This window comes from Strix aluco, chromosome Z (assembly GCF_031877795.1).
Source record: "Strix aluco isolate bStrAlu1 chromosome Z, bStrAlu1.hap1, whole genome shotgun sequence".
Classification (NCBI taxonomy): domain Eukaryota; kingdom Metazoa; phylum Chordata; class Aves; order Strigiformes; family Strigidae; genus Strix; species Strix aluco.
The window spans coordinates 13394624-13971339 of record NC_133971.1 but is presented as its reverse complement, the minus strand read 5'-3'; the positions used below and the strand labels follow the sequence as shown (position 1 = coordinate 13971339).

Sequence of the window (576716 nt, the reverse complement as noted above, 5' to 3'; positions counted from 1 at the left end):
CCTTCATTTCAGGGCTGCAAGACATGTTGTTCACATCATCAATCCTTCATGGCTATTCCTATGCCCCTGACCTGTTTGGTATTCAATCCACTTGTAAAGAGCAACAATAATTTTAGGTATCTTCAGTCCAAGACACAAAAATCACAACTATTAGTTATTTCATTTCAAGTTAACCTTGTCCCAGAGTTAATACCAAAACGAATCTTCTATAAGGATATTTTTAAAATTGCCTGTAACACACTAGCAATAGATTTCAGCATTTTAACTTTCAGTTCTCAGAGTGCCACTAAGAGAGATTAATTTGAGAAAATAACCTGTAATTACGTTGGCCAGACAAAATTGTAGAGAAATCTATAAAAGCATGATCAAGTTTATGTCTGGGACATCATGCCACCATACTAAGGTAACAGTGAGAAGATCCGAAGAATTTAGGCTTTTCCCATCTTGAGTAATGTCCTGCTCCATCTGTACAACAAACTGCCACTCACTGAGTCCACTTGAACAATTCTGAAATAACAAATGCATGTGAGAGTAAAATCTGGCTGGCTAAATGTTCACAGAAAGCAATTATAAGGGGCTTGTTGGCAATTTCAGCCTTAGTTCCCTTCCAACTCCATATGCATACTTCTAGGAGAGGCTATATAGTTGTTCTATTTCCAGATCCTGCAGCTATATCACAATTTGTGGTTTGCAAAATTAGGAATTAATGAAGTACGCTGGCATTAGGAGGAGCCCTTGAGAGAAAAATCCATCAATAAAAGGCTGGTAATTGCCGCCGGAACAAGGAACTGATGGATAGCATACCACGCTGGTTGAAGGTAGGTAGGCAAAGTGACTCATGAAGTAGGCTACATAGAGGGATGAGTAATCAATGAAAACAGAGTGAAAGAACAAATTATCTCATATGAGAAAGGCAGCTGCTGCTGGAGATCACCCATCTAGGACAGAGAAGCAGTAACAAAATATTCATTGAATAGAATAAAGAAGGGTAATGGAAGGAAGCAACAGAGCAGCAGTTTTCAGTCCCAATTTGTCCAAGAACTAACATGACTCACAGTAGCCATGGGCAGAGGAGGAAGAGACAGTCAATTCTTTAAACAATGTCCTCTAACCCATCTTGCATATCCACATCAGCATGTGGAGGGGATGGAGACAGAGAGCCTACTGTGGATGGTAGCTAGAGGTACATCTGTTCCAGGCCCATGGATAAAACCAACCAGATGGTGAAGATCTGGAAGTGAAGGGAACATGTAGTATTTTGAGGCAGAAACACTGGCATGGTGTTTGGATGTTAAAGCATGAACATCCTTGTGTCACTACAGAGGACAGCAGAGCTCAGCGTTACTCAGTGTGCTTCTTCCCAGACCCCATAAAGCAACCATGAGCTTCAGTGCCATTTCCCCTACCTCTGCTCCAAGGAGCACAACAGCAGGGGAGCCCGCAGCTCCTTCTGCGCACGCATGGAACCGGAGGAAGATGAAGCTGATCTCCCCAATAAGGGGACCCCACACAGAGCCGGCACAGGCCAGCATGTGCACACAAATCCAGGAGTGCAACAGATACAATGTGCTGAGACTTTTCCCTTATTTGGATAGGTATGCTCCATTTACACATTAAATGAAAGCCAGACCATCTCTCCTCTAACTCTGATTATTGAATCACAGTCAATAATAGAGAAAGGGAACACTCTGACACTCTTCAGCCCTCTGATATGTTGTTTACTCAATTCTCTCAGACTCTGATAAATCTTAAGCTATTCCCCCAGTAATTTTGTATATTTGGACTGTATATCCAAGCAAGGTTTTGGAGTTAATCACGACACCAGTCATTGGAACTGAACAGGAATGGGATGGAATTGTCTTTATTCTTAGATGGGATAAGCCGACCCATTAGGAGAAAGTTTCCTGCTTCATGCTCTCAGATTTGAAAAATGAAACTCCATAGCTGCACTATCCTTGCTTATACTCTGATCCCACTCACTAAACATTTGCAAAGAAGAAGAAACGCAGCCAAATCCTACTAAGTTATAGCTAGCAACAATCTTATTGCAGGACATTTATGTTTTCTGTATGTTCCACTGGGACAGAGGTCCCTTCAAAGCTTTCAGTATGATTTAAGCACAAATGCTTTTTATATAGGTCAGGAAAGAGAAATGTAATTTTCTCCTAGTTTTGTTTGTTGAAGTTCTCTGTTCTAGAACTTAATTAATGACTCTGATGAAATGCTTTGAAAACAGCAATGTTTCTAACCCCAAATGCATTGCCAAATTGAGTACTTCCTGCTCATTGTCTATTTTGGAGAGGATGCTGAACTCACATCCATGCGCTGCTAATAAAACCAAGAAAACTATTTTTACGGTTATGGAAAAAAAGGTATTTCTTCCTCCATACCTATCTCTGTCAGTTATAGCTGTGGGAAAGAAAAAAGTGATTTAAGAAATGTGAAAAGCTAGGGAGAGGAGGGAAGGGAAGTCACACAAGACAGTGCAATATTACCCCAGCTGGAACAGTCAGCTTCACTGGTTGGTTTTGATACATAACTTCCTTTCTTATATATTTGCCCTTGAAGCCCAAGCACTCTGAGGAGAGTCCACATAGGGACATAAGCACCCAGAATGGAAATTAGGCAGAACTGGGTCCAGAACATAATCCTCAAATCTGTACCTAATCCAATGAGTGCCTGTTTTTTTAAATAGTAAATTTCCACAGGTTTTTAACCCTTCATGTCTCTTATGGCTGAGCACCTGGCCTTGGGTCTAAGATAATGCAGCCCAGAGGCTACACAGACTCAGAGCTCCCCTAAGGTTTGTGCCGAGGTGCCACTACAAAGCAACAGCACTGCCTTCAAAGACCTGCCCAGATGAGGAGGTGACACACTTCCATTGTGCCATGGCCTGCTGACCACTTCTTCAGGCAGCGAGATGAAAACATACCTCTCTGCAGCTGGAAAGGTTTGAGTTTGCTGCCCTCATAGTTGAAGTTCAGATTCATTTCACCTAGGGGGTTTTTTACCAAAATGTGATAGGATCAGAGAGAAATAGGGGCTTGTAGCAGATACTGCAGTCCAGCTGAGTGGCCTTCCTTGTTGAGTGCAGAAGGACCCTAGGAAAATGCCTCCCACCGCTCTGCAGTAGCAATGGGATGTGCAGACAGTGCACGGATGGGCCTGAGCTCCGTTCTTGCAGCTGTTTCACACACAGCATATGTTGCAGAGGCTCCTCTTCTGCAGGTGACTCACCCCCTCTGTTTCCAATTTCTCTTCTGAAGGAGCAGCACCCATGACCTGGGGCCCCAGCAGCACTCAGGAGTTCACTGACCACCCAGGTGCAGAATGAGACCAGTTGGATCTGTTGCCTTTTGCCCTGTGGGCAGATGGTGACAGAGGTCTCTCTCTATTCTACCTACATGTACTTTACTCATAAAACCTGCAGCAACTTAGGCAGCCTCTGTTTTGTAGTTGTATATGGTTGGCATTTCAAATGCAGAAGAAGTTTATGCACAGGGAATGGGGTTCAGTCAGAACCATCATATGAATCTTATTCCCTCCCTGTACAACATTGGACCATTTGCTGAGTCAAAGGCAATGATTTCCATCTGATAAGCTACAAACATGGACATCCTCTCAGATGGCCATCCTGCTTCTCCTGAGAACAGTTGCACCCAGATGTTATGGCAGGTGGAGTCAGGAACAGCCACATCTACTTTGAGAGATTCAGGAGGAGGATGAGTAGATAAATACAAATTACCACTTCTTGGCCAAAGTTTCTCCATCTTAGAGATCTCTACCTTTTCAAGGCAAAACGATATCATTAACAGCCTATCTATCTGTGATGTAAATCAGAATTTAATATTGGCTGTTATAAAACACACTTAGTCTGCAATGCGTTACCTCTTGGAGACAGCTTAAACAATGCAGGAGATTTTACAGCACTGAAAGCATCATTCTTCTTGCAGGCATTAATGCTCCAGACACTTTCTACCTGCCATAGCACTTGATTGCCACAGTCCCAAGTCTTCGTGCTCTTAGACAGACTGATGGGACTGCCCTGTCCCTGAGCAAGGCCACACTTCACATCCTGCCTCTTCAGCTCTTTTGTTACTGGACCTATAGCTCAACAGTGGAGAAAATTTTGCTGATAAAATCCCTTCACTTTCGGGAGGATGTCCCTTGCAAGCCCTTGCCTCATCATGATATTGCTCAAGCAAACACACATTGCTGGAGAAGGCCCTGGCTGGAAAAACTGCTTGGCTGCCACAAGGTCCAAAGATCCTAAGGAATACACCAAAGATGTTCAAAAATCTTAAGAGCTACAGGCACAAAAGCAATTCTGTAAAAGCTTCTCAAGGCTGTAACCACAAAAGACCAAATCTGAACGGCAGGCAAAGCATGAAATAGCACCTGGCCTGAATTTCTTCTGGGTGACTGGAATAAATCTCCATCCTGACACTGATCCTGATACAGTGTGTGATGATGGGAGTGATGGCAATGATCAGATGAAGCCACAGCAAAGAGAGTTAAGAAGGTTTCACTGCTATGTGAGGATGGCAATGATTTTGGTTCTGATGCAACAAGACAACCTTCCCTGAAATAATCGTTGGTGAAATAGCAGATGTGTGCACAAGATATAACTATGTGGGTATTGAAATCTCAGGCAAGGGTAACGATATGGACATCAGTTAACAAGTAAACCATAAAGTTGCTATTGAAATATTTGGTGGGTGCATTGCCTATCTTTAACAGCAGCCCAGCACAAACACTGCTCACTTAACGTTGTTCCACAGACTCACAGCATCTGACAAAATAGATGACTGTGCAGGACTTCTCATTTGGCATTTCTGCTTTCTGCTGGAACACAGTGATATTGGCTAAACATGTGTCTTGTAAACATTTGCCTGCAGTGTTCTTGCTTTGTATATTTACATAGCCCATGTAAATTTTGTGCTTTACTTTTGACAGAGAAAACCTGCACTGACTTTTTATGTTTAATGCATTCATTCTGAAGTTGTTGCTTCACCTACTGCCAATATGCTCTTTTTTGGTTAAAGAATATTAGAACATATTAAGAAAACATATTTGCACACATAACCCTCAGACTGCCATTATTTGCACTGCAAGATTCAGTGGTGAAGGAAGTGGTATATTCCCAGGTTTTGGATCAGTGAGGGTTCTCTGCATCATTTGAGTGACCTGGCAAGGCCAAGAAAGCAGAGCTTAAAAAGCCAGAGGGATCCCATGCACAAGCCTGTCAGCCTGGAAACAAAGAAACCAATGCAGTGCGAAGTCACAAGTATTGAACTTACAAAGCTGGATAGTGCTAGCAGGGGGTGTAACAAATGGAGGGAGAAGGGCCCAGAGGCTTTCTCTTAAGAGCAACATGCAACACCTCAGAAGAAAAGTGACTAGACTATCAGTCTGGAAGTTAATATCTTCATTTTAGGCTGGGTGAACAGGCTTTAGGGGGTTGGATAATATTGTTGGAGAGAAAAAGCAAACCACAGAAGATAATAAAGAAGTGAGCTAGAGGACTTGAATTGCTCACTTGCTCCTCACTAAAGGAATATAAGAACTAATGTTATTACAGATATTTACAAAAATAAGCAGTCAGGGATTGTAGCTGAAGTATTATGCTCACTGTTTTAAAAACAGATCACACATGGATCTCATCAAGCTGATACCCCTAGGAAGAACTGGTCATCCATGTAGTTAGGGAAGAGTTTCAGAGCACTGGGAAGTCAAGAAACTGATAATAAAAAGAGGCTAAGGCAGAAGGAACCCAACCATTCTACTAGGCATGATTCAAGAATTATTTCTCTGTCTTAAAAGCAGAAACTTAAGGAATTTCTTTCTCAGGGAATCATCGGCCAAGTAGGACCAGTAGGATGGTTAAAATGGAGAGAAGGGCTTTAGTGATAAATCAGTTATGCCTTTTTTTAAGGAAAGTCATTATTAACTACAACTGATCTTAAACAAATGACTGCATTTTCCAAAAGGTACCTCACAAACATCTTCCTGCCCTACCAAAAGACAGATCCTATCTGCAACTTCAAGCATCCAATCTGCAAAGCAGATACAATTTTAGGAAAGTGTAACTGCTTTTCTGGACAGAATGGTCAGAAGAGTGAAGTCCAGAAGTAACATTTCAATCTGATTCAGGAAAGAAACCTGTATAATCCCAGGAAGATATACATTGAGATTGCCAGAGTTTATGTATGTCTCCCACAGAAAGAGAGTCAACACAAATAGTAGTTCTCCCAGCTTCTACTGGGAAGTTAAAAGAGAGGTAGGACTCTCAATATTAGCTATTAAGGTTTTTTTTAGGATAGATACCTTCAGGATCTACAGAATTTGAACCCCTCCAATGCTCTCTGATAGCTTTGCCACTACTTAACTTTCTATCTGTAAAACAGCACTACATTCTTCCTGCAATGTTTTCGAGAGGGAATGAGGTCTTTCAAGGACTGGCAAAGCTAACAACAATAACAAAAAGAACAATTAAAAAAGGCCAGAGATCCTTTATGCTGCCTCAGAAGGAAAAAGAGTTTGAGGAAACTGTTAAAAACTGTTGTATGCATCAAAAATACAGGTTAAATCAGGCAAAGAGTCCCAGTGGTAACATGGAGAGGAGCAGACCTTGCAGTGGAGCAGGCATGTAAGTTCATGTCCCTGACCAGACTTATCTCCTCTCCAAGATAATCTCAGCAAAGATGAGTAGGTGGGCAATGAAAAGCTGATGGTTTGGATGGATCATGGGACAGCTGACAGAGGAACAGGGCCTGACTGAACTCCCTAGCTAGCAGGCAGGAATTGAAGCGGTTAGCTGCAGTATTTAAATGTAGATATCTCATTAATAGCTTTAATCCTTGGTCTAGGGGGATGGTGGCAAAAGCCTGCATGTAGTGCCTGGACTCAGGCATCTGCTGGTTGTTGCAGAGAACAAAGATGAAAACCTTAGCTAATACAAAACCTCAAGAGAACAAAGCAAAGTGTGTGAAAAAGGAATATATAAAACGTGTTCACAAGGAACAGCTAGTGCCAAATACTTCTTTGTTCTTGAAGTGTCAGCTTGGTCTCACAGGTGCCTTTGGGAAAGCAGCAAGTCAGAGCAATAACTAATGGCTCCCTAAATCCCTGCTGTCAGGCACTGGCATGCTAGTCATTTCCACACTTCCCTTTACTGATGGCTGAAGGAGAACCACGTCTTCCCAAGACACCAAACCTTGCCCATCTCCTAAATCATCAATAAACTCCCACACCCTCTCAAGGGTTGATATGCTTGGATGAGAACGTAAGCCACCACTCCCCCCCATCGGACATCCTGCTCCTCCTGCCTCCCACCATTACCCTGGGCTCTTCATCACTAGAAAAATTTGATCAAGTTGTATTTTCACCTGCTCCTGCATCCTCTTCTTGGTGCAGTGAGGACAGTCTGTCCTGTGGGTCTGATGTTCAGCTGGGTTTTTTCTTTTTTAAGACTTAATTCCCTGGTCTGGTGCATTTCCCAGATCTCATGCAAATCACCTACCTTCCCTTTGGAGTAGCAGAGTGCTATTGCTTGCTATCCCCCCCAGATCCTGGGAGGATGCAAAGAATAAAGGCTGTGAGCTGTTTCACAAGGGAAACAAAGGGCCATAGAAAGGTGTACCTAAACATAACATAGATTCCTGACTGCCACTTTGGTTTCCCAGCGTAATGGATTTCAAGCATTTATGCCTGCCTTAAAATACCATAATAAAGTTAACATATGCTCACTAGAAGGATGGGCTCAACTTTCACCAAAATAATAGCGCTACCATGAAATACTGATTCTGAGGTAACCATTTGTCATTGGTAGAAAAAGGACTGGAATCGGTGGCTTCAAAGGCCTGAAAAGCATTCACTAATCTTTGGTCAGCAGCTGGACTGGAGAAGATAAGCCTAAGCTTTTATGTTGATGCACTTGCTTTTTTGAATCAGTGCTGATATGGTCTCTACAGAAATACAGATCAGGGGAGGTTGGTATTACTGTGCAGAAGGAAATTTTTCAAAACAAAAGTATGAAGTAAGCGACTCATCGGGGTCAGGAGAGGAAGGAAAGCAATGGAATAAATGACTGATGAATGAGAAAATTATTATAAGCAGCTTAGCTAGACTTCCAGAACACCAACTGGGGAAGGAAAGATGGCAAGAGAACAAAATTGGTGCATACTGAGCCAGGGATAAAAAAACACATGAAATAATAATTGTATTTTTGTAAATTATGCTGATTCCTTGCAGATAACTCTTACAAAATTAAGAGTTGTTTTTAGGGCCAAAAAGTCCATAAATGTTTTGACAGAGAGGCTGGCAGGATCTGGCCCATGGATAATATACAAAATCCAGAACCAAGCCCAAGATTATTTTCTTTTCGTTGGTTGAGATTTTAGAAGGGAAATAGAGATTTACTGTGTTCACCACAACATAAAACATTTATAAATGTTCTGGTTTTCAGAAGTCAATTGTCCAGTACCCTCTAAAAAAATCAAGTTTTCTTTAAAAATATCTCAAGTTACTACTGAAGAACATTTGAAACCAAAAATCTCCAGTCTTTTCTGACGATTTCATGAAAAAAGCAGCTATATAAAAGTACAGCCTAGTGTTTTCCCTTTACATAGTGGCAAGTTTTGATTAAAATTTGTACTTCTTATGTGTTCAGTGGCTGGCCTGAAATGTAATTATATGACTAGTCTGATACCTTGAGCCTATGAATATAAAAAGAAAGATTTAAACTTTGTGGCTTTCACTGGATTTCTCTGAAGACCAAAACCAAAAGCACACATCTGACAACCTCAGACTGTGGTAAAGTTCAGTTCTTATACCTATCCAGACCCCAAAATCCTTGGTTCTTGTTCATCTTTAGTTCTGCTGGGTAGTCATAGTTTTACAGAAAAACAAACAAACAAACAAACAAACAGTTTTTAGAGTCTTTTATAACAAAATCACTGCTTTTGAAGCCTGACTAAATACATGAAGAGAACAACTGAAGGAAATACATATAATTTAAGTGAAAGTTATATGAAAACATATAATGCCTATTAACCATAATGTCTACTTGGAGAGCTGCTAAGTTTAGCGTGGTGTTTTATTATTCCAACAACACTAAGAAACTCTCCTCCTGTACATTTTAATTAGTATCCTACTATAATTAATATCCTACATATAAAACACAATGTCCAGTCTGCCTTGCTATCTCTTTTTACTAGGCTGTGTAAGAGTTAAGGCCTGATATTCCTAGAACCTCCATCACTTGTGAGGGATTCTCTTACTTAACTGTGTTTATCATCAGCTTTAAATAAAGCTGAGAGTGACATGAAACATGACAATACACCTTCACCACCAACTCAGCCAAATGTAGTTTTCAAGTGGCAGGGATCCCAGGACTTGGTTTTAAAACACCTGGCTGGCTTTGGTTCAATGCTCGCCCACTGTGGCTAGGGTGGATGAGGCTAATGATGTGACCCTGCTGCAAGCAAGACCTTTGGAAGCTTTTAGCTCCAGTTATTCCCAGCAGTTGCTACATTGCAGCTGCAATGCCACTGAATTATAGCCTTCTATAGGAGGCTGCCTGGGGGCGCAGAGCCTTTATTCCCACTGCAGTGTTTTACAGGTGCTACATGCTGTGATGGAATAGCAGCACTGTGTAGTATACAACAGTAAGACAGTAACACTGGGTTATGCCCTTACAGCAGCTTTTACCCAGAAGTGAGTGAATGTTTAACTTTTAAGTGCTTTATATTATTTTGAGGTTTTTAGTTTAGCCTTTAGTAAGGAAATCTAAGAGAGTTCTACATCTGTAGAAGTTGCCTGCTGCTATTGAGGCACAGCAGGTCAGCTGCTTCCATTGTCCCTCCCACACAGTCTGTGTCATCCAGAGGAAATCCTCCTCTGCCTCCATAGACAGGGACCTGTGCAAACAGATTGGTTCCTGAAACCCACTATCACATAGCACAGCTGGAAATCTGAGAAGGGCCAGAGACACGTGAAATGATGTTATATTACAGCCTGAAGGCCATAAAATGACAACACCGAGGCAGCAAGAAACAACTCAGAGCTGTGCCAGCCCTGAGCACCATGAGCTCTGCTAGGGCTGTGCTGAGGAGAGGACGTGAGGCCGGCGGGTGGGGGACACATCTCCCACTCTCGTGGAGCAGCAACTGCCAGTGCCAGTCCAGGCCTGCAGAGCACAGTAGGTCATGCAAGACCAAGTCAGAACATCATGCAGTTGTGAGGATCTTTTTCTTCTCTTTTTAAACCAAACAGCTTTACTTTGCGTGTAAACATCATCGTATATTAAGTGTGAGATTTCACAATAGAGAGCATCAAACATCTAAAGCATCCTACACTCAGGTTTTGGCACTGGAGGGCTCCTTGACCACTGAGCGGCCCTGATCATCACATGGGAACAGCCTTTGACTGAAATGCCAAATACTTCAAGCACAGCAAAGCACCACAAAAGATCCCCACTGAAATGACAGTGTACACACATGTATACTTTAGCTGAAATCAGAAACCTAAACCAGACTGGAAATACTCATTGCTTTACAGCGGTAAGAAAAGAGGCTGCTGGGAGAGGAGACAGATAGATCCAGGTTATCAGAGCTGCCAAAAAACTGAAGAAAAGGTTTAATAGTCTTGGAATCTATTAATTGGGAAAACTCTCTTCACACACCGTTATTAAAAGACAACCTTTTCCTCTTAAACTGCTGTGCCCAGGAGTCTGTCCGATTAATGGCCAGAGTTGCAGCACAAAGCAAGTCCAGCTCTATAGGAATCAGAGTCCCCCTTCACAAGACCCTGGAGTTCAGTAACACGGCAATTCAGCTCTGGGAGTTGATTTTGTTTCTGGAGACTTCAGCCTTCTCACTTCAAATTTAGTCAGAAATAATAGGCCCTTTTGAATAGCAGGAAGTTTGGTTGCTACCAAAGAGCACTGCCAATCTCTGCCTGTCCAGCAGGAGCTGCAGTTCTGCTGTGTGTATGAGGCTTGAAGCCCTCGGGGACAGCCTCCTCCTCCTAGGGGGGATGCAGCTCAGCATCCTAACAGCCTTCTTGGGAACTGAAGGGAGAGCAGTGCCTACTTCCATTGCATTTAATTCGAAAAAAGGGGGCCATGTAACAGGAGAACAATAGAAGGTCAACTCATGTTGCATCAGCTCAACCTGAGATCTGCAGGTTGTAAAGTGCTGGGGATCAAAGGATGTCCCAGGCAGATCTTCAGGTTCTGAGAGCTGTCTTGTACCCCAACTCTAGTAACTATTTTAATGTGATGAACTCTGCATTAATCTGCATAAAATGAGTATGCCTTTTAAAAAGTTTCAGAAGTGGTATTAAGCATGCTCACACAGACAGCAGGTGCATGTGTGTGCACACAGCAAAGAGTCACCAATGGAAGGCCATGGACTCTGATGTCAGACTGATGCCAGGGATGGTACTGGCTCTACAGGAGGATATTGGCTTCCAAGAAAAATGCCAAGAGCCTTTCCCAAATATAAGCATGCAATTAGGAGATGACAGAGATGCCTTTCAAAATGATACATTGTGTTTTTGTACCAGTGATGTTCTTGTGCAAGAGATCTCAGTGTTGCAGAAATCACAGATAATGGGAAAGAGGATGAAAGGGAACTTGTGCAAACATTGTCTGGAGTATGGGAATGACAAATGCCCTGGGGAGGGATCCTTTAACCACTCCAGCAAACTCCATTATAATCAAGGTGTAGGCAAATAAAAGGCCATTGTATTCACAAGTGAATCAAAAGAACTTTTGAAATGCCAAGAGGATTTGAGGGGACAAAAATGGAAAAATAGGAACTTTTAAGGGCAGTCAGGACTCTCGTTGCATATGGTTGACAACTAGCTTTTGTACTGGGAACAGGGCCATACATTAGTTCATTTCTTAACGTGGCGCTTTCAGTCAAATATCATTGTCAAAACTAGGTAATATGGTACTAACCTGGTAGCTGCCCCAAAATGCCCCAATAGTGAAGAGGTTCAGACACATTTCCACATATCAGAGGAATGTAAAATATATCTGCAAAACACAAAGGAAAGACTTTAACAGCCTGGAAAAAAAAAAAAACAAAAACAAAAACAGTCTGAGAGAAAGATGTGACCATCAGATATCTCTTTGGTTTTCCCAAAACCTGGCTAGGGCATCTCACTTTGTATGTTGTTGAGTTAGTCTGACCAAAACCAAAAACAATGAGTGAAAATAAAATATACTAATGCAGTCAAAGGACTAAAGGCAAACTATTTTCTCATCCCAGGAACTGGCCTTAATACACAGTTGAAGCTGAATAAAATGAGGTGGATGAAAGACCTAGGTACATTACAACTTGCAGCAAACTATCCACAAATGAACACTAGTTTAAAGATTAAGGCTATGTTAAAAAGCACTTTTTGTTTCACATCTCAGAGTGTGCTGCTTTTGACTTGACTTGTCAACTCCATTTCCATTTCTTGGCTAACATGACAAACTGTACAAACTGATGAAAATCTTATGACAGAAGCAACAGCCACAATTTTATACTGATAATTTTAACTTTGCATTGTTCACTGTGTCCTCATTGTGTTGTACTTTATCTGATATACATAGCAGTTGCCTCTGGGCAGGGACAAGAATAAATTATATACATTCTGTAAGTACAAAGGACTCAAAAGGAACTAGTTAAATTAACAATAAAGATACAACAAGCACAGTAGTCATTAATCCAAAGAAAATGTACTAGTTGCTGTTCTTACAAAAAGTTCAAATTGTCACAAAACATTTGCAAAATATTCCACTCTCAAATTGCTTTGGCAATTGCAGTGGAAAATCTCCGGGGTCAGAGTCTCTGCTAAACTGGGCAGAGAAGCTGAGCCAAGGGAGCAACATACTTGAGGTTGGGATACAATCATTTGGCAATTCCTGTAAGGAACTATCCTTCTTTTTTGCACAAGGGAACCTCCTGCAGTAGGATTTTGCAATAGCCAGTTTTCTTTAGACATGAATATGAGAAAGGGAGTCAAGCATAGCTGGAATGACTCTTAGACTCCAGCCTGAGACTGAACAACAGGTAATGTTTCTCAATTAGACATGCTAATCCTCGTTACAAAAGCCAGACAAGTATGCTGTGCACTCATATATTTAGCTGAAGGGTTTGCTACAGCAACCTTCTTATGGTGCATAGCTGAGACAACCCAGCTGTGTCCTGGCCTGAAGGGATCCTAGATAACAAATGGAAAGTAATCCTTTTATATTCATACAGTGAGATTATAGGTATGTAACCCCTGCAAGCCACTTTGTTTTCACTAGAAGTGGTGGTACGTTGGTGGTAGGATTCGTTAGTGTGTAAGAGAAGAGAAAAACAGGTATTTAGGTTTTGTCAAAAGAAATGAAGGCTGACAGCTAAGAGAGCCTGCTCTTAGGCAGGAAGTAACAATCCATTTGGGTCCTTAGAGGTGCTTCACCATCCATTGCTCTCCTGTATTTAATAAGCCTAGGTCCAAATTTTAAATGTCATGCCATGCAACTCCACAAGTATTGTGGGACAGGACAGACTGTGAAATGGAGCCAAGACACTGCAGAACTGGGAGCAGAGGCCAGAAAGTGAGAGCTAAACCCAGCCTGGATTTGGTTATTCTGGTAAAGAGAGAAGTGAGGGACCCCAGTGCCCTGCTCCATCACCGCTCACCATGGCTCCCTTCATTGCACCTCTCTTCCCTACATCTTTCCAGCATTTTCCAGTTACCTCAACTTCACATGAATTTGTGATGACATCCTGCTTCAATCAGACTTGCCGTACAACATTCAAGGGCTTGTACAGACAGCCTTCAGACTTTTATCCAGCCTAATTGCATCATTTGACACTCACTGTCATTTAAAACTTTTTAGCAACTGATAGGTCATCAAAATAAAATCCTTCTAATACCTTCTTCTTGTACGTGCCTGAGATTCACAGAAATAGTAATCAGCATTAGAAAAGTTTCATTCTCAAAATCAAATTGCAGGAAAAGATTTGAATTAAGAGGTACATTTGAAAAAGCATAGGAGCTTTTCACCAAACAATGATAATAACAGGAGGTCTTTAAACCCTATTGAAATATAATTAAATACATGTTCACCTCAAAAATTATTGTAAAGAATTAGGCTTTCCTAAAGCCATTCAATAAACCCCTTTGGAACCTATTATGAATCCTTTCAATAACATTTTACAACTATTCAGTTTTGGGCCTTTTTTTTCCTGTTGGCTTGGTACATTTTCTTGAGAGAAAAAAGTCCTAGTGCCATTGTGTTAGCTTTGGGGAAAAATGCAGTGCTATAAGCAAATGCAAACTCTCTTTTGTTTTCCCCTCATTACCCAATAGAATAAGAATAGGGTTGTAATTGAACAAGTGACCTCACATTTGGACACACATAGGAAAGAATGAAATGTACGTTATTGTAAGTTTTCCTGAGTCTACATAAGCAAACCTCTCCAGATACTACACTAAATGTCAGATCCTGCTTCTTATGAAGTCAGCAGGAGGTTTACCATTGTCTTCTGTGTCAGCAGGATGCAGCCTCTAGTATTTATCTTCAGATGTGGTGACTTGTCCATGTCCGCCAATGTCCGTAGAGCCCTGGCTACTTAGATTAGTTGAAGATCTGCCAAGACATGTTTATATTCAATCAGTATTGAAACCTCAGCATGCAGGAATTTTAAAACAAACAAGCAAACAAAACCAGCAACCAACAAACTAACCAAAACTCTTTGTTAAAGGAAGTCCTGAAGGACTGTCCTGCACCTTTGGGAAAGGACTGTGTGTGCACAGAACTGAAGAACATGGAAAATATTTGGATACGGTAACAGACAGAGCAGGGGAGCCACTGCATGGGGCACATGTTTCCTTTGCTCACTCTTGGTAGCATGCTAGCTGCAGCTCTTCACAGATGGATACATGAGAGCTGGAAGGGAGGATGTAGCCACCTTCTCCTTCTCCAGGGGCCCTGTGGGGCAGAGGCAGGAGAGGGAAGGTGTGAGCACCAGATGTCAGCAAGGGACAGGGAATGCCAAGGGACACGGAACGACAGCTGGGCCTCAGGACAGAGGGACTGAGCCAAAATTCCTGCTACCAGCAAAGCCACTGAGCCGACTGGGAGCAGGGACTGGCTGGAAGGGCCATCATGGTCTGGGAAGGGGACTGAATACAAACCTTTCCATTTTGCCATTTTTTCCCTCGTATTCTGTCTGCCCCAATCACTTTGAGTTTTCTCTATTTAAAAACCTAAATATTTTCAAACCAAGTTTTCAGTTTATATAAGCCTTCCAGTTTTCCGGGAGAAACTCATTGTAAGGGAAAGGCTTGGCAAATCTGCCTCAAACCTCTGGTCATTGGAGTCCTGTCAGAAGTACTGAGAGATACCATCTGCAATGGCTCATGGAATTTAAGATTTTTTTGAGGTTGTTTTATTTAAGCAAAGCCATTCCCCTTGCTATCACCTAAGCTGCAGTATAAACACACTCGTCTTAAAATTTCAGTGCATCATTGTTTTGTTTGAATGTGGCTCTTTGGAAAAAAAGTCCTGCTGTTGTTTACATCTCGCTAAGCCTTTTTATTCAGTGCCAGACAAAAAGCAGATAGGGTGCAATGCTTAATAAGGACAATAACTACACTTTATTTGGGAGTCAGCCCACCACAGAGAAGAGATGAAGTCCAAACAGCTGTGATGAGATCCATATTCATAAGAATCCTTCAACAATGTTTGCATTGCCATAATGCCAGCTGCTTAAAGAATATGCTCAACACCCCAGTGAGGCAAAATTAAAATAATACTCTCAGTGGGAAAATGGAGATGTAGGTAGTAAGTTGCTTTCCTGAGGTCACAGGACTTGCATGTGGTGCAGACACCAGCACGACCCTCCAGCCCAGGGCTTAACCTGAAGAGTGAACTTCCCCTTTAGCTGCTTAATCACTGTATGCATAATCACAGGACCAGCAACAGGGAAGTCCAGGACTGCTGTAACAACAGAATATGAAGCTGATCACAATTACAGGCATTTCTGCTGACCCCTCAGACGAAAGCGAGCTGCTGACGAGCAGCCATCACTGGGGTGATATGAGGATCAGCATTCATTGCCATTAATAGAGCCACTCCCTCAGAAATAGTAATAGTTTTAAATTTTTCTGTGTTATATCTCGTTCTATTTAAAAATTCAAAGTAGCCTGGTAAGAGCTGAAACATAACTAGCTCCACTGAAAACTATCTGTGACTTAGCTAACCTGTCACTGAAGCAGTAAAGAGGGATAGATGAAGTCCAAGAGATTCTGGCTGACCACAGGTGGAGAAGGGGCACCCTGTCCACACCAGACACCGAGGAGGAGATCATGTGGGTGTGCACCCGGGATGCTCCATGGTACTCAGCCAGGCAATTTGCACATCTCTGCCTGGGGACGACCACCTATATTCTCTGGAGGTCTGAAGGAAGACAAAACCATTTCCCTACTCTGGGGCAACCCAAGCCCTTCTAACTGTCACCCACTTCCAGGAACATGTCTCACCTCTGGTAACACAGGCAGTGGCCTTCCCACAGGCTCCTGTCCCAACTGCCACAGTTGCACCCATGCTCATGACTGGCACTGTGGAAACCACTCCCCAGAGCAGAGCCAGCTCAGCAGCTAAACTCACTGAATGGAGACCTGTGTCCTGACAAAACATGGGGAGCTGACAGACACAGAAGCAGCAATGTTTTCCTCCTCTTCTGAAGGGACCCAAAAGAGCAGTGGTACCATCATCAAGGAAAGTTGATGAGACGGCTGAGGAGATGACAGAGAACCTTCACTGTACCAGGAGGTTCAGGACTGTTGGGGCACAGGATCAGCATGCTAGCCCAGCATTTCTAGCTTCAGGGAAAAGGGGTGAAAGGCACAGAAAAGGATTAAGGCAAGTATATTTCTGGGACAAAGGACAGAGCTGAAATCAGGGAGAGAGACAAAAACATGCACCCACATTACTCAGATAATCATTTGGTGAGCTCAATGTCTCAGCTGTGCCTGTGTCATTTCTCCACTTTTTTCTCTTCTCATTCAAATGGCGGAGAACCTGCAATAACTGTTAAACATATTGTTAACAATGCAAGAGTGTTTCCTGTTCATGCAGTAACTCATTGCCAGGCCAATAAACTCTTTGGCTTTTGGCCTTGCAGTATTTATTTGCAGTGGATACCCCTCAGTTAAGTCACTTCTGCACTTTTTGGGCACCAGGCAGCTGATCTACTTGAGATTACTTTTTCAAGAAAGATGCACTGTGCCTGCCTGCTGATTACAAAGTGAGCTTCAAGTGAGCAGGTCAGCTGTGGCCATCCATACTCAGAAGGTGGACCCTGCCTGGAAGGAAAGAGGGCTCTTGGCTTCCTGCACCGTCACTGACTGGGGTAGGAAGAACAAGAAAAACAGTCCATCATTTCAACCTCAGTGACTTTTGTGAGCCATGCTGTTTTAAAAGCAACACCTGCTAGGCATAAACCTTTCACTTCAACCAAATTCACAGATTTTCCTGGAAAGGGAAATGAGTTCCTATTGCTCAGCATAACCACCAGGAAATGCAGCAATTCCTTTCCCGTGAAGCCCCCTAATTAATACCATCTTGAAGTAAACTTGAAGTAGGGATTAGATAGGGTCTCAGCCCCTCTGAGATAATTAGAAATATACCTACAGCTTCAGTGCTTTGCAATCTGATGTATAAATCCAAACATTGTACAATATACTGCAGTGTCATCATGGTAATAATTTATAAATAAATTACTTCAGCTTTGCAGGACAAATGGTTACAGTACTATGAAACCTGTGTGGACACTGACTATACCATATCTGATTTGAACAGTTTATTGTGGGTGGGCTGTTGCCTTCACTGGTACAGTTTACCTCTTTTGTTTGTTGTTAGCTGAAATTGTGAAGAGTTTTCTTAAATCATCTGAATATAAAGAGTGTTTTCCATCTGTTTCCCTTTCCATCGGAAAGGAGTCAACAACTATTTGGATCTACAGCTGCAAAATTTGATTGTGGATACTTCCAATGATCAATTAATTCAGGATAGGTTTTGTTTGGCTTAAACTCCCATGCATTAAAAGAAATGGCTCCATATAAATTGGTTTGATCATTTCATGCTTGCACCATTAAATGCACTGTTTTGCAAGGAGCCAGTCTTTGAGGTAAACTAGATTTTTGAAATCCTGCAAGCAGGACATGTTCTTCCTACCAAAATATGTGCCTTTGCAAAAGTATGGACTCCTCCACTGCTGGAGGAGTTGGTGTTTACACATATCTCTGTGCCATTTTACTGTCTTTGAAGAAGTCAGTCCTGCAAAGCAAAGGCACTCAGTCGCATCTGAAACATAAACAGCTGCCAAAAATATGCTTGTAATTAAGGTCGAGAGTCAGGAAAGCATCCTTATGCAGAAAGGTTATTTAAGCATGTGTTTAAATTTAAGCACATGTTTAAGTCACGTGAAAGGAAGTAATGCTTCAGCATTCCTCCTTCCACTGAGTGTCATACCCACTCTCTACTGGAGAAATCAGTAATTCATCTAATGAATTGAATGCAGTGCCTGTATTTCCTGAGAAAGGTGCCATATTTAAATATTTTTCTAGGTAAGGGTGGGATTTCAGTATATGCTCCACTGGGTTCCTAGATCAATGCCTAAAATCAGAAAAAATAAAGAAATATGAATGAGTTAGTCATCGTTCCCAAAGAAAAGACCCTTCTTTTGATTACAGCCCACATTTTTTCAGGGAATCACTATTCTCTATAGTTCTGGAACAACTGGGCTGAAGCTGGAAAGATTCAGAGTAAAGTCAGTGGCTGCCATCTGATAAAATACACTTATTTCCCAGCATGAAAAATCAGCACATGCACAATGTTGGGTTTGATGTAAATAAAAGGGTATGCAATTTCAAAAACGTCTACTAATTTGTTTTAAACCGGTATAATAATAATTATGACAATGAAATAGCTTTTGACAAAAACTAACTTTTTTTAACTGCAGGCTCTATTTCTACCAGGTTGGGATATTTTTTAGACAAGCAGATCCATACATAATTAGGGGGTAGCAATTGCTTTGCTTTGTAAAAATGTAGTCCCATTATCAAATTTTGATGGATTAGAATAATGAAGATCGTGATGTTTTATAAAGGACGTTCAACGATTCCAGTTTAGAATCTGCTTTACAGCATTGTTTGCTTGGCTTATAATCCTCCCATAAAGTTTGTTTGCCCAAAACATTTATTTCTTTACTTCATTTGTATTTTAATTGCCATAAATGTCTGAGCTGTAAGAATTCCAAAGATACAGGGATTGATTCCATTCACTCACAGACTTTATGCAACTGTGACTCCACTAACTTTAGCTGTACTGTTCAGTTCACCACCATACACAGACATCTTTCTCTACCAACTTTACAAATGTTTGAGAATTCTTTTTTTTTTCCCCATTTTGAAGAAAATATGAGTAAATTGGAAAACAAAGTAAAATATTTCATGTAGCTTTTATTTTCAAAATTGTCTAGTTCTTCTGACAACTAGAAGGGAGAAAAGACCCGTCTTGTGCAAATATGTCCCCAAAGTATGACAATTAGCTAATAATATAGTTGATTAGTTAATTTCATAGCTTCAATGTTGAAGAAAGAGCATGAGTGAGAAGTGATTTCTGTATTCAGATTAATACCATATTTTCACTTTATTCATCCCAAGACTCAGAAAGTGAAACAGAAAACATGCACATGAGGTTTGCTCAGCACTATATAATATCAACATCTGGTCTGAAAAACCCACATTCATGTGATTTGTACATACAGATGAAATACTCTAAGGCTCCCCCTGACACTTGCCCAAAGTATCATGACTAAGAGATTACAGTCACAGACACACCAGCACAGAAATAGCCCTGTATCAGCACCTTCTTTTGCAGCATGGCTTGCATACCTTGTCACATGGTGAATGAGCAGATTTGGAAACAGTCCCTCTCAGGACTGTGCTTGTTCCTATTCCCTGTCAGGTCTTCTGTGCACAGCCCACAATTAGTGTGGGGTTTCAGCAGTTTCTTGCAGCACCATCTGCAGCCCACCACCATCCCAAAGGTGTTTTGACCCCAGTGGGCTGAAAGCTGAGATGGCAAGTACAGTGGGAGGAGGAAACAAAGTAGAGTGTCAGAATCAGGCAGCTGATTTTTCTACCAAGTACCAAAACTAGATAGGAAGATAAAAAGCTGATAGGACAAATTATTTACAAAAGCATGATCTGACATGTTGCTGTTGTTTGCAGGGTTTTACTGGTGATAAATATTGCCTAGCAATTGCCACTGAGGGCAGAAGTCTCTGCAGGAACCTCTCTGCAGACATCTAGGTCTGACTATTGCAATCCCATCCTGATTTAGAACAAAGGTGTTAAAAGTTTTCTCTGGAAAATGAACAATTTGTTTGCTCCTTGGAGTTTTGGTCTATGTTAAGACAGTAATTCAGCCCATACTTTTCTCTTTCAAAACTAATCAGAATAATATTTAATAAGGAAAAAATAAGGAAAAACATCCAAGTCAAACTTATTTCCAAAGATCATTTTAATTTCGTCTGCTGTGATTGGTGGTCAGATCAGCACTGCTCAGAGAAGGACACAAAAACCCTGCAAATGGGAGTTAAGGATTTTTGCCTGAGCCAGGTCTCCCAGATGCAGCATCTTGTTTTCAGCTTGTAAACAAATTTACAGTTTGGTTTATTAGTGTCCAGGGAGGTCAGGTGACCTGTCAGTTGTCTCCCAGAGAGTCCTGCATGGCACTGGGTTTGAACCTACCTGGTTCCTAAATTTCTACTCATTTGAATACTTCCCATCCATCAACCTTGCTCATCTCTGACCACTCCCCAACCACCAAACCTTCTTCCAGACCGGGTTTACAGGTTGTTTTTTATAACATTCATCCAGATGTACTTAATCTGGTGGATTCAGTAAAACCTGAATCTGTATTGAAACTGTGTTTTGAGTGCACTAGAGTGGGGTAACAGTACCAAAGGCCTTTTTGTGATGCACCCTCCCCACTTAGCACTCTTACAGACACAGTCATGGGCAGGAAATCTTCTGTACTGACTAAGCAAGGAATACCCAGAGCTGGTAATGGCAAGAAGGGTCACTGTTCCCCAAACATGCCGAGTCTGGGGTGAGCCAAAGACCCAGCAAATGCTGGAGAAATACATATTTTGTTTCTCTTGGGCAACCTGCTTCCCCTGTTGCACTTGGAAACATTCATTAGCTGAATGTCTGCTTCTTGGAAGTAGCTGCTCATCGCCACACATCTCCAATCTGCGTCCCAGAGTTTCCTCGCTCATCAGAGCCATGACTGAGCCCATCACAGGCCCAGGTTGAATTGCTTTTGAAATCAGTAAGAGCTTTTAAAATAGTAAGTTCAAGGGAAGTAGAATAAGAAACAAAATAGGGGGGTTTATTATTGGTTTTATTATTATTATTAATTGCAAATTTGACAGCAAAATACACCTGCTCCCCCATCATACAGCCCAGGGCTCTTAATAGAGTTGTGTTCTGGGGTTTTGCTCAGCCTAAAGCAATGCATTTCTCTCTGGAAATGTAGAAATCTTTTGCTACCTGACAGTGAACAAATAATCAGACTGAGAATCAAAAAAATCAAAACAAAATCGAAGCCTTCCCATTAAACCTCCTTGCAGTGTTGGTTAATTTACATCATTTTTCTGTGCTCCAGTTCCCTCTCCTGCAAAGTGAAGCTATTGAAAAATGTTTGCCTTTGCCAAGCACTGGGTTTTCCAGGTAATGAGGACCATACTAGGTATAATCCTCCTGAAGGTTTACAGGGTTTGAAGAACTTCCTCAAAATTGAAATTATGTTTCATGGGGGTTTTTTTGACTCTCTAATTAATGACTTGATTGTGTAGGTGCCCAGAGAGGAAAGTGAACACAAATGTTAATAAAATTAGCCTGGGCATGGGTACAAGAAAGAGATATTGTTCTTCACACGGAGCAGTAGAGTATGAGGCCTTGGACAGTGCTGCCTGGCCCTCACCTCCACCACCGCGGCTAGTCTCTGACGCCATTTAGGGAGCTGAGCCAGCTTAGAAAACAAATCTACAGATCCAGTTTTGCTAAAGAGTTCATTTGAGCCAGGAAAATCAAGATAGTTTACCACAAAACAAAAGGACTGACATTTGCTAAATAACTGTGTTGTGCACCATATGGTTTCCTACTCAACCTGAATCTTGCAAGGAGGGCTTCAGAGCTACCCTCCTGGGTGGGGATGAGCACTCAAAGTGGAAACAACAGTGCCAGCTACTTTGCAAAATGCTGCCTGGGACCGTTTTTATGATTGCCAATTGATTTGGAATTGATCAGGGATGGACATGTGGCTTTGGAGATTCCTCCTGAGAAGTCACCACAGCTGCTATTAATGATTCCCTCCTGTTATTCATGGTTGTGTTCACATTTTTGTCTAAAGCACCTTCTAACAGATGCTATTTTACAAATGCTGCACTGCAAAAACAGAAAAGAAGATCTTAGGTCATTTCCACATTTTAGTATGATACCAGATCTAAGCAAAGCCTGTGCCTCTAAGAGTGCCTGAGACAGAGATTTTTCCTGCCCCTGGTGCCAAACAATCTACACCAACAAAACCTGTTTCTGACTGGTCCATATGGGACAGTGTCAGAGAGCTCTTTCCTTGTCAATCCTGATTCAAAAGTGACTCTCAAGTGACAAATTATTAAGGCATGCAAACCATCTAATTCAGTCTATCCTTACTGAGCACAGTTATTTTATTTTTAAAAAACCTAAACAAACAACAAAACAAAACAAACCCTAAAAATTAATTAAATTGCTGTGGTTTGTTTTGTTTGTTACACCCTGCTACATTCACATCCAAATGAAAGGTCTTGTTCTACTTTGTCACAAAGGATATTCCAGCCCTTCAAGGTCACAATAGCAATTACCGCTTTTCTTAATCCCCCTAACATGGGAGGCCCCAACATGAGCTGTAGCTCCCAATAGAGCTCAGCTGGGTCAAGCCTCCTCCTGACCACCTTCTTCTCAGTCCCTGTGGTTCAGGCAGTCAGCAGCCCACAGCCTCCTCTCTATATTGCAACATGCTGCCATCAGACTATTCAAGACAAAAGAATTCCTAATCTGGATTACATAGCAGGAAAAAAATGGGTGATTTCATGGCAGGTTTCAAACTGGTACATACTGGGACCCTGGGTGGAAATGCAGCAATGCTCTGTTGACCCATGCTAGAAAGGCGAATGGCCGGGGCAGATGGGTCTTGTTAGCAGCAATGTACAGCATAAAAAGGGGCTTGTGTCCTCCCTTTGAAATAAGCAAGTTTGAATTGTGAGACATATTGTAAAGTAAAGCCTTAGAAACAGAAAGTGCCTAAAAAGTCTCAGTGTTTGACATTGCTTAGTTTTAGATTACAAATGAAAAATACAGGTCTCTCTCCAACTCAGAGAGCAGAAGCTTTACACATGCTTTTGCCTGTATCTCCATATTTGCCACATCAGGGGAGTTGTGTGATGCATGGTCTTTCATTGCTCATAACCGTATTCTGCTTTAGTTTTAAACAAAAGAAGAGAATAGGTACATTTCTCCTGAGTTCAGCTCTGGACTTTGAAATACAGATTTTGAGATGAGAAAGACATACATTCTTCTCCTAACTACACCATATTTTTTTCTGTGGAGGAAGCGAACATTAGCCAAAAAGCAAAAATATAATCCACGAGTTCCTGTATTTTAACTGTCTCTCATCTTGAAGCAATAAACAAAGGTTAATCAAATACTTACTAGCTGAGTAAATATTTTTGCTTATATGTATAAACCAACCTAGCACAGATTCTCATGTTTTGTCTCTACATTAATATGTCTTTGAAAAGGTTTTCTAGGGTTGGTAGCTTCAAAATTAGTTTTGTCCATCTTAACTCCATATGCTAAATCAAGGAACTATGCATATATACATAGATATGTATATACAGACACTATATATACATTGCTTTTTATAGACTCTCCAAGAACTTTTTCTTTTTCCTTTAAACAAAGCCCATCAGTATGTTCATGAAACTGTCCCTAAGGAACTCTGCAACAAAAAAATCAAAATGCATTTGGCAGAGGTCAGCATGTTCCAGCAGGGTAACACTCCAGCTGCCTACAAACTAGGTGGAAGGATCTTTCCAGTCCACCTTACAGACAGTGGGGACATGCCAAAAGCTCCATTTAGGCAACATGCTCCTGTACAACCCCCATTACCATGCATGTTCGCTCCTATCTGCCTCTCAGCAAGCCCAGGTCCTATATCTCTCCTACCACATGCCAGCACATCAGAGAGCCCTATGGACACTGTCAGAATTAATCATTTGCTCCAGCTCTGTGGAGGTTGTGGTTTAAGCCCTCAACTTCATTTTTATCAGCTTTTCAGATTTTTCCATTGCCTGAGAACTACGAAGGACTCAAAGGGCCTGCCCCCACATTTTCCCCAAAACCTGTAAAGAAGGAAATGGAGAAGTAACTGCCTGTTCTCTGAAGACCTCCCAAAGGAGACCTGACCTGCCAGAGGGCAGACACCCTGCCACTACCCTACCTGGACAATTATAATGTCAAATAGCATCTGCCAGCACAATTATCTATGCCTTCCAAAGCTGTGTTGCTCAGTCCTATGAAATCTGTGGACATGCTTTGAAAGTTTTCCTTTCTAAGGGCAGCAGACTCAGGTTTATTCCAAGCTCTTTTCACACTTTGGCAGGATCACATAAATTGCGGCTGGGCCAAACTGCTTTAAGCTAACAGTTCTGCTGTAACCTTACTTCAGACAAGTGATCACTTTATGTCCTGAAAAATACATATCAGGCCAGGCATTACTTCTGTGAACCATATCTACCTCCTGATCCTCTAAGACTCAGTTTCCTCATGGGAAAAAAAAGGGGGTGAGCACTTGTAGCCTGAAAAAAAAGACATCTTTTCCCTTCCCTGCAACCTTTGCTAAGAGGTATAGCAATACTCTGGGTGTCAATAACCTTCAGCTTCCCTAGGAAGCAATCAAGCATGAAGCATGAATCTCTCCTTGAAACTTTTAGTTGGGTAGGTGTTACAACATGTATTCCCTGAATATGGCATGTGTTGTGGAAACTGCTCATTAAGCACCACAGCCTTGCAAACCATCACGCTGCCAGCAAGTGGGTGGCCCTGGGCCATACCTGAACCAGTGGCTTTCAATCCTGAAAGTAAAAATGAACAGTGAGTGTTATCAGACCAGCCATCCACTCCCAGTCTGTAGACCAAACTTTTCAGGAAACCATTTCTAATACAAGACTACCTTCTCATCTGTCTCTGTGGGGGTACTGTGCCAAATCCATGGATGCCAGATGGATCTGACACCACGTTGGCATCTGGGACATGACCTCACAAGCCGACACTCCCCCAGAAAAAGGAGGGATGTTTTTTCCCCAGGAGCTAGCTATGCTCTTTTATTTCAGTGAGGAGGAAAATGCATGTTTTGTCTCACAGACAAACTATTAAAACATTTTAAAATGGAAAGCTAGACCATAACAGTATTCTGGTGTTTATAAAACATAATATAAGGCAGATCAGACAAAACAGATTGATGAGAATCTCATTTTTTCAATAATCACCAATAATGTGGGGCTGGGGTGAAAATCTTGCACAGTTACCACATTCCTTCCTCATTCATTAGGCTCTGTTCCTCCTCCATGGGCCTCAGTGAATCCATTTGTCCCAAGGGACCAAAAAGCCAACTTTCCCTGCAGCTGTTTTTACTAGACTAACCTTTCATGGATCCAGGCCAGACCACAAGGAAGCAAGCCACGGCCATCTGCCCATTTTATGCCTTATCCTGGAAAGATATAATATTGGAGGACTTTGTCTGCAGTGGTCTAGCTTGGCTCTATCCCCAGCCTAGGATTTACCCAAAAGCCACTCCTGGGAAACCCTCATGTGCCTTCTCCTCACGGGATCTCAATTTGAGCCAGCTTTCCCTGGATTTTTTTCCCCCTTTATTTATCCATCTTTTGATTTTGGGTTTTTTTTAAACCTTTTAATTTCCCATTTTGTGGGCATATTTTTAGGAAGACATGACTGTGCCTTCACAGTTCATGTGGACTGACTTCTGACTGCTGCCTTCTCTGAGGGGCTACCCCACCATTGAGTCTGAATCCTTTCCCTCCTACTATTCTTTTACAAGTCCCAGCCCTAGTTCAATCTTTAATCATAAGCCTGTTTAAACAATCCATATGTACATCAATGATGTTCTAGCTGTTTCTTTGGGCATCAGTAAGTCAATCAGAAGTGGAGCCTATGTGTAGAGCTGTCTAACGTGATCTTGGGGGTAAACAGGTCTAGAATGGAGAACAGATGACCAAATGAGTGAGAAAAATGGCAAAATGAATAAGTATTGCCTTCTCCTCCTCTACCAGATCCATATTTTCCTTCTCCCAAGCTCAGTCTCAGTTCCTCTCCTCTCACTTGGAGCTTCTTGGTTCTCAGTTACAATTTCTGCCATTACAGCTCTCAAGCAGGGAAGCAGGGTTAGGATGATATAAGCTCTGCCTGTCATAGGTGATATAGGCATACAGGACCTTTCCCAGGCTGCTGTTGGGGTGTGGGTTGCAGATCTTTGCCCACATGTTGCAGGGAAGTGCTTCTGCCAGGGGTGCCTTGGGCAACCCTCAACCCCTGCTCACACAACACCATTACCCATTTCTTAGGAAGCCAGTCAAACATGGCATTTTTGTGTCTTTCCTACCCTTCTTGCAAATTGCAAGTAAAACACTTTTTGTCTTACTGACTCCTTTGACTAATCTTGCTTTTTTTTTTTTTTTTTGCTGTGGTCACTTTATGGGAAAGAGTGTGGTTGAAGAGGGAGCCAGTCCCAGTGACTAAACCAGATGCCATGGCTCAACTTGTTTCTGACCTTTACACAGTCCCTCTGTGAGCACATCCCCTCAACACTAAGATTATAGGCCACTATTTTTTCTGTAAGAGTGAGATGCATTTTCTCCAGTGGTTCTTCCAGCACTTTGTAAAGAAGCTGAGCTGCCATTAGAGACATAGCTCTTCAGGGAGAGAGGCAACCACCAGATGTTTGCAGTGGGACAATGTAACATTTTCAAACAAACAGCATCTGTTAGCAAACATTACTATATTTCTAGCAAGCCTGTACCAGTCATGTTATTTTTCTCTCCTCAACAATAGTAAAAAATTTTATTTCTATCAGTTTAATAAGCATGCAGTTTTCATTTGCCAGTCATGACACTTCTGGTTGATTTTACACTCCAGTTATGTTATTTTAACTGTTTCTGAATCCCTTGGCTGGTACACACTATGCATGTGTTCCACTGTATAAGTTTTCCACTGTAAACAAGTCAAAGGCCTGGAATTTAGGCATGGGATCTCCACCAGATCCACATGGCCAACAACTCTGGTGGATCCACCCAACCCCATATGGTGGAGCTCACATAGTGTCACCACACGGGTGCACAGTGTGGCAACATAGATGTAGGCAGGGGCAGTGCACAGCCTGCCAGCTTGTGCACCCAGGCCATGCCTCCCGAGGGCCTCTAGCAGCTCCTCCGAGAAGGTACTGTGGCTCCACCACCCTGTTACAGATTCAGAGAGGAACTTGCCATCCAGCACCATCATTTTTAACAGGGGTTAAACAAGATCAGGGACAAGCTTTTACACCAGCCTAGGCAGGCAAATAAAAATACATTCCTGTGCAGGAATGGCAGGAGTGGCAGGGGAGTTGCCTGCACTGTGGATAGGGGACTTCCTTCTTTCCAGCTATTTGACAGATCTGTAAAAGTTCAAACCAGCTTTTTGGAGAAAGCACAAAGACAACCTGTACTCTGTCCCTCCTGGATGCATTGTCCTCTCCATGCCCACGAGAAGCCGTGATCACACCTCTCAGAATAAGTAACAGTTGTGATCATGTTGCTGAATTCAGGAGCTTCTGGTAACTGGAAGGACATAGCTTTGGCTAAACACCTGAGTGCATCCACCTGACAGAGCTCAACACTTGAGGCTGAAGGTGCATCCTCACTCACGTTCATTCTATCTCAGAAGACAGATGCACTTCAAGCAGAGAATCAAGGACACCTGGAAACTGTATGGTTCAGAAGCCCCATTTCCTGAGAAAACAAGAGACCTTCTATGCATTTCCAGAGTTTGTTTCCATAGGTATTTGAATGACAGTCACAACAAAAGCCCCAAATCAGAGGCCATTGTGTCACCAAGTGTCCCTGTTAGGATGTATGTTCATTACAGCTCTAAATTCATTCTACACCCATGGCCCCTCTCTGGTCCCAGATGTCTGTCTTTCTCCTTTTCTAGCTTGGGAAAGAGAAGCCCTCCTCTGAGGTTTGTCAGGCAGTAGAAGCAGTTAGTAACTAAATTTAGATGTGCAAGAAAAAACTTAGATACAAGGCACCGACGGTAGCTAATTTCAAAATGCTTTCAGTTATGTGTTCAAAGATATCTCTATGGGATCTCCTCTGAGTTTTACTCTGTGGCTGAGAAGATTTTCTGCTGTTGCTGCTAATTAAAATGATAATCAACAGAAACATGTGTACAGTCCTGCAATTAAGCAGTTTACATCTGTCTCATCTAGAGATTTCCTGGGGCATGTTTTACTTTAGATATCTCTCTGGTAGTGAGATGACATTTCTTCCCACACAAGCCCCTCGCATATATCTCCTTTAATAAACCTCTTAGATACTATTCACCTTTCAGTTGCTTGTCTTCATCCCTTGAAATTCCCTTTATATGCCCTCTTCAAGGAGGAATATTTCCTGAAGCCACTAGAAGCCTCTTCTTGTCAGATAATGGCTTGGAATGGAGCAGTATTCTCTACCTCAGCAAGGTTTAGCATAGCCCTCCTTGCATTTCAGCTCCTACTGTGGTGAGTGCGGAAGCTCCAATGTCTTGACCCAGGTTGTAAGTGGGGTATGTGGCATGCTGAGTAATGAAAGCCTTGTTTCCCAGCTTTGCCTCTTGCTCCCTCTTCCTTTTCCCCACCCTCACCCAGCACAGTTTGGTGTTATGCCTACATAGGCTTGCTCTAGACCCTAAACCCAGAGGGAGAGCTTCCAAAGGACACTCCTGTCAAAACCAGTCTGTGCTCAGAACTGATGCGTGCACATCCACTTCACTGAGATGCCTCAGCACCAGCATCTTTTACTTACTGTCAAAAGAATGACATATTCTATGAGGTTTGCTGTGATTAATATGAAGCAGTATCAGCATCTAAAAGAATATTAAATCAATCTCAATACAGTGTTGAAAGTGAATAGAAACAATGGATCCAAGTTGTATCCAGCAGATGCAAATAGTAGAACTCAACTTTACTCTGCCTGATGCTCAAGATGCCTTTGCTTGACAATTTAGTCTGTAAACTAATCACTGTCATTTGGCACATTCAGAGATGTTTTAGCCACAGAAAAGGACAACAAGGACTGCTGTGAGAACAAGGGACACAAACATAGAAAGCAATACAAATGTTACATTCCTCCTTGGCCAGCTTATTTCTGAGTCCTTACCAGATGGCCAAATAAGATGACATTTTTCCCCTAAAAACATATGAATTATAAAGATCTACAAGCATGATGTGTGCAATTATGGCTGGATTTTGCATACAGAGCACAGGGGAGAGTGATGTAGTTTCCTATGGCTTCCTTTGTGCATTTCTGCTGGAATCAAGACCTTCCAATCGGGAGACTACTGAGCACAGCAGGAAGACACAGTCTATTTTGGTCAAGTAGGAGGTTCTGCCACCATTTCACAGAAAGGAACAAGGGTCTGTGGCTGAGCTGCTCAGCTAGAAGCAATGGCCCATGCATAAGGCAAAAAACCAAGTGGGCTGCCACAACAGCCAGTTCCCAGGGGAGTTTCACTCCCAAGGAAGGAGGCAGCAGAGATAGTTTCTTGGCAGCTAGCATGTGTCACCTACAATGCACGTATCGAAAAGTATTCATTCTGCCCCCAAAACACACCTTGACTTTTAAGATGGAGCAAAAAGTAAGTAATGGCACTGACATAAAAATGATCAAGATGATCTTTTTCAGAGGCATTTTTTTAATATGTAAGTCTGAATATAGCCATAGTCACATCTATAGGGCTTAATCAAAGTCATGCAAAATCTACGCATTGTGACTTGAGTCTCAAGAGACCGTGTTTCAGCCTTGCAAAATCTATGGATCATGACTGAGTCTGAAAAGACTGTATTTTGTAATTATGTGTACACACCCACTGGAGAAGATGTGAAAGCAACAAAGATAATGTCTAAGAGGCAGGAAAGGCCTCCTACAGAAATTAGGTCTAGAACAAACGTGCCTTAAGAGTTATGCCTAGCAGCAATGAAGACAGAATTAATGTACAGTAATTAATAAGGAGATAGGAAACATAGACAGATAAGAAAGAGGGTGAACTCGTAAACCACTGTTAGCACTGAAGCAAAGTGCCCTATTAAGAGCTATTACAAAAAAAGGACACAGTACGCTTTTATTTAGATACTACATTAAAACACTAAAGTCATCTGCAAACTGTAATAATAAAAAAACCCAAGTGTTTGAATTAATTCACTTGGTTTTCAAAAATGTGTTTCATTGAAAACCACAAAGAAAGAAGAGCTATTAAAACAAGCTTTTCAGAGGGTCCTGCCCTAATAAAATAAATATGATAAGATGAGCAAGAGTTTATGACCCTTTTGGAATTTGATTGTGATGTTCCAGGCTCACAGTGAGTATAAAGACATTGCATGTTAGATTATGCCCAAAGGATTATTCCTTCTAATGACAGCTGTAAACAGTATGTCTATTTGAAACCCTAAATAAGAGAGGGCAAAGCATACTGTGTGACTCAAACACACAGTGCTTGCTACAAAAACCCCATCTGCATTATTATATCTAAAGCAAGCCCAGGCAGCCTGTGAAAAATACAACAGAGTGCAAGAACTTGCCTACCAGTCTATTGTTAAAGTTGGGATACCCTGCCCCAAAAAGTCTGAGAAAATCCCCATTGAGATCAAAACCAAACAGGTGGCTCTCACATCTATGTGTCCAAGTCAAAACCCATGGCTCTGAATTGAGTTTTCAGAGAGATTGCATTCGTAGTTTGGGTCCAGGGTTTAGCTGCAGGGGCTCCCCACTGCTGCTGGGAAGTTCAGATCAAAAACACATGCCAAATCCGCCGTGAGAACCGGACGGGAGAGGACGTGGGAGCAGCTCAGAGGATTACATATGATGGCAGCAAAACAGCAGTGGCAACCCGTTTTTGGGCACAGGAGCGTGAGACCCATGGTCCCATGGTGCACAGGTCCTTGGGCACTGGGAGTCATGCCACACCCCAGCACCAGCTGCCACTGCCACCGCCACTGCTGTTACCACCACCACCCACTCTGAAGTCACATTGATGCTGAAAGCACCTCCAAGGACACAGCAAGGCCCTGGCACTGTCCCTAACAAGCAGAATGAAAATAAGTCTGGGACTGCACCAGCTGCACCAAGCGCACAGAAGCATCCTCTAACTGGGGCTATTCAATTTGTTATTGCCAAGGGCTGCTGGGTAATTTTAATGAGGCTCAGCTGGAGGGGGGGTTCCTATTCTTTTTCCCCTTGTTGGTCAGCTGTCAGGGTGGGTGACAGGAGCCAGATCAAGCTTGTTGGACCCGAGGTCACTCCTCCAGCAGGCCCACTCTGGAGCTTTCCCACGGGCTGCTGCGGGATTTGTACCTCGTGCTCTGCCTGTGAGCACATGCGTGCCTCTGCTGCTGTGTGGGCCCAGCGTGTGAACATTGTGGGAGGAATAGGCAGTCCTAAGCCTTTTTATGTCCCAACTTGCTTACTTTTTGCAACAGGTTTAAAACATTCACATATTTTACCACTGAAATGCCTGGCTAGTGAATTTTTTAGCAACCAGGACTGTTCTTTTTTGAAGTGTACTTTTCATCTAAACTGTTACCTTTTTTGTTGTCCTTACCTTCTGCCTGTTTACCTGTTCCCTGCTGACACTGACTACTCAGCTACAATTTCACACATTGCATTGTCAGATTTCCCCTGTATTATGCTAGTAAACTCTCATTGCACACCATATTGCCCTAACCCAGCGCACTCTACATTTACTAGGGAAAACATTAAAGAAATAATATATTTTTTTCAACCTTTCGGTTCTGGAAATCTGTAAAAAGTCTGGAAGGAGAAGCAAAAGTTGCAAAAATGAGGAGTTGAACAGAGGCCCAAGGAGCCTGCATGGAGGGGCAGAACTGCAACACCAAGTGCAGTTACTATGTCTCATTAACTGCCTTAATGAGGAGTCAGTTTATTTTTACAAACAAGGAATCATATCTCAGTGTTATTATTAAACAGGTCATGTCCCCTTCACACCTTCAGAGAGATCTGCATGTCCACTTTTGATAATGGAGAGTAGCCAAGCAGATCTCTAAGCAGGTCTTTCTCCTGCATGGTGGAGCTCGGGAGCAGGAGGACTCCAACATGCCTCTGTGCCAGCTGGCAGTGCTTCAATCTAATAATCCCATACAGCACTTTCCTACAGCGCACTGCAGGGTGTTGTAAGGCTTCATTAGCTAAGGCTTGTGAAGCATCGTGAGTGCTTAAATAAAAGGGACTGGTTTAATGTTAAATATTACAAGGATGTTTTTTCACCATGCAAAACTTACAGTTCCAGCCTGGAGAAGTCAGCTCTAACCTTGCCCTCAGCTCTGGTATGGAGAGGCATCTGCCACGAGCAATAGTATCATCATCATTGTCTACGAGCAGGATTGCCTGGGGTAGCCTGAAAGCAACAATGGTGCACTGGTTTCTTTCACAGCTAAAGGAACATTTTGCTGATTTCTCAACAGAAATCTTAATTTTCTCCATTGGCAACACTATAGCAGCTAAGACTATTTGCAGGTCAGTCATGTTTTCACCAGGACATTTTATTCAATTACATTTAAAACCTTTATAAAGAGTCATTTAAAAAAAGTAACAAAAAGGAGGTAGGAAGGCTATATGTTAGCATAAATGAAAACTATTGCCATTACTGTTAACAGAACAATTCACACCGAACAGCAGTAAGCTTTTACTGGTGTATTAAATAAATAAACGACAGTTTAAATTAAAACATTTAATCAACTTCTAGTCTTTGCAAACCTTCCTACACTTTGTCATCAAGGCTATATATCTGTAGACAACAAGGACCTTTTTGTCCAGCAAATCAGCTCTGAAGAGCAGAGGAAGCAGCCCACTGACTGTGACCCTAACAAAACTGTTGTTCTGCATTTGTACATTCCAAAAGATTGAAGCCTGATTATTTACAGGAGGTAGATCTGGAAAATTAAGAGAATCATTCTGGCACCAAAGAAAAACAATTCATTTTTCTATCCTTTAAATGTGTTGGAGATTACTACTATAAATTATGAGGGTCAGTTTTCTTCATCATTTTATCAACTTGTGTCCATCCATTTTTCAATAGTCACCAAAGTACACTCTCTTTTGCTTTCCATAATACAAAAGCCTGTAAATTTAGAAAGCCAGACTTGTAACAGGGGTAGAGACAAGATCTTTCTCAGGAAGGAGGGACAGCATGTGCATAGCTGGACACCCAGCTTGGGCCAAGGAGCTGCAGGAGCAGGGCTGGTCCGTCCATGCTGAGGGGGACAAGAAAGGCACAGCATCACATGCAGAGCACTGTTTTGGGAAGTAGAGGTGTGGCCAGGTTCCTCTTCCCATGGTCCACACCCCATCTTTGCCATTCCTCACTCCTGAGTAAATTGGCTTAATGATGTCTGCATTAACTGCAAGAGCTGATTTCCTCTCCCTCTTTCAATGCCTAGCACCCCCTGAAGAGACCCAAAAAAGCTGACTCCCAATGAAGTTTACTGTAGCTGGCATCTCTACGACCTCTGATATTCTTAATGACTTGTCAGTCAAAGAGGGAAGAAACACAGTTTGTTCGTATTTCTGACCCACACAGCCATTCACACAGCATCTACCCTTCAGCAGCCAGGATGGCTTCCCAAAAGCATGCTCTGGGATGGGTTAAGTCCAGACAAACTGTGAGACCAGCCTTGTAACCCAGGTTTTGGGGACATTCATGTGACAGCTGAAAACACTGCTCACGTTGTCTCTCTCTGTCTGTCAGGCTGCCTACTTCTTCCTTACAGACACTCAGACTTTTCATTTAATTTCACCCAAACACTTTTATCATGGTTTTATACAGCACAAGCATGTCAAACAGAGTAGTCATTACTTAATTACTTGATATCTAAATCAGAGAGTTTAGTCAAACATCCCAAGTTTTCTTAATTGTAGCCAACTATATAAACATCTGCTAGCAGACACCAGGCTCTCAGGCTTGCAGGAATTATACCACAAATGACAGGAAGGCTTGGGAGAATAACCTGGGATAACAAAATAAACACAGTGGTTCATCTCAATCTTCAGAATATTTTCATTCTCAAGTGATTTTAACAAGCAATTCTGAGACCTAAGCAGAAGTCTATGTATCATTGGAGTGTTTTACTTTACTACTACAACAGACCAAGGACTAAGTATTTTTATCTTACATCTGGTTTCCTAAGGAACTGTCATCAATGTTATACTGATTCCTTCTTCCATACAGCATAGCCAGCAAGACCTAAGCCTGGCAGAAAAATATATGCAGCTAATTTCATATCTATAAATTTTAATTTGGCCTCCTTTTCACTCACAGAAAGTTCGCTTAGGTACACACAGGGCAGACTGGCCTATCAGAACTTTTTTCCATTATACAATGCCCCTCACCATGTGTATCAGCTTCCAGACACTTCCTCCAGACAAAAGCAGACTTTTTTAAACAGAAGAGGAACATTGTCTTCTACCCTTTCTCAGTTAGATGCTGAAGATCTCTACTAAGACTAGACGCAGCTCTTCCTTGCTCACTTTTCCTTCCAAGAAGAGACCTTAGACTTCCAGCCTAAGTAAACATAGGTGGTAAAACTGTTCCTGACCCATCCAGCCTCTGGAAAAACTGTAATTCCAATTGGGAAGTGCTAAAGCTTGGCCACCACAGGACAACTACAAGGGAAGTGACCCACACAGCTAAAGTCCATGATCCTGGGGAAACTGGGTGCCAGTGCAGCAGTGGGGGACTGTGGGAAGAGCTCTCACAGGACTCATCAAATCTGAAGTAGAAGGGGCCATCAGAAAAGCAGATGTCAATCTATGTTGTGATTTCTTTTTTGTCCCCCGATCACCCTTGATGGCAACTCTGTCGCTCTGAGGAGTGGAGCCAGAACACAAAGCATATTACCAATCTAACTTTTGAATTATGTTGTGCTTTCTAGTAGCAATAGTAAAGAAATTATTTTATCAATCCCTTTCATTAACCTAAAGTCTTTCTCAGGGTATCCTCAAGCTTTCCCTTTCCCCCCCCCCAGTAAGAGGATGCTGTACAGTCTTAATCCATCTTTTTATTTTGAATCTCTGAAGGTTAGTGTCATCTCAGGTCCTTGTAGTTGATCTCCCTGCAATCAGCTGTGCTTCTTCTGAATGTACTGGCTGACATTTTTGCCTTGTAGCACAAACATCCTATGGAAACCCCTCATTCCTCATTTATGGCTCAATCCTGCCTCTCCTCAGTGGAACTCTTTCCTGCCTTTCCAGTAGGAATAGCAGGCAGATATTGTTATTCCTGCCAAATTTAGCATAAAGTAGCCCTTTTATCTTTAGCGGAGATGGCTATGGACATGAAGTGCAGTGTTTCCACCTGGTGGAGGTGGCCAGGTTCCTTGGAGAGCAGGATGGCCACTGTGCATTTTGCCCAGACAGTGGGCCATGGCATATTCAGAAGACTGTCTCTGTGCCTAAGCAGGGGGAAAACGAAACATGAGAACCCTCATTGCTCCATGTCCTGGCCTATTCCTATCCCATATTATAAGTCTACATGAAATTGTTTTTCTGCAACCTACATCAATGTTTACACTTGATAAAGATCTGTTAGAGTTACAGAAAAATATATATGATCATACTTACTAAGCGCATGACTGGCAATACACAGAAATGTATAGTTTTTAATTGTGACATATCCAGCTGTTTCTAACAGCATTACATGATGTCCCAAAGGACAGTTGCAGCTACATGTGCAGTTTGCACTGTGGTGTAACCTGGCTCTGGTCACCATGGCAGGTAACTTCTTAGTATTTTACCTGGTGGAATCACAGTATTATCAGTCTAGAAAACTATTAAAAACAACAAGTGGTTTTGACAGAGTAAAACCTATGCCATCTCCCAGTGCTTCTGGAGTCTCTTAAATCACCCACTGGGGAGGAACTTTTTCTTAGTTGGCATGCCTGAGTGATGGCCCCAGAAAGGAACTAATTAACCTAATGCCAGGAAACCTAATGTATAATATCGAGCATGACATTATTAGTTGTGCAAGTGCCAAAGAATTTTTTTTAATTGTTATGCAATTTTTGTTACTGTTGATCAAATTATACTGAAAGATGTTTGACCTACTTACATGATCTTATAAAATTTACATTTATATAGCTTCTTCCATGCTTGATCATCACCAAATACTTTAACAAAAGAATTCTTTATAGAGGGTGAGAGAGATATTTTTATACTCACATGGAAGGCAATCAATCTGTAGAAACGAATAGGTAAAAATCATGCAAAATTTTAAATTCATTAAGTCTTTGTGTCCATAGTGCTTCAACATGGAAGAGAAATCAATTCCATCTCCTAAACCTGTATGGACTCCATCTGCTGTGGGTGGAAAGAGAGATTTTAATATGGAAAGTAAGCAAGCACATAAGGAAAAGAGTTGAGTATCTCCACTAAGACACAATTTCGCCCCTGCAGTCTCCTTTAATTGACTGAAGAGGATTTGCCATACGGCTCCCTGCTATTACCTGTCAGTAAGCTTAAATTGCTTCTTAGAACATTGCCCTGAATAAATGAACCTCTAGATTAAATCATTGTGATGGACACATAAACACACATGTAGAGGAAGAGGAAGAATTACAAATACTCCCATAAAATTTATGTCTCCCAAGTTGGGAATTCCTTAATGTTTCAAGGTTTTATCCCATTTGCACTGCATCAGAAATGTGAACCCAATTGGCTTTTCCTCCTCTACCATGAAAAAAACCAATGATTTGATACCAAATCAGGTAGCCAATTATTATTTCTGTGAAACTTGCAAAACATTACTGCCAACTTGAGTTACACTCATGTAGGTAATGGTGCTAATATCCTTTAAAATATTTATCAGCTTACTGTAAATTAGGTAACCTCCATCTACAAAAAGTGCCAAATTCATATTCAAGAACTGATGTATGTGATACTTATAGAAATGTATAAGGCAGGTAAAGGCATGAGTCCAAAATGTGCTTAAGGAATTAATGATTGCAAAGCACACAAAACCCTTAAATAAATTGTCTGTCCTCCATATTGTGAAGGACAGAAAGGTTAAATAGCACTAGGCACTCTCCCTACTAAGAAAGCAAGACCTTTTCAACCTAGGATTTTTTTTTTCTTATAAGTTAGCATATTGATCAAGTGTTAAACTATCACCCACTGGTCAATAATTCATTACATTGGCTAATGCACTTAACTGCTAAACTAGCTGTGGCTTTAAAGCTCTGAAATTAAAAGAGAGAGGGTCTGCTGAATTCTGGTTGCATCAGAAGCCCAGACAACCCAAGATCCTTCCTGATGAAAAGTGTATAAAGCTATTAGAGGCTAATCCTATTATTTTATATTTAATTAAAAAAATCTTGCAAGTGAGGTGCCCAGCTAATTGCAACATGCGGAGAATCAACCCACATGGTGAAAAAAAATTCTTGCAACAAAGCAGGACAAAAAAACAGTAAAAAAAGAGGAACTCTTGCTGCTTCCAAAACCCATCTTCAGACACAAACATGTTCAGCTTTGCTCAGCCTAGTAGCAGAGGTAATCAGAGCCGCCACCAGAGCACGTGTTTTTGCTGGGGTGGGCCCCTACACGGTGAGGATGTGAGAGCATCAGCTGCCACACAGTGAGCGCAACATGTGGTTGTTTAAAAGCAAAGCGCTTTCTGTCACAGTCATATTGCAGCTTGGCATGAAAGAAAAATACTTTAACTTTTATGTGACAGATCTTAGGAGGAAAAAAAAAAGCACAGTTCTGACATGCAAAGCTAAACTGTCTGGAATTGTCTTTTTTTTTTATTTCTAGTTTAAGCAACAAACCTCCATGACCCCCTTCCTCCCCCACATCACTTATAGAGACACTCACTCTTCCCCAGGAATTAATTTGTGACAGTGAAAGGAGACCGAATTGCTGTGTCTTTAGGATAAGAGCCTCCTGATATGTCAGGGACATTTAAGACAAGGTGCCAGTGACATTTTCAGACTTAGATTTTTATCCTGCTTTTTTGTGAGCTTATTTAGGGAACCTGGGGAGATGATCATTCTGGATGTAGCTGAAGTGTCCTTTTGTTGATGTCCTCCAGAGCTGTATCTCATTGGGAATCCTGGTTAGTGTCAGGTTGTGCTTGGATGACTACAGCATTGATGAAAAGACTGTTTTCAGAAATAGTTTCTTCTCAGTAGTTTTCCCATTACCACCGAGATTAAGTTGCCTCCTTTCAGGCATCAAATTCAGTTAGATATGTGCCTCTGAAAAGATGAGGAAATGAAGACACCAAATCTGTGCTATAGCTGCAGAAGTCTTAACCTATCCATCTTTTAACAATGGCCCATCTCTAGCAATGGAGATTCCAATTGCACTAAGTATTTTCAAATCAGCTGGACAAATTCCTTAGCCAGAGTGGAAGGTCTCTGTGTACCAGTAAGATTGATTAATAAATAAATATTAGAAAAACTCCAACTTTTAAGTGAAATATATTCAAGTGTAATTCCATTGATCCAAAACAGAGAAAGAAGTTTTCCAGTTTACCAGAAATTTTTCAGGATTTTATCAAAAAAAAGAGTTAAGATTCTAAAAGTACAATGAATACCAGTCTGTGGTTTCATGGAGAATAGGTTCCATAAACACTTGTTCTCTTTTTTTTTAAAAAAAAAATATGCATTTTAACTAGTCTGTGTTGATGCAAGTAATTTTATCTACTATCACACAATATCTTGACTAAAAAGCTTGCATTGTCTGGACTCAGTGAGTACTTTCTATGGATCTGAAAGCGTCTCACTGATAACTCTCCAAATTGTGATGTTAATGAAATATCAAGAAGCAGGGCTATGAAAAAAGAGATATTCCCAAGAAAATGTCTTTGGGTCAATATCAGTTGACATTATCAGTGATCCAGGTGGCCAGAATGGTGGGATAAAATTCTTGCCAAGTAAATACACAGGTGGGATGGCAAAAACCAAGAACAGGTCAGTATTCTGAACTGTCCTGAATCACCTCACTAAATGGTCTCTATTCCTTGTAAGGATAGCGTTGCACTGCATTGCATTGAGAAAAATCACGAGACATGGTCTGATAATTATGTGCCCAGCCAGGTGCCTCCAAGAAGAACACAGAAAAGGCAAAGGAGAAGGGTTTACCCAGGCTTAAAGTTCATGAATGGGAGCTGAAAATAGATAAATGTGACCTTGCAATAAGATACTGCCTCACAGCAGTGAAGGTAGTTAAAAGGTAGAGGGAATTACTGCAAGAATCAGTAGACTTTCAGACACTTAGTCTTTCAAATGAGATTCCCTATTTTTCTAGAGGACTTGCAAGCCTTAACACTCTTCTGGAAAAATTAAATGGCCTTCGCAAAGTGAGTTAAGAGTAGATGGCCACAATTGTTCCTTGGGACCTCACAGACTGTGAATAATTTATTGACAAGTCAGATGTTAAGTTTACAACACAGCAGAGACGAAAAAAGCCGGCTTGGCTTTGGGCGGCATCTGTAAAATGTACTGGTTGGCTTTAGACATCTTTGAACACCAGCTCAGGCCACCACCTCTCTGAAAAGAGTTGCTAAAATAGAGTCCAGAGACGAACAACAAAAACCATCCTGACATGTAGTGATTTTGGGGCAGAAATTCTGGTATGTGACCACACTGGACACAGGGTCACTGTAATATCTTAGAATGGTCAGTACTACGGTAATGCAGAAGCACTTTAACTACAAGAAATACACTGTAATTAAGAAAAGCAAAATGCTTGGGTCTTGTAGATTTTGCTGTGAACTTGTAAAACTACATTAAAACATGACAGGAGAAGAAGTCCTGCATTTCAAGGACATGAACCCAACAGTTTAACAAGATTTAACCTTTAACTTGCTTAATAAATGCACCATTTACAGCATTTCCAAAGTCCCTGGATTTCAGCAGTGTGTTGCACTCCCCGCATCACACTGACAAGAGATCTGAGCATGGAGCACCCTCCCATCCCATGACATGCACTACACATTACACCAGGTGATACTAATGAGTATGCCCCTGAATCTTCCTGCTCGCTGATTTTGGAAATGCAAAGTGAGCTTATTGCCTCTTCACAGCCCCTAACAAACCAAATTTCTGAGGATAAATGACAGCCAAGGCAGAGTAGGGCCCTTTGAATGAGAGATACCATTCAAATTTGATGTGTAAAAAAAAAAAAAAGAGGATGATGTGCCACGGAAAGGGAGGCAGAGGGAGGCAGAGAAGTACAATACATGAGCCTTGAATAAAAATGAAAAACTAATCACACTATACTGAGGCTGTGGATAGAACATTTCATCCCCTTTTTTGTATCCTGATCAGTCAAGCAGGCATAAAAATGACCTTTCATGCATGCATGTTTTCAGAATGGATGTCAGCTGGCCTTCAGCACAGGAGATACCAGATGTTTTCTATTTAAGGACTTTTCTCTGAAAAGTTAAGCTTGGGCAGTATGGCAGATGTCTGTGCATGAGCACTTCAGCTTCTGCTTCACTGGGATCATTCAGTGTTTCATGACTTCAGTGGAGGCTGCCAGGGAGCAGAAAAGCTGCCTGTTCTTTGGCTGCTGTTTGATATGTATTGCCTGAGAGCACTGGGTATGGTTTGAAGGATCCTGTGCTGGTCCCAGGCCCCTGATAAGCAACATCAGAGGTGCCCTCTGACAGCTTGTTGCTGTGGCCTCTGGGCGTTGGCACCACATAAGAGTTTGAGTCATCCCTTTCTCCTACTAGAGTGAGGTTTTCTCAACAATGAACAGGAGTTAAAATCACGATAATTTCCTTCCTTTCAGCCCCGCTGCAATGGACTCTAGACACTTTTTCCATTGTGTTTTGTCTGGAGTCTGAACACAGAGAAAGCTGCCTGCTAAAAGTAAAATGATAAAAGACCACCTCTTGTTATTTAGCTTATGAGCTTTTTTTAGCTTTAGCCATGTGTGAGACCACAAATGGGGCATACCAAAAAATATGTCTGGCTCAGTATCTTCTCTCTAACAGTGGCCAAAAGCAGGTGCCCATGGAAGGTGGCAGACAAGGGTGCAGCAGTAGGATACTTCACCCAACTAATGTTGCAGCATCTGGTAACATGTGGCTGAGGTCCACAGTGAGCCAGGGACAGTTCCTACATACTGGGTAATCCCCAGTGCCTTTATCTGTCATTAACATATTCAATCTTCACACATGAATTTGGTCATCTACAATATTCTGAGGCAGAGTTCACAGTTGAGCTATACATCACTTGAGCAGTGAGCTCAACACTTTAACAGTGAGTAGGTGAAGGTTTATATTGTGGGAATCACCTCCTGTCTGTTTTACATCTGTCACCTGTTAACAAAAGGGTGTATAAAAGAAAGTTCTTGAAAAAGAGATGAATGTACATCACAAGGTGGAATGCCACAAAGAAAAAGGTAGAATAGAAGTATTGCCTTCAATACATTGCTGGTCTCTTGCTTAACTTTGGTCCTAACTGAGACATATTGGAAAGCTAGAAAGGTAACGCTTGCATTTTGTTTGAATTTGTTTAATATTATTATTGTTATTACTACTGTTACAACCACACTATGCATCCCAGCTACTATAACTTTATTTAGTTAGCTGGCATCTTGCATATTTTCTTGAAGAAAAGGTACTCTCTTTGTTAGGAAAGTTTAAGTTTAGGATTGCAGCATACGAGGAGGAAACAGGAAGACATTCAAGGGAAGCAGTGTTTGAAAAATGAGAATGATGAACTAATCAGAGAAGAGAACATAAATTCCTAAAATCATAAGGATATTGATGAAACCTGAAACAGGTGAGAGTTATCACAACGAAGCTGCTTCTTCTTTTATACTTACAAAGACTTTGACTACATCTTACTGTAACTACCTGCCTGTATACCTGCAGTAGTCCCAGCGACAAAATGCCAGCAAGTGGAAAGGTGTAATAAAAGAGGGGCTTTACTGGCTCTTAATAAGTGAGTAGAAGAAGAGTGGTAGATAGACATCTGCCAGTTCTAATCCATTTATCAGGCAGAATTTTGACTTTGTGGACATTTCTTAGTCTGGACAGACAGAGGAAGGAAAGTGAAGAAGAATTAAAAGATGTCTGTTCACTCAATTGTTTTGTTATGAATCTAAAGGATTTGACTGAAGGAACTCATATGGACTTAGATTTTTCCAATATAAGTACCTTGATTTGTTTGTGGAAAATTGCACAGCACAGTTCATAAAGCAGTCAAATTTCCTTGCACGTGTTGTTGAGGATTGTAAGGTTGTTTTCAAGACATTCATAGCCCTCTGGAGTTTTCCAGACATGACCCACATCTTCATATAATGAGTCATTATTGATACCATATCTGAGAGCCCGTAGGCAAAACCAAGCCACAGACTAATATGTCCAAAGATAGTTTGCATGTTTGCAAAGAAGCAGCGTATATACATATAGACAGATGTATAATCAAGGGACAAAAATAACTCTGAAAAGACATCACTACTGTCCCTAAGAGGCAGTTGGCTCTTAAACAAGATCTTTTCACCAGTATATTCCAGGTTTTAATTACATTACTGTGGATGGCAGGAAGTCATCCTTCTTCATCCATGTGGGGATATAGAGATTACTGAAAGATAGTTAAAGAGCTGAGTGTACTATAGTATTAAAACTGGTTTATGCCCCATTAAGGAACCTGGTTTTAAGAGAATAAAAAGAAACACCTTTGATCATACAGAGAAAAAAAAATGCATCAATATTGAAAGATATTCAGCTCTAAGGGGAACTCACACAATTAGAAAAAAAAATAAGAAAGCAGGAAAACTATGTGATACAGTCTCAACAGATACTGTGAAAACAGCCCAAATGCTTTTTCACATGATTTCTGTAAGACTTCTTTGGCTTGCAACATGCCACTCCATTTACGAGCTCTAGAAAGAAACCATATACATTCACATCAACTACTAGATGTCAAAATAACTGGGGCAGTTGCGTAACAGTTGCTACAGCACAGAGGAAAAAAAATCTATTTTTTTGTACACACAATATGGAGCAGAAGGGCTATTTGTGTTTAATTTCTATAATATTATGAAAGGGTTTCAGCATTTCAATGTTTCAGAGTACTTTTTTCTGGTTTGTTAAGGATGCTTTTCTACTTCCTGTGTTTTTTCCTGTATTTTGCTGACAGTTTAATTCTTAGGCAGATGGACCTTGATACAAGACCAGGGGCAAATTTCTTCTGATCAGCACTAAGTTGTGAGCCAGATGCAACAACCACTTTGTTAGGAGCTGTGTCCCACATTCAGCAAGTCAGACTAGGAGTTGGATGGTCCCTCTTGGCCTGACCTGGAGTGTGTGGTTAATGCTGCCCTCATGGCAGACCTAGCTCAGGTCAACTGCAACTGAAAATACGTTTTACTCTTAGCTTGCAAAGTGTACCTCTAACTGCCAAAACACGCTTAAAAACAAGGTTAATGACACAGACTTGCTTCACAAAGAGCTATTGCATGCTAGTAATTTTATCCACTGATACTGCTATCCATGTTCAGCTGCTTACAACCCAGAGCTAAGCAGCAGTTTATTTCAGGCTCTTGGAGTAACATCCCATTCCCAAGAAATGTTACTTGCTGTGCAGATTATTTACTGAATGAAGCCACTGTGCTGACCTGCAACACGTATGTGACTATTTTCATTCACCTTCTTCTGCACATAACATGCAGCAAAAGTCCAGAGTTTAGATTCCATTAAGAAGTTTACTCCAGAAGTGTGATCATTTAATAGGATCATAAAATTGCTTAAAATACACAGTGAACTTTAGCATGAAAGAGCATGGATTTTTTATACAGACACATTTTGTTATGTTTCTTAATTTATTAAGTTTTAAAGAGGAATTATAAATCCATCTACACTATCTAACAAGGCAATTTATTTATTTAAAAAAACAGATTTATCAAAGATAACAATGCTTGATGGAAGTATCAGAGCACAGAATTACTTACATGTCTAGCGGCTGTGCCCTGAAAATAGGGCAATAATCCCTGGTAATCCCTAGGTATTTAAGATTACCATGGAATAACACTAGAAATATCTTAGCAAATGATTTAAGAATACCTCAGACTGTAATTATATGCAGATAAAGGTCATGGGTAGAATATTCCTGGTGTGGTTTGGAGTTCATGAAACAGTGAGGGTCTTATTCTAAGGTATTTTTAATTCCATTCTGCATAATAGAGGTGGAAAAGTAGCAGCATGGCTGTATCTGATTTAATTTCTAGGTAACTGGTGCGCCTGTAATAGGATTTTTCCACTGAACAATAGGATAGGCAGGCAGCATGTAAAACAAGGGTCAAGAAAAGAAGAAAAAAGAAAGTGAGAGGTTGGAAAGCTCGGAGGGAGAAGCACATCTCAAACTATTTTCTTCTTCTCACTAAATGAACAAGGCAGAAACTTTTGCCAAATCGTAAGGAAACTTCTTTTTGCTCATCCTTCCTATACATTTCCGTCTCTTACCTTGAGCCCTGCCCTCCTGCGGCACGTACCCAAATGAAGAAGCTCGCTGTGGAAAACAAGTTCGAAACAGCTGCTCCCCCGGTTTGCAAAACCGAGGCTTGTCTCGTTAAAACACTGGGATATTGTTTCTTTGCTGACACCGGCTTTGTGCAAAGGTGAATCTCTGTGCAGACCCTACGTCCCCAGCTCAGAGATGGAGACAAGGCTGCTGCTTTTGCCTGCCGTGTGCCTGCAGAACATCACCGGCCCGGAGTGAGGGGGGTCCCCAGCCTGATCCCTGCGCACAGTCGGCCCAGGATGCGGCACCTTGGTGCGCCTCGAATCGCACATCTGTCGGAGGGCAGCGTCTTATGATGGGTAATGCATGACGGCATATCCAGTTTTCCCTGGCTTCATGGACTAATGGCTTAAAGTCCCACACTAATGTCAGTGTCTTCCTCCCTCTCACCCCAATAATCACAACACAGGAACCAGAAGGAGAGAAGCTCGCTTGCAAACAATTTATGAATTAAAAAAAAGGTAAAAATTTCAATGAACATGGTATTCACAAATCAGCTGAACAAGCTTTAATTATTAGAAAACACCTGCTGTCACTGTGATCAAGGTTTGGAATGAAGCTATAATTATAGCATTAACTTTCATTCCCACAAGACTAATGAATCAGGGAACTGACATTTAGAGTGATATTTAAATTTTAAGAAATACAAAAACAATGGCATACCAAATTTGCCTTTTTTCAAGTCACAGGAGTTTCAACTAACATCCAGGGTTCCCCTAGAAAAGAAATAGAGTAATCTGGATTTATTATAAGGAAAAGAATTCATGATAATGAAAATAATGTTTGGAGAAATTACATGTAAATTATATTTTGCCAGGAAGCTAAAACTGACAATCAAATAAAAATTCCCTGAATAGTCATCATGGTAGCACAGATGTTGTCCTGCCACATTTCACTTTAATTCTTTCTATTCAAGTTGGTCTAAAACAGATAATTGAATAAAAGGCTGTTACAGCAGGCTACAGACCTTTCTGTCCAACTCAGGCTCACAGATCTTTCTTTTCCAGCTTTATTCACAAACCTGTTATTGCTGGGCCATATTTCCTGGATATTGAACACAGCAAATGCTATTTTAAAAGAAATATGGTTTGCAGAAATACAAGCTCTGCAGCTGTTACAGTGCCTGTTTTTTAAGCCCTCTGCACTGCATTTCATTAGCATTTCATAGAATTTGACTGAGAAGTTCAAAATGAGGGCAAATGTGCAGTTTTCAGAAGATCAACTAATTCAACGGCTTGGAGAGAATAAGTGCTCCAGGAAGTCACATTAAAAACTGTTGAAAGTGCTGAGTCAACAGCGAACTTTGCATACAGAGTCTGTCAACTGGTTTCATGGAAAATTTATGCCTGTGCCTACAAAACCTTGCTTTTTGTTCATGAGAGCTATTAAGGATTTTCATTTCAAATAGGTCTTTGGAGATCAGGCTTCCACAGCCCTTCTGAAAGTCCCTGGGAGTCTGGTGCCATCATTTGCTTAGAAGTCATATGACTAATTGTTTGCTATGTTATCTTAAAAAAAGAAAAAAGAAAAAACAAACAAAAAAAACCAACAAACAACCCCAAAACATCAGATCCCTCAGACAAGCAAGAATTGGGAAAATATCACGGGCAATTGACAGAAGTATTTCCAATGGTCCAAATTGGAAGCTGCATTTTTAAAATTAAACACAAGCAAACATCACAGCCAAGGGCTGCTTGCACCACCGCCATTAATATTTCTTCCTTCTTTCATGCTAACTATTCAAAAACTCGTTCAAAACTATTTAACAGTTCCACAATTATTTTCAAACTTGCACAAATTGACCCCAAATTACTTTATTGTGCCAGCAAACCATGCACCCAGCAAATTTCAACTGTTTTACTTGGGGCCTTTTGGGAATGGCCACACCAAGTTCTGCCTTCATTTAGATACTGACCTCAAATACTGCTTCAGAATAAAGCACATTTATTCTACATGGACTCTCAAAAACGTTTGTGACTGATAGAACAGACCTCTACCCTTCTGTGCTAGCAGAACTTCAAGCATGTAAACCTCTTTGAGAAGTAAACCTCTGTCCTGTAAACAACCCATGGCATGGTTCTCTGTTCCATCCCCTTGCACACAACCCAAAAAGAGGGTGCAGCTCACCATGGTCTGAGAGGGATGGGGCAGGTACCTCTCCCTGAGGTGTTATGCACTCTGGTCTTGCTCTCCACAACCTGGTCAGAATTGAGCTCGTCCATTTCTACCACAGACACATAAATTGACAGCAGCACCCTCGTTCATGTGAGATGACATTGCCCTGTGCTCAAAGACCAACAAACGGAAAAGGTTGAATTTTGCACATACTGAAGCCACCCCACAGGAGCCAGACCTCTCACCAGGAAGTTAATATATTTGTGAGCAAACCATCCTCAGCATCGAGTCATAGTCCACAGAAGTCACCTCCATAGCCCCAAAAATGCCAGACCGATATGTGGTCCTACATGGAGCTTTGCAATGAAATCCATTTAGGGGTACAGGGTGGGGCTTTTATTTCTGAGGGATATATAGTGTGCATCTGCAACGTTTTTTTTTTTATCTGCCAGACCTTTAAATAAGAAAAATCTCCTCTCCTTGTCTCAATCACCAGTCATTTTGCTTTAGATATAGTCCCTTATAAAAATGCTCCCAGATGCATTAGTTCTGCTCTTTCTTCCTCTAATTGGAGTAGCTCCTGACTGAAAGAAAGCATTTGAGTTCAGTTGATTAAAAGGGGTAGCATTTTACTTGTAGCACTTCAATTTGGAAAAAGAGAGGGCAACACCAATAAAAGATTGAAAGGTTAGGCCATGCATTGTTTTTAGGACAGAGGTTTACTTCTGAGCCGTTCCTGGTACTATGTTTTTCAAAATATCACTCACTGCTGTTAGTTAAATTGGTTTTTAACTTTCCTTCCAAGACATCCAAGTCCCAGCATTGCCCTTTGTACTCGAGCAAAAAGCCCTGAGACACAGCAGGCACCTTATCTGAGGAAAATGCAGGCTAAGTCCTAAAAAGCTCTTTTGGATCCTCCTTGCCTGAAAAAGAGAGCATCTGAGTAGTGTGCCAGGAAACGAAGGAAGAGTTTGGGCCATAAGACACTATTTGTTTGGAAACAAGTTGCATCCTCTAAAAATAGTTGAGCGATATGTCATGCCAGAGGTTGATGGTACAGACCCAGCCTGCTTACCCTATGCATGAAAAATATTATTTCCTTCAACTCTGTACTTGCAGTTTTCTGCTTTTTATAAAAGGATTCAAGAAGAGCCTCCCAAGCTGTGAGGCTGTGTTAGATTTCCAGTCTAAAGAACTTCTAGGGATATCTGGAGAATAGTTTCCTGCTGTGTCTGAGAAATGTGTGTGCCACACAAATGACAGAGGTAAGGAGAGCAGTTTCTTATGCTTCCTCCTGTGATTTATGTCTCTAGATTTCCACGGCGTGGCTAAGGGGCTTGTGGCTGAGGGGCTCCTTGCTAACAGCTACTTGTGAGTGCAGAGGACTTAAGTGTACAGCACTCCTCACCACTTTTTGCCTACGAGCTGCTGTGCTTTTTTAATATTTGCCAAAGTGAGAATTTTAGGGCTTCTCCGCAGCAGTGAGTCTGTCACATTCCGGCCCAAAGGTCTCTGATCCATGATGCAGATAAGTGACCACTGTGCTGTTTTTCCTCTCACATTTCATTACCAGACTACCTTCAGATACCACAATTCTCAGCACATTTCCTGCCAGAAACAACTGCAGCTCAGGCTTTCTAGAGTAGCACATAGATATGTGCTTTTGTACCACCCATGCCTGTGCATCGTTCAGGGAAGCTACCAGGGAAGGACATGTCCAGAAGGCTGTTTGCTACTTCAGTCCCTGTTTCCCCCTTATTTTATAACCTGGAGCTGCCATAATAAACTTGCAAATCTGCATCCTTGTTGTGACTGGAAACCCTGTTTCCCAGCTTGGAGTGTAACCACTGCAAAACAGCTAGACTTTAGTTTTTCCTCCCAGTGCTCTCCTGCCAGAGCACTGCAAGACCTCAGGATCTGGACCTCATCGCTAACAGGAATAAGTTGTAGAATCTAGCAGTCACATAGGCATTAAAGTCACCCTTCACCTTCCTGACCTGACTGCAAGGAGCAGCCCTGCCCACACCGGGGACCAGCCGGGCTGCGGAGCCCGGGGGAAGGCAAGGCAGAGCACCATGTCCCCAGCGCACAGCCTCGGCTGCCAGCAACCCCTAGCGTCCTGGGGCAGAGCTCACACCCAGGCTTTCGCATTTTCCTATCTGCTATGGGCTTGACTAATCCTTTTTGTGACCCCATTCACTCCTTTGGCCTCCCAAACATCCTCTGATGACGAGTTCCCCAGTTTAAGCATGCATTGTACAGAGAAGGACTTCCTCGTCTTTGTTTTAAACCCACTGCCTGGTATCTCCACTGGGTGCCTCAGACTGTGAGATCCCAGTGAATTGTCATTCCCTGGTTATCTTCCTTATACCATTCATGTATTTTTTTATAAACTTTCACCATCTTTCTCAGGTCCCAGACTTCCCTCCTGTGCTGAACTCAGCTTAGCTGGACCAGAGAAAATCACTCAAAAGCCTCAGTTCAATAAAACAAAAGCCCTTGCATTCGTTTATGTCTACTTTGTTTACAAAGATTTCCAAGTTATTCACTGCCCTCAAATAAACACAACTGAGTTGAAAAATATAAGGCAAGGAGTGCCACACTTGCTTAATCAGTTGAATTAGCAGCACTGCTGTATGTGTAACAAGTGAGACCAGGGACTTCCAGACTGAAGCCTGCTGAATACCCATACACACACACATGAGGACCACCTTGCTCTGAAGTGCTCAGTGCTTCCCTTCAGGACCAGATGTTCCAAAGGTCTGCTGTAGTTCAGACACCAGAAACCCACAGCCACTTTCCCTTGCTCCACGGCAGAGAAAAGACCCCACGCTGGAAAACTGAGCTTGGACTGTCACAACCAGAGTTTCTGCACTCCAGCCCTTTGCCATCCAGACCTTATTCTAGTGCTTACTAACACAGCCAGCACCCTGAAACATTTGGTCCCAGCTATGCCTGCGGAAACCCAGACCCCATAACTAAAAAATCTGTCTCAAAGGAACTGTCCATCAGTGGTGAATTACAGCAGTATCAGCACAGCGATAAGCAGCAACTGAACAGTGAGGACAGTAAGGGCTCACTGCAATCACTGGGCAGAAAGAGAGGAGCACTTCACCAAGCAGGAACAACAGGGGAGTTCACACAGATGTAGCATAGTTAGGAGACATTCCTGTTTTTATGAGAACTATCATAGACTTTTACTGTTAGACATGTATTTGAAACTGAGATTTGCACCTAGTTTTTCAGTTTCCTTTCTTCTGTTTGAACCTGCAGAAAAGTCATGAATATTATGACCTCAGTCTCATTTTATAGGAATAAGCACCATCAGAAACTCAGCACAGCTTTATCGTGAGAACAAGACTGTGTTTGTAGTGTGTGTTTGTAGGTATACATTAAGGTTAAAAGAGAAAAATCCATTTAAAATCATTTAAGATCCTTACAAATATGAAATAGCAGGAGGAAAACATTTTGTTCACTGAACAGGATTTAAGCTTCAAGCGAAAAGTAGCAGACTATTTTCAAACTGTAACTACTATTTTGAACCCAACAAACCGAGGTGATACCCAAAGTGCACTTAAACTAGACTGACTATTTAAACACAGACAAATAGTACATCTTGTGTTAATTGTTAAAGTGTAGCTCATTCAGCCATCACAAGATTTCCAGCCAGGAATCCCCAGCTGGTTTATTTCTCCTTTTTTGTACGTTTGCCAGATCATTGCTGTACCCAGCACCACACTTCCCCCTCTTGAGGGCAAAACCTCCCTGAAAATAAGCAGCAGCAATCCCCTGAACAGAGCTATTGGAGTCACTGAATTCGATGCAAGAGACTGGTGGCAATGCCACAGGGAGAATCCTCTGGTTTGGCTCCTACCTGCAGTGCTGGTGCCAGAGGTGATGGTGCTGGTACATGCCAGCACTGCTGAGAGCACCTCCAGCAAACGTGCCTCCCTCCCTGCTCATCTCACTGGTTTGCAGGGCAGGCCCTCCAACATCTTGTCGCCCATCACAACAAGCTGCCATGCAGGGGAGGGAAGGACACTTGTGTTAAATCAGTGTCCTGGAGAAAGGAAGTATCAGTCTCTGTATTCCAGCAGACTCTGGATTATATCGAAATGGTATTTTGATATCAGGACCAGCAGAAAAGGAGGAGGGTTGAGAAGAGCCCAGGCACAGCCACACAGCGCCCAGGGCCGTCTGTGATGCCCTTGCAGGGTCTTCTCAGCTGAGGGGGGTCCCCCCAACAGGTCACAGACAGGTGATGAAACACCAACAGCAGTGGCAGGGTCCTGTGTATCAGATTCATTGCAGCTACCTTAGGATCATATTTTGACACTGGCGTAGGCACTTATTTTGAAAGAGATTAGCCTATGTTTCACTTCTATTACTTAATAAAAACCTAGCTGAAGTTATGATGGATATGGCAAAGGAGAGAAGATCACTGGGCAGATCAGACACCCATCATTAACTTAGAGAGCAATAATGAATAAGGTTAATAGCACTGTTGAGCTGAGAGAGTTCAATGTGTTGAATGTAGATGAGATCTGCAGCCAAATTTCCCAAAGATTTTGCTGGTGGATGCACCTTTCCTTCACACACAGGGGATAGGATCCTGCATCACAGCTCTGGACTGGATCCAGTTGAGCCCATCACTAGGGACTAGTATTTTTCAGTTTGGATCCTTGTACTCCTCTGCCCCTGAAGTCTCTTACTCTGCAATCTCCAGGCACTCTCCTCTCCATGACAGTTTTATAACACATACATAGTGGGAGCTATTTAAACATTTCCCATTGCTTCAGTGCATAGCAGAATAGATTAATCTCCCAAAGATAGGACTTGTAATGAAGCTAGCAGACCAAGGTAATGTAAATGCCAGAGCAATCAGGAGTAGGACAAGGTGAATATCACATTCTACTGATTTATGATTACACTGGTTGACCTTGCTAAAATTTTCTAGAAATATATATTAGTTTAGGCAAATCTCAGCCTGTCTTCTGACCAAAATATTCCTCACAGGGCAGCTTGTCTAAACAGGCATTATTTATTACTGTTTGGTTCCCAGTGAATCATTCAGTGTAATTTCCAAATGCTCACTAATAATGTGTTGGACCAAAGTAATAACTCCCTGTGGATACCAAGGAAATAAAGTGCTTTACAGTTCTATCCCACCTTCCACCCAGAGAGCATCCAGCATTTTATGCACTCATGAATTTAACCTCACTGCCTGTGAGGCCTGGGGAGAAAAAAACATGTTGGAAAGATTCACCTCTAACACAGAATTGTAAATTCCCTGTAAAAATATAATATAAACATATTTTAAATCAGACTTCTTTTCCACAGGGATTTTCCATTACCATTGCTCTCATTGCTAATTTTAATTGCAAAATATATTCCAGGTTGACAAGATAAGTTTTAGCACTGAAAAGGCTTAATAAAACTGATCCTAACAGAGCCTTGAGTCACCTTGAACCTTCTCCAAAGATAGGGCATAGTATATCTAGAGTAATATTTCTACTTCCACAATATGTTTCTAGTTATTCACTGCAAAGCCATTAAAAGAGTTGTATACGGCTTAATGTGATGTGAAAGAGTAATTCTCCAGCAGCTTAAACATAAGCAGCCTCTCCTTACAAGGAGAAACCATAGTTCAGCCACCTTTGGGTCAGTGAACATCCAGAGTATCTTAATATCCAAACGATGATTGCTATGGTTCAACAAAAAAAAAAAAATCAGATAAAAACCTGTTTGCCTTCCTGTAGACATCTGAGGGAGATTTAAATCATTCCTACCAAAGTGATCAGTATTCAACATGACACTTCACAAAGGAATTAAAGAAAATCAATTTCCTTCAGACCTTCCTATTTCTGAGCTTTTTTATGAGTCAATGACAGCTGAAGTGTTTGCATCATTAATGAGGTCTTTCAGCACATAATACCTCAAACGCTGCACAAGGGCTCTCTTGGGATGGATAAAGCAAACTCGCTAGTTCTGATGTCCGGATTTCAGAGCAAGAACCAGGAAGCACAGCTGCATTACACCTCTCATACATGCATACACATATATCCTTTTTAAACTAGCTCGTATTATGCAGGATAACATTTTTTGCTAGCTCTCTGAGCCCAACTGCATCCATATGAAATACCCCAGACTCCGCAGGAATCGAGAAAAGCAAAGGCACAACTACGTGCTAGACATTTTAAATGTTGGAGACAGAGCCTGAAGGAATAAAAGTAGTTCTTTACTGTTTTCCAGAAACACCGTGTGAATTGCAAGGTATGTTGTGGCTGTTCTTTTCCTCTGTATTAGCTATGTTTACCCCAGAATTGGAAGGTTTGACTTGGGATGTCTCCAGCCTAAAAATATAATTTAACACAGCAACCATTAGTAAATTTCACAGCACAGATAAGCAGAAAAAGAAAAAGATTTATGAAGAGACCATCACTCATGCTTGCTGCCTCTTAGAATAACTAACCAATAACACTGCAAAGAGGTTTCCCTTGCTGTGGTACCCCGCCTCATGGAAAACAACACCTGGTGGGACCAATGCCTGCGGGGCAGCCCTGCCTGCTCAGCAGCATCTCCCACGGGCTATAGGAGCCTCCTGCTGACTGACAGGCAGAGCTCTTCAAATTCCTTGTTTCTTACTGGGAGGAAACCACAGATGTACTCACACCCCTCTGAGGCCTCCACCTCTGGGTGGGTCAGGGTCTGGGATCCTTCTCCTGCTTCTGGTGTCCTGCATGTGGCTCCTCTCCTGTGATCTGCTCTGTCACCTCAGTTTTTGAAAACAGTTTACTGTGGCCTGAATTAATTTGCCAAACAGAAGTTCACTCTTAGAAAACATACTTTTTCCCTCCTTTCAAACATTTCAGTCTTTAAGGAGCCCTGTTCTAACTCAGGTGCTTTGTGCAAGACCAGCACAATGTCTAATGTTAAATGTCTAACATTTAAGTCTCAAGGCTCTGACAGAAATTCGTCTGATGACTTTACCTGGACTGCTACTAGCCCATGACTCTGCAACAGCTGCATGGTTTGCACTGTTGGTAATTTTTTGTCCCACTTGCCAGCTGACTCAGTGGTGCTGTGTCCTCTACCCCATTCCTTGGAACATGGTATGCCTGGTAGGAACACAGCAAATGGAACGGGAAGCACTTCAACTTGTGAAAGGTTCAAACAACATTCATCCTGTGCATCCAAAAAGTTGTCCGACACAGGGTGCTAGCTGTCCCAGCAAGCACAACCCTGCTCTGCTCCACAGTGGTTTGCTCTGCCAAGCACAGCCATGGGACAGGTTCCCAGCAGGGCAGTCACCTGCAGGGTTGTGCCAGAAATTCCCTTTGCAGGCACTAGGCAGCTCCTACTCTCATGTCATTTGGTTCCCTTGAGCGAAGGTGTCAGTCAAGTTTATCTTGTCTCAGCTGAACTCACCTTCCGGGCCTGATTCACCACACTTTTGTACCCACATTATGGCAGAAAAATGCCACATAGATACTCAAAATCAGTGAAGTAAAAAGGCCCTCCAGACCCACCAGTAATCAAATCAGGGTATGGGCGTATCACTTCTGCCTCAATGTTTAGTATTTACATTGCTGTTTATGCAAACTGCGGGGTTTTGGGTTTGCCTTTTTAAAGAAACATACAACAAAAGAATATTTGTGTAAATTTTCATTTTTACTGAAGGAAAGTCTGTCACCAATGACCACAGCAGGAATTGGCACCCAACCATTCAACACAAGCCTTATAACACAAATACTTTTCAGTTAAAGACTCATGTTTAGGAAAAAGCCCTTGCTTGCTGGTGCTTGAGCTAATGCACTTCATTACAAGAGCCTGGCCATCCCGTTAATTGGCTAGATGATGCAGTCATTAAAATAAATGAGCTACACTTTTGCAGGGCTAGCAATTCAGGAATCCATACTACCCTATTATCTTACATTGAAAACAGACTGTAAATAATGCAGACATGTAATTAAGCCAACTGAACATTAAAAGAAAAAAAAAAGACAAATTCTAAGGATTCTCTTGTTTTTCCCCTTCTGCTAAAAGTCATTGCCTATCAGATATCCCACAGGTTCCCCAACAAAGCCCTCCAGAATGACTCGCATGAAACAAGTCTCTCAAACATCATAATTAGTTAGATTAAAGCTTTGAGTGTTTTTTTTCCATGAAGTGACTAAATTAAAGGAACATCTAAGGGAACACAGATATTCCTGCACAAGTACCTCCTACCATCTTTACAGTCTGATTATCATCTGGCTGCTGTAAAGAGGAGGTGAGGCGGGCTGGATGTTTACAAGGCAGTCTACGTAATTTAAGTGATGCCAGACACTTATAACCTGTAGTGGAAGATGCACACCTAACAGAGATCTACAATAAATTCAAAATGCAAAAATTAAGCTAGGGCCAAGTCTCAGTCTTGCACAGAGAGTTAGTCAGAACACGTACTAAAACTAATGTGTACTCTGTGCAGGGAGTTTCTGCAGGCTGGTCCAGCTGCAGGCACGCGGCTTCTCTCCTCCTCCACCCTGCAAAAAAGGATGTTTGGGTCTTTCTCATCATCACTATCACGTCAAATATCATCACTAAGGTTGAGCAAAGGCTAAGGTTGAGGAAATACTCTATTCTTCCAGGGGACATATTTGACTACCAGTTACACACCTGCCGGCATCAGCTAGGACCAACATGGGTTCAAATCACCAACTTCAGCCCAAAAGCCCCTACCACCCAAGCCAAAGGACCAAAGTGATTATTACTAGTTAGGACTGTCCTTCAAAGAGGTGTGTATTTGGACTATAGCTGTTGTTGAAGAATTTTATCATGAAAATTTCCCACAGTGAAAGAAACCTGACTCTAACCTAGCATAAACATTTCAGTTCAGGAAACAGGATTCTAAGGAGAACATTTTCCAAGTTGAGGATTACCAAATACTCTGGTGAAGATAAGAACCATCCTACAAAGCTACTGCTTGTGACTTCAAAATATTTTTCTGCTGCTGTTTCTTAGTTGGATCTACTACTAGCACTTCAGGATCTACCTTTTTTTGTGTTTTTTTCTTTGTCTATCAGTCAGGCTTATCAGCTGAAATTCACAGTGATTTGTGTGAATGACGAGAAGGGAGTTAGGACCTCCCATACAGATGAGAATTTAAGAAATTCTTTTTCACTACTTCTTCAGAACTTGTCTTTGACCTCCTAATCCTCAATAAGCCTTTCACTTCTTTTTAACCAGACAAAGCAAGATCCAGGAGATGTATGCTGTTTGGGTAGATCTGAGATCTGTGTGCTCTTTGGCTAATAAAAATTTCTCTGGATGAAGTACTTGAGGCAACATGTGCATGTCTAGGAAATGATGGGCAGGCATATAAATATGCATAAGTGTATATTCAGATTTTATTTCTCATATCCTGTGGCTAAGCATTACCAGCCATGGGGTGGGAGGAGGAGAGGGAGGAGAGGGAATAAAAACAAAAAAAACCCCATGGGTCTGAGGACCCTTTTTGCTGCCTTACTATTCAGTATCTCTTCTGCCCTGAAGGACAGACATGAGTCTGCATTCTAGGAAACACCTGATCCAAAGGCAGGAATAATGGAATATTTGAGAGTAATAACCCACCCTGAAATGTTCTTGCATCTCTTAATAAATGGCAATTATCTATACACTATCTATTGTCAATGAAAAAAAAAAAAGCCCACATAATGAGGCGTGTAATATTCTCAATGGTTTGCTGAAAAAAAAAAAAAAAGTCTTCTGGGAAGTATCAGAAATACACATCATATTCCTGAATTCTGGGAAAATACATAAGTCCAATTTAGCTGAAATTTGTCTAACAATATAGGGAGGCAAATACATTACAACTGAAAGCACATTTGAAAGATCTCAGGGACTTATTTATTCCAGCAGAGGTCAGGAACAAATTATATTCCAAAACACGTGTTCCCTACCTGCTTGTTTCATAGCTTATGGCTAGCTGACATGCAGAGCTAAAAGCTCTCACTTCCAGTCAAAAGGAACCTCATTTACAGAGCAAACCTCATTTTTAGGTCTTTAAGCACAAGCAAGCTGGACAAGCATGTCTCTGCCAATTTATTCTCTGGAAAGGCAACAATGTCCTGGAGGCTATACAAGGTTTTATGCAGCAATTGCTGATCAAGCCCTTAGACACATAGAGTATGCCATTTTGATAGTGTTTGCTGGAAGATCCTAATGGCTGCCAGGAGGGCAGTTTCAGAAGCAAAGACAGTAACAGTCCTCATTAAAACACTGGATTTGCCACGTTCATTTTAGATTCAGTTGAAGGAGCAAGGAAACCACTTTTTACATAATAAATTTTATAGCTGCCTCACAAGGCATTAAATTGCAAAAGAGGTCAGGGTTAAGCCATTTAGCCTGAGAGTTTCCACTCATTGCAAAAGAAGAGGCTGGAATATTAGTTTTGCAGAATTTGGACTTTGGAGACTCAAAGTCAGGTGAAAGGGTTTGGAGAGGAAATTGTCAAGAGATGGGGGGTTCTGAATGCATAACTCCTTGGTGTTACAGTGTTTAGATATACTAAGAGCTGTACCTGGTGCGTACTTTTTCTGTTTTGTTAAAGTACATTTTCCATTAACTGAGAGGGTAATACCAACAAGCCCAATTCATAATCTCAGTCTCCATATGCATGATTCATTACCCTGTAAATTCTCTCCTTTACAGGTTGCATTTTCTCAGTGTTTCCAAAATTTCTGAAGAAGTTGACCAGAGTTTCCAACTCTGCACAAAACAAAAGTCCAGCATATCTAGGAATTTACAGGAAGATGTGACAATTACACTACAAAGAAACCCCAGCAATGAGCCTACAGGACTCCTGAGACTCTTGTTTCTGACTTTGTTCCAGTTCTAAAAATGTACACTAGGCAATGTAAAGGCTGAAGACAAAATGATGTCTACCAGTAACTGATAGATTAAAAACACTTAAGGATGAGAAGGCATGGTAAAGCTCCAGTGAGATGAAGGAAAAGTCTATTTACACATAAAATATACACAAATATATACTTTTCTGTTCTGGTAGGGCATGCAAATAATACTAAGGAAAAATAAATCCATCTGCTAAATCAGATCTCTGCAGATTTAGCAGTGTCACAGACTTCTTGTGTGGCACTTGGGAACTGAGGAAAGGATGGGAACAGATGAATAAACATCACCTTTGATTGTCTTCCATTGGAGCAGTACTGGACCACAGCTGCAATATGTAGTTCTTAAAAATTTAAACAACAAATTAGAAAGATTTAAAAAGATACATCTTTTTGATCCAAAGAAACTGCTCATCTTTGCTGTTTCTCTGTCCACATATTCCCTACTCCTCAAGACTCAGAAGACCCATAATGGCCCATTCTTTCTCCTGTTTCTGTGAATTGATTTTTCTTAAGAATTTATGTAGCTTATATATGAAGTGAGGTCTCCCTCACTTATTTTCATTTGCACTCTAAAGCCTTCATGTACACCTCTGAAATCTTTGTCAATTCATTTGCTCTCTGATCTTCTATTTATAAATTCTTGTCACGAAGTCATGGAATTTTCATTTGCATTTTGCATTTCAGGGCTTGAAGGATGAAGTGGGGATTATTTTGGAGTGTTTTTTTCTGTTTTTTTTTCAAGACCACAGAAGACCTTGCAGCTATGTTATTTGTTGTTTTTTCACTAAACCTTTCCATGCTTTTTAGCTGAGTGTTATTTTACCTATCTGAGCAGCTGCATTGCTCTGCTCTTGGACTAGAACATGCTATCATATTCCCTTCAAGAGCTTGTAAGAACATCTCAGAGTTAAGTTAGATGCCAGTTCAGGGAAGGGCCCTATTCGTTTGCTGTGGTTACAGCGGGTAAGTAGTTATCAAGGATTCTTTCTTCCTTCTGTTTCAGGAAGTATTATTTCTGCTTTCAATATATCCTAATCATGTAAAGCTGCAACTTGAACAGATCTGCTCTGGGCATTTGCCCACTGCACTTTTGAATATCACTGAATAGTAGTCTGTGCAGTCTTTTTACTTGTAAAAACTTGGATTCTAAAGCCATTCCATATGTGCACCAAAAATAATGAAGTGGACAATATTTTATATCAGACTGAATACATTTATGGAACTATTGACAGAGGTCATCTCATTAAATGACATGTGCTCCCCAAATAATAATCCAAATCAACAACTGAAGGTGTAGGTGCCCATAAACCTCAGGAGCCCTCTAGCTGACTGCTTCTTATATGCAGGAGTTTTGTTCCTTGAGCATTTTTTATGTGTTAACTACCCAATTACCCAAAAGTTAAAATGGGAAGAGCCGTAAACCCTGATATACAAATATGGTAGGATTCAGACCTATGTAGCGTCAGTAATCAGTTTGTCATAATTCCACCTGCTGTGCCAGAACATCATCTTTCCAAGAGGAATCATCCACCACCTCAGGAAAAATGTAACACCAACTCCATCCAAAGAAAAAAATTTCGAGTCAGCTCTTTGCTGCATGCAGTATCTGTGGCTTGTTCTTATTCTGAAACTCTTCCCTTGCCATGAAAAAGCCAAGGTAAAATGAAAAGCCTCCATATGACTAGGATATGGATTTGTGATCATTAGTAATATTTGGTCATGTTTTGAACTGCCTTGTTTTCCACTGATACTCAAATTGTGCTGATTATTAGTCTCTGTGGGACTACAGAATATGAGAATTAGAAAGACTAGATACGGTAGTCGCATTGGAGAAGCAATCCACACCAGGTACATAAGCATGGCCTCCCTGTAGTTGTTGTTTCTTCTGCTGGCCCCTTCCACAGCTTGATCTTTGCAACCTCCCACATCCAGTATGATCCAAGGACTCCACACAAAGAGTGGGGTCTGCAAAGAGTTGGAGAGACAGAAAGCACGTAGTCTAAAATATCCGCATTTGGTCTGACTTGTATGGACTGAAGAAATGGTATCACTACTAACGAGTATCCTGGCTTGTATCAGAAATAGCGTGGCCATCAGGGACAGGGAAGGGATCTTACCCCTGGACTCGGCACTGGTGAGGCCGCACCTCAATGACTGTGTTCAGATTTGGGCCCCTCACTACAAAAAGGACATTGAATTACTCAAGCGTGTCCAGAGAAGGGCAGTGAAGCTGGTGAAGAGTCTGGAGCACATGTTGTACGAGGAGCGGCTGAGGGAACTGGGGTTGTTTAGTCTGGAGAAGAGGAGGTTGAGGGGAGACCTCATCGCCCTCTACAACTACCTGAAAGGAGATCGCAGAGAACTGGGGATGAGCCTCTTTAACCAAGTAATGAGTGATAGGACAAGAGGGAATGACCTCAAGTTGCACCAGGGAAGGTTTGGACTGGATATTAGGAAGCATTTCTTTACAGAATGGGTTGTTGGGCATTGGAATGGGCTGCCCAGGGCAGTGGTGGAGTCCCCATCCCTGGAGGTGTTTAAGAGTAGGGTCGACATAGCGCTGAGGGATATGGTGTAGTTGAGAACGGTCAGTGTTACGTTAATGGTTGGACTAGATGATCTTCAAGCTCTTTTCCAACCTAGACGATTCTGTGATTCTGTGAGTGCCTCAGTCACCACAGCTAAACCACAAAAACTTGCACTGATCATAATATTAATAACATAGATTTTCATGTAAATTATTTTAGTATAAATAAAATTATTTTAGTAACTTAGATTTTAATGTAAATTATTCATAATAATAACACATAACAGTATAATAATAATAATAATATGAAGAGTATGAATTCATTATTATAGGTTTGCAGTAAAATCACAGAATGACAGAATCATCTGATTGGCAATACTTACTCCAGTTTAAGTGGTCCCTTCTACATATTAAGGAAACAGATGTTATGCCACAGAGCCCAGCTGACCATGAACTAATGACCAAGATGAATGGCATGCAGACAGTCCACTCTCTGAAAAAGTAGTTAACCACACTGTTCACTGAGTCTTAGCAAAGGAAGTCTGGTCAGCCCCTATATGAAACAGTTAGTGGTTGATAAAGGCAGAAAGCACAGGGGAGGTTAGAGCAGTCTTTGCTTTCCGATAATTTTAATGCCTTCTCACCTCCTGACAGTCCAAAACCTTCTTATAGCTACTTAGAAGACAGAGAACCACCAGTCCCACATCTGCTGTCCTGATCATTATGCTTGCTAAGTTCTCGAGCTCCCAGGACACATGAGAAGTCAGTCCTGTGAGACTGGGGAACAGCATTAAGTCTGCTGTAGGGGTTATTCAACATCATATGCAACACATGAAAGCTCTGCATTTGCAAACAGGCTTCACTTCAGATATAAATGATTTGTTTTCTCCCATTTTCACACTACCTCCATGTTCAGTCTCAGCACACACACAGAGCTGTGGGGTATAGAAGTCTCCAGAGAAATCAGCTGGCAGACTAACATAGAGATCAAATTTACACCTGAGAATGATTGAAGAGAGAGGATTGTTGTAGTTTCACTGGGAATATCAGAAAGGCCTGGGGCAGCTCAAAATGTGAGATCGGAGTCATCAGGGAGCAATAATATAAGCCTAAGAAACTGGAGAAGGAAGACAGAAGTGGCTCAGGGTGTACTTGAGGCAGTAGATCAAAGCGATGACTTGTGAATGAAAAAAATCAGATCTAAAACTAATTGAGTAAAGGGAAGAGCAGTCAGACACAAAGACTGAAGCAAGACTGTTTTCCTCTACTATCTTCTATTCGATCTGGACTGCGCTTACAGTAGTTACCACGATTATCATGGGGATATTACAAGTAGGGCACTAAAGGAGATGGTGGCATTAACACACAGAATGATTATATCAGAAATACTGTTTATTAGACTAAGCTGTATCCTCTGCAATTGAAATGGCACTGTTGTTACTTGTCTGTTCTCTTTCCCCATTCAAATCACACTCAGGCAGGCATTACAAGAGGAGGAGCCCAGGAGCTTTGAACCTGAGATGCTTTGCTTTGTTCCGTAGGCACAGAGTCAGAGGTCACTCACTGAGGGCACTCAAAGGAAGATGTTCCACGGGACACTGAGCTGGAAAGGGTCCAAGGAGACTTCCAGACGCTTCACAACATAAAATTGTCTCTAAGATTTAAACCACCAAGGAGTGGGTCTCTCTAAAAGCAAAGCTGTTTCATCCAGATCTTTTCAGTTTTGACACACAAAGACATAAATCATGTCACAAGATGAAGCGCCAGCCAATATCAGGGCGTCTTTTCTATCTGTTATACATGAGGAAGAAGGAGGGAGGAGTGAACTAAGACCATTATTTTAGTTCCTAGGACCTTTTTTCCCTCAATATCCTGTTCATGCCTTTCCCTAGACATCTTTAACTGTGGTATAGAAATCTCTTGTCTTAACTATCAGAAGAAAAGCTAACATAAGAAGCAAACTATTTAGAAACCATAGCAATAAAACAGTGATAATAGGAATAAAATCTCAACAGCTTTCAATTTAGGCTAGACTAAATCAGATTTATAACAAGATCTGGCCCATACATTCAGCATCAGAAGGTGAGGCTTCTACCACAGAAAATGTTTTAAGGAAGAAAGGACGCCCACAAACATCAAAAGCCTGCAAGAGAGAGACCACCCTTACAAGGTTAGCTGCCAGACCAGGATGGCTGTGATCTTGCAGGTCCCTCCACACATGCTTAGTGTGAACTATGCTGGTTAGGCTCCTTATGTGCCTGAAATCAGGAACATGCTTACACATCTGGCTAAATGGAGCTGCTGGTGAGAATTACAGCTCTCAGAGCTGTTGCCCCAACAAAATCATAAGTTACTTCAGGGCCAGGTGTCACCCAGGCAGATTCACTGCAAACACTGTAGAAATGGGTGAACATTACTGCACTGACTGCTCCAAAACAAGGAAGACAAAAGCAGGCAGTCTGCACTATAGTCTAGATCAGAAAACACCTTTTTTTCCATCTCACCATATCTCCCTGTCTCCCTCCCCCAGCTGTGCCATACACACTACCAGCCAGGCATCCTCCATTTGACATTTTCATCCGTAAAAGTCCTACGAGTTGACTGACAGGCTTCTCATATACCACACACCCTGCCCCAGCTCACCACAGCAGGAAGACAGAAATAGGTATGTCAGCATGGCCGCATCTCAGCCCCATCAATCAACTCAGCAGTGATGATGGGGCCAAATGAAGTCTTTCCACGCATTAGATTCCTGTGGTCTACAATGTGCCAAGAGTTTGACCACAACTCCCTGGCGTATGTAGATGGCTTCTGTGATTCCCAGGTGGTCTCTCATCAAAATATATCCCAGTCCTGAGTTTGGTAGGCTTCCCAGAACAGATGAGACTGACACAGCTATGGGCGCTAAAGAAAATTATTTCTTGAAGAATACACAGTTTTTGGTGTAGAAACAAAGGTCAGCAAACAACCACCACTTGTGTAGTCATAGAGATAAGAACTCATAACAAACTTGCAGAGATAGGGTTATCTACCCCATTTTGTTTGGGAACAGCAGAAAAGGAAGGCTTCTATTGGATTTTTTTTTCATAAACAAAACAGTAATTCAAAAGTAAGACCTTAAAAAGCAGTAATTTTCTTTGTTTGCAAATAAGAGATACTATCACATTTTCATATAACCTAACCCCCACAGCTCTACTCTCTCCCTCCCCTGTTCTGGCCAGCTCTGTTCTGACACCCCTCAGGCCCAGGTGACTGCAGAATTAAAATGATAATTCTTATTGTGACAGTAAATAAATCTCTGGTTTTTACAAAAGCCCCTTTTCACTAGAAATTGATACCATTTTATGATTTGATTCTGCAAGAAGAACACCCAGCTGAGCCCTGAATCAGTACAGAATTCATTAAAGGACACAGGCACTGGCTTGATCTCTAGACCAAAGAACAAAGTCTCTATCTTTCCCTCCCTTTTCACCAGACCATCAGCATAAAAAGGTATGAAACATGCAGGGAAGATTTAATAAATCAGTAGAAGGACTTGTATCTCTTCCTTTTTTTTTTTTTCTTTGTGCAAGGAAGAAATATAGAAGGACCACAAGAAGCAAGGAGGGACAACTAGGGAAAGGCACCAGATGTTGTAAAAGATCTACTTTCATGTTCCCTGTGCACCAGAAATGTGCAGACGTATGTTGGCAGAGCTACAGTCAGAGTCCATAGCGAGGCTACATCTTACACATCTGGAAGATATTTGGCAGGGTGTAGAGTTCAAATGTTTTCTGCTTCAGCTGGTTTCAGACATACCTTTCAGTGATGGGCTGAGCTCAAGACGGCTCAGCCTACAGGCTCATTAACAAAGGCGTTCATCGCAGCTTCAGCACACACGCTTCAGCTGTTGTCAGAAGCAGGCATGGGGCTGGGCTTTGCTCTCCCCCCCCTTGGCTACAGGGTGCCAGTAACACTCAGAAATCAGAATGCTAACAGAGAAACAAGGAGGAGAGCAGGGAGAAGAAAACGGCACCGCAACTCAGCAAAGCTTGGCCTCACATCAAGAAACAAAATGTACTTGGACAAAATCCAGGGTGTGAGTTAACTTGAGTGCAGAGCAAGCCATTCAGGAAATAAGAAGGTCCGTGCTGCACAGGAACACGGAAGGGTCACATTAGAGCCCATGTGATTTTTTGCAGAAATCCCTCTGTTTTAAAAAATAAATAAATACAAGCAGAAAGGAAAGGTTTGGTCTCTCTGCCCTAGAAGAAAGGCCATCTTAAGCCAGCAGGAAAGAAAAGGCACGTTGCTGGGTCCAGGGCTGCTGACATTGCACTGACCCAGCATAGGAGCTTCCAGCAGTCACCAGAGGTTAACCCTGCTTTGGTAAGAAATGTTTCCCAGCAGAGATGCAGTTCTAGGACCACCCTATGTTCCAGCTAGCACGATCCAGTGTCTGCAAGCTACCTGCCATGCCTAGTGAGGAGAGAGCAAACGACCAGCATGGTGCATGACTTACCTCGTCAGGATGAGGTCCCCAGGTGCAGCACAACCTGCAGTGACCAGCCTGCCCAGCAGGTCACCGTGATCAGCTAGTCACCCCCTCTCCCAAAGCCCTGCTGATGGTCCACACCCAGCAGGCATGTAACGGACCGCAGCAGAGCAAGGCTTTCCCCACCTCATAACACAGGTCCCAACTGTGCTGCTGCGGGAACCAAGCCAGGGACTTTCGTTGGTGAAGGAAGACGTCTTGTGCGAAGAGGAGCCAGGGGCTAAGCTTCACCCCTGTGAACTGACCTTGGACCACCCAGTCAATGTTTCCCCCATTTTCTCCCCTCTCAGTCACAACCATACTCAGGAACTTAAAGCAATATACTGATCCTTTCAATGCTTAACACACTTCAGGCTTTCATATCCTCTTAATTTAGATGTAGAGTATCTTACACACCTCCAATTCTGCCTTCATCTTCTCTGTCCAGTGCCATCCTGGAATTAAAATAGGGAAACAGAGGAGAAATGGGATGAAACAGCATCTAAAAGTAGCATGCCAAGACATTATCACTGAATAGCGCTGTTGGTGGCAGGAACATTTTGCAGCACGGTACAGCTCTTGCAACACCTCCACCTCCAGCTCTCCCGCCCTCACCTCACTATTTTTATTTGCACTCTGTGCTCTCTGACGGCATGCATGCCTAGATGCAGGCAATGTCGCACTTCTGCTTTCTTCATTCTACTTCAAAACTTGGAAAGCAGCAATATTTATCCACTCATTTTGTGACTAAGTCTATGGACACTAGTGGGGATGACCCAGAGTGTGCAGCAGAGGGGCGAGGGGGCAGGAAGACCCCATGTGGTGACAACTAAGCATGGCCACTGCAGTCATCTCCACCCCCAGTTCAGGTGCCCAGCCACGTAGTCCTGGTTTGGAAACATCCAGCAACAGGTTCTGTCCGTCCAGCCATCAAGTCCTGCACTGACATTTTCCCTGGGTCAGTGTTTCCAAATGTTTTCTCAGCCTGACCCTACCACCTCTCTCCTCAGCCTCCTCCTTCCTGGCCTCCCCCATGCCATCCCCCCATTCACCCTGACAGCTTCTCCAAAACAAGCATCCACCCCCTCTCCATCCCTCAGCTACCCGTGCCATGGCCCTGCTTGCCCACAGCCCTCCCACCCTGGCGCTGGTGAGGAGAAGCCACACTATTTCTTTAGCTGACATAACAAGAAGGTCAGTCAGGAATGAAAAAAGTCCAAGAGAAACACTAAGATGTTTTAAATCAACTTCAAATGCGCAGTAAGGCAGGACTTTCAAACCACTGTCCCCATACGTCAAAAATACAGCCAAGCCAAAGGAAGAACCCACACTTGTGTCATAACAAAAACTGAACACTGGAACAAAGCTAAAATATGTGTGATTATGGTGGCTGGAAAATCCCAGAAGACTGTGGTGTTTTCCCTACAAAAGCTTTACTATAAAATACACATGAACCATAAATATCAAATTCACTTCTTTTTTTCAGCCTGGTGTACCTAGTTTAGCAATATCGACATGACATGGTGCTGTGAAGCTGGACCGTATGCAGTAGAGGAGGGGATTAAATACAGAATCACAGAATCATCTAGGTTGGAAAAGACCTTGGTGATCATCTAGTCCAACCATTAACCTAACATTGACCGTTCTCAACTACACCAGATCCCTCAGCGCTATGTCGACCCTACTCTTAATCACCTCCAGGGATGGGGACTCCACCACCTCCCTGGGCAGCCCATTCCAATGCCTAACAACCCATTCTCTGAAGAAATACTTCCTAATATCCAGTCTAAACCTTCCCTGGTGCAACTTGAGGCCATTCCCTCTTGTCCTATCACTTGTTACTTGGTTAAAGAGGCTCATCCCCAGCTCTCTGCAACCTCCTTTCAGGTAGTTGTAGAGGGCGATGAGGTCTCCCCTCAGCCTCCTCTTCTCCAGACTAAACAACCCCAGTTCCCTCAGCCGTTCCTTGTACGACATGTGCTCCAGACCCTTCACCAGCTTCGTTGCCCTTCTCTGGATACGCTTGAGTAATTCAATGTCCTTTTTGTAGTGAGGGGCCCAAAACTGAATCCAGTAATCAAGGTGTGGCCTCACCAGTGCTGAGTCCAGGGGTAAGATCCCTTCCCTGTCCCTGCTGGCCACGCTATTTCTGATACAAGCCAGGATGCCATTGGCCTTCTTGGCCACCTGGGCACACTGCTGGCTCATGTTCAGCCGGCTGTCAGTCAACACCCCCAGGTCCCTCTCTGACTGGCAGCTCTCCAGCCACTCCTCCCCAGGCCTGTAGCGCTGCTGGGGGTTGTTGTGGCCCAAGTGCAGCACCCGGCATTTGGCCTTATTGAAACTCCTACAGTTGGCCTCAGCCCATCGCTCCAGCCTGTCCAGGTCTCTCTGCAGAGCCTCCCTACCCTCGAGCAGATCAACACTCCCACCCAACTTGGTGTCACCTGCAAACTTACTGAGGGTGCACTCGATCCCCTCGTCTAGATCATCAATAAAGATGTTAAACAGGAGTGGCCCCAAAACCAAGCCCTGGGGGACACCACTCGTGACTGGCTGCTAACTGAATTTAACTCCGTTCACCACAACTCTCTGGGCCCGGCCATCCAGCCAGTTTTTTACCCAGCAAAGTGTGTGCCCATCCAAGCCATGAGCAGCCAGTTTCACCAGGAGAATGCTGTGGGAAACGGTGTCAAAGGCCTTACTAAAGTCAAGGTAGACAACATCCACAGCCTTTCCCTCATCCAATAAGCAGGTTGCCCTGTCGTAGAAGATCAGATTTGTCAAGCAGGACCTGCCTTTCATAAACCCATGCTGATTGGGCCTGATCATCTGGTTGTCCCGCACGTGTTGTGTGATGATACTCAGGATGAGCTGCTACATCAATTTCCCGGGCACTGATGTCAAACTGACAGGCCTGTAAATAGAACATTCAATTGCTCTGCCTCTGCAGAGTAGCTCACCTCCCCTATCCCCAGCCTAATGAAATAAAGGAAAAAGTTTTGAAATGGGAGAACACCTACTGGATGCACCTGCAGTACCTGTGTTTGGCTTATATGTAAATGCTCTGAATTACAGAGCGAGATACAGGTTATCACCCAGGCTGGGGATGAGTCTCTTTAACCAAGTAATAAGTGATAGGGCAAGAGGGAATGGCCTCAAGTTGCACCAGGGAAGGTTTAGACTGGATATTAGGAAGTATTTCTTCAGAGAATGGGTTGTTAGGCATTGGAATGGGCTGCCCAGGGAGGTGATGGAGTCCCCATCCCTGGAGGTGTTCAAGAGGCGGGTTGACATAGCACTTAGGGATATGGTGTAGTTGGGAACTGTCAGTGCTAGGTTAACGGTTGGACTAGATGATCTTCAAGGTCCTTTCCAACCTAGATGATTCTGTGAAATTCTGTGAAATTTTGTGATTTTTCATCTAAAAGAAGCTAAAGTGTCTGCAGACCAGGAAGCAAGCACCAGTCCTCCAGCCTTGCAGGTGTGAGAGCCAGGTAGGAGAAACAAACATCTCAGTCCAAGCTGGGGACAGGAGTCCTGGGACAAGGATGCAGCATGGCCTCAGAAATGTGTGACCTTTCTCAATGCCCAGAAAGGGCAAAGGTGCTTTGGGCACTAGATTAGCTGTGTTTCAGACTGCTTTAGAAAAACCATAACTCCAGTAGGCTGATGTGCCTGAGCTCTCAGTCACGGTACCAACAATAGAGTTACCCCAGCCTGGCAATGGTGGTGCTAGCAGCCATGCAGTGTTAACAGTCTAAGAACATAAAGGAACAAGGTCTGTGGACAGAGGGTAATATCTTTTACTAGACCCACTAAAATAGTTGGAAAAAAAAACCAGATCAGCAAGGTTCAGCATGCAAGCTTTTTCTCAGGTCTGAAATGGAAGTGTGTTATCCTGAGGAAGAGCTGTGACCCACAAGGAGCCCAGAGCATTTGAGAAGATAACTGGGTGCTGAAAGTCAGTGGATTATTCATGCATGCTTGAAATATTAAGTAGTATGGTGACTGCTGACTAGCACATCATTTGACCAGGGGAAGGGGGCACCCAGTTGCCTGCCAGGGACTCTTCAAGAGCCAGCTAGAAGCAGCCATGCTGCAATGGGCAGGGCAGACCTGCCCACAGCTGGCCAGGCTGGGGCCAGGGATGGGAAGCCACGTGCCTGCAACACCAACCAAACCAGCAGCTGAGGAGCAAGTGCTGCCCAGGTTCCCAGGCTCCATGGGATTTCCCTACGACATGTCCATGACGGCACATAGCTCTGCTCACAGCCGTGGTGGAAGTTACATTTATCATCAAAGCTGCCTGGCTTGGTGAGGCTGCAAAGGCCAGTACCTCGCTTGTGTTAAGGCTGAGCTGGGAGCCTGTAAGGAGTTGCTGCTGCAAAGTGCACAGCAATGGGGCTCTTTGTGGGTTTTAGAATTCTGTAAAGAAGAGGATTACAAGAAATAATGCTGTTTTTTCCAGCTGTTGACAAAACTTGCCACATCTCTACAGAGCAACTTCTTTGAAAGAGTATGAAAGCCCTATAGCCAGTCTCAAGTACACCAAGAGAAATAAATGCTTTCTTCCCGCTGAGATAAAGGTCTAGTGGCACATGAAAAAAAGCATATGCTCTCTTGGAGACATGACAAAACGCAGTGCATTAGTACTGTTCTGGCTGTGCAAAGGCTGCTGCAGCTGCCCTATCTCATTCTGCATTCCCTTTCTTGCAGCCTATACAAAGGGAAAAATGATGAAAGAGTAGCCCAGACCTGCTCCCACAGTCGGAAGACAAACAAGAGTATGGAAAGAGAGTTTGTGCCTGATTTTGAACCCTTGTTTACTGAGAAAGTGATCTGCATGTGACAAAGTTTGAAAATACTTGGTCTGGTAGAAATGTGTAAGTATGTATCTTTCATATCAGGGGATGAAACTAATCAGACAAGGAAGGGAGGAGGCAGCAAAGGTTGAACACATGGAAACAAATTTTTGCCATTGGCATTGAGCCCCTTCAGATCCAGTGCTGAATGGTGCTTTCCATCCTTCAGCAGCAAGAAACATCTCAAAATTAGAAAATCATGATAGTCAGAGTAATAACAGAAGTCCCAAGGAAATGCAGGAATATGGATTTTTTTTACTTATCACGGTCTTTGGAAAAGGAGGAAAAAGCTATACTGAGTGAAAGGTGGACTGGTGAGTTGCATTGCATAACCTTTACCCATCATCTCTTCACAGTACATTTTCTGCTTAATGAAATCCCAGAAGCTGATGAAAAGGAAAGGCTGGCTGCCAAAATGAGTGAGGTAATGTCACTGCAGAATGTCCTGAAGTTCCTGGTGCTCAGTCACACTTGTGAAGCTCGGTATCTCAGGCAGCAGTTACAGCTGACGGCTGGTTCTCTTTCATATTTGAACCTTAAAAATTATCTTTCTTTGTTCAGATCACAAGAAGCCTGTTTGCTATTTTTAAAAATTACTTATCTGGTGTTAACCAAACTGAAAATAGAACCACCGACTCCTTTTAAGTCACGGGGCCTTCCTGGAAAACCAAAAGACATCAAATGATCTCGCTGTCTATCTTTTATCCTTCATCTTTCCTACAATGTTACCAGCTGTGATGCTCAGTGGCATATCCTCCTACAGAGGAAAAAACTGCCTCAGACTCAGCTCAGGTAGAAGAGGAAATGTCTGAAATGCCACCGCAGATGCAACCATCCTCCTCCTTCATTTAAAATCAAGGGGAGTTTGGAGCACAGGCATTGCTGCAGCCTTGCCCTCAGTGGCTAGCTGAGGCTCATCTTCAGGGTTTTGTAGGCAAAGAGTGTTTTTCTGATAATGCAGTACTGACACCATGGAATTGATACCTGATATTTTGCCATTGCTACACTAAGCGATTGCCCCAAAGAGAGACTGAGAAATAGGATACATTGCTTTTCCTAGTTGCCAGAAGCCCTGTGGGAGAGAGATGTGGCTCTCTTCAGAGCTTGAAGACAGAGAGGAGATGCTTCTCCCAGCATGACAATGAAGTTTTCCCATCACAGACGAGACGATGTCGCTGAAGAGGTATACTGGGGAGGAAAGACAACTGTGGCAAGCTTTGGTTGCCCTCCAGCTCTAGTTTTGGCTGTTCTGCCCTCTTAGGCTGAATTAAATTTATGGCAAGTTCCTTGCAGACTCAACCCACGGTCACAGTCTGACTTGAGTGACTGCCACAGAAGAGACATCTTATGTACGACTTCTAGTCTCAGTGTTTGCTTCACATCCAGCGCAGTTCTGTGTTTTGCCATACAATTTTAGCTTATTGCTTCAGACATGCTCAACCCTGTCCATTCCTGTTTTGAGAGAAATAGTCTGAGCTTGGACTTTAAGAGGAAGCATCATTGCAAATGGGGGTTTCATTCATCATTAGACATCAATACCTACAATGTACATCAACATTAGGAAGATAACTAGAGAAATGCAGGCCTTCGAAAGCAAGTTTTCTTATTACACACCATACCACAGATTGCTGTTCTCATCTAGTAACCTAAACTGGTGTTACAAACTAGCTGCAAAGAGCACAGCATATGTAATCTGGGCAAAGCCTGCCCTGCCGTGAGCAGCACTGTGTGCTGGGTGCTGCGTCACAGGAGGGGCAGGATGTGGCGTCAAATCCACAGAGCAGCTCAGTGTCCCGTGCGCTTTTCTAATTGATGCCAGATATTGGCTGATGGTTTAAAGATTATATACACTACGTCTACCAGATCATTTTCCTTGCAGTGTCACGGGGGCTGTTTCAATTTAAATCATGTCTCGTTTTGCTATTTTTTAACCCAGTCCTCTGTACTATTACATTTTTCCATGTTAAATTATACTGAACCATCTTTACTGAAGCATAGAGGGAATCCTGCAGTTTTACCCCAATTGCTGACTATCATCTTATACACAGAGGATTTGCTTTGTAAAAGCAGCCAGAGCAGCTAGAAAGTTTGCTGTAGAAGTACCTGAGGCATCGCCAAGGAGTGAGGACCACAAATCCTCCCTGGGGTGGTGAAACAGGATGTCAGCAACACCAAGGCCTCATCTGGCTCAAAGAAAAATCTATATCTTCTTATATCATTTCTACAATGGAACCTCAACAGCATTGTAAATAATTGCAACCACACTTGCCGTAGGCGGTTCCATTGCTTTTCTGTTTCTGGCCTTTTTTGTTTTAGAGACCACAGAAACAGAGCTAATGGGTGCAAGGGGTGGTTATGAGTAGAGCTGCAACAAAATAAGCTGTTTCAGAGATGACCAAAATTCGACTGTTCATAATTCAAGTCAAATAGTGTTAGCCAAAGATGGGAGAGAATTTTTAAACAAACTGTTTCAGTTTTTTCAGAGTGTAAAAAACAGTAATTCATTTGAGGCAAAGCTAACACATTTGGTAGCTCCAAGGTAAAATTTTTCTTTTTATTACATTCACTGGAAAAAAAAGCACATCCAAATCTTATATTTTTCTTTCCTTTTTTTTTTTTCTCCCCCTGCTTGGCAGCTGAAATGCAGTTCAGTCCAAGCTTTCATTACTCAGGCCCTTCATATTCCTTTCCCACTATTCCTGTTGTCTGTGTTAGTATTTTCACAACAGCTATCATTTCTAACCAAGACATAGGTTTCTCATCACATGAGCCTCAACATATATATAAGACAACAACAAGGGACCATATCAAATTTGTTTTACTAATCAGATTTATCAAACAGTGGGAAAAAAGTGAAGAGAAATCAAGAAAGGGAGCGCTGACAGTGTTTTACTTATATATTTTCATATATGAAGGATAACTTGATCACTTGATGATGCCTTCTATGTAAGCCAATATCAGCTATGGCCCCATTTGCCTTTATCATTATCTGATAACTGCATCCTCATGAATGTCTTGGAAGACACAGTCTTCAAGAGGAACTGCAAGCCACATGAGTCCCTTCCAAAAGGGCACTTCATGCTTTCATCTTCCCACTTTCTGGGTTTGTCAAACAGAAGCTCAGATCTTTAGGAGCTGCAGAGAAGGGAGACCATGAAACTGAACAGAAAGAGGAGGGGGGGCGGGGGGGGGGGAGTGTATTTTAGGTAGCTAAAGAGCTAAAAAGCTACAGAGAATTACCTTGCCTCTTTAGCCACCAACACCCTTCCCTGATCACATAATCTCTACTTGCAAAGGAGAGATGACAGGACTGTAACAAGCATGGAGGAGAGCTTCTCTTTATCTGAAATGTTAATTACTGGCATGGAGCTCTCTACAAAGTCAAGCCATGAACATCCTTGGGGGGGGAGTGGCTGGAGAGCTGCCAATCAGAGAGGGACCTGGGGGTGTTGATTGACAGCCGGCTGAACATGAGCCAGCAGTGTGCCCAGGTGGCCAAGAAGGCCAATGGCTTGTGTCAGAAATGGCGTGGCCAGCAGGGACAGGGAAGTGATCTTACCCCTGGACTCGGCACTGGTGAGGCAGCACCTTGATTACTGGATTCAGTTTTGGGCCCCTCACTACAAAAAGGACATTGAATTACTCAAGCGTGTCCAAAGAAGGGCAACAAAGCTGGTGAAGGGTCTGGAGCACATGTCGTACGAGGAGCGGCTGAGGGAACTGGGGTTGTTTAGTCTGGAGAAGAGGAGGCTGAGGGGAGACCTCATCGCCCTCTACAACTACCTGAAAGGAGATCGCAGAGAACTGGGGATGAGTCTCTTTAACCAAGTAATAAGCGATAGGACAGGAAGTAGTGGCCTCAAGTTGCACCAGGGAAGGTTTAGACTGGATATTAGGAAGTATTTCTTCAGAGAATGGGTTGTTAGGCATTGGAATGGGCTGCCCAGGGAGGTGGTGGAGTCCCCATCCCTGGAGGTGATTAAGAGTAGGGTCGACACAGCGCTGAGGGATATAGTGTAGTTGGGAACTGTCAATGTTAGGTTAATGGTTGGACTAGATGATCTTCAAGGTCTTTTCCAACCTAGACGATTCTGTGATTCTGTGATCTGTGATCCTCCCTTGGGCGCCCAGGTAGAAATCTTATTCCATTAAAATGTCAAACATTTTCATCCCATATCAGAATGAAAACTAGACCTACAACATTTCTGAGAGAAAAAGGCAGAATACTACAGTCTGAACCTTTGCTTAAAATAATTACCAGAAAGGCTGAGGTTTAAGTCTTGTTTCTGCCTCGTTCAAAAAAGGGTCAGAAATCTAGATCTCCTACACTTTGAGTGAGCCCAGTGAGACCCAAGCATACCAAGCTCCAGACTTTGCAAGGAAACTCCAATAGGCAGACAAGAAATCATGGTGTGACTGCTGCTGTTGAGAGATCCAGGTTTCAAGGTGTCTTGCAGCAGGCATGGTGCCAAGATTATAGGGCACCCTGCAGGACAGATACAGCTATCGTCCTGCTTAGCCTCCGAGAAGCTGAAGAGCTTCAAACAGGTATTCTTTGGTTGAGAGGTATTCTTTCAAGAAAAAAATTTCACTAAAACAAACAATAAACTGTTGACCAGCTCTAGCTGCCACAGAGAGCAGCTCTGTCTCTTGTCTGCAGGGGTAAGTCAGCCAGAAGGTTATGGTCCACACCACAGTATGCTGAAGTTTGAGTTCCTATGTTTGAAAACCCAGGACATCAGGGTGGAAATGTTGCTCCAAAGGAAACCTACAGCTCCAGCTTGCAGTCAGCTAGCTTTTTGTCTTGCATTCTGTACTGGGTCTGGCTGAGCCGGAATTTGTTTTCCCCTGTAGCAGCCCTCATGGTGCTGTGTTTTATGCTGGGAGCTGGCAGGGTGTTGATAGCACACTGGTGTTGTGGCTACTGCTGAGTAGTGCTTACACAGCACCAAGGCTCTTTCTGACATTTCCCCCCCCACAGTGGGACGGGGTGGGCAAGATCTTGGGAGGGGACACAACCAGGACAGCTGACCCCAACTGACCAAAGGGATATTCCAGACCATATGACGTCTGCTCAGTATAAAGCTGTGAAAAAGGAGGAAGGGGGTGGGGTCACCCTTGGTCCTCCGAGGCAACCACTGCGTGTATCAGAGCCCTGCTTCCTGAGAAGGCCCGACATCGCCTGTTCATGGGAAGTAGAGAATAAATCAAAATAAATTTTTGTTTTGCTTCCGTGCGCAGACCTTTGCTTCACTTTGCTTATATTAAAACTGCTTTTGTTTTACCCACAAGGACTGTTTGTTTTTTTTTTTTCCTATCTTATTTTCTTTCCCCTCTTTGCCCTGTTGAGAAAAAAAGGGGGAAGGGGGGGGAAGTGATAGAGTGACTTGGTGGGTACCTGGCATTTAGCCAAGGTCAAACCACCACAGTCTTTTTTGTCTCCACCCCTTATTCCATACCATTTACATCATGCCCAGGTCCCACATAACACGCATTTATTCATTCCGTAAGCTTTCCTCACTCCTCCAGATGTTCAGTGACTTGGCTCCCATCTGTCAAGATGGATGTTCAGGACAGGAGCAGTATGTTTGACTGTTGGACTCCAGCACCGACTAGATTTGGGTCATCATTGCACGTATCTGGTTCACTCTTCATCGTTCCTACTTCCTCCATCATTTCCTGCAACATACAACTCAGCCCACAGATTATTTTCCCCCTAAGGTTAAATCTCCTTGAGGCACACACTGAGTAGTCCCATTCTCCTGCATTACCCACCAAGTACATTCAGGTCCCTGAGCAAAAACAATCCCATGAGTGGGCTTGCCTTTTCCCAAGGGAGGAGCAATCCATACTGCCTTCCCCAGCCATTGCCCTGTGTGTACTACAGGGACCTTATCTCCTCCCACAGTATGAAGGGGTTTTGTTTGGGCAGGACCAGGACAGTTAACAGATCCTCTGGTGTTAATTAGCCAAGTGGTTTCTGGTAAATTTATATCCCAGTGTTTCCATCCCCCATTGTCCAATGCTCTCAACATAGTCTTCAACAGTCCATTGTATCTTTCAATCTTTCCAGACGCTTGTGGGTAATAAGGAATGTGATACACCCATTCAATGCCGTGGTTTTTTTGCCCAGGAGTTATTTCGAAAATGGGTCCCGTTGTCTGATTCGATTCTTTCAGGAGTACCATGTCACCATAAAATTTGCCTTTCAAGACCTAAGATGGTATTTCAGGCAGTGGCATGATTTCACGGTACATTTCAAGCCAACCAGTAGTTGCTTCCACCATGGTGAGTAAGTAGTGCTTGCCTTGGCGTGTTCGTGGCAGTGGTCCGATATAGTCAATTTGCCAGGCCTCACCATATCGAAAACTCAGCCATCGCCCTCTGTTCCAGGGAGGCTTTACTCGTGTGGCTCGCTTGATTGCAGCACGTTTCACATTCATGAGTGACCTGTGAGATGGCCTCCATGGTCAGGTCTACCCCTCGATCACAAGCCCATCTGTACTTTGCTTCTCTCCCGAGATGCCCGGATGTTTCATGGGCCCATCGAGCTACAAATAGCTCACCCTTGTGCTCCCAGTCCAGGTCCAGCTGAGCTGCTTCAATTTTGGCAGCCTTGTCTGCTTACTTGCTCATTGTTTTGATGTTCTTCAGTGGCACGGCTTTTGGACACGTGGGCATCTACATGACGTACCTTTAGAGCCACGTTTTCCACTCGGGCAGCGATGTCCTGACACAATGCAGCAGCCCAGATGGGTTTACCTCTGTGCTGCCAACTGGTCTTCTTCCACTCCTGTAGCCACCCCCACAGGGTGTTAGCCACCATCCAGGAGTCAGTGTAGAGATACAGTACTGGCCACTTTTCTCGTTCAGTAATCTTTAGGGCTAGTTGGATCGTTTTTACTTCTGCAAACTGACTTGACTTGCCCTCTCCTTCAGTGACCTCAATGACTTGTCTTGTGGGACTCCACACAGCAGCTTTCCGCTTCCTATGGTTTCCTACCACACGACAGGATCCATCAGTAAACAGAGCATAACGCCTCTCATCTTCTGGTAACTCGTTATATGGCAGTGCCTCTTGGGCATGAGCCACTTCCTCAGGCAGTGCTCCAAAATCTCTACCTTCTGGCTAGTCCATGATCTCTTCCACGATCCCTGGGCGGTTGGGTTTTCCCAGTCAAGCTCGTTGTGTGATTAATGGTACCCATTTACTCCAGGTAGCACTCATTGTATGGTGCGTAGAAGGGATGTTTCCTTTGAACATCCAATGTAATACAGGCAATCATGGCGCCAAGAGGAGCTGTGCTTCTGTACCAACAACTTCTGAAGCGGCTCGAATCCCCTCATATGCTGCTAGTATCTCCTTTTCAGTCAGAGTGTAGTTGGCTTCCTAATGGTCGACCTAGAGTTTCACCTGGTATCTTCTGCCAGAGGCTCCATGTGAGGCCATGCTCCCCAGTTGATGTGTAAAGTACATTTTGCACAGCTGGTCCTGTCCAAACAGGCCCAAGAGCTACCGCCCGAGCTATCTCCTGTTTGATGTGCTCAAAGGCTTGTTGTTGCTCAAGACCCCACTCAAAATTGTTCTTCTTTCGGGTTACTTGATAGAGAGGGCTCACCAGCTGACTGTAACCTGGAATATGCATCCTCCAAAATCCCACAAGTCCTAAGAAAGCTTGTGTTTCCTTCTTGTTGGTCAGTGGAGACATAGTTGCTATCTTGTTGACAACATCCATAGGCACATGACAGCGTCCATCTTGCTATTTTATTCCCAAGAACTGAATCTCCTGTGCTGGTCCCTTGACCTTGCTTTTCTTTATGGCAAACCCAGCTCTCAGAAGAATCTCAATTACTCTTTGTCCTTTCTTGAACACTTCTTCTGCCTTGTTGCCCCACACAATGATGTCATCGATGTACTATAGATGTTCAGGGCATCACCCTTTTCCAGTGCAGTTTGAATTAGTCCATGACAAATAGTGGGGCTGTGCTTCCACCCCTGGGGCAGTCGATTCCAGGTATACTGGACACCCCTCCACGTGAAAGCAAACTGTGGCCTGCACTCTTCTGTCAAAGGAATTGAAAAGAATGCATTGGCAATGTCGATTGTGGGGTACCACTTGGCTGCCTTTGACTCCAGTTCATATTGGAGCTCTAACATATCTGGTACAGCAGCACTCAGTGGTGGCGTCACTTCGTTCAGGCCACGATAGACTGTTAACCTCCACCCTCCGTCAGAGTTTCGCACTGGCCATATTGGGCTATTAAAAGGCGGATGTGTCTTACTGATGACACCTTGCCTCTCCAGTTGACGAATCAGGTCTTGGATGGGAGCCAGAGAGTCTCGGTTTGAGCCATACTGCCATCGGTGCACGGTCCTTGTAGCAATTGGCACCTGTTGTTCTTTAACTCGCAACAGTCCTACAACAAAAGGATCTTCTGAAAGGCCACGCAGATTAGACAACTGTTTGACCTTCTCTGTGTTCACACTGGCCATACCAAAAGCCCATCAGTATCCTTTTGGTTCTTTGAAATACCCCCTCTTGAGGTAGTCAATGCCCAAGATACAAGGGGCTTCTGGGCCAGTTACAATGAGATGTTTTTCCAACTTGTCCCCGGTCAAACTAACCTCAGCCTCCAGTACTGACAGTTCTTGACATCCCCCTGTCACTCCTGAGATCCAGATAGGTTCTGCCCCTCTATAAATTGATGGCATTAATGTACACTGTGCCCCAGTGTCGATTAAAGCCTGGTACTTCTGTGGATTTGATGTGCCAGGCCATCAAATCCACACTGTCCAATACACCCTATCATCCCTTTCCTCCTCCTGGCTGGAGGCAGGGGACCTCTATTCCTGTTCTTGGTCGGAGTATTCACTGTCTGACCCTTGCCGTGCCAGGCCAGAGACTCCTTCATCAGGGCCAAGGGAGGTGATCTCAGTCTTCCTGTATCTGGGAGATCATTGATTACTTTCTTGTGGTTTCACACCAGCTACATTAACAACCTTCTTGGATGTCTTCTTCTTGGGAGGGGTCTTTCCTCGCAATTCATGTACACGAGCTTCCAACTTGAAGGTGGGTTGACCATCCCACTTCCTCATGTCCTCCCCCTGGTCACACAGGAAGAACCAAAGTTTGCCACGTGTCATGCGCCTGGGTTTCCCTTTCCCTATGACTGGGGAGGAAGACAACTGATTTCTTGGGGTGCTCCTCACATCCAGGGCGCTCGCCCATAGAGATGAGGAGGTACCAAGACTCTCTTCAAAGTTCTGAAGCCAGGAAGAGACTGTCTCCACAGTTGGTGTACATCTTAGTCCTTCTCCCACATCCAGTTCTGGATAGTACATCGCAGCCAAGCCGGCAGAATACGAGGATGGCGCACCTTTAATCACCTTCCTCCACATGGCCCGTGTGCACAGGACATCCTCTGGATTTTTAGGGGCTTCATCATTATCCGGATCACTATAGATGACTTCCAGCGCTGCTAATTCTCTCAGGTACTGGACACCTTCATCTGCAGTAGTCCACTTCCCTGGGGAGTTGTCTGTAAGATCTTCCTTGAAAGGATATCTTGCTCTAACACTTGAAAGGAGCTGTCTCCACAGACTGCAAGTTGCTGTTTCTTTTCCAATTCCCCTTTCAATTCCTCGATCTCTAGCAAGGGAACCCAGCTGTTGGGCTTCCTTACCTTCCAGTTGTTGAGCATCAGCCCCATTATCCCAGCATCGAAGCAGCCAGGCAGCAATCCGCTCACCTGGCTGGTGGCTATAGTCTTTCCGCAGATCTCACAGTTCTGATGACATCAGGGACCAGGTAGTTTCTGCCTCCTGTTTGAGTTCTGTTATTCCCTCCTCTGACCCCTTTGCTGAAGGACCTGCTTCTTCCTCTTCTTTCTCCTCCCTTATTAATCGAGGGTATGGACCTGTTGTTCTCCTTGTCCACTGTTTCTTTTTTTTACTGGAGCATTCTCTGCTGTTGTTGTTGTTTGAGTTCCCATTTCCACCACAGTCCTTTGAGAGCACTGAACTGCAGCTCGATAAGCACAGGCCAGGCCCCAGTACAGCTCTAGGAGTTGTTGATTTTCATTGGGATAGGCAAGGCACCCTTCTATCAGGTGTTGTGTCAATTTTGCAGGGTTGCTTGCCTGTTCAGGGGTAAGATCCCAGTCTACAGGAGGTGATAACCGTCCTAGGAATCTGCCCAAATCCTTCCACTCCCCCTGCCACCCAGGGACAGGCCACCTCAGGGCATATTTTTGTATTGACTCACCCAAAATTTGCCTTCTCTTACACCAAAAACATACCGAGCTCCACACAACCCACAATAGGTGAATAGCATTAATGAACAGTATCAAAGAGCTAACATAAGGATGAATAAGTACTTTGGGAGCCTGCAGAATAAAACCACTCATGATGTTCCCAATTTCCTCCAGCACGTTCCCGAGCTTAGCAAAATAAAGATAAGCAGCGCAATCAACAAACCCGTGACCAGCACAAGAGCTTGTCGCTTAATAACTGCTATAGCTATAGCACAATTAAAATAAAACTGCCGTTGTTGTGCCCCACATTGGGTGCCAAAAGACGACTGTGGTGGTTTGACCTTGGCTAAATGCCAGGTACCCACCAAGTCGCTCTATCACTTCCCCCCCCTTCCCCCTTTTTTTTCTCAACAGGGCAAAGAGGGGAAAGAAAATAAGATAGGGAAAAAAAAAAAATAACCAGTCCTTGTGGGTAAAACAAAAGCAGTTTTAATATAAGCAAAGTGAAGCAAAGGTCCACGCATAGAAGCCAAAAAAAAACCCAAACAGATTTATTCTCTACTTCCTATTAACAGGCGATGTCAGGCCTTCTCAGGAAGCAGGGCTCTGATACACATAGTGGTTGCCTCAGAGGACCAAGGGTGACACACACACACCCCCCCCCTTCCTCCTTTTTCACAGCTTTATACTCAAACAGACGTCATATGGTCTGGAATATCCCTTTGGTCAGTTGGGGTCAGCTGTCCTGGTTGTGTCCCCTCCCAAGATCTTGCCCACCCCGTCCCACTGTGGGGGGGGAAATGTCAGAAAGAGCCTTGGTGCTGTGTAAGCACTACTCAGCAGTAGCCACAACACCAGTGTGCTATCAACACCCTGCCAGCTCCCAGCATAAAACACAGCACCATGAGGGCTGCTACAGGGGAAAACCAATCCCGGCTCAGCCAGACCCAGTACACATTCCTATATATCAAGGATACAGTCTTCAGGCCTACTCTACAGCCTCCTTGTTGCTTCTGCTGGGGAATAACCTGACGTTACAATGTCCAGCTGTGCTCAGGGAGCCTGGAAGCACCCCAGGAGGTTCACATTGACTTCCAAATCTGCCAGCCTTCCCTGAAGCAAGGTGCTATGTTTAACCTAGGAGGTTGCAAGCAGCCAAAGACCTCTGGAGATTTCTGCTTTATCTGAAGTAGAATAAAGGGGAAGATATTAACAGCATTAAATTTTCAGCTAGTAACACAAATACGGGCAACAGACGGGACAGGCTTATGAGGAAGTAATTGCAGTTTCTTGATTAACAGGACTGCAAGCTTAGTGAAACATAGCAGACATAACATGAAGGTACATCCTAAAATCAGCCTCGGAGCTTGGAGGCAAACAGGGGATCTGCTTAGTCTTGTTTTATATCTCCAGCAATCCTTTGTCAGCAAATGGAAACTGCAATCCCCAACTAAAGAAAGAAAGCAGTGCAGTAGAATTAGATCATTGTCTTCTGTGATTTAGATGTACTCACTTCAAATGCACAATGTGCTTAAATGGTAACTGCATCAGCTCCACACACCCGCTCTCTGATGGGGATCAATGGGCTGGAGTGGATTCTGTGTAACTGGTGAATCAACTGAATGGTGTTTTCTTTTACCAGCTTTGCTGTAAATTCTTCTTAGGGAGGAGCTTGTGGTTGCAAATGAACAGTTCAGTTAGTAAAGATGAGGAAGAAGTGGAAATGACATGCCACAACTGTCAAATAATGCTGTTCTGTTATGGGACTGTTTTTTTCAGGTTTGGCAGCCTGAACTAATCCCATCACTTCTCTGGGAAAGTGCTCTTTGAGCAGAGCATGGCAACATGCTGAGCAAAATCTACAGCAGAAACTGCGCACAGTCTTTTGCCTTAAGCTCTGCACACAGCAGAGAAAAAGCATCACACAGACTCTACCACTTCAGGAACAGACATGTGAGAACGGAGGTCCATGTTGTGTCCGATTAAATATTTTTGAGAGCTTTGTTGCAGTCCTCCGCTGACCACTTTCAATGAGTAATTGCAGGCAGTGGGGATGTCCCAGAGCAGTGCCAGAGGAACAGAGGGCAACTGGAGGTGGAACTTCGTTCTTTAAATGGAGGCTTAGGGAAGCTTCTCACCATTAGGCTTAGTTTCCTATGTGGTGCAAAATCTGGCTTGCCAGGACAACTTTAGTTCTTCCCTTAGATCTTCTTGATGGGGAAAAGCCATGAAGTGAGGAAGCTTTTAAGCAGAGTTGTGCAAGACCTCTCTCTTCCCCATCAGCCTGGAGCATGCCCCTCAAGTTACCACTTCTTGAACAAGGCAAGTTCTGCAGCACCATTTGGTTTCCAGTCATCCGAACATTCTGGAATCAACAAAATCAAAGCATCCCAATATTATTCTGACTTACAGTTATTTTACTGCAATACTCTGTGTTCAGTTGGGGGGAGGATGGGGAGCTTGTTGGAATGTTTAAAAATAATTCAAGTATCTCACCAGAAAAATCTCACTCTTCTACTGTTCTCCCTTCTTAGTGAAATTCCAGGAAAAACTATCTGATTTCATACAACTCTTCAATTTTAATGGAAATGGTAGAAATTTATTCTTCCGTCTAGATGTTTCCATGTCCCATTAAAAAAGTCTGAAACTATTCAGCATGAAACTCCAGAGGAATTGCACTAAGGCTGGAAGCATCATATTTCATATGCCTATTTAACACATTTGACTTATCCCACGATAATTGTTTAAAGTTTAATTATAGTACATACATAAGAAAAGCAGCTCAAAAAATTATTATCTGAGAAGGTAATTCCTGCTTCAGCTAGAGTACAAAGTTGTCTTTGGTGGTTAAGAGCTAGCAAATCCAGTCTCCCTTTCCACATGCCCAAACCACTAGATCCCACCTGGAATTTTCAAAACTTATTATCTCTCTCCTCTATACCAACCCACCCTTTCTTTCCTTTTACAGGCTCATCTGTCTCTTTACTAAGAAAAACCACCAAAGCCACATTCCTGCTAATACTATTCTTAGCTTTTTGTTTCCCCTGTAGGAGTCACGGTTCATATGTTACCACAAAACAGACTTACAGATATTTAATTGCCAAACCAAGCTCTAGCTTGAACGAAGTTCCCAACAAGTTGCATTTGATAGTTACCTTTGTTTAGCCAGGCTACATACTACAAAGACTAGTATCATGTTGGCCAACACCCACACAAAAATGGGAGCCGATGGGGAGCTGTGACATTCAGAGCTCATGATAAAGTCACATTAGAAGCAGTGAGATTCCAAATATTCAGCCATGTCAAACTGCAGCCACAATTAATTGCAGAAGAAGCTCCTCCCTGGATTGCAAACTGCTTATTTTTTCTTTCATTCCACATCACCATTCCTGAGAATGAGCCAAGACACCTACTCCAAAGCTGCTGACTATGATGTTAAGCATACCAAGCAAGAGAAATCTGAAGCCAGGTTATCTTCTCTTTCAGTTTGCTCAGTGCAAAATGCTGTGAAATATTTGTGTTGTAGAATCATAGAAGTATATAACTCAAAAGGATTTGAAAAGTTGTGAACTTCTTACCACTGTCCCAAGGCAGAATCAGCTGCTACAGCATCAGTACTGGAAGATGTTTCTCCCAATTTTTCTAGAAAACAGACATCAGTGTTGGGTTTGTGGGGTTTTGGTAGTGGGGGAGGGGCTACAGGGGTGACTCCTGTGAGAAGCTTCTAGAAGCTCCAGTGGCTTCAAGGCAGACCTGCCTCTGGCTTTGGCCAAGCCAATCAGCAACAGTGGTAGCGCACCTGCAATAACATTTAAGAGGGGAAAACCTGCAGCGAAGGGAGGAGTGAGATGTGAGATATACCTTTGCAGACACCAAGGTCAGTGAAGAAGGAGTAGGGGAGGTTCGCCAGAGGAGAGACCCCCCTGCAGCTTGTGGTGAGAGGGCAGGCTGTGCCCTGCAGCCCATGGAGGTCACTGGTGGAGCAGATGTCCACCTGCAGCCCGGGGAGGACCCCACGCCAGAGCAGGTGGCTGCACCCAAAGAAGGCCGGGACTCTGAGGGAAACCCACGCTGGAGCAGTCTGTTGCTGGGAGGACTGCAACACACAGGAGGGACCCACGCTGGGGCAGCTCAGGAAGAGCTGCAGCCCTGTGGGAAGGACTCACATGGAGAAGTTCATGGAGGACTGTCTGCCATGGGAGGGACCCCACACTGGAGCAGGAGAAGAGTGTGAGGAGTCCTCCCCCTGGAGAGGAAGGAGCAGCAGAGACAGTGTGTGATGAATTGACCAGAATCCCCATTCCCCATCCCCCTGTGACACTGTAGAGAAATCAGGAGCAAAACTGAGCCCAGGAAGAAGGGAGCAGTGGGCAGAATGTGTTTTTAAGATTTGGTTGTATTCCTCTTTATCCTACTCTGATTTGATTGATAGTAAAATTAAACTAATTTCCCCAAGCTGAGTCTGGTTTGTCCATGACCATAATTGGTGAGTGAGCCCTTCCTGTTCTTGCCTTAATCCCCGAGCCTTTTGTTGTATTTTCTCCTCCCCATACCACTAGGAAGGAGGAGTGAGCGAGTGGCCACATGGTGTTTAGTTGCCGGCTGGGCCAAAATCACAAGAGCATCCTATTCCTACAGTTGACCATCACTACTATCAGAAAGTATTTTCCATTTTCAAGCATGAAACTTCTTCCCTGTTATTTGCAAACTGCCATTCCCTTACTCTGCAGCAGTGCTGAAGCACCAAAACATTTCTCTCTTCCCTCCTCAGTCTCCCATTCCTTGGGCTGAAAAGCCCTCATTTATTTGCTGCATCCCTGAGGATTCTTACTGTTCTTTTATGGAGTCTTTCCAGTTGGTGCGCAGCTTCTCTTTTGTTGACACAGCTCTTGAGCTGGTTTGTCCAGTAACAGGCTCAGCACATCTGCCTACAGCTTGTACTGCTATCCCTAATGGCACTTTTCCCTCCCTTCCTGCAACTGGAGGATAACGTTGCCTCGTGTAACTAACTACACACCCCAAATCCCTTTCTGTCAAACTCCTGGCTATTCAGGCCTTCCTGACATATGTTCATTCATCTCATTACTTCTCAAAAAGCAGAGCTTTGGACTTGTCTTTATTGAGTTACACCATAATTTTTGAGCCCAAATCTTTAATTCATTGGGATCCTTTAGAATTCAAATCCCTCCTGAGGCATGCTCACTGCACTCTCACCTTGGTGTCACCTGCAGATTTAATAATCTGTCTCTACTTTATAAAAATGTTGAGTAGTGATAGACAAAAACCAAGTTCAGCCAAACCTCTCACAACAGTCTTCACTTTTGATTCACCAATTTTCCAGTCTCCCTGTTGTCTAGGGCTGGTTTCTTGCTAATGACTTCACCTATACCACCACTCTGATTATAAAATTCCAGTCTAGTCTTTCATATCTACTTATGGTGAGTTAGAAATAAAGGTATCACTAATCAGAGATGAGATTTTCTCAAACATAAGCCATCATGTGTAATTGGAGAGAGCTGCAAAGACCTGTGCCTAAGGAATTACCAACCCAAATGAAGAAAGCTCACATTAAAATGAATCAGTAGTCACTTCTTCATCTTTCTTTCAGGGGTTTAGAACATTTCATCTTGAATACTTTTAAGAAATCAAGCGCTAAGGTACTCATGCAGTTCCTTCTTACAGCAAGGGATGGAAACAAAAATCAAGCAAGGGGAAAGTAAAAGGTCAAGAAAAGGTAAGATATCCCCCAACCACTGTAAAAAAAGTCTAGAGATTAGTCTTTAGAGGTAGAGCTACTGGCACTCGGTTGTTTGATATTTGCATTGTAAGCAGCATTTCTGGTTCGACTTGGGCTTTTGCATTGCACCCGGTGTTTAAGACCTGGCGTGCTCAAAACTGTTCCTCCCTAATTTAGCATTACAACAGCTTCTTCACACAGTTTATTCCCTGATTTTAAAAATTAAAAACATTTAAAAGATCAATGTACATTTCTAGGGTAATGTGATATTTCTCCATTGGTTGTCTTATCTCTGACTTTTCCTCATACTATTGTTTCTGTCTGTGTAAAATATGACAGTAACTATGTATTTCAGAGTGTCTTGAAGATCGATGCCTCCACAGAGAATAAATGTAATTCTTTGTGAACCTCCCCTTGCAGTGAAAACAATACAAAAGCTAAAGCTACAGACATCTGAGGTTTTTATGATTTTTTTTTTTTTTTTTTTTTTTTTTTTTTGTAAAAGCAGATTCTTTCATGTCCCTTGGTTGAGGCTTCTGGCCACAGTGCTGGCCTGGCTGGCTCCTGGCTGCTCCACAGGTGCCCCAAGCAGCTAATCCCTGGCCAACAAGTGATCCAGATAAGCTGCTCAGGCAAACTCAGTCTCTGCCTGTAGCATGGCCACGGGTAAATTTCCCCACTCCAAGGGCGGATTTACCCATCCTTAGCATCAGCTGTGCAGCGTTCATCCATTTCCCACAGTCAAGACTGGGCCAGTGGATGAGTCAGTCTTCCTTCTCATTCACCACTGCACCACTGGTCTTTGCTCCAAAGGCTTTACAGTCTACTTTGAAGCAAGGCATGAAAGAGCATAAACAAATGGGGAAAGGACAAATGGAGATCAAAGGTGACCAGGGCAATGAAGATAAGATCAAGTAACGATGCATATCTGCCCTTGCCCAATTTAATTGTTACAAACTGTCTTAAAAATCAGCTGACCTTCCAACAGATTCAGGGTTAATTATATTGTGTGTGGTTTGGTTTTCCTATTTTCAGTCAGATTTTTCTCTTTCCTCAGAGGTGTCCCAGCAGTAGTTCTGAGAGGAAACTACCTATATAAAGCCAAAGCTTTTGACCTAGTTCTGAAAGGGAAGTCTGAAAACATGGGGGAATTCAAGGGAGGAGTGGGGAAATGAGCCATTTAGGGTGCCAGTCCAAGGAAGAGGGGAAGTCGCAAAGAAGATCAGATTAGGACCTGGTGGTCTAAGATACCTGGAGATCTGGGGATACGAATCCAATCCCATTTTTCAGAGCAAGCAACACACTCTTGTGCCAGGGCTTCCCAGCTGCAAAAGGAGGGCAGAATTGTCTTTTTTTTCCTACTAGAGGTATATACATTAAAACAAGAGAGATTAAAGAGAGTGAGGTCTTCAAATATGACAGTTGACATCACAGTACAAGAGTAAGGGCAGAAGCCTCAGGAAGAGGGCTAGCACCATGAATTTGTGATCCCAGTATTGTATGGAGTCCACGTAGCTGTGCAGAACTCTAATAAATAACAAGCTGGAGACAAGGAAAGCTAGGAATTTAGAAAAACCATAAGGTGACCCTGTCTGCTGTGACTCACCATTTAATAAAATTAAGATTTAACCTTTTCTGTAGATTCATGTGGAGAAGTCACAACCGTCTAATATAGGCTCAGCTCAGCAGCCCTCTACTAACATTTCTTGCTGTGAAATCATATTATTCCAAAGGCTTGACTTCATTACTATGGCAGACGGATCGCTGCTGTTACAGTACCTTTTTATGTATGATATGCACACCATTGCTTCCCTGCTCTGTTTACTATCCTTTTTCATTATCTCCATCAGGCACAGAGTTACAAGAAACCCTACCGGTGTAATTTACTCTGCTCAGTATGCTATTTTGCTAAAATACTTTTCTTTCATATGGCATCCAAAAAAATAAATAAATACAAGAATATTATTATGGTTGAAAAATCAAGCTAGTTAGGTAATGTCAAATTGGCAGACATTCAGCATCTTTCAATTACCCCCCTTGTACATATGCATTCTGGCATAGCCTTTAATTAACGTGATCATACCATTTTTTTCTTCTAGTGAAAACATGTCATTAAGTACCCAGGGTGAGTGAGGACCCAGTGCAGAGCATTCTGCTTTCTCCTTAATGTTTAACAGGCTTATTTTCTCTAATCCTCAAAACCCTGCTCTGAAGACAGACTAATTAATTTCTGCCTGTTCTTCTCCCATGCCACTACAGTACCCGAGTGCTTCAGCATGTTAATTTTCACAACAGCCTGGGAAGACGGGCAAGGGGTAAAGAGGTGTGGGAGGCAATAATTTTCATTTTACAAGAAGCGAGCTAGAACTGTGATCCTCAGTGGGGACCAGACTCAAAGACAGCCCTCCTGTTCCCATCCCACCCCAGATCAGAGAAGCGTAAATCACCCATCCCCATGCTGGGGCACAGTGCTGGCCTCCGCAGGGAATGGCATATGCTTCAGTCAGTGACAGAGGCATTGGGACAGGATGGTGCAAGTCCCAGGGCACGAAGCCCCACCAAACCACCCCAAAGAATGCAGCAAGCCTGGGGAGCCCCAGGGGATCCTGTGCACTAGGATTTATGTGCACAGGATTTGTGCTCAAAAATAGCCAAGTTGTTTTGGCGGAAATTTTCCAGTAGAATCAGCTTGACCCAGAGATCTGGTGAGGAAGTGCTCACTCAGGGTCTCACAGTTTATCAAAAGCTACAAAGTGACTGACAACAGAATTTGACAATCAGAAGCACCAGATAACCGTAATAATAAGCTTTAATCCTCATGAGAAAAAAAGTAGCATGTCTGGCCATATTCAAAATTGAGATTGATTTTGACAGTCTGACAGCATAGTTTTAATTGTTGTTTATAGAACAGCACTTTTGTGTACCCACATAATCAATTAGCAAAGCTGCCAGCAGCTAAAACACAGCCGTGTTCGCACACCAGCTCAGGAGATGGACTGGGGCAGTCTTGCCTGCTCTGGGCTGCAGATGGGCCAGCACTGCTCTGGCCATTGCCACTCCCACCCAGGGCCACAGCCACCAGGCCACTTTAATATACATATCCATATGCACTGGAAAACACTGTTACAAGTGTACAGGTCAGGGCCACATCCAGCACCAGTTCTTTCTGATAAAGAGATCAATCTGTAGGAGTTTGAAGGACTCCACTTTAATCTTGACAGGTGAGTGGAACAATTGCCCAGCTGGTGGCAATGTGCAGCTCTGAGGATGAAGGACTCTGGGCAGGATGCTCCTCCAGCCATCATGTATTTAATCATTGCAGCCTGCCACAATGAGACCCCCTTGGCACAGTGTGATTATTAAACAGCAATAACAGTCAGAGACCCCAGAGCACAAATCATTTTCTGAAGCACTGACATGACATTTTACCCAGATACTGTAAACAGAACAGACATGACTAGGTTTGAAACACAACTGCTTAAAAAAAAGTTTTAAAGAGACCATATGTGAAAAGCTGACAGCTCAGGCACACAGTCAAGTGATCACCAGAGTCAGCTATACAGCAGATCTGTGCCATAGACCAAGTGCTATGGGTGAAGCCCTCCCTGCTGAACCTGGGAGGCCTTACACTGAACCACACTAAAAATCCTCCTTCAGATGACATTAATTCACTGCGTGACACTCAAAGGCATCACAGTGCCACTGCCACTTTTTATTCTGATAGCGAAAGACTGGAAAGCCTCTGCAACAAACCTTCACATGCCTATCTCTCAGAAACTTTTGTGATCACCTTCTTCAACCTAGTGGCAGTCACCCCTCTTTTGCAGCCCCTCACCAGGCAAATAAGATGCCTTGAAGATACTCTATACTCACTCTTAGCGAGACAGGAGTCAGCATAGGCTTCAAACAGCACCTCCTTCTTTCTTCCTAAAGCAGCACTGAAGCAGGGACACATCCTTCTCAAAGTCAATGGAAAACCAGATGGTCCCCAAAGTTAAAGATGTGCTTACAGGACTGGATTGAAAAATATGATTAGATGCTTTTCTGAGTCAGAGGCAGAAAAAATTCCCCCAACTCACCCCTTTTGCTTGAGACTCATCACAGCAGTAGATATATGGCAGTTTTCATTGACTCCTTGATATCAATGTGAGATTCAACACATCCTTGATTTCAACACTCTGACTGGTATGTCCACAATACTTTCAAGGAGAATGCAAAATCTTAATCTCCACAGGACCATACCAGCCCACAGCAAACAGCCCTGGGAATAGCACACAGTGCCCTGTGAGACACTTCTCCACATTAAGAGTAAGAGTAAGAGAAACTTCTCCACATTACAGCAACCACCAGCATATTTTAATCTTCCTCTAAAACCAACAGTTCTTACCCCAATTTGCTAGCTAACAGGTGATTGCTTGTGCTCTAAGCAATCACAAACTCTTACTGAGCAAAAATAAGCAATTTTCTGAATATTCTCATGGTAAGCAATAATTTTAAATTTAAAGTTGAAGTAGAGACTTTCTTTAGAAAGATCTGTCTGCCAAACTCTCTGAACATATGTGCTTTTTAAGAAGGCTCGGACTAAATATTTTATATATATTGATCAAGTGACACCAACAGGCTCAGTAAAATCTTCTACCTCTGTTTCTATAAGCTGAGAATAAAGAAAGTTATATTTTGGAGGAGAATAACAAACCATAGCTACCAATATTCAAATGACAAAAATGTCTGAGTGAACTCCAGATGTCAGCCATGTGTTACGGTTTAATAGTTCAGCTCTGAGTCACAAGCACAAAAACCTGTTATGAAACACATGCCTGCTGCATGTGTGTGTGTGCACACACCAGTGTGAACTACTTAAAAAAGAAAAGTCACATTTTTTTGCGGCATCAGTAGCACTGAAGAAGAGTGGTTAATATGACCTGAGGTGGGAGAAAATGAGCAGCTTGTCCTATGCCATGGACCAAAGGTGTGATATTTTGGAGTTTTAACTTTTACATATAATGAGTTAAAATTGAAGAGAAATTAAAAACCCACTTGTCAAGCAAGTGTAATCCTTCGAAATCCTAAAAGTCCAATCACACCCTATGTCTTGAATATTAACTAGCTTAAATCACCCACACCCCTGCCATGTGAAATTCATGGAAGTCCAAGTAATTCCTAGCCCAGATCTTTCAAACAGTAATATTTATATTGTGGTTTATTAGGTCCTTTTACTATTTTTTTCTTCTCACATAAAAGGAATAAATATCTGTGGCACTGATGTTTAGCAAGAGCTATCATGTGCCTCATCTTCTTTCTGGCAAAGAAACATAGAAGAGAGCCTTTTATTGCTCTGTGTACAGTTTGTGGCCATGAGCAGGCACCCCTCACCAGGTGTTTTCAGCTCTCTCTGGCTCTGTGTGGCAGGCTTGCAGGGGAGCTGGCAAGCGAGATGCTCCCTCTCTGCTGTGCTTCATCTTGGCTCCCTCCCCAAAGCAGGGACCTGCATGCAAGGGGAATAATCTACTTTGCTCATCGATTTTTCACTCATTCCTTCCTCCTGGAACCAGCATTGACTGTGCTGCACTCCCACGTCCTGCAATCATCCTCCTCCCTCCCTCCCTCCCTCCCTCCATCTGGGTGGCCCTCCCAGAGGTAGAGCAAGTCAAGAGCTTTGTGACCGGTACCAATTGGTCTTGGGGAATTTGCACAACAGTGACATCCATGTGGAGCTATAGACACTTTGCCACCCCCAAGAATTGCACCCCTAAACACCCACAGGCAATTGCATATTGCATGTTTTCCTGGCTGATTTCAAGTCTCAATTTTCATTTGGACATGCACATAGCAAGTCCATGCACCCACACAGCCGCTTGTCCGTGAAAACCAGATAGGCCAGCATGTCAAGGTGCACACACATAAGCTGCACAGTAACTACATGCTAGGCATGCGTGAATAGACCCTCATTTTAATGAAAATTAGGCCTGTAAAGCTATGTTTAAATAAGCCATATTAGAAGATTTTAATGTCTCCATGAAAGGACAAGTGGGATAGTGGCAACGAATTGGCCCAAGCAGAATCACTTCAAAGGAGGTCACGCTGTTAGGCTGGAGAGGGGTCGAAAGACAAGCTTCAGCCAGGGGAACTACAGCAAGGCGCTCCTCAGCAGCTGAGTTAGCTGAAGGCTGCGTGCTCCTTGGGGCCTCACGGCTGCACTCCTCAGCTGCTGGAGGATGTCTGTCAGATTAAAGAAACTGAAATTATGCTGGTGCTGTCTCTGTCCCAGTCTTGAAAAGCAAGAGACAGACGGTGCTTGCTAAGTACTTGTGTTCCAACAGCATGTCAGAAGTTTCAGTCTGCCCCAGAGGTGCCTGCAAAGACGACAGCCCTCTGCTTGGGAGCTCACAAGAGGTTTTTATATTTCCTCCAAAGCTCCCTCCACTGTAAAGCACGGGCTTGGGGGCAGGGAAGGAGGGATGCTAAACCACACTGAGAAAGAAAAAAACAACCACCAAACACATTTACCTTCCAGTCTTTGCAAATTAAGAATTCATGTGGGAATTTGGGCAGGTGCAGTGTTACCAAATCTGGCAATGGCAGCCGCCTGACCTATATAGCTGACCCTTTTTTATCTTGCTGTGGTTTTCACTTAGTTGGGTCCCACGGCAGCGAAGATTTCAGACTCAGTGTGACCGAAAAGCTGCAGCCAGCTCTCTGCTGTGGCAGACATGGGGAGGAACCAGCCTCCAGCACTGGGCACTTGCCTGGGAAGGAAACCTCTGTCCACGGGCTCTGCACGGCCGTGTGCTCGGGGGCAGGAACGTGCTGCCAGTGGCACCTCGTCACAGAGATACTGCTTATCTCCCGTGTGCAAAACAGAGAACACCAGCTTTTTGTGACAATGCCAGTACAGCTGTAAGCAGCTTGCAATGCAAGCAGCAAGCAAGAGGTTTTCAGTATACTCTCTTTTCAAGCATTACCAATATTGCATATAAACCTGGCCCTAATTTTGACAACTCCTGAGAAGCTCCTCAGATAAAAGCCTCTGCCTGAGCTGCTGCTGTTTGTAGGGGCTGTAGTGGGAAAACATGCCTGAATGACAGGGGCAGGAGAAGCTGGGCTCCACGGGCATGACCCTGTTGAAGTCCAGGTCATGCTATGAGGTTTGCAGACATACATCACAGAAGAACAGCATTTGCATGATTTTTTGTCTGCAATGTGACTCAATGGGAAATGGGACTGATGGGGGCGACGCAGAGAGGGAACGAGCAGGTGCTGCAGTGGGGAGAAGGCGGCTCATAGAAACAGACAAAACTAGATTAAAAAAGTAGATGTAAAAGCACACAAATGTCACACGAGGGGGTCATCACCACTTGAAAAAGGCAGGCAGCTGCCCCAGCAGGCTGATCTGTGCAGACCAGGGCTGTGGGCAAGGGCCAGTGGGTGTCAAAGGGCCACCTCCCCGGGCACATGCAGGGTGGCGCCCCCAGGGACAGAGAGCATTGGAGGTTTCCTTAGCCACGGTAAAATAAGCCCTCCGGAGACGTGAGGCTGGATGCACACCCGACCAGCTGCCCCAGAGTGGGGCAAAGCTGCTCTGCACACACCTGTGTCCCCTGGGAGCAATTTTTGCAAGGAGCCTTTTGACTATGCAGCCTGGCAAAATGTGCATCAAGCTCCAGCGGTTTCTGAGGGTTTGTTGGGTTTTTTTTGGATGATGATTTTTCATAAAAGCCTACCCACTTCAGAAATATTGTCATGGAGATAAAATAAAATATGCGGTAGTGTACTGTTCTCTGGGGGCTGCTGCCACAGCCACGTTAAAATAGCTCCATCTCGTGGAAATCAGCAGCCCAAGTGGGGGCAAACGATGACGAACCGGGAGAAAAGCTGTAAGAAAATGCTGGCAACTTGCTCCTTGGCTGAGTGTGCCAGCAGCGGCTTTGGTTCCATCCACAGTGGTTTCACTAGTCCTGTCCCTCCCTGAGTTTCACTCTGAGCTGCAAGTTTGAAAAAAATGAAAAGTATCTTTGTGCAAAGCCAACAGAAATGGCGTAGTTTATCTGACTTTTGATGTATAACCTGTATTTACACGGTTACCGTATGATCATGCTCAGGGCTCACGAGAAGGTTTGGGGCTGTATGATGGCTTCAAGCTCTGCCACACAGGGCTCCACTTCAGACCAGCTCCCAAAAAAGACTCCTTCTCCCTCTGTCATTCCCTGCTTCCACTGGTTAATTTACAGCTGCAGCTGCACCTTGTTCAGTATTTCTTTCTTGTCTCTATCATCTAGTTTCCCCTTCTTGTTTTGCAGCTTGTTCCAGGAGTGTCTGTACCCCTGCGTGTGTACTCGTAAATCAGAGGGAACATCTGTACTGCAGATCTCAAATACATTCCTGTCTTTGAAAGAGTTTCCAGTTTAGATAAGCAACACTTTCAATCATGAATACGAAACAAGTACACAGCATTAAATCCATGAGGTTACATTTTAAAATAATAATTACTCCCTCTTTCCTAATGTATTGTTGGATTTATTCTCCTGTTTATCCAGACTCTGAGTTTTACCCTTTGATACCAGAGTTTATCTTGCAGGTCTATTTAATCCATGTCCTGGGGGTCAGGGGAGATAAGAAGTGGATTTCAGCATCAAGGACATGTCCTTTTGTTTTTGCACAGTAACCACCATTTAGAATCACCTAAGGAAATATGAAGTCTTTCAGGCTTAATAGGTCTGACAAACACCCCATGAACTTCACGACAAGCCACCAGTGTAGATCACTGCGTGCACACACACACACACAAAAATCACTCAGGTTGGAAAAGACCCTTGGGATCATTGAGTCCAACCATCAGCCCTACCCTACAGATGCAACAGTCTCCTCAGGTGAAACTGCACTCACCTGCAAGGTGCACAAACACATAAATAATACTAAGAAGATGAATTACCCCTTGGACTTCAGGGGAGTTCTGCATTGCCTTGCCATGCTCAGGGTATCCCAGAGTGCGTCAGCAAACAATACCCACTCAGCATGGAACAAGAGCTGGAGCTCACTCCCAGGAGATGCCAGCAGAAAGGCACAGCAGCATGCACTACAGAGATCCCATACCACTGGCCACAATGCGGTCCGGGCTAATGCCAGTCTAGAAATGGGACCCAGAAAAGAAAGGCCATGGAAAATGCTGTTAGCTGAAAATCTAAAGGTTAAAGGAAGGCTCCCTGGAGTAACTGGCCAGATTTTCCTCTGGCAGTGGGTAACCTGCTAAATCTGTTAAAAACTCCAGCTCTTTCCCCTTCCCTCCATCCTCTTCTCTCTGGGCAAGAACTTCACCGAGTCTCTGCTCACTCAACAATGTCAGGCATGATTCCTCTACACCAACTAACACAGGATTGGGTCCAGTAGCAAACCACACGTTGCTGTTCGTGCTGCTTATGCAACTGAAAACCAGAAGAGACAAGTGATAAAACTAAATAAAAAGATAATATGGGAGGCGAATTCTGGAAATCTCATCTGGATCACAGGAATTTCACCTTCTGCCATTGTTCACCACACTATCCTCCTCCAAAGAGTTATTTCTACTCAAGCATTAAAAAAGACCATTTATACAGTACTGTTGCCCCCACTAGCTTGTGTTGTTTAATCAGGCCAGGCAAACCCTGGCCAGGGCAGGTTTACCACTCACAAATAGCAGCATGGTGAAAGACACTGCTATTTCTGTCACACCAGCACAACTTCAGGAACTGTCTCTTTGTTTATTAAAATGTACAGCCAGTGCCCAGACCCTTGTGTTTCTTTACGACCCACTCTTCTGTGATCTAAGGAAAATATACATCTCATGGTGTGTTGCAGACTGACAGAGATATGTGTCTTTGCCCCCAGGCAGTGCAGCTCAGATCAGCACAGCAGCGTGACAAACTATAATTCATGCACCTGCTGGGAACACTTCTTTAAACATGGCTTTGTCTCCACGAGCTGGAGATGACAGCCCCAACCCACAGCCACTGAAGCTGAACAGGCAGTGAAGTAATGCAGCGGAGGGGACGGGGGCTGCAGCACCAGCAGCCTGTGGATACTGAGGAGGATGTTAGGCAGAGGAAAAAGTCAATTTTTCTGAAAAGTCAATGGCAAAACAAGCAACGAGTTAAATTAGAGCAAGGAAAATGTAACTATACCAAGAGGAAAAAGCCTATAATAGACAGCAAGTGTGATTAGGCAAGGGGCCCCAGTGCCAGAGGAAGTGCTGGCTATCAGCCAACACCATCCTGGAGAGATTCCGGAGAGACTTCATCGTCATTGCCTGCAGGGGGATGGAGCCTGGCCGCAGGAACAAGCTGCACAACCTGCTGCTGCTCCCTTTCTTTTGGCCTGGGGAGATTAGTCATCCCAGGCCTTCCCCACTACAGGCCAAATAGTGGGGTGGTTGTTCAGCTGCTCCTAGTCACCCCAGGAGAGCATAGACCACTGGGATACAATCTCTCGAGCATTTCACTGCTTTTTTAAAAGTTCTTGCAAAAAGAAAGAGAAGGCTACTGCTTGCTTATGGCTTTATTATGAACACAACTGATATTTTGGAGGGATGGCAATATGCAAAGAATTAATACCAAGCCAAGCCCCAGTGTGAAGCACTGATATGTTTTCTCTGATGGCAGTGAAACCTTGACAAAGACTGAGTTGCTGAGTGAAAGTCAAAAGACTAATCACCAACCTGCAGACAGTTACCCCTGGCAATACTGTAGGACACTCATCCAGCCATCTTTCAGGGGGCTGAGTAGTAAATCAGCCTGTCTCTGACCTGGATCTGACAAACTCAGTAAGTCTAAACATTTAGCAAATTCTTCCCCTTATGCATACTTTTGTGAACAGGGACTAGGTATTCAGTATACATAAAAAAACCACATGAAAGCAGATATTAGAGCAGGTGGGATTTCTGGAGCGAGTATCTGATGGAAGAAGTGACCTGTGGCTCCAGGTCGTTGGTATCTTCCAAGGCTGGTGGGAGAAGGAGGCATGATGTGGGATTGCTCTGCACAGAGGAGCACTCATCTCATTTCCACATTGTTACTCTGGCTGAGTAGTAAGAACTTCCCCTTTCAAAACAATCTGATAGAAAGATCTCATAAGCAGCACCCAGTCTCAGCCTTGGCTCCCAGCAGCCTCACTGAGAACAAAACCCTGACTTTTAGAAGAGAGTTTGGTTTGTTCTCTCATCAGCACACCAGATGAGTCAAGGACTCATACTTGGCAAGAAAGGCAAGATCACTGTGAGGATAGGGCCACATCTCTGAAGCATGGTGAGGACAAAGAAACAAATGTTACTCCGTGGCAAAATATATTTAGGGAATCAACATATTTCTGAATGAAGCAGCATGCATTTTACCTTGTTACCTCACGTGCAGTCATAACCAGCACAGGTATTACCTGGCAGCTGCATGGATGCTCATCAGGCAAAGACCATCAGTGCAAAATGAGCAGATAAGAGTTTGTGAATATGAATGGGGAAGAAAGAGGAAAGAAACTTGAGAAGTGAATTAAGTAGTCAAAACTGTGGAGAGACATTATTTCAGGTTCCCAAGCCATCTGACTGAGCACAAGCTATGACTTTTTTTCTTGGCATGGCAATTTTGCATTTCTCTCATTGTTCTCACCCACCCTGTCCAGAAGTGCAACCTGCTGCTGTGTTTCATCACTCTCAAAACCCCCAGGTGGAGGAGGAGAGGCGGCTCTCACCTGCCCACACACTCTCACTGGTGGCCACACCACACCAAAGGGTCATGGAAACCCTCTCTCAACTGGCTTATGGCTTGGGACACCAGCAACCCACTTTGGACACAGCTATGGCACCTGGGTCACAGGGTGCTCCTCAGCCAGCATTTCTTACTTGAAAGTGTGGGGAGAGGTTTCTCTCCTCTCTTTCTGGAGCTCTCTACACATGGCAATTAATGTCTCTTAGCAACAGGACTTTTAAGATGCTCTTTTGTAATTTCAAAGCCTCTGTGACAAAAGTTCTTTAAATAGCCTGAACTCACACCGGCTCCCACAGTTTGGGTCTTTTTCTTTATCTCTGCCCGGTTTCTTCCCATTGCAAGGTTAATATCTGCAGTCAGTCGAAGAAAACCAAATCCAACAAAAATCCAACAAAGGGATCAGTCCAGCCTCTCCATGCAAGGGCTGAGAAGCTCCTTTACTCCAAAGCCATGCCAAGCTATACCTGATAGAGATCAGCTGAGGAAAGGGGAAGCTCAGGATTTTAATTCTGGTTTGTTGCTTGCTACTCAAGTCAGACTTACAGATGTAACCAGATTTCTCTCTCGTCTGTCAGAAATCTAGCGTGCAAGACTTGTGCAGCCCAGTTTGTCAGATTCTATATTGTTCAGAAAGAGGAAGAACAGCTTGTTACTAATCATTGAAATCTGCATTTTATCCTGGCTTTATAGTATTGAAACAACTCATGGGGAGAAAAAACACTTTTTCTTGCCTAGCAGGGAACAGAGGCTGCATTTTAGAGACAGGGAAGAGTCTTACATCTGTTTCACAGAGTAACAGGGGGCTCCAGCACTGAAATCCTCAAAACATCTGAATTTTTGAAAAATCACAAGCTACTCAAGGAGAATAACACAACAGTAGCTATACAGAAACAGTATCTGCAAGGAAAGTATAGGAGATGTCACCCTTTGCAGATGAAACATGGATGTACAAGTCAGTAATTAATCAGTTGCTAATTCCCATCAGCAATTTCCTTCCTGCATAGTGCCTTTGTCCTGACTATTTTTGGTTTGCCTTTGGTGGGACTTCACAAAGCTTCACGTATCTCAGCCGTGGCCAGCCCAGATTCCTGACCAGCAGGCAGGGTGCAGGATGAAGGCATGGGGGCCAGGAAGCCTGGTGTCCCCCTGGCAAGCTGCAATCATCAGCTGAAAGTTTGTCCATCCTGCCTACTAAAAAAATAGCACCACTTTTCCCCGAAGCCAGGGCTTCCAGAACCTGGCCCAGCATCAGCGCCCTCACTGAGCATCTTCACCATCAATGCTTTTGAAAGCTGCCTCAAATACAATCCACATGAGAACAAGCCATCCATGGAGAGGTGGCCAGAGGAGCTCACACTTTACTTGTTTGGGGTATTTCTATACGCAGTGCTCACATCACATCCCTGGTCACACTCTCTCTTTTTTTCAAGGAGCATCTATGTCACTACCTATGCTCAAGTCATGCAAATTTCAGATTGAGGCTGTGGCATTCTTTCAGTATTAACCTTAACCATCAATTCTGGAAGAGAGAAGCTGGTATTTGGTCCTCTGCCAAGGAGCAGTGCCAAAGTAGGCAAAGAGGAATCCCTGGAGCAGGGGGATGCTGCAACCTGGCCCCTGGCTGCCCAAAATCCATGCCGGACATGCTGGTACACAGCTGGAGCGGGCATCACAGGCACAGTCCTGCAGCTTTTCTCCCCCTCGTGTCCCCACTGCCCCTGAGGGCAGGTGAAGGGGCATTGCTCACATGCATGGAGAGTGTGGACTGGAGAGCACATCTGGATGTGTCTCCTGTCCTCGTTTAGGGTTTCAGAAAGATCAATTGTTGCAGCACAAAAGAGAGGAGTTTCACATAAAGTCTGGTAAAATCTGACATTTATTATGGCAGATTTTTCCCTTTGCAGGTGATTTATGCTCTTGCTACATCACCTTGTTTTAGGCTTTTCCCTGGAGCACAGCCTGAGACTGCAGCACCTGCTGCACCAGGAACAGAGCCCCACAGGTTTTCCTTCTGGAAAATGGGTGTTTGTGGCAGGGCAGGGCAGGGCAGGGGGCCTCAGTCCTCCCCAGCTGCCTTGTCTCCTCTTGGGGCACCATGCAGATGCAGTGGGGGAATAGTCATGGCCCAAATCCCACTGCCTCAAAGCAAACCCTGGTTCAGGTTCTTAACATCCAGCATTTAAAGCAGTCATCTGGATCCCTATCTCTTGGTTGCAGTATCATAGAAAACAACACACAAGGAAAATCTTGAAATCCATACTTGAAGGCAATGACTGAAAACTATTTTAATCCTTTGATCCTGTATAGACAGGTATTTTGGAAGCCCTGCTGTGTTGGGTTGCCAATCCTTTCTTCTTCAGAGCTACAGAAGACCCAGATATTGACATGATTCATCTCTTAAATAAGAGAGAATTAACATCTCAGAGGAATTCTGAGGGTGCTAAAGTCTATTTAGTATATATACATAACTCACTGCAATATTTTCTTTTTTAATGTCTTAGAATGATTCCCACTTAATTCCACAGTCAGTACACATTTTTTCCAAGGCAACTCTGGAAGAGGAGCAGTTTCCCAGGTTCACCCCACCTGCAGCACCCCTCAGAGGCCAGGCTTTTTAGAGGTGCTGTGCTCCATGGTCTGACTGGGAGCTTTTCCCCACATGAGGGCCAGGCCAGGCACAGAGCCAGCCGGATAGATTTGACACCAGACAGGACTTCCCCTCAACCTGACCAGCCATCCTCCTGCCCGGGCAGAGAGTCTCCTTCAGGACCCAGGATCCCACCCAGAAACAGGACCCACCTTTCTGCAGCGGGGTGGGAATTGGCATCCTGTGACTTCAGCTTTGTGCCAACAGCCCACGTGATGCCCACTTGCCTGGGCTGAGGAACATGTCAGCACTTCACTATTGTGGTCCCTGCTAGGACCAACACCACATTGCTGGTGGTTTTTAAGTGGGGGAAGGGCCATCGCACATGGGCACATGCCATGGGTGACTCATCATGTTTTGGTGAACCTCATGAGCTGTTCCTCCTATCTAGCTCAGAAATCAGTTTAAAATAGAGAACCTCTGGGGGATGTACAGCCCTCTCCAGGGCAGAGCAACTTGTTTGGGGTGGCACAGCACCAGAGGGACAGGGCAGGAGTAATGTGCTCAGTCCCCAGCAGCGTTCAGCATCTCACACAGTGCTCAGTGGCAAGCACCGTCACACTAAAGCCAATTGGTGTTTGCATGCTCTTAAATTTCCCATCATCAGAGTGGGTAGAGTTTCAATCAAGCACAGAGAAAGTAAAATTATTAGCAGAAAAATACTCATGAGGAGACTCTCTCAGCAACCTCTGTGGTCTAACAGCCCTTCTGAAAACAGCGATGGAGAAAGGATCCACCCACTTGGGAACTGCAAACACCAGTATGCAGAAAAGGAGCAATCCCTGTTTAACGTGGGAGGTGAACCACCCTGCAACACCCCTGGCTGCTGCAGTCAGAGGGGCTGCAGCCTGCCTGAGCCTGAGCCCACAGCAGGTGCCCACAGCAAAGCCCCTGACAGCACCAAATCCCCCTCCCGCTAACTGCTGCCATAAATTCTTACCCCTCCCCATTTTGCTGTACAAGCACAAAGAGCTAAATTAATCACATAGGCAGATATAATGAATAATTCAGATACCTCTAATCATTAGTCATTTTCACTAAGCTCAGTGATTGCTTGTGAACATTGATGAGGAGAGGAACTTCAGTCACGCAACACCAATTTCATAAGGAATTCTTCATTACCCCAAATTAAGACAGGCCCTGCAATTCATTATTTGTATCATAAAGCTTAACATTTCCTCAAAAAACACCACCCCCAAAAAATCTCTGGAGTTATTTCTACTTTGTTACATCACACATAAATTCCACAACACATAATAATATGCTTCACTGCACTGAAGGAAGAGGCAGGATTAGCTTTGGCTGATATCCCCTCCTAATTCAGAGAACTTTTCTTACAAAACAAGACATTCATCTTAAATTGGAGTTTTCTGGTACGTGTGATTTGAGGAAGCATCCGTGTCACCAGGGCTTGTAGCCTGCCAGAAACAAGACACAGGGTGCAAGTGTGAGTCCAAGCTGCTGCATGCCAGGAAGGCACAGCAGGGATGACAGGGACACACCAACCTTAGCCTTTGAGCATTAGCGTGGAAAGTGGCAAATAAATAAGGAGCAAACAAAGAGCAAACATCCCAAAAAAATTCCTCTGAACTTTTTGCCACCAGCTGCAGGGTGAGCAGGATTTCCACCAAATGTGGATCTGGCTGGGAAAGAGGCAGAGTTGTTAGTGGAGCATGGAGTGTGATTTTTAGCTTGTCATTCAGATAAGTTATTTTCTTTTGTATTTTATAAATTAAAGAGAAGAAACCCAGCCAAATCAGATGGGCACAGAAGCATCCTAGCAGCAGACAAATACAGCAGCAGGGCACTGGTGCTGTGGCCTCTCCGTGCCCACCAGCCCCAACAGCCCACCTGAGAGGTTTAGGTGAAGATGCAGAAGTGAGTGAGTTCCGCACTGGATTTTAAGCTTTGGTCACGCTACATTGACTGCTCCTCTCTCCCCAGCTGCCTGCAGGGATAAGCACAGCACAGCTCAGGTGAAATCCAACAGACACATCAGGTCCAGCTACCAGCGCAGCTGTGACCTCCGTACACTTATTTCAGAGCTGAAACCACTGATTTTGTGCATGTCCTTAGCATCAGAGAAGCCCAGATGTGTCTACCTTCTCAGGTGTCAAGCTTGATGCTCTCTAGATGGCATCTTGATTGCTTGAGGCTTCACCGATCAAGTCACTAGGGCTGGATGGGCTTCTGCTGTTCAGTCCACCCAGCCTCTCCCTATCATGCCAGGGTGCGTTTGCTGAGCCCAGTATGTTTTCATCATGCATTTCTCTACCAGATAGTGAAGAGAGCCACTTAAGCTTGCTGAAAACAAAGTTGTCAAGTTAATAACTCAGTCATTTAAGAAAGGGAAAAAAAAAGGCAGGTTGAGCTGTCTGGATAGAGCCACTGCTCAGTGCCATCCTGGGCAGCAAGGACAAGACACCACTGTCCTGCTGGCAGGGGATCCCCTCCTGCCTGCAGCTGCCACACACATCCCCATCTTAGAGATGGTTAGAAATATTGTGCCCTCCAGAAAACTGATCGTTACCTGTAATCTACATAAAAGAGGAAAAGAGTTCATTTTCAGATTGAACTATTGCTTTTCAGCTTTACTGTTTCTACTGAGAGAAGCACATTTCAGCATCATGATCTTTTTTGCAGTTATTTTACAAGTTCTTGTGACTTTCCTAAGTGGTGTATCAAAGATTGTACAGGAAATGTTCAACTCAAAATTCCCATTGCATTAAATTCCCATTTGGTGGGACGCTGCAGTGTCATCTGCCCTTTTCTTGTTCTACCTCCTGTTTCACACTGAACTACCCTGTATGGAGACATTTCACTCTACAAGAGTATAAAGACCAATTTCCCTCAGTTTCATTTTTTAAAAATCTGTTCTGCCTCAGGAAAGTATTAGTGCACAGTAATTCGACTATATTTAAAGCAAGGATGTTCCTCTTTCACTCTGAAACTGGTTTGCTCATACTGAGCCTGGAAGTATTTCTTTTCCTTACCACCCACTTTCTAGCCGACTCATCCAGTTTGTCTGACCTTTGCTGCTCAGTCTTGCTTTCATTAAGGGAAGATAGCACAAGATAATCCATTTTAGCAACCTGCCTCTCTCTGCGATGGCCTGTGATTTCTCCATTCCGATTTTCATAGCGCTCGTCTGCATTACCTGTGAAGCATCCATCACCACAGAGACAATGTGCACAGAGGTAAGTGACAGTCGGCAGTCCCTCTTGACATACAGGAACTGTGTACAGTCTCTGGTGGAGACATATGACTGTTTTGGGTTTCGGAGGGGTTTCTCTCAGGGGAATCTGAAGGCCTTTATCAGAGAAATAAGTCTTGAGATGTGCTCAGGGACATCAGTCACTGTCCCTCCTCCTCCTCCTCCTCACACCCATGCATCTGTGCAGCCTCACATTCTCTCCTACCGCTGCTGGGGACTTCAGGAGACTATCAAACCATCACCGCGCTTCATCTGTCAGAGAGCTTGAAGGACAATAAAGTTTCACTGGGGTGTTTAGCAGATATCAGAGCTAGACAGAGTACAGATACCAGGATTTTGCCTCTTGTGCTGCCCTCCCCATACAGGAATTTGTACACAGTGGTGGGATGATGGGGTGTCTATTTGCCACTTGGTTGATGTGCAATACCACATGAGAATAGCAAGAAAGCACCAGGGTTTTTCCAGGGGCAGGAGAAAAGGCTGACTCATAAGACTTTTCTAAGTGAGAGACAAGGAAAAACAAGGCAACGATTTTGATTCAGGACAGAAGCACCGTGGAAACCCAACCCTACACAGCACACATTTGGGGCCAATAGCAAATTCCTCACTGAGTTAAACATACAAATCCCTGAGCACTCAGAGTTGCACAGTGGGATCCCCCAGGGGACGGTTGCTCCTCAACTCCCTGTGAGAGCCACTCCATGCCCTGAAGTGTATGGAGAGAGCTCACTTACTGTTTTATTTGAATGGTAAAACATAGGCACTGTTCTCATTTATAGTGACAGCTAAATATTTTTTATCTGTCTAAACCACACACTGCACCGGTCAGCTCCACGGGTGATTCTTTGCTTATCAGTATTGAATCAGCTTTTCTAAGTCTATATTTTGCCATTTCTATAGTTACTGACACTGTATTATTTCAGTGCTTCTAGGCTGGACCCAAGTCCCCGTGCTGCAGGCGGCCCAGGTTGTGCCAAGCACCCACGCATGGGGGACTCAGCCCTGGGCAGCACTGGCTTGTCCCTCCCTACCAGTGCCATCCTCCGTGCCTTCATCCAGCGCTGAGCTCCAGCCAGGCCTCAGCATGCCAGGGGGAGTGGGACAGCGGAGGAGCTGCACTCCCCACTCCCCACTCATGCAGGGCATTTTGTTGTACCAATCCCCTTCCACTTCCTCCCAGTTCTGCCATGCTGCTGACAGCATCTCTCTGCCCCTGGTGCAGCTGCGTGGGGCCATGGCATTCCCACCATGCACACTGGCACCCTCTGGTTACAGGATTTGTGCTTAAAGGAAAGGAAGAAAGTGTTCACCATATTCAGCTTCTGGTCTGCAAGAAAAACTGCTGTTCTTCCTCCTCCAGCAAGGCTGCTGAGTGCTGTCACTGCCTGCTTGCCTCTTCTGAGCCACAGATCGGCAAGACCTGCTCATTAAGGACGGTGCTAACCTAGAGCAGCTGGACCTAGCTTTCACTCCTCTTCCTATCAACAGATCCCAGGGTCCTTTCCAAAATTTGCATCTCTTGCAAGTGCTGAATCTTTCCTCTTCCCACATTAATTCAACACCTCTTTCAAGGCCTGGAAAACCTTAGGCAATCAAGCATTTCACAGCCTCAAGAAGTTACAGTATGTTGATCTGAGCAACAACAAACTTACAGTATTCAGCACAGATGCATTTTCAAACCTCAAGAGCATCTATCTAAATTTTGCCCACAACAGGATCCATATTGTACCATGTAACAAGCTAGCATCGCTAGCTGGCCACTGCATAATCAATTTAAGTTACAACCCTCTGGACTACACCTGCTCCAGTACTGGTTTAATCACCTGGTAAAAGCAGAATCTGGATAAAATTGAAGACCCTGAGGTAACAAGATGCTCTGAACCCAAATCACTAGCCGGGTCTCAGCTGGCCACCATCTCGCTTTCCTGTGGGATCAACATGGCAGGAATCATGGCAGTTGTCCCAGCTATTTTATGCTGTGGTGCCATCATCATTTGGGGTGCTCACTATTTGAAGCAAAATTACCAGCAAATGTAAGTTTATGGTGGAGATATGGAAAAGATCTGTAATAATTGTGTTAAGATAAAAGACAACTTACTGGTTTTGTGTGACCTGTATTTTCTTAACTTTTGTTAAGAAATAACCCTTCTCATTTGTATTATAACTTTTAGAAAAATAATGAAAAATTTTTATTTGAGAACTGGAAAAACAAACTATGACCTGAGCCTTGAATATGAGTAACTTCTCTTATAGAGAAATGCCAGTTCAGCTCAATGTTAGCCCTGGTCTCTCAGCTACTATGGCTAATGCACCTGTAAAGGGAAGATTCCAGGGCTAGAAGGCAAACCTTGTTCTCTTCAAAAAAGAAAACCAAACCACCACTACTTCCAACAAAAAAACCCTCCAAACCAACTAAAGCCCCACCCTCTTTCAAATGCCCTTGAAAAACAGTGTTGTTTAAGAGCTGGCAGTAGCGTACCCTGATGTGCTAAAAAGAAAAAAAATCTTTCTGTGAAGAACAGGCACAACATTTGTAGTCACGTAAGACCTACTCCTGCAGGACTGACAGAAACAGTCTCTATCATCTCTCCAATTTCTTTAAAATATTTTGATCCTTAGAAAGTTCCTGGCCACTGAACATCTGTCCATCTCTTGCCCCAAGGCAGGCCCTGCTCCTGTACTATTTACTAGACTCCATAGCAAGCAGGACTAGCAACAATTTCAGCTTTAACCATAAAACTGGTAGATTTGGTCAAGACTCTGGGTGCTTGGCACTACACTTGCTTGCACAGGACAAGAAAACACTACCAACAGCTATGACACTTTCCTGTGCCAGCCTGGAGTGGACTGTTTCCTCCAGCAGCAGTTCAGGAGAAAAAACTAGAAACTGCAAAAGGTGTGATGCAGTGGGGAGCAGCAGCCTCATCCCACAGGTGCTCCTGGTGCTAACAGCTACTTCACTTTGCTTCTGGCGTGTGTCCCTGGAGTGAAGTCAGAGTCTCTTTGCTCCAATGGGATATGCAACAGCTAGGCAGGAAAAAAGACAGATTTCTTATTATTTACTTTTACTAAACAACCAAATCCCTTTTTCCGTCATCACATGTGAATAAACTCAGTGGCAAGACAGAGTACACATATTTGACCCAGGGTCTGATGGGAGCTTGCTGTGCATACTCATCTGCCCTGTGTTACCATAGCGTGATATATAGCACTAGTGCTTTAATAACAGCCTAACTCTACATATAGACACAACCTCCTCCGAGGGTATGACCCTTCTGCCTCTATGGCTGAGCACACACCACCTGGATCCTTACCCTGCCTCAGCAAGGTAAACCAGGAGCTGCAGTTGCTCACCAAGACATGGAAGGCGAGCTTGCTCTCAGCACTCTCCATGTGGGACTCCACATTCAACTTCAGCTCCTACCCCAAAGGCATTTCCTTGACATTTTCCTCTGTAATATGCTGACTAGCTAAGATTTCAAAGATCCCTGCAGGACTAAAAAGTTTTTGCTCATTTCTGAAGATATTGCTGACAGAAATCCCTTCTTGGTCTTCTCAAGTAAGAAATACTCTCTTTTTGAAAAGCCCCTTTTACTATCTGGTAGCAGATCAAACTAACATAATGTGGATTCTTGCAGCTTTCAGATGCCTTCACGCCACATAAGCCTTACCCCACAGCTTCTCCTCCTCCTGCCTTTGCAGCCATGTGCTGCCCAAGGGCACACAGGGAGAAATGTTTGATGTTTCTTCTCCAGTTGCCTATAAATATTCCCAGATTTGGGGTACCAAGACAACGCCTCTCCTCACAACTCTCCATATTGCTGATCTGTATTCCCTGTTTCTGTGGCCACTGACACGGTCTGCACAGAAAGCTCCTCCTGACCCCATCAGCAGGTGCTGTGCTCCAACAGCCCAGCTGGTCTAAGGGAGAGTAAAATCCTCTTTCAAAAATTGACTTGCATCTTAGTGATAGTATCTTTTTTAAGCACAGTTGGGGAAGGAAGGAACTTGGCTCTGAGTTTTGGTTTGTCCAGTTGAAACAAAGATAAGTGCTCACCAGTCTCTGAAATGTGACTCATTAACTAAGATCTGCTCAAGTTTCTTCCCAGTGTAAATACTGGTAACAAATTCTATTTTGCAGTTTTGTGTTGAACCATGACCTCAGTGACAACTGTAGCCCAGGAGCCAGGATAGTGGTGAGTTCAATCCTGTTAGCAGCAGCTCTCAGCACTCTCCATGTGGGACTCCACATTCAACTTCAGCTCCTACCCCAAAGGCATTTCCTCGAAATTTTCCTCTGTCACACCAAAGGTGGTCTAAGGGAGAGAAATGTCACCGAGCAAGACATGCTACCTGAGGCAAGGACTCCCCAGCTTGTCCATGGAAGCAAGGCAGGGATGCTCCTGAAGTCAGCCTAGGGTTCAAGGTGAATTTTCCCCTCCCTCTGCAAATCTGACTGGTTAAATGAGCAGCCTCCGATAATTGTATTATCTAACAATCCAGCATGGATGTCAGTGTGTGCACCGTCTGAGAGACACCTGCTTTTTCCATTGTTTCTCTCTTAAATTTGTGGGCTCAGGAAAGGGACAGACTAACAGCGAAGTTAAAAGGGGGCATGATGTAGTTCATAGCTTAGGACAGGCACAAACAAAATTGTTGCAAGTACCAGGTAGTAACTGCGGCAGATCCACAAGTATCGGTGACTTGAAGAGAAAACTGCATGTTGGGCTGTTGCTTTGTGAAATGTCTCTTTGGAGAGGAAGACAGGATTTAAACACCACCAGTTTCTGAAATGCTACTGTGTTATGGCATAGACCCATGTGTAGACTTCAGTTGGTTAAAACACAAAGATGGCTGAAAAGGCAAAATGGTGAATGTGCTCCTGTGTGATATATATTTGCACACAGGGTATTAAGTATAGACTTTCCTGTGATCAATCCCTGTCCCTCTACACAACTTGTTTTTGATGACTGTATCTTCGTCTATTGTCATTTTTCTCTTTACTTTGCAGTGTCCTCTCTGCTTTCTTATTTGCCTGCAAAATGCCATTCATAGGACACTGCTGTGTCACTGCTGAACAGCATACACTGTATGTTTCAGGATACACAAATCCTAAATACAGGGACTGTCTCTTCTGAAGGAAAATTTATATATGGCTACAATACATTAAAATGTCCAGATTATATATTAAAACTTTTTGAAATCCAAATATTTAGTCTTCTGGGATTACTTAGCAAGGCTATAAATAGAAAAAGACAGTAGGTTTATTTTTCTTTATAGAATTTGTTTACCCGGTCAAGCTCTGATCTGATGCAGTCCTTGGTTCCCAGTCAGGCCTTTTATCTCTTATTTTTTCAAATACAGCTGGGGAACTGGCGCACAAAGAGAACGAGGGAATCACCTGAAGTGAATGCTGCCTAACAGGATTGCACTCACCACTATCCTGGCTCCTGGGCTACAGCTGTCACTGAAGTCATGGTTCAACACAAAACTGCAAAATAAATTTGTCACCAGTATTTACACTGGGAAGAAACTTGAGTAGATCTTAGTTAACAAGTCACATTTCAGAGACTGGTGAGCACTTATCTTTGTTTCAACTGGACAAACCAAAACTCAGAGCCAAGTTCCTTCCCTTCCCAACTGTGCTTAAAAAAGATACTATCACTAAGATGCAAGTCAATTTTTGAAAGAGGATTTTACTCTGAATAGGATGGTTGAAGATGCTAATTTCTAAATCTGTTGATTTAACAAAAAATATCCTGATGTCAATGATGCATCTTTTAAGAACTGTCATTCACTAGTCTTGTCTGTACCTGGAAAAGGAGCAGATGAGATCCCCTCCCATCTACTCACTCATACCATACCTCCTTGTCTGGCAATAACAATGGAAATTCTTCTTGCCCAGCAGCACATGACATCCTTCTCTAATCTAATCTCTCATCCTATTGCCCCTAATTCACACATGCACGTTGAAGGGCTTGCTGTGTGCTAGAATTTACCTACTTTGTTACTGTCTTCTTACTCTGCAGCCTTCTCCACTCTTCTTGATGCTCCCAACCCTTTGCAGCTTGAATCACATCCTCTAGCATTGCTTCCTACCCTCAGTTCATTCAAATCCATTCTTGGCAGATGTCTGGGAGATTGAGTTGGTCAGTGCTAATCAAATACTATACCGTATAGTCAGTGGAATAAAAAACTGTTGCTAACACAAGCCATGAATGGGGACATGATCCATATATCCTCTACTATCTTCCTGGTCAGTGATTTATTCTTTCTGAGCTGCCATCTGAGCTACCATTCAAATCCAAGGTTGACATCCCTACTAAGTCTTGCAGACTACATAAGAGGAAAATATGGGGTTTAAGGGAGCATAGCAAACTGCGAGTTCAATGCTGAAGAAGGGAACTCACATTTCCCTTTATGACCATAAAACCATTCCCATCCCAGGTGAGGCACAGTCTCAGTAGAAGTGAGGGTGACAGGCCATGCCAGATACAGTAACGGTAACCTTTCTCTCCTGACTTCTTCCCCAATGTAAACCTCTTACACCAACCCTTTCCTCTGGCCCTGAACACCATGGAGGACTCACTCTGACCACACAGGTTTCTATGCCTCCCCAGGCAGAGCTGACCGCTGCTGTCCACAGCCAGAGATGGCATAGCAGGCAAAGCTGTTAGATCCAGAGTCAATCCTCAACTCTAGTCCCTTCCTTTCCCTGAGCTGCTGGATCCTGCTCTCCCCTCCCCAACTTATCACAAGCCCTGCCAGTGCACTGGTTTTGCAGACTATCTGCCTTCTGCTGGGTTGAAGCAAGTTGAAAAGGTTGGGGGTGACCTGCAGCTTCCTCTCACCTATTGGTTTCAGAGAGCAAAGCTGCTGCACTTGGGTTTTGTACAGAGGAAAAACAGAGAAAAGAATGCAATAGTAAATTGTGTACAAAAATAATCCCCCTGCTGTGCAGCTCTGCACAGCTACCAGCAGACTACCAGCAATGGAACAGTAAAGACGCGTGTATTTTAATAGACGCTGCTCCTCTGCCAGAAGTGGAAAGGTGAAAATCAGGGGAGCAATATTCCTGCCCTGTTGCTTCTCCTGTCAGAAGGATTTTTCTTCAGAGAGGCCACTGAATACTAAGCTGCTCTGCTACATCTCCACTGCCTGGATCACTGCATCTATTTTATCTTTTATTATGAGAAAAAAAGAATAAAGGGAGATTTGACAACACTCAAGGAGTAGAGATTTCAAAACTGAAGAAAACATTGCACTTACACATGCTCCAGGAATTTGTTAAGGCTGGAAATTTAGCGTGAATAAAAAAAAACACCAATGAAGACTGGGTATTTTGAGAAGATACTCAAAAACATACTGACCTATTGTAACGAATGATGATACATGTTTTGGAGGAAAGATTTAAATGTCATGTTACAGCCTACTGCTGTTGCTAGCTACCAGTCAGGATATGCCATCCACCATCGCTCTGTGCCCGCCTACCCAACAGTAGAGCAGCGGTTCCAGTCACTGCCTGATACTCAGCCACGCAGAACCTCCTCTGTCTCCAGACTAAACTGCATTTCCTCATGCAAACTTCTCAGCCAGCATGTGCCTTAACAGGTGCATTGAGTTCGCCCCAGGGAAAAAAAAACCCAAACCTGCCCACCTGAGCAGAGCAGAGATGTGCCTTAAGGTACAGGAGTGAAAGCAGTTAAAGGAAAAATGCTAACAGAACAGTGTTTCATGCTGAATTTTTATTTCAACGTTATGCAACTGCATAAGTATAAATAACCGTGTTCAACATACAACAATTATGACATCCATAAGGAGTTTTTTAGAGAAAATAAGACTGCACTTTATTGCACAGACCCTAACAATTTTTTTTTCCTTTTTTTTTTTTTTTCTGTAAGCCGAGGAATCTACAGCAGAAAGTCTACAAAAGAACACATCAGATCTAAAACACATCAGATCACATAAAACTGACCAAGTAGAACACAGGCAGGAGGATCTCTTAACAGCTCACTGATAAGGTAAACACCAACAAACAGGTACTACAAAAACACAAGCTTAAGCACTGTAACACTTCCAAAATGCAAAGAACTTACTTGTCAGAAGTGATAATGAACTATACAAAATATACATAAAGGTATACTGTAAACAAATAGCTAGATGTGCTTTAAAGGAAACAAGAGGATAGCTGAAAAAATGCAGAAGACTGTAAACTAGGAAATACCTCCCAGATAGAAATGTTACTTTGAAGTGCATTAGCATTCATTTGTAGTAACTGCCAAAGCACAGATGAACTGTAAATGTTGAGACCATTTTATCTTTAAAACTGATCAAAAAAATTATCCATTGCTCACTAGCTCCTCTGTGAATGCAAAGGCAGTATGAATGTTCTAGTGCCACATGTAAAATCAGAAGGACTTGTGTGATATTATCCTTCCATGACAGGTTTGCTCAACTAATCAGCATAGTAAAAGTTTTTACTGAAGGGAAATTAATTCTGCACACTGTCAGCTGTCATACAAACCTCCAGGTCAGGATTACACTGTGCTTTTATGAACAATTTTCTAGCTTTTAAAACACTAAAACAACCCGTAAGCTCTGACGAAACAGGTAGGGGCCTAGCTCTACTCTGGGTACATGTAACAGAAATAAGCAGAAACACCATTCTGTTGATCCCCATCATTCAAAAACACGCATTTTAAGGATATTTTGTGGTGTTTCTGTACGTTTCAAATTCTACCTTTCATCCCTAGAAACAAACTAAATACCTCCACACTAAAATGATCAAAGTCTACATGTTCCACAGTATATAAAATGTAAATAAGGCTTAGCAAAAGTAAAGACAGTCACATTCTAGCACCAAATAGCTCCAACAGGTTCCTTTGTTACAAAATGCTTCTTTTTTAATTACAGTATTTACTTTTTTTGCATACAAATAAAAAGATTATGTTATGAAATGTATGGAGCTACTCAATGCATTTAGAAATGAATGTGTAACCCAGAATCACTTGCCAAATCCAGCAAGTTAGATCTACAACATAAGGCCCCAGCTATGTATTAAAATGTATCAGATGTCCTGAACTTTTCTGAAGATATGATACTGAAACTGCTTTTTTTCCTTTTTACCTTTCTTGTCATAAAATAGAAAAAAGCTACAGCTGTATGAAGCTAATTGTCCTATATGCCTTCATAATATGTATTCTCTAAATGTATTAAAACCAGGGATGAACATACTAGTACTGCAAGTATGTGCTTATACTTGTGCCTCATACTGTAAGGGCCTGAATTTAAAAAAGCTCAAGGAATTCAAGAGAGGGTTGCAGCAAAAACTAAGCACACGGTGTGTGCTTTGGAGTTTCAGCCTTGTCTGGGGTGAAGGTCACAGAACACACTCCCAATAGACAAGACAAGAACCACCATTTCACCAGAGAACATGACTCTTGCTGGGATGCCCTGATAACCAAGTGGTCCTCCCATAGCTTTAATGACACCTACTCTGAGAGACAGGCTTTGTGCAGTTGGGAGATGCAATTAGGTCTTTTGTCAGATCTGGTGAAGCAGTCAGCCAGGCACAGTTCTATCAAAATTGGATTATTAAAAATACATGTAAAAACTCACAATAAGTCACCATATTTATTCTGTACTAGTATTTTTTTAACCTTTAGCTAGGATTTTTAATAAATAGAAACGTGGCCTGCTTTTATTTTCTAGTCAGACCAATGCTTATGCATGTCCACGCCAGGTCTGAGTTTTAATAATTCAGTTTCATATTTGAGTATGGCAAATAAGTGGCAAAGCAACTATCTTAAAAAAGGTATTTTTTTAACAAAAAAGTTGCAATCAGCAGCAAAGTATATATGCTACATTCAAACTCCAAACACACATTGCTAAGTATTTACAGAAAAAAACACCTTTTATTCAACAGCTCTCAGCTGTAAAGGTATTTTTGTACAAATACTATATGGTAACAGTTTTACCGGTTACAATTGTGAAGGCATTTTGAAAAAAAGTCATCTCTTTATATATCCCCTTGTCTTCTTTCTTCAGTGACATGAAAGCTTTGCCACACAAAGACACTACACAGTGCTGGTTTAAAGGCAGTCCAATATATTGATAATGTTTCAGCTAGTCTTGAATTCACACCTGCCAGGTGTTACTGTTAACAGGATTTTTTGTGAGGACTGCTCCGTGAAGCTTCCTTTCCTCGCCGCTGCCGAGCTGAGTCTTTGTCGTCAGAAAGTGCGTTAGGGCAGTCAGGTGTGGTTGCTGACCTGGATAAATCTTTACCTACATTCTGTTTTCTTGAAGCAGACTGCTGAGCCTGAATGGCATCTTTTCCCTTTACATCCACAGTGTTAACAAAAAAAGACTTTTCTTGATTTCCAGGTTTCCCCCCAAGGTTTGAATCAGGGTGGTGGGCTTCCACTACAACAGCAGCACTGTGCAAGGCCATCAGTGAAACACTTTTAGTCATTTCTGCCTTACCACTCCCTGCAGAAGAGGTGCTTTTCTTATTTAGTTCCTTGCAGGTTGCAGGAAGCTCAGGTGAGCGTGCTTTAACCTTTGCTGAAGACGCATCACTCTTCACTGAAGACAAAACAGATAGTTCTTGTCTACATTCAGAGAAATTCGCTGAACAAGTCAGCGGCTTTCCTGGTGTTGCAGCCACACGACAAGAATTCTGCCCGCTGGCAGGTGACAAATGTTTTATTGCAATCTGCTTGTTTGCATCCTCTGGCTGTTTATGATTAACTTGTCCTTTCCCTTTTAAATCTTGAGAGGTTTTGCTACTTGTGGTTGCTTTTTCTGCTCCTTTCCCTCTGGCATTGGAGTTTGCAAGGCAAAGGGTAGGCTCTACTTTCCCACTGTCAAGCTGAACATAAAGTGCATCAGTGCATATTTTTCCTTCGGGTCTTTTGTCTGTAGACATCATCTCATTACTAGGACTTCTGTCTACCTGTTTGCTCAGCAGGACACAGTCTTTCACAGTGGAAAACTTTGGAGACATGGTGTGTTTTTCACCGAGGTCAAGTTGCTTTTGATCAGCAGATTCCCCCAAGCCTGCTAGTTCTTGTCTCTGCTCCTGCTTTTCTCTCTCCAGGCCTGCTGGTACAGGGCTGACAGCAGAGGATTTGGGTTTGGTGTCAGGAGTGATGCTGCTCATTTGGAGGGTGGCTACTGAGCCATGCTCCAAACTCACAGGCCTTTCGGCCTGCACATGTTCATTGCTCATTTTTCTCAAGGAGCCTGCAACAGAATAAAGGGGATCTAGCACATTTTTACTGGCATGTTTCCCATCTTTCCAGGAGCTGGTAGACACCTGAATAATAGTTTCTTTTTCTTTTATGGTCGGGGTGCATGGTTTTTGTGACAATGTCTGTTTATCCAAGTACTTAGACTTAGAGGAACTTGTATCAGAGGCTGGCTTGTGTTTATTACTACTGCTTTCCGCATATGTGGCAGCAGGCTTCACGTGTTCTTGAACACTTACGTGAACATCTACAGCACAGTTTCTGCTTACAGTGTCTCTCACAGCAGGGGAGCCTGAAGCTTTAAGTTGCTGCTGAGGAACCTGGATGGACTGCTCTCTCTCAGTAATTTGAAGTCTTGTGTCAGTGAGCTGTTTCTGATCTTTCTTCACTAAATCTTTGGCATTGTCCTTCTGTACAGAGGAAATGGGTACAGACTTCTCATTTTTAAGAACACAGTCTATTGAGGGTTGTATGGGCCGTTTGGATGGAAGACCTTCACTCTTTGACTCTGTGGTAACTTTCTTAGAGTCACTGAGATCTTTCTGCTTGGTTATGTCCACAAAGTTACTAGCAACACTGCTGTCATCTTTGCCTAGCTGTTTCAGTGAGTCTCTGCCATCCTTAGGTTGTGTCTTGGGGCCAGCTGTCTGCATTTTTCCTTGCATCTGAGGTGGAATGGCAAAATCAGCACAATTTTTTTCATTGCTTTTGGAGTAGCTTGTTATCAGGACATCTGAGATGGATACCTTCAGAGATGACTCTCTGATCACCTCCACCTTTGCAGGGATAGGCTCACAACTTCTCTGGGTTACTGTCTGTTTAACAGGCAACTCCTTTTGTATTTGCTTCTCTTTTCCTACAGCTTTTTCAGGAGTGCTTCGGACAGCAGAAAGTTTGGAGCATGTTTGAGTAGTTTTAACACTGTGACTCTGAGTAATACAAGACTTCGCCTCTGTTGAATTGTCCTTCTGTTTTGAAGGGGAGGTGTCTTTCTTTTGACCAGCTTCAATAACAGAAATACTGCCTTTATTAGCTAGACTAGAAACCTTTTTCTCTGTCACTACTTCTGCAGCCACAGAGATGACTGGTGGATTTGGAGAACTCTTGCTTGTTTGCACAACCTGAGGCTCTGATATGTTGACTTTGCCAGATTTTGAATAGCTTAACATCTGCTCTTTATGACAGATCAGTTCCATCTTCCCACCACTCCCTTCTGATGCTGGGGGTTTAGGAGATCCCCCATCACTGCTGGTGCTCTGTCCTTCTGGCAGCACGCACAAAGGCAGTTCAGTCTTTGAAGCCTGTGGCCCAGAAAGTAAGGCAATGTCTAGTGTGCCTTCTATTGGCTTCAAACAGGAAACAGATCTCCCATCAAGTTTATATTCTGATGGACTTTTTCTGACAGGAGCCTCAGTGGAAATAAGGGCTGATTTTTCCACACTCATGTCTGCTCGGCCATTCAAGGTCTTGAGAGGAACAAAAGAAACCAAGTTAATCTGAGCAGCATGTGCACTGCTGATAAATGCTCTACCATCTGCAGTGGAGTCCTGCTGTATGTTTATTGGTCTGCCTGTATTAAGTTGAAGGCATTCATGAACATTTGATGTCAATTTGGGTTTTAGCACTGGACAGACACTCTCATCTTTTTCTTCAATGGACATTTTCTTTCTAAGATAATCAATATTTGCAAGTTTACCATCTAATCTTTCAAATTTGACAAATTCTTTTGTTGGTACATTTTTATCTGTGTTTTCTCCCTTTCCATTTAGCATCCTGTCAGAGGACTGAGGTAGCACATCTTGCAGTGTACATGGAGGGGATATTCTTTTGAAGTCATAAGAAATATGACTAAGTTCATTAGGCGGAGGCCCATGACACATCTGTGCATCTAAAGCAACACCATCATTTGATCTCAGGTTTGCATTCTTTTGGAAGGTGTCTTTGAGTATGCCACCAGCTGACTGGGTCTCCAAAGCAACAATTTTTGTTTCAAACTGATTTGATCTTTCTAATACCTTCTGAAATGCTTTTTTGTCTCTTTCTTCCAATCTTAAGGTATTGGGATTTTCTGGTTCACTGCTAGGTTCATGTATAGCAGCAATAGCTTTTTCAGCAAAATCTTGCTTTTTCATAACTATCTTGGCCTTCAGCTTCTCTCTGTCTAGCTCGTCGATAGATTCTTGCCTACCTAATTTTCGGGAGATTGGTCGTTTCAAGCAGCCCTGCTCTGCAGGCCTGACTCGTGTAAGTGAAGGCACATCACATACATTCTCCTCCAAGCTCTGAAGAGTTACTTCCCTTTGGGACAATTCTCTATTCACTTCTTCCTGAGTCACTTCCAGACTGTGTTTTCGTGAACATAAGTGTTTCTTATCACTGCCATAAGAGGGTGCAAGTTTCTCTTCAGATTGGACTCTCTTTAAGAGTGGAGATCTTGGTGGCTCTGCACTCTTTGGCCTTACAATATGCCTCACAATAGTTGGAGGGGAGTGCATTTTGCTAGGAAAAGATTGAGCTATTTTTGTATTTCCAATTGAATGTCCTAGCAATGGTGATGGAGATCGCTGAGGGGATGTTGGCTGGGGTGTTGGAGAAGGTGTCCGTGCAAGAGGAGAGAGAGGAATGCTGCCAGCTGATTTGCGTCTTCCTGATCTGTACCTTTGCCCACCAAGCTTTGGACCTAAGCCATGAAGAGTACTGGGTCTTATGTGTCCTGAACCAGCTGGAGAATTGGGAGCACTGGAACTAGGGGAGCTACTCTGTGAAGAGTTAGTACCTACAAAAAGAACAAACAATCAAAACATAAGATTACCAAGATTTTTTAAATCTTGTCTAAATGCTCAGGGAGACACAGAACTTTCACCTGTTCAAAAGGCCTATGTGCCATCTGCTGTTACAATGTTCCAAAATTTGGAAGGTTTTGAGTGACCGGGCTGTAAACTCCTTATCATTCCAATTATGTTGCTATTTTTTCCTTTCCCTCTGTTCCTTCATCACCTTTAAGTTATCGCTTACTTCTATTTACATAGAATAGCTAGCGCTTTCTGCCACTTCAAAGCAAAGATCAAGGCTTTCCAAATAATTTATCTTTGCCAAGGGATGGTACAAAAGCAGTCACTTTTAGTACACACTAAAATCACAACAGAAGTAAAACAGGAAAGAGGGGTAGGCTTTTAGGAACCAGAAAGATGCGTATTTCAGCACCCAATCAATCTATTCAGCCACAAATCTGCATTCATGAGTGCTCAGGCTAGTTCCATTATGTAGCAACTTTTTCCTCAATTTCATTCTTTTATCAATCAGCCTCTCCTAGGCAAGATTCTACCTTTTACTCCAAACTTGGATTGTTTATTACTCAACTTAGAGCCACTGAACTTGTATTTAAGATCTGGGACAAACCTAGCAGACAGTTCCCTTTTAGGTGCTTCTGTATCACGAAAGCACCTTTGATTTTGCATCAGGAATCTTCTTCCCTTTTCCAGACAGAAACCAGCTGTTCAATGATTATGCTTGTCAGAGCTGACTACTCTTATCAGAGTGTAACATATCTCCAGGGCTCACAAGTAGAATACACTTCAAAGTCCTTCTCCTCTGTCCTCCACTCCTTCACACTCACCAGATGGAAAATCAGGAGTAGAACGGTAGCTTGGGGTAGGTGATCTAGGAGATAAGCTGTGGGTTGGAGACCCAGGCAAGCTCTCCCCTGATGAAAGTGATCGGTTCAGGCAGGAGAAACTTCTGCTGGTGTGAAGAAGAGGAGAGGGTTGCTTGGCCAGCTTTTTAAAGAGAGATCTTCTCCTAGTGTGAGAAGAGCATAGCATTAATCAGAAGTTAAGATTTACAGAAGATACTATTACCAAAGGCAAAACTCTTGCAAGTTGGCATTGCTTCCCTCTCCCATTACCCTCAGAAAAGAAAATCACACTGCAGAGCATGAAGTTTAGAAAATACCCTGATTTGCTATTAGGTGAGATAGATATTGTAACTAAATCTATTTGTACTAAAATTTACTCACTGTATTTCAGAAGAATGGTTAGCTCCTTATTAGTATAAATCTGAATTTTCTTAATTTAAGTGCCCACCAAAACTGAAGGAATATCTATAAAGTACTAGTAATATATTTACAAAATACACAAACTTATCATCAAACTAAAAATGCCCATAAACTTAGCATTAGAAAGTTTAATTAAACAATAACAAAAAGATATACTTAAACCAAATTAAGATAAAACCTGTTATTCACCTTCTTCCCCATATCTATGGGTGTGCCATGCAAAATTTTTAGGAGTTATTTTAACAGATCTAGTCTAGGCAAAATGGGATTGGAAGGACATGTTACAACCATAGGGTTTCATAGAGGGTAAAAAGATGTAGAAGAAAAGAGAAAGAACCGTATTAACTTTGTATTTTAAATTAGTTGTTATGTATACACACACACAAGGAAACATTCACCATGAAACAAAAGGATTACTCACCTCTCCAAACTCTCTTTCTTCTTTGTTTTCTTACTGCGTCTCACCATTCGGCTCCTGCAGGTGTTTCGTCTGGCAGGTCCTGTCTTGATGGAAGTGTTTTCAAAAGGAGTTGTCGTTACTGAGACTTTGTTACCACTCTGTCAAAATGGAGAAGGAACCTTTAAGTGTGAGCAATACAAGAAGACTTTGCCACAAACGTGAATGCAACAAGACAGAATTCCAACATCAGAGTAAGAGCTGACAGTGTAGGGAGTCCTATGCAGATGTGGCCAGGCTAATTTATGTCACATAAACGATGACCGGAAAATTCTCCAATTCTGCCAAATTTCCTAAACTTCCTCCATTCCAGCTTCAGGACAAGGAGAAATTCTAATAATTGTAGTTAGACATGAGGAGACCAAGGATTGACCAAGACTGCAATTTTCAAGATGGAAGCTTCTACAGAAACATCCTATTTTCCCACAAATAACAGCTGTCACTGCACAGCGGTCCATTCAGTGGCCGTTCATGTCTCAGGATACCGACTGTTACAATGATGAAATGGAGGAGAAAAACTTAATCTTATCAATCCCAAACAATCCTTTTATGGATTAAAAGAGTTAACAAATATAATTAAGTTAAGCTTTTTAGGACTGTTTGCATGAACAGATGACTCAATAAATAAAACCAACTGGAAATATCTGTGTTATGTTTTAAAAATCCACATCTCCTGTCCAGCACTGTATACCACTACAGTGAGCTTCTTTTCAAAGGAAATCCAATAGGCCAAATTAATTTATGATACAGCACATCTGGATAAAAAACAATCTCTCATTTTGAGTTTACTCTTGTAAGTAGTGTGCAGGGTTGTCATGTTTCTCTTTTTCTGTATCTGACACAGAAAACAACTGCACACCCAACTGCCTAAAATTACAGAATTTTTCTCTTATACATTTCTTGCAAAACCGGAAAACTTGGAAGTTCCTCCTGGTTTCAGGGAAGGAAAATAAAGACGTAAGGAAAAGTATATTTTGCATCTTTCCTCAGCTCTTTATATTTCCCCATTACTTCGTTGCTTTCCAATCTTCTTTCATAACTGTCTACTTCCTTTGACAGGCAAAGCTCTGCATGTAACACCATAAATTGTTAATAATAGGAAGTAAATACACAGCTGTCTAAAATAATTCTGACCTAGTCTGTGCTGAAAATATTACACAAAACCTGCAATTATGATTAGCTTCAGCGAAAAGCTAAGACACTATCACTCATTAAAAAAGTTAGGATTTTGTTTGTTTTTAAGGAATAACTGTAATTTTCTAATAGGATAGACCTCAGAAAACTCCACAAGAGAAAGAAGTGATAGATTATTCATAGAAGTCCAACTGCAGGATCAGAACTTCATTAAGCAAAGAAGCTCTGTGGAACATGCCTGGTTACAGGAGAGACAAAAACATTCTGGGCCTTAAGATTATAAAAGACAAGTTCCTGTACAGTAAGGCAAGAAAATATTTCATATTCTTTGCTTCCACTTTTCCTCACTGATTTCACTATAAAAGGAGAAAACAATATGTAGCATGATCATCAAAAGCCTCAATTACCTGATGAGGATGGGGGAATTTAAGAAAGTGCTTGAAAATGTCAAATTTTTTTTTGAGAGACAGTGACATCTCTGTGTCAGTGCCTCAAATGTACCTCAGCTATCTCAGCAGCAGTGCCAGTTTACTGCAGAGAATCATAGGAGGATATATGAAGTCATTGACCTTTCTCCAAATCTGCACAAGTGTAGCTTAGAGTTTGTAACTGAACCACCACAAAAATCTGGTAACTGATCTTTGAAGGAAACAAATATAACACTTCTCAATCCTTGGTGAAAACAGCAAGTGCTTTTGTATCCCCGCTGTCCAGACTTACCTTTAACAACAATTCAATGACTTCTGTATGAACAAGACCATGCACTGGCTCTCCATTGATATGAGTAATCAGGTCTCCAGCTTTTAAACCCACTTGGTAAGCTGCACCTCCTTCTTCCACATCCTGGAAATCAGAGACGAAGGGAATATTCACAAAATGGGCTTCTGTTTAACCTTCATACTTTCAAGAGTAGGCTTTGTCTAATGAACTCTTTCAATAAAACCAGTTGGCGATGAAGAAAACTTACAGATACTAAGTTATATATAGGAAAAAAGGAAGAAAAATCAGACCAGTCATTTCACCTTACTCAAACTGACCATTAGAGGGACATCACAAAGGTGATGAAGGACCAAAACAAACTGAATTGCAAGTTATTCTGAAGGAGGCTTAAACAATTTATTGTATTTTAAAATGAGCTTTTGAAGAATTTTAAGCCACACAGCCACTACTGAAGCCTACAGTGCTTATGGAGCTAGAAAAACGCAACAAACCTACAGTATTTTGGAAAAAAGCCAAGGTTTCACTTTTACTGTAATGTACCATCTTTTCCCCTTTCTTTCACTGATGTGATGCTATACCAGTAGCAAGAAATCAATTTTTTTAATTTATTCCATTATCAATCAAATGTATACCATTCTCAAGATTCAATGTTCTTGATGGATTAATAGGTCTGAGTTAAACAACATGAAAATGAGAAATACACTACCACATGTGTAGCACTGATACTTCAAAACATACAATACATAATTAAAACAGAGCATTGTACAAAACTTCAAAGCTTTTGATAAATTTGTAATCAATTTTTCAAAATTATATTAAGGTAGTAGAAATATTTTAGTTCATACACACACACTATTTGTGCATATTTAACATTATATAAAATACATAATTTGTTATCAACCTCAATTAGAAAATAAATATATTTACATAAATATGTATTTATTTTACAATTAAGGAGGTTGATAACCAGTGAGATACAAGAACTGCTGTCTTTTCCTTTAGCCTCCCACTTCGTTGAAATCAGTTATGAACAGAGGATGGAAAATACATAATTTATTCAGAACAGTCTTTTTCCTGTGCCATGGAATCCTCAAAGGTATTCATAATTCCAAATGATTTGCACATTTTTACACAAAAATAAAGTCTGTGCCTGAAATCAGCCTACTTGCATCTAGTAAAATATTGTTGACTTTCATGAATCCCTTAATTGATGCAATTTAAAAACTCCATGTATATTTCAACAATTTCTGTTTACAATCTCCTAGCTTTGCAAATCCTGCCCTCAAAGTGGGTGTCCTGGTTTAGCCAGGATAGGGTTAAGTTTCCCCAGCAGTGCAGGGGAAGCTCTAGCCGGGTTATTCATATATCATGCTGACGTCACATCCTGGCGCCAAAGTGGGACAGTCGGTTACCGCGTGTACTTTGGGATTTGCTCTCTTCTCACTGCTGTATTGGTAGATATTTTGCTCTGTTCATTGGTATTACTGTTATTCTTATTGTTATTGTTGTTGTTTGTTGCATTGCAGTTGCACTGTTGTATTAGACCTGTCCTTATCTCAGCCCGGGGCTTTGTGTTTCACTCTGTTTGTGGGGAGGGGCAGCGGCCGCGTGGTCTCAGACCCCAGCAGGGACTAAACCACCACAGTGGGCTGCACCAACCCTTTGGTTTTCTAAGCCACAGTGCTCTGAACTTAGATATGGTTGTTCACAATTGCCAAAGTTGACAAAAGTGAAAGCGACTCATGAAGGTCAACATCATATGTAGGTACCACTTCTGCCAAAGGTGGCTTGTGTCATCCCTACAGCCAACACTGGTCTTGTGCACAGGCACTAATTTCATTCTAAGAAAACTGCTTGGCATAACATCACAATTTACACAGTAACTGTTAATAAACAGATACCACAGGCACAAAAATCAAAAGCAAATACATCATTACAGTTTTTTGTGGCTGTATGTAAGTGAAAAAACATATTAGCTTACCCAAACAATGTGGTGCACAGTGTAGATATCGCTGTCACCCACGTAAACCCTGATTGCTCGGATGGTGAAGCCATACTTTTTTCCTGAACTGTGAATTACTATCGGTTGATGAGGACTTACAGCAGCAATCGAATCACGGCTGGGAGATGAATCTCGGGAGGATGAAGGATCAGATGAGAGGGAATGAGGAGACATAGGACTTCCCAAAGGAGAAACACCAAACACATCTGGAAGAAAAAAATCTGTCTATTAGAGTACAATCTGAGCACACACAAATACAGACACAAAACGGGGAATTTGTTTAGTTTTGTGACACCTTTGTGTCAAAACATATCACTGTCTTTGCATAAACACTCACTAAGATACACACCAATTGAGGAGGAATGAGAAGTTTAACCAACAACCAGATCTTAGAACTAAGTTTCTTTATATGTAAACTATTTTTTAATGCAAGGGTTAACTTGTTAGATGAAGACTGATTTTTCCTTTTAGATAGGAAACACACTCATTGCTAACTTTGGAAGAACAATTCTCAGCCTCTTCCTAACACTCATGAAAATAAAATCGATTTGGTAGCAGATGTTATTGTGAGTACACCCAAAACCATCCCCCAAATCATCCAGCAGGGCTAAACAAAGCACTAGTTGGTTTTTCGGTTTCAGTTATATATAGATACAGATAAAGACTACTGTAATTAAACCACAATAACCAGTTGGACATAGGACAGTAACTCAATGCTTGTACCAAGCCTCCATTTCTATGTTCTGCTACATCATGTAAGACCACAAGAATTTCTTGCAATTACAGCTTAGTTTTATTTCATTATTTTGAAAGCACTATGTGCTCATGCCTGTGCAAATGTAAACACAATTGCAGCAGCATAAAATACACTTTGGTGACTCTAACAGGGTGACAGTTCTGCAAAGGAATGCAGCCCAGAAAGATTCCATGTTTGGAGTCTGTGCCAAGCCACGCCATGCAAGGGCAGATATGCTTTGACAGCAGAGGCACTACTGCCTGGATGCGAGTCACCAGACTCCCAGAGATTGGTATCACTGGGTTAATGCTGAAATCCCACAGAACAGCCAAGCCCCGAGGGGGCTGTCACTGTCACCATTTGGCTCTGAAACATGCCCAGATCCCCCACCCCTCCGCCTTGTGCTGCATGTGGGACTGTCACATCCTGTGACTCTCAGCTACATGACTCAGGTTAGAAACACTGGCCATCTGTTGCGGCAGTTTATTTTATGGATAAACATGAATAAGGTAGTTTTTTTGGACAATATTAGGTACAGCTAACATATAAGATTTTGGTTGGTACAATGACATCATTTTTAGGTGTAGGCAAAGGGAAGTTTGGATTTTATAGAATGATGTTGAGATTAAACTGAAAGAAAATAGTATAATGAGCACAGTAACTCAGTCTATACCATCTCTGAACCTTCTGATTTATACTCAACAGCTGTGAAAGAACTACTAGAATTCAAACTGATGAATAACTCTTGAGTGTTACTTGGCTGTGTAACTACCTGTATGTATATCGTGTTCCTTTGATAGATAATCGCAATAACTAACATGCACTACAGACCCTCTACAAGCAGAAAAAATAACCATGATGCTAACTGTTACAGGGGTATACCAAAAACCCACTTATGACATATGGGAACAAATGTTATTCGGAAGAAATAGTCTTTACAAGGAACAAGCCCAGAGTTTTTGCAAGACACTTGCAGTTTCAGTGTCAACACTGCCCTGAGCAGGATGAGCACTCTTTCACCATATTTTTCATTGTAAAAATAAAGTCATCTTCAAGTCTCTCACGCATTTTGTGAGAATGATCTTTCACATTCTGATAACATCACAGAAATGCTAATTATTTTGACTGTCCCTAGTTATCCTCATTCAAGCAGGGGCAAAATATACCTCTAAATGAGACTCAACATTTTCCTCTTATCTCATTATCCTCATAGCTAGCTGCTGGAATTACAGGTGCCTATGCTGTTCTCTGGTGAAGAAGGGTAGAATACATGAGGTGAATCAGAAATTCCTGCAGTAATAGGGTTTTGATGGCCTGTCCCCTTTCCACGGTCTCCAAAACACATTCACAATAGCACAGTATTTCCTCACCAAGGTATTACCAGGGCACACAGGGCATGTGCTTTACAACCCAAAGACAGGTGAAGACTAAGAGGGGAGCCAGAACCAACTCTTCAACACTGTACAATTAATTCTCCACTAGCCCAAGGACTTAAAAGCAACCTGCTGAAGTTACTGTCAAAGACATCTTTGAACATACGGAGCAAGTGCAGGGTTATGTTCTCAGACCAGCAGATACTGAAATATTACACCTAAGGTCTAAAAGCAGCATATGACCAGTGTGCAAAGTTAGGATGTAATCCCACTTTTGGAAAAAATCCCTCAAAGTTTGGGAAATTTGGACTTTGATTCTGGACCATTAAAAAACAAAGCACCAATGCTTCATCTGAAAACACTCAATACTACTGCTATACTTCCACATACTTATAGCAATATTTCTGGTCTCAAATTTTGACCACCCCATGTAAGTCAATGTAGTACAAACAGGAGCCTACATGCTATTTCTACTTCTGGGACACTTCTCTCCTGCTTATCACCTTTCCTTACATGGGATGGGAGAGAACTAGTCAGGTTGAATGTGCTGCTATAACAAACAGCTGTTCTTGGAACTGTACATAGTGAGCTACTTAAAATTTAAGCTACACCCCTACTGTAGGATGGACCAAGGACTGACGCCTGCATCCTGCTGTGCATGCACAGGGTCAAACAAAGTAGTCACCACCAAGCTACACTTTTGCCTGTCAGAGAAGGTCCCTCAGCTGTAATGTGCCCACTATAACTGCTGACAAGACTGCACCATCTAGTAACACATGTGAACAGCAAGAAGAACAAAAAAGTGTGACACAGAACCCATTCTGGACTCTCCAAAATTTTGTATTTATGTCATAAACCATCAAGTATGCATATATCATAACATTTCAAACAAAAAGATTTATCTCTACCTCCTGGGATCATGAGGGACAAAGCGCTTGCAGAAAGGGACTTTGTGACTTTTCCAGAGATCTTCTTTTTCTCTGTGCTTTCTAGTCGCTGACGAGCCATGTGAGATGCAACTTCACAGGGTGGCTTTGAGGAGTTATCTGTACTGTCCACACTTTCTCGCCTTCCATTTATCTGATCTAAGTGCTCTGAGAAACTGCCAACTGTACAAAGAAGGGATAAAGACATTGAGGGAAAACTGGGAATCAGGGATGGAAAATGGTACTGTTGTGAAATAGGAATTTTTCTTTCTGTTAAAAAATTAATAAAGCAACATTACAGACATCTGAGTAATTCTTCCAGACTTACAGAATGCATAAATGTTAACTGAATTGAAGCAACGTTTTTTTGTAGTCACAGAATAAAGTAAAACAACAGACAAAAGCTGAAACAAGTCTGGTATCTCAATATGCATCAGTCACCTTAGAGAACTTGATACATTTACTTTTCATGTAAACTCCTCGTAAAGTAAATGTAAGGCTCCCATCCTACGTAAGTTGCTATCAGCTTAACAACTTTCCCAAAATCATTAAAACACCAAGTATAATTTTATTTTCAATTACTATCTTTTGCTTTTATTCTTTGGATGGTTTTCTACCATGCAGGAGAAAGATACTCAGCACCACTAAACTCAGTATTACAACCACATTGGTATTAGTCTATCACAGGTAATGAATTTTCACAATACTGAATGGAGGAAGGACAACAATGTTTCAAACAATGAAAAAAACCCCATAAAGGCCTTGTGTCATGTGAACAACCTGCATGGGATTTCTTCAAAAATTCAAAGATGTCACTGGGAAGTTATATGACCTTATGAGACACACACCAAGGGTAGGTCACCTGTTTAAAGACATAGCAGCAATTCCTAGTATTCCTTCAAGGTCACTGAATATTCTGTCGCTAATGGATTACAGAAAAATGAAATTACTCTTAAGTGTAACTGGTAAGTGACAGAAAAGGATTGAATGCTTTGAGTTATCACTGTGACTGCTGTGCTAATGCCAACACCTTAACACAGGACTGGGGGGAGTGAGTGAGACTTGGGATACAGCACAGTCCAGGTTTTAGACAAGGGAAGGAGATGGAAATAGTTGTACAGCTGGAGGAGCCCGAGGAAATTTACTTTCCCAGAAATGGAGAGGAGGAAAGGGGAGGAAAATGCAGACTATAAGGGAAATTAGGGGTATGGGAACAGAAAGGAGTATCTTGAGAAAACTCAGTGAGGTACAGAAGAGAAATAAGCTGAGGACAGGTAAATGTACAGAGAAGGTAACTGGAACAATGGACAATCTTAGACTGACATAGGCCTAGATCTGTGATAAGCATCAGGTCTTCCAACAGTTGTATGAAATTCCCTTCTGAAAGTACAAAACCAGTAAGATACTAGGGCCCTGGATGCCACTGAAATGCATGCTTGAGCTGGGAGAGGGATGTATAAAGGAAATAAATTATTTAAGTAGGGAATGGTTTACAATGCTCTCTCCTAGATTCCTAATGACAAAAGTGACTTCCACAAGTCAAAGACAACCCTGCCAATTCTGAAAGGTGTACATCATTGAGATGTCTTAATTAAAAACTACACAATGGTGCAGCACAGTGTTAGAAAACAGCAATATAGATCAGTAAGAATGACTCCAGGATGATCAATCAAAAGATCATCAAGTTCAGCAAGGTGGCTTAAAGCACTAAAAATAGTGCTTTAAGTGCTCAAGGGATCTAAGACTCCTTTTCTTTGCAGCAGGATCCTGCAAAGGCTTTATGCCTTACAGTCAGTGGGGTGACACCAAATGTTGAAACTTTCCCATATGTATTTTCATGAGATTTTATTAGCTTGAGCCTGAGCTCAAACCATATCTCTCTTGGGATGGCTTTTTTAAAAAGCAGTTCTGAAATACAGGACTTCTAAATCCATGACTGCTACTGCTAAACAGAGAAGGTCCACAACTGTTTATAATGTCACCAGTCAAGAGACCCACTGTAAATTACCTGATAGCGTGGAGCTGCTGATTGTACTTGCTGGAGTGGTTACTTCAGGTTCGTCTTGCACTATTTCCTCACTCACAAATGCAGGCTTTTCCTGTTCCTCCCGGGGTCCCAGTAAGCCAGTGGAATCATCCTGTTCTCCTTCAGCTGATATGGCCAACTTCGGAAGCAAACCAGAACTGCGTTGCTGCCTGCCACTCTCAGTGTCAGAGGAGATGGATGTAGATGTTTGTTGTCTGCATTAAAAATAAATAAACTCTCATGCAGTTATTGAGATGAGGAGGCCTTCTACCTGGCAAGAATGGCATGGACCACTTCCAGCACCTCCTCCTACTTACATTTCAGAATATTCGGAGCTCCAGCTTAAAGATTCCACAGAAGGCAATGTTACACTTTTTGTTTTGTCTCCTGCATCTTCCTTTTCTTCACCTTGCACTTGAGTGACTCGATCTATGCTACTAAAAACCTATTAGACAAAAAAAACATAAAAACCCAACTTATCACTGATGTATTTGATATAAAAAAATACGCAGGAAAGCACATTTTAGGTTGTACTGTGCATGTTCTAAATGATTATACAGTATTTTAGAGTGCAAACTTCAAACTTCTTGAGTCTTTTTGAATTTCAAGTTCTTAAAATGCTTTGCTATTTTGCTTTCTTGGCTCCTCACATACAGGGTCACGAATGAGGTCTCTTCCCATTATGAATTCACCAGCTTTATCCCCATTTCACTGCATGAACCAAGAGCATACAAACAAAATCCACAGCCTTGGGGTCTCTAGGTCACAGGATTAATGCACATCTTGAATTAATTCACAACCATAAAGCCAACAAGGTAAAAAAAGCCCTAACCCTAAGACACTGACTTAGTATCTACCACTTAGTTGTGGAAAGCAGAACAATTAATCTGAACTGACTTTGAAGTTAAGAATAAATTATTTGGCTAAAAGATATTGAAAAAAACAACTCTGATCATTGGAAGTCTGTTGTTTGCTTAGCTAACAAACAGTACACGAATTGTCAGCTATATATTCTACAGCCTGAGAGGTACAACTGAAGATGCAATGACATAACGACATTAGCAAACCAAACTATTCCTGCAGTACAGAGCTTTCAAAAGGACAGAAGATCACAGAATCACAGAATGAGGTTGCAAGGGACCTCTGCAGGTCATGTTGTCCAACCCCTCTGCACAAGCAGGGTCACCTAGAGCTTGATGCTCAGGACCATGCCCAGATGGCTTTTGGAGACCTCCATGGATGGAGACTCCACAACTTCTCTGGACAAACAGTGCCAGTGCTCGATCACCCTCACAGTTTTTTAAGTGTTTCCTTGTCTTCAGACAGAACTTCCTGTGTTTCAGTTTGTGCCCATTGACTCTTGTCCAAGTTACCTCCAAACAGGCTGTGTTGTTTACCAGTATCTCAATTTGAAACATGCTACCAAGTCAAAATAAGGAGTTTACACAGAATGAGGGTAACTACATCCCCAATTCCTGCCTCTACTCTTCCATGCTATCACAGATTCAAAACACATGTGGCACTGCAGACCCAGCATAAAATCCACCAATTCCTTAAAGCATAACTCAGGACAAACAAGATGCAAACACAGACTTTCCAAGTACCTTTAAACAGTTCCTAAAGTAGGTTGAAGAAATTTTTAATAGAAAGCCTTTGAAAATGACTGCTGGATGCTATATTAAGAGTAAAAGCACGTGCATCAGGCATTCCACCTCCATTATTTCCTGCCAATTTACCCTCCACGGTATTTTCTGAGCATGCCCACTCTGCTCCTATTGTCGTCCCTCATCCAGCAATAATTATCTCTTATCTCAACCACTAAAGTATACTACCATTTGGACAGTCAGCTTTACCTTCAATTCACAACATTCAAATCACTCTCTAAAATCCACATCTCTCCTTAACCAAATCACATGCTAACCACTACTTTGCTTTTTCCCTCCAGTCTAGTGTAATCTAATTAACAGCTACTATAGGCTAGTACTGTAACCTTTGTTATACTATCACCTGCAAAATACCCAGGACACAGCTGGAGTAACATGCAAACTATGTACAAGGAAACCAAGGTAAGTAACCTGCATTAGCATCTAACAGAACAGTCTCCCTTAACTTTCTGTTATGTTCTCATGAATTTTCTAAAGAAAATACCAACCTATGTATCTCATTTTTTATTACCTTCTTCAGGATTCAAGAAATAACTTTCCTACAGAACCTTCCCATGTTTTGATTTAATGGTATTCATTTCATTCTTGCTCAATTTCAGTTAACATTTCTTGAAGAAATAATTCCTATACATCTCTTCCATATCTAATATTTCCAAACTCTATAAAAGTAGCTAAATGTTTATGTACACAAATATTTATGTACATACTAACATTACAGCAATTTTTACTTACTTTTGAAAATCTGTGTGAACATGAGGAAAACTGTCTTATCTCCAAATTAAAATCTTCATCATTGGTATCATCTTCTTCTTCAGTTTCCAAATGGTGATATTTCTCAGAACGAGCTACAGACACGGGAAATAAAGTATTTGAATTTATCAGGAAAGAATGGGTACCAAGCTTTAGTAGTAACTAAAAGCACAATTCTATTCTCTAAGATTATTTCTGCTGAAATGTCAAACCACCAGTGAAATTGCAAGCTGTCAGTAGTTCTGATAAAGGAGATTTTCAAAGCAGTAAGCAAAAGTCAAAGACAGTGATTATTTAAACGAGGTGTTCATCACATTTTTTAATACCAAACACCTACTGTCAAAATAACTTGTGTCATCTTCAGATTCCAATTGCGGAATAAATTCTGCTTTCTGCCTCAGCAGACCATTCCAGTCAAGGCCCCTGAAGAACTGATGCTGCTTTACTTCATACGCACCACCTGGGGGAGCCAGAGAAAAACACAGAGCAAATTACAGCAAATCCTCTGACACTAATTCAACTAAACCCTTGGCCCAAAAATGCTAATTATCACGGGAAGGCACAGTCATCACTGTAGGCAGGAACATCTACTACCCATTTCCACTAGAATGTGCTAAATCTGTCAAGAGCACCTCCCTGTCCCTGTTTTGTTGTTGCCATTTCTTTAACAGTGGTGGTATTGCTTTATTATCTTGCCCCTTTTAACATTTCTATTTTTCTGGATATACTAATTATTATCTGTCAGCTACAAATTAGTCAGAAGCATAAGATGCAGTAGTAGTAGTAGTCATAAAAATATAAATATGTGCACAAGATAAATACAAGTTAGAAAGTAATGAGAAACGATTCTTAATAGTTCTCAGAGTCAAAATACCATTGTTGTATACCATACCAGGATTGGTCTCTAAGACAGGCTGTAAAGATTTCTACGTTGGGTTCTTTGATTTTTTGACCGCACCACGGAAAAATTCATAAAAGCCAAATCTTCCCAAAGGAAACTAAAATCACATCTCATTTTAAGTCACTAGCCAAGGAGTGAGCATTTCTCTGAGCACAGTAATGGGTTATTACATCAGAACTGTATAGTTCTTGATTGGTATCAGACACTTCAAATGCAAATAGCTCTTTTTTCTGTCATCTTCCTTCTTCAAAATACCTCTCTCTCTTCTGTCAACTTGATGCCACTCAGGTCTCCTGAGCAAATACACTATTATGATTTTCACAGAGTGTTATGTAGCTAGCTAATACGTATTAAATAGATAGGGCAGTCATTTGAAATACATGGTGGAGCCTAGGATAAATGATGCAGTTTTCCAGTGTCCCCATAGGACCTGTCACATTGCAGCCTCTGTTTTTGTGAGTTGCTTCTGATACTTCAAAAAACTTTGTTGCGGTTTCTAAACACCCCTCTGTGCTTCAGAGAAATGCCCGCCCAATTTCCTTCTTCAGACTCTCGAGAGATCAGCAACAGTCGAAAGAAATCAGCCTGTAAATGAGCTGCACAGATGCTCCATGCAGTGGCACTGACCATTACAGTAGTTGTCAGCCTTGTTCTAGACAACTCACTTTCTCAACCAGCTATAGCAGAAGAGACAGAATTTGCAATCTACTTCTGATCCAGACTCTCACAGGGTGACAGTCTTGAATTAACACCATGTTTACCAGGAAAAGCATCCTGGCAATGACACAACAATGCCTGAAAGGAGTACACTTTAAAACAAGGAAATACGACTAGTTGTGGCTCTTCATTTTGCCTTTGGCAGCAGCACCTTGCCTTGCACAGCAGATGAAGCAGGTAGCAAGTGATGAAGCTGATGAGGGCATGATACCTCCCTCACTCTTAACTTGTTCAACATGGTGCAAGGGAGAACAAACTTTTCTGGATGGCACTTACTCCAGACCATCAGCTACAGTGAAGTCTAAGGGCTGTTCACATAGAACCCAGATGCTCAGGGAGCAAGGGACATGCACTTGACTCATCTCAGTCATGTCATCATGTCCCAAAGGAAGACCTGTCATTTGGGACCATGTCAATAGTACTTGGGGTCTGGGTTATACTCATGTTCCCCCCCAAGTGGCTGTGGTAATGATCAGTTATGAACTGATCCCTAAAGCTCCTGTTCTTATTAGCTCTAAAACCATGCAGTACCATCTGACCACTGGACGCAGTTTTGCCAGCAATTTTTCAAGTACTCTCACGTTGATACCACCTGTCACTTGGTTTCCTTAACACCCCCGATGTATTTATATTCATGGCGTACAGTGTTCACTATAATAACACTATACCTTTATATTCAGGCTCTTATGTAGGAGGCCTTTTCTTGCTGTGTTTACATAGTGCTTTGCCCAGTGGAGTGGCAGTCAGTGACTAGGATTCTCATACCTTAACGTTTTAAAAATTATGTGCAATATTCTTCATTACTGCCTCTCATCCAAATTCCCAAATAAATCCTGCTCCATCAACAAACAAATACACTCTGTTGCATCAATGTACAGTACTTTCACTAGTCTATGCAGGCTCACTGCTCCTAGTATCACATGCCAGGCTCTTCTCTCAAAACGGAATAAGCACAGCACTGAATGACCACACTGGAATAAGATGGCAGCTTGTGTTCTCACCGATATCCATTTACTTCCTTAACATTCACACTTTTGACTTTATTCTTTTTCAAGCAAGGCATGCTCACTGAATGGGAATGACACCACCTTTCACAACACAACCTCCTGACCACCCACCCTAAAGACTGGAGAACTATTTTGTCAGGCCAAGATACTTCCGAAAAGGGAAGCATCAGGTGTGTATTGATTCCCTTTCTCTATTTCTGTGTTTAGTTATTTAATACTGTACTCATGAAGGAAACCCATCCAATGGCTAACCAGGTCTTTGAAAATTTCTGTTTTATTTATCAAATTAAGAGAAGAGTGAATGTGAATGACCACATGTAAATCACCAAAAAAGGACAGTCATCATCTTGTTAAGCTCATATAACTGGTCTTAATCTATAAAATACCCTCTGTTGTAACGGCATGTTGTCATGCTACTGGCCCTGACAGATGTTTCCTGGGCAAAACAAATAGGTGAACAAAAGCTCCCAATGCCAAATATACAAGCTATTTCTAGCACACTAACAATTTAAAAGAGTGTCTCCTAACCTGTTCCTAGTCTTTCCAAAGGATTCTGCCTGAGCAGCAGGGTAATCAGATCCTGGGCATCTGGAGGTGGTGCTTCATCCTTTTCAGGCCAGTTGATTTCATCTAGCAAAACAGAAAGTTGTTTGTTATTACTGAAGTCTGATCACAACATTCAGCAGAAACTGTGAAAACTCTCATAGTGAGCTAGCAGTACAGTCAGAGTTAATGCAACTTTTTCAAGTTGCTCTCTGTAGCATATCAATTACTTCTGATTTTTATACTCTCTATACAAACTCCATAAACATATTGTTATGTTCCCATTTTCCTCTGAAGTATCCTTTAACCCAAAACAGCGTTTAACAACAGAATACAGGAATGCTTGGCTCAAGGAAAACTATCGCAAAATATTAGCACAACTTGTATGCTGTCCCTTCTCCCTGCCTCACCAAAATCATGGTTTACATTTTAGTTCTGTTCCATGGAAACTGCTGTTAAGATGGACACAGCTGACCTGACCCAGCAGTCACTGTTCATCACATCTGTAAACCTTCTCTAACGTTAGTAGACTCACTGAAGTCATTACTCCCACAATTAAGGGCCAAGGTATCAGACTCTGATCTGGAGAGATACATGCCGATAGAGTTTTTTTCCAAATGTCTCATACTTCAGAGGAAAATCACCTCACCCTACTGACTCTTACAGTACTGAGGCTTTTACACTTCATAGCAAGTTGGACCTAAGTCATGCAATGAAGATATTAACTGCTGCAGTATTCAGTTCAGGATGAACAAAAATTCCACCAACTTTAATTTGAACAATTCAAAATATGCCAGTTTCAATATGAACATGAACTTTGTAACAGCTTACACAGCAAGTTTTTTCTGATTTTTAGCAGAAGCTGCCTCCACAAATGTATTAACATTGCAGGTTTAGACAAAACTCTGCAGAAGTTCCTTGGGAGGTACAAGGATTTTGGCATCAAAGGAACAGAATGCTAGGAGCTCAGGAAGTACAGAAGGCTGTTAAGGATTTTGTTGTCATATGATCTAGATTTTTCCTTCAAAATGATCGTAGTTGAGAAATAATAATCAGAAGCTACACACAAGTTTAATGTTTTTATTTCAGAGTTTAAGGAAAGGTACTGAAATAAACAGGCATGAAATGTAACACGTTTCTGAAGCATTATTTTTAACCCTGATCATTTTAGGCATCTAAGTTTACACAGAGGCCTCTCACTGTTGTACTCAGACAACCCGGGGGCAGGAAAGGCAACCTACAATGAAGAAGAAGCAAGGTAAAATGAGGGGGCAAGATTTTAAAGTAGACTTCCAAGTACAATGTAGATTTCACGCACAGAAACTGGAATAAAAGTCTAGGCTATAGTTTGGGTTCTTTAACATGACTTTTGGAGTTGAATACGAGGGGCCCATATATTTTAGCACAGGAAATTTATACAACAAGAGTTCTGCAGAAACTGCCAGTAAGAATGATTTCAGTAAGAAAGGATATTTAAAACAAAAGAGAAGAAACTACCAAGTCAACATCAAAACAAGAAACTAAGCTGACCCAACAGTCTTGGAGAGTAAATGGGAATAGATTAGGTTTATAAACATACACTTCTACAAATAATTTCTGGAAGATAAATGGACGCATACAAACAGATAAAGTTATCTAAGTATCAGCCAGATTGTAACACATGACGATTTGTTTTATAAAATGTAAAATTAATGCCACATGCAAAATAAAGTCTAAAGTGCAAATTTTGTCATTAATTTTCTTTCTCCCCTTCTCCCCGTCAGAGAGCATAAAGATAAAACCACATGTACGTGTGCCTGGAAATGCAATAAAAACATGAGTTATTTCCACACTCGCCTGCCTACAGCTTCCACTGCAGTTTAAATCTGATTTGGAAAATCAAGCATGAATATGCATCGCAGCCATGAGGCATACAGAATAAAGCCAGCATTTGCTGCTTGTGTTAATTAAACAGTTGATTCTCCTTGTGACTTAGGCCTCAGCATACCACATCAGAAAACAACATGGTTGTAAATCCATGAACAGCTAGGATGTTGTACAAAGAGGTCATATACTAGAGTCAGCTCACAAATCCATTTCATTACAGTTTACAAACAAGTCTGGCTTTCAGCTTCAGAGATGGAGAAAAGCAAGATGATGACAGTGTGTCTCCTGAAGTACAACAGGGTATTTGTTGCATTCTCAGGGAACAAGGAACCAGGTATGGTTAGTTCTGTCTCTGTTGAGTCTTCTACATGTTTTTGGTGGTTTTTTTTTTTTTTTTTTTTTTTGTTCTTAGCTACTGGACCTTTTAAGCAGACCATAAAACAGCCTGGGAAATAGTAACAGAGGTGCCATTCTGTTAGACTTTTGGCATAAATAGAGGCCCTCTACATCTATGCATCTGGGAAATTTATGGAAACAGCAGGTAGAATAGTAAACAATTCTGTTTAATTATCATTCAGTTTTGCCACAAGCCACATAACAATACTTAGGGTCAGCTTGCAGGATAAGATCTAAAAGGTTATTGAATTTTAAATGGAAGAAGAACAGCTGCTACAGAAATAACATTACACTACAACAATCACCAATGAAATCATTAACAATCTGTGAATTGAATTTGTTTCCTTCTCTTTCTCATTATTTATTATTCGGGAGACATTTGTTTTAGGGTTTTATTACATCTTTGTTAATTTCTTCATTGTGCCATAAGGCATTTTCCCATTTATGCAAATTTATTTTAACCATTTCTTCTCTGGTATAATTTCTTTACTAAAGACTGAAATTACCGTGCCAGAGTGGCACTACTTTTCTACTAATACTGCTTTTCTTTTTCAAATAGTGCAGCTTAACCATTGTACTCTACATTACTGCATTTCTGTACTTAGCAACAATATAGAGTAAGTTCAGGTTTTAATCCAAATTTATTCCTACTGCTTTGACAGCAAATTGTATATTAAAATATTATGGTAATGGTGGTTTCTTGAGCAAAACTAGCTTGAAAACCTAGTCTACCAGTGAAGTTGTAAGTATCTTTACTATTGACAGAAATTGAAATGTTTCACAGCAAGCTAAGAAATCTGGGTTTTTTTGTGATGATCCTCACCACTGATTACTTGTCCAAACAGCTCTTCTGGTGTATCTCCAAAGAACGGCACACACCCAACAAGAAATTCATAAAGGATAATTCCCATAGCCCACCAGTCCACTGGTTTTCCATAACCCTGTCTCAGTATCACTTCAGGAGCTATGTATTCAGGTGTACCACAGACCTAAAAGGAAGAAAATAAGCAGGATGGTAAAACGAGTCTAATTGAGCTATGTCACATCACTTACAATTCTTGAAATGTAAAATAATACAGAAACATGGTAAAATGGAATTCAGTAGGTTTTGGTCTGCCGAGTTTGCATAACAGCTAATGATTTTAGAACGACCTAGCTACAATTACAGGTATCATATTCAACACTTGCGTATCTGTCATGCAAAGGACAGTTTGCATTTCATACATAGGAGTCCATCATGGCAAATATTTTACTTAACTTAAACATAGCCTTCTGTTTACATGAAAGTTGTCATGGTTTTATCTTAAGTAACTTCTACATTGAACAGATTGTGAGCAATGGCAATGAGGCATGCTTAAAGGGAAATGGGCCATAGTAAGGATTTTAGCACCCTTGGTTGTACAATGCATCATAAGCTCCACAAGTACTCTGCTGAGACTTCTGAATTCCTTATAAAAACAGTTTTCCATTTGTCTCTCTCACAGATTCACTTGCACACAATTAGGTTGTTCATCTTACTAATAGATCCTAATGTAGAAAGAAAAAAGCCTAGAATAATCTGCAGGGCATGAGTAAAAGTAACTGCCATACACAACTGGAACACCAATGCAGAAATAACAACAGTTTACAGTATTATGGTACATTCTGCTGGCAAAACATCACTTTATTTGAATACTTAATTAGAAATGAAAAAGGCTGTGTCTTACTTGTTTGTCAAGGAATTCTCTGGCATCCTTCTCAATGTGACCCTCATACAGATTGGTAGTCAAACTCATTAGCCCCACCTTTGATAGGCCAAAGTCTGTAAGCTTTATATGGCCCATGGATGTTACCAATAAACTGAAAATTAGAATGATCTCAGGTTACTGTGATGTAATTTAACTTTCTGTGATTATTATTATTACTACTACTACTACTATAACACTTGCAGAAAAATGTTTCATTAGTACTGCAAAAACATAGACAGCATAAATAGTAATTTGACCAGGTACAAAATAAACAGGTTAAAAATCTGACCATCTTATATCTGTTAATATTATCAGATGTGAACAAACTTTTTATATGCAATTGCACAACATCTTATAGAACCATACAAGTGTTGAGAGCTGAATGCCAGGTGTTTTGAAGAAAAAGAAACAGGCATCAAAAGACCTAGAATAGAATAAGCTTTTGAAGTGAGGTGAGCATTTTCTGTTTGTAACAAGCTGTGTCATTCATTTGAAAAAAAATCAGGTATTAAGTTAGTAACTAATACTATTCTGACCTGAGGTATCGTGCTGTGAACATATTGTTACTCAACAGACATGACTCCAATTCTTTTTTTTTAAATGTGAAAGAGGAATAACATTAATGGAACTGCAACAGCAGTACTTTTTACTGCAGCTACTTGCTGTACATTATTTACATGTATAGGAACAATATTGTAATTCTAAATATTGAAAAAAGAACAAAAAAGACACATGCAACAGGAATGATTTCCCAATCTTGTCTTCATATATGCACATATCTGCAAGATGATGATACTGTGTGTTAAACAGTGTCCTAAGCATACTTTGAAAGACCTTTTCCTTAATGACCAAAATGCATTTCCCTCTATTTCAGCCAGAAGAGTAAGTACATTGTTTTTAGCAACTCTGATAGCCCCTTCCACCTTAAAGATAGAAAATTTTAAAGAGCTCTTCTGGAAAAAATTAATTTTCTGTAACTGCAGGTCATGAAGATTCAGATATTGTGCAGAAATTGTGAATCTACACAACATTCACGACAACATTTCAAAAACGTTCAAAGCAAGTTTACACCTTTCATATTTTATCTAACAGTTTCAAAGTCCTCCTTTGGTTATATTCTATATACATACTTGTCTGGTTTCAAATCCCTGTGTACAATTCCATAATTATGAAGGTATTCCAAGGCCAGAACAGTTTCTGCAAAGTACATTCTTGCCATGTCCACAGGTAAGGGACCCATGTTCTTCATCAAAGTAGCACAGTCTCCACCTGTGAAAACAGGACGAATGTTCCACATGACACTAAATTCTGAGGTGTATCAGTACAATTCATACATGCTGCAGAAAAAGACACAAACTATAGTCATAAATGTTTATTTTCCAGTCAGACGATTCAGTTGAAGATGTAAACACACCAACTACTGTATTGGAAACAGCGTGAAGCTTGATGTGAGCAGTACAAGGTTTCAGCTGGAAACCAATAAAGTTTGAGCTGCTACTTTAAAAAGAAAAGGTGGGGTGGGGGTGGTGTCAAAAAAACCTCAAACCCCACACAACCATAGCCTGGGTATCTCATTTTGCACTGCATCTCTGTCTGCTGTTCTCCTTCAGCATGAGCACCTTTTCAAATTGCTTCCTCTTCCCTCTTTCTTATATAAATACCTATTACAAATACCCCAACATGTGCTAATGAAAATTTGAACTCCATAAAAGCAAACAGCATTTCCACACGAACTTTTGAGTTCTACGACACTTATGATTACAGTCTATGAGGAACTTATTCAAAGAGCAGTTACTTCCCATTATAGCTGGAGCACAAGTGTTTTACAAGCTCTCACTGGGAGATAATGACTGGGAAAAAAGCCACCTTGCTGTTTGATTTAGATCCTAAGTCTGTATTGCCAGAGTACAGAGGACACACAGCGGGCCTTTCTAATGCAAGTACCATACAGGCTATTTTTCCTTCTTGGTGTAAGAAAACTGTCTTTTTCCTCTGTTAAACAGAACAGACATTTTACCTTCTACATACTCCATGACCATGCATAAATGACGTCTTGTTTCAAAGGAACAATACATGCTGACAACGAATGGATTTTCTGCAAATGTCAGGATATCACGCTCAACAAAGGCCTGTTGGATCTGGTTTCGGAGGATGAGATTCTGCTTATTAATTTTCTTCATGGCAAATCTTTGTCTGGTTTCTTTGTGTCTCACAAAATAAACCGCACTGAAAAAGTTCAAATGGGAGAGAAAAAGAAAAAAGTCTGAATAACTATTAAAAACGTATTTTAAAATACTTTTACAAATAATTTTTTTTTAAAAAAAGTGTATGTATTATATAAAATACTTTAAAAAAATGTAATGTAGTTGACCTGCCTTTCACATTAAAGAATGGCTACAAACCTCATTTTGTTTCATAACCAGGATGAGTCTCAGTCAACACAAATTAGTACACAAAATAAAAACAATTCCCTCCTGCACAGCAAACAACAGATATAGAAAATGCTCCCCCAACAGATATAGCAAATGCTCTCAGCTCAGGCAGATTTTGGGCATTTCCATCAATGAAGGATTATATACAAAACCCAGCTAAGGCACAGCGTTATAAGTCTTTCCAACAAATGCTTATTCTCTAAGTGTGCTGTCTGATGACTCAGACTCCATCCAGGGGATTTTAAAACATGTCACAGGTTTCTCATGAAGGTTGCTTGATGGGGTGGCTCCCTCATTGCCAGGTGCAAAATTTTCTGTTCTTGTTCAGTCCCTGACATCAGCGTTGATCCATATCAGGGGTAGGTCACCAGTAGGTAATTCAAAACAAAGATCACTGCGTTAACTACATGGTAATGTGGGATTAAGATGTATCTTGACATGCAGAATCTCCACTGGGGTAATGGGTACAAAGTTTCCTGTAAGCTTGGTTAGATAAGGTCAAGGCAGTGAAGAAAGAAAAGTGAAAGAAAATCTTATGTGGACAAGCCTTTTTTCTTTCAAGGCTCAGGAGAAGGAATCACCCTGCCATAAAACACTGACACAGGACATTACTGCTGCACTTCTCAAAATCCCTTGAAGCAAATCCTGGAAATGTTCACTTTGCTTGAAATCTGCTTTGTATCATTTAATGTTTATAGCATCTCCAGTATATAATTACCACAGTAGTAAGTGTTTATGGAAACAAAGGACTAAAAGGAGAAAATAGAGGGGGGGAAAAAAGATGGGACTCAATTATGTAGTTTTTAAATTCATTGTCCCCATGAGGTCCAATTATCAGCATACAATTATTTATTTAAACACAAAAAACAACTCTTGCCTTGCTATTTCTATGAAGATCTTCCCACAGATACCGAAGTTACAGGCATTGAAAAAATCAACATGTTTCTGCTTTCCTTTCCAGAGGAAAGTTTTTTCTAGATGAGAAACTTTCTCTTACTGATTCCAAAAACTTTCATTAATTTCTTGCTCTTGTCTGAGCGCAGGACAGGTAAAAGACATTACACCATTATGAAAGTAGGGGAAAACCACCTTGGGCAAAACCCAAGACAAACCCCACCCTTCATGCCTCCTACTAAGTCTGACTCCCTTCTGCCTCTCCCAAGCTGGAATAAAGACTGAGTTATTCAGCTCCTGTACTCCTCCCTGCTGGCTTCACGCCTTCTGTCCTCCAGCACCTCTTCCTACTGCTCCCCTCATTCTATTCTCTCTCCACCCCTTCATTACAACTTTTTTCCTTTGTTTTTCTTTCCCCTACATTCTGTTTTTTCTCTCTGTTTTGTTGCTGTCTCCTGTCAGTCAGTCTTAGCTTCTTAATCTCCTCTAACTTCATCTTTTATTTTCCCTATTTCAGTTCCCTTGTGCTCTCCTGGCACATAGAAAAGTGAGCCCTTCTGGTGCCTGAAGCCACAATGCTTCAAAAAAAATAAAGTTACATGAATGAACTGAGGACTGCCTGGGGACTCGGCATGCAGATCTTTCTCAGAGCTTTAATCTGGACAGTGTGCAAGATGAACTCTTGAAAGACAGGTATTAACCAGAGCATATTACTATAGCATCTTAATAAATCCCTTCTGCAGATCATATGGATCTGTAGGGTCATTACTAACATATTTGAAGATGGAGAACCAGTAAGTTATAAGGACTATCTAGTCCAGTAAATATCTGGGACATGCTGGCTACGTTTTCCCAGCTCTCTAAATTGCATTCTCAGTCTTACAGTCACAGGCACGTAATTGTATAACTTTCCACTAGGATTCAGTTATCTACAATTCCTCAGGAAAAAAACAGTGTACCAGACTCACAAAACAACTGCAACCAACTGTCTCTTCCACTTTTACACATGCATACACTGTTCATGCTATATAAAGTGCTTTTAAATGATCTTCAACATATAAAAATGTCCAACATCACTTACTCATTTCCTCTGATCACAGTAACCCCAGCAAACAGCACTTGTGCTTTACAGAGAAAACTATGCCTTAGCCAGCAGCATGCTATTCCTGCAGAAGAGCTTTCTTCCTCCAGGACATTCCCAGTTCACAGCAGTGATGCCATTGCCCTAGTTTACCAGTACACTAAACTAAGGACACTGCAAAAACTGCACCTGGGACTGCCTGTGACACCAGTGTTAGCTCCCACAGTTCAAAAGAGCGTATTAGAATTTGCTGAACTGTCAATAAAATGATAAATAAAAAAATGAAATCTTCCCAAAGAGAAACAGTTAAATAAAAATGTATAAATAGCCTGGACATTAAAAAAAAAAAAAAAAAAAGAAAGAAAAAAAAGGAAAAAAAGGAAAAAAAAGAAACAGGAAACCTTCCATGTTTCTGCACGTAAGGGGGACTTCAACTTAATCTAAATGGAAAGCTTGGAGTAAAGCACACATCTGCTGAGATGCAACTGCGATCTTTGAGGTAAAATGATGCGAACATCCACAGTAAGTTCTAGCACATAAGAACTCTGTCTTGGGTAATATTAAATCCGTTATTGTACAACAACATACTGCATAGATTGTGATGGCCTCCTAGTTTCCGTTCACTCCTTGAAGCTGTTATCTTGCTAAGTTCTCCTAATCCTGGCATTGAACTTGTATCTTGTTTTTTTTCTCACCACAAGCCCAATCTCCCACACTTATCTCTATTTTTAATTTTTCAGAGTGCTACAGCTGGAGCACTAGACAGAAGTGTGTATTTGTTTAGTATGTGCTTTCAAGAGAGAGCACAATACCTCACTCCTGGTTGCTTGGTCTTGATCACTAAATGCTGCTCATGATTTTCAGTACATTATAAAGACAATCATAAATTTCTTTAACACAAAAGCAATGTATTAAGAACATCCTGACAATCCGACTGCCCTGACAATCCATTCAACGACAGTGGTATGCCATGTCTGCCTGGAAAGCCATGATCAAGAATGGTGGTGTTGCAACCTCCTACAGTTTCAAACGAAGAATTTGCTTTCCTATCTCCCCCCTTTCTGTTTTCATAACATGGTGACAAAAGATTTCCAAAACATCCTCTGATTTCACTGTATGGATCTCAACATGTACACAAGTGCTCTGTATTTTATTGATGCTGTATTTCAACACAGCAAGAAAAGTTTACTTTTCAAGAGAAATAAGAAAAATCATAAAACTCTGGCATTGTCTAAACATTACCTTATTCCACTTCCAACATATATCTCGGCTTGAAAAAGTATCTCTAAAATACTTTTAGCTAGGCACAAATATAAAATACAGTGCATGTGTTAAGATGACCAAAAAAATTCTAAAACATTTAACTGTGTTCCTGAACTGCTCCTACTTAAATATTGTGCAATCTATCCTTCCAATCTCACAACAAAGATTCCCATTTTTTCTTTAAATTACTTACTGGCTTCAGGCCTAGTTTACAGCTCTTCAGTAACTTCAACTTTTAGAGCCATTTTACAATCTAGTCTACATTCAGTGCTTGAGGCTAACGTACTGTGTCATTTGCTCTGACCTGATTCTCTAATTTTTCAAAGGACCTTGAACTCCATGTGGAAACACAGACACTGTACTTGCTGCTTAAGTTACAGCTGCTCACCATGAGCTATGTTTCATTTTCACAAGCAATTTCCTGGGAAGAGACGGCTAAATTCTCTACTACTCTGAAATTATGTCTCATGTTGCCTCCAGTGAAGAGGAGCCACTTGTGAGGCTGTGATTCATGTTATGGCAATACGGTAAAATTTACAGATAGTTATTTAAGATCACAATTTACAAGCACCACTACACCACCTCCCAGCTAGGCGATACCCATGACCAGATCAGACTTATTTGGGGGCACGGGGAAATGCTGTCTAAAGCACTGCAGCACTCCTAACATGAGCATCCAGTGCTGTGTGGGTCTTCCAAGCCCTGGGACAATGCACACAGTCTCCTCTCAGTAGCATTTCAGACTTATCCTAGTCTACTTAGAAGCAAATGAGAAGCCTGCCATCTGAAGGAAGAGAACACAATGGCTGTGATCCTTCTCTCACAACTGGTACTAGTTCTAGTTGTTCCAGTAAGTCACAGATTTTGACTAATAAAACCACCTCGCCATACCTAACAGTAGCAACGCCTTCTATCTTTATGACAGCGCTAGTAAACACAGATGCAAAACGATCAAGCTGTTGTCCAGACTTCCTATGGATACACTGTTCTGTATTTGCAAAAGAAACACTTGAGAAACTGAGCTACTCATCAGTTTGCAGGACGCTACACATTCAGGAGGGACAGAATTCAAGACCTTCAACTCAGTAACAACCTTTCTCTACCACAGAGAACACTGCATTAGCTGCCAATATTAGATCCTCACACACATTAGCTACAGAAGAAGGATAAGGCACTTGGCCTGTGCTGTATTGGGTAGGGAGGCTCACGAGGCTAATAAAGTGCATTAGTTCGAAGTTCATCATTTTGAGTAAGTCCACAATGAATGATGAATATAAGATCCTGAGCACAGAAACTGCCAGCATCTACTTTCTAAACTGCTCTTTAAAGCTATGGGCTTCTACGAATCAAAGCCTCCTACTCTACACAGACCAGTCACCCACAGGGATAAACTGAAAAGAAGGAAAGAAATACAGCTTATTAGACCTGTAGACCATTCAGAGCTGGTGCTACTTAAGTGAACCCTCTGTCCCCTTCCACTTCTGAATGGGTGACTGCCAGGCTGATGATGAATTAACCCGACTGATGGGGTGTTATTCTGCAGCTGGGCAACTTTCTTAGTCCTATTCCCAGTGCCACCACACATGAGCAAGTAGTGTCAAATGAGTAGAGAAGGGATAGAAATGAGTACTGAAAGGTTAGGGGCAGCAGCTGCTCAAGCTAACACTACCTCAGAGTTTTTTAAATTTATCAAGCAACACCATTAGCCAGTATGTCATGTACATATTGACATTACCATCTTTGTAGAAGTAAAAGCATTCCAGATGGGTGCAAAAGTGGTTTCATGTATTTCCTTTAAGCAGGTACAGTTATACATTAGTGGAGAGCAACTGAACTAACATCACTTCCTTTCCTGAAATCAAATGTAACCTTTATTTTGTTGAGCTGGTTCAGGAAACCAGGCTGATGCCAACTTGAAGAAATGGACTATTACTACCTGCTACCTCTTGCAAGTTGGAATATGGAAAAAATATTGCTGTAATTGCAGTAAAAGTTTAAAATTTGGGAAGTATGAAAAGCTTTGGCTGGCTGAAAAAAGTCAGAGAGACAGCTTGTGAAACCATTAATGACTTGGCCAGCATCCTACATGTTTACTGATTCACAGCTTGTTTAACTTCTTGTATATTCCTAGCCATTCCCAAAAGCCTGATACACCTCATCTACTTTACAGTCATTTAATTGAACTACAAATGAGTTTACCCAATCAATTAAAAGCAGAGAACTGCTAAGATATTTACTCAAATCTTCACAAAACCAATAGTTTAAATATAAACTCATCAAGTTTAATGTATCTGACAAATCTCTGCTACAGCATGCCAAGACCAACAATTATCCTGTCAAGCAGTCAAAGCTTTCCATTTCACTAATGAAGGCAAAACCACCACAGCAACATCAAAGACATCAGAATGTAAAGTTTTTTTAAAAATTGGTTCAGAATAAAACCCTCCATTATAGCCTCAAAATAAGTAAAATATTACAATAGCGTACTGAATCTTTAATAAAACCAAGCACAAAATATGCCCACTGACTTATTTTTGTGAATAAATCAATGAAGCACAGGCAGACTTCACACATATTTAGGTTATTTAAGAAACTTAATGGCCTGGAAAAACACGGAAGGGAAAAAAGTAATCCTTGTAGCATAACAATAACTTTTATTTCAGCTGCTTATACTTGTAAATAAATGGCAATAAATGCCTATGGGGCACTTTACTGCTTTGTACTCACAGATGGAACAGGTATTATTGCTTTATTACACTCCATTGTGTACATCAGTTAAAGAGCATTTGGGTTATCATGATGTGTTTCCCTTTAAACTTGACTGTTAACTTTTGAGTAAATTAACCACCAGGCATATTGGTGCCAACAGAAAAAACACTTCAATAAAGATCAAAAAATGGTCTGTCAATATCATGGTCCCACTTATCTGACACACCACAGTGGAGATCTTCAAGCACACAAATAGTTTTCAAAAAGTGATATCCTAGAGGATTTAGGAGCACACCTCAACTCCTCCTCAACTTAGAGTAGTTGGAGGAAAGTCACTAGGTGCTAAAATCACTTTTAAAAGTGAGTAAATACTTTTAAAAGTTTATTGTCTCACAGTTCACTGTGTTCCCTTCCCTCTACATTAATTAGTACCTTTGTTGTCTTTCTTGTTCTTGATTCTTCTTCTAACAAGTAACCATTTAAAACAAAAATCCACACCAATAAACTTTGTTATTGTTTGCTTAAGATGGAAATAATAGCACTCTACTAAACTGATGAGATTTTCAGTTTCCACTTCTAATACTACCACAGTATAACCTGCCAGCTTACCCCTGTTTTAACATTTGCTAAAGACAATAATGATTCATGCAGAATCCAGATACACTCCAAGCTGTTCAGCTCTCCTTTTCCTCACACATTACCAGGTCTCATCCAATTTTTATGACATTTATATTGCCAATTTTTCATATTATTGGCATTAAAAAGATGATGCGTAAGTACTGATTTTCCCTGCCACAACCACGAGGAAAAAAAAATCCTGCATGACTACATCATACGTGCCATAAAAAGCCATGGCTTTTCATCCTTTCTTTTCCAGTTTTTCAGATCCTTACTTGTCTCTGTTTTCAAATGGATAGTTGTCTCTAGCCTGTATTTCTTAATAGCTCATCAAGGCTCCTTCTGACTGTAAGACCTATGGAGCAAGAGCCACAGGTCTACTGAACCTCTGACTTTAGGTGGCTGGCCTTGCGCTGCTGGTTGCAGCATGCCCTTCTGCAGCTGCTCCCTCTCCTCCCCATCCCTCAGCATCCTGAAACTGCTGGGAGGCTGGGCAGGTCTAGTGACTCAGACACCCTTTTCTCAGACAGGGACCCACCCCACAGGTTCTTCTTATCCTCCTCCAGTAAGACAAAGAGAAAACTGGGTAGTAGATGAAAAGATGAATGGCATCTGCCAAGGGAAGGAGAAGGGGATGCAGCCAGGGAGGGGAGAAGCAGCTACTGCTAACTGCTGGAAGAAAGGCTTTTGAAGTCCTGAGGTAATTGGGAGAAACTGGCATACAGTAAGTAATGAGTTTGCCTAGGGAGAAATTCTGAGAAAAGTAATGGTGCAGAGGTTGACTAGTGAGAAGTTGTATTTGGATATTTACATAAAACTTTAATGCAAATTATACGATTTCCTTCAGGCTTTTGGCTGAGCTATGTAAGCAGGTCTGGACACAAGTAATAGCTTTCACACCAGTTATCATGACCAACAGTACTAAGCAGTTACTAAATGCCTCCTGTCCCAGAGCTCAGGGTTATCTTTAACTAAATATGACCAGAGAGTATTACCATGCCCATCACCCTCAGGTCATTAAAATGGCTTGCAAAACTCCAGTGGGCAGACTGCAGGTGCTTTCTCTTGTATGTCCAAAGTCTCTTCAAAGAGTGCTCAGTTCTATCAGGTCGCTGCTGCTTTCCACCTCAAGAAGAGGTAGTGCAGAGTAGACCCAGTCTAGTGGGGTCTGTGCTAGAGAGCAGCACAGCCCTCTCCACTGTTGGGCTGTGACATGGTCTCATTTGGTGATGGGGTCCTCACCTCAAGATGGAAACCCCTCTTTTTTGAACTAATACATTCCCTCCTGGTCCTGCAGGTTACACAGACCAACAGTTCCTGTCTTGATACATTTCAGTCAGAGAAGCTGCCAATCAAGGGTCTAATAGATAGTATCTGATCAGAAAAGGTGACTGAAGACAGACTTCTGCCTGCTGATAGACACAATACCTGCATGGTACTTCCAGAAAATGTTTTGTGTTCATTTAAGGCCCAGGCTAACATAATTTTTTCTTGGTCTTCTAGGATACCTCCAGATGACTCGCATACCACTGGGCAGTAAGATGTGCACTTTCCAAGTACCCAAAAACTAACCAAGCAACAGCAATTCCTTAAAAGTTAATTGGTTGAAATTTGAGGATATAAGAGTATCCACAGAGAAGCAACAAAACAGTGTTGCCCTACTTGAGGAAATTTGTTTCTACTTCACTGATATTTTTAGGTCAGGTAAGCACTCATTTTTAACAATCTGTCTTCCTATAAATCCCTACAAATTCTGCTTCACATCTGCATAAACACAGGCTGCTTCCAATATTATAAGGATGGCTTTAGATCTGCCTTTTGATTTATTCAGATTTCATCTTCGGCATTACATGACACCTACTTCTGAAAAATCTTTGTGATGTAATATTCAGTATTTTAATTTACTCCAGCACACAGTAACTTATTATTGCCTAGTAGGCTTTCCAAAAAGTTTTTCTTGTGAACGTCAAACATTAGCAACAAAACAGGAAAGCAGAATGAAAAAAAAGCAGCAGTGCAAACAAACTCCCTCACATAAACATCCCTGCAATAAGAAATAAGGGGAAGTTAAGCAAAACTAAAATGTTAAAGAGCTGTTGCACTCATGGATTACTCACCCATAAGCTCCATTACTAATCAGTTTAATTGTTTCAAAATCACTTTCCCGAGGTTTTCTCTGCAGCTTCAGTGAGGTATTAGAGCTCTTCAAAGTAAAAAAAGGAGAAAGAACAAAGTTAATACAGTACTTAATTCAAAATCAGGGAAAAATAAAAAACAAACAAAACCTAAATATTACCAGGCTGTCACACCCGGATGAACCAGCTAAAAGCTCTGGTTAGTTAGCCTCACAGCTAGCACAGAGAGGGGCCAAGGGGACTCCCGAAGCAAAGCTGCTTTTTCATCAAAAAGGCATGTTACACTGCAGCTATCTATCCACTTATCTACATGCACAGGTTACATCAGACAAGCATGCAAGCTTCTGGTAAAGGAGTTACTGGTAATTCCTATCCAGAGTTACAGACTTCTGTAAATCCCACCAATTGCCTTCCAATTTTAGTAAATCTGACTCTGGTAGTATAGTCTGGTATGACAAAATGTAGATGAGCTCTTGTTCATTTAAACAAACTTTTGCACGTTTTGAGCTAATGTTAGGATAGACTGTGATATAACTTAGGATAGATTATGAAAAGAGACACAAAATGAAATAGAAAAATATGGGAGATAAAAATGCAGTAATTCAAAATGCAGTAATTCTACCACTACAGACACCACTTTCACATACTTGTACGCTGGAACATTTTCAAAACAGAGTTGTCCTGACTACTGCACAACCTTTTTTCTAACTTTAATTTTTAATTAATCTTGAAGATGTAATTGTGAATTAGAATTTGGGTGCCAGGGGGATGGATGATGACAGCACAGGACTCCAAATGCAGTATTCCAAACCCAAAAGAACCTTTTCAAGATGTTTCCCGAATCTCCAAGAAATTCTATGATCCCTGTCCAGGTAGATTGGTAATAGTTAAGGCTGAAAGTAGACCTGTTTGGAACATTTCCAATTGAATGCTTGCTAAAGAAAATTCAGTGCAAGAGGATTACTGAATATGTTAATATGATGAACTACACAGGAGGAGAGAGAGGCAATTTATTAAATTGTTCAGCCCACTTGCCTGCCAGTACAGGATTCTTCCTAATTGCGTATTTATGATTTTCTGTGGTCCTGGACTTTAAAGTTATGCTTCCTGTCACTTCACATGTGTGTTTATTCCACAGCTACACTTTGAGAAAATGTTTCCAAATATTCACCCTATATTTATCTTTACAGATTTCATTTCATCACTTCCCCTACTTACGTTGCTTTATTACACTCCTTTATTCTTCCTGCATTTCTTCAACATTTGCACAACACAAATAACTTTACAATTAAAATTTCTTAGCTATTTCTAAGCCAGTTTGCATTTGTAAATACCTGTAAAGTATCACTGAATTACCTATGCATCCCCCAAAACTGCACTTGCTTTTTCTATTCACTTGCACTGAAATTTACACTGAATTGTTAGAACTCCGTCTACCCCATTGACTGAAATCCAAGGTATAAGAACCAACTTTCAAAAGTAAGAATTTAAACTGAGAGCATTTAAGCCCACAATATTCAGCCCAACACCTTCAATCTGGCTTTTCTTTGCCAACCAGAACAAGCATCTGACAAAATATTACTGTAAGATACCCATTACTGAGTATCTTCAAACACAGATTCAGAAGAACTATAAACAATTTTCCAGATTGAAAACCAACTTTCTGAATCTAGGCTATCTGCTAACTTGCTCATTTCTTCCTTGTGTCTTCACTGGATCTGTTCAGAGTCTCTCATTTTGATTATTAGCTGTCTTTGTAAACAAATTTTAAAACAATCCATTTAAAATACTTTATTTTTAAAGAAACAGTTTAAAAGTCTTTCTAAAATAAAAATACATTAATTAGACAGAAATAAAGGAACCAGTGGTGGACTCTGCAGTGAAACAACTGCCACATGGTGAACACTAATTTTGTGGAAGCTAAAGATACTGCAACATCTAGAAAAATAGGTAGAAAGTTTTGTTCTAATATTTTTTGAAAGTCTTCTTTCTGCTGAGCACCATGACGTTAGTCTGAGAATTAATCGCTGTTCTAGTCAATCTATTTGCAAATACCAGGAGAAAATAAAACAGGGCAAGGCCAGGGGAAACACAATACATTTATTTTTTCCTTGCTCAGATTCAGCAAAAGCAGCAACATAACAAGAAAACTTACATTTATTGATTCATCTGCTTCCAGATTTTCTGCTGTCCCACCGTCACAGTTAGCTAGTTGAGCTATTTCTGAAAACAAAGATAAGAAACTTCATTTTAAACTACAGCAAATACAAAAGTAAATGAAGCACAGAAAACCTGAGATGTGACACTTTTCTACTTAACAAACATGTTCTCCTATCTGTAGTACTTGACAAATAACTTCTAGGGCATCTCCAAATCCCACCTGGAAGATGAAAATCTGCTATACAATGCCTATAAAATGTTCCACTAAGAATTCAAACAGCCATGAAGCAATGAAGAGCAATATTGTCATCACTAGTGAGACATGGGAATTCTAAGATCCGTGTGTGATCTGAGTGTTAAGGGAAAGACAGCACTAATCTGGTAAAATACCTGAGGATCTCAGCCCCTGAGGGGTTAACAGCGGGCCCCATCCTTTTTGGACTCCTTCACAGTCAAGAACAAAAACCTTCTAGTTTAGACAGAGATGGACTCCAAATGGTTTGCATCTTCTACACAGAAATGCTGATATGCGTAACAGAACAACCTAAAAGCCGTTTTCTTACAAGCTTATAATTTATGGAGTCACTTCTCTGGGAAATTAAGATTTTGGGAGTCTACAACTTGACCTTGCTGTCCCTGCCAGGGTCAACCTATGCTGTAGAGCTCCTATCCTGTTCTTTAGGGGCCCAGTAATAGGAATTCATCTGGGTAATAAAAGCTAAACAGGACAGCTGATAGCTAAAAGACCCTGGGAAGCTTAGCATTACACTAATAATACACATAGTTAATTACACACTCTACACAGCCAAAGATGCACATTTTACCATAATTATGTGCCGGGGATCAGAGATAAGACCACCTGAAATTCGTGAGATGCATTTTTATCTCAGGACTGTTAAGTGGATTTATGAATATGAAAAAAAAATGAATATTCAAATAAAATATCTAAAGTGGATTTTGCTATATAATATGTGACTATTACAAGTGAAATTCTGCACAACACTTACTGTAATCATTAACAGCAAATTATCACACAGATAATTTTCTGTCGGAACAGCTAAAGATTTAAGGCGTAACTCATTTGTAATCACTATTCAAAACACAACATTTGTAAAGTATAAGAATCAGAAGGAATGAAAATGTCACCTCATAAAACAAACAGATCTTTAAAAGGTTAGAGAAGCTAAAAACATTCCAAAACCTCTGAATACGAAGTCAATAAACAGTGAAAAATATCAACACTGAGAACAAACAAATTAAAAAAAAAGAGCACCTAAGCTAAAATTATATAGGTCAAACTTGAAACTGGAGTGAATTTCCCTGGCAAAAGTCACAACTTTGTGAATGTGGTTTTTTAATAACAGAAATGTTGATGAAACATTTATTGTATGGGTGAGAACCAAGCAGGCTAGAATAATATACACTGACAGCCTTCTTAACTGAAATTATTTTTATAAATAGAAAATTAAAATGAGCCACTTTTGAACAGAACTTTTGCAAAATAACCATTATTTGAGAAACAAATATTATTTGCAAGCAGTAGGTAGTAATGGAATAGAACCAAGAGTCAGCTTTTGAAACAGGGAACTAAGGAACCATTTTGCAATGCCTGAAGAGGTTTTTAAAACTCATCTAAATACCATTAAACATCTGCCCTTTTTCTTTCATTGATTTAAACCGTTTCTGAAGACTCATGATTCAAAAAGGTAAAGATGGTAATTTAAAAACCATGGGGAAATATTTCTCCCTGGGGAATTCTTCAAAAATGCAGCCACCAGTCTCTGCTAAGTGATGAATCTGTTGTGGTATTGCTTTCAGTGCAGTATAAATTTATCTAGCATTATCTCCAAGTAACACATGGATCATTTCACTCAAGGCAAGGGCACTACACCTATGGCAACAAACAAAGGATGTAAGTAGAGAAAAATCTAAAGAAGTAGGTTGTTTTTCTATGCAGAGCGAATAAACATCTATGCATGAACATCTATGAACACTGCAGACATAATTTAACAGCTCAGTTGAAAATACAATTCTGTGTTTCAGGATAAGTGGTGTCCTGGTTTCAGCTGGATAGAATTAGTTTTCTTGAGCTGGGAGGGAGCACAGCCAGAGTGCCTAGCCCGGACTGGCCACTGGAGTATTCCATACCATGTCACATTATGCCTAGTATATAAAGGAGGCAGGTTTTCTCTTGCTTTTGGGTTTGCGATGGCGGGTGGGATCTTCATTCTGTCGGGATTGCTGCCTGGGAGCGGGCTGGGTATCAGTCGGTGGGTGGTGAGCAATCGCACTGCACTGGGCATTACCCATTTGCACTTTACATTATTGTTATTGTTTTGATTTATTACAATCACTAAACTGTTGGGGTTTTTTTTAATCTCAACCTACATGTTTTCCTTGTGCCCCTCCAGTCTCCTCCCCCATTCACCAGGCAGGGGGGAAGGTGACCAACCGGCTGTGTGGTGTTTGGCTGCCAGCCGAGTTCAAACCAGACAGTGGTGTTACTGAGGTGGGTTTCCTTTGTTTCTTTTGAAAGATTTGGTTGATCTGCTATTTAAACATTTAAAAATATTTTCTATTTTTGCATACAAGGAATTTAAAGGGCTCTCAGGAGGATGATCTTCATGTAATATTTTTTTATAGCAATGATTACAGTGTTTTCAAATAATTCTCTCTGTAAATGTCTAATTCCAGGGCATAAACCCATACTGCCATTCTTTTTCTCTATTTTTGCTTAGGGAATGTCCTCATATATAGAGGCACCAATTTAAAACCAAAACCAGATCCTTTAAGAAGTCATTGAACAGTGATTTGTACTGCTTAAAAATATCACTTTTTGTAGGGAGGCGGGAAAACATTAATATGAATCAGATGGCCTAAATTATTTGATCACAAATCTACATACATATTAACCTTTAAAATGATACATCAAGTATTTAAATTGCCCAAATCTCCAGTTGAACCAAAGATCAGTAATCCACACATCATACATGGCTCAGTATTTACTGACTAACCACATAGACCATTTTTTCCCCTCAGAAAAACTCCACACTTAAATTAACTTGAAATGCTTCAAAGTTTATGTTATATTCATTAATATCCAATCTATGGAATGTAATTGCAAGATGTGTTGATGAAGTACACTCACATAAAATAAATATTTAGTCTGAGAAAAGAGTATCCCTTATTTGTATATCACATTTGTCTTTAGATCTCTCTCATAATAAACTGTTCAAAAAAATTTAAAGATATTATTAAACTTAGGTAGTGTCAGATTCTTGACTCACGCTAAGGAACACTTTTATCCAAGTGCCCAGAAAGATTCAACCAGCAAGATAAGGTTCAAGTGGCAGAATCAGGGTCAATAATACTAAGTCCTCAAACTACACTCCATATTAAACCTTGCAATACTTGATCAGTGAAGACTTTATGAATTATCAGTCTAGGCCAGACCAACAGCTCTCCCAATTCAGCAGATGCCCCTTTATCCTGCAGAGAATTAAGGTACTTTTTGATCTCTTCCACTACCACACCAAAACCAGTATTTATGTATATTTTCCCAATTTGTCTGGCATCCTTGCTGCTCTCTGAATCCACGGAAAAAGCAAAGCTGCTTTAATCTGTAACTCAGGTAAAAATAATACTGAATTTGGGTGAGAAAATTCTTCTGTTAAGATAGAAAGCGGACTAATAATAGGCTTGACTTCCTTTAAATCTGTCAACATAACATGAATATCATCTATAACAATATCCAATCTATTTGAATTAGATCTAACCAAACTCCTGACAACATCTGGCAGTGCTGAACTTCACAAGCTGCTGAAGTTGACCAAAAAAGAGTTTTCTTTTAACACACAATATACTGCTCCTTTGATTTAAGGAAACCTGATCTTGCATCATGAGAACTGTCTAAAAAAAAAAAAAAAGTTTATCGTAGTTTTTTGCTATTATTCTGTGTTATCAAGTCCTCTCCTAGAGATCCCCCTTTGTCCTGGGTCATAAGACAGATGACAAACTAAATGGCACTAGCTAGACTCATTTTCCATGATGGCATTTCTCCCAATTTCTTCCAAATTGCAGGACTAGCACTGAACACAATGAACCAATTTCAATTTGTCACCAGTCTCAGGATGGAAGAAAAGATGGTCAGTTAGGAGACAGAAGTAATTTTAGTTTTCCCAACACTGTCCTTAAAAGAAGAATCAGGCAAACAAAAATTCTGCAATGACAATACCTCCATTGGAACCCAAGTTATCCCTACAAAAGTCCTCAACATGGACACACAAATTACCCAGAAAAATAGGTATTTGCAGTTTTAATAGGAATGGGAGATATTCTTCTCAGAGACTCTAAGATGTGGAACTTGGGGGCACTAAAGGGCAAATAACAGCTCAGCACAGTTTCATTTATACCTATAGCTGGATAACAGTCACAATCAAATTATACCAGTAAATTTCAGCTTCAGCTGAAATAAGAAAGTTGTATTGCCAGGCTGGAAGATGATGAGTATCATTGACACAATGTATTTGTGAATGATATTCACAACATAAAGATCTCATATGGCCTTTATAATGACTTTGAGCACCAGCACATGCTTGTTCTGTTACCATCTTTACTTTGACCCTTTTCATGTATGCAAAGATTATCAGAAAGATTAAATGCATTGAGAAAGAAGAATCTAGGAACCTATAGCTGGACCAGGAGATGCACTTACCTTCCAGAGGATCTTTATTTAAGCCCAGCTGGCTAATAATGTATCGAGGGATGTCTGTTTTAATTCCTTGCCCCTCTTTAGCATGGCCTTCAGCTGCTTCCAAAAGATAGTAAAACTCTTCAGGATCAAATTCCTAGAAGAAAAATAATTGTCATCATTCTCTCTGTGGGAACTGAAGTCTTGAAGCCTAACATAAAAACTTGTTTTGCTTCTTCTATTGCAAATATTCCTTATTAAAAACAGTACCTCTTTATTCTATTGCTAGTGGTCTATTACTCTATTATGATTCTTGTGCAATGTAACATGCTGTAGGCAATGAAATTTCATACCATTATTTCAGAGCACTACTTTAGAAGAATAGTAAGTTCTTTGCCTTCAAAACTTCCCATAATATTCAGAGCGAAATGACCTATAACCAGCAGCAGTAAGATTTCACATACAGAAGACTATCTCCCTGCAGCCACTTGCATATAAAAATGAAATAAACTGTAAATATATTGCTCTCCACTTTCACTTCTTATAGGAAATTCTGAAGTATTTTTAATCAATATATATGCACTATGCTTTATGGAAAATACAATTAAATAAATCACTAACTTTAGAAGAAAGCCAAAATCATAAGTTGTTGAAAACAACATTTGAATTTCACTGATCCTATGGTTCCAAATCTAGAAATAATACACCCTCCTTTGAGAACCAATTATAACTATCATTTAAACCATGCCTAAAAGAGGAACAAAAAAACCCAGAAACTCAAAACCCTGTCTATCCCCCGAGTCCCTTAGAAATACATTTATTTTACTACCTTCATAGATGATAAAACCAGAAAAGCATAGAAAGGAACAAGGAAGTTTAATAAAAGGTTTGGGTTTTTAAAAAATAGACTTTATCTACCAGTATGAATTCATACCAAAACATCTCTCACATAACCATTACATTCTTCAAGATGTTTGTGCCAACCATAGATCACAGCAGGTGCAATGCTTAGTAGAGAGAGAGACAGTTAGAGCCACAAAACACTGATCTAACAAACCAGACTTTTTGCTGGAGTAAGTCAGCTCTCTCAAAACTATCTGTGGAAGCTAGGCAGACTGATGGGCTAGTTAGCTTCCCTGACGATCATTTCATGGCTTGCCATAACTCCAGGGGGCTTTACTCTGCATGCTGGGTCACAAAGCTCCTGTTCTAGCTCCTCAGACTACCCAGGACTTGGGAACTCTACATCCCAATCTGGAAGATAGCTTGAGAAATTAGGTGTCATGTTTCATTTTGGAAGCATCCAAACTGCTGCGGCTACCAGGAGGAGTTGCAGTGTGTCTGAAGTGAAATGTCTTTGGAATTTTCAGTCTTGTGGAAACAATCTTAGTTCTTCATTTGCCACGAAACAATTTTCACCATCTCCAGCCTACTCCAAAGGGTTTACCACAAATCCATGAACTTCCCAAACTCTCTTATTTAGCTCAAATTTTCAGGATGCTGCTAAACTACCTAAAAATCTGAATAGAGTAACTAAGCATTACATGCTGGTTTAGCCTTACCCTCCTCATCTGACATGCTGTCCCCAGCTGTATCTCTTCTGTGTTACTCCTTGGCACAGAACAACGCGATGATGTGTGCCAAGACTTCCTATCTACTTTCATCATGAAAACATCACCTCCTTACCTGCTGCAAGTGGCAGATATACAGCTTCTCCTCCACTTGCTAGTAAGGTAATTTTAAAAGATACTTTCAATCATATGAATATGTGTGTGTGTATATATTTATGTATCTACATCAATCTATAATGTACACACACGCATATATACATACACATGTGCAAGTAATTAAAAGAAACAAATTTATTTTCTGATCTTTACTTACAACTCTTTGTTTCACTTTCCATGTACAAATGGAGAAAAATCTTTCAATATTTGGCAGTAGCTCTTGGCACATATGAAACTGCTAAAGCTTCATTCATATGATTATCAAGTGAATAAAATATGAATTCACATACCATAAACACCTGAGCCAAGATCACAATTGGAAAACTGACAGCATTACTGCACAGTATCTGAACCTTCTCATGACAAGAGTGTTGGGATTTGTTTCCTGCAATGCTATGAACTTTCTTAGAGGCTCACATTTTCCATACCTAGCATCTATTTCAGACAGACATTCTAAAACATCAGCCAATATTATTCAAAAGTTTCCAGAGGGACACTATGCAAAAATAACAATATTGTTTCTGTAAGATCACATGACTCCAGACGTTTATAGAATAGGCTTAACTCTCATGCTTCTTCCATGAGAAACGTATTGTTTTGTCAAAGTATGCCTAAATTTGTTCAAGCTACCTGTCTCTCTAAAAACATACTGCGCAGAGTTGTTACATTCCCGCTTAAATCTCCTGAAGATCCCACTTGAAGTAAGCACACTCTAAGTAAGCTGTGCTGACTTTCTCTGCAATTGCTGCTCCAAAACTCTCAACTAAGAGACAGAGTCATCTCCTGGCCTCGCAACACTGTCCATCCATACGCATCAGCAGGCCCAGCAAAAGGTAGGATATAGGTGGACAACAGCTCTGCTTGAAGTGTGATAAGGCAGAGTAGACTAGGATAAAATCCCAGGGGCAGAAACTGGGAACTAAGTGAATGGAGATATGGACTAGCTAGCTAAAAAACCTAGCATTTAGGGAGAATGAGCTAATGGGCAAACAGGTCACCAGGAAAGAACTCAAATTAAAAAACTAAAAGACAGCAATGATGCTGGGGGCAGGGGTAGGTGGGAGAGAACCAGCAAGCATGGAAGGGAAGGAAAGAAGCCTCAGTCTGTCAGCTGACAGTATATAATTAAGGACATTTTTGGATGTGTAATAATAGAGAAGGAGGCAGACAAGAGGGAAAACAAGACATTGTATGAGAAATTGGGTGAAAAGGTGGGGAAAGATTATGTGAACCCTGGGAATGGAGCAGGGAAGATCACATTAGATATGGAACGAGCATTTCAGGGTTCAGGGTGAAAAAGTAAAGCAAGCTTGGATTCAATGGCACAGGCAGGACATGGTAATATGTCCTTCTCTCTAAAGCCTTTTTTTTTCCTCTTTTAAACACCTCTCATGTTGATTCAGAACACATACCTTATTTTAGATTCCTTCTGAACTTCAAGTCATGAACAAACTGCAACTGGGAACACTGAGACATGGTGTTTCCAAAACAAAAGAGAGGCAGCTCTCAAAATGTCCACAGCTGAACGAGCCAGGTTGTGGATTAACTGTGCCACAGATGAAGAGACACAGCACAGAGCCAAAATCAGGTTGGAAAGACTTACTAGCTCAGATTCAGTGACATGCAAGTGCAGTTATGACACTTTCAGGCTTAACTTGAGTCTAGCAGCAGGTTAGTGGCTCCCACATAAGCCTTGCCAGCCTCAAACAGCCGTATGCAGCATCAACACTGTGATCCTGGTATTGGCAAGCAGAGTGGCTCAACAAAGTCAGCTCGGGCTGCCTGCCAGGCCTGTTGGACTCAGGCAGGCTCTTACATGGTATTTGGGTGTCTACGCTGTCCTTCTGAGTACACTGTGTTCTGCAAGGGTTTATTAGTTCCACTGAACAACTGAAGCACACTAGCTCTGTGCGTAGGAGCAACTTCCCGCACCTGAGATATCCCAGCTCCAACAGCATGGGCAGGCAAAGCAGAAACACACCCACATGGCCTCGCACAAGCTAGCCCAGTCTGGCAACATGCATAAATAAGCTAACTCTTCCCCTCCTTCTGGTAGTAACACTTGACTATCTGTATATCCAGATACCCTAACCCCTCTCCTGCTGCCCCCTCCCCAGATCAGGTACTGCGGAGTTCACTGCAAGCTGCCTATAGCTCTGGCAGCTGTTGAGCGAAACAAAACTATGAAACTCCTAAGAAGAACAACAGGAAAACCACCTGCAATTACGATTCTGGAACAGTCTTCCCCAGTAATAGCAAAGTCTAACAAAACAACAGAAGAACCCAGTTGGTTTTGAACTGGAGCTTCCTCAGTTGATGAAAGGGATTCTGTAACATAGTATTTGCAATAGCAGGGAAACAAACACAACTACAGGAGGTCCCTGATAGTCCCACGTTCCTGAAATAAAAGCAGAAAGGATACCACCAACAATGAACCCCTACCCCATTGTTTGACGTTTCAAAAAAAGTTGTAAATGGCCTTGAACAGCAAGCCAGAAACCTTCCTACATTAAGAAGTGAAAAAATTACTTATCGTAAGCATGACCTTACCAGGCATTCCAGTAAGCGAGCAGGACGAGCAATAACTATCAGGATTTTTCGGACAAGTTGCTTAATAAATGCCATTTCTCCACTGTCTGATCGCTCTTGAGCCTAAAAGATAAAGTGATAATAAAACAAACTGCATTTGATGTACTACTCAGGAAAGTATATATGTTATTTGGGACACCTTTGAAGGTTTGAAGCATGTACTTGAGACAAAGAGCATGTCAATTTCAAGATGCCAGCAGAAATAACAAGGATTTGAGCAACGCTGTGATTTCAAATTGAAGTAATCCCATTTGTACAATTCTAACACTGGAAGACCAAAATAAAAGTGCTTGCAATGGACATAATACCTTCTTCTTTTTTTTTTTTTTAACTTATACAGTATTATGACCATTAGTTTTGCAAAAGGGACTACATTTCAATACAACGTACACGTCTACATCTACAGTTGTGTCTCAATTTGTTAATAATTTTAGGATGAAATGAAAACTGACCTACATAGTATTAATAAACATAACCAACATCCATGCAAAATTGATACTGATTTCCTATGGTCATGTCATACTAAAATTACAATGATGTGTGTGTATATATATATTAAATAAACTATACTTGCAGAGAGGCTCCATATAAAGGTACATGTAGAAAGGAAGACAGTGAAAAATTTGAGTTCTACAAAGATTACAACAAAGGGGGGGAAATGCTGTAGAAGAATACACACAGAAAAAATACTTCTAGAAGGTTTGATAACGTTTGCACAGTGGTCTGAACTGCATTTCAAATTTCTTTAAAATATCCCTCTGTAAGTTAAATTATATAATTTAAGGATGCTAATGAATGCAAAGAAACCATATCATTCTTCTGATTAAAATGTACTAATAGTTCTTCACTCACATATCAAAGCATTTATTTGTTCTGATTACTAGAAACTGTAGACTTAAGTTCTTCATCATCTCTTGCTTATTCAAAACCACAAAGAGAATTAAGAAACTATAATCACTTAAAAAGTGATTATATAGACAAATAAGTACTTTTTATAAAATATATGCCTTATATTTTTTGAAGTTAAGAAAAAAAACTATGAAAATATAAAGCTACATATTGCTCTCAGCATAAGCACTACAATTTTAAAAAACACCAAATACCTGAGAAGAATTACTCTGAAGTTTGAAGAAGGAAAAAAGAAAAAGACACAAATACCGTCTAGTATTCAGCAATAGGTTTTGGAAGAACCTTAAATGGACCCAAGCATTTGTGTTCTGTGCACTATCAACCAAGTCCAAAGAAAACTCTTTTGTAAATAAAACAACTGCCTATTTTAATCACCAGCAAAATTTAAAGCCCCTTTGTAGAGTTTTGTGAACTCTCAGGTGTGTATGTGAATAAAAGACTCAACACACGTTATGTTTAAGAGGGATGAAGCAGGAAAGTATTCAGGTCCACTTGACCTTGACCTCTGAATTATAAAAATGTTGGTTGAACCAAGCTGCTCAAAGCTCAAGGGAGTCTTCCCCTGGTTATGCAAAGTAATCACAATGTGCCAAGTAGCAGTGGGAGATGCAGCTTTCTACAGAACATCACAGCTGGGAATTGAGAACAAATGAATCACATGAATCCAAAGCACAACTGAGTGCCCATAACAGAGTTGTGCAAAGAGAAAGTTTTCTTACTGTCATATTGTGCTATTAATTGTTATCCAGTTGACTCAAAACTTAAGTCTGAATATTTTAAGGTATTATGTTTTTGCTGAACAGGAAATTTTTACATAATAAAGAATTAGCATCATAGAACATGACAAAATGAGTGTTTTGGTGCTTTTTAAATAATGCACTGTTTTATATGCAGATTGGAGAATAACTTCCTAGAGTGGGGTTTTTTGTGGGGTTTTGGGGGGTGTGTTAAATGAATGAGTGAACATGTACTCTGAACGCTACTTACCGTGTTTTAAGGGATATATTGTTCAACAGTGATTAACAGTGTTAACAGTGGTTCAGTGAAACTTAGCTTAGACACCTTTCCTTGTATTTTTACATTATCACTAGCATAACATAATTCACAGACAGATATCTCCAGTCAACTGGCCAACTCTGCCTGCACTTTGGCATCATAAAAATGTGCTTATTTCACAAGAAGGTCACTAGTTCAAACTTCCTTTTGACTAGTAAGCAAGCTCTATGTATTTTCTGTTTAAAAAACAGGGTTTCAATAATCCAGAAATAAATCACCAGTGTCTTAAGTTTTGCATTCCTTTATGAAGAGGAAAAAATTCAAAATACAGCAGTTGCAGATAATCTATTTACTGAATAGAAGTTAACAAAAAAGTGGCATAGGAAAAAAAAAAAAATCAGCCAAAACCTTTAGCAACTGCTCCTGCATTCAAAAGAAAGCAGAAAAGACATGAATTAAGACAGGCACAGTATCTTAACATTTCATTTGGAAAAATTCCAAGTCAATATCAAATCTGCTGGTCTATCACAATTAACTTTGGCTCATAATGTGCTATCAAATCCCACACAAATAAGTGTACATTACATGCTGTACTCATTGTTTTAAAAATGATACATTCACAAACTGCAGTGACTTATGTCATAGCACATTTATTTTGTCAAGTTCCAAGTTCTTCTTAATTAATTTAGCTGATTACTCTATGGAATTTTCAACACACTTAGAAATGACATTATTTCTGTTAATAAACAGTTTAATTATGAAAATAATATTATAAATATTTAAATAATTAAATAACCTCTAGCTGATGGAAAGCTAAGGGTTGTTTTCTGCTTTCTCATCACAGCAATCAATTAGTAGGGTTGAAAAAGTGGAAAGAGGGTATGTTTCCTCATCTGTCCACATTAAATGGAATAGCAAGCCTCCTCATTTAGGGCTTATGCACACATTCTGTAAGCAATTTATAACTTGCACTGCATGACAAAATGCTGAAATCTTTACAACCCATCTATTCCAGACTAGTACACTAGGATGCCTTATAGTCTTTGTAGTGGTCATTATGTAGACTAAAACTGCTATGAATACCACTTTGACAATTATCTGAGTGAACAGTCATGATTATTTCAAGACAACAACTCTTAGGCAAACAGATGTAAACAATCCTTCAAGCAAACGTAACAGTAATCTCATGACTCATACCTCCTGTAGCAATTTGTCTAATTTGTGCTGTAATTCAAGGAAGTATCGTGATGTGATGAGGCCCTGCTGGGATTTATCCAAACAATCTCGAGCCAGTTCTGTGACCTGATGGTGGGTAAAACTGAGCACTCCATCTGCCAGAGGAAGGGTGTTCTCTGGAGAATGATTTGTTATAATGTCCTGAAGCCTCTCTTCCATCTGAGCTGTGGCCTATAGACAAATAGATACATGATACATTGAATCAGCTTTACATGAAACTAAGGGCCTCAAAGTTTATTTCTGACTCTGCAACATTTCTGTACTGCCTAAGAAGTTACCTAGCTGGAATGAGAGAAATGAGTGGAGAAAAAAAGCAAGCCTACAGAACAGTAAAGTGACAGGTGATGTTTCCTCACATTACCAGTCCTTAAAACCAACAGCCTTATTGTTCTACTACACAGATCCTCCCCTTTGTCTGCCACTGGTGATTAACTGTGCACTAATCTATATCTTCCTTTCATACAGGTTATACCATGAAAATATTTTGCTAGGCAGAACGTGAATGAACATCAACTGATTAAAAGCACCACAGGTCCTGCCAGATGTGTCTGCAGGTTGCTAGATTTGTCTGTTTTACAGAACTGTCTGGTTCTCACAAAATAGCAGACACTTAAAAAAGCCTTAAATGTATTTTTATTCGTAAGAAGTAATCCCACACCTCTTAGTTCGTATCTCAAACACTGAAATGAGTATGTTGTTCCACACTTCAGATAGCTGCTCAGTCGCTCTGCAAATCCTGACAAATTTCTCTTCATATTTTTATGAAGACACATGAAGAAATTTCTTCTATTTTTTAGCCACTTTTTGGAACAGTATCAGCTCTACCTTATTTTGTTTTCCAGGGGTCATCAAAATCCTATGAGCAATCAAAAGTGCAGTGCTCCAAGATGTACACTTGCACCTAGGAACTCATTTGTATCTCAGACCTCTGGACATGACAGCAATGTGTCCTCACTTGGTCTCACAGTCCAACCCCCACAAATGTGTACTGATCTTCAAAATTAAAGTAAGTATATAATGAGTGTTTGGGAAAAGGAATAAATGCCACTAAAGGAAGGAATTTGCAGGTATATCAGCAGATGCTGCACAAAACTTAGCCACAGAAACAATTTTTGGTTTACTAATACAGGATACATTTGCCCCAGGTACACAGCACCTATTGAAATCAAATGTACCGTCAGTTTCTAATCAGCAGGATATATTACCAGCATGACTCACTTCGAAATCAGTTCAGCAGCTTTGCCAAATGAATGTCCAGTTCTCAGCAGGGATTTTCTTTACTGTGATTTTATCTTTGTAATAAGAGCTTGGTGATGCTTTACGAAAGCCATTACAGGGTTGGATCATTAGTTCTCATAACAAAAACACTGCTTACTTAAAACCTATGTAGCCTATCAATTTAGATACTTGGTATCTTAAATAGAATTCATTACCTTTGGGAACCTTTCTTTGTAGACATGGTTCATCATAATTATTTCATTATCACAGCAGGCAGGAGAACGTCCAGGGCTGCAAGCAAAGCAAAACAAATTATCCCTTTAAACTTGTCTCAGCATGAACTACAATTAGTTATTATATTTTTGCAGTTTATTTGTAACAAAAAAATCAACATAGACTTCACTGGAAAGGTACATTCTGCCATCAGTGGTACACTTGGTTCCCTTCTGCTATTTCTGACCAGGCCCTGAAAACTACTACCTGCGTTCTTGACATCTAACTGCTAACTATGTTATTTTCTTAGTTTGTAACTACACTTCAGGATACAGGCAGTTTTGCAACACTTGTGAACATCACCTTTTTCTCAGAAGGGTAACAGAGATATATTTAACTGTTAACTATGACTATACCTGCCCCTTTGACAGTTACATACAATCAAAATAGCAAGACCTGACCACGAAGTCTGTTAGCTGCAAGTGAAAAAAGTTAAGAAGAATTAGTCTTTTTTTTTTTTTTTTAAAAAAAACCCAGATAATTAAAAAAAAAAAATCAAACCAATCTATTTCTAATCTGACCAGCAGATAAAGGCAGCAAGTTCCTACAAATAATGCCATATGTATGCTTGAGTCCCATGAACGCTGGGGTACTGTGCTTGTAAGGAAAGCATGAGATTTGCAGGAAAAAAAAAAATCCATAAAATATACCCAGAGCCTCGGCTAACCTACAAAACTGCTTTTTGCTATCATGAGCCCCATTGTTCCTCTGAAAAATCTCCATCTGATTTTCCTGGGTTGGTGACACTGGCCCATTCAGTCTGGTTTAGAAGATGTGGAGTAGGAAAGACCCCACAAAGGGGATGCTATTCTCTAGGAGTGACTTTATCATAACATGTACACAGGGGTTGCTTGCATGAGCAGAACTGGCTTTTAGCTTTCTAAAAGGGCAAAACTGAACACTAAAATTTGTTCCAAGATATCACAATGGTGAGTCCTTTAACTGATATGGACAAATCCATTTATGTAGCAGGGTAGGTACATAATTTCACTGTAACACTTCTGCAGCATAATACCTTTTCTGAAAACGCTTGGCTCTTGTTTTTTCCCTGGAGTATTTGTACACACTCTGTGAGTTCAAATGGAAGATTTTTATTTTTTTAAGTGTGTCCTGGTTTCAGCTGGGATAGAGTTAATTTTCCTCCTAGTAGTTGGTACAGTGCTGTGTTTCGGATTCAGTGTGAGAATAATGTTGGTAACACACTGATGTTTTAGCTGTTGCTAAGTAGTGCTGACCCTAAGTTAAGGACGTTTCAGTTTCTCATGCTCGGCCAGCAAGCAGGTGCACAAGAAGCTGGGAGGGACCACGACCAGGACAGGTGACCTGAACTAACCAAAGGGATATTCCGTACCATAGAATGTCATGCTCTGTACATGAACTGGGGGGAGTTGGCCAGGAGGGACAGATCACTGCTCGGACATCCGTCAGTGAGTGGTGAGCAATTGCACTGTGCATCACTTGTCTTTTCTTGGGTTTTATTTCTCTCTTTTTGCTATATTCATTTTCATTACTATTATAATATTTTACTTCATTTTAGTCATTAAACTGTTCTTATCTCAATCCTTGAGTTTAATTTTTTTTCCCAATTCTCCTCCCCATCCCATCGTGGGGGAGGAGTGAGTGGTTGTGTGGTGCTTAGTTGCCACCTGGGGTTAAACCATGACAAAGTGTTAAAAGCATAACAGAAATTCAAAAAAAATGGATATGTGGCAATAAGTACAGTACAATTTCAATCTGTAATCTTCTAATGAAGAAACGATTTTTTTTCTTAGTAACCAGTATGCAGTTTCATGTAGGTAGCAACTATGTTTGTCACAATACTCTACACAGATTTTAAAACAAAACTCAAACCCAGAGTTGAAATATACTGCACTTAAAAACTCATTCCTTAAGATCTGTACACCTGTGAAACTCTTTTTAAACTTCTGAAAAAATCAATACAACAATTAGAAATATACTACTTCCATTTTCTTCCTTCCAGTTCTTGACAACTTATCCATAAAATTTATCTGTGTTTTCCAAACCTAAACTATTCTGACAGTTTAGAACTGATCTTGGATAAAATGTCATCTTACACAAATAGCCACTGCAAATGAAATGCAGAGGCCTGGTCTTCGGGAAACAAGAAACTGAAGTTCATCTTGATTAAAGAAAATAAATGAGTCCATACCCCCCACCTGCCCATTTGTTCTTTATCATGTTTCTTTCCAGATAGTCCTAGGATATAAATACATTTTGAATTACTTTTGCAAATAAAGACTTTATTCTGTGAACAGTTTGAACTCTGAAAGAGAACCAGTGCCACAGTCAGATCAATAATGACTAGCTCATCAAGATAGTTCATGCGGGTTAGTTGCTTTAAGACCTAGCTTACAACATTAACCACTGAAGTAAGCAATGATCAACACCAGAAGCAAGAATTTAGAAGGACTATTTGCAGTTCAGCCTCAGATGCGTACTTCTTGTACTATACTTATCAATTTTAAAAAGAGTGAATGCCCGCAATGTACAAAACTATGATGCTCCAGAATATGTGAATTTACATCCAACCCTTATTTCCAGACAACCAAACTCACCTGAGGCTTCGAGACCGAGGGCGCATTGCAGTGGTCATGCACCTGTTATCACTGGCAATGCTTTCAGTGGTACAGAAATGCTTAGACAAAAAATGTAGTTCGTCAGGTGTTGGTTGGTATGGTAACTGGTGTAGCTTCTCTTGGGATGAGCAGGATGACTACAAGAACAGAACAGAACACAAGCTACTATCAGAGTGAAAAAACAGTTTCAAGGCCATTTCAGTGCTCATGAATAAAGCCAGTTAATTTAAAAATTATAGTTACTGTTTCCTACACCTGACTACCAATTTAAAGAAGAATAATTAGTCTCAACTTAATGAGCTAAATATAGAGTAAATACAAAAAACCTACTTCAGTCCCAGAAGAAAGAGCCACTGCACTTCAAAAGTTCAAATTTCTTCTAAGGCAACAATGACATCTAATGTCAGTTATCAGTTAACATACACCAGTACATATGAATAGTTAAAATGGGGTCTGCTGAAAATTATTTGAGTAGGGCAGCATAAGTATGATAATCATAGAGTATAACTAATTGCCACAATACAAATTGTAAATCTACATAATGAAGGTACTTCATTATCCATATTTAAGACATTATTGATGCTTAAAATAAAATGAAACATAATCTAAATTCTTGCTAAAAAAATTCATATGCTATTTTCTTTTAAAATCCTGTACATTCAAAATTAAGTGGAAGAACTTCATACATTTATACAGACAGGTTCTATGGCTGACAAAATCAACGGGATTACACTCAAACCATCCACTTAGTATAAAACAGGAATATACAGGCAGGTATGAAATCAGAAGTGCTACCACAATTAACTACCCTTTCAAAACTGCAAGTATAAAGCTGCACTAGATAAAGCAGTTCAGATGATCATACTATCATATTGTACTGTCTTCTACGCAGCGCGGCTAGCTACCTGAGCTACACTAAACATTTGGAGGTAGAACTTGGAAACTACTTCCCTAAGCCTGATTTGGTGTCCTTGTAAAGAACACATACACAGTTCAATGCAGTTAACAACCAGCCTTGCTAATCTGGACTGATGGGTGTAGACAGAGAATGTTCTACTCTTTCTGGTACCAAAACTAGTTTCCAAGATAGCTTGTTCACAAATATCCTTGTATGACTGCACAAAGCTGTTTGGTACCATGCAGACACCCCTTTTATTTTACCTGCAGAGGGGAAGAAGTAAAAAAAAACTTGTAAATCTTTCTGGAGCTCTTCAGTCTCCAGCTGGCTTTTTCAAGACAAGAAGATTCTTATAGAAGTCAATCTTAATGTGCACATTATTGTTCTCATCTGTCTTCTCATAGAGGACACCAAGGCCCCTGCCTGGCTGCTCTTTTACTGGAGGACAACACACTAAGAGCTCCTTTGCTATATTATCCTTAGTGAGGGAAATCAATAAACTTTCATACTGTATAGACACTGCCCTACATTGCTACAGTCAGCATGTAATATCCAGGCTGGCAAGCACAGAAACTAGACAGTCTTTGTAATTTTCTGGCAATTTGTGTGGTAAAGGCTGAATATATCCTAATTCCTACGAACTCAAGAAAATATTATTTATCACACTAGATCTCATGAAGTCATATCTTAAAAGTAAAAAAGAAGAAAATCCACTACGGGAAAAGGTTAACTCAGGCAGAACTGGTCTACATGAGAAGGCTATATCACAGCAGAACAAATTAAATTTAGCAAGATTGCATTACCTTGCTTTGCTGCAGGCTAAGAAGCATGCATGCCAAGAATTTACCACAATTCACATGTCAGGTAGTAACTTGTCAAGTCACAGTAACTCGTTTATGAAATTCATCCTTAGCACACTGCCATGCATAATTCAGCACACAGCATAGGTAAGTTCTTTCTTATCTCACACTATGGCAGCTAGTTGCAGTTAACCTACAGCCATGCTCCATAAGATGAAAGATACTCTAGCACAGGGAGATTTCCCAATACAGACAGTCACATTGCCATTTTTATAGAATCAATCTACCTCTTCAGCTTCAGGGGATTCTGGGAAGATCAGGAGGACAACCACCAGTATCACACATTTTCTCATATAAGGTGTCACAGAGTGTAGATCGAACAGGATTAAAGTGAGAATCTTTCTTTCACTAACAACTCTCACTTGTATCAGGACCATCGCAGGCACAGTGAGTTTTCTTGGAGGCCTGAATTATGATCTCTGTACAAATTAAATTCTCATAGAAAAACTCTTAAAAATTAGCTCTCTTGGCATTCTAGAACAGCTGCTCGAAAAAGCACGTAAGATTTAAGATATTTTTAATATGCACAACCACACTGCATCACAGCAATGCTTTCTTGTTCCTTCAACACAAAAGCAAATTTGCAGCCAATACCAGCTAATGTAACCCTAAAGTCTCTTCCTCATCTCCTTACTCTATTTCCCCATCCAAATAAGCTTCCAGGAACATCATCTACTGACAAAAATACGCAACTGAGTATTCTTTCACTTTACCATTTTTATAGGCTTGCTCTCCTAGAAGACACACAATCATTTCAACTGCGTCTCATAACTGGCAAGATCTGACCCAACTTGGCTAAAATATGACACACCAAGAATTTATTTTCAAATGAATAATCTTAGCAGGAGATGTTTTCATTTAATTTCAGCTTTGTTGTGAGAACTGGGATATGTGGTACTTGCACCGCTTCTAAACCCAGGAGCTTCCATTAAATTGATAACTCTATCAATCTCTACACTTTAAATATTAAAAAAAAACCCAACAAACAGGCTAACAAGCAATGATGAGCTACACTCATCTGAGCATAACCGTGATTACCAAAGATCCTTCTGCCCTGCCTTTGACTTTCAGTTGCTTGTAAAGATCAAAGCTGTGCTCTATTGTGATGTGTAAAAACTGTTTCTGATCTCCAGTTGTATGTCACCTCTGGATTAACATGAATTTCATTTATCCAGCATTGAAAAGGGAGTGTTCTCTATGTACACTTTGGCTATTGCGCGTGAAGTGGTCTCTCCTTGCCTCTAAGAATTTATAAGAATGTGGAGAAGCGGGCTACACAGTGCTAGCTGTTTCAGATGCTGAAAAAGTACATGAAACCAATTAGGTGGGCACACTACCAGTTTTCATTTTCTGTTTCATGTATATCGTCTAGTGGGTAAAAAAATAAAGTGAAAAGCACCTCTACTAAGAAGTAAAGAAATAGTGGCTAGATTTCAAATTCAGAGGTTGTCCCAGTGCTTTTGCAGGGCTCTCAGCAGTAGAGGATTCTTGGAGGAAAACACCCCCAAAAGTAACCTGTCCTGGTTTCGACCAGGATGGAGTTAATTTTCATTGGAGTATTTCATACCATGTGATGTCATGCCCAGGGATTTAGGTGGGCGGGCACTCTCTCTCTTGTTTTTTTGCTTGGGGCTTGCACGCGCATCATCTGCTCTCGGGTCTTGTTGTTGCTGTGGGGGGGCAGTCGCCGCACTCGGTAAGCCACTGCTATATTTTACCCGTTTTCTTTTTTGGACTCACTATTGTTACTGTTGTTCTCTTGTTATATTTAGTAAATTCTTTCTTTTTATTCAGCCTACGAATTCTCTTCTTTTTGTCCCTCCCCTATTTTACCAGAGGGGTGAATGGCCGGCCATGTAGCGTCTGGCTGCCGGCTGAGTTCAAACCTCCACAGCTTTTGGCGCCCAGTGAGGGGCACCGAGGTTTTTTTCTTTTTGTTTGAGATAACAACAACAAAACCGGTAAAATGTGGATTGCTTGGCTACTTAAGATCTTATCACCTCATTTGCAATACTGTTTCCCATGCTGTTGCTCACCTTCCATGAGAGCTGGGTTAAGGTTTTGTTTCTGTTGTACTATGTGATGCTCATCTATGATAGCGTGCAGTCATCAGTCCTTGGGCTATTTACAGCTGTGTTTGAGAAATTTGGGGAGTTCAAATATCTTTGGAATGTTGACATAAACATGGTTACCGTGCTGTTAGGAGCTAGTGTGTTCCTGCATGTGGTTCAGGTTTTGTTTATGGTTAAGCTACTATTTAAGATTAACCAAGTAACAGAAACTGCAGCCACTACAAGCCCGAGGACAGGTGCTGCAGCTGAACCAGAGAACCAACCCACGACAGTGTCAGTTGCTCCCATACAGAAGAAGAAATACACAAGAAACTCCCCTCGCAGTGTACAGGGTGATGATGAACCAGGCCCATCACGAGAACAGGAGGAGGCAGAGCCAGTGATAGTCACCCAATCCTTGTCCTTGAGTGAGTTGCGAGACATAAGAAAAGATTACAGCCACCAGCCAGCTGAGCAACTCATTACCTGGCTGCTCCGGTGCTGGGATAGCGGGGCCACTAGCATGGAACTAGAGGGCAGGGAGGTGAGGCAGCTGGGATCCTTGTCTAGGGAAGGGGGCATTAACAAAGTCTTTGGAAAGGAAACAAAATCTCAGTCTCTGGAAGCGACTTCTGTCAAGTGTGAGGGAGAGGTATCCCTTCAAGGATGACTTTACATGTCGACCAAGTAAGTGGACCACTATGGAAAGAGGCATTCAATACTTGAGGGAGCTGGCTGTGCGGGAGGCAGTTTACTACGACCCAGATAATGCACGGCTACCCACAGATCCAGATGAAGTCCGATACACCTGGCCCATGTGGAGGACTTTTGTAGGGAGCACACCCTCATCATATGCCAATGCATTAGCAATAATGGACTGGGCAGACGAAGAGGGACCAACAGTGAATGAACTGGCTCGCTGACTACGACGATATGAAGAAAGTGTCTCTTCCCCCATCATCACGGCTGTGAACAAATTATCTCAAGATGTCCAGCAACTTAAGGAGAACATGTCCTACTCCCCACCTGCACAGACCAGAATCTCGGCTATTAGGAGCAATCGTTTCTATACTCGAGAGAACCGGTACACACCACGGGGGAAGCTGTGGCATTGCCTGTGTGACTATGGAGAAGACATGAAGAAATGGGATGGAAAACCTACGTACCTCCTAGAAAAGCAGGTGTGTGAGCTGGAAGGAAGAACAAGTACAGAACGTCGTCCTTTCAGGAGAAATGCTGCTCTGGTTTCCAGTAATCAAGTGCCCAAACGGAGCATAAAGGTCAACTTTGCTCATGATCCTACAAGAAGAACTTCTGACTTGTATTCACAAGAAGTGAGTGATCAAGATGAGGCTGAAACCCGTGCACACCACACTTAACCTATTTGTCACTAGCGAGTATTATGATCAACATTAGAGGGGCCCTGCCTCCCGCCAGGCGGAGGACAGGGACAACCAAATTTACTGGACTGTGTGGATTTGATGGCCTGGCACATCCGACCCCAGCAGTATAAGGCTCTAGTGGACACTGGTGCGCAATGCACCCCAATGCCATCAAATTTTAGAAGAGCAGAACCTGTATTTCAGGAGTGACAGGGGGTCTCAACAGCTGACTGTATTGGAGGCTAAGGTGAGCCTAAGTGGAAAAGAGTGGGAAAAAACACCCCATTGTGACTGGCCCAGACTCTCCATGTATTCTTGGCATAGGTTATCTCAGAAGAGGGTATTTTAAGGACCCAAAAGGGTATTGGTGAGCTTTTGGTATAGCTGCCTTGGAAACAGAAGAAATTAAACAGCTGTCTGTGTTGCCTGGTCTATCAGAGGATCCTTCTGTTGTGGGATTGCTGAGGGTTGAAGAACAACGGGTGCCAACTGCCACTACAACCGTGCACCAACGGCAATGTCACACCAATCGAGACGCTGTAATCCCTATCCATAAATTGATTTGTCAGCTAGAGAGCCAAAGAGTCATTAGCAAGACGCGCTCCCCTTTCAACAGCCCCGTATGGCCAGTGCGGAAGTCTAATGGAGAGTGGAGATTGACAGTGGACTATCGTGGCCTGAATGAAGTCATGCCACCGCTGAGTGCTGCCATGCCAGACATGTTGGAACTGCAATATGAACTAGAGTCAAAGGTGGCCAGGTGATACGCCATGATTGATATTGCCAATGCATTTTTCTCCATCCCTCTGGCAGCAGAATGCAGGCCACAGTTTGCTTTTACCTGGAGGGGTGTCCAATACACCTGGAATCGACTGCCCCAGGGGTGGAAACACAGCCCCACCATTTGCCATGGACTGATCCAGACTGCACTGGAACAAGGTGAAGCCCCAGAACATTTACAGTACATTGATGACATCATTATATGGGGTAATACAGCAGAAGAAGTTTTTGAGAAAGGGGAGAAAAGAATCCAAATCCTTCTGAGAGCCGCTTTTGCCATAAAGCATAGTAAAGTCAAGGGACCTGCACAAGAGATCCAGTTTTTAGGAGTAAAATGGCAAGATGGACGTTGTCAGATTCCAATGGAGGTGATTAATAAAATAACAGCTATGTCCCCACCAACTAACAGAAAGGAAACGCAAGCTCTCTTGGGTGTTGTGGGTTTCTGGAGACTGCACATTCCAAATTACAGTCAGATTGTCAGCCCTCTCTATCAAGTGACTTGGAAAAAGAATGATTTTGTATGGGGCCCGGAGCAGCAACAGGCTTTTGAGCAAATTAAGCAAGAAACAGTTCATGCAGTAGCCCTCAGGCCAGTTTGGACAGGGCAAGATGTTAAAAATGTGCTCTACACTGCAACTGGGAAGAATGGCCCTACCTGAAGTCTCTGGCAGAGAGCACTAGGGGAGACTCGGGGTCGACCCCTGGGGTTTTGGAGTCGGGGATACAGAGGATCAGAGGACTGCTATACTCCAACCGAAAAGGAGATACTGGCAGCATATGAAGGGGTCCGAGCTGCTTCAGAGGAGATCGGGACTGAAGCACAGCTTCTCCTGGCTCCCTGACTGCCAGTGCTGGGCTGGATGTTCAAAGGGAGTGTCCCATGTGGAGTAAATGGATCGCATTAATCACACAATGGGCTTGAACAGGGAGCCCCAGCCATCCGGGAGTATTGGAAGTGATCACAAATTGGCCAGAAGGCAAAGATTTTGGAATGGCACCAGAGGAAGAGGTAGCACGTGCTGAGGAGGCCCTACCATATACTGAGCTACTGGATAATAAGAAGCAATATGCCCTGTTTACTGACAAGTCCTGTTGCATTGTGGGAAAACATCGAAGGTGGAAAGCAGCTGTATGGAGCCCCACACAACGGGTTACTGAAGCTGCTGAAGGAGAAGGTGAATCGAGTCAGTTCGCAGAGGTGAAAGCCATCCAGCTGGCCTTGGATATCGCAGAGCGAGAAAAGTGGCCAGTGCTCTACCTCTATACTGACTCATGGATGGTGGCAAATGTGCTGTGGGGGTGGTGACAGCAGTGGAAACGGAGCAACTGGCAGCACAGAGGCAAACCCGTCTGGGCTGCTGAACTGTGGAAAAATATTGCTGCTCAAGTAGAGAATCTCTTGTTATATTTAGTAAATTCTTTCTTTCTATTCAACCTACGAATTCTCTTCTTTTTGTCCCTCCCTTATTTCACCAGAGGGGTGAACGGCCGGCCACGTGGCGTCTGGCTGCCGGCTGAGTTCAAACCTCCACATAACTGTAAGAAATATATGACATGAATTCTCTACTGCTGGTTTCTTCTACAAAATTCCAATTTACTGGAAAAACAGGTTTCTTTCCACAAGCCAGAAAATGTTCAATGCTAGGGAAGGCATCTGTTTTAATATTTATATAATGTGGTCTAAGGAAATAGAATTCCCCATAGAATTCCCATAGATAAACTGGCTGGTCATGGCCTGGATGAGCGTACAGTCTGCTGGGTCAAGCACTGGCTGGATGGACGGTCCCAGAGAGTGGTGGTCAATGGAGCTAAATCCAGCTGGCAGCCGGTCACAAGTGGTGTTCCTCAGGGCTTGGTGTTGGGACCATTTCTGTTCAACATCTTTATTGATGATCTTGATAAGGACATGATCTTGATAAGGACATAGAGTGTATCATCAGTAAGTTCGCAGATGACACCAAGTTAAGCAGGAGTGTCGATCTGCATGAGGATAGGGAGGCTCTACAGAGAGACTTGGATAGATTGGATCAGTGGTCCAACGTCAACGGGATGAGCTTCAACAAGGCCAAGGGCCAGGTCCTGCACTTGGGCCACAACAACCCCCTGCATGGCTACAGGCTTGGGGAGGTGTGGCTGGAGAGCTGTCTGGAAGAGAAGGATCTGGGGGTTCTCATTGACAAGCAGCTGAACATGAGCCGGCAGTGTGCCCAGGTGGCCAAGAAAGCCAACGGCATCCTGGCTTGTATTAGAAATAGTGTGACCAGCAGAAGTAGGGAGGTGATAGTCCCCCTGTACTCTGCACTGGTGAGGCCACACCTGGAGTATTGTGTCCAGTTTTGGGCACCTCAATACGAGAGAGATCTCGAGGTGCTGGAGCGAGTGCAGAGGAGGGCAACGAAGCTGGTGAAGGACCTGGAGAAGAAATCCTGTGAGGAGCGATTGAAGGAGCTGGGACTGTTTAGTTTGAGGAAGAGAAGGCTGAGGGGAGACCTCATCACTCTCTATAACTACCTGAAAGGACATTGTAGAGAGGTTGGTGCTGGTCTCTTCTCACAGGTAATTAGTGACAGAACAAGGGGGAAGGGCTTTAAACTGCATCAGGGGAGGTTCAGACTGGACATTAGAAAAAAATTTTTCACAGAAAGAGTGGTCAGACAGTGGAATAGGCTGCCCAGGGAGGTGGTGGAGTCACCATCCCTGGATGTGTTTAAGGGTCGTTTAGATGAGATGCTGGGGGATATGGTGTAGGGGAGAACTTTGTAGAGTAGGGCTGATGGCTGGACTCGATGATCCCAAGGGTCTTTTCCAACCTGAATGATTCTGTGATTCTAAATATCAAGGGAGAACTCAACAACAGTCTATTATGGAAGTTAAGAGATCCAAGTCCATAAATGAAAGTGATATATTTTTTCATAAATGCAAAAATTATGTAAAACTGCTCCACATTCCAGGATGCATACAGTAGTTAGTAAACTTAAGTGGGAAAGAAGTATTTGAACTAGAATTACCATTTTAAAATTAAAGATGTCAAGGAAAAAGCATATGAGTATGGACTGAAAATTAAAACTGTGTTTTGATATGTTTCTGACACAGCTTTTCATTTCCTTTCTAGCACAAGCCTGTTTTTCCTAACAGTGACAGGGTTGCTATGGCAATTACTTATTATCTGACATAACCTGCTTTACATCAATATATTTTAAGTAAAGAGCACAGCATATTTGATCTAGTTCCAACGAGAGGTATATAAACATGTACTATGGAAAATGTTTAGGGAATTAACGTGAATCCAGGTAATTTGCTTGGCAAAAGTAAGATCTACACAGGAAAGAAAGCAGAGGTCAAAAATCAGTGCTGCTGAGGAACAGTTCCCAGGGGAAGAGAAAGCTTACTTAAATTGTAAAAGAAACATTTTTTTAAAAAAAAAAAAAATCAGATATCGGGTGTCTAGTAACATGTATCATTCATAAAACAGTATTTTTGTTCATGATATATCCCTACAGGTAAAAAACAAGGGTAGAGATACAAAACAGTTTTTGAAGAGTCATAGTTGGATCTACAAGGACCAAGCCCTTTACTGTAAAGATGTAACTGTCAAAATGCCAACTATTTGCTATTTCCAAAGCAGGCTTCCTCCACAGCTCCTCAGTCTGTCAGGTGTGGCTATCACAACAGACAACTTAGTTCCAGGTTGTAACATGACTCAGTACTTCCTCTTCAGTATAGGGGTGTACAAGATGTGCAAAAGTACAGATTCATACTTCTCTCATTGCCTAGCTCGTAAGTATTGAAGCAGGATCTCATGCACTGCCATGGTGTACATCACAAGTCAGACAGTACATGCATGTCAGGAGGGCTGATACAAGATCAGGCAAAAATTAACAAATTAGACATATATTTATCCTATTATGTATCCCAAAAGATTATTCTATTATAATTATAGCCATCTAAAATGCTAAGTATCTAACCTGTTATAGGCTAGATGCACTAACAGCTCACTACTGCCAAAGAAAAAATGACAGGCAAATGTGTGATTCATCCCATTTTAAGATAGTAGCCTAACCTAGGATGGATGAATCATGTCATAGACTGTCTCTCTTTCTTTCCTGTTATGAAGGCAGCCTCACTTAAGGCTTGATACCTAGCTACCATATAGTTAAACTAAGACAGTATGCCTCCCCTCCTGCTTCTCCACAGGTTAAAAGGGGGCCGTTAAACACTACTCACTGCCAGAAGGTATCTCTAAGCAAACGATGCATTGCCTTAAGTTTTCTTCTATTTCTGTGAAGTAAAGCAGTTTCGTATCCCATATTAATTCACATTCTACCAACAGTAACAAAATCTACATTAAGGGAAGCAAGCTACATTTGAGAAAAGAAATCTATCAGCACAGCAAAGTGGATACTTACAGAAACAGTTGAGCTGGGTGTATTTGTACCATAGCCAGAAGAAGGGAGAGAAGCCAAAGACCAGCGGCGACCATCAGTCCTGTAGTGAAACTGAGGTTAGTCAAATGAACACTGTGGTATCCTAATACAGAAACATCTATGGAAATATTACTGTGTAAAAATGCAGTCGAAAAACATGATACAAACAGGGTTTTTAATAAAGAGTAAATTTTCACAATGTACCACAATAAACAATCATTTAGCAAAGATGACTTAGGCTTACAATTTTATGCTTTTTAGTGTGCTTTTCTAGTTAAAAATCTATGAGATGAAACAACCAGAAAGTGAATGAACAGCCCCACAGAACTGGTGTCTCACTATACACAAAGAAATGGACCACAGGGAGTTTTCACAACTCTCAGGTATATCAGATGAAAATTAATGAGAAGCAAATTAAAAACTTGTGAACAAATGCAAGCCACAATGCTCTGAACCACAGAATAACCACCAGTCTGCTTGAAATACAAGGGTAGTGCTTTCTAAACCGACATCAGTACAGGATACCAACAAACTAGCAGGCTAATGTCAAATAACTGCAAAGAATGATTAAGTAAAAATAAACTTGTTAGATGGTTAGATATGTAAATCAAGAAAAATAATTTTGCAGCAAAATCATGCTCACTCAGAATAAAAAAAAAATAAATCAGACCCAAGCCAATTTCTGTTTTTCACTGCTTGAGGTGAGCTACACACACACAACATGGAATTTGAACATTCAAAGTGACAAATCAAAAGACAACTATGGGAACCATGTTTGGATTTTTGAGGAGGTAACATTTACCTGTCATTTCGGTGCCCATGGCTGGAGTACAATAGTATCAAGTGTGTTGAAAAAAGCAGAATAATACATAAGTAACAAAACAGGACAAGTTTTTATTAGCAAACAGTATGATAGTGAGTGTAAGGAGGAAGGAGAATTGAAGCTCTGTATGACAGCCAGTACAAAGATCGTATCTCAAGTCTTATTTACCTAAGAAGTATAATTCCATAAAGAAGAATTGAAGTCATGCCAAATCAGGAACCTTAAACCTCCTGATGCAGCTTCCCTACCCTTCAAGCTAACTGTCTAAAAAAACCTTGCTTCTCTCCATACTAACACCTTATTTCCTACTCCCATTTATCCATCCGTAAACTACAATCCAAGTCTCTGGGACTTTGAATACATACAGTTTGAGAAAAGAAACTACAGTACATCATTAGTGTTAAAATATAAAGACAACGTGTTAGAGGGACTATGACTATATCAAAGACTGAACTCTGGAAAAAACTTCCTCCTTCTCCATAATTTTGCTTTTAATTCATTAATTCTCCTCCCTTCTCCCCTTCCCCCAAGTATGCATGAGCTACCTCCAGATAAATGAACTATTCCAAAGGAGTTTTGCTACATTTTGGGTCAGCTGCACAAGTTAAATATGTTCATATTTGAAAGAACAAGAACTTGGAAGGTATTTAAACATGGGTGACACCCATATATTCTGCAGCTGTGAGACAGAAAGTACTTCCTTACTGAATAACTCATAATGAACAGGGGTCCTACATCACATAGCAATTCTCACACAGCAATTCCCATACAGAAGGGCCATCAAGGATCAGGATGGGATATCACTGAAAGTTATCTGGGAAGCAAAGGTGGGAGAATAGGAGGCACCCATAAGGGAAAAAGGGAAAAATGGGTAGCAAGCCCCTACAGCATTTACCCCGGACTCTCATACACCAATTGTCCCTGCCCTACAGTGCTGTTCTCACCACTGGAAAGCAGGATCTGTCACCTACCCATGGGCTTGTATAGATGTTGGACTTATACGTACCAGCAGAAGAGGCCTAAGCAGTGGTTACCAGAGGCATAGACTATTCCTGGGCATTGATCACCCACGAGGTGTGGGCAGAGGGAGGTGATACTTGTGGAGGGGGCTGGGGAACACAGCCTCCAGTCCGGTGCACCGGCTGGCAGCACAGCAGAGGGTCACCTTTCTGCTGCTGCTCCCTTTGCTGCTGCTGCTGTGTGGCATGGCCAGCAGTTGATAAGAAACAGCTAAGCTGGGAAGCCCTCCTTTTTCACAGGAGGCTTCCATACTATTTCCTTTGCCTTTCTCTCCCTTTCTCACAGTTCCCCAGCCTTTTGGTATCCCCACTGACTGGGGGGCAGTGAATGGAAAAGGAATATCTACCTCACCTCTGCTCCTTCAACCTGGTCCAACACACACAAACACAGACACAGACACTCTCTCTCTGTCCTTTCCTTCAAGTCATCATTTACAAAACATAACAGAAAAGGCATTAAGTCCTAAGTCTGAGAACTGCTCTCAGTAACCACAGGGCAATTTACTACCAAAATACATCCTATCACAGGTTATAAGAAGAAAACTACAACACAAATACCAAATTAATATGAAAATTTTACATTATTGCTGTTTGAAAGTGTCAAACATTTTCACTATAAACATAGAGTAAAATCAGTTTTCGTAGAACAAAATCAGTTTCCATAGAACACTGCTCTAAAGAAGTTTCTTGAATCCCACTGAAGCAGTGAAATATTTTGAAATCACAGAAAGTTCTTGTGTTAGCATTCCTTTACTTAAAGAATTTATTTAGAGCCCATTAGAGGGCTCTAAAAATGGTCCAAATCCAAATGAAACACTGGTAAACGATTCAGTTTTTTCCTCCTGAATTTTGAGGTCTGCAAAATAATGATTTAAACTTTCTGTCGCTTATGGGTGGGAAAGGAAAACTACTTCCTGCCTGCTGGATTTTTAAGTAATGCTCAGTCTTTCACATCTGCTTTTTCCATTATAAGCTATTTCTGGATTTAATGAATCTTTCTAAAAATATGCTCACAAACAAATGTAATCTATAAAGAGATAGTTTTCCTTTTTTTAAAGATACTATAAAGAGGAAGTAGGTACAAAAGAAATACTCAACTTTAAGGTGTTGATTAGAAAAGTGACATCATAGGCTATTAGAAAGATTGACAAGATCTCTTGCCACAGCTGAATTAGATTCAGGTAAAAGGAATACACAAGTAAAGCGTTCTCCCCTTTGCAACTTTTGAAGAGTGCTATGCCATTTCCTCACGCTTACTTTTGAGAGCTTGTGTGTGCTACTTTATCAAACTCCCAAAATAAAGGGAGTAAAACTATAGCAGCAAGTGCTGTCTCACTGCAAATGCAACAGTTATGTGTCCGGCACTACTTAATGGCAAAGAAAGCCACAGCATTCCAATTTAATTTTCTGTGTACATACTCTTGGGTCAATTTATCAACTGTGCCTACCCTCCCAGGCTTAGAGTTAATGAACATTTTATTTGAGGTAGGCTGACAAGGTGTTAAGTGATAGGGAACCAAAGTGGCATGAATAGGCAGTCTCCCATGACATGCTATCAACTTAGGTTACAGTTCATTTAATAACAATTTACTTCACAGATCACTTCAAATTCACTTTTGATCTTCAAAAATTCTACTAGTATTAATTAATCCTCACAACACTTCTATGACAGAGCTGACTGTCTCAGTGGTACAGACAGTGAAACTGGTCAGGATCAGGTATTAAAGGTATGATGACAGTATTGCTGCTGCCAATAAAATCAGGCCCCAAACTCAGGACCTCTATAATAGTGCTCTTACAAGCGATGCACTTCTTGCATTAAGAAAAAAAAAAAGAAAAAAAACCTAGATGTAGCTTAAAATTTCCCCATATCTCAATGGATGGGGAGATGATGTCAGAATTGGACCTATTACAATTAAGTCATTAAAAAATTTTCATTTTTTTAAATTCAGAAAGGTATGATTGCATTGTGTCAATCATCCAGTACAACTCTGTTGTAACTGATATTTAGGAGAGTCTACACAGGCGAGATAACAATTGTCATTCTAAGTGATAGACTTAGATGTATTTGCAATCACCGCCTAACATATGGGTCCAACAACATCTCCTCTATGTAAAATGTATGCTGCATACTACAAACAACCTCTTACCTTCGTGCAAAAGAAAAGTGGGCTGAGGCACTGGGAGAAAAATTCCTAGGGCTATCCTGAGGACTATTCCCTGTTGAGAGGGGGAGATACACAAAAAAAATTATTATTATGATTAAACCCCCCCCAAAGAACCCACTTAAAAACATTCAGACATACTAATTCAAGCATCTCCAAGCAGGTTAGAAACTAATTTCAGAACTTCTTCTCACACAGTCTCTGAGAAAATAAACTCTGAAATAGAATCTTATTTCAACTCACATTTAATTTACATTTGATTTTTAGTTATTGGGCTTTACAAGTCATAGAAAACCCTCTATTTAGCCTTTTAAGCTGAGAATTCTCAAATTAATTTGAGATTAAAGTTTAAAAAAAATAGTGTATTAGCTTGAAAGAAATATATTTTTAATGTCAGAAACAAGGTGTTTTTTTTGAAAATCACACAAAACATTTGAAAAATAGAAAAATTACGATCAGTGTTATTTTGCCCTTGCACCATCTCTACAGCATTTCCACAGGACCTTTATTCTAATTTCTTTCATTGTTCTTTTTTTTTTCTAGCTGCAAAACAAACAAGCAGACAAAACACACTGAATTAAATTTTTTTTCCCTTAGTTCTATTAGACCAAGGCACGGAAAGGTGACCACCCTCTCTGATGGGCACACTGTGAACAGGTCGTAACTTTAGGGTCTGTTACTTCTTCATTTTAAAGCACCAGACCTCCTGCTGACCAGCATGAGTGCAGAAAGAAGGCAGTTGCTGAGAGCTGCTCCTGCCACCTCTGCCCCTCAGCACATGGCACTAGAGGAGACACAATATCTGAAGAAGAAATAAAGATGATCCCTGGGAAAAAACCAAACACACACCAAAACCTAAAAGGATTTGACTTAAAGTAGCAGTGGCATACATCTAGCAGTCAATCCTTCCTTAAATAGGGAACAGACTGCAACAAAAATACATAAAGAGAAGTAATGTATTTGGTTGTAGCATTTTATTTTTGGACATGAGACCACAACATTAAGCAACAGGAAAAAAAAGCTCTAATGTACACAGAATTAACATTTAATTTCTGAGGAGAAAATTACTACCTATGTGTGAAAAGGCCAGTACAATATAGCGAGTCCTTGAAAGGACTTCAAGTGGCATTGATTTCTACTCAAATTTTTGAATTAACATTGCATTTACAGTGATGTCCTTAACAGATCCCATTAACTCTGTACAAGATAGTGTAATCATGGACCCATTAGGTAGAAAACATAGAGAACACATCCACCCCCCTGCTTTTCTTTGGCTAGAAGCAGATGCAAGATGCTTTTTGAGCTGTGCTTAATCGCATCTTCACAGCTGCTCTTCCCACAGCCCCAAGAGACAAGGATTCCACTCTCATTGGCCAATACCCGCAACTTTTTTTGCCTGTTTATCTATCACAGCTGAATTACGTCCTTCCAACTTTCCCTCCTCCCCCTCAAGATCCCAGCTTCTTCATTACCCTTCAGACACTTCTGAGGGCAAAGATTATTTTTCCCTGAAGTTGGGGTGGTGGTGGTGTGGGGGGGGAAGCAGAGGGACTGAAGCTACATGCATGGCACAGATTTCAATCTTTATTTGGGGACTAACACAATTTATTCTTGTCCTTCATGAACTGCAAACACCAAATTACTGAGAGCAACAGTTCATTTAATTTAACAGCTAACTGGATTTCTTTTGCTGCTACCAGAGCTTATTTAAAAAAAAAATAATAATTGTAACACTGTGCAGATAAAACATGGCCACAAACTTTAGCTACTGCACTAAAAAAATCAGCTGTAATTTGGAGTGTGTTGTGAACTTAGGTAAGTAAGAGGGAAAAAAAAGCTACCTTAAACTCTGGCAGAAAAGCAGAGAATTAGGCTTAAAGTGAGACATAAACACCTTTTGACAGGAAATAATTTGACAAACCAGCATATGGGGGTTTGCAAATAAATTCCTGTCCTCCGATAGCTAATTTAAAGTTATATATGGATATACACATGTATTTAACACACATCAAGGACACGCCTAACCGTCCATTAGTTAGTCAGAACATATGCGTAAATTTCACACAGAAGCAAAAAAATGTGGTGGAAGAATGTAGTAATTTTATAGCTATTGCAGTGGATTTGAGGAGACACAATGCTGCAAACTACTTCGCTAGAATCAACAAAGATCACTTCCTTACAGACAAAACCTGAAGCAGTCAAAGTCTTACTCAGGAAGAGCATCAGATCCTGTTATTAGGAAAATCAATTTGCAAGTACTATTTCCAATTGCAAACGAGCTTTTAAAATAACAAAACTGGCAAAGCCACATACATAATACCTGGATACTAAATCCTGTGGGTTTATGCAGATGTCTAAGAACTCAGACAAGCCTGGAAACAATGAAAATCCAAACCCCAAATGACTGGAGAAACAGCTAGTGCTATTAAGAGTTTAAGGTGTGGTGTTCCAGAAAAGCAAGACAGGTTAGAAACAGAGTCCTGTACATGACCTTCATCCATCATAGCATTCACCCACCCATCTGCAAGTCAATACCTGGGAGACTTTCAGATAAAAACCAGTGCCAGTTAATTCCCTGTCCATATGTGCTGTGCTTGCTTATTAGTCAAATCCCACTGTTCTTTGGGATCTGCTGGTTGTTGTATGTTTTAGTCCTAGGGTATCTCTGTGCTGCTGAGATGACTGTTGGTGTTTCTGACCTGGTAAAGTAAACCTGACTGGTGGTCAGGCATTAGGTAAGTAATTAACTCCAGCATCCTCTGGGAGATACAATGAATAGGCAATCAACATACCAAAACAATACTCCAGTCATGACAACACACAGGGTAGCTCATTTTGCAAGCAGCTATTGTTAAGAAAACCATATCAAGAGTAATTAAATTGTGACTGTTTAGTAAGTAGCTTCAAGAAGTCCTGCATCTTTGCCACAGAAGGAAGATGTTTTAAATCTTTTAAAAAGGCATATGTCACAGTCACTGTATATTATTCATCTATTTTTAACAGGTGTCTACTTACAAAATAAAGTTTCAGATGCAATGACTTCTAGTACTGAGGGAGTAACAACACATCAATGATAATTGTTACCCCAAATTCCTGATGAACCAACGACAAATCAATCTTAAAATCTTGAGGTCATTATTTGATGGTGTTTTAAAATGAATCACAGTACATCAGCAACACAGTAATACAATATAACAACTGGTCATAGGTTCCTCTGCCTCAGTTTACTTGGTGATGAACCCATGCTACAAAATGAGCAATACACAAGAAACCATCCACCAACTGTTACAGGTCTGTCTTTGATACGGTAACAGTGCCAGACAGCAGAACACACAGCTGGGCAGCAGAATCAATTTGAATACTTCTGCAGGTGCTTTCCACTGAGATCCACTCAGAAGTGAGGAGCTCCAGCTATTTCAAAACCTGGATTATTTATGCTTCACACAAGCAAACAACTTTCACCGAAAGCAAGGTTTGCACATTCCTTAAATCCATCCCATCTGCCAGGGTACTTTGCATGTTCTGACCACTACTTAAAATACTGCCAGTGCTATGTTTTAATGGAATTTGATGTAAAAGTCAGTTGTATCTGCATGTAACTTATCACTTAAGACTTTCCTCTCCCGTCCCTAAACTAGTAAAGATGCTCTGAAATTGCTGTAACAGTTTTACTTTACCCAAAAGCAATTAAAAAAGTTTTATTTTAGCAAAACCATTTCTATTATTCTACATGTGACAAGACAGAATAATTTAAAGTGTTATTTTCCTTTCTGTAAATATCAGTTTTCTTCTAAAAAACAATATTCAGAACCCTGCTTTAGTCTTTAGCTTTCAGCATTCCCACATTTCACCATGAAAACACACTAAGCCTTCTTTCATTTACAAACCTAGTCCTCCTTTCCCCAAAATCCAGCCAACAGAGACTGTAGCTAAAGCAGAATGGCACAGAAGCTGCATATGAGATCCTTCTCTGCTTCAAATACACTGTACTAAGGCAGTACTCATTATCACTTACCTCGGACAAAAACCACAGGATTAAAGTTAAAAATCCAGGGAAGCTAACTCTAAATTTGATGCGCACACACAAATGCCTCCAGTGTGATTGCAAGCCTAACACAAGTAAAATATATGGTGCAAACTGCTTTATTCACTACTATATTTCAATGTAGCTAGCTAAAGTATGCCTATCAAACAAAATCATCTGATGCAAGCAGTAAGTCCTAACGTAGTGAAAGCAGAATATTAGCAGTCAGCACTCTAATAGCGTCTGCCTAGAAAGGTCTAGGCAGACCTAAAAAATCCTAGAGAAAGGATTACAAGCAGAGGTAAGACCTCGTTGGCCTTAAATTTTGCTTTAGGCAATTGCATCACGTAATCCCATTCATAACTTTATTGAATCCAACAGGAAAGGTCACGTTTGCCCCTGCTATACTTAGTGGACTACCTTCAGGAGCCCTCATGTTCTGGTATATATGGCCAGACTGTGTTTCTCTTCCCATTCCACAATGACAACACCTCTGACTGATTTAGATGTCAACACAGGCTTTTCAATCTTCCTGTTGCTAAGGCAAGCAATAGTCCTACAGTTTTATGCATAAAATGCTATCCCACGAGCTTTTGTCCCCATGTGATCCCATCTGAACATGTATGACCATAAAAGCATGCAGTATTCCAGATGAAATCTAACCAGGACATTGTACAGTGGCATGAAATCTTCCCGAATTCAATTGAAAATTACTTCCTTTATGCATCTTCAGAAATTTGATTTTCAAAGCTACCCTAGACTGGTCCTTGCAAACATTTGTTACTGGTCCTCCAGCACAAAATGCTGCATGCTGCCATGTAATCTCATACTTTTTTATTCCAGTCCTCAAGATCATTTAGTCACTTCAACACAGTTGTATCAGCTACAGTAATTTTATGCCGATGTCACTTATGAGAAGATAAAAAAGGTTTGGCCACAAAACCAAAACCTGAGAAGTCTACTGATAACCTCCACTCCCACTTCATAATACTCCTCATTTCAGCAAAACTCCCCTCTTCTTCTCTTTAAACAATTTCCTACTATCTTGTAATTCTTGTCCTGGTATCTGTCATCTTAGTGGCACCACATGAAACATTTATTAAAATACAGACATGTAAGATTTACAGCATTGCTCCTAACAGCTAAATCTTGTTCCTACAGCAGATACAATTAAACAGCACCACATGTGACTATTAATCATTAGGGGTTAGTATCACGCACAGGAACAACCTCCAGTGACTACTAAGGTGGGGACACCTGAATGCCCTGACTTGCTGAGATTATAATCACTCACTTTGCAGGCTGGGTGGTGCAAATGACCTACCTACACAGCAGCAGGCAGTCAGCTGGAAAAGCCCATTAATGACCAGGGCACCAGATGTTGTCCAAGCTGATGCTGCAACCTTTCGCTTCCTACAATTCTGAATGTACCCACAGTTCATGCAAAAATTAAAAGGATATTTCAGCAAGTTAACAGCTTCCAGCCCAGATACTAAAAGCAAAGGATGTCCAAAGCACTAACCTAAGAGAGTTACTAACAATGAAGGTTTGAACCCCAAGAAATGACCTGGTATAGATTTGTTTTCTATCTTCATAAGGAAGACTAAGTAGTGAAAGCTGGCAATATTCTTGAAATCTTTCACGATCTTTACACATATGCACAAGGCGTAGTGGGAGACTTCAGCTGCAAACTAAAATCTGACTTTCAACTAACACAAATTATCTACGCAGGTAGCTACAGGCCTTGCACAGAGGAAAAGGGCATTACATGTATTGTATTAGTAATTAATGTATATGACAGAGATGATATACATCTACTGCATACACCATCTTTTTTACTATCCCTTTTTAACCCTCAGTCTCAGACCTTATATCTCTCTGTGTGCTCACAAGCCCTGGACTACTTACTGCTCTAGTAATGCTTTACTACAGCCCATGAGCCTTCATGGTCACTGTTGCTTACAAATGAATCTGCCCCTTCTTTGACAGGTGCTACTCATGCACTATTTCACCCTGCACAATATACCTACTTCATCAGTGTTCTGCTGCCTCATTTGTTTCCCCCCCACATCCTACCACATGAATCTGAGAATGACTGAGATGGTAAGGCTAACAATTAAAAAACTTCAGTAAGTATTTGGTGTTTGCTCAGGTCAGCTTGCATCTACAAAGATTAACAAGACTCCTGTGTACAAACATTCCTCTATTATCCCCAGAGCAAAGAATGGAGATTGAGGAAGGGGAGAAATTTGTCAAAGACCTCTAGATGAGTTTCTCATATGGGACAATTATCATCATCCTAAACTTGGGCCACTGGTCCTCCTCAAAGAATGTCTATCTAAACTAGAGAACAGTCGGTGCCTTCAGTTCAGACTGCAATCTGGGAAAAAAACTGGACTACAAGGAAGAATGTAGGTATAAAATGCACCTTGAAGAATTATGATTATGTTCAAGAAGCTTTTATTCTAAAATAGATCAATACTCCAATCCAGATTGTTATGACTACCTAGTGGCAGCCTGAGCTCTTCAGGAGGTCTGAAGTAATGGGTGCTGTTGCTTCCAAAGGTGCAGCCAGACCTCCAAATGATTGCTCTGCAGATATCAAGATGAAAACCTTTCTGAGCAAAGCCACAGATGTTGGCATGAGTGCTAATGGAGTGCACTCTAAGAGAGCTCCACCTTGAGATTCATAACATGACCACACATCTTCAGTTGACAAGAGGATGCATAACACTTCTTTACTGTCAGAGATGTGAGATCTTGCGAGAAAAAACAGGTGGCTTAAACTAGTGGTCCAAATAAAACTCATCTCAGGTGTGCAATGCAAGTAAACGTAACCAAGTATGCATTTTGCCTATTCTCCCAACAAGCAATGAATTGACATATAAGGGAATAAGTTTGTAGACAAGGGTGTCCTCACAAGGTATGAAAATACTGACTTCACGTAGCTCCGAGGCACTGAATTCCTAAGCAACGCCAATAATCTTATAAGGACTACACAAAAAGGGCCCGGGATAACACTGAAGATTATCAAGATGATAGCTAATAGAAATTGATCCTGGGTGGATTTTGAAGAGTCTGACAATTTTGATTCCCTTCATCATCAAAGAGATAGGGACCTGCAATACAACCAAGATGGCATAAACATGAAGTCAAGAACCTAGTCCACTTAAATAACAGCATCTAATGGAACTATTTTCAGTAAGGGCAACAGCAGGTTCTCCCCAGAGATGGCTGGAGTACCTGACAGTAGGTAGTACAGCAGTGGGATACAGTACTCCAAGAGAAACAGATATGGCAGAAAAGCTTTAATAGTATGAAACCAAAAGCCAAAATAGTTTTTAAAAGGCATGAGCAATCAGGGTCATGCATAATCTAACCATCTTTCCATTTGATTTACTCAAACCACAGTAGGTCATGTCCTTTATTTTCCTGTTTCATGGAATCAGGAAGGTGCCCCACAAGAAACCTCTGGGCACTTCCTTTCCAAAACCAAAGTGACTTCAGAGTATGTCCAAGACCTTGAAAGTGGCCTCAGAGATTTCCCTTCCAATCTCTCACCTTGAAGCAAATGTAACTGTTCTTAAAACTGTATCAGAAGATAGGCCATGGCAGGGCAATCTGATGCCAGCCTGATGTATCAAGCCCGAGTTCAGTTAACTTTCCAAGACATGAAGACAGTAAAATGTAATCTTGCAGCATATGGACAGAAATAATTGAATATCATGATTTCTGGCCTAAAATGTATACATCACTATGTCCAAGAATATAAAAGTTAAGTCCCAAACTTGTGTTTCCAATCACATTTGAAAGAGGACCGCAAGACAAGACTTCTACTTGAGCCAGGGCCAGCTGTCTGGCAGATGAACATGTTCTGACTCTCTACGCTAAAAACAGCTTATCTTCCTACTGAAGTACTACAGAGGACCTGTAAAGCACTACCTCTCTTCGCTCCAGAACCAGAAGAAAATTCTGTGTTTTGAATAGGGTTCCTGAGGTCCCCAGGAAATGGGGAAGGCAAGAGAGGGGACTAGAGCACAGCAAAATGAACTCTCAGAGCACACGTTTTCACCTTTGCTTTTGATTTTTTTTGAAGACTCACAGAAGCATTTTAGGCTTTTTCTAAGAGAGGAAGCAAGGTAATGAAGACAGACACAATAGAAACAAAGAGGAGAAAAGCAAAAAGAGAATGGCTCTCAATACATGCTTAAAGATGCTGAGAAGATGAAATAAGACTGAAGAAGCCAGGAAAGCTGACAGCCTGGGTTTGCTGCAACCTCTCTTTCTCCTACACTCAGGAGGACTGCTGCACAGAACTGAGTGAGAAAAGAATGACCCATCAAAAGGCATGATGTGAAGGAGCTAAATGTTTCTAAGGACAGGTGGGATTGAAAGAGTTCTCAGTGGCTCAGGTTCTCAGCTCTGTCATCAGTTAGACTCAGACTCCTGAAAGGCAGATCCAAGAATCAATCTTTTCCTTTGACAGCCCAGCGGCAAACAACCATGCAATGTTGCATGAAGCTGTTAGCATCCAAGCAGCTTAATCTGTTGCACCTGCACTCACCTGGGCAGATCCCTTGCACAAAACCAAACTCTGCAACATGCAAGAAAAACTTTACTCAAAAAGGATCTCTCCAGTGTCCTCTATATTCTGCATAATCTTACTAGGATGTATTTGCCAAAAATGCATGTTATTGCCATGTTTCAGCCACGGATAATTGTGGTGGGTTGACCCTGGTTGGTTCCAGGTGCCAACCAAAGACACTCTATCACTCCCCATCCTTCCTCACTGACCTTGGCATCTGCAGAGCTGTTTCTTTCATATATTCTCACTCGTCTCTTCTGGCTACAATGTTCTGTTGCTCAGGGTTTTTTTCCCCTTCCTAGATATGTTATCACAGAGGTTCTATCACTGTCGCTGATGGGCTCAGCCTTGGCCAGCGGTGGGTCTCTCTTGGCTCTGTCAGACACAGGGGAAGCTTCTAGCAGCTTCTCACAGAAACTACCCCTGTAGCACCCCAACTAGCAAAGCCTTGCCACACATACCCAATACAACAGCCTAAGGAATAAACCTGTTTTCAGTGAATGTGAGCACTGATACTTTGCTGCACATTTAGCTTGCTCCATCCTCCTCCAGGATTGGAAACTATTTTGTTTCCCTCTCCCTCTTCTGCTCCCATAATTTTCTCCACCAACAGCAAACACTAATATGAAAGATGTAAAGGTATGGATCATCTCCAGCCCCTCTGAGACTTGGAGCTTATAGTACATGCTCCTGGCAGAAGGTCTGGTGCAGGCTGTAAACCACTTCAGATTTTGAGAACTCTTCTAGTAGAACCACCATTCCCAGCTACTTTCCAGACACAGTCAAAAAAAGATCTAGCTGGACAGGAGATATACCAGGTTCTCTCAATGGAGTTAGGGAGGCCTCTCTGACGTGGAGCAATCCCTCCCAGCCAAGGACTTCCAAAAGAAATAAAACCAGCAGGCTGTACAGCACACGCTGTCCTTTGTCACATCCCTCTGCTGCACTTCGCAAGAAACCAGGACTCCAGTACAGGCCACTACAGAGAGCAGGGAGGTGAGTTGAGTGTGCAGAGGCCAGTGCCAGGTAAGACCTGGTTGCTTTGACAACACAGCATCACTAAAAATTCACAGGGTATCTTAAGACTGAGGTTACCAAGGATTTATATATGTTAAACACTTGACACACTGAACTCCTACCATATATGTAAATGAAAATTCGTAACTTATGTGGCTTTACTGTGTTTTTAAACATGAAATTTGCATCTTTATTTGCGTGAGTTAGGATGACGTTCACAGTGACTCAAACTACAAATTAAAAAAAATAAAGATAATAATTTTGCCTAACAAGTCAATTCCAGGCAGTGTCTAATTGATCACTAGACAAAGCAGAAAACCTGTCAAGGGTGACTCTGAGCATGCTTTAACTTCAAATTGCCCCTTCGGGGGACTAGTCTAGGCACACTAGCCAGCTGGGCTAGGGGCCAACGGCTACGTGAATATTTACTGCAATTAACTATACATAAAGGCAAGCTAATAATAGAGCCGGCCATACACATGCAAATTTTCATCACATATGAGATTTCCTAGTGCTGCTGAAGTGTTTGGTACACATACCTTGGGAGAATGTATCACCATTAAGAGAACCTACTGTATCCTGGGTAACTGGAGAAGTTGCCAAATTTCCACAATAGGTTTTTGAATTCACAATACATACATCTGAGTTTAAGGAAAAGAACAGCTTACACTTAACCTGTCTTAATCCGTATAGTATCAGTTTTCCACCTTCAGAGACACTTATCAACATCTGTGACATCAGCAATACCATTCCCCTTTTATGGTTTGAGAAATCAATTCAAAAAGATGAAGCAACTTGCTGAAAGGAGTCCACTGCCATAAAGGAACTATCCAGCATTTACCAAATAAACAACCTGTATTCAAGTCCCACAGAACATGTGCTGGTCACTCCATACTTCTGAAGCCTGTTTAGGCATCGTTGGTCTAAGCCATCAGTTTCCAAATGGGTGGGTATAGTCACTCATCGCAGCAGACATGCTAGTTCTGACAGCAAGCATTGCTATTGTTTTCATCAAGTCAGCACAGCACAACTGAAGCCTCTTTCTATGGTGACCACAGATCCCCTGTTCCAAACGTCAATTTCTGCATTTGGGGGACCCAAAGAGGGATTCCAAACATTCCAACATTTAATTTTTCAGTTTCAAATTAGTTTGCACCCTGTTTTTCTTTGTTTGTTTCTTTTAAAGGCTCTGCTGCCTTGAACTCTTCACAAATCTTCATGTTGTCTGGATTTCTGGTTCTTACAGGCTGCTGCTCAGAGGGAAAACCACCACCATTTTTTCTCTAATAACATTGTTTCCACAAGGAAACTGAAGATGCCTTACTAAATTCACCATCCTCTTCAAAAATTCAGCTGAAACTTTGCACCTTCTCTTTTAGCATCCAAGAGCAGTTTTCCAAGGTGTTCAGTGTCACTGCCTATACAAGGATTGATTGTGGGGCTTTAGTTTTGGCGTGTAGTTACAGTCAACGCACAAAAAACAAAGAGAAAAATAAACCTTTGAGGAAATGTGCTTTGATATGCTAAAAATCTTCTTTTTTAAAATGAAGACAATCATTATCAATAAAATACTTATTTATGGACTTTCATTCAATCTTTAAATGCTCTCGGGTGCTTTAGAAGCAAAACAAAATGATCATCAATTTATTGCTGTGTAAACTGAAGCACTGAAATCTCCAGTGATAAGCCTAACACCACAAATCCTAGGGAGCAAAAGCACTAGGAATAGAATGTAATATTCTACTCACCTACTCCACTATCTTTACCATGTGTGCAAGCTATTTTATACCCTTTTCACACTGAACTAGGTCCAGAAAGGGAAGGGCGGGGCAGGGGGAGAGAGAAAATGCATCAGAATGTAAGGTGGGGAAATAAAAATAGCTACATGATTCATGTTAGGTATTTCTGGACTGCTTCTCACCATAACATAGGATTTATGGATCTAAACAGAAGTTTGGATGAAATGATATTCAACTTTTTGCTATTGCAAACAGTGGAAAGAAGACTAGCGGGATAGGGAATTTGTTTTTCTTTCCTCATACAGACATTTTAAGAATTTAATAGTAGCAGTAGTAGCGTAGATATAAAATCACCTGCATGTGCTGAGAGCGGTGAATGAGGCCGAGGCAGAGCTGGAGACTGGCCATTGCCCATCAAACTCTTCCTGTTGCTTGTTCTACAACTGTGGGCAAAAGAGAGTAAAGAAGACATTAGAATCAGAAATACAGCATGTACCGCATATGGACATTTTGAGATTCTGCTACTTTGTTCCTTCACTTCTCAGTCTCCTATTAAAAATCAGAGCTATTGTTTTTGTAGGCATGTCCAGGAAGTCTACAATCATACTGGATACTGTCAAAGACAGCAGTTTCCAAAGAAAATGCACCATGGATACTTTTCAGGCTTGCAGGTTTGCGGTTCTGTGCAAAGACCAGGATTCCCCTGCAGAGTCATTTACAAAATGTTCTTCCCCAACTGCTGCTTGTTTCTCTGCTGTCCACTTTTTATAATACATAAAAATATACAAGCATAATATGAAAAACAGTCTCAAGCTTAGAATCACCATTCAGTGAGTGATTAAACCTATTTCTGCTGCAAGAACTGTAGCTCCAAACCACATGCCACAAAGAGCAATGATTTATCAATCTGAGAATGATACAATAATTATAAATCTAATTATTGAGATAAATTTCACATCTGTGCCTTTTGTCAATGGAACAGATGATGCCTGAGAAGATGAATGCATTTTTTTACTCACACATTTTTCATCTACAAAGCCACTAATTTCCCATATCGCAAGATCATTAGGCGAGATAAATAGTAAATTAACACATCTATTAGACTTGGGAAAGGAGATATTTTTCTTAAATACATCATAGGGCTTTTAAATATTTGTTGGTAGAAGTGCTTTTCTTTTTTTTTCCTCTTTCTACTATAATGAATATTCTCACAAACATAAAATCCCCAACACTGCAAACTTTCATGCGCAAGGAAAATAGTATCTTGAAGTCAAAGAGACTGTAAGTGTGTATAAACTTAAGTGCATATACTAATGTTTTTCTTCACTGCAATCACAATTTTTTTCCTGTAAAGTTTTAAGAAAACTCAAAATCACTAGAAAGGGAAAAATTCATACATAAAACCATTTGATTAACATTGTAGGTTCCAGTGGAGGCAGATTCAGATCCTATTTGTAGATGTCTCCAAAGATGAATTTTGTAACAGTACGATCTCTATATAACAGTCAGAAATCAAGACTGATTAGTCTTGATATGGTATAAATTGAATATAATGCAAAAGAAAGGGTGGAGTTTAATAGCATAAACAGTTATCTAATCCGAAGTAATACTGAAATGAAGGAAAAAAGCAAAACAAAGGCAGAGGAAATGTTGAGTATGAAAGCAGTATAGAAGATACCTGCAATATGCAAAAAAAAGTCAAACACTAAGACAAGTCTCCCTTGAAAAATGTTTTGTGAAGCAGCAAGAGCACCATTCCCAACTGTTTAATGGGTTCTTGCAAAGTTCATTTGCATGAATTGCACAATGAATTGCCATATCGCTTAATTATTATAATCAATTAAACAATGAGTTATGAGTATATCCTTATCATTACTACAAATCTATATAAGAAAGCATGAAATGATTACAAGATTCACATTTAGAGCACTGAAAATGTCAAAATTTAAGACAAACACTGCAATTTCTAAGCTGAACAAACAGGGAGAACTTTTTAAATGTGAAATTATCTACATGTGTTTTTAGGAATCTGTCTAGATTAAGCTCAGCTTTCTACAAGTATTTTTAACATACTCAGCACTTAATCTGCATTTTAAATTATGGAACTTGAGCAAATATTCCATATTTCATTAGACAACAATTTCAAAGTCGTATTGTTTTCCCCATCCCTCAATTTCGTCCAGCTGAAGAGACATATTCAATTCTTCTCTTATATAAGCATAGTCCGAATCATTCCTTTTGGCTTCATGCAATGTCACTGTATTTTTGGTAACTTTTCTTGTACCATACTATGACAAGCCTCACTTTATCCACTACACTTGTTTTTAAAAGCTTGAATAACTGTTCCTTTACAACTCTCCAATCTAAAACTGAACCCAGTAGAAACTTTTGGTTAGACATTCATTAAAGGACACACAGATTGCATCCATCCACAATGATGTGATGATATCACTACAGCATCTCTGATACAGGCTGGGGTTAAAAGACCTCATTACGTGACTTTAAAGCAGCTTTGCATGGCTAAAGTCTGGGACCTAAAAGATCACCAGACTTCTCACATGGAGGGAATACATTTTAAGCATCTAACCCCTGGAAGGGATTTGTTCTCAGCAAAACAAACATTACTTTCAAGAAATTCTAGGCACCCTTCACTGATTTTTCTGCAAAGGTGATTCCAGATACAGGTTTATCAGTATCATTTGCCCTTATCTGTAGAAAGTGAGAGTTTTATTACTTTTGCCAGAATTTCCTATGTAAATAAATTTTCCTTGTATTCACTCATTAAAAGTCAAACTTCACATTCTTCAGGTGAAGTTAGTGCAACACCTTTTACAAATCATTATCAAAGATACCTAATTCAAGCTACCTTGATTTTTTGGGGAAGTTATTTTAAAGAATTATTTCTGGGGAATATGATGGCATTATCAATATCAAAATCTTACATAGTGAGAAAACTTTCCCCCAGTTGCCATTTCAAAAAATATCTCTGCTGTTTGCTCAGATGTGGCTGCAGCTATATGAAGAATTTATCTTTTCTCACTTTCAAATGAAATGTTATTGAGAAATATAAAATAAAAAATATGAAGTCTGCTCTATTTGTCTTACCAGTAAGGTAAGATGTAACACACTGCATGGAAGGATAAATCCATCCTATCTTGCTGTAGCTTTGTTTTTTTAGTTCTGTTTCACGAAGATTTTGAAACCCTGTTAACTATCCTGTACAATCTGTGAAACACAACTCCTTCTCCAGAATAATGCTATTACAGAAAAGGCTCTTTGTGGGCGGGAAAAAAAAAATCTTCAGGGAACCCTGAAAGATGATCTAAGCTGCTGAAACATTGCAAATGGGAAGCAGAGTCACACGAAGGATGTATCAAAGCATTACTTACTGAGCAGTATTTAGCCTTCAAACAGCAATCTTCCAACACAAAACAAGCTCAGAAGTTAAAGCCATTCTGCAGACAAAATCGTCTTTCCTAGATATCTGAACACATCAAAAGTAACTTTCCCCATCTATTGTCTTCATAAAACTAATCTTATCCCATTCAGATCTGACAAGATAAACCAACTGATAAGACGCAGCCCTGAAAGAAAGCCTCTTTGTCTGAAGGAAAGTTATAGCAGTGCAGGAACAATCTACATGGATTGCAATTTAGGGAAACGTAAACCTCAAAATGCAATTCGCTAAGCCTTGGATTTCACGTTGTGATCAGGTTGCATGGCATAGAGGAGAGGCTAGCAAGCCAGGCAGCAGATACACCACATTAGCACACTGAAAACAAGGAGAAAGAAAAACATCTTTTTCCAAGGAGAACAGAGTAGGGGAGAAGAAAAAAAAAAACAAACACCCAGTCATGTTCAACAATAATTAAATTTTGGGCTGCACACAAAATTTGAATGGAATAGAAAGTGTACATTTTTTGCCCTCTGTCATCTTCTCTGCCCAAGGAAGATCCTTCCTGGACTTTAGTCTGTTGCCCACAACTTGAAGTGGCAGTCCTGGATGACTACCTATCTGAAAGTAGTTGAAATTACACTGTATCAGCAGTGCCCTGGACTACCAGCTCTGTTCCCTATCTTGGAATACAATTTATGATTTCCCATTTGGTTTCCAAATTCCTTACAGACATATTCTGCCTTACCTCCTGCTCCCTGCCACTGATGCTCCTGCTCCTACCCACTCACACCTCTCCTCCCTATTCTGACTGCTCACCATATCTCACTGCTGGGGAATCCCTCCTTCATTCCAGCTCCAGTATCAGGCCCAACACACTAACCTCCGAGTCACTTCTCCTCCTCCAGCTGCTACAGGTGATCAACACTTCCAGTGAAAAGTACTCATGATAAAGCAAATAGCAGACACTACATAGAAAGTGCTTTGTGCTCAACTTTGTTAATGACAAAGCAAGGGTGAACTACAGCTGCTGTAAGATGCAATCCAGTTGCATAAAACTTGATTACCTTGATCCTTAAGTAGCCACAATTCTTCCTTTATCAGGCCAAAGACGTTTGGGCAGAGATGATGGGAACTCCTAGACTGAAACCAGCAAAGTACAAGACTCAAGTACTAGTATGGCCGTTAAAATAGAGCTACACTCCACAAGCTCTTGGAAACACTAAATAGAGTACAAAGTTGAAGCACAAATACAGTCCTAGGACAGGCAGTACTTCATCCAGAGCTGAAATATTAAATGCAAGTTTCCTGACAGAGTAATCAAGAAATGACAAAAATTGTGAAAGGTATGCATGAAATGGAAGTTTCTTCCTCAGAACATGGACTAATATGTGAGCAAAATACTGGAGGTAAAGGTTAATTTCCCTTTTTTTCAAAAAAAGTACGGAAAGAAGGCTATATTGACAGAGATTAACACTTGCCATGCTTTTCATGGGAAATTTGGCATCTGCTTTAATAATTTATAATGATTTCATTTCAATATCCTCAATTATTAATATTTTACAGTTGTAATGAAGATGGATTTGGACTCTAAGCTATTATTATGACAGTTCACCACCTTTCACAGGCTATGCTGAGCACAGCACTACTCTGCAACACAGACTAATTTTGTTATTAATATAACAGTGGTTTAGCTGAGGCAAAGATTAAAAGGGGACTCCTATTTTAAGAGAGGCTGCAAACAAGGTGCTTTATTTGCTAATACAAGTGCAGAGAAATTAAGCTATTGCCATACCCAGAATGCAAAGCCTGACAATGTAGACACAAGAGAGAAGACTAATGCAAGACCAGCACTCCCATGAAGGCTCTAGGGATAGAAAAGGTGGTTACAATTTCTCTGGTGTTAAACTGCATTGCTGAAAACAACCTCAGGAGGAACATGCTGTGCCTAACAAGACTTGAGAGGTGGCTACTTTGTTTATACAGGAAAGTTAAATTTAAGTTATATTTAACTTGTTATGAAACTAACCAACCTATGACTTCATAGTTTTTTTATTACCTTCATGAACACTGAGGAGTCAACAGTGCACATAGCACTGACTTAAAATTCTAACATTTAAAGTGAGGAATTTAGCTTGTTTGGGTTTTTTCTGGGTTTATTTTATTTTTAAAGAAAAAGAAGACTTTTGCATTAAGTAGTTCAGTGAGTATTTCCAAGCTCTCCGGAACTCAGGCAAGTTCTGTGGCATGTCAACCTGAACAAATGCAAAAACCAGCTGCCATGAAGAAATGGCACACTGCAGCAGCTTTCTTGTCAAAAGGAGCCTTTAAGCTTGTATTCCATGAAGCATCTCCTCATCTAGAAAGTCAAAGTAACACATGGCCTGCAATTAATGGTAGTTTCACACCTAGATCACTTTATAAAAGAAAATTAATCAACCAAGAATATTCCTCTCTGAATACTATGGAATTAGGGTTACATGAGCGAACTCCACAGACTCCATTCAGTGCTATTTGTTGCCCCCATGTTCTACGCTACAGCTGAGAGACTGAAGAGTAAGCAAAGGCTTACAATTTTGAGACATATTTCCTTGACTGAAGTAGGTAAATTCTCAAATCATCAAGAGAAATGTGCAAACTATCTGAATGCAAGTAAAATATACTATCAGTAACATCCAGAATTTTATTTTTGTTCTTTTAATGGCTTTCAGTGTTCCACACTCATATCCATTTAGTATAACCTAGCATTAGTTTCTGATATATTTTTACTAGACTATATGTCTGCATATACAGTTCCCAAATGCAATGCATGCATAGATATGTATATAAGCATATACATATATACATTCATATTTACATGTATAAAACATACCTATATTTAAAGACATATATATATAAAATCCTGTATTTAAAACATTACACAAACAACCAAACATTCTATTTATTATATATCCTACTCTGTGAGGAATTAATTCTATATCAGTCTTTAATGAGCTGGGAAAAAAAAACCAACACATTTTGGGATTTAAATTTTTTTCCCATTTAAGGTTTAGTCAACTTCAATGAGGCCAATTTTTGTCTGAAGAAATAAAGTGCTGTCAAAACATAATGAACACAACACATCAAGATGAAGTATGCAGCTTCTGGCAGACCTAGTTTGGCAGAGTTTGTCCTGAATCACTACAGTGAGCATTTCAGTTTTGGCTATTGGCCTGGTATGCATGCACAGTCAGCTAAAGGTCCTTTCTAGGTACTCACGTGTTTGTGGCCAACACCTTTTTCCCATTACCACCACCTACCGGCATACCACCATGCCATCCAAACTTCATCTTTCCTCAAACATACAGAAGAGGAGACCTGAGTCTTCATTTTTCTAAAAAATCTACAGAGAAAATAAAACTTAAAATGCAACCAACTGGAGGCATGATGATCCTGGGCACAGACTGCCTGAAGGGTTCAAATGCATGCATCATTGCAAAAATATCTGCCAAGAAAAACTACAGAATTGCAAAGATATCTGCCAAATCTCTGCTGTTCAGACCTGAGGAAGACCGTCCAAAAGACAGATTGCTTATGCTATAGAAGGCCTCTCAATTTCCATTCCACAAGTAAAGAGATCCTTCATTAAGCCTTCTCAGTGGTACTTGCTAGTTAGATACGTGTTCAGTGTATTCAACTCCACTGACTGCTCTCTTTTACTCAAAGCAATTTTTTATTCTTCTCACAGGAGAAAAATCAGTAGTTTCAAGAAATCTGAATTTCTTCTACAGAACTAAAACGGTGTATTTCTATCTGTTCTGTTCTTTCCTAAAACAACAGATTCGGTTTTAGTTTGCTATAGAGATATTTAATTATGTAACATAAAAAAAGAGTATTAAGCTAACTGCACAGTTGTACAATATTTGTAAAATAGCAGCATGCAAGATGAAGTCTGTAATGCACACAAAGTGGGCCAGGCAGCGAAGAGCAGACCAAAAGAATGCTCAGGATCATAAACCAGCCCACTGTGCAATTCTGCTTCATTATCCACAAAATGCAGTTTCTGCATCTTCGTTTCATACAACCTATTGCAAACACACTGATGGGATCATTTAAATCCCACAGTTTCTTGAATTTCTTTTTTAATCTTATTTTTGTTCTGGGAAGGGACATAAACCAAGTTATTAGGTGAACAGCATGTTTATTATCCTATTATTTAACTGAATTCCTCGATGCACAAATATTACTTTCAAAATAGAAAGGTAAAGTAGAAACCACCAGAAGTAGAGGAAAAATACACAGGGCTAGCCTAAATCATCACTATGTATGATTATCTTTAGTCTACATAATTCAGAAGATGGAAAAAAAGGCGGAAACAGCTCACTGGAAAAGAAAATAATTATGAGCCACAGTGATGGGTTTATAATATTTAACAAGTGCTACCTTAAAAAAAGTGTCATACATCACACCCAGGAAGATCAAAGCATCAATAGTTTGGATATGTTAACCAAATGAAGTAGTGCCTTCACTTGCATAGTAGATAACCCTGCAGAAACCATTTGCATTAGACAGGAAATACTGTATTTACTTGAGTGCATGCCTATCCAGGCTGTGGCACAGACAGGAGGTTTAAAACACAGGTCTCACTGTGCTCTTGGCCATCCCAACAGTTTCACATTAACCCAGACCACACCAGATTCTGACTAGACTACAAGCTCCCAGTGCATCTCTTGGGATAAGAGGATGCAGCCAGACATTTCTTATCACTTTGTGGTGGTCAGGCTGGGGGCAGGATGTTTCTTGCTCTGGCCCCTTGCTTGCTGATAACAGCTTGGAAGAAACTGGGGAAGCGTAGGGAGCAGAGGGGACTGGGGGAGCATGGGGAGCATTCACTGCTGCTGCTTGCTCCAGAGCTTCTACTTCACCTCAAGCTGGAGTGCTGCCTTCCAGGCTGTATCTCAGACACTGTCACAGGCAGTGCTTGCTGCTGGCTCTGTCCCATTTGGGAGCTAGTCTGATGCCCCATGGCTGCTGCTGCTGCTCACAACAGCAAGAAGTCCAATGCAGGTGAGCAGGTAGCTGGGGGATCCCCTCCTCACACTTCCACCCCCAGCTGAAGTTAAGGTACAAAGCAAGAGCCTTTTCCACACTTACACTGAACAGAGCAACCCATCTGTTGGCAACTTTTACCCCGTCTAGCCCTTCAAAAAAACCCAAACCAAACCAATAAACAAATGGGTACTGTTCCAGACATATTTGAACAATCTCCATCCAGACTTGAGGACTAACCACAGCCAATTCCCCAGGCCATTTCAGTACTGCAAGGGAGCCAAGCACATATCCTGAGCCTTCTGTAACTCCAGTTGAAACTGAGGCCAGCATAGTTCAGAATTAAGATAAAACATGGGAGTGTCTCCAAACTACAAGCAGAAGACCTGTTTATCCAGATACCTACCACAGTGAAACCCTGTACACCTTCTCCCCAGCTTTCCCATTCTGTTTTTCACTTAGACCTATCACCTCTTGGCTTTCTTTGCTTTTTCCTTGCTGGTGGTTGTTCCCAACAACCACAGCTCTGAGCACAACTGTTCATAACTCACCATGTATCATGGAATTAGTAGGTAAGGATGATAAGCCAGACAGACCTTCTCATAGTGTTGAAAGCACAGGAGAAGGAATGAAGAAATGATTTTGTCTGCTCTGCTTCTTGCTAGAGAAGTTGTGCTTCATATTCCTTTCAACCTCCTCAATTTGTTTGTACTTGTCTAAATAGTTTATGTTGCCAAGGCTATTTTCACATAAAAAGAATTAGAATCTTATTAAAACAAAAGTCCACACAGTACCATTTATCACATGAAACACTGTCTGCTCTGCACTGCACTCCAGAAACTCTCCCCATGAGAAAAGACACTAAAAAAGACAAGATCCTAGAAATATTTTTCCCTACATTATTTCACAATTTTGAGGGTTTTTTTACCACCTCCCCCCTTTTTTTCCTAATAATCATTAAGAAATACTACTAAATTAATCATATCTTAAAATCCAAGGGTAGGAAGTTGTGAGCTGCCTGAAGTAGAGAGATTTTACATGATTTCTCTTTAATACCAAGTAGTTCTCTTCTGGTTTAACCCCTAGAATAATTTATATTTACACCTGACTCCTTTCTCCTATAATTCAATAGTAACAACTTATTTTTACTCTAAAGAATAATAAGTACAGACAGGACTTATTTCCTCCCTTGCTAAATTTGGTAGCTCTCAACCTCTCAAAACTATAAGGGAGCACATGATTATTAAACGTGTTGTCTTTACACCTTTAGCAAATACTACCAAAGACTCAAGGGGTGAATGGGTAAGACAATGCCACAGCAATGCACATCACTGAAGAAAAACTACATTCCCACCAGATCAAACCTACTAGGAACAAATGAGCCTGGGTTTTTTTATTCCTACTTGGGCATGATCCTAAAGTTAAAAGATACTTCTCATATCAACATTTATTTTCTGACTGAAATACTTACAGATTAACTGCTAAACAACTTATACTCCTTTGCTAGAAAGGCTTATAAGACATGAAGGAAGTTGCTAAAAACTTCTACAAGACACCTGTGTCTTCATTTTCCTATTTTAAAAATGTAATTGCGCAAATTATAGCTTGGATTTGATCTTAAAATATTTTGATTATTCCTAGCTCATTGTTGATGCATATTCCTGGGAGACTTCTGCCTTTTCTAGAGACATGATTCTTCTGAAACTGGTAGACCTAACTTTTTAGTTAATTCACATAAAAAAAGATAAAATATTATAGCTCATCTCTAAATAATCACATCCAAAAAGCAAGCGATGTGTATGGGTGTGTGTGCATGCCTGTACAGCTATAACTTTAACCTTCTTTCAGAATAGAGTCTAGAAAAACAGAATGCTAGAACAGAAAAATTAAAAGGACACTGAACTAAATTTTTGAAAAATGTTGTATGAGCCTCATTTCATTATTCAGTACTTCAATGCAACTTTTTTACAGCACTACACAACCAGGACTAAACAGAAGAAAAGCAAAATAAGAGTTTAATAGGACAAAAAACCTGAAAGAAGTAACATGTAAACTCACTCATGGGAAAAAGAAGAGAAAAATAAAAAACATCTTTCCTTTACCTTCTCTCATAAATGTCCTGACCTCACTTTTTTGTCTTAAGAAAAAGCTTAGGGAAATGACTGTTGAGTCAACTATGGTTTGTTTCAAATTGTGTTACACAGAGGACACTCTTTGCCTTAGACCTGAAAGATGTGTATGAGATTTTTAACACAAACATTTTGGGAAGGTGTAACACTAATCCAGTTCTCAAATGCCACTGTTTTGTTTGGAGACACTTTGCCTCTTGCACCAAAAATTCCTTTTCTCTGAACTTCACATCTGCAAGAGAAACACACAGTTATCAACAACATGATAGCCTACACACAGAGGCATAAGCAGGGTTTACCTGTATTCACCAAAACTCACTGTTAATCCCACCTAAATACATAAACCCTATCACCACTTAAGAAGCAAATGCTTCTGTAGACTAAGCAAAACCATATGTTTGGGTTAATGCCTAAACTATAGTGACACTTTAATTTAGGACCGAATGTACTGCACCGATCTTCTAAGGAGTACCACTAAACATTGGCTCTATTGTGTAAGCCCAATACTTTGTAGAAACAATGCAGGCTTTGCTAACAACTATACCCTTGAAGAAGATCTAAAATACTGATAAGAGGGGAATATCCTGCCCCAGAAGGCACCAAAGGTTGAATGATTGCCCAAGAAACATGAAGTCAGCAAAAATCTGTGGTAACTGGAAGAAAGGTAAAAGTGGCAGGGGGAGACTGTGACGACTGACTCAGACCAAAAAGACTTCCCCCCCTTATGCCTGTAAGGAGCATGAATGCTAGTTTACATAGCAAGAGAGGCTAACTTAAATATAACTAAGCAATACCAGGTGGAATAGTAATTATGGTCCAACGAGTGTAAATTTAAGATAGTATTTTAATAATCATGTAACAAGATAAATAGGCTGTAGTTCTTTTGCGCAGTGTGCTAGCTTTGTGGAATTACCATCTAGCACCCATCTCTGCACAGACAAGAAATAAAATAAATACCTCAACCCTGAGTGTATTGGCTTGCACATCAGGTGAAAGAACCCTTCTTTTGGGATAACACTTCATACACCTTTGAAATAGAAGCAGGGACACTGAGTGCTTCCTAGTGAAGGGGCATCTTCAAGACTCCCCCCTCCCATGCACTCCTGCCCAACTGCCGAGATCACACGATCTTTAGAAAGAACTAGAATGACGGTGAAATAGTACAGCTGCACGAGCTACCACCATAAGGAACTTAATTTAGTACAAAGTTTCTGAAAGTAGTTTCTGCAAGAACAAAAACAGACTTCCTTTTGTTGGAGCCCGGGGGGAGGGGAGGGAGGGAAAAGCATTCAAGGATGTTAGTCTCCAGCAGACACACTCTCCCAGTAAGAGCAGAAAGTCCTGAGCACTGCCATTATTTAACCTCTTCAGAAACAGAAGTGAGGATACACATCCACAGATTGGAAAGCACTGCACAGTCACCTGCTAAGCATTTGACATGTGAGGGAAATGAGCTTGATGCCTGCTACAGCACTTTGGCATTAGTCGCAGTGGTTTCTCTCTCCTTTCCTCTTACATATATGAAAGTTGTCAAAAATTTCCAATAAACGCCTAATTTTAAACTAAGCAATATGAGAAGTTTGCACCCTTTCTTGAAAGGAATTAACGCAAATAACAGGTAAATGGTCCTGTTCCTTTTTACTGCTGAACTTTTAAAAAAGGCAAGATGCAATATTATATAACTGAAGTATCACACCTTGCATACAAGTAATAAACATTTTGCAATTAATATTCTCTACTGTCTTTTGCTTGGACATGAGTAGTCAGTAGTGCTTAAGCAGCTAATACACTGGAATTAAGGAATTAAATAAAAACTTTAAAAAACCCCTAAAAATCACTATTTAGGGCAAAATATGGGTGTTTGAAAACTACACCCTTTACTGGTTAGGTGCCTGAATATGAACCATTAAGCAGGAGGCATTCAACCTGAAAACTACATCTATTCCCATAAGACCTCTGGCAGCACCAGCAGTGTCCCACATTTGAGCATGCACACATTGACTGCAATTCAGAAATTTAGTTTGCAAATAAGACCCCCTCTCTTTACCAAGACCCACATTCTCTTTCCCTCCCACTGTCAGCTAACCAAAAGTTTTAATTAAATCATAATTAAGCATCTAGAAGCACTATTTTCCCGGGGGGAGGAGGGGGTGGTGGTGGTGGTGGAATCCTTTCATTGTGCCCATTCAGCTGTTGGTGTCTGTTGAGCCTGCCGAAGAGGGCATCAATTAATGCCAGCTACAGCAGATTTCATGAAGAGGCTGTTTGTTCAGTAGGAGCTGGCCATCTGCAAAGCCATGTTGAAATGTAAGCAACCAAATGCTCCATGGTCATAATGTTAAGACATCACTGGACACATACATGCAGTCAGCAAGGTGGCATTCCCCAACAGCCACATGGAGCTATAACGAATTAGGGCCCTTGGAGTTCCCACACATAGCTACATCCCTTTAAGAGCAAACAACAAAACCAATATAAAAAAACGGTATGTCTGGTCTTTCCTTTTTCCAGATGAAAACTGAGCTTATGTAACTGATGAAACTGTTGATTATTATTTTTTATTTAATAAAGCTTCATGAGAAATTCAACAAATAAAAAATTAAATATGTGCTGGCACACAGCTGACACCGTTTACAAAACTACAGAAACTACATCAACCACTTCTTCCCACCACAAATTTTTATTAGATATACAGTATCTAAACTTAAAGAGTTAGCTGTGTATCTATACTAGTATAGTTATCCAAGCATATTCTCCCTTCTACAGATGTAGTTACACCATAGGGTATAGAAGCCTTTTACCGGTTGAGACTTTCCGAGACGGAAATAAAAAAGAACCATGAGAATACAACCTGTCTTTTTCAACTGTAATTGTGTACTAACAAAGCTACATCAGCAAAATTAACTGAGGAGCTATAGCTCAAAAAATTACCCCTGCAGAAAACCCAGTGTGTAGACTAGGTCTGGGAGCAAACTTCAGCTCCACACAGCAGTACACCTACTGAAGAAGGCAATCTATCACCCATGCAGATCAGACTACTTTGCTGCAAAGTCACAGTGAAGTAATTGGAAACGTCTGAATAATCTCCAGTGAAGCAATTCAAACATTGCCAGGCACAGTCATCAGCAGGGATGACAACACAAGGCTTCTGACATCCACTCGCTCTCTATTTTTTTGGTAATGCTTAATCATCAAGCACCACACAAGCCAGGAAAGATCAGATGATTTACATGTTTCAGTTTGCTACCACAGACGTGGCACTTATATATACATGCATTTATAGTATTAAAAATAGTACGGTGCAGTATTAAAGTTTCAGTGGCATATGTTTCAAGTGACTGGATTACTCAAACAGTGAGGTCAGAAACAAATTATCTAGGCCATCCCAAAGAAGTACTGATAAAGCATTCATGTCATGCCACCAAATGTTCCCCTCACCCTGACACGCTATGTCACTTTAGTGATCCAGGTATCCAAATCTTTGAACCAGAAATATTGTACAACTTTAGAATCCCTCAAGCCTATCTAAGATAAGTTTTCTGGAGATCAAAACACAACAGTGATGGGTTGCAATCTCTCATACAAGCTCTGAGAAGAGAGGACACATTATCCAAGGAAAGGAGAATTTTTCTTCTCTGCAATGGTATAGTTCAAGTTCTTTCCCACAACTGGTGACCCAGCACAACTACAACACAATCTGACCTTAAATTTATCCACATGGTTACGTCTAATGAAAATCTGCTAAGTGAAACTGGAAAATGAGTAGCATTTTCCTAGCAAAAACACCAGTACACATTCCACACTACAAGTCTCCAAGTAGAGCTCTAATGAAACATATCTCCAGGAATGAATCTGGTCCACAAAATCCATCCATACTTTGTCTTTACCGGGATTTCTTTCTGTGAGTAATGTTTCACAGAAACTTGGAACTTTCAGGACCAAGTAAGCCTGAATTCTCATTTATAGTTCTCCTGATCCCTTCAGTAGCCAATAACACTCTAACTTCTCGTGAAAATCCAAGAACACAGAAACAAGGCAAATGACAATTTAAAATTAACTTTTATCCCTACTATACTTTTTTATAGTAGACTTAAATCTATACAAGGATACAGTATCCCACAAGAACATAAAGACTAAGTCCATTTTAAACACAGCACAGAGTATACAAGCAATTTATGAAAACAAATTTTGCATATACTTTGCCCTGTAAAAATATCCATACCAGGAAAGGAGTATTTTACTACCAAAGTAATGTACTAATTGCTCACAAATAGAAGTAGGTCACCGGATTCATGAAAGCAAATGCCAGTGACTCAGAGTGGAAGAAAGAAGAAAAGGATGAAAATGAGTGCAAGGATATGATTTATAGCGTGCAAATAGCCATGAGCTAATATCGTGAAGAGGAACAATTTCACAATGAAGATTTGTTTAATTCACCCTGGTGTGTCAAGAACGAAGTATCACATAAAATGAAGCATAATATGAATCACATAAAATAAAGCAACATCCACTGTAGAGACAAAAAAAGCAAGCAGTGATAATTATAGTTAACATTTTAATTTTGAACACATCAGTTAACTTACCGTCCACAGCTATGAAAGACTACCACCTACCTGACCTAACAGCAGCAATAGCTTTAGGTGCCAGATCTAGCAGTGCTGCTGTCAGTAACAAGAAAAACCTGAGATGCTACAGGAAATACTGCCTGTCAAACTACACAACACAGGATGGAATACATCTGTATAAAACCTAACTGTTTAAACAGTATCTGCTCCAATACAAGTAGCATTTCAGGCAAACTAAAGGAGAGGAAACCAAAGTGAGTGTGTGGTCAGCTGTTATAACTGTATGATGTAGTAGGTGAAGTTATTCTTCAAGGTCTAGCTTCTGGATTCACACAATGCCTCGAGAACTCCAAGTTTTCAGTTTGAGGGTAGGGTTTTGTTGGTGGTGGTTTTGGTTTTATTGCTTTGGCAATTTGTATGGCAATTTTCTTGGAAATTCACGTTTCAAGCCCTATCTTGGCAATGGAGAGATTTAACATGAACCTTAAATATCTAAAAACAGACGGAAATTAACTTCTATCCATGAACATTTGTACATTAGAAAGCAAAGTGCTAAAATCTATGCAGCAGTAATGAATTCCAAATAAAAAGGAACACTGGCGTGGACGCACACAACAAAATTGAACAGTGCAATTCAGTGTACAGTCTTTCTTCTTTACACATTGATCCCTGCAAGAATTCTAGTACTTAAACGTTAAAGAAATCTCAAGACTTCATAACCCTGCAAGAACAGATCTGTCTGACTTTTTAACTTCAGTTAAAATTCCACCTTGGACCAGCAATGTCTGGGACAGGAAATACATGATGGTGGAAAGAGTGAATCTGAAAGGGAATTTGTGTCAAAGTTGTCAATGAGGAGAGTTGGAAGTCTCCTACAAAAAGCAATTTTACATAAGTCTTTGCTGTTTATAAATGGTTAATTACACAAAAGCTGTTACAATATGAGCAATGTACTTACAGGAAATATTAGAAAAAAAACTCACATTTTTTGCTTCCACAGATTATAACTGTTTCGATTTAGAATTTGTGCCTATGACTTCTATTGGATTTAGACATAAGAAATACTCAAATTGTCATTAAAACAGTACAATGGTATCCACAATGAGCAAATTTTCCCCTTTTCTCAACTACTTCTTGAAGTACCACCACATCACATTACATTCCTGAAAACTCTAAGACGTACCACTATGTTAGCAATTAACTCTTATGTGGACAAGCTAAAACCAAGACTGTCCACACATTTCTGTAAGGTGTACTGCCACGAGGTTACACTGTCATTATTATTCTGAGATTCACATCAGTGATTCCACTACAGAAAGCAGTCTTGGCAGATTACCAGGCATCTTAAGCAGAGTGGATGAAGAGAACTGGAAGTTGAATCTACAGTTTAATTCAGTAGTTTTAACACAAGACTACTCTGTTCCACTGAAAACTTGCTTTGGCACAATTTCCACATACTGTCCGTTTGATGGAATGGAGACAGGTTCAAGTGGAACTATAACATACAGCATTCTGTGACCTTTTACCTCTCTCAGTATCTCAGAGTTTGAACATTAATCCTTCATTTTTTTTTTTTTCAAAATAAAGGTCCCAAACCTCTAATTTGGTTCAGTAGTTTAATCAAACATTAGACTTTCTATCAACATAAGCTCTAGCTCAGCTTTTCAAATAATCATTACAAATAACCTCACACACACTATGTTCAGCTTGAAATCCAAATGTAGGCATACATCTGAAAGACAAAATAATGTCAATAAAAGCCACTTCCCCAAACATCTTGAATATAAAAGAGTAGAGACATTCGGTGGGATTATCCTTTCGTCAAATCATAACTGCAAAAATTACCACTACCCATATAAACAGATTTTTACCTTTGAAGATATAAATTCAATGATAAAGCATTCACACAAATCAATGTCAACATAATCACATGCTTTTAATAATCCTCCTTCTACAAATGCATAACTAAACATTAAATCAAAATGAATTTTCAGTCTTTCAAAGCCTTGAGAAAGTCTGTGCAGGTAATGGTAGCACACAGTTTACAAGGGCTGAAATACATATGGGTGTGTGACCAAATAAAAAGTGACTGTTTTCTCAACCTAGCTGAAACTGATTACAGAGCTCTGACTTGTTTTTATGGGTATGTATAATCTCTTGCCTCATTCCGACCAGCATACATTTAGCTGATACAGGAAAGTAATGACAATGAAATTTTAAAGAGTGACCAATAAAAAACACCCCAAGACTCTAACTGATGAAGTGGCATTCAACAATCCGTATTTCCTCCCACAATTTGGTGAAACCAGTGTGATCTGTTAACATCTCTTCCTTCCAAAGTGCAGCATTAGACTTCACACGACTGTGGAGACTGTTTACTGATTAACACATATTCTTTATTTCTTCATATTCTTCAGAGAAATAGAATACCTTGCTCCCAATTTTGCTCTGTTTTTTTTCCCCCCAGTAAAAAAAACTCAAACACAAGAATATCAGCTTCACACCTATTTAACATAGGAGAGGTACAGTATCATTTTGCAAAAATCTGCTAAACTCTCAAGAGTTTCTATAAGACTGAAGCTGGATTGAACATTACATTACTGATACTCATAGGTTTAATATTACAGCTCACAGATAGCCACTGAAACATCAACCACTCAGAGTTCTAAAAACAAGTTATGGTAATCATTTCAGATAATAATACTCTGCATTTAAATTCTGAATATTCAGTGTATTAGCTGTATCTTTAAAACAGATAATGTAGTCACTCTCTCCAAAGGACAAATACTGGTCTTCCTATTCACTATTGTCTCCCAGCACACTTTATCACTGTAAAGAAGGAGAAACATGGTGGCAGAGACAGGAATCATGCTGCAATGTGATACAAAGGTACACATCACGTCCTTTACAAGTCTAACTTTAATAGTCCAAATGCCTGTAGCTGTATCACCTCATGCTGCGATTTTGTGCCACTTCTCAGGCTACGCGGCATTAAGCTAACTAGCTGCTGCAGGAAATTATGATGATCTCTGAGTCAGAGCTAAGCACACACCCCAGTATGGTGCTGCAGGGCACAGTGCTGTTTTGCAGATGAATCTGGGCTGCCAACCACGTGAGATCATTAGAGATCACTGCTTTTGGTAAGTGTAAGGGTAGTCAGCAAGGGTAGTCAAGTGCACACTTGTGAAAAAACCTACCGAACATTCAGAAACCCAGATCAACTGAATGCGTCTTCTTCAGTCCTGGGTTGCCTCTTCAAGATGTCAACAAGTTAATTAAAGAAAAAGTTTAATCATTTTGACAGTATATTTGTATTAAGCAAACCCTTGGTTACCTTCATCTTTTCTCTACCAATACTTAATTTAAAAACAACATGTCTTTTGATGGAATCAAGCTACTGAAAAATATGCAAACTAACAAAAATATCTGTTATATACTATGTATACACAAATTCTATCATTCAAAGAGAACTTACCATCACTGACAATAAAGTGCAATGAGGATGTTTTGAGACTAAATTTAGCAAGAGATAATTATCCACTTTAACAAATCAAATTCTTATCAAATCACAGGCCAAGTATAAAAAGTAAGTAAATTATACTGATAACCTCTTCAGAAGGTTATCACCACTGAGTATGCAAAGAGAAGCATGGAAGTTCACTGATTTTGTTCAGTGGTGTGCGGCAACAGTACAGATTAGAAGTCAGATTTTCCCACTTATGCAAGTAGATCATACCCTCAAGATAGATACAAATATTTCAACAGAAAAAGTACTCAATATAGTTCAGTATTGTCTTTTTATAAATTCTGTGTGTTGGGAGAAGGGAAAAGAAAAAAAAAATCCAAAAAGCCTTAAGCAAAACTATTGTCTTAGAGTGTTACAGGAAGGTGCCTTCCAGCTTACTTCAAACAAATCAAATCAAGTGAAATTAATCATACATTATACATTAGGCACTTGCTTGAAAATCCCGGTAACCACTAAACTCACCAAATACATTAACACTGTTGCACATTTTCTATTCCAATATTAAAATGCAGCAAGTATGTGAAAAAATAATCCGCATTTTGTTTTCTACTTTTTTCTTCTAGAAGGACATATGAAACCAGAAAATTGTAGGTATTCCTATGTATGTCCCTACAGCCATGTGGTATTCCTCACAGCCAAAAAAAACAACTATGCCACTACACATAGCTACAATGGTGCTTTCTGAATGAAAAAGTATTTGGAATAAATGATTATTTTAGATTTCTTACTCTAGATTTAATCTAAAACTAAGTAATGGATTTTCTGTTTTGTTTTTCAAAACTGTACAATGATTTCAGACTGTAGCCATCCTCCCTTTAGGCTTCAATAGAGTCAATTTTGAAGAAACTCTGGAAAACTGGAGTAGGTCAGCTTTGTTCCAAGACTTCTAAAGAAGAACTATTTTGAGGGAAAATCTGTCATAAATGAGAAAACATCACATTTTCTGCTCTCAAGAACAAAACCACTTGGTCCAAAACACAGAAGAGCCCAGCGGTGAGAAGCATTATTACTCCTTATATATGCGATAGTGCTACAAGCCCTCACTGCTATAGACATCATACAAACACAACAAATGACAGACTCTGCTGGAAAGAGCTTACACAGTCCAAAAACCAAGGCATAACACACAGATGAGACAAACATCTCTGACAGGTTAGAATAGGGTGTGGATAAAGTAAGGTGACAGAAAAGGGTGTGCTACAATTTTTGGTCATCAGGAAGAGTAATCACCTCACTACTCATCCGACCCATTAGCTCATTAGCTAATTTAAGGTTTCTATTTGCATCACCACAGAAGTATGCCCGAAGAAGTGATGTGCAGAAAGGATAAAACCACCATTTCTGCAGTTTTTGCTTTTGTTTGGAAAATGTCTTATGTCTTGTGAACACCACTGTCAGAGGATTCAAGAGGAAAAAAAAAGTGAGACTGGTCCCAAAATCTAATTCAGTCCCCTCATGGTCATAGCCAACTCAAAGCCAGAGGTAAATTTACCTTCCACATCAGTTTCCCTTGTTCTTTTAAGATTTTTATAAGGCAACAGTAGCCCTCACTTTTGACAGGACTTATAAAAATCCACTGCCTAATAAATTCATAAGTCAGTAAATTAATGGGAGTTGTTCTCATAAAATAATGACAATTAAAACCCAAATGCCTTAAAAACAAAAAATCTAATAGCACACACGTCTTATCCTAAGAACACAAAGCACGACATTATTTCCAAATCATATTATAAATAATTGTATTCTAACTACTTGGACTTCTTCTGTATTTGAAGTGGAAGTCCTACACTCACTTGCCTTCACTTATCTTGAATAGTTGTGCTGATAATATTTGCTGCCTTTACCCTCAGGATGGCTATCATCTAGAGATAAGTCATCCACTCATGGTTTATGAGTTCTATGTTTACAGGATCTTGGTATCTATCAGAAAAGCGGTTTTGTAAAAACACAAAGTTTGCAAAGAAGAAAAATAAATTATTTTTGGCAGCACAAACTGTTTAGGTGAAATATCTGTAAACCCCGTACAAAACCTAGAATGAAAACTGTGTCTCCATCCTTGCTTCTAGCTGTGCAGCATTATGTGCATTACTACTGTGCCTCCAAAGAGGCCACTGCGTAACACAGAACACTGAGCCAGTTCTCGTACTCCAATCCCTCCTCTGACATTAGCAACATCCGTAACTAAAAAATGTTTTTTTATATGAGGTTTTCCATAAAATAAGGGAATTGCAGACTTCCATAATTTTGTATCTTCTGTTATATGCATGTTTAATATGTGTATTTTTATTACAATAGCAACACCTTTGTGTAAAAAAAGAATAATGCTTAAAATGTAACTTCAAATAACCTAAAACTTGGCAGATATTATAATATTCTACATGCATACGCTACTGCCATACTAAAACTAGGTTCAGCAACATCTCATTTCATTAAAGTGCTGGATTTCTAGTATGCACTGGGTGTTACTGCCATGTATGATGTTCTAGCTCCTGGACCCTCCTGGTTTTCTGATTGTCCATACTGCTTGCACTTCACTTCATTCCTGTACCGTGTTTTGGAATGATCCAACTACTTACCTATAAGATGAAACCTGGGAGCAGCTCTACAGATCATTTCTTAGCATCTACATGAACAAGACCAATGGGACACTTCTGCCTCTCACTGTACTACAGTATTCCAGCAGCACTTCAGCAGGACATGCTCCTTCATACAATTCTCACACACTTCCATCCTTTCAGACAGTCTGGCCCATCCAAGAGAGAAAAGCAGCACACAACTTCCCCCACCCACGTCCTTACACACACCCAAGGACCTGGCCCAAGCGTTCCCAGCATGGACAGAAGCCACACCATGCTGTTGGCCTGCAGGCCAGCTTCCTGGGGCAGGTGCCTGCTAGAAAACACAATGTTATTGTTCCCTCAGTATGACTTGAATGGAAAATTCATTTTTCCCTAACAACTGTGGCAGAAAACGCAGACAGTCCTTTGGACCACTCTTCAGATTGTTTCCTTCTATTAATATCCATCTGTTGACCCTTGGACTGGATTTTGGCAGTCACAGTCCCAAAGAACTTACAGAACATTTTTCATGTTTATAAAAAGACTGGCCTAATATCTCTGAGGCCATTACTACGGTTAGTGGGAGAGACAATAGCATCAGTGACAAATTAGTAGTGGTAAAACACGTATCACTTAAGAAACAACAAGAATCAAGAGAAAGCTGGCCAGAACAGTGGAAAACCTGACAAATTTTCTCAGTTTTGTCAATGATTAAACACATCACCTTGACTGGGAGGGCCAAATTACTAAATCTCTAGCACTCTTATTCTGTGTCTTATTTCCTGTAGACTGTCAGAGTAGGTGATCCTACTGGTTTCTTCTTGCCTTATAATTTATGAATCAGAAGAAGGAAACACATGATGGTTAAAAGGTATTAATTTGTAGATAATGCTGAATACTTAGGTATGACCTACACAAACAATTTGCATATTTAATAAAATAACCTAGTATATTCATATACTCTAATAGTTTTGTATTTCCTTTGAAACATTTCATTTACAGAATATAATAAAAAAAAGCAGTTTGCTGTTCTAAGATTTGAGGAAGACAGGTAAGAAAAAATGTGAAGAAACTTGATTTTCAAACTTGAAAAAGAACAGGAAGAAGTTTCATTTTTTGGTTTTGAAATTTTTGCCACCAAAGAAAGTCAAAGCCTTGCAAAAGATGATAATATTTTGACATTTGGTGAGACAGAATAGCGCATGTGAGACACAAGAAAGCAGGAAGGAAAAAACTGGATAGAAGTGTATTTCCCAACAAACTTATGTTCTCTCATTAGTCATAGGTCACAGATGGGGAGCAGATGCCTCCAAACACAACAGTTCAATCATCAAAACATGGCAGAAGGGCCAGGGAAGAGGCCAAATCACCAAGCCTCAGGTAAGAAGAAAAAAAAACAAAAACAAAACCAGGTAAGCTTACTTACAGAATGTGTTACATATTTTCTTTGTCCATTTTGTGGGGAAGCAAAAGGAAGCTGTTCTGGTAAGACCTGATGGTACAGTGAACTGACATAATCATCCTTTTGTGTGGGGTGTTCGTAGACAAGGTGAATAGAGCATATTGGACTTGTTTGACTGCCTCTGCTTCTACTATGACAGCACTTCCAGAAACTCCCTTGACATACCCATGTATAAGAACAAGCTAGACAGGCCTAGACTCACTGAAAAAGCAAATTTGTAAAACAAATGTACACAATCTACTTTTTATTAGTCAACTCAGAGAGGGTTAACAGTATCATCACAAAGGATGTTAGTTAATTCTGACTTCTCACTGAACAGCATCGTCAGATGAATGAGTTAACGTTCAAGCATCCTCTTTCCAGTTTCCATAAAAGGGAATAAAAAAAAAAAGCTGTGTGTTGATTTACATTATGAAAACTATCCTGACAACAAATTCTGGTAAACATGAAGCCATCTGTTGGTAGAAACATAAGTCTGATTTATTCTTATCATCAGTACCTAACTTCCATTTAAGCAAGAACTGGATTATTATGTTTATGTTTGAACTACATTAAATCTGTGCAGATATATTTATCAACTAAAAATTCTGATACATATTTTTACTTTCTCTCAAGTCAGCATGGACTGTAACCAACAGGAAACATCCATGACTGAAAGCAGAATTTCACTCGATATTGCTAGGCTCATTGATATTAAGCTACATATTGTTAAATTAAGTGACATCTGTTACAAATAATTCTGTCAAGAGAAGAGCAAGGGAAGCTCTGTTTTCTATGATTTCATGTACTCTCATTGAATCAGAGCACTATATTTTCTACAATCCTCCTGCAAAATTTTTATCTCTCATGTTCCATTCACTCTCTAAACTCCCTTTGGGGTTACCTTCCCTCACTTTTGTTTAGCTCTCCAGAGCACAAGAGATGTTTCTTGCAGCCACTGCAATCCCACCTCTGGGACACTTTAGCCAGAACGCCACCACTTCTTGGCTGGAAGAAAGTCCTGCCTCTCAGTTACAGACACCTCTGTGCATCCATCAGGCACAACAAGTTCTCATGTTCCATTAGAGTTTGGATTAGGTTTGAGAAGGGGAAGTTTTGTGGTTAAAATACATACTTACAAAATATGCTATTCTTAGGACTACCTTTCGTTTGTTTTCTACTTTTGAGGTTTCTGTATTTATTTAGGTAGGAATACCCTTCCAGAAAATTCCAGCAGTTCATCCAAGAAGTGACAATGCCAGCTGCCCAAAGAGAATTTTAAGATTAATTTTAATTTTAAGAATTTAAATTAGAAGCTGATTCATTATAGTCCGATTTATCAAAGGAACCTCAGATAGTTCAAACTACTGTACCTATCTTCCCTATAACAACTTTAGCATTTAAAACTGATGCATAAAAGCATCATGTTTAAATGTAATTAAAAAACAGAGTAAAGGCTTCTTATAAAAATCCACCTCTGATGAACAACTTTAACAAAACAAATAACTACTATATAAACTCCTCTCTCCCAGGTACACATGAAAAAAAGCAAAGGGTCAAAAGAAGCACTGCAAGTTGTTCCACATGCAAATGTATCTCTTGTGAGAAGTGGGATTTTGTTCAGAAGCCTGTGCCAAATCTTGTAGAGGGTGGGGGCCCAGGAGCCCAGAGAGAGAGGACTGACTGCACAGTGCTCCCAAATGCATAAAGGAAAAAGCTGAGGAAAATAAAAGTCTATCCTCCACTACTGTTTCAGTCATGAGCATCTTGAGTACTACTTAGAACAATCACAGATAGCAAGTACCAGCATTCAATCAAAGTAGCTTTTAATTTATTAAAAAGTTAAACTATTGAAATTAAATTATTAAATTTAAAATTACCATACATTATTAAAAGCAAACTCTCAAATTGAGCTCCAGATGAAACTGATATCCATAGTATTACCCCCCCCCCCCCCCAAAAAAAAAAAAAACCAAAAGAGGTTTCTATAAAATGAATCCTTCCCCTATTTCTACAGGGGAAAAAAGAGATAGATATCATGGTATTCCACAATGTAAATGCTACAGTAGTTTGAAATAGTCAAGTTCAAAAATTCAAAGAAATAAACCAGCCTCTTCTAGCGATGGAACAGAGCCAACAGTCTTGTTCAATTTGGGAAGACAAGCCACATTTCCCAGAGACAAGATTATAAATGGCTGCAACTCTGGTAATTTTCAAAAGCTGTAGTACGAATGAACACTACCAACAGCACAAAAACCCTTTTAGATGGAAAAGCTTCTATGCTGTTTATGCCTAAATATGCCTTTGAATAAAGCACAAGAAAAGTTTCTTCCAATAGCTGAACTGCCCTCATAGTATCAATCTCATTCAGCTTCTCAACTTGTATTATTTTACAGCTACTGCTGCGTATTTATGTATACAAATGTCTGTGTACCCTTATCTGTGTGTATTTATTTAGAGTCTGTACAGGTATATAGATATATACTGATACATATGAAAATAAACAAAAATATCAATAATGTTTCCTCTCCAACCTTGCAACAGGTAAGTTTGCATTCATGCAAGTCCCCTGGAAACATAAAAATAGGAATTTTTTCAGACACACAAAAGTGTTTAGTCTGATATATTCCCTTATAGACACACACACACAAGAAAGTGTTTTACAACCACCTTACTGTCCTGAGATAAATAACATTTTTTAACCTCTGCAATACAATACTATAATCAAGCACTAAGAGGACTGAGGTATACACATTTTTATTAATCTAAACCATTTCAATGTGTAACACTTCACATTATTTGTTTCAGCAAAATAATCAGCATTAGGAATGATATTTCTTCAATGATCAACACCCTTCCCACAGCACTACCTTAGTCTACCCACCATTAACACAGATTTTTTAAATTGCTTGTATGTAAATGTTTATATAAGCTACTTTTTTTTAATAAAACTGAATATATGTATCCTTGATTTCCCTGTAATTTATTTGGATGTTAATAGCTATGTTTTAAATCAGTCTAGTTAGAAAAGACAGACACTTTGATCACGTATAAATAGCCATTTTCCTACCAGTAAGCAGTGCCTCATTTGACATCGTCTTCAACGTTTTTACAAGGGGAAAAATAAAGATCCACTAGTGGTTAACCTTTTAAAAATTTTTAACATATATTTTAAACCTAGGTTAAAGCCACATGATGGAGATCAAAACCAGGCTATATTACATGCTAGAACATCTACATAATTACTGCACATGCAGAAAAAAGAACGGGTGGGATAAGGAAATTGCAGCAGTTTTTACTTTCTAATCACCAAACTGAACATGCCAGTATTCCATGGGAATAACAGATTCTACTTACAACAGTAATTAGAATCTTTCAAGAACAATAGAGCATGACGGTTTTCCTTATTCCTAAACAATTATTTAGGGAAGACTATTGCTAACTGAAAGAAAGGGCGAAAAAGCTGATATATTTATTCTGGCATGACCCCAGTACTTCTATACTGATCTGTCAGTGGCAGGAATACCAATAACACGTGGTTTGCAGCTCTGAAGTCTCTCTGTTGGGTAGATCAATCTGGGAATTGTTCCAGTTTACTTCTGAGATATGTTTATATCTACTGGCAACAATGCCAAAAGGAGTTTTCTAGTTCACCACTATTTGATTTGGTTTGAGCATTTAAAATATAGCCACAGAATTGACCTACCATGAGATTTAAGGCTGCACTGGAAGTGTTGTGGTTTTTTAAATCTCAGCTTTATTCAAGTGGAAGTCATATGAAAAATTAAGTAACCATGCACAGTGTTATGTAGTAGATTCCCCACATCAGATGAATTCAGAGTCCAACATATGACAATTACATATTATGCTTAGACACAATCTTATGCATTAATACTATATATTATTGTGGGGGGCTTTAAAATGTCACAATTACTGCAGTTAGTGAATTTGCGAAGGTTCAGAGGCACAAATCCTCTGAAAGGTTCCCAAGAGAAAATCCAGGAGCCATCACTGAACGTGACACGCCTGCTGAATAAGGATGAATCAAAGATAAGTGAACTTTCTGTTTTTCCTCAGTTTGGGAAATACAGTATGGCACATATGCATCTGTCCTGGTGCCATCACAGTATTCCTTCCAACAGATTTACCTCTTACGAAGCCTTTTTCTAATGATGTGTAACATGACATCCTGCTCCAGGCCTACAGATAACATGGCAATATACACAGAAGTGCATGCAACACTAAGCAGTTTTACACCATTATTAAGTTAGTGTGACATGTTTCATAAGCTTCATTAAAAATTTTCAACCTAAATCAGTTAGCAGTATCTTCAGATTCTAAACACAGTGGCTCAAAATATTGAATGATTTCATGTCTCATAACTAGCCAAATTATTATTACTCGTGTTTCCTACTTTGTAAGCCAGGCACACTGACATATAACAAATTCATGGGAACCTACCCTGAAATCCACTTGTCTGGCCACCATTTCCAGCTTTGACAAACAACTACAGGAGACAAGCCCACCAATCAGCACGTGCAGCCACACAAACAGGTATATAGCTTACTGCTACCAGAAGTCTGAAGCTCTCTCAGAGATGGTGCAGCAGAAGAAGCAACTATTAACCACTGCATGAGTGAGCTCCTGTGTGCTTAAAAATTACATTTGAGTAGGATCAGTCAACTTCTAATACAGCAAGAACTGTAACGGCTCTGTAGAACATCAATAGCAGATGTAAGTCAAATTCAACAGAGTGGGAGGACTGAATCTCTGTGTAATGTGACCACAACATGTGATGTGTCCCAAAAATCACAACTCACGAAGGGATGTCTGGACTACTGTCCTTTTGATTCCCTGAGCAGAAAGACAAAGACTGTCTTTTACTGTGTAACGGCATACATTAACTACAACAGTGAAAAAAAAAAAAATAAAAATTACAGCTTCTTTCAGCATGTTCCAGCACTTCCATAAGCTTCTTTTTTTATTTTGCTCTTATTTCAGCTTTCCTCAAGTTTTCTACAGTCAGATCCTTTGGTCAAATCCTAACCAAATTTAATAAAATAGTTTTTTTCCAGAGTAAAAACTATGCAAAAAACAGGAGTGTGACCAGATGAATCCTCACCAGTCTGGTTGAAGCTAAGAAACAATGATGGCTCATTGGAGAAAACTGATTGTTGCCAACATTCAGTTTGTAAGCAGAACTTGAAGTACATTAAGTGCTTGAACAAAAAGACTGGCCAAGTAAAGCAACCAGAATAAAAACAACATACTCACTTCGATGGTGAGACTGTAAGACTATCCCCCTAACACACACCCCTTACTGTGAATGAAAGGAAATACAATTACCAAGATACATTAACACCTCACTGTGTAGCACAAAAAGCAGTGTGATCATTAGTCCAACAGATTAACTTCTAACAAAATATATTCCATGACAAATGTGTTTTGAAAGCACAGATAGCCTGCACAAAGGTACTTCTTATTCCCTCCAGTTTTGGGATAATAATCTTCTCTCTAAATTTATTCAACATCTATTAGGATAATTGCTCCCTCTCTCTTGCGTGTAGGAATTAAGGTGAATGAAGAGGGCTGAAAGTAAGGAAGAGGTAAAGCTCTTCAAATCATCACTCGCCAAAACATACATTAAAAGTAACACAAATACAACAAAAAGCAATCCTTTTCTAACTTTTAACTGATGTTTACTCCTATGTAAGGGAAGTAAACTCAAGCTTAAGCACAGACAGATTCAGCTGGCATCAACACAACTATACTTCATTTCTGTGGCTTCTTTTATGTGAATATGTGTGCTTGGTTTTCTTCTGTCACCAACAGGACTACTTTTAATGCGTATTATTAAATAAAAAAATCCATTTGTAGTATACTATGCTGACAAAGGAAAAAAACAAGGTCTACTACCAATTCAGAGAAGTTCAAAAAAGCCTTCTCAATATTTTCCAGGAAGCATGCTGTCCTGAAACTAATAAAACCATAACAAAGTTTGACAACTCTATTCTCTGAGTTTCCAATAAAAGTTGTAATTTTCCTTTGTTTTTAACATTTCAGAAATTGTTAGGAACTGTTAGAATGTATGAATTATTATTTGATGATTGATGAATATTTTAATCCTGTATCAGGAAAGTCTCAATACCACTTCAGTTACTGTACGCAAATAACAAAGTTTCAACACAAACCATCTAGGAGTCTACTCTGGCTGGGAAGTAATTGGGCAAGCATTCTCAATTCCATGCCTTTGGAAAAAAAAAAAAAAACAAAAACAAACCAACACTGACTCAAAGGAAGAACAATTCTAATAACACTGTTCCAGTGCAGCTACCACAAAGAAGCAAGGGAAAAGCACATGGGAAAAAAAAAATAATCACTGGCTTCTCTGTTTTGTAGAAGATATGCAGAGAAGATCAGTGATAGAAGAAAGAAAGTGGCAGAAGATAACTAAACACATAGCATGGAATGAAGCAGAAAGTATTTAGTGATTTTTCCACATGAAAAAAGTGTGTGTGTGCACATCTATCCACACATAAATCTACACATCAATCTATTTAAATAAATATATACGCATACACAGAGACCCTCTCTCTCATTCTCTACTCCAGATGATGCCATTTCAGGCAGGAACCTGAAGTTAGTACTATGAAGAGTCCACAGCAAGAGAAAAAGAAGTGGTGGTATACATGTTTCTTCTCTGTAAAAGCACATGGTATAATTCATGTCATTTGCAGGCTCAGTGATTTGAATACCAAATGCCTCCAATTTCTAACTGAAGAGAATTTTTCTACCCACCAGGCCTGAAAACCTACTCTGTGACTTGAAAGTCAGGCTAGGGAATTTCTTGTTCAGGTACCACTTCCAGCAAGAACTGCTGCAATTGAAATTCTTCTAAGTCTACTGTTGGAAAACAGAAGTAAAAAAATCTTAATGAAAGACTTCAGTCAGCAAATAGGACCATAAACTAAGTTTTACATCCATTTTATAACTCAGCTGCCAGGCTCAACATTGCAACCTGAAGGAATACAGACTATCTTTTCATTCTTTACTTCTTGTAACCTCAGCAAAGATAAATAAATGCCTACATCAAACAAATCCATAAAAAGAAACAAAAATCTTAGCACTAGCATACAATTCTCATTATCCTAAGTGTCAAGAAAGTAGCATAGTGCTTACAGAAAGGACAGGGCCTAACAGGCCACAGTAATCCTGGTCATATAGGTAAAAGTAATTGAACAGGCAAAAGGAACATACCCAAGAGGCAAAAATTCCCAACCAAAACATAAAATTAATGCTCTCACATTGGCAAGGTGTCCCAAAGCCAACTGGGGATGCAATCAGAAAAAACAATGAATGTCCCTTGTAAAGTTTTCATGAAGCACCAAAGCTTGTCATTAGCTGGACAACAGTTTCATAGGCAGTATTACTATTAAGAAAAAAACTTTCTTGAATCAGTGCACTCAAAACTTTCACTTATCGGTGGACTCAAAACTTTCACTTATACACAGCCAAGAGATTCAGATCACAGGAACTAGACACTCTTCAAGCCTATTCACACTCTACTCTTTGCTCCTCTAAAATGCCTGGAAAACTGTACAAAACATGCAGTGGCTACCACTACCCAGCAGCACTTTTTTGGAAAGGCATCCTGTGGCAAGTAAACAGCTATCCTTCCACTCTTTTCATGTAACAGTTGTGTCTGTGGCTGACTGCAAGCCTGTGAAGATAGTCCAGATGAGATACAGCTCACAACCTGCAGATCCAGCTGTTACTTTAATTAATCCAAGCCCATTTCTGCAGAACTAGAAGAATGTGCACTGTCCATATAGGTTTTACTCCTTCTGACAGTTTTATCGCTCTGTGATCTATTATTTACATTAGTAGATGAATTATGAATTGGATGGTCCCCATTCAGACAAGAGAATCAGCCTGAGAAAGGAGGGTATCTGGGCCCATTAAAAGTAAGCAGCCTTAAAACTCCACTGCTGGTTTTTTAGTTTCACAATGCTGTGGCATACTGATTTTGCTACAGAGAAGGCATTAAATATTGAATATCCCTGTAATACATAAAACATAACTGCATATATGGCATGTACTATTCACTGATATGCCATATATGTGATAGATTGAGACAGTATTGAATGCCACTTTAGAAATTCTTTCAAAAATTTCAAGAAACCCAGTATAGTAGTAAGTATGTTTGAAAAGCAGGAAGGCATCCAAATATTAAAAATTTACAAAAGGTATTTTTAGGTCTTCACATAGGTGCAAACCTACTTGAGTATGAAAAGTGAAGACAATTTCAAAAAGCCTCACCATGTTCCCCTGTTTAAACACAGATATATTTGCAGCAGAAAAATGCATAAGGCCTATTTGGGCACTGAGCTAAATCTACATAAAAGTAAAAAAATTATTTACAAGAGAGCAATAATAATTAACTATAAAATAACTCAGCACTTACAGCTACCCCAAGTTAGACACATAAAGAATAGATATATACACTAAAGGAACAGTTTTGCATCGATGTGAAATAGGCCACTTGATTTTCCTATTTTATCTTTCTGTCGTTCAACAGACAAACATTTTTTCCTTTTCAGAAAATCAGTACATAAATACTTAAGGCTTAAGAACAGCCAGCTCTGCTAAGCCTCTATCCTGCTTACTTTGTGCCAGCTTTTCAGCCAGCAGAAGGAACATTTCACATTCTCCAAAGATAATACAAACCTAATATTCAAGGTAGTTTCACAGACAGAAACACATCACAATTTAACGACACAATTGGTATGTCTCAAAATGGCAGACAAGGTACTAGTTAACAAAGTTACAAACTTGTATAAATTTTTGCTACTCCTTGTGATAGAGGCATGTACTTAACTGCAAGGGATACCACCGCACAAAAAATGACCAAAATGTCAAAGCTTGTCAGTCTTCTGTCCATTGGATGGCACAACCCTTTACCTTTTAGTTAGCATTTACTATTTCCAAACCTTTTCTCCCTTCTCACAACAATCAAAATGCTACAAAAATAAAAAGGCCATTCCTGCATTAATAAATGTCAGCTAGCCTGTCTAAAAAAGTAGTTACACAAACCTGCCTCTTTAAGAGTGCCAGACAAAGTAGGCTATCCTGAGTTGTCCATATAAAGTGTATCTGCTCCGGATAAAAGGTCAAATATTTGAGAGCAAACTGAAAGTGTCTTTAAGAAAAAAAATGGGGAGGGTGGAAGGGCAGGAGAAAACAAAACAACATCTTAGAAGGCAGAGCAATACACAGCGTTTGGTTTAAAAAAATACCTAACTAGAAGAACCCCAACGGACTCACAACGGAGAGTCCGGCAGCCCTGGCAGTTTAAGACCAGGAGAAGCCAAGAGGCCGAGCGTTCCGCCGCCCCCAAGGGGCTTTCTGCTGCCGCCCGCGCAGCCGGCCCGGGGACCAGGAAGTCCGGCGGCCCCAGCCAGCACCGCTCACCTGGCAGCGGGCGGGAGCCCCCCGCTCTCGCCCTCGGCCCGCCGCCCCCGGCAGCCTGCCTTACCTCTGCGTCCGGCGGAGGCGGGTGCCGCTCCTCAGGCGGGGCAGTGTGAAGTTAGAAAGGACCGTCCAAAAATTCGGGTCCGACTTATCCATTTCCCTGCGTTCCAATCTCTAAAAACTCAGTGCCATAATACAAGAAGGAGGAGAAGGAAGAGGAACAGCCAGCGCCCCGACCGCCCTCAGGAGACGGGGCGCGGAGAGGGAGCGCGGGGGCCTCCCCGGGGCGGGCGGGAGCGGGAGGAAAAGAGGAGGTAACCGCACCTCGGACCGGCAGCAACTTCTCCGCGCCGCCGCTCCGCAGGGCGCCGCCCCGCCCCGCCCCGCTCGGCGCGGCGCCGCCCCGGCAGCGACCATTCGCTCCCGCGCAGGGGTCGCGCCGCAGGAGCCTCTCTCGCCTCCGCCAGCGGCTGCCGGCGCTTTCCGCCCGGTGGCGGGTAGAGCGGCGCGCCGCTCCCCCCCCCGCCTCCCGCTCGCCCGCCCGCCCGGCACGAAGAGGGCGCCCCGGGAGCCGCCGCCGGGCCGGCAGCTGCCGCCTCCCTCCACCGGCGGCGCCAGGTGCGAGCGCCGCAGGCCCGGCCCGCTCGGGCAGTGCCCCGCGCTGGGATCTGCGGGCGTGCAGAGCCCCGGGGCGCCCGCCAGCTGATCGCTCCGAAACGGGCCCCAGCCGGCCCGCTTCCCTCCGCCGGGAACAGCACGCGAACACACCGACGTTCTGTTCGGACGTAGAGTGAGCACAGGCCACTGCCGTGACTTCGTGCCTACCCCAGGAGAGCTGACAGTGCAGGTACTTAATTACTATTTTTCACATTGGCTGCCTGCCGCTCCAGACAACAGGGGTTTGCCACAGAAAGCTGGGACACACCTGCCTCGGTTACCGACTCCCTCTTTTGAGAAGGCTACCCTGGAACACAAGGTGGCAAAAAAAAGGGTACGGAAAGGCTCTGAGTACCTTTTCCACCCAGAACAGTGACCTCATCCCTCAGGTACTTTGAGTCATTTCCTCCTCTCCCTCCTCCCAACTTTCTTCCTTTATTTCTCTGTTTGCCGTTGCCCAGCTGCCTCCCAGCTCGGATGGTTTGCTTTCTTGACTTCCCCCCCATCATTCCACCTTCACTTTACTTCTCATTTCAGCCCCATATGTGCTGGCTGCTGTCCTCAGTCTTTTCACTCCTAATTCCAGCAGCACCCTCAAGCCCTCTCCTCTCTCTCTCTCCTCTCTCTCTCTCTCTCTCTCTCTCCACAGCTCTGTCTAGACTAGCATTTTTCCTCACATCCCTGCAGTATACGAATAAAAGTGTTTCTAAAATGACTGCTATACTGCACTGTCATTCAGTAATGCCAAACTCGAGCTGTCACAAGCAATGGTGGTCACATACAGAAAAACAGTTACTGTGGCTTAAAAAAATTACAAGTTTTTTTTTTTTTTAAAACATACTTTAAATCTCTATTTGCTTTTTTGTTTCTCTAAAGGGTCACATTTAAGGGACTTGGTCACATTTACAGTTATGGAAAGAACACTATAAGTTTTGTACTAAGGCTGCTTACTTATTTTACTGAAAGCAATATTCCTGCATCATCTCAACATGGCAAGAGCTGCACTGCACTGTCTGAGAGAAATTATGTAGCACTGTTATTAAACCACCCATGATTGTCTGCAATAGTAGGAGGAAAATCACGGGAAACAAACAAACAAACAAAAAGCCAATGTAAATACAAAGTAATCTAAGGACCCAGTGAACTAAACTTGTGGCACAGAATGCTGCAGCACAGAGCTGGAAGGGCTCACATGACGCTCAGGATGAGACAGCTCTCAGGGTACCAGCTCAGCATGTAATACAGCATTGCAACATTAGCCCTCATTTTGAAAAGCCTCCAGAAACACTCATTGCAAAGAAGGCACTAGTGTCCTCTAACAAACTAAAACATGTTTATTTTTGGGGTGCAGAGGAACATTTTATTGGGATAGTTTTACAAGTCACATCTTATTCATGAAATGGGTTTAGACAGGCATTTAATAAGGTGTTCACATAGCAGTTACCACCAAAGGCCTTACTACAAATCCCTTGCTACAAATCCCCAGCAGACACCATTTACTAACATGCCATTGTAAAACAGTCAATTTAACACTGACCAAACACAAACCAATCATCTAACACTTCTCTAAAGTCTTAATTTTAGAAGAGACCAGTTCCATATGAGGAGGGAAAACAGCCTGATCTAGGTCTCAGATCAGATTTTCTTGTATGAGTAAGGCTGAAATGGCTGCAGAAGCTGGTACTCAGGCCAATCTCCGCCTGTGCCCCTCACCAGGGCTCAGCAGGAGGGTGCTTCCCAGCCAGGCTGCATGCCTGCTCTTTTTATACCCCGCCATTCATGGAGAAGTAGTATTCCCATCTGCTGTAGCCAGTAACAGAAAACCTCTCATCCACTTCTTTTCACTTTGAGGCAACTGCTTGCCCATACAGAGCATGAAGTTTTTAAGGTTCATGTGAAAGCAAGCATGGCTGTCAAATCTCTTTTCTTAAAACTTCTTAAGAAGAAAATTCCCAAATCTCTACATAAGCACTAAGAAACATCTCCACATACTCTACTACCTCATCTTCTCTTTGCCTGTGATTGGCATGTCCAGAGAAAGGACTGCACATAATCATGAAACCAGAGGATTTTACCTATCTCATGTTGTGAACAGCAATGGCTAAAGAATAACAACAGTCTTCCACTTACCATGCTGGAAAGTTTTGGTGTCCCCATTGCCCTGCAAGCTCTCCCCTCTCCTCACTCTTCCTAAGAGGCAGTTAAAGGAGTACCTTTCCCCTGAGTAACAAAAACAGTTCCGTTTCCATAACTCAGCCAAGCACATCACTTGTGGGGTGATTCTGGAACATGGAGGTCAAAACTCATTTCATAACAAGGCCAAAAATTAGCAATCTTTTCTTTTTCTGTAATTCAACTCACAATTTCATTGTGAAAATCTCTACCACTTTACCAACAATGATGTGAAGCCTCCAATGCTAGAACATACTCTAAAAACTTTCCAAAATTAAGCAAGACTAGCCTATACTGTGATCAAAGAGCCACCTAAAAAAAGATTGCTGCTTTCAAGTAGACAAATTCTGATGGAAAAGAAGTTTAATTCTCCTATGTACAACCACAGAGATGATTATACCAAAAGCCATTACACAGACCTGGCTACTGCAATATGCATTTCACAATCTGATCAGTTGGATTTTTGCAAAAGCAGAAAGGAATGAAGAAATTCTAGGTAAAAGTTTCTGTCCATCTGTACAGCATCAGAGGGTATCATAATCACATCAGAGTGTTATTCTACATTCAATACTGAACATCGTTCACTTCAGACTGTGGCTCTCATGGTCAAACGCCTTGCAATTCCGTCTCTAGACTCTGCACAGACTATTCACAAACAACAGCTCCCTGAGTTACATGACCCATGGATTCAAACATAGCTTCAACTTGGCTTCCTGTGCACAATTAGATCCACACACAGTCCTGTTGGGCTGTTTTAAACACGGGCTTGAAAGTAAGGAGACTCAAGTATTTTTCCGAAGTGCTCGGTGGACATACGCATATTAAGGCACTACAGAGACTCTGACAAAGGCATGGAAATGATGGGAGGAGTTGTGAGAAGCCCAGCATAGTCCCAAAACAACCTTGTATGAATTAATACGCTTCAAAAAGGGTAACATAGGCCTTATACTTAAGGGCAGAACGTGTAAATGATGGTGGAGACTTTGTAATGCCTGTCAATAAACAACATAGCTTCTAAAGTGGTGCCTGCAGTTTGTGACTTTCCATGACACAAAAAAGTCTGATTTCAAAGCAAACATCTCAAGGGAGAGTGAGGTTTTGCCAACTAATTAAGCAGGTACTACACAGCTGCTATGGGGCCACCTTCTCTTCCAATTTAGTGAGCTGGATCAGCTGAGTGAGGGACCAGGACCAGACCCTGTACAAGGGAAGCAGATGGAACGGTCATGCAGAGAGGCAGGGGCAGCAGGACCACTTCTTTGGCAGCAGTTATCCCTTAAATTGAAGCCTCTCTCACTATCAGTACTGATAGTGCTGCTTATCCTCTGCAAACACAGGCTCAACAGCTAGATTTTGCCTTGTTTTGTAAGCCAGCACAATTTACTTCTGCCATGTAGAACTGGACAAAATTTGAACAATGCAGATGATAGTGTTCCAAAATATGTAAACCCAAAATTAATAGGAACAGATCTATGGCATACTGATAAATGCATACTTGACAATTAAGATATATTTCCCAGCAGCAAAATTTTATTGATACGTCCAGCAAATGCAAATAACTCTCCCTCAGTATCCAATTAAAAACACTGAATTCTGTAGTTGTCAAAAATAAATAAAATACAACACTAAAGAACCTGCAAACATGTCCTTCACATCATTTGTTGCTTACGTTTTCAGATAACAGCCACTCCCTAAACAACAAGCAGCTTAGGCAACTTCATCACTTAGGAGATGCTTTGCTATGTAACTTGGATTACGAGTTTTATTTATCAAGAAGCATTACATAAGGTAGCACATAAAACAAGTGATAAGGATCATTAAGTTTTCCCTTTTATACTCACTTGAAGATAAAAACATCACTCAAGTCAGAAAAGGTGACTAATCTACCCTTCCTTTGAAGAAAATTACATTTCCAAAAGCAAACTTACAAAAGGCATCCTTAGAAGAGTCTCATTCAATACGTAAGGAAAAAGGATTTCAAAATGTCAACATTTACTTCCAGTTATTAACAGCAATAAAAATTCCTCCCCAGAAACATTTTAATTATAACACTGATAAATCATTTTAAGTACCACCATGAAATACTTAGGAAATTGAACATCTTTAAAAAAGTATCTTTAAAAAAATGCAATACCAGTACTAAATCAGTACTTTGCACACAATATTCCAATGCAAAAGTTATCTAACTGACCTTCTTCATGCTGATAATACACGTTGGAATTTTTCAAAACATATATGAAAATGTTCTGGAGTCACTCCCTGAAAGCATTACAGAATGCTCAAGTCTTACCAATTTTATAGCAAGACGTACACTGAGCGCAGTTCACTAGCAATAGTACAGACAATAAGTAATTCCTTAAAGATGCTAAGATTAGTAAAATCCTAACAGCTAATACTGAGTAAGGAGGGCAAATTTGTGAACTATGAAAGAAAAAAGGTTGCCTTAATACATCATTTTCTATTTTCATGGGAAAGGAAGATTATGTAATCACATTTTTTAGCATCAAAGAAATGCTTCTCATTCCGCCAATATCTTGGAAGGATGTTAGATTAGAACTGAGTTTGCAGATGGGTTGAGAGGAGTTTGTTTTGATTTGAGTCTTTTTAGTCAGATAATTATTATCCAAAGAGTAACAAAGGAATTGGCTAAACTGCTCATTCAATTATCGCTATTTTCAAAGTGTCTTGGAATATCTGGAAGTTCTAAAACAGTGAAACTAAGCTGTCATGCCATAGCACTCCTTTAAAAGGACAAACAGGATACTAGCTGCCATCAGGAATGAATTCAGGTATGGTAACATACTTAGTGTCATTAAACACAGTTTTACACATAGAACAGTCTGCCCAAACAGATCTTGTTTCAAATGAGATTTCAAGTCTGGTCTATAAACATCTCAGTTGACAATGCATTGAGACATTTGTAAAACATTCAACCTGTCTCCTCACAATGTTTTAATAACTTAACTAGCACAATACAAATATTTATGCATGATACAGGAAATAAACACTCACCAACAGATTTGAAAACGTAACTGCATATTAAATGTTTCCAGTGGGTCCTACAGGATTATGTTCTTTAATATAATTCTATACTGCTATCAATGATCTGGCAAAAAAATATGATAACCTTTCCGGCAAACAACACGAAAGAGGTAAATAACAACAGGAACAAGACAGTTTATCACTGGATAAAGCAGCCTTGTTTGAACAACATGCATTCTAGTCTTTCTAGACATCAAGTCACATCAAAGCACAAAAAACCCCACAGACATAATATACAGCAAGATTCTGGAAGGCAGAAACAATGCAAATCACTTCAGTACTGTCATAGATAAACAGCTAAATAGGAGTTCTTAACGTGATGGTATAGCTAAAAGAATAAACATCCCTCAGATCTGCAAGCAGGAAAATCTCTCATAGGAGTAAGGAGATGACAGAACTCAGCACTGAGGAGCTAAAGTACATTAGTCGTGGCATTTTCCAAAGGTTGAAGAAAAGTCAGGAGTTGTTCACGAAAGAAAAAAAAAATAATCTGAACTATAGTTCAGATGCCTATAGTGGGCAGCTTGAAAAGCTTAATTTACTCCATTTAGCCAAGGCTAAAGGAGTACCTAGGTCGTTCAGTACATGTATCCCCAGCAGGAAGAGATTTCTGTTAGGAGACAGGTTGTAAGAATAGGGAACTCCATCCTGTCCCCTCCTCACACATAGTAGAGTTAGAGGTTCGAACTGCACGATTAAGGTGAAAAAGCAGTTTTAAATTCTTCCACCTTACCCACTGTAACACTGTGGATTTCCCATCACTGTAAATCTTATATGTTACATGTCTTTTCACCTAAAAAAATAATCACATTTCAAACAAGACTTAGAGGATGGATTAAAAAAATAATAGACAAGGTTCTACTGCCTATTTTAAATAGGAAGTCAAACATACGTTATTCGTCTATTAAGTCCTTAAAATGTACTAATTAATAATTATTTTTATATTACTCTTAATTACAATAATTGAAATCTTGCTCCCTCTAGCGGTTGATGTTGATGTTTATTACCTTCTACTGACTTCACACGATTTTCACTGTGGGATGTACAGTATAAAAATAAGTTGAAGAAATCACAGAAAGGAAATAAGTATTTTGTGGGTGTATAATGTATATCTGCCAAATTTCTAAGTTTACTTAGAACTGTTTATAAATACACATAAACACTATTGCTCTAACCAGTTCTGAAGTAACATGCAAAATTTAAATAAACCTCCCACTGCTGTAGCTTATTATAACTCATTTAATATAAAAACATTTAGGAAAAGCAATGGTCTCAGCATTTCTTCTCATTTCTGAAAGGTTCTAAATAGATGCACAGTATTAATTGGAAGTTAAATATATTCTGTAGCCATCTGCATCAGGTATCAAAATTCACATCAGGCAACACTATTTTTAATCCAACATTTTGCTACCTCTAGTGGAGTGAGCCAACCATGCTAACAACTATGCTACCTATTTGCTCTTGTCCCAGAGATTAGCTGCTGCGTCTGCGCTAATTTAGCAAACAGGCAGACTAATGAAAAAGCGTAAAAGACCTATTTCCCATTTTTATCATTGAATTCACATTTACCTTGGCAAGTAGAGAAGGCATTACTACAGTTCAGAAGTGCTACTTTATGTCATAAGCAAGTCCGGAAAGGGAGAGAAAACTGAAAACATCTGATAAAAATATCATCATTTTCCAGATACTGTGGTGCTTGGACCTTGACTTCATTATCACAGATACCAGAGGGGAAAAAACCCAAACAGCTAAAAATACTCTATTACATAGCTAATATTAACCTATTCTGCTTTTTTTTTTCCTTCAAATGCCTTTTTGCCAGCACTCAGCAGCATCCTAAAAGGATCACACCATTTTATCAAATCAATAATTAACCTTCTTTGTGGCTGCACTACCACTGGTATAAATGTGCGGGCAGATGTGTTGTCCAACAGATATGTAAAGAGCCGTAATGAAGTCTTCCATGATTTTGGGCATTCATGTGAAGCATTCATACACTTAAGAGACTTACTTCCTTGCACTGGTTCAGAGCATTCTACATACTTAGACCTTCTCCTGACCTGACACATCCAGCCACATTTTACCACACATCTTCTAAAATCAGCAGGCATAGCCTATATGGCAAATAGCATGATCTTCAAGGGTCAAGGTGAAATTCCTAAATAATTTTTTAAGAAAATGTGGATACAATCATTCTTCTAAAAGAGTATGTACTTAGCTATTGTTATACATTCTGCACCACAGCTGCAGCCAACTTAAGGCATGTTTTTTGAAAAAACTTAATTCAATTGTAGAAAAACTTTTAAAACAGAAGATTTTGGGGTTTTAAACTGCAAACTTTAAATGGTGTTATTCAAATTTTAAAACCAAATCATTTTGGTAGACTATAAATACTACATACAGCATATAATCTTTCTGTACCTTTTTAAGATGGAAATATTCAAATCAGACTTTTTTTACTAAAGAAAACGCATAGGTTAAAATAAGAGTTTGAAATACATCTGTAAAAGACTGTTCAGTATCCCTAAGTTTTGTGTGGTTTTGTTTTAATAACTTGTTAACATATGGAAAAGAAAATCAAAAACCTCACTACCTTCAGAGAGAAGGGCAGTTAAGTGGGATATTTTTGTCATGCCACCACAGCATTTTGCTTTGGAGAATCCCAAACAACACACTCCTACAAGAGGAATACTGCTTCTTATACAGAGCCATTTCCCCATGTTCAGCTCCATCCCCAGCTACTCCACTGCCATACTCACCAATCAGAGTAACAGACTTAAGGGGTTCTCTAGCAAAAGTCAAACTAGGGAAAGAAATCAAGTTCAACTCTTGTTCAATAGTATTCAAACCCAATAGGTTTGGGAAAGTTGTCATCATGAGCTGTAACTTTTCTCATTTTTAAAACACCTTTTGAGGTGGGGGAAAGGTTTAATGGAGGTCAGAACAGTGAAGAACTCATGCCTGTCAGTCAAAGTCTAAATAGATCGATTCTGGTGATACCGATTTTAAAAGCAGTTATTCAGTGCTGTCTTCAGTGAGACAGAAAACTTACACACTGAATGTCCTAATTTAATCACCCAATCAGCACAAGATCCATTACAGGGGTCTGTCAGAGCAAGGAAATTAAATGCTACTCTCCAACACTGGCAAATACTGTGTTTATTTCAGGTATTTTAAACACACAATTTATTTTCAAATCCTGATTAAAATCACAGTGAATAAAAATCAGGTGCTAGGAATTCAGAGCTTTGCAGTATATATACACCCAAGTAGCTGCATTTCCTGAGCTTTTCACTGCACTCATCTGGCTTCATGCTTCAGCTGATCTGTGTGATGGATACAGATCCAGATTCTGTCAGCAGAATGATGTGAGATGGAGCACCCCACGCAGTGCAAGCCAGCAAACTGGAACTCAGGGACACAGAAAGTTAAATGGGGAAACATTATGCTTAAAAGAATATTAGGTGGACTGTCCATTAACATTACCCTCGGTATTCCAAACAATGAGCTGAGCACATAGCACTGCAAGTTGATTACATCCTTAAATCTCTTTACACATTACCCTGAATGCTTTCCTACTCAAAAGGCTAAATAACAAATAATAGCTCTGTTTTAGCACACACCCCACAGTTTAAATCTGAATTTTGAATAACCCTGATTACAGTCAGCTCATACTCTTCTGTCTGTGGGATTTTCTAAACAGTTAACTACCCCATCCCTCAGATGGTGCTGCAGTTGAATAATCCGAACTGTACATGCACATGATATGGTTGCCAAACAAAGCATCACTGGAAGCAGTAGAATTAACTACACAGAAAGCGGGTAATTTTACAGAAGCAAAATGGAAAAACCAAGCATCTAGAAGTACGGGAGTGGTAAAGATTATTTTAGTTATGCTTGTCAAAATGTGAGATAAAACCCTCAAAATCAAGGACAAAATACTAAAAATGATCTCACAGCTAAGGTGCCTCAGGGTCTAATGATCCAGTGTTACCTAGTCATTTAATCTGCTTGTGCTTCAGTTCTCCATCTGTAAAGCAAAGATAATAATACTGTACTACTTCTTGGGAGTGCAGTGAAGATAATTCCAGAAACATTTGCATTAAATGCTCAAATACTAAAAAATGCAGAAAGAAAAGGGGTGGACAATAGCAGGGAGATCTTCTTCAGGCCAACCACCCTATGCATCCAGAGGTACTGAATGATATCTACAATCCCCTCCTCCCTACAGGCAAAGACCATACCAACAGAAGTTGAGAGGGACTCAGATGAGTTAAGAAACAGTCTTAAATCTCTCTCTCATGCTTGTCATGGCGATTAACAAGAATCAGGGAGGACAACGTGACAAGCCACAGGCTTCCACCTTCCACCCCTGAAGACAGGCAGACACATTTCATTTTCGTTTCACAGGACCAATAGTGCATGTCAGCGTTCTGTGACATACAAACTACAGCTGGGACGTCCATCATTGCCAACACCACCAAAACCATGTAAAACAAGGGATTCAGGATCAGCACAACCCATACTGATGTTTATACCTCCAGCATCCTGGAAAACTTAGTTATAGTGGACATCAGTTATAGTGGAAATGAGGGACTTAATTGCTCAGCTTTCAAACAGCAGTTCAAACCACTAATAGACCTAATTTCACTGATATCAGACAACCTGATTATTTTATTCATGTAACTGCAGAGGATGTTAGTTTATGGAAACATCAATATCCTGACACAAAAGGGACTGAAAAACATTTATCACTGCAAAGATACCTTCTTCATATGCCAGCAATAAAAAAAAACAAAACCAAAACAATCTCAAAATCCCTTCACCGTTCAATCAGCCTCTCCTTCGACCACCTCCACTCATGTCTGGACATGCCTTACCATGAATTTTAATGAGCCTGAACTATGTGTGTAAAATTATCTGTTTGTTTCTCTCAAATCAGCACACTCATTTATCTTGGTATTTTAATATTTTTTGTAGAGGGATTGGTTCTTTAAAGAGTATGTAACATTTCAATTCTGAAAAATTTACAAGGAAACACACTTAATATTAACAAAGGATTATCCCAACATATTCCACCAAAGGTATAGCCTATTCTCTATCCTGCTTTTCCTCAACATCCACGCTTGCACACTTCTACATATGCACAGGAGGAGAAAATTTCATCAGTCCACTGGCAGACATCACACAGAGAGTGGCTTCAGCTGACATAGATCACCACCAGCACTTGTCATGATCTTTTCCTCTCAGGTACTACAGGAATTTTTAGAGATATTTCCAAGTTTTTTCAGCCTGGGAGGTCACAGGGCATTAACTGCCTTCCCAAACTCAACAGCATGTTTTCCAGTGTTCTTGACAACAGCACTACAACAATCAGACTACAACTTCTAAAATATGACCAGAACTCCTTCCAGACTCTTGTGGCTGTACTTCAGGGTTCCACAGACATGTATTTCACAGTCTTTTTGTTGTATGAATGTTTTACGCCCATTTCTGGTCACTGTTGTTGTGGTTTAGGCCCAGCCAGCTAGAATGCACCACACAGCTATTCGCTCACTCCTCCTCCCACCCTGGCTAGACAGGGAGGAAATCGGAAGGAAAAAAAAGTAAAACCTTGTGGGTTAAGATAAGGACAGTTTAATAGAACAATACAAGAAGAGCAGAGAACGGTAACAACAACAATACTAATAAAATGAATATATAAAGCAAGTGATGCACAATGGAACCACTCACCACCTGGTACCCCACACTCAGCCCCTTTCTGAGCCATGATCCCCACCCCCACCCCCCACCTCCTCTAGTTAGATACTGAGCATGATATCAGCATAGCTTTGAATATCTCCCCTTGGCTAGTTTGGGTCACCTGTCCTGGCTGTGCCCCTCCCAGCTTCTTGTGAAATTAACCCTATCCTAGCCAAACCCAGGACAACTGTTTACTTCTCTATCAAACTGCAAATCTGTCTTCCTGGCCAAGCAGCACCATTTCATCTTCCATCTGAGAACCTCTCTTGGAGCAGTCCCCCTCTCAACTCCTTCAAGGTACATGTTTTGGCTGTAAGACACACTAACTTTTTGGTAGGTAGCCCTGAGGCTCTAAATTCCCATTGGCTTTGCTCCACTGAAGTGTTACTGTGCTCAAGCTCCTACCTGCAAATCACCTCCTCTTTTCTAACCCAAAGAGGGCCTTGCTGATCTATCCTGAAGAGCAGAAAAAGCAACCTCTACCACTCCTGACATGTAGAGAGTACGAGTGATGCTTTTGCTCTATGACAGCAGCTTTCTTACTGCTAGGAAATACTTTTTCAGGCCTGGGTCATTCCCTCCCATAGTCTGCAAAACTAACAGTCAGTCTACCGCAGAGTGCCCTGTGGATTTGAGCACCTGAACACAAGCTCAGAAAGTCATATTGCTCATCAAGCCTGGACATCACAACATACGCCCAAGACAACAGAGTGTCACATGAATATCAGCATTGCTGTCGTGCACCCACATGGAATGGTTACCACATACTGACAAACACGACAGTGTTTGAAAGTAGCATTACCAGCAGATGGAGACAAGGATGCATTCAAGTTGCTGTCATTCCAACATCAGGCTCCTCAACACCTTCTGCTTCCCAGCACTATGCTCCAGCCCAGGACTAGCTTCCAAGACCTTCTAAGAAAACTGGTGTCCCAGCAGCAGGTGGAATCACTTCCTCAGTGCTGCTCAGGAATACATTCACTACATTGGCTCTGGGACCACGCTGCACATTTACAACAGGCCAGCTGCATCTCATCTCATAGCAGAGGATGGATAACTGGGACAGCTGATCAGTTTGTGCCTGAATCATGACATGAGCTGTCCTTCCCCAACATGCAGGGGAACTGCTCTCCTGTTTAAAGCCAAGAGGCTATTTCACTGAACAGCTCTTTGGACCAGGAGCATTGGCCATCCCTCCTTCAGCCACTAACACATCTTGTCGATCAAGATGACAAACTAGTCAAAACTGGCACCAGGAAAAGGGATGCCAAGTCTCAAATATAGCAGTTTGGTGAGATTCGTCAGTTTTCTACAGCTGCAAGGGACCACCTCTCGGAACCTAAAGATGTACTTTTCTTCTGAAATGGTTAGTGGCAAGCAAGAGTAACAAGATATCTGAAAAACAAAAGGACTGAAAAGATTTCTACTTACGGCAGGGCTGGGCCTCAGGCTTCTTCATTCCTATTTAGCACTCTGTTTCTAAAACGTTCATTTTTTAAGGCTTTTTAGAACTTGCAGCCGTTATCACTTTAATAGTATTCTGGAATAAGCTAATAACCAAAGCAAGATACTTTCCCTTAAGGGATCACCAACTCTCATTGCAAAGCAATTCAGCATTCCCAGCAGTGAAAACAAGTTGTGTTCTGTACAACAGAAATAATGAAGCCCTAAAAAGAAGGCCACTGCATGGACAGCAGTGCCCTCCCGATACACACCTTCTTCTGCATTCCTCACTTAAAAGGTTTAAGAGTCTCAAAGCATTTCTTCTGCTGAAATTGTGTGTCGCAGGGAAGGCCGATGCCTGCAACGTTAGTTTCTGTTCTGCATCTATTTTTATCAAGGTGCGATAAAATGATGCAGATGCAACATAATGCTGCAGTGTTGGCACGGAGCAAGGTTGAGAATTTCCATCTCAAGAATTTAGCTGCAGGACTGTTTCTCTGGCAACTCATACAAGGACCAGGTGAAATTGGTCACTGTGCTGCACAAAAACTGCAGAATTTCTGAATCTGGGATAACAGGAGTGGAATTACCTCAGGAAATACCTTTCCTGGAAGAAAGGAGCAGCTGACAGGCCAACCTAGCAGTTTCTCCATATCTGCAAGAATTGACTGGCAACAGACTACAAAGAGTAGTAACACCATTGACAATAAATAGGCCTTGAATTCAAGATGTTTTAAATGCTTTCCTATTATCAGATGAAGCCAATTATGAAGCCATACTACATAAGTCTGAATTTTACATGCAGGTTGAGACAACTCAGCCTCAGGACATTTACAGTCATTACTAATAGATGTGTCACCCTCTGATAAGCAAAGCCTCTAGGTCAACAGGTACAGTCACTGCAGTGACTAATGATTGATGTTAGCAGGTAGTTTGCATGTATGTGAACCATGGCATAACAGCATAGGAAGAGACCAGACTGTCCATTTTCAAGTTTGTCAAGACCTGTCTACAGACTTATTTTCACATACACAATGTGAATCAGTTATTCAAATTTTAACCATGTCCTTGAAGTGACTTCTTAACACAATGCATGGAGTACTCAACTCACCCAGTCTCTACATGGTCCCAAGCAGAGCTCCATGCTGTCCTCCCTCTCTTTCTCCAATTTCTGATTTAGGTACGTCATATTTTTTTAAAAATATAACAAACTTTCACCTTTTTTTTTTAAAAAAAATTGAGTATGTGGAAAAAAAAATTCTACAGAGCTCCTCTCTCCACATTGTTTTCATTTTACTTTTTCCTGTTTCAAACAAAACACAGGGAATGTGATTAAAAGCTTGGACCAGCTCTTTCTTATGGTATTACTTGTAACAGTTAAGAGAAACCAAAATTTGATTCAAAGGCAAACAAAAATCTGCCAAAAAGGTAGTGCCAGGTTTTGGTTTCAAAAGGGGACTATACCAAGTAATTCGTTTCTAAGAGCTGTATAACAAAAATGTTCACAGATTAGCCAGTGAACACTTAAACCATTTTAGGCTTCAAATCTGAGAAGTGTATCATATTACAGTAAAAATGAACATTATGAGGGACATATCTCAGTAAAAATACTTCTAGAAGACTTTCATTCTCTGCTTTAGAAAGTAGTAAAGCAGTTCAAGAAATCCCCATTCAGGTCATTCCTACAACTGTGCACAGCCTTCAAATAAGTTAGAAAGACATTTTTTTCAAACAATATTTTGCATAAAAAATAGAAACTCTTAACCATCTCCAGACCCAGTGTTCCTGTGTTAGAGCACCACTCCACAATTACTGTAATTTGCAAACTCAAATTCATATTATCTCCTCAAAATGCTTAGAAAGCCTAACCTACTATCTTCAAAATTTAACACTGAACAGTATGTACAAAATACAACCCCAAAGGCAAAAGATGTAATAAAACTAGCACACAAATGCTTTGGGAGCATTTTATGAGAGTTCAGCGGGAGCAGATCAACAAATTGTCATTTAAAATTATTCAGATGAGTTCTCTCCCAGAAACAAAAAAAGTAGCTTTCAGACTACCACAGGAAATAACTGTCAGAAGAACTTTCCTTGATTTCCTAAGATGCACCTTACACATAAAGAAAAAAAAATAATCAAAAAACCCCACAGTACTACGGAAAAGAACTATATTTCTGGTAAGCTCTCTAAAATTCTGTAATCTATCCCTCTAAATTGGAATATGCTGAAGGGAGAAGGGGCTGCTGTTCTCACTTTACTTGATCTAAAAATATATATAAATAAATCTTTATTCTGAACAACATCAAGTAACACAAGCCACAAATTAAATTGCCTTATTCCACATAACTTTTTTCAAAGACATATATAAGAATGCCATTTTCTCCTGGAAGCTTTTAAAAATGTACTTGAAACCAGATCTTTATGACGTGAGCAAATTACATTTAACTCTTACTCTATTTCAGAAGCTGTACAAAACATCACGGTAATAACACAGGCTTAGTCTCTCCGATTCCGCATCAGTGCGCATGTAAATCAGTGTAAAACTGCACTTTCTTTAGCATCAGCCCAAAAAATACATATGGGATCACATGGGGATTCGCATCTCCATATTCCTCTTGGGTGGCAAACCAACAGTAAAGATCCTTCAGGGGACCCATGCTGACATCTGTGCAGCTCCTGCAGATCTCAGCTGGACCCTCATTTACATCTGTGCAACCCATTAAGCCACTAGTAAGCTTATACAGATATAACTGACCATCACTCAAAATACTGATGATTCACATGCAGAAACAGAACTAAAAATCTTCTCCTCTGCTGTGACTCTATAGGGATCAGAAAACTTAAAAGCTTTGAAAGTATTTCAAAAGCTGAAGTGGCATAGCACATTTAAGTAGACAAGAGATCAGACCTGCTAAGTAAGGGGCTGCTTTTATTTAATCACTCCTCAAAATGCATTCTACACTACAAAAATCTTAGACACCCAATGAAGTTGTTTCTCATTTTCCATTTTCTGAAGTCCCAACAGAAGTGCTTTCCCTTTGACCTGTCACAAGTCATGTGAGAGTACGGGAAATATCTGAGGAAAATGTGCTTTGTATGGTTAAATAAATGCTCCCAGAAAGAGTTTAATGAACAGCAAGGACGTAACAACAACTTCAGTGTAGACAATCTACTTTTGGAGGAGAAAGCCAAAGATTACTTTATTTCACCTTGAGGAATTTGTGCTCTATGTTCATGAATGCTAATCAGATTATTCTGAGAGATGAAACAGCAGGTTTTCCTCATTTTAACCAAAAATTAATAACTTGTGAAGGAAATGGAGCCAAGATAGAGCCAAGAAATAGAGCCTTACCTCATCCACATCAGCCCTACTCATGACCTTCCTGTTTCGGGATAACAAATCAACAACTTCATCTTTCAGCATAACCTTAAGGTCAACATACTTTGTACTAATCTCAGAAAGCAAAGGTGGAAGAAATTTTAAAGAAAAATATTTGCTTGAGCATCCCTGGTTATGGCAGCGGTGGCACTGAGACACAGGGAAAGAAGTCATCCTCTGACATACACTCACCCTATGTCTTTTATAAAACCTTACAAATCCAAGAACTAGCGGTTCTACAGTAGATTACACAAAGTAAAGAAACTACTCTTGAGACCAGAAAGGGCCAAATTTAATTGCTAACTCTTCTACGCAAATTTTGTTCTACCTTGAGAGGACCACGTAATGTCTCTGCACAAGTTCCTCCCCATCACAGAGAGAATACTAAATACTTCATTTTCTACACTATTCACTGTCTGGTCTGTCTAGACTATATGCTTACACCTTATTTAATCATTAACCAGTGTGTACAACAGCCATCACCTTGGCTGTTACTCAGGTCTGAGTGGGTAGCTTTCAGAGCTCCAATGCAGTCCTGTCAAAGCAGGTCCCCTCATGTTGGTGGAGTGCCAGCTTAAGTACATCCTGCATCTCATGATGCTGAAAACTGTTCCCTTGCTTCCTCCCCACTCCTCTCCTAAGACAGGTCTGTGTGGCAGGTGCACCCACCCAATGAAAACAGGGCTTCTTGGCTCCTAAAATGTAGCAGCTCCTGATTGCCTTTGCTCTCGGGGCTTCGTGGTAGTTGGGGCCTTTGGCCAATGGGAGCCGCTACTGACTACAGGTCAGATTCAGCTGGGTATAAATGGAGTCCCCTGGAGCAGCCATTTGGAGCTTGTCCCCTGGAGCAACACACTGTGGTCGAGGACTCTCCCGTTGGGTCATGATGATGCCCTGAGCAGGTCCTTGAGGTTGAGAGTCCTCACTTGTTAGGTGAGTGATAAGAGCATTTTGGGTTGTAGTTAAACCCTAGTCAGTGGTGCTTTATTCTACGTTTTGTGTTGTCGTTAAACCCCAGGAAGTTGTTCTGTTCTCTTCTCACAGACATTCGAACCTGTAATTTGCAGAGGGCTACTTAATTGTGTTGACAATAAATTTTTAATTTTTGGTGGTTGTTTGTTTATTTGAGAGCCTCTGTAACAGTCTGTTCTCACTTGCAGAAGAGATTCAACTCAGGGTGCAGCAACGCTATCACAAGAGTTAACACAGAAGAGAGTAGGAGCATGGTCATGGTGACACTGGCAAGGACAGGACTTATATGGGTTTCGATCATCAGTTAGGTTGTGCGAGTCCCCAGGGGCAGTTTTGCCATACGTGACTGCCACCCTGCAGCTGTCCCCCTGCCAACTCTGCAGCCGTCCCAAGTGCCTCAGCCCAGCTATCTCGCACCACACAGCAGAACAAATGAAGACTGACCACATCACTTTCCTCCCCACTGAAACACAGGAATACCGGTAAGTTTAAAAATGATGCTATTGTCTTCTGTAATGTAAAAGCCAAACAGCAAACTAAATGCTCACTGTCCCTTATGTTTTTCTCATGGGTGTGTATGCTCACATGTGTACAGAGCATCATATAAAGCTGGAAAACATTTAAAAGCTCTTTAAACATGCTCAATTTCAGAACAGCAACAATAAAGAACTACTAGAAGCCACCTTCCTGCTCCTTTTTGTACAAGATCCATTTATTTCATCAAGGGTTTCATGAAACATACCAATACAGTTGTTAGAAAGTAGCTACTTTAAGCTTTCTGTCTTTATCTGATTAAAGGTTGCAGGAATGTCAGGAAAAAAAAAAGATGCAGGCAGAGAAAGTGGAAGAACAGGAAGACACCAACTAGATTCTGATTTCTGTATTCAACAACTTGGTATATGAATTTAAACAGCTTAAATATAGTTTCAGCTAAAATTAAATATTTTGTTTTTATAAAATTGTAAAAAAATCTGGTATTAATTCTTACTTGGGCTTATAATGGTTACTCATTCATATTATATATTCAGGTTACATTTAATGAAAATGTGAACATCAAGATTTTTTGGCAATTTCCAGATATAAAAACCTAATACTGAATACCAGCGAGTGGCTAAGAGCTCCAAGCTATCCGCGACACTGACTTTCTTCTTCCATTCAATTCAGTGCCATAAGACGAGGTTTAATCCATGCCAGTTATATTTCTAATTGCTTTTCTTGATAACACACATGCCATCAGCTGACAACACGACCCCCACATGAAATGCACTGTTTAACATGGCACTCTCACAAGGTTTCCAGGAGAACAAACTACATTATCAAAAGATGTAGTTAATAAATCCTCATTTACCTTCCTGCCAACTCACAGTTTTAGATACTGTGAGGTGAACTGGATTTTCCTAAAGAAATAGGACTGTCTATAAAAAGAAAATTAAAACCATTAAAAAAACTACAAGCTTGGGCTCTTTTTACTTACCACCTTCTTTTTCAAGGCTTCAGAATGAATCCTTTCAATGCCCTCACCAGGCTGAGGTGATCAGTAACATTTGTGTCTGCGTGGCACCTGACACTCATGCAGTCCTCACACTCCTCAGTCAAGGCTTTCTGGAAACTTCACCACAATCTTTTTTTTTTTTTTAAGAAACTAAGATCTTTATATCAGCTGAAACATTCTCCCTGAGAATGGGGATGATCGGAAGTTCAAATTAGCTCTCTGTATGAAGGACTTTTCTGATCCTCCCTACAAGCATTAAATTCCTTTACATTTTCGTAAATGTCCAAAGGTAGGAAAGAATCACAAACTAAACCAACATACCATACACAGCTCAAGCAGAGAGAAAACATCAGCCAGTACCGGTCCTGTATTGGTCATGAAGAAGAACTAAAGCACTCAAAAGCAGCAAACATGAATTCTGCCCTGGTACCCCTATTCCACATAGGCGGCAGCAGAAACCGCTATCATCATTACGTGTCCAAGTCTTACAGACATTTTTTTCCCAGTTCAGTATCAGTGGCGTCAGTAAAGCAAAAGGCCAAACAAAAAATTTCTTTTGTTGACAACCACCATTTCTACTAATCAAGCTTAAATGCATGCTGTTCTATATTTTTCAATTTACTATTTCCACTTCCTTTATCTTTTTTATTAGAAGCTATTACAACTTCTCACACTTGAGTGTTTCTGGTCTGCTTTCGATAATTTCACCACTCCATTCCCCATTACTATCACAAAGGACACTAAATTATCCAAAGCAAAGAAAACACACTCTAAAATTATGTTAGAAGCGTATCTTAAATCTCTCGGTAACTGTGCTCAACTTTACATTATCTTAACCTTCCCTCTTTCCTTGCAAATCTGCTGCTTATATTAATTAGTACTAAAATAGTACATACTTTTTCCCTCCATGGAAGTTGGAAGTTTTCAGATGACCCAAACAGCAGGTACGAAGTTGATGGGAAATATGTGCCTAGCTGCCTGTAATTTGAAAAACCTCTTAATCCCCCCAACCTCTCTGAGAAGTGTCAGTAAAATACAGACAGCTTCATGCTATATACCAACAGGCTCTGCTACCACAGGTACTTCTATTCACAGGATGGTACTGTTTATTTTCAAAGATCTTCATCATCTACCTGGTAAAAGGTTCCCTTTAGACTACTACTGTATGCAACAACTGCTGTAAGCAGAACTTCAACAGAAACAACCGCCTAAGGAGCAGCTGTGCAAGTCAAAGGCCTTGAGGGAGATGAGCCAGCATGTTAGAGAGAGATGATACCGCAGGAAAATCCTATCCATTCACTCTGGTATGGCTCCCATGCTGCTAACACTTCTGAATATGAGCAAAAGTAGTCACACTGAAGTAATTCCTCTCCTCCCACATACGGGAGTACGCTAAGCTAATGGAACAGGAAATGCTAATTACTTATATACCCTAAAAAACAACACATATGTTCTTCCCTGTTAACCTAGGTCAAGCTTGAACAGTAACTAATAACTAAAACATTTGCTGTTCAATACGCCAGCAGTCCTCTATAGATACAGCTACATACAACACAGATTCAGAATGAATCAAACTCTTAGGATTTCCATTCCAGGGAAAAATCAACCATTCTAGCAGAGCTTTAAATACATTTCAGGACAAAACAACCCAAGAAAAATCATTAGTAATTTTGCCACTTTTCAGCAAAATCTGGGGAGGAGACTTTTCATTAAGCAGTATCAATAATTTTCACACCGTTTCTTCAAAAAGCATCAGAAATTTCTGCTCCCAGCACCCTCCATCCCAGGACGGAAAGCTCAAGCTTGGGAGCCTCTGCTCCTCAGGAACTGGAAACTCAAGCATGGAGGGTCCTAGTTCCAAAGACCATAAAAACACTGAGGACCGTGTCCATAGCAGTTTGCATTGCAGGACATTCACACATCTGGAGATGTGTTCAGCAGGTTATGCAAATTAAAAACTTTGTACACAGCTTTTTGATTCCACAAAACTGACGTTTTGAAAAAAAGCATTTACTCCCCCACAAAGGTAAGGGATTTGTTCCAGCTGTATGAAATAAAAACCCAATTAGAAAATGCTAGTTTTTACCAGCATTCCCTACCAGCAAGATAAACTCCACAGAACATACTGATTTTGCTGATAATTCATTAAACAAACATTACAAAAGTGTTTTCACTAAGAAAAAAAAGTATGTTTATTTAAATCCTACTGAAAAAATGCACAAATGAGGGATTCTTATCTCATCTCTTTCCCAACAAAGCAACATATATAAAAAAATACAATATTTCTTCAGAAACACACAGCAAGTCGCAAAGTTATTTCTCCATTTCTCAGCATTACATGAAGCCTTGATAGAAGGACTCTTAAGTATCAGTTTGCTTTACTTTAAAGTATGCTGAAGCAGACTAACACATCCAAGCAACTCTCTCCTCTGCCAAGCTACATTCAAGAGGTGGTACCAAATAGGCACAAATGTAATTTATTATGTCATTTTAAAATATGGTAGTTCTCCAAGAGTCCCTCATCCTCACAGTATCAAGTGAGACCTTCGATCAAAATTAATTTTTTTTTAATCCATGAGGCATTGATAACTCATTAGTAACTCGCTGTAAAAACTATGCAGAACTTCAGTGACTCATGTCTGAGATCCCTAGTTTGCAATTTAATTTTCTGCATTAAAAAGAAAATAAAGGCAAAAAACGTTCTTCTGTATCAGAAACATCGTTCAATTATTATTTATTATGACGATCTTACCATAACAGCAAGTGACACATAGCATTTTTTAACCAGTTAATGATTTTCTCATCTCATAACTACCTTTCTGATAAGTACCAAAAAAATTACTCTTCTGAATGAACTTGGAAGTTGCAGAAAAAAAGAGAGTGAGAAGGATGTTGTATGTGGCTGCTTAAGGGTCATCCAAAACATTACTGTATTAGAAATAAGGCTTAAAATCCTCCTAGTCCTGAAGAACAAACAGTCCTACCAAGGTACTATACATGACTATGTTCTTCTAAATGGATGTGCACTTGGGATACTCAACTCTCCTCACATCTGACATCACTAAGCATACTACCTCTCAGGTAAGCAAAAAATAACCATGTATTTCACGAATCACCCTCATTTCTGAACTCACCTTAAACTTTTGATGTAATAGAATACAGTCTGAGGTACGACCACAGAAAGCAAACTATAAAATTTCAATACCAGATATGTTCCTAAGCAAACAGTAAGAGCAACACAGCATTATGCATCAGTATCTTGAATGTCTATACTAGGTCTCAAAATATGGATCACCCTATGTTTTTTCCATAAAATACTTAACTTCAGAACAACAGCCTGTCAAGTAAAACATATTTTGGATTGCAGAGACATATTTATTTTTCTTCAATGTTCCCTTTGCAATATGTTTTGATTGTCAGGGTTTGGATGCAGAAGAAAACCATCAACAATGGAAGTTTACTCGCTTACCTCCAAAAATGAAAAGCGAACAGAGGACTGCATGGACTGCAGGGGCTTGTTGGGGTTGGGCTCAGGCTCCTTGGGGTGAGACTGCAAGTTAAAATAATGTCATCTCTAGTGAACAGAAGGTTTAGCAAGAGTTGCATGTTTTAGAGTAGGAGTTATGAAAGGAGTTCTGGTTAGAACCAAAACCTTACTGTCCTCGTGAATTCAGTGATTGACAGTAGCCACACAGTTTTTGACTTAAGATGAAATTGATTTAAATAAAAACAATTACAAAATCTGGTGCTGGTGAATATACTTGACTATGTTAGACTCCCTCTGGGAACAATATTTGTGTACAAAGTCCACAGAGAGGGGAAAAAAACAGTAACTTCTTTCAGACTTCTAAGCATTCCGTATGAAACAGGATATGCAACTGGGACATCTTTTTCTTTTAAAAAAAATTTAGGTGTTTTTTAAAGTTTTGGATATGCAAATCAGATTCATGAAAAACAAATGGAAAACTGAAATTTATGATGAGCTTTCATCAGCAATAAGAAAATCAGAGTAGAGATTTCCAATTTGAGAGACTAAAATTTGTGCACTTACTAAAAATTAAAAGTGCCCTAGCATCAATTTCTATCGATTTCACTACGAAATGTTCTCTCACAAATATGAGTCCTTTATCTAGGTAATCAAATATGGATATAAACAACTCATCCAAAGAAACCATACTTGAGCATTTGGTTACAAAAGTGCCTTCAAGAAGTTGCCTCAAGTGCATCTTCATTCAAAAGGTCTCTCAAGAAAACAGTAGGCCACTGACAGATTTCACAGATGCTCTTTTAAAATATTCTCATGCAATGACATGCACTTGTCCCATAAAACTTGCAAGAATGCTTTTTTTTTCCCCTAAACACGTTTAATAGCATGCCTCTTGTTGCAATTGGCTAGAATTACCTTTCCAAAAAGCACACAGCTCTGCCTTCTGTGCAGACTGAGCAAAGGCAGAAGCTTATGAGGAACTTTCTCCAGATCACCTTCATAAAGATTTGTTCTGCTACATACCAGACCCTTGCAGCCAGCCAAAGCTAGCACTCCTGTCCTGTCCCCAGTGGAGACACAGATGGCCAATACACTAAGCACAGCTAGATCCAACTCTAAACCCTTGCTTTCAATTGCATGATGCTTTGCTAGATTTTAAAACAATCCCATCAAAACCTTTCAAGGTGGATACCTGTTTCATTTTTTCTGAACGTTTCAGCAGGAATAGGGCTACTGCTTCTAAAACAGATTAGGGATGACCTTTTTTTCACAATGCACAATCTTGCAACCTTTCCCTCTTGAGATGCCTTGGAGAGGACACAAAGTTTGGCAGGGACATGCACACTGTGTCAAGCGTGGGCCTGCTGTCACTTTCTGACAAGCCTACTGCATTAGGGCAAATTCCTCTGGCTGCTGGCTGTGGCTGCGTAATCCCTGAACCAGGTGCACAGAAGAGCATGCTGCCAACACAGCCCAGCAGCTGCATATGAGCTAGCTTGATTTCAGCTGCAGATTAGGTACGCTAGCACAACAGTGTGTCTGAGCTAGTAAGTGCCATTAAGAGCCAGCAGCTCAATATATCACTCTGAAAATGGCTAAACTGAACCCAGGCTCACATCAGTCAACCTGTGCAGGCCTGCAGAGAAAGGTGTGGATTAACAGCCTCAGATTTCTGCTGTTTCACTGGGGCACTGTTTGTTGCACTGCACTGACCTGCCGCAGCATGCAGTGGAAAGCTCTTTGCCTATGATCAGTACAGACTTGTAAAAAGTTTTTTTGTACTTCTAAGTTCTATCTGTACTGTCTTTTACTCTCCACTGCAGGCCTGCTGCAGCAGAGATGGTAGTTTGTCCTCGTTTGTTTGTTTGTGCATCCTCCTTTTGTCTGTCGGTGTGGCTCTCGCTGACTATAGGCAGGGAAACTCAGTGCTCCTGGGGCTACACAGCAAGGTAAGAGATAAAGGCAGGCGATGAAGACAGCAACCAACCTCCATCAGGATCAGAAGCAAGGGGGGAGCTGACTCTGATCAAAAGAGAATCCAGGTGGAGGGAGACAGAGAACTGGCACCAGCTGGCTAAAAGGCACAGGGCTGCAGCAGGGAGACAGCATAGGGACTGCTATGGAGTAACGACTGCGGGCAAGGAACCTACTAAAGCCAGAGTAGTGAAAAAGAGAGGGGAAAAAGCACATCTGGCACTGAATGGGAAGAATCTATTAACTTCAGAATCCAGAATGAAATTCCTAAATTGCTTTGCTGTGAACAAATCCTAGTGACACCCAGTGGCAAAGCACACCTCCCTTCCTATAGTGGGTGGCACCCACACAGCAGGTGGAAGTCCTGGACCTGCTAGTCGTTACTCATATTATTCCTCATTTTCATGACTGTTACACATCAGAGTCTCAGCTACGGAGCAGACTCTCAGCCCATTCAGTATCAGATGTGCTTGTACTATGGATCTATAAATTCCCACCGAGTGATGACACTGGAGTGTCAATCCAGTTCTTCTACAGAACTTGCTTTCCAGCTTTGCTTTTTTAAGACCTACAAATTACATGCAAAAACCTGTTAAAACAAATTATCACAGTGCATATGCACGAGGCTGACAGGCAGCCTTAATTCTTACATTTACTAAATTTGGAATGCTCCATTTTGGATCCTTAATATTCTTTGAAAGAGCTTTGTGCAAGTAATGAATTTAAAATAGACAGACTGTACTAATTTCTCAGAGAGACAACGTAATTTTAGTCCCATCATTTAAACTTTATTGAAAGAAAATTCATGAGTATGCGAAGTATGTTTCGAGGAATAAGTTGGGATTTTTTTCTCCCCAGATATGTGCTTTTATAGATGACTAAAAATAAGAATTTGGGAGACACGACTTAAGTCTGCATTGACTCAGCTCTGACAAACCATGAGAGAACGACTCTATGGGAATCATTAAGTGCCAGCAACCAAAATATGATACTTTCTTTTCTCTGCAAGTAAATTAAGTTTAGAAAGTAGCAAGTGTGCTGGCAAAAGAAAGTCTAATATATGAAAAAATTAAATATAGCCAGATAACGTTTTAGCAAAAACAATGACCGATGCTGGCTTTAAAATGTAATTATTAATTTTATCAGTATTAAATATTGCCAAAATATGGCAAAGCAAGTGTAATTATGTCAGGTTATAATAAAAAAGGAGGAAGCAGTAAATGATTACCTCATATTACAAAAACACACACATATGTTGAAAAAACAGTAACATGAATCATTTTTTGTCCTTTGCAGTTAGTGATGCTATTCTCATATGATGATTACATAATTCAGTGAAGATTGATTTAAAAATATTTAAATTGTCACATCTCAAAAGGAGTATAATTATCAATTATTCATGGAAATCATTTTAATGAGCTCCCTGATAAGACCCCTCCTCCAAAACTCCTGAGAAATTAGCATTGCTATTTTTTTCAGAAAAATATCTAGAGCTTAGTCTGCTCACACACACACTGCTCTCAGCAGAAGATGTCAGACTGAAATGCAGAATTTCTCTCTGACATTTCACAGACGTAGTTCTGGGAAAGCCGATAAAAGATCTACGCTTGTTCTCTGGAATAAAGTGCTCTGTCACCTTCATGTGATTATTAGAATAAATTATTTGCTATGCTGCACACTTACTTATAGCCCTCTTTTTAAAACATGGCAGACGTCTGAGATAATACCTTTCATAGATAAATAACTTTACTGCAGGCATCTGCAGCATTTGTTTTTTTTTTTTCTCCAGCAAGAATGGGGAAGTCCCAGGGAATACTAAAGGATCTGACGTAACCATATCTATTTATCTAGATAAAATTAGCAAGTTCTCATGGTGACTATAACATGCATACTTACATGCCTGACATGTCAATGCAGACTGTAGGTATGTATGTATAGAAATAAGTATTCAGCTTTGACTAACAAATATTAGGGAAACATATGCTGGCATTTATTAATAAAAGACTATACTCACTATCACTATACATAAAGAACACATATTTTCATGTAGTTACTCTCTAAATAGCTGAAAGCACACAAATGAGTTAATCAGTTTTAAGTGAGTACCAAGTAAACATACTGCTAAATTAGGTAAACATACTTACTGCAGAGACTATTAGGAATCCTCCAGAATGTCAATACAGTTCATTAGTGTAGTTACGTATGTAAAATACAGCTCATTCCCGGTGGATTTTCACGAACAGCATTTCTATAATGCTTTAATCTCTCACAGTGCTCTCTATTATTCAGCAGAGATAGAAGCCTTTCTAAAAGGCAGCACTGGGATAAACAGTACCAGAGAGCTAGAGAGAAAGACACCATGGCCTACTGACAGATTCTTCCCCTACGAGCTGACAGGATGCTCCATGCACTGAGATTCAGTTAACTTCAAATATGCAGAAATGCTTTCTTTCCAAATGTACTGCAATATCTTGGCTCTGGGCTCACACATTTGCTGAAACCAACTGCAATACATTTAAAACGTGTTCCTTCAACCTGGAGCTGCAGTGCTCCTAGACTGTCAGCACAAACGTATGTTAAACAGCTCCTGGTTGCACGAAAGCCGGCATCATGCAGAAACCATTAAAATATTAAAGACAGACAATACTTACTCCAAGGTCAGCCCTGGAATTTGTAGCCTTTCCCGCTGGGCTTTCATTGCTGTTATGTGTTACCACACTCTATTGTAACCATGACACACGTTCACTGGCAGCATTCTGGCGGTGACAGCCAAAATGAACCACTATAAAGGAATGGACTAACGATCTCTTGGGGGCGGGGGGAGGACCGCAAGTTTGGGTCCTTCCACCTCTAGCTGTCAGGAGGAGCTGCCAGCTGCCTCTCTCAGGTTAGCGGCGGCGCACGCTGCGCCGATTTCGTGAAGCAAACGGCGCCTTCAGTTGTGCACGTCAAGTAATTCATCCCCGGCATTCCGCAGCGGCTGCTGCCGCCCCGACACACACACGCACACACACGTTGCACCTCGGAGGAAGGAGAGGTCTCCCCTCGCTGTGCCAGCCCACAGCGCAAAAAAAGCCTTTATGCTGAAGACAGTTTCTCTCGGCAAATGTCAAACATTCACCACCCCCTCTGATCCTGCCGAATAGGATTTAGCCATCTTGTTTAAGTCACATTATCCCTTTCCTTGGTAAATAGACAGGCAGTTTCTCTGGTAATAGAACAGAAAACCACTGAATGAAAAACTGACTCTTCTCCTTTAACAGAGAAAATTAATTGCCAGGGTATTTGAACAATAAATATATTCTTGTAACACTGAGGTTAATACAAAAGGAGAAGTTTTCATTCCGTTCATGATTACACTTGAATTTAAAGGGAAATAATCTAGAATTTTTAAGGGTGAGAGCTGGACCTAGAAATTGCAGAAAAGCATATCAATTTCAGGTTTAAGGTAACTTTACATAAAACTAAACCAGTATACAACAGTTTATAAAGTCAGTTTTAGACCAGTGCCACTGTGTAGGATGCTGGTTTTAATTCAATTATATTCCTTTTTTTATGTACCCTCTCTTAGTCTGAGGTTATCCTTTTAATAAATAAATATTGTGAATAGTTCCATGAGGACTAGCATTTTTTAAATGCTCTATAAAACACCTTGAAAAGCAAAGGCACTGTGCAAGTACTTATTTTTAGTTATTTAAGAGCTAGAATATTTTATCTCACCCGCATAGTTTTCTTGTGCAATTTCTAATTTGTACCTCTTGCACAGTATGATAATGTCAACCCCATGATTTTATTTTTTGCCAGAGCTCTGGCCCTGCACAACTTCTACAGACTAGTCTAAGTACATGACCAAATGAAGCTGCTGCTTTTTGCATTCCTGGCGCCTTTTTGGAAGAAATGAGTGAGGTCACAGGTACAGAACCATGGGTTTCAGAGACAAAAGGAAATCTCATGGTTAAGGAAACTTCTGAACTGGACTTGGTGAACTAGACTGCTCTTTCAACCACACAGTAGAAAATAATCATTAAAGTCTCTCTTTTCTTTCTCCTACATATTTCTCTTGGAAAGTATTTTATATTTAAGTTATGTATTACCTACAGCCTTCATTTACAGATACTTGAAAACAAAACTGAAGATGCCTAGAACTATGCATTTGAATTTCTAAAGCATAACAGACATCTGATTACTAAGATGAGGTTCCAGCAAGCATTACTAAGCCAAGCATCCTTTAAGTAATCTTTCTAAGGAAGTTCTAAATTCTCCTACCTCCCGGAAGAAAAACAACTATATCTAAGGTGTTCAGTTCAAGTTCACAAACTGAGATGGGTGAATTCACAGATTTGCAAGGGCACACAGATCAATTAGATGCCCAAGTTTGATTGGCACTTTCAAAACATGTTCTTCAAATTCTACTCAGAACACAGCAAAACACCAATTTTTTGAAGATACTCTCAAACTTGAAAAAAATAGAACAAGAATCAACTAAGACTCAAACAGGTCCAACACTGAAATTATCAGGTGAAGCTGTCTATGCCTACAGGTTTTTTCACAATTGAGTTTGGAAACAAACATTTAAGAATAGAAATTTAACGAGACAGAAGCAGAGTGTAAGGTACACCTACAGTCACAGGTCCCTGGCTCTCCCCTTGCTGCCAAGAACAGGCAGCTCCCTATTCCCATTGCCCCACATCTCTCAAACCAAGCTCTGTTCCCTTAAAAGTCCTCTGATATCTCTTCTGTATGTAAGACCTCTTCAGTTGCTGAAAAGTCCTGTTTCTGATGGAGACAGAAAATTTTGACAGGTAAACTGTGACTGTGTGCACACCACACATGTACACATTTATTTAAGCCTTATATACATAATGTTCAAAGGACTTTGTGCATACTAACCTTTAGTTAGGTACTTCATCCTGTTATCTATGTACATATATGCACACACATAACAAAGTACTTAATTTTTGTTGTATAAAGCTGTTAAATTTTTACTGAAGGCACAGAGAGTAGGAGACAGCATAAAACCCCTAAGAGGACAGCCAGTTCTACTGAATCAGGACAGTACCACAGTTTTTTCTGTACACAAACCAGCAAAAGGACTAGCTTGTAAGGAGAAAGGTGTATTTCCTTCAAAAGCGCAATACAAATTTTACATGTTACTCCCATAGGGCCAATTTTAATACTGGGGTGAATGGAAGAGACAAGTCCACAATCAAGGTTGGTTTTTTCCCACTGTTCCTGAAGCTGTGCAACAACAAAAAACATGTAAAAGAATAGTCTGTCACCAAACACTGCTTCAGTGTGAAACATTACAATCAGACAGTAGGTACATTCTACCTGCAGGAGGACAAAACTGCCAGCTTGTCTTGTCTGAAGAAGAATGAGTTGGACTGGCAATTGGGCACAGCAGCAACTGCAGGTAAGGGCTATTTTAAGAGGATAAATCAACCTCTTTCTTGAGCTAATTCATGCAGGCACTTCACGTCACATTAGTGGTAAGTTACTCTGAGCTGAGATTGAGCTATAGGTTGACTTTGAAAATTCTTCTTCTGTGCATTTTGCCTTATCCAGACAGAATTTTTACTGAATTTACTGATTTACTGAAAAAGGGACATGAATACATAGCAGGAGATCAAATTCTGCTCATCAGTACAGTCTTACAGTTTTTGCAGGAGTACATGGGAACTGATTCACATATCTGGGGGCAAAAATTAGCAGCAATCTAATCAGACGAAGCTTTGCAAGTGAAAGCTGACTTCAGTTTGATCAAAGCAATTGCTTGCTCTTAATTTCAGACAGTTTAATATCATCCCACCAACACAGTTGAGGAAGCAAGTGCAAGTTAAAAAGGAGGCTCATTGTACCACAAAAGATAAATCTCATTCATTCACTTGAAGTAACTGTAGTTTATTCCAAGGATAAATGACATTTATTATACTTGCAAAGGCTACAGCAAGGTCACTGTCTCAAAGGTAGTGATTTAAGCATTTTCTTCATCTTTGGCATCATCTCTAAAATAGGTGTCACGAGTACTACTTTATTGAAAAAAACAATTCCATTAGTTTAACACAACATTATTACCATAAAATATTAAATTACCACAAATACTGCAATATCTGTGGTAAAGTAAAAAGTTAATTTACCACTTATGAGATTTTAAGTTGAAATCTGCAGCACCTGCAAGCTAAAATGCTTGGATGGTTCACCTCAGGGCTCTATTGTATTATTGCTACTGGAAGAAATTCTACTCTTTCTGCTGAAAAGTAGCTTTGTTTCACCAGAAGGAGACTTCTACTAGCAATATAGCAGAGACCAGAAATATCCACTCTTGGTACTAGGTATAACAGAAGGTTTTGGTACATAAAACTAAAACAAACAAAAAAGCAAAGAAAAAAAACGCAGCAGCTATTTCAGGTTTGTACATCACATGAGGTATACAATAGGTATAGTGAGGTAACACTGTGAGGTGTAGAAGTATCAGACAAAGCAAAGGGTAAGTAATGCCATACACAGCTGAGGAAGATGACCAAACAAGAAAAATGTTGTTCCATGAGAAAAACTAGTTAGATCAAGCAGAACTTCAACTTTCTGAAGAACTCCCTTGAACATCTTCTGTTTTCTCCCCACCCTCTGGGCATGCCAATCCCCACAGCAGCACCAAGTATCATCTGTTTTGGTTCATGCCCCTTTTAATATCACACATGCTGATCTGCAACTTAAAGTGTTCTTTTTATCCAGATTAACCTGAAAATACTGACAAGTTTTGCCTATATTGACACAACTTCTATAGATTTCTAATCTGGAAAGAATCTCAAACAAAAAGTCATGAACGGCACTGAAAGACTTTAAGAATTGTATTCCTTTGCAAATGTAAACCCTGGTCTCCTCTTAGATAGCTCTAGAGATGAAAGCCAAATTTAAAAGGGGAACTGTACGAATACATGGCTCAAATTAGTCATTTAAATCCTTACGGAGGTCTCTCTGGTTTAGTAATCTCAGATTGTCTGGTTAAAACCAAGCAAAACCAGCAAAGCACAGTGGAATGTTTTATTTCCTTGAAACACAAATCTGAAAGACTTTCCTTCTATACCACAGTTAAGCAGTTCAATATTCTGTGCTTTCAAGGTCCCCTTCTTCTGCAGCTGTCGAGTATGCTTGCTTCTTCCCTTAAATGATGGTAACACACAATCATACCATTAACAGTGCAGATGCTTCTGGCTTCCATTAGTCTTTAACATTTAACAGCAATTACACTGAGATAATAAGCAAGTCAGTGCATCTTCCAGTTCTGCATGCACTCTTGGTTAATATTTTTTCAAAAGTACTCAAGAGTTAGTAATCAACTCTCAAAAAACAATGACAACAGACACCTTCCTTCTTTGACAGTCAGAAATTCAGATTAAATGATCTTTATCATCTAATCTGTTTAGCACACCAGTTCAGACATTTATGCATTTCCAGCAAACAGTCTTTTTAAACAATGCTTATGTAGATGAACAACATTTATTTTTTCCCTTTCAAACAGGAATTCTGTTTTGAAATAGTAATACAAAAAACATGCCTTGCTTTAAAAACAGTCATCAGAATCCAGTGAATACAAGACTAAAGAATACCAAAACTGTAATACCAGCACAAAGACACTTATGATTTGTCCCTTATTTTCTGTTGGTCAGGTTTCCCAACCTGAAAATTAAGGACAACACCTACCTATCTTATGGGGACATTATGAGATCTAGCTGTATACCATGTTTTGAAGATAAAAAAAAAATGCCTGCATTTACTAATACTTTTTTAACAGATTTTAAATTTTAGCATGGGCTAAACAATTTCAGAATGATAATTTATTTAGTATATTTTATCTTGACTTATTTTTCCAATTATTGGATTGTAAAACTCTTACAACGTGGTTTGTGGTGCCCTTATCCTGGCACTCACAGTTACTACTTGGTCTCTGGTCCCTTCTTCCTCCTGAGGAGAAAAATAAGTACACCTTAGAGACAGAATTACTCTTGTTCACTGCAGCCTTCATACTGCAGTCTGTAATTCCACAAGTGATTGAGAGGCCTAAGAATAGCTTTAAAAAGTCACAATGACAGAAACAAATGCTTCTGTCCACATTTTCTATGTAAGTCAACTGCCGTTTTCTTATGCTTAAAAAGAAAAGTTGAAACTTCTGTTTCCCAGTTTTCAAGAGCACAGTGAATTCCATCCCTATGACCACCTACTCAGTGTGCATCTTCCCAGACGGTCTATCAGACAAACACTTGTGATTAGTAGTTCTGAACTGCAATCACAGTCCCAATAAAGTAATCTCTAAGTGAAATGCACCTGCATCACAGTTACTAGCAACACTCATCTGTGAAAGTCAGCTGCATACACTAAGTGACTAGGTATTCAAGTCACTGCATGAAAATTACAGATTTGTAGCTGAGAAGTGTTACTCAGGGACTGTTTTTCCAGTTTAGTGTTGTACTGCACCTGTAACGATGAGAAAACATAAGCCATGTATGTGTAAATATACATATGTATATACATGCATACATATAACATGCATCTCTACATATTGACAAACAATGAGGAAGATCAAGGACCACCAAGGCCAGGTCACTCTAGAAAAGGTATTAAAACCAGCTCTGAAAGGAACCCCAGAAGAGTCATTGTAGTGGGGGACTCCATTCTGAAGGGTGTCGAAGGCCCCATATGCAGACCAGACCCGCATCATAGGGAAGTCTGCTGCCTCCCTGGGGCCTGCATCAAGGACCTCACAAGAAGACTCCCCTCTCTAGTTAAACCCAAGGACTATTACCCTCTTCTGGTTTTTCAGGTAGGTAGCGATGACATTAGCAGAAGAAGTATTAAATTAATGAATAGAGATTTCAGGACCTTGGGGAAACTGATCAAGGGGTCGGGGGCACAGGTTGTGTTCTCCTCCATCCCTCCAGTTGGGGGGATGGATGAGGATGAACACCGAAGAACACAACAGATGAATTCATGGCTTCAAGACTGGTGTCACCGTCAGGGCTTTGTTTTTTTCGATCATGGGTTGGTATACAGGGCACCAGACCTCTGGGCCTTAGATGGGATACACTTGTCCCAGAAGGGGAAGAGGATCTTGGGGCAGGAGTTAGCTGGGCTCATTGACAGAGCTTTAAACTAAATTTGAAGGGGGAAGGGGGCAAAACACCAGCCCATCTGAAGTGCATATATACCAATGCACGCAGCATGGGTAACAAACAGGAGGAGCTTGAAGCCGTGAGGAAACAGGAAAGTTATGATGTAGTGGCTATTACAGAAACATGGTGGGATGTCTCCCATGACTGGAGTGCGCCAGTTGATGGCTACAAGCTCTTTAGAAGGGATAGACAAGGTAGGAGAGGCGGTGGGGTGGCACTGTATGTTAGGGACTGTTATGATTGCCTTGAGTACAAGTGCAGTGAAGACAGGGTGCAGTGTCTTTGCGTTAGAATCAGGGGGAAGGCGAACAGGGCAGATGTTGTAGTAGGAGTCTACTATAGGCCACCCACCCAGGACAGAGAGGTGGATGAAATATTCTATAGGCACTTGGGTGAAATCTCACGGTGACTTGCCCTTGTTCTTGTGGGGGACTTCAACTTCCCAGACATCTGCTGGAAATACAACACAGCAGAGTGGGACCAGTCCCGAAGATTCCTGGAATGTGTAGGGGACAACTTCCTAACACAGCTGGTAAAAGAACCAACCAGAGAAGGTGCCCTGCTGGATCTCCTCTTTGTGAACAGAGAAGGACTGGTGGATGATGTGGCTGTTGGAGGACGACTAGGGCACAGCGATCATGAAATAATAGAGTTCTCTATTCTTAGAGAGGCCAGGAAAGGGCTAAGCAGGACTGACATCCTGGACTTCCAAAGGGCTGACTTTGTCTTGTTTAGGCACCAGCTTGACAGGATCCCTTGGGAGATGGTCCTGAAGGGTATAGGGGTCCAGGAAGGCTGGGCGCTCCTTAAGAAGGAAGTGTTAATGGCTCTGAAGCAGGCAGTCCCCAGGTGCTGTAAGAGGAGCAGGTGGCAGAGAAGACCACCCTGGCTGAACAGGGAGCTTAGGCTGCAACTCAAGGAGAAAAGGAGAGTTTACAGCCTTTGGAGGAAGAGGCTAGCCACTCACAGTGATTACAAAGAGGTTGTGAGGCTATGCAGGGCAGAAATCAGGAGGTCCAAAGCCCAGCTGGAAATTAATCTGGCTTCAGCAATCAAAGATAACAAGAAATGTTTCTATAAGTATGTCAATAGCAAAAGAAAGACCAGGGAGAGTCTCCATCCCCTGCTAGATGCTGAAGGAAACTTGGTAACAAGTGATGAGGGGAAGGCTGAGGTACTTAATACCTTCTTTGCCTCAGTCTTTAATAACAAGACTAGTTGTATTGAGGGAATCCAGCCCCCTCAGCCAGATGATAGAGACTGGGAGAACGACCCCCTCACAATCCAGGAGAGAGTCAGTGACCTGCTACATCACATAGACACACACAAGTCTATGGGACCAGATGGAATACACCCAAGGGTGCTGAAGGAGCTGGCTGGGGTGCTCGCCAAGCCGCTTTCCATCATTTACCAGCAGTCCTGGCTGACCGGGGAAGTCCCGACAGATTGGAAACTGGCCAATGTGATGCCCATCTATAAGAAGGGTCGGAAGGATGATCCAGGAAATTACAGGCCTGTCAGCTTGACGTCAGTGCCCAGGAAGCTGATGGAGCAGCTCATCCTGAGTACCATCATACAACACATGCAGGACAACCAGATGATCAGGCCCAGTCAGCATGGGTTTATGAAAGGCAGGTCCTGCTTGACAAACCTGATCTCCTTCTACGACAAAGTGACCTGCTTGTTGGATGAGGGAAAGGCTGTGGCTGTTGTCTACCTTGACTTTAGCAAGGCCTTTGACACCGTTTCCCACAACATTCTTCTGGCAAAACTGGCTGCTCGAGGCTTAGATGATCGCACGCTTTGCTGGGTAAAAAACTGGCTGGATTGCCGGGCCCAGAGAGTTGTGGTGAATGGAGTTAAATTCAGTTAGCAGCCGGTCACGAGTGGTGTCCCCTAGGGCTCGGTTTTGGGGCCACTCCTGTTTAACATCTTTATTGATGATCTAGACGAGGGGATCGAGTGCACCCTCAGTAAGTTTGCAGGTGACACCAAGTTGGGTGGGAGTGTTGATCTGCTTGAGGGTAGGGAGGCTCTGCAGAGAGACCTGGACAGGCTGGAGCGATGGGCTGAGGCCAACTGTATGAAGTTCAATAAGGCCAAATGCCGGGTGCTGCACTTGGGCCACAACAACCCCCAGCAGCGCTACAGGCCTGGGGAGGAGTGGCTGGAGAGCTGCCAGTCAGAGAGGGACCTGGGGGTGTTGACTGACAGCCAGCTGAACAGGAGCCAGCAGTGTGCCCAGGTGGCCAAGAAGGCCAATGGCATCCTGGCCTGTATCAGAAATAGCGTGGCCAGCAGGGACAGGGAAGGGATCTTACCCCTGGACTCGGCACTGGTGAGGCTGCACCTCGATTACTGTGTTCAGTTTTGGGCCCCTCACTACAAAAAGGACATTGAATTACTCGAGCATGTCCAGAGAAGGGCAGCAAAGCTGGTGAAGGGTCTGGAGCACATGTCGTACGAGGAACGGCTGAGGGAACTGGGGGTGCTTAGTCTGGAGAAGAGGAGGCTGAGGGGAGACCTCATCGCCCTCTACAACTACCTGAAAGGAGGTTGCAGAGAGCTGGGGATGAGTCTCTTTAACCAAGTAACAAGTGATAGGACAAGAGGGAATGGCCTCAAGTTGCGCCAGGGAAGGTTTAGACTAGATGTCAGGAAGTATTTCTTTACAGAACGGGTTATTAGGCAGTGGAATGGATTGCCCAGGGAGGTGGTGGAATCCCCATCCCTGGAGGTGTTTAAGAGTAGGGCTGACATAGCGCTGAGAGATATGGTGTAGATGGGAACTGGCAGTGTTAGGTTAAAGGTTGGACTGGATGATCTTTCAAGGTCTTTTCCAACCTAGTTGATTCTGTGATTCTGTGATTCTGTGATATGTGTGTATACATATGGTTTTTTTAGCAACACTGTCTCCAGCACGTGACAACTTTGCATCCTCTCATGCCCACGGGAAAATTTAAGACCTCAGGATCAATTGTTAAATAAAAGCAGTTCACCATGATGCCACAACACCTCTCTCAACAGATCAGTTTCTAGTACTCGTGCTTGTTCATTCAACTGTCTGCCTTCTTTTCCTGCTATACGCAAAACTTAGCTTTGTGAAATTCTCTCAGATGAGGAAGTAGGTAATTTTACCATCAGACTGAATGTTCAAACTTGAGACACTGCAGAATCCTCTAGCAGGTGGAAACCAAAGTTATAAATCTGAGAACATTCAAGATCCTAACAGCTCCTTCATTGGTAACACTGTAGTTTCTAAAGAAGTTTTAGCAGGAACGATGCAGAAGCAGTTGAGTGCAACACTGCTTCTTGGCATCAGTGAGAAGGAAAGCACAGCACTAAAGAAATGGGTGAAAAAACAAGGCCAATATCTTTTTTGCATTCTTTCCAACACAGCATGTCTGGGCACATTATTAAGTAGCCATGTAAGAAGTCTGAAATATGAATCTACCAGTTTGTTACCTCTGGCTGAAGTCGACAGATTGACCAGTGCAATGCATATAAAACAAATCTCATGCTTCAGCTATCTGCCGGAAAGGGTCAAGAAGTATTCCTCTTACTGATGTGTAACTGGTCAGTTTATCCTGGGTTGTTCTGTTATTTACCAGGTACTTTCTCCAGAAGTATCTGAGATAGGCCACAGCTAAGGAAGCAATACCAGATGGTGAGAGGAATCCTTTTTCTTAGATCCCTGTCTGGCATGTCTCACTCATATGCTCAGACTCAAAACAACTGCACAATTTGCAATGGCAAGGAATTTTTCATCTTGTTCAGATTTGACGAGGAAGAGGAGAGGGGTTGTCTTTTATTTGTTTCCCTGAGGAAGGGAGGAGAGGTGGGTGAGGATGATGGAAGGTATTTGCATTTGCCTGTACCCAGGAGCTCAGTTTGCACAAAGAACTCAGCATGGCATGCCAAAATAAAATCCTTGTCACTGCAGGGTTGTAGTTAGACTTCAGTAGAACCTGCATGTTCCTTGGTTATCTGTGTTCAATGTATGTCAGTCCATAACACTATAAACTGTGTAGGGGGATGACTGTTTGGTACCCCATGACAGACATACCAGATGACCTCTTCCAGCCTTAAATTCTTTAAGTCTCAACATCATGGGTCTACTGACATTTACAGACATACACATAAATCTGACACCAGTAAGCAATTACTATAATGCATTTTATTAATGTGTCACAGGATTACATAGTAAAAGCCTAGGTGGTCTTAAAAAACACTTTGCCAGAGCCTATTTAGATCTGTAATTCTTACTATTCTGTAAGGGATTTGTTTCTAAATTATAGTTTTAAAAAACACTCTATTAAATTCAATTGTATTTTTATTAAACTTTTTATAAATGAGTTGCATATTCTGCTGATAGCTCTATGGTATTGTTTGTATTACTAAACAAAGGAATAGAACAAAAGAATATGTTTATTAGCAATGATAATTAACCATTAAAAATAACAGAGCTGCTGTGTAGACCTCTGGTAAATTAACCCAGCAACTGGTTGTCACATTAAACATCTTAACTAAAACCACTGATCCTAAAGCACTGGAGACAAAAGGAATCAATAATGTGCACCAGCCAAGATCTGGCAAAACCTCTTCGCAGCCTCCCTCATTCCCACTCCTCCACAGTGAGTTTCAACGCATCTGAAATTTTCCCTGCAGCGAGAATAGCCTCCTCATATGCAGGAGCAGATGATTATAAGTGGGACTGATGCTGCCTGCATCAAGAGCTCAGAAGACATGTAAAAATAATGAAGGTATCTGGCCAAAAAACTGAGAGAATCTCTCTATTATTCGTCTAAAAATCATTTGGATTGTTGCTATGGATTACAGCAAAAAAATAGCAAGATATGCCATCAAATGCAATGTGTTTATGCAATGTCCTTCATATTCCATCACAGTCTCCCATCTTCCTCTGTTAGGCAGCATCATTTTTGCACCTGCCTGTGAAAGCTCAAAAATAACATTCCATACAAAATCAAAAGCTCAACCAATACAATGGCACACCTTTTGTCAAAATTTTTCCTTCTGGAAAAATCCCAGAGTAGCTACTTCAGATTTGGACAATCTCCTACCATATTTTACATACTACAAGAATTAAAAAAAAAAAAAATCTTCATCTGTAATTAGAAAGTAATAAAAATACCTTCAACTAATAAAGTCTCTTGTTGACAGACATCAAGCTAATATCAAAACTCTAAAAAGCTTGAGAAATCAGGCTTTAATAATTATGGTCTCAATCTGCCTTTCAATACAAAAGAAACAGCATTTTAAAAAATCAGAGGCAAAAATAGATCTACTTCTTAAAGAGTTCTACATTACATACGATTTAAACAGGTGGGTTTTTTAAAATCAAGAGCCTTGTTATGCAGGGATAACCCAAACTCGGGCTCTTAGTGAGCATTTGTTTATCTGGTCTTTATTAAAGATATATTTCAGTGCTAACTGATGCCATTTAATTTTCCCATATTTATTTTTCCATCAAAAGAAATACATGGAAAACATAAAAAAATCTTCTACTGACTAGTTTTGTAAGATCATGATGGTATTTGAGTATCTTCTTCAGAAAGTCAAAAGCACAAATAAGACATTTCATGATTCTATAATCCAGTCTGCAACCTTTCTCCCAACACCCTACACCTGTCTGTCAGCAACTAATATGTACCTAGACAGTTACAAAGTTCTGTTTTGGCTGACTGATTGATAACTGATTCCTTATTAAGGGCCCATCATGCACACGAATACATATATGCCTGCAGAAGCTTCTCTGCAACAGCTTTGTAAGACTACCAAATGCATTCCTGATTATATTTTTTAAAAATACACCTCTTGGTTCTCTCTAGAATAGTCATTAGGCAAACAGGGGTAGGCAAGTGCTCTGAACAGAGGTGAGCAGCACAACTAGAGCAGTCAGTCTTTCACCAAAAAAGTTTGAAGCTCACTGTTTTTTATATCTGTTTTATGCTTACATAAAGCCCTATACCATTTCCGTGGGGAACTCTGTAGTTACAGAGAAGCCCAAATGAGTAACCTTGTCTTGTTACAAAACAGTATCTTCTTGCATTAAAGCAGATACTTAAAATATGGCATCAAGTTTCAGCAGAAAGTTTTGGCAATTAATCCCATGGAAGTAATGATACATTATAAAGGCTAGAAGGAAGTCACGAGACCATCTTCTCCTTCCACAAGAGAGGTTCATTATACCTATATTACCCCATCACTCCAGCCAGCTGTTTGTCTCATCTGTTCTTAAAAGCTGATAGCAATTCCACAACACCCCCAGGTACTGAACTCCTTTGCTTTGCTCTTCAGAGATAGTACGTGTTTCAGCGGAGTTTGAGCTGAACCCCACTTGTTCCAATTCAGACACATTATGTCTTGCTTTACACCCCAGTAACATAGAAAACACTTTTATTTCCTAATCACGGCAGATGTTCCACATACTTGAAGACTTTTAGGATCACCCCTCAGCCTTCCCTTCTCTAAAGTAAATAACCCCAGCCTGGTAAATATTTTTCCACAGATCATGTCAAGTTTTCAAAGCAGCTGACAGTTGTCATTTATTCTCCAGCTGATCCATCTCAACACACAGCAGTCAAACCTAAATTCAGCACTCCAGCAGAAGGCCTTGTAAGTTCTGTGTGGGGTATAATAATGCTGCATGCCTTGCAGCTCAGAACATTAGCTTCCCAGTATGATGTACTCTCTCCCATCTTTCCCCCCTCCAACAGCATCACATTGTGGAACCATTTATACCTCTCATGCTCTTCTGCAAACTGATGCCTATCTAACTATCTTGCATCTGAAAAGCTGAGTATTTTCTGCTGAAGTAAGAAGTCCCCAGCTTGTCCTATTTTACTTTGTGTATTTTCACCTGGTTGTCAAAATGATTTTGAAACCCCATACTGTTTCAATATACTTGCCTTCTTCCCAGCTTGCTGTCTGCTGCAAACTGAAGAAATACTATCTATTTCATCATCTAGATCGCTAATGAAAAATAATTACTAAAGCCAGTCATCCAGGTTTCTTACACCCGCAGACGAGTGTAACTTCCTGCTTAGTGTCTCTACCCTACATGCAATATAACAAACGGTTCTCAAAAGCGACAATACCCCCACCCTCTCCCCCACCCCCAAGACAGATTTGCTGGTATGGCTTATTGGTAAAACTTGGCTAAAAAAACAAAACGAAGTTCAGATTTACAGAGCAGTAAGCTAAAAGCTTTCTGGATTTAGATATAGATATATTCTTGGTACTTCTGACAGACTCATTTCAACTATAAAAACAGCCTTATTTTTACATGTAAATGAAAACATTTTAAATGTCTCCTAGCAGAATCTAGGAGAGAAGCATCCACAAATTATGACAACAATCCATAAACACTCATCTGCAGCATCTCAATGATACTGAGAAGAATCACAGCATAGTTGAGGCTGGATCTCAATGTCGTACCCATACATGGATGTAGAATGTGCCTGGTTTAATCCCATTTCCATCACATGCTGTGTTGAAGTGGGATGTGTGTGCAGTCACCTGACTGCAAAATAGTACCATATAGCAGAGGGGAAAAAAGCATTCCCAACGTGTATGTTCTCTGCACAACATTTACAAAAGCACAGGAGAGCTTTTGCATTGGCTAGAACGGCAAAAACTTGTTTGTTTCCAAAGGCATGCTCAGTCTCTTGTCAGGGACACCTGGGATAGCATGTATGTCTCAAATGCTATGCTTGCCTTCACTGCCTAGGGGCATGACCACACTAAACATTCATGAGAAAAGCCTCTGGGATATGAGGAAATGTGATTATACGCAATTACACTGCCTTTTGCACTGTGGCAACCAACACACAACGAATATAAAGTAAGAGACTCCCAAAACCTGTGTCAGTCTACGAGACTGTCACCCTCTCCCCCTGTAGCAGTTATCTGCCATCCCTTTCAGGCGAAGCATAGCAATATTATTGATCCACTTATCCTCAGTACTCTTTTTGACCTTTTCACACACCTGTGAGAGCCATCACAACACACCTCAGTAAACCTCACAGGTCTAAGCTTGACGGGCTTGCTACGAAAAAAAAAAATGACAGAGAAGCAGAAACACAACAACATTTGGAAGAAAGGACAAGAGGACAGAGACAGCAGAGAAGAAGAGCACATAGATGACAGGTAAGTATGCTAACGCCAGGTCAGCTGCTGCCATGACTCAGGGAGCAAAGACTTATTAAAGATTGAAGAGGCAGAACTGGCTGTTTAGTCCTTGCAGAACAGAATGGTATCCTGCCAAAGAAGCATTCTTCTTCTCCAAAACTACAAGAGAAGAGCTCTGTCCTGCTGCTGTCCATCCCTGGCTTGCCTTTCAGCCTGCCATAGAAGTCACCCACCTTCCTGCTGCCCACGCTTGTGGCTGAAGTAACTTATTTGCCTTCTGCAACCTCCACTCTCACAGTGAGCCATCAACCCCTCACCAAGCACTGCTCATGCTCCCTGCCTTTTAGTCCCAGGAGCCATGACCCATCCTCCCATACACAAAGCACTTCGCAACCAGGTTCTTGGCATGCCTATACCCACATGAAAACTACGGAAGTTCTGCAAGCCTAAACCTGGCTCAGGATCCCTGCCCCAGCTCTCCACTGCTCTATCCCAGAGAATATAACTGCAAGGAAGGTGCCTGGCTTTGGGCAAAGACTGAAAATACAAATGGATGGAAAACCTCCAGCAAAACAGAAGTGTGTCAAGAACTGCACTGTCAACAAAACTTCCTAAGAGGGTAAATATGACCCATAACTCCTATGGGGAGAGGGAGGCAGGTATTGGGATGGAGGGAAGTCAACAGGGCCCAAAAGTTTTAGGCAGAGAGAAGTGGTGGTAGAGGCAAAAATGGCCACAGCCACAAACATGCAATAAGTTCACAAGGTACTAACAAACAAGAAACAGCTACTGTGACCTAACTATAGAGCAGGCACCACTCCCAGCCATGGACAACGGAGGCCCTGACAGTCAGCACTGGGTGCCTCCTGCTGCCACACAGTACTCTGGCTGCTTTAAACTTAAAAGTCTGTCTATAGACCATGGACACATATTCCTCCCCAAGTTCTAACGAGCCTTTCTCCTCCTTCAACTCTCCCTGCAGCTGTCTCACCCATTGCTGCCCAGGACTGTAGTGTAAAGCCTTCAGAAGAAGATGCATGAGGATTTTTAGCATCTCCCAGTTCATTCAAGACCTCTGCCAGTGAGGACATGCCTGCTTTGTTGCTCCTCAGAGATCCAACTGTTGTCTCTGGTCCTCCAGAAGGAATCATTCATCTTCTGAAATTTTACCTGACTGCAAATCCCTCTCACATCCAGCAGCAGCCTCTGGATACTGATAGTGAAGTAGCTTTTACTCTTCTCATGGCACAGGTTCACAAGCAGAATCCATTTCTCAGGACCCCAGGATGGCAAGGGAAGGATGGGGATGGGGAAGGAAAGAGTGAGAATCATGGAGAACTAAAAGGTTCAGAAAGAGGCCCATCATGGGGAGATTGGCAAAGAATATAGGTTGGGTATAAAAAAGGCTAGTGGCTAATGAAAGCATAGTGAAAGAATTAGGTGAGAGCCAAGAAGGATCACAAGTCATCGACAACAGCCAATATGAAGGCACAGATGCCATCCAGCTCCTGACATAGCAAAGGAAGCACTTGAGGACATTATATGAACTCAGTGGTCCAAGAGCATTTTCCTAGTACACGTGTGCTCTGTACAAACTCATTGTTTGGTTGCTTACTTCCCCATTAGGGGTAGGAGTACATCAGATTAACAGCCTGCAGAGGATCTTCCCATCTGACTTCATCCAAAATAAATCTCTATGGTGCATGTAACTGAACAGTACAGTACAAGAAAATGTAGTAGTACACTGCTGCAAAGTAAGAGGTTAATATTAGAAAGTATCTACATAACTACTTTTTCAGGTGGTCTTCCCAATATTTTTATCCCAAGCTACGCAGTAACTACAATGAAGATCTTAACTTGGAGTTCTGGGGAAAGCCAGCACACGGCAGCACGTTTCATTTGCTCCCTAGAAGGTACTGAAGCAATCTCAATAAACAGGAGTTTCCTGAATGCTTTATGCCAAGGCATATAATATTGTGGTAGTTCAGCCAAATGACAAAGAAACTGCAGATAACAAATTGTCATGGTTTAAGCACAGCTGGCAACTAAGTATCATGTGGCCACTAGCTCACTTCTCTTCCCATGGTAGGATGGGGAAGAGAATCACAAGAAAAAAGTAAAACCTTGTGGGTTGAGATAAAGACAGTTTAACAGGACAACACAAGGAGAGAAGTAGTAATAATAACAATACTACTAATAAAAGAATACATAAAGCAAGTGATACACAATACAATTGCTCACCACCCAGAACCTGATGCTCAGCCCATTCCTGAGCCATGATCCCACGTCCCTCGGCCAGCTCTTCCAGTTATGTACTGGGCATGACATCGTAAGATATCGAATATCTCCTTGGCTAGTTGGGGTCAGCTGTCCTGGCTGTGCTCCCCCCCAGCTTCTTGTGAACATTAACTCTATCCCAGCTAAACCCAAGACACAAATACATGAATATCCTTTTTGATAAGCAACAGTCCTCATTTAGACTACTGACAGTAATAAATAATACTCAAATTTGCATTTCATAGGAAAGAGGAAGGGAAAAGAAGACTTCCATCCTTCTCTAAGACAAAACAGAAGTGACTCATGGGGATTTCATGATCCTGACATCTCTAGAAAGTCAGCCTATACTTTACATAATTGAATGGCAATAATACTGAAAATTTCAAGGGCAAAATCTGTAATGCCACAACACCTGCCAGTGCAAGGTAAACAGATCCCTGATGTTCAGGCAACTGCCTCTTTTACCAAAGAGCAGATATTTAGAATATAGGTGATATTACTGCTACTAGAAGAACAAATATATTGTACAGAAACCTAAGGGCTTCTTTCCTTAAAATAAAATCAAACATTTATTTGTAGGTTATACCTCACTTTTTATCTCCACTAAAAGAGGAAAAAAAAAATTATCACTGGAATTCTTTAAGCAGAGCACAGGTTCTAACAATCATGTAATCTTCCTAGAGCTCCACCATGACCACAACTCTATAAAGGCTAAATGTGTGCAAGCTAGAAACTGCACAGCCTCAGAAAGCTCTCTCTGTACATTAAGAGATTATTCAAATCTTTGTAGCATCAGTGCCAAAAAAATAATGAATTCATCAATACAGCATAGGGCAGCCTGGATCATGCAATTCATGAGGCCATTACAACTCTTTTGTGACAAACAATTCTTTTTGACAAACTTTGAATTTTCCTTAACTGAAGAAAACTGGACTTCCCATAATTAATGCCACTGGGGAAAAAACAAACAATGAACAAGAAGCTGTTTCAGTATGTCAGATTTTCAAGGTTTACTATTTGAAATTCAAGTTGCACTGACTAGCAGTGATTACCCACATGATGTTCTTCTGCCAGTTTTCTCACTGGGTAAGTACTTTCTCAGGCAGCAGATTAAAACAGGTGGTTATATGGTCATTTGTTCTTTTAGTGTATGTCATACAATTTTGAAGTTTTACTAGAATAAATATCAAAGAGAAGTAACTTTTACTCACTCATAATGCAACTTCTGTTCACAAGAGGACACAGTCAATGTCAATTTAAAAATACTTATAGCAAATATCTTTCTGAAATATTTGTTATTCAACATGCAGCTATCACATCTGCCAGTGAAAATCAGAATTTAATCACATAATTATTGCATTCACAAACTAAGTTACTCCTAGACCCCAACCTGCTGCTCAGAGATCACTAGTCCCTTGACTCAGCAGCTGGCATTTCCAGCCATTAAATTCACCTCCAGCATTTTCTCTGTGTTCTTGCTATATACTTTGCTGCTTCTGTGCACACAGGAACACTGCAAACACCACAAGCTGCTGGTTCAACAGGTAATGCAGGATACAAGGGCAGAACCAACAGAAAAACGCCGCAAACTGAAAAGGCTGCTTAGGGGAGCGGACTGTCACATGGGAAGAGCAAGATAGCCAATTTTCAGACCGCCATCCCATTACTCTTCTTTGCCTCATTTTGTCAGGTTCACTATTCAAGTTTTAGTAGTGCACTGATGAGGTCTTTTCTACTGCTATTTCTTTGTAGAGATTCAATTATTTTAGCACCTTGGCACCTGCCTTCATATCACCAGCAATCCATCAGCCATGAGAGCTGACCCTCAAACATCTAGGTTGAACCTCATGCACTACAAAAGAATTATTTGCATGTATACAAATATTTTAAATATTTAACATTTCACATAAACTATTCTACTGCAAAAGTATTTTTTTAATTTAGGCAAAACATGAAGGCACCCAGATACTTGATTCTCTTTGCTCCCTCCAAGACTCATCCTGAAATTCTGCAACATTCCTACAGGACCACGACTTAACCCTAGGGGCTGATTTAATTTTGTTTTTTCCCTGTGGCTTAATCTAATCACAATTTTGACAAAGAATTACTTAAGACTATTTTTCATTCTTGACCCTGTCCTGTCCTAAGTAGCCGAAACAAAATTCCAACAGGGCATAGGACACCCAGAGCACTGTGGAGAAGCATAGTACCTGGTCAAGCATGGGTCAGGTGATAACTTACATTACGTAAGACACTATAGTACTGTCAGAACAACAGTAGATAAATATCACGTTACACAATTAAGTTTTAAAACCTGAGCACCTCATTTTCTGGACATCAATCCTCCAAGTAACCATGTTATTTCAATAAATGTTGTGATGTTTTTGGCCTTGTAAACATATCTCTGTGATTAAAGAATATAACGGACAATGATGTATGAACATGTCCCATTTATACAACAAAAAAGTTTTAAAATACACAAAAAAGTCATCACTACATGACTTCTTTTTGTATGTATACTTAAAGACTGTGTGCATGCCAACACACAAACAGATGAGCATGAATTTAACAGTAACAAGGTTTCACAAAGCTTTAAAATATCCTCAAGCAGTGTGTACATCTTTCACTGAAAAGGTACATGATGAATTACATTAAAACAGATAGTACCTTTCTGTAACATGATGTGAAAAATCACAGAGAGGATGTCACTATGTAAAACACACACATATACTAGTAAAACATGAGTCAAGAGACAACATGCAGAGATATGTAATAATATTAATATTGGTACAAATGAAGCAGGGATGCAAATGTGTATGTGAAAGCACCAAAAGAAACAATGGAACAAGATTAAACAGAATGGCCTATACTGATAGTCAAGGGATGTGTTGTTTACATCAAAATCAGGTCTGTGCTCTCCACAGCACAAAGGACTCATCCCCAGAAGACCCTGCACTGACAACCAGGAAGACGGCAGCAAGGCTACACAGCATGTGCCATTACTCCTCCCATTAGCCCAACACAACTTTAGAACAAGGAAACACAGACAATGGGCATCAGACTTGTTAAAATTTATGGAGGCTGAGGTAAGCAGGGTTGTGAGTAAAAAGGAACAGGCTACAGTAACTGTTGGGTCCTAAAGCATAGAAAAAACATGTCCCAAACTGAGTTTTTCATTGTTGATCACAAGGAACCCAAGAGATGCAATGAGGATTCAAGAGTTGGTGGCCCTTGTCCCCCATGTCATACACAAGTGACCTGCCCAGACGTGTAGACTTTGTGAAGTATGTGAATTTTTTCTTCAGAATTTATACCAAAATCTCAATAAAGCATACATTAAATACATTTAGAGTTCATTAACAGATCTCATTAAAAGTTTTCAGTGGAGGATTCTCCTTTGTACAAAGGAGATTTTTTTTTTACAAGTTCACAGGATTACATCATCTGGCTTGATGCTATTCAGCATTTTAATCAGTGATAGGGAAATTAGATTTAAAGCCACTGATGAAAGTTCAAAGGTGAAACATGAAAGAAATGATAAATATTGAGGACACCATAGGAAGCAATCTGGACCTCTTGGTAATCTATGCTCCTTTAAACAAAAATGCATTTTAATGACAAATGCATCTAGGAACTTAAAAGTGTCCGCTGCACTTAGGAAGCCACCATTAAGAAAAATAACGTAGGGGTGTTTAGAAGAGATTGTTCTCCCAGTGTGTTGCTGTGACAAAAGGTGCCAATAGAAAACAGTAACACAGACCTATAAAAGGGAGAGAAGAATTTTCTATCTAGCTGTAGCGAGAGCAAAGTATCACAGAATTACACTTGCAGGAAAAAAAATTTCCCCTCTGACAGCAGTAGAAGAACCCTGAAAGTTAAGGACTCAAATCTACTTTGTTAGAAAAACAGAAACATGGTTATTGAGCACCATAGAGTATACCGAATATAGCGTACTGCCACCAGGGAGAAAACCAGCTAAACAAGCATGTTCTCATTTAACACAGAAGCACATACTGAAATAGTGCTAGTAACACTTAACGCTAAAGCATACACATCCTAAGAATCAAACATGGGCTTTGGAGAGTATCCATCTCAGCACAATCCATCCATACCAGAATTGAGAGATTCATTACATGGCGACAATAGTTAATCTACCCCACTTTTCAAATTTAAGATGTCAATCTCCCAAATAATTTAAGACATGTTAAGTGTTTTAAAAAGTGATTAGTTTTCTTTGCATGATTAACATCTTGTTGTTTATTACAAAAGTGTAAGACAAATATACTGGACACAATCATTTGGAAGTCCAAAGCAGAGTTTCCACTTACTTTAAACTCAGATGAAGCTAAAGAAAATGAGTGGATAAAATGGAAATGAAAATTAAATGGAAGAAAAAAATAGCTGGTTCTACTCTGAGGCTTCTAAAGCACAAGACCTTCTCAACTCCACCCACAGCTTCTACTTTCTCCAGAAAAGCCCTCTATCTTTGACATACAGTTTAACAGTACTGTGTTATTTGCTGATATCAAAAGTTATTCTTGACTGTGACACCAAAAAAGCCGATTTTTTTTGCTACTATGCCTGAAAAACCCTAAACATGGATACAGTTAATGCAACAGAAGAAAACTACTCTTTTCCAGATATAATTTAGATCAGCAAACTAAGTCTATGGCTCTAACACCTGGGCAAAGAGTGATAAAAGCACCTGATGCATATGTAATGGAAGAAAAACTTCATGAACAGGGGAATTCATAGCTAAGCATAAGCTGTACCCACAGTATAGACTGCACCACCCACGCTGTCCAAGTCAAAAAGGGCTAGCACCTGTCAGTTCTGGCACACAAGCCTTCTTGCCTAACTATTTTGACCCCTCCACATCTTTGCAAAGGTCAGCACAGTACAGATATATGCAACAAGAACTTTCCTGGGGACAATCTTGCCCCACATCCCTTGTCCAGGCAGACTGAATTCCTCAAACTGCCATCAGTCAGTCTTCTATCTGACAAATAACACACTAATTTGCAGTAAAAATTCCTCTCAACAGAAGATATGTGAGCCACAGCTGCAGAGGCAGACACTCCAAAGAACAAACTGATGTACATCTCTGTACTCTCTGTGTAACAATAGTACTTATCAAAACGCTCACCTCAGGTCATCTTGTTTACTTCATCTCTACACAAATTTGAACAGCAGCAGCAGCAAAGTATACACAGAAGAGACAGCAATACAAATTTCCAGTCCAACACTGTTTCATAGCATGAGGAACCCACTGGTCAGATTTAGGTCTAACTGCTGATGCATGCTCTGAAGAAAGTTCTCTCAAAGTATTAGTTCTTCTCCTGTAAATATTTAATTATTTTTCAATTTCTCTCAATGAACACCAGATTGCAGAGGCTGTGCACTTCCAGAGAAAAAAATCGAAACAAGCCTTAGAACTTTCACAAACAGAAATAGGGTTTTTATTTTAATTAGGAATAAAAATTTTTAGTAACTTGAGTATCTCAAGACTACATTTGGAATAGCTTTTATAATTAACATGGAAAATACTTTATTTCTCAAAAATCTAGTACTATAGTGATCTGTCTAAAACTGTTTGGATAATAATTTTACAAAACTAATCACTATTTTCCAGAACTTAAGTTTGTCTTCAGCTATAATTAATCAAATTTGAATTTCTGTGCTTTGCAAATGATGTGCAACGACATGCACATTCAGCACAGTAGTGCCCTTCTGCAAAAACACATTCAATGAAAAAAGCTGCAAAGCTGTATGCATAAGCATACACGCAGGTCCTGAAACATGCATACGTAAGACAAAGGCAGCAGCACTCTTCCTTACACGTTTTGGGGTGCTTGGAGGCTTTTGTTTGTGTTATTTTTCAATTCTTCACAGTTACTCAAAATTAATTTCCTTGACTGTCTTTGACAGTTGTGTCCTTCAAGCCACAAAGAAGCCAATACAATTAGGGAGATAAAACTTGGAGGCAGCTGTTCAGAGTGAGTTAAAATTGTGCAACCAATGTATTTCACTTTTGATGTTTCCTTTGGGTTCTCTGACACCCATCTAAACACTTTTCCTTTTCATAGATCACCTATACACATAGACAATTTTTTTATAGATATATCTATCTGTAAGCATATATACATGCACACAGAAACAGTCAATAAAATTATAGTTTTGTCCACCTACATGACACTGGTCTCAGAGCTTGCCTTTTTTTTTTTTTTTTAATATAGTTGGCATGATTTCATAATTCCATTCCACTCCATTTCTCATTTCCACTTTTTCCCTGAGGATAACTAATAGACCATATTTGTCATTGATAAAAACTTTCTTACAAAACTGTTAATAACTTTATTGAAACTTATTTAATTAAGCTCCTAAGTAAGCAGTGGTTTTAACTAGTGTTTCTCTTGAATTCTTGGCTGGTCACACTCTTATGTTGCTGTTATCCAAGTATATCAGCTGCTTCACTGTAATGCATAAATGAATTTTATGAAAATTCTGTGACCAACTTTGACATCCACAGGTGCAAGCAGATTATATAATTGCTGTTACTGAACTAGAGTCCATATTTTATAATTACTGAAATTAGTTTCAAAAATGTCAAGAGGACAGATACAGCAAAAATAAATACATAAAAGTTATCTAGCTCTGAATTAAACTGAAATTGACAGATTAAACAAAAGAAAAAGGAAAGATAACTGATTTAGTCTGGAAAAGTCAGGTATTTTATTTCTAGGGCAGGTGCTTTAACCACTGAAGCTCTAAAGAAGGAACCTCCTCTATCTACCCGCTTACTTCTTTTCAAGTATTACTGTTTCTGAAGGCTCCTCTCCACCTCACATTGCTAATTCATTTTTAGGAGAAAGGCATTTTAAACCAGAATGTACCCACTTAAAGCTGAGTGTAATTTTTGTGCCACAACCTTTGAGTTCATGCCCTGTCCCTCTGTAGTTCTCATTTTGCTGTACTCTCTGGGTATGGGAAGGATACAAAAGAGGGTAATTCAATGGTGAAAATTCACCTGGTTAATGCACAACATACACTGAGAGTTATTCTCTGGCTACCTACTTCAGCTAGATATACTCTGTGTAAAAGACAGGGATTTTTAGACACAATCTGGCATTCTCTGGTTCATCAGAGGATCTACAGGTTTCACACAGACATTAGCAACACTTAACTCTGATCAAATTAAATCTGTATTTCTGGGTTTGGCTTAACATCAAGCACAAATGTCTCACTTGATATTTGAAAGTGTTTGGTGAAAATAAATCAATTAAAATATCATAACAACATATAAATAATCCATCCCTGTACTGGCTGTGTGCAGAAATACACTTTGATATAATTTCTGATAGAGTTGCAAAGTGGGAGAGTTAACAGCCATGCAGGTTTACAAGCATGTTAAGCTTATATAAGCTCTGTTTTCCTGCTGGAGACAGCCCTAGAGAAAGCTCCCAGCCATTCATACTGTCTCCATGCCACCACACCCTGATGCCAGCAAGGAATCTGTGCAGCTGCACAGTCAAACACGCTGAAGAACCTGCATGATTTTAGTTGCAACCTGGACCAGTCTGCCTGTGTCCACACAAGCACTTGTGCCAGCACAGCCAGGGGGTGCTCTGAGGATGGAAACGCTCACTCCTTTCTCAACCAGCACCCCTTATCTCAAGTTTCCAACTGTGCTAAACTGTTAACTTTAACCTTTAGGAGTTGCTGTATAACAAAGTCAGAACTGGGTTTAATTGTAGGAGCCCCAGAGAAAGCTTAACTTATTTTGTGAGATCCAAAACAAGGCCTCACAGCCACAGACAATCTGGGGAAGAATGGAAAAGTTCAGCCCTCTCCCTCTCCTAGTTTTCTTCATTTTATGTCCTCAATTCTCTCTCACAGTTTCCCCTAAAGTACATTACGTTCCTCACGCTTCCTTTTCCAACCCCTCTAGATTCTTTCTTGACTTCTGCCACCACCATGCCCTTAACCTTTAGTCTTCTATTTCAAAACCAGGAAACACTTTCATACTACCCTGCCCTAACATCAGCTGAATCTTGTGTAACAAAAAGCAGGGAAGCTGTTAGTTTCCAGAGAAGTCTCTGCATTTGGACTGAGCAATGGTAACATAGAAAGGTCAGTGAAAACAGAGAGCATGTTTTTTAACTGAAAGTAGTTGCGCTTGTAGGTTGACAGCTACAGAGCTAGATCAAAAGGTCAGCTATTAGGTGGAATAACTCCACACATGGCAAGAATACATGTGCCCAATGGTATAATCAGGGTACCCCTGGCAGACAAATGGCAGATGAGGTTCAACAAGTAAAAAAGCATTGCCAACTTGCAGCAGGTAACACCATGCGTTGGAATGGATGCCAACAGATAATGAACTCAGAATAACAGCTACTACATGGGTAGACTCCTCTGTTTATGGTTTTGCTGGCAGTAAGTCAGCATTGCCCTCTTTCATGGCGCATCTGATCAACTTAATAAAGGTACCACTTCTGTCATCAAGTTGAGCACATAGCTAAGTAACTCCAAGAACTCTGGCTGGTTCAGCAGAACAGGTGGGGAAAAGCTGGTACTCTCTATCAGTCAAATACCACTTCTTTTCAAACAGTTTGTTACTCAGTAAGCTTCCCATCAAATACCCACCTTTCCATATAACCATCTTTTATATACCATAACCCATCCCACTGAGACTTAGAATCAGCAGTCTCCTTTATGTTGTCATAGAACATGTATTTTAAAATTATCTGCATATATATGGTCCAGCCAGTAGCCAGTCTAAAGTAAGTATAAAAAATAATGCAAGAGATATAAAAGAAGCTTAAATATTTTGCACACTAGCAGTTTGAAACATACACACGGTGAACCATAAGCAAGACACCTTTCCTCATGAATCTCTCTTTCCTTTCCTCCTCTGATTGTATCATATAAGAGAGTAAGAGATCATTTCAAAGAGGCGGGCGGAGGGATGCTCAGTACCAGTCATTCATCAACCCAAATCTCACTTTCCAAGCTTCTTTACTTGATCAACCCTGAACCAGTTCTTCCCGTCCTGCTTAAAGCTGCATCCTTGCAATGCCATTGGCTCTGAAGCTCCACAAGACAAAGTGCTATGCCTATCTGGAGCCATTCATGACCTCTAGGTCCATTGGACCTCTCACATTTTGAAATTCAGTCTTCATGTCAACATACATATAACATGCAAATAGACTGGCCAACATGGCCCACACACACAACCCCTGATGCTACAGCCTTTGCTAACCTCAGCACTATGAGCTCTGTTAACTAAGACAGCAGTATTAAAGATATTTTTAAATAATACCATCTACAGAATCCTAAGCACTTTAATAAGTAGATATGATTATGCTGACAAGGGGCTATTCCTATTAAAGTTTCAGCAACATTACAGAATGTGCACTTACATCTCAGTGATCAGCTATAAAAACACATACATGAATGCAACTGAGGTGATTGATTTGCAGTCATTTTTCAAACTTGGAGAAAAATATGTCATAATGTTCAATGTCAAACATCACAGCAAGAGTAAGCGAGGTCATAGCTACGGATGAAAAAAAAGCCTCAAGAGCCACTTTCCGCTCTGTCTGATGTCAACAGTAATTTAGGCATTAACTTCAGCAAAGGCAGTCTTCTGTCCACAAAACCAAGGGCACCGAAAGAAGGCACCAAAAATAATTTTCCTTAGCTGTTTTTCTATCATTGCAAATTATCAATTACTTGATGTGGAATTTGTTTTATATTTTCTTGACTTTTCTTAAATAATGGCTTTGCTTACTGTTTAGTATAAGACTTTTAATGTGTCAGAACCTAAAACAAAAAAGTCTTTTCCAAGTCAACAGATGTCCTACAAAGTGCAGAATTCTGGTATGCTGTTTAAGTCAGAACAAGAGAGTACTTAACTGCACTTTCCCAGCAATTACAGTTTCACTAACCTTACTATCACCAAAAGCTACACAGCACTATCAAGTTGAAAACAAGTATAGGAAAACAAACCCAAGTAACTGGCCTTCTGTGTAAGGGCTTATGGTTTTAGTCACAACATGTTGTCATATTAACACAAGCTTAATGTAATCCTAAGGTATTTTTTGAAAGAAGTAGTAAGTTTGTTTCTTAAGACATTTTGCTATGTTCTTATCCCAATACTTTCTCAATAAATTACTAATAAAGAACAAGAAATAAACCAGATACAACTAAAAACACAAGCTTTAAGACGAAACACCTCAAAAACACTAGAAAAACAAAGCCAAGGCACAGAAATCTTAGCAAAGCACAACTAAACCACAGTATCTGAATTCAAATTATTCTAACTCAGTAACAATTTTTACAAGAATATACAGTCTTTACTTCTACTAATCAACACAGTAGCTTAACAACCCTATACAGTTAGTAGAACTCATCTGTTCTTTGTTCCTACCTTTTCATCCACAGGTCTGTTCACAGAATTCCATAAGGAAATACTTGTACTTACGTGTCAAGTTTCAGTTAAATCATTCATGAAGAACACAAATTTCTTCCTTGATTTTTAACAAGAGAAATCTTCAGAACAAAACAGAAGCTTGAAACTAAGAACTTTTTGTCACTTTGGAAATCCCTCACAATAGCTCCTCTAGAGAGGGGTGTGGGCATAAAAGGTCACTGCACAACCCATAGGTTTTCATTTACAATCTTAATTTCTTTGTATGTATTTTAAGGCAGATCAACTGCCACATTTCACCTTCATCTTAACTGCCCTGAAAAGAAGACTAGCTTACCAAAAACTGTCAAAACTGCATACTATACTGTGAGAACAAGAGAAGAAACTTCATATACTTACAAACTTCCTCTTCTTGGAAGGCTCAACTCCTTCTGCAACAGAAAAAAGTTACACTATATTAGGAATAAAACATTTTCATTGGAAATGGCCTTTTTAAGGCAAGTACTGTAATCCTTCCATCCCACCAGCAGCAGATAGATAGAAGCGGTGTATTTGGACTACAATAAAAGATGGTACAGATTTTACATGCACCATCTTTTACTTGTTGCCTTCCATTCTTATCTGAAATATTAACGTCATCAATGGAAAAGTCTAGGCCTTGTTGTAGCAGGAATATTAAAATATTTCAAACAATAGACAATGTTATAGAAAAGCCTTACAGTCAGAGCTATCATGAGTGCACTGATAACAGTACTAGAATTAGTATACGTTTGCCACTGAGTCTTGCAAAGTTCTTTCCAGTAGCCATCATTTGCAAAAGTTAACAACAGGATCAAGACCTAAATAGGTGACCATTGCCACCAAGCTTTCTACACTATGTTCCTTAACCCAAAAAAGATTAAGTACATAACAGCCTGGTCAATCATAAATCTTTATAATTCATTACAATCTCTGCAAAGTACTAGCATAACAAAGTAATCACTGTTGTACAAACATTTCTGCAACTTTTGCTGAGAAGAATTAAACTACAGGTTATGAGACTGACAAGACAGCCTGACAGCCAAACAGAAATTGTAGAAACATTTTACTAGCGTTTTTGTATAGAAGAAAGCCACGAGATCCATTAAGTATTGCCCACCAGAAATAAACATAATATATATAACCACAAGTAGATTATTTAGTTTTGTATAAATCACAGAATAGCTGAGGCTTGAAGGGACCTCTGGAGATCATCTGGTCCAACCTGCTCAAGGCAGGGCCAATTAGAGGAGGTAACTCAAGACCACATTCAGTTGGGTTTTGAACATTGCAAAGACGGAGACTCCACAACCTCTCTGGGGAACTTGTTTCAGTGTTCAACTACCCTCACTTTTTTCCATTTCTCACATGAACTTATATTCTGAATGCTACATTAGTTAAGTCTTCTTTGCAATCACATCCAGCAGGGAGTACCACCTGCATTTAAACAAAGGGACAAATTTTCTTACCTAGAGGATACACAGATAGACACTTTTAAAGTTGAAGAGCATCATGAAAGACAAGGTTGCATATGAGAACGACTCAACTTACACAGACTGATGTCTCTGGTCACTCAATTGCATTACTTTATGTTTACTTTCAATATCCTCACAAAAGGCTGTTTTAAAGTATCTAACTGCTTCCATTCTAGGAAGTTAAAGGAACTAATTGCAAAATTATCTTTCAAAAGTAAATATATATATACGTATGCATGCTATGTACGTGCGCACACGTGTTTATTTCACACAGCACATAAAGTTAAATTACAGGTATTGACCAGAAAATGGACATGAGAATACAATTATATGGATAAAAATAGTTCAGCCAGACACCTTAGAAAAGGCCATAAGGGAATGAATAATTACGTATTCTTTAGAGACTTTAAATGGTGTGCAGTAAATAAAGCCTGGGCTGCTAACCGAATGATAAGGATTAAAATATCAAGTAGCTGCTCAATTCCTGAGCACCTCCCATCCTGTTCATTGAATGAGGCAGGAAAAAATAGTGTGAAACAATGTAATTAGAGATCATAACGCAAAGGCATAGGACAGACGAATTAAGGGCCTTGGTAACAAATTCTGGTACTTCCTAGGAAGTTCCAGCAACTGTTCAGAATTTGCAAATTAAAACAGAATCTTTTAGCATAACATGTGCTTATATACAAAAGAACAGTTACACCTGCATACAATATTGCATTATGAAGCTGAGTAATTCCCCTAAATTTAAAATACCACATTCATCATGAACAAAATGCAACTGCAATTTAGAACCCACGTACTTCCCTTTGTATGTTTTTTCTTTTTTAATATTTACAATGCCATTGTGTTCTATTTCTAACGTAAAACTTCACTTGTAATTCTAGGCACTGTCATGCTGTAACAGACAATGCTTGTGGTATAACTGCCAAAATGTCCCTACAGAGTTGAAACATGTACTTTAAATTTGTTTCTTATGATTTGGGCCTTTTTTCTTTTTTAGCAGAATATTTTGGTTATAGTTTATCATTATAACAGCACATATGACAGACACTGCCTTCTGTAGACACCTGAAGTCACATTAATCTCTTGGCCCATTCTCATGCATGCCATCCTAAAGCTTTTGACTACATCCAAATACTTTTGACTACAGAATAAAACTCTGTAAGAGATGATTCACTGTAATAACTTGCTGGTGAAGATATGAAGAACTGCTAAGATCTCCCCATACAAAGTAAAAAATGAACCAAAACATTGGGTATATAATTCATACAGGAAAATTTACAAAGCATTGCAAATAAAGCATCTGTAAGGTTGGATCTTAAAACAGTATAAAATAAACAAAACAAGGAATGAAATAAAATAAATATCTTTTCTTGGTAATATTTATATCCTAATTTTTATTATATATCACAACACTGATTCTAAAATCCAAGGTCACTTCTCTCATGCTTCTCCAGCTTGAGTAACTCCAAGAAAAAAAAACTAACCAAAAACATAGTGAACTGAAGCTTGTTTTTCTGTCTCAGATCAGGCTGAAATTTTTACAGCTCCTACCTGATTTTTAGTGTCACTTAGGTCTCACTTGCCCCAAAAATTTTTGCATGGCCTGAAAAAATTATCAGATTATCAACTGTATCAGTACAGACTTTCTTACTCCAGACAAGGCTCACCAACATTATGCTAGTTTTCTAATAGTACAGCACAGGTCCGCAGCTGGGTCTACACAAAGCAGGTGGGAAAAGTGTAAATACGGTCTACATGGGGCTAGCGTATAGCTTAGATTAGTCATTTATTTCCTAGGTGTATAAAAACCATCCACACCATTCAATAGCTGAAGATTCCATTTTCACTCCGTTTCTCCCAGCTGTTTCACTCACAGTCACTGAAAATCACAGTTCTTCAGGCTTGCAATGCTCCAGCTCAGATCTCAGTTACACTGCAAATGCCCTGTAATGACTTCACAGTTTTCTGGCAATACACTGTTTCCTTTCTGAAAGTCTCAATAACAGACTCAAAAGACCAGCTGTCCTACTTCCACTGCACAGCATCCAACACATACGGTAAAAACTTTGTGGTGTAAAGACCTTCAGATCACATACTTAGTAGGAAAGCCCCTGAGGAATTAAAAAAAGATGACTTCACTACCACTCTTAATGTTTCTCAGGCACCAGCCTTGCCCCAGAGGACAACACTATGCTCTTTTGCCCTTGCCCTATGTGGAATCCTCCTCTGGCCAGTCCGAGTTGGGCTGGTTTTAAGGCTGTTTCATTCCACTACAATAACACAAAGCAGACTTAATGAACCAGAGACTCTTACCCTTGAGGCCCTTTGTGTCTCAAAAAACCGTGGTCTGAAAACATAATAAACCTTGCCTCAGGTTTAAGAGATCTGTGCAAGCTGTGCCAAATTGCTGTGATGTTGCAGTAAGACCCATGTGTACTGAATTTAATTGCACCTATCATTAATCTGTTCAAACTCCATACTCTGTGCATCGTACTATCAATAACATAGTTTTACAAGCAGAGATGCTTTTTGATTATTTCGGTAATTGTGATTCTTCGTATGAACGAGTTCAGTCAATGCACCAGAGTGCAGATATACACTTATAAAAAACCCACACTGACTGAATAAAGCACACTGAACTTTATTCTGGGTCAAAGTCTTCACCCCACTAACTAGAAACATGGTTTAAGTAACATAAATATACAAAAAAGTTTGAACGACAGAAGTGACTTAGAAAACACTAACTTCACCTCATTTTTTGTAAATATTACTAGCAAATTACAGAAAATTTAGAATACTGAATTTCCTCCCCTATATGGGAGGAGAAGACATACCATTAACTTATTGCTGGGTTCAATTTTAAAGAATCCATAAAAAGCTGACACATTCATAAGCTGCTAAAGATGCAGATAATGTCAATACAGGTTGATTTTAGAACCATAGTAAATTTGCTTCATCTTCCAACAACAATCACAATGTTCAAATATTCAGAAAGTCTTATCTTTCAGAGTTTTCAGTTGTCCATGAAGTAGTCTGAAAAAATGAACCTTTTCAAGGCAAATTTCAGTAATGCATTCTTCAGCTGAGGAGGTGTTAAGTGTGATAAGATGAATATGAGGGTTCTTTTACATTATCGCTCTAAACATCCTCATAGGCTGTTAGCATCTGAGGGCTTTCTGGTAATGTGTGCATTAAGAATAGGTTAACATTGCAACATTAACACTGCATTAACAACAGTATGAAGAAAAAAAACCAGCAATGGCACACAATTCACCTTCTTATAATCACTGACAGCAAGAGTGACTACTTCGAAGGATTTTTTTAAGCAATTATTATGTTTTTACTGAAGAAAAGCTTGGGGGATGACAGCAGATGTTGCATTTGGATGTGGGAATAAGGAAAAAAAGCAGTCAAGTAACACAGTATAGAATTGTTTTGATCTATCAGGGAAAGGGGTTGCACTGTGCAAGAGCTTTTTACAAGCTAACCTTGACCTCTTTATAAGTTTAATATATCAAGCTATTTTCTTAATCCATTCCAAATACCTTCTAAGCAAGGTAGTGGCAGGTTATGCTTGTTAATTTGATTGCTTCCAACTTTGCCAACATTCAGTTCTTCAGGTGCACAGAGGACATTTATTACCAAGGGGCTCAGTGTGGAGACAGATCAACCACCTCAAATGCCCCCAGAGTTAGTGTTTCACACCAAATGTGTCTCTCCTGCTGTAATTTTGTTTCTCTGTCAAAGGTATCCTTTGTTCTTAGGACAACTTACACTCCTTCCTGGTTCCAAGAACAGTAAGCCTCTGCCTCTGAAATGGTTTTCTATTAACACTAGGGTTGAATTTTAGGAGTGGCCATTGACTTTAAAATTTCCAGTTCAAGACAGGATTAACCGATTTTCAAAAAGGTGCAGAAAGGCGGTCAGCTCTTTCTTTGTCAGTCAAGGTGTTCTCACTCGTGTCTGATTTCTTACAAAACAGGTGTAACTATAACATTTTTTTCCCTTCCAGATGACCCAAGTGAGTTCGTGTTTGGACCACCTCTTCCTCAGAAATCACAGTCTGAACTGGCTTGTCCAAGATGCAAGTCTATACTCACTTTGCTCAGGAAAACTGTACCAATACCTTCTTCACTAACAGCATAAATCCCAGTCAAGATCACTGTCCTTTCCTTTCCACGCTGGCTGCCAAGGAGCCAGGCACTATTAATACCTTACAGTAAAGTCTGATGTTCTGCCTTTCAGATGAAGGCTTTCATATTCTTTCTAGTCATTCAGATGCAGCCACCAGTTTACCAGTGGTTTTGCTTAAAATGTACCCTCACCAATTAAATAAAAAGTCATCTCTTCACAAGCATTTTCATAAATTAAAATGGCCACTTATACACTGGCAAGCTCTGGCAGGTAGTTACTGCTACTCAGGGAAGACTCACAGTTCCCCATGTCACCTGCAGAACGCACAAGGCTTCTTTTAAATATTTTTAACTGTGCATTTCAACATACAGATGTTATTCTGTGTAGTATTTTACCCCCCTCAAACCCCCCAAACACTAAAAAAACCTTGTAAATAATGAACGTGAAGTCACAAATTAGCAACGACTATTGCATATTTCAACAGGGGACATACTGTAAAACTAAAGAGGCACTTAAACTTGATTTAACCAGAAAAGGTCACATTTTGTCTAATTCAATATTCTGAGTTCTATGCAATTCATTTTTATCTTCTCAGTTAACTTCCCTGCTTTTGTTACAGACACTGCTGACTGTATCTTTCAAAGCAGAACTATATCTGTGCATCAGCTCTACAGGTTCTGAAATATGATATAAAAGGAATACCCAGGTGGCTACTTAAAGCTAGGCATTATCAATTTAAATGCAAATTAACTGGATCAAGAAGAATGCCAAACAGCATATGAAAAACATACAATAAAAAGAAATCAATTGCTTTATCATGTACAATATAGAAACAATTTAAATAATCTATTTGTATCTTCCTACAGATGAACCAGATATAACATTAAGATTTGTAATTGACTAGACTCAACTAAGTTTTTTATGCAAAACACTGATGCAAGAAGGCGAGACATTTCAGAATTATTTCATTTTACACCATAGTCTGAAGTCTTTCCCATTATGAGATCAGTAATAACATTTAGCAACCTGAAGAACTTGCATAGAAATAATTACATTGTTTAAGAGATACAAATGACGCTCTCAACTGAATTTTTAAATAAATGAACACAAATCAATGAACAACAACTACATCAGAATGCATAGGCTGTAACCAGCTTCCTCCCCCCTCCCCCAAAGTAGACAAAGTACCATAAGGGTTTCTTCAGAAACAGTAGCAAGAATCTAAATGACTGCCTCATTGTCAAAGATGTTCTCTGAAAAGAGAGGATACTACAGGAGTCAGCCACTGGAAGAAGTCTGGAGTATAATCTCTTTATTTACCTTGGAAAGAGAAAAAATAATCATCAAATTGTCTTGGCCAGAAAAAAAGACAAAAAAAAAAATTCAAAGTGTTACAAACATACTCTTTATGGGAGTAAAACTCATCAGCACAGAAAATCAGGGGAGAAATGCCAATTAAAAAAATATTCCTTATTGGCATGTCTGATTTACACCAACTGAATCCATAAATGCTCAGTGCTTCAGGGACATACCAAATCAACCAAAAGAAACCTCCAAACACTGTATCAGTAATCTACCAGTCAAATGAGAAACAGTAATGCAGTTAAGAATTAGTCAGACTATGCTTAAGAACATTATCTCTGCTATAGCTCAAGTTTCAGCAAAAAGCAGCAGTGGCGGAACACATCGACTCCACTTCCTTACAATTATGAAGCGTAGCTTATTTGAAGAGTAGCTACTGTAATCAGTAAAAGGTGAAAACTCCCTTTAATGAGAAGCACAAGCCCTTTTGAAAGACAGCAATTTGACTGTTGCCAACATTAACTCAATAAATCTTTGTATTCATTTTCTAGTGGTGTGATCTTCACTCCTTTCAAATACTTTCTAGTAAAATACAGCAGAAAAGTATTACTTTAGGTTTTGTTTGTTGCCTACCACATTGCATTCATAGCTGAACTTTTAAAAAAATCAATAAATAACCATGTTATTTAATGAAAAAGCATGAAAATTCTGAATGAACTTTCCACCTCAAAGTACACAAAATCATTTCATCTAACAGTGTTAGAAAAATCCATGCTCCATTCTGACATGCTGTCATACAGTCTATTTCACTCCTTGGCAAAGTACCACATCACCACATGACTAACGGAGAAAACGCATGGACTGCAAAGTTTTGAAACACCAACACTAAACAGATTCCAGCAGCCAAGTTCACACAAATACTCCCAATTTTCAGAATCGAAGAGTGTTATCATATATCAAGGGAAAAGTTTAAAAAAAAAAATAAAATAATCACACAGAACATAAATGCCAGCTGCTGCTACAATCATTCAGCTGAACAAATATGAAAAATGATACAGTTTACCAGAACCGGAAAACCCTGAATCCACTTTGACTAAAGTCAAGTATTTCTCTAGGTGCTGTTTGATTCTCTAGGTTCTTTCATCAAACAGAAAGCAGTGGTTTTCCTATGGGTATACCTACACAGGATTTTGCCTCCCATTAAAAAAGAAAAAAGCAACACCACAGCATGCAGCAGTCAGCTTTGGCACTTCTTGACAATACAGTTGCTGGAGACCATTATGCCCACCAGCTGTGAATCATGTTTTGTATCATACAGTGAGTATGTATGTTCAGCAGCTGCTGCTAAACTCTGTTGAAATCAGTAACTAGTAGATAAAATGATTAAGCCTGCCTTCAGCATGAGAGAGACTTGACTACATTTAGTTTTTGCTAGTCATTTTGCACAAGCTAGAAGGGGATAAAAGAAGTCCAAACATGTTTATTCTTTTTTCCAGGACTGATTACCATTAGCAAAACACAGGCCATGCTCAACCCTAACACATTCATATCATCAGCTGCAAGAGACGATATATGCTGAAAGGGAAAAGTACACTGGAACTAACTTTTAAGCCATGTTAATCAGAGGAATTGAGTCACAAGAGTCTTGCCAAGGCACTCTTGTGCCCATAGGACCCACAGAGCTGAGCTCTGCAGCTGCTCTACATACACAGGGGTAAAGAGAAGATTTTGGGCAGGCCAGGAATAAAGGGCACAAATAACTCACTTTTCCTCCCAAAACATCACAAGGAACACTAGCGGCAAAATACTACTTTTTCGCATTCAGCAGACAACAGAAATATCTCTTTTGCAGAAAAAAGCTAATTTATATTTGCTCTGTTAATGATTCCAGATCTTCTGCCCCTTATGCAATTATAAGTCTCAAAAATCATGGTTTTGCTTAATGTTTACATTTTAATCAGTATTTATAAATTCAAATTTGATTGGTTCAGCTGACCTCACAGCTTACTGGTAATATACTCCACTGATGCCAAAGAAAGGTTCAAGTTCTAGGGCAAGGGTCACACTGGAAAAATGCAGACTGTCTGGAGACCAGCAAGGTAAATATTAAACCCATTTGTGAAAACAGCTTAGTCAAAATGAAAGCTTTATTTTTTCACTTCAAAACTGTAGTCACACATTTCTCTCAACAAGCTTAAATTCAATTATTTCCTATAGAGTTCTAAATGCCCTGAAAACGCTGAAAAATCCTCACTAGGGTCTTCCACTCCCAAAGCAGAGCCCATTCTAGCTTAGGGAGCCCCATTCTCATGATCTTTTGTCTTTGCCATTATTATAAACCTAAACATTGCTCTTCATAGGCTTTCTCAACAAGTCTCCTACCTTGTCTCCTGCTTCTTTGCCACACTTGCTGCTGAAATGCAAAAGGCTACTGTTGCTAGTCCTCCTCCTATAGGGTAGCCAAGAGGACATGCCCATCACCAGCTGTTGGATGAATCTTCAATTACTAGTCAACACGCCAAAGCAAGAAAAATTGATTTCAACCTCTCCACAAACAATATGGCAAAAATCCCCCAGAATTACCCTTATTGATACCACACTGCTCTGCCTGCTGATGTTATCCAGCTTCTCTAATTAGCTGCAATTTTGAGTATCCACTGCAGAGAAGACAAGAAGGAGAAACATTAATTTTTCTTTGGGGATTTGAAAGTTCTTTTTAAGTATTCCTTTCCTTATCAGAAAAGGATCATATCACAAACATTAGCAGTCTGCTAGCTTTATTTTCATCCAAAAGCCTCAAAATGTGTGCAGCAACAGATACATCTCCTGCATCAATCGCTGATCTAAAAAACTCTGAAGCAGGCAGGAAGCTGGTGTCTAGCAAAAACCATGCTGAGGAACAACCCCAGCTTCTTAATACTGAATTTCACTGGAAAAATCCTTGACAAAACAATGCAAATTACTAGTCCTGGATCACTGCATATAAGAATTTGTGAACTCCTGACATGAAATAAATCACTGATTCAGTGTAGGCAAAGTTTTCAGCTGAAAATCACAGTGGACGGACAGAAAAGCAAAAATGTTACAGTGATAAACCCTTTTCCACAATTTATATCATTACTTGGTCTCTCTATCTGCTAGGGATAGAGTCAAGTATGTTTTTGTTTAGACTACTCACATTCTAGATAAATTGAGATTAGGACACAGATAATATTCAGTTTATCACCATTTTATAGCCAATTTCACCCCTCTCCTTGTCCAATATGCCAGATGGATTGTTCTAAGTCAAACTACAGTAAATCACATGAGCTACCATACTGTTTGTGCAAGCATTACATTTTTTAAATTCCCTTTTACCTTTGACTGATAATCCTACTTATACTGTCTTAGTAAGTTCTAACAGGGTAAGTGAAGGTTATTCAAATTTATACCTCTATCTAGTATGTTTATCTGCAAGTTTCTGTCGTGAAATATCTACTAATTAATGCGAAAACTTTCCAAAGGCAGAGATTTCTTGTGTGACTAGTGTCAAAGACCCTCCACACACACAAAAAAAAAAAAAAAAAAGAAAAGAAAAAAAAAAGAAAAAGGATTAGGACAAACACCTTCAGCTATGCATCTATTCAACATGAAACAAAAGTTAAAGAGTAGCCAACCATAGGTTCTTCTCCACACTTTCTAGCTGTTTTTAAGCCAGTAGGAGGCAACCCAATCCTAAACAAAGTCTGCAATAGGGAATAGTATAAAAAATTCCTCCTAGTTCTATACTGATATATGAGTCATCTCACAGGCTAAGTCCAGCAGTTTTCACCTTTCCTGCAGTCACACCACCAAGATATTCAAGAAAAGGAAAGCACCAATATATTTTCCATAGTAATCTCATTAGTGAAGGTAAGTACATGCAGAATAAAAGCTCTCTGGGGGAGAAAGACCCTGTCTTTTTGATGACACAAATCTTACCTCAATATGGTTGAAATATCTCCCAACAGTGGTTTTCCTACCCTCACCACCTCAGTTCTTGGCAAACATTTCAAATTCTAGTCCACAATTCGGTCCCCATTCCAACCCTTTCTTGGTATCAAGACTATGCATCCCACACCTAAATAAAGATGTTTGCCCACTAATTTAACCATATTTTAAGACTAACTTTAAATTTCTGCAATATTCTTTCACATACATACTAGCATTTATGCTAGGCAAACAATTTCTAATACTATTTCTACCACAGCTATCTCTATTTTTAATCAACTGGGAGGCATGCAAGTACTACTGGGATGGAGGCCACACACTTGAAGTAACAGCTGCAAACATCTAATTATAACTTCGTATTACCTTCTACAAAAGCATTTTTACTAAGGTGAAAAGGGAGTACTGTGGATTTGTTTCCAAAGGTAGAAGGTTATAAAGCCTATCTCGTACAATGAATATCACACTACTGACAGACTGACTTGTTCAGGAGATTAATTTTATAAGGAAGACAACTTTAACTAGTCAAAGAGAGGATCAATTTGTAATATCTGACTTCAAACTACCTTCTGCTTCTATTTATATGTCTACCAGACTCTTTAACCTTTGGTAAACATAACTTTCTAGCAATCAATTGGCCATCAAATCAAACTTTAATCAGCTGTTGCCAGAGAGGAGCACTAGGAAATAGTACTTCCTCTGTGTTCCCCTGCCTATTGGATGATTTCTTTTTCAAATGAACAGATTCTGTGATGAACATGTTACAGTAATACCCTACTCTTGGAGCAGACTCTCCAGTTTGTGTTGAGTTTACAGCAAAAGCCATAAAATTCTAAGAATGCATGTGAGTTTAAAACAAACTTAACATGTAGCCTAGCAAGATATACAATAGCATCTGATCTATTATTATTGATAGCCATAAGTAAATAATTATTTTTACTGAGACTTCCCATCTATTTCATACTTTCAGTCTAGGTTTAGTAGATGGAGACATAGATCTCAACAGTAAACTATTTCTTTACAGTTACAAGTCATGAATCACTGAGGTAGGCAGAGAAGTAAACAGTTCTAGAAAATTTTTATCAGCTTAGAAAGTAGAGTATGTGCAGTAGTGACTATTGTAACTCCAGAAGTGACTTCATAAGCCAGAAAGTCTGTTTTTTAAAATCTTTATTTACAGATGCTGCAGAAATTATTCAGTATGAGTTGAGGAAAGATTACCGTGCTCTCTAACTAATTGATAAGGTGCTCACACCAGAATGACTTAAAACCAAACAAACTCTACCTCAGTTGAAATGTCCTCTCTCTCCACAACCAGCTTGGAGTTTTTAATTTGATTCCTTCTACTATCAGTGTTTTTTCCAAGCTCACAAAATTTGAAGTAATCTTCATAACTGTTACCTACAGGTGTTTCCAGTTTACACTGGCAGCCTACTTGGAATACAGCTTTCCTATTATTATTATGTATTGAAACACAACAAGAGTTTGAACACAGTCTGAATGCTTTTCCTTATAACTCCTTCTCAACCTCTATGCTCCCATATCAAATCAATTTTTATCTGTTACCTTTCCCAGCTTAAATGGGTGTTTTTTGTCATCCTTCAGATCATTACTCCTTCCGCACTCTCTTTAATGCTGTCTACCTGTGTTGTTTGTAACCCACAAAGAAGCTCTAGCAAATTACTCAGCAACCGTTTAAATTAAGCTTCTGTTTCAAGGCATAACCAAATACTGTAATATATACAGCAAAAGATACATAGAGACTACATCTACACTGTTTTTATGTATGTCTGAGAACAAAGCCTGATCTGTGGGTCAAAGTGAACTAGTTCGAATCCACGATGTTTCAGCATCTTTTGTATCATCTATACTGCTTATCACCTAGAAGATACCGTGCTGAAAAGGCCACTTGAGAGCTTTGCATCACCACAGACCAGGCAGAGGCTAGCATGCAGGAAGTACCACACTCTTCAATCACAGAATAACTCAGGCTGGAAAGGACCTCTGGAGGTCATGTGGTCCAACTCTCCACTCCAAGCAGGGCCAACTTCAGAGTGAGATCAGGTTGCTCAAGGCCTTTGCCAGTCAAGTTCTGAATACCTTCAAGGATGAAGGTCTTTGGGTAACTTGTTTCAATGCTGAAGCACCTTAATTGAGAAAAATTTATTCCATCTATTCTGATTTTCCCTTCTGGCAATCTGTGAGTGTTTCCTCTCATCTTTTTGCAGTGAACCTCCCACTAGTGACTCTCTATATCTATCTACTAGGTTGTGAAAGACAGCTATTAAACCCCATCTCAGCAGTCACAACACTAAACAAACCTAGCTCCTGAGCCCTTTCCTGCACATCATGAACTCCAGCATCTTTCTTGCACCAGGGGCCCAAATCTGGACACAGTTATTTCAGATGCTTAAGTGTCAGTTAGAGGGGAATAATCACCTCCCTCAACTTACTAACTACGCTCTTTGATTTTACCTACTTTCTGCACACTCTGTGATGACATCAAGAAATATTTAAACGTCTTATTCATACCTTCAGCAGCTGTTTAGCACTAGTTAGGTAAGCATACTAAATACTCCTGCCACTTCCTGTTGCTACTCATTCTGCTGTCAAATGGTCACTTTCATGCCCAAAACATGTCACAAAGCAAATCAGTACTGAATGGACGAAGGAAGTACTTCCTCAAATACCCAGAGAAAAGAGTCCTCTCTCTAAAAACATTTTTATCACTTCCTCTGTCAGACACAGGTATCAGTCTCAACCACTTCCAAGCTTGACCCAAAAAATACTGGAGATCGGAGGTTTCACAGATGGGGCTAACCTAGGAACCAAGAATCACCACCCACTGTAGGCCCTAAAATTGAGATCCAAAGACAAATCTGTAGAGAAGAGGCTCATCATCATTGTTTGAAGCTCAGCTTTTTCTGGCTTGCATCAAATCAATCAACTAATCATAAGGTTGGACACAAGCTCATAGTTGGCCAAGTTCACAGCACTGTATCTTTACAACTCTACTATCTTCTGCCAGGACAGGCCAAGATTCTCTTCCTCCAGGAAACATTAGTGTCCACATGAGAAGTCAACACAGCACATCCCTTGATGTGTTGAGTCACCCAAATCACTAACTCACAAATGAACTTAATTTAGGTCCAGGACAATCTGCAGAATGCATGCTAAGATGCAGGTGAATCACCTGTAGTAAGCTGACCATAGGTGGAGGATCTTCTGGGCAAGTTGTACCTCAGTGTCCTCTGAATCACTGCTGCTGCTTTCAAGAGATATGCTGCCTTGTCTCCAAGTCTCCCAAATACTGTTGTTCTCCCATACCCATGAGGTTAGGAGCCAGATGCAGGAAACCCAGGGACCAGACATGCAGAACAAAACACCCCAACAAGCCCACCAGCATGCTTTCCTGGGCACAAAACCAGTATTCCTTTACTGGTCTTTGACGGTCTTCCCCCACCTCCAAACAGTGTCACTGATACAGGCAACAGTCTCTGCAAGCTGTGCGGCCTAGGCTTCCATAACATCCTGCCACCTGGGCAAACAGCTGCTCCATAGGAAGGCAAAAGGAATAAAAGGGACCCCACCAGTCTTCACAGAGCCAAGAGACAACATACCATTTCAAAGTAACAAGTTTGTTTGGTTTAGGGTTTTTATTGTTCGGGGTTTTTTGTTTTGTTGCGTTGTGGTTTTTTTTAAACTAGAAAGAGCTGAATCAACAAGCTTAAAGAAAGGCATGTCAGCTTTGTTGATGGCCATTTGCCATCTTCAGTCTAAAAGCAACAGGCAAAGTGGCTCTTGCTTTAGGATGGCAACAAGACCATGAAACTGGTGGCTTCTGTGCACCTACCCCTACCACCATGAGCAACTGGCAGCTCTTCCTGAGGCAATAAATTCAGACCGACGAGACTGATAAAAAAGGCTGCTGGAGAAGCTCTGCCAGTCCTGTTGCCATTCTACAGCTTCCTACTTCTGGAGTTACCTGCACAGCTGACTCTCATCCCTATCCTCCTAGTCCTAACAGGAGAGCTTTGCTGATCCCCATAGCCCAAAGAATGGATGATCAATGCCCTGCAGGCCCAAGTGTTGGAGAGGGCTGACAAGAGGGCACTGCAGCAGGTGTGTCTGCAGAGGTACACAGAGTATGCAGGTTAAGTCTTTGGGAGGGCTTAGAGACAGGCTGCACTGCTTTTGCCTTTTGAGATGCCTGGAGTCCAACCTTCCCAGCTGGATTCACAAGTTTGTAAGAGAAAGTTGTGCACTTTCTTCATCAGCTGCATTGCAAATGGATTCCTTCAAGCAGAGTTCTGGTCAGGTTGTCACAGCAACTACTGGTAGGGGACCCTAATGCCACACAACAGGAAGGAAGAAGTATGACAGGGCTCTGATGACGCTTCTATTGATGTAGCAGTCTGCAGGTGAGCATGAGTCTGCTAAGAAAACAGCAGTTCAGGAAGTGCAAGCAGGAGTACAAGGGAAAGACAGTTTGTCTCTCAGAGGCTCTGTGCTAAGAGCACTTCCCTACTCTGCTTTCTTAGTGATCTGAATGACAAATACTGAGAATTTCACACTGCCTTAAGTATGGCCCTGGAACACAGATGAGCCTCTGAAGAACAAAGTATATCACCCTTGCTTGTTATGCAGTGCCACGTGCCACACTTCTCCCCAGACAAATCTGCTCAGGTAGCCTTGGGCTACTTCTCCCACCAGCACACAACTAGCTGTAGCACCTGCTGCAGGACAGGTTTGTCTTCATCCCTTGTCTTGAGTAGTCTCAGTACATGTTCAGTACAGCCCCAACGTCCTGAGCAAAGGTGTTGAACACAGCGCTCTCACTGCTCTCATGTCCACTTCCAGGGCCTGTCCCAGGCAAAGCAGCCAACTATGCCCCCCCTGTCCCAGAATCACAAGCCAATATCCCTCCTCCAAAACTTCCTGCTGAAGGGCAGCTGTTCAGCTGCCAAGGCCTATTCCAGATTCTACTTTTCATCAGCTGGGCCAGCCTGAGTGTGGTGGACATGACATTTCCCAGACTTGAGACCTAGAGAAGTATGAGTCAAAAGCACATAATCCAAGCCCCTGAGTTTGATCCAGCCACAAAAGAAGGGAAAGGCACATAGGAAGGACTGGGAAACATGCATAAATTACTATCTCAAGTTCCCTCAATCAGACCAGGAAAGTACAGTCCCTTCAGCTGTAGCAGTTAGTTCCAAGAACAAAGGAGGTGGGCAAGAAAAAAGGCATATATATCTAGGACATAAAGCATACCAGCAACTATTCACTGAGAAGTGTGAACCGGAGAGGAAGAAGGAAAGGGTTGGCTGTCAGCACAGATGGGTGCAGGTGCCTGTCAGAATTAGTTTTATTGGACTGTCATGTGGAAATACTACCCACTTAGTGAAAAGTTCTCAAAAAACAGGACTCAGAAGGCTACTGTTCCAGGTTTTCACCATTTTCTTGCATGGACAGTAAGGAAAGAGATCGTGTGGGTAATCTCCAGCCTGGTCCATGCCCTGGAAACTATGAACCTGCAGTTCTCTTCTGTCACACGGTATTGGTAATGAAGCAGTGCTTCTTGTTTGCCTCCTTTCTCTTCCCTACAGACACATTTTAATATAAACAAAACACTCATCCAGAGCTATGTTCCTACTGTGTGCTGAAGAGTCTTTTCCAAGCAGATGGTCATTCTGAGCCGCTGATAACGGTTGTAGGGAGAGAGGTGTAGGATGATGTGGTCTATGATAACAGCCCCCCCTCCAGATGCTGGGCTGGCATCCAGTACCACTGAGCTGCCAACTGACTTGCTCCCAGTACACCAGGACGTCCTCCTAGTAGCAGACATTGACTAAAGGGCAGTGGCTAAGGGCCCTGGAAACACCTATCAGGACCCTTTCTGGTCCTTCTGTCCCAAACAAAACAGAAGTACAAATACTGAGAAGGTGGCTCTGCAGCTACCAGACTGAGGTTTCAACAGCACACCTACCTTTAGCAAGGTGCATTCAGGGGTACAGCAGGGCACTGGGGTATGGAGGACAAGTGTTGGAAAACTAGACAGAGAAGGGAGCAAAAGCTAGCACAGCTAATGTCCACAGAACTGCACTTCAGTATGCATTTTTCCTTCAGCTTTCCACACTGAGGTAATCACCTGGAGTGATTTTAGTGTACAGTAATGAACATAGAAAATGGCTCGTCAAGGGAAAGGGCTCCTTAGGAGGCAGTACAGACTCGCTGGAAATTAATTTCTGCTCTTACTTAACTAATCCTTAAAAAATATATATATACTTCACTCACTTTTGCACCTGCAACCTCCAAAATGCCCTTCCCCAGACACCCGAAAGGATAGTTTAGCATTGACAGTGTTGTTACAGGCTAAAAGGAATAAATAATACAAGTTGGCAACAGTAAATTCAACACAACTCATACTTAATGAGTAAACACATCTAGCATCACAAAGAATTGATCTGACAACAGCGACTGGAGTCATATTTTAGAATGCAAGACAGGACAACATGTGTCCACTTTTCCTTCTTTCATAAAACCAGGGCTGTTCTTTCAAAACCTGGACAAGGACTACTACCATTGATCTATTTCAACCTGTATCAAAGATTGTATGCAAACACTGCAATCAATTCTGCAAGTATCTAAATCTAAAGAAAAGTGGAGATCCTCATTTCTAGGAGGTGGCAGTAATGGATACACAGTTTCATTTTTGCTGGACTCTCACAAAAAGTAGCAAAAAATAGATACAGTTGAACAGTTACTGATGTTCTAAAATATGCATTAGATTTTATTAGCCCAGAGAATAAAAGTTCCATAATAACATCACGCTCACTGAATATCAAGCTTTTTGGTATACTGTTAACAAAAAGTGTATCTCTAAAAAGGTGAAACAATCTTACAAACTAACCAGTACTGCTATTATATCTGCTAAGATAATCTTTTGATGCCAAATTGTTTAACTCTAAAACTTCGTATCACAGCTTGATAATAAACCAATTTATTATTTTCCACATCCTTGGCTATTTTTCTATTCAATGAAAGCCTTTCGTTTAAGAATGAGACAAAGGAATTGCACATGTGTTTAAGAAAACAGACATCATGCAAAGTAATAATACAGCTTCTATTTCACTTTGCAGGTACAAAAAAGTCTCATCCCAACTTTTTAAAGAAAGTACAACAGCTGCACTTGAATATGAATCTTTCCAGTGCGGAAGTTCACCTTTAGAGACAGAGTGATTATATCACTTGCAGATGAGTAAAAATAACCAAGCACATAAAGGAGCTTCTCTTTAGTAACAAAAACTCTGCTTGACACAACATTCCATTTTAAAAATGATCCTTCAATAAAAGCACTCACTTTTGTAGCTGTTGGTTCCACTAGCCTCTGACGCTGGCGTGCTGAGCTGAAATGACTCTTCTGAGGTGCCCCTTCCTGACAGTGAATGGAGAAAGGGGAGGAACAAGAACAGAGAAAAGGGGGGAAATGGATCGTGGAGGGGATGGAATGGAGGATGTTGGAGAAGGGAGAGGGAGAGTATTTAACTGAACTGTATTTTCACTAACTTTGTAAAAGTTTTATTAAATCAATTTCAATAATACCACTGTACAAATATCAGAAAAGAAAATGAAGATTTTGCTAGAAGCAGACTCATGAGGCTTTTATACTATTCATATGCATTTAATGATGCTGTCTACTATAAATATATATACACATGTACACATGCCTACTTCATTTCTAGATAAACGCATTAAAGTTAAAAGATTATTCATTTTACTCTTTCCAAGTATATACATTATCTTACATTTTCTGTATCAATTTAAGAAGTTACACACAAAAGAACTGAACCCACTAGCAGTATCTCCTCTAAAATTAGGACTTTTCAGATTCACGTTCTCCATCCAGAGCTTTGACCACCTTATGTTTTAGATTTTTACCTAGCAGAGATTAATACCCTTTCCTGAGAAAACCTAAGAAATAGCAGGCTCACACATGTAAGAGACAAGCATTTTCTCTTAGAGAAATCTGAAAGAGCATTCAACTGAAAAAACAGAAGCACAGTAGTCTTCGTGACTGTCCTTGTTTCAGATGGGATAGAGCTAATTTTTGCTTCTTAATAGCTACAATAATGCTGTGTTTTTGATACAGCATGGGATTTGGTAGGACAAGAATGTTCATAATACACTGATGGTTTTAGCTGTTGCTAAGAGATCAAGGACTTTACAACTCCCCGTGTCCTGCCCATGCGCAGGTGCACAAGAAGCTGGAAGGGAGCAGAGCCAGAGTATCACACCCAAATTGGCAGATGGAATATTCCATATCATATAATGTCCTGCTTGGTATATAAAGGAGGGTTGATCAGGAACCTCTCTCTCACTTCCAGGATTGCGGTTTTTGGATTCTCACTTCTCTGGGATCACTAGCCAGGAATGGGGTGGGCATCCATTGGCAGGTGGCGAGCAATCACATTGTGCATTACCTGTTTGTATTTTCTATTATTATTATCATTATTATTTTAAGTTTATGCCAATTATTAAATTGGTTTTATCCCAACCTACAAGTCTCCTTACCTTTACATCTCCAATTCTATCCCTCAGTCCCCAGGGTGGGAGAGGGTGGGCGAGCGGCTGTGTGGTGTTTGGCTGCTGGCCAGGATTAAACCATGACAACCGCACGTACAAAATTATTTAGGATAATACCTCACTGCAGCCAGTCTTAAAATTACCTAAATTTGCTGGATCTGCAAAGGGAGGACTGCCTCCTAAGCTTTGAACAGTGCACCATTTGGTTGTCTATTCTTGCTATTTCTTGTGGTTCCCTCTCACTGATTAAAATCTAGAACAGGGGCCAGTCTGTCCCGAACCTTTTTCTACATGGATAGAGCTGTTCATCTTTCAAGAAAAAAATAAATTATGTCCACATGCTCAAACTGCTTAAGTACCAAAAAACCCTGAAACTAGAAGTAAATATAAAGTTTAAGCAAAAATACGTATTTTGAATAACTATAGTGTATAATCTGAAATTTCACAAAGGAAGAACTTAGTATTTGTAGCTCCTTTTCCTACAATGAAAGGAAAGAATACTGTAGCTTTCTATTTCTTTTTCTGGTCTTTCTGCCTCTGGGGCTTTCAACAGATCAGATTACCAGAGTTTTGTTTCTCTTTCACATTCACACTTTCCCCTTTACTGAAATCTTCTTGATACTCTTTAGACATCATAAAGCCATATTGATGAGGTGCTACTCTAACACATCTAAGAAATATCCTGAATTCAGGTATTAGGATGAACAGCTTTTCCAGAAACTGATTCAATTTATTCCCTACTTCTGGACAGCCTAAATACAGACTTTCAACTGAACAGCCTTGCAATGTTTTAACCAGCTGCAACAATAGCACTTACTCTGTTTGCTTTCCAAATTAAGAAAACTTAAGTTAATTTTTCGTACAAATTCTACCAAATATGGCATCCAAATTTTCAGGATATAAATTGTCACAAACAGGACTGAAGATTAAGCATCTACTCCAACATGCTCATTAACTGCACAAACATCACAGAAGGAAACAAGGATGGTTTAGGCAGACTTAAAAGTCTTGGGAGGAAGGGGGAACACACGTAATAAGCACTGTTAAAAATGTCAAAGAACACACCTGGGAAAAAAACCTCCAATTCTTCCATCAGTGCCATAAAACCTTAAGAGCTACTTATACTTTATCAAGTGATGACCAGATAAACAGGAGCACTGCTACACACCAGAATTCAGTGAGAGCACTTTCTATTTAATGTACACATACAAAAAAACAAGGTACTGCAGGAAGAAGCCTCAAAACATTATGTTGTCTGAATAATTGTGCCAACCACCCAAACCCGAAGTAAATCTTGGGTTTGCCTTTAACTGCACTTTATTTAAGCTAATTTTAAAATACAGTGCTGTTTCAGGTCAGAGCACTTGAATTAACCTGAAGAGTTTCATTTTTAGCTTTGTGATCTCTTCACCACTTTTTAAGCATGTACAGAGGAAGGCAGAGTTTTAATTAATATGGAACATGAGCACTGTTATTGAAATTAGGAAGAAAAGACAACAAAAGATATTTAACCAATGCTGTCCATATCCCACACAGCACAACAGTTAAAGATTTTTCCAGGATATAAGAAATACTGGTTCAATCCTCTACTTGCTGAATATCCAGGAGACAGAAGACCTACATTCAGTTTCTTCCCCAAGATACTTTGAATACCCTGTCTCAATTTCTCCACAGCTTTCCAATTTATACAGCCCCTTGTTGCTAAAGCAAGTATGAACTCTGCAGTCTGCTATTTCAAGTATGCACCTGGTGGGCAGAAGATTATGGGTCAAGAGCCAAATCACAGGAGGCAGAGGATGAAAATTCATGAGACTGTTTCCCTTTCCTTCTCACTTTCAGAACCAGTACACAATTCCTTCTAGGAGTCTTCTCTGAAAAAAATTCGTATATTTTACAAATGCAAAATAGACTTGCTCATATTTCTGAAAAGATATCCACAGGGTTCTTTAACTGAAAATATAACTCTACTCAACTTGGCAAATATTTCTCAAGATCTCAAGACTCTGCTTTCCAAAAAGTAGTTTTCACTCCTGCTTAACAAAAAGGCTTCCACTCTCAGTCAGAAACCATGCAGAGCCACCTCTGTAACTTAAAAAGATCTGGTGGAAATAATCAAAAGATTATTGGGAAGATCTTGGGAAGATTACATCATAGTCACCAAATCAAAGATAGTAGTAGTAGTAGTAGTGCAAACTAACCCTAATTAATAGAATCAGCATTACAGAAAAAGCAGTTATCTAACACTTGCATAAACATTTGGTTATGATTGCAGAAGGCTTTTCTGCTGATGGTAATGTCTTTTGATAACACTCCATTAAATTACTAGTGTAACTGACTAAAATTAGCAGTAAGCACTATGGCTAGGTGACCTTATCACTTCTCGTTTGGGGACATACCGTTAATAATTTCCTTTTAAACTTCTCAACGCCCTTCCCATTACCATTTAACATAAACTTTAATATAGTTGTCCTGGTTTTGGCCAGGATAGAGTTAACTTTCCTTGGGCTGGGAGGGAAAACATCTGGAGGGCCAGGCCCGGATTGGCCATTGGAGCATTCCATATCATGTGACATTATGCTGGGTATATAAAGGAGGCAGGTGCTCTCTCATTTCTGCTTCTGGTTGGCACAGCAGGATCTTTCGTTCTGTTGGGATCACTGCTAGGGGCGGGCTGCATACTGGTCGCCGGGTGGTGAGCAACTGCATTGTGTATTACCCGTTTGGACTTCCTATTGTTACTGTTGTTTTGTTATCATCACTAAACTGTTTGGTTTTTTATTCAACCTATGAATTCTCCCTTTTTTGTCCCTCCACTATTTTACCGGGGGAAGGAGGTGGGGCATAAGTGACTGGCTCTGTGGTAACTGGCTACTGGCCGAGTTCAAACCACAATAGTTAAAAAATTTATGCTTGAAAAGGGTCTCCTTTCTATCACAGTCTGAAATCAATGGCAGGGTCAACTTAATCTTGACATTGGCTAGCAAGAGTGCTGACTGTCAGATTCACAGATTCTCTCTTTATGGTTATCAACCCATGTAACATGAGATCCTGTACCAAACTGAGAAGCTGGGTATCTCTGTTACTGTCAATTTTTTTCTTCCCTTCCTGTATCTCCTTCAGAATGCATTTCAGGAGCAGTTAAGAGCTGTAATAAACACAGTTTATACCTGGAAAAATCCCAGTACAGCACAGATACAATTTAAGAAGCGTAAAAGTACACCTAAATTGATGTAATTATTCCTATGACAAAGGAAGGAGTCTTCACACTATTAAAATGCTTATGTGGGCTGTGCCTCCAATGACACCAGCCATGTTGGTACACCAGTACAACATTCTGAATCAGAATATATTAACAGTTCATTTCATTAGCACAAAATAATAAGATATGTAGACTTGGTGCAGTACTATCTTTTGGGAGGGTTAACATCAGCAGATACATGACACACTGCTGGATTGCAGAGAATCCATAGTAGTTTTGATACTAAGAGGCAGTAAAACTCAAGACAGCTACCGGACTCATTATCCCCTGTGTAAATAACGAAGGACATTTCAGCTCTATTTTTAATCATAAATACATTTCATTCACTTTTGTGCTGCTAGTCACTTGGTACCAGAGACTACCTCCTAGGGTGGACAAGGAACAAGTCTGGATATAAGTCATGCCATGGCTTCCCATAATGAAGACTTCAGCAGTAACCTGATTCAGGAGCTCCTCTTGCCAGCTCTCCCACCAGCTCATTCCTGCCCTGAAGCCAGAGTTCACTACTCCCTCTACTGTACTTATACAATTGTGTGTGGTATGTTCTGTAAATGCAAACATTGAAATGAACCAGGTTAAACATTGCTGCTGTGGGTACAGGAGGGTCATAGTCAGCCTGGTGTCAGCCTTTCTAATGAACTTAGAATTGGGCTGCTGTGAAATGAATCACTGAAGAGAACAGCTGGACTGAAAACTCCATATGCTACTCTGCTGCTAGAGCTCTTTATGACAGAACTGGCAGCAAAGCCTAGTAGGCAAACCCAAGTAGAGACAAAAGTTTATCAAGACATGTTAACATGAAAAGAGCTATCTTGAAGGTGCAATCAAGATCAGCAAGAGAATAACAAAGCTGCTGGGACAGTGCATGCAAAAAACATAACTGGAACTAGAAATAAGAATAAAAATGAGAGTAAAGAGAAGCCTGATCTTTTTCTCTGGAAGAATTCAATACAGAGTATTTAAAGTATGCAGAAACATTAGACTGTATGCATACAGGTCTTTCATAACATCATAACCTTATGCCTCTTAGTATTGCATTCCAGCTGGTAAAAAAAAAAAAAACCCTTCTGCAAAGTTCAGCTGTATGTAGTGCTCCAGACAGGACTGTCTAATAGGGCAGACAAAACATGAAAAGAAAAGGCTAGAATCAGGGTCAGTGTCTCAGAGGCAGCTATCTTTCATTTAAAAAGCAAAAAAGGAAAGAAAAGAAAGAAAAAAAATCTACACACTGAAAAGGCTACATATTCAGAGAAAGTGCAGTTATTACCAGCAAAGCACATGTGATGGATCCGTGATAAACCTGCATGGTGAATGTCCTTTCCAGAGGAATAGGTCAATTGCAATTATCAGCTGACATAATAAAACAACAGTCAGAAAACTAGCTACTTGCAAAGGCCAGCATGATTCACATCAACAAGGACAGCTGAAGGAAAAACAAGGATCCTAAAAAATTCTCATCTATGGCAACGTATTTTAGGTGGATGACATGCAGAAAACTGGCTAGGAAGCAGAAATAGTCAAACTTATTTCATTTAACAGGTAAGTAGTCCAAGAAACAGACTTGTAGAAAACAGGTATCTCTAAAGAAAAAATAAAAATAGAGATAAGGGGCATCAGGTACTGAACATGTTATATAGTTGTGAGAGACGAGAAACCAGGCCTGTGAGAAACTAAGAAAAACAGCCTGAGAAAGCAAAAGTTGAGGCTGATCAAAGAAATGCCTCAAACACTCGCAAGACAAAACTATGAGCCACAGGGTGCATTCTGTGGAGGTCGAAGCTGATAAGGCTGCCCGAATAGCACAAGATGGGACTGGAGGAGGGAGCCCTGTGAAGACAGGACGGCTCTGCTCTGGTGCACCTGGCCAAAACTTCAAGGGCCATCTGTCCGGTGAATGACCTTTGCTTCATTATCCACGAAATGCATATTAAAGTTAACACCCCTCAATATGCTAACGAGGGCTAACATGATCATGTTAATTACATCATCCCATGAAACACCTCACCCCTCCCCGTACATGGGATACGTAGGTATGGGGGTCGACCTAGGGGATGGACCCAAGGAAAGTGGGTATAAATCAAGAAGGGAAGGGGGGGGGCGGGGCGCGGCCTGGGGAGAGAGAGTGCAGGGAAGCGAAGAAGACAGATGCCAGCAAAAAAGACGGATGTCTCCCGTGCCTCCCGGAACCCTCGTTGGCAGGAGCAGCGCAGAAACCCAGACCGGTGATCTGTATTTCCCCATTCCCTCTATCTCCCTCTTTTCCCTTTCCTATTAAGCAATGCAAGGCATATTATATTGCTTGCCACAACTTGCTATATACTTAGCCAACTATCGTGTGTTCAATTAGTACATTGTGAGTAGTTAATAAATGTTTAGACTTGGAGACTTGTTGTCCGCTCCATTGGGGATTTGCGAATCTGAGTCACTTGTCCCCCTCGTCTGAGCGGGACGTGACAATAGTTTACTTCTGAAGGCACAGAAGCCTTAAAGCAGTTGTGAGGAGAAAACGTTTTTGGCTGCATAGGCTGGTAGCTAATTCAACAATGCATTGTTATTGGTACCAAAAGCAGTTTCCATAAAAGAGCAGTTACCATTAACAGCATAGTCGTTCTCATGAAAACAGCAGTATCAAGAGACAAGCAAGTGAGAGTATCAAGTGACACAAGCATGCACTCTTACCTGAAGAAATTTCTACCTTGAAGTAGTCACTGTCCTCCCTTTTTCCCTCTCCATTTTTATTAGCTGCCAGACCAAGATCAGAAGCAACAGTGGCACTAATTCCACACAGAGGAGATGAATGCACCAACAAACACCACAGCTGACCCTCAACAGCTCTGCAAGTATTTAGCACTGAATAAAAAAATTCACAGCAACAACTCCACCCACAATCCAGCTGGACAAATCCTAATACCAACAGGCCTATTTAAATGTTTTTATGTTATTAAATGTCATACTGAAGAATACTTCCTCATATATTCCTAAACAATGATTTTTAAGCATGCTTCCTCCTCTAAGACTAGCCCTGTGCTATCTCCTCAAGACATATCTGCACCCAAGATTTAAGTCCTTGTCACATCCTTCAGTGCCACACACTCCAGCCTGAGCCACCTCAGCATTTGCATCTAGCAAAAGCTGTAGCAAAGCTGGCGGCCAAGGTCTGCTCTCACGGTTAAGACCATATTGTTAACGGTTTTTTTTCACACCACAATCTACCTCCTGCCCTATAGCGTCTCATACTAGATGCAGCTGTTCCACTCAATTACCTAACCAACCGTGCTCAGAGTGCAATGTCACAGAGTCAGTGAGAGGCCAGTGTGCTATGCTGCAGCTAGCATAAGACAGCATAACACAGTGCTGTACACCTGCACCCAAAGTCTTAATTTCAAAGCACAGGACAGGAATTAAGTCCCTCCTCTCAATCGTCTAAGTGTGTTAGAGGCTCATCTGATAAATAAGTAAAAGGAGATTGGGAAATACAAGCTAAACTAGTTCACGTTTTTTCCTCCCAATTCCAAAGTAGAATTGCTGGCTCCATTGACAATAACGATGAGATCAGGTCAAGGTGACTTAGCATTTTTATATACGTGCACAAAATAAATATATGAAGATCTAAAAATCTTTATAATCCTACTGAATTGGGCAGTAAGGCAGAGAAATGTGAAAAAAAGTATTCTATTCTGCAAGTTTGAGCTTCAGTCCTTACACCGTCCCTCTCCATGGCCCATAGTTCTTAGAGTAAACACCACACATGAACCCTTCAGAGTGGAAACAGAGAACTCCTCATCAGTATACTTAGCTACTTCCTAGTAGCAGTCAGGATATCTACAAGAAAGGCCGGAAGGAGGATCCAGGGAATTACAGGCCTGATAGACTGATCTCGGTGCTGAGGCAGGTTATGGAGCAGATCATCTTGAGTGCCATCACATGGCACATACAGGACAACCAGGTGACCAGGCCCAGCCAGCATGGGTTTATGAAAGGCAGGTCCTGCTTGACAAACCTGATCTCCTTCACTAAGGTGATCCACTTAGTGGATGAGGGAAAGGCCGTGGATGTTTTTTACCCAGACTTTAGTAAAGCCTTTGACACTTTTCTACAACATTCTCATGGAGAAACTGGCTGCTCATGGCTTGGATGTGTGTACTCTTAGCTGGGTAAAAAACTGGTTGGATGGCTGGAAAGCTGCCCTCAGAAAAGGACCTGGGGGTGCTGGTCAACAGCCAGCTGAATGTGAGCCTGCAGTGTGCCCAGGTGACCAAGAAGGACAACAGCATCCTGGCTTGTATCAGAAATAGCGTGGCCAGCAGAACTAGGGAAGTGATCTTACCCCTGGACTCGGCAGTGATGAGACCCCACCTCAAACACTCTGTTTAGTTTTGGGCCTCTCACTACAGAAAAGACATTGAGGTGCTGGAGTGCGTCCCAAGAAAGGCAATGAAGCTGGTCAGATGTCTAGAGAATAAGTCTTATGAGGAGCGGCTGAGGGACCTGGGTTGTTTAGCCTAGAAAAAAAGGAGGCTCAGGGGAGACCTTACTGCTCTCTACAACTACATGAAAGGAGGTCATAGCAAAGTGGGTGTTGGTCATTTTTCCCAAGTAACAAGTGATAAAGACAAGTTGTGCCAGGGGAGGTTTAGATTGGATATTAGGAAAAATTTCTTCATCAGAGGGTTGTCAAGTATTGGAACAGGCTGCCCAGGCAAGTGGTTGAGTCACCATGCGTGAAGGTATTGAAAAGAAGTATAGATGTTGTGCTTAGGGACACGGTTTAGTGGTGAACTTGGCAGTGTTAGGTTTACAGCGGGACTCAGTAATTTTAAGGGTCTTTTCCAACCTAAATGATTCTATATGCTTCATGATATATAGAAGGCATTATTCACACACAATGGCTTGATACATTCAGTAACAATACAAGACAACCAAGTGAAGAGTTATTCATATAGAAGTCACCTTCTGTGAGGAGAGCAAGTAGACCAGTTCCAATATAAGATACTCAGTAATCAACTGCTCAGAATTTCACTGCACTTACAAATGGATCTAAGGCTGTGGCTAATACCAGTGCTTAATGAAGCTTTACATAAGTTTAATTAAGTACAATATATCTTTCCGGTTTTAAAAAAATCATTCTGTAATGTACCATTAAAAACTACAGTGTAGCAAAGTTGTCCTATTTTCACATCTGATATACAGCCATTTGTAATCAACTGTGTAATTGTAAAACTCAAGTTTAAAAAAAAATTTCTACCTTTAAACAAATTTCCATTTTTCCCAATCTACACAATAGAAGGCTTCAACAAGTTTTCCACAAAAGGATATTAACAAACATTATAAACTTAGAAAGCAGTACATTGGAAAAAAATCCATCTCTAGTACACTGCAACTTCACTTTCTTTTGTCAGTAACAGGCAGAATTTTAAACTCTGGAAAGCTTTACTATGTGTATAAATGTAAACTTAAGAAATCAAATAAGAATGTCTAAACTTCAAAATTACAGAAGCCACCATTTACTACCTCCACCACTTATTCTGAAGCTCCTCTTAGGAACTGCATTGTTACTTATTCGTTGTAGTCCATTAGACTGAAAATCATAACTGAGAGGGTATTCATGGTATTTTGTTTCTATTCAGATTACAGAGCTATTGCAGCTAAAAGTGAAGCTGTATTTCATCCTGAAGCACATACCAAAACTGTAAGCTAACTGCTAGCTGGAGAATGGGATGTGCTCAGTCAGAGAAACCTCCTAAGGAAGGCTGACTGGCTGAGGAAGGCAGGCAAGCCTGAGTTGAGCTGAGTGACCTTCAATCAGTGCACACAAACCACTGAAGAGCACATCTGACATGCCACCCCTCAGGCCCAAGGCACAGGAATCCCAGCTTGCTGCTGACTATAGCTTCCAACCCAGTGCCTTAGAACCTGCACTTCTGGGTTTAGTCCCAGAAGACTCATTTCCAGCTTCAAAATTATGTCAACATGACTCATACCCATGCTGATACTCTAGGTGGCTACAGTGCTCCTATGAAGGGAACACACTTCAATTTCTGCATACAGATAGACATGGAATCACAGCAGCATTTCACAAAGGAAGTTCAGCTTGGTACATAGAATTGCCCAAATTTCCTTTAAAAAAAAAATCAAGTTAAAGGGAAAGCCTTTACCTTTGATATGGTATGACAACATGATAGCTTGATAGTTTTAGGATGTAGCAAAGGAAGCAGTAAATATTGTGGGATGGACACAGAACCCAGTCATTCCACATTACTAAAAACTTAAACAGCATCACTGCAACACTAATTCACCATATTATCCAGTTACAATTTTATTAATTATATGACACACTTCAGGAAGTCAGCATACTACATCAGCAGTAACATTTCTTCACATGCACAGCTTCCTGGCATTGGTTACCTGTTAAACAGATCTCTGAACACTACCAAGACCATGTCTATCAAATAGATGTTTGATAAAAACAACTGATGATTAGATAAGGTCTGTCCAGGTGTAACAGTCATTTCAAAATTAGTACTGTAAGTTCTCGAATCATATTAGAAGATAAAACTTTGACATCTCTATATCGAAACTGACATGAAACAAAATGGCCTGTTATAAGGTTATGAGCTCATGGTAACAAGAGACAACCAGGAAACTCAAGGTCACCAGTAGTCTTGCAGTCTTGAACAAATTTCTCTGTGCATCAACTTACCGAAGAGACAATGAAATGCTATCCCTCTTTTAATAGTAACAAGACACTGGGAAGGAGGAACATAGAAAGATCTAGGGAAACTCAAAAGGTAAATTAGGTTCAAGTTTTCAGTGTTACAGCTAAAGATTGGTTAATCAGCTTTTCAATACTGTGGTTTGAACACAGACAGCAGCAAAACACCACACAGCCGCTTGCTCACCCTCTCCCACCTTGGGGAATAGGGGATAGAATTGAAAAAATAAACGTAAGGAGACTTGTAGGTTGATATAAAAACAGTTTAATAATTGAAATAAAATAAAACAACAACAGAAAGTACAAATGGGTAACGCACAATGTGATTGCTTACCACCCACCAATACCCAGGCCACTCCTGGCTAGCTATCCTGAAAAAAACAAGATCCCAAAACTGCAACTGCCCCCCCCCCGCCCCCCGGGCCAACCCTCCTTTATATACTGAGCATGACATTACCTGATATGGAATATTTCATTGGCTAATTTGGGTCCGGGGCTCTGGCTCTGCTCCCTCCCAGTTTCTTGTGCACCTGCGCACAGGCAGGACATGGGGAGTTGGAAAGTCCTCGATCTCTCAGCAACAACTGAAAACATCAGTGTATTATCAACATTCTTCTGATACCAAATCCCATACTGAATCCAAACCACAGCAGTATTCTAGCTACTAAGAAGAAAAATTATCTCAATCCCAGCCAAAACCAGGACAAATATTAGGAAAAAAGGAACGGTATTGCCTTTATAGTAGTGGGAACCTTCTTCCCATAAAGCTTAATTTAAGGCATTAAAACAATTTGATTCTACATAGGTAGAAGTGGTAGCTAGGATGTGCAGGGGAGGGAGATAGCATGCATTCTGTTCCCAGAAAAATTTCACAAAACTAGATAGCAAAACATACTCTGCTTACATGAAACGACACTGAAAACTCACCAACACTTAAAGGATATACAGTGTGGAAGAATCAAATTACTCAAGGTTATATGTAAGAATGCAACAGATTGATGACAAAACAAAGAGGATTAATTTAGGCAGAGCCAGACAACTTACCATTCTGACAATATGGTACAAGACAAAAAATGTAAGCAAGCCTTGCCCTGGCATGAGAGGTAATAAACAATGTAGTATCTTCTCTCATCGTAGTCTCCATGACTTCAAAGTACTCTGAATTCAAATCATTTATTTTTGTAAAACAGAAAGAGATCTTCAGGCAGTAGGCAATTCAGCATGCCAAGTGTGGAGGCAGGACCAAGTTACAAATTCTAACACACAGTTCCTCCCTGCTCAGCTTTAGATTCAAACTAGTGTGAAACGTTTAGAGGTTTATTGGGGGGGAGGGGTTGGTTGCATTGGGTTTTTGGACTACCAAGATGTTCATTTCTTGCTAATCTTCATTGCCTTAAATTTAGATCTTCAATGTAATACTTTACTAGGCTCTGTGCCAAGCTCTACAGGCTGATCAGGAAAGCTCTCTGTTAGACAGCCACCTCACGTCACAGTCAAAGTATAATAAGTAAGAAAGATTTCTATCTAGTTACAGAATTTTTAAAAAAGAAAAAAGTTATGTGTTGACAGTTATTTGATAAAGAACGTCACATTACGGTACATTTGGCAATCCTTATAGCCAAGGCCAGAAATCAAGTTAATAAAAAAAATGAATGTACACATGTTACTTCAATTTTAAATGGTAAGCTTTCAAGGATTTGTTTTCTATCTCCCAAAGAGAACAGAAGACAAAGGCCAGGACTGTATCTTGCACCAATTAATCTATCCAGCAAATGAAACTACTGGCAAAGAAAAAATTCATCTGAGGTAACTTTCTGATCCCATTCTTGCAGCACTGCCATAGATGTTGAATTTTGTGTAACAAAAACGTGTAACTAACAGGTTTGCTCAAATTGCTTGGCAGTCTATCGCATCACTGTGCCAGATACTCTCCCATTAGCAGTGCTAGTTATGGCACTGCCCTCTTCTCCCTAACTGCATCCCGTCGAACACAATCAATCATAATAGTATTTGAACAAAGAACACTGGGCGATTTTGAGGGAGAAAAAGGCAAGAATTAATATCTGACAGGATTCTCATTGATTGCTGTATATCCTCAACAATGCTAAAGAAAACACACATGAAAAATAGGTGCTTTAAATATGACCTTTTTTCTAGAATAGCTCCTTTGCAGAAACACATCAATTTAAAAGTACCTGAATCTTCTCTCTGCAACTTCTTAGAGCCTGAAGACAGGAACACACACTTCACATACTTAGAAGTGTAACAAGCTTTACTGGGTTCGGCACTGGAAGAGCTTAGTATTGATTTGTCAGATAGGCTCCACATCAGAGATGAATGATATTGAAATAATTTAAGATGTCTTTAGGGTGAAACAAGCAACCAAACAGCATACAGTACCATGTTTTGCAGCAGTGTTAAAAGACTAACTGGAATATTCCACTCTTACTTTTAAAACAAAGCATGGGCCATAAGGTGCTACAGAAACCTAAACACACAAAAATGAATACATGGGAACTGAAGAGGAGAAAATAAAATGCATGCACAAAAAAGGTCATTGTTCTGTCATAATTCTATATTAAAACCCCAAAGCACCTTATAAAATGAGACACCAAATTCCACAATCTTGTCACAGATGCAAAGCAAAGCATGCAAAAGCAGCAACACCCCTTACCTAGTGATAACATGATATGCTTTACATTAGATCTTCTCTGTTGCCAACCAACTCAGGTAAATTGTAGATGTTGGCCACCTTGTCCTAAGAACAATTTTGAACTGTAGCTTACTGACAAGAGCAAATATTCAGGGCCAAAGCGACAAAATAAGAAAATGCTATTTAGTTTCATGCTTGAATGTTAAAATCTGCTATTTATCATTGTCAAACAGTCACAGATACAGTCTAATAACACAACATACTTGATCACTACTCCACTTACAATAATCTTGTATGTTTAAACACAAACACCCTACTGTGTCTTGAAGAACTGAAAAAGGAAAGAGCACATGAATTAATAAAGAATCGGAAGTACTGTCAAATTTTACCCTGGTTATAAAACATTTGCTCTTCCTAATTTTTCATTTATATTACTCCTTCCTTTCTTGCACTTCTCCACATTTACTAAAATCTTGAAAAATTTGAAGTAATTTAAAACTAGGAAACTGTGTTCACAAGGGACACAGGAGTCCTAAAATCAATTTTCCACTCATAACCTAAATTTTCCAGCTGTGCCCGTGAGTGTTGTATTCAGAAAACATAAGAGGATAGGGATTATTTCAGATTCTTCTGCACACAAATTCTGACTGCTAAATTCCCTAATGTACCTGAAGAAGTTGTGTACAACTAGGCTTTTTTAGAGAAACTGAAATGGTATCCTCCTTGTGGCATAATTTAAAGCAAAGAGATAAAATACATTAAAAAACTTTTCACATCAAAAGAACTCAAAACAGAAGTTAATTCAAGCATACACTTTACAGACTTCTTAGCATGTCTCCCTTGCTTTTCACATAGGAAGAGAAAGTTACATTGTGGGACAGGAGAGAAATCTGCATTAGTTGAAAACATGTTCAGATATGTTTCTGTATTTGATATAGCATCGTTTATCTGTAGAGAACACCAAGAATATTCAGATACACAAAACATATGCACACTTGAAGTTCTAGCTTTCTAGGGCTAGAATACTATCAGAATTGTGACGTGACATTTATCTCCACGCACTTCAGTGCATTGTACAAGTTAGGTATTCTAAAAAGCTACCAGGTTCCAGACAGCTGAAAATGAAATTCAGGAGAAAGCAAGCTGTTCGGTAACAGGAACTACTGGTTACCAATAACGGCACAAGCCCCATCTTTCAACTAAGGGCCACCTATTAGTTTCTTTAAGATCGCGGGTTTTAATTACTTAAACATTTCCTTGACATTTGATTACTTGAAGTTTTTTCTTTTACAGCATCTACACAAGGATGACATTTCTGGTATACTGCTGCTAGACTGAATCTCCTATTTCTGACAGTAAAGCTTAAAAAAACCCCATCTTTTAATACTTTTCAATGCAATTGTTCCCTTGCTTTGACACAGTGTCTTGGTTGGGGAGGATACCCTGGTGTCATAGAAGTGTTATTTAATATCCCTGTGAAACTAAGTCAGCTATATACACCAACACTAAGGAATTTCAAAAAGGACAAAGTACTCCAAACATACCATGCTCTTTAGAAACTCAAGAGTTTAGTATCTGAAGTCTCTGAAGAGCTTACTTTTTCTCAAGGGCACAGAGTACAATTAACCTTTTCATCACTAATCCCTGTAGCTGCATGCCACTGTGGAGTACTAAACTTGAGAACGAAAATCAAGGGGGACCTGAATGAAGAGGTGGGGGGAATCCAAAAGAGACACAAGAGCAGAAACTGAGACGAAGCAATTGAACCAGATTATATACAGAGTACATGAGCTGTTGACAGGAAACAATGTTGTTCTCATGAAGCAACGACCCTACTGAATAGAGTTAAGGTTGCAGAAGTTACTGGTACATGTAAAGGGGAAAAAGTAAAGTCAAGAAAACAAATTTAAAACAAATCATGAAATTGCAGTTTTGAGTGTTTTGCTTTGTGATCATAACAATAATTTATGGATTTTTACATAATTTTAATGTTCAGATGGATAACTGGCACTGCTATAAGCAAAAATGTTTATTGCTTCAATCTAATAGGAAAAGGAATTAATAACATCTCAAAGCCTGTGGGCAATTTTGATAAAACCCCTAACTTAAGAAATTGAAAACAAGACTTTTAAAGCAAATGTAGCATATCAGTAGGTGAAAACAAATCTCAAATCATTATGTTAAACATGACACGTGAAGCAGCATCACAGTCAAAACTGCAAACTTGAATGAAGCATCTTATGCAAACATTTCAAAAAGAAAACACAGATAACTACTAGTTTCATTAGTTGTGACAAAGTGAGTAAAAACCAGTGCTAACAAAACCATTTGTGAAACCAAGAACAACCCATGGAATTGAAAAAAACACCCAACCTGTTTCAATCAGAAGTTACTATCCTTCATGCAACTATTATTCCTACTAACTAACTAAGCAGGCAAAAAAAACCCTAACAAACACAACAACAAACCAACCAAAACCCAAAACCCCACAACCAAATTTTGGGGATAAGCCAAATGACTCAAAGAGGACCTAATGAGTGCACAGAGGACTCCAAAGCTTTATGACTCTTAGACCACAATGAAGCTCAGTTCAAGTCATTACAGATTTCACTGCAGAGCTCACCAAAGGATGTGACATGAAGGAACATTAAGTTTATGCTTTGCCTTCCAAACCTCAGCTTTGTGACATATTGTAGACATTCTCAAGAAATGTTACTGCAATTATCAGAAGGCATTAATAAGAAGTGTGATACGGGTTACAGACACCAAGTTTGGTCCTGTGCCAAATATTTTAGCTCTGAATGCAGCAAGGGGCTTGCTTTTCTTTTTAATTTTAGACCCTGAAATAAAGTGACCACAGCACCAAGAGAATCAAAGACAGAAGAAAAGGTTAACCCTTTCAGAAAAGCTTTCACAACTCAAATAATAGAAAAATATGTCCGACACAAAGCCTCTTAGAGGACCTGACAAACATGTTATCATGCACGAATGCCTGGAAAATATAGGTGAATTAACTGATCAAGAGATTGTACATTCTATTAGGCCTGCATAAGTGACAGCTAATGAGGAGAGAAAAAAATATTCTTTACATCAGTGTCGATTCTCTCAGAAGACTGCTCTTCCGCTTCCTAAAAGCGGCTATCACTGCCTATCACTATTTAAGCAAAGAAAACATCTATTCTAACCTGCACATCCCTTCCCTTACAACAAAAATAGATCTAAAATGTCTTGTCTTCTGTAACAGTGTTTAGAATGACTAAAAAATAAAGACGGCTCTACCGGGAAAAAATGTAGTAATTTATCAAGAATACAGAAAATCTGGGTTTTTTTAACATTTTACTTCTATGTATGCTGCTTATGCAAACACCTCATAAAATGAAAGAGCAAGCATCACAATGTAAGTAGTTCTGAGCACTACTTTGCAGATGCAGCCCCTGAAGAAATAATATTAGATAGGACTGGACACAACTACTAAGCAGAGGATGAATGCAGTGTGCAGTCACAGAGCTATTCCCACACAACACCAGAAAACGTATATCCAGTCTTCTTATGAATTGATTTATCTGAATCTACTGGAAACTGCAAACTGTAAAGATTTTATGTTTTAAATCCTTTTCTTGTTCCATGCCCTCCACAGGCTTTTCTTCCACACACTCACCAAGAGGCAGAGACACATATCAGACCTGATTCACAACTACACAATTGCTCTTCCATACTGTAAATCCATTTCCACCAGTACAGAAACCCCAGCAGAGAAAATGGATCAGGTCCCTCTTGCTTAGTGGGAGGGCGAACACTGTTGCACACAGCATTCAAATCAGTGAAAATTAAAAACTTTTCCAGAACCTCATCTGTAACACGGACTTTTCCACCCCTTGTCTTCAGTTTGAAACAGACCTATTAATTAGAATTAATATTCTAATAATTAATATTCTCCAGCTTTTATCATAATTTTTTCCTCAGCAGACCACCCCAAGAACATATTCCCAAGCACGAACTGGATCCACAGAAGAGACAGTTACAGTCTCCCTATTTCCATTCCTCTCCTCTAGAGTGTGACTTCTAGCTGACCCTTCCACTTCCCACATCAATTTTCAGTATTTCAGAAAGAATTATTTTCACGAAGTCTCTTACTCCAAAGAAATTGCACCTGTTTAGGAGCCACAAATAAGGCCATTTTTTTCTCGATAATTATTTTCTTTCTGTCTGATTTCTTAGAACATATTTTTAAGTGAGCCAATAACCAAGGACTTCAAAAAATCTGCAAGGTTTTACTTTTTGCAGAGGTCTGGACACTTATGTACCAAATATCAAAATGTTTGACTACAAAAGCCAAGCATTTTCCTGTACTGGAGGTAGAGCAAAGGAATAGTCAAGGCTACGTAATGATTGTGCCCCTTGCCATCTTTTCTAGAAATACATGGAATTAGTATAAACCAACTCCTCAGTTCCGCCAAAATAGGAACACTCCATTTACACCACATTTTCATTTACATTGCCTGTTTCCATTTCTACAGCAATGAGTCTGAATTTTGTGATTAAATTCTTTTCACCTCATTCCCCCTCAAATCAATGCATGAAGTACAGTATTAGATTTTCAATTGGAATTTTCCATGTTAGCTATAATGGTATGTCTGCAAACTTAATGCATGCAGTCATCCTGAATCTAAAGAAGCCTTAGATTCCTATGAAAATTTTCCAGCATTTACAAAAAGATGCACCTAGAGACAAGAAAACAAATACAGCATTTTCTCCGACATTTGGGAGGTTTCATGTATAGCTGATTTCTCTGCTGTTGGTCAATTCCTCTGCAAGTCTAATTAAAAAAGCTCATGTAATTACCCTAAGATTTACAAGACACTGCTTATCAGCCACTTAGAGGCAGAACTGAAATTAGCAAAAGGAAAAGGGAAGGCCCAAAGCATCTGTTCAACAAGAGAAAGCTTCATCAGCTCTGGAAGCATGACTGAAGCTGGCTGCATCTGGCAGTAAGATTTCTCCCACATTCCCACATCCTTCTTACAGACTGCAGGAAATATGCGTTACCTATATCCACCATCACATGGGTCTGTAATCTTTCGTTTAAGGCAGTATAAAACACAGTGCTCGGACAAACTTCTACTAGACAAATTCACAGAAGAAAGATGAAACATAGGTTATTAGCAGAATACAATCAAGAACTGTGATGAAAAACATGCAAGTAGTAGTTAGCTGGTTTCATTTTTTTAAGAACTTATTTTCAAGAGATACTCATATCAATCCACACTAAATTATACTTAGCAGTTTTAGAAGTTGAAAGGAATGGTAAATTTTCTCCTGAAGTTTGTTACAAATAAAATGTATTCTTTGTAATTAATGCTTCAGAATCTGCTCACCAAAAAAGAGCACATACTACAGATTCAGAAGCTTCAATATAAGTAACTGGACATAAAGAGGTGGTAGTAAGATGAAATAAGTGTATGTATTCAGGATGCAACAAATTAAAGGCTCAGTTTCTGTCTTAGAAGCCTGAGCACCAGGAAAACCTTCCCACATATCAACCCAAACCAAGATTTATCGAAGCCTACATATTTACTTAAGGCTTATATTTTGAGATTCAATTCAAGCTGCTTCCTGGCTTTTTTTAAACACAGCATGATGGTACACAGCATTAAACACAACTACATCAAGTTCCCATCTAAAAGGAAATGGTTTGCATGCCCTGTAAATCAAGCTTTGAAGCAAATAGTGTACAAACAGAAAAAAACAGCAGTTGCACCAATTTTGTTTTTAAGCATGTGCTGCTTCCCATTATAGGACTGGTTTAATTTAAACGCACCTTCACCTGAGAAAGCACACAGCTTTTAAGCAGACTTACCTGCTTTTATCATTTCTACTTCTAACCAAAAGAACTGACAAAGTCGTATGAAGTAAAGTTAGCTGACCTTTCACTGAAGAGCACAGTATTTCATAACAGTCTTAACCCATTGTCTTTCTTTTTCTTTTAAAAAAAAAAAACAACCTTTCAGAGTATTCTCAACAGCCTTTAAAGGGAAGTGTAAATAGCACATGAAAAAGAGGGGACAAAAAAAATACATTGATTACTCCCACAGAACAACGTAACAGTAGAATTATTTAGGGATTTTTTAATGGTAAGAACTACAATAAAATAACCAACTCATTACTTTCGGGTATACTGTAAAAAGCAAATTTCAGCCAAGCAGACAACTCGGAGACTTAATCTAATCAGTATTTACTAACAAGAATTGAACAGGGGCTACACTCCTTGTCACATGTCATATCATCTGTTTTCCAGCTCACAAATTCATCATACTAGTCTCTAGGCTAATTGCATGAACAGCAGATGAAAATAAAAACAGAGCAACGCAAGAACATAAGGGAAGTGAGACAATATGAAGACAGATTCGGTTAAGGGTCTGCTGAACACAACTTGAGTGTAAAAAGGATTTCTCCCCCTCCATCTTTCTCTAGATGACAGCACATCAACTTGAACACTTTTGACCACTGGTTATTTTCCTCCACCCTAGACTCAGATTCTAATGACAGTCATGGGGTACACATCTTTGAAAACAATTTATTACTGCATGCACCGCAAGTATGAATTTGTCTTTCTGGTACTGGGATTATTCACTATATAGCTTTTAATACTCTTAAGTGACCACGTAAGCATATGCAGGAGTAAGCACGTATTCTGTGAAATATTCTTGGTATTCATTCAAAATTACTTTGTTAAAGTTACAGAAAACAACAACAACATAAAAAAAGTCAAAAATAGCGTTTGCAGAACTCAACAAAAGGCTTTCATATTAAGGTTTAAGTTATCCCTTAATCAGAACAGACTGCTGTTCAACTTTTGTCAAGCAGCAGAAATTCGGTTTCCACTACTCAGTGGATTACAGCAGGTTTAGCAGGTGGAGATCCAGTTTCACTGTGAAGATCAACCTCGTGAAACTTTGAAATCCTCTCCTTTAAAAGCTGTCATGGGCAGTACCAACGTGCAGCAAAGATCCTCCTTCCCACTTTACAATCAATTAATAGAAAATATTTTGGATTTAAGGACTAATCAAAATCTCAGAATCTGTTTATGATAGTTATTGACTAAATTATTCCAGAGGCAAATACTGTCACACAAAAAGTTAAAGAAAAGCTAATGGATTCTTGAAAGACTAAGAGGCCCCAGAGAATTTTAGGGCTTCTCTATGCTACATAACAACATGGGCTATAGATTCTGCTTGTCTTCATCCATCTACTAGAAATTGTCACACTTGATCAGTACCAAGTTGAAAGCACTGATCAGAAAGGGCATCTTTCTGAAAAGTTCAGAACTGTGCAAGTTCAGCTCAATTTAAACATTATAAACAGTTTTACATTACTTAAGAATAACGATCCCAAATGTAAGGAGGCTTTCCTCTTCACCCTCCTCCCACTGAAACATTGCGGATGTAAAGGAAAACAAAAGAAAGGAAGTACATTCATCGCTGAGAGGGACTTGAGCAAAGGGGCTTTCTAAACAATGGGCCAGAATGATGTAGTTTGAAGTGGTGCTCCATTTTGGTGAAAAAGTAAAAAAGTAACTACACCCTATACTCGATTGTTGTCACACGTTCGTAATTAGTGCACTTTCTGCCAAAAAAAAAAACCAAACCCAAAAAAAAAAAAAAAAAAACAAAAAAAAAACAGAACACCCAAATTTGAGCGTTTGATACATTATCCAAAGAGTATATACGGCTCGAGTCTTGAGTTCAAACACCATACGGTACCAAACCCACACTCCATTTGGGATACGTCATTTTCTCGAGTTTATGAACGCCGGCGGCGAAGTCAGCCAACAGCTGACTGAAAACGGCAACGCTCCCGTCTCGCCGTTCCACAAAGTATGCCGCGAACGCCCCGACAGCCATAAGCAGGCGAAACTTTCCCCCTCAGCTAATGGCCGTCTGTTCCCCGTCGTTACCGCACCGCTGCCGGGGAGAACCACCCCGCAGCGTTCCCGCCGCTCCCGCCTCGCCGGCTACCGGGAGGCGCCCGGGCGCGGCGGACAACACCTCCGCGCCCGCCGCCGCCGCCCGCCGGGGCCGACGGTCGCGCTGCTCCCAAGCCCGGCCGCCGCCGCGACCCTCACGCCCACAGGTGTCCCCCCGCCGCCGGGCCCGCCGGCACGACTCGGCGCCTCACGGCAGGTGAGGGCAACTTCGGGACCGGCACCGCGGGGGGGACCGGCCCCGCAGGCACCGCCCGGCCGCCCCTACCTGCAGCCCCCGTCTCCGCAGGATGCCCGGCTCGTCCATTGCGCCGCCCCGCCGCCCTCACGCCGCGCGGCGCCTGGCCCCGCCGGACTGCCCGGACCCCGCGCGCCGCTCCGCATCCCGGCGGCTGCTGAACGCTGACATCACGGCTGCGCCGATTGGCGCCGCCGGGGCACGTGACCGGGCGAGTTGTGCACCCCGGCAACTTCGGCGCGCGGCGACGGGGCAGCCCCGCGCGCGGGGCCCGGGCCGAGGACCGACGCGACGGCCCCACCCCGGCCCCGCGCGCCCTGCCAGGCTGACGTGCCCCTGCCCCGCCGCCGCCGCGGGGCGGGGCGGGGCGGGGCGGGGCGGGGGGGGGCTGGGATCGCCGGTCGCCCCGCGGCGCAGCCAGGTCCAGCCCGTCCCTGAGGAGGAAAGGACGGGGCGCGCCGCCCCGCTTCCCGCCGCCGCCGGGCCCGGCCCGCTTACCGCCACCGCCCGGCTGCCAGCCCGCCCCGCACCACGGCACCGCGGGCCAGTGTCAGTCACGGCGTTATTCGCACCGGATCAAAATATGCTGAGGTAAAAATTGCCTAAATGCCGTCATTAGATGGAGCGTTAGCCCATGGCATTAGGGTAAGCAGTCAGAAAATAGCATTCCCATCATGTGTAATTTCACAGTCTGTTTGAGCTTGTTTACCTTGCTCCGTCTCATTTTCTTTCAATTCAAGGCAGGCAAGAGATGAATAATAAGTTTTCGTTTACTTGCAAAATGCGACAGTAATAACATACTGTAATAGCACTTTGTAAGAAATTACCCCTGCGGGATTTGCCGTTTGAAGCAGCTGAGAAACCGCGGAGGGAGGATGGACTCTCTGGGGTGCAGAACACCGCAGCCACCAGGTCAGGCTGCGACCTTGGGCATGTCACCCATGCGCCTCGCACCAGCTCAGCTGACCTGACTGAAGCCAGGAAAACTCCGCCAAAAACTAGGTGCTGAACCCGAAAAGGTTATGTCTGAAAACACAGAACCCAAGGAGGAAAGAAGTATTGGACTTCTTATCAGCTAAGCTGCTGGTTAAACAAATCAATGATTTTTTTCTAAAAGCCGTCATCATGCTATTAGGTATTCACCCATTAACAGTCTAAGATGAGGATTATAACAATCACACCCTCAAATCTAGTATGAAAAAAATATTTATTTCTGGTCAGATTGCATCATTTCAAGAAGTGGTCATGTACATTCCATAGTAGTAAAACCTGCTAGGGGCAAGACCATTTAGACCAAAAAAAAAAAAAAAAAAAATGAAGGATTGCTGAAAGGATAACACTGAGCAAAGCTTATCTGAAGAACAGAGAAAGAAAAGGCTGCTGTATTTGCCCCCTTGCCCCCGCACTTTTCTTCATATGAATGAAATACATTAAGTTTATGGTTTCACACTTTTTACAATAAAAGAAAAATAAAATTTCAGCACTCTCATTAAGCTGCATTTCTCTGAGACCTCCAAACTATGTAATTTTAAAAAGCAGTAAGTTTTTATCAGAATTAAAAAACATTAACTGGACATGTTTCCCCTTCCCTGACTCTCCATGTCTCCAGCTCCAAATGCATCCATAACCTCAGATCAATGGCTTAAACTTAGCCGTTGCCGATTTCAGTTACAGGATCAGAGCTGTATTTCAGCTCTGCAAGAAAGCAGCTCATACTGACCAAAACTGCAGTTCCACAAGAGGGAGACAAGAAAATCAAACACACTGATAGATTTATAGATTCGTAGGCCAGAAGGGAGCATTGTGACCGTCAAGTCTGACCTCCTCTGTAACAAAGGCTACTCAACTCTCCTGAATTAATTTATTTTTGAAGTATAACATCTCTTTAAACAGCATTCTGAACCTGGTGAAAACTTTTTCACTTTACAGAATCGAACTGAAAAGTGACTAGATCCCTCACCTCTGTGAAAAGAACTGAAAGCAGAGTTACGTTAAGGATATACAGGTATCTCCTTTGGGTTCTCCCAATGCGGCTCTTTTCCCATATCAATTTCAAAACATCTTTTCTTTCTTCTGTGCTAACACTTTAAAACTTTTTCCCAATAATTCACATCCATGGGTGCTCACATCCTATCTTTTCTGTAGTTCTCTGTTTCCAAAGAAGACACAGGCAAATAAATCACAATTTAAACGCTGCTGTTATGCTTCCAGTGAGGACAGCAAAAATTAATTTGAGGCAATAGCAAAAGATTGTCAGATTTCAAGGGTGAGAGGCAAAACCTTACCATTTGTCTCATGACACACCACAGGTTTCAGCTTCAAGGCTGTTGGCATTTATAAACCCAATCTAAATACATACTTACACAAGTTTTATTTTAATCACTGAAATATAAAACCTCCCAATGCACAAGTTATCACTTTCTTTAAAAGTAAATAATACTGAAGTGTAGCTGGTTTTGTTCCAACAATCATTTTAGCACATCTAACTATACATAACCAACTAATGAAGATGTATGAATTAAGTGTTCTATACTGAGAGGTCTATAAGGCATGAAAAAGTCTATGAATTCATTACTTGCACAACAATAGCACAAAAAAGCCATACCAAGTCATGTATCACTGACAGGCATAGATGCACAAGGTCCACAACCTAACAAAGCACCTCAAGTATCACAGAAGTTCTAACTGTGTACATGGACAATTTACAGAAAGAATTACAAGCAGGCGAAGCAAAGAAGTCACCTGCATGAAGAAACAGAAAAACTACAGACAAACAGGGTACAAGCATTACTTTGTTTTGCAAGAAACTAAAGATCAGTGGTACAGCTACCTAAATAATAATAATACTGGAAGGAAGGAGAATGAAACAAAGAGAAGACTGCCTTCCAGTGGAGGATGAGATTAATCCCAAGTAGAAAGAACCAAAATTACCTTTCAATGAAAAGTGCATTCACTGCCAATTCTAAAAGTGGCATTCTCCTAAATTTATCCTGAAATTTATAACAGCATATCGGAAGGTACTGAAAGGCAGAGGTCTGCAACTAATGAAGCAAGCATCAACTGAATTTTCTCATACTCTATGAATCTTTTTACATATCATCAAAGGTGCATCTGTGTGTTTAAAATGGCATAAAGCCTGCTATTTTCAGCTGGAGTCTTTCATTACTTTTCAGCTTATTATTTCAGTAATATTAACTATCAAAATCATGGCAGAAAAGATCGTGATATTGAAAAAGTTGTGGTTTAGAAGGAAAATCATGAAGTATAAACATGGTCTTTGGAATGTTTTAACAATACTATCCTTATATACATACAAAATACAGCAAACTGCCTCAGACATTCCTTCACATCACTTGTAGCAGAATGGCACACTTCAGTTGTACACACACCACAAAATAGCATATGTAAACGGAATATGAAGAAGGAAACTTTGGTTTTTTAAATTGTTTCCCCATCAGGGAAGGCAAAATTATTTTAGGAAAGATGATTAATAGCCTCAACTTTTTCCAAAATCTTTCCCCCATAAATGCAGCATTTGACCTGATCAAATGTGGAGGATGTTTCAGAATTAATTTAGATACATACCCCTAAGTACAGGTTTATTTAAAGCTGAAAAGGAATGTGGCAGCAGATAGTTTTCAGGACAATTACACAGATTTAGAGAGTTTATTTCCTCATTCAACAGTTATTTTTTTGCACTAATCATATTGCTTCACTTAGAAAAGAATATTCACTGACAGAAGTAAGAGAACTTAGAAATTACTGTGATTACCAAAATCACCCAATTAAAAGATAAAACTTGATCATGTGAAAATACATATGAATATGTAACTACAGTTTTACAATGAAAATTAAATTTGATTTTAATTTTATGTATACACGTATCCCATGTGTGGCTGCCACTTTCATACTACACATGGTGGCAGCATATGATAAATTGTATTTATTATGTACCATGGAACAACTCACTTATACTCTGCCCTCTAAATCTATTTCTGTTAGGGATATTTCCTTTACTTTAAATACTCTACAGCATCCCAGGTTTTTAAAATCATTATTTTCTTCCCAAATGGAAAAATCAAATCCTTAGAATAGAACACAAGCAATGCAATAATTGCCTTACATTCTGATAACTTGCAATCCAAAAGAATAGGAACTATTTTTCCCCAGCACTGGTAAAAAAGGGAGCTCTTCATTGTATTTTTGTCCACTGATAAAACTATTCAAGTGACCATTAGCAGAAAAATTAAAATATTGTACATGCCATATTTTCAGAAGTCCAGGTAAGTGGACACACTATAACTACAGATACTTGTTTTTACAAGTACAGGAATGGAAAAATATGGAAGTGTTTAACACTAATTCCTATGCAGCCTTTTTCTAAGCACATTAGAGAAGAGAGAAATAACTAGAGCATACCAGAGTGTGCCCTGTTGGATGTTGTAGTTACAATGGTTTTGAAACAAACTCATGCAAATACTGCTTTTGCATGTGTGAAGCAGTGCAAGTTAACCTGCCAACCACACGTATGTGCACCCAGCACACACACAAAAATTCATGCATCAAACCAGACCTAACCTCTGTAGCCGAGTTAAGGATCTTCATCCACATCTTTTCTATATATTGTTATCGTCACATCACAAGTCAATACACAATTACTATTGTATCATTCTAATCCTTCAAGTTCAAGCTTTTAAGAACCAGTTCCCAATTTCTATAGGTCTCCTGCCAGCAGAATTGTGGCAACACAAACAAATTTGTGTTTGAAAACTTTGAGACCTATGGTGTGGCTTGAGAAGAAAGAGTCAGCATGGGGTCTACCACTGGGAGGTGGTCAAAGATATTGCCAGAATTTGATTCACATTTCATTCATAGTGGATAGGAAGGCCACAGGCTCTGAAAGCCTTTAGAGCATCAGCTCTGAAGTATCATTCCTAGAAGACTTGATATTCTTCTGGGTTTGCAAGTCTCCATGGTCACATGGATGAAGTAAATCTCCTTTGTGATCAAGAACATACATGCAACAAACTCTTTTTCTTTAAGGTGAGATTTCTGTACATCGGTGTGTTTTTGGATTTGTTTTTAACCAGATGTTTACCTTTAGATTGCAAGGAGAAAGAGACACTATTTCTCTGGATGGTGAACAGGTTATAAGGAATACTACTGAATGTATTTCTTGGAGCTACAGTCTGAATCACTACTTGCAGCACCAAATACCGCTGTAGAATAGAAAGCTTTTAGTTATTCCTATGTGCAGTGAGGAAGATGAACTATTGGGCTACTGAAGCTCGGATATCAGGAATCTCTGCTACTTTTATGTGAGACACTGTGGAAGTGAATCAAAATGAAGACAATTTTTAAAGAATTTTACACAGATCAACACCTAGCCATCTTACATAAATCAGAAACTTATAGTATCACTATCTACTGTTACATTCCTCAAGAGTTTTCTTTAAGGCAATGCTTTTAATGTTTTCTGAGGTAAAAAAGGCTATGGAAACACACTATCCATCTGCCTCTTGCTACTTCAAGTTCTAAAAGCTCTGTTGCTCTGTGAAGTGTCACTGAAATCGGCTACAGTATTGAAAGTGAGACATTTCATCAAAATTAGCAGCCAAAATTGACAGACCCACGCTTACGCTGTCACTGAGATAAGGACAGCTGTAATCCACCCAAAGCAGCAGATACGTTTTTAGTCTATTATGTACAGACTAGCAGAGAGAACTGTAGCTCTACAATATACAGAGCAAGAATTTCCTCTTACACAATCACAGATGGCTCGTTTGTTTCACTATTAACAGGAAAGCATATTTAAGATACTGAATCAGTGAGGGGATATAGGCCAGCTTTATCACAAGCTATCTGAACAGGGTAATGAAAATCCACCACTTGGTTTTCATTATTTATTTTCCAAGATTTCATTTACCCCATAGAAGATACGCAGTGATATATGAACTTGCATGTAGGAGTCTGGGCCACACTGGAGGGAAGTTAGTGCAGGCAGAAGAATGCAAGGATGAAGATGGCAAAAACACACAAGATAGCAGAGAAGTGAGAAACACCTGTGGTCAGCAAAAGCACACAAGTCTGAGCAAAACAGGGTATGAGACAAGGGAGTTTTTGGCAAGTTTTGGGCTTTACGTACTAATTGCAGTTAACCAATGCAAATGCTTGTAGAGGCGCATGAACAGCACGTGCAGATAACCTGTAGCCTATTAGAAGATAGATGAGCGTGTGTACGGAACTTAGTAGAATATAAATGTAACCAGGATTGGGAAATAAAGGTGGACGATCTGATCATCATATTGGTGTTGTGTCATTCCTGTTCCCGCACAGAGAAATAAGGACACCGGCTAATGGTGACCCCAACACTTGCACATTACTTTAGGAAACAGGGAAAGCAATTCACCCATTTTAGAGTGTTAGGAGCTAAAGGTACCTTTTTTAAAATTATGAGATTGATGAAGACAATTCATTAATAATTACTAACATACATTGCAATTCTCAGAAACTAATTCATTTAACAGAATCGAGGAACAACCATAACATCGTCATTAACTACTAATATGGCATAAGTCACATACAATTTTAGACAATGTAAACAATACACATTTTAATATTCAAAGCACAAAAGTTACAGTATTTCATCTACATAGTCATTTATACCCCTGTATACCTTTGCCTAATGTCCCTTTTAAGGGCTTAGAAAAGGTATGAAATAAATGTTCCATGTGAAACCAACAGCTCCCTTTCAGGGCTCAACATGATAACCAGTACCCCTCAGGAAAAGAAAACAGACATGCTTGACCACCCAGATGTTTTCAAGGCACTGCTTCCTATGAGCGCATAACGAGCAGGGAGAAATTCAAAATTCCTTAGTTAGCAAAACTGTAATTCTCCTCTTCTAGAGCTCATAAATATACAGAAGTGGCAAGCCACAGGACAGGGTAGGGGTGCAACAATTTCTTATACATAAAGCAGTACAGTTGACTGTGGTGTTTCTTGAAAAAAGAAAATACTATTGGTTTTCTGATCATATCTTAAGGTTCTTGAAAATATACTGCTTTTTCATACTAAACAACCTATACCCTGCTAACAGTCTCAATTATACCTGTAAGAGTAGCCATAAAAAAAAGGATGCACGTTCCATAGACAGCATAGGTACATACTGGGTTTTCATGCCACCTGCAAACAAAATCCTACTTGCACCAACCCTTTTCTGGTTTAGCTATTCAGAGGGCTTAGAGGTAATACATCAGTCATGAAAATATCAGACGAAAAATAATCGTTGAAGAAGCAAACTTATTCAAGTAAGTTTTAAATAAGTAATCAACCTCCCTTTCAATGACAGAACATATAGAACATTGGTTACAACAGACGTTTCAGCTTCACTGGTTCTGCCTTTTGCATCAAACACTGCATTTCTTATTGCAGCAAAAAGCATAGATGAATCACCAATCCAACCAAGATAGCAAGCCCTCCAATTTTCCCAATTTTCCGTAATTATACAATAGCATAAAATAAATTTATTTCTGAAAGCACAGGCACATCAGGAGTACAGTCTGTTTCCCTCATGGATCTCTTTTCAACAAGAACTGAGTAGTTACACACGTAACGAAGTGTTCTGCCTTTTAAAAAAGTTGCTGAACTACTTGTTTCAGTATTTCCCCAAGGAATGCCAAACAAAAAACATACAGGAGTTACATCATTTTAAATCTGAAAGTTTGTAGTCTCCAGAGTTTTTGGAGAACAAATAAAAAGAATCTTCTAAATTGAGCCATTTTCTAACACCTGGCTCAGAGCATTTTAGATTCTGTATATGGAAAAGGAAGCAAATTCTTAAAAAATTCTCATGGCAAAACAGTAACAGCAGCAATTACACTCTGAGTAAACCCTCCTAGATACTTAGAAGTTTGGTTATGTGAAAACTGTAATAGACAAGCTGCATTCCAACCACAATGATTAAACTTTGGAAGGGTTTAAGTTCTTGTTTTATTTTTAAATCACTCTGAACAATGATGCCTCTAGTCTCCTTTATTTTGATGCCCCATTTTCCATTTTAGAAGCATTGAATTTCAATACTTGCAGTACTGAAACATTTTCTCAATGAGATAACATATTAATGTACTTTCCCTTAAAGAAGTATAATGCTGTTATTTCCACTGTAAGATTCAACACTTCTCACTACGTGGTCATTCTTTTTCACAAGAGCACCCTCCTTCATTAGAGAGCAGTAGTTAAGCATTTCAACATTCAAATTAATTCAGAAGGTAGTTCACCTTGCCAAAGTCTTGACTCCCCACAGACCTAAGATCCATTACAAACCAAACTACAGAAGTTCAGAATAAAACTCCAGAAAACTACAGAAGTTCAGAATAATCTCCTACTGATCACTAGTTTTAATTTGTCCCATATTTGATAAGAAGAGCACGTATAACAAGCATACAAAAAAAACCCATTTATTCATAATTACAGGTTACTGGAAAAACAGCATCATGCTAGGGAATTCATTCAGGATATGCTTTTACTGGCCAAATAATTAATGAAATACACTGAGATTCCACTTCAGTTGTAGGTTAGTTTTTCTCAGTTAACTTGAGCTCACTCTTTCCTCCCTTATTTACAGCAGGCAATCTCGTAATTCAACTTTGCTTCTTACTAACAACTTTCATCCTTTTTAGAATAGATAACCTAACACAGAGAATTAGGAATTTGTGATCAGCCAAGTGTATATTATCATCAAGTTATTCCGCCCATTACAAAGCCAATCATAATTTCTGAATTAAACTGACCACACACTGAGTATCTTCCACTGCACCACATAATTGCAGATATTCAGCAACAATCAAGGGTTAAAGGTATTCATGAAAGAGTAGCAGTTAACCAATCTCCTGCTGATTATTACATCTTTTACTCAAATGACACTAGGTTGACTTGAGCACTTACCTAGGTTTTTTAATCTCCACAACACAATGAAAGAATGTACTATTGCTTTACTAAAAATATGATGGAACTGGATATAGACATATGCACCACAATAGGGCATACTGTGATGAAAGAAAAAGTAAAATGTTTTCTAGCTTTATTGAGATGAAAACAAGAGTTGATGCTAAAAATCACCAGTCCACTGTGACAGCATACAGAAGAGTGGAACAAACATGGTGACTGCATTTCACCAGTGAAGTCAGAATAATTTAAAGTGCTGTTCTATCAGCCCAAGGGAGGGCTTGCAGGAATATTAACAGGTAATGTAAGGTAAAAATTAGCAAAGTCCACATTCCCACCTGCTTCTACAGGACAGAATTGCAGTTTACAGTAAGACATCTGATTCCACTTGAATGTACAAGTCTGACTAAAACCCAGAGGTACAAATACCCAGCAGCACGTGCCAAGGCCAAACTGTGGCAGTCAATCCACTCAAAGACTTAAGTCAGTAAAACTGCATCTGCTTTTAAACCTAGGAACGTAAGAGATTAGAGGTAGCAGCTCATCGTCCAACACAAAAGTAGGCTCTGCAGTACGTTCTCAAATTGAAAAATGCCTGCAGAAAAATCCCTGCTATATACTTCTGCTTGTTTGGAACTAAGCAAAATCAAAGAAGAGGAAATTCCATTCCCACCAGAGAGATCTGCATAAACTATATTTCCCCTCCCTGCTCCAGTGCCTGTAAGTCAGCAGTGTCATTCAATTCAGTTTGAGTCTCTTTGTTTTGAGAGTTATAGCCATCATCAGAATCATGGGAGTACTTCAGCTTGAGGAATGAGAGTTACTGTTCCCACTCTGTCTGCTTCCATCCTCTGCTACATTACAATCACTCTGCAAGTACCATAGGCATGAAAGCATGTTGACACACAGAGAGGAAAACAAAAATGTTACTGCATCGATTTAAAAACGTGCCATATCTAGTCATCCCTTAATATAAGGATACTGCACCACAGCAAAGAAACTGAGCAGAAAGGAGTATACCTCATCAGCTTCCAAGCAAAATCCACCATTTTAGGCCAAACTTCACTAGGAAGTTCAGAGTTCCAATACTCACATTTCTGAAAACTGAAACTGCCACAACAGAAATCAAGTTTTCTACAGCGATAATTAGTCTCAAGCAGCATCAGGAAAAAAATTTCTACAATGCTTAAGATGAAGTGTCTTGACAACACATGGTTTCGCTATTAAAATTCAGTTCAGTGGAGCAGTACCTTAGCCTCTACAGCCTTTTTTTTAAATTAATAATCTCATCCTAATTATGCATAGGTACCAAATTCCTAGGACTGCTAAGAACAGTCAGGGAGGTTGTACTTGCTCCATAGGAAACCCAAATAATGCCCTAACCTACTGCTACCCACCTAGGCAACACAAGGAGTACTCACTTTCAGGTTATCAGCACCTCTTACTATGCCTTCAGAACCCGACTGCAGACAGCAGAAGTGTTGACAATGATTTTCCTACACTTACAACAGTATTACCCCATGCCTATTTTATCTGACTTATTTTAAAGTTAGAGCTGTGAGTGACATTAGTTTAAAATTTTAACACATACTTCCGAGAGTGGAAATCAGACCATCAGCAGTAGATCTGTGCATCAGCACACGCTTCTCAAGCAACTTCTTATTAAATATTTTCTCATTAAATGTTAAAAACTATAGATGAATCAGTGTTTGAATTAACGTGATTACTGGCTACACAATGAAATCCAGTAGTCAGTTTTCTTCCGCTTTTTGTGTTGGAGACTAGGAGACAACATTATAGCTAAATTTTCCTAAATCCACCCCAGTGCCAGTCATTTTTCCAGTCTCTTTTCTTCCTGCTCTCCATGTCCTTTTTACCCTCTTTATCTCCCTCTCACTTCCACCCCTACAAATCCTTTAAGGGGTTGCAGAAGCTTTTGATCTAAGGCCAGGAAAGTCCATCACTAAATTCCTGAGTCTTATTCCTTGTTAATCACAGATTATAAAATTTTATTCAGTTATCCTCTAAGCAAAGTCCAGTAACAAGCTGAGAAAGCCTGTATTCCCAGAAAGGCGTCTAAACTTCAAACACTATAAATGATTACACATCAATTTCTTCTAGTTGGATAGTTTACTGCCAAATCACCATTACTCCCTTGCTTCTCATGTGGCTAATTTTACAAGCATGAAAGTTTGTGGCCTCACTTTTATAACACTTTCCACTTTTTCCACTTTCTTCTTTTTAAAAGATACTGGCAATACAATTCTAGACGACATTTTAAGATAACCACCACTAACATCACACACAGAGAACTCAAATATCACAGCAGACAAGCAGAATAAACCCTTATTCAGAGTCATTACTAACATACAGTCAGAAGCTTCAGTTCTAGGGATGAAGCGCTACATTTAACCTAGCTCGCTGATCTCTACTGCACGGGTCCTGCAGACCAAATGAAAATCTAAAAGAATAAGGCACACTCAGCTGACAACACAGTCTAAGGAAGGTAATTTTAACAGCCCCAGCTTCTTCATCATCTAGAAGCAGAAACCGGTCCTAGTGAGACTTTTCACTGTTTGGGGAAAGTCTCTCATGAGGGAGGAAGATCATTATATGGGATACCTGGAAAATAGAAGCATGGTGTTCATGTACAAAATAGGGATATAATGCTAGTTGCTACACACATTTGATATCTACTGGTTTTATACCATTCATAGGATACAGAAGAGGATTATACCTACATTCAGCTCTAATAAACTGTGCAAAGTACTTGGAGTAACATCTCCTTTGAGTTCTAGAATACACTCAAATACATCCTGTCAGCTGGAAGCTAACTAAGGCTGATGGGAGGAGACCTACTTCACCACCAAGTGGGTACGTTTCGAACATATGTTGGATACGCTTGCAAGACTTTTCAACCTAGGTCAGTCTTCTATGAGATATTATTATTTAAACTACTTTTCCCATTGTTCTTTAACTAACGATACTCTGCAGCACAAGATCTGTTCTCAATTCTGAGAAATCAAAAGCTCTCAATGGGAGGAGAGTTAACCCCGGCCATCACCACTTCTGTATTTCATCCACCAAGAATGAGCAAGAAAAGCATCAGAATTAATAAAGCCATTAGTTTTGATCGGACAATTTAGGAAAGAAGTCAAACATCTAGAACTCTGTCAAGAAACTGAATATACAAATGTGTTTTAAACCCAAATGTGCAGTGACTATTTAAAAAACAATGATATAGAGATACATCCAGATTTGTGAAACAGAGCACCCAGTCATCAACTTCTTGCATCAGTTTGTCAAAAAGTATTATAGTTTCAGGGCTCTGGACCAGGTCTACTCCAGCCTTTTACTGTGTACAAATATTGAGTATAAAGGAGTGCTTATGAAGATGGATGTTCATTTCCCTCTCTCTACTACTAAATTAGAACCACTGAATTAGAACTGCAATTAAGAATCTGTTAGAAGGCAAATACAGATAAAGAAATATGAATGCAAATACATATTCATGGGTAAGGAGTTAGTGAAATAAAATACACAAGGGAGAACAACTCTCTAGTCTTATAAGCTAGAAGCAGTTGAAGCACGGAAAACCTGCTACCATTACGTAGCAATTTTACCATTTCATAGGAATAAATACTTCCCATTTTAAAAAGATTCTCAGTGATTAGTCTTTGATGTTGAGCTGGTTTTAAGTCAAAACAAGAATATGGCATTCAAATCTATACAATGGCTTAGCATTCAAATAACTCCTTCAGTTCAGACTCAGTATTTCTGAAAACTAGCTAACTATTTTGGGGAGATTTTAGAGACAGACCCAAGATAGCTACTAAAGCAATTTCTATTATATCTTCTTCACGTTTCTCACAACTGCCATCCTTGTACACGCTCATTAACTTGTAAAGTATTAAATAGCTGTTCACAGACACAACCAACAACCTTAAGCATTGAAGACGTGAATTCCTGGACAGAAAGAGCGACAATTTAAAGCAACCCAAGTTTCAGATGCAGGTTCCTTTCGCCCTCTAATAAGTGTATTTAAAAATAAATTCAGCTATGCCTGATACTCATTCCATAAAACTGAATACAGACATTAATTGATTTGAAAAATTCCCTACAATTCTAAAATAAAACATTTACATAAAGTCCTTTTTATAAATTGTGGTTTGCTCAAGATACTCTCATTCACTTATCTAACCAATTATTGTTTCTAAAGAATGTATTTTATGTGTTTGCAATCATTTATTATCTAGGTTATAATTTTGCAGCTTCTCAGGCAACAAATGGCTGTCTTGCATCTGGGAAATAAAACACACAAAAGGGTGTTGCTGTGCTGTTTGAATACATGCAATTACTGGTAGTTACATTCTAATTAGCATAATTAGTTTTGAAACAGTTCTCATAACAACTGTCAACATTATGTCAATTTAGCTGAAGTTAATGGCATATTTAATAGACACTCATTTTCAGTATTATAATATTTAAAAGAAAGGAAGAGGCAAAGCCCTTTCTGAAGAAGCAAAACTGCTTTTCATAGACACTGAACATTTCTTACTTTGCTTCTTTTCAGCAATCCATCTTATAAAACAGCACTCTATATAATTACCACCCTCCAGCTTCCATAAGACCATTCTTACAAATTAATACAGATAAAGTGGCAATAAAAAGCAGGTATACTAAAGTATACATGCTTGCACATTCAGTCTTCTGTTGTTTTGGGAAAGGCAACAATATTTTGACAGTTGGGGTGGGAGGAAGTTGGAAAAAAAAAGGTAAAAGGAAGTAAATCATGAAAAAAATAGAGGTAAATACTATGCTAAAAAGTAGTAAATGCTTCTAGTCATACCTGGATAAAACATCCCATCACTGCTTACCAGGAAAGGGTATAAGCAGTTTTATCCTTCCAGTTTTGGTAAGTTGCCAGATACTATTTACTAGTAGTCAAAGATGTTCCATTATTAAACCAAGTAAAAATTTAGTCATTTCACTGACATCTTATAAGTTTCCAAGAAGAAACAACATGCCTTTCTGAGTTTGCTTTACTTCATACCATGAATACTCATCTTCCACAACAGAAGGAACTGCCAACCTACGCTCAGTACTTGCCATAAAGATGAAGTTACGCAACAGTCTTGATTGAATTTAAAAGCCAAGTCTATTACAACGTACATATCCTCATTTGAGGATCATGTTTATGGTGTATTTTTATTATGTGGATATTTCAAAGAGCAAGTTACTGTTCAGCAGTCATGAAATATGCTGTCTTTAAAAAGCTCTCTAGACTGCGAGAAGTCTGTGGTTTTCTTTTAATTTATATAAAACAGATAAATAAAATGGAAGACTTTATGCTCCTTAAAGTAGATTACTTTCTAAAAAAAAAAAAAAAAACACCCAAAAAAACCCCAAACAGACAGAAATGAACACCCCCCACCCCAAAATAGAACAGGAGTTTAATATTAACCCATGGCAAAGACAAAGCAAATCTACAGAAGTTTTACCCAATTAATTTTGACAAATTCTTTTCCTTTCATCTATACATTTATCATCATGCATCATAAAGGCACCTTATGTTCAGGTCTCTTCTGTTTTTATGTATGCAGCTATCCGGAAAAAGTTAAAACTGGGAACTTCATTCAGTCCATGCCACCCACGCAAAATATCTTTCTGCCTATAAAATGGTAAGTAATTGTTCAGTTACTTTAAGACTCATTATCACAATTTTAAGCACATCAGCTTATTACAACAAAATATTAATAAAAATGGCTTTATTTCAGTTTATTTCAAAGTATTTTCCCAAAATTCTGCTAACAGTAATAAAAATGGACAAGTCAAAACAGTAAGTAGTAATGGTATTTGTAAACACTTGTGGAGTGGCAGAAGGGCTGGGAGAGGACAGGAGAAGTACTCCCAAACTCTGGACACTGAATGAGGCAGCAACTTTAAGATAACTCCCAGTGTTATGTCATTGGGATGTCATGTCAATGGGATGTTTTGTCTAGGTATGACTAGAGGCATTTACTACTTTTTAGCATACTATTTTTTCAAGATTTACCTCCTGATTTTTTTTTTTTCCCCTACTTCCTCCCCCCTGCCACCAACTGTCAAAATATTGTTGCCTTCCCCAAAGGTGAAAAGAACCTTTCAGGGGCTGATTCACTGTACCCTGAAATAGATACCTGAAATCAGGCAAGATGACCGTCAGTCTACAGGGCAGGGAAAGCCAAATAAGCTAGCCCTACCACAATTTCCCTACACTCTCACAAAACACGGCACTGAGACACACACTCTGAGTTGTCTTCCAGGAGCATGTGTTGTTCTCCACTGACTATAGAGAGGAAGAGACTGATCAGACCCACACTTGACCTGAGAGAACATCCTAAAGCAGAACTGCCCCTCACTTCAGCTTCAACTTTCCATTTAGTGTTGAAGACATTTTGTATCATTTTATTAATGTTTCTATGTTAATACTCTCTGCAGACTCCCATTGTCTGAGTGACCACTACAGAATCTGCCTGTCATGGAAGTAGATGAGTAACAAGACTGTCACTTAGCCACCTCTAAATTAAGAGTCCCCAGCAAATCCAATATAATGCCTATTCATCTGAAAATCAGCCTTCCCCATGCACATTTTTAACCCACTTACATGTTTCTATATGGAAACTGTATTTTTCATTTATAGTCCAACTGCCTCTATTACAGGAGTGAATCATGCATAGCTATTGAACTCAATCTAAAGCAACACCTGCAGCCCGTTTTTAATCAATATTCCATAACTCACTTAAAAATCTATGATTTACCACTGAAAAGATTTACATCTGCGACACAGTAAGTAATCTAAGAAAGTTTTTACAAATTCTTGACAGAAAAAGGGAAAAGTCTTTTCTACCCCATCTCCCATTCCACTAAACACTAGTACAAATCTTTGAGCTGCTAGCTTGTCATTCTTGTTTATACTGACACGTAATCACTGCTCAAAGTCAGGTTCACATCAGTTGGTTATCAACCCCAGCAAGAATGATCTGTCCTAGTAGAGGAACAAATAATGGGTTAATAATTTTTCAGATGAGGGAGACATTACACTTAAAATCATTTCAGCTCAAGACTGAACAGCTACATGGGAATTCTTCATACAAGTATCTTCTGTGTAACATCAAACTCTTTCCTAAATATAATTAAAAGCTCCCATTACTTGAACATAATGTTAAGCCTCCCAAACTCGACTCTGTCAAAGCACAGAACCAAGACCAAAAAAAAAAAGGGGGGGAGGAGGGCAAGTGACCCCTAACTTACGGCCCCTTTTAAGCAACGGCCAGAGTCTTTGGGAAGTCTGACAGCAAAGTATTTGTCAGAGAAGGCTTGAAAAGAGCTCTGCCTATGTGACAATGTAATATCCTTAGGAGGCAAGTCTGATCAGCAGTTCCAGATAAGAAATAAATACTTGAGGAACCTGCATCTCCACCCCGTGCACAGCCTGCTCAGATCTGCCTGCAAAAAAGGCTCTCACCTGCTTTTGCACCAGCATGAAAGAAGGTGCACTCAGGCTCAGATAAAAGATGTGGAGAGACAGGAAGGAAGACATCTGTGGCAAACAAATATACCATAAAACTCAATAGGTGATGAGTGAAAGGCCCTTAAGGAAGCATGGCTCACTGAATTTTTCATTAGACTGTTGTTTTATGACCATTTAAAATACTTATTGTCAAAATGCTGCTGAATATTCCTCTTCCTATAGTTTAAGCATTACACCAAAACAAAAGCACAATGATGCTAGTAGCATTACACCTAATAGTTGTGCAAACAGAAACAGAGAATCAAATAGAAACACAGCAGTTCTTAAATTTAGTTAATTTAGATCATTAGAAGAAATTATTTTAATTCCCAACTACAGAAAAGAAGGAAAAAAATGCAGTTTGAGTTTGATGCAGTTTAAGTTGATTACTGACCATTAATCTATTTTCCTTTTCATTTCAACTATACATAATCCAAATACTTCCTTCACAATGAACTATGTTTCTCCTAACAAACTAGAAAACAAAAATACATACATTGATACTGAATTCCCTGGAAGTATCAGGGCTCAAAACATAGAACTTCCAATAGAATCAAGTATTTGTAACAGGTGTGGAGTCCAATAAACCACATCGGCCTCAAAGAGACACAATTACCACCACTACGCGGAAACTATGATTACATTTATAAGAGCAGATTTGTTGCACCTGAAGTGAAATACTATTTCAGATAGTCTCATGCAGAAACCAGCCATCTACATACCAGTATGATATGAAAAACTGGCATGGTGCTATCTGTTCAGCATTGTCTGATCATAGCCTTCTTTAACCTGAACATTGTGTAAAAAAAAAAAAAAAAAATACAACCAAACAAACAAGTTTCCCTTAGAAAGTAGACATGGATCAGCAAAGTTTTAATAACCAGCCAAAAGGCAGAAGCGGGAAGGAGGGGAAAGATTAATAAAACTTTTCTGCTTTTTTATACAACAAGAAGTACAATCATTAAAGTAATTCTTCGAAAAAAAAAGAAATAGGCTAGTATATAGGGTCCTTCATTAAATTTCAACACTTCTTAAGATCTTAATATACAGAAGCACAAAGCAGCATAATAGATGCTTGAAAATAAAAAGCTGGAAGTTTGTATATGAGGCATCTCTTCCCCCTTCTCTTCCCTTATAATCTTTATCCCAAAGACTTAATTAACCTCATGCTTCATACAACCCCATGTTCCCGTGAGGACAGAGTCCTGCAGAAAGTGGAAACAAAGACATTGATAGAAACGAATGCTCAGGAAAAAGGACAGTTACCTTCCATTAAAAAGCACACCTTTTATGCCTTTTATTTTTGTTTTGTTTGGGGTTTTTTTTAGAAAGAAATAATTTAAATGCAAACAGCAACATTAATGCAACAGTCATCCCAGACTTTATGCAAAATCCACTAACCTAATTCAGAATTACTACGACCATAAACATTATTCTGCTGCACTGAACATATTAAGCAATGTTGTATGCAGGAATGCATTAGGTACTTTAACAATGCAGCTTAAGGCGGAGAGGTAGATCTGGAAATAAGTTCTGGTTTGATCCCCATCCCCCCACCAACAGATACAGAGATGCAATACCATTTTTTTGTACACTCCTAGCTTTGAAAATAATTACTCACCAAACCAGCAGTAAGCGAAGGTGCTGACTGCCCAAGTGCTTGGTAGTGCATGCGAACAAGATTTGAGGTTTCTACAGGTTGCCACTGCTGCTGTCCGGTTGCATTGGGAAGCAGATACTTGCCTGTCAAGTTGAGAAAGAGTGTGTTAAAGTATCAGATGTTACAGATGAGGCAATACAATGGACAGAGTTTACTATAATGCTCTTACCACTCTAAAACATTTGTTTCTTTCACTACAGCCCTGACCATCAAAACAGAATTTCTACTATTCACTTGCTAGCTGTTCATATCACCCTTCCACAAGCTACACTTCTCTGAAGCAAATTAATTTTTTCAATATTGTCTCAAGTGTACCTTTTTCATACCTAGAAACACAATTAATGCAACAACAGATGCAAACATCCAGAATGGTGGGTCTGAACCAAAGAAACTAAGTTCTAAAGGCTAGCCAAAAATAAAAATAAAATAACAATTAAAATAAAAATAAAATAAAAATATGCCACTATCTACCGCTTGAAGGAATAAGGTCACAAGTCCAAGATACAACGTGAGGTTTACCGGAGTAAGGCACTTACTATGTGGATAACAATTACACCACCCTGTGAGTGGGGACTATTCTGCTTCTATTCCAAAAAACCTTATGATCTACCTAATAGGTATCAACTCAATTCCCAAGAAAGTATCCTTGCCTAGTGTCCCAAGTAAGGGGAGACCACCAAGGCGTAAGCCAGCCATTCCTCAGGAGCACTCGCATGGGGCTCTCGGGGAGTGGTTGATACACCCCTCCTCAGCGGTTGTTATGCTCACCGCCTAGCTGTGAGCCAGGCAAGCTCGGACCCCGTGCAATGGAAGGTCAGACCCCCTATCAAAGCACTACCACTCAGTCTGGATGTCTCCCCACAGGTACTAGAGAGCATCTCTGACTCAGGAAGACCCTGAGCTGCAAGCCAGCAGCAGGGAGAATACTCAGGGAATTACATTAAGAGGGACAAGCATGTAATGATACCACTCCTTTTTGCTTACTTTCAGCCACTGTCAAGGAACAGGACAAGCAAATGGTCTTAGCAAATGTCCACCTTAAGTTCTTAGTTATCTCTGAAAACTATGCAAAAGTGAGACAATCACACTACTAAAGCAACTGACTTCTCTTAGAACACCAACAAACTGATGCAAAGCAACAATTCAAAATATTTTCCTTGTCTAAATCCAATCTAGGTTCAAGAACACAATGCAAGATTTTGATTGAACAGTTGAAATGAAAACCATCTTCCAAACCACACATCCTAAACATTTGTTTCCTGAAATTACTAATTCCCACCTCATTAATCTTGTCACCTCAGAGAACTATGAAGTGTAAGTGCATTTGTGTGACCACAGACACATGATTTGCACCCTGGTAGATGGGCACAGGTTTGCCAGGAAATCAAAGGCCCCAGCTTCATATCCTCATTTTTAACAGCAGATCCACAGTTGCTGAGGTCTCTGGAAACTGACTGTCTTGTGAGCTAGATAGCTCCCAAGCAGCAGCACAGGATAGTCTTTTTAATGCTTCCCAATTACTCTTCAAAATGTGCTATTATTCTTTGTTACCAGCAGGATCCATAGACATTTTTCACCCAATTTACTAACAGCTTGCCTGCAACTAGAAGAAAGATATACAGCAAAGCTGTGGTTTCTTGCCCAATTATCCAGGGTAACATTTTCCAGAACTGGAAAAACTGAATTAATTTCCCATCTGCTCTCTCTGCCTGTTTCTAATCAAAATCTAGTTACCTTTTTGCATAGGCTCCCACCATCCTCAACTAAAAGGATGACACCAAAAGCTTACGGCATTTATTGCAATGTCCACATTTTTGATATTCCATTGATGTCAATCCTGGAATATACCAATGACATATGCAGTCAGTTACAGTTTATATCTACCACCTCAGAAGGTTAACTCCACCTCATCCGGGCAGGAAAAGGAAAATTAAAAAGTGGATGGAAAAAACTAAGTTATACATACCTTGCATTTAAACAGGTATGTTTTATTTCTTTAATGCTTGACAGATTAAAAGAACTCTACACATTTTCTTTACTTGCTTTTTGACTCCGCTCCTGAGAGTCAATGGTAAGATGAGGTTTTTGGTGTGAAACCAGACACTTCCTAGTGCTGGGTCCCAGTTACAAAAATCTCTCAGGCTAGAATGCAGACTACAAACACAGTAATGAAACCCTGCAAGAAGGCTCCTAAAATTTCAGCAAAGTCAAGACAGCTTCAAACAAGACATCATACCACTGATGGTAACACCAGTAAAATGCTTTGGCAACATCTATTTTGTCAAGTAGACATACATTACACAAATCCCCCTTAGAAACTCTGTATTAACCCACTCTAGAAGCCACCAGGAAAATGATGTTAAAACAAGTTGTAACTTGATCACTGTAAGCACACTGTTAGTGTATTTTATCATTGTAGGAACCAATATTTGAAAAGCAATAGTTTTCCTCTGATCTTTAGAACAAAGGAGAATGCAGGCAAGAAACAGGTCTGTTTTAATAAAGCTTGTTCTAAAACTGGGGAAGAGCATCACTCTTTGGTTAACCAATGCACTTTCTAGTAGAGGTTTGAAACTAGCCTTGAAATCCATTGGCAGACACTAAGCCTTTCCCAGACTGCCTTAATTTTCATTTCAGATGAATCCCACTGAGCTTCCCAAGAAAAAAAAGGAAGGCAATCATTTGTGTTTTGTCCATAAATTAATGTAGTTTTTCTTAGGTTTGGATCCCAAGCCAAAAATGTTTAAATAACAAGTCAATGAGGTCTAGGAAGAGAAAGGCATATGAGAAATAAGTGCTACCATTAATGCTTGAACTTACTTTTTGTTTTAAATGGGAGCCAGATCCAAAACATGGAGAGCTAACACTGTGATTCCTGTTCATGTCAGTCAGTCAGCAGAGTAGAGCACCCTGTACCTTACCATGTGCAGGGCTAGGCTGACACAGAACATCTCTAACCTTTATTCTTTGTCCTTTACAGGCACCTATATTTTACCCAGTTTTTATCTTGCTCAAACATCTGAAAGAAAGTCTAAGATATTTTGGCGCAGAGGCTAGAGGAGAGGTAATCCTACCCTTTACAACAACAAAATCTTGTACTAAGCCCTTTCATCAACTGTAGGACTTTGCCTGACTGACAAGAAAGCAGAGTAGATTAAGTCAGCATCAGGGCCAGTGTCTGCACTGTAAGAATTCACTGAACATTCCATTATTTCTCCTGCATGATTATCCTCTAGAATACTGTGAAGTACCTATTTAGGGAGCTGACATGATTGAAATTGCCAATGAAAATGTGAGCATGTGTGATGCTGGAATGATCTCTCCTCCCATCCTTACCCCAAATGGGACCCTCAAGGGCAACACAGATTTCACAACACACCGAAATTAAGGCAAGCGTCAGACTATCTAGAACTCTAGTTCTTCTTTTCATAGTACATCCATCTACACTTTTCAACACAGAAATAGCATATAATAAATATGCCTTCTATGGAAGCAAAAATAGCCATGGTTCATGCAGAAAGATGGTAACAGATAAAACTCTGATCTGTTAATAACACTAACCTTTACACAGAGATACACTACCAGGAGATAAGCAGTTATCAACAGCAATGCCAACTGCAACAAAACATCCAGAAAATAACAACTGTACCTTTAATTCTGTGCTTCCTAAAATCAGAAAAGTTGTTCATACTTCACAGGAATACAATGAGGCTTTTTCACTTTCAAAACCAAATGGAACATCAACATTTCTTACAGAAAAAAAAAGATTTCTTCCAAAACCCAATCTGATTTCTTTGAGGGATTAGGGTGCCACTGCATTAAATCACCACACAATAAAACAGCCCCTGCCCACAGTGAGTTAGTCAGCAACTCTTTGTATTGCTCCATTAAAAAAAATAATTCAGTAATCCCCTTAGATTATCCACTTTTTCTTGAGGCTATAGTACTCCTACACTTTTTCCTGCCACAATTTCATTCATAACTGTATGCATTTTCCCCCTTTTAGATTTTAATAACCCCTTGAATTTGCACATATCTATGCTTTTCCTTGCTCTTAAGTGATTTAAATATCAGTATTACACATAAAACTTGAGTTGAAATGCATTAATGATTTTCACATCGCATTCATTTCTGCTTTCAAGTTTAATCCTCCAAGCAGCTACTTTCCTTTTTGAGTGAACTGACTTGTGGGGGACAGAGAGGAAGACCTCACCTCAACTCCACCTCATCCCTTCCATGTTAATTCAGCATTTTGGCCCTTACAAAGCACATAAACACTGCCTGTGTCTAGGGTGATCTCCATTTAACAACAGAGCATTGACACATTGGTAGCAATTTTCTTACAACTTTAATCAGCTATTGATACAGATGAGTCACCTACTGATACAGCTCCCCTACTGCTGTCCCATTCAATCCCAAAATGGCCTTTGACTTCCTCCCATGACTTCTGCAGAGGCTTTGCTGGCATCTCTGCAACCCTTCCTGTGGCTGAAACTATCAAGACAGCCTAAAGTCACAACACTGTTTGTAACCAATGGCATCTCTTCCCACATCTGAATGCAATCCTCGTTAGTTCAGCACATTTATCTAAACACATTTTGATGAAAGGTGACTTATGTTGATTATGTAATGGTAATAACTTAGCATTATTTAACAGTATTACATAATTGTGAGTGGACATAGGGAATACATCACTGGAGTTCAGTGTCATCTTCCCCTTGAACTTGCCTCTTGTATGTCTAGCTTCCTTTATAATGGATATTTGTAGAAAGTCCAAGCAGAATCTTTGTTACTTCTTCCTTCTATTTCATCCAATGTGTGCACATTTGTTGTATGACTTACTGTATATGGCCAAAAGAGACTAAAAAGCCACATACACTTCCTCAAAGATTAGTCACAGAAGGTGGCCTTCGCTTTATTGTAGTTAGAAGAATATTTCCTGCTACTGAAGTACTCCTGTCCTTTTTTCCCCTCTCAAATCCATATCCTAATGGAATGGCTGAGAATTACTAGATGAATTTAAATCCAAAACCTAAAAATTTTCCATTTTCAGTTATGATTTAGAAATTACTTGTCTCAAATCTTCAGCAGTCTAACAATTGCACATGATGGGGAAAACCTGGCACGCAAGTAAGTTTTTGCCTTTACATAAGGATTTAGGAAAATGTAGCTTGCACTGCTGGAAAGTCTGTTTTGTAATTAGTCAAAATGCAAAGATAAATGCAGACCAAGCATCTTGGAAGCTTTTGATGGAAATATTTGTTTACAGAAATATTTTTTAATGAAAATATTAAAAGCAGTTCTCTATTACACAACTGTAAATGGAAGACAGGTATGTACTTTGCTTAAATGAAAGCAACTGGGTTTGGGTTGACAGTAACTATGGACACAATGAGTCCAAACCAGAAGCTGTGCATATGATTACAGTGTACCACAGACTGAACTGAAGCAAGCATCAATGTGTTTGTGTTAGCTGTTGTGAAATAGCAGCCTTCAAACTAGCCCCTTGCCATCTTTAAGGCAAGGGCCAGGAAATACTTACCTCACTTAATTGTTTTGATAAATCAATTATATATATTTAGGACATAAGTGCAGATTATTTAAAAGTCATTCAGAAAGTTAGATTCTTTTCCCTCACTACTTTGAAGTAAAGAAATAACTAATCTTATCTCAAGAACTGACTTCAGTGGTCGAGACACATTTGCCAAGCACAGTTTCAAGTGGGTTGCTTACTCCACACCTCTCTTTGGGGAGCCTTATGAGCATGAGCTACCTCACAGCAACAGGAACAAGCCATGGTGGAAGACAAAACTGGACCCTACTGCACATCACTCTAGGTCATAGAAATGCACTGAAACACAGTCGGATACTTCTCCATCTTCCTACTCTCTCTGCTTTTCTCCCAAAAACCCAGACAAAACAGGTCATTGACAGGTCTCACTGCGAATGGAGGAAAGACTTAAGCCACCCCCTGCCATCTCAGCTCCCCAGCAGCAGTGGCAGCTCCAGCACATCGCAGAGCAGCCACAGCCATGCACAAACGGCCTGGGCAGCAGGAGCAGTGGGAAGTGGAAATCAAAGCTGGAGGCCACGTACTATCACTTTCAGTCCCACAGATATGCAAAGCCTCACTACAGCTTCAGAAACGTGTCAGGTAAAAGGTGAAGAGCCTTCCACATTAACATTTTACCATCAGGTTAGGGCACTCTGCTTTATTGCTTCAAATTCAACTGTTGCAGACAGCCCAGCTATAGGAAATGAGGTGGAGGCTGTAAATTTTAGGGTTTATTCTCACATCAGTGGCGGGTGGAATTAAAGCCCGTAATTCCCATTAGCAGTAACTATAAAGTAAAATCATAGTGGATGGATTTAAAGGCATCATTAGGAAACTTTTCAATATTTTGCCTTATTTTACTGTGGCTGTATCAACAAACTTTGCTTAAACTTCAAATGACTACCAGGAGACAAAAAAGAGTTACCATTTTATTCATGCCTCTTTTATTGCCCACAACTTAAGAAAACTAGCACATTTTGCATATTACTCAGCTGCACATGGCTGAAGTTAATGGACAATGCCAATTTCCCAGTCTGATGCAAGAGGTTAAATTTTTCTTCCAACCAATCTGCCCACTAAACATAACATCACTCAGTTAAGCCTATAAATACAACTGATTCAATTATCATTTCTTTTATTACTGTACAAGAAGTCCCGGTAAAAAATCCTATTAGAGTCCTCATATTTTTTACTTTTTGATGTACTACAAAATCTCCTTAAAATGCTCTATCTGGGTTTCATTTTCTCAAATTAGATGGAGTAGCAGTATTTATCTGGTCATGCATGAAATAAATGTGGCCCACCAAAGGCAAAACTTTGGGGTGAGATTATTATCTTAAAAAAAAAAAAAAAAAAAAAACAAAAAACAACCAAACAATAAAACTGTCTTAAAATTTCATCAGTATTGGCAAAACACATCCAGTTTTGGACCAGAAATTAGTAGGATGCAGGTATAGATCTGTATCCAAAAAGTATATATAATAAAAAAAAATCAAGTGTCCATTAACTACAAAGGGATCCAGAATCAAGGCTGTTTATAAGTCAATTACCAAGAGTAAATCATCACATACAGTTAGTTCTCCTCCCAGAAATAAATATCATTTCCATGTTTTTAACAAATCTCTCTCACTGAAAGACACCTAAAAGACAATTTGCTTATATGGAAATTACTCAACATTCCTCTACTAACAGATACTCACTGAAGTTACATTTATATTTTAATGATTTACAATCTATTACTGAAGTACTGTGATAGCAATAAAATATTTGGAAGGCACTGGGGATCATCAGCAAATCTCTAGTACTATTTAGATTCCAGAGGCGAGGGCGGTGTTTGGTTTTTTGGTTTTGGGGTTTTTGTTTGCTTGGATTTTTTTAAAGTTTTCCATACCAAAAACATCTACCACAATAACAGTGTTAGCCAGACAGTAACACTGATATCTACATGATAAAAAAAACCCTACAGCCTGAAGTTATCACTTACAACTCTACTTCCCCACCTCCCAACTCTGCTGAAATACTGGAGATACCTGATTTATCAGTGAGCTCAGAGATGGGCACATTCTGCTACTTCCTTTTCTTTATCTTACAAACAAATAGAGCCTTTTTCCCATACTTTAATATGTATCTCCAAAACTTGCGGATTGGTGGTTCATTCTACAATACAACCCTAATACACAGATATTTCTGCTTCTCTTTCACCCTTTCTTGCAATTTACACCTGTTCTAGAAAAATTTGAAGGTCCAGTTCTGAAACTCGGATAATAGGAAAAAAAACCCAGAAGTTTATGGTTCAGACTAAACACATGATGCTACCAAAAGCACATTAAACTGGACTACACCTAAGTGATGAGACAGCCGCATTGCTCCTTCTAATATAGAGTCGGTATTGCAAAATCAAGAATCTTGCACACCAAGAGCTCACAGATAACTCTTATCTGCAACTCTAAGTACTGGCAGACTTGCAACAAAGTTCTGCCTAGAATACATACGCTCTAATTTTAAGAGCTTCAGAAAACTCACTGTTGCTGAGTTCAACCACTACGTGAACAGCTCCTTCAGTCAGCTGCCAATATTCTTGGCTCCCAACTCTACCATCTCAACATTTGTTTTTTTGCTACCTGCTTCACAGAAATTGTGATAAGATACAAACACCTTCCATTGCACTATGAAGAAAATGCCCTGTGACCCTATTACAGATGACAGCATGAAGTAATGTGTCAACACAATACTTTCTCTACAGTCCCTACTATGACCTCTGGTTTTGTTTCACATATCTGTTGCTGTGCCACATAATTAAAAAATATTTGTAACTATATGCTTACAGCCATTTTTCAGAAGGTGAAGTCTCCTAATAGAAAAGCCTGCCCCTGTTTTCTCTGGAAAACATCTAAACTTTTCCACTCATGCCTTCAACCTTCATTCTAAGGATTAAGCATAGAAAGTGCTTTTCTCTCTTCTCAAACATTTCTCAAGCTATACACTCAACTTCTGTTAAAACATCCATCTTGGAGCAAGCAGGTACAATTTCCCTCCACTTGTGGTTAGACCACTGGCTTCACAATATCCACTCAACAGAGTCCATAGGTGAAAAAGGAATACTTAAGCCTCTAGGTGTAAGGATAATGCAGTCTTGATGTGCAATTATATTTATTTATAAATACACTGCAGGGACAGTTTTGAATTAATGAGCTCAGGTACTAGCAATAACAGGACTGCAGCCTCACAGAGCTCAGATTCAGATAGTCAGCTGATTAAATTAAGTCCAGGAAAGTTCTTTCATGTGCTTCTCCACTTACACTGCTAAGCATACTTGAGCCAGCTAATTCAACCGCTCTTGGCATATTCAAGGAGCTATAACTCAAACCTCAGAAATTTAATATGCATATTTGTTTTCTCCACTTTTTATTTTTCACTATGACAAATGATTCTTAACAACTTTCAAGCTGCTTTTATAAGCATCCCAAGGAGGGTTAAACTGTACTTCTCCACCCTTCAAAACAGTCAAGCTGCAAGTATGTCTGCTAATTAGGCATTCTACTGCTACAGTTTGCTTTGATCTCAACAACAATCAACTTCTCATGTTCTGATGATACAAGCATGATTAAGCACCAATCAGTGAGTTAAAGGAAAATAATGAGACAGGAATACAATATCATCTGTTCTCATCTCAGACTATTACAACATGCAGACTCCAGACATGTCAAAGAATATGGAAACTCTCTTGCTAGGTGCACAGGAAAGTAAAAATCAACTCAACTATGCAGGTTGATTGAAGCCTTAAATGATGAAGGAAACTGACAATGACAAATATAACCTAATGTCATCTCAACCACCAGTGCACCGAGAACCATTTAAAAATGCGTATTTTATAGCAGATTAGATTTACTTCATCTGTAGAAGACAGCTTTATACTGCCTGCTTTAAAAAAAACATTTTCTCTGTAATTATAGAATAGCTCACTTCTATCTCTTTCTACTAATTCTGGAAGAAGTTTAACACGTGGTAGAGTGCTTCAAGGAAGCCTTTGAGGAAGGCAGTGAAAAGACTCCAGGACACTATGGGTAGGCAGTGCTACTGAATAAACCATATTGTGCCACCTGGCTATTGAACCTTCCCACTTTTTGTAGCCAGGACCCGAGTGGTGTTAACACTGGTGCTGGGCTGCTACCCTCCCTCTGTTGCGGTGGGGGAGGGCCCTCAGGCAGGTGCAGTTGAAAAGACTTTCTAAACTGAGTATATCCAGTCCTGTCACGCGTCATGAAGATGAAAGCATTTTGAAACATACTTCTGCTCTGATATACGAGTGGAAGAAAATGCAGGAAGTAAAGTTTCCTACAAAAAGGCACATCTGATAGAGCTTGGGCACTGGCTGCCATCCTTCCCCTGCATGCCATGGCACCCTGGGTTCTGGAGCTGGAGACAAGCCAACAGAGCCCACCAAGTGGTATCCCCAAAGACAGCTATGAAATCACAGGGCTTTTTATGGAGAGGCACATGCATAATTAGTCCCATAACTGGAAGAAGGGAAACAATTTTGATATTGTACAGAGGAAACAGGGAACACTTCCCTCATCTACACCAACTGGCCACCATTAATAAAAATAATCTTTTTTAAATGTTGCCACTAAAATAATCACATCATAGTTATGATAAGCAGCTGTATGGAATAGGAAGGTACCAATTCCAAAGAGGTTTCAAGGTGAAAGTCATGTGATTTTATGCCCAATTTTCTCCATCCATGAAGCTGTACCAAATATTTTGCATTGTAAGGCTTAATGAACTAATTGGCATTTTCAACAATGTTAATGAAAGAAAAATTTATACAGCATAACATTTGTGAAAACTCTGGATTTCTACCACTGCCAACCGCTCCCCTGTATGAATGGGAAAAAACTTCCCCTTGCAAGTCCTGCCAGCACATGCCAAACCATGGATAAGAGAACAGCTTGTTCTTCATGGCCCATAAAGCTGTTGATCTTTCTGCTAATTAGTGTTCGTAGAGTGATGAATCTCTGATGTAAAAACCACACTGAGAATCCCTAAATTCATTTCAAATCAACCACACATTAGTTATATGGAAATAGCAATAATTGGTGAGCATATTTCAATGACTGATGACTCAGATGTGGCAAGCTGATCAAAGCAGGAATATTAGAGAATAAAAAATACATACATCCCAAGATTTCTTAAGTTTTTAGCTCTTCACTAGATCATGAGGTAACTCCATTAGTGTAAAGTGCTTTAGGATCTTTGGATTAAAGATTCTATAAAATGAAATCTGTATGTGTTAGGTACCAGTATTTGTGTAAGACCAATTTAAGGTTAGCAAGATGTTGTTCCTCGTGATTTTCCCTGAGGATTGCGTTCCTCAGGGAAACTGATTGTCCCTGAGGATTGTGTTCCTCGGGGTTCGGTGTTGGGACCATTTCTGTTCAACATCTTTATTGATGATCTTGATAAGGACATAGAGTGTATCATCAGTAAGTTCGCAGATGACACCAAGCAGGAGTGTCGATCTGCATGAGGATAGGGAGGCTCTACAGAGAGACTTGGATAGATTGGATCGGTGGGCCAACGTCAACGGGATGAGCTTCAACAAGGCCAAATGCCAGGTCCTGCACTTGGGCCACAACAACCCCCTGCATGGCTACAGGCTTGGGGAGGTGTGGCTGGAGAGCTGTCTGGAAGAGAAGGATCTGGGGGTTCTCACTAACAAGCAGCTGAACATGAGCCAGCAGTATGCCCAGGTGGCCAAGAAAGCCAACGGCATCCTGGCTTGTATTAGAAATAGTGTGACCAGCAGAAGCAGGGAGGTGATAGTCCCCCTGTACTCTGCACTGGTGAGGCCACACCTGGAGTATTGTGTCCAGTTTTGGGCACCTCAATACGAGAGGGATATCGAGGTGCTGGAGCGAGTGCAGAGGAGGGCAACGAAGCTGGTGAAGGACCTGGAGAAGAAATCCTGTGAGGAGCGATTGAAGGAGCTGGGACTGTTTAGTTTGAGGGAGAAAAGGCTGAGGGGAGACATCATCACTCTCTACAACTACCTGAAAGGACATTGTAGAGAGGTTGGTGCTGGTCTCTTCTCACAGGTAATTAGTGACAGAACAAGGGGGAATGGCTTTAAACTGCAACAGGGGAGATTTAGACTGGACATTAGGAAAAAATCTTTCCCAGAAAGAGTGGTCAGACAGTGGAATAGGCTGCCCAGGGAGGTGGTGGAGTCACCATCCCTGGATGTGTTTAAGGGTCGTTTAGATGAGATGTTGGGGGATATGGTGTAGGGGAGAACTTTGTAGAGTAGGGCTGATGGTTGGACTCGATGATCCCAAGGGTCTTTTCCAACCTGAATGAATCTATGATTCTATGATTCTAAGATAACATCCCCACACAATTAGAGACAATTAGCCTAGCAGGAAGTCTGTTTCCAGACAGTTATTGATGAGATAACAGGCAAGAGAAGAAGTTCAAACTATAGGTAACAGTGTATTTTTGTTCTTTATGCCTAACACAGAGCTTATCAGTACAGTAGAGTGACAACTGAGGTAGCTGCGGTGCTCTGAAAAATACAAACTCTTCCCAGCAATATGCTCTCCTACTTTTCAGAAGTAGAAAGAGAGATAGCAATCTCCAAATGCTGCACCAGAGCAACTGAGGACGCTGAACAGAGATGCACGCACACTGGTGCAAACTGAGGAGCTGCAATGGGACATGAAAGCAAGGCCAATTCAATTTGATTGTCCAAGTGATTTGCCAGGTTAACCCCCTGTCAGTAAAAGCTCATTTAATTTCTCAGTCTTCCACATCACTTTTCACCAAGAATTCTATTTAAACACCTCTGAACACAGCAAACTAGAATCTGTAGACAATTTAAGCCAAAAACCCTCTGACTGTAGACAGCCCTTTGAAGTTCGTGGAGATCAAGAAACCAGCCACCACAGAAAAGCAGTTCTTTAATTAAACATCAATTTATCCTCATTAGAAACAAGTCTTAAAGCCCCCGTCTGTGCACTGTTAGGAATCCTTAAGAAGGCAATCTAAGGCTGGGGCAAGAGGCATTTAAATATACGTGTATGCACAGAAGTCTATTGTCCCAAGAAGAACAGAGCTGACCTCACCTGACCACACTTTGCTCTCAGTCTGTCCAGCACTCCTCCAATGCCCCTGCATCCAGAGGGCACCAGCATCCGTCTGAAGCAATGACCTTTTCCCTCTGTATTTGATCTAGGGCTATTAAACAAGTAGCTACAGCCCAGCTTTGCGACAGGGCTTATTCTGCAGTTGAACAAACTGTGCAAGGATTGTGTTTTACACCATCTGTGGCACAAGTAGAATTTTTAAAGCTCCAGTTTACTTCCCAGGTAAAGGATGTCACAAGCACTGTTATGGGAATGCATGCACACAGAGAAAGGACAGGAGTTATGATACAGAACCAGCAGAAAAGGAGAAAGGCAAACACTGATTATTGTATAAGTGTTTTTGCTACCCAAAACTTCATAACTCTTTGTAAACACAACATTTTAAATTAAGAGGAACTGGTCATAAACTAGTTTCAAATACTTTTACTCTGAAGTTGCTTTATCTCATGAATGCATATGTTTAGCAACTCCCATTATGAAATACTATTTTTCATCCTTTCTTTCTATTACGCAGTACTGCTAGCACTTCACAACATGAACTATTAAAAGTAAATTTGCTAGACTAATAGCAGGACATATCCAATAAAGTATTTTCATTCCAAATTCAGTCTCTCTTTCTCCAAAAGTCTTCCTCTTGCCCCTCCTTGGGGATGAAAATTAAGGAAAGCAATACTGTCACAACAATTAGAATGAAGTGTCTTTTCCAAAATAATGGTGTCTCCAGGAAGAAACATTAATTTCTTTTATTGGCCAAACTTTATTTAATCTCAGTGGTTCCTCAGCGATTTTCAACAGGAAGCAATAGTAGATTTATTCTCAAAAACACTGATTTAATTTCCTTCAACTCCAAAGGGCATTCTTTGCTTGTCACTGAGAATGTGACTCAGCAATTCAGAAAAAAAAAAAAAAAGGTTTCAGTTTCCTTAAAGCTGTGTAGAAAGCAAGTTCAGTTTCCATCCCACCTCTCCAAGTTTCCAACCCTCCTCACCCCTGTGTTTACTTCCCACTGGAAAGACCCTGTACATCATTCTCAATTTTTCTCATACTCCTATATAAAAGGTTTTGTAATATACTTTAACCAATTCAGAGTAGTAGGTTCTCAATAACTGTAATCCTTCAGGTTTTGTAAGTCTCATTCAATATATTGCAACAATATAGATTTTATTTCTTCTCATATGTCATGCATAACATTATTCTCTCTTGTAAAGCCCAGTAAACTCATTTATTTGGGATCTATTCCCAGAGATAAGAACCCTATCCATTTACCTCTATAAGTATTCACCCTGCAGGATTTGAACTATCCTGTTTTATAGAAACAAATTAAATTTTATTTTTGTTTTTATCGTTAATACTACTTATGCTCGATGGCTCAATAATATTGTGTTTTTAAGAGCAAAGAGAAAGTCAAAGCACAATTCACTTATTTTCTAACATTTGGAGTGAGCAACAAGCATCAGCATAGGAATACTCCACAAATTTGTAAACTAGGACTCTTCTCTCTTGCTTTACTTACCCCCACTTAATGCATTTCTAGTAGTTTAGAAAAGGTAACATTTTTGAACAACAGAGGAAGAGACTTACCTTAAGCAGTTTTAAAAACACCTTTCAGAACTAATTTCCAATGAACTGATACCCATTGTTAAGCTAACTCTTAAGTTAAAAAGAGTATCAAAGGCAACAAAACAGACAAATAAAGGAAGAGAGTCATCACTCTAAAGTGGTATTAAAGATCATAAAGGTCATTTTCCAAATGACAGTTTACAAATATTTTTTTTCCCTTATGGACTATGAGTATCTTTTCAGAAACCTTAAGACTCAAACAGAAATTATGGAGAGGCTGTGTGAGCACAGAAGTAAACCCAAACCAAGGACATGTCAGCTCACGCATTTTAATGGCAGGCCTTCTCATTCCCCCGTTTGGTTTTTTTTTTAGTGATATTGTGATTCTTGTTATTTCAAACCAGAACAGTGAGCCACTCCTAAGCATTAAAGAAACTTAAAAAAACCCCAAAACTTAAGTATGTTATAAAGGTAGGTAAATACAAGTCCAAGGTAACACTGAAACTATTAGCTTCAGATTACTGAGCATTTGAAACAATTCTAGAAAATAGCTATCTGCAGTGGTTTCTTTAATTTTATTTTTTTTTTAAATCTTGAAAGAATATTAAGAACCTTCTGTCATCAGAATGACTTTTATTAATTTAATCAGTATCATGAAAGCTGTTAAGATATTTAAGCTATTTTAAGATGCCAAAGCCATTAGGGTATTCAGGTTCACTTAAAGTGCATTAGTAATAAAGCAATTTAACACCATTGCATACCATATTCGCAAATCCTGACGTGAAACCCTGCACAACATATTGCAAGCAGAAAAAAAAGCATATCCATTTCCCTTTATAAAGACCCCAAGCAATAATTCAAGCACAGACCAGAGACTACAGCAGCATTTGCTTCATTTGCTTTTGATTAGGCTGCCTTCTCCCTCTTTATCTGGAGGGCTTACACAGGAAAGTTCAATTTTTAAAGACCACCACCTTACTTTTAAGTTAAACAAAAACAAAGTTAAAAACCTACACCAATTCCTACTGAAATAATAAGTAGTGTCTCGGCAACTTTCAGTTTTAGTAAAACACTAGTTTGGTCTACACTTCTAGTTTTAGAGTAGTAACACTCCAGCAAAGCCAGAGAGTTCACCAACATAGTTAGCAAAACTGACACTTCAAACTGCTTTAAGTCACTTATCTTTTATGAAAGCCCATACAAATCAAATACTCTTACATTGTTTCTGAAATCTTCATAATACAACTCTTAATAAAAATGAAGTTGCAAGAGAAACTGCAAATCTTACCCTAGTGACACTAAAAATCACAGCAATGATAATGCACTGATGTGACACAAGAAGTTCCTATAGTAGTATCTGTCTTTGTTTTATATAAAGCATGAGACAAACTAATTTTTTAAGTTAATTAGGTAAAAAAAATATTATTTGTCACTCATTATAAGCATTGTAGGTGATTCTAAGGTACAGATTACAGACAAAGAGAAGCATTGCAATAGTTTCTTGGAGCTTCTACCAGCATAGGTAGGAAGTGAGAAAAGGAAATACTTTAAAAGCACTTCCCAGACACTTATGGCAGAAGAGTCAGCTTTTTCCACCAGGGCAGCATTTTTTATCCCCAAGCAAAAACATCTCTGAACAATGTGCAGAATCTAGAGACAGAAGACAGTCATATCTCAAGTAAACGTCATTTCAATTTTCTCTAACCTGAATTTCACCTGTTTGATTTTGATATCAGTCAACATCACTTGAACAGATAAAACAAGATGTTGAGCCTCAAATTTATCCCTTACACTAAATTCACTGAAATCTATTGTCCCTCTCACCAAGTACTTAATATCCTGCTCTTCACAACACATTCTTCAAACTGTTAGAACTTGTGCACTTCAAGAATATATTTAATTGCCAAATTCTAGTAAATCTAAAAATTCTTTTTCTTGAAATACACAAAGCAAGTGCCAGTTAACCTGTCCCAATGTTTTCACATTCATTTCACTCCACACTCAAAACCAATCACTCTTCAGTGACTGCTGCTGCCATACAGCTCCCATCATCTGGCATCTTCCACAGACACTATCAGGGCAGGGAGGGCCACAGCCAATAGCTAGCTGGTAATGTCCCTCCTCCCTCACAAGGACTTCACCAGATAAATGAGGCCAAACTGTTTTTACTCTAATGAAATCAAGTCTAAAGGGACCACCTGTGCACTTCAGTTCCTTGAGGAAACAAGATGTATGTGACCCCATGGTTGAATGCATGAGAGCACGTCTCAGACAATGCTTAAGCCAGCAAGCTAAGTCAGCAAGATACATGCCATATCCCTGAAAATTTCAAGAAAGGGGTCATTTTCAGGCTGTACTAAGCCACCTACCAGCACCCCATGGAGGTAGAGCCTCAAACGTGAGCTCACCCCGCTGACAATCGAGGAACCCATGCGGGAGAGACGGTGGAGCTCACGCCACCCCCGAAGAGTTCAGCCACAAGGCAAATGCCAGGGGTCAAGGTGCCATCAGCTCCATAGTTGCTAAACCTCCAGGTGACATTACACACGCCCCAGGCTCACCAGTCAGAGCTCCTCCAAGGCTTCCTCTTCTGAGCTGTCTTCCATCTGCACTCAGCTGCCTCTTAAATTTAGAAGACTTTCCAGAGCCAGAATAGAATTCAGGATTGCTGGATTTTCGAAAAGGCATAAGTGGGGGGGGCAGTATGTGATCAAGCTGCAAAGAAACAGAGAAAAGAAATATGTATATATAATGTTTAAATGCTTACCTTTACCTAAAGGTTATGACAGCGTCTGGAAAAACAAAAGTGTTTACAAAAATCTTAAGGTAATTAAATCGCTAACTGAAACCAGAAATTTTTCAAGTGCCAGACTTGTGGCTGGCTGTGTAGGAAAGCCATCCTCTTGTAACAGCTCACACCACCTCCAACCACAATCTCACAAAAGAGGCATTTTTTGCAGCAGTCCTGTCTCAAGGTACAAAGAATCAGTCTTCATCTTACTCGATCTTCCATAAAGCAGTCTTTTTGCAGGTATGAACCATGTGACCTTGCAACCTACACGATCTGATCTTGCCGACGTTTTCCCCTGGCAGTTTCTCCCCAGCTTCATGTGAGCGGTCACTAGATGGCACTGTACTATCAACAAAATGCAAACCACTACCAAGTATAGGAAAACACTGACAAATAGATTTATCACCAGTAAAAAAAAAAAAAAAAAACCACAATAATAATTTAAATTATCTTGTTTATGAAACAGGCATTTATTTACAGTGACTTTGAAATAAGCATAAATACAGATCCTCATTCTTAAAAATCTGTTCCTGTCATCATTCCTACACAACATTTCAGACCTCTGATTTTGACTACATATTTAATGTATCAATATATGATTAAATTCAAAAAAACAAAATGAAAAAAAAGTGAGCAAATACAGGCAAAAGAAGAAAAAGCAGGGATGTGAGTAAGCAAAGTAGGAGTTTTACATGCATCCTTTTCCTTTAGCTGGTGCAGTCACATGGTGTCACTATTTTGCAAACCACTGAAATGTTTCTCTCGTAACATTTAAACTCTGATTCTTACCACAATTTCTTAGGAAGCCAAGCACATCAAAGTCTTTTAGATTTTCACAGTTCATGTACTAAGACTTATCAGCCAGCCAATCACTCACATACCCAGCTGCTTCATCCTCTCTGGCCACTGAAAGGAAGAAGTCAAGGTCACCATAGTCACCAATGAAGATGCATAGTCAAGCTCATTTTTGCTTACAGTTAATCCCACAGGAAAGTACTGTATGGCTTACAAAGCACGTCGAATGCCATGTTTAGAGTTTCTTTTGTATTTAATATTTCAGGTTAGTTAGTGGTTTGGGGTTTTGCTTTTTAATCAAATCTGCAGCTTATTGGAAGTGTTTGCAGGTACACTCTTCTAAAGTATCAAGAAACACCACGGCTTGTGAATCTGCTTCTTCCGTGTATTAAGTATTATTCATGTTCCTGACCAGACATTGAAGTAACTGATGAACTCACAGCCCATGCCTTTAGCAACTTCCTAAATTGGGAGGTTTTGAGATCAAAGAATATTTAATTAACCATTTTTACTGTTTATCTTTTACAAACACAGGTGTATCACAGATACTCCTATTTCCAAGTGCTGAGACCTCACACGGTGAATTTACAAATCAATTAAAAAGGAAGTAACTGACAACAGCTGGGTTCTAAGAAACACTATTTTGAGACTCTCACATAAGCCTATAAGCAAATACTCAAACTGCTCGCTGACTGGATGGCAATGACTGCTCAGTGTTGCACTCCAAATGACTCCAAGCATCTGACAACAACATGATCTGACCAATGCTTTAAGGAATTATTGGCAAAAATTCATGCAGTTTCTTAGAAAAAGGTTCACACTTCGAAGTAACCAACCACATTTTAAGTCTCTTTCTCATAAGGTTCATCAAAGCTTTAAACAACAAAAATTTTTAAAAAAATTAAAATCAACAAATGCACTACGCTCCTTGCACATTAGCACTTAAGTCTACACAACAGAATTAGTGTCTTCCACCTTGTCACCTTTTCCACTTATAATCAGGTATATAACCTTTATGCTCAAGTCACTCCCGCAGTGAACACACTTGTGCATTCCACAACATGATTACAAAATTCATCATTTCCAATTAAGCTGTGCTCCTTTTCCACAGTTTTCAAGGTTTCAGAAGAAACTTGAAATTAAGGCTATAGTACACAGCAGCACAGTAGTATCCAGGTCCTCAATTCATATTTAAGACGCTTTTCCACTGTCCCAATGGGCAGCTTCAGAAAAGTATGATGTTTGAAAGCTAAGACAGATCAAATATCAACCCCCATCAGTTCACCATTTTAACAGCAATGCCCTGCCAGAATTCTCTTGCAAAGGTGCCTCCTTATTGCTAAGTGACTCTACCACAAGTGAAATTTCTGTTTGATACAATTCCAGCACCAACTTTGGGCACACAAGTTCTCAGCAATACAAACTTCTTCAAGGACTTGCATGCAAATAGAGAAGGAGACCCTGCACAGCTGGGCACTCCATCTTGGTGACTGGGACAGAAGCCACCAGCCAGGAGGAAGTAATTTTGACCCCACATGAACTGGTCATGCCTGAGGTCCCACATGTGGAGGTTCTTGGGAACACCACTGGGGAGATATCTTTCCCACCAACACTTTTCAACATGATGTCCTCAATTTGTAAGTCCACATGCAATCCTCTGACATAAGAAACATGGGGATGAAATGCAACTTCTGAAGTTTTGCATTTTTAAATACACAGGGTGAAATTCAGATTCTTTGAAGGAGAATGTGATTTTATTACATGGAGGTAACAGAACAAAAATAAGCATTCTTGCATATGACAAATTAAGGACCAATATTAGGTTTCACTAAGTGTTTCTGAGGGCAGAAGTTCTTTTTAATATAGGAATAGTCTAATTCAATATTGTAGATGACACACAGATCTGTCAGCTGGTTTTCAGCTGGATGTAGAGAACCATATTTCATCACCTGAAGCAACTGTACCAAAAGACATTATATGGTCTAGCACTACAAAGAAACAATATGGAAATACAAGATTTCATATTTTCATATTGATGGTCAACTCCTACTTTATGGAAACAATTAAACATATATCAACAAAGCATTTCTGAAAGCTATCCAAAGGCTCGCTTTTGCTTCCAAAGGGAAAAATAAATTGTATGGTGTTAATTGCTATATAACCCTGACACTCTATGTCATCATTACTGTAATTTTTATATGCTATACAATGGTATTACAATAAGAAAGACTTAGATTAATGAAGAATGAACTCTGATAAAGCTGACCGAAGTGCAGTAGTGATGAAACCAGAACAGACTTCAGCATGCAACAATCCAACACCACACACCACCTTTCTATTGTGCCCAATGTCACCTGCCCGTGGAACTGCATCAAAGCCCAACCTTGTTCTGCTGAGATAACTTTGCACCATCCCTCCTGCCCAGACTGACTGTTATGACAGATGGAGCCCGAAGTCATGATCTGAATTAACTCAGACATTTAACAGGGATGGCCCACAGACTGCAGGAATGGTATCTGTGTGTATATATTAAGAAACAAGAAAGGTGGTCATGATTAATTGGGATGTACTGAAAAGTGTGGGACCTGGGCATGATGCAAATGGTATAGAATAAGGGGTGGATATTGTCCTGGTTTCAGCTGGAATAAATTTTCTTCCTAGTAGCTGGTACAGTGTATGTTTTGAATTTAGAGTGAGAATAATGTTGATAACACACTAATGGTTTAGGATTTAAGTTAAGTTTAAGTTAAGGATGTTTCAGTTTCTCATGCTCGGCCAGCAAGCAGGAGCACAAGAAGCTGGGAGGGAGCACAGCCAGGACAAGTGACCTGAACTAAGCAAAGGGATATTCCGTACCATAGAATGTCATGCTCTGTACATGAACTGGGGGGAGTTGACTGGGAGGAGTGGATCGCTGCTCAAGCATCAGTCAGCAGGTGGTGAGCAACTGCATTGTGCATCCCTTAGATTTTCTTGGGTTTTATTTCTCCCTCTCATTTCTACTATATTCATTTTCATTACAGTTACTGTTATTTTAGATTTATTATTATATTTTTAGTTTAGTTGTTAAACCATTCTTATCTCAACCTAAGAGTTTTACTTTTTTTTTTTTTTTCAGTTTACCTCCCCATCCCGCTGGGAGTAGGGAGGAGTGAGCGAGCAGCTGTGTGGTACTTAGTTGCTAGCTGGGGTTAAACCACCACAAGCAGGCACAGTGTATTTGAAAGGAGTCTATACATTGTATCTACTGTTGCAGTAGACCTAGAAGAGTAGACAAGGATATATACCCTTTAATAGCCTTCACATAACAATTCTGGATGCTGGGGAAACATGAGTGAAACGGACTATAAAAAGTAGCCAGTTTTGCAAGCTCCCACTAAATAACTTCTTGTGCTGCTCTCCAAGAATAGACAGCTAGACAAACAGATTTGACCCAGAGGGCCTTTCTAGCCCCCACTCAGACCTTGCTTCAAGCAAAAGCCTATGCAGCAGATGAAGCAGCTTTTCTGTCCTCAACAGAACAGCCTTCCCCTCCTGCCAGGCAGACGATTCAATTCCAAGTACATGAAACCAACAGAGAACATTTATTAGGTACCGCTTCCTTGGAACACCCAGCTGATTTTGAAGAGGTATATCACAGCACATATTCAAATCACACAAAGTGATTAATTCAGCCAAATTGTTCAGTAAGAAGATTATGACAAGTTTAAATAAGTAAGTAATAGCAAGACCTATTCAAACTTGTCAATACTTATTTAAAAGACCTCCTGGTAACCTGAACACTATGAAAGTTCAGGCTGTGTGTCTTACCAGGTATGTATTGGACACTGCTGTGGGCAAGACAACACCAAGGCAAGTATCTAGAAATTCTACCAGAGATATTTTAAATAATTTTACTCAAGCTTCTTCTACTCACCATATTGAATAGTTTTGCCCAGCCACAATCATCACTCTATTGACATTTACTTCATCCTTACTAGCTATAGGGGCATGTGTTGATGTTGGATGACACACAAGAACAACAGGAGAACCAAGGTAATGGCTGGTTACATCTTTTTTTAGTGAAACTTGCTTGACAGCAAGTTGCAAGAAATACAAGAACTGTACCCCTGCAAGCAAAAGAAGACATTCATGTTATATTTTGAGGTTTTGGCTATCACATGCTCTGCCCACTGTCTTATTACTGTACTCAGGCTGCAAGCATACATTTCTTTAAAAAAGAGTGTGGAGAGAAGTGTTAATGACTTAAGGAGTAATGGAATAATGGAAGGCAGTTCTTCCACTTGTCTATGGAATTGCAGAACAGGGGAATAAAAGAGTCTGAGAAATTATTTCAGAAAGTCACTACTTCAAAGGCCTGTAACAGTTAGACAAGTGTATTTGATTGTCTTGTATCTATAGTACAAAGGAACTTAAGTTAGCCATATACAGGCTGTGTAGAGAAGACTTTTTTCATCAGTACTTATCTCACCACTAGTCCCTGATATTAATACTCATGATGCATGGATAGTTAACTTACGTAAAAATGCTCCCTCCCCCAACATTTCTTTCTGGCAAAAGCACTTCGAAAGACAGAAAACACACGGCAATCTCCAAGCTATGCAGAATGTACTGTTCTACAAAATTCATTTCTTCCAATCCATTTTTCCATACATTTCATTTAAAAAATTGCCTGTTTATGTTGTAGGTATGATAAATTTCTAAAGAACCACTGTAAAATTTATGAGATAACAGCTTTCACAAAACCCTATTCCCCCGCTCACTCCCATGAACCTTAAAAAAAAAGGAACACTATCATTAGAGAAGAACAGCTTAAAAAAATACATAGAACAGAATCAAAGTATCTTTATGACAGACTTCTACATGTAAAGTCCCTATAAAGATACATGGATGGAATTTGAGTGACAGTCTCCTCCAGTTATACAGGAATTTCCTCCAGGGAATCAGGACTGAATCAATTTGTGTTCAAACAATTTATTTTTTTTCTGTATTTTGGAGCTATTCATTTTCTGTGTGAATGGAATCAGCTACATTCCTCTAAAGAAAATGATTCTCACACAGTACTAGCCATGGACTTTTAACAGCTCACCTACTCAGAAAGGATTATCTTCATGGTTTTAAAAACCTCAGTAGCATAAAATCCAGCTGTCTACCATCATGTACTTATTCTACAGCTAGAATGAATTCTCTGCTTGATAATTATATCAGCAAGTAGTCACATCAAGTACATCAGCCCACATGTTCTTTCGAAAATTAAGGACCTGACAACCAGTTCAAAATAAGACCTAGCATCAGTGTTTAGAAGTACAATTTGAGCCAAGTACATAATGAGGTGTGAGGCACCCAGGAAAAAAAAAATAGTGGATTTTAGAAGAGGAAATCCATGGTGCAAGAAGGTAAATGAAGCTAAGATAACACAATCACACTGATAACACAGGATAAGGAAAATAAGTTATTCTGAGCTCCTGAGATTTGTAGCAACATGGGATGTTTTTTTCCAATAAAAATCAAATTGAAATGAGAACTGAACTAATCTGCTCAGCTCCACCTTTTCTTGAAACACCCACTATGGTTTTATTGTCCAAAGTACTTCACGCCCAACCTCTCCTAATCGCTCCACAGGTAATATTCATACTTCCCACAGAAACTGAGAAATACAGCTCAAGTATTCAGTCTTGAAAGTATGAACAAAGATGTTCTATTAAGCATTTTAATGTCCTCCTCTTGAACGCTGCACAATTCACTCTAGCGCAGGTCCTGTTGTATATGCACATTAAATCCTAAAGTTTCCATAAAAAGGCTGTGTGCTGTCACCCATTTTAAGCCTCCCCCAGTCAGGCACCAATCCAAAAGAGACACATCACCTGAAACTCTCACATATAGCGCACCGAAAGCAGAAAATATCCAGCATACTTTTACTGCTTAGTTTTTTTCATTATCAACCAGAAGTCTGAAAATAAAATTCTACTAATAAGTATGTTGTCATCAAATATGCCAAATTGCATCATACCTATCCAGATGTTTAAAGAAGAGAGAATGGAAGGTATCACATTCTAGTACCATGCAGACAGAAGTATAAGAGCCTACCTGGTGGTGAAGAGACATTCAATTGTTCAGTAAAAACTCTCTTCTTCAAAAAGCTAAATGCTTAAGACGAGTATGGCTTCACAAACCTAACCACACCCCGCCCCTGTCTCTTCCATCTCCAGACTTAAACCATGCCAGAAGCATGAGTGCTTCTGAGGCCAGTTAAGACCCAGCACTAGTTCAACAGCAATTGACCCTTTGTAGCAAAGCAGACTGCTAGGAACATAAATCAATTTGTTTCTTCACATTATTTACACTGGGTCCCTCTCAGCACACTGCCTCTCTATCTGGCTCTTTTGTGAGCATTTTAAGCACAGATGCTGAAACATAACAGCCCAGCAAAGCACTTTTTTTGAGACAAGCTATACAAATTTACTTCAAGTAGGAAGTATGTTCTTATCACATAAATATTCTTCCTAAGTGTAATTAAATTTGGCACAGATACATGAGTTTTGATCAGTTGCGTTGACATAGAGGGCAACACTGAGTATGATCTTACTAATGGATAGGAGTATACTTTCCAAAAGCCAGAGGCACCCTAGAATTTGCTTAAAAATACACTGTAGCAAATTAAGAGCATAGTGCACTTTAGTTACTTCAGATGCTTGACAAGAATTCAGTAGAACCAAATTAGACTTGAAAAGGAGATGCTGCAATGTGGTAGTATAGTCACCTAACAGGTCTGTCTTACAATACCATCACAAGCAGAGGTGCAAACAAATCTCCAACAGATACCCTGCAGTAACTCATGTTTGTGAGGAGCAGCTCCATTGCTTTTGGTCACAACATAATCAGCTTCTGAAGAATCCTGCTTGGAGGTGCAATCTGAGCAATCTGGGGGTACACAGGAGTCTCCACAAACCTGCGCCAATCCCAGCAGCTGACAGAGATTGTTAGCAGTTCTAACTAACTCAGCTGATGGTTGGAATATTCTGCATTCCCTCTGCCCACAAGCAATATTAACCCACCTCAGTTTTGAGTAGGGTTTATAGAACGTGAAGTTATTCTGAACATTTACAGTTCTTAGAGCAGCCTCTGCTTTGCAGAACAGAGAATCACAAATAACCTAATTCTGCAAAGAGATTGCAAAGGATTCTGCAAAGGAAACACTTCTCAAAAAACTAGCACCACTTCCAAGAAGCAAAGGATAATGAAGGCAAAGAGAGGATACAGAGGAATTCTCACCAGGCCATATGGATTTCACTGGACAAGGGAAGATGCCATTTCTTGCCCCCTTTCCTATCACACGTCCTCAAAACAGGCAGGGACTTTTTTTCCCCGCCATAGGTCAAGTGAGAAGATTCATTCCACATTTCTTAAATTTGCCAAAGCCTTTCCACATCCCATCCACGGAAATGCTCTCCCTCAGCTTGGGCTGAGAGACCTCACTAGTTCTCCAGCTGAATGGCATCTGTCATTCCTGTTCTAGCCTTGGACTATTTCACTCCCCTCCATGAGCTCCAGTTTCCTTTTCAGGACAGTGACACCACCCTGTCAGCTACTGCACAGACAGCAAGTCAGGTCCTAGGCTCCCTGTTAAAGAAAAATGGAAGGAGGCAGAAAAGGTCTTGTTTACAGTCAGATTATTATTTGCTAACACTTATACAGCAACTCTCAATTTACATAAGAACACAAGCTTCAGGTGACACTGCAAACATGTCCTTACTAAGGTAAAGAGGAGGAACCCATTGTAAAGCTCTGCTGTTCACAGAGCATCACTTCTAACCATTTTGTTTATTGATTTTACGTTCTATATATACACACAAATACAATGCTTAAAACTAAAGTCTAATATGCAGAATATATGATGTTGCATAAATAATCAGAATCAGCAAAGAAAGTTCATGATGCTTTTCTATAGCATGTTCTTACCTATCATATCCTAGGTAGTACAGAAATAGCTCAAGAATTTTGCTAAGGATCAAAAGAGATATATCCACATTATTTTGCTACTCATTTCACACCTATTCTAGATATGCAAATTTGCCTTTAAAACAGTTGCATTTTTCTTGAAAACAGATCTGGTCTCTGGTCAATTAAAAATAAATAAATAAATACAACTTGGAGAAATATGAAGAATCCACCATAGCTGTGTTAAAAAAATACCAGCTTGCATCCAACACTTTTTCACAAACATATTTACATGATTGAACAGAAAATGAAGCCATCTTCACAGTATTCTACAAGGCCAAGAAGTGGCCTATAAATATCCATGCACACTGTTGTCTAAGCCAATTATTACTTCACCCTGGTTAAGATGGAACAGTTTTGTTACAATATGATCGAGTCCTTCAGTTCTGGAAAGCTTCCTGTATGCCAACTCTGTACACACAGATGGACAGACAGACTGCTCCCTTTCCAGGGAACAAAGGAAGCAACAGTATTTGTACTGAAGACACTGCTTTCAACAACTCAGTCTCCCCTAATCTCCCTAGATTTAGTCACCTGGCTTTAATGAATATTAAGAAAAAGATTATCAAATAGCAGGTTCTGCAGATCTCTTGTAAGGGTCTAGAAGAGCCAAAAACCCAAACATAGATCTAAATAAATATATACAGACATAGCTCTCAACTCGTGCTAAAAGGGGATCACATAGGGCACTTTACTTGTGGTGGCATCAAGACTTTCCTTTTAATCTGACAGGCATACAGGTATCATCTCAGGAATGCACATGATATACAAAGGCTGTTGCTTCTGACAAAAAAAAAAAAAAAAAAAAATCACTTGATTTCCAACTCTAGAAAAGCAAGATAAGTCAAAGCGTGTCACACAGGCTGCTAGCCAGCATGAAGCTGCAGCAGCTCAACAGGTCACCCCAACTAGGACAGATGCAGAAGGACCAGATTCAATACAGCACATTCTGTAAGGAAGTTTGACAATTTAATCTAAAAAAACCATGAAAACGGAGAGTAGGGTTCAAGGGTTCTGTCCAACCCATTCAGCTCTGCTCTAAGCGTAAAATCTAGGGAAAAAAAACCTTTCTGTAGGGATACAGCCCCTCTGAGCGCTGCCTGAACATCAGGAAGCATGCTCACATTTCACCTTCACTTCCACAGTTTTAAAAAGGATCTGACAAAGGAAGATAAAAAAAGAAAATCCACCCTTCACTGCCCAGATGCAGCAGTGCATGCCACTGCTATGCAGCAGGAAGGATACTCCCTTCCTGTCCCCGTCCTGCTGGCCATCTTGGCAGGAAAAAGTGTTTCATAGTGTTGAAATTTGGTGTTGGTGACTACTGTCACATCTGCCTGCTATGAAAGACTCAGTGAGTAGCCTGGCGGCAGCAAAAAAAACCCAACAGAAAGCTGCTCAAACACCGCTGCTTCAATCAGGGAGGAAACCAGGGACACAACCCAACTCCCAACCCTGGTGGGCAGCTGCCAGGGTCTGGGAAACACCTTTGTTGGGACAAAGGGACAACAACTGGAAATCTACATGCTTGCAGTGTTAAAGAAGAAAAAACACCTATACACACAACACTTCAGGAATAACAAGACACTGCAGGTTTAAGATGTAGGCATTGGCACAAGCACTTCAGCAGTTCTGCTCCTTCCAGCAGGTCCATGGACACTGAGGAGTAGTGGAGCCTGACCCCTGCTGTGTCCCCACAAAGACACAACTGTGCAGGGCAATAGCAGAGTGAGTTTCAAAAATCACATCTTCCTAACACAAAGCACACACTTCAGGGGGGTTGTTTTGTTTTCACTGATTTATGTACTCTTAAGAAGTGGAAGAGAACAAAGACAACCAAGTTTTCAGCTGAAACGCTAGGAACCAAACATCAACGTGTTTAAATGAAAGTCATCAATACTGAGCATCACTAAAAAAAATTACACCACCCAAAGTAGTATGTTCTTACTTTTCCTTGCATAAAACCTCTTTCCTGGCAGATTTTTGGTTTTTAATGTTCTATGGCTGCATTTGTTTTCATACTATCATATGCAGAGCTATTAGTAGCACTAGCAATACCTGTGCACTACGCTCTGCTGTAGAGAAAAATACCAAACTAGCCATATTGAGTATTTCTTTAAATTCTCAATGAAAGGAGAAATTAGCTACACAGCAAATGGGAAAGAACTTTGATATTTCTAGACACCACAGGCAGAATTTTCACCCTTAATTATTTTAATGATTTTTTTTACAACACAAGAAAGCCATGACAAATGCATGGAAATACGTATTTATACTCCATGTATATGCAGGTGTTCACATGCACATCACCTCACTTCAAACATTTCCAATGCTGTTGCTCATACAGATTTTTAAGAAATATTTTTCCAGTCTCTTTAGCTAGGAGCATGAAAATTTAGTAAAACTAACCTTCAAAGTCACTTTCAATTGCAAAAAAACTGAAATACATAAGAAAGAGACCTATTCATCTTCATCAGCTGTTGACACCATCATCATTCGTCTCATGAAAAAAAAAATAATTCAGAGGAGAATATACATCTCTGGAAAGAGAAGGTTTTTTTGTTACACCATGAATACTAATGAAGTGAAAGCAGTTTAGTTCTTTATAAAATCTATTTCCATTCACATTCACCAATGAGCTCCTAGACTACCTATAAAGGATTCATTTATTCTATCGCACTGGAGGACTCAGAAAACTAATTGTTTATTCAACTCTGTCTGCTCCATACATGCTCAATTAGGTCTCACTCTTCCCTCAGTTACAGCAAAATTAAAAATAAAAATAAAAATAAAAATGCAAGATGAAACATTCCTCATTCCACTGACCAGCTCCCCATGACAAGCCACTCTGAACAACGGCCTCTCCAAGCACAGCGAGAGCTCCTTGACCATAACGCAGCATTGCAGAATTCCTATTCATTAACTTATTCCTCTGACTAATGGAAAACACATTTATAATGCAGCTTCCTAATAAGCACTACTGAGCACTGTTAAGTGTAACCGGGCATTCCAGCTACAGCAATTCACAAATACCTCAATTTTAAGAATGGAAGACATAATCTTTACACACAAAAAGAAAAGAAAATGTTCTTATTATTCCTTATTTAGATCACTAAAATACTAATTAATCCATTTTGCCATATAAGCTTCAAATCCAGCATCACTTTAATTAGGAGTAACGTATCAAAGGGAATCACAACACATTTATGCAAGGCAGGTACAAAACAAGAGAGAGGAAACCCATGATGAAATGAGCTTTGAGTAAAAGGTTCTTAGCATGTAATGGAGCTCAAGTTGATCCATAAATCAATGCAAGATGAAAGCAAGATTATTTATGTGAAGGGGTTGCATTGTTAATTTACAGTCTGATTTAGAAAAGAAACGGTTTACTTGATCAGTGTAGCAGTGATGTGCATGTGTGTACTTGAGCACAAATTAGTCATAATTACCAGTAGATGTATCTCCTCGTATTTTTTAATTAACCTTAACAAGCAGCATATACAGTCCCAGAAAATACAGATTTTCTCCAAGTTTGCCTTTAACATGCTCCTAAGTTTTTAAATAATGCAGCCTCACCACAAGAGACCTTGCAGACATGGGCTTTTTGATCTCTTTCTTCCCATTCAGCACTGAGAAAGATACCATGCGCAGTTATCGAACAATAGCTGCCATGAAAAAACCTTTTCCTGAACTGTTTTGAAAGTGAACTAGAATAAGGCATTTGATAGCTTCATAGTTTTGCCCCAGATGTCTAACACAGAACTCGGAGATTGGCATGCTTCTCTCTTAGTCTCAACAACACAATTAGCAAAAAAAAATGTCAGAAGGGCAAGCATATCTGGGGAAGGGGGGAGCACAACCCACTTTGCATTTGGCAGAGATCTGTAGTTAGGGGCAATAATCAAGAACCAAGTTCATAATTTTAAGTGCCTCCACCGCATTTCACACCTTCTGTCAGCTGCCATTTGTCAGTCTCAGACAATTTACCCATGCCTATCATTACCAGAAGTGTTTATTAACACTACTGATACAAGGAAATGATCACCTACTTTACAACTTGTTTACTTGTAGCAATTCATAATGACTCCTGAAAATTGCTTAATAATCCTGCTTGCCCTGACTGTTCTGTGGAAGCTTACCAAGGGCTACTGTGTTCATCAAAACAAAGCAGTTTTCTGTGGAAACTTACTAAGAACTACCATATTCAGCAAAAATGAGACATGTCCTTGGAAAGCAGATGTGTTCTAGCAAGTTTAGTCTTTGTAATGGATAGATAGCCATATATGGGTAGTAGAAACTAATATGCTGGTGCTTTTAGATAAGATAGAGGTGGTAAACCAGCAGGAACCTCTCTTGTTATTCAAGAAATTGGCTAAGAGAATCTGCGCATGCTCCGAGGAAAAGTACAAGGTGAAGACTGTGAGCCTTCCTCCAAAAGACCCCCGAAGACGTCCACCAGAAGGCAATGCGCAGGTGCAAAGAGAACATAAATTGTTGACATCAGCCTTTCGAACTAACCCAGCCTTACTTATGCATATGGATACTTGTATTATGTAATCCATTGAATATGTATATATATCCACACTCTATAAGTTTCTGGTAAAATGTGCTGTTGGGGTGCAAGCTTTGTGGAGAAATCCCCTTGCACCCTGGTGCCAGAGTAAACGTACCTGCTTTATAACTCTGAGTTGTAGTCTGTTTCCACGAATCACTATGTGGCTCAAGGAAAATTTTTTTTTTAAGCCTGAAGACTTCAAGAAGTATTACCATTAGGAAAACCCATGAACACCATGTGAGGATGTAACCAGAAAGGTAATAAGGGATGATTTTAAATACTCCACACCTCTAATTAATTCTTTGTGTAATCTAAGCAAGTAACTGCCCACGTTTTCTAAATACCCTCTTTGTAAAACCTACACTTATTAAGTAGACTTATTCTCACTCATCCTGGTCTTTATATCCAGGCTTTTCCAGTAAAACAGGTAGTAATTTAATACAACGACACTGATGGGTAGGAGAAAGAAACATCCCTACCTAGATTTTTAAAAATCCTGTATTAAGTCCCATTAGGCAGAGAAATGATAGCAGAATATATCATACATTGTATCTGAAAGAACAGACATCAGTACGTATGTGTGGAAGGGCACAAAACAGACAGGCATGTGAAAGTCAAAACAACAACTGCATTTGTCTTTACAGTTTAAAGCTGCTCTGGTTTCTTCACCCTTGTACAGAAAATCTAAAATTAACAGCAAGAGAAGATTTACTTGTATGGCATTTAGAGTTTTATTTACAGATCATATCACCTCAGAGATTTATACACACTTTCTCAAAAGTTCAGTATGACTTAGAACTCTCTAAATTACAAGGACTAGTCATATACTAAATTGTAGCAGTTGATTACTTTGATATCACTATAAATCTAATAACTAATTTAATGCAAGTTTCATTAAAACGTCTGGAGTGTTGAACTTAGCACAGAAGCACTACAATGTCTGCAACATGGTAGTAACCTCTGAATTAGAAGGGTTTTCTATTAATACTTTGCTAAAGTAACATGATTTAATGAAAAATTAAGTACAATTCTACCCATTATGCTTCATACTGTGTTAGAGTCTTATTTCAACTTTTTTCCACTTTCCACTAGTGAAAGGGGAGTGCTGTCAAAATCAGGACAACTACCACACACACCCCTCTATTACCAGGGTCTACTAGGGGTTGACTAGGACTCCTCATGTCTGTAAGGCAGCATAGACTGTGTAGCTTTTAATCAACTTGTAAATCAGCTTTGGGCCCTCACTTCAAGGAAGCAACATACCACATCCTGTATTCTCAGGGTTACATCTTCTTACTCAAAATAATAGGACCCTGCATCTTTCATAAAACAAAAGTAGTTGTCTAAGTCACTGTTGAAAATTTTAAGTCACACATAGTCCTTTTGTCTCTTACAGTTACATGCAGATCTTATGGACTAGAGTAATTTCACACTGGTAACTTCAAAATACAGCAGTATTTTTACTACTTCAAAAGCTGAAAACAAATGACAGCTATTAGGAGGCAAAGATGCTGCCCTTTCTATGGTTCAGAAATTTGTCAGTTTATAGAAATCTAAAGTCTCCTAAAAGACAGAACAGCTCAGATTTGAAAATGGGCACTTTATTCAAAAGTACTCAAAACAAGTATAAGGGATGAGAAGTCTAACAAAGAGATTCAGAGTGAAAGGTGTCTGGAAACCAACCATTTTCCATACAAACAGTTCACATGCTGGCATCAACCATATGTTATACACACAAAAAAGGCCCAAGACAACATCTTTAAGCCATACAATCTCATTTTTCAGGCTCTCTCAGGTATAGGGGGAAGCAGTTTGGAAGTATCTAACATGAAATCAGGGACACTGCATTAGTTTCATCCATACAGACAAATGGATACATGGATACAGACAAAGATACATGCACCTTGTTTGCATGTATCTGCATCACCTACAGTACAATTTAACTTCATTTTAAATTTCTTTTATTCTAATAGATAGCAGGCTATAATCCTGGAAACCATAGCCTAGATTGCAAATAAAACAACCTTGCTAAACCATACTAACGAGAGTCCACAAGGAAAAACATGCAGTGCTAAAAGCTTTGAAATTTATGACTTCTGTGACTATGTACCACTGTGGGAGTTAACCTAGTTTTTTGGTTCTGTTCAACTGCTTTATTAACTGGACACTTTTAATACTGAATGTAAAACTTACTTAATAAAACTATTTCACAAAAAGAAAAACATTGAATCATCCTGAACCAAAGCCCAGGTTTAACCCCCAAGAAAAACACTGCAGCACTGAAGTCACTGGATCACTCCAGAAACCTAACCTTCAATTGGATCAAGACAGTATTTAAGCTCACTTCATCTGAGAACAAAGTAAAAGAGGCAAGGCTAGTAACAAGGAAATTCAAGTTTAGTTTTATCATTTGGCTACTGGAGCAATATTTAGTAAAAATAAACAAAAACACCCAATACAACCCACCAACAGGTTTTTTCCAGCATTTTTTCCAAAACTTACCTGCTGATAAGTCTCCCTCCCAGGCTCACACCAGTTCCAAAACCACAACATTTAGGGATTCATTCCTTAAGAAATAGCTTAGATGGCAATTTTCAATTTGCTGTCAGGCACGCAAAATGCACAGACCAAGCTTTACTGTTAGAGACAATACTAACCAAAAAGTATGGTAGACTTCAGGAGTTTTTACAACTTCACATTACAGTCAAGAAAAGAAAAATTACATTGATCAAGTGTGCTGTTCTAGTAACATTTTCCTGTGATAGTGGTATCATACAAGCTGAAGTAGTACCAATGGTTTATCCCTACATAGTCAGAAATCAGAAATAAAGGTTCGCATATGAGCATAGAACAAGTTACAGTGGTAAGCCATAGCACAAACATGGAAAACTGAAGGTCAATATGTTATCTCGTACTTGTAACATGGAAACATAAAAATTTTACAGATCAGTTGTAAATACTAAGACCCAACTTTTCCTTGCAATTATTTGATCTTCTGGGTATCCTGAGTAAGAGGTTTCCCCTTCCGTGAGTGAGTGTGTGCCCACTTTGGAGTCATCATTCTTATGTGTCATTATTCTTCTCTGGTGTTGTGTAGCAATAACTTCCCCAACTGGTACTCTGAATCTATGGTTTGTTACATGTTATGGGAGCATTGTTTTGGTAACCCTCGTTGTCTCACTGTTTTCAGCTGTTTGGATTCGGTTTCAAATTAAAGTTTGTTCAAGTTTACTATCTGTGTGAAGCCACTTTGGTATACCTTTGTAACACCTGCTCACATCAACCCCTGCTCAAAAAGCTTAAGAGAGGAAAGACCACAGAGCTCCCAAAATCAGTATTTCAAAGTCCATACTGCACATGATTTAACACTATGCCCAGAGGCTGCTCTCAGAACAGGCCATTAAAGCATCAGTGTCTCAAACCACCACTACCCATCTATTATTAAGACCTTTACTGGCAAGAAGAGGGAAATTTCTTCCCAAGCTTCCCTATCCGGCTTCAGTCTGATTTGGTCAAAAAATTAGACAAGCAAATACCTAGTAGTTGTATGCCAGGACCTTATCCCAATATTCTTGGACAACAGATGCACTGAAAGTGCCTCAGCTTAGGTCAAGAGTTACTGGGTTAGACAGCACTGCTGGAGTTACAAAGCTGGTTTACAATTTATAATGGTGACTCTTACTTCTGCAGGCTTCTGTGTTAACTGCCCACATACTGAAATGTGGGCAGGGCAAGTACCTGCACAGGTACAACCCATCAAAGAGGGGGGAAAAAAAAAAAAAAAAAAAGACTCTGGAGTGCTTCAGACAAAAAGACTGAAAAGTGAAAAAAGATCAGACTATAACTTGCAGGCACAGAATTTTCTTCCATCCTTCAAACCCCCTCTCCTTTCATGCTGCAAAGAGCTGGCATTCTTTGACCATCATTCAAAATTTGATTTTAGTCCCTCAAAGTTTTAAAAGCTCATGAACAAAAGAGGGTAGATTTAAATTAGGTATTAGGAAGAAATTCTTCACTGTGAGGGTGGTGAGACACTGGAACAGGTTGCCCATGGGAAGTTATGGATGCCCCCTCCCTGGCAGTGTTCAAGGCCAGGTTGCACGGGGCTTTGAACTACCTGGTCTAGTGGAAGGTGTCCCTGTCCGTGGCAGGGGGTTGGAACTAGATGGTCTTTAAGGTCCCTTCTGACCCAAACCATTCTATGATTTGCAGGGAAATTACTATTAAAAAAAAAAAATCTTCAAAAAGAATCCATATCACACCTTGTTGATGTACACCATAAAGCAGAATTATACTAAGCATAAAAGTTTCACAGAACATTTTTCTTCTACTGTAATCAATGTTTACTTGTTTCAGATCAAAGTCAAGCAACACAGGCCCTGGAAGCAGCTAATTTGCATACACTGAAGAAAAATAATGATTTACATATCAAGCCCCTCTAAAAATGGCCCAGTTTCCGCATGAGGTCCAAGCACCTTTAGCACATCTTTACTATTACAGCATCTGTTCTGAGTTTTAATCATGGAAACAATGAAGTTATTCATTATTTGAGAACATGGCCACACTTGCAGATTAATCCAGTTACAGCTAATCACCCATTACCTACTCCTTTACTTACATATGTATCCTGGGTAAGGTCAAACATTCATCAAGCATACCAAAAATATGAAGGTTCAGACTTCACTTCTCTGCCATTTTTCCTTTCATTTTTTTTTTTTTTTAATTTTTTTCTGTTAACAAAGGGGGCCCAGGGAAGCTTTCAATTATACATGTATAAACCTCAATTATGTATCTACACATATTGAGCAAGCATGGGTTAAGAAGAAGAAAAAAAATATTAAAAAAAAAATTACACTTTTGCAGATCACATAAGACAATGAATCACAGAGAGAGTGAAGGTTTCGAATCACTGTTACTAGCACAATTGAAGCTAATGTGCATCTAGGGGATACATTTTTCTTTGCATTTGCCATTCCATAACATCATAGATTTATAAAAGCAGAGCCTCAGAAAGAAAGATCAATGTACGACAGTTCTCTTTGATCTCTTGGTTTACTTACTTCTGCAAGTGAGATCAGATTAAAAAAGCCACAGGAATTTACCACTTTGAAGTATTTTAACTTTTTATTAACTGGAACAGTGGTACCCGATTACAAGACAAATTCAGAAGGTAGAGCTTATTTTATTTTTGCAGACTTAAGCTTGTTGCACAACTAGGAGGAAATCCAGTGCTTAATTCAATTTTCAGGTATGTGATTTGTTAGTAATATGGGAGTTGTGGGAAAGAAAAGGATACTTCAAGAGAGATGACCTATTTTGCTCTGGAATGAGTGGTGCAGCATCCCCTATCAAATTCCAAGAAAAGCCACTAGGAGATAAAATATATTTTCCTTTTCGTGTTTATTCAGCTGACAAGCATGACCCTGAGCACTGACCAAATTAATAAGGGCCATTTTGTCCCTTCGCAAACAAATTAAGACTGGCTAATGATGACAGAAAAGGAAGAGTGACCTGTTTGCTCCGAATTGGTGGCTCTTGATACTGGCATTCTTTAATGTCCTTAAAATGACAACTAAGCATAAATATAATGGAAGTGCCAAAAGCTAACAAATGTGTAGCTTTTTTTAAACAGTTAACTTGGAAGTACATCTACTACTTTGCACATAATACATTATGAACTCAGTTTCCGGAATGCAAAATATAAGTGTTTTTCATGTAAACTAAATTTTTGAGTATTTATTTGAACGATTTAAACTGTGACTGAGACACAATATGGAGGGGGACCTCATAAAGCGGCTTTTTTTGTTTACCACTTTTTGGGCCACGTATGTATGATTTATTATTTCTACTTAAGATTTGATCATAGTAACTAGAAGGCAAGACAGCAGAAAACACTAGAGATTGATAATTAACAAATACACTCTGGCTAAAAATGTTTCTCTAAGAAAATAAATACAAAAACTTCACTGGATAACCATGAGTCTGGTCAGGAAGTTATTCTTTATTTTTCCTTTTTTGGGTAAAATCTTGGAAATAGAAGACCAAGAGAAGAACAAAAAATTACTTCCCTTTTTTTTTAAAATAAGTAAGTAGTCCCGTTGTTCTGTTGTCAAATTCTTTCATCTTGTATGCATAAACTGAGGGGTAGAAAAAAATCACCAATGGAACAGATGTGCTTGGATTGGTAACCTTTGAAAGGAAAAAACCCAAATACCATAGTAACACTCTTTTCAGATTTGTTTATGAAAACAATCCACACACTGAAAGATAAAACTGCAATAGCAACAGACAGGACTGGTGACAAAAGGTTGGGCTGTGTTGGATTTGTGTGTGTGGCAGGGTTTTGATAAGGGGGGGAAGAGGCTTCAGGGGTGGCCCCTGTGAGAAGTTTCTTGAAGCTTCCCCAGCTTCAAGTCAGACCTGCCTTTGCACCAAGGCTGAGCCAATTAGCAATGGTGCCTGCACCTCGGCAATAATGTATTTAAGAAGGGAAACCTGGGAGGAAGAGTTGGAGTTGTGAGGAGTCATGAAAGAGACACCTATGCAAACACCAAGGTCAGTGGACAAAAGGAGGAAGAGGAGTCAGGGGGAGACGTTGACCAGAGCAGAGGCCCCCCTGCAGCCCATGGGGGTCACTGGTGGAGCAGATGTCCACCTGCAGCCCGGGGAGGACCCCACGCCAGAGCAGGTGGCTGAACCCAAAGAAGGCGGGGACTCTGAGGGAAGCCCACACTGGAGCAGTCTGTTGCTGGGAGGACTGCAACACACGGGAGGGACCCACGCTGGGGCAGCTCAGGAAGAGTTGCATCACATGGGCAGGACTCATGTCAGAGAAAGTTCATGGAGGACTGTCTCCCATGAGAGGGACACGCTGGAGCAGGGGAAGAGTACAAGTAGTCCTCCCCCTGAGGAGGAAGAACATGTTGAGGGATTGACTGCACTCCCCATTCCCTGCCCCGCTGTGCCACTGGGGGGGAAGGAGGTAGAGAAATGGGGAGCAAAGCTGAGCCTAGGAAGAAGCGAGGGCTGGGGGAGGTATTTTTAAGATGTGGTAATACTACTCACTGTCCTATTCTGTTAAGTGTTGTTAGTGTCTGATTTAAACTGATGGTTTTTTTCTTCCCCTAAGGAGCCTGTCTTTTGTCCGTGACCATAACAGGTGAGTCATCCCTCTCTGTCCTTATCTCGATTCCCAGAGCCGTTTGCCTTATTTTCTCCTTCCCATTCCTGAGGGGGAAGGGGTGAGTGAGCAGTTGTGTGGTGCTCAGTTGCCCTCTGGGCTCAGACCACCACACAGGGTTAACTAGGGGAATATGAAACCACTACGAACATCTACCAAGAAACAGTTTCAAAACAACAAAGTACTATGAAGTTGTCTTTGCCTATTTATACTCCATTTATATTTCTGCCCACATAATCAATTCACACAAAGTTTACCAAATATGATCCAAGATTTTCACTTTATTAGCTCGACACCCACACACATGCTAAGAAAAGGAACGGACTTCACTGTTTTCTTATAAACTGGTCACTTCTTCATTATCCAAAATAAATAAAGCCCCTCTTTTCCCCAGATAAAAGCTTACTGTTCATAGAATTAGTTTTTGCCATGAAAAAGTTGGATCTGAAGTAACAGAGCCTTCCTAAGAAGGAACAAAGAGATTAAGTACTAAAACAACTTTCCAGAGACAAAACCTGTTGACTCACACAGGGGCAGCTTTAAACCAAAGCACCAGCTCATGGAAGAGGGAACTTTCTTGATCAGAAGAGAGCCAATACCTGGGACAATGCAGGGCTTAACTGGGGAGGTATCAAACTGCAAAGGAGCAGCAACTGAATCCAGGCAAATCCCAAAATCCCCAGAAAAAGTCAAACCCAAAAGGGACACCAGGAGCAGCAAAGGACTGAAGGTGTTTTTCTACTTTACACTACTGAAAAGAATCACATTAGAAGACGTTTGACAGCTATCGGTTGTCTTGATTACTCATTGCCCAAGGAAAGAAAAAAGGGAATGAGACCGTAGGATCACTGCGCAAAGGATCTTGATACATTATCCCAGGGCTTTGCACTTCAGGAACACAGCTAGGGCCCCCCAAAGTCAGCAAAGGAAAGCGCACAGGTCTGAGTTGGAGGTGCAATCACAGCAGCCTCTCACTTCCCAAAGATGCTACTGACAAGACATGTGACAATCCTCAATCACAAGAAACTTTTTCCCAGCATGGGGTCACAAGTCACAGGCCACATAATGCAACAGGAAGGGATGACAAGAAATTTTTTGTTTAGACAGGAGACAGTTACTTTAAAAACCAATCAAAAAAACCCATGCAGTTTCCCATCCCCTCTCATTCCCCAGAGAGCAGCTGTACAGAGAGCACAGTATAGAGTCTGTCTTGTCTAGCATCTACAAGAAAAAACAGCAACTATAAATGCTACTAAGGAAATCGCTTTTAGACAATCTTGTGGGAGAATAAAGCTCATTTCAAACTACTACTACAATTTCAGCAAACCAGGCTGAAGAGCTGAGCAGCAAACAAGGAAGGAATCAGAGATCCTGCTCTTCAGCAAAAGCAGGTATATTCACCCTAGTGGTAGCTCTTCAAGAGGGAGCACGGGGAATCCAGCTGAATGGGTACCAAGCAGCAGAAGGGTCAGTCTGAGTAAAAACACACAGGTTGTGACAAAGCAGGTACCACAATGAGTTGTGTTAAGTTTGTGTAGTTTAATCCTAGAAACACAACCTTGCTTTACAGATGAGTCCCACTACACGGCAAGCCTAAGCCTACATGCACTCACTGAAACCCAGGAGTGGCAGAGCACACCTTACATGCCCACAGGCACATCCAATTTTGCATGAAGTGCACTGCTTTCCCTATGTTCTGATCTTATACAAACTTGGTTGATTTTCAAATACCTACATAATTAACTAACAAACAGGACTGCAATTACATCCAACTTAAGTGCAGCCACGAAGAATGTAATTAAGTCTTCCTTACACATAATGTTTCCATGTTCTAAAGTCTCTATATACCACAATTATAAATATCTTTTGGACAAAGTCTGTTTTCTTCCCACAGTTTCAAAATAATAACATTTACCCTTAGACTTTAACTGCTTCACTGTTGCATGCTGATATTCATATTAATGTAATTCATTACATATGTCTGTATTACTTAAAAGGAATTTATTTCCCATTTAAATCAGGTATTACAGGACAGGATATAAGGTGTTCTTGTGTATTGTGAGGACTGTCCTACTTTAGTTATTATGAAGTCTATTAGAAAATACCACCTTCTTCCGCCCCACCTTTACAAGTGGAAAGGGGGGGTGGGAGGGGTGGACCAAAAGCCTTGCTTTGCCTCAGCTCTGTGCTCTTCCTATTACTTACAAGAAAACCTGTGTTTCCTGCCTGTGTCAAGGAAACATGAAGGCAGCATGGCTGATGTGGCATTAAGACAACAGAGCAGTGGGAGCAGCAGGAAAACAGAAAATGACGAGAAGTACACCAGGCTGGAAGGTACCTCTCAGGTCATCCAGCCCAGTCTCCTGCTCCCACAATCTCCACCATCACTGAACGATGTCTTGGCAAAGCTCTCAAAGACTCCACTCAAGACTGACTCTTAACTAAAACTGACTGTCCCATTTTCCAGACTGCACAGGAACTGCACATGTAAGCGGTCCCTTGAGCAGAGAACCTTCTGAAGCTGCTGTGAAGGATTTCCCTAAGGGCAATTCCTCTGCTGTGCAATACAGTGCACCCCAAGTTAAGCCTCGTGTCCAGCAGGGGCACTACACCAGCCCCTGCTCCTCGACCACTGCCCACCTTCCCAGAGCTCTTGATAGCATGGAGGGACTCCTCTCCGTCCACAGAGCTGTCACAGACCCCACTTCCTAGGGAAACAAGACTCAGGACAGAGACTTGGGCCAAGTTCATATAAATCCTGGAAAGTTTGCAGGTGACCAGGAAACCACAGCATAATGAATGCTTTGTTTTGAAGCTTAGTTGAGAGGAGACACCATGGAGAAGGACCTTCCCAGGCAGGCTCCCCCACTTATAACTGTTTTATGGCAATAGTTTTAGAACTTCATAGAATACCAGGTTGGAAGAGACCTCAAGGATCCTCTGGTCCAACCTTTCTTGGCAAAAGCACTGTCTAGACAAGATGGCCCAGCACTCTGTCCAGCCAAATCTTAAAAATGTCCCACGCTGGGGAATGCAACACCTCCCTGGGGAGATTATTCCAGTGGCTGGTTGTTCTTATTGTGAAAAGTTTTCCTCCCGTGTCCAACAGGAGTCTCCCCAGGAGTAAACTGTACCCACTACCCTTGTCTTTTCTGTGTGACTTCTCATAAAAAGGGAGTCTCCATGTTCTTTGTAGTCCCTTGTTAAATAGTGGAACATGGTGATGAGGTCTCCCCTAAGCCTTCCCTTCTCAAGGCTGAACAAACCCAGTTCTCTCAGCCTTTCCTCATATGGCAGGCTTTGCAGTCCTTTGATCATCTTTGTGGCCCTTCTTTGGACCCTCTCCAGCCTGTCCACATCTTTTTTGTATAGCGAGGACCAGAACTGAACACAGTATTCCAGGTGTGGCCTGACAAGCACTGAGTAGAGTGGGATAATGGCTTCTTTATCTCTGCTGGTGATGCCCTCATTGATGCAACCCAGCATCCTGCTGGCCTCCTTTGCCAGAGCAGCACACTGTTCACTCAAGTTGATCTTGTTGTCCACCAGAACCCCAGGTCCCTTTCCAGAGAGCTGCTCTCCAGCCAGATAGATCCCAGTCTGAGCTGCACTCCTGGATTATGTTTTCCCAGGTGCAAAACCTTACACTTGTCCTTGTTGAACTTCATAAGGTTCTTGTTAGCCCACTCTTCCAGCCTATCCAGGTCTCCCTACACTTCCCTTCTGAAGTGTCCACTTCCCCACTCAGTTTGGTATCATCAGCAAACTTCATCAGGGTACACTTGATCCCACCATCCAGATGACTTAGAAGATATTAAACAGCACTGGGCCCAAGATCTATCCCTGAGGTACCCCACTTGTGACAGGTTGCCAGTTTGAGAAGGAGCTGTTTCCCACCACCCTCTGGGTGTGGCCTGTCAGCCAGTTCCCCACCCACTGCACAGACCACTCATCTAGACCATAATGCATCAGTTTCTCTAGGAGGCAGCTGTGGGGAACTACACCAAAAGCCTTGGAGAAATCCAGGGAGATAATGCCCACTGCTCACCCCACATCAACTGAGCAGGTTACTCAGTTGTAGAAGGCGATCAGGTTTATCAAGCACAATTTGCCCTTGGTGAATCCATGCTGGCTTTTCCCAACCACATGTCTCATTTGACTTGTGACAGCCCCCTGGAGGATTCATTCCGTAACTTTCCCAGAGACTGAAGTAAGACTGATGGGCCTTTAATTTCCTGGATCCTCCCTTAAGCCCTTCTTGCAGATGGGGGTGACATTAGCCTTCTTCCAGTGTTCTGGAATGTCCCCCGATCTCCATGACTTCTCAAAGATTATGAAGAGTGGCCTTGCACTGATGTCAGCCAGCTCTCTTAACTCGCTCAGGTGAATACTGTTAGGGCCCATCGATTTGTAGGGGTCAAGCTCCTGTAATAGCTTGCATACCAACTCTTCCTTCACTGATAGTGAGACTGTGTTTGCATCGATCTGGATTTTTGTTCCCAAGACCTGGGGTCCAACAGTGCTGATAAAGACAGAGGTGAAGAAAGGGTTGAAAAACCTCTGCCTTTTCAGCGTTGTTGGTGACTAATTCACCTCCCATGTTTAACAGTGGGCCAGTGTTTTCTGCTTCTACTTGTTAAGTACCTGAAGAACCCTTTCTAGTAGTTTTTGACATCTCTGGCCAATTTCAGTTCAAGCTGAGCTTTTGCTTTTCTAACTGCATCTCTGCACGCCTTGATAATGCCCTTGTAGTTCTCAACAGGTATTCATCTGTTTTTCCACCTCTGCGACACTTCTCTTTTGGTTTTGAGCTGACTCAGAAGCTTGCAGTTAAGCCAGGGAGGTCTCTTGCTTGAAGTAGTTCTTCTAAACACATATTTATCACGAATCTGAAATAACCACTAAAAATGTCAATATTTGCCTCGTCAGAAACTGAAAGCACACCTTCATAACTGCTGATTATTAACTTCTGACCAAGAGGGCATTTAAAACAGCTATGGCAACATCTTAAGTTACCTCTCATGGTAGGCTCCTGTCAACCAAGTGCTACCTGCAATAACCTCAGCTCTTCTTTTCTTTTTTTGTTTTGAAGGGGGCACAGGGGGAAAGAGGGGGAATAAAGAAACACACAAAGAAACGGTCAGCATGTCAGCAGGAAAAAGTCCCTAATTTGGTCAAAGAAAGCACTAAAAGCTACCACAACCTTCCAAACTAAAGGCTTTTTAAACTCTTTGGTTACATACTGTTTACTCAAGTATCAACTACTTGTAAACAAGCTGCATCAGGCTAACAAGGAATGTTACTTTTTGATGTTAGCTAGTGATCCACTGCATACAATTAGGCAATCTGTTTAATTTACAGCACTGAGATGCAGAATATAAGTGATGAGAAAAATACATTTTTCAAGTCACCAGTGTGTCCACATCAAATCATTAGGACTTGGAAAAGACTTTGCAAGCCCCCTTTTACTCACTAATGCAGTAAAAATTAAGCAAATCCAGTACAAAGAATACAGGGGCTATGTTCAATAATTTCATTTTTCTCCTTTCATGCAATATTTAAAAGTTTTCCATACAAACAATTACCAACAATCATGCTTAATGGCACTAATTTGAGCTATTTGAAGACACATAACTAATTTCTTCAGAAAAGCTACAATATTAGTTACCAAGGTTACCTAAGAAGGAAAGCAAGGCCTAACACATGAAGGAAGCGTGACATGTTTGCAACCAAGATGAAAAATACCTACTATAATAAAAATAATCTGAAGCCAGTTGCACTTTTATATGTGAATTTATTCCTTAATAGACTCAGAGTGTATCATGTTAAAAAAATGCATCTTAAATTTCAACAACAGAAAGTTCAGGTTCTGCACACCATAAAACATGCAGGTAACTTCATTAACATACCAGACAAGACAACTAGCTTGTCTGCATCTCTGGGTAGCAGAATCTTTTCCTTGAATTTACTACTAAAATGTCACATGAATGATGCAAGTTTATCAGATGTAGCTTCCTGGGTCTATTGAGCTTCAGTCACAATAGAAGAGCAGTTTCTGTTCTCTAACTTGTTAACAAACTGTGCCAATATCAGAACTTCATGTTGAGAGATCTCAAATAAACACTATGTGATTCAACTGATACTTGCTTTTAATCAAGTAAACAATTTGACAGCTGCCATGGAGATATGGACATACAGGTGTTATTTTGCATTTGTCCAAAGGACACAAAGCACATCAAGATGAAACTATTAACCTCACTCTTGACCTACCACACAGAGGTGATTCACTATGTATCTGGGCTGAAGAAACACTTTCAACAGGGTTCTCTAAGAGTCTTATATAGAGAAGATCGCCCTTCTGAAGTGTGTTCAGATAGGAATGACATTTAGCTTATTTTCAGGGAAAACAACTGCTACAAATGTGTTTTTGCATTGGGAGTTACCCTCAAATGCTTAATTCATTCTTCCTGCAATGACCTGAGAAAGTGTAAGCCTTGCTTTAAAGGAAAAAAAAAAAAATTTACCTTCATGTATCAAAACAATTTAATCACATGGAAAACAGCACAGAAATGCAGGTATCACCATGTCAAAAATTAATTTGCCCTCTTGTAACATTTGGAAACTCAAACTGATTTCAAGCACAAGTCCCCTGTCAGTATTCCAGGGCAAAGTTTCAGGTTTTTTACCAAAATCTCTGATGTTACATCCTGTTCCCTCTTGCAACTTCCCATCAACTCTGTAACACAGAAGGCCAACTTCTTAATTTTTTTATGAAAAAATTGTCATCAAGTGTAAATATTACTTTAACGATTTATTTGGTATTCCTTTCCACCAATGCACCAAAATTCAAATATTCAAAATTACATGTGTGAATTTTCTCAATCTCCTGAAATTATTATTTTTTACCAGGAGGATCAGGACTAACATATTTCTAAAATTTTACTAAAAAAAAAAAAAGAAGCCCTAGAAAATTAATCAAGACACTAATTGCCGAAAAAAGGAAGTATTCCCCAGTTAGATTTTATGAAACTATAGTGTCCATAAACTCTGGGTCCTCAAAAGCAAGTTTATTCTGCATGACTAAATATCGAGAGCAACCCTGTCAACTTGCCCTGGGGAACTTCTCCAGAGCTATTTGCTCAAGAATGCAAATCAGCCTTGAGTCAGACTAACACCATCTGTAAGCTCAATGGAAAGGAGCAGGAGAGGAAGGCTATTTACAGTCCAGCTGAAACTTAACAGGACATTTAGATAGCTGTATACACAGTACTGGCATTCAAAAGGCTAACTGCAAACCAGAATAGTCCAACCATAGTAAAAGAGCACATGCCAGACACGCAGGGATTTATTCAAGCTATCAAGCTACTTGCACCAGCCTATGGAATCAATTAGCAAACATTCAACTGGAAGCAAAGATTTAAAATATAAAAGAAACCATGACTAACAAGCAGACTTCTGTTGGACAGTTATACTGTGTGCACTGCTGTACAACCAGCAACACTTCAGAGCATCACTCTTGCTATGAAAGGTACCCTGCAATGAGGCTGGCACCAAGCTGTGTCCATGAAAGGACAAGTCAAAGGTCCCTACTAGTAGGAAAGACAGACTTATGAGAAAAAGCTAACAATAATCATCTCAACTCTCTCCTACTAAGAATCAATATAGTTTAACTTAGATCTATCCTTGTGCTGTTTTAACGCAGCCAGCTTTGTGGTTTTGTTATATTTTTCCTTCTAAAAGCAAACAGATAAAATGTTTTTCATACTGTTCACTCTCTGCTTAGTTTAGCTTTTCTGGAAAAAGACACAGTTGCCTTATGAGAAGTCTATCAGAAACAGCAATGCGTGTTGAAGAGATGTATCTTCTCACCAAAACAGGAAAATCTGCAAGTTTCCATCCAGAAACAAGTATCTTTTTTCCTGTAGTCCATGGCAAATAACCATAACACGACTAATATGGCATACCAATGTACCCAATTATGGAACACATCAGTAGAAAAAAGTAAACCCAATCTGCTACAGTAATATGCATACCATGTAATGGAAGGACCTTTTCCTCTTCATGCATACTTTCTTCTGTGTAAGTGGTAAGGAGTGCTCACTGAGAGGTGGAGGGGTGTGGGAAATCAAGGCACTCTAAAAGAAACAGATTCACTTTCCATTTTTTGTGACTAAGCAAGAATTCCAACTCTCTCCTTTTATATCTATCTACTTCATTTTGCTGTACACACAATCTAATATGCTATTCTACACCACACGCTCAAATTAAAGATTTGATTTCTGGCAATGTTTGACTGCATTTTTGTAAGGACTGTCATCAGCTTCATACATACACTCAAACCAACTAAGTAACATTTATTTCGTCTTGAACTGGCTTGGGTTTTTCTGGGTTTCAGTCCCAAGTTTTAGAGCCTGAAAGTGTTTAATTCCTCAGGAATGGTAATTAGCTACTGGTACTTTTTAAATAATTTAACTCACTTCCTGAGCAATAGAAATAACTGATTCCCAAATATATTTAATTGAACCTACTGCTGTTTCAAATTCAATTTTTCTTTAATTGGTAACTGTAGTACGTGTGAATTATTAACTAACAATCCCTGAGAACAGGATATAAAATAAAAAGAGAAAAGGCTTCCAATGTAGCTGGAAGATAAACTCGTGTTTTTCAAGACACTCTGTAGAATATTCCCCCCATGCTGCTTTATTTATTACCATCTACCTGAAGTTCTGCTGGAAGGTTTCCTCAAAGGAGCCTACAGAAATCAGCTTGAGGATGACAGTATTATGAAACTTGCCTCCTCTGAAATGTTAAAGATTTTTAGAAGGGCTACAGGCACAAGAATTTGTGCTGTGACTTCTGAAGAAGCTGAAGAGTAAGCAAGAACTTTTTAAAGGTACCTCTGCTCACATGAGTAACTGTGCAGCCAAGAACTGATTCCCCATTAACCCAGTAAACAGACAAGAACCAGTCAGATACTTCCAAGCAGCCACACAGCAATGAACACAACCCCTTAATGCCAACAGCAGGAAGCACACAGTACATCTGCATAAGCACATCCTTGAACAGCAAGTGACAACTATTTACCTACATTTTTGCATGCTATGTTCTTAAGATGTCTACAGTTCTTTCAGCTTCCTGTGTTTAAACAAGGTTATTACCCCAGTTACCAGCACGATCACGTTAACTGCAGTCAGCATTACAAGCTCTCAATTTTATTCCAAATCTTATGCCACTCATTTACTTGATAATGCTGATGAAAAGACATCCTATTTTGACAGCTGCCAGCTTTTGTTTCAAAAATACACCAGCCTTTGTTGCAGAGTTGAGGTCTAAAATGCCAAATGCCCAATGTACATCTGCTATCATATACGTTTTTTTACCTCTATTTTTTTAAACTAAAGTCCACTGGGTAAGAGAGGCTGGCATCTCAGCTCTGTTGGGTGAGGATCACCTCAGCTGAGATCTCACAAGACAGTGAGGAACATGCAAAAGAGAATGTTAGTGGCAAAAGGACTGCTCCATAGGTCCGACGATATCCTAACTCCCAACATTCAGAATTTTCCCCAATTGCCAGAAGGGTGTGAATTTCTCCTGCTCTTTGAAAGGAAGGAGTCCCCCAAGCAAAGAAATGCACATCTAAAACATAAGGTAAGAAAACCAATTTAGTATTCATCTCCTCACCAGCCACACATCCTCAGAGCATCAATCCACCTTCCTAAGCAGAAGAACTGACAGTACCTGTCATTTGGTACTAGATGACAATGTAAGCACAAAGATGCCTTTTCCTAGCTATCCATAAAAAAATACAGAAAAACAGTAGTAAAATTACTAGTAGCAGAGGCAAAGCAGGAAGGGACTGCTCTGTAGAGGAAGACACAGTAATCCCTTGCAGGGAACAGCTAATTCGGAAAAATAACCCGGTTTCCCAGAGAGATTTGAGAGCAGTTGTGTTAAACTGAAGCATTATGATCATGTCACGCTAAGAGAGCTGCCTACTACAGAGGAAGCCAAGCACAGGGTCCATCCAACTGTGCACCAGAGGCATCAGCAGCTGCCAGAAGCCCCAGCAAATACCTGTTGTAGAGTTGCAGAACCAAGAGGACAGTGTCTGGACAGGAGGCACAGCATGAAATCATGCTTGACTAACATCTATCCCAGGCACAGAAGAAATAATCCTTCATGCTCACATCTATTTCATAAAAAGATTTCTGATTAGGAGGAGAAAAGGAAGTACAGCCTTCCTGCACACCAAGTGAAAACATTTTTATTAGATAAAATGCTGGAATGTCTAAGGTCAAGACTTTAAATTGGCTTCCTATCTTGAGCAGCAAGTATCCTGTGAGGAGATTCCTCTTCCTCTCCTACTTCCTCAGAGAAATGTTCATCATCATCTACTTAAAGCAACAGGAAATTGTTGAATACTTAGAGACATCTTTTCTAATTAGTATTTTAGTTCAGCTAGGACACAATTTGCAGGAGCGCAGCAGTTACTGATGTCCCACCAGACAGCACTGACATAGGCAGGTTGTGCTAGAAGAGCACTTTTCAGTCACTGAAGAAACAGCAACGCATTTGATTAAGAACCCGAAATCTGATTCTTCCACAATTTGTATGAGATTTATTTTCCAGAAATTGTGAGCCTGCATTTAGTGGTCTATTTAAGATTTTTTTTTTAAAGGGAAAAAAAAAACCCAAAGATCTCATTGCACTAATCCAGCATCAGCTTTCAGGATTTTAATTCTTCACATAATCAAGTTAGAAAAAGTAAATCCTTGTTTTTCAAAAAAAGATGTGCTGTTATTCAAAAGGAAAACCATTCAAGAAAGCCCTGTATGGTCTGTTACATAGCAGGCCAGGTGGTATTCTTTTCTCATGCTTTAATCAGCAACTATACCAAAAAGTTGTCAAACCAAATTTCTTCATAAAAACTTCATACAGATTTGTCAAGTAAAACATCTGTCTGCCATTAAGGGAAACAGCAAGCTTCTTTGCAGTACTAAAATAACAATAAAATAATTCCGCAATATATTTTTGCACTAAGTCTTACAAAGATTGTCCAAACTACTTTTGCCTTGGTTAGAACACAGCTACACATGTGCATTAGTGTGCTTGAGAGCAGAAGTACTGAGACAAAGTGCATATGCAGTTCTTCAGCAAATCCACAGAGCAGTACTTCAAACTGTCAGCCAAACATAGCTGTGCAAATAGAAGTCAAGGATCTTGTGCTGCTGTCCTCAGGAGATTGCCTCATCTGTCAGACTGGAAGAAGAAATACAGAATATGCCTATGGGTCAGCCTTGGAGAAGGTACCACCGACTTCCTGAAAGGGCCCATCAGTTCTGTCTTGGGGACAAGGGTTTCTGCTACTACCCCATCTCCCAATTAAATTGAAAGTTTTTAAATAAATAATGCAGTTCAGAAAGTCATGAACTTTCCTCAAAAAGTTGCATGCAAGACACCCATTTGACACTTGATGGTCAGAACAAAAATCCCTTTCCCATGTTATTTATAAAGAGAGAGAACTGTTTCATCTCCACGACATATATTTAAAATAACCACCTGAACATATATCCCCACAAGCACAGCACCTCAAGAAGTTTACCCACCACCTGTTCTCAGTTTACCATCCCCAAAGAGATGGCAAATGTGAACCTGGGAGGGGAGGGAAGGAACAGGACAGAGTCAATGCAGTGCCCTCAGTAAGAAGGCCATGCTCTAAAACTGCATCTGCTTCAAAGTGAATTTTGGCAATTCAATTCGAGAAGCATCATTTGACTTTCAGACTAGATGCATCCTCCTGCACAGGAGAAAAATCTCAGTTATCTTTGTATTACGATCCAATAGAGACAGAGGTCACATTACGTTTGACAGTAAAAAGCCACCCTACTGAAGAGTTTTAAATTTGGAAGAGAAGGGAAATACAGTGAAAGCATGGCCACTCCACAGGAGACTGCTCCTACTACTTCCATTCAGAAATCTACAATGTGATTTCTGGAGTTCTAAGGAACAAGAAAAAAAGAACAACGATGTCTTTTAAGGTAAGTTTTTCAAACTCCCATATCTAAGCTTTTGAAATGACTCTGTATTCAGCTATACTCAGCACTAATATTTTACTGAGAATGAAATTTAGGCAGAGTAATTTCTACCATCAGTCATATCCCAGATTTAGAAGGGATGGGAAGGGGAGTTACAATTTTCGCTCTTTACAATGTTCATGTAGGATAATTCTTCTAAATGAGTCGGTCTTTGCAATTTTCACTTTAACCCCAAAACTCCAGAAAACCTCGTAACCATCCTTTAGAGCATGTACCTAAGTATACTTTAAAGCCAAAAAATGACATCTACATGTATGAATCGGTGTATCGTTTTCTAGCATGAATCACTGATTTATAAAATTGCAACCAAATCTTTTCCTGAAATTCTGTCATCATGTATGGATTATATATTGGTCATTCAAGTACCTTTTGTCTTAGTTTAATAAGCATTGAGGGATACCTGAAGAAAACCTCAAATAGATGCTGCATGTTTTTTTTCAGTTCCAGTAATTTGATGAGCATTGTGCCTTCCAGGTAAACACCAGATGAATATTTTCACTGAGCACAATATCCATCCTGTAATTTCATCTTCCTACAGAAATTCTGTATCCTGCATTATTTACCCCAAGCACTTCTTGTATACTTAGCTCTGCTGAAAATTCAGAAGGTTACATTTAACTGCTGCTCAGTATGCACTGAACAGTATTTTGGCATGTGACCTCCTATTGCACCCAACTAAGCATCACAGAAATAGTCTTGCTTGATTCACTATAAAGTTACAACTTGGACTAATTTTTTGCTAGCTATATTAAAACCTGATGGTTTTCAAAATCTATTCAGTCAATCACCTAAGAAAAAAAAAAAAAAAGTATGGCCAGTGCTAGAATAAGAGGCTGTAACAGAAGAACATAATCAGCTGTAGGACCCCATAAAATGCAAGTTGCTTAAAGACACCTGAACATATTCAGACTAAAACCAGATATTCCAAAGTTGCTCTGTTAAATAAAAGTAGCCTCAGAGAAGAGTGGTGATCAGGGGAAGAATGAAAAAATTACTTTTTTACTGCATCACTTCAACAGCTCTCAACATTAAAATATGCCCATTGCCCATAGCGGTGTCTTAATTACACAAAATAAAGTCCTATCATTAAGCTTTTTGGAAAGGATTTCCAAACCTTCTGAAATTCTTAGAGTAACTAAACCAAATGTACAACAAATCAGTATGGCACAATATCACCTGGGGGAGGTACCAGCTATTGGGTTGGTATATTTGCAATTTGAAGGAGGATGCAATCTCATTTACCATCTACTCCTTCAACTGAGCAGGCACTGAAGCATATGTTTAAAATTCTTTTGCAATTTCTCACTTTTCTCCAGTTTAGACAGCATCAGGGAATATACAGAAATAACCCTCATTTGCATGCCTCTTGTTCTCTCTCTTACTACTGAAGTATTCTTCAGCATTTAGACTTTAAGAGCCCCAAGGCCTCTCTCATCATCCCTCTGCCCTTTTCCATTAGAGCACAAGTTCCATGTTTTCACTTTTCAGCTTTGGCCTCTTCTCTTCCCCATAACACCACAGTAAAAGCCCCCCTCTCCACTTGCCATCATGTTCTTTGCTCAATACTCGAGAGAAGCATCCCAAGAAACACCTACAAAGCTGCTCACCTTCGCTACATCAGAAGTTGCACACAGACAGGCCACCTCCTCATTCTGCTTGTGTGAAGTTTAATGACCTTTCAGTACTAGCTCTGTGCCCCACAGACACAGAATCTCATCTCAAGAATAGAGGCAGGTGACAGGTGAGACCCCATTCAAAGCAGAGCATGCACTTAAATCAGACTTCCCCCACTAGACAGGAGTCTTAAGTCCCACATAAGCAGCTCCCCAAATCACTCCACTCCTGTGTTTGTGCTCCTATGTAAGATTTTTTGGAAAGAGTACACTCAGCTTTCCCCCCCTCCCCCTTTTTACAGGATGAATCTGATTATTCAATAGATAATCCTTGCTTGGCTCAGAGTTCTTTCACATTAGAAAAATGGCAAGAGGAGAGGATACAGACAAATCTTCATATATTTTAAGTCATCCAAATACACAGGAGACTGACGTTAATTATTTTACTAACATTCCTTTCAAAACTGCAGACAAACTCCTCTGTTTTACTTGTCTAAACAGCAAAACTTGCCAAATCTTCTATACCTGACGATGATCATAGCAACAACTCAAATGTTACACAACTGGTAACCAAATAACACCTAAAGGTAAGATGCAGTTTTGTAACCAACACAGCACTGGAACATCAGACAAAACTGAAGAAGAAGATAACTCCTAAGAACCAACAATCTATATTCACCTAAAACAAGACTGCTATTTAAACATAAATATAAATAGAAGACTGAATTATGTATCACAGAATAACTCAAATTCATTAAAGTCCTAAAAAGCATTAAAAGCGTTACACAGAACAAACTGCTTCACCTTACAAACTACTCACTGACAGAAGTCATTCTACAGAAACACTTTCCATTTCCCAAACTTAATACTGGACATGTGCCGCTCCTCTTCAACTATGTACGCTTTTCAAACACACAAACTCAAATAGCAAGAGATAATGTTGCTGGGAAGATAAGGTCAAAGCACCTCCAACATTTTCATGTCCTGTATTAATATTTAAGTCAAACTTCAGTCACTGAATTTAAGTCTTACCTCCTTGAAGCTACAGGTGCCAAAGCTAACACGGGCAGCCCAGGCTCACCTCCTAACAAGTAGTACACTTTCATGGTTCCTTCACATAGCTGTCTCATGAAAACATGGCCCTTTCTCATCTACATGTCCACAAAAGAGCATGAAGTATTTTGCACAGTCACACATACTTCCATTGATGGCATTCAAAACAGCCTCTCCTTTCAGTGTCACTGGACAAACATTAGGCTTCGCTGCTTGACTTTTTACACATTCACAGTATTAAGAAATTATCTTTAATACTATAGCAACCACCATGTTATCACTACAGATAAAGACAGCAAAACAATTTGAGCAAAATCTGAACATGTAGTTGAGCTTTCAAGAGCTAATTTGAATAACAAATTCAGTAAAATGTGCATTAGAAGCTTAAGAATCAAAGCAGGACTATCTCCAGTTCCAGGGAAATGCTTAATCATAAGTACCTGTTTAAAGAACAATTAAGCAATAAATGGATGAAAATAATTTACTACAAACTTAATTCTTCATGCCTTAACAAGTCTATCCAAGAGATGGAATCAAAATCTTTTTCATTTCATTACCAGTAAGACAAAATTAATTTAAAAAGGAAAAAACAAACATTTTCAGGGCTTTAGTGCTAGAAAATAATTTGCACTGATAATGCAAATCACTTTCTCTGGTCTTATTCCACCTTAAGCACGATCAGAGAGCATCACATAGCAGCAAAGTATCTGTTCTTTCTTCCATTTCCTATCTCCTATGCACTCAGCAAACACTGTCTATCAAGAAAGAACTGAAAGTAATACTCATTTTACAAAGGCAATTTCCTTGGCACATTGCGGTGAAGCGAAGAATGACATTAAATCATAGTAGGTTTGGGTTTTTTAATTAGTCCTATAGATGAAATTTCAACTGTCCTGAAAATGCTCTGAATACTAGCATAAAGTTTACTAAGGCAACTTTTACTACTTTCTTGAGAAACTTCACATACAACATGTCTACAGTTAAGATTTACATCTTGTATACAATCTACTTCATTAAAAATTTGAAAAGCTAGTTCACAAAATTTTGTCTGCTCCAATCTCAATGATGGGCAAAGGAAGCTAACTGGAGACTGCTTATACAGGTTGCCTGCAGCAGTGGGTGGATGACCAAATGGATGTTCAGAGACCAATTTTCTGATCAGCTCCATCCGACTTGTTTCTACATGGATTTTTCACAGAAGGAAGAGACAGACACACTGAACTGAATGTTTGGTTTCCTGACAGAATTTTAATTTGTCTAAACCAACGAAGTGACAGCACCAGAAACCCCATGATGGCAGTAACAAAAATTGCCAATTACTCCACTCCCACAGCCTTACATTCACTCTTGGAATTAAGAAAGATTTTTTTTCTTCCAAGTGTTATATTAAGTGAACAACTTGGTCTACCCATGAATGCCTTCATCTAAATTATTAAGGAGTTAGAGACAAGAAATCAGTATGAAGTGGGTCCAGAAGTTCAGTTTCATTCATAATGCCAACGAGCTTTTATCACTGGATTACAGTTCTATTTTGGTACAATCCCTTGATCTCATCCCCTTAGCCTGAAAGCAGAACATTTGATTAAAAAGGAAGATAGCTGAATTGAATTGTACAAGAGACTGCTAAAGATGCCTGAAAATTAACCTAGCTAGGATTTTTTTTTATTTATTTTACATCAAGAAGATCCTGTATTTCAGTTAGCTTTTTAAATACAGAATTTAAAAACAAAAGTTTCTTTGGCCTTTCCCAAGTTACTCAATATTTCCAGTGCCTAGGTAAAAGCTGCCAGTACATGATTAAAGCATCGGCATGATAATATGTTTAGCCCTGCACTATAATTATCAGAAAAAATAATTACCCCTGAGGTGAAACAATTCCATCTGTTAATTTTATATATAAACTTTTAAGCTGCATGCACAATTCAGTTGTGCAAGACGTATGAGGCACATTCACAGAATTAATTCAGCTTGCTAGAAGAACTGCATTTATGAATGTTACTCAGGGTTGAGGTTTTTTTAATAAAATACAATTACCTGCAAAACAAGGCATTAGCAGATTATACAGATTAAACCTTTTGAGCAACCACAATTCTTTAGTAGTGAGCAACCATATTTCAACAGGGAAAAAAGTAGCAGAAGTATTCCTAAAGCCTTCACATGTGGCCAAAAGCAGGGGGAGGCAGGAGGAGACACTTCCCATGCACATAGAAAATCTTTAAAAATTAAAATTAACCCAAGCCCCTGTATTGGCGGAGGTAAACTACAGACTTACTAGTTTATAAACCTCAGCTTTGAGTCACTGCAGATTCAGGGGTACAGCTGCTAAATGTTTACTACCTGGAAATAGCACAATGAAGCCATAGCAACAGTACTACAAAGTGAGGATTCAGAGCCTTCAGTCCTGCTGCAGTGACCGCATTGCCCTGTGCTCTTACTTAACAATGCATCCTCACAGACACAAATTATATCGGTTCTTCAGAAGGAGGATTTCTTTGCCCTTCACATTACCAGAAAATGCCCTTGCAGCATTTCTCACTTTAAGCTGGATCAAAGACTGCGCCCCTTCTAGTGTCAGAGAAACTCATCTCAAACTATGACCTCAGCCCTGCCAGGCTGTCCAATCTTTTCAATAAACTTCCAGTCACTGAATAATTTGATAGTTTACATGTTAAAAACTATACTATGATTGAACTTCATATTTAAAGGCCTTCAAGGCTTGCACAAAATGCTTCAGAATACAAGATTATGTTCAGTCCCTCTCTGTCTGGCTTAGTGAACACTCAACCGGATGTTGCACACACAACAGCTACAAGCACCTAAAAGAAGTGTTACAGCCCCTTCTCCCAGGACAGGGAAACAGCCCTGCTCACCAAGCAGAACAGCCAGGATGTCAGTCTCTTGTCTGAATCAAGCAAAGCAAAGCAATGCAGAACCAGACCTATCACGACCCTACCACACACAACCCCAGTGATCAGCTACCCCACGGACAGAGGGGCATCACATGCTTTTAGGAAGAAAAAAAAAAAGAACAGTATTATTAAGAGTCTGCTGCTGCAAACACCTCAGCTTCATTTCTCAACATAAGATTAGTATGGGAAAGACTCCAGAACAGAATAAGGAGGGTTCATTGATGCAACAGGGCCTACACAAAGTAACAGTCAGGAGTTAGCATCACTCCTTTTTCATTTAGTCCACTCCAAAGCAGTAATTACTGCAGCATTCCTGTCATTAACAATGTTCACGATTCAATAGCAACGTTCCTAACTGAAACTCTGCAAGCTCACAGTATGCACTCCTTACAGAGCGCATCTTCTGCCAAAGTCAGCCAATCAAAAAGTTTGTATTTCAACACTTCCAAGGTTGGGTGCGCTCTTTTGCGTGTGTGTACATTTTGTATTTAAGAAATCTTTAAATCACATGACCACACTATCAAATGTCTTAGTTGGAGACAATAGAGATTAAAATACCAGTTGATTCTCTCTGTGATTATCCCTGCCATCAAAACGAGTCTTTTTGTGTGTTTATTATTTCATTAATCCCAATGACTATATGTTTGGATTTTTTGAATGCGAGACAGCAGGACTGTTGATCTAAACAGAGGTCCAGTGCTATGACAATTCAATAATCAGGTGTTATACTGCACATCATCTGCTGTTTTCTGGTTTGAGTAGAGGGTTCCTATTACTACTAAAGATGATTAAAGGAACCGAGGGACCACCTTCTTTCATCTCAAAAAGCCCAACTTTCTACTTAAGCAATAAGTGCGCAATATCACCTCAGAGAGTGAGTTAGAACTCCATGACAACTATACCTCCTTAACACAATGCAGCAGATTAATTTCTGTGTCTTATCTGTCACTGCAGTAATTTTTTTTCTCCAAAAGACGACAATGTTATCCTCAGGCACAGGAATAGGTTTCTTTCTGATCTGTGATTCTGCGAGCAAGTTGGAATGACTTAAGCGGACAGTGGTATATAAAGTTTATCTAAAGCATGTAAATACTATTTTCAGTGTTCATTACCAAGATAGAAAGCATTTAAAGTACTACCTTTTTAAAAGTACTACAACATGTTAGAAGAAACATAAAACACCATCATGTATTTTAATACTAATATGCATTCATTTGGAAAAAGATATACACAAACAGGAAGACACATTCATAAAGTCATTTATAAAGTCATTTATGGTTTAGCATTATGACAAGAAATTACATGCACTAATAAGCACCAGGCTTGCTTCCAAGAGCAACATCTTTCCATGAGAGGAACATTCCATTCAACCAGTGTAATCCCAAGTACAACCAAGCAGATGAAAACTGGGAACACTCAACGGTGCCACAAATCTCACTCACCTCTCCCCACCTCCTTATTGAAAACAAGAGAGGAAGAGATGGATGGGTATGCACTATCGGTAGCAAGCACCTGAAGCACTGAGAGTGCAGTATCATGGCAGTCTGGATCATCAAGCACAGTCTGAGGAACAGTGCAGAAGAAAATGAAGTTCAGGAGTAAGATACACACTAAAGGAAAGGCTTCAGGTGTTAACACTTGAGACAGTCAGTACAGAACATGTACAGCAAATTATAATTGATGTAAGCAGCAGTGTTAACCACATGAGTATTATGCTAAGAGATTAAGATACTCTTAATTACTTTAACAACTCACGCAAGTGTGTTAATGGAATATTGTCCTGGTTTCAACTAGGATAGGGCTAATTCTCCTTCTTAGTCAAGCTGCTGTCCCGCAGCTCCTCAGGGCTCACCATATTGATGCTGGCTTTAGCAATATCAATTGTGGCATACCACTTGGATGGATTACATACAATCTCTTCCTTGAAGGGATACATTTCCCTCACACCTGACAAGAGCCACGTCCAGAGGTTGCAGGTTTGTGTCCCTCTTCCAATCCTCCACAATATCCTAAAAGTATCTAAACAGCAACATTGATACCCTATTCCAAAAGCAGTGTCTTAAATGCAGAATTCAAAACAGATCAGACTGTGAGCCCTGTAAAAATTATAGTAAAAACAGTAATCTATAGTAAAATATTTCACAATGGGAGAACTCAAATTTTTAAAAAAGTGAAACTATCTAAGAAAGACTGTAATTAGTGGTATAATCAAGTGCCAATAGATTTTTACTACAGTAACAACTCACAAGGCATTATGAAGACCCAGGCTAAGCTGTTATAAATTCACTTGGGGGGAAAGGGGGAATCAAATCAAGTTAGACTACATAAATTTAAAGCACAGAGGCGTCAGAAAGCTTACTTTCTATTTACACTGCCAGATCAGCAAAGACAGTGCAGGTCAAAACCTTCTGTAAAAATTTTGCTTTCTGCTACTATCTTTCTACATAAGCCTTCAAAAATTGGAAGAAAAAGAACCAATCCACAAACCAAACTCTTACATAGCCCAGAAAAAGGTTCCGAGTAAATTGACTAGCATTCACATTTACCTTAATTATAACATACAATTCTAAGTGAAAAGCTATATTATATATTACCTAGGCATGTTATATTTGATCTCTTTCTGTAAGGTTTCTGATCCAGTGTTGCCTTGCAGCATAATATATAAGCATGCACAGCAATTTTCTCTATTTCTGTGTTGTGACCATATATTCTCCTAGATAGAAGTAGTCATAGAATGGTTTGGGTCAGAAGGGACCTTAAAGATCATCTAGTTCCAACCCCCTGCCATGGGCAGGGACACCTTCCACTAGACCAGGTTGCTCAAAGCCCCATCCAACCTGGCCTTGAACACTTCCAGGGAGGGGGGCATCCACAACCTCTCCAGGCAACCCATTCCAGTGTCTCACCACCCTCACAGTAAAGAATTTCTTCCCAATACCTAATCTAAAACTACCCTCTTTCAGTTTAAAAGAGTTATCCCTTGTCCTATCACTACAATCCCTGACAAAGAGTACCCCCTTTAAGTACTGGAAGGCCACTATAAGGTCTCCCTGAAGCCTTCTCTTCTACAGGCTGAACAACCCCAACTCTCTCAGCCTGTCCTCACAGAGGAGGAGGGCTCCAGCCCCCTGATCATCTTTGTGACCCTTCTCTGGACCTGCTCAAGCAGGTCCATGTCCTTCTTATGTTGGGGGCCCCAGAACTGGACACAGTACTCGAGGTGGGCTCTCACAAGAGCACAGTAGAGGGACAGAATCACCTCCCTTAACCTGCTGGCCACACTTCTCTTGATGCAGCTCAGGATGCAGTTGGCTTTCTGGGCTGTGAGTGGCTCATAGTCAGTTTTCTACCCACTAATAGCCTCAAGTCCTTCTCCACAGGGCTGCTCTCAATTCACTCATCACCCAGCTTGTATTTGTGCTCGGGATTGCCCCGACCCATGTGCAGGACCTTGAACTTGCCCCTGTTGAATTTCATAAGGTTCATATAGGCCCACCTCTCAAACCTGTCAAGTTTCCTCTGGATGCCATCCCTTCCCTCCAGCGTTTTGACCGCACCACACAGCTTGGTGTCATCAGCAAACTTGCTGAGGGTGCACTCGATCCCACTGTCCATGGCATCGACAAAGACGTTAAACAGTGCCGGTCCCAACACTGACCCATGAGGAATGCCACTCATCACTGCTCTCCACTTGGACATCAAGCTGTTGACCACAACTCTGAGTGTGACCATCCAGCCAGTTCCTTATCCACCGAGTGGTCCACCCATCAAATCCGTATGTCTCCAATTTAGGGACAAAGATGTTGCATGGAACAAGTCCGGGTAGATGACATCAGTTTCTCTTCCTTTATCCACCAACACTGTAACACCACCATAGAAGGCCACCAGATTTGTCAGGCATGATTTGCCCTTCGTGAAGCCGTGTTGGCTGTCACCAATCACCTCCTTATTTTCCATGTGCCCTAGCACAGTTTCCAGGAGGATCCACTGCATTATTTGGCTGGGCACAGAGGTGAGACTGACTGGCCTATAGTTCCCTGGGTCTTCTTTTTTCCCCTTTTTAAAATGGGGGTTATGTTACCCCTTTTCCAGTCAGTGGGGACTTCACTGGACTGCCACAACTTCTCAAATATGATGGATAGTGGCTTAGCCACTTCATCCACCAGTTCCCTCAGGACCCTCAGATGCCTCTCATCAGGTCCCATGGACTTGCGTACCTTCAGATTCCTTAGATGGTCTCAAACCTGATCTTCCCCTACAGTGGGCAGTTCTTCATTCTCCCAGTTCCCACCTTTGCCTTCTGCATCTTGGGCGGTTTGGCTGGAGCCCTTGCCAGTGAAGACCGAGGCAAAAAAGTTGTCAAGTAACTCAGCCTTCTCCCTATCTGGGGTAATGATGAATTCCTTTTCCTTCTGGAGAGGGCTCAGCTCACATTTTCCCTAGTCTTCCTTTTATCACCTAAGTATATCACCACCAACATTTTATCACCACTGTCACAAGGATAGTGGTCAAGAGGATATAATTTTAAATAAAGTCTCCTATTCCTAGCTACTGCTAGATTAGAAAGTGAGAGTTTTCTACTATATTTGGAACCACTATTTTCTTTAAGATATTTAATGTCTCATTTTAAACAGCTCTATGCCTGTTAAGGTAGAGCTGCAGCTTGCTTAAAAATTAAATGGTCAACCTTTCAGTACATTCATAAACAGAAAGATGCATGTAACATTTAAGTGCTTTGGAGCAGCAATCAGGCCAGTGAAGCAGAGAGATGTCTGTGGAATAGTGTGGGTTAAATAAAAGAAAATAGAAGTCACTAAGGTGACTTAGCTGCATTTCTTGACAAAGATTTGGGTGTTTTGATGTTTCTTCTGCTTGTTCCTAGATACTCTGTCTTACCATACTGAAGTCTCAGTAAGTTTCTTTCTTAACAGTAATGTTTTTCTAATTGTCTTCCCTCTCCTCTTAATCCTCCCACCATTAGAATGACAAATATACATAATGATTATTAACAAATCATCAAAAAGAAGAAGAAAAAAAATCACATTTATCCACAAGCTACTTTACCACCAGGGAAAAATCTCCTAATCTAGCTTTGAATACACACGGCTTTCTATTTATGGATTTGGCTTTATTTTATATAAAATATACATCAAGCACTTCCTAACATCAAATATCATGCACATATGCAACACATATTTAATCATTACTTCTAGCACTATAATAGCTAACAAATCATCAAGAGTTCATATACAATGCAAAGAGAAACAGGATAACTGATTTACCTTTTGACACTGATCAGCAGGAAGAGGAGCGCATTTGTGTGGCTGCGCCACTAGAATTATCCATGTTTTTTTCTAACTGAAGAAGATAAATGTGTTAACAAAGTGGTCATGACATTTCTGATGTCACGTGTGGCTGCAGAGACCAACAAAGCATGAACTTCAACTTGCCACATCAAGAGAAGCCAATTTTCAAGTCCTGCAACTCAGTATTTGCACATCTTAAAAATATAGTTTAAATACTTGCTGTTAACATGAACTTCCAGATCTCCTGCCTTTGTTCATATAGTGTACTCCAGTATGCAGGCAATCCAGTTAACTTCCATTTTGTTACACTGCCTGCAGGATTATTCCACATATACTCTAGACTCTGGACCAAACCATTCCTCAGTGCCCAAAACCTACCCAAAAGCATACATCACCTTTCCCAAGCAACTTTTCCTCAAATGAAGTATCTAGCAACCTCTACATCAAGTTTTATCTTTATAGCAAGATGATGTGCAACAGCATAATATTGCAAGGGGAAACAAAGCCAAAAAATGCTGAGTTACTTGCATTTGTGGAAATTCAAGGTTCAAAGTGCAAGACTGAAGTTTTGCTGACGCCTGCTCTTAGGGCTTTAAAAGAAGAATATTTTAATACTGTCACTGTTACGTTTGAGAAGCCTACCACTAGCAGCATACCTCGAAACACTACAGCTTCAGAATTATTTACTTTAAAGAAAAGGAAAAAGGTGCGCAGAGCTGTATCTTTCTCCCCCCCAGTGACTTAATGATCAAACAAATTCCTCGTAGGCAGATGCAATATGACAAGTACAATGGCTTAGAATATTTAATAGCAGTCTAATGTAGTGTATCATCAAAACAGACACAGAAAACTACAACTAGCAAATCATACAATTTTCTATGGCATTCCAATTAAGCTAGACAAATATTAAAGTAATTATTTTGCTAACATTTGTCTAGAAAAACCCAGATTATTGGATTTTAACCATGTCTCTTGGCCCTCTTCTCCCCCAATACAAAAGGAAAGTAATTATGGCTCTAAAATCTTGTCAGCATAAATTGCTTCACAGGGCCACATGGGACCAAATCTTTTCAGCAGCCATATCTATGAATGTTTACAGTCTTTCACTTTAAAGCCCTTACAGCATTTAGAAATCAGTTTCTCCTTCACTGATCCAATACCAGCCTAACAACTGTACTCGAATAATCTGTCAGTACCTGATCTAAAGCATGCAGTCAAAATACTCCAATCCAGACTTGAAATCCCTGCATTTTAACTTGGATGTTACCAAGTCTAAATTAAGTTTCTGATCATGGCACTCTAATCAGCTAGAAGCCTGAAAGAAGAACAGAAATCTACGCCTGTATCTGTAGCAGGCTGTGATGAACATCAGTAGGAGGCTACATGTAATATATTTTCTGCCTTCATTTTGAAAGCTATCCTGGAAGTCAGTGGGAAGCAGGCCTGGGTTCCTGCAATATACCTTCTCAAATGGTGAAACTCAATTTGGCAAGGTAACCAAGCTAAGAACTCAGAAATTTTAAGCTGCCTTTTTTTTTCCCCCCTTCCTTGTCATTTTACAGGTATTCTCTTTGCAATGCAAAGGAGAAGTTCCTGGAAAAATGTTCAGTTCAGCTGTTGGCTTGACAGATGCCTGATGTCTCAAATAACCAAAATGTCTCCTCAACTAGAAACACCTTGAACAGTTGAAATTGTGCAAACTACTTTCCCTTTCTTGTGACAGGCTTGAGGCCACTGCACAGATGTGCAGCCAACAATCCTTGCAAGAGAATTACGGGAATTCCTGCAGTTAAGTCACAAACTGGACAGATTTTTCCATCTTCCCTTTTTAACTCCTGCACTCAAAAACCAGTGACAACAGTAAATAATCTTAAAGTAACAGAAACCCAAAATAGCAGCAGTGCCAGAGTACTGGTATTCAGCAGTAGCAAACGTTACTTCAGTAGGTTCTAGCAGGAACAGCCCACCAATGTCACTAGTTGGAGTCAGCATAATCATTCATGCAGGGACTTTCAGTGCACATATGTTTTTACCATATATCATTTTTACACTCGAGAACACCATCCTTTAAGTAACAAGATGGTTACTCCCATCTGGTACGCTGAAAAAATATTAGTATAGTATCAACTGGCCCTCCCTCAACTGTATTAACCAAAGAAAAATAGTTATCAGCTGTCAGCAAATTTTTATCAGTAGTTTTCTATGCTCTCCCATGCCCTATCTTCAATGAAAGCACAACTTGTCAGAGGAAAAAAAATAGCAGCATAAATTTCAATATCTGTATTGTTACCAAGTACTAAAATTTGACTGACTTGCATTCAAAATCCATTCCTCTTGTAGCACAGTGAATATAGATAACTAATGCATTCCTCCATGATCTATATACCACAAAACGACTGCTAGACAGAAAGAAGCAAGTGCTTTGATTCAGACTGTGAGACTCGAAGAGAATGAACCAGGTCTCCCTAGAAGTGCAATGCCACTGTGAAAAGACTAGTATGCATGGCAGCAATTTAGTGGATGAAATTGCTAATACAGAGGTGTTATGCTAATCCACATCCTGGAAAGTAATTACACAGTCCAAACAATAGCTCCAAAAATTAACAAAAAACCCCAAACCAAAAAAACCCAAGCAAAACTCACAACCTTTTTCAGATTCCCATGCTTTGTTTTTTTCAGGTCACTGGTACACCCACACAGACACACAGCTTTAAACAGCTAGCTCCAGTGTTTCTTCTGCTCAAAGATCTACTTTATTGGTATGTATGTAAGAACTCACTACTGACATTGCAGATAAAGTAGCCAATGCAAATAAGCCAACTATTCTTTTTCCTCCCTGTTTTTAAGTAGTAGGCTACCTCCTACCTTACTTGCAAAACCTCTTCACCTGTACAGTATCTTTTAAACAAAGACATCCAACTTTAGCATCCAAATGAACACACACCTCTGGAATAGAAGCCTCATTAGAAGAATTTTATTGCTTAGAGATTACATGATTCTTCCAAAAAGCAACAAGCATTGGTGGCTGAATTAAGGCAAGAACTGCCACCCACAGAAGAGAAAAGCAGCAACCACCAGCCTGGGGAAAATAAGCTATAAGTATAGGGGAGAAAAAAAGTCATCCCTACAAAACCTATTCTGTACAGTCTTAAACCTATACCAGGGCCATAATACAGCTGATAAATCAGCCATGCGAGTAAGCACTTGAGGCTGAAGCCAGGCACACAGAGAGTAACAAAATGAAGGCAGCAAATCACAACTCCAGGCGCACAGCCACATATATTCATCATGCCACATGAACATGGAACTGAGACATCAAACTGGACAACCTCAGGCCAGTGTGCCGCACACCGCCGCAGATAACTTCAACCCTGGTCCTGCACTGCAGTTCCCTGAGTTTACTAGTGCAATTTTCTTCAAACCCACCCTCACCTTTGCACAGCCAGCCATTTTATAATCAACTGAAAAATGGAAAAAGCCTTCCCTGAGAGCTCACCCATTGGGAAAAAAAAGTACCATAATCCAATCAGTCCTGGAATTTTCAATCAAAGCATGATTCCAGCCTCCATACAACTCAGATCCTAAACTCACACACAACTATTCAGTAGACACTGATCAATTTAAGATGTCCAAAAGGTTTTAAAACCTTGGCAATTAGAAGACCAGTGAATCCCCATCAGAACAGAGAAGCCCTCAACTTTCACCTTATTAAAGGCTTTTTCTTGGCAATCTTTCTTCATAAAGCTAAAATATTAATTAATGATATGCTCCCCTGCCACATACTCCTACTCTTACAATACTTGTAACATCTACCTTTGACAAATTCCACATATTTTTACAAAAGTATTTGTTGAAATAAAAGGGTACACTATATAAGTACTGATTTGATTTTTACAGACTTCTCAACTGACACTTCTTTTACTAATCTAATCTTGTCCCCTCACAGTAGAAAAAGAAGTTACACCTCTACCTAGATGAACAGACTGCAGTAATAACTGGGAGGGTAGATATGTCAGATAATCCAATTTTTTCAAGCTCTCTCTTAATTTAAGTATTCCATCTTATCCACAGACTTATTTTATCTCCTCCAATGAAGATAAAATGGAGAGAATAGAGGATTAAACAGGAATGGAGGTCAGAGTCACTCCATATCAGCTTCTCTCTGCCACTCCTTCTTCCTCACTCTCTTCTCCTGCTTCAGTGTGGATTCTTTCCACAGAGCGCAGTCTTTCACAAACTGCTCCAGCATGGGTCTGCTCCTACAGTCCTTCAGGATGAACCTGCTCCAGCATGGGCTTTCCATGGACAGCAGCTTCCTTCAGCAAATATCTACCTGCTCTGGCACAAGGTCCTCCACAGGCTGCAGGGTGGATATCTGTTCCAGTGTGGTCTCCTCCAGGTGAATCTCTGCTGCGGCACCTGGAGCACCCCTTCTCTCCCTCCTCCTTCTTCCACCTTGCTGTTTACAAGGGTGCTTCTCACACTTTTTTTCCCCCTCTACATTCCTCACTGCCATCCAGCATTTTGCCCTTTCTTAAATACACTTTCCCCAAGGTGTCACTATCTTGGCTGAGGTGCCCTCGCCTGTGCCCTGCAGTGGGTCCACTGGAGCCAGCTGTGTCTGGCACAAGGCACCCCTGGAACCCCCTGCTCCTCACAGCAGACAACCCTGCAGCCTGGCCACCTGCACCCAGTACAACTGTACTTGCTGAAGGGAAACAAGAACATCTGAGAAGGACTTCACTGAGAAAAAAAGATTTTCTTTACTGAATGGCATCACATATGATGAATTTACATTTTAAGCCCCAAACCTGAATTCCAGCTTTAGAGAGCAGAGGAAGGCAGACAGCTCACCATTTTGCAAGGTGAGACAAATTTTTGTTTACAGACACTCTCAGCAAACTGGGCCTGCAGCCATCGAGACCAGACTCTCCAAAGCCACCCTTCAGTCACTAAATGGCACAGGCCAGCAAAGTGGAGAAGAAAAACAGAACTTGATTTCTTTTGACAACTTCATCTAGATTCAACGAAGCCTCAAAAACACCAGCATTACATCTATGTAATAGATGTAACCAAGAGCCAAGTGATGAAGGCTTGACTCAGCTGTGTTATCTATGTCCAACACTGGTTTTGCCTCATGACACTTTACATGGACTTACACTTCTTGTCTGCACATCCACATAAAAACACTTAAAGGATAACCACCACTGGGTAAGAGCACTCAAGCAATGCATGATGAGTATAATATAGCAAAACAGACAATGATAGTTTTATGAAGTCTGATTACAAAACCTCTCCAAGTGCTTTCATGGTTAGTTGTGTAGTGCTGTGCTACAACTCCAAACACCCAGAGGCTGCGCTGAAGTGATCAGCGATGTATAGGACACTTCTCTCAGACTTCAGATGGCCTTCTACCACATCACCTACAAATGCAGTCACCAGAATTATTTGAAGTGCCATGTCTGTAGGAAAAAGCCTTCAAAGTTAATTCCCCCCCACTTTTACTTATATTATTTGGATCTTTAAAGAATGCATTTGTTTATGTTTATAAAAATCTTGCAGGAAGAGTCATAATTGTCTTAACAATAAAGGAAATAAATACAGCTGTACATTTTTACATACAACTTCTTTTACATACACTCTGTAATATCAAAAACAAGTTCAATAAGCTTCTCCTGAAGGTTTCTGGATACATAAGCATCATTAACCCATTGAAGACCAAATACCACCTATGTGCATGCACTAAAACGGCATAGTTTCAGTGAAGTCCTTAAACCTTGAGACCTAGCTTTATATTTAAACAAATATCTATTCTTATGGAAACGTATTTTGCCCACAGGTTTATTTAAGCAACTTAGCTGGCTTTATTTGGATGCTATCTGAACAAGTACAGACATTGCAGTTATCAATATCAAACTGCAGTAGGCATCTGTTAGCAATACCACCAGACACGAAAATGGGCCAAGTCATTCCACTTGTCTACAGCCCCTAAAGTACAGGGAAGACTATATTTTCTTCCACATTTATTTATGTACATATAACATCTTTAAGGATTAAAATCATGTGTAACGGTATTGCTTTGTCTCCTAGGAGATGGGCAAATCTGTTCAAAAGTGACTATACCTAAACATCGGGAAGAAGCTGTCAAGGAGTAACTGCATGTAGGAAGAAAGTTCCTATTCAGAAAAAATTAAGGTAGAGAGAAATCACAGCCTTAGACAGGCAAAGCATCTAGGAGGTGGATTACCAAACTCAAATCTAAACAGAAAGGATTAACAGACCAAGCACCTGTTAATTCTCTCATGAAAGCACATTACCTCAACAACAACCAATGAGGACAGAGGGGTTAAAAACTAATGAAAGACACCACACCCAGACAGAAATTTCAACTGAAATGATTTTATGTTTACAGTATAACCAAAGTTGCAACTGCAGTTCTTGCAGACACATTCAACTTAAACCTATCCTGAAAAAACAGTTCATGAATCAACAGCTGCATGAAGCTCACATGTACATGCTGAGATAGAGCTAATTTTTTTTCAAAGAAGCTTGCAGGTGGCTATGTTTTGGATTTGTGATGAAAACAGTGTTGATAATACAGAGATGTTTTCATTATTGCTGAGCAGTGCTTACACAGAGTCAAGGCTTTTTCTGCTTCTCACACCACTCTACCAGTGAGTAGGCTGGGGGTGCACAAGAAGGTGGGAGGGGACACAGTTAGGACAGCAGACCCCAACTGACCAGAGGGATATTCCATACCATATGGCATCATGCTCAGCAGTATAAAGCTGGGAGAAGAAGAAGGGGCTAGTGATGGCATTTGTCTTCCAAAGTAATTGTTACACATGACGGAGCCCTGCTTTCCTGGAGATGGCTCAACACCTGCCCTGCCAATGCAAAGCAGCGAATGGAATTCCTTGTTTTGCTTTACTGATTAAACTGTCTGTATCTCAACCCATGAGTTTTCTTACTTTTACCCTTCCTATTCTCTCCCTCATCCCACTGGGGGTGGGAAGTGAAGAAGCGGCTGTGTGGTGCTTAGTTGATGGCTGGGGTTAAACTATAACAACGTACTAGAAAAACCTGACCAGTCACAAACTAAGAACTTCAGGTGGCTAAACTGAGCTGATTTGGGGGCAACACCATCAGTACCCAAGCCAGCAAGGCTTCTACCATCCTTCTGAGCCCGAAGCATACCCAGCTCCTGTACAACTGGCAGCGTACCAGATCATTGCCCCTTGGGATCAGACTAGAGCTGGTCTGAAGTCAGTTCCCCTGAAACACATACAATATGAACACTCTTATCAGCATTTCAACCCACTGATCCATTCCCCTTGCATTGTACTACTTGCATATATAGGCAAGGCTCTTTCTGCAGCCTTGCTTGTTTTGTAGGAACAAGATTTCCATGAAAAGTTTTTCTTCCTATCAGACTCATCATCAGATGACTGTAGGATCCTTCTTCCAGAAGATGCACACAAGAAGTTTTAGTGTCAAAATAAACTTTTCTGCAACACAATCTATTAAAGTGCCCAAACTGAGAGACTTAAAGGAAAGGCATTCATGTAATTATGAGTAGATCACTAGCATTAAAGTAATTTGTTTACAACAATAGCAGGGGGTTTTGTTTTAAAGAAATCCAAAAAGGATGCACAATTTTAGTAACTGCAACTAGCTATAGGCAAGACACTAGCACACACTCACTTTGAAAAATGTTCCCAACCTGTCCTGGATTAGAGCCCAGGTCCTTGGAGATGTTTAGTTTGCTAATTCCAATTCTGCCTCTGTTCTCCACTGAGATATCTACGATGTAATATATCTATGTTTTTCACATGCAGTTTCTGTAATTTACTGTTTTCTTAATTTAATTGCCATGCCAAAAAAGACTACTTATGAGTGCCATACTGAGAAAGAAGACCTGGAATGGAAGTGCTTTAGCTCCTGTGGGGCTACTCCTCTGTTGTACACAAGGTACAATGCCACAGTTCCTGGCAAAGCTGCTCTCTTAGCGTGCAGGTGAGGTAATGCAGGGTTGTAACAGCAGGGCTTGCACCTCCCAGCTGTTTGAGTGGTTACCGACATACCAAAGTTCAGATGTACTTCTTTACCTCACTCTCAAGAGGAGCTTACACCTAAAGTGCCTGATGGTGTGGCTTTAAGTTTTTACATAGTTTTAACATACTTCTTCATGTATGTCTAATGGCTCTGTTAGTACAATGCTAACAGTAATGTACTTAGAAGGATAAAGGTTACTGAACACTATGGGGAAGGTTTTCCCCTAGTGCACATCATTATACCTTAACCAAACTTCTCTTCTCCTTTCACACTGTTACCCTACCTGCAACTCTCCTACTTTAACTGTAGGATCGCTGCTGCCTAAATGTAACCCTTAAAGCTTCAGCCATTAGTTATTACCTCTGATGAGAATTTAAAAATAAGCGTTGAGTTTGGATGGAAGCAGACCAGGGGAGACCACAAAAACAGGTGCCAGGAGGGAAGCTAATACTCAGCATAGAGTGACAGCATTGTCAACCACTGTCGATACTGCAACTCATGTCTTTTTTCTGAGAAGACCAGATGTCATGCAACTACCTTAACACACACTCAGTGTGACTGTATATAGACACTCTCAGTAGAATTCAGTGCAACCCTGAGCCCACACTATAATTCCAAGACACAGTCTGTGGTTCAGTAAACTCCAGAACTCAGTGAAACTCAAGAAAGGCAATGACTGACACTACTCTGCAATGACCAAGTGATACGCCCAAGGTTACCTCCTTGCTGTTTCAGCTAATCAGTCTGTAATTTAGATCCACATTTTCTAGAAGTATGTACAGCCAATTCAATATGGAGTACTCCGCTTGCTGCAGAGCTGCTCCAAGGAAATCAGTGGCATCTTTAACTTTGGGACATTTCCTCCAGTGGTGTAATGTGTTAACACCACCAGTATTTGAACAGAAAGGGGAAGGAGCCACTGATAACAGGTCAAAGCACAGCCAGAAGGTTTACAGTAGCCCATCTACTTATCAAAACTATAAATACCCGACCAAGCTAAAGGATTTCCCTGTGACTTTTTGCAAACAATCTATTCTGTTAGCTAGCTCAGAAGAAAATGTATCAGGCACAATTTGCCCTGCCCTTCCCTGTCATGTACTGTGCACAAAACCTGAAACCCAGCATGAAAGACATACAAGACTTTTTTTGTTACATGGCTTGAATAACTGCTTTACAATGAAAGCATCCACTGAGCCATAACTACAGCATAATACATTCTAGTAGAAGTTTCCTGAGGTAACAATGAAAATCGAATTAGCAGTTTAGTGCAGTAGTTCATCTGCTCCATTCACCCACAGCTCTCTTTCTGAGGATTGCAAGGCTATTAAAAACAATGGGATCATTAACAGTCCAGGTGAAATTAATTATACAGTCCCACTAGCATGGCAGCAAGGCCTCACAAAGGAAGTGTGTCACTCAGTATATAAGCACTACACTCTAGGAATTAAAAAAATAAGTAAAAATTAAAAGGATATATTGAGATCTACACAGTTGTTACAATAGAACACTGCAAAATGCATCTATTACACAACAGCAAGGCAACAGTGAATTCATCTTTCTTGGCTATACAGGTTGCCATCCTACAATGTTATTTTCATCCACACTTAATGGTTTTGGAAGAGGTTCTTGTAGCTTGCACATGGTTGCTTTCTTTTTTGCTTCTCCTGAAAGCTTCCAGAGCTGTTTGATAAGAAAAAGAAAAAAATTTTCTCTTTTTCTAGTTCAAGACTCTAGGTCATATCAATTAAGAAAGAAAAAGGTATTGCGTTCATCCCTGGTTCCCACCTGAAGTGTAGAGACACTCAGTAAAGAAACCCATGGCAGGGGCTACCAGTCTACTTATGCAGCAGAGCACTTGAGCTTTAACCTTTGACATACTTGTAATTCACCTCTGAACACTTCGAATTAATCAGCTTAGTTACATCTGTACAGGAGGGCAAGGTATTCATCCCACTGCTCCCTGGCTGGAGCAGTCTTTCAGCTCGGAAGTCTGATGAGAGCATCCCTTTCAGCTAAGAAAGGATAAGTAAAACTTTACTTAGCTCAGTAAACTAAAAGCTAAGACAGGTTCCTGGCTTGTTTTCAAAGCAGAGTTTGTTTGCCACCACTCCCCCATGTTTTTCAGCTAGCTTGTCCTCAAGTACCTGCATCTTTATTCCTTCCCCTCTATCACTGCACAAAGAGCTACCAGTATTTCATGATTTTAAGTGTCTCAACAGTCATACACCTTAAAACCCAGTACCACCCAACTATTAAAACCTTGTTTCAAAATGAATTTTAAACTCTACAGCTGCAAGAGCTGAAAAAACACAAATCTGAAGGCTGAAGCAACAAATGATAAAAATTTGGGGGGTTCGACTGTAGAGTATGTGAAGCACACATCACTTCTTAAAGGGTCTTAGCAATAGCATGCACAGTACTGCTTGTGATACTATAACACTAAGAAGCTCCCAACACAAGCTAAAATGCCACTGTGCTTGGTACTGTACAAAAACAAACCAAAAAAAAAAAAATTGTTCTTAATCCATTCCTCTTTCATTCTTTCATTTATCAAGCTATTAAAAAACTGGTATTTCTCTCCAGTCAGAGCCTGTACAGGTCATTTCCCAACCCAGCAGCAGAACAGGCAGAGCCTGCCTCACTGAAGTTCTTTGTAGCAGGTATCTGCTTCATGGTATTGGGCATAAGAGAAAACCTTTAATCTGGTGTCAAAAGCAATTCCACCTAAGGAAGCTTTAATATAAAACTTTAAGGACTTTGCTCACATTAGTACTCTTCTCTGATTCATTGTACTCCTTTCTGTAAGTCCCCAAATTCTGCATTTCAGGTTTTTGCCTCTAAAATAAGGATATCTTCTTCTCATGACTCATACAGAAGAGCGTTTCTGGTTAATGTTTGCCAGCTCCAGGTAACCCAAATAGCAAGATTGGAAGCCAAGTAATTGCCATGCTGAAGCATTAATACTTATCAATCTGAGATCACAGTTGTGCTTTGGAGGTAAAAGAGTGCATAATATACAACAAAAACAAGAGGGAAGTTACCTCATTACATGGATTGTTTCAGCAAAAGCCTGTCTAGCTGCTCAGCTTGCTAGCTCAAGGATCTTCTTATTTGCACTGCACTTGAGGTATAAAATATAGGCACTGTCAAGACTTGGGACTCTTTTATTCCGTTGTGTAAACTCCACTTTACACATGCTGTTACTGCTACCAGAGCAGTCCCATCACATGGAGCTTCCTCATAGTACAAGAGTAGCACCACATTGTTACATTTACTTAGTTCAAAGCAGCTTAAATGCTGTCAAAGGCAGCGGACCACGCTGGACACAGAGCTGCAGCTTTTCAGAAAAGATGTTTCTCTACATTTGGTTTCACAGTTGAACATACAGACACTAAGGGATGCTGAAAATTAGATTCAGGACTGTATCCTCCAGCCTATAAAATTTAAAGGGTGCAAAAGGCCCACTCCACCAGCTTTGCAAATGCATTCAAATTTTTGTTTGAAGACTGTAATTATCAGGTCTTCACCCACCTCCTTCCAGGAGGGTTTCAAGTATCTAAATAGTTTTGGCACATGAAAACAGATATGCAACTCAATGTATGAATCTCTGCTTCTTCAGCTCTCACTTATTTCAAGTGAGAAGGGAGATGCTCTAGTTATAGGTTTATTTATACCCACCAAATGTCTTGAAAAGAAGCTCCAGAGAGCTGCAAACATTACTATTGTACAGATAATCTAAAACCTCAGACAACAGCACACAGCTGTATTAGATAAAGCCCTCAACCATGTGTCTCTCCTCATCCCTGTGTATTTCTGAGATAGTAAGAGTGCATACCAGCATGCACCTTAAAGGCCTATCCTGCACACAGAAAATTTAAAGTAAGAGACAAACATACATTTTTTTTTTCATACCAAAAGCAAATGAAGAAAGTGTTTTACATTAAGTGTGTAGGGCTGTCTCAACAGTAAAGTATTTAACTTTATATGTAATTTATCACAAACATATCTAAAATTAAACACAAGCAATGCTGTTTCTCTGGCTCATGTGACACAAGAACAGTTTTGTGGCTGCTCTAGGCTAGATGAGTGTTTATTTAATCCCTCTGCAATCATTTTAACCCTGAGAAGTATACATTTTATGACTGCATTACTATTCCTTAGTATGATCTAAGGATCACACTCTAGCAATTAGGCAATTCATCTTTAGGTAGCTGTAATATTCAGGGTGTGTTACAACAAGGAATGATCTATCGCTGTCAGAGACAAGAAAGTCTGAAGCAATTAAAAGAAAAATCTGTGGTATCTCCTACACAGTCTAATCATGTCCCATAGTTAGTACTTCAGCAGGCCAAGCAGGAGGGGAAGATAAAGGTAACAAAACCACTACTAGTTAGGTCACAGTGACATTCTGACAGAACTACCACCATCTCCATTATACATGGATGCACATGCAAACATTGTCATCAACTCACTCTTTGCTTACTTTATCCCAAAGCACTACAGTTCTGTTGAGGTGAAGATCTAGCGGACAATCTGTAATGCTGGAGGTACTGTAGCTCTCTAGTGGACATACGCTTAAGGACAAATGTGTGATAGAGCAGCTTTTAGAGAAATACTTTCTTTACCACCCTCTTCACCTTGCTACAAGTACTTTCATGACAGCATCTTAGCTTCCCAGTAATTAATTCTCACAATACAGTCATCCTGAAGCCACAACAGACTGCAACATGAACAACAAGAAGGCAGATTCGGGCAGAGTCAGCAGCAACAGAAAAAGCTTTTGTACTTCTCACTCCATGCAGTGAATTATCTTTTTTAATACATGATACACACCAACTAAAGAGTAGGAGAAAATGTAGAATAATCAACTTCAACGATCAATGGACATTCTTTATGAGAAATCCTGTCTTTTCATGTTGCTCATCATCTTTTAAACACAGGATCAACTCATCAACTCTGATAGCCACTTCAGTGACAAACATTTTATTTACAGAGAAAGAACTGAAATTATTTGAGAACAAAATACCATATATTTCCCATTTTTCTTTGTGGGTGGTTTTGTTTGAGATTGTTTTTTTAAAGCATCTAAAATAATGATGAGGACTCACTATGGTAATTCAGAAGCTTTTGGATCCATTTCAGACCAAGACAGCTGTGCTATATGACAAAGTATTCTCACTGAAGGAGTACCACTCCTCCCGGGCTTGCTACTTTGCTCTGGTAAGCAATGTGTATTCCCAGTCATCCTGACAAGGATTGTAGAAAGATAAGCTCTTTCAGCAAGTCAGCTGACAGAGATGGAAAAGACAGACAATTTAACCTTCAGATCCTTGAGATTACCAATACAGGCAAGGATCTGTAGCTAGCCTTCATCCTCTTTTTAAGAAACAAGATTAACCCAAGTGAGCTCTCACCTGCCCTGCAAAACACTGACTAAGATTTGGAAGCCAGCATCAAAAAAAAAAAAAAAACAACGAACATATCCCATGCTGGACTGGGATTTTTTGAAATCTCTCATTTTGAATGAGAGGAACTAATGCAACCAATGACATTTGGTACCATTTGCCTCAATAAACCTCATAAAACACGTTTCCAGTTCACAGTCACTTTTTTTTTTCCAAAAGAAAGGCTAGTGTAGAGAAGATAGAAACGCAACAGAAAGGAAAATGAGAAAATCCTGGGCAGTTTTTTGCATTTATCCCTTTGCCTATAATCCCGGTCTGGTACTGACAACCCACAGACTGTAGAAGCAACCAGATTACAGCAGAAAACGTGCTGTTGTCCAGCCTCAAGTCTTCCCTTGACAGTCTGGAAAATACTCTCCAACATAAAAAGTTCTAGAGACAATACAGAATAATCCTTAAAAAACTAAACCACCATGCTGCGTTAAGAAAGCAGTAAACCATCCTCAATGTAGTGTTTGCCTTGAGCGCCCTTCACCATGCAATCCCATCCTGTCTGCTTCTGTCAGCAGTTAGCCACTTGCCTCAAGAGCATAGGCAGATAATCTGCTTCAATTCATTGGAGTTTCAGATGTTTGCTAGCCAATGCACTTCAATGCACTGATGTTCCAGAAGCAAAGTACCTTCCACGTGAAGTTAAAGCCATGTTTAATTCTTATGTGTCTAAGATCTGAGTAAGACATCAAAAACATTTTAGTAACTGATGGCCATAATCTTGTAAACTATCATTTGTTCTTGCTTACATGAATTGAGAGACTGCTTTTCTTTGCTTATTTTGTAATAACTTTTTTAAGGTGAAGTTTATGAAACAGTAGGATGAAGCAATGATAACAGGGAAGATAAAGAAGTGATGTATTTTCTCTTCCTACCTTGATGCTCCCTTCCCCATTTGCCTCCAGTAATTAAGTCCTTCACATCTGATATTCAGAAGACAAGTTATCAAGCTTTCAGTTCTACTATTTCATTTCTGGACATATAAGAAGCAGCCCTACTCTAAGTGACCACATTAAGTTTCCTTCACTGAGCTGGGGAGATGAACTGTTCTTTTTGGTAGAGTAGAAATGTTTATATCATTCTTCAGAAAAAGGCATAAAACTCAGACAACAAACTGTAGAAGAGCAGTCTGGGCTATATAAACAGTAACACCACTCGAGAGACCTCTGAAATAATCCTTCTGTTCTAGTCAACTCTGGCAAGGCCTAAATCTGAGTATGGCATCCTCTTTTTTATGTCATGCTTCGGGACAGACATGACCAGCTGGAAAGAGTCCAGAAGACAGCAAAGAGAACGATCAGATGTCTGGAAACACATTCTATACAGGAAGATTAAAGCCACTGGGGTTGTTTAGTCTAAAGAAGAGGTCTAGGAGAAGACAAGATCAGAGTTGTCGAGTATGTTGTATACAATGTCACAGGAAAATAAATAGTTCTACTGTAATAGCACAAGAAGTAGTACACATATGGGAAAATATGCACGTTTTCTAGTTGCCCATTTACAGATTTAATTGAAAATATTTTTTATGTCATGGCTTTTAAGATTTTACTGACAGCTAAAGTAGCAGCAAGAAAGGTATCAGGGCAATCTGCTTCACTGCTGTCTAAAGGATACTGAACAGCCATTGACAACAGATTCAATTCTGCTATGTTGGCAACAGGAACAAGAACATGGCAAGAGGAAAAATGAAACCTGGAAGAGCAGGATCAAGGACTGGAGATCCATAAAACCAAAAGAACTCAGAAACAGAACATTGCTGAGAACATAAAAATTTTCATTATTTGAAAGTAATTAGATAGGATGTCACTGTGAAAATGGTATAGAATCATTTAGGGTGGAAAGGACCCTTAATAACATCAAGTTCAACCATTAACCTAGCACTGCCAAGTCTACCACTAAACCATGTCCCTAAGCACCACATCTACACATCTTTTAAATACCTCCAGGGATTGTGACTCAACCACTTCCCTGAGCAGCCCGGTCCAATGCTTGTTAACCCTTTCGGTGAAAGAATTTTTCCTAATATCCAATCTAAACCTTCCCTGGCACAACTTGAGGCCATTTCCTCTTGTTACTTAGGAAAAGAGACTGACACCCACCTTGCTACAACCTCCCTTCAGGTAGTTGTAGAGAGCAATAAGGTGTCCCCTGAACCTCCTTTTCCCTAGGCTAAACAACCCCAGGTCCCTCAGATGCTCCTCCTGAGACTTGTGTTCTAGACCTTCAGCAGCTTTGTTGCCCTTCTCTGGACATGCTGCAGCACCTCAGCGTCTTTCCTGTACTGAGGGGTCCAAAACGGAACACGGCATTCAAGGTGGGGCCTCACCAGTGCCAAGTACAGGGAGACGATCACTTCCCTAGTCCTGCCGGCAACACTATTTCTGATACAAGCCAGGATGCTGTTGGCCTTCTTCAAGGACTTCTCTCTGTTACTCTTTTGGCAGGCAGGAAGCACATAAAGAAAGCCTGAAATAATCTGTACGTTCATCTCAGACCTTAGTCTTGCCTTTTTCCACTGCCCTTAAAGGTTTCAGTGTGCAAGTAGCACAGATGTGCTCTCGGTATGAAATTAGCATGCATTCATTTACTTCTGCACTGTAACACATTGTGGCATCCTTGCACAAAAAAATTATTATACAGGTGGAATTGCCAGGTGGCTCTGAGGTAGGCAGGAATTCAGCTGCAAGCACTGACTACACCAAAATGGAAGGACGTGCAAAACCAAAGCACAAAAAATGCAGACAAAAAAAGACTGGTTTCAGATAACAAAGGAATCTAGCAGAAGGGAATCAAGAGGACAGAAGGCAGCTGCATATTCTAAGCAACCTTTCCCACTACATTAAAATGAGTTTATGCTTGTATCTTCTAGCATTACTAACTGGAGGTGAGGTATCAGATTGCCCATGTAGAATTTTCAAATTCCAATGAATGCGATGTTAACTTCTTTTGGGGCTTACCTTCCCTATACTTTCAACTCAAAAGGTGCTTGTAATTCATCTCCAAAAATAACCAGTCTTAACCAGAAGTTTCCTGGTCTGCCAGCAGCTGTGAGTTCAGCTAACTGAACAGACAGCCTTTGTGTATTTCTACACAGTATTCTGCAGACTTTACCAACTGAGCACCAAAACCAACTAGACACCACATAGTTGTGGTAAGGACAGCTCCCAGCCCACCCATACAAGATCTCCCAAGAAGCAGGATATATTAATTACCTACCAGTGAGTACCATGCTAATAGCAGCTACAGAGCTCCTACTCAGTTCAGTGAATAAAGCAAGTTCACATCTCCAGTAAAAAAAAAAATGATGTGGCTATATCCGCATTAATTCTACCACTATCATAAATGCACTTTGCCGTAAATACATTCCACCCTTTCCGGGCTCATGCAGTTGAAACAGACTAGGAACCTGGTCCAAGTTTGAGTATTTAAAGAAAAAAAGCTATAAAGAAAGTTATATTTAGATCCAATTCACCATGCTGTCCTACAGTTGTATCAATTCAACAGAGTAGGCATCAGGAAATAAAGGGGAAAACAAGAGCTACATAAACAGCCATTACTGTGGAGGGAAACATTCCTGGCAAACACAGCTTAACTAGATGCAAATAACTTCAGACAGCCTTCGAAGATATTCCTTTAAAAATGTCAGGGCTTCCTAAAAAAACCTTTGCACATCCAGCCACATAAAGGCACAGAATAAAGAAACACCTAAGAGCAAATTAAAAAGTTAACCACAACAAAAGGCAAGTCAGCCACTCAACTAAGGCATACAAGAGATACAGAGGGGAAGTAAAGCAGCAGCCAGACAAAACAATGCACTTAGTTTGGGGGTCACGGAGTGCGAGACATACAACAAAAAGAAAAAAAAAAATCAGTCTCAGACACAAAAGGGTCACTTTACTGTAACGCGTTTAAGAGTGCCGTTAGAAGCTACTGCAGCGAGATCAGGAGGGGAGGGGAGGGAAAGGAACAACACGCGTATCCGCGTATCACGCTACAGATTCATCACCCACAGAGGTCTTCCATAACCCACAGCCTGTCGTTAGCTCTCCCAAGAGGATTACTGTAGTTTAGGGGCTTGACCACCACTTCCGTCTGACATTGACGAGTATGCTTTAGAGCAACGCTGTCGAAGGTGACAGCATTTCTTAAAACGAAAAACACCCCCTCCATACAAAACCCCCCAACCCTCAACATCAGCAGCCAGAAGGGGCGAGAGCCGGGGGAGCAGAAACAAGAACGTCCCGGGTTTCGCAGGGGAAATAGCGCGAAGGGGCTGTACCCAGGCGGGCACGAAGCCGCTCCCCGCCGCGGGGGACACCTCCATCCCCCACTCCGGGCGGGGGCTCCCGGCGCGGCCCCGGTGCCTCCGGGCGGGGGAAGCAAGCGCCGCCGCCCCGGCCCCACGCACCTCCTCATCCCGCTCCTCCAGCGAGGCGGCGTCCTCCGCCCGCCCACCGGGGCTCGCCCGCTCCTCGCCCGGCCGCCGCCGCAGCTGGCTGGATGCCGCCGCCCCGCCCGGGGCCGCCGCCGCCACACCGCCGCCGGGCTCCCCCTCCTCGGAGAGAGTTTCCGAGCCGGAGGAGGAGCCGGAGCAAGAGGAGCCGACGTGGCCGGCGCCCCGCGGCCGCTCCGGAGCCGCCGAAACTTTCTCAGCCATGGCCGAGGGCTCAGAGCCGCGTCGCCCGCATGTCCCACCGCCGGCAGCCGCGGCCCCCCGCCCCGCAGCGCGCAGCGTCGGCGGTGGCGGCGGTGGCGGCAGCGCTCCCCGGGCCCGGCCGGCCACCGCGCTCCCGGGCAGCGGGTGGTGCCTGGGGGCGGGGCGGGGCCGGGCGGAGCCAATGGCGCGGCGGGGGCGGGCCTGGCGCGGCGCGGGCGGGAGGCAGGTAACGGGGCGGGGCGGGCGCTCCCGATGGCGGAGCGGTTGTAGGGCGGTGCGGGTAGCAGCGGGGTGGGTCTGCCTGCGGGCGAGGGGCGGGTGCGAGGGACGGGGGATCCCTCACGCCGCCCCTCGCCGCGACGCCCCGGGGCTGGCGGTCCCTACCGCCGGTAGCCCGGTCCCGTCGCCCGCCCCGGCCGAGGGAGGCGGCCAGCAGCAGCCCGCGGTGCGGAGAGGGCAGCGGAGTCTGCCGGAGCCCGAAGCCGGCCGGGATCGCCCCGCCGGGCTGTGCGCAAGGTGCGCCTCGGCGGGGCGGGGGCGCTACAAACTGGGTTCGGCTCCGGGGCGATGCCACGGGGTTGAGACGCGGCGGGTATTTCAGGTGGCACTAGGGTTTTCTACGTCCCTCGTCTTCCTTTAAAGAGAGCTGCCAGCAGCTGACCGCAGCGGCTTTGCCAGCTCCGTTTGCAAAAGGCTACAGGTGCCTGGTTACGCTCTTGGCAGCAAACGAAGTCCCTTCGGGTGTTTGACTTCGAAACGGGCGTCGACACTGGGATTTGTGGCCAGGCTTTCAGCGGCGTTAAAACCGGAGCAGATCACAGGAGCTAGGCACCTGAAAGCTTTTCCAAATCCTCCTAGACAATTCCTTCATCTTTAAGGACCTAAATGGCTTTTAAACCTAGTTGCCCTGTCAATTTCTAAAAATTTCTTTTAGAATATTCTCTTTGAATTATTCTCCCTTTTTAAAAAAAAAAAAAATTTTGCCATGAGGTGTCTACAATGGTAACATAGGTCCCAATCTAGTACTAGTATTATATATAAACATATACCTATATACACCAGAGCCTTAATGGCTTAGGCCTGTACAGCCCAGGGTCCCCCTGGGCTAATCCAGTTGTGGAATCAAAACAGATTAAGTGCTTTGGTGATGAATAGAGTCCCACAGCATCACTACGGAGTAGATATCATCTCCTGTTCGTAGAAAAAGAAATGTGAGCACAGACCAGTTACTGATGTGCTCTAATTAACACAGTACGTAGATAATGAAAGTAGGAGCCAGAGTGAAAGTTTCCCCTTTTTCAGATTTGTAATTTGACCAGTTTATCAAGTATTTCCAGATGGTGAATGGAAAAAACTTTTTTTTTAAATGTTATACTGACTATATGGACTATCAGATGAATAGAAAGAAAAATAACTATACAAAATTCTCCGAATCTCAGTCCTTCTCTGCTTTGAACAGGCTATTAAAGTTGGATATTAGGTTGTAAGAATGCTGATAGTTCTCTGTGGTTTCTTGTCAGTACTCAGATCAGGCCCTTAAAATAACTAGAATTTAATTGATTGGGGAAGAGGATTATAATAGTCACTAGGGACAGAATTTGACACAGAAATTTGCCTATACCAACATTTAATGATAAGGAAACATGAGACATATGCAGAAACACAAAAAAAACTAATTTTGGCTAAATAAATTATACACATATGCTACCCAAACCTAACAATAAAAATTTCAATTAATCAAAGAGTTCCTCCTCAGTACTCCAGGCTCTGCACAGAAGCTCTTGTATCTCCAAAACTGAGTCCTCAGATTTTAAAGCCAAACCTCCTCCAGTCAGATTCTGCCTCTGGTTTAGCATCATTCTCATAGCAGAACAACTGGCTTACCTTCCTACCTGGGAATTTGCAATGTGTAAGAAAATTGCCAGGTGATGAAAAGCAACACTGCAGATCTTTTGTCACTTCCTCTTCTTTCTCTTACTGCCTGAGATGAGACTGGAAAAAATAGAGCTTAGCCAAAGCACTTCTATACTTAAATTATTATCAGCTGCCAGAACAGCCCCTGTAATCTGGGGCAGCAAGGCATGTATTAGAACAGTCACTGAACTGCTCTAATTTATGCCATAAATTGAAATCTGAGAAGGCACTCGAGATTTATTATATCACCCCAGAGTTACAGAAGACAAGTGACAGTATTGTTCTGCTCTGGCCTATAGACTATGCCAGATCACGTGCTCTGCTAACATTTCTTACACAAACAGAAGAGGGGTGCTATGCTGTCTATAGTTGCTGTAAAAGGAGCTAAAGCTTTAAAAGCAGCAAAGATAGAAGTTTACATCATTTTCCATCCTGGGAAAAGCACTGTTGTTTGCACTTCACTGTCACAAATCAGTGATGTACTTTGTGGCAAAACACCGACTATCTGGCATGACTTGAGTAGCTCATTTTGAAAACATATTTTAAGAAGATGTCCATATTTAAGAAGCTTTGAGCACCTCTTCTCAGGCACTGGGTTCATTTGGTGGAGAGTAGGGAGAGAACTGTATAGCTCAGAGTGGTCCAACCTCAGCTACAGCAGGAGCCAGGCTCAGCTTTGGGAACATTCACCACACTTTTTTTCTGCCTGTATGTTTACAAGTAGCCATCCCTTGATCTGCTTAACTTTACCTTTCTGTCCTTCCCCAGTACACACAGCAGTCACCCACCCTGCACTGCCCAGCTGCAGCAGGCTACTTCTACCCCACTGCTGCTATTGCCCTCTCCTGCCCCAGCACCTCAGGCAAGGAAATGTCCCTTTCCCCTCCTTCTATCCAGCGGGACCACACCTCCTCTCCACAAATTGCGGTCAGCACCACACAAATTAAAAGTAAACACAATCTTTAAATAATTTATAATTAAGGAGAATAGTCCTATGGTTTGGTCACTATGTGCACTACTCAATGCTTTCATGTCAGCTAACTGAAAACAAAATACAAGAAATAAAATGCATCTCAAAACTCCCTGATTATATACCCAGTTGTTAATGCTTGGGAAATGCTTACACTGTGTGGTCTTGAAGGACTGGAATAACAACTAACAGATTTATTGACAAGTTTGGCACAAGGTCACCAGGTATAAAGGAATCACTGGAAAAAAACATGAAGAGGTGTAGAACAGTCAGTAAACCATAGCTATACATGAGACAGCATGAAAAGACACATAAAAAGATAATGATTGGTTTTGTAATTGGACCTTGAAGATAAGGATCGGGGTCTTTGCCAAGAAATGATAACAACGAATTAAAGGAGCAGATATATGGTAAAAATCACAGGCAAAGGAAGTCAACATTGCAGCAGTATATTGAACAAACCAGAGAAAAGTCAGAGAGGAAGACTATGCAACCCAAGACAAAATTAAAAGGGATGGAACAATGGGTTTAGCAGGGCAAACATCTGTCCTGTGTTATAGCTTTAATGGGTCAAATGCAAAAAGCAGAGTTTTGTAGTAGCTATTGCACCAGTTTTATGACATTAGCTGTCCTCAAATCATTGCCTTTTTGAACTAGGCAGCGTTCCATCAAATTCTTTTTTATACTGCTTAGAATATTCTTCTTCCCCTTTGATTCTGCATATTTAGGCAAAAGTCCACATGTGCAAGAAGCAGTTTTCAAAACACACTGATAGAGTGGGGTCAGCCCCTGAGAAAATCCCTAGACAAGACAGACCTGGCAAATGCAAGGCTCTCCAAATAATACAGTTACACTACAGGCAACAACAGTGCTCAGCTTCCCTTTCTGAATAGTAAATGCACATTAAACCTGACCTGGAAGAACCACTTCTTTGGATGAATAAGTCTCCATGCTTACTCTGTACTTGCCCTCCCTGTTGAGACTGCCAACAGCATTGCCAATTAGTGCCAATCCTGAATGCAAATTGTAATATGAATAGGCCTTTCAATTTTTAATTCCAGACTTTTGCACTGGTGGTGTATAAATGTTTAATTAGCGCACTCCTTTCTGTAAGAGGGGTTCATTCACTCATATTTCTGCCTTACCTCTGGGAAAAAAAGCTGTCTACCCAAAGTACTAGCAGAAAATGGGCAAACAGGAACTTGTACTTCTGAGTGCTCCTCCCAGGTCTAGCAGTGAATCCTGGAATCAGAGTTCTTTTCTTGGGAATCTGGATTTATTGAAAATACATATTACAGTGCCATGAAGACCACCTTAAATTTTTACTTGATGTGCTTTATCTCCACATACTCACTCTCAAGCAATATGCAAGATCAGGAATTCAAAAGCTTTTATTTGGTGGGGTACAACCCATTGGTGTTAGTGGCAGGAATACCCACTAATGCCAACTGCGTGGTAGGTTGGAAGTGGGTAAAAAAATATACAGTGACACACCTCTGGGCTGGGTCAGGGACCACCAAACATACAGCATAGTTTGGAGATCCTTTCTTATTATCTCTGAGAGTCTCCTTAAACCTTAGGATAGCATGAATTTTCTACTTCAAAGTAGAACCCACTTCATTCCTTCCCAAGAGAATCAATTCTGAGACTCTCTCTCACCATTAAAGAGCTTTTTTGACAATGAATGTGAAGCACAATTTTCTTTCCATAGCACTCGCAGAGCATGAAGCAAGGGCATTTGAACATGCTGATTAGCTTCAGATCAGCTCAAAAGGCATTAACAGGCTGGTCATGTTACACTGTAAATCCTAGCAACAATAGGTATATACATGAACAGAAATATCCCATTCAGGTCAGTGGAACATGTAATAAACCTGAGAAAAATATAACCTATCTTCTATTAATTGAATGTGTTACCAGATGTAAGGTGTCTCTGACAGGGGAGGAAAAACAGCTAGTGTAGGCCTCCATCTGCTGCAGGTGCTTTTATCAAGTCCAAGTAGTGCCACCATCTTGTCAGGTAGAGATGATGTGATCAGTACTAAACAGTGTAACTGCTAAAGACATTTTTCCTGATTACTGACACTTGAGGAGCTGCATGAACACTGCATGAATCACTGTCAGGACACCTGCAGAAAATCATGCTTAGAGGAAACCTCGGGCAAATGTTTATGCTCTGACATTTACATTTCTGATACCTTCACGGTAAAAAACAAGAATTCTGCCCAACACTCTTCAGGCCCTTATGTATCACAGAGCATCAGGAGGTTGTACAGGAAGAGGGGGAAGCATAACCCACTGATCCCCTTTTCAGGTTTCCCTCAAGGCATTGCTATGGGGTTATACCACTGTGACTAAACATCAGAAACCCCTTCCCTCTGTTTCAGGAGACTGTGAGGCTGTGTGCTGGCCAGGACAAGTAGAAGTGATACTGTCTTAATTTGACATCAGACACAGAAGTATACTGCCAGCACACTGTGCAGAGTTTTTGCACAAGTCTGCTGACAGAGGTGCTAGGTTTCTTGATGAATAACCCTTGATCAAGGAGTCTTCCACAAATTCTCCCTCACCTTCACAACATTTGTGTATCAGGGTGTGATGGTTTAGCCCCTGCCGGGGTCTGAGACCACGTGGCTGCTGCCCCTCCCCCACAAAGGGAGTGAAATACAAAGCCCCAAGACTGAAATAAGGAAAGGTTTAATACAACAATGCAATAGCAACACAACCAACAACAACAATAACAATAACAGTAATAGTGATAGCAGTGAACAGAGCAAAATAGCTACCAAATACAGCAGTTTGAAGCACGATGTACAAAACCACGAGTGCACCGTGCTCCCGCGCCAGGAAAATGTGACCTGCCAGGATGTGACGTCCGCATGGTATCTGAATAACCCGGCTAGAGCTCCCCCCACTGCTGGGGAAACTTAACCCTATCCTGGTTAAACCAGGACACAGGGACATGTAGCGATGCACTGACAGCAGGGAAGAGCAGTGTAAGCTTGACACAAGCCTGTTACCAACTGGCATACAACAGGAAGGTACTCATTCTGAAAGCTCTGTTCTCAAATTCACATTCTGCTTTATGAGGTCTTTTATAAAAAATTCAAAGTCAATGTTATGACTCTTATAAAATTATACAAATACTCTTGCTTCTCACAACACATTTTAACAAAGATTATCACCATTCCTTCACAGTGCTGTAACCACAGAGGTAGGAAGGAGATGATAATTTCTCATTATACCATGCAGTGTCCTAGTAGTCAGTCATGAGCTCTTACAAAGAACAAATAGACAGCAAGAGATGGGCCAGACTCAGGACTAAAACTGGAGATAACCAAAGCTCCAGCTGTAGAGTGGGGAGAAGAGAGGAGCTCTGAGACCCTTTTTGCACTGCGGTTATGTAGTCAGCCTCATGGTCTAGCTGAGAGGCGTAGCCAGCTATGCACTGCTAAATATAATCTAGACCTGCATGGTTGCATCCTGTGGTGAAGTACAGTCACAATTTTTAGCATTCCCAAACCATGTTTTAACCTTTAGCTCAACAGAGAGAAAGTAAACATAATTTACACCTGCACCCTGAGAAATGCTGGATTTTTCACACTCCAGGGCGTAGTGGACTTCCCTGGACCAGTTTAGATGCCCTCAGTTGTCTACACTGTATCCTCTTCTTAAATGTTAAGGCCCTAGTTGACAGTGTTAGTATGGGCTGCAAAGTTCATGGAGAGAAATCCTCCTCGGCAAATGTTAGCGAGAGCATCTTTGAAAAACAACATGAAAATGGGAAGCGAGTATGAGACCCAGTGATTGCCCTGAATTGTCAAACTCTCCAAAGCTCCATGGCAACAACTGAGGCAGAAACAGGTTTGAGGCAGCCCACGAGGCTCCCGTAAGCTCTGCCTGCCCTCATCCCAGGCCTCACAGTTCCTAAATAAAGCAGGCACAGTGTTTGAGGAAAAGTGATTTTCTCTGAGAAATCAACTATTGTGTGTGAGCCCTAAAAATGGTGCCACAGTATGCACACACTATAGTTCCGTTTGTGCAGACATTCTTGCTCACAGAAAGAGTAAAAGCTAAGTCCCTGCTGTACATGTAAATAAGATTAATATTCTGAGTTTCACTCTGTACTGATCTCTTTCCCATTAACAACTAGAGTAATCTTCTCCCAAACTCAGAATGTCATTACTCTAAAGCTGAGAAGACATTACATGCTTAAGAAGATGCAATCAATTTTTAGTGTATATATCTTATGTTTAAAGTAAAATATCTGAAAGCTAATTTTTACTTGCTCTACCAGAATTAGAAAACAGTTCTGGTTTTTTTCAAAGTACTTCTTTACTTTTTTTTTTTCCTATAAGATTTTAATAGCAAAAATTACATCTTATGTGGCCTACTTCCCATTGTCAAAGTAAAATCATATGACATAAGGATTTAGTTTTCTTTATTCTATTATTCTATTTTTCATTGACTGTATTTGTGCCCTACCACATATCAAAACTGAGTTCTGTATTTCCAGGGGGACACTGAACAGGGAGGAAATTCATTGTTGTAACCGTCATCCTCACTATGATATAAGCATTTACGTGAGGGGAAGGTTTTCTAAAGATGACTGAATTCTCCGTTTACTTTATCTCCACTGGAAGCTTGTTCCTGTCAAGTGGGATGCTTGGCCTCCAAATCTTACATGTCTTTTTCCAGGCTTTATTCATGGCATGAGATAAGGGGTAAGTACAAACTCAGTGGATTCTACATCAAAATTTGGTCTTTAGTTCATCTGTGGCTTGATAGACTAATTACATCAGTAGTGCTCTTCTGTGACCATTGGTATACTTAGCTGAAAATATTACCTAAAGCGTAAATTTTTCAGCTTTTATTCTATGTTGTATTTGTCTGATTGGCAGTTTCATACTAGGACAGCTAAGTCTAAAAATAAGTATTTTACAGTAGTGTTTTGGGAGCTGAAGTTGACAAATCCATATTCTTAGATTCACTTACTGCCAAAATTTCAGCGCTATTTATACCAGTAACTGCCAGCTTAAAGGAAAAACTCCATTTAACAGGGATGTAGGAAACTCTCAACCAAACATTGCATGTTTAAAATTCAGATGGTTCATTTTTCTGTTCCAGATTGGAAGCAGTCATCAACACTTAAAAAAGTAAATGCCTAAAATCAGATTCCTAAACATGTACAAAGGATCTTTAAAGGCAATTTATAAATCTGAAACCAGGTTAATTTTATGTAGTGAGCTAATTTGAGGCAGCTATCTGTGAAAATAATAGACATTGTTGCTCATCTGGCTCATATGAATTGTGGAAAAGATGAGGCCAAGTGCCAGATGGCTTCCTAGCCAAGGAGATCATTCTAGATCCTGGAAACCCACCCAAACTGTCATACGTATTAAGGAAACCAAGTTTTTATCCCAGGCAAAAATGATTAAGAGTTTAAAAAAAACAAAGATATTTTGATAATAATAAAGTATTTGGAAATAATGCAAGATTTTTATGTATAAATGCAATTTTCTACAGCTGATTCAATAATTCATCAGTTTTGATGTCAACAGCACAGAGCAAGTTTACACCTTCTCAATATGTTATTCTCTTTTCCAAGAAACGCTCTCTAAAGATTGTTTTTGTGCTCCAAATTATCTTTGCATATGTGACATTTCATCTTTCTAGCCTGTTTATGCCATCAACGTAATAAACTTGAAGTGCTTAAGCAAACTTGTCTTCATTTATTAAGTGTAGAGAGCTGATGCTTCTCCAGTGATAGCTTTTCTCTGTTGTAACCAATGAGTATGATGGGGGATGCACTGATTCCCAGACCTCAGAGACACGGTAAAAATACTCAGATTGAAAAATATAATTGTATAAATTAATAGAAAAGCTGCCTGTATGAATCACTGTCCTAGCCTAAGCGTTGCCACCACAACCATTTTTATAAGTATATCAAAATTAGGGACATGTACTGAAAGAATGATCTATTTTTCATACCAGACTGAAATGTGGTAGCGGTGTTCCCCAATGCTTTCAGTATCATAAGAGTCTGTCTTGTGCTGCTTATAATTATGCAAAATTGTACTCATTCAAGCTGAAGTTTTCTATGACAAGAATTTAGTTAAGGTTGTGATCAACCATATGTTTTGTCTGTTGTTATTACTGTGGCTCTTTTGCTTTTTTTTTTCATTTGGGGAATTTTCATCTGAAACAATTCAGCCATTTCCAAGAATGCATCTGAGGAAATACACTGTCTAATCACTATAAAATTCTCACAGCCATTCAATACAAAGCTCCAGTGCTTTTATGCTTTAGAACCAGAACTAAAATTTGGTGGATCACCTTGCTGTCAGGGATGTGATTTTACCATCCTTATGAGAATCTACCCTAATTTGTTTGGACCAGTAGAAACATCTTTGTATACAACAGATAATTCGCCCACGTTTTGTCTGAAATGAGCCAGATATTCACACATGTATAAGAGAGAGTCTATAAGCCTGAGAGAGGCTTTTAATGACACCACTTGCAAATTGCTGGAAATTGTGGGTTGTCTTTCCTGTGCTTTCATTGCCTTTGCCACTGACTCTACGTAGCAAAGGGCATGAAGATCCAAACTGGAGGGAAGTGAAAGGAGCAGGAACATGGGAAGAATGGAGATTAGACACCAGAGTCAGGAAGAAGAGCAAGTGGTTGGAGGGGTGGGTTGGAGCAAGTGTGGCACGTGCAATGAGCACATGCAGAAACGGTTGGAAAGAAGGAAGAGCAGGATCTCAGGGAAGAACAGAGAGAAGTACAATGCCAAAAATGCTACAGGCCACAGGGACAGAGGAGTTGAGACCTCCTTGGGCATAACCTGCACTGGCACCTGCTGGTGATCCCGAAATCTCACACTCTCCATTCATGCTTCTGTCAAACAACTGGGGTGAAACCTTACGACTGGGTTGAGACCAACCAGCTGTAGCAAAACCTTAGTGTAAGTAGTGCCTTTCTTCCCTGCTGGCAGTTCATTCATGTGTCAGGTGACAGGCTTGTGCTTGCGGCTGGCAGCTACCCCCGGCAGTCGCTCCCTACCCCCCCCCCCCCCCACCGGAGGGGCCGGATGAAAACAGCGAGAACATGAGTGAGAAAGCTCGTGGGTCGAGATACAGGCTGGGAGATTGCTTGGCAACTGCTGTCATGGGCAAAATTCACCCTGCTTTGGGTACTTTAACTTAATTTATTGCCAATTCATATAAATAATTACTGACTCAGGAACTCGGAAACAAAAAGAGAGGAAAGAAGCAAACATTAAAACACCTTTCCTCCTCCTCTAGCCTCAGTGTCCCCTCTGCCACTTCTCACTCTTTTCCGTCCCTCCTCCTCTGCCCGTACGCTGTTTTCTGCTCTTTCTTAAATACCTTTTCGCAGAGGGACAGCATCAGGGCCGACCGCGGCAGCAGCATCTTGCCGTGTGTCTGCTGTGCAGCCGGCTGGCAACGGCCGGAACCGGCTGGGACCGGCTGCCAACGGCTGGGACCGGCTGGGACCGGCCGCCAAGGGCTGGAACCGGCCGCCAAGGGCTGCAGCCGCCCGCGTCCGGCCCACGCCCACCCCAGCGCCGCGCGGCGGGGCCGCCCCAGGTCGCCCGCCGGCAGCCGGCACGGGCGGGCTGGTGTGGGCGAGGGCTGCGCTGTGGAGCCTGTCGAGGGGCAGGCCGGTGCGGCACGACGGCCTCGAGGTGGGGACTGAGAAGGAGGAAAGCGAGGGTTTGGGGCGCGCAGGTTGGGTTGGTTTTCCATAATGCAGCCTGCTGGGGACAGCAGTGTGGCTGCGCAGGAAAGCACCCGAAATTTAGGAAATGTCCGAGTCGAGGTTTCCCGGGTAACCTTCGCTTCCCTCTGCCAGCGTGCGTGTGCTTTACGGTGATCTTCAAGGATGTCTTCAACACCCAGCCTTCTTAAAAGGACTGGGCCCCATTCAGTGCACCATGAGGCGATTACCCGGGAGTTAACTGGACTGAGGTGGGGGATGAGACAATTGCGCGGGTACCTCTTCTCCGAGTTCCAGCAGGAGCTGAAAAATGTGTCCTGGATGATAAGGGGGCTGTGAAGCAGTGCGCTAGAGAGAAACCAGGCAGGCGTTGAGGCTCTAACCAAAGCGCCTAGAGCCGGGCAATGACAGTCGTACTGGCGGAAAAGAACAGAAATTCCCATGCAGCAGTTAAAATACAAATGCATTTTGCTTTGTTCCTTTACTGCGTTGTGTAACTTAAGCAATAAAAATCTATACTTCGCTTATTACCACGCTTTACTACATGCAGGTATTTCAAAACCATTCAAATACAACTTTGTAAAGAGATCTGGAAACAAACCAACTGCAAAATTAAAAATTGAATGAGAATATCCTGGAGAAATGTAGGGATATTGTTTCTTTTCCTTTTTTATTTCTTTCTCAAAGATACTAATTTAAATCAAAACTGTTAAAAATAAATTGAATTGGAAAAATCCACTGGAAATTTTTAAATAAACCTTACCAAGCACTTTGAAAAATTGACTTGTTGCATCTCCACCCAAACTCACCCAGTCAGTGTGTCTGTAGCAGTTGAAACTCCTGCTCACCCTGAATAAAGATAAAATCTATTTCACTCACAGAACTGTTATAATAAGAACTTAATTCATTTACAAGACACTCTTGTATTACAACAATGAATGTCACAGAAAACACCAGGCAAAAATTAGTAATTCTATGTTTATCACAAGGACTGGAGTTTATGAGGGATATCCAGGCCTGAGGTTACCCATGAGGCAAGGCAATATAACAAAATGTAAAAAAGACACCCCCCTCAACAAACATTTGACGTGTAACCTATAACACGAGTTTGTTTTTTCACACTATAGTAACGCATCAGATTGTGCACAATTACCCAGGAAACATTTATTGTGACCTACTCAAAATTAATTAGCTTATTTAGTTATTTTAAAGTCCTTTTAATATTGTAGGTATACAACACAAAAAATCCTGAAGTAAAATCATGAGATGCTAAGGTAAGTAGTCTTAGCCATTCCTTTAAAATGAAAAACAATTAATTCAAATAATGCAATCAACAGTTGAGCAAAAAGAGGTTCAGTGACTTCTTAAAAAGCAGTTTAAAAGTCTCTTTCAACAGCCACACTTTCTTCTTTCAGAAAGAATGTTTTTGAGTTTTCAAAACCCTTTATAATCATTTTGATGTGTAGCATTATTTTCAAAAATATATATATATATATATGTATACTGTCAATGACATAAAAGCTAAAGAAGTCTTGGAAAGGATAATATGTACATATCTCTCCACTCTGTGTCATCATGATTTGTTGAATGAAAAATTTCCCCAAAGCACATAAGCTATTTTTCAGTTCAGCTGATATGGTAGGATTTAGGGAGTTAACAATAATAAGTTCTCTTATCCCTGCAGCATTTTCTTCTGACTCCAGGAGGGTCAAAGCCATAATTGTTTTCTATAGGGAAATTATCCTGCTATTAACCCACCGTTGTATTTTATGTAGCATAGTTAATGCAAACACACTCTAGTGTTGTATAACCACAGCATAATTCACTAAATGAATACAAATTTAAAGTAAGACAAGTAATGTAAAGTAATCCTTTAACTTTTCTAGCACATAGAAAATCGAGGTCAGAAAGTTTATTGAGGACCAGAGAGTCACTAGAACTGGAGAGTGTCTGCCGTTTGCTGACTGCCTGCAGGAGGCTGGTACCATAGGAAGATTTCAACAGGAACTCAGGCTGGCCAGCTGTGATAATGTACCTCTGTCCCCTGTCTCCCTGCAAGTATATGAGATACATATGTAGGTATGCCTGCTGTGACAGACTTTGCCATTCATAGAAACATAAACTGCTGAAGTCTCACAGAAATATTTATGCACGTCTGTAAAAAAACAAAAAAAGAAAAACTAACAAAACAAAACACTCTCGATTCATAATCAGTGGTTTTATCTATTAAATAATTGCTTCTAGTGAAACAATTTTTTAGGTGGCAAATGTACTTTTAACCATTGCAGTATATATCTGGATCTGTAGTTGGGTAAATACACTAAAATATACATAGTTACCATTTGTCAGACTTGAAATAATTGTTTCATTTTGATTTGCAAAACTATTTTGGCAATGTAAATAAGCCAGTGTGATATTTAAAATCCGTAAATATAATCAAGAGATCTGAATGAGCACTAAGGTTGTAGTTTGTCTTTCTTTATGCTTTATGGAGAATATGTATGTTTAAATATTAACATATATTTTGGGACATTGTTCAGTTCTGAATACTATAAAATGGACATCTTAGACCAGTGATTTTTAAGAATGAAATGTCATATCACATTAATAAATAGTATGACCTGAAAACACAAATCTCAAGCAAATTTTGACTTACTCTGCCACAGAACCCATGTTCACTAAGGAGTTTTTTAAAAAAGAAACTAAATTAAAAATGAAAGGTTAAAGTGCCTAAGTCCAGGAGATGACTGGAAGGCAGTCAACCATCTGGAAACAAGCTAGCTGTGAGGTCTCAAGGCCTCAGAGAAGAGTAGGATGCATTCTCTGCATTTCTAAACAGTTACATCTAAACTGAGTGTTAGGTTCAGGGTCTCAGTTCTCCAACTATCCAGTCTGTGAACTTGGATGACTGCACTCCAGCTTCTTTTAGGACCAGGCATTCAGGATTCCTTCCAGCAGAAACCATGACAGGTTTCTGGGGTGTGAAGAAACAAGGGTGTACACAGTGATCTCACTCAGACATACAGCTGGGACAGAGCCAGTGCACATACTTGGACCTGGGAACTGGGAACTGTTAACAGCTGTCACGGTTGCCTTAATATCACAATTACACCTAAGGACCGCCATGGGTCCATGCAATGTGTTAGACAGGTAGAAGAGATGCCTAGCACGGTCACTGAAAAGAGTGGACAGTTAAACTTTTCTGCAATATTAAGTTCTTCAGGAAAAATATAAAAACCGGAATTGTAAGTATGTTGCATATAATAAGTACCATGACATTCATGTATGCATATATGTCATAAATCTTTATAAAGTTTGCAAACTTTCTTCATTTATTTCTTGTTGGGTTCTGTGCATGTCTCAGTGTTGCAAAGCATGGAGTGAGAGAACCACTCATTTCTGATATCCTAGAAAAAGAGTTCAAGGATTAGATGTAGCTCTCCTCATAAACTGGAAGGAGACCTGGAGGTTAAGTGCTATGTTGTATCTATGGAAGCTGGATCTCTTCAGACCATTTTGGTACAAATTTGCAGAGATAGAGAGAGTGCCTGTAGCCAGACCATGTTTCAGAGTGGGTCTCTCATATCTGCCTTATTCACGTTTAAGAGTCTATTTTGGCATTGTTTCCATGGTAGGAAGCCAAATGGTTATCAGAAATGTCATATACACGTATGCATTTGTATAAGGAATTTTGATACATTATACTTACAAGTTGTCCGGTTTTACATTTGTACCAAGAAAGTAACTGCAGATAGAGCACAGGGGTCAAGAAAAGGAAAAGAGACAGAACAGGGAAGAAGGGGGGAAAAAAAAAACCAGAAATAAGAATCTTTGAAATTCCTACATATATTGACCTTCTCCTTGTTGTTTTTTTTGTTGGTTTTTTTTTGCCACCAGGTCACCACTCCATCTAGACTATCCATAGCCCACTCACTGGAAGACAACATGGCTATGAGCCCCCTTATTTTCAAAGACTCAAGTGTCTCAAGTATCCACTTTTTTCTACCTGTTCAAGTAAATGTCAAGGCATTTACTCCCTGGCAATATCTATTTTTAATCTCTCATTCGTTGTGGCTGATCAAACTCAGGCAAATTATAGTGAAGCACAGAGTTAACTTTAGGTATGTCCTGGAAAAAAAGAATGGGTTATCTTGATACCTGTGTCTGCTTGTGTCATGGAAGGGCTGAGAACCAAAACCAAGGTATAAAAACTGAACATCACAGAATCAGGCTTAAGCCATTCAGCTTCTCATTTCAGCAGGCTGCTTTGCAAGATCACAAGCAATTCCTGCTATCACTTCATACCTCAAGGCACCCTAGAGGCAGATCAAGTGGTAACAGACAGTACATAACACTTTAAACCATAGCCTAACTCCCCAAGCAACCCTCAGCTAAAGGCTGAGAGTTGCAGTAGTATCAAAGCAGTATTTTTAACACTACTAACTTTAACACTACTAATCACTAAGAGAAAACAAAGAGTCAGGGCTTGTAGTTATCATGTTATTTCATAGTGAAAATTGCATAGCAACATCTCAAAGTGTGATCTTAGCATAGGAACCTTGCCACCTGGTATTTATGGCAAACTCCTCCTCAAGTGAAAGGCAGTTGCACATCCGATGTAGCTAAAATGAACAGCAGTGAATCCAGGGAAAGAAGTTTATCTATTTTTCAGCAATGTTTGTTTTTTTAACAAGTGGGATTTCTCTAGGGCATGCAGATCAGAAAACATTCCTCTGCAAAACAGCATTTTTAACCAGTGGCAACACTTTTTCTCTTCTTTACATGCAGCAAGCACAGAGGAAGAAAAAAAAAATTTTACTACTTTCAGCAAGATGACATTCGTATTTTGAGAAACATACAGCGCTAAATTGTCTGTCTCTTCCAAATATGTCCTACAGTTGCATCCACAGAAACCTGGAATTATCACCGAAATCTTGCCAGTTTCTATTCTCTTTCTTTCAGTAATAACAGTTTTCCAGGCAAGGGCTTCTGAGTCAAACTTATTTACATTCAAACACAAATCAGACAACTCTGCTCAATATTGTTCATAGAATTTCATAAGTTCATAGAATTCTGTGTTATTTTTCTTCAACATGAGCAGATGTAACCAATAAAAATGTTTTGACAAACACTTTGAGTTCGCAGATTTTTGTGATGTATGAACATGATTGACTCGCTAAGAGAGAGGCATTCTGGGCAACTCAATGCTTAGTACAGTGGTAAGATTTTATTTTTATATCTACATCTGGGTCTGCAGGAAGCATCTGAGGTCTTTTTCCTGCTACTTTGATTTTAAACCATTTAGAAATAAATGCTGTGCATAAAGAGTAGAAGGGTAGAGGTGTAGGCTCTTTCCGGATAAACCCTCGGCCAGAAATCTTTGTTTTAAGATGAAAAAGTGTACTTTTTAACATAATTTCATGACTTTTTTTTTATTTGTTTCTACTACTGTAATTAATTTCACCAGCTTTACTGGCATAAATGGTGCTTTTATTGTACTATGATGTGGCATCCTGTACAATGCAATACAGCTACAAGAAGCTTAAAAGGTAGACAAGAGAGCTGTGACAAGTGAAGTACTAAAAAGTTTTGAACTATTCAATCAGGTCATTGTAATACGCATGTCTTTCTAGCTTACTTTGCATTTATGAAAGTAATTTTTAGCTCTAATAAGTCATTTGTGTGTTTTGACAGTGCTAGTCAGCGTAACTGGAAGAGGGCAGAGTGACTCTCTTCCACAATATATTTCAAAATTTGTTACAATAAGCCCACATGCTTCTTTAGACAGAAAATGAATATCCATCCATTTCATGACAGACTGTACTAGGTGTTTACACTTGTCATCATGCAAAGGGGCAAAATACTTGTAGTCCTGCGCTTTAATAACCTCTGTGCCAAAAAGAATTGAAGGACCATATGAAGATTAAGCAGTGAAGGTTACTAGTTCAGACTATGTAGTACACAGAGTTTAATTTGATTCACAGCAGGCTCAGCAGAAACATAGTATTTGGTGTACCTACTGCAGGGAAGTAAGCTCTTCTTCCATAAGGAGCATTTAAACTGTCAAAAATATGAAACAATAATCAAAATCCTAAGTTATTCAGTACCTTCAAAAAGAAGAATGCAAAGAATTTCCAGAAACCACTTTCCAGAAACCACAATCACTAGAATACTTACTGACTTGTGGGGCATAACTAATTGTTTGTAGTTAACTCCAAAGAACCATGAAAAATGTGGAACTTCTGGCTTCTCTCATAATTTGATACTTACCAAAGCACAACTGGAGCAAGCTGATTTAATGCCATCACTAAAAAGTGGTGAATTTTACTCTGTGTGAGACTGTGTAGAACTGCAGAGGTGGGTAGGCACTTTCCTGGTCTAACTGCCTGAGATGGAGAGATGTATGTAGCCTTGTCTTTTCCAGGTACATTAACTCTCCATGCAGTGCTGCTTTTCTTCTGAAGTCAAAGCCCAGCTAGGCAAAATCAAATCTTCACTGTGGAAAATGAAGTATCAGCCACCAGATACACATCTATAATATGTGTATACTTCTGTAATCAGAAATTGTGCCAGAAGCACTGAGATGGTGTTTATCTTGAAATATGCACTTACGTTTGCCTGTTGAATCACACAGCACTAGAAATGCTGGTACAGTATGCAGTTTTTAGTAGAAATGAAACACTGTGATACATAGTTCCTACACTGCCTATTTGAATTCTTAAATAAAGTGTGATCAATAATTATTCAACTTCCTTGCTTTATGCATGGCAGTCTGAATTGTACCTGCAGTGGGTAGTAGCTACAGTTCAAGCTTACAAATGATTCGTGTTCCACAGTGTGCAAGAACAATCCTAGTTTTCTGCAAGACACAGCAGCATGCATGCAGCAACTATTGACATTTTTTTATGAATTTACTGCTTGAGTAAGTGGCAGTCAGCTTTGCATAGCAAGTTTTAAGCACATGTTACAGAACTGGGGTCTTGGCACCAAGCTGAGTTAGGGCAGTGGGTAAAGAACTTAGCTGAACAAAGCATCTTGCTTTTGGATGTAGTGTTTCTACCCAAGTCCTGGCTACTCCACCTCTCTCAAATGAACCTGACTGGAATTTGAAAACTAGCTTATGTCTCCTGGAAAGATAAATTTGGTAAATATTTTCTCAGTTTATTTAATATGCAAGTAGGCTCAGACTCCCACACAATACAGTTATTGCAGCTTTCTTTCCAAATGCAGCAGCAGTACTTCTCCTCTCCCCTGATTCTTTGATAAAACAGCTGGAAGGCTAAAGCATTCATTCAGGAATCAAGAAAACAAGATTACCATGTCAATCAGATATGACAAAAATGTATGTGTCCCAAAAATGTCTCCTTCTGTCTGCTGTCAGTGGGGCACACCTCACCTCCATGGCTGAAGCTGTGCTGTTAACCAACAAGCAGTTCAAGACTCACGAGAAGAGTGAAGAAGAGAAAGAATCAGCCTAGCTCCACAGCCAGGTGTTTAGAGCACCCTACTGAGACAAGGAAGATGCAGCTTTCAGCCACTCCAATGGCCATTTTGCTTTAAACTTTCTTCAGGCATAATTTACACGTATACAAATATGTGTAGTATACAAATTTCTTCCCTCCATGGGAAGTGCCCTAGACAATAGCTTTATTGTACAGAGGCAGACTTCAAGAGAAGCTTCTCCTGAGCGACAGAAACAGCTATGTTTCAGGAAAAAACAGGTTAGAAAGAGGAAAGCAAGCCTTGCTTCTCTGCCCCCTTCTTGAGGGCAGCTTTGGGATGTAGATCTCAAATGATAATAGTTTCCTGCTTATTACCTCAACATCTGGAAAAGAGACAGGGTGAAAATATGGCTGGCTGTCTGTCAGCTAATTACCAGCTACCTTTACTGGGTTTCCCTTGCATCTAGGTGTTTATGGGAAGTGCCTTACTTTACTAGACACCGTATGGGAAAACAACACATCTAAATCAGCAGATCACAGATCAGTGCAATTGGTGCAAGACAGATTGCACTTCCATGCACAATATTTTGATGTGTATTTTTCTTTCATCACCAGACTGGCCAGTAGCTTTTTATCCTCTCCTTTTGAAACTAGTGTTCAAGACAAAGATGCAGGGCACTGTAACACCTACCTTTCCATTCTTGACATCTTTGTCACTAGCCCAGGGTAAACATGTAATCCTTATTCTTTGACAACATTAATGTTTGCTGAATGCATTAGATTGACTCTATCTGAAAAAGTACATAGCCACTATCCATGGGACATAAAGCATAAGTGCAAGCCAATGAACAAATGTTATTTAACTCTAATCCCCAAAGTGTAATTTCCTTTTAGGTCTCCATTTCACTTCTGGAATTACAAACAAAAGTTCTGCTTCTGACTGATAGCTTTGGCCACAAGGAACTAAATTGAGATCACCATTTTGTTTAATATAGGCATTAAAATCCATCCCTGTCACATTTTCAATATACTAAAAAAAAAGAACATGTGGCTCCCTCTTGCATACTCAGAAGTTATCTCAGCACCACCTGCTTGGTCTGTCTGATGTCTCTCATCTAAAAGTTGGACTGAAAGCTCACTAGATCATGTTATATTTATACAGTATCTTGAGGTAACAGGCTAAAATCTGGCACCTTGCTAGCTTGGCTCTATACACATATACACATGCACACACACACTCACCTATTGCTTCTGTAAGGTGCCTCTGGCTTAGCTACCAGCATCCATCTACTATAAAGGCACCCTGAGATCAGGCCACCAACAAATCCAGTCCACCCTTATGGCAGGAAAGTTCATGAGCCCTGTGGGCAAGGACAGGTACGGTCCTTCATGGCACTTGCAAGTACATTACTTTTCTGGTGCATGCTCAGGGATAGTCAGGGTCTAAACTTTCTCTGTGGCCTTCTCTGAAAGTCACCTCAACAGGATTTACAGCTCTTTGGAAACAGAATGAGATTGGATTTATGTAAAGCCTCAGCCTTGCATTTAAAATGCAGTTGATATGCTATGTTTGTATATCATGTTAAACACAAAAGGGATAAGACCTTCAGTCGATACTTCAACATTATGTGTGATTGATAATAGATCACTGTTACCTGATATCAGTAGTTTTCTGGTAACACTTAAAATAACTGTGGACTAGGAAAGAATTGATGCCAGAATCTTGAACAAGGAAATTCTGGGGTTTTCTGGACTGAGGAAACGGAAGCATATTACATATTCGTTATTAGGTTTGTAGCCAAGAGGAAGAAATTGTATGGTTTTTGCCTCATTCAGGTCATAACATCTACTTTTCAGCAAGATCCTTCTGTAGACAAGGTTTTATTGACTTATTTACACTTAAATCTCAGATATAAGAGGAACTGAATTTATATGCATAAATAGCCACAATCAGAATACTAATCATGCACGTTTTCATATACAAACTTAATCTACACAGCTCAAACACTGTCAGAGCTATACAGCTCACTGCAGTCATTATCTCTACACAGGTAAGGAACCCCTAAACAAGCCTTGAGTTAAGTTACCAGTTACAGAGCAGCAGTAAATAGAGATACATGTTAAAAATATCTGGGGGTCAGAAAGGAATGGCCAAAGTCAGAGGTAATTCCTCCTGAAAAGTTCTACTTCTACCAGTTTTCTGTTTCTGGCATTTTCAGTATCAGACTGTGATTATCAAAATTATGCACAACTGGCTCTACTCCCTGCTTCCCCCTCATTGCTCCACTCTCACAAAAAAAACAGTGGTACCCACTAATGAAGCAGCAGCTTTGTAAACTTTGTTCCAACTCCTCATTTTGATTGCTTTTTCTAGGAAGCAATTAAATGCATGCAGAAAAATTAACCATATCCTGTTAATTCCCTCTGACAGCATTTCTTGGGAAGGTGACAGAGATGACATGGTCAACTGTATGAGAGGCCTGATTTCCAATAATTTATAATACTTAAATAATATGTATTTTATTTTTACTAAGCTGTTTACTGTGTGCATTTGGATTACTTCAGCTGCTGATTGAAGACTGGAAGGAACAACTGCAGAAGTATCTGGCTATTAGCAAACATTCAGGACCATTGACTTTGGAGTAACACATGTTGATTCTGCTAAACTACCCAGACTGGTTTAATCTAGCTTCAGAAACCACAGCAGAAAAAGATTTTAGCACCTTTAATAGATGGTACTAAAAGGTCAACTGAGCAGACATGTAAGACAAATAAAACGCAAGACACTCAGAGTTTATAGCTAAAGATCAATATTGACTAACAATAAGAAAGAATTATTACATTAACTCAACAAGCCCATTTTGTGTTAGCCTCTTTTCTTATTAAAATTAAGTCATATCTTGAACAGAGAAAGTTGGTTTGGGTCCCTTGTCAGTGGTTACAAGACCCTAAAAGAAAGAAATGCACATACCTGGAGGAGCTAGATCTGCTGGGGCACATGTGGTTGATCCCCAGTGTTCTGCAACCTGGAGCAATCCAGGGGATTAGAAGAGATTGCAGAGAAAGGTCAAGGTGCAGGCTGCTTTATGCCACAATGAAGGGCACCCATTTTCAGTTCATATTCAGAGGGATCACACGCAAGTGTGAAATCTCAAAATTTGTAGTTTACAAGAGTTGCACTAGAGAGAGTTTCTTACATGCTGCTCTGTTGAAGCCAGGTCTCTTCTAGCAAAAGTATTGACTCCATCAGACTTTTGCTTAACAAGAATCAAACAACAAAATAGCAGGTCTTCATCTGTAGTGGCACATTCTGTGCCTTTAGTTACAAACAGCTTAATAGAAATTCTTCCTCATATTTCCTCTCCCACTGCTGTGCCACATTTTTCCAATAATGACTGTATGAATAATATGCCACCAGTATTGGCATTTAATTTAATGGAAATGACTTAGAAAAACAAAAATATCACAGCTAAAATATTCTTCTCTTACATTAATTAGGGAACCTGAATTTTCATTTTCCTATCATTTGTTCTTTATTCAAAATCATAATATTTTTGTTGTGTGACATCACAGTTGATTGCTGTGGAAGAGTCCATTATGTCACAAGCTGTATTGTGTTTGCGTGGCAAGGTTTTGGTAGTGGGGAGGCTACAGGGGTGGCTTCTGTGAGAAGCTGCTAGAAGCTTCCCCCATGTCTGACAGAGCCAATGCCAGCCGGCTCCAAGATGGACCCGCTGCTGGCCACTGCCAAGCCCATCAGCGACAGTGGAAGCGCCTCTGTGATAACATATTTGAGAAGGGTAAAAGAACCTGTGCAACTGCAGGAAAGAGAAGTGAGAATATGTGAGAGGAACAACTCTGCAGACATCATGGCCAGTGAAGAAGGAAGGGGAGGAGATGCTCCAGGCGTCAGAGCAGATTCCCCTGCAGCCCCTGGTGCAGCCCATGGTGAGGCAGGCTGTGCCCCTGCAGCCCATGGAGGTCCACGGGGGAGCAGATCTCCACCTGCAGCCCCTGGAGGACCCCACTCAGAGCAGGTGGATGCCTGAAGGAGGCTGTGACCCTGTGGGAAGCCCACGCTGGAGCAGGCTCCCGGCAGGACCTGTGGACCCGTGGAGAGAGGAGCCCACGCTGGAGCAAGTTTGCTGACAGGACTTGTGACCCCATGGTGGACCCACGCTGGAGCAGTCTGTTCCTGAAGGACTGCAGCCCGTGGAAGGGACCCACGCTGGAGCAGTTCATGAACTGCAGCCTGTGGGAGGGACTTATGCTGGAGAAGTTCAGGGAGGACTGTCTTCCGTGGGAGGGACACCATGCTGGGACAGGGGAAGAGTGTGAGGACTCCTCTCCGTGAGGAGAAAGGAGCAGCAGAGACAACATCTGATGAACTGATCACAACCCCCATTTGCCATTCCCCTGTGGCACTGCTGGGAGGAGGCAGAGAAAATCAGGAGTAAAGTTGAGCCTGGGAAGAAGAGAGGGGTGGTGGGGAAAGTGTTTTAAGATTTGGTTTTATTTCTCATTATCCTACTCTGATTTGATCGGTAATAAACTAAATGAATTTTTCCCCAAGTCGAGCCTGTTTTGCCCATGATGGTAACTGCTGAGTGATCTCCTGGCCTTATCTCGACCCACAAGCCTTTCATTATATTTTCTTCCCCTGTCCAGTTGAGGAGGGGAGTGATAGAGCAGCTTTGGTGGGCACCTGGTATCTAGCCAGGGTCAACCCACCACACAAGCATAATATTTAATGTTTTCAAATAATGAGAAAGGGACAAAGAAAACTTCTCACAATAATATTGACAGTAAAAATAAAAGGAGAAACTAACAAGGGTAGTAATGGGAGACGTTGAAAGAAGTGCTGCTTATGAAATATTTAGGCTAGGTGCTTAGATATAACAGATGTAGGTAATGTTTTCTGTTGTGCAACACTGTTTCCCTTAAAATTTACTTGTAGTAAAAACAGACTGAGGGAGAGAACTATACTGAATGCCTCTGATTTCTAATTTTTGTTTTTTCTGCAGAATTTTGTGCATACAGTTACCTTAATAGTGACAACTGGAGTCAGGAAATTCTGACACGTGTCATATAATTAGTAAGATTTTATAACCCTGATGTTTAGAATAGAATAAGCTTTCACCATAAAAAAATACTTCATTCCCTTGCAAGTTAAATGAGAAAAATGAAACCTTGCATAGAACTCAGACTAATATTCTTTGAGACAAATTCTGGCTTCCAACTCCCTGGCAAAGACTACAAAATCTGTCTGTAGTGTAATGAATAGTCTTGGTTATTTTGCTGTCAGAAAGTCCTCCACATTTTGAGGTATAATCAACAGACTGATCAATTATTAACAGTAGTTTTGTCTTTTCAATCTGTTTCTCCTAATATCTTTCATAATATTTATTTTTTAGAGATACATCTCATTTTAATTTTGGCCAGCTTAGTGATTGTCTTCACTCTCTGTAGCCCTCTGCTTTCTTGCTAAGTGGGACAATTTCCTGGCTGCTTATGAAAAGGACTGAAAACACTTTATATTCACATTGCCTTAATTTCCATGTAGCACCATCCAGTATTTTATGAGTGCTCTGAGACAACTCTCTTAACATTTTGAGAATCCTAGCTATTCAGTGTCTTCTCTCCAGCTTGCTTAGCAATATAACCTTTCATTTTCTTTTCTTTAACTGGAGTCCTGACGAAGACTGTTAATTTACTAGGGAAGCCTCACTTACAGCTGGCATTCAATCCCACATTTCTCATGGACATCTAGTTACCGCTGTCACTGAAGCAGCTGCAGAATGATAGCAAGGTATTTGCTTTTGCTAGTTGCTGATTTTTAACCAAAAGCTTTTCTGAGAAACCTAGTAGTACAGGGTCTCATTTTTCTCTGGCATACTGTAAGATAATGTTCTAATACATTTATTCCCACAGCTTTTCCCTGCTGTATTGCATTTTGCCTTTGTTGTATAGGCACAGCTGAGCCTGAGTTACTATTGGCTTAGCTTCAGCTTGCTTTGAGATTATTCTCATGTGGCTTGGTTTAATTATTTTCTGATTTTCATTTTATGTGTTTGAACCAGTAGCTCAACTTTATCTAATTTTCTGTAGCTTTTTTACCTGAAAATCAGATAAAATAGCTCAAGATTTTCAAAACTATATGTGGAATTATACAGTTATATTATTAAAAAACCCAGCCCTTCAGCCAACCAACCAAACAAAAAAATCCCCTAACAAGTTACTGTTCTTTCTCATATTCTATTTAGTTTTGAAATGTACCATTTTATCATTGGTTTTGTGTTGGGATTTGGTGGGGTTTTTTTTGTTTTTTAACATGGAATTTGGAGTTTTCCTGCTCTACATAGACATTTTCCCCCATATCTCATCTGGTGCAGTATCACATAACTTTATTTACAAAATCTGTAAGTATGTATCTTTCCTGTTAAGCCATTTTTTTATATCCCCTTATATTTTGCTTTTTTCTGGTCCTTCTTGAAGCATATCAGATTATTTAATTTTAAGAAAGAGACTATTAGGTGGTCCAGTGTACTGTACCTGGCTAGGAATCAAGTTCTCTATTCCTGATTCCAGTAGTGCTTTAGCACAGTGGATAAGACTGTGCCTTTTATTTTCCTTTTTCTTTTCCCTTTAGGTTAAAAATTTTGAGGGAACATTATGTACCTGTATAATGTGGCTCAGATCTTGGGCAACCTCTAAGAACAGTAACACAAATTATTCGAAATAATTTAGCAGAAAGATTAAGACATGTTCTGGCAGTTTGTGTCTATAAACTAGCTTATACAAACCACATCTTTTTCTGTTTCTTCAGTAAAAAAGCAAGGCAAAGCAAAGCAAGGAAGCCATCCCACCTCCTGAGGGTGTATTAAAAGGGACAGGAGAGTAATGCTGGCCCTTAAAAACCAGTAAAATAGGCAACTACACAGACATTTAGAAATAAGCTGTTGTAATTTTTGCTCATTCCTAATCCTCAAACCACTGATCCAAGTTTTAGAACAAAAACATTTGTTAGTAGCATAAAGAAGTTTGCTTAACTCTATCTCATTAATATACTGCTATGAAATAGCAATGAAAAAAAAAAAATCTCCCCAAAAGCTAACACCAATCATCATGTCTTGCCAGAAACCAGACAAAACAGTCATAGGGTCTGGTCCCCAAGATGCAGGACCTCCACCCCTGCTTTAAAGCTTAGTCATGACATCCGCTTGTCCCAGTGAACAGGAAAAGCATTTCAAAGGAGATCACTTGTCTACCAGAACACTCAAAGTCATGATGCAAACCATGGAACCTAAGCATGTACCTGAACTGAATCCAAAGGAGAGTCCATCAAACAAAGCAAATAGATGTACTTAAAAATGGCACCTCATGTAGGGCTACAAACAAAGCCGTTACTTGTGACAGCAGCAGGTAGGAAAATAGAGGTAACAGCAGGGAGTTGGGACGAACCTTCTGGAGGTACCATGAAAAATCACCTGTCTATGAAAATTACAGTGAAACAGCATGCTTCTGAATTTCAGCAAGATTTTTATGCAGATGGGGATTTAGTTTTTCTGCACCTGCTGTCAGTATGCATTAGACCATAAACATCAGCAAACATTGATTAAGCATATTGCCCAAATTAAACATTAGTCAAAGAAGGAAGGAAGAATCTCAGAGACTCTAGATCATCAAAGACAAATTACTCATCCCGCAGCAATTTAAGGCACAGTAGAATCATTGCTGCTCATCAAACTCAACTGTGTTAGAAGTTTTGTAGATTGTTTTTTAGTAAATGTAACCTAACTTTTTAGTTTTACAACTCCCAGAGATCAGTAGTCATCAACCCCAACAAAACTATGGAAATCTGATTACTGGTCAGCTACATGAAGGGGTAGTTCTTATACTACAGCGCTCTGGAGAAAATATGCAAAAACTCACTTCCCTGGTAGCAGGTAGTGGAAGAATGGCAGAGGAAAGACTAGCAGAGGGCTCTTTGGACCCTGGAATCAACAGGTTAAAATGTGACCCCTGTACTTCTTACTGTTTGCTCCTTGGAAATGTTTCAGGACAATACAAGCATCAGGAATCCAACTGTCCCCCACACTGTTGCCTCATTATTGAGCATAAGCAGCCAGATTCTGGTCAATAGTATTTAAAACAGTGTGGCAGAGAGAAAGGCATGAAAGTTACAGATAAACATGAAAAATCTGAGCGGCTGTACAGTCTCTTTCTACTGGTCCCAATACCAGACCTCTAGTATTCAGTGACCATTTTCTCTCCAGTATCATAAATGGTTCATGAATAATTGCAAGACACATTTTTGGCAAGATTTAATCCATGTTCCAGCTGTTATTTTCAACAGCATGAAGCACTATAGGTAAGGGTTACCTATAACTTACTGAAAGGCTTGTTTCTGCATGTTAACAACATATTGCAGGAGAGTTTTATTATGCAGACATGCTTAGTTACAAATGAGCTTCAATAAATAATAAAAATGTTAACATATTGCCCCAATAAATGAAATGTGTCATATGGGGCTTGATTGCTGAATGGCTCTGTGAGTCCAGAAAGTCTTGAAGTTAATGGTATTTACAGGAATCAGGCCTGTTCTGTTTCCTGAGGATGGAGATCCTGATTGCCCCTGTAGTGATGCCCACCTTAGCTGAATGTCACAGCTGGGCAGTTTAGTTGAATACAGACTCTCTTCTGTGCTAGGACAGGTGCTGCAAATATCAAACTGCAACCCGCCAACTATCTTCAATCGTTGTGAGGCTTAATGAGCCTGGACAGATGAACTAGCCATCCACATCTGTGATTGCCTGATTTACCAGCAATCACTGATTTCTCTTCAGGCTGAGTTTAATGGATCTTCACAAGTAATTCCAATATAGTTTTCATCCATCTCAGCTCATCCATAACAAAGCAGTAACAATGCTGGAAATTCTTTAAACTTCTCAGAACTCATTCCTCCTAGCCCACATATAAATGCTGGAGAATGTTTAACCTTAACAAAGGTCAACTGGAAAGTTTTGGGAAGGAAAAGTGCCAATGTAGGGAGTTCACGGTAAAATGGGAAGAGGAAAAGAAGTTATATTTTGACTTTTAAACCTTATTATGTAGTGATGAAGTGTGTAACTTTAAAATCACATTTGTAATTCCCTGCAAAGCTGACTAATGTACTATGGCTCTTCATAAAGTGAAAGACAGCATCTTAGCTGAGCATTTCAATTTGAAATATTTTAATGTCTTTTCACACTACATACTGAACATGAAGCTTAGCTATCACTAATGTTTCAGGTCTGTTTTCTCATATGCAGACATTTTATACACCAATCAGTTTGCTACCCAGTTCTCTTTGCAGAAAACAGGAAGAGAAGTAATATTTAGCATAGTAATTATCTTTTAGCCAGGCCATTTTTCTCTTGAAAAATCGGATCTCAAGCATCTACTGCAATTCAGTTACTAGAGTATGTCACAGCCTAGCACCTGGCCTTACTAGACTTATTTAGGCTAAATGCCATTTGATAAGCCCTTAAAGGAAAAATGAATTATACACATTGATGCACTGAAATTGATTTTATTTTAATTCACCTAACTCATGACTAAGTGTAAACATTCTGCTTTTCTTTTTGAATCGTGAAAGCTTTGATAGGCAATATTGTGAGGTCCCAGTAACTAGATGTAATAAGGAGAACACGTTATCTCTGTGTTCAAATGACAAGCATTATAATCATATCAGATGGTCTGATGCGTAGGAATTTGACCATCAATTTATTTAAAAGCAAAATAATTTGCATGTCTTTTGTTGGAGGTTTTTTTGTTCTGTTTCTCTGTCAAGATTAATTGATAGTACCTATTTAGTTTCAAAGCAGGGATAAAATAAATATGGAGTGCCAACACCCAGAAGCAAGGAGATACAGTCCAGCCAATGGTAACTTTTAAAAAGGTGTACTTTGAAGTAAAAAAGCTGAGGTATTTTTAAGAACTATTGATCTCCTCCTTAAATAACCAGAGGGAAGCTTGGATGTATATACTGCATGACCAGCTATCCCAAGCAAAAAGACTAAGTACTCAAAAAGCCTTATCAGCCCTGAGGGAGCCCTGCTAGCTTTGACAGTAGTTGGAAACTCATCACTGCCCAAGATAGCTGATCAGTTCTCATAGCAAGAGACATTTTAGATAAAAGCAGGGCCGATTTACTAAGTGCTGTTGCACACCTTGTTTTAAATAACAACCCTTGTGACAAGGGCTGTAACTTCTGTGTTCTAGAGAGTGCTGAGGATGCCCCTGGGGCTCAGCAAGGAAGAAGGGGAATATATGGGGCCCCCAGCTCCAGCTATATCACTGAGTATAGAGGGTACTCTCAACAAAGACATGACTCTTACTTACTCAAAATTATACACTGCCTATACCCTCTGATAGGAGTCTACTATTTTTACTCATCCACAGAGCAAACTTGTCAAGTTCTTGCAAATTGAGAAGAAGCACAACAGGCTTTTCAAGCATTATTGCCTCCCTGGCAGCTCTATATTTCATGCGTTCACAGTGCAATATCCCAGCTTCTTGCTCTCTTGGTGCAAGATCCATGACCAAGGACTTCAGTTCCCTAGCACTGGGAGAATGCAACAGAGGGACTAGTGACCTGGAAAAATCACTTTTGAGCCTGTGCTGATTTTGTCTGGCATATACAGTTAATTTTCTTCATATTGTTTATTTTCTTCATAGTAGCTGGTAGGGGGATATGTTCTGAATTTGTGATGAAAGCAGTGTTGATAATACAGAGATGTTTTCATTATTGCTGAGCAGTGTTTACACAGAGTCAAGGCTTTTTCGGCTCCTCACCCCACCCCACCAGTGACTAGGCTGAGGGTGCACAAGAAGGTGGGAGGGGACACAGTTAGGACAGATGACCCCAGCTGACCAGAGGGATATTCCATAACATACGGTGTCATGCTCAGTATAAAGCTGGGGGAAGAAGAAGGGAAGGGGCTAGTGATGGCATTTGTCTTCCAAAGTAATTGTTACACATGATGGAGCCCTGCTTTCGTGGAGATGGCTGAACACCTGCCTGCTGATGGGAAGTGGTGAATGAATTCCTTAGTTTGCTTTGCTTGCATGCGCAGCTTTTGCTTTATTTATTAAAGTGTCTTTATCTCAACCCATGAGTGTTCTCTTTTACCCTTCTGATTCTGGAAGTGGACATGAAAAGAAGCTAGAGGGAATGGGAAGGAAGGGAAGAGAGAAATCAAAGCTGCTTACAGACATTTGTACTTTTTAAATTCAGCTCTGGAAAGTCAGGAGGAAAAGGCAGTTTAGGCCAGAGAGGTATAAATCCAAGTAAGAACAGGAAGGAGGTTTAACAAAGAGAGATGAGAGAGAGCAGGCAAACCTCAACAGTCCTAAAGGGAGCCATTGCTAACAAAGGAACAGAGGAGATGTGTACACTGAAGCTGATTTAGGAGAGGTCAGGCCTAACAGCTGAGGACTAAACCGACCATTTCCTAAACTAAGTCACTGGTGCAGCTATGTCAATTTAATTGTCATTAAATCTTATCTATACTTATCTTCAAATGCTTATGTTTTGCAATTGCGTTTGCAAACCCCTACAACAGCAGTCTAGAGAAAATAATACAGGTGTTACCTCATCAGGCTGTAATCCTGAGGAATATTAAGGGCTCTCTGGCACTGTGACAGATTGTATTGGTTAGGTCACACTGTCAGTGTCACTTAAAGTGCTACACATGACCACATGTGTACTCATGCCTATAGGAATGACAACTCATTCCTGACCTAAGATTGCCCAGCTTCACCCCTCTGAGCTTCCTGGTCTGTGCTGTGGAACCGGGACATGGAGACTGAAAATCCTGGGACCTGAGGTTTCCCCTGACCTTCCAGAGCAGCAAGATTCACCTTTGGAGGGGAACACACTGCTGGTTGCTTCACATGGTGAGGACGGCAAAATTACATGAGAAGGTGCTGATCTCTCTTCTCTAATCCTGAAAATCCCTGAAAGACAGAAGAATGTGACTGTGACTACAGTCAGATGTAACCACCATGCTACATGTAATATGTTGCATGTTTGGAGAACCATCTCTCAGCAGCACTTCTGGTGTCAAGGATTGAATAGCGGGACAGAAGAAGCACTTGGCCCTCCATTCTCCAGAGTACCCAACCTGATACAGTTAGCACAGGAAGATCTAAACATGTTTTCTTAGGCCTGCTCACACTCTGTGCATCTTACCAGTGGCAAGAAGGAAGCAATACAGCTGTCCAGCAAGTTCAGTGTGCTGCATGCTAATTGACTTAAGAAAGGTAAGCCTTTTCTCTTAGTACTTCATCCTGCAAAGTCATAGGTTGTGCATGATGCATAATGACTTGGAGTACACGTATTTGCAAGAAGTGCTTGGTATAGAGGGGCGCAGAGGCAGACGGGATAATTTACCAACTCTGCTGTGCTCCTGCCAAAATACAGTATGAGCATGACTGGCCCGAGACTCAAAGCAGGCAGTATGGAAATGAAGTCAGAGGCCCAAAGAGAAGGCTATGGCAGAGCTCAGCCTTGCTGTGGGCTGGAGATGACAGGAAGGCTCAGGGGTAACAAATGGAGAAAATAAACAAATATTATTATGTAAAAATATACTGTCTTAAGCTTAGACTCTCTTTCCTCACCATTGCATTCCTCTGAGGTCTCATCTGCCTCAAATGTTGGATCCTGTGAGTCTAGAGAGACTAGAGAGACTCCCTACCTTGAGACCTGTGGACACAGGCAAGAACAGCCAGACACAGCTGCTTCCTGCACAGGAGCAGATCCAGGGGGCTGTGGAGGCCTTTGATGCTTCATGTGCAAACACAGGCCGGTGCCATTCAACGCCCCAAAATTTCCGTGAAGCCACCAAGAGCAAGACCAATGCAAACAGCAACTGTGCACTTGTTTGTACTGGACCAAGAGCAAAAAGCTTTGGTATAAACCTCCCTAGCCATTTATTCAAAGAACTGGATTTCCTCCATTCTATGCTGTTTGCTCAATATTTGCAAACATGTGCATCCACACTATTAGGAAAGAAACGTTTTTGTGGCTGTTGAATGACCAGTTTGGAGGCTTTTCACTTCTGCAGCCAAACATTCCTGTAAAACCACATCTACTGTCCTCTGTTTCAAAAATCCTATGCAGACATAACAGCTTATATAAAAAATCTCCCATACAGACAGATCACAACCTTTTATTGCACTTCCTTCCCTGTGACACAGGAAAGCTCTAGCACTAAAGTAGCTAATACCATAAACATACACACTTTCCATAGTGTATTTGAAGAATTTGGAAAGATACCCCAAATGTGACTTGCTTACACAAAGTTTGTTTTGCATATCACTTCTCCCAAGGCATGTACCAGCTCTGACAGACCCTCCACAGCAGCTTCACATGCGCTGTTCTGTGTAACATTGATGAAAGCTTGTGAGGCTCATTAGGCAAATATGGCATAGCCCAGCAGGCTGTAGCACTCTGACAGTGCTGCCTTACCCCCAAATCGTGACAAGTAACTTAAAGTGTTATGCTAAGTATATATCCAAAATAAAGCATCTCACTTCAAAGAAACTGCTTTCTCCTTTTCCCCCTTAGCCCCATCCATTTCCTAAGAACAAAAGCTGGCTGAAAGGCAGCCTGTGAGATGTTTGGATGCAGTTGCAATGTAGCTTATATAGGAGACATGCACTGTGCTCTTTCACCCAGCATCTCCTTCAGTGCTGTCTTTAAATTTTTATTAAAAGCATGTTAAAGTTATGTCTTCCCCTTTCTGAGCATGAAATGTATTTATCATTTTGTAGTGGATGGAGATAGAATATGGGTGCACATCTGCTACTTCTCAAAAGAATAGACTGGCATGAAGATGTTAAATATTATTGCTGCCTGGAGAGACCAGAGAAGGCATGAAAGCTGTCTTTTCCCTGTAGTGCTCGTCGCCCTGAAACGACCCTCTGAGACCTCTTCTCCTAAACACACAGAGACGAAACATGGTCCTGTACTTTGTGTAATCTTTTGAACAGTAGAAAAACGGGGATAAAATATGGTCAAATCTGAATAATAGCACTTTGCATGCACTTTACCTAGGTGTAATGAATTGCAGAAAGGGCAGATTGATTAATACAGTTCTTGGTAATTTTAATCAGGTGAAATTACAGAAGCATGAACATGAATCAGCACCATATGCTGATAAGTTTTGTTATTTCATTAGGAGTCAGATGTTTCTGCCTCTGCATAATATCTATTATAAGACCATTTTAGCATTCTTTTCTCAAATAAATAAAAATTTTCATTTTCAGGAGGCTATAGAAGAGCTCTAGTTATAAGCTTAATTTATTCTTTGAACTACGTAAAGTTCCTAACTGATAAAAATTTAGAACAACAAATCCAAGTTTCCGTGATCTCATTTTGGGAGCAGCAAAAATGCAAAAGCAGCCTCTCATTGAGCCTGTAGGTTTGGTGTGATCTCTGCAAAAGATGGGACTGAAATACAGGCTGGACTGAAAACAAAACTGATGATAAAAGTCACCTAACTGAACAAACACCATTTAGCTTAATTGAATTGAAAAGGGAATACACAAGCAGAAAATTTTCTAGTCTGCTGGAGGAGCTACTGATATAAACCACTTTTTTTAAACTGATGTGATATGTGGACACATACATCTGCAGGTACTGAAGTATCTACTTGCTCACCATCACATAAACTCACATAATCTCATTGTAGACCAAGTTCTGGGGTATTCAGAGATTTCCATTCAAACAGGAAAATTGGCTAACAATTTGGTTTGCTTGATTTGCAGATTAGCTCTTTTTTTTTTTCCTTAGGAGCTCAGTTTGGTTAGGTTTCTGATTCAAATTCATACTTACGGACTCTTGCAAAAACATGGTTAACTCTGTGATGATAAATTTCACCAAGTATTGTTTTTTCTGATTGTCTGTTTGCACCACACAGTGGTGCCACAACACCCTCCCCATCTCAGCCTTCATACTGTTTGCCAGCAAACCCTTTCCCTTCATTCCTTTTAGTCCCCAGACTTGTCTTGCTCCTTTTTTTTGTACTCTTCTCTGAGAATTTAACTAATTCTTCTACTTTAAAAAGACCCAATAATCCATCCTACCATTCTGTATCTTTGTATCTCTTCTTTTTCTGTCTTTTTGGACTTCAGGCTCAGTGGGACACTGATTATATTTATACAGGAACCATCATTCTATGGCTTGGTGCTACAAATACCAGAAACAACAGTACATTCTTGCTGGAGCTAAGACCAAAGTTGGGCGGTCTCCCTGAGATCCTAATTAATAAAATACTCAAACATGTACAAAACCATTTGGAGCAGAGTAGCACTCAGAACAATTTAGGTACTTTAGACCTGACTATCCATGGCTAATTACCAGGATGGGACTTAAAGTGCGCAGTTGTAAATTGAGTGTACAAAAACCCATCTGGAGTTCACTGTTCACTGACTTGGATAAACGCAACATTAAATATCAAATAAATCCCCAAGCACAATAAATCAATAGTGCTATGTCTAATGTGAGAGATGAAAGAACTGCAGTACTTTTTCCTGTATTTTTGTAATATATATCTAGAGAAATCAAATTTCAGGATGGCTAAAAACATATTTTTAAGACTTCACACTTCTGTCTTTGAAGACTTTTTCTCATCTCCTCTACCCAAGCTTATGTTCCTGTGTAGCAGGGTGGGAATTCATCCTTTCATGCAAAACAGTTTTACTTGGGCTGCTTTAAACACAGCAGCTAACCTCCACCAGCAGTACTGCAAAAGTATATAACCAGTATCTGGTGGTGAGAACTGAGCACCTGCTATAACTCAGTGTTACTGAATATGGAAAGGAAAGATCATTTCTAAAACAGAGTAGGAAGAGAAGGAAATTGCACCTTTAGTGGTTTAAAGTGTGAATATTGCCAAGTAAGTACTTTGTATAAGAAAACTCCACCACTCTTGCCAAAAAATTAAATGAAGCCCTCGTTGGGGACAACTGCTGAGTTTAGAGACAGAAGCATAAAGCACAGTTTGACTGAGCTGGGGGGGACAGTAACCCTGCAACAGGGGATAAAGCATGCTTTTCTTAAATCTCCACCACAGACTTCAATCATATATGACATTAGACTTTATTAAAAAACTGAATCAGACTAATAAAAATATTTTATTAGATCTTTTCATCATGATTTCAAAAGGCATTTGATATAACTGTCACATATATGAACTAAATTACATGTTCAGCACATTTAACACTAAAATAAGCATTTTAGACCCAGTCAAACATCCTCAAGACAGAACGGTACATTTTTAGGAACTGTTGATGAAACTATTAAAAACCAAGCAAATATGGTTTAACACATAAGTTATCTAGCAGAAAACCAAGGAAATTCCAGAATTGTGGCTGTTTGTTCAAAATTATTGCCTACTAAAGCATATGTGCTCCTTAATTATCCAATCATATACCATATTCCCCACTAGCAGTCTTAATTCTGTTTTTTTAATCTTTTGAGTATTAGTTGTCAACACCAATAACAATCTTTTAATAAGTTTGTGATGTAAATATATAAAACACAGGAATAGCTTGCACAACACAAAATAATGCAGGTTAAATCAATAACCTAAACCATACTATGCTTTCAGATTCTAAATGACAACACTTTGGCTGCTTGTGTTTAAAATCCCACAGGTGGGGATCCTGAAAGGGTTTATAAAGCTGGCTTGTGCCTTTTCACCACCATCTTTAGTCCAATAACTCTAGCTGCAGTATTGCTGAGGTTATATCATGTACATGTCTGTGTGTAAATAACTGAATAAACACAGGAAAGGTCTTTCTTGGTCCTCCATTCTTTCCATTAAGAAAAACATATGTTTGGTGCCATTAATCATTTAATCTGGTCACCTAAAATGAGGTCTTAAGACTTTTCTAATATTTTCTGCCAGAAAAGATATCTAAATACATGGTTGGATGCATAAATAGCAGTCTGATAGCTCTAAAATGTCAACATGTCTTCAGCTTCAAAGAATAGCTGGAATATTTAGGTTATTTTCTACTGAAATCTGCCAACTCAAAATGCAATCTTTCATATAATTGGTCAGAATCACTTAACATGAAATCTAACAAAACCAAACATTAATAGCTTTTGCACTTATGCATAGGTCAAATGCTAGATCCTAAAAATATTTGATTAACAGGAGTAGTTCCTTCACATCATGTAATATTTTCCTCAGATGACTTATGTTATTCACCTTACTTATTTTTCACTTTACTTAATTTTCAGGCTCAAGCACCAACATGTCACATTTCATCCTCCCTTACTGTAGTTCTGTTGAAAACCATAGAGTCACATTTCATTTTCCCACTTTTTTCACAAGTATTTGCCCTATCTCCATATCCTGGGATTCAAAAATACCTCAAGGGATTGTCAATCAGAAGAAATACTGTTGTAGGCTTGACTTCTTCACCTTTTTTCACTGACACCACACAGGAAAATAAACATGTTCTATGCTGAAATTAATCAAATTCAGCGATCTTTTGACAGTAGTGCTCTAGCTTCTCCTTTCACTGCTTCATCAATCACGAATAAATCATGATGACTGGTGAGGCACAGGAGGGTTGACATGGCAGTGTGTCAATATCTGTAACTGAAGTATTGTTACCTGGTAAATTATTAGCAGAGGGGATTGTTGACTGAGCAGCAATTCCCCAGAAGTTTGGAGCCATTAGGGCACATTACTTTCAAAGCCCATTGGCCTTGGAAGACTATAACAACATTTGACCTTAGCAAGGGTATAAAATTTGGGCTGGGCTATCCATATCCATGTCCAGATCCAGACTATATTCATTGGCAGGTATGGAGCTTTCAGCTGTCTTTCAGCATGCAGCTGGGGAACCATCACCAAATAGACAAGTCACTAATGCCGTTCCCCAGGGAACTATGGCCCTAGGACAGGTCACATTTTTTAATCAGTGACTTGGAAAAAAACAAAGTCATTACAGATAACATTTCCAATGGTCACAAGGACTGATGGAAGACCAAATAAGAGAACAGGTCTTTAATCCCATGTAATTTTAATGCCTGGAAGCTATGCACAGACAGCACATTTAATAAAACTGAATGTGAAGTCACACAGTGTCCAAGCGATGACTGATGATTGATCTCCTCTGTGCCCATTAGCACCCCAATGTGATTACTTGCTATCATTTTTGGGTTGCAAACAACAGCCAGTATTGAGCCATATGCATTCATATAGTTATGGAAGGTGTTATTGACAGAAGACAGGTTTTCTAAGTCCTATAAATTCAGTGAGTGAAAAGGCTTTATGCAGAACAAGGCTACTCAACTAGAATGAGCTCAAGCAATGATTTATTTGTCATTAACAGGTCACACTAGGGTCATGCTGGGACATGTCAGTGCCCGTCCAATCCATGAGGATGTGAAATGATCAGTTATTCAAAATAAGGCTGATTGTGTTTAGTTTCCCTATAATTTTAGTTTCCTTAACCTGTTGATGTTGGGAGTGTACAAAACAAGGGTCCCTTATCATGTGGTCAGGTCACACTGTTTGCCAGAAAAAAGTAAAAGAGAATAATCTGGCCTTAGAATAAGCAGACATTGTATGGCTGTCCTATTTGTGATACCTATAATTGAATCATCTATCAGGGATTTCACAAATGAATGCTTGAATTTGCTCTCACCTTAGCATGGCTGAAGCTAAGGGAATTTTCATGGTATCTGCTGAATACTCACTGGATACTCAGACATGCAATTTCTCAGACTGATGATACATACTTTGCAATACCTAACACCATAAAACATGGCTCCAGTATTTCCATCTAGGTTTATGAGTTGATCCAAGAGTTAGCAATGCAAGGAAATGCATTTTCACATTTTGCAAGGGATCTGGTAAATCTTCTGGTGACATTCACTGATTAATTGAACCTTTGCTTGCAGTACAGTAATAGAGAATATTCCTGCTCCTCCCAGGAAGCATGTAAGAGTACATCTAAACACAAAGAACATAGGTATGCAGTATCTAAAGAAGTATGGTTTGGGTACCAATAACTGAGCAAAAATTCCAAGAGGCAATGAGAAGCATTAAGTATTGAAGAACTTGGCCTATTTTGATAGATTGTAATGTGTCAATCCATTTTAACTAAACACAGAGGAGGCTCATGGGCAACTTGATTGTACTGCGTCAGTACTTGCATGCACCACAGCAACAGGATAATCGAGAGCTTGTCAGTCCATCAGACAAATATCTGACAAGATCAAATAGCTGGAAGCTGAAGTGAGGCAGTTCAAACTGGTAATAAAATGTTATTATTGTTTCAAATGAATAATTATTAATTAAGGAATGATTGCAAAGATTGTGTTGTGATATGACCTATCACTGGCAACTTTCAATTAAAACTTCAACGTTTTTCTGAGAGGCACTATATTTAAAAATACAAGATTTTGTTTATTTAGTCATATTGACTCTGTTGTAGAACTCAAACTAAATAACCACATATTGATCCATTCTAGCTTGATAATCTGAGCCCCTATAACATAAACATTTCTTTAGTCTCAACAGACAGGAAAAAGGTGGGGTTTTTTTCTGTGCAGAACATACAAATTTCAAATCTTAAAACACATCACTAAAAAGTAGAAGAATATGATCTGCAGATCCTTTAAATTTAGAGGGGGGTTTTGTTTGTTTGTTGGTTGGTTTTTTTTTCCTGAATTAAAACATTTCTGTTTCTGCAGAGTAGCTTGGGCTTAGCTAAGAAAACTGTCATTTCTCCTTATCAGAAAACACAAGTCCATTGTGGACAGCTCTGCTCTATATCCATACCATCAGGCTTTGTTTCTCTGCTCCACTACCTTGATTTTAATGAAGCCTGTCCTTGTGCTTCTGCTCACTTTGAATTAGCTATTTCTCACCCAGGCAGATTGATTGACTTTTCTATCTCATGACTGCCCAAGTATGGAACAAACTTCTTTCACAAACATCTATACCACTTACAATTTTTTTTCTGTTTTATTTCCATTTATTCTTGTAAACACTGAAGCACAAGAGACCAAATGCTTCAAACTTTACCATCATTTTACTTAAGAAAACTCTGCTGAATTCCATGGCTGTTCTCTCATAGCCAAGACATCACTTTTTCATTTTACTGCTGCAACTGCTTATACCAAGATGTATCCTCTTTGGGCTAATTTGATAAAACATATTGGGGGATTGTTCTACTTTTTTTTTCACTGCATGTTATTCTTGGGGGAAAAGTACTCTGTCATCACTAAATCACATAAAGTGTACTATTCAATTTTGCTTAATTTAAGCAAATTCACAAGATTTTTTTGTGGATTATTTAGAAATCTGTTAAAATATTATAGCCATATGCTGTATTTAAATATTTTGCAACAAATGACAGGGCTTTGCTTTTTAGTAATTTTACAATTGGAGTTTTGTTATGGTATGGGCTACCTCCATGTTTTACATTTCATATCATGAATGGATAAACTATGATCTATAAAGGTTAATAAACATTTAAAAATGTGGACCAGGAAGTTTAGTGTAAATTCACCTTTCACAATGAGAGTTAGGAGTCTGATTTTCTAGTTCTTGTGTCATCAGTTGCTTCCATTACTGAAACCAGAACTGTAGCATTTTTCACATTCCTCCATCAAGATGTATTTTACATCCAATAACTCTCTGGAGGCATAGGACTGGAGGGAACCTCAAGATGTCATTAAGTCTATTATTGCTTTGCTCCAGAAAGAACAATTATGCCAGTGTCATTTCTGAGAGATATTTCACTAGTTGGATCTTAAAGACTTTAAAAGATGGAGATTCCACCAATTCTCTAGGCAATTTATTCCAGTGCTTCACTCTCCTATCAATTAAACTGCAGTTTATATCCATTATTTCTAGGCATAGAACATAAAAAATGGATTATTCCCTCTCTTTGCAACCACCTTTTATGTATTTGAAGATTGTTTTGTTCCTGCAGTTCTCTCCTTTCCAGGTTAAGTATCCCAATTTGTTCAATTGTTTTTCATAGGTCACATTTTCAGACTCCTGAACTTTCTCATTTTTCTCTGCTGAATTGTCTCCAACTGGTCCACATATAATTGGAAAATTGCTCTGAGTGAAGCCTTTAAATGTTGAATCAATAGGAAGAATTCCTTCATGTCTTGCAGGCTACACTTGGGGTTATAAATTCCATTTGATCCCAAAGAGCTCTGGTCTTTTTTTCATCCATATGACATTGTTGAATCATGTTGAGCAAGTCCAATGTATGGCCAGCTTTAACCCCTATGTCCTTTCTTGTAGAACTTTAAATTACTTTTATCCATCCTGTCTACAAAGCAGACAACTCCTGCCTAATGTATGTGTCCCCACTGAACAGTATCTGATTATTTTCAGATCATATCTCCAATTTGTCAGGACCACTTTAAATTGTTATACCATCCTGAGTATGTTCATCCCCAGCTTGGCTTCATCTGCAAATTTAATAACCATTCTCTGTATCCACCATCCCAGTTATTAATGAAACTACTGAACATCATATAGATTAGAAACAGATGCTACTTTATGAATCCTTCTATTTTGACAGTGACCCATTGATAAATACTCTCTCAGTATTTTCAAACCAGTTCTAGATCTGGATTCACATAAGTCATGATATTTCTTTAGCTAGTATATACCACTGTCATTGGAGAATGCCTAAAGTGTTTCTAAAATCAAGGTACAGTATGTGCCTTGTCCTTAGTCCACAAAAAGTCTTTTCCTGCCACTTCAAGGAAATTCAGCTAATAGCTTACTGAAAATATCATGTATAATTGGTGCAAACCAAAATGCAAAGCCTGAATGGGTGAAATCCTTGCAATGGGTTGTGTTTCCCAAATTGTGATTCTCTTCCCACAGAGGAGTTGCTTACCCTCACAACTTGTTTTTATTTTCTCTAGACTGCATAGTGTCTTGGGAATCTGAAGCACTTGGCATGCCTCTATGAGTAGCAGAGATGTTTGAGCTGCAAAGGCTTTAACTTCTGATAAATGAAAAAAAATTGCAAATTTGGAAAGGAGAGAAAACCAGATAGCAAACAATATATAGCAGAAGGTTTAAAATGTAAAAAAAATGATAAGGGAAGCTAAAGATTACAGAAGACTCTGTGAATGGCAGAACTGAGTCCAATAAAAAAATTGTCTTTGAAGTTGATTTTGAACAAGTGAAATTCTAACGATGGTACAGGCTCATTGCTCAACAGAGATGGTAGATTTATTCACAATATTGCAGAAATAGAAGTGTTTATGAAACATTTCAATGCTGTATTTGAAATGAAATCACAGAAGGATGATTCTTGCATGATGAAGTACTTTCTAGGCTATTTGTGACAAAAGACATTAAACAGCTATTGCATTTAATAATTTTTAAATGAACAGGCTGGGAAACTTGCATCTAATTCCTAAAAGCACCATTTGAGGAACTGTCTGGCTTACTGATCTTAACATTTATTAAATCCTGAGCTATCTAGGAAATTCCAGAAGACTGGAATAATTATAATGTCATGCCAAGAGTCCAAGGGGGCAAGTGGGATGAGCAGGATAAATGCAGAAGATCTACTAGAGACGCAACATATGGTTTTAATAGATAAAATGTCATAGTGTAACAGATTTGCAACAGATTTATCAAAATTACTTTAAAAATACAGAAAAATCTGAAATTTTGCCCAGTTAAAACAGATGGCAGGCACTACAGTGTTTCCAGACACCAGCTTCAAGTTTTGAAGTAGTCTCAAAATGAGGTAAAACAAAAAAAGTAATAGAACTGTCTGACATATTCTCTAGTAAACAATTATTCATATCAAACAACTTGTCACAGCTCCATCAGTGATATGAGGTGCAGACCAGGATTAGTCAGGATGTAACTGGCAGCAGTTTCAGTACTTTAGCAAATTAGAGAAAATGCATATCTTCCTGCTGATCTGTGTTTGGTTACATATTGCGTTCTTGTGTTTATGCTTTTATGAACACCATCATTCAGCAGCTGCCTTCAAGATAAAGTGCTCTTCATAAGCATTCACTTTGTATTATCATCAGAACTGTGCTCACACCTGTACTGAGATATGCAAGTTTAAGATTTCTTTATAATTGTCAGAAAAGCTTGATCAGTGCCCAACTGATTTATGTGACAAGAGCTGATGGTGGGGCAGGGAAAAGGACATTGTTCTCTGAAAGTCCCATGAAAAATGCTTCAAACAAAGAATAGAGACATCAAAACTGACCATTCCTGAAACTCTGGTGATCAAATCTGATAGTCTAAGACAGCTTGCTAACCTATGAGTTCAGCTGGAAATAGGACTGGAATAGACCCTAGGAGTTAAAGCAAAGCCCAGCCCAAATTACTTCCAGAAACAAAACCAAACAACTCAGGAACATAAAGCCAACTATTGAGCATTCAGCCCAAAGGACCTAGATGAGGGGTTTTGTGGATTTCATGTGTGGCAGATATCTTTATTTGCCCTCAAATATTATTTTTTTACTTTTTATTTATTTATTTTTTAATCCATACATTATGTCTCTTGAAGCTAGCAGTTTCATCCCTCAAAGCTGATGTCACAAGCATCTAACTTCTTACGTTTTTACAAAAAAGCTTCCTTGGAGGACTGGGACAGAATACTGAATCTGCAATTCGTCTCATCCCAGAGGCATTTCTAGGGCATGATTCATCTGGTCCTAAAGCAGGCATCTAAACTAGGTCAGATGAATCAAGACTTAAGCCCCCTATTTCTCCCCCTTTTCTATAAACAGAAATAGATGGCCCACTAGATATGAGTGTCTTCATTTTGGATATCTAAATGTAGGAGAGAAAAGTCCAAAACTTATGTTATCACAAAGTAGAAATAGCCTATGTGATTTCATTTTATCACCATTTCCCCATCTCTAACAACTTCATGTGTACAAGCAACACATTAGTTCTCTAGTTCAGTTTGCAAAGATTTTTCTCACAATATCGGTCTATTATTTTAAAGGTCTGAAGTTTGAGTCAGTATATTAGTATCTATATAGCTTTCCCACATCCCAAAGATTTAAGCACTTGTTTTCTAACCACAGCAAGAATCTCTAGACACCTGCATAAATAGGTCTATTAGTTGCAAAGATTGCAGTTTTAAGTTAAGGTGAATCAACATTTATGCATTTTGCAGCTTCCTATACAAGATCAACTGTAATTCCTCTGCACTGACATCTAAATAATTTTTGGCTCCGTTCCATATCCTATTTTGTGTCTTATTGTCCTCGCAGTCATAAATGAAGGACATAATACTTTGTGTCACTTGTAAATGTCAGGAAGTGTAGCATTATCATCTGTGTTACCACTAGCACTAATAACATTGCAGACTAGACTGCTCTATCTTCATCAAAGACTATGCATCAGTTGAGACACAGTGCTGATGATAACCTGAGTCAGCAATCAGTGAAAAGAGCTCTTTATTATGTAGGTCACTACCAGGATTCATTTCAGCAAACACCTGCAAATCACACTTTACCAGAAAAGAATTTTCTTCTTGGCAAAAAACTTAAAAGTGGAGTACGGAGAAGACATGTGAGTGTACTCGTATCCTCATGCCTTAAGTATGCACACAAGAAGCTCTTGGTAGCTTGGTGAATATTTGTATAACCCCTTTCCTGCCATAATTTTCATTTATTTTTTAAATTATTTTTTCAGACTGTTTCCAAGACATCCTTCTGCTCTACCTATTGAGAGACCATAAGAAAGAGCAGATCAAAACCTTCCAGACACATCATTAAAGCAGTATAAATAAGTTGATATCTACGCCAGCAACAAAGGACACTACATAAAAAGATCCAGGGCTGAACTCCAAGCATAGATGTACTGGAATGAAATTCCTGCATATTATCAGAGTAAAAAACTCTTTTATTCAACCTCATTTAACATCTGTCCTAGACAGCTATATGCAGGAAAATTGCATGTTGGATGGAAGAGTGTTCTGAGTGACCAGCTAGGTTCATCAGCCCTTCAAGTACAGATTTTCCTCATTGTTTGCACAGTATTGAATTAATCTGCAAATTTTAGATAAATGTTTAAAAATGTACACTAACTTTTAGACTAATCTGCAATTAATCAGCAATTTTTTTTCCTTCACTGTAGTTGGCAGAGTGGGAAAGAGCTCCAAAGTATTGCTCAGCACTGAAATCTAATTAGCTCACTATACAACTCATACTCACAACCAGTATGTTTAAATAATGCATACCACTCCCGTTTGTCTACCACGGCTGCTGCCTTGGAATTTTTTCTGTCTATTTTTCACATTCAAGGGAGGGTGAATTTAGGGCCTCTACAAGTTTATATTTACTGAAATTACACACCTTAGTATAAATTAATGTCTATTAAAATTATTTTTGTGTATTAAGTGAATTTTCCTCACTGGAATCCCCTTGCTCTGTTTTTTCATAAGCAGATAAATAAAAGAAATATCTTGAGCTACTATGCACCATCTGGGTAAATGTCAGCTATATCCCTACCTGGAGGGTTTGGGGTTTATTTCTCAAGAGGGCAGGTGTTGGTTTTGCTTTTCTTGCCTACAGTTTGCACAGCTGAATAATTTAGAAAAAACTCAGTGCTGAAAGATAAAATGAAGATGGAGTATATTTTTTCTGGCTACAATCCCTAGTGCTATAGGTGGCATTTTCTGCTAATACAGCTTGCAGTAGTATTGCTAACAATATCAGAGATTTGAATCATCATAATTAAGGCTGTGCCAAATCTCTTTGCAAAAAATACATACATTAATAATACTAAGCACATGTGCCACCAGTATATATTTCTCTGTATATCAGTTATATGATTTAGTCTTTCAATGAGCTCACTAAAATTCCTGTCCTAAATATCAGACCAAAAGAGCAACTGGAGAAATGTTCTATGAGAAATGTTCTGTGTGAACATTTACTGCCTTTGAAACACACCATTTTTTCCATAATTAGTGAGCTGGCAAAAGGCATCAAACCTCAAATTCTCTTCCCATCAGTACAATTAGAGTTATGTGTAGCAGGGTGGACATTGATGAGATTGCATTGCAACAGATGCAGTGTAAGCATATAATATGGGGCTTTGTCAAAATCAAAGCATTTGCAGTATAAATAAGAGAAACAGAAGTTTGGAAGGGTCAAAGTGAAGGAGCAATTTGCCCAAGGCCATACCTCAGTTAAGGGTTAAAGCTCCAAGTTGACTCAAGATCCCCAGCCTAGCTAAGCCACATGCCTTCTGTTTGTGTTACAGTGTAGGAGAAGGTGTCTCTTTTGAAGAAATGCCATGATTCTGCACCAGATGCTAATCCCTGAATTTGTTTAATGGAGGTTTGCTCTTGCCTGCACTCTCAATTTTGTGTGCAACTCAATTCTGATTTTTTCTGTGCAAAATTCAGTCTCTGGCAAAAAGAGCTGTATGTGTGCAGCTGCACACTGCTGTACTTCAGCCTGTGTCTTCCTGAACTGTATGTAGTGCTTTATTAACAGTGACAGTATTTTGTAATTGAATATTCAGATAAATTCTGTGTCAAGTCAGAATGGTTTATCTACGATCAATCTCTGATTGATTTGCCTGTACAGCCAAAGTATTTGCATATCTCCTCAAACACTGAGATGAAAACACACTGAGCAGCATGGTGAAGCATCCCCAAAGAGCCAGTAGTTAGAGAAGGGTCAAGGTGAGGGTCAATACAATACCAACTAAAGCAGCAGTGAAGTCATCATTTTGAATTTATTCTTAGCCGAGAGACAACCTCATTTGCTCCTGTATATTGAGGGAGAAAGAAAAAGGGGAAGAAAGAAGGCACAAGTGGAAATGATAAAAAGGGCAGGAAAAAAAGACTTACAGAAAGAGAGAAGATGCAAGAGAAACTGTGTAAGAGAAGTGGGAAAAAAATCTCTCCAAATGCAGTATATTCTGAAGCAACATCACGAATCAGCAGCTCAGTTGTTCTTCGCTATCTCAGAGTTCTTTTCCTGACTTCATCTCCCAAAGACATGGCTCATGGTGGGGCTGGAAGAGACCTCAGGAAACCATTCAAAGCACCCCTCTACCTGAACAAAGATCAGGTATATCTGTGTCTGTGTCATTCCTGGCAGATGTTGATCCAACCTGAGCTTAAAGATGTCCGCAGATAGCGACTGCACATCATTCCCAGGCAGCCTGCTCCAAACCATTACAAACAGCTTCCAGTCTCTAACTTGATGGTTTTAAACCTTTTCCTTGCAAAAATACCTTTAGACATTTCCAATTGCAGATGACATATCTAGTCAAATGAAACCACACACCACAGCTTGCTTTTCTTAATTACTTATCACAAATCGTTTTGAGGCAATCGACATAGCAACTTTTGGTATATGTGAATGCTAAAAACAATTAATTTAACCTATTTCCTCTTAAGTAATATTTTCTAGACCATCCAATATTTGAATCTTTTTGACTCCTCTGTACCCTGACTTCAAACATTTTATTGGACTGAGGCAATACTGCATTGGGATACAGCAGTCCAGCTGAGGCATTGCTGGCCCCAAAGACAGAGTATAACTTTGCACATCCCCACAGACTGAAGTTTACATTATTCACTGCAAGATATCTGTTCTTGAGTTTGTTTGGCAGAGGGGTAAAGGCAGGACACAATGTTGACTTGCACTCAGTGAGCCGCAAAACTTACAAATAAAGATCTGCTACTTAAATAGTTGTTCCCCTTTTTTATTTGCACAGCTGATTATTCCTGTCTAAATGCAGTTCCTTATATCTATCCCCAGTGAATACCATCCTATTTATTTCAGACCATACCTTCAATTTGTCAAGATCACTTTAAATTCTAATCCTGTCCTTCAACATACTCACAGTTCCTTGCAGACTAGTGTCATTAGCAAATCTAATAAGCATGCTCTCATTCCTTTCATTTTTGGAGATCCCCTGACATTGCAGCACTTTTATGACCTTGCTAAATTGTAGGGATAATATACATACTTTTCTGCAACACTTTAAAACAGCAACAAACAATCAAATGGACTTTGATGATATTTGTCCTCAAGAATTCAATACAGGTTTCCAGGAAGACATCGTATGTTTATACTGCCTTTGAAAGAAATCCCAAGGCCAGTGTCAAAGTGTTTTGTTCATGTCCATTACTGAGCCTCCCTCACAGCCCCAAGCATGCTGAGCTGCTGACACTCTCTTCTCATACCAGTAAATCCCATCAGGAAGTCGTGTCCAGGGAGCTCATCCAATGTTTCCCTTCAGGATATGCACCAGCTGCTTTTGAAGACCCTTTGCAATGGCTTTCTCAAAATGGGGAAGGTGAAGCAATTCCAACACAGCAGGGAGCAGATTTCTAGCAAAATAAGAGAATTTCAGGACATTTGGCCCACACCACAAAAAGGGCTGTGGTTGTTTGCTGGCTGCAGAGGTGGTGAAAGGTGCTATATGTGACCTGCTCTGGAGTAACCAGTTCCACTGGGGCTGGGAAGGAGCCGGGCTCCCCACTGGGAGTACACAGAGCCTGCAGTTTGAGGAAGCACTCCTGCACTGGCTGATTAAAATTTAATCTGTCTCTAACTACAACAGCAAGCTACAGATCCAGTCTGCCACCAGCCCTGACAGAAAGCAACTGGAAAAAGCCCTGCTGGTGGTGCCTTCCCCACCCCATCAGAGCAACAGAGAACCTTGGAGTTCAACAATGTAATGTCTTAAAATAGACACTCTGCACAGAAATGCCAGCTTTTAAGGCAGTGAGAGGCTGGTTAATATGACAAACCAGTGCTACAGGCAACCTCAGTATTGCTAAATCCTGTTCCCTCTCCTTCTGGACCTGGAAATGTCCAGCTTTTCCAAAAATCAAATCCCCAATCATTTTTCTTCAACTGATACGATTCCTAAATTTAGACAAATGTGATCTCAGAGGGAATTTAATTCATTGAAGGATGTCTATTGTATTTAGGTGTTTGTGTCTTTAGTTGCTCTTTATTTGGAGAAAAGGAACAGACAGCTTTATTTCCAAATAGCAAACTTAATAGCTGTTCCCAACATCTCCAGCTACTTAATCTACTTCAGTTTAAACAGTGGTTTGAGAAAAAAGAAAGTAACACAGGAGGATCAGCCCACAAAACATAAAAAAGTCTCTATCTGAGACATTTTTATAACTCTCAACACTACAACAGGAATCATACAAATGCTGAAAGATCCTAGTAACACAAGAAAAACCACCTCACAAAACAAGTGAATGACACATAGACTTGCTTGAAACGTTCAAATAAACATCCTTGAACAAGAGCTGCTATAAGCTAAATGAGCTGCAAATAGACTTGTTGAAAATTGCTGAGGAGGATCAGCTAATTATGACATTTAGGAGTCCATCCCCTTCTTTTGTTTTCCAGTTAATCAACTGAGCAATGTTAAGGGTCAGAATAACTTCCTCATATATACAGTAAGGAGAGGAACAGGAGGCTCTTGTTAGGCCCCTGACATAGGAAATTAGCAGATGACTTTTTGATGGAAGGAGATGGATTTTCTTTGCTGGAAATAGAGGGAAGTCATATTAGCATTAATAGATCTGTTCATGGAAAGCCCCATCATAATTAGTGATCATCATTTATCATCATCACAATTTCACCAAGAGATCCTAATCACTCCTTCCCTCAATTACTCACAGAAAAAGAGTGGTATATTAAAGTGTTGAATGCAGGAGACCGCTTTATGCCTGGTAGAAGACAGGATGCCTGTGGCAGATTTGGACAATTAATTTTACTTTTCCTTAGGCTTAGCATAAGAGAATAAATTATGCCCATTTTGCCTTTTAAATCCAGCAGTGTGAAGGCACAGTTTTTGAAAGAAACCGAAAAGGGAGTCTTGTAGGTGCAGAAACTCCAAGGGAAAAATAGTTTATCTATTCTCTGTATTTGTCTCCTTCTTCCCTTCACCCACATCTCCCAAATTCCAGAATCTTTTTTGACACTGGTTATATTTCTCATCATATATTTATTATGTGAGATTAACTGCTCTCTCCTCAATCTAGTTCAGCTATATCCAGTTAGAAAGAGATGCAAAGTAGGTGCAGATGAGTGCTATACAACTCCCAGGCCCGGGACACTTCTGTACCACCAGCACCTGAGGTAAATCAGAGTTGGCGTGCCAGACATGACACCTACTTATGCCATTTTCTCTTTCTTCTATCACTCTGCCTGGGACCATAACTCAAAACTGCAGTTCTTCCCTGCTAGAGAAAGTCACGGGCTTCCAGAACAGCTGGGGTTGGAGGGAATCTCTGGGGGTCACCTTGCCCAAAGTCCTGGATTGGATAAGCACATTTATTGCTGCTTTAAGGCAGCAAAACAGGAGAGAGAGAGGAAAAAAAAACCCACTCACATTCCTGGGGAACAGATCTGTTTGTTACATATTACTGAAAATTATTAAAAAGGAGTACATTTATTCATCCCTCCTATCTTGTGTAACTAATTGTCTTTGCTCTGTGTCCTCTGTACAGTGCAGGCAGCTGGGCATCAGCCAGCTGGGAGAGGGAGTCAGCAACATAGATTATTCCTATCACCTTGTTGTTGCCTGTGAAATCCTCCCTTTTCCCTTCAGTCACTGGGGCACACTGAATGCAGGAGGACTGAGTAAGAAGAGCACCAAGTTCATAAATATATTTATATGTGGTTTTATTGTCAGTAAAAGCTGACCCATTGGTAAGCAAGTTAATGAGCACATTATAAAATCTGGGGTGCCTAGCTGCCTGCTAGACTAAACAGTGAGCTCCAAAAGGAGATTATAATGTACTCTGTGTGTCATATCTGAAAATAAATGAGTAAAAACATTACTTTAAATTAAGAGACCAGGGTGTCACCAAGCTCTCTTCTCACCATTCATCTCATACCGCCAGGGTGCAGAATGCTTAGTTACATTAGGTATTTTGATCTCCAACTCTTACATGGATTTTATACCAGATGGTTAGATAATATCCTTTACATGCTCTGGCTCATATGTTCTTTACCATTTTAACAGTTTATTTTGAGCTTGTGAGCCTTTTATTCCTAGTATTATTTTCATGCATATATTGTCTTGGATTTGAAATTTCTGCCATTGATTGTCACTGTTTTCAACAAAAATACCTCCATCGTGTACAGGAATATGTACCAGAGATTTTCTGTTAGTTAGAACAAACTAGGAAAGCAAATTGACATCCTTTAATACAAAAAGTAATAAACAGCTACATAATTCAGAGATCATTGCATGACTCTTTGCAGTACGATATGCAATAGTTATATCTTGTCTGATTAGCAGAACAAAAGATTAAACACCCTTCAAAGCTGAAACAGGAACATAGTTTGTATATATATGGTGTCACCACATCTTTTTATTCTATAGAATATTATGTAAACATTATTTGGATGCAATAACATTTAGTGCCCCTGTGTTTGCTCTAACGAATTCATTATTTCCTTTACAGTCAGTTTTAGCAGTGATGTTGTTTTAGAACACATAGTCTGTGTTTTCATCTAAATTTGTGCAGGCCTTTTTTGTTTGGCTCATTTATCTTTCCTTATCCCTTGAAACCATCTACAGTAATTCAGTTCACTACAGCTAGACCTTCGGAAAGAGACAGAACTAATCATCATCAGGCACAGCTGATTGCAAAGTCAGCTAACAAGTATGTCACGATTCTCATATTTTTATTCTTTTTAAGTTAATGGAGACTTTTGGACAGCATTTCTTTCTCCTTTGTCATGTCAAAGAGTTCTTCCTTCCTCTTCCCTTTCTACTGAAACACAGTTTGAGCAGTGGTACAAAACCAAATCACACACAGATATAAAGAAATAAAATTCTCTGCTTGTTTGTTGTTCCTGGTACTAGTTAATATCTCTCAAAACATTTCTTTCCAAAGTAAAGTAGTGTCAGAATATTTCAATATGGAAAAATTTGTTATTTAAAATCTTTTAAAATGTAAGACAAATTCACGTAAATATGAATTTCCATTCTCCTTAAACTTGGTTAAACAAACAAAAGGTTCTTAGAAGTTATATTGCAGTTTATAGTTAAGTTGGGGTACTTAGTGTAAATTATTTGTGTCATTTGTTTTTTCCTACCAAAGGCAGCGACAGGTATACAACCTTGGTAGTCACAGTTCAAGCTCCTCATGCTCTCTAGTAGTGAGTTACAGGTCTGTTCTGAAGTGCCATTTCAGACAGGGAAGTCCTTTGCCTAGTGCTAGGGTAAGACACTGTCCTTAGAGTTTTTTGTAATCTAAATGGAACTAGAATGAAGACAAAAATCATAGAACCATAGAATAGTTTGGATTGGAAGGGACCTTTAAAGGTCATCTAGTACAACCCCCCTGCCATGAGCAAGGACATCTTCAACTAGGTCAGGTTGCTCAGAGCCCCGTCCAGCCTGAACCTGAATGTTTCCAGGGATGAGGCATCTACAGCCTCTCTGGGAAACCTGTCCCAGTGTTTCACCACCCTCATCGTAAAAAATTTCTTCCTTATATCTAGCACAAATCTACCCTCTTTTAGTCTAAAATCATTACCCCTTGTCTTATCGCTACAGGCCCTGCCAAAAAGTCTGTCCCCATTTTTCTTCTAAGCCCCCTTCAAGCATTGAAAGGCCACAATAAAGTCTCCCTGGAGCCTTCTCTTCTCCAGGCTGAACAACCCCAACTCTCTCAGCCTGTCCTCATAGGAGAGGTGTTCCATCCCTCTGATCATTTTCGTGGCCTCCTCTGGACCTGCTCCAACAGGTCCATGTCTTTCCTGTGCTGAGGACTCCAGAGCTGGATGCGGTACTGCAGGTGGGGTCTGGCCAGAGCAGAGTAGAGGGGCAGAATCACCTCCCTCGACCTGCTGGCCACACTTCTTTTGATGCAGCTCAGGACATGGTTGGCTTTCTGGGCTGTGAGCGCACATTGTCAGCTCATGTCCAACTTTTCATCCACCAGTACCCGCAAACCCTTCTTCACAGGGCTGCTCTCAATCCCTTCATCCCTCAACCTGTATTGATATTGGGGGTTGCCCCGGCCCAGGTTCAGGACCTTGCACTTGGCCTTGTTGAACCTCGTGAGTTCACATGGGCCCACTTCTCAAGCTTGTCTAGGTCCCACAGAATGGCATCCCGTCCCTCGGGTGTGTCAGTCGCACCACTCAGCTTGGTGTCATCTGTAAACTTGCTGAGGGTGCACTTGGTCCCACTATCTATGTCATTGATGAAGATATTAAACAGTACTGGTCCCAATACGGACCCCTGAGGGACACCACTCACCACTGATCTCCATTTGGACATTGAGGTGTTGACCATTACTCTCTGGATGCAGGCATCCAGCCAATTCCCTATCCATCAAACAGTCCACCCATCAAATCCATATCTCTCCAATTTAGAGAGAAGGATGTTGTGGGGGACCGTGTCAAAGGCCTTACAGAAGCCCAGATAGATGACATCTGTATCTCTTCCCTTGTCCACTGATGTAGTCACTCCATCACAGAAGGCCACTAGGTTGGTCAGGCAGGACTTGCCCTTGGTGAAGCCATGCTGGCTGTCTCGAATCATCTCCCTGTCCTCCATGTGCCTCAGCACAGCTTCTAGGAGGATCTGTTCCACCGTCCTCCCAGGCCCTCCTTCCTGCCCTTTTTAGAAATGGGTGCAATATTTCCCTTTTCCAGTCACCGGGGACTTCACCTGACTGCCATGACTTTTCAAATATCACAGAGAGTGTCTTGGCAACTACATCAGCCAATTCCCTCAGGACTCTGTGATGCATCTCATCAGGTCCCATAGATGTATGTATGTCCATGTTCCTCAGGTGGCCACAAACCTGATCTTCTCTTACAGTGGCAGGGACTTTGCTCCCCCAGTCCCCATCTTGCGGTCCATCCTCTCAAGATGTGCAGGAAGAGAGATTGCCAGTGAAGACTGAGGCAAAAATGTTGTTGAGTGCCTCAGCCTTCTCCTTGTCTGTTGTTACCAGTTTGCCAGTCTTGCTCATCAGTGGGGGTATGCTTTCTTTGACCTTCCTTTTCTGGCTGACACATTCTGGCTGACAAGAAGCCCTTATTATTCTTTGCATCCCCTGCCAAGTTCAGCTCCAGATGCGCCTTGGCCTTCCTCCATCCCTACAGAACTGGACAGCATCCCTATACTCTTCCATCACCTGTGAATTTCCTTCTTGCCCTTCAGACAGGTCTCAACTTGGCCATGCCAGTCTCTTGCTTTCCTTTCTTACACCTGGGGATTCAGAGCCCTTGCACTGTCTGCAAAATGTCCCTAATGATCTGCCAGCTCTGTTCTTCTCCCTTGTCCCTGAGAGCGGTTTCCCACGGGATCTCACTAACTCCTTGATCAGCGGGAAGTTCACTTTCCTAAAATTCAGGGTCCTGACTTTACTCCTCACCTGACCCATATCCCTCAGGACTGCGAGCTCCATGAGTACATGATCGCTGCAGTCCAGGCTGCCTTCAATGTTGACATCATCAATTAGCTCACTTGCATTGGTGACCAACATGTGCACCATCCCCTCTGGTAGGTCTGTTACCTGGCTTAAGAAATAATCCGCAATACATTCCAGGAGTTTCCTGGATTGCCTACAGCTCACTGTGATATTTTTCCAGCAGATGTCAGAGTGGTTGAAGACCCTCAGCAGGATGAAAACCTGCGAGCACAATGCCTCCTGTAGATGGAGTATCATCATAGAATCATAGAATCATTCAGGTTGGAAAAGACCCTTGGGATCATTGAGTCCAACCATCAGCCCTACTCTACAAAGTTCTCCCCTACACCATATCCCCCAGCATCTCATCTAAATGACCCTTAAACACATCCAGGGATGATGACTCCACCACCTCCCTGGGCAGCCTATTCCACTGTCTGACCACTCTTTCTATGAAAAATTTTTTCCTAATGTCCAGTCTAAACCTCCCCTGATGCAGTTTAAAGCCATTCCCCCTTGTTCTGTCACTAATCACTTGTGAGAAGTGACCAGCACCAACCTCTCTACAATGTCCTTTCAGGTAGCTGTAAAGAGTGATGAGGTCTCCCCTCAGCCTTCTCTTCCTCAAACTGAACAGTCCCAGCTCCCTCAATCTCTCCTCATACGATTTGTTCTCCAGGCCCTTCATCAGCTTCGTTGCCCTCCTCTGCACTCGCTCCAGCACCTCGATATCCCTCTCGTATTGAGGTGCCCAAAACTGGACACAATACTCAAGGTGTGGTCTCACAGAATACAGGGGGACTATCACCTCCCTACTTCTGCTGGTAAGAAGGCTTCATCAATAGGTTCCTCTTGATTGGGTGGCCTGTAGTAGACACCAACCACAAGGTTCTCTTTGTTGCCTCAGTCTCTATTTCTTACCCATAAGCTCTCAACCCGCTCATGGCTATTCTTCAGAGACAGCTCTTCACAATCTATTCATTTCTTGATGTAGAGGGCAATGCTTCCACCCCTACTTCCTTGCCTGTCCCTTCTGAACAGCCTGTAGCCATCAATAGCTGTACTCCAGTCATGGGATTCATCCCCCAAGTTTCAGTAATGGCAACTATCTTCAAGGTGTATTACAAAATTAAACTAACAAAGCATAGCTTCAGACAGAAACATTCAGTGCCATCAAAATGCTTCTTTCTGATTTTGACCTTTCAAAATTATTTTGGAATCAATATTACTCAGTTTAATTTTGGCCTGATAATTGCCACCAATTACCAAATGAAGAATGAAATAGAACCACGAGATCTTATTTTTATTTTGGGTTTGATACTTGTTAACATCACTCTTTGCTCTGCATTTCTCCATTACTTCTCTATTTCAACAAAGATAAACTATTTGCCCTCATCTTCAAGGCCCTTCATGGACATCACAACCCTATTACCATTCTGTGTTGAGGAGTTAGCTCCCATCATTGAACGGCCCACATTGTCCTCCCAGTCTTCAAATATTTCTTTCATCTCTTTTTATGCTCCTCATATTTGATAGGAATTCACTAGACACATTTGCAGATGTACCAAATCATTCCCATTCAGATTCCTTCTTCAAACTCACTGGAAAACTTTCAAAGAATGAAAGAATTATTTGAGGGTTTTTGTGTTGATATTACTGGCTACCAATCTGACTAATACTGATATTGTTTCATTACTTTTTTGTTTTATCCCCTTCATCTGGCTGTATTCATACACAGTTTTGATGTGTATTTATTTGTAGGCCACCTGGGATAATTTCTGTCTTTTTTCCTTTGTCTGGGCAATACCTAACAAAATGAAGTCCAAACCCATGTACAATCTGTAAAGACAGAAGGAAAGAAAACTTTAACTGTAATCCAGTAGCACTGCAATTACTGCACAGCATATTTTGGAGTATCAGATACACTGCTTAATGAATCCAGTATGTCTATAAATTTTCTGTGGATTTCTTTTGGATTTGTACTGCTGCATTAGAAAGAAATCTGCATGGATTGACTACAACTAACTGTTAATAATATTTTTTTTATTTCTTTATTTTTTTTGTTATGACATTAAGCTTAAAATTTTGTAATAAGAAGATTTGAAAGGACTACTTGCTGAACTATGAGATTGTGCAGTCAGGGAAACAAATTATATTCTAGTCCACATCTCTCTGTAAAATAGATGTCATTTAGGAGAAGCCCTTAAAAAGAGATTTCTTAATTGGAAAAACATCCTTTTCAGTCACAAGTGGCTGAGCTGGAGTGTGTCCTCAGAATATCAATATGAGCTGAAGCTATTAAAATGTCATAGTTAACCTTTTTAAAAAGCCTAATTTAATTAAAAAATAATAATTAGAGCATTCTCACCAGTAAGAAACGTCTGCCTCAAATGAACTTCCTGTAAGCTTTGAATTTCAATGGATAACACCCTACTGGAAAAGATTCAGCATATGAACAATGAGATTGAGTTTGCAAATACTGTGATTAATTTACAGGTTTTGCCATTGAAAGTAATTGCTGGACCATGCTGGAGGGCAGGGACAATTTACTTCCTGATCACACCTAGTAAAATGTTTTTGCACGTGTCAGCAGCTCTTAAGCATAATATAAAAAAAAAATTGTCAGACCAATCAATGTTCTTATATGCAGTTTAGTTTCCTTGCTTCTCCTGAAATCAATGAGAGCAGAGACCTCATGAACTGAAGGCAAAAGGCAGCATGGCACCCTACAGGGTATTTCTTGATTCAAACCTGCGTGAGTCAGAGCCTTGCTCTAGCTAGCATTTTGCAGGTACATTTTCATCCAGATGGAAATATACATTCCATGTCAGTGCTGGAGAGATGCTGCTTTTTAGTGCAGGGGCTGCTGGAATAAAAGCAGTCATATTAAATGGAACTAGATTATCTGAGGCAGATTGCAGGTCCAGGATATAACAGTGGTGGCATCCTAACCTGAGGGGTATTTGGAGATCAGCTGATGTAACACCTTGGAAAGGTTGCTCAACAGCTTCCGTACTCAGAAATAAATGTCAAAAAATTCTCACTGGATGTGAAACTGGAAAATCATTGTTTAGGAAAAACAACACAGGAGTGTTGTGACAGAACACTTAGGACCAACGATTTTAAAAAGACACTTTTAAGACATAGGACAGTTCTACTTCTGTTTGCTAGCCAGGGCCAGTGAGATCACCAAAGCCAGTCTGCATGGGATGGTACCAGTCTACACTAGTACTTAATTTACTTGAAAAGTGTCCTGTGTCCACATTCAGGTTGTTTTTAATTGAATTGATTCTTGATTGTGGAGTTATCCTGACTGGATGTCACCCATGTAATCATGGTGGGCAGCCAGAAGTGCCCCTTTCAGTAATGACCATTTTGACTCCCCATACACCCTGACAGACGACCTGGCCTTTATTGCGTACTTTGTATTCCACCTAGGTGGGAGAAGATACACGGGAAAATGTATCACACTCAATCCTTTTTCCCCAGGAACTCAATTTCTCACTTCAAATGTTTCACAGGATTTTACCAGAACGGGAGTCATTGGAAGAACCAACGAATTTACACCCCAGAGATCTGGATCCCGATCTAAAACTATGAAAACAGCCACACAAGCTCTGCTGTGGAGGACAGTGTCATGCATCATATTACAAAACAAGAAGGGAAGAAAGGGTATGGGCTGGGTTGTCCTAATCTAAGTATGGCAGAGCTAAGAGTTTCTCTCTGCCTGAATGTTACTGACCTCCCTTCACACAATACAGCTGGTACAGAAATTTCTTCACTGAATTTCTTTGTACTGTGAAATCCCATGGGCATTGCCTGTTCTTGTCAATCAGGTCCTTCCTGGGTTACTCTCAGCATGCTGTCCTTTCTCACTTCAGCAGGCTCCATACAACTATGAAATGCTGGCACCAGATGCGTTAAAAAATAAAATGCAATCAGATCTTTATACCTCTACACAGAGATACACATTGTTCATTTTGTCTTCAGGTACAGAAAGCTTAAGAAAAGAGACTGATAGGAAAGATACCCTAACTTACCGCTTTGAGATTGCACTCAACCTTCCCTAAAGTTGAGATTTCAAGAAATAAATGGCTTAAATCAGGCTATGCAGACATGTCAGAAATCATGGCTCTTTTAAGGCATGATTGCATACTCACCTCTGTAACAATTGCTACAAAATGTGACTAATTTTTCAACTCTCTTTATGCTGATTTGTAAGTATTATATGAAAGAAATTGGAGCAAAAAGAGGGTTTTAATTCTAGCCTGAACTTTTATAGCAAACCAATGTACTCAGGACTGCCACGCTGGTTGCTATTTCATTCTCTTCCTATGACACTTGGGAAGACCCTGAATGGTAGCACTTTGTATCTCCCTGGTTCACCCTCTGCCCTTTTGAACAGGTCACTTCTGCAGCTTGGTGGCCATTTACAACCTGTCCAGGTGTACAGGCACTGCCCTCACCTCCTCTGTGCTCTGCCAGCCGCCCACCACAGGGAGCAGTGTCTGCAGCCAGTGCCTGCGGGAACAGTGGTTTCTTCATCTGATCAAGCTGGGGAGAGCCACAGGTTGACTAGTGAACTCAATTGATGTTTGACCATGTTGTTGGGTATCTGAAGGAGCCTCCAACAACTAGAAGCCTCTCTGTGCTGTTCACTTTGACACTCACTGTTGCTCCAGATTCTTGCTCCTTCCTCCTAAACACTCCCAGGCACTCCAGATGAGAATTTTTCCCATCGTGTCTCATGCTCTGTCCTGAACTTAAATTTGTAATGGCATTTTCTAATATCCTGACTTTTAAAGTAGACCCTGATCACTGTCTCATCTATCTTTAGTGTTTCATCGTCTTAATTCTGTTGCCTTGACAGCAGTTGCTATATCTAACCCTAACCCACTAGTCACTGAGTTGTATAAAATCGTTGAGTAAAACACAAGTACATTAGACTCCTCCAAAATCACTGACCAAATGCAATTTAAACTTCAAACATACAGCCTTTGCTACAGAACATCTGTGCTAGGGGTGACTCAAGGGGAAGAGTAGGCTTTGAAAGGAGCAGGGAACAGCATCCTTGAAAGATGGAAAGGGAATGTGTAGAGATGCAATACTCCTTTAACGGCAGAATAACACCAGGAGATAATCTCTCAGCCAGAAACTGTTGAGTATTACCTGACTGCTCCTGGGGGCTGCATGTTCCCAGGCAGTGGCTGCAGCTAGAGAAGGGGAGCTTTCATAACGGTAACCATCGTTGTGGCTCTGTGAAGATTTTTAGAAAAATTGCTTCTGTCTTCCCACAGCTCAGCTGCCATTGCTGGTTATCACACTCCCGCAAACATACGCTGTCTTGCCAGTCCCTGCTGACTGTGTTCTGGCATATGTGGTCAGACTGCTGAATAGTTCTTTCAGACAAGGGCAAAGCTATACAAATATCATTATTAACCATAAACTGATATAACAAAGTGGTATGAAGTACACATCAATTCAAGATAGCTGAAGTGTTGCTCTTAGACCAGATAAATGAATTGATGCTTCCTCACTGTGCAAATATAGCCTAAGAGGAAGAAAAATTTCTCAGGTGCATCAGTTTAAAAAGCTTCTCTAAGCAGTGGTATTTTGAACAAGGCTGCACCACTGTAACTACCACATAGTGTAGTCATATCTAAATCAGTTTTATAGAAGATAATTCAGAGTCTTGTAGCAGAGAGCTCAGCAAAGGACATAAAATGTACCTGTGAAACCAGGGAAGTGCTTGGATGATTAGCAATATTGCTAGCGCTTCCCAAGCTCATTAATTTAAAGCTGTATTGGATATGTCTGTGCTGTAATACAGTCACAGAAGAAATTATAGACCTTACATCAGCTGTATGCAACCGACCTGGTCTTGTGAGGTGTGGATATGTAGCAGTTAAATTCTACATCTCTGTCTTGCTAGATTACAAACAGATTATAGTTCCTCTAAACTGTTGTGCAATGTTATGCATGTTCATGCCTCTGCTGAAGACTTACAGAATTCTATACAATATTATTAAGCATCAATTTTTAACTTATTGTGACAAAATAGGGCTTCCAAAATTCATGAGCTGGCTCTGCACTGCTCAGCACTTGCAAACAGAGCACCAATTTAATAAGATTTCCTCCTTGTCCTAGCACTTTGCAGTATCAGCCCCTAAATTGTTTCTAGCTCTGTGGAAAATGCAGTCCCAAAGACTTCTCAGCAGTTTCAATGCTAAAATGGGGATGCAGCAACTTGTTCCTCTGTCCACAGCTCTCTGCCTTAGAAATATGAAGCTCTTTTACCAAATGTAACTATGAAAACTCACTATTCTTCTTCTCCTGCTTTCTGAAATTCAGCTTCTTCTCCCTGTGAGCTCCTCTGAGTTGAGTTGCAAAATGCAGCCGTGGCTAGTAGGGTCCTTAGCTCTTCCTAAGGGCATTTCTGAGATTGCAGCCCTACCATGTTCTGTATTTCCAGATTACATGGACTTTCTTGGGATTGCAATATTTTCAAGGCTGTCACAGTAGTTTATACATTAAATATGATAAAATGTATTCACCATACAGTCAGTTATCAATCTTGTAATTCCTTGGTCACATCCAGCTCTTGTTGCAGACCATGCGTGATATTAATATCACAGAAGACAGGTTTAGTAGAAGACATACTAAGTTCTCCCCAGACAACTTGTGTCAGCATTAGCAGTGCTTGCTGTCCCATTTACACATATGCTTAAACTCCTTTGTTCACTTCATGCCTCTGTGCTGCAATTTCCTCTTCATCTGACAGTCTTTCCCTAATGCTCTCAAGACTTTACATTCATCTTTCTTTAATGCAAAGCAGGTCATTACCTTGAAAAGCCTTGTAGGTCACTTGAACAGGTTGCGCAACTGACCGCATATGGGTAAAAAATGTTGGCAAAATACGGGGGTAAGAAAACAGTTGTGAGACTATGCTACACAGCCTGAAGCAAAAAGTTTAGCAACATGGCACTATCCACAAATAAAAGAGCTATTTTTACCTGGAGATAACATCCCTTCTGCTTCTACCCTGGAGATAGTTCACATTACTTAGCCATCATCTGTTTTGTTTGAGGGGATTTATATTCCATCCTCCTGGGATCATGAGGATCTGGATACTTGAACACCACTTTGGACAAAACACTATTCACAGAAGTTCTGATGCATGAACGCCTCCAGTTCAGGAGCACTTTATACAGATATTTACCCTGTATATGGATTCAGAGAGAAAACAGGCTTTTGAACAGGAAGGCTGGAGTGACTGGCTATTTTTCCCTTAGCAGAAGAGGGAGAGATAGCCAACTGCCAGGTGAGCAATCTCTTTTAAAGAGCATTTGTGTATATCAGACATGGAAAATGCTATTTCAAGTGTCTTGTTATCCTTGCCTGGTCATGGAAAATGCAGCTGTAGTGAATCTGGCAAGATCATGGAACTCCACTGCCTGGAAAGGAAATGTAAAACTGCAGTCAGTGGGTTTGAATAAGCAGCATAGACCTACAAAGCTCCCACAACTGCTGCTTCACTTTCACATTGGAAATTACTAATATGGCAGAAACACAGAGGAGTGCAAGTCAAGGACTAGAGCCTACCATCAGGAGGGTTGTGGAAATAGCAGTTAAGAACAGAAGCAGTCACTACCTTCTTATCACCTTTGGGAAAACTAAAGATCACAGTGATAACAAGGGTATGTTGATTCACACATATGCACAGCAATAACACTTGCAATGAAAGGCCATTTTTAAAACAGATCTAAGAGACGCATGTGGAATCCTCTGTTAAAAGCAACCAATTCAAAACTATCTTTTTACAAAACTTATCCTTTAAAATATATGTACACCTGCTTGTTACAATGGGGTTGTTTTTTTCCATATTGTGATTCATATACAAGCTATTCTATCTCCTTGGTATGTGATTTCCTACTTCAAATCATTTTCAAAACTACCTAACATAACAAGCTCCAGGATAAGTGCTGGAACACAAGGTTTTACTTTTGCAGCTGAAGAATAATACATAATAATACATACAGAATCTGCACCAGCTCACACTGCAGAGCCCTGGAAAATAGGATCTCCCAAACAGAAATTCTACCATAGTGCAGCTCTCAATATCTTATAACTTGCATTGTGATTCTAAGTGGGAAATCCCCTATGGCTCTCTGAAAGAATATCTATAATGAATTCAACATATTATTTATGTAAAAACCTATCCTGTTGAATATTCTGCTCTTAGAAGACATGGCTTTCAAAATTAGATTTGCCAGTAAAACTCCTTTCCTTCATTGGTAATCAGCAGAATATCCCAGTCATTCCCTTCAATTTATTCATCACAGTGGTGGACAAGGAGAGGTCTACTACAGAGTAGTATTGGCTCCACAGGATCAGTTAGGGAAATCCATTCAAGGGAAAGAAATAAAAAGTGATTATGCCTTGTGCACATGAATTAGAGGTAAGACAAATACTACTTATACTTCAGAATTTGCTAAACAGAATAATCATTGCTTGAAAATTAAAGAAAGGCTGGTAGCAATGAATAGGCAGGCTTGGGGCATCTTTGAGTGTCACTAAATTACCAACAATGCTAAAGCATGGTTTTCACATAACCTTGCTCATCTAGAATCCCTTCTGATGAGATCAAACTGGATACCTTCGGACTGGCAGACACTCGCGCAGTGACCTCTCTTCCTTCTCCAGAAGGACAGATATTATTCTGCTTAAATAAGAGTAAATCATAGAATTATAGAATTATAGAATTGTTTAGGTTAGAAAAGACCTTTCAGATCATCACATCCAACTGTTAACCTAGCAATGCCAAGTCCACCACTAAAATATTATGCAGTCAGTCCACTGACATTTTTAACTTTGAGATGTAAGATAGGGACATGTGACTAGAAGATTATTCTAGATTCATTTAGTAGAAGTAGCCAGGAATTATTCAATATAGTTTTATCTACTGTTCCATCTTGTTATTGGTCTTGGGACCAGTACTGTTTGATATCTTCATCAATGACATAGATAGTGGGACCGAGTGCACCCTCAGCAAGTTTACAGATGACACCAAGCTGAGTGGTGCAACTGACACACCTGAGGGACGGGATGCCATTCTGTGGGACCTAGACAAGCTTGAGAAGTGGGCCCATGTGAACTCACGAGGTTCAACAAGGCCAAGTGCAAGGTCCTGAACCTGGGCCGGGGCAACCCCCAATATCAATACAGGCTGAGGGATGAAGGGATTGAGAGCAGCCCTGTGAAGAAGGGTTTGCGGGTACTGGTGGATGAAAAGTTGGACATGAGCTGACAATGTGCGCTCACAGCCCAGAAAGCCAACCATGTCCTGAGCTGCATCAAAAGAAGTGTGGCCAGCAGGTCGAGGGAGGTGATTCTGCCCCTCTACTCTGCTCTGGCCAGACCCCACTTGCAGTACCGCATCCAGCTCTGGAGTCCTCAACACACGAAGACATGGACCTGTTGGAGCAGGTCCAGAGGAGGCCACGAAAATGATCAGAGGGATGGAACACCTCTCCTATGAGGACAGGCTGAGAGAGTTGGGGTTGTTCAGCCTGGAGAAGAGAAGGCTCCAGGGAGACCTTATTGTGGCCTTTCAATGCTTGAAGGGGGCTTAGAAGAAAAATGGGGACAGACTTTTTGGCAGGGCCTGTAGCGATAAGACAAGGGGTAATGATTTTAGACTAAAAGAGGGTAGATTTGTGCTAGATATAAGGAAGAAATTTTTTACGATGAGGGTGGTGAAACACTGGGACAGGTTTCCCAGAGAGGCTGTAGATGCCTCATCCCTGGAAACATTCAGGTTCAGGCTGGACAGGGCTCTGAGCAACCTGACCTAGTTGAAGATGTCCCTGCTTCAGGGGGACTTGAGCACATGCTTATGAGCTGTGGTGAGCCCTACTGTCTCTGATCATGTCAAGTCCACAGAAAGAGCTGTTAGCAGTGTGAAATCTCCAAAGGCAGAGTATGACATGGCAACAACAGCAAACCCAGCTGGTGACACATGTTTACATGAGGAAATCTCACTGGTAAGATATTGCCATGACATCAGAGCTGTAGGACTGTGTCTCCCTGGAAGGGTGGCTTAGCATGGTTACATCTTTTCTAAAATGGTGAGTGTAGTATGTTTCAGCAGTCACATGTCCTAATATAGGCACTACAGAAGAAGGATTTAAAATCATCAGCATCTCTGGTGCACTCATTCACTCATTCAATGGATTTATTTAAAGTTCATATGTTAGACTGCAGGTTTACTGAAACTTTACAAAAATTTGATTTTTTTTCCCCACACAGCAATTAAGAATTAGCAACTGAAGCCTACCTTTTACATGCTTTATGATGTTTTTCTAATATGTATCTCTATATTAATATTGTAGTGGTTCCTTATTACAAATTGCTCTGCTCTGTTGCCAAGTGACCTGTGGAAGGTACATGAATCAGCCACAGCAGATCAGATATATTTTAAAATTTCCAAAGCAGGTGTAGCAGTTTATCAGGATAATCTATCACATAGTGGTGTTTTGCAAAGGCACAAGAGTTTTTAAAAGCAAACGCAACCAGAGAAGTCTAATACTGTTTATTTATTTAGATGGCACTGCAAGTTTGTCAAAGTTACATCTGAAGCTACATAGGGCAAAGTGACCCTCCAGGACTGTCTGCACTACAGAAAATAACCATGGTCTTTACAGAATATAATCTGATTCAAATTAATAGATCTGACTATTAACGATAGTTCTCTCACTGGATGAAAGTCAGGAAAAAAAACCTGTGACCACAAAGGATTAAGATGAAGACACTTGTTTGAATTCTGCAAAAGAAGGCAAAATGTTCTGTACCATGAGATATGCATTAGCCTAATATGCATCACTCAGGTAACTGTCACTGGATGCACACAAGGGACTTACTCATTCCCTGTCTCAGCTATTATTTCTGAGCAAGCTGTTGATTTAATACTACATGAAGAAGGTAAGACTAATATTCAGCAACTGTGATGCAAATTAGCTACATCTTTCTGGAAGTCTAATGATTGCAGCATCTCTTTTGTTTTATTCAAGCAGTTGTCGGTATCCTGGCTGCATTACAAAGCTGGGTTTTCAGTCCATTTGCTTGTGTCAGCTGAGCTGATCCATTCAAATCATTGTGTCGGGGTTCTTCCTTGACAGTGTTTTTCAGAATGTGGATTTTGCACAATAACTTTTTACATTGAACAAAACTGTCAATAGTAGTAATATATGAAGGGTCCTTTACTAGTTTGCAACACCTTCTTTTCATCTGTGTTTGCTAAGGTCCAGGTGCTTGCTGGCATGCAAATATGCAGATACAAAGGCACTGGTCACATCCACTGCAGTAATCCACAGGCAGTAATAAAATAATGAAAACTGAGACATCAAGACTACAAGTTCAAAATATTCCACCTATTTGTACGAGTGAAAGAGTCATTGAGCACAGAAATGCACACAGACAGCATTTTCTCAAGACCACATCACTCTGAGCTGTCATTCTCTGCACTGCTGAGCCCATGTCCTGTGAACTGCTACCCTCCTGCAGCAGGTCAGGGGATGCACAGCTGCATACTTTGATTAGAAAAAAGCCCAAACCACACACATTCCCATGCAGTTAGCTGTTTTTCAACAGAGTCTGCTGATAAACATGATGAAGAACCAATTCCTGAATTCTGTGAGCACCTCATCAAGATGTTTGCAATTAAAATAGTGAAATCATTATAGTTTTGTAACTAGTGCCCTTTCATTTACCTTTCTTTACAGATACATATCTATTACCTCTTTCTCGTCTACCAAATGCAACACAAGATAGTCTACAAGGTCTGGGGGATTTCCACAGAAAATGTTTCCTTCTTGCAGAGCAAGGCAAGGGCAGACATTCAGCTCTTTCACTGGTGCACAGAAATCACCCTGCCAGTCCTGCATTTTGTTTGCAATATGCCATGTTGTTCAGGAATGTAGGATGTGGGTAGAATGTATGCAGGGGAAAGAGGACAAAAAACATCTGAGGCATAAAGAGGTAGAGGGAGTTACAGCAGGGGGGACACATGAATTTCCCTTTTTTAGAATAATTTAGGATTTTACCCATATCTTATCTAGACTTGGAATTTGTGTAGTTCAGGCATACAGCAATCTGGTGGGTCAGGTTCTTTGGGCAGATGTGTCACCTGTCAGGAATGGAGTGCTACAGCAGACATGTCTTTGTTGTGGAGTGGTAAGGTACCATGTCAGCCACAAAAGGCATTAATGCTGATATGGAATATCCCTCTGGATAAACAGGTAATAAATTTCAGGCAGAAGCAGAAATGTGTCAGTCTGCAACAGCTCATCTGGTCACTAGGATGTGGTTTCCGCACTAACATCAATGGGGGAAGCTTGTCAGATGTTCTGCCCGTGAAGCAGGAGGTGGCATTTTGCTCTGAGGGCAACTTCAAAAGGAGAAAAACTGTTGGTCTTTTTTTTTTCTTTCAGTAAAAGAAACTGGTTAGAACAGAAAAAAAAGGCTGAGTTTTCCACTGGAGAAAGAGCACTGACAACCAAGTGATGCTTAGAAAAACAAAGAATCCTGTTGGAAAACCATGTTTCTCTGGGTTTGGCAAAATGTTACTGTGTCTGGCTCTGAGAGCAGAAGCAGTGCACAGGCTGGTCTGTTCAAGCAGAGCAGTGCAGGTAGTGGTAGAGAGAGCAGGGGGATTCCTTCTGAAATAAACTCCACAGCCTGCCTGCAACTCAGCACTAGAACTTTCTGGGGTTGATTTTATTTCAATGCATAAAAACATTCATTGAATGTCACCTAACAGACATATGCATCATTTAAGACAAACAAACAAACAAAATTCTTTTTTCAATACCCTGTTCTGACCCCAGAAATCTTTAAGACAGTATTAGTCAAGCTGTGGTTCATGGACCAGCACAACTTCACAAGGCATCACAAGATTCAACATTTTCTTTTATGAAAACCAAAAAACTAACAATATATAGACAGATTCTCATGCAGCAGTCACATGACTGCACCTATTGGCAGGTATAGTTAATGCCCAGCTGTCTCCCAGAATTTGAGGAATTCATTGAGGTTCACTCAGGTTTTCCACCAAAACCTAAAATTGATGGACAAAGGTATTTTCAAAGTTAATCATCCATCAAGAAAAGAAAAATATATTGAAGACGACTAAAAGCATACTTACATTGTGTGCAAAAAAGGTGAAATGACAGAGACCTATACTAAAAGATAACAATTGTGTTGGCTTGTCACTTTTGACTGTAAAACAGCATGATACCAACATTGTGGCAAATGAATATTACAGATTAGTTCCATACAGGTCCTTATATTATGATCACCTTCATAGAGATCGAGAAGCCTCAGACACATTGCATTAGGCAGTAATGCCTCTTATATTTGTTCTCTCACAGTCCCTCCAGAGCAAAATGCCACCAGAGCAAACCACAGAATAGAGAGCATATTCTTAAAAATAAATACAAATAAGTACTCAAAACTTTTTATAATCAAGTAGCAAAGATGGTAAACCAACTATCTTGTTTAGTTACAATACATGCTTCTTGTAGTTTTAATTCTGCAAGGATAAATCTAAAATTATCATAACATTATTAATAAAAAAACTCCCTTTGTCTTTATTTCAGGTTCTGGGGAAAACATAAAATTGTGATTCTGTTTATTTTAGCATATTATGGTTTGGATAAAGATAGAAATCTGTAATATAAACATATTTGCCAATGTCATGACGGTAGGTACAGAAGTGTTTCATATTAAAGATTTACCTTTCATCTGACAGTCATAGTTTCAGTGGTGCTGGTCTCTTTATTCTCTTTATTCTCTTTATTCTCTTTTTTCTTTTTTGGTGAAATTCCATTTCTTAAAATAACAGCCTTCTTTTTGAGATGACTGTGCTATCATTACACTGGTAATCTCACTTTGAGATTTCACACTATTCATTTGAACACTAATTCAAATCTGCCTTTTGATATTCTTCTTTTCCCCTGTTCAAACCGGCTTCTGATTGCCCTGGCTCATCACTGAGGGGGCTAAGATAAAACCAGCTGACATCCCACAATGTCATTCAGCAAACCACATGCTCCTCTCTAGCAACAGTTACTGTCAAGGAGGTTAGGAAACGGTCACAACACCTCACTGCTAAACTGTTCCAGCCATTATCCACATACTATTTTTAATCGGTGCTTTGCGTCAAAACAGAGTAGTTTTGACATAGAAAGGGAAGCTGTAAATCTTTTCAGATCTCGGGCCCCTGTGCATGACTATTGTTTGGAAACAGAAGAGAATGCCTTTTTGCTTCACTATTTGTAGCTGCTGGTTGGCGCCTTTATAGTGCAAAATGTTCTTTGAGCATGATTTACTTTTTCTATTTAACAGCTGATTATATGTTTCATAGCTGTGCCTTTGATTTTATAGTTTCTTTGTGATTTGGCTTAATAAGAGGTATTGCAGTTTCACAATCAACCTTCAATGAACCTATAGGAATGCTACTCAAAATTGTATTTTCTATTTTATTCTTGTCTATTGTCAAAAACTTGGTTGATAACAACATATGCTCAGGAGCTCCTTTGTAGTTTTTAAGGAAATTTTGTTGGCGTTATAAAAGTGCTGCATTCTGGGAACATGATATGCTTGCTATTCACTCCTTAAACCATACAGGAAAGAGGGAGAAAATAATCTAGTGCATATTTAAGCAGTATCAGCTTCCTTGTGCTGCGCTTTTGTCCCAGTTAGGATTCGTCTCAGCAGGGGCTTATATACAAAGAGATGACGCGGTTTACACAAAAAGCTTCCATACTAGTATTATCATATAGGGGTGAACAGCTCTCTTCACCCTTTTCTGTCTTGCTGTAACTCCCTCTGCCTTTAAAACTTCTTCAAAGACTTTCAACAGTACATGAAAGGTCACTCACAATAAAAACAAGCACTAAATTTATCTCCATTGCCACATTTCTTGATCTTTTTACTATGCCAAAGTAACAAAGCAGCGTGGTGAGAACTCATCTGAGGTTGCAGTATGCATAGGCTCTTGCCGTGGTCCTGGGAGCAGTGAGCCATCCTGATGCTGCACAGTGGAGTGGGCTGGCATGGGCACAGCTGCTCACTGCAGTAGCAAGTTCTCACGCTCTGTGCTTGAAGATGTCATGGACATGCAGTGGCAAGCAGTAGATGTACAGGCATGCTTCTATAGCTCTTTTCATCTTTCAAGTACTTTATAAACACTCATTTATGACACCTTAGCATACAGTTCTGGAGTATCCTTGTCTAAGTCAACTGGCACAGAAAAAGGAGAACTGTTAGGCATCAGAACAAAGGGAAGAACCTATTACAGAGCATTTAGGTAATAAACTTGGTTGCAGTGTAGGCTGTTTATTGGTTTAGAATTTCCTTGTCTATTTTAGCTTACGTAAGATGTTTGAAACTCTTCTCCCCTTTTATGATGCTGCACTTTCATTGTTTTTGTAGGGCATTAGGACATTGCTTCTTGTCCATAATACAGGGCTCAAGTTTGCAAGCCTTTCCTGGCATGGGAATCCATTCCAGGTGCAGAAGGTCTCACTTCCCCCTGTGCTTATGTGCCACACTGGCCTACAGAGCTAACTAGCAAAGGACGTGGCACAAGCTGGACAAAGGCAGTCAATCAGGAGTCAAAGAGCTATTCTGCTCTTAGCTTCACTGCTGAGGTAGTTCCACATCACTCCTTGCATAGATCTTTGTTTCACAGGGTACCTCAACCCTAACAAGCAAAGGCATATAAAGAAAAAACAACCAAAAGAACACAGCCAACAGGAAGAAAAATAGAACAGGGTATACACAGAAAAATAAAGGATGCCTATCTCCCTTACAGGTGGAACCCAAGGAAATAGGTTTTCACCCCTTCCTTTCAATTATAGGCTTTCAATTTAGAACTAATTTTTGTGAATTTATCATTCACAGTTGCTACGGAAAATCCTTGATGCTCCTCCAGGATAGGTAGCAGATGAAAATGAGAGTGTCACAACTCAAACCATTTGATTGGAAACTCACAGGCTTTTCCTCCCTGCCTACCTGAAGGGTATTGATAATGCTTATGGGCACTGTGCAAATATTAACAAATCAGCTGAGGATTCTGAGCTGGCTGGAAAATGAACAACAATGCAAATGAGCAGCAGGGGAGGTGGAAAATGCATGCAAATCATCCTATACTTTCTGGTCCATAGGTCCCAAGCCTCATTACCTTTGAAACTTTTGCTTGCGCTTAAGCGGCACTCTTGTTTCTCAAACATGGAAGCAAGGTCTGCCATTCACAATTTAATGAGCCTCAAGGAGATGAAAAGAACCAAGTGAGAGAGATTCCAATTGTCATCTTAAAATAAATTACTTCTGTATTTATTTATAACTATTTATCTTTTTCATCTTATAATTATTTTTCTTCCTGTTTTATAAATATATTTTTGATGGATGTCTAGGAAAGGACAGCATTGCTGCTTATTTGATAGATGAGGAAAAGCACTAATGTGTCTTTTATGATCAAAGTAGTATAAAGTAAGGTTTATCATATATTGCTTTTCATCTTCAATATGTTCTGCAAACATGCATGAATTAAACCATAAAACATTCCTGTGAGGTACATAAGAAAAGATCATTTTCTGCATGGAAAAAACTGTGCCAGAGAGAATTTTACTGCTCTGTTCATGAGAAGACTACACTGAAAATCAAAATTAGCAACAGTTTGCCTGAGTAGGGAAGAGAGGTACAGGCAAGCTAAAAGATCAGAGCAATGAGAGGCTTATTCTTATTATTCCTTGCCAGTGAAAATTGTAATTATAAAATCTGGGGTGCTAGAGGGTGGATGTTTTTCCTCAGAGGAGGTGAACTGAATATATATTGAAAGAACTATTAAAAGTACTGTACATTTGGCAAAGGAAAAATTCAGATAATATTCCTATCATGTGACAAAGAACAAAACTTGAACAAGAAGTCTCAGCACGGTTTCCTTGCATGCATTATGAAGCAGTCATTACCAGTAGGCACAAATGCTACTTTTTATTCTGCAGTGCTTCTGTTCCTTCAGTAGAAAGAATGGTTATTCAGTATTCACTTTGTTATTTCCTTCTCCAGCACATACTTTCATCCTGCCTTTGGTGCCACATACTCAACTGAAGAGATAGAAATATCTTCAGGGGTTTTCCCAGGAGGTCCTCAGCACTGCCAGCTTAAGAAAGCTGTGCCTTACAGAGCTGTGCCTGAGACCATGGGTCAGAACCCAGCATCGGTAGCTCCAGTACAGACCCCTGTCACTTGAGACACTTTGCAGATGCTAGAGGCAGAGGTAGCCACATACTCTGTGCCTATATCCGTGCTGTGGTACAGAACAACCCTTAGTCCTGCTCTCTGAGTGTGCACGATTACATCCTGACTCTTCATCCTTCCTTCCTGAAGAAAGACCAGACACTGGGGCAGGGAACGGAGCCGAGTTTCTTTTAAGAGGTTGCTGGAAGACATCTGATCCACCTCTCAAAATCAGCTCAGCCACTGTACTCAAAACCTTCTCCCTCTCTGTGCCCTCCCACACCCCCAAAGCAAAAGACAACTCAGTCTGAGAGAGAAACCACACACACACAAAATGGTCCACATGATGCTTGCTCTACAAATTAAATGAGGGTGGGACAAAGTTGAGGTTGAAGCTACATTGCCAGTCACAGTTCTAACACTTGTATATGGGCTGAATGTGCATGTACAAAAATGCTCTAGAAGCAAATACAGTTGGGGCAGCTTTTACTTCATCTGCATGAGATGATGATGAGAGTTCCACTGAGTGCAACCTTACTGAATACACACAGCAGGAAAATCACATGTCAAATGCCACCATTAGTTTAATCCTGAGATCAAAGTAGCTCCTCTGTGCAAACATGTATAATTTAGCAGCTTCTACAGACCAAGAATATTTCAACCATGTTGTACATAAAATAAGTTATTTCCATTAAAATTAGAAAGCTGAGTGTTTATGTGCACTACTTGGAAGCCAAAGGTATTTCCCAAAACAAGTTCAAATCTTGCTAAATTCTAATGACTTCACACTTCGGTCCTGGCAAAAAGCTATAGTTATAAACCAGGCGTATCCATGAAATACACAGTGTTACCGCCTTCATGTATGTCCTATGAGACCAATACTGATAATCCCTGGCATTTAGTGACACCTAGTGGTATTTTCTTGAGCAGGAAAAGCCCATTCAGTCTTAATTTATTAAATAATGTTAGACGCTTTATGTCAGAGGAACAGCTCCTCTGAATGCCCTGTGGCAGATTTCCTCCCTACCTTCCTTCTGCTTTCTGAATCCCACGGGAAGCTGACAGAGTCCACAAGTACTGTCAGTAAGAACTACACACTTTATAAATGAAAGAGCAGTTTCATAGAATATGAGAATGGGAGAAAAATGGTTGTTTCATCCATAGATCAGACCCCCCCAGAGAACGACACACCCCCCCCCGCATTCCAGGAGGAGACAGTCAGTAACCTACTGCATCACATAGACACACACAAGTCTATGGGACCAGATGGGATACACCCGAGGGTGCTGAAGGAGCTGGCTGGGGTGCTCGCCAAGCCGCTTTCCATCATTTACCAGCAGTCCTGGCTGACCAGGGAGGTCCCAACAGATTGGAAATTGGCCAGTGTGACACCTGTATATAAGAAGGGTCGGAAGGATGATCTGGGAAATTACAGTCCTGTCAGCTTGACTTCAGTGCCCAGGAAGCGGATGGAGCAGCTCATCCTGAGTACCATCATACAACACATGCGGGACAACCAGGGGATCAGGCCCAGTCAGCATGGGTTTATGAAAGGCAGGTCCTGCTTGACAAACCTGATCTCCTTCTATGACAGAGTGACCTGCTTATTGGATGAGGGAAAGGCTGTGGCTGTTGTCTACCTTGACTTTAGCAAGGCCTTTGACACAGTTTCCCACAGCATTCTTCTGGCAAAACTGGCTGCTCGTGGCTTGGATGATCACACGCTTCGCTGGGTAAAAAACTGGCTGGATGGCCGGGCCCAAAGAGTTGTGGTGAACAGAGTTAAATCTAATTGGCGGCCGGTCACAAGTGGTGTCCCCCAGGGCTCGGTTTTGGGGCCACTCCTGTTTAACATCTTTATTGATGATCTAGACGAGGGGATCGAGTGCACCCTCAGTAAGTTTGCAGATGACACCAAGTTGGGTGGGAGTGTTGATCTGCTCGAGGGTAGGGAGGCTCTGCAGAGAGACCTGGACAGGCTGGAGTGATGGGCTGAGGCCAACTGTAGGAGTTTCAATAAGGCCAAATGCCGGGTGCTGCACTTGGGCCACAACAACCCCCAGCAGCGCTACAGGCTTGGGGAGGAGTGGCTGGAGAGCTGCCAGTCAGAGAGGGACCTGGGGGTGTTGATTGACAGCCGGCTGAACATGAGCCAGCAGTGTGCCCAGGTGGCCAAGAAGGCCAATGGCATCCTGGCCTGTATCAGAAATAGCGTGGCCAGCAGGGACAGGGAAGGGATCTTACCCCTGGACTCGGCACTGGTGAGGCAGCACCTCGATTCCTGTGTTCAGTTTTGGGCCCCTCACTACAAAAAGGACATTGAATTACTCGAGCGTGTCCAGAGAAGGGCAACGAAGCTGGTGAAGGGTCTGGAGCACATGTCATATGAGGAGCGGCTGAGGGAACTGGGGGTGTTTAGTCTGGAGAAGAGGAGGCTGAGGGGAGACCTCATCGCCCTCTACAACTACCTGAAAGGAGGTTGCAGAGAGCTGGGGATGAGTCTCTTTAACCAAGTAACAAGTGATAGGACAAGAGGTAATGGCCTCAAGTTGTGCCAGGGAAGGTTTAGACTAGATATTAGGAAGCATTTCTTTACAGAATGGGTTGTTAGGCGTTGGAATGGGCTGCCCAGGGAGGTGGTGGAGTCCCCATCCCTGGAGGTGTTCAAGAGGTGGTTGACATAGCACTTAGGGATATGGTGTAGTTGGGAACTGTCAGTGCTAGGTTAACGGTTGGACTAGATGATCTTCAAGGTCCTTTCCAACCTAGATGATTCTGTGATTCTATGACATCAGCATCTTTGGAAATCACTGTGCAGAGAAATGCAGCATGTTCCTCTGAGGGCTGGTCTGGGACCCAAGTGGCGCCAGACTTTGGATCCAATACTGCAGTTAGGCATTACATGTCTCTAGTAATATGCACAGGCTGCTTTACAGGGTTGCAGTGGTTCTCAGAAAGATTTTAAATACTCTGCTGGTATGTTTCACTTGCACTATGATCTTTTCTATGATCTTTGCCCCACATAATGTTCTGTTTCTGGCATCCAGTTAATGTTTAAGTCATGCTAAAAATACATCTTTCCTGCCTAAATGAAGATCCTTTTCCAGCAGGTGTCACTGTGAGGTAATAAACACAAAATCCAAGCCCCTCAGTGAGGTGCGGGGAACTGGGTGGGATGCAGGACACTCCTAGCCTGGCCAGGCAAAGGGCTCATGGCTTGGCTGGTTCCTCACCCAGACACACATCACAGGCTGCCAAAGAAATGTCTAGGAAGAGGCAGCCACAGGCCTTGTCCAGCACCTGGTGGAGGAGGCTTGTAGGGTTTGCCTCATCTGGGCCATGCCCTCACCCTCCAGCAGTTCCATGAGGAGGGTAGCATGGGTGGAGGGAGCCACTCAAAATTCATAAGCAATGGAACATCTACTTTTGAGTGTGAAGTACTTAAAGTCCTATGCAGGATGAATTCTTGCAGGCTTCAGTAGCAGAGCCTACATTTTCAAGCTTGGTTTCTGCAGTATCATGAAGTCCTTAATTTGACAAACATAGGACTGATTTTCCAAAGCAGTAAAGTCACTCAAGGCTGTGACTGTATTGCTGTCTACCTCAGGACTGGGTGTCTGGGGTCAGGAAGACAGCTTTGAAAATGTCAGCATAATTTCATGTTTCGTTATGGCCAAATTGAAAAATTCTGTTGGCTGCAGAACTCCAGATCAGATTTGATAGCTTTGATAATTTCTGTAGTGGTTTTATGTTTTTGTTGTTATAACAATTCAGTATCTATGTGTCTGGGAAATTCAGTCATAATAGCCTTTACAAGCAAGTCAATAATAAAAATTATTATGTTATTGTCATACAATATAAACCACAAGTAGACTTAGATACAGAAATGGATGAGGAATTTTTGACAGCACTTTTTTTTTGAAAAACGTTAACACACAAGAACATTTTGTGGAACTGTACCAGTTTTGCCTAACCTTACTTTAGAATGGAGTGAAGGAGGACAGCAGCACAAAAACTAAGAGTATGGAAAAGTTGAGGAGGAGGGCACTCTACTGCATTCTGTGTGGCCTGCTCTCTACTACAAACCACACTTGAGTCTGACTCTTGACTGTCTCTTTTTGGAGTGCCAGGACCATAAATCTCCCCTGGGCTTGAGCATTCTCTCATTTTAAGTTTTTCATAGGAACTTTCAAATACTCTTTTTTTTGTACTGGTTATAAAAAAACAGGAATATTTATGTGAATATAAATAATTTCCCATTCATCTCTACTTAAAGAGGAAATATGTCTTCATTTAAGGAAGTATGTGTTAGAAAAGTCTAGGGGTTTATTTTATCATCTTCCAAGAAATTATTTTCTAGATGTTATGGAAAGAGAAGCATAAGGTAAGATTTTCTACCAAAAAAGAACTACTGTCAAGCAGCTCTTCAACCTACAGTTGTCCAGACTGACAGCATTATGTGGACATAAGAGTTACACAAACAAGACTCTTACAGATAAAACAATTTCAGATCAGCACAAGGTGTTTAAACTATAACTTGACAATTCAAAACACTGCTGGTTCCTATAGCTGCTGCTGTGAATTATGGCCTGTTACATGCAATGGGAGTCAAGTGTCTTTATTTACTAGAAGCAGTTGAAATCACACAACTTCATTGTGCAGTACTGTCTGAAAAGGCATTCTCAAACAAATTTCTGGGGTTTGTCAGTAACTTAGAAATGGCTCAGATTTTGCCCTTTTGCCATGGGTAAATAACAAATAGGAAAACTTTCTTGGTATGATTTGCACATTTGAAGCTATAGTGAATTTCAGCTCTTACACCCTTGACCTCTACTGTCACAAAGAAAATGCTGGCTCCATCCAACTCCCGAGACCCTAAAGAGAGATTTCAATTTAAGCATCAGAATCTCCTTCAACTTTAAGTTTTGCTCTTTAAAGCATGGAAGGTGACGTGAGAGAACATATTTCTGAGTCTGACTTTTATCTTTCAATCTCTGAAGAAAAACTTCCTTGAGGTGAGCAGATTAGCTAGTACAGGATGCAGATTAATTGCTTCTGACCTGCACTATAATTTTCATTTTTTAAATTACTTTTAATGAAAAAACCCTCTGCTTTAAACAAGTTGTAAGAAAGTAAAGAAATGTGACCGTTCTTGAATTTTTCCCTCTATTAACTGCTTCTTTTCTTGTGCTAACCTTATCCAGTACCCTGAGTGAGAACTTGATGTACAAAGATGTACAAAGCCTACACAACACTACTTAGAAACTTATCAAAGTTTCAGATCTGTGATGTGTGTGTTACTTTTTTCTTACTCTTCATGATTTAGAAACTCAGTTAACAAAAAAGGCATTACTGGATTTGTGTCACTGTGAGGCACTGCCAAGTTTAAGCAGTCTTCACAGAACTCATAGCCAGGTTTTGTATGGAAAAAATCAGTGAAGGGGAAGATAGAAGGAAAAGATCTTCTACTTTCCACCCAAGGGGGTATCATTGCAGAAGGGCTGACAGCAACAGGCTTTTGGCCTGTCAGCAACAGCCTCAGCTCTTCAACTAGCCTGTGTGTGGTCCTTGGAGGATGGCTTTTTAGACCCAGCTGACAACACTCCAACCTATTCATTGTGGCTTACACAGGACCATGGGCATTGCCTGAGTCATGTTTAGTCTTAATACTAATGATTTCCTAGTCAGTGAAAAACTCTAGGCACTTTGATAACTGCAGGTTGGGAGAGACTGAGGAAAACAGTGAACTGAGAGCCAGCAAGAGCCAGTATGAAATATTGTACACAAGTCAGATTTTGCATTTCACTACCTATCCATGTTTACTGACTAAGAGATATCTTAATGACCATTACACTTAGTAAAAATTAATGAATTTTGAATGCCTCTTGTGCTATGCATTTGTGATGCCACTTGTAATGTAGTATAATAAATTAAGGAAATCCAGACCTTCTTTATTGAGCAGTGTGACAGAATGATTGCATCAAAGGATGCTTCAAGTTCTTTTTATCATATAGAGAGTCTCTTGTGTTTGGAGAGACTATTGCTAACCTCTGAGACTGCCATTAAACATGGAACTAGAGAGCCATTGCCACAATGACTCCAAAGACAATGGGTTAAACATAGCAGTGTCTTGCAAGATTGTATTCCCCTCTAATGAATACTAGAAAGGAAGAATGAAAAGAGATTTGTACTATGCTTTATAATTCTGCCTCTGAATTATTCCAAAAGGGAAAACAAACTAGACACTCAGGTGCTTTCTCCCAGATAGCTCTCAGAGATGTACAGTTCTGGAATAGCTTTCCATAAGGAGTAATGGGAATCAGAAATAACCAGTTTTAAGTTGGAGCCTGACCAATATACAAACACAGTGACTACAAATGTCTTTAAAAGGACTGAAACTGGTGACTCAGAAGCTCTCTTCTTTCATTTAAGAGCCTGAGGCAGAAGGAATAAATGAAATAAAAATTGTTCTCAGTTCATTGCAGTGTTCTTTCTTCTCATTGAGAGAGCTTTTTCAATTTGTTTAGTGGAAAAAAGTTCACTTTTATAAAGCTGAATTTATAGCTAAGCATGGAATTAGTTCTCTGGCTTATTTTACTACTGAAGTGATGCTCACAGCAAGTTGGGTCAAACAAGCCAGGCCACAGCTTTTATTTTAGAAGCAAAGACAGGTAGCTTTCATAAACCATCTCTAGCTTTCCACCATTCAGAGTTGATGTGTCTTCTGCCCACAGCAACATAAACTCCTGTGTTAGGTGGGGCGGGACACCACAAGTTTGTTTGCACGACCCAGCACTAACTGATGATCAGCAACTGCTTTTCCCAGCTACCACACTGTATCCCAGCACACTCCCCTGTTCATACGGGCCCTGTTTTTCTGAAAAACAGGGTGGTATATAGAGATATCAGATCGCATTCACATCCGCTTATAACCACACAGTCAAAGTAAACCCCTCAAACAAATATATCTCAAGTATGATTGTTCTTTGTCCGGAACTACTGCTAAGGGTATTATCCCATAGTGGCAGCACTTGCTTTGCCTGTGTATAGCCATGTATGATACAGAATTGGATCCTTTAATACTTACATTGTTTTACAGGGAAAACAGATCTCTTTTCTGTGTGCTTAGACTTCATGTTTTATAACCACCTACCTCTAAGCATTCAGAAAGAATGGAAATATCAAATCAGAGACCCACGGGCAGTCCGGCTCACCAGTCATTCTAGCTCTTACTTTGCCAGTACTCCAGGTCTGGGAATTGCAAACTATGATTAACCATTTTCTCTTGAGTGCAGTCCTACCTCATCTTGCAACAACTGTTTCTGAAACCTGGAAGGCCTATCTTTCACATATTTCTCATATCCTTGTCAGCTGAGTGCTGGAGTCTATATATTGACCAGATACTGTTTTGTTGCCAAGAACCAGCGTCTGAGGAGGAAACTGAGCACTAAAACGTTGATGTCAATTCGTTATGTAAATGAGAAAAAACCACAAAGATTAGATCCAATCTTCCCCAATTTCAGGGTTGCTTATAGCCTCTTCAGTTCAGTCTTACTCTTTGGCATGTCATTTCACTCTTAATATGATTCCTATTTTCCTGTCATGCTCCCTCCATGGCCTTCCCCTCCCTTCATGAAAAAAGGAGCTTGCAATCATGGTAATTATGCAGATTTTCACTGTCTCATGCAGCCACTTTCACCTCGTCTCCCCTATCACATTACTTTAAGGCTGTTGCTGAGAACTCATCAAGTAAACCCACCACCATTTCACAGATATAAATTCATCCTTTTTTGCCTCAGAAAATAGAAGAAAATCCTATAAAAATTTTAAAGTAAACTTTTTTAACTGGAGAGAGCTGAGTTTTGCAATCTTCAAAATGAGAGAGGGAAATCTGCAGAGGGCAGTTTGGCATTACCGTATCATAAGTAATCATTGGTAGCTTTGCTTGAAATATTTATTTTTTATCAAGGATATCCCTTAAGATTTTTATCATTATGGTTTTTATTTTTTTAATCACAATGCATTTTATATACATTGGTTAAACAGCAAGGCCATGCCTGCACCACTTTGTTAGAGTTACTTCTGCAACCACTCCTTGGAGATGCATTGTGCTGCTCCACGCTCTCAGCTTGCAAGTAGAGGATGCTCACACTGCAAAATGCCCCATGCTGTCCCCCTCTCCTCCCTGAATCCTTGCCACCCACTTGCATACAAGCCAAAATTATGACCTCTAGGTGCCATTTCAGTCTCCAGCATCCAAATCAGCCTCTTCATGATGGGATGTCCTAAAATTTTTAAAATAAAAAAAAACCTGCCAGTTTGGACCCAGGCTGCCACATTCCTTCGATAACAACTGAACCACACTTCACCAACTCAGAAATGAAAGCATGACCCTTTGTGGTCAGCAGGAAGAGACTTTGCCCTGATCACACCCCCAGCCAAAGTGAGATAAAATAGGGGCAACAGCAGCAACAGCCCAAGCAATTATTTTTCTTCGGTACTATTTCATTAGCAGCAACATCTCAGAGAAACAGGCTGCCCAGAGAAAGACTAATGCGATAACTGGGAAATGGAATATTTTTAATGTAATAATAGACTAAAAAGGAATGATTTGTTTAAACCTATCAAAACATAGACTGATAATCAGTATGAGGGATGAAAGAAAATATTTAAAGTAGGTGCAAAAATTTAGACATATAATCCTGCCAGGAATAAATATAAAGCTGGAAGCCAGAAGGAAATCTCATCAGGGATTGCTAAATTCAGGAACAGCCTCCAGTATGAGGGATGAGAACAAAAAAACCCTACTACTCTTAAGATGGAACCAGTTCAGTTCACAACAGAAACTGCAAGAAGTTGTTACCCTTGATAGCAGGGCAGAAACTTCAGGAAGCCACGACATCCCTGGTACTCCTATGTTTCTAGCAGAAAACCTAAGATGGAGGCTAAGAGTCAGTATAAACATTCACACTGTGTAACAAAAAAGCCAAGACATCCGTAATTTCACAGGGTTTATGGACAGCCAGTCCTTTTCTCCAAAGGGGGCATAATCAGGGCCATAATCTATTGGCAGCCAAATAAAAAACTAAAGTTGCAAAAATGTTTGGTTCTGTATTCTTATCCAGGCATACAAGAAATCTGGATTTCTCAGCTGTCAGAATACCCTAATTACTAGGATAGCTAGGTATTTTTGGTAGGGGCACTCTTTGGTCACTCTTGCTGTAACGTGATGCTCTAGGTTAACAGTTAAAATGCTTAAATGGGATGTGACTCACCAGATACTAATCCTTGCTCAAGGGATTTTTGTGAATTATTATTGATATAAAGCAGAATAATCTTGAATGGGAGATTCAAAATAGGCCATGTCAGGATGTCTTAAAGCACGGTGGTTGGTCCCATATGCAAAGGCCTCACGCAGGCAAAGGAAGTTTAACTGATCCCACCTTCTGAGCAATTGTTCCAATCACTGAGCTCTGGAAGATACAGGGGATAGTGAAAATCATGACACTGTTACTCCAGCTTGGCAAATCTAGGCCCTCCCTGGCTTTCTATTCTACACAGGAATGGCAAGGAGCTATTTGTGAATTATTTTAAGATGACTGAAATAAGTTTTGATAAAGCTAATTAAATGATCTCTCAAAAAAATATTTCCCCCAGATTATCTATTGCGTAATAATAGGGGAGGAAAAAAAGAAAATGGCCAAGAGTAATAAAGTCACAAGTGAACATGTATACAAACCCTGATGACTCAGTTACCATAATTACTATTTTTAAACCACTTTGTTCCAAGACAGGAAAAATGCTTGAAAATATTTGAATTAAAAAAAGGTAATGACATGGCAGCACAGTTACACTGGATAAAATACTGAGAGAAAAATTAGCATGGAGAAAAGCTGACTGTGAAAGAGTTACACTAACAGCACAAATACATGCACTGCTACTGAAGTGGAAAGGGTAGGACAATATACCATGAGCACAGAACAATATGTTAAAAAAATTTACCTCTGCAAGATTCTTCATACTGCTTTCTTGGACTTTCTCCACACATACTTCCTACAATAGTTCTGCTTCAGTAGAAAGCATTTCTTTGTCCAGGAGCAACCCCAGGAAAAAAGAAAAAAAAGTGTCTCAGTTATATCTCCTCCCACTTGCCTCAGGGATTAAAAAAAGCAGGCATTAAAAAAACAATTAAAAAAGCCAGCTTTTTCTGTAGACTTCAAAAAGGCAAAGCTTACTCCCACAAGTGTGTATGGGGAGAGCACAGACAAGCTTTTGTTAAATTCTGTTTCCACACCACATATCCCAGAATTACTCCCTGTAGCAGATGCAGGCCCACTGGGTAAGCCAAACAGGATGGGAAGGAAGACGGCTTATTTTCTTGCTCATCTGCTTGTGTATTACAGGCACTAAGTCCCCTTTAATAAAGTCTTAAATGTGATGGAGCAAGTTAAGGATGATCCTTGATTCTTCTCTTGGCTGCACAGGAAGACATAATGAACGCAAAGCTAAGCAGACTCTTACATTATATTTTCAGACCAGTCAGAGACTAGAGCTTAGTAAGATTGGTAAGTAAGATATGCTCAGAGGTGATCTAGCAGAGGTGAAGATCTTGTTTCCAATTCAAATCATAATACTTAAGACTCTGGTTCTGCACACAGCTCAGCCAACATGCATCCGTTGAACTCCGTTTTCAAACCACCAGGGAGCTCCCCCAGGAAGAATTTCTTCCCATTATCCCACAAACAAGCCTGTAGCACTAACTGTGGTGCTGTAGTAAAGAGAAGTTGCCTGTCTCATCTAATCATACTGCCTCAACTCTTACAAATAGTCTAACTGACACAGTAGGCAGAATGCTGCATCCACACTTAGGGAGATATAGCATCACACCATCGTCAGTGGTGAGACCCCTGATCTACTCTAGTATAAGCAGAATTTAGTCCACATTTGGACTTAATGAAATCAATTTAGTTTTCTCCATTTTTTTTCTTCAAAGGAATCTTCACCCAAGTAGATAAATCTCTGGTTCTTCTGCATTCTTCGTTTGGTGTCTAGTTTATTCAGTGACATTTATGCTTCATCTGTACTTGGATTTTTTTAAACTTCCAGGACAGATCTCTTATATTAACTTTTTGATAGTCTCTGCTCAGCAGATGTGTTAGGGTAAAGATTGTGATTTTCATTAAGATAGCACAGAACTGTTTGAATGATAAGCTGCTTCACGATGTAACTTGAACTCAGAAAGGATGAAAGAATGTGTGTGGGAGACTCTCCCTATCACAGCAGATTTCCCCCAGGGGGTGTGGCTGAGGGCTGAGGGGGATTTTTTTTTTTTTCAAAGACCACATGAGAGTTGCTCTCTGAATTTAGATACTCATGTATTTCTCTGGCAAAAAAAACACTCTGTAAGAATCTGTCAGATCTTTTACAGACCTGGAGGTCTGCTTATCAGAAACAGAGTTACATGAGAAATAACTTGTGAAAAATAATGTAGCTTTACCTTAGATCCATAGAGGAATGATACAGGACTTCAGCATGGACTACTAATAGCCCAAAATTTAATTTGAATTTGCTACAGTATTGAATTTGTTACAATATGCCTGAAACAGATCAACTGTAATCAGTCGGAACTAAACTTTTCACCACAGAAGCAGCGAGCTAGCAAGAATACACACAGATTCAACCTGGAGAAAATGAAGACCTCAACTATTTGCACTTCTGACAAGGTAAGACTTCAAATAGAAATGCAATATTCCTTTTCTGATTCCTCCTCTGCAGTCTACATTCTACTCCAGCTGCCCACCAGGTTCTGAATGCTCTTTAACAGGGCTGCTGGTCACACATACTCCAAACCGTCTCAGAATGTATTTAGGACTCTGAGCAAACAAGATTTCTGACCCCTTCTGGTTCATGAGCATTCGTGGGCACAAGGCTCACCTGCAAAAAATGTACTCACAAGCTCACAGTCTGACCTGTGATGTGCAAGGCTACAGGAGATGGGGTTCCACAGGTATGGAGCAGGACAAGGGGGCCAGCAGCATGTTCCTCACTGTCCCTGCCTGTCTTCAGAGATTATTTTTCCTTTGAAGTAACAGTTAACAGATAAATTTGGGGCCGGGAACAGAGAATGATGCTGTGAGTTTTTCTATTAATTTACATGATGTAATCCAGTCTAAATAGAAGAGTTCATTTATTTCAAGATTGCATTCTGGGGAGACCAAGAGCCTGCTGTGTCTTTTACTGTAGAACTTAAATAAGCAAGTGACAAGGCAACTTAAATAAGCAAATGACAAGGCACTTGAATAAGCATTCCAGAAAACCACATCTATAATAATGCATAAACCTAGGTCTGAGAAACCATTTAGGTCACAAATGAAGCAAAGTTGGAGGTATTCTCCAGTCGTTCTGCAATTTTGAGCACATCACAGAAGATGGCATAATTTATCCTCATCTGAATAACATAATTCTGATACAAGTCCATAGTGGTGAAAGAGCTGAAATATTAAATATTTGAAAAAGTGGTTCTATGCAAAGTTTACCTCAAAAATAATAATTCAGCTTTTGTTATACATTAAAAGGTTACTGTGACAATTTGCTAGCTGAGCTATAATTAAAAATGGGCTCTTACTCCTATGACAAATTCCAGTTTTCAAGATTCTATCTCCTCTGTTATTTTGACTGGCAATGTATTTTCTGCACTTGCTACAATTGACTTTATTCTTTAAATGGCAATAACATTCATACTGAGACCTAGAGCTTCAGCAAAGATAATATGGACTTGCCTTATTGGGTTTATTTCTCTCCAGAATGCTCTGTCCTAATTCCGTGCATGCTGAATCCAGTTTCCTGCTCTTGCATTGAGTCACATAAATGGTTTTCATTCAGGTTATTTTAAATGTGATTATCCTGATCACATCAAATCAACACATACAGTTCGTATTCTCCATCTCTTGACTTCTACGCTACTCTGAGTCTCTAACTCTTCAACCCCCACTGTCAAAATCTCTCTTCTTTATGACTTGCATTTTCTCTTTGTCAGTTTTTTCTTGCTGAACATATATTAACACTATCCTCTTGGTTATCCTTTGTGGGAAGCACTGTCAAGGCTGATTTTTGGGTCACTCAGACAAGAGGGGTTTTGAACCTGCCTGCACATGCTGTATCCACCATCCTTCAGCATTTTGGAGCTTACTCCCAAGCTCAAACAATTTCATCACTAGGAAACCCCCTGTGACACTCAGTAGAATTCCTTGTTCACTTGCATCTCATGACTGTGCCCTTCAGAAAATATGATAAGATGTAGCTGATGCATTAGTCACCCACTCCTACTGTAGACCAGGCTCAGAAGCATGTCCATAACTCTCTCTCTTTAAGAAAGTGATTCATTTTAAACAGATTTTTTTTGCTATTCAATACTCAACCTGAAATATACCATGGTTGCCAAGAAAAGTTAATAATTTGCCTATCACCAGGTAGGTCTGAATCCGGTCTCTAATTGTCACTATCTAAACCCAGAAGGGAAATTTCCCACAGTAGTGAAATTTTCTGAAAATTCCCCTTTACTGCTTTATCAGCAACAGATATTTTGGTTCTGGGGGCTTCTGTGCCTAAAGTTGTTTTAAATGTTCTCTGAGCAGACTTAATGGATGCAAAGTTTATAGTCACAACTGATTTACAGCTATGTGATTTTTGTTTACATTAGGGCTCCCACTGTTGGTACCAACAACATAGATACAGCGTCTTTGCAGCAGTGAAAGTCAGAAAAGTGAAGACAGCCAGGGTCTTCTGCCACTATTATTTCTACAGTATCCAAGCATTTGTACTTGAGTAAGTCAAACACCTTGACTTACTTTTTATTGATATCAGTACTTCTAATTCACACAGACATTTAGGCTAGGATTTTCAAAGGAGTCTGAAGTACCTATATAAGCTTAATTCAGTTTGCACTGCTGGTATCTCAGACACTGTTAAGGATCTCACTGTGACTTCTTACAAACACCAAGGGGGAGTTTCTGTTTTTTCGGAAGGGTTGTTAGAATTTAGTAAGTGTAATTAATACTTGGAGCTCAAGTGTCTCTCACATTTTCATTAATAAACCTATTAATTGTGTTCAGTCAGTAACAGTACAGGAAGTGTGAAAAACAGACTGAAGACGGTGTCATGTTGATGGTAATCTTTATGGTTCTTTACAGACAAGATGAAGAACTCTCTGCTCGCTGCTATCTTCTTATTTGCAACAGGTGAGTTTAACATTACTCAAAGGCCAGACTGTATTATCAAAACCATGACCGAATTAAGTTCTGTAAGTAGGAAAAACAATAGCCAGGAACATTTTTTCCTATTTCTTTCACAGTCGCCTTGTTAAACGATTCCTTTTTATTCCCCAGATTCCTGCAACTGCATAAACTTGGATTTTCCATTTTGCCAGCAGCTCCCGGGTGGGTAAATATTTCTCACGTAATACCTGCGGAAGGGCACAGACGAACCTCACCGCTGAGGTCCCGACACCCGGAAAGGCGGCGCTCCCACACCCCTCCGCGAGGCCCGCTGCCTCGCGCCGCCCGCGCGCCCCCCTCCAGGCCCCGCCCGCTGCCCAGGCCCCGCCCACCGCCCAGGCCCCGCCCGCTGCCCCGGCCCCGCCTGGCGGCCACCGAGCACCGCCCCGCCTCCGCCTGCCCCGCCTCCCGCGCCCCCCGCGCTCCGCCCGCCGCGCCCCCCCCCCCCCCCCCCCCTCGCTCCCCGCGCCCTCGCGAGGCGCTGCCTGCCAGCCTTCGGAAAGCGAGATTTTTATCTCAGAAGTAACGTCTGTAGTTTCCTGGCGGGAAAACCCGCGCAAGGCAGCGCGGGCAACTGTGCCGGTGGGGTGACGCAGCGTTTACGGCTACGCGGAGGTAATCACCGAGCTGTGAATAAACCCCGAGTGGTCTCTGGGCACGCCGCCCTCATCGCAAAAGTCAGTAGAATCTGTACTGTTCATATGTGACATTTATGCATCACACTTCACTGATGAATTACTGTTAATGGCAAAAAGGACCAGTCCAGCGCGTTTCGATAGAGGTTATTACGCGGCAGCTGGTGGTCATCTGATGCGCTTCATGCTGAATTTATTGTAGGCAGAAATGTCCCACTTGCTAAGAGCAGAGAAGGCCGGTTTTTGAGTACACGGTGGCACAGGATATCACTGGGAGAACTATTTTTTTTTTCTGAAATTAGCCACGAATAATTTTCTAGTCCTTGCTATTAGCCAATCAGACTAAATTCTACTAAAGCATTACTGTGAACACCAGATACACAATAAAAAACAAAAGTTCCAAAGTGAAAAAATTGAACTTTTTTTTTTTTTTTCTTTAAGAAGAAACTGGGATGTGATGTCTTTAGAACAGAGAACATTTTTTTTCTTTCTTTACAGAGCTCTTGGAGCACAGTCATGGTATGTGACATGGGAAGAACTAGTAGCATGCATGTTCTTTAAGGGGAAGCAGTACAGTAAAACAAAAAAGCACTAGGATAAAATTGAATGTGGATGTGGACACTAATATCCACAAATAGGACAAGTGAAAAAAAACTGTGTAACATTCATTGTGTTCATCTGGAGAAAGTTACATAGAACTTAAGTATATTGGCAGCAGGGTGGTGCATTGTGATGTTAGTTGAGCTAATACATTATTTCCACACATAAAATCTACTCTTTTTACTTTGTCTGTTCTAATACCATCTTCTCATAAAAAAAGCCAGAGGTTTTCTGTAAGACTGAGAGCATGAGGAACAATACAACCCCCTGTTCTTCTATAAGCGGAAAGAGGTCTGCAATGCTGCAGTCACCACTTGGATCTCAGTTAATATGAATTATTTGGGGATGAAGTTAGTAAAATTTTAGTAGAAGAGTGAAAATATTTTCTTCTTGTCACTCTCTCCAAAACCGTTATTTCAAATAGTTTCAGGAGCAGTATGTTACAAACATACTGACATGAAGTGTTACTGCAGCTCCAAAAAGGTCTTGTTTCCAGGTGTTTCTTTAAAACAACAACAAAAAAGAAACACTAAGTAAATGAAATACTTAATTTGGAGTAAATGAGAAGAACGTAAGAGTAGTTGCTGCTTTCCCCAGTTGTCAGAGTACTATGTCTGAGGTGGCCAAGATTTGGTTTGGTGATCAGACTAGGAAAACAAAGAATTCAATTCACGTTGCTGAAGAAACAAGGAAGACCTAACTACACCTTCCCGAAAGCTGCACACACCTAAACTGATGCAGCATAACTTTATTAGAAAAGCACATTTCTTTTAGTAGGGGAAAAGAAGTGTCACAGGGTAAGGGTATTAAAGCCTGAGCTATACTCATCTGACAGACAGTTTTTCTTCAAATTGACTTTTAACTTAATGCTATCTGAATGATGAATGAATACCAAGGATACTCAGTAAGTCTGGTTGTAGGAAGAAATGGCTCTGGATGAGGAAGACAGGAGGACTGATCTTTTATCTCATAACCTATGTTATGAGATACCATGATCATGCTGTAACCCCAACTCCAGAGATACGCATATTTACTTATCAAATAGTAAAATGTTCCTTATTCAAGATTGATAGGCCTGTTGGCAACTCATTAAACCTAATAGATATAAAGAACATGTGACTCAACTCATCAGGAAAAATTAATTTGTATCACCTTAAGTATCCTGTACCTGTTATGATCCTTATCTACTTTTCTCAAGAGAAAAAAAAATAGTTCTGGGTTTTTTTAGACGTGTGGGTGGTACCTTGAGACATCATGGCTAATTCTTCTGAACTAATAGTTCAGACAGTAAGACGCAAAGCAGAAGAAGATAGTCATATTTTATCACTACCATTTCTGATAAGAGATTTGTGAAATACTGAAATAAGCTTAACCACTAGAGACCAAAAATGAGTTCCTTTAAGAATGTCATCAGTGTTTAATTTCCCTGCAGCTGAAAAATGTATATGTTCAGTTACAAAAAACCCCCATATTTTTCTTTCTAAAAATTAAGCACAAGTCATTTTGTACATAAACTTATGGTCCTCCTGCTTTATAATGTGATCTTTATGAAGCTGGTATAGGCGGCATATTGTTTTTCTCCAGCAACAGTGCATTATTCTGAACTCCAGATAGAGATGACTGATGGTTTTGGAGTAATTCTGGAGTCTAGTCAATTGGTCCTACTGTTGATAATTAGCCCTATGCTGCAGTGTATGATTTGTAAGAAACTCTACAGTAATTCTTGCCAGTTGGAAATTATGAAAACATCATATTGGCCCTTGGTGTTACTCTAAAATGCAGTCTCACTCTTCTTTTTTTCCCTAACTTAATTGCATGGCATTCATTTCTAAGATGTTTCACACTTGGGTGCAGCCAATTCTGGCCTATACTTTCAAAAATGTCCATACATTTGTTTTTAACAGTTGATAAACCGCTCCAGGCAGAGCTGTTGCCAACACCGGTTTATAATCCTGCTAGTGAACTGTGCATCCCTCCCATGCCAGGCAGATGCTTCTGGTTCTCAAGGGTTCCCAAATCACAGCGACTCCCCCATGGAAGGGCCTTGTTCCCCAGATCCAGAGTAACCCACCGGAAGCCAATGCTTTGTACAACATCGGCTCTTTTCAGCAAACAGTTGAGCACTTCCAGAAACACAATGGGAAGACAGGCACTGTCTGAAACCAGAGCAGAGCTGGGAGATAAAAATTTAAGGTCTCTTAGGGCAGAGATTCGCAGTAATTTTGTCAACTGGTTTAAGGACATTACCTTGCAATAGCTTTCCTTGAAGCAGAGGGCCAAAAGCTAGTAATGCTTCCTTGGATATATGCAATTTGTTTCTGCAGTTTTTGTGCCAAAGAATGTGGTAGTGTTTCCAGAAGTATAAAAGAGATTTCATTCAGAATTGAAAAAAAAAAAAGTAAGTGCAGAGGCAAGCAGCAGGCAAGACATCCTATTATCGAAGCAGAGAAACGCAGTTCAAAGGTGTAATGATACCAAAGTTGTAGGAAACACCATAGCAAGCATTTCAGCACTATGTTATTGGATACATAACAGCTGGTAACAGCATCATAAAACACAGGAAGAATTATCCTTTTCCACCTTCATGTAGGAAAACCAGATTTTAGCTGGAAGCATTAGGACTGATGAGGTTTAATCTTTCTATATGTCTCTGACCCTTGTTCTAAACATTAGTGAACTACTTGCCTTGAGAGTAAACATGGTGTAAGGACTCACACAGCCAGTCCTTATTTTGTTGTACAAAAGTGTATAGCCTGTTTTGTATTTGGTTTTGCTTCTCATAGTCACCTCGCACTGGTTAATGGTAAACAGTTGCCTGTGAGGGGTCTTTTCCAGTCCACATTTTCATCTTGCAGATTGGGACAATGAATTGGTATGCTACAAAGAATTAAGCGAGGATCTAACCTGCACCTGGCTGCCAGTACCCAGTGCTCCAAATACGATTAATTATACCATATTCTTAAAATGGTAAGTCTAAAAGTCATTTCAGAAAATGAAAGGGTGTCATTCCATGCGTCATGCCATGTCAGCATGCGTCCTACCTGACAAGAGTTGTGCTCCAGCATTTTGCATCACATTGTAGATCGTTACACAATACTGGTCAAAATCTTTCTTCACATCTCATCACTACCTATTGATTTGGTAAGAGCTTGTAAGAGTGTGGTAGGTTGACCCTGACTAGACACCAAGTGCCCACCAAAGCCGTTCTATCACTCCCCTCTCCTCAGCTGGACAGGAAAGAGAAAATATGATGAAACGCTTGTGGGTTGAGATAAGGACAGGAGAGCATTCAGCGATTACTGTCACAGGCAAAACAGACAACTTGGGAAAAAAATTAATTTAATTTATTACCAATCAAATCGGAGTAGGATAATGAGAAAACCAAATCTTAAACACCTTCCTCTCACTCCTCCCTTCTTCTCGGGCTTAACTTCATTCCCAATTTTCTCTACCTTTTCCTCCCTGAGTAGCACAGGGGGCAGGGGATGGCGGTTGTGGTCAGTTCATCACTGGTTGTCTCTGCCCCTCCTTCTTCCTCAGGGGGAGGACTACTACAGTGTGGGGTCCACAAACTTCTCCATTGTGGGTCCTTTCCACAGGCTGCAGTTCTTCATGAACTGTTCCAGCGTGGGTCCCTTCCACGGGCTGCAGTCCTTCAGGAACAGACTGCTCCAGCGTGGGTCCGCCATGGGGTCACAAGTCCTGTCAGCAAACCTGCTCCAGCGTGGGCTCCTCTCTCCACGGGTCCACAGGTCCTGCCAGGAGCCTGCTCCAGCGTGGGCTTCCTACAGGGTCACAGCCTCCTTCAAGTGCATCCACCTGCTCTGAGTGGGGTCCTCCAGGGGCTGCAGGTGGAGATCTGCTCCCCTGTGGACCTCCATGGGCTGCAGGGGCACAGCCTGCCTCACCATGGGCTGCACCAGGGGCTGCAGGGGAATCTGCTCTGATGCCTGGAGCATCTCCTCCCCTTCCTTCTTCACTGGCCATGATGTCTGCAGAGTTGTTCCTCTCACATATTCTCACTTCTCTCTCTGGCTGCAATTGCACAGTTTTTTTCCCCTTCTTAAATATGTGCTACCACTGTCGCTGATGGGCTTGGCCTTGGCCAGTGGCAGGTTCACCTTGGAGCCAGCAGGCATTGGCCCTTTCAGACACGAGGGGAGCTTCTAGCAGCTTCTCACAGAAGCCACTCCTGTAGCCGCCCCCTACTACCAAAACTTTGTCACACAAACTGGGTACAAAGAGTCATTATACATCTTTCCATGCCTCCAACACACTGTTTGAAACACTGTTGCCAGAGATCACCGTAATCAATTACTTCTATTTGCATCTATTGACTTGCATTGAATATTCAACACTAATGCATTCAAAGTAAAAAAACCAACCAACCAACCAAACAACAGACACTAAACTGGTTTTTATAGCACATTATATATTATGCTATAGCATGTGTTCAAGGAGATGCCAGATAAGGCACATAAGAAAAATAGATTTTAATGTATTTTCTTGCAATTCTGAATTATCAAGTATTGGTTTAATAGATGGAATGAACTTGTAGGGTTAATCTTTAACTGATTAACCTTAAAATATGGGTATCTTCAGTTGTGCCTTTTTTGAGAAAGCTAAAACAAAGAAGCTAGGTAAAATACAGATTGGCAGATTAAATCAACATCTGCCCATTGGTTTGTTAAAAAAAAAATCAGGTAGATTCCTGTCTCAGTACCTACATTACAAAATGGATTTTTCTCATTTTATATCTGCATATTTGGGATCTCCCATGAGATTAAGGGTATGTTTAGGAAGAGAGAAATGAGATCACAAGACATGATCTTTGCCATGAGACCGTATCATGGGGTACACAGGGTACAACATTGTATGCCGTTGGCAAATTCTGATACTCATTGCTGATACTTTGCCACATAACCCACCACTCTGCATTAAAAAAGAGCTGTGGTTAGGAGCATCTCTTAAAGCTAAGGAAACGTCAATGCACTGGGAAATTCCCCGGGGTGATCTTCTGCACATTGCAGACGGGAGCAAAGCAACCACCTCAGGGCTGAGGTTACTCTCCCCATCACCTTCAGTATTTTCTCACTGGAGTTAACAGCAGGTGCCAACTTGCAGTAAGCACCAAACCCCACTGCATTTAATGTCTTGCCTCTTGGGTCTTCCAGGAGCCCCAATTTCTTGGAAGGGGAGAAGTAGCTGTGAAACGGCTCTGCTTCTGTAGAGATGCTGTCACCTGAAGTATTTGTAAGCTAGTTGCTCTTAGTCTCAGCCAAAATCAGACTGTGCTGTTCCTAGGCTGCAGGGTTGATGTTATGAACAGAGAAGGCAGAAAAAAGAGTGAAAGAGGAGGTAGATGGGTGAGGGGGGAGGCAATTGCCTCACAGAGATGTTGATTTTCCCAAGACAGAGTTAGCACTTGGACCTCAGTCTCCAAGGATTCAACGCAGTGGTCTTAAAGAAAAACTTCCTTTCTCATTTTTTATTGGGTTAAAGGAAAACAAAAAACATTTGAAAGGGCTTTTTGCTTGCCTGGAAGATGACATCACCCCTTTCTGCAAGCAACATCAGTTTGACATTGAAATTGTTCCTTATCCTTGCTCCTTATGATTTAGTTGTCAGGAAGAAAAGGATTAAAGAAAAATACTCCCACAGAGAAGTTCCATCCAAGCATTTGAAATCATGCTTTGAAATACTAATGGCTGATTCACAACTAGTCTGAAGCAGAAGACAGGGGACCCTTCAAGTGGTTTAGTTCAGTTATTAAATGTTGTATCATAATCAGCACATTTAATACTTGAAACTTGTAGGTAGGCAATTAGTATGCCAGCCCATTTCTTTAAGAACATTGAACTGGCACAGTTTTAACCTTGAAAAAAATCTTTTCCTTTCATGGCAAAGAGTAAATGGGAGAAGATGGGGGAAAAAAACCCTAGGCAGAACAGGAACAGCCTCCTATGCAAGGCCTTAAACCTCTTGGACCTTCTGTGCTGTGTGCATTAGGTATACTAGAAGAAGTCTGCAGGGCTGAGGACTGAGGTGACATTTAGACATCTCTATCAAACTCTGATGCTTTGGAGGAACAAAAGTCAGAAGTCAGGCATGTATATTGTAAGAGGTTTTTCACACCTTTGTGGTAATTTAGATTCAGGTATCTAGGAAATTTTGCTGTTCAAAAGGAATTTAGGTGCCCTTACGGTAGGTGGCAAGTAGAGTTTATGAAGTAATTTCTAACCCAGTTTTATACGTTCTAAATGGTCTTTATATCCCACTGTAAGTACAGAAGAAGGCCATAAGGATTTTGTCTTTTATCATGTTGTGCCTTACAAGTTTAAGAAATATAACAGTTCTCTACCACACAACAAGGATTTGCATGTTTAAATTTGCTAGAGTTACTATGGTAGTGGAATTACACTTGCTCTTTCAAGATGCTGAGGCCTCACCTTCAAGATTTCAAGATACTGGATTTTGTATATAGGTACCTGGAAAACTACCAATTGCTGTAATGATGCTTTCTGGAGCAGGGGGAGGAAGGAATAACTATAATACAATAAAATGCTTGTTTTTCATTCTGCTTCCTTTTCTCTGAAGGGACAGAATACCAAAACTTTTTCAACGAAACACATCATCATCCTCCATCACGATAGGAAGAAGGGATCTCTACATGAAGCGATCTGCAGCTATTTGGATAGCAGTGAATTATGCCCATGACAGCTGTGTGAAAGGAAAGAACATTTCAGTTATACCAAGTGAAGCAGGTACAGTGACTTCACAAGTTGTGTTACTGCACTGCCCAGCTGAAACAGTGATAGCATTTTCTTTAATTATTTCCAGAATTGTAATTCCCAATATGCACTTGTTATTTTTACTGATTCAGAGAGCTAAGCTGCAGTTTGTCTTCCTTGGATGGAATCTTACTGAAGTCAATAACAGAAGTCTATCAGCTTTTACAGGAGAAGGGTTTTGCTTTAAATCATTTGCTAGACTGTAAAATAGTCATATGCAGAAAAGTATATAGTGATACTTGTGCACAGTACTTAACCAGCTTCCTGTGCCCTCTTTGATGGTTTTCTGAACTTCTTTATTGAGTTATAAAGAGCAGGTTGACTCAGTACCATGTACTTAAGGAATCCTTGTTATAGAGCATTAGAGTTTTGAGAAACCTTTTCAAAGTTCAGCTCTTTCCAAAGGCCACTTACACATTACACAATGCCTGCACAGGAGATATGAAAAAAGAAATCCTATTTACTATGTCCTTTAGATGTTTATTTAAAGATTCCCTACAGTATCTGATCACTGAGATAACTTTAAGAGCTTCCCAAACTTCACCTTCTCAGAGTAATCATGGTCCAAGAAAAAACAGTGCTTCTTACTGCTGGGGGGCACTACCAGTACAACCCAAATTACCAGTGTGACCTCCTCTGGAGGCTTCTGGCCATCTTGTGTTTATTGGAGGGAAAGACAAAAATGTATTTGCACTTACAATTATATAGCTAAACACAGTTACTGAAACTGGAAGACATTCTGGAAATTTTTTATACAATTCACAATTACAGGTACTCTTGACATTTTTATGTTGCCTTTCAGATTCACTCAGAATAGCACTTGCCTAGAAAAAGGGTCTTCTTGAAATCAGTAGAAGCATTCACAAAAAGAAAGACAAGAGGAACAACCCCATTTTTGTCAATACCATCAAGATTTAGTAATTGTTTATTTGCAGTCTTTTTAAAGTCTTTCAGTGTTCAGTATTGTGTCAACTCTTTTATTTTTTTATAAACCGCACCTGACAGACATAATTACCACATTACCATAATTAGCTTTCCTGCTTCTCTTGCATCTATAACAGCTGCATGTTCCCAATTTTAGGCAAGTGTTTGACACCATCTAACATAAATGCTTATCAGATCACAAAACAATTGATAATAAAGTGGGACCTGCCTGCAACTCCTACACCGTATGAGCTGAGGTACAGAGAGGCACTCACCGAATCCACTCAGTGGACGCTGGTAAGTACTTCCAGGTGACAATGACTTGAGAACATGAGGTACCTTACTATCAGCTCAGTAGTACATAGCAAATATGGCAGGACATCAACAGGATGCTACTGAAGAGCACACACAAGATGGATAGCAAGGAGGCACAGCACACAGACAATTTGTAGGCAAATCCCACAAAGGTCTCTTAGTTTTGTTCTAACAGATCCTAAGCTGTTTGAGAAAGAAAGATTAATAGTTTTATACAGAAAAAAGCAGAATGGCAAGTCAGCTGGTTCATTAACCCTCCAATGAGACAGTACAACCGTCAGCAATGCAAAAGATGAAAAAGATATCAGAAATGCCATGCAAACTCAAATCCTGATAACACTTTAAGTGATGGGCAGTATTACTCTTTTTGCTGGTACCATTAGATTTTCAAGCTGATTAGAGATCAGCTTGCTGTGATTTTTAAGGTAACCATTCATCCACTTTTGTATCAGTTTTCCAGATCTCCTTTGACAAGAAGAGAAATAATTTCTCTGTGATACAAGATAAGTTCCAGACGCATTTTAGGATGTGCAACAGTGATAATATGGTGCAGCAAGAGGACAGTACCTTAAATTAAAGGAACTAAGAAAGAGGTGGAAAATCGTAATTCCAGTAAGATCTGCATGCAGCATCAATAGCTGCTTATCCTGCCCCTTGCCAACCAGCATACCATGCAAAGGCTTCACCAGCAGGCATGCACATACACATGATTTGTATCACTGAGTTCCTGAAATTGTCTGGTTTTCAAGCTCTGTTATCTGTAGTTGGATGAAGAATATGTGCTTATCAGGTAGAACAGAACTCCAAGAAGAAAGCTGTCTAAAAAGCAACTGTTCCCACTTCTTGGGCATCTGTGCTCTCCTAGGAGTGTCTTTGCTGCTTTTGTACCACCAGAATCTCCCACATTCTTCCCTTTATATGAGAAGACCTATGCTATTTTTTCCATTTCTCTCATAGCTGGCTGCCACTTTGTTTAGCCATTTCAGAAGGAGTACTATGAGTGGCCCATGTAAGGTTTCATCTCGGTACAAGGAACATGCAAGTCTTGGAAGGGTCCCCTTGTTCATTGACATACAAGTCCTAGACCATTCTAGAACAGCCAGATACCCAAGCATACTCCACCCAGTAGTGCAATATATAGATAATCCTATTCAGACAGTCTGGTACGCAGCATGTGGAAGAGCAGAGAGTTTAGAGCAGTACAAATGCATGTCCTACAGGTTCTGGAGTCAGGGGAGGTAGATAGGAGATCCAAGTTAGTAATGTGAAGGACTGGTAGAGACAGCCACACTGGGTGGTGAGAATGGACAAGTACCGAAAGATTACAGGTCATGAATGTTTATTATTTCCCACTTCCCTGTTGATCCTGTGAACTTAGGCTGTAAACTCTTCATAACATGAATGTAGGCTGAATTTGCAGATGGGACTGAAGGGAGAGGGTAAATGTGGGCATGTAAGCACAGAGAATATATAAAGCTAGCTGAGAAATAATGTTTATCAAGAGTAGGATTAATGTACATGTAATGTAATTTAACACTTGGGTCATAAATTCATTTCACTTCCCTGTTGTTCTGTAGGAGACTGGGAGTGTTTCTGTAATATTGTGTGTTGTGGGGTTTTTTTGTAACCAAGCTAGCTTTATTAGCAAAAGTATAGAAAGTTAATTAATTAACTTCAATAAAAAAAGAAAGCACTGCAGAAAACCAAAGAGAAGAACCGGTCACCTAATAGTGAGGGATTTGGGTGGGGTTTTGTTGGTTTTGTTTTGTTGGTTGGTTTCTTTTTTAGGAAATATATGTAATTAAGAAAAAACTTCACAGGAGACAAATGCTAAAACAAATATTTCAATCTGCAATAGCACTTCTACCAAAACCATCATAACACCTGGAAATGACCAGACCAAAAGTCCATTTAATGGATTATATTGTGCTCCAAAAGCAGCCTCCAGTAGATGTCTGGGGAAGGGTGTAAAATAGTTCAAGCATATAGCAACAGTTTTCTATCACATTTTCTTGTACAGTTTCCAGCTTAGGAAACTTAGACACCGGTGGTGTCTTTGTTTCAAGACAATCTCCATTCCCTATACAGTTGCTGGAGCTCCAGTGCCATCATCAGCTGCACATGCACATTACTTCTGTGTTGCTAAGGCATAGGCAGCCACACATTCAGTCCAGCCACGCTCCTTACATCAATCACATGGACCTATTTAGACATACTGTAACTTTTGAGAATAAGGAGATTTTTTAATTTTTTTTTTTATATTTAATTTGACCGTGATGTTCTTCAGAATGCCAACAAGGCTCAGAGTAAAGTGATTATTTTTTGGTATATATAATGCCTAACTAATTTTAAAAGCAATATTTAGACCTAAAGTGTTGCTTACGTGTCCTGACTAAGCAGAACAAGTTCATGAAAGAGAGGGTATTTTCTTGAAAGAATGAAAAGACATTGGCTAAAATGTGTAGTAATTTCTCTTTGATGACAGGAGCCTCTACTTCCAGCTGCAATCAGAAGACTGGTCCTTGACTGAGAAAACAGTTAATGTAAGATTATGTTTTATTGCTGCCACATAAATTAAACTTCGTTTGTTTTTAGGTGCCTGTAGAAAGCAATGCTGTCAATGTCACCATTTCGAATTTAAATGCTATGACTTCATACATTGTTCAGCTCAGATGCATAGCCAATGATGGTCTCCACTGTGTTTGTGTTTGGAGTAAAGAGGTTTTGGTCCCTCACAGTAAGTGAATTACAGTTTTGTCCTAGTGGGAATAAGCATGAATGTAAAAGCTTTTTCAAATGTTGTATCATATGAACTAGCATTGTCAGATACTGTTGAAAATATGAAGATCAAACTGATTCATATGAGTGCATGTCTCCATGTTTTTCCACATTTACCAGAACTCATGAACAGGCCAAGAATATCATATAATGCAACTACTGAAATCTCTCCAGGCAGAAGAAGTGTTCTTCTGAAGTGGGAGGTAACATTCACTTTGAGTCTGCATACCTTCTGTTATGTCTGTGCTATTAATTTATTACTTTATAGTAAAAAATACTTTCTCATTGTATTGAGAATACACTGTGTTAGCAAAAGGTATTAAATATTGTACTCTTGCTTCAGGATTCACTGCATTTGTATAGTGGTGTTCTATGTGCTAGAAACTAGCAAGGAAATTCTACACCAATTTATGAACTTGAAAAATTAGTAAAACAGCAACCTCTGGGCTCAAAATCATTGACTAGAATAAATATTCTTTACAGCTTTCATTAAAAATTGGTGTGCCTCAGGTATGTCTCTTACAATTAAGCTTTCCATGAAAGATCCTCATAAGTCTTCAGCATATACTAGTGACACACCTTGTATCTCATGAGTTCCTAAGGAGCATTCGTATTCTCGAGAGACCAAAATGTTTTAGAAAAGCTTGGTAAATCTGCTACTAAATTACTAACTCAGAAGTGCAAACACATTATAATCAAGATGGAAAAAGAGCCTCTGAGTTGCAAGAACAGCATCTAGCTGCATGCTTCCCATAATGACATTTAAAGTTCAAACCTACACGTCAGAGGCATCCCCTCTTCTGCACCAGGGGTCATAATCAGCTGACCAACTACAGCAGATCAGTCAGTTTTACCAGCAGAAGGTCTCTTGGTAAGAAATGGAGAACTGACAGTCTTGAATGTGTAGTTGAGGGGCCCACAGACAATTTCAATGAGCAAGTTGTTACTAAAGGTGTTTGTGTGGAAACTAACTAATTCTATCTATATTCTGAGAGAAAGAGCATCTACAAACCCCCAGAAGTTTGCCATAGGGGACATCCCTGGCAGAAAGGACAGAGACTATCAGAGTTTTGAAATATCAGAAGATGTGGAAAGTTTTGTAGTTACCATGCATTGCACATGCATTTTTGTTAAGGGAAAGAAAAGACAACAGAGGAAACAGACACCTCATCTCCTGACAAGAATGAGAGATCCCCTTTTTCCCTTATCTTCTGAGAAGAAGGCAAAGCTGCACAGTAAATGATTCATTTTGTGATAAAGCAATAGACCATACATGCTAATTTAAATGTTAAGCTAAGAGAAGAAATTATTCTCCATCTAAATGCTTTAGGCTTTTTTTTAAAAAAAAAGTAATATTAAATATAGTATCAGGGCTAGGACCTTCATTCAGGGTAACACACTAGTCTTAGACAAAGTAAGGTTCAAGTCCAGATGGCTTCAACAAATATTGAAGGGACAAAGAGAAGGAGTGCACTCAATAATTAACATGTTAAATGTAGAGGAAAAAAAAAAAAAAGGCTCTGCTGCCATACTTGTGTGGGCTGACCTGAAACAAAGAAAACAGCTTAAAGATGTTAGAGGCCAGCCATAACTCCTCTGCTTTTGCTAACGTTCAGTAGCCTCTACATGGTTTGGATCAACAGTCACAAGAAAGCTGGCTTCAGCTCTCAACACCCAACCAGGCAACATGGATGGCTTTTATGGCTGCAAATAACACAGTCCTCCTGCAGGACTGCACAAGATAGAACAGTGCTAGCCTTTTCTAGTCTCTCATTTTGCTAAGCTAAGAAAACTAAATTCTGCTAGTTTCTTCTTGTGCTATAGACCTCATATTTCACATATCTTAGGAATTATTTTTCCTGCACAGAAGCCTTTTCCAGTTTCAAAGCCTGGTAAAAGAACCATAACACTATTCCCCCAGCAGCTTTACCAGAGCTTCAAATAATAGCACCAATTCTTCCCTTCCTATCCTGGGAAAAACATCTGTTTCCATTTTAAGAGCTTCCAGCTTTACCAGAAATTCCTCTCAACACATGTGCCTCTCTCTGCCTTTTAAATTACTGAATGTCATCCTCTCTATGTTACTCCAAAAGTATCCAATTATTTCATTAAGGTAACCCAATCTCCCAGCTTTGTCGTATCTTCACACTATTTACTAAGTGCCAAGAAAAAGCTTGATATCAGAAGTAAACCTTGCAGAATTTACAGGCCTTTGTGTATTGAGTTCAGTTTCTATCTAGATTGCAGCAATTTCCATTTCTGGGCACTCATTTTCCAGTCTCTCATGAAGATTAGTATGTTAAAATAATGAGTGAACCATCACCACCTAAAAATATGCATCAATGGAAATATAACATGTTCCAAAGTTGTAGTATAATTACTAGTGTTTATCCTCAAAGAGACCAGATGCCTAACAGAGCTTAGAAGATGAAGATTCCCAGAGGCATAAATTGCAATTAAACACCTCTCGTTAACTTTCAAGTTCCTAATTATGAGGGGTATGTTCCAGTGAAATGTAGAGCACGTTACAGCTGCTTCACTGCTGTTATTACTAATTGGATACACATAACTAAGATCTCAGTTAAGCAAAACACTTAATCCTGTGCTTAAATCCTCTCAGTTTAAGCATTCTCTTAATTTTAAGGAAATGCTTTGCTTCATTGATTCCTAACAACCTAATTAAAATTTTATCCCCATCATTAAAGGTGACATTTTGTTTATACAATTTAATTCCTCTTGATTTTCTGCACAGGACATAATAACATTTATAGAATAATAATCTTTTTTCTCTTATTAGGTAACACAAAGTGAGAACATCCTTGGATATTATGTTAATGTGGAAAGAATACCCAACAGTTGCAGGAATTCACCAGATCGCATCTTTCTAAAGGATAGCAAAGTTCTTCTAAATGTCTCCATGGCTTATTATAGGGTTAATATTTCTGCCTATAACAAAGCAGGAGAATCTCCACAAGCCATCTACATTGTCCCAGACTTCTCTGCAACAGGTACTTACCATTCATTCATTAGAGCAGTCGAGAAGTTTTATGAGCAATCTCTAGGCTACCTTTTGACAGTCTTTGGGGTAGGGTTAAGCGTTCTCTTGAATATTTGTTAGGCTGATATTTTTGCATAGTGAGTCAGTATTGTTTCTTAACAAAGGATTGCAATAGAAGGTAACTAACAGACTAAGCAATTTAAGATTCCATTTAGCACTTCTTGTTTTCTCAATCTAGAGAAATAATTGTGTGCTAGATCTACCTATCAAAAGGGCTTTTGGAGAGTACTCAAAGCTAAATATATGCCAGCAGTTTAAACAGAATTATGTGAAATCTAACATTTCACATAAGGTACATAGTATTCATAATTCACAGAATTATGTGCAAATCTAAGGTTTTTGGGCTAAGTAACTATTAAGAGACCTGCTACTGTCCTCTATTTCAGTATTACCCCTACTGGCACACAGGAGGAGGAATAGATAAGATGTACATGTCGTATTCCAATGAAGATGTAAGCTTTTGTGATGCCTAAATACACAGTTTCTCCATTTAAACAATAAAACTATTTAACAACATTTTTCTTATAATAAAGCTTGTTTCATTTGTTATAATCTTGGGGTATAATTATTACAGTATAAGAAAAACCTCTCTCTTCCAAAGTAAGATTTTTTTAAATTAAACTATAGCATGCACAAGTAAACAAGTGTGCAAGTACCCTCGTTGATTGCCAGACAGCTGCAACTAATTGGTTTTCCAGGATTTGCTAATGCACACCCCTCATTCTGTTCTCCTTTGCCCTGCAAAGACTTAACAACTTTGTTTTGCTCTTACATTTGACTGCTTTACCTCTGTTCTGATGAAATATATACTACCACCTCAGGCCATATTTTGAGTGACAGCTACTTGTTTACTGCATCTCTCAGCCTGTTCTTCATGGCTCTCTCCAGACATGTGTTTCAGATTTGGTTGTACTTCTATGCAGGTTCTCTGTATCTATCATGAATTACTTGGAAGGTACTTGTGTTAAGTGCATTCCCAAGATAAATTCCTTCTCAGCATGCACAACTTTTCCTCAGATAGTACAGCCATTTTCTTTACTTTGACTTTATTATATTGGCTTTGAGACAAGAGAGGAAGTGGAGAATTTTGTCTGTCTGTCACAAGATCCACTTCTTAACACAAAATGACATGTTGCTTTTCTCCCCCCTTAGTTTGAGTCAGAAGGCCTTTCTCAGTTTGTTAATCTCTCTCTAAAAATGTCAAACTGTTTAAGATCCTTGCAGAAAATTCAAAGTATATGAAATATGAAATTATATAGCTATAAATGAGTGGCATTCCTCAGAGATCGTTATTAGGACTGGAGCTGTTCAACATCTTTGTTGGAGACGAACAGTGGGATCGAGTGCACCCTCAGCAAGTTTGCTGATCACACCAAGCTGTGTGGTGCGGTCAACACGCTGGAGGGAAGGGATGGCATCCAGAGGGACCTGGACAGGCTGGAGAGGTGGGCACGTGCAAACCTCATGAAGTTCAACAAGGCCAAGTGCAAGGACCTGCACATGGGTCAGGGCAATCCCAAGCACAAATACAGGCTGGGCAATGAGTGGATTGAGAGCCGCCCTGTGGAGAAGGACTTCACTGTTGGGTGCCAACAATGTGCACTCACAGCCCAGGAAGCCAACTATATCCTGGGCTGCATCAAGAGAAGTGTGGCCAGCAGGTCAAGGGAGGTGATTCTGCCCCTCTACTCCACTCTTGTGAGACCCAACCTGGAGTACTGTGTTCAGCTCTGGGGCCTCCAACATAAGAAGAATATGAACCTGCTCAAACAGGCCCAGAGGAAGGCCACAAAACTGATCAGAGGGCTGTAGCACCTCTCCTGTGAGGACAGGCTGAGAGAGTTGGGGTTGTTGAGCCTGGAGAAGGGAAGGCTCTGGGGAGACCTTATAGCAGCCTTCCAGTGCTTAAAGAAGGGCATCTACAGGAAAGATGGGGAGGGACTCTTTATCAGGGAGTGTAGTGATAGGACAAGGAGTCATGGTTTTAAACTGAAAGAGGTTAGATTTAGATTAGCTATTAGGAATAAGTTCTTTTCTGTGAAGGTGGTGAGACACTGGAACAGGTTGCCCAGAGAAGTAGTGGGTGCCCCCTCCCTGGAAGTGTTCAAGGCCAGGTTGGACAGGGCTTTGAGCAACCTGGTCTAGTGGAAGGTGTCCCTGCCCATGGCAGGGGGTTGGAACTAGATGATCTTCAAGGTCCCTTCCAACCCAAATCATTCTATGACGATTCTATGAATCCATAATTAGCCCCTTCCCCTCCCCAAGGTAAGCAATATCTCACAGTTGCTCTATGTATAGCAGTTAATAGCAGCTCATAGGATGTTATTTAGCAACATCAGGCTTCCTCTTCTTGAGGATTGGGACAGCCATTTCCCCTTTTCCATCTGTGGGAAATTAAAGGTCATGAACAGCAATTAACAATGGAGCTCCCAAAGACGTTGCAAAGCACTAGATGCTAAGTTTCCTTCATTGACATACTAGTATAAACCTTAGTATATAGTGGTCACCAGCAATGATAACTAGTTAATGAATAAGCTTTGAAAAAATGCAAAAGAGAGAAAGCAAGCAAGGGAGGAGAAAACTGCTTTTCTGTTTATTGATCTCTAATGGTATATTTGTTCACAGACTTGCCTGGCCAAATCCATGTCAAACACCAGGGAACTAATGCAGTTGTCACCTGGACTCCAGAATACAATCCAAAATGTTTTGTGGTTGACTGGGGCTCTGGTAAAGAGGATATGCACATGAAAATAGTAACTACAGCTACTGGAAATTTCACGCTAGGTAACAACAACCACCACATCTACTTATGGAGACATCATTTCATTTATTGGTTATTTTTGGTTGGGGAAGGTAGCAGTTTCATCCTGTTTTTAAGAGCAAACTGAAGATCCAGATAAGTGCAACTCTCACCTTTGTCCAGCACCGAAACATCTAATTTTTAGCCACACCAAGGCAGATAAAACACAGAGCTTTTGGTAGGATTATTCTGGTCACGTTTGGGCAAGAAATGCAGCAAAGTTGCAGTTACTAGAATGATGTCTCTCCTTGCCCACATTCTAGGCAGACCGACCTACATACTACTGGCTCTTAAAAAAAAATTTTCTCTTGTCCCTAGGTAAACTTAACTTTAAATATAAACTGCTCTGTTACAATCCTCCTTAGATTATTTTTTTAATCCCAATGGCTGTCCTCATCAAAGCCTAATTCTCAACTCCAGTATTCTGCTTACCAAGCTAGGCATGATGAGCAGCAGCCAGGGATCACTTTATGGGACGGTCATCAAAAATCTTGATTAAAATCATATGGGTGACTCCTGCAAAGGCCATTCAGGACTGGCTTTTATGTACATTAGAGAACATTTAGCTTTAGGGTTCTATAAATGAATACATTATTTTCCTTGGTCCTTCTGCAACATCTAGTTGTTTTGCTTGTTTTTAAATATACTAGCTGAGGGAGAAGTATCTGTCCTTGAACTAAGATATCTACAACCATTTTAGTTCCCTACTTCTCCTTTAGCAGCTCAAGCCTTCCAGAGGGAGAGTATAAGTGATCAGGCATCTTTTAAAAGCAAACCTGTGTTATGTCTTGTTCTGCTTTTGAAATAGCTTGTATTAAGCATCTAGAGGCAATGAAGAAGGATGCATATATTTTATACTGAGTGTAAAGCACTGTAAACTTGTACTGTGCTTTGAGTCTCAGAAAGTAAGAACTATACAGAAAAGCTATGAAGTTGTTGTCTCTCCTCCCCTTCTTTATCATTTATAACTTTTCAGTAAACCCTGATGTACCTTTATTTGTTTTCCAGACAATTGTCAGCCATATAAGTTGTACAAAATAATGATACATGCATCTGATGTGTGTCAGTGTGAAAGTTTCACAAGACATGAAAAGACTTTTGGAGTGACCCACTTTTACTCAGTTGAAGGAGGTATTCCTCCCCTTTATATAACCTCATCCCTTGTATTTCTTCTCGTTTCCTATCTGCAGCAGTAACAGGAATCCTACACACAGTTTCTTTTCCAGGTGACTTAGCATTCTCCAGTCAGCATTGCCTTTGGTCCTAGCAGTTATGCAGTGGCAATGAATAACCTGAATGTTGTTCCTTACTGACAGGTCCACAGAAATATTATTATTACACATGACATTACCAAAATAACAGAAAGAGGGTCTCAGAATTACTACTCCGAACTCAAATTTAACTGTGGTCAAAGTCAGATTTTCCAGTCCCAATTCGGTATATTGCAAGTTGAAATGAGTACAGCTGTGGCTATTGGAGTAAAAGTGTTTGTAATGAGACAGTCACAATTTCTGCCTACTTTGGTATTGCTTAAGATTAGGGTTTTTTACTCTATGGGATTTCTCCTTTCTCTTCCACCCTTTATATTTATGACAGCTAGAATCAGGCAAGGAGCTCTCTAGGAAGAAGCTAGGTTTCAGTCTTGTATGTCTATTGCAAATTTGATGCAGAACTTAAATTATTGTCTGATTTTTAAGTTCCTAGGACAGGTCCTGCTAATGTGACAATTCTGAATGTCACAAAGCATTCTGCACTCGTGAAGTGGACCGAAATAGCTGCTGAAGACCGTTTGGGCTTTCTCCAGGGATACAGGCTCAGCTACACAGATTCATCAGGGAAGAAGTCTCTGGGTAAGTCACCTTGCTGAGAACAAAGCAGCAGCTCAGAGCCATGACAGAAAAGCTCCAACAGCCCATGAAGTGCTGTTGCAGCAAGCTACTTAGTTACTTAGATTTCTGTGGGAATTGAGCGCTCTCAAAGGTCAGCTCCTGGTTAGACGTTTAATGCTCTAGATGGTCCTATGAATACCCAGAATTTTCTAGACAGTATCTCAAATTAAATGTTGATTAAGAAATTATTTCCTTAAAGCTTACAGTTCTAAGACTACTGCAGAATTCTCTAGTAACACTGAAAGGAAGATGTACACTCTCAGTATATATTGTTCAGTCACAATACTTTTGTGTTGCATTGCAACTCAGCCAAGTCTGACTCTGAGCCTTCCTACAGGACTTAAGAAATTATATAGTTCTTTTTTGAATTCAATTAGCAGGGAATGCAGTTTGTATTTATTACCTATTTCAAAGACACTATTATTAATTCCATTTTTAGAAATATTTTCTTAAATTGATAGTTGTTGTCATTTACTGCAAAGGATGAAACTTCTACACACTGAAATAATTTTAATAGTCGTGAGCTCAAACCACTCGAGTGTTCAAAAAGAATCCCCATACTTCTTTGGTAAACATTTTTATTCTGGTCTGCAATGGAAAGTCTTCTTGTGATAAACAATAATACATTAACTTTGCACATACTGACCTTCAAATAAAATTAAATACATACTATGGAAGACAAATAGCACCTAAAACCTGACAAAGAATAGCAAGGGTTCTCTAATTTATGTTGGCCTATGCCTTTACAGGACCATAACAAGTAACAAAAGCTTCAAGGACACATCATTAGCAGGAAGTTTGGCATTGTCTTCTTTCAGGAGGCTCTATTCCACCCCAAATACCTATCAGAAAGGCAAGAGGAGACAGAAGGGGAGTGTCCAAAACTGAACTTAATATATTTTTTTTTTCCTCTGCCCTAACCAGTCAATACAACAGTGACACAACACCTGATTGCCATGTTTTCCAGGCAGGAAGAATAATATTACTGGAGAATTTGGGGGAAGGAAGCCTGTAGGCTGCAGCACCATTTCCACTTCTATGAAGATCTTAAATTCACAGTGGCAAACTTGAAAAGTAATTTCTGCCCTGTTAAAGGCATACTACAGCATTGCTGCATGCATTATTCTGGCCAGGGGAAAAGTCACTGCACCATCAGAAAAGAAAGGTTGAGATGAAAGCCCTACAAAGTACGTGAAGCAGAATGCACAGCCCTTTTTCTGGACTATGCATTACTGAATGATGAGTACTAGCACTGGTATTAATCGAGGTGAATAACTACTGACTACTGTAGTGAGGGTAAACCATGTAATAGAGTCTAGTCCTCATGTCAGCTGTTACAGACAACATGAAAACCACTGTTCAGTGTGTCAGGTGTATTTTCCTGTCACACAGTATACGTAGCCTTCTGGACTCACCACCTAAACATCCTTGGTGTGTTAAAAACTCATGCTTTTTACCTCTGGACTTAAAATGTACGTTAAGTATTTTGGAGAAAACTTGTAGCCATCCAAAGAACACCTGCACAGTGTGGCTTCCTCCAGGTGTGGATTAAGGCACAGAGATTTTGCCTTTTCTCCAGTCAGCTACACTGATACAGATTCAGACATCAGAGTTCGTCTAATCGTGTCCTTCCCCAACTCTTCTCGCATTTCAGCTGTCACTCTCAATTCTTCTACGACAAGTTACCTTCTTACTGGACTGAAGGAAAAAACCGTCTACTGTGTGCAGATTTCAGGATTCACTAATGCTGGCGAAGGACCTCTGACTCTTTCAGAACCTTTCAGCACTCCAAAATACGGTACTGTAGAAGTTCTATGCATCTGTGTTAACCAGCATCAATCCTTGCTTTATGTACTATATATGAGATTATTATCTACCCTTTCCTGCCTTTCAAGGAGTAACAAAGTGCTCATGCACAAGATTTATTATTTAATCCTTAGTTACAGATAGCAAACACACAAAATTTTTCCTTTGTTAGAGATGCATCACTGAACAACTCTGCCTGCATTTCATTACCTAGCATGCAGAGAAGACTTAGCTAGGGTTCCTCATCTCTGAAACATTTTCTGTCCTTTTTATGCTAACTATATGCACATATCTTTCTTTATTGCTAATTCCTGTCATAGATTTCAACAGTTTTCTACCTTTGACTGGTTAAGCTCAGTAGTCTTTACTCTTGGCATGTAAAACTGGTTTCCAGTTAGACTCCTGATCCATTAACTGTAAAAAAAAGTCTCTTTCAATTGCTCCTACTGTGAGTGACAGCTAATCAAAGTATCCTTTGTTTTCTAATAATTTAAGTACATTTTATGTAACAGCTGGCAAAAGTTGCCTTTTTTCAGAGGTGCCTGGATAGACTAAGATCAACACAGTTACATTTATAAAGTCTCATATATTGTAATCATAAATGGTTGGCAACATGGTGTCTCAAACATTTTTAACACCTTATTAGTTAAACCAAATCTAACACTGCAGTAGACCCTTTTTTGGTTTGACCACAGCTTCACTCAATTGAAGCTTTCTAAAATAAAAAAAGCAAAGAACAGGCTAAGATGTCAGCCACAGGAAAAGTAACCTGTGAAATTCAGAGGCAGAAGTATGCAAATGGCTTCTCCCCACTACAACTTTTTTGTGTTAAGTGAAGGAGGTATAAACACAAAAAACTGAATATTGAAAAGTGTGAAGCAGAAAGAAAAAGGAAAGAAATTTAAAATCTTCCTCAAAATCAACAGGGTTTCCACACCCTCCTCCACCCCACTGAAATCCTTTCCCCTGTCAACACAAGAAATTAAAGTGTCTCCACTGGAGCTTTTCTGCAGAACTTTATTCCATGCATCCTACTGAACATATATTTGGATAGGATTCAATTTTTGAGGGAAATAACAAAAATGCAGAGTTAATTTAACAAAACATTTCAGGTAATTACATTGAATTTAAACATTACGTTTACTATTTCCCCCCTCCCCAACATCTCACAGGTTACTTAATCCATTAGAAGAACTTCAGATTTCTTTGTCATAAAAACCTTTTTCAGCAACAAAACGATTTACAGCTTTTCAAATACCTTTTTTTAAGCAAATTTAAGTAGCTGATTTTAAAAAATATTTTTGTTGGTGAGTGGGTAGGAAAGGAAAAAGCAAGCGGCCTTTTTGCAAATATGGTTTGTCAGTATCAGCAACACAGTCATGTACTGACCACACTTTCCTGGTGCTATTTTGAAACTTTTGATATAGCTATCTGTAAAGAACACCTCAACCTCGACCCACTCTTCACATCACAGACTGCTATGGTTCCTGTCTTAGCAGCACTGCTCTCACTGCCTGAGCACTTTATCAACCTTCATTAACCTTTCAAGCACTTTATCTCCTTCAGGGTCGTGGTGCTAAGTATCTTGAGCAGGTATTAACATAGGCAACAGGAGATGCAGGTTCACAGCAAGGGTTAACAAATGGCTGACTGCAGATAAAATTGTCCAAATGTTCACTAACCAGTGAAGCATGGCACCTACCAAAACCACAAACCATATTATTCTTATCAGGACTGTGTGCAATCTCATTAAAAAAACCCCGAAATCCTACTAGCAAAACCTGAAATAGATTAAAAGCCACTTTCAAATAATTTCTTATGAAGTCAGACCTGCATCAGGGTCCTGACCCGTTAAACAAGCCAGAGCTCACATAGTAGCACGGGGAGTAGGAATACTTCTTTTATTCTAAAGTGTTTATCTTTGGATGGTAGATTTAAGAATTCAGCACCTATATCCAGATATCTTAAAAATACAAACCTGAAAGCTTTAGACCCCCCAGAAATCCCAGTCTTGTTTTAACTAGATTTCATTTACAGGAATCCCAGAACATGTGTAAATTTGACTTCACTTCTGTTTGAAATATTTGTCTTGTGGAGGCAACATAACCTTTCTATACTTGATATCATAAATCTGATTCAATCTCTTTGTTTCCTATCAGATAAAGGAGAATTTGAAGGTTTTGTGACTGGCCTTTGCTTCAGCATGATGTTCATTCTGGTTTTTGCACCTCTCACTTGTTCTCTGGTGCTTAAAAGGTAAGAATGGAATATTGGCTGAAGTTAGCAGGCTGTGCTTAACCCTGAGTTTTATAGCACTGGGCCTTTTTTGTCATTAAAAGCAACACAACTCATAAAGCACACAACACAAAAGCTACCCCACTCATTTACATAGAGCAATTACAAACCATGATAAGCTTATTAAAATTGTTTGTAAGAAATCTATAATCTTTTGCTACAGTTATGTGACAACCGGCTGTCTTAAACACCCTTGAAAAGAGATAGGACAATTTCTCTTAGTGGAAAATAGGTTATATATATGGAAAAAGCATGCATTTGATTATTTTGCTCTTTTATTCCCAACTGATAATCATGTCTCTTCTATTGAAACACAAAAATAAATGTCAGTAGCATACAGAAACTGATGTTGCAATCTAAGCAGTTTCCTGCAAGCATATTTGGATGTTAACTGTATAAATTACGCACATAAGCACATAATGAGAGGGAGTAATGGATGGATGAGTGGAAAGGAGAGAGAATAACAAGGGCACCTGTAAGATATGGGTGAGGTCTTCTTGTTTTAGGAGAGATTGTTCTCTGCGGTAACAAAGTACACACCCCTTAAATTAATCTGAGGTGCAATATTGGGGGCATACACTATCACTAAAAGAAAAATTACCTGCAGAATAACAGGTTCTAATATTAATTTTCTGATAACCTAGTTGCATACAACCATTTATATTACTATTTTGATGTCCTGGAACACTACCCTCCCTTTTTCTGCTTTTTACAAAGCACTAGCCTCAGAAGCTGAAAGCACAGCTACTGAAGGACAGAACAGACTAACGGTACAACCCATGGCTTGAAAGCTGTACGACATGACATAGCTCACTTCAGCTTATGCATCAGGCTAAATGCCTGCTCTTGCTGTTGGGAAACAGACCACATGTCACATTAAGTCTCCTGTGCAGTTTCCTTTTCAGATTTTACTATAAGTTGCTCTGTATCTGATCCAGCCTTTTTGACAAGAATTTGTAAGACCTACACAGAAGTTTTGACCTAGAGCAACCTTCGTTGGTTAAACATAAGATCATGCTTCATTGTCTGGGCTAATTAGGAAAGAATTTTTTGAAAACTAAAAAAACAGCACGCAAAAGCCCAGTGCAGCACTACAGAATAGCAATTAAATATGTAGTAGTATTGAACACCTGCACTTGAAATGAAGGGTCCCAACAATCCTCTCATTTCAATTCCCTGCTTGATTTGTAAAAAAAGGCACTCTTGCCAGCCAAACACCCATCTTCATAAGATCAGGAAGGAGATCCAATAACTCTACAGCCTCAGACTTCACCTCAAAACACAGTCTAAACAGAGGCAAAGTACTTTACAGCTAATGAAGTCTAGATTTGGTTTGAAAACCAGACAACACTGAAGCCAACACAAAGGCAGGGTCATGGGCTGCATAGCCTCCCCACTGTCTCTCACAGCTGTGTTGAGCTTTTTTCCTACGGAGGTGAGTCATTGCCGAAACCTCACAGAGGGGTGCTCTGAGGGCAGCTGCTGACAGAGAGATGATCAGCTCAAAAATGCTGAGAGATGGTGTCCCTCCATTCCCATGGGAGCCAGTGATGAGCAGCAGGGGTGACTGAGACCAGTGGGATCAGTCAGCTCAGCAGAAACTCATTTTGAAATTTCCATCCCACCCCACTGCCGCCCCTCTGTAGGGAAATGACAGCTGGCGCCTGCTAGCCTAGGGCCAGTACCAGCATCCCAGAGTGGTGGGAGTGGTGCTCAGGGCACCATTACAGCCTGTCCTCTCCAGAAGGGCCAGGGAGGACAATGCCCGAGGTGGTGCCCATGGTGGGGGTGGCCCAGAGAGGCTGGAGAGCACAGCAGCTTGTTGCCAGTTTTGTTGTTTCTGAGCCCCTAGATGCAAGGAAAAAGCCTGAAAAAAAGGGGCATAGATGAGAGGTCTGTGGACAAACAGCCAGCTGAAACTCATTTGAACAGCTCAATTGGCAAACTCAGCTCTACCTTATAAACCCCTTCCTCTACAGCAGAAGCAGCTGTTGTAAGTTTTTAATAAAGGTGTATTTAGGTTCATGTCAGGTGAAACATGAGATACTGTATGTAATAGCTCCCAGACAGAGCCAAATTCAAATAATCAGGCAAGAGCAGAAGCTGTGTTGTCCTCCCATTCTGGTTTCTGGTCCCAGAGAGAGCCCTTTCCAGGCCACCATTGTCCTTGCACAGAAGCTAAAACCAGCAATAGCTTGCTCTTTGTTTGAGGGAAAATAAACTTCTAAGTTGAAGCCAGGAACAAATACTTACTAAAACAAACTTCATCCTATATGTCCAGGAGTCCTCAAGGAAGATGGAGGTTTTGTGGAAATGATAGTGATTTAGGAATATACAATGATTAAACATATAGAGACAACATTACCAGCTCCTGTCACAACTCCTTTGTCCTTAAACAAATATGTTAATCGTCACTAACTCAGCATTTCAGTGTAGACTACCAAGTTTGGTCTTCAGTTTTTAATTGGCATTATGCTTAATAGTCATTGTAGAATGTCTTGTTTTGATGGTCAATAAAATGTTTTGTATAAATGGTAGTTAATTTAAATGCATAGGAAATGTCAGTCATTTAACCTAATGATAAATTTAGAATATTTCTTTACAGGCTGAAAATATCATGCTGGCCCAGTGTACCAAGTCCAAGAAACAGTAGCGTACTCCAAGATATGGCAAGTACTCTTCTTATGATGTGAAAAAGTACATAAGGGAGATCTTTCCTACCAGTTAATCAGTAATGCTAGTTTTTAGTCTTTTCACACTTCACCCTAGTAAATGTCTAATACCAGCAGTTGGGAATCTAGGGTAATACTAGAAATATAGGATGGGGGAGGGTTGTTGTTTAGGCAGAGGCTGTATACACTTTTTAGTTTAATAAAGGTTCTCAGAATTTTTTGAGAACTTTGTAGAGTGTATTTAAAGGTATGGTTGTTAAAAGAACAAAGCAAAGTTGAATGGGAGGAGATGGAGTCTAAAGAGAGAAATTCAGTTTTTATATCTAGTCAGTTTTCACCAGCTGGAACTGATTACTAAGTGCAAGTTACTCAAAATGCGAAGTAACATATCATGGCCCAATTCCTCAGGAGTCTCATGATGGAGGCCATGTATATGGTGTTTTCTGAAACTCTTGGATTGCCAAGGTTTCAAAGAACAGCATACACATTTCCACGTCAGAACAGAAATTGTAAGAAGAAAGAAAATAAAAAGCAATGCACATGTATTTTTTTCATGTGAAAGAGCCATAACAGTTCAAACAAATGTAGAGCAACTGAGGAGGGGAAAAAAAAAAGCTAAACCAAAGAACATATCAGCCTGACTGCAAACCCAGCAGAACAATCTAAGTGGAAAAGAAGGATGCTTGGTGTTACAAACTGTTCTCCATTTAATAATGTAGAATTTGCAAAAACTTGTAACTTAAGGTATACTTAGATCACAACATGACATTAAGTTGAGTAACAAACCTCTTGCAGCAGCTGATAGCTAAAGCCTATTTGGATGCTGTTCAATTCAAGCTGCTGCCTTTTTATAGAAACACATTTGTTAACTTTTTGAAAGCTGTGGGTCTCAGAACAGCACATTGCGAAGCCTACATTTTATCACCACTACATTTTGTCCCAGGCACACATAAAAGCAAGAAAAACTTTGCTTAAATACTATGGGAGAGGAGAAGATGGTCCTCTCAATTAGGGAAATAAGTATTTTCATTCATGTTTCTAAAACCAATTAAGATGAGATAAAATGGATTAGTTAGCATATAATATAGGCAGGACCAGGCTGCCTGTCTCCTAGCTTTATTCTTTCGTTATTTATTTCAGCAAATTGCCAATTGCACTTTGCAAAAATAGGATACTAAAATTATTCTTTCTCCTTGTTTTGTCTTGAAGACTAATTGGAAACCTGTTTCAAGGTCACTGCTTCAGGCCCTGTCAGACAATGATACCATCAGCCTTTATGTCATAGAGCATGAGTCAAAGGCTACTTTGAAGCTGGACCTCTTTACAGATGGTGGAGAAGACAGCAAATGTGACACTTGCCAGTCAGAAGAACCTATCAATAACATAGACATAAGCCTGAGGCATGAAGAAATCCCTGAAGAAGCAGTTACAAGTGAAGAAGAAGGAATCATTTCCATTACAGTACCACTCTTGAGTGACTACACCAGCATGGAGTTCAGCCAGAAAGCCCTGATGAGCCTGACAGTGAAGCTGCCTGCAAGAGCTTCTCATCCTTGTCTGGAAATGGAGCTAAGCAGTAAGCCAGCACAAACTGAGCATCAGGTTTTGTTTGCTCCCCAAGACTACCTCAAACAAAGTCAGGTAGTATTCTTGCCATCTGGACCAACTTTGATGGGACAAGTCAATTTGAACTGAAGTATCTTCATAATTTCACATACCATAAAAATCAACTTCCAAAACCTCTGATGCTCGAATGGAGCCTTTAGGACAATGTAGGACAGTGAGCTTGTGACAATAGTTAGTCTCTCCTTCAATAAGCTTCCTTGATAAAATAGATTGATTATATAATTAGATTAGCTATTTCATCACAGTCATTCTGTGGAAAGTCCTACTGTCTTCACACAGGCCAAACTTTCAGGGAACTGTATGAAAAACCTTCCAGTAAGGTATGTCTTGCTAGGTGCTTAGTTCCAGGGCACTCAGGAAGCTATTTCAAGGCTTCCACTCTGAGCAGATGTTGTTCTTGTCATCAGGAGAGTTAAACTGTGACCAGTTTAAGACTTGATTTTCAGATCTGATAAGTTCTTCAGTAAAAATTTCAGCAAAAGTGTCTACGACTCCAAAGAAGCTAGTTGAAGCTGACCAAATGAAGGAGTGAAAAGCCTTGAATTTAGGAATAGAAGATGATGTATCCATGTAAAGCATTATTAAGTGCTTTACATCTTAGATCTTTACACCTTTATTCTTTGTAGATGAATAGTGCTGTGTAAATGAAGATGATAGTAAGTATCATTATTAGTTCTGGAGTTTTTACTTGCATTAAATTAAGGCTATTTCTTAGAATCATAGAATCACTCAGGCTGGAAAAGACCCTTGGGATCATTGAGTCCAACCATCAGCCCTACTCTACAAAGTTCTCCCCTACACCATATCCCCCAACATCTCATCTAAATGACCCTTAAACACACCCAGGGATGGTGACTCCACCACCTCCCTGGGCAGCCTATTCCACTGTCTGACCACTCTTTCTGGGAAACATTTTTTCCTAATGTCCAGTCAGAACCTCCCCTGCTGGAGTTTAAAGCCATTCCCCCTTGTTCTGTCACTAATCACCTGTGAGAAGAGACCAGCACCAACCTCTCTACAATGTCCTTTCAGGTAGCTGTAGAGAGTGATGAGGTCTCCCCTCAGCCTTCTCAACTACATTTGTCTATACATAGAAATCCATTCATGTTCTGTTATGAGATGTACTTGCAGATACGATTTCACACTGCATTCAGTGATGATATCTGTTGAACAGACTCCAAGAGCTGAATAGATAGTCCAGTTAGTTATCCCTCCAAAGCTTGTATAGAGGAAGAGTCATTGGAATATAGGGGATAAAAGGGTCTTCCTTAATATGTTCTCTGTGTGACTCCATCATGTATCTCCGTGGTGCAAGGAGTCTGAACTGGTTTTCCAGCTTACAACAGCTTCTCACCCATGAATTTTGTAGGCGTTAATGGTTGGCAGTTATTGTAGAAGACCCATTTTATTGTTGTCATCTCTGGTTTACAGAGCATTTTATTAAAATTATTTTGCAGAGAAATAAATTAATCAAATGTACTGTAAGCACTGGAGGCTCCTTAGATGGACATCTTTTAAAATTCTCTCATTAAACATGAAGGACGATTCACATTCACACGAATATTTTCATGCATATTAGGCAGTATGAGTTATAGAATAGCCATGATTACAAAAAAGCTCGAAGAAATTGCATATCCCCCACCTGACTGATTTAGTGAGGACCCATAACAAAACCTGGTTTATTCACTTTCCTTATTCATATTCACCATCTCTTCATTTATATCTCTCTATGCCTGTTAGAACTGGCAGGAACCAAACTGTATTTCACTGTGGGGCTTGCACTGTTTTATCTTAGCACTTAAAATGCACTGTTTTGCCACAAAGCAATGTACCCATTACCACTCGCACTTGTTACTCTGCTCATTGAAAGAAGGGGTAACAGGAGCACTCCCCAGACCACCTCAAAGGTTTGAGCAGTCTTTTAGATCTCTTTCTTTTTAATTTCAATCAGATGAGTTTGTCTGATCTGAATTTAGGAGAACTCAAATTGATCCTGCTATTAGTGGAGCTGTTGCTACTTGCAATATCTAGTAGAGGGACTGAAATGGAAAGCTGTTATGGACAATAAAGTCCTCAAATGATACACAATCATTATCAAGTAGTCATGTGAACACAGCCTAATTTTTCCATTTCCCAAATACAAGAAATATCCATGTGCCTTACCTATAATATTTCTTTCATTTCTGGTCAGAGTGATTTATTTTCCTGGTGCAGTTGGTACCTTCAATAACTTACTTATCCCTTTAAACACTGAATTCATTTTTTCTTACTCTGCATCTACCAAACCAGTATATATTATTATGTTATGTGTAAAGTAAATAAGTAGAATTAAACCAATGGCTTGTGAGCAGTTTCAGCATATGAAGCTGCCTTCATACATGAAACTCAAAAGACAGTTCGGGCTTTTGACCTGGTGAGTATTGCCTCCATATTAGCTGTTGCCTGACATCTTGCTAAAGAAAATCCATTTATCAGGCCAGGAGAATTTCCCTAGAAGTACACATGGACCTATTTGCCTCAAATAGAAGGGATGGATGTATTCCACTTTCAGTTATAAAGCTCACAGTATATGTAATTCTTAATTGATCTCATTAGAGCAATACTTTGCATAATTGCTGTAAATATTTGTATAATGGCTGTAAATTGTATATTTGGGAGAATGAGAGAGATACATGAAAAATCCTGGTATGGGGATTAGATATAAATGAAGAACTCATCCCATCATGATGTATCCTTTGAGAACAAAGAAAGAGCCTTTTATGTGGAGAGAAATAGAAGAGTACACTTGCTGAACAGTTTCATCCAGCCAAAAAGGAGGCTTTGCTGGAATTATGTACCTACTCATGGACACAGGACTAGGAGATACATAGTGCTCAGATCTTCAGATTAGGGACAATTAGGTTTTTGTGGGTTTTTTTTTCTTGTTTGGATCTTTTATGGGGATTTTTAGTTCAGTTGGAAGAGACCTACAATGATCATCTAGTTCTACTGCCTGACCTCTTCAGGCAGTTTAAAAAGGTGTGTGCATATACAGATGTGTAACGACTGCAGAAGCCTACCTCTACTAATAAATGTGTGAGATACTTCATGTGCTAAAGTACTGTTCAAGTGGATTCAGTAGTGTTCTTAGCTTCAGTATTCTTAGTTTCACTATGTGTTATTTCAAGAGTGAGATTGCAAATATGAAGGCTCAGGACCATAAAAGCCAAGAAATTTTTTAATATTTTTAAAATTTTTCCTTTCTCAGTCAGCATAGCTCTAGATGACCACTGTTAGCATTAGTGAGAATTTAGACATTATAAAAGCTTAGACACTTAACTGTAGGCCTGGAGGCACATAAGCATAGTGATTTATAGCATGGGGTATTATGGGATGTTGTACTGCAGGGTTACAGTGTTTTAGCATTTTGTATTTACAGAGTAAGGAATGTAATATTCAGTCTCTAATATAGCCTCTAAAAACATGCACAGAGCAAAGTTAGTATGTACCTATATTTTCTGGTATCCAGAGTAGATGTTTTTTCTTGCATACTTTAATGTAGTATGGGGGATAGGGGGTTTTTACACTTTTTTTTAACCTAAGGTCAGACTACATGGCAGTAGCTAGACAGTGCTGAAAATTATCACAGTATTTCAGAGACAAGATAAACAGCTACACAGCCTGGAACAGAAGATTAGAGCAACCACAATATTCCAGAGGATTTTTTTCACTCTGTATTAACTATCAAAAGCAATAATAATAGTTACAGAATATCTATAGATTCCCTAAAAACCCAAGCGTTTGGGGTTCTCTGGCAACCTTAAAACTCACCTTTATGGCACAATGGCATCCACACTTGAGCAGAGTCCTCCTGAAAGCAGAGAGCACAGGGGCATCCTGTCAATCTGAGTCAACCCCCAGCTACAAAAATTGTAAAATAATGAAGCACTTTATTAAAGCCCTCTACTTACAGAAGATACTTGTCTCAGAGCTCTTGACTCTGTGTCACAGGCTCTTGGTTTGCCTTTTTCTCTCTCTCAATGGCATTGTGTGTCTGCATCATGGTATTGCATTGATGGGATCTGTATGAACGTGGGTAATAAAACTCGGGACAGCTTACATCAGTCACTTCTGAGCACTATTTACAGAAGACTGCTTCTAAGACAAATTACTCCATGCCAATGAGGGGGAATAATCTTGTCCCCATATCTATTTTATTTCTACAGCAGAAGCACCAGTTTAATAAAACTGAAAACAACCTGCTGTGCTAGAGACGGTCATTCACATTGCCCATCCTCAGAAACCCCTTCAGAGCTTCATAGAATTATAGAATAGAATCACAGAATCATTTAGGTTGGAAAAGACCTTTAAGATCATGAAGTCCAATCGCAAACCTAGCACTGCCAAGTCCACCATTAAACCATGTCCCTAAGTGCCATATCTACATGTCTCTTAAATACTCCTGGGATGCTGTCTCAGCCACTTCCCTGGGCAGAAATAAACTAACTAAGAAAATAATCTGGATTTGTTGAAGTGGTAGACACAGGCAGAGCAAAGGAAAATCCTGAGGAATGATAGGCACAGCAACAGCCAGCACTGCCAGGGAACGTGTGATGAAATGGGTTCAGGTCCTTATTGGAGACACTGGGGTCTAGTCAGGCTGGAGAGTAGTAGGCATGCTACTTTACCTGAAAAATTGTAGGTTGCAGCCAGTTTTTGATAAGATAACTAGTATGGAAACTGGTAGCAGAACCATAAAGCTCATATGAGTATTCTCTTTCCCAAACAGTAACTGCTACTGTTGAATTTTGCTGGTAGTGGTTCAAGACAAGGCACTCAGCTCTCAGCAACCTTCACCCGTCTTGTGAGTTACAATTAAATAACTATTGTGGCATTCATTTCAAGTGTATGTGTGGTCAATGTGTTCAATCCCCTTAACCAAACTAGCAGTAGTTTGGTACAGGCTCCAGAGGAGGTGAAGGCCTGAGCCATAGCTGGGCTAAGAACTGCTCTAGAAAACCCACAAAGGAGCAGTGTCACAGTGAGAATCAGTGCATGTGAGCTTGGAACACTGATCATGCAATTAATGCATGAATAGCGGGTGACTTTTCCAAGACTCATTTATCAAGCAACAAAGAAAGTTGTGGGTACAAGGCATCTCATGCATACCTTTTCCATTGTATGCAATTTGACTACGAGCCAACCATTTTATCCCATAAATATGAGAGCCTAAGTGGTCTCTCCCTGCTAGGCAGTGTGGTTGCATGGCAGTGATCTCCCCTTGAGATGCGATACCTCTCAAGGTTGCTCCTTGAGGCAGCGAGACCTTTTGCCAATGATAAATCATTGGAAGAGTCCAATTCAAGTTCTCCCTGGACAGCAACTAGACTGCACACCATGCGACTCTACTCCTGAGCAGGGATGACTCTCAAGGTTTGAGATTCCTTAACTGTGACTAAGAGATTCTTCCTTACCAAGGTGGAGAGACCCTTTATTCACACCACATCCTTGGTAAGTGACTGATAGTACGCTGAATTAATACTAATGAAATCCATGTGTCTAATTCCATTACACATAAACCATTGACCAAGTCTGGTACTAAGTCTGGATCCAGCTGCACCTAGACTCCTCTCTGAGAAATTAGAAAGCAAGGGAGGCCATTCTGAACCTTGTGTCTCAACAGGAGATTTTTCTTACTGCTTGTATCCCTTCAATTAAGCATAAACCATTGAAAAAGTCTGAGACTAAGGTTGGACTTAGTTGCACCTAAACTCCATCAGGAGTTTAGAAAGCAAGTGGATCCACTCTGTACCTGGTGACTCAACAGCAGGGTCTCCCTTACCCTTTTGCATCTCCGTTCTCAGTGTAAATCATTCTAGCTCAATTATAATGCAATATTCCTTTGTATGTTTCTTTTATGTAGTAAGTAATAGAGTGAACCTTGCCATACAAGCTTGTTAAGTTACACTTTTAAAACACCATGCTACAATCACTTTTGCTGATACTTTTTGACAATGATTCTTTGAGTGATCTAAAACACTCATCCACGACAAATTGGCATAGTCAGCAGAATTGTAAATCACTTTTCTGTGACAGTATGGTTACTGGGTATCACCAGAGTTAGGATCCGTAAGGCCTAGGAATTCCCTTTTGGTATGACATCTGTGGCTGTGTGTTCAGTATCTGGACGGCTTTGGTGGGTTACACCTATCTTGAAATGAACATGGCCACTGTGACTTCTGTGTGTTATATTCAAGTGCTACATGCTCACTTCTGGAAATGAGGCTCCCCGTCTTTCTGTAATTTTTAATTATCATGGCTGTGCCAAGCCAGTTGTAATTGCCAATGCCCATACAACATACATCAACAATCTATCTAGGCACAGACTGTATTGTAGATTCTCAACACCACATGGGTTAGTACCTCACTGCTAAAAAAGCAAGAGTGTATAGTCACATTGAAGTTCTAATTTGTTAGTTCTGGTTATGCTGGGTCATACAAATGTCCTTCCAATGCTATAGAGCATTTCTGGAAAAGATAGGGAAAAATGTACATGTAATAGAATGGCTCAATGAAAATTAACATTGCTAGTAAAGATCCCACTAGGAAAATATAAAATATTTCCACTACTAACATAAGAGATTTTGTGAATGCTGAGAAAAGCCCGAGCTCCATAATCACTTAAAACACAATCTAGTCTTACATGATTATATTCACCCTATTTCAATGTTCCTTCAACCTCAGTCAGAAGACCCCTGGGATTTTGGAAATGTAAATAAGAAAAGAAAAGCTACTGCAGTATACTTAAATTCACCATATATAGGCCGTATCTCCATTGGAATGATTGAGGAGTCTGCAATTCCAAAAAGGGTGGTGTGTGTACTCATAAACTCATTATATCATTGCTTTGATGCCGTTTGCTGTAAGGATGTTTCTTACTCTTACATTTATTTGAGCATCAGGGTTTCTCCTCTCTGTTTCCATAATTATATATTCAAAATTGCAGAGTTGCAGTGAGCTTTAAATCCTATGTCCATCAAATATTTTATTCACAAATAGTCAATCTATTTTGTTTGTAATACTGTAAGTGACTCAGTTCCTGCTCTCCAGATCTGATGAAAAAATGTGATGATCCTAGAACATGGAGAAGGAACACTGGAGAACCAGTTACAGAATTCTACTTTTTCAACTTCTAAGGACAGTTGTGTTTTGGTTTGGTTTGGGTTTTTTTAGTACTGGTTGGTTATTGGAAAGCTTCAAGGAATAAAAGGGAAGGTTTGGATGCAGAGAACAAGTTGACTAAGAGAGCTCCAAACACCAGGAACAAAATGGAAGATAATACTGTTTATTTTTCCTTTTACCCCTACACTTGCATAGTCTGTCCTTCCAGCAGTCTCAGCATGTCTTGGACCTGGAACAAGACGTGCTGACCAGGAGGTCCAGTATGGCACCACGGTACTCTGCCTAACACCGTGTCAGCAGAACCCAACCTTACAGTTCCCATCTTCTCTATGCTGGCAAAACTCTCATTGCAGTCGTAGGCTGAGTAAGGACTACAGAGTTTAGATTAACTCAATTTTCTCTTGATTTAGACTAAATAAAAGCACTTTCTTGCTCCCAAACATTTTAAATTGCCTCCTCTCCACCCCCCCAAGAAATAGTTCAAACAGACAGATTTCATCAGCTAATTAGCTTCATGTAATCAAATGCAAACCTCTAACATGCATCAGCTTCAGTCCCCTAGTGTTCGTCCAAGGCACAGGTAATGAACTGGTCGTATCCTCAAAGTCAAAATGAAGCTATTTCAGATATGACTAAAAAAGCCCTGTAACCCACACACAGAGTATCTCCTGTTAATGTAGAAATAGGTACATCACATTCCAGTGCATTTTAGCAGATTTCTACTGCATTAGGGTACTAAAATAGCAGTGGAAGGGTACTAAAAATAGCAGTGCTTTGCAGTAGTCTTGTAACAATGCCTGTAGCACACTGTGTTATCTAAATATGCAGTATTTCAAAAAAAATAGCTGAAACATTACTGCAATAGCTCAAGAGGGGTTGCTCCAGTACTGAATTTTGTACTGCAGTGCAGCACAGTGTTAACTTCTTAAAGGTGCTCTTCCTACACCAGCTATCACACTTGTACTTTCTGAAATTCCAGGACAGATTCTGTCTTTAACATTTCTGTTTCTCCATTGCAATTCCCTCAACAAGCCTTAAGGCACTTGGACCTTTCTTGGAGATTTCCCTCAGGACATATAACTAGCCTGTGTTCTCAGCAATGCCAGGCAACATTTTCAAAACAAGCTATTGCTACAGCAAATCCCAGAGTGCAGTTTACAAAGTCTTGATAAGTGATACACAAAACCGTATTTAAAAAGTAAAGTTTCCATCTATTGATTCAAAGTACTGTGCTGGAAAGGGTATATTGTCAACAGTAATGCAGTGATCCAAAAGGAAGAACACCATGAACTTTCTCAAAAGCTGGTGTTAAAGGTTATCAAATCACTGTGGTAAAGCCAAGTTTCTCTATAAGCCCCAAATCAACATCCTGCCTAAGTACCCATCTAACAGCAGGGCCTCATTGCAAACTACTTTCATTCCTATATCTCACATTGCAACCAACCCACTTCCACACATGCAGTCCTCTTCAACCCATACAGCCATTAATCCTTCATGATTTACACATCTGGTCTTCCACTCCATCTCAAGGTTACCTCAATTCATAGTTCACAGCACCCAATTTCACACCTTCATAATACCAAAAAAGGAATAGGGAGACTGAATCATACACAGTTCTCAACCCGCACCCCCAAACCCAAAATCCTTCCTCCCCCCAAATGTTTTCACAGCTTCCAATTAGCTAAGCACCAAGGAGCAGCAACAGTTTACATGGTATAAATAACTGTATTATCACAGCCAGAGATGTTTGATCACTGATGTTAAGCATTTTACATCTCCCATGTGTGTCTGTAAGTCAGAAAATGAATCAACAGTGGAACCAGCAGGCTTGGACAGTTACTCACCCTTTATGCTCTTCTAAACTTGGGAGAGACGGGACAGGAATGATGCTTGACTGCTTTTATAAAGCTCTTGAGAACTATGATCTGGAAGGCTGATATCGCCTCTAAAATAATTATTTTTGCCTTTATGCTCTTTATAGATCTCTGTCCATCCCTCTCTATATGTAAAGAGCATAAAAGGCAAAAATTTCTTATCTTATAGGCAGAGGATGACATAGAAGCCATGAAACATGAACACTTCAAAAGAGTTATACTAGTCTTTCCAATTACAGTTATGAGCTTCTATTGAAATAGAGTTACATATCTGATAGAAGAAAATAAAGTTTTTAAATAAAAGAAGTAGGATTTTTATGTTTTATAATCATCTGCTGAATTACTACAGTCCTTACAACTACAAATTACCCCAGGTAAAAATGATCAAAGGGAATCTGATTTATCAGAATGAATTCATTTACGAAATACTTGGCTACGATCTTTCATCTAGCCATAAAAGCACAGTAAATGCCCATTTGTAATGCATTCAGTGCAATGCAATGACCCAGGTCTAACACTTTCCTCCATCAAAAGATTCTGAAGTATACTTTAAACTAATAAATTCAGCATTGACACACTTGGGTTGAACAAGCAAGTATTGGAAGTCCTGTTATAAAATTAGAAGACTGAAGAACAGCGTATTTCAGTGACTGTGTGTCCCACATTATTTGAGAAATGGCACTCTCACAGGCTCACACCACAAATGCACAGCTGTCATCTTTCCATCCCCTTTGGAGATTAAGCAACAGAATAAACATATCACAGCTCTAACGATCTTTAACAGATCAAAGGATGTCCTTGCTGATACAAATGGAACTTGCACAGAACAAGTAACACCTTAAAATTAACATGATAAATATCCAGTCAACACTGTTTGTAGAAGCCAGCCCTTCTTCTCTGCATCCCAATAAACTCTTTAATTACATATTGACCCAAAATCTCCTCTGGCTAGAGAAGAATTTAACTGGGCACACCAAAACAAACCAAAAAGCACTGCATGTTTGTTCCTGGTTAATATATACCATCTCATAACATCTTTCTATTTATTCTGTATTATGGTTCATTCAGAAATACTGATTGTTTTGCTTGAGGCTGATCTGTAACACAGGCTACTATGATTTACAGCATGGTTCAGACAAGTCTAGTCCTTACGAGATACCTAGTTTTGACAAGACCAGGCAGGATGACTGGGATACATAAAAATGAGGATGTATACTTGAGAGGAAAACACCAAGCTAGTAGATAGACAAGTATTTAATAGCTCAGAAGACTTATTAAACAAGTCTTAGTAAAATAAGAAGAGTATCCCCTTAAAATTGAACAGAGGAGGAATTGTTGAATGTTACCTCACCACACTAAGACACAAAGCAGATAATACATTTGCCTAATCTTCACATTTCAAGTGGAACAATGCATTTGTTTTGACCTTCTAAATCCAGTAATCTGAAACAACCCTTTAAAATACTGCTTCAATAAAAATTAAAGGTTTTCTTTAGGCTCTATCTTTAAGAAGAAGTGTAAGAATTGTAGAGAGAAAAACAAAAGCACAGTCTTCCGCAGGTCTGATACTGAAGCAGCACACTTAACAAAAGACTAGTACTAACACTCTTGTCTGCCTGTTTCCTTAAAACAAGTAGGAAAAACAAGCTGTGTACACAAAAAAGCTTGAAAGTTTGATTTTAAAAGACTGTCACTTTTTAAGCCAAGTTTCAATCATGTCCTCTAAAAAGAATTTTTTAGTGAGCAATTACTTAAGGAAATTAGGTAGTATATAGTATAAATACGTAATGTAAGATTTTGAACCACTGCTGACATCTCAATATATTTTTCAGACCTGTTTTGCCCTGCTTTCACATTCAGAGGAACAGCACGGTGAAACGCAGTTATCCAGACCACAGATGTGTTGACTAAATCATCTAATCAGTAGGAGTTAAACTAGTCACAAGTCTCATTACAGACATGGCTGCTCTCACAAATCACAAGATCCCTACTGAACATGTTAAAGTCTCTTGAGAAGCATATCTCAAACTTCTGCTCCTTAATCACTGCTGTTTATTTACTTACACATTAAACTAAGCAACAGAGAAGCTTAAACATTGAAAACAGCAAATTCTAATATTAAATTATCCATGACAATAAACAATAAACATGTACTTTTAATGTCAGAAGCTCTGCACGAATTTCCTGATCCTACTTTAAAAAAAGGAATTTTGACATACAATTCTCTACAGCCACGTTTATTAACTTACTGTTTGAAAATGACAAGCTCTCCCTACTGGAACTATGGTAGTTTTCTCTGGAGAAAATCCCGTGCTCAGCCAGGGGATTCAGAACAGTGATGATACATTCAATTACTTAACCCCTCACCACCTTTCCTGTAATATTCTCATCAGTACCAGTCCAAGAGACTTAGTTACAAAGCACCTGATGCTCTGGGGCAGATGTAGCCAAAAAAAAAAAAAAAAAAGGAAAAAAAAAAGAGATAGAAATGCTTCACAGCCATTTGCTGTCATCTCATCCAAATTTAGTGGAAGTGAGTTTATGACACCATTAAAAACTTTGGGACACTGTTTATTTACAAAAACAACAACAACATAATAGCATTTGACATTTGTTTACTCATACCATTTTATAGTTGCTTCATTAATGCAAAAATATACTCTACCAACATGGAACAGGTTATATGCTTATTAAACATAGAAGACCTACTTTATTACCAGAAATATCAAACTCAGAGAAGGGAAATAATATTTTTGCTGCTGTAGTGCTTAAGTTCCCCAGGTGTATCTGAACCCAGACTGTGATAGGTGCTGGGTATAATGAATTAGTCTCACAGCTCCTGTTTCAGTGGGAAAAATACCAGAGAAGACCTCCTGATAAATGACAGGAACTGTAGATGTCAAATTACTTTGCTGTTTCCAGAGAAGATTACACATTCCTTTATTATGAAAATTATGTATTTATGAAGTAGCAATTTCAAAGTGGCCCATGATTTACTCATCAGTGCAGCAGTAGTTTTAAAATCTTTACACTAAGAAAGGTTTTATTGAGTAGACCAACAACTTGCTGCTTTTAAGAAAGCTACTTAACTGGCAGCCTCATTAAGAACATCAAGGATTGAGTGAAAGGAGGATGAAATGATTCTTTTACCATTGCTGATAGGTCTTTCAGTTCAAAACAGACACATGTAGCCTTTTATGGGAGAGTAATTTCATTAACAAGATTAGTAGGGAACATACTTTGTACACCAAAAATCTCTAGTCTGTGTCAAATTTGGCATGAGATTAACATAAAACATGTGATGAATTAAAAAAAAGTTTAAGCTGAAACTTTCCAGAATATATAAACTGCTAAAACCTCATTTCTGTTGTCCATGTTCTCCTGTATCAAGCTCAAAAATAATAAAACTGTCATGACAATTTTTTTAAAAAATTTTTTTTGCCCACTTGAATAGTAAGAGTTCATGGGTTCAGAAAACATTGTGAAAACTGAAGTTTGTAGATAGCTTCCTCAACTGTAGCATTTAAACAATTCAGAATTGATGTGTTAGAGCTGTGTCTCCTCAAACTAAGGGGATAGTTGTCCCTATCTATTGTCAGACAAGTTTATTAAGCTGTTTTTTATTGAATACAGAAGAAACGCCCCATACTAACGTGCTCAGATCCTGCAATAGGATTTACCAACAAATGAAGCATTCTTGAATTTGAAATAAAAATACACTACCTGCAAAGACATTTTTTAAAAGTTTAAAATAAAACACAATTGAAAGTGCATTTCTTACATGAAAAAAGAAAATCCCCTTTATACAGTGCTTTTAGTTTTCAGTATTATTTTAATTTCACTTCTCAACATATAAAAATAAACCTAAGGTACAGGCTGAAAACTTTTTTTCTGTTTACATATTAGCAAACAAAATTAAGTTTTAGATTCTTGTTAGGTAATAACGATATCTACAAATTTCAACTGTCCACACTCCAATCTCTGGTGAGAAAACTACATCTCTCTGAACTAAGCACCTACCGATTTACGTTATTTTAGCCACTTACAGATCTCAGCATTTGTGTCGCAAATTTTCTTACTTTTAAGATTATGGTAACACCGAAGGCAATCATTGATTGCTATAAAACTGAAAGTACCACAAAGTGGCAGGCGGGACCCATAATATGCCCCGGTTTGCAAGTCATTGTTCAGAATTCACATCTTTAAGATTATTTGTTTTACCATTATAACACCAATTTCACACTAACATTTACAAAATTCAGTATTACTTTTGTCTGGGTTTTTTTGTCCCCTTAAGTGAGTGGTTAGCAAAATGAAAATACATGAACTCTAACCTGTTTCATTACAAACTAACAAAAAGACAGGGATGCAGAGATGCTTCAGACCTAAAAGTAGAAGATAAACACATCACTATGGCATTACTGCTTGCAACGGTCATACACGTGAATGAAAAAAATAACACAGTAATACGGACAGGTATGAAGTATACAATAATTTGTATTATACAAAGCAGCCTTTACTTACTCTCTTTCTTAGACCAAAAGAAAATCACAGAAATCCCTACATCTACTATTACAAAATACCAGTACAAGCTAAGGGCAACACAGAGAAGCTACCATGTAACAAACAGATTCGCAGAGATTCAAAGTAATTTCGGGTATTGACTTGGATGTAACTGGGCCAGAGAACACTTAGCAAAGCATGCTGAAGACTACAACACTCAGGTAGCTCATTTCAGAATCCAAGTTGTGCGTAGATTGCTGCTGTTAGCCAGCTAATGTAAAGTTAGTGCAGATGTAATTACGTGAAATTGCCATTAAAAAAACCTAGCAGGTGACTAATATGTAGGCAGAACCTACATCTCACTGATGTCTCGGGTATTCTTCCAATGTTTCTAGTTTCCAACTGAAGGGCTTTTTTCTTCTCTTAGTTCTAATTCTGAAATATGAAGACCAGTATTCATTACTGCTGTCAGTGTTTGTAAACAAAATTTCATCCCTCACACCTGGGTAAACCTATTGACTTCAGTGGATTTATCTAAGTCACGGCTATTTTGAGCTTGGAATGCTGTTTCATCCACCAGCAGTTGTTTTCTGCTACCACCTTCTTTCAAAATCCAATGAAAAATTCTATCTTACCCAGAAACACTGTTGTGAAATAACTGTGGTCACTAATGGAAGCTTACACATATATGCTTTACACGGTCTTAGCACCATATCATCACTTTTCTGAGCAATTACAAGTCACAACATTTTCAAATAAAGGCTGACTCAAATGAAATTACATTTAAAACAATACAACTATCATGAACTACACTGTTCTCAAAACCTCCACTCAATCTCATTTATAAAGTGCAAAACCAAACAATCTGTCATGGCAGCTCAGCATGCAAACTTATTAACAAAGAAGGCAATGGACTTCCAGTGGAAGGTGGACACATTTAATGGATGATGCACACAATCCTGTTGGAGCAAGCAGGAACTTCATTACTGTGCTACACTACCAGTTTAAAAGTGAGCTACCCTCTGCAGAGGCAGACATTTTACAGATTAGTTCTCCAGTGGTGGCTTTTTAGGAAGAGGGGAACTGTAAAACACCTAATATGAACAGACAGTACTTAACTACCTCACAGATCTGCACAGTATTTACAAAGCAAAATCAGAAAATACAGCATTTGTAAGAAAATATGACTTGAGGTGGGGAGGAAATGTGTGTCTGGTGGTTGGTTGGTTTGCTTTGCTTTTTTTTCCTTAAAAAAACCCACCTTTTTGTAAGGGAACCATTAATTCACATACAATGTAACAATGTGCTGCATATGGACTTAAACATGTGGTAAGTCAGCTAGTAAGGCTGCCATCCTTAACTATTAATTTCCAAAGGCATGTTTCTTAGCTAACTGTACACAATCCTTTACATATTCTGTAACTGATACAGAATAGAGCTATGCAATTTCAGGATTACAGAACTCAAGAAATCAAACTAATATCAGCTGAAACATAGTAACACTGTAAGAATTCTAATTCCTCCCGAAGGAGAAACTTAGCTTTTCAAAGATATTATAAACAATACATGTATATTTTCACTGGCATCCACATTTCAAATCAAAGAAGCTACATGAGTAAGACCAGATCAACTAAAAATATTCCTTTAATAAGTATGTACCAGCAGAAACTTCCCTCTAAAATACTTAATTTTATTAGTGAAATGGTACCAAAGATAACAAGTATACAAACAATCTCTTCGGCTCTATGCTACTTACATATGATAAATAACACAGCTGTTGTTGCAAGACACTATACTTCACAGTCTTCCTGTAAGCATACAGATTTGTCATTCTTTTATCAGAATAAGCTGTTTGCCAGCCAACAGCACGTGGCTTAAACATCACAAAAATGACTGTCTATACTTTACATGGTAAAGCATTTCCTGTGTCTTAAATGTACACAGTGGCAAGAACATTAAATCCTATCAAAAATGAAGAGAGATTAAGCAGCTTCACAATCAAACTGGGTTACATTACCTTAGGAATTGGGCAAATTTTTCATTCCCTGTAATATGCTTGCTTTTATTTTTTTACCCCCCAGAAATAACTATGCAATGGAAAAGAAAAACAAATCGAAAACAAATAGCTAATATGCTACTAAGTTTGCTTTTTTAACTGAAAGAAATAACTCTTCCCATGAGGTAAGGCAATTAAGTCATTTGATTGTATTAAGTTGTATTAAAAATAATCTACTTGATTTTAGGTATAAGTAAGTTTTAAAGGTATGACTCAAGAAATCTCATGTAACCAATTAAATTAGTTCAGAGAACACAAGCCATGTTTTACCTTGACAAAAATATTTGCTTTGTCATTCTCTTCTTACATGCTTTCTCCCCAAAGAATGAAAAAAGAATCTCTACCATATAACACCTGTGTAAATTAGAACATTTTTCCACAAATTATTTATGCCCCCTTCTTTGCATACAATTCCTTTTATATCACCCAACAGGTATCACAGAAGATGATGAAGAGGTAACAATTAAGGCCATCTAAATGTAGATTAAATGTCTAAAGGGGTATCTTTGATGCAGGTGATCAGAAAATGCTTTGTATTTAGCTAGTTTTGTACAGTGGTGGTCCCCAAATTGCATCTTTGATCTATAAATCTCTTCTAAAAATAAAAAACAAAAGCAAAAACGGAGCTTTAGTATTTTAACAAGTGAATCAAACAACCGTTCTGACAAATCACTTGCATTCTTGTCTACAGTATGGTGGTGGCAAAATAGCAATAGAGATCATGTAAGATTTAGCTGAAAATGAGCAATAGCACATATACATTTCTAGAAAATACCACATTTTAAGAAGGCACTAAAGCTTCTGCTTGTGCTCCCATATTTTTTTAAACAAATAAGAAAAATTTATTTTCATAATGGCACCTGTACTATTTGCAGCTGAACAGACACACTGCAGTACGGCTCAAAACAAAGCTGTAAATTCTGATAATATCATACAGATGTGCACACTTCTGGAAGGACAAAAGAAAACAAACCAAAACAACCCCAAAATAACCCAGGAAGTTAATCTATTATCTATAACATGGCAATGTTCCTTTTAGGAAAAGTAGCATGCATTGTTCAAATACTTTAAAAGAAATATTAATTTTAGGGATATTAGTAAGAAATTCTTTTAAATAATAAAACCCAAGAATCTCAAGCCTTGAGCAAATGAAAAACATACTAGTCAGTGGGTATTTAACAAAAGAACCATAAAACTGTGTTTATGTTTAAAAACTCTTTCCCTACAGTTGTCATTTACAATAAAAGAGTGTCTATGCACCATTTCCAAGCACATCAAACAGTACACATTGAAGTTTTTGTGGATTTTTTAACCCACAAGGTAAAACAATACAAAATTAATCAATAAGCAGTATTTTAAACAACCTTCAATGCATATCTTCAGCTTTTTTTGGGTAGTACAGGTTTACATCTTTCACTTTCTACTTATTTGTAACAGCTTATGGCAAAACTTAACATAAATCATTTTACAAATAAGTACAGCCATCAAGGAAATGCATGAATTTTCAGAGATGAATAGTTCTGATGGCATCTGCCTTTTCATGATATAACTACTAGTCCGTGCTCTCTTGCTTTACAGGAAGAAGACAAAGCTATCACAAGAATTGGAAGAGCTACTGGTACTATCAACATGTTCAGGTTGATTGCTTTGACATTTTCTTCCTCAGTCTGGGAAATAAAAAGCTTTGGATTTCATTCCTTAGTTGAATCAGAGGTCCATTCTTTGCTTTAATCCTCTTCCATTTTAATTGAGAGGTTTTCTTCATTTGGTTGACAGTTCCCATTCTGTTGTAGTTTGACTTCATCTGTCCTTTGTGTATCTCTGTTGTCTACTTCCTTGTCAGTTTCTGAATTCTGATCCTCTTTAGTGTGATCTTTGTCCTATGAAAGGTAAAATTATTTTACAAAAAAATCATATTCTTAACATTATAGGATATGACTTCCAAACAACTCTTGGTATTTATATTGTCTCCATTTTTACATGCCTATCCTATCCTGTCTCAGCATTTTTTAGAATAGAGGTATCAGCTTTTCTTTTTTTTTTTTTTTTTTTTTTTAAAAAAAAGCTTTTTTTTGAATTGGCCAAAGTTAGGCACTCATAACAACCTGTCATCCAAGAAATCAATGCCATAAAGTGATCTGTCTTTATCATCAATATATAAAAAAAAGGGAACAAGCAGCATCAATGGAACCAATGAAAAACAGCTCCAGAAATTAAGATTTCATCCTATTTTCTAAATACAATTAATTTCTTTCTTTCATATTTCTGTCAGGTATGGGATGCAGTTTAAGAGAGTTCTTGGGTAAGGTAATTACTTAAGCATGTGGACAGTCATCTAACCAGCTGTTTTATAACAGTTTAATAATTCTGAGTATAACAAACTACTCTTTAAAGGCACGCTGCTTTTTAAATTCCAAGATTGAACAATTTGAAGATGTTTCTCTTCTTAATCACACCACCTTCTATTTAGCAGGGGAAAATCCCATACCACTCTTCCCCAACTCTTCAACTTCACTCCTGCAGAGTCCAGTACACAGACCAGGACCAAAGCAACCAGGGAGAGGCTGAACTGCAGATTATTTAAGTTTATTAAGTTTATTAAGTAAGTCATCTTTTCAGCTTGACAGCTGTCCCTGAACACTGCTCCTTAGTTACACAGTCTGCTTCCTGTCCGCTCATACAGATAGGCAACCAGACAAGTCCTAACATATGGCACAAAGAGAAACCAAAACGAAGTGTTTCCGTAACCTGTTCACATAAGATCCTGTAAAGTTCAAACACAGAGACTTATCAAACTGGCCCACTAACACCAACTGTAGGTCTAAACCCAAATGGTAGTAATCTGGTAAGAAAAACAGAAGAAAAAGAAGGGAGGAGAAAATGAAAGAAAAAGAAGGGAGGGAATTTCAATAATGGCTCCACTAGCACCACTTAACTCTGATTATCACTGGATCACAGCTTACCTTCAAAGTAGTGGTGCTTTTGTCAGATTTCTCCTTTCCTTCTTTTTCTTTACTACTTTTTTTCTTGGAGGTGGAGCGTTCTCTTTCTCTTCTTTCATTATTTGTATCTCTTTCTCTTTTTTTTTCTTTCTTGTTTCTGTTTAAGAAAATTTTTAGTCAAATCAGAATTTAATCCAACAGCAACAACCTTCAAAGTATTTAACTGCAAACTGAACTCTCATGTGTGAGTTTCCCATAAAAGAATCAAAATGTAATAAAATACCCTTCATAAAGACAAGGGGATTTTTTGACTGAAGAGAGCTAAAGAATGCATGTGTTCAGTACAAATGGTATTTGCAAAGACAAAACCAAATTAAGATGTATCTGATGAAGGGCTTTTATTGATTTGAAGCAAATTTGCATTGCTGACAGATTTGGAATCTCTAGTTGAATGCATACCAACGCTCAAATCCATGAAGGTTTTTTGGTTTGGTTTGGTTTTAGTTTAAATTAAAATGGAATCATACTGAGCAACTAAAATCATATGAGACGATTAGTGCACAGGCAGTAAAACAAAAAATACTACAAATTCTTCCTCCTTTACTTTTACGTTTACATTAAACTGACCTTCTTGGAGAAGGAGTTCGTGAAGACTTTCTTTTCGTTGTTTTGGATGTTTTAGGAGACTTGGAGGGACTTCTACTCTTCCTTTTACGCCTCTCTCTACAGGACCAAGAAATTCAAGATCATTAAAGAATCAAAATAATACACTCAGGAACCAGATAAAAACAGAAAGCTTTTAAAATGATCTAACACATCTACTACGTACATATACCTGAATTTAACATTACATATCAGCAACAATATATGAACTGTACAAAGCAAAAAAAAATTTTGCATGTTTCAATTTTGTTGAAAAAGTGAGGGTAGAAGTAGGAAAAAAAAAAAGGTTGTGCCCTTTCAGGTTTTAGTTTTTTGTTTATCCTCATGCGTTTGTACTTATATCTGATAACAGTGGAAGCACACAGAATTCACTAATCCTGTATTAAGCAAGAGTCTCTTCAGTCAGAAAAAGAATCCAATTGAATGAAGAGCCACGTTAAGACAAAAATCATGACTTGAGCGATATGAACTTTAACACTAGAACCTGAAGATCACTGTAATTTCAGTTCATTACAAAAGGGTATATTAAGATATGCCTAGTATCACTATCTGTATTGATACTCTGAGAATATCATCTACTGTGACTTTCTGTAGCTGCATAGGACAAAATTTCATAACTATTTTGTTCAAGCAAGCTCTTAAGTTTGATTTGATCTTTGGCAAACAAAAATATAAAGTGGCCCCAAAATCACGGAGAAAATATCACCATCATTGAACAGCTATCCACTAGTTAACATGCACCTATTCTGAACACGTTCACATTTATTATCACCTTTTTTCAAATGAGGATACTGCAAACTGATATATTATTCTGACAGTGCTCCCACTTGGGCTACACTGAGTACATCCCCACTTTATTTTACTTTCCAGCATACATAGCTGTGATTAACCAAGTGCCTTACCGACTGTGTTTAAACTAGAAACTGTTTATTCATGAAATCTAATCTTCAGTTTCTGCTTTTCATGTTTCAAGTTGAAGAACTACAACTATCTCACAGTATTTGTTCCTATCTCTATTACATTTATGTATGCAAAGATTTTTGTGCACCTGTTAATGTTCTTAAGCAATACTAATAGAGCAAAATTTAAGAAAAAACAAGTCTGAATACTTTGATAGTGATCATGTGTCTCTTAATCATACACAGAACTAACATCCCGTACCCATCTCCTCTGCTAGCCTGTAGATGTTTGTTGGAAAAGGAGACAGATCCTCCTCTTCCTCTGGTCTGTTCCTTCAGCTAGGAATCACAAATAGCCATCTGATTTCTAATACTCGCATGTTGTCTGTCAGTAAAGCAAGGTCACTTGCCACCTAGTTCTTAGAGGGTCCTGTATGTCCTATTCCACCTTCACTTCATCTCCAAAAAGGTAACTATTTGTCCAATATTTTACACTCATCAGCAGTCCCAACTCGGTGCTACACTGTAAATCCAGGCAGCTGAAATGCCAGTTTGTCGGATAATCTTCTCCAGAAAGGTTTGTAACTATTTCAACTAGGCAACATCAATGACCAAAGTAAAGAGATGTCCTTAAACACAAGTTAACTGCATTTGTTAACTGACTCTGTAACCCAACCTATTCACAATTACTTTTCAGACAATAACAGAATTACTGAGGTTGAAAGAGCCCTCTGGAAAACACCTAATCCAACTTCTCCCTCCCCCACCTTAAAAAACAGTCAACTACACAAGGTTACTCAGGGCCACCTCCAGTCAGATTTCTAATATCTTCACGGATGAAGACTCCTCAATCTCCCAGGGTAACTGGTTCCAGTTTGCCCAGAAAAAAGAAGTAATTTAAACATTAGAAAAAAGCCTTTATTTCCCATATGTCAATATGTGCCTACTACCTCTTACCCTGTCACTGGCCCTCATTGAGAAGTCTGCCTCTGTCTTCTTCACACTCTCCCATCAGGTATTCATATGCACTGATAAGATGCCCTCTCAGCCTTCTCTTCCCCAGGCTAAACAATCCCAGATCCCTCAGTCTCTCTCCTCGTATGACAGATGCTCCAAGCCCTTAATCAGTTTCATGGCCCTTCGCTGGACCCTCTCCAGTATGTCTGTGTGTCTCTTGCAATGGGGAGCCCAGAACTGGACACAGCATTCCAGATGTGGCCTCACCAGTGCTGAGGAGAGGGAAAGAATCACCTTCCTTGACCTGCTCACAACACTGCCTAACGCAGCTCAGCATACTGCTGACCTTCTTGGCTGCAAGGACCCTCAGGTCTTCTGCCAGCCAGCCAGCCTTCCAGCTAGTCAGTCCCCATGCTGTACTGATGCAATGGAGTTATTCCTGCCCAGCTGCAGGACTTGGCCTTTCTCTTTGTTCAACTCCATGAGAAGCCTGTCAGGCTATTTTTCCTGTCTGTCAAGGTTTTTTTGAACGGCAGCACACTCCTCTGATGTACCAGCCTCTCTCCCCAGTTCTGTTTTGTCTGCAAACTTGCTGACGGTGCACTCTGTCCCACTGTCTAGGCCACTGATGAATATGTTCAACTGTATTGGCCCCAATATTGATACTCTAAATATAATGCTACATCTGAAGAAAGAATTGTAAATCCATGTAAAAAGGTGTATTTCTCTCATCCTCCATCTTCAAAAGAACATTGTCTTTGTTTAGTAACATCTGTATAAAAAAAATTAACTCCCTATCAAAGTAGGGTTTTGTACCGTGAGTCCATTAGAAGAGATGCACTGATTTTCCCTAGAATTCTTTGCCCAAATAGAATCATAGAATGGTTTGGGTTGGAAGGGACCTTGAAGATCATCTAGTTCCAACCCCCTGCCACGGGAAGGGACACCTTCCACTAGACCAGGTTGCTCAAAGCCCCATCCAACCTGGCCTTGGACACTTCCAGGGAGGGGGCATCTACAGCTTCTCTGGGCAACCTGTTCCAGTGTCTCACCATCCTCACAGTAAAGTACTTATTCCTTAGATCTAATCTAAATCTACCCTCTTTCAATTTAAAACAATTACCCCTCATCCTATCCCTACATGTCCTTATAACAAGTTCCTCTCCAGTTTTCTTGTAAGCCCCCTTTAAATACTGGAAGACTGCTATAAGGTTTCCCCAGAGCCTTCTCTTCTCCAGGCTGAAGGACCCCAACTCTCTCAGTACATAGCATGAATTTTTGGTAACATCCAGCTAACTACACTTGTTACTTGACATTAGGACTGGGTCTTCCACCAAGGTTCTTATATAAGCTATACATTGTCAAAATATTAAATCTTTTTTCTACACTTACCTAATTCAACACTCCTGAGGCCTACAGACAGAAAATGTTATGTTTTCAAATCTGGCAGAACCAACTCTACTCTGTGTAGGTCTTCAACCCATGAAATAATGTTAAAAATGCATTAAGATAGGAAGCTGCATATGCCTAAAAAAAGACACAGTATTTTGCCCATAAACCTCCAGAACAACATGGACATTTCATGTAATGCAAACAGAATGTTTAGAAACCATTACAGCCTTTTCCGCCTTGTATGAACCATGAAATTCTGAATTCTGAGGACTGTGGGAATTTTGCTTTTGTCCAGTGAAATTATTGTAATACCTAGAACTTTTCCCAATTCATGCAGCATTTCATTCTCTCAAGGTAGCAGAAAAAATCTGGTATCTAAATTTGACATGTGATATTACTGAACACCCTAATTCCTGAGGTATTCAGAAAGGACTTTTTCCACGAGAGCTTCTGAACTTAAGTTAGCCACAATATTTTTAGAATATGCCTGAGTTAGTGCACTTACAGAGCTTATAATCAATCTCACAGCCTCCTTTTGCTGTACTGAATTTACCCAGGCTTCCACCCAGTACAGCCTCCCTCAGAGGCAAGAACACCAGCTTCATTAACTTGAATGTTTCCCTGTTTGCTATCAGCACTGTTAAGGAACCTTACTTTTAACTTGTACCTTACTCTAACCAGCTAAACAAAGTATCCTTATTTCCAACTGAGATACATTCACCTTCTGAATGGCCAGCCAGCCAAGCGACATACTTGCTTCCTGCTCTCGAGCCATGCAGCTGAAGAGTGACGAGTACTATCACCCAACTGTTCGTAAGATCTACAGACCAACACCATACAGTATATAAGCAACCAAGTAACTCAATGACTCAAACTTTCATCAGGACAAAGATGATGTGTGACGTTGCTTTATCAGAACTTTTGGATAGCTCCAGCACAGAGAAATCTCACAAGAATCACCTCCTTACTGTCCTAAAGTACTATATTATATGGCTATGTGAAAGGCAAGCACCAGCAGCCCAGCAAGAAACTATGTTCTATCAGGCACCATCCAGAGCTCTTTGTAATAGATTTCACTTTACAGGAAAATGTACAAAACAGAAATAATACAATTTAATTAGTAAGAGGCATGTATGTATATTGATACATAAAAACTAGGATGGTGCCTCACTGAACTGACAAGTCAAAAAAAGCATGAAAAAATTCTAAACAAACCTGCTGGAGCTACGAGATCTTCTTGATGAGCTATAGCTTCTTGGGGGTGTTCTGGATCTCTTCTCTTTCTTCTTTTTGTCATCTCTTTCTTTTTCTCTTTCTCGCTCCTTATCCCCATCTTTTTCCTTTTCTTTGTCTCTGTCCTTCTCTTTGTCCCCTCCTTTGTCCTTATCTCCCTCTTTGTCCTTAATCTTTTCTCTGTCCTTCTCTCCTTCTTTCTCAGTATCTTCTTTTTCCTTGTTCTGGTCTAACTCTTCCCTGTCTTTTTCCTTCTCCTTATCCTTCTCCTTTTCCCTGTCCCTATCTTTGTCCTTATCCTTGTCCCTGTCCCTATCTCTGTCTTTGTCTCTGACTCTCTCTCGATCCTTGTTACGCTCTTTATCTCTCTCTCTGTCCTTTTCCCTGTTTCTATCTTTATCTCGCTCTCTTTCCCTGTCTTTGTCTCGGTCTCTCTCCTTCTCCTTGTCTCGGTCTCTCTCCTTTTCTTTGGCCTTTTCTTTTTCCTTGACCTTTTCTTTGTCTCTTTTCTTGTCCCTGTGAAAAGCCAAACACAAATCCATTAATCCATCTTTGAACTTTCCAATTAAATTACAACTAACTCTTTAGCATACATTAATTGCTCAAGATAAATCATGTGTCTCTGTTGAAAAATAGTAACTATTCAGTATTTTAATTTTCCATCCCTGTTCACCAGGAGGGAAAGGTTATATAGGTAGGAAAAATCTGGAAACCAAATTGGAGAAGGGGAGGCCAAAATAAAATCAAACTGTGATTTTCAGAGACATATTACACTTTGAGAGACTATGTCTCTTCAACTTACAGTTACATTATTATACATACATAATTCTTCTACGTTTTGTCAGGAGACAAACTCTACAATCTGTAAATCCACTCTTTACTAAAAGTGTGTCCACATAAAATGGACGGCAGATTAACCACCCCCACATGAATAATGACAGCTGACTGACAGAAGTCTTTATTTCACAGTGTTCTCTCACACAAATACCCTGGAACTGCTCTGAAGTCCAACAAGAACTAATACATAGAAATAAAAAACCAGGGATAAAATTTCAGTGAACAAAATTCCCTCAAGAGGCAAATGTAAGGTCAAACCTCAATCAAGACAATTCAATCACCTGTAATGTCATTAGGAATTAAAAAATCATTGAAAAATTGTTAATACAGTAAAAACAGAAGCAAGGATAAGGAAACAAGTCAGCTTCTTTGAGACAGGAAGAATGGTACATGTTCATAAAAAGAACAGTGAGAAAAATTCCAACTGATGTTCTAGTTGTCAAGCCAAACAAAAATTGATTAGATCACAGCTTTGGCTGGATGATTACACATTGGTATAGGATTATTTGGAAGTGCAACACTCCATCTTTCCTTTCTAGTAGAGAGACACATGAGTGCTAGACCTGCCTCTAGGACATATGAAAATGAACAATTGTTCAGGGAGAAGCAGAACAGGAGAAGTTGATTAGCAGGGCTTTACATGTCCAGGAGAACCAGACTGACAGAAGTTGCTGTGTCTATTGGTATTGGTTCCTATTCTAGGATTTTTAAAGACTCTCAAGGAGACTCCTTCACGCATAAAAGGTCCCTAAGCACAGCCCCCACCATTCTTCAATGGAAGAAATGTTTGGCTGTACATTCTTCTCAACTGCTAATAAATAGTAGGCTGTTGTATGCTCTGTGACCTGACAACCTTGGTTCCCATCAGGTTTTGGCAAATACTTTTTTAGAAATCTCAGAGAAGGAATGTAAGACCATAAAGACGAAACAGCACACAATCCCTGAAATAGCAGTCTCACAATGCCCCAAGAAGTGCTTTCCAGCTGATTTGTCACAGATTTCATTGGACTTGCCCCTTCCTGTAAGCAGGTTATCTCAAGAAGCTCCAGACAACAGCAACAGAGAATCAAAATGATACATCAATAAAGCCCAGCTATGTAGCCTATTCTTGTTTCCACTGAGGTCCACAGATGTGCAGTTATATTTCCCACAAAACTTATTCCCTCAAAAAACAAGAGGCAAATGCACAACCTAAGCATGAAGCTCCCTTTAAATGAATCAGGGGAATTAAGGACATTAAAGAGAAAGAAAAGTAGCAAGAATTCTATTCATGAAGCCACTTTCATAGGCACTTTTATATTGTGAATATTCACTACTTCATCCCTCAGAAAATTATGTTATTGTCTTGTTGGAATTTCACAGTTCAAGAATTAGATGACCAGACTTAAAAATTAATAGACCAGGTAAAACATAGATGTATTAGATGCTGAAATGCAAATATGCCATATAACAGACACATGCATTTGTGCCCATAGCAGTGCATGGCCAATATGAGATAGCCAAAGTGAAAATAAAAGCTCATGCACAAAACTTTACATATGTTCTCAGAATGCAGGATCAAGTTCAGCCTGAATCCAACCTTCTCAACAGATAGAGATCGAAGAAGCGTCATCCGCTTTTCTGTGGGTTGCACAGGCTACACAGCACTCCTAATCTATTGGTTAAAGTCTGGCAATTAAAATTACCTGTTTTCAGTAAGCTTGCACATTGGTATAAATGTAGACCAGACTCAAAGTTTAGGCACCTCAGTGTGGTGGTTTCACCCCCGTAGGCATCATATGAGATACTATGAAGAAAATTACCTCTATCCCAGCCAAAACCAGTAGACTCACCATGAAAATCTACTTTCTATTCTTTTGTCCCACAGACAAAGCCTAGGGACAGGCTACAGCATTTAGAGATTTCACCCTCTACCATCACCTAAAACTGTGTACTGTGTGCTAAGAAGAACAGTATAATTTCTTAGGAACAGAACTCACCGAGAATGAGAGCGGCTTCTTGATTTCCGTCTTTCCCTAGATCTAGACCTTTTTTTCAGGGGACTTCTGGATCTGCGTCTGTCCTTGTGTCTTGAGAGAGATCTGTTGCCAGATCTACTTCTATATGAGCAATACCAGAAAAAAAAACTTTAATATTGAAACCTCATAAAAATTAGGTCAACCAACAAAGGAAAAAAGCCATAAATCTTGCCTCACTACATTAAATTATATAAAGTTACACCTCAGTAATATACTGCCTACCAACATTTTTGCAAATATGTATATTTTATGCTTCACCAGGTGCACATGCCGTCCTTTGAAACAGTTCACCATTTAAGTAATACTCATGTTTCATAATAACCTCCATGAACATTCTGGAAAATATAAATTCACACCATATTAGGATAGCTGTCCTTAGTAAATTACAGTGCATAAAATCTACTATAGACAATTTCTAACAGCTTGTAAAACTGATTAGTTAGATTTTGCTTCTTTTTCAGGCCCAGTCACACTGCAGTCTTGGTCACTGAAGAAAGATGGTTTTAACTGGTCCCTTTCTGCTTTGTTCTCCAGCCTTACAATTTAAATGAACATTAAAAAACCAGACCAAAACAGCAAAAAACCAACACTATCTGTGGTTCAGCATTTAGCCAAGTTACCTTTTCAGCTGAAAGGATTTGTTAGCATGGATGTCAATTGTAAGAATTCTCAAGGAAAGGAATGAGTGTTTAATACATGGTAAATAAGGAATGCAAATAATGTGCAGATACTCCGATAAAAATCCAGTTAAAAGTCTTCTGATAAACTTATATAGTATAGTCACAGATTTGATGAAGAAAATAAGGCTTTTAATTACTATATTCTTTTTTTTCCGAAATATTCCCTATTTTTGGAAGATTACACTCCCTAGGAAAGCAAAAATAAAAAGCTGAATTTGAAAATTAAGTTTCAAAAAACCACATTGCTGAATACTTTGCCTGAGAGGTTAAAGTACCATGAAGTTTAACTTACCAGACAGAAAGCCTATGTATATTACTCAATAAATCCTGAAGAACAGGAAGGTACAAAAAAAAATACCAGCTCCACCTGTCTTCTCCAGCTCAAGACACATACAGTAATATATACCGAGAGGAGAGGCAACCATTTTTTATCTATGGCTTTGCAGTGCAGAAATACAAACTAACTACAGGGCAAATTAATTACAAGTGAGTCAAAGTAAGACCTTGAATAATTTTATACCATAGAGATGAAAATGGTTTAAATGTTTTATAAAAGAGTAACACAGGTAAGTGGGAAGGGCAGTTTATTCTTAGGGATGAAGTTGCCTCAGCAGATCAGACTGCCCTTTTTTCAGCATACTCTCTATACTGACAGTAACAGTGGTAAATCATTTAAAAAACAAACCCAAACCAACAAAACCATCAACAGTGGTTTAAAGCACAGATTTTCCACAAGTAAAAAAATGCAACTTTATCTTATAAAAATCAATTTGGTTTGTGTCAATACAAAATAATAATGACATTACTGCAGTGCTATACAAAACAAAGACTGGTTTTCAGTTATGTCCCGAGTTAGAGAAACAGCAAAGAAGCAAGAACTAAAGAAGTGACTAAATGATTCTTCTTGCATTAAAAAGGTACCTAACATTTTGATGTCATTAGATAGTATGTATTGTTGTGTCGCTATCGCAAAACTGAAGCTTGCACTTACATTTGTTTGGTAGGTCAACTGATGATAACTGGCCATTTTTTCTGTATCTAAAAATCCTAGTTGCCTTGTTAAAGATGATGCATGAAAAGAAGCAACAGAGCTGTTGCTGCAACACTGACAATACTCACCTTTTTAAAGTGTACGCTATCAAATACATTCTGATTTTTTTTTTTTTTGGATACTTAACGTAGCCAAGTATCTTTAGATTGATTACATAAATGCTCAGAAGACATTCCTGACATGGAAAGAATCTGAACCATTTCAGGATGCATTTATAAGCCTCACATAGCAAGAGTGTCTCATTCTTGGAAAAAATCTTAATGGGTATACTTTAAGGTTGATCTAGAAATTTTATTTCCTCTCATATTCCAAAGCCTGTTTCAGAACTGAAAAAAGTTTGAGCAAAGCAAACAAAAGCTGAAGAATTAAAAACTGCCCCTAAAGCCTTTTTCTTCGGCTTTTAAAAACCATAGCTTTACATTTACAGTACAGTAAATAAAAATATTGCATTTGTTAACTAGATGTTTAGAAGTTCAGGACATCAGAAACCTTCTACCAGCAAAACTAGCCAGCCTAACTGCTCAGCGTGCTAACAGTAAACTACATGTTCAATCCACAAAATACAGGTAACTCTCTTTTCAAAATACAGGTCACAAAATATTATGCTACAAGGCACAAAATGTACCGTGAAACCACAGAAATGGTTATGCTACATGGCACAAAAAGTGCCTTCTAGTGTGTTTTAACTAAAAGTCATCCTGAAGACATTTAGTATTTAGAGGGAGAGAGTTATCTATTCAGAGACAAAGTTCCTGGTAACTCTGATCTCCTCAGTTTAAGTTAGTAATATTCTCCACAGGGATACTCATCTTACAATTCTGTAAGAAATCTCAGTAACCACCACCACTCGAAAAACCCAGTATGATCTCTTAGACCAAAAGAAAAACCATACCTACCTGTGTTTTGAGTGTGATCTTTTCCTTCTAGATCGGGATTTTGAGCTAGACCTGGATTCTGAACGTGAATGGGAACGAGATCGACCGCCTTTTCTTTCACTGCTCTTTCCAGACTCTGAGAGGAAAAAACCACTTTGCAGTGTAAGCTCAGAACATTTAAAGATCCCAGTTAACAATCTGGCACAAGTGGAATGTACCACATATAGTGCAAGGGGCCTACTCTTTGCACATCTTCCTTCTTTGCAAATATCCTTCAGAAACATCCAAGAAAGTCATTGCATATACTCGTTGAGTGCAGCCATCCTGCAGCAGTACACATAAACCAGATAATTATAAACAGCTAGCTCTATTAGGAATGGGATTTACGTTGCTGCCACAATGCACAAGATCACAATATGTTCTCCTCTTGGTCTATTATTTAATATAATTACTTTCTTTTTTTTAAATAACCTGAGAAGAATAAATTTAGAGGGCATTATTTTGAAAACAAGCATAAAATGTAAATAATAATTAGTACTATCTGTATTTTTAGGTATTTCAACCACTGTACAAACTCTGAAGTTTTATTCCTCAAACATTGTTTTGTGGGAGGAAGGGATGAAGAGAATAGGGTGAAAAGTTTGATCCAAAGGCCAGGAAGTCAACAGAAACCTTAACAGTGACCTCACCAGACTTTGGTTCAGACTCTAAAAGACTGTTACTCTGCTGTTTAACATTGAGGAAATGTTAGAGCTATTTTTCTTCCAACCCTAAAAAACAACAGAAAATACTCACCCACCCCCGCAAAAAAACCCCTAAGACTCCGCACTATCTAACCTAAGTAAGATAGTGTCTGGTTTTGTTAGTAAGAAGAATGACAAAATCTCACTGATGAAAAGAAAAAGGAGGATCTCAACTGCAAATTTAACAAGATGAGAATTTTTTTATGCTGTGGTTTTTGTAATCAGTTTAAGTCAGCATAAATCAGCACTGAAATGTCTGTCTAACCTTTCAACGCACCAAAACCTTCCTCCTTGACCTGGCATCTCAGTGTTGACAGGGATCAGGGAACCAATCTGGATGAAAAAATGTCCTTTACAATATGTTAAGTTTTATCCTACATTAATTCTCTGATCCCATTTACTATGAGGATGCACACAGTCTTGAGGCAGCATGAAAAAGAGCACAGCACAGGGACAGTATTAACCTGCTGCAGATAAGGAAAGCATAATATTACTGCTTTCAGAACCATACTAACTCCCTCTGATCATGAGACTATGGCATTAATGGGTGCTAGAGGAGAACAAAACAAAACATAAAGCATTTTCTTTTAAAAGTTTGTAAGTACTCTGAACTTAAAAAGCACCAACATCAAGTATTAACTTTGTATTTTTGAATACATTCAGTGAGCATGTATCTGAAAATAAGACATGATGAAATCAAGTCAGCTTCATACCACTGCTCTGTTGCATGAACACAATTTTTATTTTTGTTTCCCCACATGTTGTTCACCTTTTAGTACCCTCTTCCCGTGTTTGCAAATGCTCTTAAGAGCATGTGCAAAGGTATACACAGAATGTATGTGTTAGGTAATGAACATAATATACCTACCTGGCTCAATAGCAGCAGATATGAAAGACTGGGCTTCCCTTACTCTCTTCATCACTTCTTCCAGTTCCTTGGCAGCAGCTTGTGGTGTCATTTCAGGAGGCTTCACTATTGCATTATTGGAGTGATTTATTCTAAAGGAAAAAATAAAACCTTTAACTCCCAAACACTTGAAAAGGAAAAATGAAAAACAACTAAGAAAGGAAAATACCTCAGTTTCCATGTATGACCAAAGTTCAGCAAAACTACAGATTTGTCCTAACATTCATCTGTTCTAAGTATCTGAAATGTCTTTTATTGCTTTTGAATCTTACTACTTTTAAATAAATGCGGCATAACATTTACATGTTAAAATATATTCTAGTAGAAGTTTAGGAATCTATTTCTCAATTTCAGATCGAATCTCTATGTTAAGGCCTACTAATTACATACACATTGTATAAAAAGCTTAATTAGTACTAAGGACCTTGCAGATTCTTTCACTACTACAACTTCCTCAAGATTAAATATATTTTACTCAGTGCCATCGATATTCTTCTCAGAGAAAGTTATGCCCAACCTTGAAACTGGAGTTTATAAAAACATTCTAGTTTGATAACAATAGGTCTTTATATTGAAAAAATATTCATCACAGCAGTTTCCTGCACATCAGAGTCATAAATATGTAAGGATACAAAGAATCTCTCATTCAACAGTCATATGGATAATTAATTTCTTACTTCAGTGGCCTGTCTCCAAACATAACTCCATTAAAGGCAAGAGCTCGAGGTACAGAATTTTGGTCTGCAAATTCCACAAAAGCAAATCTTGTTGGTTGCGTCTCATCACCTGCCATTCGCACAAATTTGACTTCTCCAACTTGCTTAAAGAATTCAAGGAGCTGATCTGCTGTTGTAGTCTAGAAAGAGTCGAAGAGCTCAGCTGAAGTAAAATATATAATGAAAAGCACTTATCCAATATACCAGGTAATCTAAGAGCTACAGATTTTGGAAAGATATCTCACCATTATTACAGAGGTGACATGACTTTGTTAATGTTACACTTTAGGAAAGACAGGTATTTTTACTTCTGTTACTCTAAAGAATATACTACAATTTAAAACAGTGCAACCACAAGCCCTGAAGTCCTACATCTACATTTAAAAAAAAATTTGTATAGGATTTTGCACTTTTCAGGCAACTCATCTGAAATAACTGATGAGGAATTTCCTTATACACCTATGTCTAAGCTACTGACTGTGACTTTTGATCAATTTTTTAAAAAATCCAAACAACACAACATGACTTAGCTTCTATCTGTTTTTCTACTACCTTCCAGCTTGTTTTATTTTATCATGATCATAGTACTTTTACATTCGACTAGTTACTTTGGCAGTCAAAAAAAATGAAAATAAAATATTGCCATCAGTCAAAAGCAAATAGTTTTTCAATTAATCCAATCAATTGCTGCAAAACCAAGTTTCTGACAGACCTACCTTTCCTGTTAGAGAAACTCAAAGGTATTCATGCTAATTTTGCAACTTTCACTAGGACACATCATTCCATTTCACTGTACTTAAGCAACTGCACAGTGTTGTGGGGGACAGCTACCATGATCTCACAATTTCTGAGGCATTCTCAGCTAACACAACCCATCTGGACATTTGATGAACATATACAATCCTAAGTATTACACCAAAAAAGAGCTACCTGGGAATTCAAGTTTCCAACATAGACAGTTCTCCTGATTTCATCAATTTTGGATGGATCCACATTCCCCATAATTGGCGGTTGTGGTATTTCTCCCAGCGCTGTAATGTTAGGGTCCAATGCTGCTGCTGGTATAGCCCCCAAAGTGCCAAGTGAAACACCGAGCTGAAAAACACAAAAACAGAATATGCTTTGCAACCAAGCACTGGTGGGAGATACTTCACTTGTTAATACTTGCCTGCCTTGTGCATTTCTGTGAAAATGAAACTAATGAATATAGGTAATACTTTAGATGACTTTAAGGTCCCAGATTTTTAAAAAATAAAAATCTACCCATAAACCACTTTCTATAGTTAAGATTTTCTGTGAGCTATCAGTTAGCATCTTCTCAAAGAGGTCTGGCCAGGGATGCAGTATACCAATCAGAAAGCACAGGCTTGAATTTCTAATGCTTAGAGTCAATCACATTGAGTAAGATGACTTCAGACACTGCTCATATTTTTTTGCCACAACAAGCATTAGGAGTAGATGAGGAACTGCTGAGCCCTTGCCCAGCAAGGGAAGGAAGGAATTTTCAGTGCGCAGGGCCAATTCGTTCTGTAATAGCTATCAGACCATCAAAGTGACAGATGGGGTACCTTTTGGACAAACACATCACATAAAGCAAGATTAATTACAGTTGAAATGTGAAGGATATTTAAGTCTAAGTTCTTACCCTACAGTCCCTTCCTAGAGAATGAGGACAACACAGTTCTCATTTTTGGAGCTGGGAATCAAAATCTCTCCTGAGGAATGTTATTTAAAAAAGTCACTTAAAAATCACTTCTGAATTGGCCTGCTGAGTTCCTGGTTTGAATTTTATTTTCTCTACCCAAAAAGCAACTGCCTTGCCAGCAAACAAATTTTGTAACAAGTGTGAGAAATTCTCAACTATTTTTTTTTTTATGTAACAAGAGACAAAACCACTCTGTTTTAACTTGAAATTTTCCCTGAATAGGTCACAGCAGCCTGCTGACGTCAAAAAAGGATTACAGAGGCAAAAGGGAACTGAGCAGAAGTAGCAGCAGCTAGCTCCTGTGCTTTCTGTAGTGAAAACATTGTTAGACAAACAGTCAAAAAAGCCCTGTCATAAAGGTATCAAGTAGAAGCACCCTAATGTGGTATTTTAATATTCTGAAGAACTGTGTCAATGTAACTATTATGCTTGAATAAATTTTTAGGAGGTGGATAGCACTGCCACTGGACCAAATTAATGAGTCTAGGGAAGGACAATTAAAATGGACACAACCAAAATCAGTATTTACCCATTATTTTGCAAAATAATAATCTGAAAGAAAAACCCAGGAAAGGTAGTTCATGGACATCTTGTGATCTACCCTCAAAAGCGCCACAGCTAAATCCTCACTGATCTAGCATACAAGAGGACATCCATGGAACAGATAGTTCTTGTTCTCTGAACACAGAAAAGACTACAGAGTATAGAGGAAACCAGAAATCAAACAGAAACTGTATTTTACTTACTGTAGTCAAAGGCGTTGGTGTAGGTATAGGAAGCAAGCCTGCACCAGGCATCAGGCTTGTCATAGTAGGAGCAGGTGCCAATAGAGAAAGGGCTTTGGCTTCATCTGGGATTTTACCTGAAGAAGCAAATGAAAGTGTTACACAGAGTTGGAACACTACATGTGTGTTACTCTTTCTACGATTTTACAATTACCCTTGCATTTAAAAATGTAATAAATAACAACGAATCTATCTACCAGATCCTTACAAAGAAACAAATAAGAACTTAAGTTTTTCCTTTTACCCTACTCTACTAGGAAAAACAAAAGTGATCAAAACTTCAAAGACTAGCAATCTCATTAATGGATTATTATTTTAAAAACTGCATAATGTATACAATTATTTAACACTTTGAGCTATGGGTCACCTGTACTGGAAACTTAATGTTCATGAACCAAACGATATCAAGCATGGACGCTTTCCCAGGGCGGTGTTTTCGCGGTGATCGAAAGTTGTTTTACACATGACAACCGTTCGTGTTGGCTGCATCACTAATAGCACACAGAACATCAGATACAGAAAAGAAGAACATTTTTTAAAGTTTAATCCCCAGAAATGGCAAATAACCAAATCAGTAAAAGAAAAAAAAAAAAAAGAAAAAACAAAGTATGTGCTAACTCAAATTTGTGCTTTCTTTTTATTCCTCTGGTGCTACCTACTTTGGATGTAAAAATAAATAAAAATAAACTGAAAACTACTGAACTACTGTGACTCCACACAACACATACTACAAGTGAAGCTGGAGGTGGAGGAGGAGAGGACAGAAAAAAAATTTAGATTTGTACTGTCTCACATTCTAGGTCACCTCAGTTTATCTGAAATTTTGATAAATCAGCTTTAAATTTACTGAGATTGAAGAAAATAATACCTGATCAGCTAAGCAAGGTATATTTTCCCCAAATATGTATTTTCTATTATTTCAACCAGCTTGTATTTCCCCTGTCATGCTAAAAGTAATATCTGATCCAAATAAATGAAGGTTTCATTCAATGTTAGTCACAATTAGACTGCTAAATGAAGCCCCAAAAATCTTCAAAAATCAAAAGATATACTAGTTAAACAATTACAATTACAATTAATGGTACATATTAAATTTTAAATGCAAAGGGATTTAAACCGGCACAAACATTAAACTGAAAAACTACAGAAAGAAGTTCTGATTATACTAGGTATTTATGATCTATTCAAAATCTCTGGCATAACTGTATATACGCTATCCATCTGAGTGCTCTGGTATTATCCCATGCATTTTAATAAAGTAAATGCTTTTATTTAAACATTGTTTTAAAAGTCAAGGTATATACAAATACTGTGCCAGTGGCTTTTACTGCTTTTGTTAAAACTGTCTATGTTTTAGGTATAAAACCCCTAACTTCAGGATTTAAAAATCAATATATAAATATTCTTATGAAAAAGCAAAATATGAGGTAAGTTTCAAAGCACTGTGCAGTTTTAGCTATAAGAGTTCCAACAGACCCCACAGAAAACATGCTACTTTAAAAAAATAAGAAGAAAAAAGTGTTGCAAATTCTACAGATCTGCAGCAAGGACTGGGTTACAGCTGAATATGACCAAAGGACAAAACAAATCTAAAGGAAACTTAATTTATATGTAGCATGGGTGGAATAGAAAAGATAAAATAACAGTACCCATTTTTTCCTCATGCTTCCTATTTACATTATTTTATTTATGTTAAATTTTGAGGCACCTTGCTCCTTAACATGTAAGAAACCACTTGATTTTGCTATCTAAAGGAGAAAAATAGGAAAATTATTAGCACTTAAGAATTAACTGTGCAATAATGACTTCCAGGGCTTTTTAAAAAACATGCATGAATCTGAGTCATTATCACAATGTTCAGCATTCTTTACAGATTTCATTTTGAAGTCAGGCATGCAATGAGACATCTACCTGATCTGCCTGACTGCTCTTGAGTATCAGGTACTTTGCTGCAGATCCTGCCTAATACGTAGCTAAGAGGCTTTCAAATATACAGTTCCAGCAGCTGTGCATGCAAATTAGGCATAGAATTATGTACCATTTCTTCTGAAAATCAAAATGCATGTTTTCAAATGACTAATGAAACAGACCTTGGCCTGTACAGCTAGCATCTTGCTATTAACTGGATACTCATGCAGGTTTCTACAAGATCCACAGACATAGCTCAACTAAATCCAATGGCTGAAATGGCTCCTCAAGTGGTGTCTGTATTCTAATTTAGATCCTTGGTCAGTAACATACATAAGTATATGCCTAATTTAAGTATGCACTTACATACAAGCCAATTAAATACATTTAATCAGATAAGAGATGCTTAGGCATCTAGCCCTTTTAAATAGGAACTGAGTTAGGCACATAACTATGACAGACAATGAGTCAAGTTCAGACAGGTACTTAAATAGAAGCCTAAACTTTAAGTATATGGGTCATCTTACTGAAATGATTGGAATTACTCATTTGCTCAAATGTTGCTCAAGGAATCCACTGAACACTTTCAGTTAAGTGCACCGTTATAGCAGTTCAAGGAACAAATAACATGCATATCTACATTGTAAAGTTAGCAGCATTATTTCCAGAATACTTTGGTCCTTCAACAATGCAATGTTTTATTTTAAATACAAAATCTAGTTGGTCAGTTCCATGCCACAACGATTCATTTATTTTATTCAAGAATGAGAAAGGGTCTATCTCTACAGACAGAACCCTGAAAATTTGCCTGTATATTCCAAGATACTGTCTTTTCTAAAGATCCTTCTCTAATTTTTAAGACCAGGTCAAACCTTTTAACAATTCTATAGAAAACAAACTGTTGTGGGGAAAAAAAAAGAAAACCTGAAATATCTTGCAAATTTACTTGTCTGTTCTTTAGACAGTTTTGAAAAACAATTAGTATGTGAGGCCAAATAACCTCATGAGTTACAGGCTTTAAGTTTTGGAGTTTTATCTCCATGAATTTATTTATAAAAGGAATAGAAGCCCACAAAGATACAACAAAACATGTGGGTTATGACACAACAGATTATGACATTTTAGTTTAAGAGTAACTGGTTTGTTTTTTAAACTCATGGTATTTAAAAGTTGAATGGAAATGAAGTAAAAATATTTTTCTAATGAGAGAAACAGACAAAATAAATATCCCACATCTACACCACATCCTTAGAAAGATTTCTTAGAAGTTCTTGGGTTTAATAAGTTACAGATTCTATGATAATTTATTTATTGATTCTTCACTTTGCAAAGGAATCTGGGAACAGATGTAGATTAGCTCTGCATTGCCTAGAGACACACCTTATGCTTCTTAGGAAATGTACAGTTGTCCTAAGTATCAGTTATTATTGTTACTTTTTTATATCAAAGTGCTTAAGAGTCCCTAGTCAACCTAGTTCATACCAGAATCCATTTTGCTAAATGCTGAACAGAAGTATCTGCATTAAGCAAGTACTAATCACAGTAATTTTATCCCCCTCCAAGTGCTCAGAAGAAATTAATTTCCTACTCTTTGTACTGAAACTACATGGTTAATCCTCCTCCCCAAAACTGCTTCCACAATAAGGAAGTTTGCTTCTTTTAAAAATATTTAGTTCACATCTACTCTAAATATAATTAAAGGAATTGTTATTTTCCTGCTATTTTAGATCATTGGAAAATGCACACTTACAAACAAAATAATTCCTGTGCAATCCAATTCATGATTCTTATTGGATTTAGCAGCAGTGATTAAAGAGATTACACCTACTGGCAATTCCTCAACTGTCACAGCTAAATCCAACAGAGAACAGGAAGCAAAGCTCTTCCCAGCTGTAGTGCACAGTCTGGTGCATTACCAGAGTGAAACCAACTGATCTCAATGCAGCCAGCTGGGAAGACCAATGCCTGAGGACTAAGAGACACAACCTGGTCCACCACTGCTGTTTCAGGGCTTCCGTTTCACAAGTAAGAACATCATTTAGGGATGAGAACCTTCTCAATCACTCCAGCACGAACTGCCAGGGCTTCTGAAATCGTGAGATGACCGAGAAGACACTTCCTTTTTTTTTTTTTTTTAAAAAAAACCTCTTCTTGAAATAACCACCACTGGAGAATGTCAAAGTGCAATATACACATACATACACACACACGCACACGGAACTGATTCAATCTTCTCACAAATAACAGTGTTAAAAGACAATGTGCCTCACATAACATATTCCAACCGAAACTTCAGGCTGCATTTGTACTTATGAGTGGTAAACAGTTTTTTCTGAAAATTACAAAAACAAAAGGATGAAATCTTACTGCCACTGACCTCACTGGAGGAAGGTTTCATCAGAAACAAACAAGTATTTCATGACGTTCAATATTCATGAAAGTTCAATTTCAGAAACAATTATTTTAAACTCTTCATAGCAGACATATATAGTAAGCCTTCTTTTAAATAGACCATGCAACCTAAAATAAAACTACTCTGCCAAGGAAAAATAGCAGAGGAAGATCACGACTTTACATTGTAAAGTTATCTTCTCCAGGAGAGTTTCAGCTGTTCTTTTCCAAGATAAACTCATAAAGCATAAAATATGAAAGAATGTATCTTAAAACCGATATATTTCTCACTATTTCCATCTTCCGACACAATGTGCTCATCTGTTGAATTTAGATGCTTAAACATATTCCAAATCAAATTCATCCATAATTCGCAGCATAAAAATTAATAATATTCTAAATTCTGTGTATACCATCCACCATTCATAAGCAGCTTCAGGTCAACTTCAAAATGAAACACTGTGAACCCTTTACAAACACCATTTTTACAGAACTGAAGTACCAGTTCACAAGTACAAGGGAAAGAGATTTAACAGAACAAAACAAAAAAAAAGGGACAAAATAAAATAAAAATAAAAATAAAAGAAACAAAGGAAAGAAAGCAAAATAAAATAAAAACAGAGACAGGGCGTCCATCTTCAGCAGGCCAGACTTCGATCTCATTTCCCCCATGAAGGTTTCACTTGGCGGCAGGTTTAGTGGCATGGCAAACAATGCCTAACTCAGGCAAGTGTAACAGGTCTGCCTTGGCCAGTCTAGTCATCTAATAATGCACAAATATCACACAGAGAAAACATACAAAACCAAATTAATAGTCAAAATCCATCTACCAGATAATGTGGACATAAAATTTAGAATGATTAGGGTGGCATCTCTGTTTATCTTTCAACCTTTGCGTTCTCAAAGTATAACGTTTAAAGAAAAACCTACCGACACACAGAAGTCATATTTTGACAGCTTAATAATGTTACTTCATTTACAGTTACATTTTGGTTAAATTGTTTACTAAATGTCACAAAATTAACATTGTTTTCATTTAGTAGTGATCCCCTCCTCAAACTCCCTTGATTTACCACTGTTTAAATCACTCCAAATTACAGATTTTATTCTGGTTTTTAAAGTTTTCAGAGTTCTCTTTTACCTCTCCTCTATGTTCAATTCGGCGCATGAAATGTTTTATTATTGGCACCGTTGGCCAAGGATATAATTTTACCTCCCGGTAGAATATAGCCATCACTGCTTTTAAACCCTGTGATACACTCCACTGACTCCATTAACATATATGTATACTCCATCATATGACACACAGTGAATCAAAAATCTTGCGCTGTGGTCTCCAAAGCCATACTTATTCCACACAATAAATTCCTCAGAAAGTTAAACCTATATAAATTCACATCTTTATAAATTAAAATTAGTGATTCTGTTAGAAAGTTACATGGAAACAGCATTCTGACATAAAAAAAAAAATTGACCTCACAACCCAATCACTTGTTCACCTACTTATGCACAAATCTCTGTGGGGTCCAGAATGATTTTGAACAGTGACAATTTTTCTGTAATACGTTTTCTCAGAAATGCCTAGTAAGTCAGCTACAAAGGGGGTTAGAACAAGATCTGTCAGAACTTGGATTTTATTCTCCTTCCATTCATTGACTACCATTAAGAGACACAGGAAAATGTAGCTTTACCTGCCTGTTGCCATATCACGTCAGGCAGTGATCTCATCACAAGAAAAACACCAGGAAGTGTTGTTCATTCATTAGGCGGCAATCTTCCCTCTCTGGCAGTACTGAACCAATGTTAAGGTCTTTTCGATGAAATGTTATTTAGGGGAAATGAATATTTAGGGGCAATTTTTCAATAAGGACTCTGGTCCCATTAGCCTCTACACAGCTCCAAGTGCATACAGCAATATCCTCTTTGTGGTTTAAGAACAAGTTCGAAAAATAAAACCAGCAAGCCCCCAGAACAAGGCATAAAAGCAACTAAAAATCTAGGCTTCACAAAGACAAATATATGTGCCATATGCCCCTGTTAAGAAGGCTACAAGAATAGGCAGTATATCGTAGGTCAGTATAGCCTTTAGTGAAAGTACTTACAGAATCTATGAAATTCTGGAGACTTGTCAGAGTTTGCTAGGAACATCCCAGACCATTATTACAGCAGCACTAATCTCATACTACACAGATCATGATGTGGCAAACATGCTGAAAAATGGTACCCTGGGACTGCTGTTAACAAACTCCAAGAAGTCGACAGTATTTTCTGAACCAAAATCAGACTCTTGCAATTAGAAAAGTTATGTTAGTAGAAGGTATTTCTGGATTTGCTGCAGTTTATGGTTCAATCATTCTCAATATTGCTGTACATGGCAAAAGAGCTACCATGTTCAAAGTGAAGTTAGGTTCACTCCACCAGCTGGAACGTCTCTGCTTCAAAGAGGCAAAAAGTCCAGAAACAAACGGACGGATGCTAAATTGCACAATGATCTCAGTGAAGTCAATGGGGCTCTGCCTAACTCCAGCATTATGCCTACTGTAGGGCCATGCTTCATATAACTGTATTCAGATCTGGGATATTATACTAATAATGCAAACTACCTTGTATTCAACACATCTGTAAAAGCTAGTTAAAGGTACACTTGCAAATTTAGCATTCACCAAGCATTTTATTTTATTAAGAGTTTTAAAAAATACTTCATGCTGGAAGCATTCTGTACAGATCACTGCATTTTTAAAGAGATATCTAAAACCAAAAAGGAGTACTTGTGTAGATAAGAAAGCCTTTTTATGGCTCACAAACTAGTATCTTCCACAGTAACAAGACAGGAAAACTGAATTTTTTAAATTAAACTAGCAGGTAAATATTTGTATTTAAACAGTAATTATCACCATGCATGACAAGATGAATCTAAAATGGCCAAATGCATTTATCACAGGTCTACAAGCAAAACTGGGATTCAGTCTAAAAAAATAGAAAAATAATCAGTACCTCAGAAAAAAAAAAAAACAACACCCAAAAACCCCCACCGCAGGTGATAAATTAAGACCCAAACTGCTGTGTTACTGGTTCCTAGAAATTGCCTAATCTTTTCAGTGCTCCATTGACTTCAGTGAGAACTCTGTGTGAGAACAAGCTTCCCAACACAAACCATATTGAAGAGAATTATTTTACCTTCTTTTCCCTCAAAATACATAATAACTATGGAAAATTGAATTATCCTAATTTAAATTAACTATCTTTTTTCTAATGCTGAATTTCAATTGTGTTTATATAATTGGGTTTCTTCATTCAATTTTTGTTTCAAGACTTTCTTTCAAAAAGCAATAAAATAAAATAAAATAACAACAGAGCACCACCTTCTTACATGGAAAGCTTAAAACAATTAGCAGACATGACAAAGACTGACATTACAGAAGAATGTCTGAAATACCAACCTTCTGCGCAGGGCACAACTATCAAAGCTCTGTCAATAAAAACCGTGTTAGTTAGATGCTGGGCCACACCAACACTCGATGCTTCACGAAACTTAATATAACATACTTTGGAGGAAAAAGCAAGAGGTGCGTTGCTGCAAGATAAAAGGAAAACACAATTAGTCACATCAAATAATTGTATGCATGTATTTTTAACTATTAGTCCTTAATAAAAAAATAGATTTTAGACTTCCTGGAAAAGTTAGCCAAAAGGCAAGCATATAGAAATTTACTAATTTGCCTACTTACGTGACCAAAAAAAGCATAGCATAGCACCTCCTTTTTTAACAGAAACTTACGGAAGTCAAAATCCCAAATTAACAAGGCTAATTTTCTTTTATAATCTTGGTGAACAACACTGACCAGTGCATTCCAAATTCCTATTGCAAGTAGCATATTTCCTTGACACATTTGCCATGTAAATAATTTATATTTATCCTTCTTCCTCCAAATAATTCTTGTTTAGGAAAGCCAAACAACAAGCCCAGTCATTTTTCAGTGGGTACTTCAGATATTAGCCCATAATAACCAATACTCTTTCTTAGGTGTTCATGAAAGCAGTTTTGTTAATTAAGATAAAAGCAGTTCTTGAGAGTTCTTTCAAATGTTAGGTGTGTAACATATGTTTTTTAAAATGTTCACTAATGTAACAAGAATCCTTTTTAACATCTGCCTTAGTTTGGCATAGTGTAGTGCAGGATGGCACTGGAGGAGGTAGGAGGAATTCACTATTTGGCTAGAAGAAGGAAGAAAATTTGTAATTTGCTTTTCCAGTAGAAAGTACACCAACAGAGATGTCAGAAAGCACAACACATAAACATTGGAATCTTGATCAAAGCCAAAGAAGTTTGCTTTGAAAAAATGTATTCCCTAGTCAAGGTTTGTAATCTTTATACAAGCAGTTTATTTCTTCACATGAAGGAAGTACAGGTAAAATCTTCAAAGAGAGAAAGCAATAGGATATTGCTGGATCAGCAAATTCCATTTAAAAAGACCATCTGTCTTCTAGCAAAACAGTAATTCATGGAAAATACACTGCATAAACAGTGCCATTCTGACCCTTCCTCAGCTGAAACAGAAACACTTGTCAACTTTCTGGAAGTACCAGAAGCAGTTCCAAGTTTAGCCCAACCCATCTTGTAGTTCCTCAGATTCCAAGCAGGTACTCCCAAAGTTGTGGTATGGAATTAATTAGACTTTAGTATTGAAATACAAGCTCAGAAATTTTAGACACGTTATTTCATCATATTAATTGCATAAATGAACCAAGAACTTAGTCTGAGGCAGGCAGGCTGGTATGCTTCTGGTTACCAGAAAGGTAACACCTAGGTAAAATATCTAGAGAGCCGCCCAACTTCAGAATGGCATTCAGAAACATTTATGATGGAAACTTCTGTGAAAACAGATACACTGAGGAGGCAAAAATAAACAGGGAGTGGGAGACACATAAATATGAAAGTCAGCCTTATACAATTTAGAAAAACACTGCAAGATGACTACATTTCTTCTGCCCATTTATTTTGTTTGTAGTGGCCAATGTTTTCACAGTCTCAAGTTTCCACATTAGGAAGGAAATAATTGTACAGAATAGCTTGAGCCACCTGTAAGGTCTTGGTTCAGAACAGTTTCCAACATCAGAGATGATAGCGAGCAACGACTTTATCAGTACTCAGCAGAAATGTTTGCATACAACTTTTAATCTTACATATTCTGAAGAGCCAGATTTCATTCACTGCAAAGCTTATTTTTTTTTATGGTCATGGGTTTTTTTGGTTTGGTTTGATGGGGGGAGGGTGGAAGGGCATCTGGAGGAGGGGATTGGGAGGAGAGGGTAGTTTGGGGTTTGCTTTTAAATACACATGCCACTGTTACAACTCAAATGGCTGAAACCTCCACTGAAGATTCTGTGATCCAGACTGTTGAAGACTTCTAACATTTCCTGATTCTTTACTTTTTTGTTTTGATTGCTAACTCAAGAACATAATTCTGTTCCAGGCAGTTCCAGGCCCCATAAATAAATTTATGTAAATTTAAACATCTATAGAGCCAGCTCTGCAAGTGTATTTTTTATAATATTCTCCCCCTCTATTTTCTGGATTTCAATTACAAAAGCTATGTGGGAAGAATGTTAAAAAATATTAACATCAGAACACTGCTGCAAATGAGGCCCTAAAAAGAAGTTTTGGTACAAAGTGTTTTCTGAAGGTTACAGAGGAGAAATTTTCCGTAAGGAGACCACCTCTGTTGAAAACACATCAATACTGCATCTACATCAAGAAAGATGATTAAGACCCAAAAGACCCAAAGGATCTAAAATTCTAAAAGGTTTCACAGTGATTGAGTCCTCCCCTTTTACAAAGTGGGCCTCCTAAACCTCCCCAGCAGGCTTAACAAGTCTTTCTTAAAACACAAAAGTCCTATTCTGTTTTAATTCCTTTCGTTCCATTTTTTTCTGCTAACCTTTTCTAAGGCTGAATTGAGGTTGAGTCATAGTCTTCCTAGGGTTACAGAGGACTGAGGCAAAAAAGCAACTCCTACATCTCTTATTCAAGGTTACTGTAATCTAGTTTCTTTAGGAAAGCAAGAAAACTCAAAAAGGAAATATCTAAATAGTATTCAGATGTTTCTGCCATTTTTCTTTCCCTTTGTAGGGAGACACTAACATCCATCTCCCAACAGAATACCCACCAACCAAAACCATTTCATAAGAATGACCTATTCAGAAAACTACACTGAAAAAATCAAATAAAAGGCTACAAAACATTCCTCTAACGGTCTGGATTTTCTCAGGAGGGTGATGGTGGTGGAGATAACAGAAATTAATAACTTATCAAAATAAGACGTTATGGAATAATTGTGCAGATCACATTTAAACAAGGCTGTTTATGTCTTCTCTCAAAGGCCTCGTATACTGCAGTCACTGCAGGATCTAACAATGTCTAAGAAACACTTGTGTGTTCTAGCCTCCAAGACCATCCAAAAGCAAATAGTATTACAGAGCAGGGCTTTCAACACCTAATGGAGACAGTCTGTGCCCTCCTGCTTTCAAACAACTAATTCTGCAAAAATCCAATTGCTGCTCAAAGCTTTCAAATATTTAACTGTTCAAAAATCCTCTTAGAGCCACCTTTGAAGGCTTATCACTACAAACGTAATTTTGAAGCCTTCTCTGAAACACGGACTTCAGCTGGGTGACAAGCATAACACAAAAGCATGACTGGGACCAAATATCTGATTACAGCTGTCACTGGCCTCCTAGCGAGCCAAAAACTAGCTCTAAACTGTATGAGTGGTTGGCATACTAGAGTACATACATACCCAAAGCAAAAGACCTGTCACACCCTGCAAACCACCTTCAGATTTCAACTGTACTTCAAACTGAAAGTGATCTGTAAAAACTGGTCTCAGGCTTGTTCAGAACTGTGAGAAAATGAAGTCATACTTCATCTTGTCACAAAACTCTGTTTAAACAGCCAACAGAAAGTACCAAATTAATACTTTCTTGAACAACACATTTTGTAAATTTAAATTTAAGTAACTTTAGGCTGTTAAAAGCAACACACAACAAAGACTCAAAAGTTTCACGGAATATTCTACAGAGCAGGGAACACAGCATATCCTCTCATGCTCTCGCATATTCAAATGTTGGCATCATCATGCAAGTGTGGTTTCTCGGACACCTTTTGCACATGTGGGCTTGCAGGAGGCCTCCTTCCTACCTCCTTAATAGCCTCTGTGTATTCCCACTTGAGAAAAATCAGTAAGCACTGGAAGTTTTGCAAATGGCAAACTGAGAAGCTCTTGTTAAATAATGACAGCAATTCTCCACTCCCAACATGGAGTCAATTCAAGTCAGTCGTACAGTGTTGCACAACAAATTAGAGTGGAACAGTCTACATATATACACACTGGCAAAATTTTATACAGAGGCACAAACATTACTTGCATATGAATGCCAAGAAAGTATCTTATTTGCCTTAAAATCTGTTATATAACAGTGAAAAATAAGAGCAACAATTAAATAATATATTCAGTCAGAAGAAAACTCATTCATTAAGAAGCAAGTGTGGAACAAGTCCAAAGTCAAACCCTAGAAAACTGTATAAAAATCACCATGAATCTATTAAAACTCAGTAAGGTTGTTCTAAGCATATCTTTACACGAATGGGTGCCTATTATATATACTTTACATACATACTAAATCACATTTAATTTTTCTGAATGGTCCTCTTTCAAACCTACTCAAGACGTAATGTAACATGTAAAAATGGATAAAACCCAACTTTTTTGATATTTAGTTTCAAAAATTGAAATTTTATTCATCTGAACATCTTCTTTTTATTAAAATTGAACTATCTGGACATGAATGACTCCCGCCCCTTTCTGCTATTTCTATTTAATCTTCATGAGAAAAAAGAAGATAAATGGTTTCAAAGGACATGTCTGTCATCCATGTCCTAGTAGAACAGATTTGTTAAGAAAAAAATATTTATTTGCCTCCCCTGTTCTGTTGATGATCAACTGCTTGGGAGAAACAATATTGTTAATTTTGCAAACCTCAGTACCTCCCATCTGAGTGCATGCCTCGCATGCAGCTGACATAACGAGAACAGCTACAATTTAGAGAAACGAGTAGTATCAGTTATTAACTTTCATTTACTGCACACGTCTTATGAGGAGCATTTCTGAGCACAAGACAGGGCCAAGTACCGTCCCTCTGTGAACACCTATTTTGGCTTCTGTTCAAGCGGCCCCTTCTCGAGGAAGGGAGCCCTTCGAACACAAAAAAAAAAAACCAAAACAAAAAAACCCCGAGCTAATCCCGCCGACACGCACCGCCCGGGCAGCGCGGCCTGGCAGCCAGCTCTCTCGCCCAACACCCCTCCACTCAGCCCGAGCGAAGAGAAAGGTGGGCCACACGAAAGGGGGCTTTCAGGAAAAGGGGCAAAAAAAGGCTTGAGCCGGGGATGCGCTCCGGGGCTGCCTGGGCGCACGCTTCTCGCCAGGCCTGTGGCAGCGGCTCAGTGGCGGCACCGCGCAGGAGTGGCAGGCGTAACCGCCGCCAGAACGCTGCACCCGCGGCTCGGGAACTGCCGCCGCTGGTCGCCTCCTCCAGGCCGGGGCGGCCATCTTAAATCCGGGCGAAGCGCCTTTCCCCTACCGCTCCTGCCATACAAAGGGGTGGGACCACGTGACCACCTCCCTGTGCGGGAAGCTCTGCTGCCCACACTCAAAATGGCACACAGGGGCCTTCTGCCTCTCCCCTTCCCTCCGCTCTCCCGGCCCCTCTAGGCCTCTTCCTCCTCCCAAGTCTCTATCGCTCCGGAGGCCGGCGCAGGCCCCACTTACTCCGGGGGATAGAGGCGCAGCTCCTCGATATCTCCCAGGAAGCCGAAGAGAGTCCGCATCTGCTCACTGGTCACAGCCGAGGACAGGTTCGTGACCTGGATAACAGACGTGGGGCCCAAGGGGAAGCCCAGCGGCACCCCGATCCCTCCGCTGTTCATCATGGCGGAGCCCGCACGACCGCTCCACTCGCAGCGGTGCCACACGCAGCCGGAGAGGCGGACCCGACGACAGAGAGGAGCGCGCGGCGCCTGCCAGAGCGTCCTGGCGCGCGGGCGCTCTAGCCGCACTCTCGACTGCTCCCTGGAGGAGTCTGCGGGCGGCAGCCGCTCGCCCCCCGCCGGCTGCGGCTCCCAGGAGCGCCGGCGCCCCCGCCCCGCGCAGACCGGCCCCCGGCGGGCGCCCTCCCCGCTCGGCCGCCAGGGTTAGATCCTCGCCTCCCACGGAGCCGGCCGGGCCGCCGTTGCCAGGGCGGGACCAGCGCGAGGCCTCGGTCCTGCCTAGAAGGGAGCGCGGGGGCGCGCGCGCGGCTCAGCCGTTACGGGCCACGTCCCGCCCCGGCCTCCCTTCCCGCGCGCGCCCACCGCCGC

The 576716-nt window shown here is 40.1% G+C and overlaps 3 protein-coding genes and 1 long non-coding RNA gene across 13 annotated transcripts; 1 reads left to right on the top strand and 3 right to left on the bottom strand.

The window, feature by feature from the left end:
* Positions 1-11976: 11976 nt before the first annotated feature.
* On the bottom strand, positions 11977-45677 carry LOC141918883 (uncharacterized). Of its 2 annotated transcripts, none has more exons than XR_012621821.1 (4): positions 45623-45677; positions 32708-32823; positions 14526-14638; positions 11977-12043 (listed from the first exon to the last, which is right to left on the bottom strand). It is a non-coding gene; the product is annotated as an uncharacterized LOC141918883 (long non-coding RNA). The 2 variants fall into 2 exon arrangements; XR_012621822.1 differs by lacking the exon at positions 45623-45677 and adding an exon at positions 36642-36807.
* Positions 45678-111179: 65502 nt separating this feature from the next.
* Positions 111180-354920, bottom strand: MAST4 (microtubule associated serine/threonine kinase family member 4). Of its 4 annotated transcripts, XM_074811703.1 has the most exons (30): positions 354802-354920; positions 337946-338067; positions 297761-297835; positions 279899-279930; positions 193352-193440; positions 181618-181687; positions 178428-178448; positions 177608-177686; positions 167207-167364; positions 164573-164648; positions 163101-163310; positions 159960-160061; positions 155707-155839; positions 150988-151055; positions 148815-148900; positions 139718-139926; positions 138831-138969; positions 137680-137812; positions 136797-136962; positions 133697-133798; positions 130881-131003; positions 130526-130638; positions 128447-128574; positions 128112-128344; positions 126086-126286; positions 123048-123274; positions 121067-121189; positions 119177-119313; positions 118318-118499; positions 111180-117477 (listed from the first exon to the last, which is right to left on the bottom strand). In XM_074811703.1, the coding sequence occupies exons 2-30, from the start codon at positions 337994-337996 to the stop codon at positions 113609-113611; spliced, it is 7335 nt and encodes a 2444-aa protein (XP_074667804.1). In that variant the 5' UTR covers positions 337997-338067; positions 354802-354920; the 3' UTR covers positions 111180-113608. The 4 variants fall into 4 exon arrangements, with proteins under 4 accessions (XP_074667804.1, XP_074667807.1, XP_074667805.1 ...); XM_074811706.1 differs by lacking the exons at positions 297761-297835; positions 337946-338067; positions 354802-354920 and adding an exon at positions 319857-319944; XM_074811704.1 differs by lacking the exons at positions 279899-279930; positions 297761-297835; positions 337946-338067; positions 354802-354920 and adding an exon at positions 225174-225426.
* A 143048-nt stretch (positions 354921-497968) lies between these two features.
* LOC141918256 (interleukin-6 receptor subunit beta-like) lies at positions 497969-529810 on the top strand. The gene is made up of 16 exons (XM_074812512.1): positions 497969-498266; positions 500733-500780; positions 500928-500978; positions 504907-505018; positions 508649-508815; positions 509924-510063; positions 512677-512818; positions 512980-513062; positions 515657-515867; positions 518543-518701; positions 519726-519848; positions 520415-520567; positions 522261-522404; positions 524572-524668; positions 527313-527376; positions 528589-529810. The coding sequence occupies exons 2-16, from the start codon at positions 500738-500740 to the stop codon at positions 529072-529074; spliced, it is 2175 nt and encodes a 724-aa protein (XP_074668613.1). The 5' UTR covers positions 497969-498266; positions 500733-500737; the 3' UTR covers positions 529075-529810.
* A 10785-nt stretch (positions 529811-540595) lies between these two features.
* SREK1 (splicing regulatory glutamic acid and lysine rich protein 1) lies at positions 540596-576495 on the bottom strand. 6 transcript variants are annotated; one of them, XM_074813506.1, is made up of 14 exons: positions 576130-576302; positions 570848-570875; positions 570742-570770; positions 563370-568064; positions 562964-563079; positions 561443-561607; positions 560474-560652; positions 559758-559888; positions 558168-558282; positions 555502-555621; positions 552668-553201; positions 548169-548264; positions 547563-547698; positions 540596-546479 (listed from the first exon to the last, which is right to left on the bottom strand). In XM_074813506.1, the coding sequence occupies exons 5-14, from the start codon at positions 563024-563026 to the stop codon at positions 546327-546329; spliced, it is 1692 nt and encodes a 563-aa protein (XP_074669607.1). In that variant the 5' UTR covers positions 563027-563079; positions 563370-568064; positions 570742-570770; positions 570848-570875; positions 576130-576302; the 3' UTR covers positions 540596-546326. The 6 variants fall into 6 exon arrangements, with proteins under 6 accessions (XP_074669607.1, XP_074669610.1, XP_074669608.1 ...); XM_074813509.1 differs by having other exon boundaries at positions 563370-563493; positions 576130-576232; XM_074813507.1 differs by lacking the exon at positions 576130-576302 and having other exon boundaries at positions 563370-563493; positions 566897-568064; positions 570742-570852.
* Positions 576496-576716: the final 221 nt, after the last annotated feature.

What these genes read in the sequence shown, in the direction of transcription:
- MAST4 (XM_074811703.1), bottom strand. Translation starts at nt 337,996, where the DNA reads ATGCACTACCAAGCACTTGGGCAGTCAGCACCTTCGCTTACTGCTGGT. An exon ending in CAGCAGCTCCACGCTATCAG is followed by an intron (nt 126,287 to 128,111) that starts GTAATTTACAGT and finishes TTCTTTGTACAG; the next exon opens with TTGGCAGTTTCTCAGAGCAC. An exon ending in TCATTGAATTGTTGTTAAAG is followed by an intron (nt 119,314 to 121,066) that starts GTAAGTCTGGAC and finishes CCATTTTGACAG; the next exon opens with AGTGGTAACAAAGTCTCAGT.
- LOC141918256 (XM_074812512.1), top strand. Translation starts at nt 500,738, where the DNA reads ATGAAGAACTCTCTGCTCGCTGCTATCTTCTTATTTGCAACAG. An exon ending in TATACCATATTCTTAAAATG is followed by an intron (nt 505,019 to 508,648) that starts GTAAGTCTAAAA and finishes TTTTCTCTGAAG; the next exon opens with GGACAGAATACCAAAACTTT. An exon ending in AATCCACTCAGTGGACGCTG is followed by an intron (nt 510,064 to 512,676) that starts GTAAGTACTTCC and finishes GTTTGTTTTTAG; the next exon opens with GTGCCTGTAGAAAGCAATGC.
- SREK1 (XM_074813510.1), bottom strand. Translation starts at nt 576,290, where the DNA reads ATGATGAACAGCGGAGGGATCGGGGTGCCGCTGGGCTTCCCCTTGGGC. An exon ending in CACCAACGCCTTTGACTACA is followed by an intron (nt 561,608 to 562,963) that starts GTAAGTAAAATA and finishes TGTGTTTTTCAG; the next exon opens with CTCGGTGTTTCACTTGGCAC. An exon ending in AGATCACACTCAAAACACAG is followed by an intron (nt 555,622 to 558,167) that starts GTAGGTATGGTT and finishes TTGCTCATATAG; the next exon opens with AAGTAGATCTGGCAACAGAT.